This window comes from Erpetoichthys calabaricus, chromosome 17 (assembly GCF_900747795.2).
Source record: "Erpetoichthys calabaricus chromosome 17, fErpCal1.3, whole genome shotgun sequence".
NCBI classification, from domain to species: Eukaryota; Metazoa; Chordata; class Cladistia; order Polypteriformes; family Polypteridae; genus Erpetoichthys; species Erpetoichthys calabaricus.
This window is the reverse complement of record NC_041410.2, coordinates 16,397,925-16,972,924: the sequence shown is the minus strand read 5'-3', so window position 1 is coordinate 16,972,924 and position 575,000 is coordinate 16,397,925. Positions and strand designations below refer to the sequence as shown.

At 40.7% G+C, this 575,000-nt stretch overlaps 2 protein-coding genes across 3 annotated transcripts in view; one reads left to right on the top strand and one right to left on the bottom strand.

Moving 5' to 3' along the window:
• Window positions 1-50,587, bottom strand: part of LOC114645223 (protein unc-13 homolog C-like) — a 742,812-nt gene extending 692,225 nt beyond the window's left edge. For both annotated transcript variants that reach the window (XM_051920476.1, XM_051920477.1), the window contains exons 1-3: window positions 50,523-50,587; window positions 44,483-44,630; window positions 9,448-9,573 (exon numbers count right to left, since the gene is read on the bottom strand). In XM_051920476.1, coding sequence (XP_051776436.1) covers window positions 9,448-9,573; window positions 44,483-44,601 — 245 coding nt within the window. In that variant the 5' untranslated portion in view covers window positions 44,602-44,630; window positions 50,523-50,587. The remainder of the gene's footprint in view (window positions 1-9,447; window positions 9,574-44,482; window positions 44,631-50,522) is intronic.
• A 73,339-nt stretch (window positions 50,588-123,926) lies between these two features.
• Window positions 123,927-392,389, top strand: LOC114667823 (WD repeat-containing protein 72-like). The gene is made up of 21 exons (XM_028823316.2): window positions 123,927-124,023; window positions 152,342-152,513; window positions 156,272-156,378; window positions 161,069-161,147; window positions 162,150-162,324; window positions 167,408-167,484; window positions 167,750-167,869; window positions 177,035-177,180; window positions 177,635-177,728; window positions 179,270-179,411; window positions 181,801-182,034; window positions 184,820-185,040; window positions 186,780-186,975; window positions 243,554-243,720; window positions 278,781-279,595; window positions 285,362-285,453; window positions 287,712-287,785; window positions 296,430-296,619; window positions 297,120-297,263; window positions 368,128-368,232; window positions 392,243-392,389. The coding sequence occupies exons 2-21, from the start codon at window positions 152,361-152,363 to the stop codon at window positions 392,281-392,283; spliced, it is 3,372 nt and encodes a 1,123-aa protein (XP_028679149.2). The 5' UTR covers window positions 123,927-124,023; window positions 152,342-152,360; the 3' UTR covers window positions 392,284-392,389.
• The last annotated feature ends 182,611 nt before the right edge of the window (window positions 392,390-575,000 follow it).

Sequence of the window (575,000 nt, the reverse complement as noted above, 5' to 3'; positions counted from 1 at the left end):
CCCTGCTGGATTCAACTGCATGCTGAAACACGGAGTGTAAAAGCTTCATGTTTTCTGACATTCCAAGAAAAATGGTAAACTTGGTAAAATTGTCAGATGTATATCTCCTCAATTTTAGTTTCCGGAGATGACTAACTCTACCGTCATGCTAATAATTTTAACTGTTGTTAAAGGGTGAGGAATACTAACTAGAGCATCTGTTCATAATTTTTCTATTTCATGAACGTTAAAGATTCTCATGTAGCTTATTAGAATACAAAGTAACAAGCAGCAATCAAAATGAAATGCAAGAATGTTAAGAGAAATAACACATTTTATTTGAAACCACCTGGAAGTGCTGCCGGAAGGTGGACTACGGGACAGCCGAAGCACTTCCAAAAGGAGCTGCTTTACTCCAATTGGCAAGTCAGAGTTGGGAGAAATGGAGACAAAGCTTTCTGGGAGGAGGAGAAGTGAAAGGAGAGATTGAAGAAGAAAAGAAAGAAGAAAAGTGTGCTTTGTGCGCATTATTGGTGATTGCTGTACTGTGCTGAGCAGGTGGGAAACGAATGAAAGCGTTTCCCACAAAAAAAATGTGCTGAATTTGTGTCCTGCATCTGTCTGTGTCAGGTTTGGGGAGCTGTATATGACTATAATCCTTTTGGCAGATGTTCGCACCGAGCTGAGCAGTGCTGAAATGTTGTCAGTATGTCTCTGTATTAAGAGTTCATTGTAAAACACTAATTTTGGTGTAAATCAGTAAGTGCTGGACAGAATCATTTGAACAGTGTAAAAAGATGAACTTCACTGCTCCAATAAAAGCTGCATCACCGGCTTCTATAACACATTCAATTATTAAAAAAAGAAATATTGAATTGCTCCATTAAAGTATTCATGGTCATTAAGAGAGCCAGTTGCTGGTATATTTCAAATTTTCTTAATTATGTCACAGGGTGGAAGTCTATGCAACGTTCTCAATATGAAGTGAAACAAAGAATTAATTTAGCTAATAAACTTCTCTCTCTGGAGTGGAAAACTTTAATAACTCACAAATAACTTCAAATTAGCCTCCTCCAAGGTTAGGCAGGCGGCAAAGCAAAACCGTGGATTGAATTGCCATCTCAGACTGCATCACCCTGCTGGAGAGTTCTTCTATGTGGTGCAGACATGTTCTCCCCTGGCCTGCTGTTTGCTCCCAATAACTCTTTTAGGGCAGATGTCGGCTTTTGCCATCACAAGCGGTTGAAGGCAAATGTCGACTAAAGTCGACACTCAGGGAAGAGGGCGAAAAAAAAACTCACCATCACGTTATAGGTAGACCCTCTTTGCTAGAAGGACTGTTAGACTCGCTGACTTGCCGTCAAACCCTGCATGTGTGTGAGTAGCGTAGAGTAAATAGCATCTAGAATGGCATTGACATCGGGTGAGAGAGCAAAGCGAATGCACAAAGCAAATTACTCTATGCATATTATTTATTTGGTATTATTGCTGAATCAGACTCTGACTTATCGAACTCCGATTGTGATGCAAGAATCTGGAGATCAAAAACGAAAGTCAGCTGATTGGTCCCCGGCTGATCGTGTAGCTGACACACCAACGGTAATGTTCGCCGTTGGGAGGACTACACGGACAATTATCAAATTCTGATTTTGATGCAAACGACCCGGGAATCGAAAAACGAAAGACGGGTACCTGCATCAGCTGATTGGTCCCCAGCTGATCGTGTTGATGAACACGCTTGTGTAGCTGATTATCCCATGGCAACGTTCGCCCTGGGATGACTACATGAACACTTACTGAATTCTGATTTTGATACAAATGATCTGGGAATCGAAAAACAAAAGACAGGTACCTGCATCAGCTGATTGGTCCGCAGCTGATCGGTTCTCAGCTGATCGTAGTGCTGAACACGCTTGTGTAGCTGATGATCCCATCGCAACGTTCGCCCTGGAGGACTACACGGACACTTATCAAATTCCGATTTTGATGCAAACAACCTGGGAATTGGAAAACGAAAGAAGGGTACCTGCATCAGCTGATTGGTCCCCAGCTGATCGTGGTGCTGAACACACTTGTGTAGCTGGCAATGTTCTCCCTGGGAGGACTACACGGACACTGAAGCAGGCCTGAAAAGGTTAAGTGTGTCCTTAAATGATAATGCTGAACTGCCTCACTAGACGCTCCACCTCTGCATTGGCAAACCCCTTCCTGAAGCAGCAAAGGTTGGACCTCAGGTCAGATCTCAGTTGGACAATGAAACCTGAGAGCAATGAGGTTTTAAATGAATCTGGTGCAGCAGACACTCAAAGTCAAGGTACTGTTGTTACAGGCAGACATCAGTGACCCGTAAGTAAGTAAGCCAAACTAATGATCTGTAATGCTACTGGTATTGCTGTTCTCCTGTAAAGCTGCAAGGCTAGGGTGACCTACTGCTAACACATAAAAACCTCAAAAGATTCCATAAAAAGTGTCTCTGTTTCAACAGAGAGGATATCTGTGCCAATTTCAGCATCCTTACTAATCCAAAAATGATCAGCAAAGAAGCCATAATCCTATAACATCAACTTAATTAGCATGCCTGACTAATTTCTTCCCTGGCAAGTTCACTTTTCCCAGCTGAACCGAGATCAGAGGAATGGCTCCGGTTTCCTCCCACAGTCCAAAGACATGCAGGTTAGGTGGATTGGCGATTCTAAATTGGCCTTAGTGTGTGCTTGATGTGTGGGTGTGTTTGTGTGTATCCTGCGGTGGGTTGGCACCCTGCCCGGGATTGGTTCCTGCCTTGTGCCCTGTGCTGGCTGGGATTGGCTCCAGCAGACCCCCGTGACCCTGTGTTCGGATTCAGCGGGTTGGAAAATGGATGGATGGATGGTTCAAAGACAAGCTTAAAGCCTACCTTTCTAAAGGCCGGATCAACACCACAAGCATGGACACCCTAGCTACAGAATATTTCTTTACGGTTCTGCATGATTTATCAAGTGGAACTTCATTTTGAGAATGACTGCCTTTCACATGCAATAGACTCTAGCTGCAGACCTCTGGCATCAGACCCCTCCCAGTGACATCATTCAGGGGCCTGTGGCTGGAGGTGAAAGTGATGTGGGTTTGAAAGGCTTACCTTCTGCAGCCAGCGAGACCCTTCTCTTCACATGAGGAAAACCAGAGCAGAAGTCAAATGTGTGAGTTCAAGCTTCCAAAGGAACCCTCCAGGTCCAAACTGTCCCAAGGTCATTGTCTTGAGGATTTGACTCTTAAACCATATAAGGTGCACATGTAACCATGGAGGTCGGCTTGTCAAACTATAGGCTAGCTAGAGCATAAATAATGTTGTACAAAATGTACGTAAAAATATCTCTGTATTATGTAAAAAAATCCTGGGATGAGACGTGACATTCTCAGAGAGACACTTTCATGTCCCGCGAGACGAGACTTTGTGCCAGGAGATTTAACCACGCCCGGGGACGAAAATAAAAGACAAAGAGTAGATGACAAAGTAGAACGTCGTAAAGATTTCAAAAACGTTGTGCGATACACATGCAGAGCAGGTTAGAGATAATGGAAATACAAAAATTCAGAAGTCTCAGAAAAATCATAGTAAAGATCGCATTAGCGCAAAACAAACAGAAATTATAACTCGGTGAAATAACAGAACAGCAAAATAAGATTGAATATATTGTTCAGATTTAAACTTTAAGTCGGAGACTTGTCGATCGTCTAATTTGTGGAAAAGTAGTGTTCAGGAAAAAGCAGTGTTTATTCCCAATGAAGAGGCGTATCCACGAAAATTAAAGGATTTGTTGTTTGGTGAAAGTGAAATCCACATTCGTGAGCAGCAGGGACGCAAAGTGGCTGGCGCATAGCGCAGGACAAGAGTTTGGCAAATGAAACGAGCAGGGGGCAAAGCCCCCTAGTAAGTAATATGTTAATTATGAACCGTCACTAACTCTGCTCTATTCGGTTTTTCTCTTCTCGGTACCTTGCTGTTGCCACTGCCAAGCTGTTTTCGCGCCCATCGAAAGATATCTGAGATACTGCAAACCTTGGAATCAATGGATGGAAAGATTCTGTCTTAAGAATTGGCGGCCCACCATGGCCTGGAGGAGGTGGGCAGTCAGATATGTATGAGGGAGTGAGGATTCGGAATTAAAAGCAGTGTCGGGGTGACAGACTAGATCCCAGTTAGAGGAGGTCTACACCAGGGATCTTCTTGGGTTCTTGGGTCAGGGATCTTCTTCATTTGTGCATTGAGTGTCTAACAAAGACTATGGCCCCTCACAAAGGGGGATTTTTATATCCAGAGAGATATAAAGGACTCACAAGTAGTACCTAATTATGACTGCCAAATGACTGTCACCTTTGTGATACATTTGTGTAAATCTGCACCTTCTAAAGCACTACAGTTTATACACTTATGCAAAAACGAACTTTGGAACTGCTCTTCTTCCATTAAATGTCTACAGAGAATGGTTTATAGTAATCCCTCCTCCATCGCGGGGGTTGCGTTCAAGAGCCACCCGCGAAATAAGAAAATCCGCGAAGTAGAAACCATATGTTTATATGGTTATTTTTATATTTTCATGCTTGGGTCACAGATTTGCACAAAAACACAGGAGGTTGTAGAGAGACAGGAACGTTATTCAAACACTGCAAACAAACATTTGTCTCTTTTTCAAAAGTTTAAACTGTGCTCCATGACAAGACAGAGATGACAGTTCTGTCTCACAATTAAAAGAATGCAAACATATCTTCCTCTTCAAAGGAGTGCGCATCAGGAGCAGAGACAGAGAGAGAGAGAAAAGCAAACAAATCAATAGGGCTGTTTGCTTTTAAGTATGCAAAGCACCGCGGCACAAAGCTGTTGAAGGCGGCAGCTCACACCCCCTCCGTCAGGAGCAGAGAGAGAGAGAGAGACAGAGTTTGTTTTTCAATCAAAAATCAATACGTGCCCTTCGAGCTTTTAAGTATGCGAAGCACCGTGCAGCATGTCGTTTCAGGAAGCAGCTGCACACAAAAGATAGCAACGTGAAGATAATCTTTCAGCATTTTTAGACGAGCGTCCGTATCATCTAGGTGTGCGAACAGCCCCCCTGCTCAATCCCCCTACGTCAGGATCAGAGAAAGTCAGCGCAAGAGAGACAGAAAGGTAAGCCGGGTAGCTTCTCAGCCATCTGCCAATAGCGTCCCTTGTATGAAATCAACTGGGCAAACCAACTGAGGAAGCATGTACCAGAAATTAAAAGACCCATTGTCCTCAGAAATCCGCGAACCAGCAAAAAATCTGAGATATATATTTAAATATGCTTACATATAAAATCCGCGATGGAGTGAAGCCGCGAAAGGCGAAGCGCGATATAGCGAGGGATTACTGTATTTTGAATTTGGAAATGTATCATTAAGTTCACATTACTAGGGTGTTGTACCGTGTTAGCCATTATGAACGTAGTGAAAAGTCAAGCAAAATGACACCTTTCATTGGCTAACTAAAAAGATTACAATATGCAGGCTTTCGAGGCAACTCGGGCCCCTTCGTCAGGCAAGATGGAATCAAATTCCATCTTGCCTGACGAAGGGGCCCGAGTTGCCTTGAAAGCTTGCGTGTTGTAATCTTTTTAGTTAGCCAATAAAAGGTGTCATTTTGCTTGACTTCTCACAAAGTTCACATTAAAAATACTGAATAGATAAATATGTGTTCAAGCCGAAAATAATTATGACTTTCAAACCAATCAATTACTTTTGCACGGCACTGTATACTATACTGTATGAATATACACATCAATTATTTTATATTTCATTTATGACTTCTAATACTTTCAGTTCAGGTAAATGTAATGTATTAGCTGTCCCAAGCAACTCCGCCCGCATAGTAGTGAAACAGGGCAAACTTTAAAAGTCAATAAACAAATAGGTATCACTAGCTTAAGCAGAGGCAAGATACGCTCCAACACATGGCAACAGGTAGACCGACTCAAACGGAGGCTGGCACATGAGTGAGGAGGGCCCCACCCAGCTCCCCGCTCCCCTCGGCCCGCAGCCTCTTTCTCGGATTAGCGAGAATAAATCGCTGCCACATCCGAACTATGATACTTAGAGCGATGAGAGAAGTTGAAAAATCAACCGGAACGTTCAAGCAAATTATAGAAAAAAATTCGATCTAAATCCGTTAAGTAGTTCTCTCGTGAAAAGCGGACAGACAGACAGACAGACAGACAGACAGACAGACAGACAGACAGACAGACAGACAGATAGACAGATAGATGTTGGACTTACAATGATCCCTCGCTATATTACGCTTCGATTTTCGCGGCTTCACTCTATCACGATTTTTTCTCATACACGCTTACGTCACTACGCATGCGCTTTCTGAGAAACTAAGCCCCACGATGGCTCCTAAACGTGATGCTTTTTCTAAGCCTCCTGACAATGAAACTAAGCGCCAGAGGAAGATGCTTACCACCCAGGAGAAGGTGAAACTCTTGGATATGATCAAAGATGACAATACCTTACAAAAGCCTCCTCATGCATATGAAAAGACAGCACCAGCAACTGCCTATCAAGATGTTCTTCAGCCGCGCACCCAGACACGCACTGCCTACTCCTAGTACTGCTTCATCGGAAGAAGACAACGACGCACCTGCGGAAGATACTGCAACACCTGAAGACTCTCCTACTGAGGTTGTGCCTTCATAGGTTAGTGGTTGTGTGTAAAAACTGTGTGTGTGTGTAATTAAATATCATAATAATATGATATTTGTAACATCGAATATGTCTTATTTTGTATAATATATTGGGTAATAAATGTTATTTCATGTCTAGAGGGCTCTAATAATGTTAAAAAACGTATTTAGAAGGTCGTAAACAGGTTTTCTATACTCTAACTGCGAAAATATTCGATTTAAAAATAAAGAATCCTACTTCGCAAAAATTCATTTATCGCGGTAGAGTGTGGAACGGAATAACTGTGATAAATGAAGGTTCACTGTATGTGTATATATATATATATATGGTTGAAATAGTTTACTGTCAAATAATGCAAAGCGTTGGACCTGGTAGGTAACCACCCATACAATCAGATTGTGATTCAGACTACGAATGCCATGAATATATCTCTATATATAATCTTCATTTGGATTTTGATGTTTGTTTGTCCGCGAATGAATTAGAAGAAGAAGCACTAGATGGCAGTAGAGAGACAGCTAAAACATAGGCATTGCATTAAGAATCTCCTCCAGGCTTATACTACTGAAGACTGTAGTACTCCAGTCACACCTCAAAACACAGACATTCAAACTAAACAAATTGTTGTGCTTTAAATTAACTAATCTTTATATATAATCTTCATTTGGATCTTGATCTTTGTTTGTCCGCGAATTCTACGCATGCGTAGACCACCTTCCAGTTTAGAACACTGTTGTTACTCACGGATGTCAACAATGTGCCGGAATAACGAAAGGGGTGGTGGACAGTGTTACGCCGGTTAGCTCCTGAGGCCTGGTTAGAGAATGAGATTGCCGAAGATAAAAGGTACGTGCCTACATAACATATGAATGAAAGAAAGACAGTGGGTAAAATGAATGACAACGTAACAGCACGTTCCGGAAATTATTATTGTTACGTTGTAGCCGGCGAGTGCTGCGCGTCTCACAGTTGTACCCTGGCTTGCTCACATGTCAGTGAAGTGATCCCTATTTATGATTTAAAGAACCTGGATACCTATGTGTCCCCCTTTTATAGCCATTGCTCCGTGTATATTGCCTTACTCTTTGGATTGCCACAAAGCAATCTGCGAGATTGGAGAAAGGTTGAGAAGAGATCATGAGAGGAAACGACAGCGTCGTGAAAACGAGACAAACTGTGAACGGAGAGAAGCAGAAATGCTCCTCCACCACCACATAATTACTATTCGGACAGTGATTCCGAGTAGGCCGTTCCTATCGAATCAATGTCCAAGGGATTTCTTTTATAATTTTGTTTCCCTTATAAAAAAATCATAATGCTGTGCGACGAAGGGCCCAGTTCACGACTGGCAGCCGTGTTTAAACAGGGAGCCCTTCACAGACAACTTTAACACGCGCAACGTAGTTGGGCGCACATGGCTAGTCTTTATATATAATCTTCATTTGGATCTTGATGTTTGTTTGTCCGCGAATTCATGTTCCCGTGACAATGCCTTGGTTGTTACTTTTCTTTACAAACACTGTCGATACCACTCTTTGTGTTTAGATCTGGCGTCGACACCGTGCTTTGTGTTTAGATCTGGCGTCGACACCTGCTTCATTGTCGAGACTGTGGTTTTTTCTGTTTCTATCGACTGTCGTTGGCAGCACTTTGTCCAAATCGAATGTTCACCCCGCTTCTTGGAGTCGGCAGTCAGAGTATATAAGTCGGACACACTTCTGTGATTTTCCATCAGTCGGCGTTTGGAGTTCAAGAAAGAAGCATTGGTTCTTCCTTACTCTTTGGATTGCCACAAAGCAACCTGTGAGATTGGAGAAAGGTTGAGAAGAGATCGTGAGAGGAAACGACAGCGTTGTGAAAACGAGACGGACTGTGAACGGAGAGAAGCAGAAATGCTCCTCCACCACCACATAATTACTATTCGGACAGTGATTCCGAGTAGGCCGTTCCTATCGAATCAATGTCCAAGGGTATTGTTTTGTAATTTTGTTTCCCTTATAAAAAATCATAATGCTGTGCGACGAAGGGCCCAGTTCACGACTGGCAGCCGCGTTTAAACAGGGAGCCCTTCACAGACAACTTTAACACGCGCAATGTAGTTGGGCGCACATGGCTAGTATATATATATATATATATATATATATATATATATATATATATATATAGAGAGAGAGATAGATAGATAGATAGATAGATAGATAGATAGATAGATAGATAGATAGATAGATAGATAGATAGATAGATAGATAGATAGATAGATAGATAGATAGATAGATAGATAGATAGATAGATAGATAGATAGATAGATAGATAGATAGATAGATAGATAGATAGATAGATAGATAGATAGATAGATAAAGCTACAGAATAAATGTGGTCACTCTGAACTGATGCTTTACGAAATGATATGTGAGTGCGCTTCATTGTGGGATGTAACTGTTACTGTGTATTTGGCACATGTTTCTTCCTTGATAAGGACACAGGCAGGTTAAGTGACGTGTACCCAGGGTGACACACTGAGTGAGATGCAGGGACTCAGCTGGCACACTTAAAGTTCAGATGGCTAAAAATTTAAGCACGCAGAACCAAACCCCACCTCACACCCAATGCTGCCAGGAAAGGTTCCAGGCACTCACGCATCAGAACAGAAACCATAAAGAGGCAATCACACACATATTTGGATTTATCGTCCCATTGACAGAGATGCTGCCAAGATGGCACTGGCCCAAAATGCCATTTCATTGGTGCTCATGCAGCTGAAATTAGAAGGCATTTGTTACCATCTGATCTTACTTTTCAGCCAGCCATAGGATGGGTCTGCTTTCAAGAGAGAACTGCGAATTCGGGGTCAGGCTGCATGTGGAGCAGGATTCCAGGTCAGTTCTGCCATTTGGTGCCAGCTCTTCTTCATCTTGTTTGCTGAAAATGAAGGACATTTTGTTATCAAAAAGAGGCCCCGTGCAGCTTAGGAAATTAGTCAGAAGAGACATACTGTAGTGATGACTCTATTGAAACACATATGTCAGCACGAACCCGAAAGCAGAGGAAAACAGAGTGGGTGTAATTAACAGCTTTTAGAGTCTATGTCTGTGTTGTTGCGCACACACAACAGGAGGAGATGAATGTGGGGATAATTACAGACAGAAACAAAACAAACAAGCCGATCCTTCAACCACTGCACATCTTTCACATGGGCTCTGGGCCTATCCCAGCACAAGCAGGCCTGCATGTGGACGACTCACAAATGACTTATATCTCCTGCTCATCACCCTTTGCCATCCCTTCTCCATTATGGAAGTGCAAGTCCCAAGGTGCTGAGAAGAAATCAAATATTAACCCCCGAGGGGTTGTCTGATTAGAATTTCAGCATCCATTGTTCCAAAACACGTAGGGGTAGAAAAGTGAAGGCTCTTAATTAAAATCTTCTATGTGAGTTTATGAGTTTGTCTTTCCTGTACTTTCTGTACCATTTGTTTCCAGCACAACTACCATGAAGATGATGAGATTATATGACAGTTTAACTTCTTAACTGTAGAATTATATATGAGACATTTCTATTTAATGAGAAGATGTTTGCCAAAGGCTCCTAATCTGTCTAAACTAGTTTGTGACCATTACCTATACAAAGATATAGGGTGTGTTATGGATTATACTATTTATCTATATGTTGATTGGTGCAACCGAATATATTTCTCAAGTGTATTATGTTCTCCCATATTAAACAAGTCTAGCATATAAAACTGAGCTGTTCATATGCTACGCTCCCTCGGGCTTGTTGTAATAAAAGATATTCATCCTGGAAACATTAGAATGGTAATCTCAACTATTATTTAAAAGTGAATTTCCACAACAGCAAACTCTTTTAGTAAATTTTAGACTTTGTCAATAAAGTTACGTAATAAACACACAGCCACACAAAGTTATGTACCCAAGAGACTTCACATCTTCTCTCCTGCCTTTCAATACAGAGCCACAACTTACTATTGCAGTGATGAACTCACACAGGGGTGCAAGTAGCTGTACGCAAAATTTGTTTTTGAATCAACATTATGCATATATTTTGAAAAGCAAGTTATATCATCATCTTCTTCTCTCGGCTACTCCTGTCAGGGGTCGCCACAGTGGATCATCTTGTTCCATCTCTTCCTGTCCTCTGTATCTTGCTCTGTCACACCCATCACCTGCATGTCCTCTCTCACCACATCTATAAACCTTCTCTTAGGCCTTCCTCTTGTCCTCTTACCTGACAGCTCTATCCTTAGCACCTTCTCCCAATATACCCAGCATCTCTCCACTGCACATGTCCAAACCAACGCAATCTTGCCTCTCTGACTTTGCCTACCAACCGTCCAACTTGAGCTGACCCTCTAATGTCCTAATTTCTAATCCTATCCATCCTCGTCACCCCCAGTGCAAATCTTAGCATCTTTAACTCTGCCACCTCCACCTCTGTCTCCTGCTTTCTGGTCAGTGCCACCGTCTCCAACCCATATAACATAGCTGATCTCACTACCGTCCCATAGACCTTCCCTTTCACTCTTGCTGATACCCATCTGTCACAAATCACTCCTGACACTCTTCTCCACCCATTCCACCCTGCCTGCACTCTCTTTTTCATCTCTCTTCCACAATCCCCATTACTCTGTACTGTTGATCCCAAGTATTTAAACTCATCCACCTTCACCAGCTCTACTCCCTGCATCCTCACCATTCCACTGACCTCCTTCTCATTTACACACATGTATTCTGTCTTGTTCCTACTGACCTTCATTCTTCTCCTCTCCAGAGCATATCTCTACCTCTCCAGGGTGTCCTCAACCTGCTTCCTACTATCGCTACAGATCACAATGTCATCAGCAAACATGCAAAGAATTATTATTATTATTATTATTATTATCATAGTCTATGGGGACTCCTGTCTAATCTTGTCTGTCAACCTGTCCATCACCATTGCAAATAAGAAAGGGCTCAGAGCTGATCCCTGATGTAATCCCACCTCCGTCACTCCTACCGTAGACCTCACCACTGTCACACTTCCCTCATACATATCCTGTACAACTCTTACGTACTTCTCTGCCACTCCCAACTTCCTCATACAATACCACAGCTCCTCTCGAGGCACCCTGTCATATGCTTTCTCCAGGTCCACAAAGACGCAATGCATCTCCTTCTGGCCTTCTCTAAACTTTTCCATCAACATCCTCAGAGCAAACATTGCATCTGTGGTGCTTTTTCTTGGCATGAAACCATACTGCTGCTCGCTACAATTCAAAAACTGCTCGTCAAATATTAGCAAAATTATAGATTATAAAATAATCCAGCAATAACAGCAGCGATAATCAAACTGGTATAGCAAAGGAGACATAGCCATGGTGAAACAAAGTGATTAATATGGTAACAGGACAGCAACATTATTCTTTTAGTGCTTTGCTAAATGCTGATTTAATTTAAAGTATAAGCATCTCTCAAACGAGTTTACATTAAAACTCCACAAAATGCCAGTCTTCGTCATCAACTTGAAAGATTTCACTCTTCACATTCGCTCCCGGTACATTAGAAAAGTTCTCCATAGTAGGTCTCTTGCTGAAAAAAAAACTGTCAGTTGTGCACTGATTGGATGGTGATACTGCATTGTTTGCATACATTGATGAGGAAACAGTTGTCATGAAGTTTCCCGAGTTCAAAAAAGTATAGCTGCAAATACAATTCAAAGGTTGGCCACTACAGCGGGGAAACACCATGAAAATAACCCAATTACAAACTAAAGGGCCTAGGCGAATCTTGATAAAAGGGTTCTATTCTCAAAAATGGCTGTGCAAGCACAAAGCTCCAAAGAGCACAAGGAGATGCAGACACGGCAAACAAAGTCCCAATACAGAATCCAAATGCAGTCGCCAAAACAGAGCAGAGGTTCAAAAATATCAAATAACACAGTCCCAATATGAAATCCAGAAATCAAAGTTAAGATGGAGCAGAGGTTCCAAAAAAATCAGAAAACATGGCTCCGAAAAATAATCAGAGAGGCGAAGTCAAAAACAAAGCACAGGGGTGAAAATCCGGAAAACACAAAGCAATGCAATAACACAGTAACTCACCAGAACGCTCTCCACTGCTGCGCATTCACTGAACCACCAGGGACCGTGGGAGGCCCTCCCTTAAATAGGATGGAGGACCAATCCTGGTGGTGATTGGCAGGCGGCCCCGCCCCTTGGGGAGCAACCCACAAAACACAAGGGACACAACCAAGGACAAATGAACACAAAGAAAAATTTACATAACAAACAAAATAAACTCTAATACAAATAAATGGAATAAAATAACAGGAAACAAACAAGAAACATATCAGCCAGAGGGAATATGCAGGCGGAACCGTGACAGGTGTAGCCAAGAAAAATGGGTAAATATTCAAAGATAAACATTATATTTTGATCTCATCAAATCTTGAGATTATGTTAGGATAATCAGTTTATTTTGGAGAACTTTATCCAACGGATATCTTTATGGTTCATGGGGTTATGGATATGCTGTCACCATTGGCTACCATTCGATGCTTGTGGGTTCACTTGAAAGCTCATCCAATTCTGTTTCTACAGATGTTAAAAGGTTCTCATGTAACACAAATTTGATCTTTTTACAGAAGTGAAAAGTAAGAAAAATGCAGGCCAACTGCAGTGCATTTTCTGAAATGTCACATCTCAAGATTATGCTCTTCTGAGTGAATCTGGCTGACAAACATCATGACATATAAGAAAGGTCAGTTCAGATCAGGTTGTGGAGCAGGCACTGGTACAACATGCTGCCGCACTCACCATAAGATGAAACAGCTTGGGGTCCAGGTTGGCAACCCATCCCCACCATCCCCAAGCAGATACGCGGTCCAGTCCCACTCTCTGGAAATGACCCTCTATCTGCTGCAGCCAGGTGTTGCGTGGGCGTCCCCTTGGCCTGGTCCAGCCACTCGGGTCCTCAACAATGAGGATCCTGTCAGCTGAATCACCCTCTAGGAAACGTACCATATGGCGGGATAGCCGTAATTGATGCTCCCTCACAATGCAGGTAATGTGCCTGCAACAGCTCATTTGACACAAAGTGAAACCAGCGGTACCCAAGGATTCTCTGAAGAGACACAGAACCGAAGAAGCCCAGTCAGGTCACCGGATAGCGTCCATGTCTCACAACCATATAGCAAATCAGGAGGCACCAGGACTCTAAAGACTTGGACCTTTGTCCTTTTGTAGAGATATCAGCAGTGCCACACACCCCTTTCCAGCGACCTCATGGCCCCCCCATGCTCACCCAATCCGTCTACTGACTTCATAGGAAGGGTCACCAGAGACATGAATGTCACTGCCAAGGTAAGTAAACCTCTCGATGAGGTCGACACTCTCTCCGCACACAGACACACTGCTGATGGCTGTGCCCAAGAGGCCATTAAAGGTCTGGATCTTGGTTTTAATTTAGGACACTCACAAGCCCATGTAAGCAAATGTCCCCCTTAACATTCTGATAATTTCAAACTGCTTTCTACATCAAACCCCCTCCACATCTTATTCCCACCTGTCATGGCTCCTTCTCTTATGTCTTTAGGTTTCTATGAAAACATTTGACACTGAAGATTGAACTCGAAGCACCTCTGAGCACTGTCAATGAGTTAAAGTCAGCATGTCACTGGCATTCATGGTTGTCTATAAGGTCACTACCTATTGTTACACATTTGTGCCTTGGGGACATCTTATTGGCTCTGGTGGTGGTAATGTTGGCACTGTTTACTGACACCTCTTTCTCTTTCTACAGACAGGATGATCAGAAGTGACATCAGAGGAGGTACAGCTGCCAGTGTCCATCCCTCTGGACCCAGCCCTTCCAATCCAGCCTGGCCTGTACTTAACCAGACGTGTTACCATCTCGGAGCAGTCACTCTTGAGGGTTGCGTCTGCAAACACCTTTTAAACTTTGCGTTTTCTTTCATTTATATGGTGTTGCCACAAATCTTTATGCTTGTTTGTGCTTTTTCATTATATTCTTTATGTATTGATTTATTTAAGGAGCTTCTGTAAAAAGCCAAATTTCCCCCTGTGGACAAATGAAGTTCTATCTGTCTCTCTGCCTATTTATCTTCATATTGGTGGCAGCCCCTTCTCCTGTCCAACCTTGGCACATGTGGGTACTCTGACAACTCCAAACTCAGAATATTGTGATTACTGCGGTTCAGGTTTACTAAGCCAGATTTTTCCTCCTTTTCAGATCAGTCCTTAAGGCAAATGGTGTCCCACTATCCTCTCCACTTTCTTATTGGCTAATTCTTAATTTAAAGCTCTGGTAAGATGTCTTCTAGACCTTTGCTGATATGCTCTGTCTGGTCACATGACCTCATTTCCCACCACTCATCTCACCAAATGCTACCTTTAATGGCATCTCTCCATCCACTAACATATCAAACTACTGGAACATTCAGTTAAAACTGCGCGCCATTCCTACTTTATCCCTCGTATAGTTTCCATTGTGTGTCTGGTTACCGATCTCAGCTGTCATCTTTGTTCTTTAAACACTTGTTTGCCTTAAGATTATCCACCGGTTTTCACTTTCTGGTCAGCTGTCTCCGACTTTGTTTTCCATTCCATTAATATTTATTTCTTGCCACACATATTCCTTCGCCTGAATGTCTCTGTTCTTTCTCTCCCTTTAATCCAGTACAGACTCTTTTCTCTAAGTGCAATTGTCATTAAATCAGCACTGGCCCCATGCTGGAAATCCTCTGCCTTTCTCTCCTTAATTTAATGTAAAACCTCTTTCTTTAATCTAGTTTCGCTTGAACTTTCTGCTGCTCAGATCAACGGGTCATCCGACTGCAATGCTGAGAAGTGGCGGCGTACTGTGCGACTTGTTCTGACTTGGGGGGGCCGACGGCTGCCATAACGATCCCAATGTTAACCTCTGGTGTGTCATTTTTGTGTACCGTCTTCTTGTTCCGTTAGGATTTCCCCATCCATTACACCTCTCCGCTGGCTCTGCCAGGACTTCCAGTCTTCTCGATTCACAGGCCAGGGTGGAGGCCAGCCACGGAGAGGAATTTTTTTTTTTAATAATTTTCATAATTGTGTTTAATACTGTCCCTATTTTTGTTTCATTTTTGATTATAATAAACAAACTGAATCGATTGATAACTGATTCATAGTTTTTATACCTGACTAGCTTAAATGGAGAAGCAGAGAGGCAAATCGGACTAAATCAGTTGCTAAATGACAGTCATAAGAGGCGCCACATGTGACGTGAAGATGCAACATATCACGACGGCGATAAAGAGAGGAGTCTCACGTTATTTAATTTTGTGTCTTGAGATGGAAAGCAAAAAAATTTGCTGGAAAACCAAAAATAAAGGAATGGGAAAGTTATTCAGGACAACGGCAAGGATGTTAGACAGTAATCAGGGACAAAGCATTTAGGTCAGGTCAGGATAAGGAGCATGCACTGGTACAGCGTGTTGCCGCACCCACCAAATGACAAAACCGCTCAGAAACCTGGTTGGCACCCCCCCCAGACAGACACGTGATCAAGTCCCACCCTCCATAAATGACCATCCATCTGCCACAGCCAGGTGTTACGTGGGTGCTTCCTTGGCCTGGTCCAGCCAATGGGGATCCTGCAAGCTGAATCACCCTCAGGGAATCACGCCACATGGCCGTAGTGCAGTAACTGACGCTCACTCACAGTGCAGGTCATGTGCCTCATTCGGGACTCTATGAGCAACACAAAGTCAAACCAGCGGCACCCAAGGATTCTCTGAAGAGACACAGCACTGGAGGAGTCCAGTCTTCATCTCAGGTCACTGGATAGCGTCCATGTCATAACCATATAGCAAGACAGGGAACACTTTTTGCAGAGATATCGGGAGTGACACATACCCCTTTCCAAATGTATATATAGAGATGGCCAGAATAAATGGACGGACAGCCCACCAGAAACAGAAGAGGTCACGGGGGATTTGCTGTTCCCCCTCCAAACGACAGGCGGCAGCAGCTCTCCATGAAGAGAGGAACCAGACCCGGAAGAGATGGCCAGAATAAATGGACGGACAGCCCACCAGAAATAGAAGAGGTCACGGGGGATTTGCTGTTCCCCCTCCAAACGACAGGCGGCAGCAGCTCTCCATGAAGAGAGGAACCAGACCCGGAAGAAATGGCCAGAATAAATGGACGGACAGCCCACCGGAAATAGAAGAGGTCACGGGGGATTTGCTGTTCCCCCTCCAAACGACAGGTGGCAGCAGCTCTAGATGAAGAGAGGAACCAGTCCCGGAAGAGATGGCCAGAATAAATGGACGGACAGTCCACCGGAAATAGAAGAGGTCACGGGGGATTTGCTGTTCCCCCTCCAAACGACAGGTGGCAGCAGCCCTCCATGAAGGTGCCCATTCGTGAGCCAGAACAGAATGCAGGGAGATGTAGACTGGCAATACAGCCCTGCTGGGGACCATGGGTGCTGCAAGGGGGTGCTGTAGGGGGATGCGCTCCCCCATTTATTGGACTTTTGTGTGACCTGCAAGTACTTCCATCTGGCAATCACCCTGGCACCAGAAGTACTCCCAGGTCCATAATAAAAGGGGCCAAACTCCCTTTCCCAGGCGAGTTGGAGCTGGGAGAACATAGGGCAACACTCGACTGGAGGAGGGCAGTGCGGTGGTAAGAAGAAGAAAAGGTTTGTTTATTTGTGCTTTTGTTACTTTGAGGAGGAATTGTTTAATCAACCTGCCTTTATTTGCTTGGTGTGATCGTGTTTAGGGGTTCGCTGACACCCCTGGTTTCCATCACAATGGTCACTAAGTGGAGGTTTTAAACAGACTGCATTGTCTCAATTCCTGACTAATGTGTCACACAAACTAAAAATGACACCTATGCATCATTCTTTTCCAGACAAAACTGGCAAAGGTAATTTTATAAAACTCATGGTGTCGCCAAAGCAAAAATGGCTGCAAGCGCAAGCCACATGCTGAAAATGTGAAAGGTCTGTCAAAAGGAGATAAAGCACAGTGATGGCCGACAGAAACAAAGTAAAATGACAACGGGCCCATTAACACTCTACTATTGCCAAACAAATGAGGGAGCTCAAAATCGTTTACTCTGATAAGTTTACCCAAGGGAATCGGCGAGGCTGCTGCATATACGTGACTGCATTGTGCTCAGGCACATGATGAGGCCTGTTCGGATATAAAAAATGAATTTGGATCCCAGTTTCAGCTAAAATGAAGGCACGTCCTCAGTCAGATTGGCCTTTTTGGAAGTCGCTGTTATAGGGAACAATAAGCAATTCATTTTGTAGCTGCAGGAATGGCAGTAGAGACTTGTGTGGTATGTTGGCATCCTTTCAGTTTGATTTCCTGATATTTTTGATGCAGAACAGCCAAGTCTGCAGTAACACAATTAAACCTTTCAACTGCCTAATTTTATAAAAAATATAAATGTTTATTTGAGTGCCTATGATAAAGCGTAGATCTTATCGCATTACAACATTTGGGCATACTCTGTCCTAACAGAAAAAAAAAAAAAAGAAAATCAAGCTTGGGCATAACAAGCACCCTGTGGCACAGTGGATCCAGCGACCCGGGTTCAAATGCAGCCATACCACCTGCACTTCAGAAGAGGTCATCCGCCTCTAAGCCTGTTCAGGCCCGGCCAGTACTTGGATGGGAGACCATCTAGGAAGAGGTTGGGCTGCTGGAAGAGGTGTTGGTGAGGCCATCGGATGCCACTGAATGTGGATCTCAGTGCCCCCAATGCAGTGACTGTGCTGTAAAAATAGTGCCGTCCTTCAGATGAGACGTAAAACCGAGGTCCTGACTCTCCGTGTGATCATAAAAGATCCCTGGGCAACCTTCGCAAACAGTAGAGTGTACCCCAATATCCTGGCTAAAGTGCCTACCACATCTTGGTCATTCAGGCCCCCTAATCATCTCCTGTCTCTCCTTGGCTAACTATCTCACCACTTCACCACCTAACAGCTAATGTGAGCCATGGCAGCATTGTCGGTGGGCTGTGGCTGACCCCCAAACTAAAAACCATGAACCCCAACCTCACCACCTTTTACCGCTACGATATTTATGCTCGAATCACAGCGGTGGATTGCAGCCAAATTGGATAACCTCCTCAACTCCCCCTCTGATGATCATGCACAACTCACCAACGAGGAAAAGCATTGATGATCCCACTTGATTCGTCTGACTCTGGTGTTAGCACAGGTCCATGCTCTGACAATCACACTCGATTCACCGAGGGGGGACCACCCCCACTCCTCATACTCAGACGATCCTGCTAAATTCTTGAAGGTCCCCCCCCATCCACACGAGGATGTAAAAAATTGGGTCGTGACGCCACAAATATTGGGAAACCCGGGTCTATAGTGGTCAACATTGGGCAACAGCAAACAATATCAAAAAACCTCCATGGAAAAAAATCTCATTACCCGTGTCACATTAGCATATATGTTAATGATGCTCACAATGTCCGAAACACATATACTTTTACTCAATTGTTTTCTTTTTTTAATTAAATGCCTTCGTGAATGAGAATTGAATATACTCAGATGCCAATGAGCATCTCAACTGAAGACCCCCTGCCCCGGATGTCATTGTATTCAAATTTAACTGGAGTACCTCGTGATTACTTAGCAGCCAGTTGTGATTCTGTACAAGTGACCGGACCTTCTGCTAGATGAAGCATCTCGGATTCGCACAAGTAACAGGCGTATTCTCTCCCTGATGTCTTCACTTACTTTTCCTTAACTTTTAATATTTCATTTGACATCTCTCACGGAGCACGCTTTTTGTTGTGATCACGTGACGCGCAATGTTAGCCAATGAATAAGCAGTTACTGGGCTGGGCTCCTGATCAATAAAGGAGGCGGGTCTACAATTCAAAAGCTCATTTGCATAACAGCATGTTCTGTTTTAGCTCATGGGAGTGATTTCTAGAAGTGGTTTATTTAACAATATTTTATTAAAAATTTGGGACATTGTAAGTAAGCAACTAGATGACTTGAAATGTAATTAATGCAACTCGAGTAACTTGAGATTTTTTCTTTGATATTTTTGATACAGAATGCTGCGGTAGTCACCACAGATGCTTATTATATCAGTAACTTTGTTATCTATAATAAAAGGCAAAGCCCTCACTGACTGATTCACTCACTCACTGACTGACTGACTCACTCATCACTAATTGTCCAACTTCCCGTGTAGGTGGAAGGCTGAAATTTGGCAGGCTCATTCCTTACAGCTTACTTACAAAAGTTAGGCAGGTTTCATTTCGAAATTCAAAGCATAACGGTCATAACTGGAACCTCTTTTTTGGCCATATACAGTAATGGACTGCAACTCACTGGCCGTGGGAGGCGGGGTTGCGGGGGTTGCGTATCGCGTCATCACGCCTCCCACGTAATCACGTGAACTGACTGTGAAGGAGAAAGGACGGCCTTATATGGCGTTCGTTTATAAAACAGCGGACAGGCGACATCAGCGCAAGAGGCGAAGCCACCGTTTAAAAAAGTTTACTTTTCTTCTTAATAAAAATTTTAAAGCAGTACTTCGCCACTGCGAAGCGCGGGTATTTTGATATATATCAAAATATATCGCGTCATCACGCCTCCCACGTAAGCACGTGAACTGACCCGCTGCTGTTTGCAATGCCATATTCGCGAGATACAAGTTTAATGAGAAGACACGAGGTATAAACGACAGTTTGGATCACATTGTAACAGAGTTAATATTGCTGTAGCGTGAAACTTTTAACTGCCGGGTCTTAGCTAACATTAAATAAACCCGTGGACATCGCAACATCACACAAGAGACCGGCTCACGTGAAGTGACTGAACGCAGCAGGAGTGATCACTTCGATGAATCAAACCTGTTCAAAAAACACATTACACAATTGATAAGGTACGAAAACATAATGAAAAAAAGCATGGTATAAACCGTAACTTTAAATTACGTTTATAGAAACGCTCCTGCTACCGTTTGCAATACCATATTAGCCCCTGCGAAGCGGGGGGATTTTGCTATATATATTAAACTATTTCAACCATTCTATGATCTGCTTCTCGCAACTGAAAGAGGGCACCGTGGCAGAAGTTAGCCGGCTTGCTGACCAACCACAAGCGTTACCTGGTAGGTAACCATCCATATAATCAGATTGTGAATCAGACTACGAATGCCTGCAATGTAATTACCCCGATCTATATGCTGTCAAATGAACGAACCACACGCCGTGGCACAACGTTAGGGGCTTTGCCTCTACGTCCGAGGTTCAATTCCCGTAAGGAAGTGCAGTGAGTGTGTACGCCTGATGAGCCCACAATTACGGCGAAACACGTGTCGCGTACTATGCATCTTCAAAGCACGGTGTAAACCGTAAGTTTAAATTGAGTTTATAGAAACGCTTCAGCTGCCGTTTGCAATACCATATTCGCGAGATACAAGTTTAATGAGAAGTCACGAGGTATAAACGAGACTTTGTAACAGAGTTCAAATTGCTGGAGCGAGAAACTTTTAACTGCCAGGTCATGTCGCGTGTTCTCGGGTAGGTACACCAAAAAATGTATACATATATGCATGTAATGGGCAAACAAAAAATGTAATATACCCGAAAGCACTGCAGTAGTACTCAATGTATCTTTACTTCTTAAATGTTAATGTTTTACTGTTTAATAATTTATACGCTTCTTATATGTTGTTCAAATTCTTTTATCAAAATACCAGTAACAGCGCACTGCACGATAACGTGGAGTGAATACACTTCACATGACCATTCATGTTATTTATCCTCTTTCTCTGTACGTTTACCATTCGTTTGCTCAGAGGTTGATGCGCTTGCTGCTTAATGAGCAGCTCTTCACCCTAGCGTCCCGCTGCTTCTCTTCTTTCGTCGGCATCTTTTCCAGTTAAAACTGATTAAGTTAGTTTTTGTGTTGCGATAACTTAGTATGGTGCGCACAGCTGTGAGTTGATTCTACAATAAAATAAAATAAAGATAAAAAGAGTAATAAAATCATCACCCTGAAAGCGAATAGTACACGTGACATAGTATATGTGTACCAAATTTCAAGTCAATAGATGAAACGGTTTGTGAGCTACAGGTGATTTAAAATCCTGGACAGACAAACGAATAGCCACGGTAGCGTATTATAGAAGAAAATTTTACTGTTTAATTTATATTTATATGCAATGTGCTTCTTATATATTACTTCATATTCTCATATGATAATGATGTTAATGTTGTTTATATTGATTTCTTTGTTATTATAAGTACTCTTTATCTGTGGAAAAATAAATTTGGCAATTAACAAACTTATTTTATACATACATTTTATTTTTTTCTCTTGCACTCAGTGAGCGAAGCCACTGGGTAATCAGCTATATGTGTATATATATATATATATATATATATATATATATATATGTGTGTGTGTGTGTGTGTGTATATGTAGATAGATAGATAGATAGATAGATAGATAGATAGATAGATAGATAGATAGATAGATAGATAGATAGATAGATAGATAGATAGATAGATAGATAGATAGATAGATAGATAGATACTTTATTGATCCCAATGGGAAATTCACAAAGGCGAGTCTTGGCGTGTAAAACTCCATGCCCACGTTGTAAAAGTAAGTGTGTCCATGGAACGAATCCACATAAAATAAATTAATACGATAAAGTAATAAAGTAATAGGAGTGATCAATAAATAAAAATAGAAATACAAAAATAAAAGTAAAAAATAAAAGTAGAAAAGTACACATACAGTCATACACGGAGCTGCTGAAAAGGCTGCCACTCTCGGCAGCGCCGGATGTTAATTATGTAGATATGTGTATATATATATATATATATATATATATATATATATATATATCCATTTTCCAACCCGCTGAATCCGAACACAGGGTCACGGGGGTCTGCTGGAGCCAATCCCAGCCAACACAGGGCACAAGGCAGGAACCAATCCCGGCAGGGTGCCAGCCCACCGCAGGGCACACACACACACACACCAAGCACACACTAGGACCAATTTAGAATCGCCAATGCACCTAACCTGCATGTCTTTGGACTGTGGGAGGAAACCCACGCAGACACGGGGAGAACATACAAACTCCACACAGGGAGGACCCGGGAAGTGAACCGGTCTCCAAACTGCGAGGCAGCAGCGCTACCCACTGTGCCACCGTGCCGCCCCATGGGGTAAATAACACATAAAAAATATAATTTTGGGGTGTAGTATTCACTTAACTTGCAAGACAATACATGGATACAACCGTAATGTCACTTGACCTTGTAAGTAATGTTGGAAATACAATGTGATGAAATAAATAAGTAACCGTGACCCTGTAGTTAGGATATAGCAGGTTGGATAATGGATGGATGGATGGTATTCTTTGGCACGATAATTGATTTGTCAGGGCAAGCAATACTTAAAACATGACCAGTGTGGACTCCACTTTTATAGACGTAGATGAAATGCATCACTTTCACTCCTCTTATTAACACACAGACAGGAAACATTGATGAATGCCACACCATGGAGGACGACAGAAGCTATATTGATTTCTTTTCCCCCTAAATTAATTACTTTGAAGTCATGAGAGGTGAAATGACATGCAGTCAGCCAGTCATTTTCTAACCTGCTTAGTCCTGAACAGGGTCCAGGGGGTCTGCTGGAGCCTAACCCAGCTAGCATAGGGTGCAGAGCAGGAACAAAGCCTGGACAGGATGCCAGTTCATTGCAGGGTGAACACACACACACACACACACACACACGCTTGGGCAAATCACCAATTCACCTAACCCATATGTTCTTGGAGTGTGGGAGGAAATCCACACAGACACGGTGAGAACATACAAACTCCACGCAGGGAGGACCCAGGATGTGAACCCTGGTCTCCTTATTATGAGGCAGTAGTGCTACCACTGTGCCACCGAGCAGCCAAATGATGCACTCCTTCTTCCAAATGAAAACTTTCCAATGCTGCTATTCATATTTGAAAAATGAAACACCATTGGTTTCCATCTATCCATTCATCATCTAAAACCAAGATGCATTATGAAGTCAAGAAGAACCTGGCCAAGACTTGACCAGGGTTGGTTCATACGTCGTACAGCTTAGTACTCCCAGGAGAGAATTACTGAAAACCCTGAACTGCATAAACAGCAAAGAATATAAAAGGAAGGATGCATAGGTGCAAGTCTGAAAGCGAGACATCAACAAAACTATTTAAGCAAATTAGGACTTTTTGTAAGTTTCCTTGTCTTTGCAAATTCTGCAGCAAATTCTACACCAAATGTCCTATACCAAACATTAAAGGACAAACAAATAATACTACATATTTTTCATGATAAAACTGTAGTTTGCTTTTACGAAGCACACCAGAAACGTTCCGAGCGTCAAGTGGATGATAACATCCATATAAGACCGCCAGACTGTTACAGTCTGCTTTATATATACAGTGGTGTGAAAAACTATTTGCCCCCTTCCTGATTTCTTATTCTTTTGCATGTTTGTCACACAAAATGTTTCTGATCATCAAACACATTTAACCATTAGTCAAATATAACACAAGTAAACACAAAATGCAGTTTTTAAATGATGGTGTTTATTATTTAGGGAGAAAAAAAATCCAAACCTACATGGCCCTCTGTGAAAAAGTAATTGCCCCCTTGTTAAAAAATAACCTAACTGTGGTGTATCACACCTGAGTTCAATTTCCGTAGCCACCCCCAGGCCTGATTACTGCCACACCTGTTTCAATCAAGAAATCACTTAAATAGGAGCTGCCTGACACGGAGAAGTAGACCAAAAGCACCTCAAAAGCTAGACATCATGCCAAGATCCAAAGAAATTCAGGAACAAATGAGAACAGAAGTAATTGAGATCTATCAGTCTGGTAAAGGTTATAAAGCCATTTCTAAAGCTTTGGGACTCCAGTGAACCACAGTGAGAGCCATTATCCACAAATGGCAAAAACATGGAACAGTGGTGAACCTTCCCAGGAGTGGCCGGCCGACCAAAATTACCCCAAGAGCGCAGAGACGACTCATCCGAGAGGTCACAAAAGACCCCAGGACAACATCTAAAGAACTGCAGGCCTCACTTGCCTCAATTAAGGTCAGTGTTCACGACTCCACCATAAGAAAGAGACTGGGCAAAAAACGGCCTGCATGGCAGATTTCCAAGACGCAAACCACTGTTAAGCAAAAAGAACATTAGGGCTCGTCTCAATTTTGCTAAGAAACATCTCAATGATTGCCAAGACTTTTGGGAAAATACCTTGTGGACTGATGAGTCAAAAGTTGAACTTTTTGGAAGGCAAATGTCCCGTTACATCTGGCGTAAAAGGAACACAGCATTTCAGAAAAAGAACATCATACCAACAGTAAAATATGGTGGTGGTAGTGTGATGGTCTGGGGTTGTTTTGCTGCTTCAGGACCTGGAAGGCTTGCTGTGATAGATGGAACCATGAATTCTACTGTCTACCAAAAAATCCTGAAGGAGAATGTCTGGCCATCTGTTCGTCAACTCAAGCTGAAGCGATCTTGGGTGCTGCAACAGGACAATGACCCAAAACACACCAGCAAATCCACCTCTGAATGGCTGAAGAAAAACAAAATGAAGACTTTGGAGTGGCCTAGTCAAAGTCCTGACCTGAATCCAATTGAGATGCTATGGCATGACCTTAAAAAGGCGGTTCATGCTAGAAAACCCTCAAATAAAGCTGAATTACAACAATTTTGCAAAGATGAGTGGGCCAAAATTCCTCCAGAGCGCTGTAAAAGACTCATTGCAAGTTATCGCAAACGCTTGATTGCAGTTATTGCTGCTAAGGGTGGCCCAACCAGTTATTAGGTTCAGGGGGCAATTACTTTTTCACACAGGGCCATGTAGGTTTGGATTTTTTTTTCTCCCTAAATAATAAAAACCACCATTTACAAACTGCATTTTGTGTTTACTTGTGTTATATTTGACTAATGGTTAAATGTGTTTGATGATCAGAAACATTTTGTGTGACAAACATGCAAAAGAATAAGAAATCAGGAAAGGGGCAAATAGTTTTTCACACCACTGTAAGAGTGTGGCTAATTGTTGGAGAGGTGTTCATTGGAAGGGGTTTTGTGGAATAAAAACTCTTTATTGTATTTATATTCTTATATTGTGGACTGTATTGCTTGGTAACACCAAGTCTTTTTTTTTCCATTACTTAATAATGTTGCACAACCTCCAGACTCTTTACCATCTTACCTTTACTCGACTGCTTTTTGTAATTCTCTTATGTCCTTTTTCAATGAGAAAATCCAGAGGATACAACAGAACCTCGGTCCAGATTCTCTCTGTATTTCCTCTGAACTACACTCACCTATTCACTCAGAAATCTCAGATCTCATCTGCAAATCTAAGTCATCTACTTGTCAGCCGGACCCCCTTCCCACAGTTCTGGTTAAAGCCTGCCTCCCCTCTCTGGTCCCTCTTATTTCCGCTATAATCCACTCTTCTCTCACTACTGGTACTGTTCCTTCATCTTTTAAAACTGCTGCAATAACCCCAATACTGAAAAAACCTGGTGCTGATCCTACTAACTTCAATAATTTTCACCCTATTTCTAATTTGCCCTTCATCACCAAAATTCTTGAAAAAATAGTAGCTATCCAACTTCACTCCCACTTATCTCATAATAATCTATATGAAAAGTTCCAGTCTGGTTTTTCACCCCCTCCATAATACAGATATGGCACTTGTTAAAATTACTAACGACCTTCTTATGGCTGCTGACTCTGGTTTAATTACTATTCTCATCCTTCTTGATCCGAGTGCGGCCTTTGATACTATTTGTCATAACACTCTCCTTACTAGATTGGTTCAGATCCTACCTCTCAGGCCGTACTCCGTTCATTCAGCTTGAAACTTTCACATCCCAACCCACTGATGTTACTTCAGGTGTGCCCCAGGGCTCTGTCCTGGGGCCTCTTCTTTTTAATATCAACCTTCTTCCCCTTGGCAATATCTTTCGTAAATATAACATTAATTTTCACGGTTATGCTGATGACACCCAGCTCTACCTTACTAGTAAACCAACCTCTTCTTTTCCACCATCTTCGCTTATTAGATAGATAGATACTTTATTAATCCCAAGGGGAAATTCACAATAACCTTAGGGTTAGGTTAACCCTAACCCTAACCCTAATATTGACTGCAGTGCTGAAATTAAATCCTGGTTTTCTTCAAATTTTCTTTAAATTAAACAGTAACGACAAAACTGAGGTTCTCTTCATTGGTACAAGATCATCATTATCCAAAGCCGATAATCTTTCACTTGCTATTGATAACTCCTTTGTTTCCCCTTCACCTCAGGTCAAGAGTCTGGGTGTCATCCTTGACAGTACTCTATCTTTCCAATCTCACATTAATAACGTTACCCAGTCTGCTTACTTCCACCTATGTAATATTAATCACATCCGCTCCTCCCTCACTCCTCATACCACTGCCATTCTTGTTCATAGTCTTGTTACTTCTCGTCTGGACTATTGCAATTCGCTCCTCTTTGGTCTCTCTAATAAATCTCTCCATAAGCTTCAGCAAGTCCAGAATTCTGCTGCTCACATCATCACTCGAACCCCATCTATTCACCATATTACTCCGGTCTTGCAGCAGCTTCATTGGCTCCCGATTAAGTTTCAAATTGATTTTAAAATTCTGTTGTTAACATTTAAGGCCATTCATAACCTCGCCCCTCCATATCTGTACAACCTTCTTCATGTTGCCATTCCCTCCCATAACGTTAGATCCTCTTCCTCCATCCATCTGACCGTCCTTCTCGCCCATCTAACCACCATGGGGGGAGCCGAGCATTCAGCCGTTCTGCTCCCAAGCCTCTAGAACTCACTACCTACTGACCTTAGAAATATCGAGTCATTTTCAACCTTCAAATGTAAACTTAAAACCCATCTGTTTAAAACGGCTTTTTCTCAATGATTACAGTAGCTTTGTTTGGTTTTAATTTGTATATTTTCTGTATTTTCTGATGTTTTAAGTTATTTATAATGTGTTTTTTTTTATTTATTGTTTGTTCCGAGTCCTTGAGTGCTTAGAAAGGCATCTTGTATAAATAAAATGTATTATTATTATTATATTGTAAATAGCTTTCAGTACAAAATCTGAACAATATTTTGTAAACAGTTTATATGTAAGGTGTTAATTGAGTTTTTTAAAGAAGGAGCAGCACGTTGAATGCTGTTAGGGTCATAGGGGAGAAGCGGTATGTGTGACGCCCTGTTCTTTTTTTTTCCTTTTGTTTCTGGAAAGAAAAATAAGCTGTTTCACCCTACATCTCCTTATGACTTGACTGTCCTTGATACAACGCGGAGTCCAGTCAGCTATACACACACTCACATGCACAGCATAAGACCAGTTTAGCACCATCAGACCACTTAACGTGAATGATCTCGGACTCTGGGAGGAAACCAACATAGACACGGGGAAAGCATGTAAACTCCACACAGAGAGGACTGGGGATGTTAATGTCACTCTCTTTAGTGAGAGGCAGCAACGCTGCCAGTGTGCCACCCATACTCGTTCTTTCCTTGAACTTTTTTCCATTCTGATATCCTCTTATGAAGAAAATTCCACTGTAATCACATTGTTCGACTTGATCGTAGCATTTGACACCACTGACCCTTCTATTCTACTTCACACAGGCTGGAAAATGACATTGGGCTTACAGGCAATGTCTTTGCCTGGTTTAGTTCTTCTTTATCAAATCAATTCCAGTACATCCATCAGTACTCCACCATTATACACAGAAGTTAAATATGGTGTCCCGCAGAGTTCAGTACTGGGACCTTTACTGTTTACAATTTCTATGTTAGTGCTACATTATATTCAAGTTCAAAACTAAGCAAACTAAGGTAAATTTAACATTAACTTAAAGAATTTGGCTCGCACACCATCGTTAACTCCACGTCGAAACAGAGGTCTTTACATTTGGGATGCATGCCGCACAAAAAGAAAAGAGACAATCTGCATCCCCATCTAAATTGGTAGATCCGGGACTAATGCGGGCTGAAGGATCATTTTAAACAGCTATACAGCCAGACTTGAAGTTGTCTCTCCACCCCATGACTATCACTTGTACCCTTACAGAATTAACTTTCAATGCGTTTCTTCCTTTTGCCGCTATTGGTGTTTCTGTGTTTTAGTTATTTTGCATTATTGCAATAATAAGTTTATATTGTTTGGTTGGGTCAAGGTGCAAGTGTCAGAGCACCTACTGTAGGTGACTGCCATATTCCAGCAGTGATTAAGGGGTTAAAAGATACACCTTTAACACTAGAATTACCAAAGTCTACGAAAAAACATGTAAAGCCGGCCCATCTTAAATCCATTCACACCTCTCCGTCAGCGTCTTTTGTGTTGTAAATGTGACGATAAGTGCAATCAGCAAGCAGCCTGCTATCCCATCCAATGCAGAAAGGGCAGAAAGTTCTTTCAGCTCAAGTTCTGTTTATCTGGATGTGAGGTGCCTGGAGTTGTACAGGGTAAATAATAGATCGTTATTTGGAACGCATGCATTTCCTGTGTGTCCCGTGTCTACAAAGATCTATGTAAGTGTAGGATTGGAAATGCAAGAAATGTTGAACACATACCTGAAAGACAAACTTTTTTCAAGTTTTACTACTAACGACAAAATTTTGACATGAAGTGTATGATGTGTGAAGACTGAAGTCCAAATATCAAATAAAAACTTTCATAAAAGGTACAAATATAACAGAATAAGTGTGCTTTTATTCAAGAGTATAACCGAACAAAAAGAAATCGGGTTAGGGTACTTCATTGTCACAACTTCTTTGGTAGTACAGTGGTAAGAACTACTGACTCCTAATTGAGAGGTCACGGGTTCGAGCCTTGCCCCAGCACAAAATAAACATTTTGAGTAGTGAACTGTTCTGATTGTTACTATTATACAATAAAAAACATACATTTGATTTGAGTCTGTAAAAGCCGGTGCAAATGTATGGTACTTGTAAAGGTCAGCGTTTTTTTTTCTTTCTTTTAATTCAGCTTTATTCTCTCAGTCACGGCAAGGCTTGAACCTGAGACCGGTTGATTATGAGTCAGCAGTTCTTACCGCTGTACTACCAAAGAAGTCGTGACAACGAAGTACCCTAATTCGATTTCTTTTTCTTCAGCTATAGTCTTGGATAAAAGTGCACTTGTTTTGTTATATTTGTGCCTTTCGTGAAAGTTTTTATTTGATATTTGGACTTCAGTCTTCACATATTATACACTTCATGTCAAAATTTTGCCATTAGTACTAAAACATGAACACATACCTAAAAGACAAACTTTTTTCAACATTTTTGTCATCCTATACTTAATGCATTTCATGTGTGTTCCGTGTCTACAACAATCTATTTGTGTTCCAAATAACAATCTATTATTTACCCTCTACAGCTCCAGGTACCTCACTCCCAGATAAACAAGGCTTGAGCTGAGAGAGCTTTTTGCCCTTCCTGCGTCAGTGGGGGGGATGAGATAGCAGGCTGCTTGCTGCTTGTGCTTATCGACACATTTACAACACAAAAGACACTGACGGAGAGGTGCAAACTGATTTAAGGTGGGACGGGTTTGCAAGTTTTTTTGTAGGCTTTGGTAATTCTAGTGTTAATAGGGAGCGACATGGTGAGTGGGCACCAGCTTCGGCAAGTGGCACAGATGTTGAGTGACCCTCAGGTCTGAGGACAGCCATTGTCTCTTTGCTTTTGAAGCAGCTGTCAATGTGCAGGTAAGCCATATATGTTGGACACGTATAACAAAGTCTCATTTTGCTTGAAGCAGATGTCCACATGTAGGCACCTAGAATTTATACACACACCAAAGTCATCAATAACTATTGTTAGGCAAATGCGAATAGGATGCATCCTAAAGGCTGTGCACAGGTAAGCATTACCACCCAAGGCTGAGAGGGGGCACCTTTGTTAACACAACCGTTCTTTCCATCCGCACTTCAGTTCACAGTAAACATTGAGGGTACCTGGCCCTGGCCAATAAATCAGTGCTTCTATCAGCTAACAACCACATTATTATTAACAGTACTAATAACTAAAAGGATCTTTGTTAAACTTAATAACAATTAAGTTATTGATCTACATGTCAGGGCCAAGCATCAGCACTACATAGTAAATGGTGAAGACCTTTACTAATGAAACTGATTAGAATGCTGGGGGGCTAGAAACCTGAAGTCATGTGATTGGTCAAAAGGAAGGTCTCCCCTCGAAATAAAAACAGACCCCACATGTTGTTGACACCTTAGTTTAATTACCCTGCAAGTCTGATGAGACGAGCTCTTCATAGGTAGGCAGACAGAGATGAAAAAGATCGATGGGAAACACTTCATCTGGAAAGGCAGGCCTGCCAGTGTTCATGATTCACTACCCACATTGGCTGCAAAGCCCCAAATTGTCTTTCTTCAGTTCATACAAATATTCAAAGCTTAGGCATGCATGAGCAGTTAGCTTCAGCAAAGCAGCACGGCGATATTTGAAAAAGATGATGAGGAAGATGAGGCAGACTTAATCATTCCTTAATTAGAGCACTCAGCATATCTGTGATTTAATTACTCCCTATAAATTGGGTTCCAAGAAGCCGAGGCTATTGTTGCTGTTATTGTCATCCATAACTTTAAATGGCACAACACGTCATACACAGATAAATGCAAAGCTCCGATTCATATTTTTTGCTGAGCTTCTTTGTTTTTTTTGTAATTAAAAGAGGTGCCAGCACTAAGTGGTGGGCAGATTATCCTAGCCCATGATGTACCCCAATGTCTGACAGCTGCCAAAAAGTCTGATTTTCAGGTCAGAGTGCGTTCCAAGAGACGTTCCCTTTCATCTCTTGTTATTTTTTACCACCATATACTGCTTTGTAACCCAAGAAAAACTTAGTGAGGAAAACATCTTCAATTTTTGTACTGCGGACTGTTTACAATTTTAATTATTTTCCTCAAATAAAAAAGGAAGAAATGAATTTACAGGCATTGCAAGCATCTCTATGTATTACACTAGTAATTTATGCATCCGTTCCAATTGATTTCTTTTACAGATCCTTTATAACCTGGAAATGGGAAATAAACACAAATGGCCCAGAACCAGTTTTAATTCATTTATAACCTGGAAACAGATGGACACTGCCGGATTAGGAATTACAGAAGTGGTTTACAGCTTGGGAAAGGAAGATATGTGGAGATACTTAAAAAGATCAAACACCTTGATCAGAGTCGTTCATCATCAAGGCGAGATAGCCAATCAAATGTATGCAAAGTCATATGTCCCGAATCCCCACGTGAGCATGTAACATAAACATGGCTCATCTGAGTGACCAAAGATGATGACGACAGAAGGACAATGACATAGGGAGTGACGTCAGAGAGCGCGAGATACGAGACCACCTGATTTGGACGTCAGAACGATGAACAACACCGATCACTAAACCAAAAGCCGTCCAGGATATCATCCACTCCTTGACATTTCCGATTTTCAGTAAACTTTTCTAAGACTGTTTGTTTCCAGACTTTTCTATCTACAGGGTTGTCCAGATCTAATTATGCAATTTTCATTACGCTATAACTTATTAAGTTTATTACATAAAGAATTCACAGCACCTGCCCTGCACATAGAGATTTCATTTAAAATTCTTTTTGTTGCCAATAGATGGCAGCACCTGCCCTGCATTCCATAATGGCAGAGAGACGGTTATCAGTCACACAGTTGCATAATTAGATCTGGACCACCCTGTATTTTATTTTCTATTATGGTTTCTTCTTTTTGGTATTGTTATACATTAATAAATGCCACATTGCTTTAAAATCTTCTATATTTTGTCTGTTTTTCCAGAGTGATTGAAATAAATATAAAGGGTACTAAGTGTGACTTTGATGGCTGCTGTCCTATTCACAGGGTTTATTAAGGCTACTGAAGTCGCTCCTCAACAATTAGAACAACTGCAGTAAAAGTAACAGTGAAGTGTGGCGAGATTCATGGCTGGTGACTCCTTCAGAGTCAGATTTACAAATATATGAACCCAAAAGAGTCGCTTATTCACTATTCAGTTGGCAGCCAGCATGCACATTGACTACTGGTTATGTTTCATATCTCATCAGCGTTCTTTACACACACATCGGTAAGGCACATATTTGGATAAGAAAGAATGTTACATTTATAGAGGCGAGAGAGAGGAGAAAGAGCTAAATTTGCCGTTGAAATTCCATAATTCATACTCATTCAGTACAAATGAAAGTATAGAGAGGTGTACAATAAAACTGATTTCAGTTTTCACCTTGATTGAAATATTGTTTTGTTTTTTTGTTTTTTTAAAAAAAAGCTTTTAATTCTGATGCTTTGATCAATTTTAATACAGACTGTTCAACAAAATTTTATTTAAGGACAAAATTTAGTTTTTAAATATTGGATTATTCTTTCTTAGTCTTATCCCATTTTTTGTATAAATGGTCTTACCTTTATTTGTAAATATTGCACCTATCCTTCTCCATGAAAATTTCTGTCACTGTCTTGTAAAAGTCCCTCTTTATTTTCCTTTAGTTTTAAAAATCTATATCTTCTATTTTGGCAGTCAGTCGGAACAAAAAATAAAAATAAACAGACCACTGCAGTGCACTTGACTTTCTGATATCGCTAACTTATAGAGCATCTGCATAGAACAGGGGTGTCGAACTCCGGGCCTGGAGGGCCGCAGTGGCTACAGGTTTTCATTCTCACCCTTTTCCTAATCAGTGAGTAGTTTTCACTGCTAATTTCCCTTCATTTCAATAGCCCTGTTTTTAAGGAGTCAGTCCTCTGAATTGATTCCTTTCTTCATTAAATGGCAGCCAAACAGAAATGAGGCATGAAACGAGCTGACAGATGAGCATCTAAACTGGGATTTTAAACTCCAACCAATTTCATTCCAAACAGTCTCTTAATGAGTAGCTGATTCTTGCTGTTAATTAAGCCCATTATTTAATTCTATGGCTTGTTGCTGCTCTCATTCTGCCACAGCAGACATTTCCAAATCTGTTGATTTTTCTGTTTTTTCTAAGAACATTTTCAAAATGTTTTGGTGACCTGAGAGATCAACCTTACCAAGACCTTCACCTTTCTTTATTTTCAGATATTGTGTGATGGGCACAGGTGAGCTGGTCATATGGTGGCTTGTTTGATGTCTCATTATTGTTTGGCTACTAATTAAGGAAAGAGAGACAATTAAGGGGTCTGAGTCAAGTTAATTAAGACTAAAGCAAAAGAAGTTAATTAGCAGTAAAAACGGCTCACTGATGAAGAAGATAGTTAGAGTGAAAACATGCAGCCGCTGCGGCCCTCGAGGACCGGAGTTCGACACCTGTGGCATAGAAGAACAACAGCAACGAGCACCTGTTGAGCTCACATCTGCCCCCTTCAGTGCGGCTCGGGTACTGTCTGCCTCACCTTGTGCCTTCTCACTGCGGTTTTATGTCCAATCAGCAAGACTTAAATATGTCACACACATACATTAAAGATATTAGCCAGGCTGTTTAGTATAATAAACGTGTCTGCACACATTATATTAGCGACAAACAGAGAGACAACGACAGGCACGCGCCAATTGCAGGCATCAATCCAGTGTGTGAGGGACAATGCAGTCTGAGGTGAGGCTCATCGCTGCCGCACCTCACGTTTCTCCTCTTATATTTGAACAGAAAATGCGCCAATTCAGATGACTTTGACTAGAAAAATTATCACAATTATTGGAGTCATACAGAAAACAAATTTATAGCACAGACCACTGGAAAAATGTATGTTATCATTATTAGTTTTTTTTACTCTTCATGATGACCGGTGAGGCTCTGCCTCACCTGCCTCCCCTGACTGCACATCCCTGAAAAGTAAGATTTAGTGAGTGGCATAAAACCCAGAAGAATTGTGCTTACATGTGTGTCGCAACAGACGCCCGCATCTTTGTTAGAGCTGGTGAATGAGAATTCTCTACATGGGGACTCTATGCGGAAAATGGTGGAGTGGCTGGCAGTTGGCACCACCTGTCTAGGATCTCTATGTATATGAGTGTGTAGCTGTGACCTATGTAGAATACTGTGGCATGGCTGACAGTTGGCACCACTTGAGACTTTGCCTGATTAGGATCTCTGCATGTACAGTATGTTTAACTTTGTCCTATGTAGAATGCTGCGGCGTGGCTGCCAGTTGGCACTACCTGAGACTTTGTCTGGCTAGGATCTCTATGTATATGAGTGTGTAGCTGTGACCTATGTAGAATACTGTGGCATGGCTGACAGTTGGCACCACTTGAGACTTTGCCTGGTTAGGATCTCTGCATGTACAGTATGTTTAACTTTGTCCTATGTAGAATGCTGTGGCGTGGCTGGCAGTTGGCACCACCGGAGACTTTGTCTGGCTAGGATCTCTATGTATATGAGTGTGCAGCTGTGAGCTATGTAGAATATTGCGGAGTGACTGGCAATTGGCACCTCTTGAGGCTTTGGACAGGATCGTCGTGTGTATGGGTGTGTACCTGTGTGCGTGTGTTAATCTTCAAGGGCGAGAGAAGATACACCCAATGAACATCCCTGCAAAGTGTCAAAACTTCACGATAATACAAATCCTTTTATTGTAAACTTTCATCAATAACAAAATGTACTTAATTAATAAATCAAAATAAACACCCTGATTTTAACACTGACATCAGAACAAATTAACCTATTGTCATTGGAAGTCAACATGTTGATAAATTCAAAATTTTTGGGGATTTGAGATTCTCTTGCTTTATGTCTTCTGTTATTTTTTCTGCGACCTTCTGGTTATTTTAAACTTTTAATAGCCTGATCTCCATTTCTAGGCCTGCCTTTTGAGTAGGCGATAGACTGCCTAGGGTGAGGCCTAATCCAGGGACCCACGTCTGAATTAAGGGCATGCCTGGTCTATCTATGGGTTGCTGGAGGCCTGCTCACCCATTTTGTGATATGTGTGGCAGGATTACGTAACAACTAGAAAGTCGCACACAGGGACTCTTCTCCTAGTATCTGCTGGGTTCAGGAAACTGTGGTAGATACCTGCCAGCCCCCCATTACTTCTTCTTTCATTCTGATGTCTTATGAGTACTGAACTCCAAAAAAGGAAAATCTGTACCCTGCTGGTACATTACAGTTGCCCCCTTTCTCCATTGCAGTTTGGCCCCATCTCCAAGTTAACATTGCTTGTGTGGCCACCAGGGGGGCACATCAGCTCCCCAGACACCCAACACAACAGACACCAGTCCAGCACAACACACTTTTTTATTTAGATGTGGGAAACGCTTCCCTTTAGCTTCCCACCTGCACATCACAGTCTATAAAAGAGCACTATGTCACTTCTCTCTCAGGCTTCTCTATTCGCCTTCATTCCTCCTCAGGCAAGCGTCGTCCTCTCCCTCCCAACTCTAGCTGCTCCTTGTGAGGTAGGGGGCACCTTCTATTCTCTCTACCGAGGAAGTGCTTCCGATCTTCTGCACATGTGGTCCATCAGCACTTCTGGGTGAAGTGGAAACAATCCCCAATCCTTGCAGTAACCCCTGGTGGCACCCACAGCAACCCAACAGAGCTGAGGTGAAGAACTCCAGATCCCATGATGCCCTGTGGGAATCCAGGGCACTGCTGCCATCTAACATTCTGGGGGAGGCAGTGCCCTAAAGATGCCAAATCTCCCCCTCTTTCCATGTCTTGGGTGTCCTGGCTGGGTTGGGCCACCTGACATCCCTTACACTTGTCCTTAATGTTCTCAGTAGATTTCACAGATTAAATAAAACCAGGGTACTACTGATATTGATATATTAATATATTTTGGAAACAGCATCTATCGTTGCATAGTAAAAGGAAGACAAAGAACAGGCGGTGGCAAATTGAAGCTGGCAGTGCTGGTAAAGCTTGTCAATGCGGTTAATGTCAGCGGTGTGATTAAACACTTAGGAGTTACCTGACAAGTTGCTTCACCGCACACAAATCACAATATGCAGAGAAGACAAGGCAAGAGAAGACTTCTCATCCCTGAGGGCCAGCAGCATCTTCAGGACAGTTTAGCTCTCCATTAACTTAACTGATCTAATTATTTGTGCAATTGGACAGATGAGTCCCATTTATGCCTAGCAACTGTAAACATAATCAAATATACAAAGCATGTTGCACAATAAACATCCAAAAGACACGTCTACGGAGCATTCACAAAGAAGTCAGACTCCTTTCATTACGTTGAAGCCTCGTGCTAAAATGGCTTAAATTCAATTTTTCCCTCATCAAACACTCCGTACCCCAGAATGACAAAGCAAAAATTGTACTTCACAATCTTTTGCAAATGTATTAAAAATACAAAACAGAAATGTCCCATTGACATAAGTATTCAGACTTCTGGCTCTGGTGCATCCCATTGGTGAGATGTTTCTTCGCCTTTATGGAGTCCATTTGTGGGACGTTCAATTGATTGGACTGATTAACAAAGGCTCACGCCTGTCTGTAGAGGTTTGAGCAAAACCCAAACCATGTCATCAAAAGAGCTGCCAAGCACAGCTTCGAGATGGGATTGTGTTGAGGCACTAAATCTAGAGAAGTCTACGAAAAATGTGAGAAGCCCTGAGGACTTCCAAGAGCACAGCGGCCTCCATAATTCTTAAATGAAAGACGTTTGAAACGACTCTTTCTAGAGTTGGCCACCTTAGTGATTGCTTCAGAATTGATTGAAATGATTTTAGCACAAGGCTGCAACACAACAAAATGTGAAAAAGTGAAGGACTTTTAATATACTGCAGGCTGTTTCTGAGTTTGTGATTCAATAGTATTGTTACTTTTATGTTTAATGTAATGTTTGTAAGTACTGTAAATTACACTGGGCTAATAAGTGGAAGTGCACTTAATGAGGACAGATAGATATGAAAGGCACTATACTGTATACTGTATCACAGACAGACAGACAGATAGATGGATGAAAGGCACTATACTGTATACCTTAACATAGATAGATAGATAGATAGATAGATAGATAGATAGATAGATAGATAGATAGATAGATAGATAGATAGATAGATAGATGAAAGGCACTATATAACAGACAGACAGACAGACAGACAGACAGACAGACAGACAGACAGACAGACAGACAGATATGAAAGGCACTATTGGAGTTTTATGGAGTATCATAGATAGACAGATAGAATTCACACCATTACCCCTAACACACATGAAAAGCGGAATTAAACTTATAGAAAAATCTTACCAAAATAATGAACATCCTGGAATTACCAAGAGATGCCCATCAATACTCAAATTCACAGCATCCTAATTATTTGTAGCTGCACAGTTGAATGGTGAAGAATGTCCCCCACCAGCCTCAGTGAGATGTTCATATAGTGAGGGCGAATGGCTCTGAAGGACATCTTACTTCTACAACATGCACTGACTGATTTTCTTGTTAATTTCTATCCCATTTTCACACACAACTTCATCAGACATATGGAGGTGTCTGCATGTGCACTAGCAGAAGCACTTAAATACAGGAACACAGACGTCACCTGTCAGCCTTGCAGAGTTTGCCCGCACTCCACCTCTACAGACAGTGTTCAGAAGCCATTAAGAAGGCTAACAGAAAGTCAGGTTATATAGCGCCTTGTTGTGTGGAGTACAAGCCACAGGAGGTTCTGCTCAAGCTTTATAACACACTGGTGAAGCCTCATCTGGAGCACTGGGTTCAGTTTGGGTCTCCAGGCTACAAAAAGGACATAGCAGCACTGGAGAAGGTCCAGAGAAGAGCAACAAGGCTGATTCAGGGCTACAAGGGATGAGTTACGAGGAAAGATTAAAAGAGCTGAGCCTTTACAGGAGATTAAGAGGAGACCTGACTGAAGTGTTTAAAATTATGAAGGGAATCAGTCCAGTGGATCAAGACGGTGACTTTAAAATAAGTTCATCAAGAACACGGGGACACAGTTGGACACTTGTTAAGGGTAAATTTCACACAAACATTAGGAGGTTTTTCTTTACACTGAGAACCACAGACACTTGGAGTAAGTGACCAAGTAGTGTGGTAGATAGTAAGACTTTAGAGACCTTCAAAACTTGACTTGATGTTTTTTAGAAGAATTAAGTGGATAGGACTGGCAAACTTTGTTGGGCTGAATGATTTGTTGTCATCCAGACTGTTAAAATGTTCTTTACCTTAAAGGCAAATCAGACATGCACAGGGGAGCCCCAGGGACTGGTGCTGGGTCCTCTACTTTTCTCTCTGTACACCACCTTGCTGGGCTCCATCATCCAGTCCCATGGCTTCTCTTATCAGTGTTATGCCGATGATACATACCTGTACCTGTCATTACATCCAGAGGACAACATGGTATGAAGCTCAAGTCTGCGCTTGTCTTACTGATATCTCAACCCAGATGAAGGACCACCATCTACAGCAAACCTGGCAAAAACACAGCTTCTTGTGATCCTGGCCAGGTCTGTTCAACTCCTCATCTCTGTACAACTTGGCTCACTGCTATTAACACCAAGTCAGTATGCAATCTTGGTGTGGTGATTGAAGAGCAGCTGTCTCTTTCTGACCACATTTCTGCTGTCTCTCATTCATGCAGGTTCATGCTGTACAACATCCGCAAGATCAGCAAAACTTCTGGTCCAGGCTTTGGTCTTGTCATGTCGTGATTACTGCAAATCACTTCTGGCAGGAGTACCCACATGTGCTATCAAGCCTGTTCCAGAATGTAGAGGGCCATCTTGTATTTAATCAGCCAAGATGAGCACATGTCCGTCTCTCTTCAGGTTGCTACATTGGCTCCCTGTAGCAGCACACACTGAGTTCAAATCCCTGATGCTGACCTACAGGGTAGTCAATGGGTCAGCAGTTGAGTATATGGAGACACTGGTGATGTGCTATATGCCCACTCAGGTCTTCCAGGGAACAGCGTCTGGTGATGCCACCTCTGCGTGGCATCAAGTCTCAATCCAGACTCTTTACCTGTGTAGTTCCTAGTTGGTGGAATGAGCTGCCCACCTCCATCTGTACTGCGGACTCCCTCATTGTATTTAAGAAGTGACTGAAGACCCATCTGTTTGCAGCAGTGCTACAAGGTGGAAGGACTCCATTTCCCAGCAGCCACAATGGGGATTGCCCTCATTGGCTATCTAAAACGTGTGCTGGAGCTGCTGGGGACAAGAAGGGCCAGTGGGAAACTTGACAAGGGGGGCTGGCAAAGCAGCAAGAAGGAGATTTGTGTATCCCATGTGTCCCGTCCTACGTAACCACTGTAAAGTCATCCGTACTCAGGATTGTTTCTCACCACTGTCTCGTTCGTGTCTGCCTGTCGTGAGAGTAGTGGTGGATTAGTCGTCGTGCGTCTTCAGAGGGCGTGCTCCCCTCGCCGCTCAGGACTACCGGTAGGACTGTTTAATTCATGTATTACGGAAGCGGTTCCCGGGATCGCCTTCGTCATCTTTACTCCGCACCATTTCATCCGTTTCTGACGCATTGGAACTGTATAAGAACTTTGTCATGATTGATTGTTGTGTTAAAATTGTATCGATGAAAGGGAAGGAGAGGCTTGTCTGATTTTTGTTGTTTGTATTTGATTTTCCATTTAATATATTAGTTATTCATTTGTTTGTTTCGTGTCTCTGTCCGTGAGTGCGTGCGGGTCGGGCCAAGGTTGGGTGCGTTCCTGGAATCCTCACCAAGAAAAACAAATAAATCGCCGTCCCATTGACGGCACCGGACCACTACATGTTCTGTCTAATTGATTGAGAAAAGCTTTGCTCTGTAATCTTGAATTTGTTGTTTAAGTTTAATTGCTTTATCAATATAATTGTAAATTATTAGTTATGACATCTTTTCATTTATGGCAATCAACTTTTGTTACACTTAATGAACAATCAGGCCCAAGCCAAATGTTACTTGATTATGGTTACCTCCTTAGTAAGTCACTTTGGATAAAAGTGAATAAATGTACATGTAAACCATAAAACCAGAAACCAAACACTCAACCTCAAAAAATTACAAGTACAAAATGACACTAAAAAAATCAGAATAAAATCAATTCGTGACTTACAAGTTTGTGTTACACTTCACCTGAAGGGGTTCCATTTTAACGTATAAGAGAAAGCGAATTTTCTTCCGCAATTGAATTGTTCCACGAGTGTGAATTAAGACCCCACTGAGCCACATCCATTACCACAAATGGATATTTCTTTGTTGAAAATGATAGAGGAAAGTATTCCATAAATCAGTGACCAGTCCAGTCCAAAGAGGGCCAAGCAGCAGCACTTTTAATAACTTTTATCCTATGGCATCTAATTTGTTTCAATGTGTAGAAATAAAGTATAGCACTGCTTTTAAGTGCCAGCAAATATAAAACTATGAGAGGCAATTATTTAAATCTATATCCTGAGGTGAAGTGGTTTCATTTTCAATAATAATTCAGCCTGTCTAGCTGAATAGACGGAGAAATCTAAAGGCGGCTTTTAGCAGACCCCGCTCAGTGAGTAAGTGCGCATTAAACCTCAAAGCAGAATGTAGCGACACAAACGTGTAAGGTGAAGGCGACATTACAGGAGGCACTCAAATCAAAGTCGGCCTGCGGATTTGGGCCGCTCACGTCATATCTCACAACCAGGACAGCTTTGTATCATAATGGAACACTCAGGCTTTTTCTATTGAGGTTCTTATCATTTTAAAAAAAGACTATGAAATTAATGGATGTGACAGCAAGAGGAACGCAACATGATGTTGGGTCAAGTAGATCTCGAAACCAACAACTCCATATGACAATACTGAACGTGCTGTGGGGAAACGGAAGGAGAGCACGTCATACGTTAAACTGACGAGCACCTGAGGCCTACAAAACTTGGGTGGTGGTGGTGGGGTTTGGGGGAGAAATGCAAAAAATTTGGGAGACGTCCTTGAAGATACTGCCGACCACCGTCTCCTTCATCTTGAACTACACAGACAGCATTCCACACACAGAAAGGAGGCGAAACATGTGGGGAACAGTTGCTGACAAATTTTGGACAACACGTATCAAGGACTCAACCTTCAAATTGCATCAACAAAAAGATTGTGTTAAATACAGTGATACAAATAAATTATAAAGAGCTCTTTATTCTTGGCAGGCTCTGCATTTTCTTATTTGGATTTTTGAGCTTTTTGTTTCTTATTTATTTCTTTCTTTTGATGATGGCTTCTGTTGAGCTTATTGCTACTATATATATACATGATAACTAGCTGTGCAAAGACAGGTTGAAATCTAAGTAACAACGTGGACCTCAACACATTCAGCAGAAACCTTTGCAGTGCACCATGTATTGGAATGTATTTTGTATTGCATTAAGCAATAAAAATGCATTACAATTATCCTTCCAAAAGATGGTGCATCATCAACGTTAGCACTGCATTTATCCCATACTAAATTCTTGTAATGCATTTTTCATTCCAACAGAGGGCACACCACAAACATTAGCACTACTTTTATGAATCAGATACTAAATGCTTGCAAGGTGTTACATTTTTCATTCCAACAGATGGTGCCCCACAATCATTAGGACTGCTTTTATGAATCCATCCATCCATTACCCAACCCGCTATATCCTAACTACAGGGTCACGGAGGTCTACTCACTCATCTGTAATTACGTTAATGGTGGGTGTGAAGTGTGAACCAGAGACATGAAAATGACATAGTGTGTCGATGACTGCCCAGTCACATTAAAACAAAACTGTTGATGAATCTCGATGTTTTAGACCTCCCTGAGCCCAATTTACTTTCTCGTAGGGAAAAATATTGCAATCGTCTGAAAATTCCATTTAGAGATTTTGATTTTGAGTCAGAAAATACCATTTTGGAATTGTGTGTGTGTGTGTGTGTGTGTGTATAAACATGATAACCTGAGTACGCTTTCACTTTGGTTAATCAAATTGTACAAAAATGTCCATCCATCCATTATCCACCCCGCTATATCCTAACTACAGGGTCATGGGGGTCTGCTGGAGCCAATCCCAGTCAACACAGGGCGCAAGGCAGGATGCTTTTTTGAATCTCATACCAAATTCTTGTAATGCATGTAGTAATAAAATGCATTGCATTGTTCACTCCAACAGATGGCATGCCACAAACATTAGCACTGCTTTTCTGAATCCCATACCAAATTCTTGTAATACATGTAGTAATAAAATGCATTGCATTGTTCACTCCAACAGATGGCACGCCACAAACATTAGCATTGCTTTTCTGAATCCCATACCAAATTCTTGTAATGCATGTAGTAATAAAATGCATTGCATTTTTCTTTCAAACAGAGGGTGCACCACAAACATTAGCACTACTTTTATGAATCAGATACTAAATGCTTGTAAGGTGTTACATTTTTCATTCCAACAAATGGTGCCCCACAATCATTAGGACTGCTTTTATGAATCTCATACCAAATTCTGGCAATGCATGTAGTAATAAAATGCATTGTATTGTTCATTCCAACAGGCAGCATGTCACAAACATCAGCACTGCTTTTATGAATCCCATACCAAATTCTTGTAATGCATGTAGAAATAAAATGCATTGCATTTTCCATTCTAACAGATGGCGCCCCACAATCATTAGGACTGCTTTTATGAATCTCATTCCAAATTCTTGTAATGTATGTGGTAAAAAATGAATTGCCTTTTTCATTCCAACAGATGACACTCCATAATACTTTATTAATGCTTTTTATGAATCCCATACCAAATTCTTGTAATGCATATAGAAATAAAACACATTGCATTTTCCATTCCAACAGATGCTGCCCCCAAATCATTAGGACTGCTTTTTTGAATCTCATTCCAAATTCTTGTAATGTATGTGGTAAAAAATGAATTGCCTTTTTCATTGCAACAGATGACACTCCACAATACTTTAGCACTGTTTTTATGAATCCCATGCCAAATTCTTTTAATGCATATAGTAATAAAATGCATTGCATTCTTCATTCCAACAGATGGCACACCATTATCATTAACACTGCTTTTATGACACCCATAGGAAATTCTTGTAATGTATGTGATAAAAAAATGCATTTAACTTTTCATTCCAACAGATGACGCACCACGAACATTAGCACTGCTTTTGTGAATCTCATACCAAATGGCATATATACCATGGACATCCACCCAGAATGGACTCACAGATACCCACTTGTCCCTTTAGGTGGCTAGACAATTTTGTTTTAGTTTAATGTAATTATTTTAATGCACCTAGATTTCTTTTTTTTGATAGCTAACTTTCATTTTGATTAATTTTGAAAAAGTTACATTTTGAACTGTTTTGGTTGTGTTTGTTTACACAAGGCTGTTGACTCGTGTCATGTGACCTTGTGGTCACACTGTATTTGTGACCGTTAGGTTAGGTCTGCTCCTTTAATTCTTTACGTTTTTCTTTGTTGTTTTGAAAGATCTGATGCTTATTCTGGGGGTGTTTGGACAGCAGATTCTGAGTCTTTATTTTTGTTATTTACATTTTCACCATTATTGCTGCCATTTGGTTTAATTATGATTATCTAAATCACAGAGTTAGCCATTTTATGCAGTGATCATCACAAAAAATATTCACATTGCTGTACAACAGCAGCACTAACGTGATCATTTACTCCGTCCAGAGTAATGAAGTGAACTTCAAGATTTTGAGATTTTCATTAAAGCTTACAGTTCAAGCAGTTAATGGCAGCAAAGAAGACTGAAACACAATTTGTGTAATGTGTCATTACCGTGTTTCAATAGGAGGAAGATGGCTGCTGCGTCGGCCCCCTCCTTCATCACACTGGCCCACCAGGTACAAACTAGAGTAAGCATCTCGAGCCGGCATCAGGCTGCGGTCACCGTCCATGTCGTCCCGGGGTCTCTGTGACAGCACTGCTAACAAAACAAAACCAGACTTGTGTTACATTACGAGTACAGCACAGTGCTAGACCCCCCCCAGTGAACTCCACTAAATCTAAAAAATGGCAGTAATAAAAGGGAGAAACTCCACCAAGGTGTTGGCAATGGTGCTGAGCTCCCGTCTCTGATGCCCAGGACGCCCCTTTTGTGAGTTACTTAACCCACCCGAGCTCCAAAGTTAAAGACCCTCTGTTTTCACATCTCATATACTTTCTTGTCAGCCCAAAATTATAAAAAACGCAAAGCAAGTTGTGCTCTTTAGACACTGGCACCATTCGTGAGGAGACCACGTGAGTTTATGTCATCCAGCCAGACCTTGGCAAAGTCGACAGAAGGGCAGACCAGGTAGAATAAGCTAAATCATCACAGAGGGACGTGGGCAGCATATGGGCCGTGGCAGACGTGTGGCACATGAAATGTAATGTCAGTAAATGTAAAGGATTACATGATGGCAGGGCCATCTTAACAGCTTTATAGACCCCCGGGCAAAGCAGTGTACTGGGGCCCCTACCTACACAACCACACACAAGAATACAAATGTAAATGGTTGATGAAATAAAACATATATTTATTGTATTGGTACTTCCAACAAAATCGGTGTTTACACATTAAAAAAACATGCCGTACAGCAAAGATTAATCAACAAGTCACAACATACTGTACATAGATCAGCGTTGGGCCCCCGGGCAACTGCCCAGCATGCCCATACATTAAGTTGGCCCTACATGATGGAAGTAAAAATGTGGGGTTTGAACACACAATGTGAAGTCTGAAACTGAGAAGAACTCCTTTATGAGAAGGACTTAGCAGTCGTAGTGGACTCATCAGCATCTGTGTCTGTATAGTGGAGAGAAGAAAGGCTAACAGAATGTCAGGTTATATAGCGCCTTGATGTGCGGAGTACAAGTCACAGGAGGGTCTGCTCAAGCTTTATAACACACTGGTGAGGCCTCATCTGGAGTCCTGAGTGCAGTTTGGGTCTCCAGGCTACCAAAAGGACACAACAGCACTGGAGAAGGTCCAGAGAAGAGCAACTATAATGTAAAGGATTACAATATGGCAGGGCCATCTTAACAGCTTTATAATTATCTATAAACTGGTCAGATAAATATAAGAGAGCATTGAACAAAATAAACAGATATCAAAAGCATTAAAAAAAATAGAGAGCTAAAGATGCAAATAACTAAGTAGGAAGGGCATTCTATAAGAGATAGAAGGGACACACATATGTGAAAGGTACAATAAACTAGATAAACAGACATGAAAGGCACTATAAAAACACGGGCAGGAAAGGAAATATATAAAACAGAATGACGCAGAGAGAGAGAGAGAGAGAAAGGAAGCAAAAGCACTATTAGATAGATAGATAGATAGATAGATAGATAGATAGATAGATAGATAGATAGATAGATAGATAGATAGATAGATAGATAGATAGATAGATAGATAGATAGATAGATAGATAGATAGATAGGTCCATAAATATTTGGACAGAGACAACTTTTTTCTAAATTTGGTTCTGTACATTACCACAATGAATTTGAAATGAAACAACTCAGATGCAGTTGAAGTGCAGACTTTCAGCTTTAATTCAGTGGGGTGAACAAAACGATTGCATAAAAATGTGAGGCAACTAAAGTATTTTTTGAACACAATCCCTTCATTTCAGGGGCTCAAAGGTAATTGGACAATTGACTCTTTGGCTATTTCATGGGCAGGTGTGGACAAGTCCGTCGTTACGTCTTTATCAATTAAGCAGATAGAAGGCCTGGAGTTGATTTGAGGTGTGCTGCTTGCATGTGGAAGATTTTGCTGTGAACAGACAACATGCGGTCAAAGGAGCTCTCCATGCAGGTGAAAGAAGCCATCCTTAAACTGCGAAAACAGAAAAAACCCATCGGAGAAATTGCTACAATATTACGAGTGGCAAAATCTACAGTTTGGTACAACCTGAGAAAGAAAGCAAGCACTGGTGAACTCAGAAACGCAAAAGACCTGGATGTCCACGGAAGACAACAGTGGTGGATGATCGCAGAATCATTTCCATGGTGAAGAGAAACCCCTTCACAACAGCCAACCAAGTGAACAACACTCTCCAGGGGGTCGGCGTATCGATATCCAAGTCTACCATAAAGAGAAGACTGCATGAAAGTAAATACAGAGGGTGCACTGCAAGGTGCAAGCCACTCATAAGCCTCAAGAATAGAAAGGCTAGATTGGACTTTGCTAAAGAACATCTAAAAAAGCCAGCACAGTTCTGGAAAAACATTCTTTGGACAGATGAAACCAAGATCAACCTCTACCAGAATGATGGCAAGAAAAAAGTATGGAGAAGGCGTGGAACAGCTCAATATCCAAAGAATAGCACATCATCTGTAAAACACGGTGGAGGGAGGCAGTGTGATGGCTTGGACGTGCATGGCTGCCAGTGGCACTGGGACACTAGTGTTTATTGATGATGTGACACAGGACAGAAGCAGCCGAATGAATTCTGAGGTGTTCAGAGACATACTGTCTGCTCAAATCCAGCTAAATACAGCAGTCAAATTGATTCATGATACAGATGGACAATGACCCAAAACATACAGCCAAAGCAACCCAGGAGTTTATTAAAGCAAAGAAGTGGAAAATTCTTGAATGGCCAAGTCAGTCACCTGATCTTAACCCAACTGAGCAGGCATTTCACTTGTTGAAGACTAAACTTCAGACAGAAAGGCCCACAAACAAACAGCAACTGAAAGCCGCTGCAGTAAAGGCCTGGCAGAGCATTAAAAAGGAGGAAACCCGGCATCTGGTGATGTCCTGGAGTTCAAGACTTCAGGCTGTCATTACCAGCAAAGGGTTTTCAACCAAGTATTAGAAATGAACATTTTATTTCCAGTTATTTAATTTGTCCAATTACTTTTGAGACCCTGAAATGAAGGGATTGTGTTAAAAAATGCTTTAGTTGCCTCACATTTTTATGCAATTGTTTTGTTCACCCCACTGAATTAAAGCTGAAAGTCTGCACTTCAACTGCATCGGAGTTGTTTCATTTAAAATTCATTGTGGTGATGTACAGAAACAAAATTAGAAAAAAGTTGTCTCTGTCCAAATATTTATGGACCAAACTGTAGACAGACAGACAGATTGTGTCCCACATGCACATCAATGGGTCGCCTTCCTGGCTCCCCTGAGGCATTTAATACCACCCTAAAGTGAGTGGGGGTGCCGTCGCTAACCTTGTCACCTCTTTCAGCCTCCACAGCTCCAAGGAAACGCCCACTGAGGGCAATTGACCCCGCCCATTCTTAGGGAATTCCTATAAAGCCGAGCCGCTCTTCCCAGGAGGGGGCCGACTCACTTTAACATGATCTAACCACAGAGGCAAAACTCCAAAAGAGAGAAGGGCCCATTCAGACAAGCGACAATTACTTAAAGAGAAAGGCAAATACCTGTACTTTCTATTTACAGCACCATGGTGCGTTATTTGATTTTTGCTGTTTGAAAGAATTAAACAGGACAACCCAGTTGGTGTCCCAACATTTCTTCCTTCATCATTGGATTCACTAATACTGAACCACAACAGACAAACAGAAACAGGTGGGTAAGGGGTTATACAGCATAAAACAGAGAATGAGTGATTATAAATGCAGATAGGCAGGAAAGGCACTATACAATAAATACACAGAGTCACATAGATATGAAAGGTAGCATAAATGAGACATGAAAGGAAAGAAATGAAATACACAAAAACAAAATGTTCTGTGTAAAATAGATAGAGAATGAATAATGATGTGATAGAGAGGTAAAAAGGCACTATATGATTGATTAATGAATACACATGAAAGACACTATATAATAGATATATATGAAAAGCTTTAAATAAAAAAGAAAAAATAGTAATTAAAGATGCAGGAAAGTTACTATACAATAGACAGAGGAAGACAGATACACGTGGAAGATTCTACAAAATAGAAATGAAAGGCACTATATAAAAAATACAGATGTGAACGATGTTATATAAAACAGAGAACAACTGAAGATGCAAAGAGATAGGCAGAGAAGGCACTATATAATAAATAGAGAGACAAATAGACATGAAAGGCAACATAAATGGGATAGATAGATATGAAAGGCAGTGTAAAAAATACACATATAAAAAGGTATTATATAAAATAGATAATGTCTACAGATGCAGGTAGATAGATAGGGAAGGCACTATATAATTGATAGATTGACAGACAGACAGACAGTTGTGAAAGGCACTATAAAATAGATAGATAGATAGATATAAAGATAGATAGATAGATAGATAGATAGATAGATAGATAGATAGATAGATAGATAGATAGATAGATAGATAGATAGATAGATAGATAGATAGATAGATTTTAATTTTAGTATAGTCGGCAGGATAGATAGATAGATAGATAGATAGATAGATAGATAGATAGATAGATAGATAGATAGATAGATAGATAGATAGATAGATAGATAGATAGATAGATAGATAGATAGATTTTAATTTTAGTATAGTCGGCAGGATAGATAGATAGATAGATAGATAGATAGATAGATAGATAGATAGATAGATAGATAGATAGATAGATAGATAGATAGATAGATAGCAATGAAAGGCACTATAAAATAGATAGATAGATAGATAGATAGATAGATAGATAGATAGATAGATAGATAGATAGATAGATAGATAGATAGATAGATAGATAGATAGATAGATAGATTTTAATTTTAGTATAGTCGGCAGGATAGATAGATAGATAGATAGATAGATAGATAGATAGATAGATAGATAGATAGATAGATAGCAATGAAAGGCACTATAAAATAGATAGATAGATAGATAGATAGATAGATAGATAGATAGATAGATAGATAGATAGATAGATAGATAGATAGATAGATAAAAAAGAAAGATAAAAAGATAGATAGATAGATAGATAGATAGATAGATAGATAGATAGATAGATAGATAGATAGATAGATAGATAGATAGATAGATAGATAGATAGATAGATAGATAGATAGATAGATAGATAGATAGATAGATAGTACAATTAGCCCTCCATTGTGCCAGTGAAGACTAAAGACTGTAATGTTCGAGCGTTTCTTGAGGCGCCCAATCTCTCTGAAATGTGTCTGGTAAAATAAATGAGGCGAGAAGCTTTTTTCAGCCCCCAGTGTATGCTGCAGGCTCTCAGCTGGACTGGAGAAAAGGAAAACCAATTAATTGTACGAACACCACATCAACTACAGCCCCGCTCCTCCTTTCGAGTCCTCGTGGGAACAGGAAAAAGTTACATGCAGTCCAACTAGTTGAGGAGTCACGACCAAAAAGTTTGAGGATCCCTTTCTTTGAAAGACTGGCTCGAAAACAGAATGATAATCATCAATTACAAAACTGCAGAGTTGTGCTGAATTCTTACTAATTGGGTATTTTGTCAATCGTTTTGATTTATTATTCCGCCAACTACTCTGTGAGGAAGATTCAAAAGCCGCAAAACACCTGCCAGATTCTCATTAGACACGCAGGGCTCACCCAGCAGCCAACAGTGGCGTTAGGCTGCCCTCTGGTGGAGAGATCAGAAAAGGGCGAACTGCTCCGCAAAACGCAAAGAAATTTATTCGTATCCGTTCTGATTTTTCACAATGAATCATTTGTCCATGCTGATGGGTAATTTGAAAACGAAATCATTTGATGAATCACGGAAGGACTTCAAAACTATGACGATGTTAATATAAATCAAGGTCTTATACAGTTAATAGTTTTATTTTCTGTTTTATCTGACACGATTGCAAGGAACTTTTCAATTAAACACACACAGTTGTAAAAACGAGAATGCCAGCCTGATTTAATAAACTTACATGACTGCGAGTTGTCATCAGAGACCTGTGACTGGGTGCCAGCTGTAGGTGTGATCAATCCCAGAGTCTGAAAGAGAAATAGGAAATAAGAAAAAAGAAAGACGCTCCATGGGCGCAATTCTAAAAAAGTGATACAAAGAGACAGACCGTTTTTAAAGGTTCGAATAACATCACAAAACAAAACATTCTCAATCCAGAGGAGGATCATGAAGTGTCAGGGCAGCAGCCCTGGAAGGAAAGCAGAACGAGTGCATCACAGGGGCCACTCACTCCAACAAAGGACCCGTTTGAATTTAATCTAAATCTGCAGGTATTGGATGATGTGAGGGCAAAGACTTGGGGGGGGGCTGCTGAAAAAACCTGCAGACCCCAACACAGTCAAGGACCTGGCGCTGGAGTCAAATAAAAGGAGAAGGTAACCCACTACACCAACGATCGATTGGAACAACACAATTGAGGAAGTCACTTTGGATAAACTGAGACGATGAGAAACGAATGAGAGACTGTGGTGTTTTTGTTAAAATTATGATCCCGTTTAATTTGTACACAATTGCAGACATAATAGAAGAGCTGCCATGGTGTGAGGGAAGGTTGGCATCCTTACCCTGCAGGGACAACATCAGGATTTAAAGACAGTGGGAAACATCTTACGCAGGGCTTTATCTACACCACAACACTAGATGGCAGCAAACCCAGGCTCATATCCCTACATGGACGCCCACAAGGCATACTGGGTACAGCCTTGTTGGGTCCCATGGGATTTGGGGGTTCCTGCTCCATAGGGCTCCAATCTCACCCAGGAGAACTTCGGAGCTGTAGTGTCATTCCACCGGAAGCACTGCCACGGATTAGATAAAAGGAGGTGCCTGCCTCACATCAACGAGCTAAAGTCGGGAGGAAGGTGGACAACGCTTGTGAGGAGGAGTGAAGTAGGGAGTGACAGAGAGAAGGAAGAAAAGAGTTGTGCTGAATTGTACTTGTGGCTGTGGTGGGAAACGCTTGGGGAAGAGTTTCCCACAATAAAAGACTCTGCCTTTTAAACTTGTGCCTGAGCCTGCTTGTGTTGAGTGTTTGGGAAGCTGGAGCACCCCCTGGTGTCCACAACGGATAGACGCCTATCTGCACATTCACCTCTTAGGAAAGGGGCTGGATTGTCTTCATGACTGCTGCACACTAACAAGCACATGTCAAAGTTTAATGCTACTGATCAATTATCAATCTTCATCTTAATCACTTTTGAAAAGGCAGTATTTTATATATATATATATATATGTGTGTGTGTTTTTGTAGCTGTGTCTAATCTTCAGGAGCTCCAAAGGGGGGGCCCCCCTCTCTTCTTCCAGAAAATGAAGTGAAATCCTGCGGAGGACACCCCCTCTCTTCAATCTAAAATCTATGTAGGGTGACTAGTGGTATAATTGGGTGGGGCGCTAAGCTCATGATAGTTGCTTGGCTGGTCCACACGACGTTTGGTTCAAATCTCAACTGGAAGACCTTCTGGAACGATTTTACTTCCCATTTAATTTATTAAAATTCGTCATTAACCTGTTTAATACTTGAAATCCATGTATACTTAACACTGATCAGCCATGACAGTAAAACCACCGATCTAATTTTGTGTAGGCCCCCCTCGTGCTGGCCCATCGAGGAGAGGACTCCACCAGACCTCTGAAGGTGTCCTGTGATAATCTGGCACCAAGTCGTTAGCAGCAGACACTGAGGTGGGACCACTGTGGTTCAGTCTTGATTTTCCAGCACGCCCTACAGATACTCATTTGGATTGAGACCTGGAGAATTTGGAGGCCAAGTCAACATCTTGAAGTCTTTGTCATGTTCCTCAAACCTTTTCTAAACAATTTTATTGCAGGGCGGCAGGGTGCATTATCCTGCTGAAAGGGGGAACTGTTATCAGGGAATACTATTGCCATGAAGGGGTGGATGTGCTCTGCTACAATCTTTAGGGAGGTGGCACACGTCAAAGTAACATCCACAAGAACGGCCAAAAGTTTCCCAGCAAAACATGGCCCAGAGTGTCACTCTGCCGATTTGCCTTGATGCCATAGTGTATTCTGCTGCCATCTCTTCCTGAAGGTTAAAGTTGAACACACAACTGGCCGTCCACATGACCTAATAGAAATTGTGACTCATCATTGCTCCATGGTCCAGTTGTGATACTCACGTGCTTATTGTAGCCGTGGACAGGGGTCAGCATGGGCATTCTGATGGGTATGCGGCTATGCACTAAGCTGCAATGCACTGTGTGTTCTGACTCCTTTCTGTCACAGCCAGCAATACGTTTTTCAGCAATCTGTGCTACAGGAGCTCTTCTGTGGGATTGGATCAGGCAGGCCAGCCTTCACTCCACACACTCATCAATGATCCTTGGGCATCCTTGACCTTCTCACCGAGTTACCTGCTGTCCTTTCTTGGACCTCTTCTGGTAGATACTAACCACTGCATGCTGCAAAGACCCCACAAGACCTGTCATTTTGGAGATGCTCTGATCCGGTTGTCTGGCCATCACAATTTGTCCCTCATTAAAGCCACTCAGATCCTTACACTTGACCATTTTTGCTGCTTCCAACACATCACCTTCAAGAACTGACTTGCTGCCTAACATATCCCACCCCACAATAAGCACCATTGTAATGAGATCACTTCACCTGGCAGCGGTTTGAAGGTTGTGGCTGATTGGTGCATATGTTTATAGATAATATTTCATTACTAGCTGACCTGTAAAACGTAATTGTGGCCAAGCGGAAGGTCGGTATGCTTCAACGTCAAACGATGGCACTGTATCTGATCGTGTTCAGCTGTGACGGGAGAGCGTCCCCCATGGGGAGAGAAAAGCAGGTGGCCGTGATATCTCTGGCAATCAGTAGCTACCCTCTAAAACACACGGAGCTCTGATCTCTGTCTCTCAAAAATGTCAAACGTTACTCCTTAACAGTCTGTAGATGATAACGTCTGCTGAACAACTGATTTAGAAAGCTCAAATGTCAGCCGTGATCCAGAAATAATCAGAACATGACGACTCTTGTTAATATTAAGACGTGTACGAGGGTAAGCAGCTCCTACATGGGCCTGATTGTAAGAAAACACAAAAGCCCCCAGCTGCCCGTCAACATGCCAGTTCAGGTGCAGAGTAATAGGACACCAAAATTAGAAGCTCACGGAGCAAATTTTTGGACCACTATACTAATGCTGGGGAGGCTCTCCTTTTGCACTCAAAACAGCCTTGGCGTGGATTCCACAGGGTGTTAGAAACATTCCTTGAGATTCTGGACCATGCTGACATGATCGTATCTCATGGTGTCTGCAGATTTGTCAGCTGTGAATCTCCCGTTCCACCACTGTCCCAAAAGTATTCTACTGGCTTCAGATCCAGGTCACTGAAGAACGATGACCTCCTCGTCGTGTTAATGATACGAGAAGATGAAGAGTTGCTTTGTTGTGCTATACAGTTGTTATTGCAGAAAACTTGTGGCTGTTGTGGTGGGAAAAGCTTGTTTTAAAGAGTTTCCCACAAATAAAGACTCTTTGGGCTTTTATCTTGTGTCTGTGCCAGTTTGTGTTGGGTGTTTGGGGAGATGGAGTGCCCAATGGTGTCCTCAATTAATACAAAGTAAGGTGGTCTGTTATTCAGTCTTACAAGGGCACAGGTCACAAAAGGATGTATTAACCAATAGTAGTTACCTAGTTGAGATAGAACATGTTGTAATGGATGGTATACGGAGGGACTGGCATCTCGGTCTTGACTGAGCAGAGATCCTTACTCGGTCAGAAGGCCAGTATAACGAAAGGACTAGGGAAGACAATTTATTTGGGACATTTCATTCCCCAGAACTCTGGGTGGAAGCGTTTCTGAGTTGCCATACTTCTACAGATACCCACAGGGCATCATGGGAACTGTAGTCCCATAGAACAGCCCTGTTGGGGGCACTGTAGGATTTCATGGTCCCTGGTTTGTGTGACTTTAGCCGTACATAGAAGTGTTTCCAAGGGACAATTTCATGGCATGGGAAGTACTCCCGGGTTCTGTACAAGACGCTCCAGTACAGTAAGTCAGAGTCCGCAGGAAGCAGACAAAGCTCACCTGGAGGAGTGGGAGGACAGAAGGAAAATGGAAGAGCTGTGATGTGTGTGACATGCTTTTTGAAATCTTTATAGAAGGCACTTAATTTACTAAAACCTTTCATCTGAATTGGAACTGTGTCCAGGTACTTGTGTCTGGAGTATGGGGTGCTGCAATGCCCCCTGGTGCGGCATGACCCAATGAAAAATCATTCACACCCCAGTGCTTTTTGGTACATCACTGCATTATATTTTAAAATGTCCAAAAAATAATAAGGCTAATGGATAAAATGGGTCCCCACCTACAATGGTACGGTTCCTTAGTCAATAGGTGACCCTACTCTGTTGCTTACGGGCTTTCTTTGGGGGACTACCAACGGCACCTGGTGAAGTATCTGTCCACTTATTTTGTAACTCGCTTATCCAAGTCGGGGGGTCAGTGCCTACCCCGGCTGTATCCGTTTCTTTTCTTTCCACGTACTGATACAACATTCTGAGCCCGGACTGCTCTAAACGTAAAGCCAGACTGATGTAGTCAGGGCAGCTAGGGGACAAAAGTGCACACTCAGCTTGGCCATTTTTGGTCCCTGTCATCTTGTAGAGCATCTTTACCAATGAAAGGCAAGGTGGTAATGTCATCTGAGGAACACGTCACCCGAGGCCACCAAGATGCGACAGGCAGATGCTCCTCGTGACATACACGAAAAACTAAACGACTCTGATGCTGCCGTGCCCCCCCCTCCAGAGGTGACTCACATAAATCAGCATGCTTTGGGGAGCTGAGGGAGCAGGTAAGCATTCAAGTAGAACGAAATTCTAAGACGACTGAGAGCCACAGGCAAGTTATTTCAAAAGTCCTATCGAACAGAATGCAAAAAATGCTATTGGATGGAGCCCAAAACGTATTTATCCATTGTTTTCCCAGCACAATGCCATAGAGAGGCGCAAAATTAGGAATCAGCTTCGGATGGGACACCAGATCTGAGGAGTGTGACACCCACATCCCTATTGGATCAATTAAAGTTAATGCATTAAATTGTGGGATGCAGAAAGAAGTTAGAAGCCCAAATTGGTGCACAAACAGGGGTTTAGGAATTGAACCCTGGTCCGGGGGGGGGGGGGGTCTCATCCTAAAATTGTGAAAGTATAAAGCAACTAAACCGGGCCCAAGAGACTAACAATGAATGCTTTAGTGAATTCTGCGTGTAATTTTTGATGCCGGCAGGTCCGTTAATGAAGGGATGGAGTGTTGTAAGATCAACTGTTTTCACAACCCCAAATCAGAAAAAGTGGGGCCGGTATGGAAAATGCAAAACAAAGAAAGTGCTTCTTAACCCTTAAACTGCCACACACTTGGGGGGGGTTAATGCACCCCTGGACGCCAAATACTTTTTTGCTGCACTTTTTAAGGACGCGTCACAATTCACCGAGAAAAAGTAACATTTTAATGGAACCCATAGGTTTCTCATGCAAAGAGCATCACAATTACTGCAACACTGATGATTTAACACACTGCCAATGAACTGTAAAAACTATTAAAAACTACTGGAACAATCTGCTATTATATGTTCACGGTGCAACGGACGACAATGATGAAATTCAGGTAAATCACCGACTGAGCCAACTGCGCTTGAACAGGCTGCCCGCAGGGCACACAGAGGCCAACGCTGACAATCGCAGGCTCGTCTAGTGCAGCGGCTGAATCCCAGGGACAGTGATGCTGATTGGCTAGGGGGCGCCAGTGGTCATGAGCTGGCTGCTCCACGAATGTACGGCATGGACTGATCAGCTCCAACGTGCTGGCAAATTGCACTGGGAACCGACTATAGCCAGTTGCAGCGTTCAATGAATGTACGTCACCGAATATACTTGGCTCCAGCGTGCTGGCAAATTTCATTGGGAACCGATTATGGCCGGTTCCGGCAGTTTAAGGATTAAATGCACTTGGACTTTTATTTCATGGCAGACAGTATGAACCCAAGATATTTCATGGTTTGTCTGGTCAACTTCATTTTATTTGTCCATATACAACCATTCCCGCATTTCAGAACACTTTCCAAACAGAAGTCAGGACGGCTACGCATTCACCACTCTGTGATGTCGCCAATTCCTTCTCATGACACTTAAAACTCATTTTGGCACTCAGGCTACCAAGCGACTAAGCGTTTCAGGTGTCATTTTGTCCCTTTCTTCCTGTAAACATGTCTTAAGGTGTGCCACAGTATGGCATCATCATTGTCACGTTTTTCATTTCAAAATTCTCCACACATTCTCTACTGGGGACAGGTGAGGACAGGTCAGCACCTGGACCCTCTTCTTCTTCAGCCGTGCCTTTGTAATGTGTGCAGAATGTGGTTTTGCATTGTCTTGTTGAAAAATGCATGGAGGTCCCTGGAAAAGATGTCACCTTGTTGCTCTAAAATCTCAATGTACTTTTCTGCATTAATGCAGAAGGATAAATGACATTTGTCAAGGTGAATCCAGCAGGGGGCGCTAGCTCCCTTATTGGAATGAGTTCTTTTGTAATTGCGGCGTGTTATACAACCCGAAACTCTATAGATATAATGTAAAAAGGCGATACCCCTCCCTTAGTGATACGGCGGTAAGAAATCACATACGAGAAATAACTTAGCTTTCTTTACTGACGGTTTACGCTGCATAACAGATGAGGAAGCCATGACAAGACCTTCAGGTAGAACCTGCCATTTTCGTCGCTGCATTGGAAGGGTTTTCCGGATCGGATGACAGGATCTCCCATCCGTCCATCAGCTTCAAAGGTGTGCTGGGCAATGTTCCAAGGCTTTATACTCTTTCTCCATGTGCAGACCCCCACTTAGGTAAATCATGCCATTCCAAACAAGGCAAAGAGAAGATCCAATGTCATGCTGACTCTGCCACACAGAAATAGTACAATGCCCATTTTGCAGTTGTCCCTTTCTTGTGTTCTAATTCTTGCCTAGCAGTTCTAAATGATGAGCCCCTGTGTGCTCAATCTGGCTTTGTGAGTACAGGTGAGTGGATTTATAAAATATCTTTTGTACAGAGCACAGTGACATATTAAACGTATGCACTTATTACACCAGGGCACTGACACAAACCCTTACCATGACAGAACCCGGCTTATGAGCTTGTTGCTGATAACAGTCTGGATGGTCCTTCTTGTCTTTAGTCTGGAGCACACAACGTCGGTTTCTTCCAAAAAAAGATTTGGAATCCCGAGTCATCTGAGCACAATACATGCTACTATTGTGTGACGGTCCATCCCAGATGCCTCCAAGCCCAGAGAAGTTGACGTCGCTTCTGGACATGGCTAACAGAAGGCTTCATTTATGCACAGTGAAGTGGCTTTTGTGAATGTAACTCCGTATTGTAGTGCAGCTTGACAAAGCTTTGCCAAAGCCATCAGGCTGTGCCCATGTGGTTCTATCAGCTATCGAGGAGCGACGGTTCTTGATGCAGTGCCTGCCGTCTAAGGGGTCAGAGATCACAGGTGTCCAGCTTTCCTTTACGCACTGGAATTCCTTCAGATTCCTTGAAACGTTTAATGATATTAGGCACTGTAGTAGGGAGAAAGAGGCAAGTCCCTTCCAATTTTTATTTGAGGAGCATTGTTCTGAAACATTTCAAATCGTGTTGACCATCTGGAGTTCCTCTGCCCATCTCTGCTCCTCACAGACTTGGCCTTTTGTGGATACCAAATCATGATTCCAATCACCTGTTTGAAGTCACATCACTATTTAATTACGAGGGGGAGTGAAGCTAAAGTTAGAAAATGGAATAAACCTTAACAAACCTAATCATGTCATTTCTCAATGGAGTCACCACCTTTCTCAATACACTTGCACCACCTGCCTGGCAGTGCCCGGATTGCAGCAGAATAAAAGGTGTTGTCTCGTCCTCTCATCCACTCGTGCGCCGCTTTCTTCACGTCGTCACCTGTCTTGAACCGACGACCACCCAGATGTTTTTTTAGCGGTCCAAAAAGGTGGAAATCACACCACGGTGCCAAATCTGGAGAATAAGGAGGATGTGGCAATATCTCAAACTTCACTTTCTCCAGACGAGCCCTGGTGTTCTTAGCAGTGTGTCAGTGTCAATGTCTGGCAGCAAAAGGACTCCTTGACACAGCAGTCTCCACCACTGGGATCGAATAGCAGGCTTCACGTTGGTCTCCAGCTAATCACAGTAACTTGCACTGGTGACTGGAGTACCCTTTGGGCATGGGGTATTCGACAATAACTTGGGTGCACAACAAGACAAAACCCTTAATTCTGCTGGAATCCGGGCAGGTGGTGCAAGTGCATTGAGAAGGGTGGATACCACATGATCAGGTTTGTGAAGGTTCTGTCCATTGTCTAATAAATCCCGTTTTCTACCTTTAGCTCGTATTTCGCCACATTACTAACCCTAGTTTGTCTCCGTCCCAGCTTTTTTTGGAATGTGTTGCAGGCCTAGAAATGTGTGAATGGATGTATATTAACAAATGAAACAGAAAAAACATGAAATATCTTGGCTTCATACCGTCTGCAATGAAATAAAAGTCAAAGTCAATTTAAGAATGACTGTTTTTTTGTTTTTTTCTGATTTGGGGTTCTGCAAGTCTACAAAGGAGTTTTGAAAAAGACAGTTATTACCTCTCAGAGCCAGCAGGTGGCAGTGTTGTTAAATTGTTATCTGAAGCTCCTAATCTCCAGAGGTGAGCCTCTTCCATTGGCCGTGCTGACCCCTGCGAGTTCCTCCTCTGTATAATTATAATATTTCACAATGCATAAATAATTCAAATAATCACTTAAAACGTCACGCTGGCAACTTGTCAAGTTGGGTATATGAGTAGAATACCAAGTAGTGTGGTAGACAGGAGGACTTTAGGGATCTTTAAAACTCGACTTGATGTTATTTTAGAAGAGTTAAGTGGATAGGACTGGCGAGCTTTGTTGGGCTGAATGCCCTGTTCTCGTCAAAATTGTTCTGATGTCTAATAATGCAAACCATACCTGACCCATAATCTACCACTAGGGTGACTTGGGTTCAAACCCTGCGGACCTGCTCACGAAAGAAACTTTGCATATGGGAGACCAAAATCTCTTTAAACAGGAACAGTCTCAGATTTCACCGACACTCGGAGATGGACTGGCGTCCTGTCCTGGGATTGTTCCTTTCAGAGGCGGCCTTTGGGGGTGGCGACTAGGGCAATCGCCCCAGGCCCCCAGCCTGAGGGGGACCCCGCGATAGGAGATTCTTTTGTCACCGTCAGCTCATCATACAAATATGCGGGGCCTCTGCAAGACATTCAAATCCGTTATAGACTGAAATACGGGACGTGGTGGATTTCTTCTAATTCCTGTGACCGTTGTGAGCGCGGAAAGAAGCTTTTCAAAGTTGAAACTTATCAAAAATTACCTACGATCAACAATGTCGCAAAACAGACTGTGCAGTTTAGCTATTTTGTCAATCGAAAAGGAACTTGCCTCAGCATTGGACTACGAGGATCATATCAACGATTTTGCTCAGCGAAAAGCCAGAAACGTGGACTTCTGTCTGTGACTGTCAAAGCAGCTGTTTGGTAAGTGTTCGTTTTATTACAATTGTTCTGGTTCTCCGTAATTAAATAAATTTGCCGACTCCAGCGGGTTCGGCAGAAACGACTGTTATCTAATTTGTTAATTTTGCGTGTAAAATGTTTCTGAATCATTAATTACGTTGGTTATGGGCCACTAATCCAATATAAGAACAATTACAATACGTAATGTAATCGAACGGCCAATGGTACCTACATAAGGCACCATGTTTTTTAACAATAATAAGGCGTGAGTGTGGTGGTACGGTATATAGCCTACACTTATGGCTCTCGGCCCCGTATGTGACACTCGCCCAAGGCCCCGCGTACTCCTAAGGCCGCCTCTGGTTCCTTTCACTCTATCCTTGCAGCGATAGGCTCTAGCAGCCGCGCGACCCCACTCAAGATAAGGTGGGCTTATAAAATTATCCAGCGTACACACCCCTAGCCCACTTTGAGCCTAACGGTTATAAGCCTATCCTGTCACACCTGCTTAAAAAGCGAGCGAATGCGACGCCGTGTTGGTTAATATGGGCGGGGCACAATCAGAGGAGGTCTCCAATTGGTCACTTCGATGAGATCGGATATTTGGGGTGTTGCCACACTACAAAAAACAAAATAAGAAAAAAAACAAAACAACACGATAGACATTCAAAATGCGAAAAGACAAATAAAACAAGCGCATGGCATAGCACTCACGTGCGTCCGGCGACTTTGTGAACCAATATGAAAGATGGAACCTTTCACAATTTTTATTTACTTCATCCAAGAGCCAGTTATTACATATTTGTTTTACAAAATAGCTTTTTAACACTGAGTCATATTCAAAAGTAAAAGTGAAAATAGAATGCAATTCCATGTGTTAGTACACGACATTACAACGGAGGTCAAAACGGAGCCCAAAGAAGCTTGTGGCGGCTCGACGGCTTTCATACTCAGCAGATTACAGTTCGAGTGACGCGAGAATAGCGTTTGTGGTGGAGGGTTTGTGACTAATTATTGTTCAATTTTCCTAAACATAACATTTTTGAAAGTATACCCAATAGAGCAGTACCCAATAATTAGCCATTGGAAAGTAACTATTAATACAAAATGAGCAATACTAGCGTAAAATCAGAATGAGTATTACAGCATGAATAGAGAAAAGAAACTGAAATAAGTTCCCCATCTAGCTATAAATATTTGCTAAAACCCAGTAATACATCAAAATGATATTGTATAAATACGTAGGAACTGAGTAATGTGAATGGTACGCGATGGGCAACAAGATTGGGGGCTTGCAGCGATCATTTGTGTAAATCTGGGACTGTAAGCCGCTGCAGCCCCTCACCTACTGATGCCACTGTCCATTTTTAAACCCGTCCTCTGTTTAAATCACTTCGGGCAGCTGCACCTTCCTGTGTTATTAATAAGTTCAAACACCATTTACAATAATCAGCTGCAGATAGTTCAATTCATGATAATCCATTCAGTCTTATTTATGCTTTACATAACTGGTTTTCCCCTTGCATGTATTTCCAGAGAAGTGACTTTTTTTTGTACTCTAATGGTTAATTTACATAAAGCACCAGGAGAGGGCGCTGCTGTGTGAACCATTTGTGTGCTGTTCCGCTCCGCTCTGACTCACACGCATTGGGCATGAAGGGATTGTGTTAAAAATGCTTTAGTTGCCTCACATTTTTATGCAATCGTTTTGTTCACCCCACTGAATTAAAGCTGAAAGTCTGCACTTCAACTTCATCGGAGTTGTTTCATTTAAAATTTATTGTGGTAATGTACAGAACCAAAATTAGAAAAAAGTTGTCTCTGTCCAAATATTTATGGACCTAACTGTACTGCTTATTTTCATATATGCTTATGGTTCTCTCAATGTATGTAAATGATCAACTTTAAGAATAAACTCTTCTATACTAGTAATAAGGGCAAGCACTGAAACTTTATAAAATAAAAGTTTATTCTCACAAAATGCTCTTCAATAACAATGAAGCCTTGTGGGGCACAAAAAACAAAGGAATTTCCCAGAAACATTAAGAGAACCCAAAGTAAACAATGTCCAAATACACAGAGCATCAAGGTCGAAATTCCAAAAAACATATAAAAGGCATAAGGACAGCAGAACACAAATAACTCCAAAGCACATTCACAATGAACCACCAGGAACTCTGGAAGACCCTGTAGGGAGGAGGGCAATTCCTGGTGGTGCCTGACAGGTGGTCCTGCCTCTTGGGGGACCACCCACCAAACGCTTGGAGCCTAACAAAGGCAGCTCATATACATCGATAAAACCAAAATATAAAGAATGATGTACATGATCAGCATAAATAAAAGAGTTAAAAATGAACAAGAGACCACCAGCCAAGAAAGGGACCTCGGCTGAAACATGACATCTAAATGCCAAATTCACTTGAACTGTACAACAAATTAACCAAGTTATCTACTGTATAATAAAAACACTAAAGGTCTGGGTGTCCAGCCCTCCTGAGCAATCCGATTGGTCAGTTTGGCTTTGGTGTGATTGGTCAGTTTGGCTTTGATGATGCAACAAAAGAGGAAGTGCAAGTGTGAGACACACAAGGAGGAGTAAAGGCGTATGAGCCACACAGAGAGAGTCGCCTTCAAAAGACGGCAAGAGTAAAACTGGACAGGAGGTGAGAAAAGTGCCTCGAAAATACTTGAAAAGACCCTGTCATCACTCTCTATAGGAATGTGCTTGATGGAGGGAGCACCGGTAAAGAGATGTTCACACATGGGGATGCTGAGGAAAGGTGCTGAAGGTGCACGTAAGGTAAGAGATAGCAAACATTTTTAATGTTTACCTGTCTTTGTCAGGCACCATCATTAGTAATGTATTAAAGACAGAGCAGAACTTTAAAATACACGTAATCAGTGTAAACACACTGAGCTCATTTTAACGAATAACCTAGAAAGACAACTTTGTTAGCTAAAGATGTCATTCACGCACGTTTCTGTCACTGCAGTCAACCCCATACGTACACACACACAAAATTCTATTTAAAAGAGTCCACCCAGAAGAACAACATTTACACTGTAAAATGACACATAAAAAGGGAGTGCTTAGTCAAACAGGCTTACCTGACCGCCGACATCATCTGCAGCAAAGGATTTCAGCCTTTCTATTAAGAAGTGGGCCTCATCTTCAGGAATTTCTGTGAATAAAAACACATTTATTACACTAAACTACAGTTAGAAATGCTTACTGTATAGATAGACACTAAGTGGAAAAAAATAAACCTTAAAAGTATTCTGAATCAAAGGGGAGTGGGATTTTATTCCAGGAGCCTCAATCAGAAGTTAGTGACAAGCCCTGGACAGGACAGCAATAATGATATTAATAATAATAAATAATACTGCTACTTCTACTTCTACTAATAACAATAATAAATAAATAAAACTGGTACTACTACTACTAATAATAATAATAGTAAATAATACTGCTACTACTAATAATAATAATACTGCTACCACTACTACTACTACTAATAATAATAAATAAAACCGGTACTACTACTACTACTACTACTTCTACTAATAATAAATAAAACCGGTACTGCTACTACTACTACTACTAATAATAATAATTAATAATACTGCTACTACTATTTCTACTAATAATAATAATAAATAAAACCGGTACTACTACTACTACTATTAATAATAATACTACTGCTACTACTACTAGTAATAATAATAGTAAATAAAACCGGTACTGCTACTACTACTACTGCTAAATAATACTGCTACTACTACTAAATAATACTGCTACTACTACTACTACTACTACTAAATAATACTACTACTACTACTACTACTAAATAATACTACTACTACTACTACTAAATAATACTACTACTACTAAATAATACTACTACTACAACTACTACTACTACAACTACTACTACTACAACTACAACTACTACTACTACTAATAATAATAATAATAATAATAATAATAATAATAATAATAATAAATAAAACCGGTACTACTACTACTACTACTATTAATAATAATAATAAATAATACTGCTACTACTACTAATAATAATAATAATAAATAAAACCGGTACTACTACTATACTACTACTAATAATAATAAATAAAACCGGTACTACTACTACTTCTACTAATAATAATAATAATAAATAAAACTAGTACTGCTACTACTACTACTACTACTACTAATAATAATAAATACTACTGCTACTACTACTACTACTAATAATAATAAATAATACTGCTACTACTACTACTACTTCTACTAATAATAATAATAAATAAAACCGGTACTACTACTACTATTAATAATAATAATAAATAATACTGCTGCTACTACTACTACTAATACTAATAATAAATAATACTGCTACTAATAATAATAATAAATACTGCTACTACTACTATTACTATTACTAATAATAAATAATAAATAAAACCGGTACTGCTACTACTACTACTACTAATAATAATAATTAATAATACTACTGCTACTACTACTACTAATAAATAATACTGGTACTACTACTACTACTACTTAATAATAATAAATAATACTGGTACTACTACTACTACTTAATAATAATAATAATAATAAAAAATACTACTACTATTATTACTACTAATAAATAATAGTGCTACTACTGCTACTAATAATAATAAATAATACTGCTACTGCTACTGCTACTACTACTACTAATAATAATAATACGTTTTATTTATATTGTGCCTTTCTCATGCTCAAGGCACTTTACAGAAATTCAGAAAGTACAACAGGGCATGTACAACATTGGGTACAAACAATATCTGCATAGAACATTAAAAGCAGGTAAATACAGGATATACAAAGTACTAAACAGAATAAGAGACAATTAACCAGAATAAAATACTAAATGCAATACTAAAAGAAAACCCAGAATAAATAACGTAATGTGCGATATAACACACACACGCACACACACACACACACACACTGAAAGAAGGGTCAGAAAGTCCGGGTCAGTTAAACGCCTTCCTGAACAGATGACTTTTAAGTTGTTTTTTTAACAGAATAATGGAGTCAGCTGATCTCATTCATTTTTTTTGGGGGGGGGGGGACGACTGGGTGCTCTACAGCTAAAGACCCCATAGAGTGTAGGTTAGTGTGGGGCACAACGAGATTGACAGAATCAGAGAACCTCAGTGGGCGAACAGGAGCAGAGTGATGGAGATGGTCACTGATGTAGGGCAGTGCGAGGCCATTTAAAGCTTCATCGGTTATTAAAAGTAGTAGGGTATTGTACTATGGTAGCCATCATGGATGCAATGAGAAGTCACGCAAAATGACACCTTTTATTGGTGAACTGAACCGATTACAATATACAAGCTTATAAGGCTGCTCAGGCCTTGCCCTTCTTCGGGCAAAATGTAATGATAAGTTAATAGAATTTTATACTCAGTCCTGTAAGACACAGGAAGCCAGTGAAGGCAAAGCAGGATGGCTGTGATGTGTTCGCTGTTCATGGTCCATGTCAGGACTCTTGCAGCAGAGTTTTGAACCAACTTGAGCTGTGATAGTATCTTATATATAAACCTTTACGTGTGGAAGTCTGTCTGTCTGTCTGTCTGGCCTGGAAGTGAGAGGTGGGGTTGGGGTAAGGGTTCAGCCTCCAAGGAAACAGAAACTCGCTTAGCCGCTAATAACACAAGCGAGACGAGCACGTCAACAAAGCGAAACCTCTGAAGAGAGACAAAGTCACTTAGCCTCTAATGCACAAGTGATGCGAGCACATCAGCAAAACAAATCCTCCTCGAATAGAGACGCCCAGAGGAGTTCCTTTCAATTACCTGACATCTCTACATTTCAATTTTTGTCTGACGATTTCAACAGTTTCTAGGACCCCGGGCTTTTTACAGCACAGGCTTACACAGCTAGTGGAGTTACAATAGTCAATGTGATAAAAACATGGGGGAGCTTCTCAGCATTAGAAAAGAGGAGAGGAATGAGCGAACACAGGATATGTGACGAAGGTGGGAGTAAGAAAGGTCCTTAATATGGCTTATGTGGGCAGAATCGGAAAAGGAGGGATCAAAAAGGACAGCATGCATTCTTCCAGCAGATCTCTGCTCCACACTTCAGCTCAGTAGGTGGTAGTGATGCACGTTTTTACGCTGGTCTACCAACCGCCAGAAAAATCCAGAAGAAGAAGGTCCGATGAGAACATTATCAAGTGTGATTGAAAAGCAGTTCATTTTCTTAAGTTGTGCTCGAGTGCCAATTTGTAGGACCTTTGTTCAGTTTTGATGCAATTTAATTTTTAAATAGTTCTGCTCCATCCAGGTTTAAATTTCATTGAGGCAAGCTCTGATGAAGCTTCACCTTTAACGTTGAAACAGTGTGGAGTATCATCTGCATAAAAACGATAACTGAGTCCAAATCTATAAATGATATGGCTGAGGGGCAAGCATATAGATAAGAGAAGAGCAGAGGGCTGAGGACAGAGCCCTGAGGTACCCCTTGAGTGACTGGCACGGAGCTGGATCTGCTGTTGCCAAGACTAACAAACTCTCACCTGTCAGTCAGACTGGACTTAAACCACTGGAGGGCAGTGCCAGAGACACCCAGCATGTTCTCCATTCTGGACAGTAGAAGGTCATGTCTGATGGTGTCAAACATAGCACTGAGGGCTAACAGAATTCATATGCTGGTTTGTCCAGAGTCTGCTACTGTAAGCAAATCATTAGTTACCTGAAGCAGAGCAGTTTCAAATCTGTGCGGTGCCCTGAAATCAGACTGAAAGGGTGCCATCAAATTATTAGAAGTGAAGTAACTGGCGAGTTGGGAGGCTACAACACGCTCAAGAACTTTTGACAGAAAAGGTAAGTGAGAAATGGGCCAAAAATTGTTAAGATGATCAGGATCAAGACATTTCCAAAGTGGCCGATGTCAAGGGATGCATTTACAGTATTATTGTCGTAAGAGTCGAGATTATGGCATGAAGGCAGCATTTGAGAAGGACACCACACCTCCGCACACCAGACTGACTGACCTAAATGCATGTGGACTAACTGAGTGAAGACATGGTGATCATCCAGTGTCTATAAAGAGTTTTCATAATGTTCCGTTATCGAGTATACCGATGACACCATGCTGACAGGACGCATACTTGTGAAGGATGAAAGCCATTACTTAAATCATGGAGACTGTTGGATAAACTGGTCTAATAAGAGCCATCTTATGTCAGAAAGACCAAAGAAATGACCTTTGACTTGAAGAGACAGAAATCTACAAGTTCACCCATTAATGTTTTGGGGCAGGAGGTAGAAATGGTGACAGAAAATAAATACTTAGGAGCTACCCTACATAACAATCTTAACTCGAGTACAAATACAAAGAGGTCAGGGTCAGGTTGGGGAGCACCCACCACACAACAAAACAGCTTGGGATCCCGGCTGATAACCCCCCAGGCAGACATGCGGTCCAGTCCCACCGTGTGGAAATGACCATCGATCTGCTACATGGGCATCCCCATGGCCTGGTCCAGCCACTCGAGTCCTCAACAATGAGGGTCCTGTGAGCTGGATCACCATCTGGGAATCGAGCCACATGGCCGTAGTGCCGTAACTGACGCTCCCTCACAATGCAGGTCATGTGCCTCATTCGGGACTCCATGAGCAACACAAAGTCAAACCAGCGGTACCCAAGGATTCTCTAAAGAGTCAAAATACCAAAGGAGTCGAGTCTTCATCTCAGGTCACTGGACAGCGTCCATGTCTCACAACAAAACAGGGAGCACCTACTCAAAATGCAATCAATGCTGATTTGTCCTTCATAAACTCTGTTTAAAGTGGACAAGGACCTCACATCGTCCTTTGATCACATTGTGATCCCACTCCATCATCACTTTCAGCTTCACTGCCTGGTTTAGTGGTCTAATAAACCAAAATTTAAAAAAGCTCCAGCAGATTACCAAACGAGGAGCTGAAGTTATTGGGAATGGCATAGAAGATTTGGTAAGTGTGGGTCAGAGGCTCTAGAGCAGGGGTCTCCGACTCCAGTCCTGGAGAGCTACTATGGCTGCAAGTTTTCATTCTAACTCTTTTCTTAATTAGTGACCAGTTTTTGCTGCCAATTAAACTATTTCTCTTTATTTTAATGGACTTTTCTTGAGACTCTGACCGCTGAATTGATTCTTTTTTCCTTAAATGGCACCTAAACATAAATTTGATGTGAGGTGAGCCAACAGATGATCAACAAAGTTGGGGCCTCAAACTCCAACCTTCATTCAGTTTCTTAACTTGAAGCCAATTCTCGTTGCTACCCGTTATTTAATTCCATGGCGCTCATTCTGCCATGGCAGACATTTTTAAAGAGCGCTGTCAAAATGTTTTGTGGACCTGAGCAGATCAACATTACGGAGGCCTTCACCTTTCTTTATTTTCAGTTATTGTGTGATGGACGCAGGTTGTTGTTTATGTGCTGGTTCATTTTGTGTCTTAATATTGTTTGGCTGCTAATTAAAGAAAAAAAGAAATAATTAATGGGCCTGAGTCTTAAGTTGTGCATCAATTAAAATTAAGGCAAAGAGTTAATTAGCAGCAAAATCTGCTCACTGATTAAGAAAAGGGTCAGAATGAAAACCTGCAGCCACAGGAGCTCTCCAGGACTGGAGTTGGAGACCCCTGCTCTAAATCTCAGTATGCCTGGCACATAATAAGCTCCTTGAGAAAATACCTGGGTATTTCAAAAAATAAAAATAAAATCAAGTAACCAATTGAAGGAAAAGCTTAACATTTCTCATACTGAATTTAATGGACTTTAATGTGAATTGTGGAATGATCATAAAAATGTGAAGGCCATAAAATTGAGGTCCAGTGGAAGTCTGATTATCTGGGAAGGAAGTCTGACGGGTGGCCTCCTGCTCACTAACTCTGCTTCAAGGAAAAAGGATCTTTAGGGACAGGTGCCAAGGGCTTAAAGATCAGTGGAAAATATACATACAGGACGATCATAAACCTGACGAAAAATAACAAATGATTGGCTGGAGCTTGCAGTGTGGCAGATTTTTGAAATGCAACTTTTTATATATGTATATACAGTGGTGTGAAAAACTATTTGCCCCCTTCCTGATTTCTTATTCTTTTGCATGTTTGTCACACAAAATGTTTCTGATCATCAAACACATTTAACCATTAGTCAAATATAACACAAGTAAACACAAAATGCAGTTTTTAAATGATGGTTTTTATTATTTAGGGAGAAAAAAAATCCAAACCTACATGGCCCTGTGTGAAAAAGTAATTGCCCCCTTGTTAAAAAATAACCTAACTGTGGTGTATCACACCTGAGTTCAATTTCCGTAGCCACCCCCAGGCCTGATTACTGCCACACCTGTTTCAATCAAGAAATCACTTAAATAGGAGCTGCCTGACACAGAGAAGTAGACCAAAAGCACCTCAAAAGCTAGACATCATGCCAAGATCCAAAGAAATTCAGGAACAAATGAGAACAGAAGTAACTGAGATCTATCAGTCTGGTAAAGGTTATAAAGCCATTTCTAAAGCTTTGGGACTCCAGCGAACCACAGTGAGAGCCATTATCCACAAATGGCAAAAACATGGAACAGTGGTGAACCTTTCCAGGAGTGGCCGGCCGACCAAAATTACCTCAAGAGCGCAGAGACGACTCATCCGAGAGGTCACAAAAGACCCCAGGACAACGTCTAAAGAACTGCAGGCCTCACTTGCCTCAATTAAGGTCAGTGTTCACGACTCCACCATAAGAAAGAGACTGGGCAAAAACGGCCTGCATGGCAGATTTCCAAGACGCAAACCACTGTTAAGCAAAAAGAACATTAGGGCTCGTCTCAATTTTGCTAAGAAACATCTCAATGATTGCCAAGACTTTTGGGAAAATACCTTGTGGACTGATGAGTCAAAAGTTGAACTTTTTGGAAGGCAAATGTCCCGTTACATCTGGCGTAAAAGGAACACAGCATTTCAGAAAAAGAACATCATATCAACAGTAAAATATGGTGGTGGTAGTGTGATGGTCTGGGGTTGTTTTGCTGCTTCAGGACCTGGAAGGCTTGCTGTGATAGATGGAACCATGAATTCTACTGTCTACCAAAAAATCCTGAAGGAGAATGTCCGGCCATCTGTTCGTCAACTCAAGCTGAAGCGATCTTGGGTGCTGCAACAGGACAATGACCCAAAACACACCAGCAAATCCACCTCTGGATGGCTGAAGAAAAACAAAATGAAGACTTTGGAGTGGCCTAGTCAAAGTCCTGACCTGAATCCAATTGAGATGCTATGGCATGCCCTTAAAAAGGCGGTTCATGCTAGAAAACCCTCAAATAAAGCTGAATTACAACAATTTTGCAAAGATGAGTGGGCCAAAATTCCTCCAGAGCGCTGTAACAGACTCATTGCAAGTTATCGCAAACGCTTGATTGCAGTTATTGCTGCTAAGGGTGGCCCAACCAGTTATTAGGTTCAGGGGGCAATTACTTTTTCACACAGGGCCATGTAGGTTTGGATTTTTTTTTCTCCCTAAATAATAAAAACCACCATTTACAAACTGCATTTTGTGTTTACTTGTGTTATATTTGACTAATGGTTAAATGTGTTTGATGATCAGAAACATTTTGTGTGATAAACATGCAAAAGAATAAGAAATCAGGAAGGGGGCAAATAGTTTTTCACACCACTGTATATGCACACGAGGAAGTAACTAAGTGGGACATAAAAATTAAAACAGAGCAACAGTGTATTACTAAAATAACGACACTTGTAAATTCACATTAAGAGAGGTCCAGTGCGAAGACAACAAAATATGGAAAATGGGACACTGATGTGAAGAACTGGGACCAAGGACCAGTGACAAAGAACAGAGAGGCAGAAATGCAAGTATAAAAGAAAAATCCATTTATTGCCCAAAACAAAAAGGTCAAATAAATATTTACAATAATAAAAACAGCTCAAGTGCATTCCATCTAAAACATATCAATAAAAAAAATAAAAACAAATATAAGGGAAAAAAAAACTATTGAGTTTTCCTCTTTTTCATTTTTAATCGGGCTTTAAACAAAATATAAAGAGGCCCAGGTCTCTGACAGAGCCAACCCCTCTTTTCCATTGAACTCCTGAGTGGGTTCCGCCACCACAAATCTTTCATAGCAGCCTCCCCTCCTTGTCCCATGATCCATCCCAAAAAAAGAACCCCCTACTGACGGGCAGGGGTGGCATAAACACTCAATTCAGAATACCACCTGGCCTGTGCCCCCTTCTGACTAGCAGGGGTGGCATAAACACGCAATTCAGAATACCACCTGGCCTGTGCCCCCCTTCTGACTAGCAGGGGTGGCATAAACACGCAATTCAGAATACCACCTGGCCTGTGCCCCCCTTCTGACTAGCAGGGGTGGCATAAACACGCAATTCAGAATACCACCTGGCCTGTGCCCCCCTTCTGACTAGCAGGGGTGGCATAAACACTCAGTTCAGAATACCACCTGGCCTGTGCTTCACACATCCTTGTCTCAAGGAGCACTCACCTCATTTCAAAATGTCGAGTGGTCTAAACACGCATGCCCACCACAACCCTACATCACGGAGGGCCATTCTGCAACACTCGCTTTGTGTGTTTCATGCCGAATCCCTTATTTTGCAAAATGTTTGCCCCACTGTGGCCCACCCTGTGCCTCCTCCAGACTGCTGCTACCTGAAGGCTTCACAGTAGAAGTAAATCTGTACCTCAGAATATCTGGGTTGAGTGCTCTATGGATATTCCTGTGTGGTTCAGGATTTTGGGATGAATCTTGTGACGGAATTGGGAGAGTTCAGAGTAGGTGATGCCACAGGGCATGAGAGGAACTTAGCCATGTTTGTTGGCTTCCTTAATGAAGCGTGTGGTGTGTAACAGGTTGTCATCTTCTCGTAATTGGACTTGTGTTGGTCGTTTTAATTCCCTATCATGCAGGACCTAAGGTGCAATCAGTACCCCCCTAAAACAGTAAAGCAATGGCTAATTTATTTATTATTTTAAACTTAAGCTGACAATCCATTTAGGGCTATCCAGTGACCCAAGGGTTGAGGAACACTGAAATTGACTGCTTATCAGTTCAAGGGTGGCTAACCCACTTTCTCTTCCCTTAAAAGGTCCATCTTTCTCACCTCTGCTCTTGGTCTTTTCCTTCTTTTGGACTAATTCTATCATGGGCCAATTACAAATTTGCTGGTCTGATGGTGGCCAAATCTTATATTTAATAGTAAGTCACATGCATGGAAACAGCATTAACTTAACCTCCTTAGCGTTAGATTTTTTTTCTCAAAGAGACACGTAAAAAGCGTTGCCTGTTATGGCTTGAAAAATGACATCTTTTCTTTCCACTGTAAAACGTGCAAAACACTAAAAATACAAAGTCAAGTGTAGAAAGTATAATAATGATACAAATAATAGGAATAATGAATAATAATATGAGCAGTACAACGCACATGTGCGAGTGACACGGGCGGCACTTTCGTGTTCCTCCGAATCCCTTTCGGCTTCACTGACCGTTTCAATCGCCATAAGACAGATTCGCTTTGTCATCACTGGTGATGATTGGCACTTCTTATGATAGATAGATAGATAGATAGATAGATAGATAGATAGATAGATAGATAGATAGATAGATAGATAGATAGATAGATAGATAGATAGATAGATAGATAGATAGATAGATAGATAGAGAAAGGCACTATATAAAAGATAGTGAAAGGAGCTATATAATAGATAGTGAAAGGCGCTATATAATAGATAGATAGATAGATAGTGAAAGGCACTATATAATAGATAGATAGATAGTGAAAGGCACTATATAATAGATAGTGAAAGGCACTATATAATAGATAGTGAAAGGTGCTATATAATAGATAGATAGTGAAAGGCACTATATAATAGATAGATAGATAGTGAAAGGCACTATATAATAGATAGATAGATAGATAGATAGATAGATAGATAGATAGATAGATAGATAGATAGATAGATAGATAGAGGCACTATATAAAAGATAATGAAAGGAACTATATAATAGATAGATAGTGAAAGGCGCTATATAATAGATAGATAGATAGTGAAAGGCACTATATAATAGATAGATAGATAGAGAAAGGCACTATATAAAAGATAGTGAAAGGCGCTATATAATAGATAGATAGATAGTGAAAGGCACTATATAAAAGATAATGAAAGGCGCTATATAATAGATAGTGAAAGGCACTATATAATAGATAGATAGTGAAAGGCACTATATAATAGATAGATAGATAGTGAAAGGCACTATATAATAGATAGATAGATAGTGAAAGGCACTATATAATAGATAGATAGATAGATAGATAGATAGATAGATAGATAGATAGATAGATAGATAGATAGATAGATAGATAGATAGATAGATAATGTGAAAGGCACTATGACTGACCGACAGACAGACAGACACTTTATTAATCCCCAAGGGGAAATTCATTGAGGCTAGAAGACGACACATCTGCACCATTGCTCGAGTAACGCTTTGAACTAACGTTGCTGGCACTTTTACAGCCCGAGTGATCCTCCAGTCTTATGTGAGACGGGTCTATAAATGGCCCAAGTGACACTCCGGACTAACGCCTTTAGCACTGTTTTTATAGCCCAAGTGAAGATCAGGACTAATGCTAAGGAGGTTAAAGCCACAAAGTTTCTCCTGTTGGATACTGCTAAAATTGTACACTTCAGTCACTAGCCGAATTCCATTAGCCATGCTGCCCTATTCAAGCTGTATAAATTCCTTTCTGTAGGTGTCTGGCACGCGTTTATAAGGGGCGTACATGATGGTGCATTTAACATACCTGTAAAAGCACATAAAACCGAGAGATGCACACCTTTCTACTGGGGACTTCACAGAACAAAACGTGGGGCCAAATGGACATCCAACAACCACTACATGTCCAGTATATAGCGCATCTTTTCATCCAAAACACTCACAGTGCTTTACAAGAAGCAGAAGAAATAAAATTGCAAAGAAAATAGAAAATAAAAAATATGTTAAAAAAAAGAAAATACAAAAACAATTCCTTCCTGACAAGCCTACCCAGCATGCTCTTCCACAGTGTTTAACTAACCCACCCACACAGCGCTGTTAGAATTACTGTAGGAACCTAATAGGAAGTGGAAACATGAAGCTTATGAGAAAAAAAGGCCAGTGCAGGACAGCGGAGCGAATTTTCTTGAATACTTTTTAGTATTCCATTGTGCAAAGCCGGGTTTTCCCCATCAGGGTGTTAAGGGCTCGCTGAAGCCTGTCCAAGCAGCGTGGAATGCCAGACAAAATAAGAAGCTAACACAGACACAGAGTTAATGAATGTGGTGACGGTGCCGCACTGAGGTAGAGGAATGAGCGTGTGCGTGTGCGTGTGTGTGTGTGTGTGTGTGTGTCTGAGAGAAAGAGAGCGGTGTCAGCCGACATCACCAGGAAGTGTTCTGTTTGTAGTACTTAGAGGCAGTGCCTGCACGCACGAGTGTAAAAGGAGCTCCTAAGGGTCTTTGTAATCCAGACATTGTATATTTTTAAATAATGCTCTTGTTTATCCATTCCAGCAGTACTGTTACACTTTGTTTAATTGGTTTTAGGAATATATGTATTTTAAACCTGGATCAGAATGTCTCTGAAATGACACCATCTATCAATTATAGTTGCACAATTGTTACATTCCTATTCTTTGTTTTACTAGGGGGCTTTTCCTGCCAACCCCCTGTCCTGCGCTACATGCCAGCCACTTCACATCTCTGCCCCTCGCATATGTGGATTTCACTTTCACCAAACAACAAATCTTTTAATTCTCGTAGATACGCCTCTTCATTGGGAAGAAACACTACTTTTCCCTGATGGCAACACGAATTAGACGATCTACAAGTCTCCGACCTAATGTTTAAATCTGAACAATATATTTCATCTCTTTTCACTGTCCCGTTATTTCACCGAGTAATAATTTCCATTTGTTTGCGCTAATGTGGTCTTTACTATCATTTTTTTTCGTACTTCCATTATCTCTAACCTGCTCTGCATGTGTATCGCACCAACGTTTTTGAATTCTTTACAACGTTCTACTTTGTCTTGTACTCTTTGTCTTTTATTTCCAGCTCTGGGTGTTGTTAAATCTCTTGGCACAAAGTCTCGTCTTGCGGGATGTGAAAGTATCTCTCTGAAAAAGTCCAGGATTATAATAGAGAGATAAGTAGACGGGCTAAAGTCTTCCAGTCCACTCTGGGGTCAGGCTGCCAGCAGGTGAGGCCTATGTTGAAACACTGATGCATTAACCTTAATCCTTATATATAATTTGCTACCGTGGCTGTTCGTTTGTCTGTCCAGGATTTTAAATCACCTGTAGCTTGCAAACCGTTTGACCTATTGGAATACATATACTACGTAATGTCTACTATCCGCTTTCAGGTGATGATTGACATCCAGGGTTATTCCTTTTTATATTTTAATTTTATTATATTGTAGAATCAGCAGTGGCCAGCAGGGTGTCACATGCGTACGGGCGCCATTCTCATCGCTACCACCTTTGCTGTCTCTTCCTCTACCTCTTCATATCTTAAATCATTCTTGAGGCAGATTGAAGACTTAAGTGCCAGCTTAAGTGAAAAATTTAAGAAAATGTACTAAGTAATTGCGAAACAAACACTGACTTAATCAGTTTTAACGTGAAAAGATGCCAACGAAAGAAGAGGAGAAGCAGGCCGCTAGGGTGGAGAAAAGAAGATCTGCTCAGGAAGCAACAAGCGCATCAACCTCTGAGCAAACGAATGCTAAACGTACAGAGAAAGAGGATGAAAACTAGAAATACTCAAGTCAAGCATATTCACTGCATGTTATCGTGCAGTACGCCGTTACTGGTTTTAGTATACATCAGTATAAATCTTAAAACTGTTAACACATTATAAATTGCACTTAGCAATTCTGTTAAAGCAGTCACTGACCCTTAAACTGGCAGTTGCTACAGACAAGTAATATGAGAAACAGGAATTCCTGCAAGCCTGTAACAAACGTTGGTAAAGTAGAGCCACCTTGGCATCGTGTGATATGTCACACGTGCATTTCCTGAGACGCACATACTGAGGTCCGTCTGTAAGATAGTCCGCGATCCATGCCACCAGGTATGAATCTACTCCCATCTCTGTCAGCTTGTCCCTGAGGAGCAGAGGTAGGATGGTGATGAAGGCGCTAGAGAAGTCTAGAAACATAATTCTTACAGCACCACTGCCTCTGTCCAAGTGAGAGAGGGATCAGTGTAGCATATAGATGATGGCATCCTCCGCTCCCACCTTCTCCTGATATGTAAACTGCAGAGGGTCGAGGGCGTGGCGGACCTGTGGCCTTAGGTGGTGAAGCAGCAGCCGCTCCATGGTCTTCATCACATGTGATGTCAGAGCGACAGGCCGGAAGTCATTCAGCTCACTAGGACGTGATACCTTTGGGACTGGGGTGATGCAAGATGTTTTCCAAAGCCTCGGGATATCCATCTATCTATCTATCTATCTAGTAAAAGCAAATAAAAAGGGAAATACTCTTAGGAGAAGCTAGGCACTTGGCACTTCACCAAAATTTTTGTCCAGTGTCTCCTGCATGCAAAATTGTAAATAAACCATTGATTCTGCAAGTCAAATTATTAAGCCGGTTGTCTTTCTTCCACAGATTTCTCAGGGGGCTTGTCCGGGATTCTGAGGAGGAGACCCCTCCAAAGTCAAATTCTATCCAAGTAGCCACACTGAAGGTAAACCGTTTTTCATTGTACATGCATGGGTGGCATCTGACTCAAAATCATTGAGGAATGTGTTTTTAAGAAGGCTTTGCCAGTTTTGCTAACTGAATGAGGATTATACAAACCTTGGAGGTTTGTGGTCCGGAGCCTGCTTCACCAGCGAGAAAAATGTGCAGGAATTATGGCCTGAACATTAATGTCAGGTATAAGAAATTGAATGAGGTAACTCAGGCAGGAGAAAAACAGTAAGAAAAGAATTTCCGCTGGCCTCTCGAAGGCACCTCTGGTTTAGAGCGCATTAGGCATCTTGAGGAATGCTTGCAAGCTCACAAGTTTGTAAAAAAACGAAAGTATGGACAGTGTATTTCAAAATGGCGCTATGAAAGTCAGAGCAAAGACCGGTTAACTAAACTAAAGAAAGCAGCAGAACAAATTAAGTTGAAAGGCAAAGTAAAGATGAAGACAAAATGAATCAATTACTGGTAACAAAGATCAACTCTTTTATGGAGGATGTCGACTTTTGTCGACACAAGGGGTTGAGGACGGATGTTGACATCCAGGGGCAAAGGGGGGGAAAAAAAGCTTTAAACATTAATACAACTTACTGTTCTATTATAGGTGGACCCTCTTTACTAGGAGGACTGTTAGACTTGTTGACTTGACGTTGAATCTCTGCGTGTGTGCAAGTAGCGTAGAGTAAACAACGTCTAGAATGGCAGAGACGTCTGGCGAAGGAGCGAAATATTACACACAGAGTATTTATTTGTTTTTTTGCATATTATTGCTAAATTGGTCTCTGACTTATTGAATTCCAATTTTGAAGCAAGAGATCCGGAGATCAAAAAACAAAAGTCAGGTGCCTGCATCAGCTGATCGTGTAGCTGACACACCTACAGCGACGTTCACCTGGGAGGACTACACAGATAGTTATCGAATTCCGATTGTGATGCAAATGATCTGGAAGTCAAAAATGAAGGTCAGGTGCCTGCATCAGCTGATCGTCCTGCTGACACACCTATGGCAACATTCACCTGGGAGGAATACACAGACAGTTATTGAACTCCAATTGTGATGCAAACCACCTGGAAATATAAAACGAAAGTCAGGTGCCTGCATCAGCTGATCGTAGTGCTGAGCACACTTGTGTAGCTGATGCAAATGCAGCAACATTCGCCCTGGGAGAACTACGCAAACATACAGTAGATCCATGGGAGGCTAGTTGGCTACTGGACTTCATCAAACAACACGCTGTGTTAGTGGACACTGCAGATTACCAGCCACTCGACTATCTCAAGAGGTTTTTTATCCAGAAAGTGCCTTTCAGCTTATGAGTGATGAGACAAACAGGTACGTAATAAGTATGTAAATTTACATCCTGTAGAGACACATGGAACATAAAACAGAGGAACATTTGTCATAAATAAGCATTTTTTATATTTTATATGTGTGAAACTATTGCTTTGTGTGCTTTTTAGAAAATGGGAGTTTTTCGGAATGAATATTCAAACGTGGGACCTCGTGGCATCCTCATTGCCGAGAACCTGGACCAGGCCACGTAACACCTGGCTGTGGCAGATAGAGGGTGGGCCTGACCGCATGTCTGCCTGGGATGGGTTGGCCAACCGGGATCTTGAGGTGTTTCATCACGTGGTGGGAGTGGCAACGTGCCATACCAGCGCATGCTCCCCAACCTAACCTCACCTGGACAAAAGAATGGCAGTTCATTGGGCAGGCCAGTGACCATTATGGCCTGGTTTTGTGCATCTTTTGGACACCTCACACCAATTTTGGTTTTTTTGAGTGCTCTCGGTCCTGTCACTTTTTGTATTTGACTTTTAGTGTCCTCATGCTCTTTCAGGGCAGAGTGGTGGCTCTGAGGTAGGCATCTGCACTAGTAATTGGACGGTTGCCGGTACAAATACCGTAAACGCCAAAAGAGATTCTACTTCATGGGACCCTTCAGCAAGGACCTGCAATTGCTTCATCCTGCGTATGACGTTAATCTGCATTCAGCCCTGCATGTAGGCCCTCCAACCTGCAGGGAAAAACCTAGGGGTTGGTGGCAGAATTAGCATTCCAACCACCGTAAAAGAACTTCACACTGTTCCATTCCATCTGAACTACTGTTGTGTCACCCATCGCATGGCTGCACTCGGGTCCTAATCTGAGATCCTGGGGTGGTTTGTCACCTCAATGCCTGTTCCTAACCTCTCTCTCTCTCGTCCTTTCAATTTCGAGTTGCTTTGTTTTGTTTTGTAATCCCCTTATTCTGACTTTTATTTGCCTGGACCGTGACTTTTGACTGCTTAATCATCACCCAGTTTTCGAGGGCTCACAAGAATCCTTGAACGCATTGACCCTGTGACCCTAAACGGGATTTACTCAGGTTTGACAATAAAACAATACGAGGTGATGAATGATATAGTTTGTCCATTCCCTGATGCTGACCACGTTATACAATCAAGCAGGTAGATTTCTCAAAAACGTATGCATCTGCTTTCTGTGCCTTCTATCAAAAGACCTACCCGCTGGAAATTCATAATACACATCCAGGAGGACCTCATGAAGTGTTGGATTTTCTGTCCCGCAGATCTCTCCTCCATCCAAGAGGACGTCCGAGTCCAAGACCCACCAAGATCCTCGGCCTTCCTGTTTACAACAGAAATCGTAAAATGACAGTAAAGCTCGTCCAGCCATTCATGTAGCTAACTATTGGCGGTCGTCAAGTACTCACCTCCGTGGCATAAGCTATGCCTTTCAGTGGAATCCACACAGTGCCAATAAGTGTGTCCCAGATCAACCCTTTGTCCCACAACTCTACAATAAGTCCTTTTTCTAATTCGTTTATCTCACTACAAAAGAAAATGCAGAAAACATTTTAAGGGGATGCATGTAACTGTAGCGGACAACTGAATTCCTGGCAACTTTTTTTTGCACCCGTACCCAACACTGACCAACGATTCCAGATGATATGACAAAAGCACAAGAATAATCAAATATTTTCTCTCTTGTTTCTTGAAATGGAAATGCAGACTAGAAACGTCAGGACCTACAATAAAGCAATGGTTCCGATTTCTTTGATCTTCGATTTCACAAGGAGATTGAAGACTTCCATACTTACAACATGTAATCTTGTTCCCATAATGGCTCATTCCCACGGCGGGTGACGGTTGTGCTCTTCAAATTTTGAACTTTGAGGGCGATGTAGGTGTTGAATTTATCTGCGTCACAACAAAAGCGTTTGATTCAATTATCATCAGATACTCAGTGGAACACAGCAAATAATGGATATCAGTGTTGAAGAATAAACTGTAATGCATTAAACACAGAACCATAAAAAATGGCACCAGATACAAACAGGGTCTGAAGTTTGGTTTCTAAGGAGTTACCATGTGTCTCGCTTTTTAAGCATTTTGGACATTGTGAGACACATTAACCCACGACGTTAGCCATGCTACCTCATGACCGGCCTACAGACGTGAATGGATTTCTACCCAAGTCGACCCAAATGTACCACCCTAAGTCTTATTCCTGTTGTAGGGCGACTGCATGAAGTTCGTTCATTCACAAACTGGTCCTTCATGAAGCACTGAGCAGCAGCTCTAAAGTGGTCTGCGATGACAGAGTGAGAGTCGGTTTGTGCACTGGGCCGATTCCTGCAATACGCCCAATTCTGCTTGGATAGCCCTCAGCGTCCTGTGACCCAACAGCAGGATTAAGGTTCAGTACAAGGATACATTTGTTGATCTTGAATAAGTTTCAATTGGAACAACGCTTCATAAAACGGCCATGGATCACGGTGCTGCATGAGTTAGGTTAACTGGGCACTCTCAATTGCCCCGTGTGGGTGTTTAGGTGACTCCCTTGTGCCCGTTGCTGCAGAAACAGCTGCCAAGCAGGCCTTGGAAATTTACTATAGTGCGGCGCACCTCTTACCAGCACTTATTGTGGTAGACATTAGGACTTTAGTGACCTTCAAAATGTAACTTGATATTATTCTGGAGGAGCGTTGTTAGGCGGAATGGCCTGTTCGTGGTCAACTCAAATTTCACCTTACTAGCAGTTATCAGATATCCACCCATATGGTCAAAATGTGTGCGCTTTTTGCTAAAATATTATTAACAGTTACTTCATTAAACAGGAAAGATGTAATTCCCACAATGCTTTGCGTTTGACTGCCTCTCCACCTCAATAATTGGTCGAAAATTCTGACTTTAATTCAAATGAGCAGCATTGTGGGAATGACATTGTTCCAGGTTACTGCTCGTAAAATAATTTCAGTTTAATTATGGATGACAAACCGAATAATAGACAGACAGCAAATCATAAACCTGTGAGGCACAAGATCTGACTGTACCTGTTATTTGGCTGACGCCTTTATGCCATCATGATCAAGGCTGAATTTTGGGGTCTTGTAGCCTTTTCCTATTATGGAAGCCATTTTACATTCTGTTGTTAGGGTTACCGTTTCTAGGGGCGTGGTTTCCAGGGGTCATGACCTCAAATTGTGTTTTCTTGCTCTTTTATCCCATCTGCTGATCAAACACATAACTCCAGTTCTTAAATCGTTACACTGGCTCCCGGTTAAGTTTAGGGCTGATTTCAAAATCCTCCTTTTAACATATAGAGCCTTAAATGGCTGAGGTCTGGCTTACTTATCTGAACTTATCATGACTTACAAACCAGAGCGCACATTAAAATCTCAAGATGTCAGTCTGCTTATGATCCCAAGGATTAATAAAATAACAGTGGGAGGTCGAGCTTTTAGTTACAGCATCCCTAAACTGTGGAGTGGTCTGCCTGCTACTATAACAGATGCCCCTTCGGTCTCAGATTTCAAAACCCGGCTGAAGACTCACTACTTCAGTTTAGCACACCCTGACTAGAGCTGCTGATTAACTGTACAGATTGCATCTCTGTTGTTAGTCATTAGCACTAAAACATAAGGAACATGATCTGTGTTCTAATTTGTTACTAACCCTCACCTATTCTGTTTCTCTTCTCGGTACTCAAATGTGGCACTTGGTGTCATTGCCCATCTGCCAAGTTGTTAAACTTGGCAAGGAAAAAAAAAAGGAAAAAAGGAAAAACTGCCTAAGGAAAAGTCATCTCTGATGGAGGATCGGAGGAATTGTCACGTAGAGGGGTCCTCTCATCGGATTGGCTGGCCCAGCACTATCTCAACTGTAGAATGGCCAATTGGGGGAAGCATCTTGATGGCCGAGGTCTCCAGGACTCTGAACAAATCCAAATCCTATTATGTGATATCATCTACTGTTAAATTCTGCTCTGTACTTGTAATATTTCTGTTGCACTATTGTATTGTATTGAGGATGACTTGTGTTCTGTTCTGAGTATTGTATTGTATTGACCCCCTATTTTTTTTTTTTTTTGACACCCACTGCACACCCAACCTACCTGGTAAGGGGTCTCTCTTTGAACTGCCTTTCCTGAGGTTTCTTCCATTTTTACCCCTACAAGGGTTTATTTTTTTGGGAGTTTTTCCTTGTCTCCTTAGAAAGTCAAGGCTAGGGGGTTGTCAAGAGGCAGGGCCTGTTAAAGCCCATTGCAGCCACTTCTGGTGTGATTTTGGGCTAGACAAAAATAAATTGTATTGTATTGTATAAAAGGTCAGCAGTTGCCCCGAGTTGGACTGGGCTGGTTCCTGCAATATGTCCGATTCTGCCAGGATAGCTCCCAGCATCCTGTGACCCAACAGCAGGTTCAGTAAATGGATAAATTTGTTTATCTTGAATAATTCCAATTGGAACAACGCTTTCATAAACGAGCATGGATCACAGTGCTGCATGGGTCAGGTTAACTGGTGACTCTCAATTGCCCCCTGTGTGGGTGTTGAGATGACTCCCTTGTGCCCGTTGCTGCAGAAACAGACCATGGCCCACTGCCAAGCAGGCCTTGGAAAGTTACTGTAGTGCAGTGCACCTCCTGCCAAAAGTTAGTGTGGTAGACATTAGGACTTTAGTGACCTTCAAAACGTAACTTGATATTATCCTGAAGGAATTAAGTAGTTAGGACTGGCGAGCGTTGTTAGGCAGAATGGCCCGTTCGTGGTCAAAATGTCTTAATGTTCTAATTACAGTGAGTTTCATGATTAACGCACGCTTTGTTTTTCAACCTCACTTTTTCATCAGTTCCTGCTTCCACTTGGCACCTTACTTCTGCCAGCACAGACTGGTCAGTTCTGTATAACACCTTCATTCCAAGGCTAGCAAGAAGTATGGCAAACTGTGGTGTAGGCCTGAGGTGATGGTCAATGGTACTTGTTCATTGCCAGTTGGCTGACCACATCATCAATGCATGTGGCTCATTTGAGAAGTATGGTGTAAAAATTAAAAAAAAAAAAAATTAAAAAAAGCATTTTAAACACCATTTTTTAGAAAGAAAAAAAAAAACGCTTAAACAACGTGTCGCCTTCTGACTGAAATTTGGCCCGACCCAGTTTGAAGACTGACACTTGCTGGCTGTGACATCACCAAATGAATTGTGCTGCCATCTCATAGAAATTTACCAAACATATCAAATGACCCTCATAAATAAAAATGGACGATTGGCTCCAAGGGCAGCACGGTGGCGCAGTGGTAGCGCTGCTGCCTCACAGTTAGGAGATCTGGGTTCGCTTCCCGGGTCCACCCTGCGTGGAGTTTGCATGTTCTCCCCGTGTCTGCGTGGGTTTCCTCCGGGCGCTCCGGTTTCCTCCCACAGTCCAAAGACATGCAGGTTAGGTGGATTGGCGATTCTAAATTGGCCCTAGTGTGTGCTTGGTGTGAGGGTGTGTTTGTGTGTGTCCTGCGGTGGGTTGGCACCCTGCTCGGGATTGGTTCCTGCCTTGTGCCCTGTGTTGGCTAGGATTGGCTCCAGCAGACCCCCGTGACCCTGTGTTCAGATTCAGCGGGTTGGAAAATGGATGGATGGATTGGCTCCAAACATCTGCAGAAATTTCCTTGGAGCAACTTTTGTTTTTTTTGTTTGTTTCCCCTTCGTCTGCCTCACAAGAAAGCTGCCAGGAAGGAGGTGTGTGAGATTCCTGTGCTACTGTATGTGTCGTGGCCTCTTATTTTTAATGATATTCCACCTGTCCATTTTAACATGAATCTAGAGACTGACTAAGGTGTCAGGAGGAAAGTCTCTCTGGATGGGACATCGGCCCATCATAGGACGCGTGTCGTGTGCGAAAGTTCATTTTTACCGTTAAATGCAATTTTCACAAATTGATTTTATATTGAATGACTTCTGTCCTTGTTAATTGTTAGTGTTTGCCTTCAGAGCTCTTAGAAAGCATTTCAATTAAAGCTCCTTGACCTCTGACCCAGTCCCGCTGCTACTTTAAAGAAGGACAATTATTAATAAGAAAACCAGTACAGTCTAACAGAGCAAAATCCTGACTCCTAGGGTTTTTGTTTATCAGTAACTAGCAAGGACATGAGATGTGAGGCTAATCAACGTATTTAGGAAGTGTCACCAGCACCTGTAAGTCAGTTATTTCTTTCCATGTGCCAAGTGGCTCGATGTAAGTGTCAATTAAGGCATTCTTGTCACCCTGAACTGGCTTTGTGATTTAACTTTGACACAAGACAGAAGTCCAGAGAAGCCAACTGACTGGACCACTTTGGATTGTTGGAGGAACTTACAGCTGCTACAAACACCGGGAGGACATACTACACCACGATCACTACACATTGTTGTTCATTAGGTTTGGCTTTGTCTCCATATCTTGTTGGTTTGTTGCATTTTTTTCATTGTTACTCATTGACAATGTCATGGCAGCATTTTGTGTATTTGTTTTCTCATTGGTGTCTTAATTTTCTCTTCCTAGGATTTGTTTGTCTGGTTGATGTCATGTGACGGAGTGGATATGTATCACATCTACTTATTTATACTTTAACAACCTGTCACACACACACACACGTATCGGAGGACCTTCTTGTGGGCTCAGTCAAGGTTGTCATAACCCACCGAGATGAGGGGGTCGATGTCCCTAACACTGTCATCTCCTTCTTTCTCCACAGTGCCGAATGAATGTACACAGATACATACATACATACATACATACATACATATATATATATATATATATACACACACAGTATATATAGATATATATAATATCTATCCTGTGTGTGTGTGTATTTATTATATATATATATATATATATATATATATATATATATGAGTCACCCATGTGACTTGTCTCAGGCTTGTCTGATTGGAATTTCACCCTGAGTTGAGAACGAGGACCGTCTCAATGACGTCACTTTTGGGGTCACAACCCCTTGGCCCCTCCCCTTCCAGTCTGGCAGCTTCTTAAGGGGTGCTGCCCCCATCTCTGTCAGTCTTGATTGAACTACGGTCTGAATAATTTGTTGCATTTGCCTGATTATCGTTTGCCATTTTTCCATCAATTATACAGGGTTCACTTTCAAGGTGCCCCAAATCATTATCTTCTTTTTCTCTCCTATTTTACTATATATTTATTATTGTGAATTTCCCCTTGGAATTAATAAAGTATATATATTTTATGTTATATATATATTTATTTTTTCACGGCATTCGTAGTCTGAATCACAATCTGATTGTATGGGTGGTTACCTACCAGGTAACGCTTGTGGTTGGTCAGCAACCCCGATCTACATGCTGTCAAATGAACGAACCATATGCCGTGGCGCAACGTTAGGGGCTTCGCCTCTGGCGCTGACGTCTGAGGTTCGATTCCTGTAAGGGAGTGCAGTGAGTGTGTACGCCTGATGAGCCCAGAATGAGGGCGAAACACGTGTCACGTACTCTTTGCATTTATTTGACAGTAAACTATTTCAACCATTCTATGATCTGCTCCTCACAAACTGAGGGCACCGTGGCAGATGTTAGCAGATTGCTGGCCAACCACAAGCGTTACCTGGTAGGTAACCACCCATACAATATTTCAACCATATATATATATACATACATACATACACAGTACTGTGCAAAAGTTTTAGGCAGGTGTGAAAAAATGCTGTAAACAAAGAATGCTTTCAAAAATGGAAGTGTTACTCATTTATTTTCATCAATCAACAAAATGCAATGAATGAACAAAAGAGAAATCTAAATCAAATCAATATTCGGTGTGACCACCCTTTGCCTTCAAAACAGCATCAATTCTTCTAGGTACACTTGCACACAGTTTTTGAAGGAACTCGGCTCTTAGGTTGTTCCAAACATCTTGGAGAACTAACCACAGATCTTCTGTGGATGTCGGCTTCCTCACATCCTTCTGTCTCTTCATGTAATCCCAGACACACTTGATGATGTTGAGATCAGGGCTCTGTGGGGGCCATACCATCACTTCCAGGACTTCTTGTTCTTCTTTACACAGAAGATAGTTCTTAATGACTTTGGCTGTATGTTTGGGGTTGTTGTCCTGCTGCAGAATAAATTTGGGGCCAATCATACGCCTCCCTGATGGTATTGCATGATGGATAAGGATCTGCCTGTATTTCTCAGCATTGAGAACATTATTAATCCTGACCAAATCTCCAACTCCGTTTGCAGAAATGCAGCCCCAAACGTTCAAGGAACCTCCACCATGCTTCACTGTTGCCTGCAGACACTCATTATTGTACCGCTCTCTAGCCCTTCGACAAACTGCCTTCTGCTACAGCCAAATATTTCAAATTTTGACTCATCAGTCCAGAGCACCTGCTGCCATTTTTCTGCACCCCAGTTCCTATGTTTTCATGCATACTTGAGTCACTTGGCCTTGTTTCCACATCGGAGGTATGGCTTTTTGGCTGCAACTCTTCCATGAAGACTACTTCTGGCCAGACTTCTCCGGACAGTAGATGGGTGTACCAGGGTCCCACTGGTTTCTGCCAGTTCTGAGCTGATGGCACTGCTGGACATCTTCTGATTTTGAAAGGTAATAAGCTTGATGTGTCTTTCATCTGCTGCACTAAGTTTCCTTGGCCGACCACTGCGTCTACGATCCTCAACGTTGTCCATTTCTTTGTGCTTCTTCAACAGAGCTTGAACAGCACATCTTGAAACCCCAGTCTGCTTTGAAATCTTTGTCTGAGAGAGACCTTGCTGATGCAGTAGAACTACCTTGTGTCTTGTTGCTGTGCTCAGTCTTGCCATGCCATGAAACTGTCTTCCACAACCTCACCTTGGTAGCAGAGTTTGGCTGTTCCTCACCCAGTGTTAAGCCTCCTACACAGCTGTTTCTGTTTCAGTTAATGACTGTGTTTCAACCTACGTGTGACATTGATGATCATTAGCACCTGTTTGGTAGAATTGGTTGATCAAACACCTGACTAGAATCCTACAAAATCCCTGACTTTGTGAAAGTGGACCTGTAAGAATTGATGCTGGTTTGAAGGCAAAAGGTAGGAACACCAAATATTGATTTGATTTAGATTTCTCTTTTGTTTGCTCACTTTGCATTTTGTAAATTGATAACAATAAACAATCATTATTTATATTTCTGAAAGCATTTTTTGTTTACAGCATTTTTTCACACCTGCCTAAAATTTTTGCACAGTACTGTATATATTATATATCTCATCCAAATTTTTACTTTCAAAATTATTTTTCATGTCAATCCTTGAAATGATTTCTTTTTGCCAATACACACAGTGAAACCTTGCATTTTGTACACTAGATTTGGATTTTTGTGGCACCATTCACACTTTCTGTCCTGCATTTGCCCCATAGAAGATTAGCGTGTTTTTATTTACTTATTTATTTATTTATTTGTTGTTGCTTATTTTCTCATATTTCACAGCTGTAATAAACCAAATACCTACAAACATTTTCATACCAGCTTCTTCTTTCAGTTCTGGGTCATAAAGGGACACCTTGTGCATAAGTGGCAAAATGAAACAAAGAGGTGTACATTTAAAATTAAAATAAAAACATAGACAAACTTACCAGAAGGTCCATGAAGCCGTCCTCTTTTTACTGCAAATAAATAAACAGACTTTAAACAGACAGAAATACTTTCCATTAGCCCTTGCATCCAACTTGTGACTGTAACCTACCACCTACTTCAAAACAGAATACCTCACATCGCTACAGCAGTTTATTCCCACCACTTAAAATCAAATCTTTATTGCGTTATTTCACAAATGAATTGCCTGCTGCCATTGCTATCGTTGCACTTTGGTCGACTAGTGATGGATTGTGAGGTCAAGCACGTGAGCAGCGTGCAATCAAGTGACAAGAACTGAACACAAGTTATGGATATGCATTTAGTTTTAATCAGGATAAAGTTAAGCAAACGTAATACATTTGTTTAAAACATATAGGCAGAGGGGGAGCAAAGAATTAGCATTCCTGCCTTACAGTGCCGGGGTCTACGTAGACTTTGCATGTTCTCCCTGCACATCTGTGAATTGATTTGTATTAATGAATGGGGTTTTAACACAGAATAATGTAAATGTGTCAGTAACAGTTCTTAGCAAAAAAACATCCATATCCTTATTATCCCCAATGAACACTATCTGCTGTACCACCATATCACTCCGTTTCTGTAGCAAATAACTGAATTAAAACATTAATCTGGCACTTAGATGTTTCTATTCCAGGCGTCATTCTTAATAAAGTCAAAACCGTGATCACAATCCGACTCAAGCTTTGCATGTAATGATGTATAAAGATGAGCTCTCACCGACGCCATTTATTTCCTGCCTTTTACGCCCAGCTATGACATTTAATGTAACTGACCAATCATAGGCAACTACATCTCAATGGGCTGACACTCAGCTAACCAATGGTAAGGAGCCTTTCAACTGTATGCGGCTTGACGTGAGTGACATCTTTGATAAAAGCAGATTTGTTTTCAATCCTATTTTTTGTAAAAATTGATCTATATGTACTGAATGATTACAATAAAATTAATTTTTAAAAAAAGGCAGATCCCATTCAAGTGTGATGTGCGGATTGCTTTGGGGTATACATGGGCAAATCACATATTTTAATAATGAAAGAGCAGACAACATGGAAAGTTGTGATTTATGTGAAAGAAAGCACTCTTGGCTTGGTAAAAATACCATTATTGCTTTTGATTGACTTGTAAGTTTACTGCAAACTACACAAATTTGTGAATTTCCCCTTGGGATTAATAAAGTACCTATCTATCTATCTAAAAATCTTTAAAATACTGTATAGCAGTATCAAACTGGCGGGACATCTCATGCAAAAGTAAAGGTGACTTAACAGGAAAAACAACAAAAGAGTTAAGAACTTAAAACGATAGATAGATAGATAGATAGATAGATAGATAGATAGATAGATAGATAGATAGATAGATAGATAGATAGATAGATAGAGAGATAGATAGAGAGATAGATAGATAGATAGATAGATAGATAGATAGATAGATAGATAGATAGATAGATAGGATTACTTTATTAATAGCAAAAATACAAATTTTTGAAATCTCACAATGTTGGCCTTTTCTAAGTACAGAAGAAGAGATGAAAACCAGAAGCCCTGCGAACTAAACAGTGAGAGAGAAAACAGCTCTGCGATTCTAAAACTGGTTGGAACAAAACACTGTGGCCACAAAGGTTCCCCGGGACTGGGACTGGAAACTAATGGCTTGCAAATTAAATTCAGAAATGAATACTTGATTGCATTTTGGAATAAACTGCGTATTTTGTATTGTATCATAATTTTTTTCCGCCAATATGATCGTAACATAACGCCCAACTACTCGGTCATGTGTAAAGGTGAAATGTGGTTAAAACTGACACCCATGGAAGAGCTTTAACCCCAATACTGTAGTCATTAGGCACACGAGCAACGCTAAGGGAATGGCCACGAGCTCCAGCTGCCTCAGAGTCTGCCCTGCTCTCTGCCCGGGATGGTAACCAACCCTAGTGAGGCCGCAGGAACTGCCCTGGGGGGGGGGGGGGGGGGGGGGGTATACAGCCCAAGATGATCACTAAAAAGAGAAGTGGGTGGCCACCTCCAGTCAGCAGACTTCTGTCTTATCATATGAAATGGGCTCATCCCGACAGTCCAGCCGTTCAAGTCTGTCAGTGAGAGAAAGAGAACACCACCTGCAGCGAATATCAACACAGAAGTTGATCTGTGCACCAAAATCGCAGTTGCGTTGCAGTTTATGTGAGTTTGCTCTACTGTGGGTGAGCACCGCACTCAAGGTGGTCTTCCTGCTTTGTGTCCAGAACATCTGGAGGACACACCACCTGCCTCTGATCCTGAAAGGGGTAAGCAGGTTTAAAAATGGATGGGTGGACAAAAGGGAAGAAAGAAGTAAAATGACGCTTTTGCTAAAATTCTCAAAAGAAATATGATATGTGAATTTTGCTAGTTTTATAACTGTACCTCCCCTCTCCTCGGCCCACAGCCTCTGTCTCGGATTAGTGAGAATATATCGCTCCAGCAAGTGAACTACGATTCTTAGCGCTCTTACAGAATTTGCAAATTCAAACAGAATGTTCAAGCAAATTATAGCTAAAAACCTGATCTAAATCCATTAAGTAGTTCTCTAGTGAAAAGCGGACAGACAGACAGACAGACATTGGACTTTGTTTTTTATATAACAAACTCACACTTTATATATCCACCTTAATAAAACAATAAGTGTCTGTGCATCTGTGTAATTGTTATGTCTCTATCATTCCAACAGATGCTGCAACAAACATTTTTACTAATTAAATGCATTGCATTTACCATTCCAACAGATGCCACGTCACAAACATTAACACTGCTTTTGCAAATCCCAAACCAAACAGTATATAGCAGAGACATATGCATTGCATTTATCATCCAACAGATGCTGCATCACAAATATTTGTAGTAATTAATTTTATTACTACAAATGTCTGATGTGTCATCTCTTGGGATGGCAACTGCAATGCATGTTGTTACTACAGGATTTACAAAGTACACTCCAATAGATGGTGCAAACGTTAACGCTGAGGTCCATGTTGACTATTTAGATTTCAACTCATCTTAGGTGGGTAGCACAGCTAGTATATATAGACATGTAGTACATATACTAAAAAAAAATTATTCTGTATATGCATACATGCACACACATACATATATACACACCTATATGCCTATATACTGTACATGTATTATTTTAAACATTTGTTCAGTGTTGTTATTGCCTCAAGAAAAAAAAAAGCATGCAGATGTCAGGGGCAAATCCTGGCCTGTTATTTGACTCAGATCCATACACAGAGGACCAAGAAAAATGAGAGAATGAAAGCATACGGTGCACCCCCGCCCGTCAACCATCCCCATAATCAAAGCAAATGGCAGTCCTGAATAAAATCCCAAAGAAAATGCAAGTCCTGAACAAACGGTACATTCCAAGATTGTCCAAAGGTGGATCAGGCACAAAGATTTACTGATGTCGCTGTTCAATGTGTGACCTTTCTGACTTTAGCCTGCATTGCAGCAATTTATTAAATAAACATGCGTCTTGATTCTGCAGAAATTTGAATCAAGCATCCTTATCTAAGAACACACCCGCTTCCCATGTATTACCAATTCTCATATTTGACTTCGGAAATAAAATATTAAATGACAGATGAGCTTTTCCTTGCTTTCAGGGCTACACGGACTTGAGACGAACCAACATTCCACAGGATGGCGGCGGAGCAGTTAGCGTTAGTGTTCACGGTACATATGCCAGGTGGTCAATGCCCGTAAAGACGCAGTTTTCAGAGTAATCTGCTATCCTCCCAATACGTCCATATTTGTCCGGCGACTCTAAACTGTCCCGTGTGTGTCAGATGCCTACCATGGACCGGCAAACTGTTCACGGCAGGTTCTTCTCTTGCGTCTGACGCTATCGGCGTGTCCTCCTACCTCCGCTATATGCTGGAAAAAGCGGACATGGAGCATGAATGAGTGGTTTAATAAAGCAACCACGTACTAATTAAGGAATTGTGGTACATGAACTGCTGCCAGATACGCCTGTTCTGTGAAGAATGCAACAGACTACAATGAAACGTCCCACAAGAAGTTTAACTATGTTTGAAGTCAGTTCAGTGCCGGTACACGTTATTCTCCGTAAACCCATTCCTACAGAATAGTAAAGTTATATATTAGGTCGTTGCTAAAGATACTACAGAAACAAAACATTACCAAAATATGCTGTCCGAGATAGCTTTAAAATAAAATGGGCTCTGAGCTTACCCATACAATGCACTTTACACCTCAAGTACCAGAGAGAAAAGAGAAACACGTGAAAACTGTGTTGTAAATTGAAATACCTTTCACGCAGAGCAACGACATCTTGTTCAGAAAGCCCTGCACTTTTCCAGAAACAGCGAAACTTTAGACTTCCTCACTCCTCACCCTTCCTTTTTCCTGATCCCCGTTTCCAAAGCCACTGAAGGCGCCGAGAGCGAAACTCACTGCAGCTGATGGAGCTGCGCGCCGGGGACCCGCCTACTATGCAAATCGAGGCTTCGTTGGCCAATAAGCGGCGTAGAGAAGCAATCCCGTTCATTGATTTCTGTAGCGCTACCTTGATAGCAGACAGTACGCGAATGGAATGAGATGGAGCCACGAAAGGGGTGAGAAAAAGCAGCTATAAAACTATTAACGTAAGTTTCTAATCGGGTCATATAAAGTGTTTAATGAAACATGGCCAATTGAACTGCGTTTCTTGCGCATTTTACTTTCTTTTAATACTGAAATAATAGCGCAGTGCAATGGTGTAGCTTGTCTCTCCAGTGAGGTGGGGCGTTTTTCCAAAAGAAAGCATTTTATTTAAACTGACTTACCATTTTGTTTATTTTTAATATATGTTATCTATATCCTTGGTCTATCTATCTGTCTAATATAAAGTGCCTTTCACATCTTTCTGTTTGTCTATCATATAGTTCATTTCCTATCTCTCTACCTGCATCTGTAGACATTAACTGTTTTATATAATGCCTTTATATATCTTTATTTTTTTTCACTGCCTTTCATGTCCATCTCCCATTTATACACTTTGTTATGTAGACCTACCAAATCCAAACTGTAACCCTCATATGTTACACTACCTTTTATATCCACAAACAGGGGCAACAAAGTAGAGTGTCAGAACAGGAAGGGAGAAAAACATCATGCATTTTTTCATACATAGATTAAATTAAAATCTCCAACTGTGCCTAAATATGAGCAAAGTAAAAATGTGACTGTGACAATAATGATTTCAGCCAGTATTCCTCCCCTGGCTGGGGGTCCAATCTCATTTTTGTGTCTATTTTGTATATTTATACTGTTGATTATTCAGTTTCTTTATGTTTATGCATCTTTTATCATGTTCCTTGTGTTTTTTGTAGGTGGTCCCCCAAGAGGCCATCACCACAAGAAACTGCCCTCAGCCCAAAAAAAAGGCAAGAGCAACCCCTGGTCCCTTGAATGCACTCTTTTCTGGGACTTTTTTTTTTTATTTTATTTTTGTGCTGTTGTCAAATCTCTAGATTTTTTGACCTGTGTTCTATTTTGCTTGTTGGATTTGACTTTGGGACTTGTTTGCCTGGGATGGCTTGGCCTTTGCAAGAATTCCCTGCTGTGCCTCTTGTGTTCTTTGGAGCTTCACTGGGTAAGAGAGCCTTTTTTGAAAATAAATCTTTTATTTGTAATATTATAGGTTGTGGGGCAGCACGGTGGCGCAGTGGGTAGCGCTGCTGCCTCGCAGTTGGGAGATCTGGGGACCTGGGTTCGCTTCCCGGGTCCACCCTGCATGGAGTTTGCATGTTCTCCCCGTGTCTGTGTGGGTTTCCTCCGGGCGCTCCGGTTTCCTCCCACAGTCCAAAGACATGCAGGTTAGGTGGATTGGCGATTCTAAATTGACCCTAGTGTGTGCTTGGTGTGTGGGTGTGTTTGTGTGTGTCCTGCGGTGGGTTGGCACCCTGCCCGGGATTGGTTCCTGCCTTGTGCCCTGTGTTGGCTGGGATTGGCTCCAGCAGACCCCCGTGACCCTGTGTTCGGATTCAGCGGGTTGGAAAATGGATGGATGGATGGATTATAGGTTGTCCTCTGTAATACTAGCCGGGATTTTGGTATTGGATTTCCCCCTCTAGTGGGCAATTTTGGAACTGTTTGGGACTTGCATGCTTTGGAACTCTCAAACACAGAACAACAACACAATTCCAGGGTGGTTGCAGACATCCAATCAGGGCAATACCCTTGGGGCAGCTGGGAAATGGAGTCCATTAATCTGTAGCACTGCAACAACTCAGAGAGTGAGGGGCATGTGTTGATTACAGGGTGTTGCACACCCACCACACGGATTGAGATCTAAGTGCAGCTGTGCAATGGGTGACACCTCAGCACCCCACTGAATAGTGTGGGGTTTTTTACAGTGGCTGAAGTGCCAATCCGGACCCCAAACCTGCAATTTGGAGGACCTACTTGCAGGGCTGGATGCCGATTAATGTCATACGCAGGATGCAGCAGTTTCAGGTTTAGGGCCTTTGTGGAGTAGAGTTACTTCTGGTGTTTATTGGGTTTGAACCGGCAACCTTCTGATTGCTGGCACAGATCCCTAGCCCCAGAGCCACCACTCCACCCTATAACTCCTGCTGTTACAACCTCATGTAATATAACCAATCACTTTTGGACATGTATGCAGTCACATGATGCTTTACAACAGATATAAAAAAGCATTGCAATGGAAAATGGGAAAACACGTTCACTGGGCAAATTATTAGGCACAGCTGCTTATCCATGCAATCATCTAATCAGCCAATCAGGTGGCAGCAGCACAATGCATATAAGTCGTGCAGGTACACATCAGGAGCTTCAGTTACTGTTCATATCAAACACCAGAATGGGGGCACAAAATGTGATCTCGGTGACTTTGACCATGCCATGACTGTTGGTGCCATGCAGGCTGGATTGAGTATTTCTGTAACTGCTGATCTCCTGGGATTTTCACATGCAGCAATCTCTAGAGTTTACTCAAAATGGTGTGAAAAATCAAAAAAACATCTGCGGACAGAAACACCTTGTCAACGAGAGAGGTCAGAGACGAATGGCCAGACTGGTTCAAGCTGGCAGAAAGACTATGGCATCTCAGATAACCAACTGTGGGGAGCAAAATGCAGAAGAATCTCACAATGCACAGCATGTTAGACCTTGAGGCAGATGGGGCACAACAACAGAAGACCACGGCAGGTCCCACTCCTGTTAGACAAGAACAGAAAGTTGAAGCTGCAGTGGGCACAGATTTGACTAAACTAGGCAGTCGAAGATTGGAAAAGCGTAGCCTGCTCTGTTGAAATTTCAATTTCTGTTGAACCACATGAATGGCTGGTTCAGAATGAATGAATCCATACCTTGTGTCAGTGGTCCAGGTTGGTGGTGCTGGTAGTATAATGATGTGGGGAATGTTTGCTGGGCACACTTTGGACCTGTTAATACCAATCAAGCATCACTTGAATGCCACAGCCTACTTGAGTGTTGTCCCTGCTGACCATTTCATAGCCTAAATGAATCCTCTTCTAATGCATGATAATGTACCATGTCATAAAGTAGACTGGTGTCATGAACGTGTCAATGAGTCCGATGTTCTTCAGCAACCTTTACAATCATTGAGTTTGAAGCCAGCGGAACAACTTTGGGATGTGGCAGAAGGGCAGCATGAATGCGCACCTGGCAAACCTGCAGGAATTGCAAGATGCCACCCTGTCAACATGGTCCAACATCTCCCTATATATGTAAAATCTAACGTCTATCTGTCTGCTTTTCACGAGATAACTACTTAACAGATTTAGATCGGGTGTTTTTCTAGAATTTGCTTGAACATCCATCCATCCATTTTCCAACCCGCTGAATCTGAACACAGGGTCACGGGGGTCTGCTGGACCCAATCCCAGCCAACACAGGGCACAAGGCAGGAACCAATCCCAAGCAGGGTGCCAACCCACCGCAGGACACACACAAACACACCAAGCACACACTAGGGCCAATTTAGAATCGCCAATCCACCTAACCTGCATGTCTTTGGACTTTGGGAGGAAACCGGAGCGCACGGAGGAAACCCACGCAGACACGGGGAGAACATGCAAACTCCACGCAGGGAGGACCTGGGAGGCGAACCCAGGTCCCCAGGTCTGCCAACTGCAAGGCAGCAGCGCTACCCACTGCGTCACCGTGCCGCCCATTTGCTTGAACATTCCAGTTGATTTTGCAACTTCTCTCATCACGCTAAGAATCAGAGTTCGCTTGCAGGAGCGAATTATTCTGAGAAACAAGCAGCTGGCCGAGGGGAGGGGGAAGCGTGTCTTTTATTTTTGTTTTTGTCTTTTATTTTTCTTTTCTTCATTATGTATAGCACTTTGAGCTACTTTTTGTATGAAAATGTGCTATAGAGATAAATGTTGTTGTTGTTGTCAGGAGTGGGGAGCCGGGCAGAGCCCTCCTCACTGTCCTGTTTCACTACTACATGGGTGGAGTGGCAGGGGATGGCTAGTCTTGAATAATAATAATAATTCTTTACATTTATATAGTATGTCACACACGTGTGTGTGAATGGGAGGCAGCTTGATGGCTCAATTAAATGTAATTACACACCAAAGCAGAGGATGGCAGCGTTCTCTAACTGTTTCTCTTTTTCCTCTGCAGACCCACCGAAAGAAATCCCACCTGAGGCTAAGGCCACCACTTCTGGTTCTGGTCCTAATGACGTCACTTCTGGCTCTACTGATGCTGACGTCACTTTTGGCTCCACCCACTCCAACATCATTTCCTGCAGTCCGCCTACTGTATATAATCGCCATATTCGTTGTACTGTATTACTCAGTTCTGTTTTGGACTCCAGTCTGTAAAGATGTGTTTTTTACTTTCTCGTATATGAGGTATAGGGAAAGTACTGTAATCGTCCAAAAATTCAATGTCGAGATTTTGATGAATCTCGACATTTTAGACCTCCCTGAGTCCAGAAGTACCATTTTTGGAATTATGTCTGTGTGTGTGTGTGTGTGCTCACTTAGGAAAACCAAATTTTGCATACAAGTATTAGGTACAAAACATAGATTTCTATCAACTTTCGGTCTATTTCTATTAACCAGAAATGGTACTTTACCTTTTATTCATGCAGCTGCAGAGTCTGATTTATTCAGCTTTACTTTTCTAACAATTGTTCGATATATTATTAATTTGATTTGATATGTTGTTGATGGTTCTTTAATGTACATAATATAAAAATATAATCATTGTCTTGCGGTTAACTCCTTAAATATCCACCCCCATATCTGAGTATATGAGAAAGTTGAGATGGAGACCACTCCTGATTTTTTTCTTCAAGTGAACGATTTGTGAAGGGGTGTTTCATTAAATAAATGAATAATAAATTAATTATTTAATAATTTAATAACCAAATTTTCTTTGATTTCTGAAGTTCCACCTGAAGTTGCCTTCTCCCTAAAGTCGCACTCACTCATCTGTAGTTACGTTAACGGTGGGTGTGAAGTGTGAACCAGTGACGTGAAAATGACATAGTGTGGCGATGACTGCCCAGTCACATTACATTAAAACAAAACTGTTGATGAATCTCGATGTTTTAGACCTCCCTGAGCCCGATTTACTTTCTCGTAGGGACAAGTATTGCAATCGTTCAAAAATTCCATTTAGGGATTTTGATTTTGAGTCCGAAAATACCATTTTGGAATTTTCTGTGTGTGTGTGTGAACACGATAACCTGAGTACGCTTTCACTTTGGATTTTTTTTTTTTTGTTCTTTATTTCGTCTTATACGATTTCTCGTATTAGAAATTTGTTAGTTTTCGCATACCCCTTGGGGTTAGAGCGCAGGGTCAGCCATTGTACAGCGCCCCTGGAGCAATTACAGGTTAAGGGTCTTGCTCAAGGGCCCAGCAGAGTAGGATCTCTTTTGGCAGTGACGGAGATTCGAACCGGCAACCTTCGGGATACCAGCGCAGATCCTTAGCCTCAGAGCCACCACTCCGCCCTATTTTGGTTAATCAAATTATACAAAAATGTCCATCCATCCATTATCCGACCCGCTATATCCTAACTACAGGGTCACGGGGGGTCAGTTGGAGCCAATCCCAGCCAACACTGGGTGCAAGGCAGGAAACAAACCCCGGGCAGGGCGCCAGCCCCTCTGTAGGGCACACACACACACACACACACACACACCAAGCACAATTTAGATAGATAGATAGATAGATAGATAGATAGATAGATAGATAGATAGATAGATAGATAGATACTTATTAATCCCAAGGAGAAATTCACATACTCCAGAAGCAGCATACAGATACAAAAAAAAAGACAATATTAAATTAAAGAGTAATAAAAATGTAGGTAAAAACAGACAATAACTTTGAATAATGTTAGCGTTTACCAACCTGGGTGGAATTAAAGAGTCGCATAGTTTGGGGGAGGAATGATCTCCTCAGTCTGTCAGTGGAGCAGGATTTAGGATCGCCAGTCCACCTAACCTGCATGTCTTTGGACTGTGGGAGGAAACCCATGCAGACACGGGGAGAACATGCAAACTCCACACAGGGAGGACCCGGGAAGCTAACCAGGTCTCCTAACTGCGAGACAGCAGCGCTACCAACTTGGCCACCTTGCTGCCCCGTACATACAACTATTAGGTACAAAACGTAGATTTTGACCAACTCTTGGGCTGTTTCCGCTAACTGGAAGTGTTTTGTTTTTATTCATGAGGCTGCAGTGTCCGATTCGAAGGGAGACCACTCCTGATTTTTTTCTCCAAGTGAACGATTTGTGAAGGGGTGTTTCATTAAATAAATGAATAATAAATTAATTATTTAATAATTAAATAACCAAATTTTCTTTGATTTCTGAAGTTCCACCTGAAGTTGCCTTCTCTCTAAAGTCGCACTCACTCATCTGTAGTTACGTTAATGGTGGGTGTGAAGTGTGAACCAGTGACGTGAAAATGACATAGTGTGGCGATGACTGCCCAGTCACATTATATTAAAATGAAACTGTTGATGAATCTCGATGTTTTAGACCTCCCTGAGCCCGATTTACTTTCTCGTAGGGAAAAGTATTGCAATCGTCCAAAAATTCCATTTAGAGATTTTGATTTTGAGTCCGAAAATACCATTTTGGAATTGTGTGTGTTTGTGTGTGAACACGATAACCTGAGTACACTTTCACTTTGGTTAATCAAATTGTACAAAAATGTCCATCCATCCATTATCTGACCCTCTATATCCTAACTACAGGGTCACGGGGGGTCAGCTGGAGCCAATCCCAGCCAACACAGGGCACAAGGCAGGAAACAAACCCCGGGCAGGGCGCCAGCCCACTGCAGGGCACACACACACACACACCAAGCACAATTTAGATAGATAGATAGATAGATAGATAGATAGATAGATAGATAGATAGATAGATAGATAGATAGATAGATAGATAGATAGATACTTTATTAATCCCAAGGGGAAATTCACATACTCCAGCAGCAGCAGCATACTGATACAAATAAAAGACAATATTAAATTAAAGAGTAATAACAATGTAGGTAAAAATAGACAATAACTTTGCATAATGTTAACGTTTACCCCCCCGGGTGGAATTGAAGAGTCGCATAGTTTGGGGGAGGAACGATCTCCTCAGTCTGTCAGTGGAGCAGGATTTAGGATCGCCAGTCCACCTAACCTGCATGTCTTTGGACTGCGGGAAGAAACCCACGCAGACACGGGGAGAACATGCAAACTCCATGCAGGGAGCACCCGGGAAGCACCTGGGTCTCCTAACTGTGAGTCAGCAGCGCTACCAACTGGGCCACCGTGCTGCCCCGTACATACAACTATTAGGTATAAAACGTAGATTTTGACCAACTCTTGGGCTGTTTCCGCTAACTGGAAGTGTTTTGTTTTTATGCATGCGGCTGCAGTGTCCGATTCAAGGGGAGACCACTCCTTACTTTTTTTTTTTTTTTGCATTTACCTGTCCCACGTGTATGGGGTAGCTACCCCAAACCCTTTTCTGCCTTTTTGTGTTCTCTTTATCTCCACAAGTGCTCTCCTCTTACTACTCAAAGTGCTTTGCAAACTCCACCCAGCGATGTGAAGCCATGTTCTCCTTACTGCGAGGCGAGGCAGCAGTGCCACCTTTGTGGAGTCCATGCCAGGAATACTTGAGAGCAAAACAAGACTCTTAGGAGTGTTAGTAGTTAGTTCAGCAGTCCAAAGAATTGTTCGATGAGTGTACGCAGCACACGCTTATAAATGGATGTTTTCTTTGCCGATAATAATGACGGCACGATTCACACAACTGAGACGTCTCTCCACATCCGCATGTCAACAGTTAAAGACGCAATCCAAAGGGGAGAAAAGGGCTTTAAAGCCTGAAAGCAAACAGATGCCGCCTGCTGATTTATAGCTCCTGGCATGGGGTCTCTACCTGGACGTAATACAGAGATGCAGATGAGAACAAATTGAATTTTCCAGCCGTTGATTTCATTGCTTTTTTTTTTTTGTTGTTTGCCTGCTCTAGGCATTCACTTATAAAAATGAAAAGCGTTATTATTAATATTTTTTTTGCTTTTTATTTTTCGGGGTAAAACTAAACAAGTTGCCGTCTAACAGTAAAAGAGCATTTGAAAAAAAAAAGTCTTCATGAAATGACAATGTGTAATTTATGGAAGTACTTATATAAATGAAACTGTATACAGTAGCGTGATCCATCCATCCATTTTCCAACCCGCTGAATCTGAACACAGGGTCACGGGGGTCTGCTGGAGCCAATCCCAGCCAACACAGGGCACAAGGCAGGAACCAATCCCGGGCAGGGTGCCAACCCACCACAGGACACACACAAACACACCCACACACTAAGCACAATTTAGAATCACCAGTCCACCTAACGTGCATGCCTTTGGACTGTGGGAGGAAACCCACGTAGACACGGGGAGAACATGCAAACTCCACGCAGGGAGGACCTGGGAAGCGAACCCAGGGCTCCTAACTGCAAGGCAGCAGCGCTACCACTGCACCACCGTGCCGCCCGCATGATTCATTTAATAATTTTAAATTCATCCAAAATGTAGGCTAATTTCACTCTATGTGCCAACTTGGCTAAAGCAACCTAGACATACAGTGCATCCAGAAAGTATTCACAGCGCGTCACTTTTTCCACATTTTGTTATGTTACAGCCTTATTCCAAAATGGATTAAATTCATTTTTTTCCTCAGAATTCTACACACAACACCCCATAATGACAACGTGAAAAAAGTTTACTTGAGGTTTTTGCAAATTTATTAAAAATAAAAAAACTGAGAAATCCCATGTCCATAAGTATTCACAGCCTTTGCTCAATACTTTGTCGATGCACCTTTGGCAGCAATTCCAGCCTCAAGTCTTTTTGAATATGATGCCACAAGCTTGGCACACCTATCCTTGGCCAGTTTCGCCCATTCCTCTTTGCAGAACCTCTCAAGCTCCATCTTGTTGGATGGGAAGCGTCGGTGCACAGCCATTTTAAGATCTCTCCAGAGATGTTCAATCAGATTCAAGTCTGGGCTCTGGCTGGGCCACTCAAGGACATTCACAGAGTTGTCCTGAAGCCACTCCTTTGATATCTTGGCTGTGTGCTTAGGGTCGTTGTCCTGCTGAAAGATGAACCGTCGCCCCAGTCTGAGGTCAAGAGCGCTCTGGAGCAGGTTTTCATCCAGGATGTCTCTGTACATTGCTGCAGTCATCTTTCCCTTTATCCTGACTAGTCTCCCAGTTCCCTGCTGCTGAAAAACATCCCCACAGCATGATGCTGCCACCACCATGCTTCACTGTAGGGATGGTATTGGCCTGGTGATGAGTGGTGCCTGGTTTCTTCCAAACGTGATGCCTGGCATTCACACCAAAGAGTTCAATCTTTGTCTCATCAGACCAGAGAATTTTCTTTCTCATGGTCTGATAGTCCTTCAGGTGCCTTTTGGCAAACTCCAGGCGGGCTGCCATGTACCTTTTACTAAGGAGTGGCTTCCATTTGGCCACTCTACCATACAGGCCTGATTGGTGGATTGCTGCAGAGATGGTTGTCCTTCTGGAAGGTTCTCCTCTCTCCACAGAGGACCTCTGGAGCTCTGACAGAGTGACCATCGGGTTCTTGGTCACCTCCCTGACTAAGGCCCTTCTCCCCCGATCGCTCAGTTTAGATGGCCGGCCAGCTCTAGGAAGAGTCCTGGTGGTTTCAAACTTCTTCCACTTACGGATGATGGAGGCCACTGTGCTCATTGGGATCTTCAAAGCAGCAGAAATTTTTCTGTAACCTTCCCCAGATTTGTGCCTCGAGACAATCCTGTCTCGGAGGTCTACAGACAATTCCTTTGACTTCATGCTTGGTTTGTGCTCTGACATGAACTGTCAACTGTGGGACCTTCTATAGACAGGTGTGTGCCTTTCCAAATCATGTCCAGTCAACTGAACTTACCACAGGTGGACTCCAATGAAGCTGCAGAAACATCTCAAGGATGATCAGGGGAAACAGGATGCACCTGAGCTCAATTTGGAGCTTCATGGCAAAGGCTGTGAATACTTATGTACATGTGCTTTCTCAATTTTTTTATTTTTAATAAATTTGCAAAAATCTCAAGTAAACTTTTTTCACGTTGTCATTATGGGGTGTTATGTGTAAAACTCTGAGGAAAAAAATGAATTTAATCCATTTTGGAATAAGGCTGTAACATAACAAAATGTGGAAAAAGTGATGCGCTGTGAATACTTTCCAGATGCACTGTATGCAGGCATCATAAACAACTCTCTCTCTCTATAAAATCCTAAGTCTAAAAGTACAACAATTTTATGTGACATTTTTATGTGACGTTTTTTGTCACGCTTTATTTTAAAACCTACATATATACAGTATATTTGGTATCATTCTTTTCAGAATTTATCAAACTGCAGAGATGCAAAGTGGCTGGCATGTAGCGCTGGCCAGGGGGGTTAGCGAGCGAAGTGAGCAGGGGGTAAACCCCCAAGTAATAATAATAATAATAATAATAAAGTGAAAGGAACTTCATCAGATGCAGGGCCATCTTAATGTATGGGCACAATGGGCACCGGCTGGGTGTCCCAGGAGCACAGGGGCCCATGATGTTTCTGATGTCTATATGTTGTAAGAGGTAGCCCGGCCACAGACAGACACGACAATGCAGTGTCCACAACACACACGTTTATTTACAGTAATATTTACAAAACTATTTACAATTCACAGTCCTTGGTTCTCTCAGCCGCCTCCACTCCTGTCGCACAAGCTCCGTCCTTCTTCCACCCGACTCCGGCTCCTCGAATGGAGTGAGGCGGCCCCTTTTATCTTGCCCCGGATGTGCTCCCGGTGCCTGATGACGGACTTCCGGCAGCACTCCCCAGTGTGGCAGAAGTGCTGCCTTTGCACCCGGAAGCACTCCGGGCATAAACCATCCCTGGTCTGTCAGCACTTTCTGGTGTCCCGGAAGCGCTGTCCCCCAGGGATCAAGGACTGTCCGGGTGCCCAGGGAAAAGAAGTGCCGCTCTCTCGGTTCCTCCTTCCTCCAGGCGTCCTGGCAGGGCAGGGTTCCTGGCCATCTATCACAATGTGTTTCTGCTGTATTATCAAAACAGGGGCACCAGGCCACTACTTTGCCCGGGGGTCCTATGGTGCTGGTAAAACGGCCCCGGAATAGTATTATTGTTCTGTGCTTGAGAGTTCCAAATCATTTAAATCTCAAACAGTTCCAAAATTGCCCACTAGAGGGGGAAATCCAGCACCAAAATCCCTGCTAGTATTACAGAGGGCAACGTATAATATGACAAATAAAAGATTTATTTTCAAAAAAGGCTCTCTTACTCAATGAAGTTCCAAAGACCACAAGAGGCACAGCAGGGAATGCCTGAAAAGGCAAAACACAAAAAGGTGTTGGCGTCGTGGTTTCAATAAAGTGTGGGGTGTACAGAATTCCCAATCCACTCCATTCTGATTTTATTTGCATTTTCTCTGCATTGTCCCAACTTCTTTTTTCTTTGTGGGATTGGGATTGTCCAATCCCTGGCTACACCATAACCCACCCCTATAGCCCTGTTCCCAGTTTCTATAGATGGAGGCTAACCCTAAAGCTCATTACCAACAAGAGAAGGTGGGAGTGCCATACATCCGAGTAGCGGGGTCCCTACGATATGCCGCATTCCTCTCCCTTCCGGTTGGAACCACTTGCAGAGATGCTCTCCTAGGGGGCGCCACTTGGCAGGTGAGTGGGCAGACCTTTTCAAGGAAGGCTTCTCATGCCTTGGCTCGTATAAATCTGGCCCTCACATTTCCAACAATATTTATTGCAGTAAGTAGAAACCCTACGACATTTGGCCGCACTGCACTTTGTTTTATTAAAACAATCAGAGGTGAACTTAATGCAGCCGACACAGCAATATTTACTGTTTGCTTGGAGCCAATGCCTCCTCTCAATCTTTGTTTTTCAAACTGATGCATTCTAATATATCAGACAAAATTTTAATGATAAGATATATAGCGCACTTGATGTTTGGTCCTGAAACAAATGCATTAAAAATGCCAAGGGATAAATTCAATCAGTCAGTCATTATGTTACCCATTAAAAAAACCTCTTTCAATCCATAAGTCACTGGCAAACGGTGCAGGAAAACGGTGTCCAAAGAACCAACCCTGGGTGGGATGCCAGTCCATTTCAGAGCAAATTCACCTTCACTGACTTGTACTGGTTTAACACCATTGTCCCCCAGTTATTTCACATCGTTGTCCCCCGTATATTTAACACTGTTGTCCCCCAGTTATTTCACATCGTTGTCCCCTGTATATTTAACACTGTTGTCCTCCAGTTATTTAACACCATTGTCCCCCAGTTATGTAACACTGTTGTCCCCCGCATATTTAACACTGTTGTCCCCCAGTTATTTAAAACCATTGTCCCCCAGTTATTTAACACTGTTGTCCCCCACTTATTTAACACCATTGACCCCCAGTTATTTAACACTGTTGTCCCCCGTATATTTAACACTGTTGTCCCCCAGTTATTTAACACCATTGTCCCCCAGTTATGTAACACTGTTGTCCCCCGCATATTTAACACTGTTGTCCCCCAGTTATTTAACACTGTTGTCCCCCAGTTATTTAACACCATTGTCCCCCAGTTATGTAACACTGTTGTCCCCCGCATATTTAACACTGTTGTCCCCCAGTTATTTAACACCGTTGTCCCCCGCATATTTAACACCGTTGTCCCCCAGTTATTTAAAACCATTGTCCCCCAGTTATTTAACACTGTTGACCCCAGTTATTTAACACCATTGTCCCCCATATATTTAACACCATTGTCCCCCACTTATTTAACACCATTGACCCCCACTTATTTAACACCATTGTCCCCCATTTATTTAACACCATTGTCCCTCACTTAATTAACACCGTTGTCCCCCAGTTATTTAACACCATTGTCCCCCATATATTTAACACCATTGTCCCCCACTTATTTAACACCATTGACCCCCACTTATTTAACACCATTGTCCCCCATTTATTTAACACCATTGTCCCTCACTTAATTAACACCATTGTCCCCCATTTATTTAACACCATTGTCCCCTACTTATTTCACACCGTTGTCCCCCATTTATTTAACACCATTGTCCCCTACTTATTTCACACCGTTGTCCCCCAGTTATTTAACACTTCTTCTTTTTCTGCCTATTATGGTTTCTTCATCACTTAAGTGGCCTCTGCGATTTGCTTGACGTTCAGCAAATGTCCCTTCCCGTTTTTTCTTTCTGCTCAGTCACTTTGATGTGATAAACCCAAGAGCGTGGGTCACATTGCTCAGGTTGCTGCTACCTAAAATTATTTGAATTCCCAGGAAGTGTCAGTTTTCAATGAAGACCTAGATCAAGGTTTTAGCCCCAAATACTTTGCAAAGTAATTGCATGACAAACGGACAGGCCTTAGCATTTTATAAATATATATTGTGGCAGATGGCCGGGACGCCTTTGAAGTGGGAGGACCAGGGGAGAGAGAGAGCATGCAGGTCACGTGCAGGTCTCCCCAGGTCGCTAGATGGCAGCCTTCCTGGGTTGCAGCGGTGCTTCTGATTCCCACAATGCACTGTTGGACATGGAGTTCTGCAACTCAGCCCTGTTGGGCTCTGTGGGTGCCTCCAGGAGACGCTGCGGGGATTATGAAGCCCTACTTGTCTGTGTTTCTGCCTCACCCGGTGGTGCTTCTAGACCACGCTAATGGGCCCACAGAAGTACTCCCGGGTATAGCATAAAAGAAGCCTGCTGCCTTCATTCTGGGAGTCAGAGTCAGGAGGTGGAGGACAATGTTTGCTGGAGGAGGACTGAAGGCACAGACAAAGAAGAGAGGAAGAGAAAGAGTTTCTGTGTGCCGCTTTATTCTGCTTATTTGTGTGTGTACTGTATTGCTGGTGTTGGAAACTGCTGGGAAGAATTTCCCACGAAACAATGAAACCTGTGCATTGTGCCGGACTTGTGTCTATGTCTGCTTGTGTCAGGTTTTGGGAGCAGAAGCGCTCCTCCCAGGACACAATATAGACAGCTAGCTGTGCTCTCCATCTAAGACAGAGAGAAATCTAAATAACCAACGGAGACCTTAGCATCATTGTTTGCAGTGCATCATCTATTGAAATGTCCTGTTATTTTGTAATATATGTAGTGTATCATGTAGACCATGTTCAGAACAGAACTGCCTCAACAACAAGGCTGTTATGGCCTTAAACCCTTCAGCAGGAAGATGTGGGTCCAGGCAGACGGCCACAAGAAGTGACGTCAGTGGTGTTACAGCCATCAATCTTATGGTCCACGGAAGGAGAAAGAAAAAAGGCATTAGGGTACAGCGCCAACCCCTGGAACGGTGGGGAATTACAATCACCAGAGTGTCTCTGTGTCTGTCCAGTCACTAGGTCTCTGCCATTCCAACAGATGGTGCCTCACAAACACTGACACTGCTTTTTACAAACCTCTTACCAAATGGCACATAAAAGAGACATATGGATGGCATGGTGCCCTGCAAACGTTAATGCTGAGGTCTACGATGATTGCTTAGATTTTAAGCCTGTCTTAGACAGGTGGCACAGCTCGTATTAAATAAACACTGATGACTGATCTACTGTGTCAAGCTGCTCAATATTCTATTTATCTTTAGAAAGATAAAGCAAGATGTGGTGAAAGCAAGACAATTAACAACGATAGATATTTAAGGTAATTCAGTTTGACAATGCTGTCTCCTAAAATACTATCACAAACTTTGCCCACACAGATTACAGAGAAGAGATTTGTCTTCTGGCAAAGTGATGCTAGGACAACGACAAGTCCCTTAATGTCACCAAAACCAAAGAGCTGCTCCTAGACTTCAAGAAGCAGACCACACTGCCATCTACTGTACTTTGGGAGACATGCTGAAGAGAGTGTTAGTCAGCACAGCGCATCTCATCACTCGGACTCACCAACAGCTTTACCTGCTCAGATGTCTCCAGCAATGGGTGCACAGCAGAGGCCACCCACACTAGTTCTGTGACATCCTGGCATGGCACCTGTTCAGCTCAGGACCACAAAGCACTGAAGAGAGCGGTGAAGGGGTCTCACAACATTAATAACACACAGCCAGCTCCTTCTGTTCAGGACATACTGACTGTAACAGACAGAGACCAGTAGGTTAGGCTCATTCCCAGTGTGGTGTGTGTGGTGCCACAAACAGGGCTGGCACACCTGTCCTGCCAGGATAGTCCCTGGCCCTCTGTGACCTTGAATACGATTAAGAATATTTGGGAATGTGGCAATAGGATATTAAGATTTGCCAGCACCTGCATAAAGGTACAGTTCAGAAAAAATTACCAAAGACACCAGGAAGTGTGGGAGGACTGAGATGTGCACGGACTATTCTGGAGACCCCCGTAATCCTGAGGAAGATGAGTAAAAACTGAACACCGGGACAGTGAAAGAAGAATCATCCCCAATGATGAATGTCTTCAGTAAGGCAGAGATTTGGGGTGACTTGGTTGTGACTATGTCTGTAACAAATACTTGAGGGTCCACATCAATGACAGGCTGGAGTGGTCTCAGAACCCAAAGGAACTTTATAAGAAAGGGCAGAGCAGACTCTTTTTACTTAGGAGACGGCACTCCTTTAATATGGGAAGTGACACCCTTCACATCTTCTACAACTCTGTGATGGCCAGTGTGTGGTGTGCTGGGCTGGTAACATCACTTCAAGAGAAGCCCACCAAGTTAACAAGCTGATTAAAAGGGAAGGCTCAGTTATGGGACACACTCGAGACCCCCTGGAGGTAGTAGAGGAGGAGAGAATTAAAACAAAACTGAGTTTTCTATCTATCTATCTATCTATCTATCTATCTATCTATCTATCTATCTATCTATCTATCTATCTATCTATCTATCTATCTATATTATATAGTGCCTTTCATGTCTATCTATCATATAATGCCTTTCATATCTATCTATCTATCTATCTATCTATCTATCTATCTATCTATCATATAGTGCCTTTCATATCTATCTATCTATCTATCTATCTATCTATCTATCTATCTATCTATCTATCTATCTATCTATCTATCTATCTATTATATAGTGCCCTTCATATCTATCTATCTATCTATCTATCTATCTATCTATCTATCTATCTATCTATCTATCTATCTATCTATCTATCTATCATATAGTGCCTTTCATATCTATCTATCTATCTATCTATCTATCTATCTATCTATCTATCTATCTATCTATCTATCTATCTATCTATCTATCATATATCTATCTATCTATCTATCTATCTTTCTATCTATCTATCTATCTATCTATCTATCTATCTATCTATCTATCTATCTATCATATAGTGCCTTTCTCTTCTATCTATCTATCTATCTATCTATCTATCTATCTATCTATCTATCTATTATATAGTGCCCTTCATATCTATCTATCTATCTATCTATCTATCTATCTATCTATCTATCTATCTATCTATCTATCATATAGTGCCTTTTTCATCTATCTATCTATCTATCTATCTATCTATCTATCTATCTATCTATCTATCTATCTATCTATCATATAGTGCCTTTCATATCTATCTATCTATCTATATTATATAGTGCCTTTCATGTCTAGCTATCATATAATGCCTTTCATATCTATCTATCTATCTATCTATCTATCTATCTATCTATCTATCTATCTATCTATCTATCTATCTATCTATCATATAGTGCCTTTCATATCTATCTATCTATCTATCTATCTATCTATCTATCTATCTATCTATCTATCTATCTATTATATAGTGCCCTTCATATCTATCTATCTATCTATCTATCTATCTATCTATCTATCTATCTATCTATCTATCTATCTATCATATATCTATCTATCTATCTATCTATCTATCTATATATCTATCTTTCTATCTATCTATCTATCTATCTATCTATCTATCTATCTATCTATCTATCATATAGTGCCTTTCATATCTATCTATCTATCTATCTATCTATCTATCTATCTATCTATCTATCTATCTATCTATCTATATTATATAGTGCCTTTCATGTCTAGCTATCATATAATGCCTTTCATATCTATCTATCTATCTATCTATCTATCTATCTATCTATCTATCTATCTATCTATCTATCTATCATATAGTGCCTTTCATATCTATCTATCTATCTATCTATCTATCTATCTATCTATCTATCTATCTATCTATCTATCTATCTATTATATAGTGCCCTTCATATCTATCTATCTATCTATCTATCTATCTATCTATCTATCTATCTATCTATCTATCTATCATATCTATCTATCTATCTTTCTATCTATCTAGTGCCTTTCATATCTATCTATCTATCTATCTATCTATCTATCTATCTATCTATATATCTATCTTTCTATCTATCTATCTATCTATCTTTCTATCTATCTATCTATCTATCTATCTATCTATCTATCTATCTATCTATCATCTAGTGCCTTTCATATCTTTCTATCTATCTATCTATCTATCTATCTATCTATCTATCTATCTATCTATCTATCTATCTATTATATAGTGCCCTTCATATCTATCTATCTATCTATCTATCTATCTATCTATCTATCTATCTATCTATCTATCTATCTATCTATCTATCATATATCTATCTATCTATATATCTATCTTTCTATCTATCTATCTATCTATCTATCTATCTATCTATCTATCTATCTATCTATCTATCATATAGTGCCTTTCATATCTATCTATCTATCTATCTATATTATATAGTGCCTTTCATGTCTAGCTATCATATAATGCCTTTCATATCTATCTATCTATCTATCTATCTATCTATCTATCTATCTATCTATCTATCTATCTATCTATCTATCTATCTATATATCTTTCTATCTATCTATCTTTCTATCTATCTATCTATCTATCTATCTATCTATCTATCTATCTATCTATCTATCTATCTATCTATCTATTATATAGTGCCCTTCATATCTATCTATCTATCTATCTATCTATCTATCTATCTATCTATCTATCTATCTATCTATCTATCTATCTATCTATCTATCATATAGTGCCTTTCATATCTATCTATCTATCTATCTATCTATCTATCTATCTATCTATCTATCTATCTATCATCTAGTGCCTTTCATATCTATCTATCTTTCTATCTATCTATCTATCTATCTATCTATCTATCTATCTATCTATCTATCTATCTATCTATCTATCTATATTATATAGTGCCTTTCATGTCTAGCTATCATATAATGCCTTTCATATCTATCTATCTATCTATCTATCTATCTATCTATCTATCTATCTATCTATCTATCTATCTATCTATCTATCTATCTATCTATCATATAGTGCCTTTCATATCTATCTATCTATCTATCTATCTATCTATCTATCTATCTATCTATCTATCTATCTATCTATCTATCTATCTATCTATCTATTATATAGTGCCCTTCATATCTATCTATCTATCTATCTATCTATCTATCTATCTATCTATCTATCTATCTATCTATCTATCTATCTATCTATCTATCTATTTAAAGTTCTAGAGAGGTTTGGTTTTGGTGAGACCTTTCTAGGTTATATTAAATTAATGTACACAAATGTGTTTAGTGTTTTAATAATTAATGGAGGATTGGGAGCCCCATTTTCTGTTACAAGGGGCATTCGTCAGGGGTGTGCACTGTCTGGTATGTTATACTCACTGTCCATAGAGCCCCTGCTCCACAGACTTCGCCAATTACTTCATGGCCTGTCATTGCCTGTGTGTCCCACTACATCCTTTAAAGTGGTGGCATATGCTGACGATGTCACAGTTGTCATCACTGAACCCAATAATGTTGTCCTGCTGCAGGACTGTTTACAGGTGTTTAAAACGGTGTCATCTGCCAGGGTCAACTGGTCCAAATGTAACGCCTTTCTGATGGGCAAGTGGGACTGTCCTCCCCCAAGCCTCCCAAGTGGTTTAACATGGAATTCTAAGGTGTTTAAACATCTGGGAATTTACATTGGGAAGTCTGGAGCCACAGCTGATAACTGGGAGGGCTTAATTGATCAAATTCAGGGGAGACTGAAGAAATGGAAATGGGTGGTCACCAAGCTCTCTTTTAGGGGTAGAGTGCTGATTATTAATAATTTAATCGCTTCAATGCTTTGGCATAAATTTAGGTGTGCAGATCCTCCACTTTGGCTATTAAAAGAAATTCAGAGAATTTTGCTGGATTTTTTTTGGGACAAAATTCATTGGGTTAAACGCAGTGTGGTACATCTGCCTGTGGATGAAGGTGGTCAGGGCTTGGTGGACATTCTGTGCAGAATTGAAGCTTTTAGGCTGACAGATTTACAGCGTCTTTTGTACGCCCCTCAGCCTTTACTATGGAGGAGTTTGGCGTTCGCTTTTTTTCATAGGGTTGGTAATCTTCATTTTGATTTGCAACTCCTTTTCATTGACGTCAAACAATTGCCGCTGTCTGTGCTGCCCGTTTTTTACCGCAATATGTTATTAATTTGGCATACTAAAGCAAGCAGAGTGGGAATTAATCTGGACTCAGTCTTCTGGTTACTTGAAGAACCAGTAGTATGGAATCCAACCTTGGAGTTTGACTCGGTTAGTTTGAACTCCCTGCTTATGAGCAAAGGCTTTACAAAAGTAGCTGACTTTATTGATCCGGTCAGCAACCAGTGGAAGTCTGAGGCAGCTGTGACACATGAGCTCGGGATTAGGTCTGTCCGCTTTGGGGGGTCGATTATTAACAAACTACAAGTCCATCCATCCACCCATTTTCCAACCCGCTGAATCCGAACACAGGGTCACGGGGGTCTGCTGGAGCCAATCCCAGCCAACACAGGGCACAAGGCAGGAAACAATCCTGGGCAGGGTGCCAACCCACCGCAGAAACTACAAGTCTCTTTAGTGCAATTGGGTGCAGGTCCCCTGTGTGAGGAGTTTTTCTCTGGTGATCTCATAAAAGAGGCGGAACCTCCTGAATGTGATATTAGAATTAAACCAAATGTAAAAGATTTTATCAGGCCTAAAAACTCAATTTTAAAAATTAATCACATAAATGGAATTTTGTTCCAAGATTTGTCAAAAAAAGAATTGTATGACTGGTGTCTTAAAGTGTCCCATTTTAAACATTTGAAGGAAATGACTGATACCCTCTGGAGGAGCACTCTGTGGCTGCATGACACGACATCTCCAGCATGGAGGACTTTATATAAACCTCCCATTGAGAAAAGAGTTGGGGACCTGCAGCGGAGGATTCTACATGGAGCAGTGGGCACCAGTTCATTCTTAAAAACCATGGGCGCCAGCGCAACAGATCAGTGTCCATTTTGCCTTCAGAAAGAAACAATTTATCATTTATTCCTGTATTGTACCAGATTACAACCATTGCTGACTTTCCTTGCTTTATTGTTGTTGAATTTGGGAATTGTATTTAATGAACTCATTTATATTTTTGGAATGTCGGTGTCAAGAATTCATAAAAGAGAATGTTTACTTTGCAATTTTTTGTTAGGCCAGGCCAAGATGGCAACTTTAAAAACAAGAAGAAATAGAGATAAAGGTCTGAAAACCACTGACGCCCTATTAATGTTTAAGGTCCTCCTTCAAAGGAGATTGAAGATTGAATTTGCATATTTTAAACTAATTAATCAATTAGATGTATTTAGTGAAATCTGGGCTGTAAATGATGTTTTATGTTCCATGGAAAATGAATGTCTGGTACTAAAGTCTGAGTAGGAAAACTTTACTTTTAAATGTTTTTGAATGTTGGCTGTTAATTTGACTGCAGTTGTGTTATACTTGTTAATAAAGGTCATTTTAAAATTAAAAAAAAATTATCTATCTATCTATCTATCTATCTATCTATCTATCTATCTATCTATCTATCTATCTATCTATCTATCTATCTATCTATCTATCATATAGTGCCTTTCATATCTATCTATCTATCTATCTATCTATCTATCTATCTATCTATCTATCTATCTATCTATCTATCTATCTATCTATCTATCTATCATATAGTGCCTTTCATATCTATCTATCTATCTATCTATCTATCTATCTATCTATCTATCTATCTATCTATCTATCTATCTATCTATCATATAGTGCCTTTCATATCTATCTATCTATCTATCTATCTATCTATCTATCTATCTATCTATCTATCTATCTATCTATCTATCTATCTATTTCATTTCATATATTGCTGTCCTTTTTATAGTGCCTTTCATTTTATATTAATCTATGTATCATATAGTGTTTCTCAATTCATATCTGTTGTAACAGATGGCTTGCAGCTCAAAGTGGCTGGGACAGCCCTGAGATGGAAGGATAGGGGAAGGTAGCTTTTTTAGGACACTGCCTCCCCCAAGACACTAAATGGAAGCTTCCTTGGACTACAGTGGTGCCCCGGATTCCTGCAGGGCACTATGGGACATGTAGTTTAATACCACAGCCCTGCAAGGTACCATGGGTGCTGCCAGTGGACGCTGCAAGAGAACCTGGGGAGTCATGTCTCACCCATAGCCCAGAAGTACTACCAAGTCACGGGGACGAAAGCCCAGAAGTTTTTCCGGGCTGAAGAAAACTCAGGTTCTCCATCTGACCCGGAAGTGCTGGCAAAGTCATGTGGACGGAAGAGCAGAAGCACTTCCGGGTCAGACTATATATATATATATATATATATATATATATATATATATATATATATATATATATATATATATATATATATATAAAGGACTGCTGTGAACCCAGCAAGTGAGCCTGAGTCTGGAGGAGGTGAACAACGCTTGCTGGGAGGTGTGGAGGAAAAGAATAGAGAGAGCAATAATACTGTGCATTGTAGTACTTTTCTTATTTGCCTGATTATTGTGACTGTGGTGCTTAGGGCACTGTTTAGAGAAGAAGAAAGAATTTAAAATATTTCTCAGTGCTTTTACTGTCTGTCTGTTGGGTTTAAACACATAGGGACACATACTGTAGATAGTGTCCACACTATCTATCTATGTTACGGTGCCTTTTATTTCATATCTATCTATCTATCTATCTATCTATCTATCTATCTATCTATCTATCTATCTATCTATCTATCTATCTATCTATCTATCTATCTATCTGTCTATCTATCTATTTAAAAGCTGTCCGTGTGCCCCCAGAGGTTTCTTTTCTCCCGGTGTGCCGGTAGTTGAAGTTTCTTCTGGCCGTAATCCCACTTAGCATGTTACTGAACTCCCGGTGCCATACTGTTACGTCAGTTGCCGTCTTACTGTGTGTTCGCACATAAGCGAGTGATAATGCAGTTAGTGTGTCTTTAGCTGGACACTTGTGCGCGCTCTCTGAGCCTGTACTGAGTGAAGAGCGCTGCAGTGGGGGGCTTCACCCTTTTAAACACGGAAGTGCTCAGACCCCATTACCTGACGACTCACATCCCAACTGCTGAGTAAATCTGCCGGGAGTTGCTCCTCTCATGGCTCGTCTCCTGTGGCGTGAGGTCGGTCGTATCGCTCCTTTCCTTTTTGTCATTCAAGGAAGATGAATGTTTCTTTCTCTGCTCCCCATTAACAAACCACTGAATGCTTTTCATTCCCCTTGTGGGCACTTTGCCCAAACTGAGTGGACCTAAATAATAATGTGTCTTTGTTACAGCTGTGTAAAAACTGCCGTCTGGTCTGCTCTCTGCCTCGGGATGCTCCTAACTTAATTTTGGCTTAATTAGCTGACATATCAAACCCTCCCGGGGGGAAAAGGTCTTCTTGTTAGACTCCGGGGGGCAGTGACTCGGCCCTTGTTTTAGAGAGCGAGTGACAATTAGTGCAGGAGTGACACATTAGTGCATTGAGCAACCAATCCATCGGTTTAAAACTTTTTCTAGATACTGTATATGCAGTATGGGTCCTTGGGACAGCCATTTACAGAACCTGCCTTGCACCCTGGCATTGAAAGCCAACTCTGGACTGGATGCCAGTCTACTGCAGGGCACACTGACTACATACAGTCATATCAGATTACTTGGAAACTGCTACTTCTAGTAATATGAATGTTTTTGTATCTTTAAATAATTAACACATCCTTACAAGCAGATCCTGTTCCTTCATAGAGGCCATGGTCAGATGTTTGTTAAAGATATCTGATTCAGATTCAAAATCCAGCCTTCTGTTAGTCCACCTGATTTACCCAGAATAAGATCACTGGGCATTGGAGGCGAGTCAAGCAGAACCTGCCCAGTCCATCACTGGGAACACCCAACAGGCGTCCACACTCACAGACGGGGGGTCACTTGACCAATCAACCGAAGAAGTGATGAGTAGCACCAGTGCAATTATCTGATCAGCCAATCAGGAAGCAGCGGCCCAGTGCGTAAAACCCTGAGGATGACGGTCAGGAGCTTCAGTTAGTGTTCACATCAGACACCACAATGGGGAAAACTGTGGTCTGTGGTGTGGTGGTCTGTGGTGTGGTTGTCGGTGTGATTGTTGGCGCCGGACAGATTAGTTTGAGTGTTTCTATAACTGCTGGCCTTCTGCGATTTTCACACACAACAGTTTTTGGAGTTTACTCAGAATGGTGCAAAAAAAAAAAAAACAAGAGAGTTTAGAGGAGAACGGCCAGACTGGGTCGAGCTGACAGAAAGGCTACTGGAACTCAGCTAGCCATTGGGATCTGGCATGGATTTAGTGAAGAAGACAATGGAGGACCACTAAGGTGTTTGTTTCTTACACGACACACTCTGATGGCCTTATCCTCTCATACAGTTCCCCACAATGGCCGTTGTAAGGGGCCTTCCCTTTCTTATTCTATCCTGTTGAGATCCCAAGACTTTATTGGACACCATTGTAGGAAACCTTCATTTTCTTGGTCATCTGTCATCAGGCTGACATATTTCCTAAGAAAGCCGTTTCATTTCTTGGCCATTTTTGAAACCAGAACTGAACTTTTGGAATGCCAGGACCTTGTAATCCAGCGGGTTTCAGTGGTGCCAATGCATTTCTGTAGGTTTCCAATTGGTGCAAATCCTTAATTAGTTATGAGCAGTAGAAGATTAGGGAGTTGACCACTAGGACAATAAAGGAGTGGCTGCTGAATATGGAGCACTGCAGCCTTATGTCATGTCATGCCATCTTCTAACAACCTCCTCCACCTGGACCAGGGGCACGGGCAACTGCAGCTTATAACAACTGGCATGGGGGGCAAAGCAGGAACAGACCCTGGACAGGCTGCCAGTCCATCACAGGGTGAACACACATGCATGCACACACACCACATAAACACACACACACATTAACATACACACACATACACACGCACGCAAACGTACACACACACACATAAACACACACACCACATAAACACTCAAACGCACACACATACACATACACACACATAAACACATACACACACACGCACACACACACCACATAAACACACACACACACATTAACATACACACACATACACACACAAACACACACCACACACACACACACACCACACAAACACACACCACACACACACACACCACATAAACACACACACACATTAACATACACACACATACACACGCACTCAAACGTACACACACACACATAAACACACACACACGCACACCACATACACATACACACACACGCAAACACACGCACACACACACCCACACCCACACACACACACACACACACACACACACACACACACACACACACACACACATGCTAGGGCCAATTGAGTGACGCCACTTCATCTCACCCGCATGTCTTTGGGCACCTGAAGGAAGTCCACACAGGCGCGGGCAGATCACGCAGACTCCACGCAGGAGTACCCAGGACCCGAACCCGAGTCTGTAAGGCTACCACTGCGCCACCAGTTAAAAATCAGTCATTTCAAGCGGTAACAGCCATTAGCAACACTAGGAATGCCTTGACTGAGTTTGAAAATCAATTTAATGGCTTCTCGATGACGAAGGGTGTCAATTTCTACCAAAAACAAGAACATTTCTGGGTGACCCCTGACTTCTCAATGACTGTGTTGCTGTCTCTTTGATGAAAGTACATGAAAATTAAAAACGCTCCAACTTTCAAAACAGTGCAATCACCTGAAAGATACACCATTTGTTTATTTTGTGAAAAATAAAGTAAACTATTTATTTTGCCAAAATTGTAAGCAAGTAATAGTAAGCAAGCTTTAAAAAGCACATTTTTTGTCATTTAAATGTCATTAACGGCCCTAGTGTATACTTTTCCCTACACTTTGACGTTTTACATTTGTTCATGTGAAGTTTAGTTTATATTGTAACGTAATATTAGGAACGATTTATAATATCTGACTCCAGATATGAAGCTGTACGGTTGCGACGCTAATTTTATAGTTCGTCTGTCCGCAATGTCAAACTTTGCCAACGGTAAACTATCGTTTATATAAACACAAAAACGGCTGCGGCTTCATCATGTTACGCACCTGCGCTGCGCCACCCCGCTGCCCTAGGAAAATTACGGCTTTAAAATGTCCTCGTGTCCTAAATGTAGCAACAAATGCTAACTGCTTCGGTTTTATGCTTTGCGCCTTCCCCCACCATAATTTATCGTATATATGGAGGGGAGAAAAAGCTTTCGATTCGTCAAAAAATTCGATCTCCGGTTTTCGACGGATCTCGACGTTTCAGGGTCCACTGATATCTCGAAGATGAGTGTGTGTGTGTGTGTCACAGTTTCCTGAGAACGGTCTAGAGCTAAAATGGCTGGATGGAAAAATACCAAACTTGAAATGTAAGCCTGTTATAAGATGACGATGTGCTGATTAGTTTTTGAGCCAAATCGTGCAAGTGAAAGAGGCGCTCTAGATCAGGGTTAGGCAACGTCGGTCCTGGAGTGCCACAGTATGTGCAGGTTTTTGTTCCAACCCAGTTCCTTAACGAGAACTCAATTATTGCTGATGAAGCACATATTGCTTAAGTGACATTTTAATGCTTTATTTTAGTGGTCTCGCTTGTTAAGGTTCTCCAACCTTAATTGCTTATTTCAATCTTAAACTGCTGCATTCAGTGTTTTAATTGCTCCTTATTAGCAATAAGATGTAAAACAGGGGTAGGCAATGTCGGTCCTGGTGAGCCGCAGTGGCTACAGGTTTTCATTCAACCCAATTGCTTAATTAGAAATCAATCATTGCCAATCTCAGACCTTATTTAATTTTATTGCTTGTTAGTCTGTGCAATGTAAGGCTTTTATATCGTAGATTTTTTTCCTTTCCAAGGATATCATCCAAATGATTTGAAGCCTAAAACAGATCATTTTCAGTCTGTCACATTTTTCTATTAAGTGTTTTATTAAATCAAATCGTGCATGATGAACACACACAGATGTAATTGGAAAAAAGCTAGCTGGAGAACTGCTGGCTGCTTTGTCTTTAACATCTTATTGCTAATAAGGAGCAATTAAAACACTGAATGCAGCAGTTTAAGATTGAAATAAGCAATTAAGGTTGGAGAACCTTAACAAGCGAGACCACTAAAATGAAGCATTAAAATGTCACTTAAGCAATATGTGCTTCATCAGCAATAATTGAGTTCTCGTTAAGGAACTGGGTTGGAACAAAAACCTGCACATACTGTGGCACTCCAGGACCGACGTTGCCTACCCCTGCTCTAGAGGAACCTTCAGATACCTTAATTCTACAATTAATTAGGAATTCTTCTCATCAGTTGCTATCACAATGACTTATTTTATAATCAGAAAGATCAACGGTAAATAATTATAGAATAGTTCGGGTAAGTTGGTTCCTGGGGCACAAAGCCTAATGACGCTCACATCCGTTTTTTTTTTTTTTTTTTACCACCAAATTTAGAGACCATCAATATAAACTCTTGACGGAAAGCGAATCTGCAAACTGCTTATCGCTCAGCAACAAGAACTTGAATCCGCTACGGCGAGAAGTTGTATAGACATTTGGTGCCCTCTAGTGAACAATATATTAAACTGCACAGAAGAAGGCTGCCGTAAAGACCCACCGAGTGAGGCTTCACTTGTCTGCGCTCCAGTTGTAACCGGATGGAAACAATTCTAAAAAATGGGAGGAAAAGTAGACTCTTTAAATATGTAGAAGTTCAACTGTTTCACCCCCGCCCATCCCGATTATCCAGGTTTAATTCATAGCTTTTTTGTACTGTAGAGATGCGTATCCACGACCTTCCTAACCAGAAACCCTGGATGACCAGCAAGGTCAGGTCCCTCCTCATAGACCGTGACTGAGCCTTCAGATCGGGTGACAGGGCTCTGTATATAGTGCTGCTGGAGCCAAACTGAAGAGAGGAATACAATAATAAGGCAATCTATAAGAGGAGGATAGAAGTCCACCCTTCAGAAAAAGACCTTCTCCGTGTGGCAGGGAATACAGGACATCACCAACTACAGGGGGCTACAATACAACATCTGTGCACTTGGGGGCCTCACTGGCAGAGGAGCTGAACTGTTTCTTTGCACGTTTTGAGACAGTACATCAACACACAGTCTCATTTATTTCTTTTGGCAATGGGAGTGTTTTGTTGAAGTTTAAGGGGGGGGGGGGGGGGTAATACTGTGTACCGTTTCTGTTCTGTTTGTATCGGATGTAAATATTGTAAGAAAACTGTTAAGCCTCATTAAAAATGCTTGAATGTACAACACTACCAGTATTAAGAGGGTAAAGAAAAGGCGTTATCTTGATAAATCGAGTGTGTCTATTTTTTTACAATATGTAGAATATCACCATCATCAAAAGGCCCAGTTTAGCTGGCTAGCTAGAAATTAACTCATAATTTATTTATAACTTAAGTGTTTCTTAATTTTCTTTAAACGTCAAAAGCAATAACTAAAAACTATTAATACAGCCCGATTCCCACTTATTTTCTGAAACGGCACCCCTTAAGAGCGTCTTTTTCTGAGACGGTGTATAACTCCTCATTGTCACATCGTGAATTCGAGGTCCTAAATAGATAGATAGATAGATAGATAGATAGATAGATAGATAGATAGATAGATAGATAGATAGATAGATAGATAGATAGATAGATAGATAGATAGATAGATATGAAAGGCACTATATGATAGATAGATAGATAGATAGATAGATAGATAGATAGATAGATAGATAGATAGATAGATAGATAGATAGATAGATAGATAGATAGATAGATAGATAGATAGATAGATATGAAAGGCACTATGATGATAGATAGATAGATAGATAGATAGATAGATAGATAGATAGATAGATAGATAGATAGATAGATAGATAGATATGAAAGGCACTATATGATAGATAGATAGATAGATAGATAGATAGATAGATAGATAGATAGATAGATAGATAGATAGATATGAAAGGCACTATATGATAGATAGATAGATAGATAGATAGATAGATAGATAGATAGATAGATAGATAGATAGATAGATAGATAGATAGATAGATAGATATGAAAGGCACTATATGATAGATAGATAGATAGATAGATAGATAGATAGATAGATAGATAGATAGATAGATAGATAGATAGATAGATAGATATGAAAGGCACTATATGATAGATAGATAGATAGATAGATAGATAGATAGATAGATAGATAGATAGATAGATAGATAGATAGATATGAAAGGCACTATATGATAGATAGATAGATAGATAGATAGATAGATAGATAGATAGATAGATAGATAGATAGATAGATAGATAGATAGATATGAAAGGCACTATATGATAGATAGATAGATAGATAGATAGATAGATAGATAGATAGATAGATAGATAGATAGATAGATAGATAGATAGATATGATAGGCACTATATGATAGATAGATAGATAGATAGATAGATAGATAGATAGATAGATAGATAGATAGATAGATAGATAGATAGATAGATAGATAGATAGATAGATAGATAGATAGATAGATAGATAGATAGATAGATAGATAGATAGATACTTTATTAATCCCAAGGGGAAATTCACATACTCCAGCAGCAGCATACTGATACAAAAAACAATATTAAATTAAAGATTGATAATAATACAGGTAAAAACAGACAATATCTTTGTATAATGTTAATGTTTACCCCCCAGGGTGGAATTGAAGAGTCGCATAGTTTGGGGGAGGAACGATCTCCTCAGTCTATCAGTGGAGCAGGACGGTGACAGCAGTCTGTCGCTGAAGCTGCTCCTCTGTCTGGAGATGATCCTGTTCAGTGGATGCAGTGGATTCTCCATGATTGACAGGAGTCTGCTCAGCGCCCGTCGCTCTGCCACAGATGTTAAACTGTCCAGCTCCATGCCAACAAGAGAGCCTGCCTTCCTCACCAGTTTGTCCAGGCGTGAGGCGTCTTTCCTCTTAATGCTGCCTCCCCAGCACACCACCGCGTAGAAGAGGTCGCTCCCCACAACTGTCTGATAGAACATCTGCAGCATCTTATTGCAGATGTTGAAGGACGCCAGCCTTCTAAGGAAGTATAACCGGCTCTGTCCTTTCTTACACACAGCATCAGTATTGGAGAGAAATACTTCGCTGTCTCCGGGTCTCGATGTGCAGGACTGACAGTGATGATTCCTCTCACAGCAAAGGGGCTGGTGGGGCCATTTACAACTAGGGCGGCAAAAATCCGAGAACCATCTCTATTCACAGGTGACAGTTGTGCGCGCAGTGCTCGATTCTTTTCATATCAACGAACAAGGGCAACAGCTAATAAATGGCTTACAAATGACTGCACACTGCAAGACACCGATTGCACCACGATAAACTCACACATGCTTTGGCGAATCGCGACGCAGCCTTCCAACTTGTCGTACCCCTTGACATACCATCTCGCACCCCCAGGTTGGAAACCCCCTGTTTTAGATTTTCCAGCAGTAGTGATGCTGGCAGCAAATTCAATGGGAGCGATACGGTCTTTCCATTGAGGCATCACCGAAATTTAGGGACGACTTCAAGCAGGCGCAGGCGCTGTTAGGTTTTGCAAGTTTGCGTGTTTCTTTTCGCTATTCAAACCTGAAAGGGTTGTTAGTGGAAACATCGTCCACGTTTGCCTTCAACAAGACAAACCCAAAGTGACTCCAGTATTGTCTTCTGTTAACGTCGCAGTAACGCTTAAAGTCAATCTTATTTTCCAAATCTTGTTAAGCAGAGGTACGCTGTATAAATTTTTATCCAGATGTGTGCTTTCCAAATCTTTTCTAAAAGTTAAATTAAGTTTTTTTGTGATAAAATTAACAGTGGCGATTTTCTTTTGTAAGGCTTGTAATCAACTGATATTTGAATCAAGGGCGATGTGTATTAAAATGCATGAATGCAGAATAGGCTCATTTTTATTTGATGGAAAAAAAGAGCGTGGGCCAATGAGAAAAGTGGGCGGGCCTATGGCCGCACCTGATACAGCTAGTCTGAAAACTACCGCCCAAAAATCGAAAGTTTAAAGTGAAATCAGCAAGAAGATAACGACACAAGAAGGCAACTGGATGTTTGTGATGTTTCAATTATTGTACTTAAAAAATGACACTTGCAGAACTCTATTTTAATGAAGATTTGACTTAAATGGACTAGTTAAAAAAAATGAAGCACGTGATGTTATTTCGTTTGCAGTTATTGCACCCAAATTAGTTATCACGCGGTTTTACATTTCATGTTATGAGCTGATGCGATTTAAATAAAACAGATTTATAATAAAGAATTAATAATTATTGTCATTTAAATGATATTACATTATTCGTGTTTGGTCACATTGCACACCACATCAATACAGACAAAATTACACAACTCGTTGGCTTGGCATAGCTCACATTCTCATACCCACTCAGGGTCGTGGGGGTGCCAGTCCATCGTCGTGCCAACACACCCAGGACACAACTGGAAATGCGATGTACTGCGATGGCCCGGGGCCTTGCCCGTTCTATTCGGGATAGACGAGGCGTTCGTTTCCACTTTTAAGTGTTCTTTACAAGCCAGCACTTGTTTTATACGACACTGGATATTAACACGCGGCCTTCGGTTCTTACTGCTCAGGGCGCCTTAATTACACTTAACTACACTATACGCTTAAGTACCTTAGGAATCCAATCCGTTTTATATGATCTGGCGATTATCTGTCACTTTTAAACAGTATGCTGTCTTCACCGCCATTCACAACGTGAAGTTAAAACACCTTCAAGTCGGAACGAGTAGAAACTGTCACGTGCTTGACCGGACAGCCTGAGGGCTTTACTTGGACTGACTCGGGCGACCAACCCCAAACCCCAACCTCACTAACCCTTTGGCCTCGTCGGCAGCCCTTTAAGATGGGGCTGCGATTCCTTCTTTGGAAGATCAGATTGCAATCTTCAACAAGGACAGGCAGTTTCAGGCTGCTTCTCGTGTTTACAATACAAATGGGCACCCGAGCCGCCAATGCCTGCCGCCGCAACCACGAGCGGAGTGGAAAAAGCCGGATTGGGCAAGGTCACCGCGGGGCGAGCCGCAGAACTTGGGAACAACGCAGACTTACTTGGGTAAGGAACTCCGCGTATCCAGGACACCGCAGGTAAGCTCTTAGATTCTTCAATTTTATTAAAAAAAAAACAAAATTGCTTTGATCCCGGAAGGCGAGTTGAAGTCAAACACAAGCGGGCAGTGACGGTAACGGCATCAACGGGGAATACCTGAACCGGAAAGTTCGAAGGAACAGCTTTGGCTTTTGAGTACTTATTAGACAAATGCAGTAAGGAGTTGACTTTCACTAGTTCGGTGCAGTATGCAGTGTGAATGGAAGTAAGATACTCGCAAACCGCTTTGAAAACGCACATTTGACAGAGGGCAGAATCAGTCAGTCCATCTCTCTGTTCATCTGTCTCTGTTCTATTGTGCCTTTCGTATCTATCTATCTATCTATCTATCTATCTATCTATCTATCTATCTATCTATCTATCTATCTATCTATCTATCTATCTTACAGTGCCTTTCATTTCTGTTTCTATCGGTCTATCTCTGTTATTCAGTACTTTTCATATCTGTCTGCCTTGCTTTCTGTGTTTCTATCTCTATTATATAGTGCCTTTCATAACTATCTATCTATCGGTCTGTCTGTCTGTCTGCCTTGCTTTCCATCTCTTTCTTTTTATCTATCGCTGTGATATAGTGCCTTCATATCTATCCCATCTGGCTGCCTTTCTATGTATCTCGCTTATATAGTGCCTTTCATATCTATCTATCTATCTATCTATCTATCTATCTATCTATCTATCTATCTATCTATCTATCTATCTATCTATCTATCTATCTTACAGTGCCTTTCATTTCTGTTTCTATCGGTCTATCTCTGTTATTCAGTACTTTTCATATCTGTCTGCCTTGCTTTCTGTGTTTCTATCTCTATTATATAGTGCCTTTCATAACTATCTATCTATCGGTCTGTCTGTCTGTCTGCCTTGCTTTCCATCTCTTTCTTTTTATCTATCGCTGTGATATAGTGCCTTCATATCTATCCCATCTGGCTGCCTTTCTATGTATCTCGCTTATATAGTGCCTTTCATATCTATCTATCTATCTATCTATCTATCTATCTATCTATCTATCTATCTATCTATCTATCTATCTATCTATCTATCTATCATAATTGTATTTTATAGTGCCTTTCGCATTATCTATCTATCTATCTATCTATCTATCTATCTATCTATCTATCTATCTATCTGTCTGTCTGTCTGTCTGTCTGTCTGTCTGTCTGTCTGTCTGTCTGTCTGTCTGTCTTGCTTTCCATCTCTTTCTTTCTATCTATCGCTGTGATATAGTGCCTTCATATCTATCCCATCTGGCTGCCTTTTCTATGTATCTCGCTTATATAATGCCTTTCATATCTAGCTATCTATTATATAGTGCCTTGGGTAGGATTTTATTTTTTTCTCCTCTCTTAGGCGATGTGATAATATTTGGGTTGAAGGAGTTGTGTAGCATTGCAATAAGTTGTTATCTGAGATATTCCTTATGCTTATTTAAAACAATTGATGGCTTTTTGAATTGTTGAGTACTGGTGCTGGAGGTGTGCAGGTGTTCAATAAAATGGCTATAAATGATACCACGCCACTTGCTGTATTAGATGAAGGAGCCTTAGCGTGATAAGATCTCCAGAGACTGTCTGTTCCAAGCAAGTCTACAGAAGGCCGAGGTGTTCGCTAAACAGAGGAGCCGGCAGCATCAGGCTTCCATGGTAGAAAACAAACAAAGACAAAGGAGCGAGCAGGCGACTCCTTACAGGCGCCTCTGATGTGATCTTGTTAAGGGGCACACGGCAGACATCGGGTGGTCTTCACTCACATCGCAGTGTGTACAGAAATGGCCACCTCAGCTTTACTTCATCAGCAAGGGTGGAACTCTTACATTGTTTTCCTGCTTCAGTGTTGTACATAAAACATATTTCTCATTACTTCATAAACAGAGTTGGTCTTTTTTGTCTGTCACTTTGAAATACTTGACGGGTGAGGACAACAGTAAATTGTTTAATGCAATTTTTCAACAGAAGAGAATGAGGGAATTCTGAATTGCCATTAAGCAGTAATAAAAATCAATGTTTATAGGACAGATATATTTGTATTCAAGGAAATGCTGCTAAGACTGTTCTTAATTCTTGATAAGAGGTGGCATTAAATAATCAAATTATGAATCAATTCTGTTACACAGGGACAAAAATAAAAGGTCCTACGTGAAATAAAATGTCTGATTTTTTAACTGTCTGTAACGGGCTTTAAGTAGACGCGGGTACGACGTGACGCTGCACTTCTTTCTATCCTTGGCCTTTTTGGGATGTGCCTTCCGTTAGAAAGAGTCTCTGATGTTTTGAGTGTTTTGCATTTGAATATTATTATGGCGGGCGGCACGGTGGCGCAGTGGGTAGCGCTGCTGCCTCGCAGTTGGGTGACCTGGGGACCTGGGTTCAATTCCCGGGTCCTCCCTGCGTGGAGTTTGCATGTTCTCCCCGTATCTGCGTGGGTTTCCTCCGTGCGCTCCGGTTTCCTCCCACAGTCCAAAGACATGCAGGTTAGGTGGATTGGCGATTCTAAATTGGCCCTAGTGTGTGCTTGGTGTGTGGGTGTGTTTGTGTGTGTCCTGCGGTGGGTTGGCACCCTGCCCAGGATTGGTTCCTGCCTTGTGCCCTGTGTTGGCTGGGATTGGCTCCAGCGGACCCCCGTGACCCTGTGTTCGGATTCAGCGGGTTGGAAAATGGATGGATGGATGGATATTATTATGGCTCTCATTGTGGTGTTTCAGAGTCCCAGAACCCCTGCGGATGACTTTGGAATGCTTTCCAGGTATCTTCAGGAAATTTCTTTGGTGGTGGCATTAGGGTATCTCACAGCTGGCAAATTTGACTGTGATGGGAATCCATGAGCTTTACACTGACCATGGCTAGCTGTGTACAATCAGCTGTCTTTAATGATCCCTTTGAGTTGACTTACCTAGGGGGCAATTACTTTGTCACACCATGTCAATTAGTCTTGGATAACTACTGTTCATTCAATAAATGACATTAGTTATAAAAAACTGCAAAAATAGAGAAAATCATTGAAAGGTGCCTGAAGTGGATATACTGTACCTACAGTAAGTGGCAGTACCCTGTGTTTAAGGCCTGATGTAGTCACTGGAAGAGCAGGAAGTGCAAAGTGGGGGTGTCAAAGGCTACAGTACTATGATACTCAATTGAAGAGTTGGGGGGTTTGAAGTTTTGACCATCGCAAGAAATATACACTCGATCGTAGAGAGTGTGTGTCCCCTTTGGATTTATGAATGCCATAATAAATATACATTCACTCATAAACGGGACCTTGGAGTTTTGACCACTGCAATCATGGAGAGGGTGGGTGTCAAGGCTGCTGGGATAAATTGTAATGCAAGATGCTACGCTTGAAAACACTGCCAGTACGCTACAAACAGTGCTGGTGTGTAGTCACAAAAAATTGAGAAGTATTGATACTTAGCACCGGTGGGCACAGGCTCACATCAGGACTTGACTGTATATAGAATTAGGGGTGTGAGAGGAGAGCCAAGACAAGAACCTACAGAGTCAGTGACTGAGCCAGGAGTAGCGACGTAGGAGTGCCCACCACCATCACCCGGCTCTGCATTTACCTTTGAAGAATCAAGTTGTTTGTCTAAGGTTTAGTAGAGACAGCTGCAAAAATCTATCTGCTATATAGCGCCTTTCACATCCAACTATTGTACAGTGCCGTTCACATCCATTTATTAAATAGTGCCGTTCACATCTATCTATCTATCTATCTATCTATCTATCTATCTATCTATCTATCTATCTATCTGTTATATAGTCCCTTTCCTATCTAACAGAGAGATATATAGATATGAAAGGCACTATATAACCGGTAAAAATGTATGAAAGTCATTATATTAGATAGCTAAGTTAGATAGATATGTTACATAGCTGGTATAACTTCTGTTGTTCTTAAATGTGCTTTATAAATAAATTTGATTAATTGATTTCCAATCTATGTATTTATCTATCAATCTGTTATATAGTTCCTTTCACATCCATCTATCTATCTGTCATATAGTGCCCTTCATCTGTCTATCTATCTATCTTATTATATAGTGCCTTTCACCACTATCTATCTATCTATCTATCTATCTATCTATCTATCTATCTATCTATCTATCTATCTATCTATCTATCTATCTATCTATCTATCTATCTATCTATCTATTGTGGAACATGGCCCGGACACAGACAGATGGACACCGATGGTTCACCCAACACACATTTATTCACAAACTCCATATTTACAAAGTGCCACACAACCCCAAAACTCCCCCAAAGTCCAGACCCTCAACAATGCCTCTTCCTTCTTCTGACCGCCTTCACTCCTTTCTTCCAAGACTCTGTCCAACTACACTCCCGACGTGCTCCAGGTGCCTCCCAATTAGCTTCTGCCAGCACTCTCAAGTGTGGCAGAAGTACCGGCTGTGCACCCAGAAGCACTCCGGGTGTCTGTGGTCTTCTTCCCCCCAGCACTTCTGGGTGTGGCGGAAGTGCTGAGGGCCAGAGCTTCACGGGCATTGGGGCGCCCCCTGGTGGTGACCACGGACCCCTATATGGTTGAGCCTCAGAGCTCTGCTCCCGTGGTACTCAGCCACTCGCCACACTATCTATCTATCTATCTATCTATCTATCTATCTATCTATCTATCTATCTATCTATCTATCTATCTATCTATCTATCTATCTATCTATCTATCTATCTATCTATCTGTTATATAGTCCCTTTCCTATCTAACAGAGAGATATATAGATATGAAAGGCACTATATAACAGGTAGAAATGTATGAAAGTCATTATATTAGATAGCTAAGTTAGATAGATATGTTACATAGCTGGTATAACTTCTGTTGTTCTTAAATGTGCTTTATAAATAAATTTGATTAATTGATTTCCAATCTATGTATTTATCTATCAATCTGTTATATAGTTCCTTTCACATCCATCTATCTATCTGTCATATAGTGCCCTTCATCTGTCTATCTATCTATCTTATTATATAGTGCCTTTCACCACTATCTATCTATCTATCTATCTATCTATCTATCTATCTATCTATCTATCTATCTATCTATCTATCTATCTATCTATCTATCTATCTATCTATCTATCTATCTATCTGGATGGATGGGGCACCCTGGAAGTAAGGAGTGAAGCCGTATGGCCTGGATAAAAACATTTTTATTTCCCCCAAGACAAATCACTTTGAAGGTGCCTGTGATACCAGGCCCTCCTTATAGAATGAGAGGAAGGCAGGCAGAAGTTTAAGAGACCACCAAGTGCAGACCTGAGGGTTTGCAGCATATTTTCCGAGGTCGGATGAGCAGAGACAGAGTTACCCCCTTTAAGTGATGAGGCTGTGGTGGGCTGCCCAAGGGATGTTGCTGGTTTAAGGGAGTTGATGGGTCAGTGGGCTGAGAGGACACCAAGGGCCACAATTATCTTATAAATGTTATAATAATAGGGCTGCTCCTAACCACAGAAGGGGCTTGGCTGGGATTGACCTCCAGTAAGTGGTTTAAATCCACTTGGAGTTTGGGGGCAGGCGTTCAGCTGATGGCATATTGAGGGAAAGCGATGGAGAGAAATGGAGGGGGCAGATTGAGTAGAAAGATTGGGAGTGTTAGTGTCATTTCAAGGTGGGCAGGTGGTGGGCCACTTCATCTTGTAGACAGGTAAACGCTTGTGTGGGGAGATCTGCAGAGCTGGAGGTTTTGTTCTTTTGTACTGTTTATTTGAAACTTTTTGTTCTTCTTGTGTGTGTACTCCTTCCTGTGGTCCTGTTTATCTAATAAAGACACTATTTGTGTATGTATTGGACACCATAGCACCCCATTACTGCGACAAATATTTGTGTACAAGAAGTGCATACTGTTGAGAAATGGAGTTTCCTCCAAAACGAAAGTTAGCGTGAAGCCTCCTAAAACAAGCCATCTTAACTGGTTGGCTCAGCAGAAGCTCAGTTGAGTTCCACCAGGGCCCCTATGGCTGTCTGCTTTCTTCAACCTGAAGAGGCCCACAAATGGACAAGTGGTAAAACAACTGTAAATATCCCAAAAATATAACAAGAGGAAGGATAACCGTAAACCCTGTATTTGTGTAAAAGACCAGTTGTGCATTTACTAATCAGCAATGTCTGGATTTGTATTTTAACTGAGAATTGTTCACAGCGCTCTGTGTCTGCGCTCTGTGAAGGGCACTATATAAAACCCAGTGGTCTGCTATTGTATTGTATTGTCACTTTGGAGGTTGTGACCACATTACAGTGTAAAAATACCAAGTGATACCTCAGGCTGTCAGTCCATTACAGGACACAGGTATTCTTATTCTTTTAATTTTTATTGTCGTTAAGTAGTAGTGGTGTCTTGTATTATTATTATCGTAGTGTAATGGAGTCGTCTCCTGGCTCCAGTTCCCGAAATGCACACTTGTTTGATTTTTCGCTTTGAATGAATGTTATTTTAGTGGGTGTGCTGTGCTGATTTAATGAAATGAATATTTTGCGATGTTCGTAAGGAATTTCATTTCTGGTCTAGCTGATCAAGTTTGGTGTTGTGTTCTTATTCACATACAGTTAAAGTCACATAATTTGCATTTATGCTTATTCTCTTCAGTTTCAGGAAATCTGCTTGTCCTACACAAAGACATTTCTTCTTTGTGCTTTTCATATCTGCCCACTTCCCTGCCTAGAGTATGGGAAAGGCGCTATATAAATAAAATGTATTATTATTATTATTATTAAGTACCTTGTAGGATAATTAAGTACAGCACACTGTGTTCCAATATTCCATCTCTGTTGTCTTGCACTGCCTATTATCAAAGGCCTCACCCCAGTTTACAACTTCCAGACTCACTCTTTGCATCTCTTGGCTTCAGCGGGGTCTTCATTAAGGAAACGTGTGATAATTTATCACCCAGTAGGAAATGGATATCACACCAGCACTCTGGGAGCCCAGGAGCATTTTCTTATTTTGAAAGGGAAGGAACTCGGAAATGGATCCGCTGAGCACTTTGGATAAAATAATATGATGGCGTTCAAAAATGACATATTAAAAAGGCAGTTTAAAAGGATGTCTCATTTAGGGGCGCAGCGGGACTTGCGATTGTCAAGAGACGAGGAGGGGAAAGTGTGATATCCGGTTTCAGGCTTTCTTTCCATTTATAAAATGTGCCTTCTTAAAGTGCTCTAAAGGCTTGGCCCTTTTTAAAGGCTGTGTGACTCAAATGCTGAATTGGGTATTTAAATTATAATAATATTATTAGTACCATTTTCTGGCTTGCTGTCAGTGCCATCAGCACCACCTTTCACAAACTTTGAACTCTGGATATTCTCATTTGAACCTCTGCACCTTTCATTTTGTCAGACGCAGTTTTAAACTCGTATCAGCGCCAGTGCAGCAGGAGCTCAGTGACCTGTCCATGTACCTCGTGATGAGTCCACGGGTCAAGAAGAAGTGGAGGGGAAGTACTGGAAACCTTCCAAAATCAGCTCCACATTCCCCAGATAGTCACCCATGACCACTAGACACGAGTGAGGGTCACCTACTCCTATTAACGCTAACAGAGTTAGCAATACACACTTCATGTACTGTGCTGTCACAAAGTATTCAGACCCCTTCACTCTTTTCACACATAGATTGATAGATACAAAAGGCACTATATAATATATAGATATGAAAGGCACTATATAATAGATAGATAGATATGAAAGACACTATATGATAGATAGATAGATAGATAGATAGATGTGAAAGGCACTATATAATTGAAAGATAGATGTGAAAGGCACTATATAATGGATAGATAGACAGTTGTGAAAGGCACTATATAATAGATTGGCAGATAGATATGAAAGACACTATATAATAGATAGATAGATAGATAGATAGATAGATAGATAGGGCACTATATAATAGATAGAATAGAAAGATAGATATGAAAGACACTATATGATAGATAGATAGACAGATGTGAAAGGCACTATATAATAGATAGATTGGCAGATAGATATGAAAGACACTATATGATAGATAGATAGATAGATAGATAGATAGATAGATAGATAGATAGGGCACTATATAATAGACAGATAGATTTGAAAGGCACTATATAATAAATAGATAGAAATATACATACAAAAGGCACTATATAATAGATAGATAGACAGATATGAAAGGCACTATATAATAGACAGATAGATAGATTTGAAAGGCAGTATATAATAAATAGAAAGATAGACAGATACAAAAGGCACTATATAATAGGTCGATAGATAGATAAGGCACTATATAATATATAGACAGATAGATAAATGTGACTGGCACTATATAATAGATAGATAGATAGATATGAAAGGCACTTTATAACTGTTAGATAGATAGATAGATAGATAGATAGATAGATAGATAGATAGATAGATAGATAGATAGATAGATAGATAGATAGATAGATAGATAGACACTATATAATAAGTTGTCTGTCAGTCCCCTCCATTATTACAGTGTACACGTTAATTATTAAGCTTCTGTTACCTTGTGCTGCTGAACTCCGGCATGGATAGCAGGCACTGATTAATAGATAGATATGTAGATGTGAAAGGCACTATATAATAGATAGCCAGAGGATTATAGAAGAGGGCCTGCTCTGCCCTTTCTTCTCTAGTTCCTGTGTGTTATGAGTCCAGTCCAGTCTGTCATTAATGTGGACCCCCAAGTACTTGTAGGAGTGGACCACCTCTACATCCACTCCCTCAATGTTGACTGGTGCTATGAACATCAAACACCAGTTCTTTGGTTTTGCTGATATTTAGTTGCAGACAATTCTTTTTGCACCAAGAAACAAAATCCTCCCCCCCGACTCCTCTCCTCTGTGTCATCCCCCTCATCAATACACCCAATAAGTGCAAAATCTTCTGAGAATGTGTGCTGGTGGCCTGACCGGCTGTTATATTTATAATCGAAGGTGTACAGAGTGAAGAGTAAAGCAGACAGGCCTGCTCCTTGTGGTGCCCCAGTGCTGCTCACACAATCCTTGAGCCTCACAAACTGGGGTCTGCCCAACAGACAGTCCGTCATCCAGGACACCATAGACCTCCACACATCCACCTGCATCCCTGAGCTGACCCCTTAATAGTGATGACTGGATGGTATTGAAGGCACTGGAGAAATCCAAAAACATCTTCCTCACAGGGCCACCAGCTTTGTCCAGCCCTATGGAGCAGATGGATAATTGCATCCTCTGTTAAGTTGCTGCCTTGTGCTAAGATCATTGAAATTAATTTTTTTCCCTCATCAAATAACACTCAATACCTCAGAATGACAAAGCGAAGATAGGATTTTAGAAATTTTTGCCATTTTCTGAATCATTAATAACTGACATGTCACATTGCTAGATGTTTTCAGACCTTTGTGCTGTGACAGTTAAACTTTGGTGCAGGTACGTCATACCGAGATGTTTCTACACCTTGTTTGGAGTCCACCTGTGGTCTGTTCAGTTGATTGCGCAGATTAGGAAAGGCACACACCTGTCTATAGAAGGACCTCACATTTTGAGCAAAAACCAACATGTGTCATCAAAAGGAACTGCCTGCAGAGCTTCGAGATGGGATTGTGTCAAGGCACAGATGTGGGTAAGGAAGGCTTAAAAAATGTCTGCCGTACTAAAGATTCAAAAGAGCACAATGGACTCCATAAATCTTAAATAAACGATGACACTTCCTAGAACTGGCCACCCTGCCGGACTAAGCAAATGGGGGAGAAGCTCCATGGCGAGAGACTTGACCAAGAACACACTGGTCACTTTGGCTGAGCTCCACAGAAACGTTATGGATGTGAAAGAAACTTCCAGAAGGATAATCATCACTGCAATCCTCCACTGACCTTTACTTCAGGACAGAGTCTACAAATGGGAGTCTCTTAGTAAAAGACGCATGAAAGCCTGCTTAGAGTTGGGGGAAAAAAGGCACCAATAATGAAGCATGGTGGTGGTGGCATCATCAAGCTATGGAGTTGTTTCTCAACGACAAGGACTGGGAGACTATCTCGGGCAGTGGGAAAGCTGAATGGGGCAAAGTACAGTGGTGTCCTCAATAAATATCTGCTCCAGACCAGTCTGGACATCATTGTGGGCAGAAGAACAAGACAACGACTCTAAGCACAAAGCAAAGAAAACACAGGAGTGGCTCAGAGATAAATCTAGGGATGCCTTTGAATGGACTTAGGACAACTCAATGGAACATCTCCAGACAGTCCAGGGGCATTAAGTTTAATGACATGCGTAGAATTCACACTAAAACATGGCGTACGGAAAAAAAACAAAAATGTGCGTACGCAGAAAAGAATTCAGATGCATAAAAGTGTGCATAAACAAAGTTGCATGCACTTCCCCTTTATAAATCCCAATCAATGTGAAATTTAAGGCACATGCACACACCTATAACTCCATCTCCACTCCTCTCAGAATTACACCTATTCGAATATGCAAATCAACATAAATAGCCCCTTTGGTTCAGCGTTTTGTTAAAAGACATGTGGAAAAAAGAAGAATTTCAGTAAATGTGAAACGGATGTCCTGCTCAGTGAAGTGGAGGCAAAGAAAAACATTCTATTTGGTGGCTTAAGCAGTGGTATAAGCAACAAAAGGAAATTGATGGAGTGGCACAGCATGGCGGAGACACTCAAAAGTTCAAGTTCAGAAAGTAAAACAGTGCCCGAAATAATAAAAGAAGTGGTCAGATATCAAAGTCGACATGAAAAGGCAAGTCACAGTCCACCATCTCAGTGTCAAGCGGAAGAGTATTAGGGCCACATAGATAAAAAAAATAATAGGGACACAGTGAAGAAAAAAAAGGCCTATGTCGGGCTTAAAATTGAAATATCGATTTTAATCACAAAATGTTGATTTTAATCTTGTCATTTATTTTGTCGTTAAAGTAGACCGTTGTAAACTTCATCTTAATATCGATGTTTAATTTACTAGAGCTTCTCAAACCTTATCATAACTATAGTAGCACATTAAATGCTTCGGATTCTTTGTGTTCACCCAATCTCAGTGTCATTCGGAAGCATATTAGTGCCACAGAGACAAAAAAATAAATAAAGTAGGGACACAATGAAGAAAAAACAAGGTCTGTGTTGGGCTTGAAGTCAAAATGATGATTTTAATCTCGAAAGTTTTTTGTCTTGATTAAAGACAAAATTTTCAATTTTAATCTCAAAACTTTAGCCTCTTCATTTATTTTGTCATTAAAGCAGAATGTCGTAAACTTAATCTTAAAATCGATGTTTAATTTACTAGAGTTTCTCAAACCCTATCATAATTAAAGTAACATGTTAAATACCTCATATTCTAAGCGTTCCCCCCATCTCAGTGTCATTTGGAAGTGTATTAGGGAAACAGAGACAAAAAAAATAAGGACACAGTGAAGAAAAAAAGGTCTGTGTTGGTCTTAAAGTCGATATGTTGATTTTAATCTCAAAATTTTAACCCTAATCTTGGTTTTTATGTCATGATTAAAGACAAAATTTTGACTTTGATCTCAAAACTTCGACTTTAATCTCATTGTTTATTTTGCCATTAAAGTAGAACGTTGTAAACTTCATCTTAATATCCATGTTTAATTTACTAGAGTTTCTCAAACTCTATCGTATAAATGCGTCGTATTCTTTGTGTTCCCCCAATCTCAGTGTCAGTTGGAAGCATATTAGGTCCACAGAGGCAAAAAAAAATATATGGACACAAAGGTCAATGTTGGGTTTAAAGTCTAAATGTCGACTCTAATCTTGAAATTTTGTCTTTAATCTCTATGTTTATGTCATGATTAAAGATGAAATTTCAAATTTAGTCTAGTCGTTTATGTCTTGATTAAAGACGAAATTTCGACTTTAATCTCTGTTTATTTTGTCATTAAAGTAGAACATCAAAAATTTCATCTTAAAATCGATGTTTAATTTATTGGAGTTTCTCAAACCTTGTTGTAACTAAAGTATCTTGTTAAATATGTCATATTTTAAGTGTTCCCCAACCCAGTCATTAATCGCTATGTGCTTTTTAAACAGGCTTTCTCTTACACCAACAGGAGTGCGCAGGCCGTGATCGCCACACAGAATACAATACATTTAGGATATTACAGTTCTCTTAACATGTTAGAATACTAAGAAGTATACTTGATATCATTTTCACGATAAATATAATATACACACGTCAATGCATTTCATCATAAATATAGCCAGGTTTCCATCCAAGGAGTTTTTGCGAAAAAATATTTAGCGCTTCAAATTTTTTACCGATATAGCTGATGGAAATGCTAATTATCGATAAAATGTTGTACATGTCGACATAATATTTTTCCGTTTAACTTTAGCGCATAAATTCCATATCGATACTTCAGATGTCGCAAAAACTACATTGGAAACAGTTTTTGTCGGAAAAAAGGGCTTTAACGCAAATAAATGTGTCACATTTTCATCACGTGCAATCAAAACGAGAATGGCGGAGCGGTTCGCATGGTCTGATGAAGAGAGTTTTTTTTTTTGATTAAACGTCGTTATTTTGTATTAATTCAAATTTCAGTTTTAATTAAAAACCTTAAGGGAAGCAGGTTAATTCAGTTGTTATCGCACTGAGAAGGGATGTTGAAAGGTAGGCTCACCTGTACAGATCCGATGCTGCAAACACAGCTGCATCATGGGCACTTCCAGGAGTGCCAACGCAAATGTCTCGTATCATGCACCTGTCATCAACAAGGGCCTGGAGAACAATAGATGGCCACCCTTTGCGATTAATGTAATCGCGGTAGCCTTCCGTCGGGGGAAGAATAGGCACATGCGTGCCATCCAGCGCACCGTAAATCTGTGGCACAAGATGCACCAAGGAATTGCGGTATGCAATTTCATTGGCCTCCGCTACAGTCGGAAGTCTGATATAACGGCGCATTAATTTTTCTTTAATAGCGGTGCACACAGCATATACACATCGATGGACGGTAGTTTTACTAACCCTGAAAGTTTCCCCAACTACTCTATACTCGGCGCAGGTTGCCAGCTTGTAAAGGGCGATGGCAATCCGCTTTTGGGTTGGAACCGGTGGTCGGTGGCAACCTGTGATGGGCGCAACATCAGGACTGATGAATCCACACAACATCTCAAACATCGGCCGTGTCATTATAAAATGTTGCAGCCAGAGATTTTCTGTGAAGTGTCTCTCCACCACCTCCTCCCAGAAGGTCTTATTCCGTCGTCTCTCCCATACCCGTGGGTTTTGTCGCACTGGGGTACTTTCTTCGAGCTCTAGGGCTATCAGACAAGCAACTGCTTCATTCTGCTGTCGTCTTCGGATATTATGTACAATTCCAATTATTTGTGAAACTGAAATAACAGTAAGCTGGCAAATTTCAAAAAACTGTCTGAATAATCTCTCCATTTCTTTGTTTAGTGGAGGGGGCGTAACGTGGAAAACAAAAGGTAGATAATTTGCGACATACACAAAATTATGTATGGAAACGGCTCAAGGGCAGATTTTTTTCGCGATACAACAAAAGTTATGCGACAGTTCGTTTTGGGGGGGGGGGGGGGGATGACGTCATCACGCACACCATTTTATCGATAAAAAGCCAGTTTGATGGAAACAGGCTGGAGACAGCAAATTTCGCACATTTTTTTTACGTATATTCTGTTTGTCGACAACAAAACGTCGCAAAAAACTGGATGGAAACTTAGCTTATGTTATCAAGTTTATATCCCAGTATTCTAACAGCACAGTTCCAAGAGGGCAGCTGTTAGAAATCGACTTTGAAGCCAGTCGTCATCATCATCATCTCTAAATATGCACTCTCTTCTGATGTCTTCTAACAACACTAAAGCAGCCACGGTATTTGGAATAGTTTGTTCATTCCATGCACCATTATCTTGTTACAGAACGATTACAATCTAGTGAATTAAATTTGTAAATGATATGCGATTAATTTCGGTGTATTTGATAAAGCCTGCGGCATTGATGCGAATATATAAAAGAAAGGGAGACCACATGGAAACAGTAGCACTGCTTTGATGCAGGGTGCCACCCGTTTGCAAAACTGAGCAGAAAGCGCGTACGCATGGTGTGAGGCTGCCGTGAAAATGTGCGTAGCTCCTGCTCCAAGATTAGTTTTTATATGTCTCGACGTGAGCGTGGAAACAGGCGTACGCAACATTTTTGTGCATACATACCATTTATACATGATGCCCCTGGAAACAGCTGTCCACTAATGGTGTCTATCCAACCTGACAGGACTTGAGAGGATCTACAGAGAAGAATGGAAGAAAATCCTCAAATGTTGGTGTGTATAACTGGTCACGTCAGACCGAAGAAGACTCCAGGTAGAAAATGGCTGCCTAAATGGTTTCAACTAAGTCTTGAGTAAAGAGTCAATAGAATATTTGAATTTTTTTTTAAATAAATTAGCAAATTCTAAAATCTGTTTTTGCTTTGTCATTCTGGGGTGTGGAGCAGGGCCATCTTCCCCCAAAGGGAAAGTAGTGCACTGGGACCCCTGTTTTGATATCAAAACAGAAACATACTGTACATAGACATCAGAAACATCGTGGGCCCCTATGCTTCTGGGGCCTTCAGCAAGTGCCCATTGTGCCCATACGTTAAGACGGCCCTGGTGTTGAATTGTTGCTTGATGAGGGGAAAAAATGAATTTCCATGATTTTTGCAGAAGGCGGCAACACAACACAATATATAAAAATTGAAAGGGGTCTGAATAGTTTCTGAAGGCACTGCATCTCCATGACATGCGACAATGATGTGAAATTCCTCCTCACATGTCAGATCACATCCCAGGACTGTGACATTCCTCCTCACATTCCTGAAGTGACATGAAAGATTTATTGTGATGCCTCTTCACCCATAATCAGACACTTGAAGTCCGCTGGACAGATCATTAATTATGAATATTTGGACATATTTTATTAATGGCCATTTACAAAACATTTGACCAGCTGTCCGTGGGACACCCTGAAGCTCAACTGATGGTAAATCACAGGCCTCAAAAAGGTGTAGACCCCGACTTCCTAAGTGTTTTGTTCTAGTCTGGAATTCTGTCATGTCTCAGTCAGGCTGGGGTTCAGATTCCTGTTTTGTGTTGTTTTGTTTAATTCTTTTACGCATATTCATGTTAGTTTTGTTAATTATGTGCATTATTCTGATCTTGCTTATGTAGATGAGCTGCCTGTGTTATGTTCCATGTGTTTTGTGGGCGGTTCCCCATAGAGGCGGGGCCACCTGCTTATCACCGCCCCACAGATCCAGAGAATCTCCCACAGTTGCTGATGGTTCATTTCGAATGTGCTTTGGCTTGGGGAGTTTACTTGTGTTTTATTGTGCTTAATGTGATTACGTTTATTTATTTATTTTTTTTACTACTTCCTCTATTTTTGACTTTGAGTTGTGTTTTTGGGATATTGTTTGCCTTGCTGGCAACTCATTTGGAGCTTCACAGAGAGACAGAAGTTTTGGGATTAGAAGTCTTTTTATTTATAAAGACTCTGTGTTTGCTCTCATGACTAGCTGGGTGTTTGATGGTGATATTCCCCTCTAGTGGGCATTTCTACATGTGCTTTTGAGACAAAGCGCTTTGGTACTCCGGGTCCACGACAAATTCAAGAAAAGAATAAGCTAAACAAAATTGATCATCAGGAGTCTGACAGACATTTTGTGCTCTTGATTCTCCTTTAGCCACGTAGTTAATGTGAATAAACCAAAGCACTAAGGTCTGACAGGAAATTTTGGGCAATTTATGGAAGATTCTCTGATGTTACATGCATAGTTTATCAGACTCTTTTTGCTCCAACTGTAATGGATGGAAAATAATCCCCTGAATGACATGAAAGCCTAACACCTTCATCTTGTCAGGTTCTTCTTCTTTTTAAGATCATTTGACATTTAAACTCAGTGGCCACTTTATTAGGTACACCTTACCAGTGCCGGGTTGGACTCCCTTTTGCCTTCAGAACTGCTGTAATTCTTCATGGCGCAGATTCAATTTGGTGCTGGAAACATTCCTTAGAGATTTTGATCCATATTGACATGATAGCATCACGCAGTTGCTGCAGATTTGTCAGCTGTACAGCCATGATGTGAATCTCCCGTTCCACCACAACCCAAAGGTGCTCACTTGGATTGAGATCTGGTGACTGTGGAGGCCATTTGAGTCTAGTGAACTCATTGTCATGTTCAAGAAACCATTTTAAGATGATGTGAGCTTTGAGACATGGCGTGTTATCCTGCTGGAAGAAACCTGTGGTCATAAAGTGGTGGACATGGTCAGCAACAATACTCAGGCAGGCTGTGACATTTAAATGATGCTCAGTTGGTACTAAGGGCCCCAAAGTGTGTCAAGAAATTATCATCCCCACCATTACACCAACACCAGCGGCTTGAACCGTCGATACAAGGCATGATGGATCCATGCTTTCATGTTGTTGATGCCAAATTCTGAATCTACCATCCAAATGGATATTTCCCCTTGGGATTAATAAAGTATCTATCTATCTATCTATCTATCTATCTATCTATCTATCTATCTATCTATCTATCTATCTATCTATCTATCTATCTATCTATCTATCTATCTATCTATCTATCTATCTATCTATCTATCTATCTATCTATCTATTGTAAAAAAGACACAAAGAATCGATAAAGGTTTGGGGTTTTCCGGCCCCGTATACTGTGGGAAAAGTGCAAGTTGATAATATTCTGTTTACAATTATCATAACACCGTTCGCCATCATGGCGGACGGGGGGAACATTTATGAGGGAGGGACCGGAAATGGATGAAGCGCTGCTGGGAAGGAACCGAGATGGATGATGGGACTGCTGACGTCATTGGGCTGCGACAGAGGGAAGGCGGAAGTGGCGTGTTGAGAGTCCATGTTCAGACGTTCATGGCGGTGTTGTGTCTTTCTTTCTGTTTGGAAATAAATAGAGAAAGGTTAGTACTCCGCCATTCCCGTCTGGTATATGTCTTCGCGCAACAGTTTAGGTCGTTCCGCGGCTCCCTAATCGCGCGTGCGTGACATGACCCCCCCCTCAGCCCAGACCCATCGGGTCGGGCGGACCGAACCGAGAGGTCGTGAACCCGGGAGAGGGCATCAGCATTGGCCTGAAGGGGACCCCGGCGATAAGTAACGGTGAACTTGTATGGCTGCAGGTCCAAAAACCACCTGGTGACACGAGGGTTCGACTCCTTGTGCAGGGCCATCCACTGCAGGGCGGCATGGTCCGTTACCAGAGCGAACTCACGACCCAGCAGGTAGTACCGCAGATGAGTCACCGCCCACTTAATGGCCAAGGCCTCCCTCTCAACCGCCGCGTACCGGGTCTCTCGGTCCAACAGTTTCCGGCTCAGGTAAAACACGGGGTGTTCGGCACCGTCGACGCTCTGGCTCAACACTGCACCCAGGCCTGTGTCCGAAGCGTCGGTCTGGAGAAGAAAAGGTAAAGAGAAGTTAGGGGTGTGTAATATAGGTGCCGACGTCAGGGCCGTTTTCAAGTCACTGAATGCCCGTTCCGCTTTCTGGTTCCATACCACATAGACAGGAGACCCTTTCTTTGTCAGGTCAGTCAAGGGTGCTGCCTTTTCAGAGAAACGGGGAACAAACCGGCGGTAATACCCCGCTAACCCTAAGAAAGCCTGCACCTGTTTCTTGGTCATCGGACGGGGCCATTCTAAGATGTCTTTTATTTTGGAGCATTGGGGTTTCACCTGTCCCCGCCCAACTAGGTAGCCTAAATATTTGGCCTCCCTTAAGCCAAAGTAACACTTACGGGGGTTAATGCGGAGGCCGGCTTTCGCTAGTGTGGCAAGAACAGCATACACCTGCAGTATATGTTCCTCCCAGGTGCCAGAATAAATGACTACGTCATCCAAGTAGGCGGCACAATAGGATTGATGGGGTCGTAGCACTCTGTCCACCAGACGCTGGAACGTAGCAGGTGCCCCGTGCAACCCGAATGGGAGGACCTTATACTGCCAATGTCCACTAGGGGTACTGAATGCTGTTTTCTCTCTGGCGGATGCCGTTAGGGGAATTTGCCAGTACCCTTTTGTCATGTCTAAGGTAGTCAAGTATTGTGCCCTCCCTAGGCGCTCCAAGAGCTCGTCCACTCGGGGCATAGGGTAGGCATCGAACTTAGAGACTTGGTTCAGACGCCTGAAGTCATTGCAGAACCTCCAGGACCCGTCTGGCTTAGATACGAGGACGATAGGACTGGACCAGGGACTATAGCTTTCCTCAATAATATTCATGTCCAGCATCCTTTGGATTTCTAATTCCACTTCCGTCCTCTTTGCTTCCGGGAGGCGATAGGGTCTCTCCCTGACTATCACCCCCGGGTCTGTAACAATATCGTGCTCAATCAAGGAAGTACGGCCAGGTACCTCGCTAACCACTTCGGGGACGGCATGGATAGCATGTTCCAGCTCCAGCCGTTGTAATGGGGTTAAGTCTGGTCCGAGGTTAAGTGTGAGTTTACGTGCGCAAAGGGAGAGGGCAGTACCGGAGGGTGGAGCCTCGTCCCTATCTCTCCACGGCTTTAACACGTTCACGTGGTACACTCTCTCGGCCGGTCTACGATTCGGTTGTTTCACCAAATAATCCACCAGCCCTTTCCGCTCCTTAACCTCATAGGGGCCCTGCCAATGGGCCAGCAATTTGGAATGGGATGTGGGTACGAGCACCATTACGCGGTCTCCGGGGTGAAATTCCCGGAGAACAGCATTTTTATTATAGGACCGGGCTTGCGTTGCTTGAGCACGGGTCATGTGATCTTTTAGGATGGGTCGGATTTTGTTCATTCTATCGCGCATTTGCGCGATGTACTCCAAAACATTACAGCCAGGCAGAGCCTCCTCCTCCCAGCCTTCTTTTAATATATCTAAAAGCCCCCGGGGCTGACGTCCATATAAGAGTTCAAAGGGGGAGAAACCCGTGGAGGCCTGTGGGACTTCCCGGTAAGCAAAGAGCACGAAGGGCAAAAGCTCGTCCCAGTTCCGACCGTCCGCGCTGACTACCTTACGTAACATCTGCTTAAGTGTCTGGTTAAACCGCTCCACTAAGCCATCGGTTTGCGGGTGATAAACCGACGTCCTCAGATGTTTGATTTTCAGTAACTTAGCAACCTCCCTGAACGTATCCGAAGTAAAGGGAGTACCTTGGTCCGTGAGGACTTCTTTAGGTATTCCCACTCGGGCAAAGAGCCTGACTAATTCCCGTGCGATATTCTTGGAAGTAGCGGACCGTAAGGGTACCGCTTCCGGGTATCGAGTGGCGTAATCTACCATGACCAATATGTATTTTTGGCCACGGGTCGAAGGTTCCAGGGGACCTACAAGATCAATACCGATCCTCTCGAAGGGAACATCAATAAGGGGAATAGGAACTAAAGGAGCGCGGTCCCTCCTAGGAATCTGACGGATCTGACACTCCGGGCAGGATTGACAGAAACGTCGGACCTCCTCATTTATTCCTGGCCAATAAAACCGCTGTTTAATTCTTTCCAGCGTTTTTTCGGCTCCCAAATGGGCGCCCAGGAGGTGGGAGTGAGCCAGTTCGCAAACCTCCCGCCGGAAGGTTCGCGGCACTAACAATAACTTCCGCGCTCCACCTTCGTGACTCGCAACTCGATACAACAGATCATGTTCTAATACAAAGTAGGGCTCCGGTGGTAAGGAACCATCAGACAAATGGCCATTTATTGAAACGATTGCATTCCGGGCGTTTTTTAGGGAATCATCATTCCATTGCTCCCTTTTAAATGACGCGGGGGTAGACCGGAACTGATTGATCATAGAGTCTATTGGGTCCGCATATACGGGAGCTCTGCAGACTCTTTGACTCGTGCCCTCGCCCGGATCATCTTCCGGGTCGGGGTCCGACGCTAGAGACTCTTCCCCCCGGTCACTGTTATTTACGGCGGTTGCCCGTGTGCACGGCCTGGGAGCCGCGGGGGTAGTGCTTCGCGTACCCATAACAAGACCCAACTTAGCCCTAGGAGTGGTTAATTGTTTCCCGCTGTTGCTATTGGACCAGTCGTGTCCCAAAATGACAGGAAAAGGTGGCTCGGGTAACACTGCGACTGTTAATCGGGACAAGCCACCATTCCATGCCAGAAAACACTTTGCGGACTTATAAGACTTGGTCTCCCCATGTACACAAGTTACACTGACGTACTGGTATCGCCATTGTTGCGGTAAAACATAACGGCGAGCAACAATGGTAATGTTACTGCCGGAATCAAACAATGCAAGCACAGAATGACCATTTACTAAAACCACTCCCGTATTCGGAATAGCCAGAGGGTTCGACAGAGCACAGTACCTTTCGGTGGTGGCCCAAGTGCAGTCCATTGGCTCCTGGAGTGGCTGATATAACGGGCAGGCAGACAACAGGTGACCGAGGTCCCCGCACTTGAAACAGCGCGGTGGCCCGGGTCTGTCCTTGGTTTTCAGCGGTGCTTCCGCCACGCGACGTGTGGGCTCGGAGTGACTGGACCGTCCCTGTCGGGCGCCACGAGCCGGCTTTTCCGATCCCCCCGGCTCGGTGAACCGCAAGTTGACGCTCCAGGACCTCCAAGAGTCCTTTCATATCTTTATAAGGATGTCTACGGACCTGCTGGGCGAGATATCCTGGCATAGCATTTACTAAGCCCTCACAAGCCACCTGCTCTACGACTTTACGCGCTTGGGGACCTTCTGGTCTTAACCAACGCCCCATCTTGCTCCAGAACTCGAAAGCCTGGGCTCGGGCAGGGTGGTCGGGGTTGAACTGCCAGGTTCGCCACTCACTCGCCTGCTGGTCCGTAGTGATGCCGTAGCGACTAAGGATCTCTGGTTTTAGGAGGTCGTAATCTGCGGCCTCCTCCTCAGGGAGATCATAATAGGCCCGCTGCGCAGCACCCTTCAGGTACGGAGCCAAAATGGACGCCCACTCCGCCCGCGGCCACTGGTTGCGAGAGGCGGTCCTCTCAAATATGCCGAGGTATGATTCTATGTCGTCGGCATCTGACAACGGTACCATCGGAGGAGGCGGAGGTCTGGAGGGCTCCGGTCTTACCGCTTCTGCCGTTGTCAGCCTTGCCTTAGTTGCTTCCAGCTCCCTCGTTGTTTCTGCGTGTGCGATCCGAAGATTCTGAATTTGGGCAGCCATCCCGGTCAACACTTCGTTCAGGTCCTGTCCTTCTGTCATGTTCGGACAAGCTTTCTATCCTGTCGGCTACGCCACTGTAAAAAAGACACAAAGAATCGATAAAGGTTTGGGGTTTTCCGGCCCCGTATACTGTGGGAAAAGTGCAAGTTGATAATATTCTGTTTACAATTATCATAACACCGTTCGCCATCATGGCGGACGGGGGGAACATTTATGAGGGAGGGACCGGAAATGGATGAAGCGCTGCTGGGAAGGAACCGAGATGGATGATGGGACTGCTGACGTCATTGGGCTGCGACAGAGGGAAGGCGGAAGTGGCGTGTTGAGAGTCCATGTTCAGACGTTCATGGCGGTGTTGTGTCTTTCTTTCTGTTTGGAAATAAATAGAGAAAGGTTAGTACTCCGCCATTCCCGTCTGGTATATGTCTTCGCGCAACAGTTTAGGTCGTTCCGCGGCTCCCTAATCGCGCGTGCGTGACACTATCTATCTATCTATCTATCTATCTATCTATCTATCTATCTATCTATCTATCTATCTATCTATCTATCTATCTATCTATCTATCTATCTATCTATCTATCTATCTATCTATCTATCGCAGCAGAAGCCAAGACTCATCAGACCAGGCAACATTTTTCCAATCTTCTGCTGTCCAGTTTTGGTGAGCCTATGTGAATTGTATCCTCAGTTGCCCATTCTTAGCTGACAGGAGTGGCACCCGGTGTGGTCTCTTGCTGCTGTAGCCCACCTGCTTCAAGGTTGGACGTGCCGTGCATTCAGAGATGCTCTTCTGCATACCTCGGATGTCATGAGTACTTATTGAAGTTACTGTTGCTTTTCTATCAGCTCAAACCAACAAGGCATTTTCACCCGGAAAACTGCCACTCACTGGATGTTTTCCTTTTATTTGACCACTCTCTGTAAACCCTAGAGATGGTTTTGTGTGAAAATCCAGTTAGATGAGCAGTTTCCGAAATACTCTGAGCAGCCCGTCTGGCACCAACAACTAGGCCATGTTCAAAGTCACTTCAGCCACCTTTCTTCTGCCCCATTGTGATGCTCAGTTTGAACATCAGCAGGTCGGTTTGACGATGTCCACATGTCAGAATGCATTGAGATGCTGCCTTGTGATTGGCTGATTAGAAATTTGCATTAATGAGCGGTTGAATAGGTGTACCTAATAAAGTGGCCAGTGTATTTATTAATTAAAAATTAGTTTTGTTCATTATGAGTGTTGTTTTTTAGTTTTTGATGACCCAGAAAAAAATCATCTGTCTTAGGATCAAATCCTACCTATAAAGTAAGGCTCTAATTCGGTGTCCAATTATGTTATTGATTTTTATACTTTAGCTGTAACCGTTGATGGGCCAATCAAGCACTAATAAGCATCTTTTCTAAATGGCTTTCTTCGGAAATAAAAGGTGTTTCAGTCCAAGTCAATTAGCAAATCAGCAAAGTAGTTATATTTGAAAGACTCCCGAAAAAAAGAATGGAGCTCTGCACTTGGAGGGGAAAAATGTTTGTCATGGCTGTTCCATTCTACGTGGACAAATGCAGATTCTGTTTGCACTGCCGTCCCATTCTGTCATAGTTTTGAAATAAGACGTGTCACCGATCAATACCGGTCTCTGTTTAGGGTGCAAGAGCGTTAAGAAAGATTAATAAACAAGTCATTAGAACTTTCACTAAAATGCAAAGGTAAAGCAAAGTCAAAAGCAGACTTTTTATTAGAACGCTAGAACAATCCAGATGAGAGCAGGCCATTCAGCCCAACAGAGCTTGCCAGTCCTGTCCACTTCATTCTTCTAAAGTTCTGAAGGTACCTAAACTCCATCTTGTCTACCACACTACTTGGTCACTAATTCCATGTGTCTGTGAGTCTCTGCACAATGAAAAAAGTCCTAATGTTTGTGTGAAATTTCCCCTTATCAAGTTTCCAACTGTGTCCCCGTGTTCTCGATGAACTCATTTTAATAAATTTAAACACTTCAGTCAGGTCTCCTCTTAATCTTCTTTTGCTTAAACTGTAAACTCTTTTAATCTTTCCCCATAACTCATCCCCTGTAGCCCTGAATCAGCCCAGTCGCTCCTCTCTGGACTTTCTCTATTGCTTTTTGAAGGATGGCATGGATAGACTGGCATCCCTGCAGGGATGAACCTCATACCCTGTCCTGGAAGGGTGCGCCAACATTCCGTCTGGGTTGGATAGAAGACTCCAATATAATGGGAGAACTGTCAAGACCAATTCACTTGGTGGCAGTGCTCTTGGACTGGTGGCACCCATACACACGCCAGCCAATCGTACTCCCATTGGACAGCCCTGCTGGGTTCCATGGGGGCCACCAGAAGGAGCTGCAGGGAAGGACAATCCTCATTTTGGGAGGCTTCCACCTGGCCAGTAGACAATGTCCTAGCACCAGATGTACTCCCAGCTCCAGGATTTAAAGAGGTCACCTTGATTCTCCTCATTCGGGGTGTTGGAGTTGGGAGGCAATGGACAAGGCTTGCCTGTAGGAGAACTGATACTGGAATTGTGCTTGAGATTAATAATAAAAATAAGAATTCATTACATTTATGTAGCCCTTTTCAAGGTACTCAACACACTTTACACCTTCAGCCACCACTAATGTGCAACATCCACCTGAATGATGCAACGGCAGCCATTTTGTGCCAGTACGCTCAACACACATTAGCTATTAGGTGGAGAAGTGGTGAGAGAGACAGCCAATCAGAGACAGGGGATGATTAGGGGGGCAGAATGACCAGGTGGGCCATGGTGGGCAGTTTAGCCGGGACATCGGGAAACACCCAACTCTTTATGAAGGATGCCCAGGAGTCAGAAAGTCAAGACCTCAATTTTACATCTCATCTGAGGGACGGCGCCACTTTTATAGCACAATGTCCCCTGTCACTGTACTGAGGCATTGGGATCCCCCTTCAGGTCACAGGGTAGGCGCCCCCTGTTGGCCTTGCCAACATCTCTTCCAGCAGCATCCCAATCTTTTCCTGGTTGGTCTCCCATCCAAGTATTGGCCAGGCCTGAATGTGCTTAGCATCAGGTGGAGGACCTCTCCTCTGTTGTGCTTCAGAGAAAGAACCATTAAATGTATTTTGTGTAATGTAATAAATATAATCTTTATTTGAACCCTTAACTGTGCCTGTGCACTTGGGTCTGGGGACCTGGAGTGTCCCCTGTTATGTCTTTTTTTTGTAGTCTGCGGAACAAACAGTACACACAGTACTTCAGGTGAGTTCCAGAACTTAAGTGTGACTGCTCTTGACTCGTACCCCACACATCATGGATGCTATACAGTATAACCCAATATCCTGCTGGCCTTCTGGGAAGGCTTCTGTCCACGGTCTCAATGTTGATAACATACAGTCCACTACGACTCCCAGGTTCATCTCATAAGGGGTCTCAGTCCTCCCATTGTGTATTTAAATCTAACATTTCTACTTCTTCACATTTACCGACATTAAATTTCACCTGCCACACATCTGCTCAAGCCTGCAGGCTGTCCAGATCACTCACAATAATTCAACGCATTCATTACAAAGTATCAGATTAATAGAGAAAAACTTAAAACTGTGAACTGTAATTGAACAGGCTAACGTTTAAGGTAAGACAGAGGACAGGAACAATAAACTTTACGGAATTTTATAGAAGGAATTCATTAAATCACATGCCATGATGTGTTTCTACCTTCATGTCACACAACGTCACTAACCCTAAAATCCACAATAAAGTCCGCAATCTGGCCTCCCTTGAGCTGCAATGACACCTTGTAACCTCTGGGGGGCCCACAGGACCACAGCTGGGGAAGCCCACTGAAGAGGAATCTGTAAAATGTACGCTGGGCTTGTGTGAGCGTTTCGGAAAGGCGTCAATATGTGATGTGCTCGTTCGTTTAAGGGACTGCATTTCTCATTCTAGATTTGGAAAAGTGAACGTATGATTTGAAATTGTTGTCCAGAGCAGTGTGTAAAATTACAATTTGGATAATGGGCCGAGTACAAAGTTGGAACTGACACGTAGTCCAGGATTTGCTTCAGTGTAGGTGTGGTGTGATATTTTGTCTTCATATTAGAGTTACTTATGAAGGCTTTGACATCACCAGTACGAGAAACACCGCACGTGGCATACTGTTCGACTCAGCTTGACATCTTTTAGTTACACGAGACGTCGCACTTTTATTCAATCCCCCACTACTTTTGTCCTTCTAGACTCCAAAAACCACATTTATAGATGAGTTGCAGGCCATATTTTGCGCAGGAAATGGCACCCTTAATGTAAAGGATCATCCAATAGGTGTCTTCAGTAAATATGATCTGAAGGACTTGAGGTTGTGCATGCCACACCAACACAGGGGTTCACCCCCTAATGGGATACGAGGGGTCAAAGTGACTCTTTTTCACAAAACTTTGGAAAACAATGGGGATTGGCATATAGGGCTCCATTAATATAAGCATATAGAGTGGCATTGTCTGCAATTTCAAAGTTTCTAATCGTGATTATATTCTTTATCGGTGGTCCTAGCCCACTAAGATTCACTCCCAGAAGGGTAAAAATGACAAATTTTAAACATAAGCATGTGGGGTGTCGTTTTAGACTATTTCAAGGTCATTGATTGTGAATTTGATGTTATTTTTGATTTCTGACCTTTCACTAGGTGTCTAGCCCTCCCCCCATTAGTGCAAAATGCTAAATTTCTAGAAAAATCAAGAATAGTTAGATTTTAAATATTTAAATTGAAGCACATAGTTTACTATTTCAAATATTTGATGCAACTATTCTTGTTTGTTATGGGCTTCTGCCTCTTGAAATAAATCATTCCATTTCTTACGGACACCGCCGAATTAGGGGGGCTTATGCTAATTCAGACTTTTTTTTAAATTGTTCACCACACACGAGCTGTTAGGTTGTGAAGTGGTGAGAAAGAGAGAGCCAATTAGAGGCAGGGGATGATTAGGGTCTAGAATGACCAGGCTGTGGTGGGCAATTTAGCCAGGACATCAGGATACACCCTACTTTTTATGAAGGATGCACAGGGATCTTTAATGACCACAGAGAGTCAGGACCTCCATTTTATGTCTCATCCAAAGGACACTGCCATTTTTACAGCACAGTGTCCCCCATTACTTTACTGGGACATTGGGGTCCACATTCAGACCACCGTGTAAGCGATTTTTACAGCACAGTGTCCCCCCTCACTTTACTGGGGCATTGGGGTCCACATTCAGACCACCGTGTAAGTAATTTTTACAGCACAGTGTCCCCCATCACTTTACTGGGGCATTGGGGTCCACATTCAGACCACTGTGTAAGCGATTTTTACAGCACAGTGTCCCCCATCACTTTACTGGGGCATTGGGGTCCACATTCAGGCCACCGTGTAAGTAATTTTTACAGCACAGTGTCCCCCATCACTTTACTCGGGCATTGGGGTCCACATTCAGACCACTGTGTAAGCGATTTTTACAGCACAGTGTCCCCCATCACTTTACTGGGGCATTGGGGTCCACATTCAGGCCACCGTGTAAGCGCCTCACCTTACCCTTCAGTGTCTTTTAGAAGTCAGAATGGGGGACATCTCTGTGAATTTCTTCCACACACGTCTCATCTTTGCCACCACTACAGTGCCCACTCAGTGTGCCACCAAAGTATTAGGACTTGCCTACTTTCCCCAGAATGGCTCCATTGCTGCTATCTAAACAGTCTCGCTACATTGGCATTCTGCGCCCCTCGCACACACACTACCTGCGATGTGCACCTGCAGACGCCACTCTACTGCTCTTCATGGAGTGGAGTTTCTCCCACACCCTTCCCACCCATGTCTTGCACCCCACCTCTTCCACGCCTGCCATCCCCATGGTCTTTATTGCACTTACCTGGAGGTCTTTCTCTTCTAAACTAGCCTTCTCTTTCTCCTTCAAATCTGCCGCACTTTTTCCCATCATCAGATCTTGGCGATGCTCCACACGCTTCTCTGATTATCGTCACCATCACTGTCTCTAGAAGCAGTGGACTTGGACACTCACGCAATGCCAACATGGAGTCACCATTAAGTCTTTATATGAAGGAAACTGGAGAATCATGAGGGCATGGAGAGAATGTGCAGACTCCACACAGATTCAAACTCAAGGTCAGACTGCTGCATCACCATGCCTGTTATTTATTTATTTAAAGATGTTTTAGTCAAGACAGCTTATGAGAACAACCCAATAATGAATGAAGGACAATCCAGAGATTTCCAAAGCACAGGAGCTCAAAAACTGTTCAGTCCCCTGGTGTTGATTTGTTTAATTTTGTAATGGATGTCCCAGTCGAAAAGGACCACCTTCCCTTACCTAACCAGGAGGTCAACATAAGGGACGAGCGACAGCACTGGGATGGTTGGGAATCACATGCCCAGCTGGCATGCCAAATAACAAAATGGATGGAGCATCCTAACCGGAATAACTAATAGACACTTTCCAAGTCAGAAGACCATCTATATGGACGATGGGAGACTGCCTCTCACATGCAGGTCATTCCCCCATACACTGGGTGGCAGCATGCTGTTATGTTTTTCTGGTTGCAATACCTCCATTTTACGATAGTTTGTGTTTTTTTTGCCATCAGAGAGGGCATTTTGGTGGGACTGGGGATTCCGGAAATAAACGCCTATCTGGGACAAACTGCAGCTGTACACTCTCGTATTGGAGGCAACACATCCCTTATGGTCAACCTCAGTATGGATGCTTGCAGGGCACCATGGGAGTTGTGGTCCCATAAGCCTGCCCTGTTGGATTCCATGAGGGCCACTAGGGGGAGCTGTTGAGAAGTAAAGGTACTTTCCAGTGACAAGTATTTTGGGGCCAGAAGTTCTCCTGTGTTGGGTCTTAATAGGAAGCCCTCCGTTTTAGCCAGGGAGTCGGGAGAGGAGGCGGACAACAGAGAAAAAGAGAATGGCGCTGTGTGACAAGAAATGTGTTCAAGTTACCCTGTTCAATATAAACTCGTTTTGAACCCGGACTTGTGTGTGTGGAGTTGTGTTGGAGTTTTGGGGCTCAGTGACGCCCCCTACAGGCCACATGCGCCTGTTGACATGTCAGGTGGGTAACTTCTTTACCATTTTCTGTTTTTAGGAACTGAAGAGCAACGGCAATGAAGGCTTCAACGCAGTCACTAACACTGTGGGGCAAAAGGGCCCCCCGTCACACCATCACTGCCATAATGCTGACGGAGGACCAGCAGACCATTGTCACAGGCAGTCAGGAGGGGCCGATTTGTCTCTGGACCCTTTCCATGGATTTGCAGGTGGACTTTGGAATCTTTCACTTCTTTGGATTAACGTTGTACAGTTTAGGTCGTGCTGCTGAACGAACTGGAGGTCTGCGAGTCGCCCCCTTAAGCCGGCCCCTGTCCCTTTTGGGACTTTTGTCACCTTCCAGCAGTCGCTCTCTTCCTAGCTGATGCTAGCTGTAACATGGAAACCTGCTTTACCTCAAATTACTGCGGGATTAGCAGGAAAGAGACAAAAGTCCCCTGTACGTGGACAGTCCACATGCAGCTCCCTCTCCAGACCCCTGCACTTCTTGATACTTTTTATTGCATTGCAGCCTTGTGCTAAAATCATCTAAATTCATTTTTTCCTCTCGACAAACAACACTTAATATCCCAGGATGACAAAGCGAAAACAAGATTGTTAGGATTTTTTGCAAATGTAAGAACAACAAAAGACTGAAATACTCCATTGGCACAAGTACTGGGACTCCTTTACAATGACGCCTGGCTCAGGTGCATACCATTCTATTGGCCATCATTGAGATGTTTGGAGTCCACCCGTGGTCATTCCAATAGATTGGACAGCCACACGCCCGTCTGCAGAAGGCCCCACAGTTGACAAAACCACCGCCACGAGGTTGAAGGATTGTGTTGAGGTTCAGATCTGTGGATGGAGGGCTACAAAAAAATAAAATGTCTATAGCATTGAAGATTCCCAAGAGGAAGCACAGTGACTTCCATGATTCTTAAATGGAGGACGTTTGGGACAACCAGGACACTTCCAAGAGTTGACCACCGGTCCGAAATACGCAATCTTGGGATAGGCCTTGGTAAGAGAGGCGACCAACAACCCGACATTCACTCTGGCCGAGCTTCTGAGACCCTGTGTGGAGATGGGAGAAACTTCCAGAAGGATATCCACCATTGCAACACTCCATTAATCTGAGCTTTATGACACAATTGCTAGACAACACACCAAAGCCCACGTGGTATTTGCAAAAAGGCACCTGAAGGAACTCTCAGACTATGAAAAAAAAAAAAAAGATTTTCTGGTCCGATGAAATGAAGCGTAAAATAAGCCCAAAGTTTGGGGGTCCACCCCGTATACTTGAAAAAGGTTAGTGAGAATCTGAGGTCTTTACAGATGTGAGCTCCACACAGGACTGAGGTTGGTTACAAAATGGCTGCTATATATATAAAGAGAGAGAGAGACAGGAAATGATGTCAGAGATGGGCGTAGTCTCAGAACCAGAAGTGACATCACGAGGAGGTGGGATCTGGTGCCATGGAAGAGGAAGTGGTAGGCGGAAACTTCTGGGGACAGGACCAGAAGAGGGCTTAGCATGCTGGCTCTTCTGTAAGTCTGAATGGGACAAGGAGAAAGCATTAGGGGGCTGCGCCAACCCCCCAGTCTGATGTGGAAATACAAGTATTCAATGTCTCCCATGTACACGTGTGTGACAGAAGATTGACCTGCCTAAGCATCACGTGTGGAGGATACGAAGAACTGCTCTGCTCATCAGTGCCACAATGCAGTCCCAGCAGTGAAGCATGGTGGAGGCATCATCATCATCATCATCATCATCATCATCATCCTTTGGGGTTGTTTTTTAGAAGCAGGGACTGGAAGACCAGAATGGGCTTGAGGGAAAGCTGAATGGAGCAAAGTCCAGAGAAATCCTTAATGACAACCTGCTGCAGGGCACGCTGGACCTCACACTGGGATGAGGGTTCACATTTCCAATAGGACAATGACCCCACACACAAAGCCAAGGTAACACAGGAGTGGCTTAGGGACAACTCTGGGAATGTCCTTGAGATGCCCGACCACAGCCCTGGACTTGAACATCTCTGAAAATACCCGTCCATCAATGGTGTCCATCCAGCCTGACAGAGTTGCAGAGAAGAATAGCAGAGAAACCCCAAAGCAGGCTTTTTGTGTCCCACCCAAGGGGACCCCAGGCTGGAATGGCTGCTAAAGGGGCTTCAACAAAGTACTGAGTTAAGGGGTCTGAATACTTGAGTCAATGGGAGATTTCAGTTTATTTTTAATAACTTTGCAAAATTTTCTAAAATTCTGTTCTCGCTTTGTCTCACTCTGGGGTACTGAGTGTTGCTTGTTGAGGAAAAAATAAATAAATAAATTCAAAATAAATAAAAAATAAATGATTTTAGCAGAAGGCTGCAGGAAAACAAAAAGTGAAAAGGGGTCTGAAGACTTTGTGAAGACGCTGTAGTGGAGTCGGAGTCCTACAGGTAATCTTGAACCATTTATTATAAAGTCCCAGGTGGACAAAGATTTTTCAGAATGGACTGTGGAAGGTGCCAAGGTGAATGGACTGGCATCCCAACGCAGATGGGGAGCGACCCCCTTAACTGTCTCCATTCATTCATTCATTCATTTACCTGAATTTGTTCCTTCATTCATTCACCTGTTTTCATTCATTCATTAGTTCATTCATTCATTCATTCATTCATTCATTCACCTGTATGCATTCATTCATTCCTTATTGGTTCATTCATTTGTTCTCCTCTCTTCATCATTCAGTTTTTCATTCATCACCTGAATTTGTTTCTTCATTCATTCACCTGTGTTCATTTATTTATTTACCTGTGTTTGTTCATTCATTAGTTCATTCATTCATTCATTAATTCACCTGTATCTGTTCATTCATTCACTTTGTAAATCATTCACCTGAATTTGTTCATTCATTCATTCATTCATTCATTCATTCATCTGTGTTTATTCATTCACCTGTGCTTGTTCATTCACCTATATTAGTTCATTCTTTTGTTCATCCATTCATTCATTCACCTGTGATCATTCCTTATTAGTTCATTCATTTGTTCACCTGTGTTCATCATTCAGTTTTTCATTCATTCACCTGAATTTGTTTCTTCATTCATTCACCTGTAATATTTCATTCATTCACCTGTGTTCATTCATTCATTTATTTATGCATTCATCTGTGTTCATTCATTCACTTTTTAAATCATTCACCTGTATTTGTTCCTTCATTCATTCACCTGTGTTCATTTGTTCATTTATTTATTCATTCACCTGTGTTTGTTCACTCATTAGCTCCTTCATTCATTCACCTGTGTTCATTCATTTATTCATTCATTCATCTGTATTAGTGCATTCTTTTGTTCATTCATTCATTCCTTCATTCATTCACCTTAGATCATTCATTCATTCATTCATTTAATTTTAAGTTTTTACAGTGAAATTCTTATATCTGATACTGTACTGAAAGCTAGTTTAGCCCTGTAAAATGCTTTGTAAGGTTGCCTGCACTTAAACCATAGACATTCATTCATTCATTCACTCATTCATTCATTCTTCCAAACCCACATGTGAATAAAAACATATCCCATCTAAAATAACCTCAGGGCTTCTAATGACGTCTACAAAACTGTTACGCATCTGAGAAATACACGGACACTCAAACCCACTTGAAGCTGTTCAGGGCCACGGGGTCCCGAGCCTATCCCATCAGCACTGGGCCCGAGGCAGGAAGCAGCCCCGAACAGGGGGACACACAGACGCCATGCTTCAGCCACCAACAGACATATTTGTGGACTTTTTTTGTTTTTAGGAATTGTCACTGAGACATGGAGAGAACTTGCAGACTCCACACAGCCGGGTTTTGGATTCAAACCCAGGAGCCCACTAACCACAGTGCTACCAAGAGAGCAACGCTAAAGATAGAAGGGGCAGATATTTATATATATGTGTGTACTGTATGTGTGTATATATATATATATATAAATTATTTTTGTCTCCTTAGATATCCCCAAGAGCTCTCCTGATTGGCCACACAGCAGCTGTGACGTGCGTGGCGAAGGCGAGGGATTTCGAGAAGAAGCCTTATGTAGTCAGTGCCACCATCAACGGGTAAGGCGGCTTATTAAACCTCCACAATGCAGCACTACACTGCAGCTGAACAACTTAAACGTAGATGCAAATCTCAGATATTGTATCCATTTTATTCTTCTTGACCAGTTTAAATGGTCGGCCACCACACACCTCAGTGGTGAAGCCCTTGGAGACCCTCAGTAGCTGTCAAAGTGGACCTTCTCCCTCCTTTCCTCGTCATAATTCACTACGTGGCTCGTTTCTCTTTGCCTGCCATTAACTGCTTGGGAGTTTCAGCAGGCGTTTGGACGTCTCCACGTTCTGCACTTTATTGTTTTGTTGATTATCTTCTTGGCCTTTTATGCCCATCAATCTGCACTCAAGTTTCAGATAATGGCAAACTGAACACGAGCAGCTCATCTCAAGTTTTTACAGAGGTGTGTCAATTTATTAAAAATCAAAAGCTCTCCTTTCTTGCTGTGGCTCCCCAGTATCGGGTCAGGTCCATGCTGTTCTCTTTAATTCTCCTTGAGATGTTTCTAGAACCTGATCAGAGTCCACCTGTGACAAACTGCATTTACTGGACGTCGTGACGCGTAGCTACATATAGAAGGTCCCACAATTCACAATGCAAGTCAAGCCATGAAGTCCATGGGTCTCACTGTGGACCTCCAAAAATCACATTCTGGTTGTCATCAAATAATAATCCATCCATCCATCCATTATCAACCCTGCTATATCCTAACTACAGGGTCACGGGGGTTTGCTGGAGCCAATCACAGCCAACACAGGGCACAAGGCAGGAAACAAACCCCGGACAGGACGCCAGCCCACCACAGTCAAATAATAATACAATATACATATATGTAAATAAATCAGTAATATTTAAATGCTGTAATTGGACCCTCCGTTACAAAAGCATCATGCATGGCAAAGACCAGGCACTGCTCCTCACCCGCCTAATGCCATCGTATGCTGAAGCATGGTGGTGGTGGTAGTGACAGCATCTTACTATAGGGGGGCTTCTCAGCAGCAGGGACAGACAAACTGGTCGGAACTGAGGGAAGGATCAATGCAACTAAATCCATTTGACATTAATTTCCTTGGCTTACAAGAGAGGTCAACATTATGGAGCCTGGGGACTGTTTGGGAGCAAGTGTTACAGGACAAGGGTACAAAACTGAAAAAAAGAAATAAAAAGAAATACAATTGAGGTACAATTCAAAGAATTATAAAGCCAAACAGCTAATATCACTTAGACAGAAGGGTCTTCAAACAAGAGGGTCATTAGAACATTAGAACAATTTAGATGACGCCCAACAGAGCTCACCAGTCCTGTCCACTTACTTCTTCTAAAATAACATCAAGTCGAGTTTTGAAAGACCCTAAAGTCCTCCTGTCTACCACACTACTTGGTTGCTTATTCCAAGTGTCTATTGTCCTTTGTGCAAAGAACAACTTCCTAATGTTTGTGTGAAATTCACCCTTCACAAATTTCCAGCTGTGTCCCCGTGTTCTTGATGACCTTATTTTAAAGTCCCATTTTCGATCCACCGGACTGATTCCCTTCATCATTTTAAACACTTCAGTCAGGTCTCCTCTTAATCTCCTGTAAAGGCTCAGCTCTTTTAATCTTTCCTCCTAACTCATCCCCTGTAGCCCTGAATCAGCCCAGTTGCTCTTCTCTGGACCTTCTCCAGTGCTGTTATGTCCTTTTTGTAGCCTGGAGACCCAAAATGCACACAGGACTCCAGATGAGGCCTCACCAGTGTGTTATAAAGACTTGAGCAGAACCTCCTGTGACTTGTACTCCACACATCAAGGCGCTATATAACCTGACATTCTGTTAGCCCTCTTAATGGCTTCTGAACACTGTCTGGAAGTCGATAGCTTAGAGTCCACTATGACTCCTAAGTCCTTCACATAAGGTGGACTCTCGATTTTCCGAAATGCCCTTTGCGTATTCAACCTAACATTTTTACTTCTTATTTGTAATTCTTTACATTTACTGACATTAAATTTCATCTGCCACAGCCTGTATGCTATCCAAGTCCTTATGTGATGATATAACGGATTCCAAATTATCTGCTAATCCACCTATCTTGGTATCACCTGCACACTTATCCAGCTTGTTACTTCTATTCCTATCTAAATCATTTAAATATGTTAAAAATATCAGCAGCCCCAGCACTGACCCCTGCTGGCCACCACTTTTAACATCTCCCAATTCCGCTAAGGTTCTTCGCACCATCACCATCTTCTTCCTGTGTCTGAGCCAATTCTGCACCCATCTAAAAACATCACCCTGAACTGAACTGCCACTTCTTTTAGTTTGATGCCCACCCTCTCATGTGGCACCTTATCAGATGCTTTCTGAAAGTCCAGATAAATAATCTCATCTGCTCCACTCTGGTCGTATCCTTGTGTTGCCTCCTCATAGAATTCCAGCATGTTAGTAAAACACGACCTCCCTCTTCTGAGCCCATGCTGACTGTTCCTAATAACTCCTGTCCTTGCCAGGTGTTGCTCAATCTTATCCTTAATAATTCCTTCTATTAATGTTCCTGTTAAGCTTACTGGCCTATAGTTGCTTGGATCTGCCCAGTCACCCTTTTCATATAATGGGATGATATTTGCCATTTTCCAGTCCTTCGGAATTTTTCCAGTGCAAAGTGTCTTCCTAATTGTCATGAGACATTGAGGGAGGCAGAGTTTCAAATGGAGGTGGTCAGCTCGTTCCACCTGAGATGGTCTTGAAGGAAACCTGCTCCGGAGTGCACACAGCCCCTTGGACATGGGGGGGGGGGGGGGGTTATGACCTGAAGCATGCAGTCAAGACAACCTGGGGGGGGGGGGGGGGGGGCCTTTGGGACAAATCCGGGAGTCCTTGAGTAGCACAGCACATGTGAGGAGAGACCAGCAGAGGGCAGTCTAATGCAGCTGGAGAGGATCTGCCTGATGGCAGGTGTGCAAAGCTTGTCGAGACTTACCCAGGAAGACAAAGGAGCGTCTACAAAGTACGGAATTTGTGGTCTGATTAATTCCAGTAAATAGAGTTTTCCAATTTTGATTTTTAATAAATCTGAAAACACATTTTCAGTTTGTTATTATGGGATACCGAGTGTAGATCGAGGGGCAAAACTGGCCAATTTCTCCATGTAAAAAGAAATCTGCACCACAATAAAGTGTGCAGAAAGCCAAGAGGTATACTGTAAATACTTTCTGAATTGACTGTATTTTTCCAGTATAAATAATCCCAGTAATAAAACCAGCTAATGGTTGCATACTGATGGATGGATGGATTTTCAAATCGGCTCACTATTAAATAATATCGCTCTTGAGCAGGCAGATCAACCGTATGTTTAAAAGGGTACATGATCTTGTGGACCATCAGGCTGGCACCGCCGCCTGAACCCGACACAGACAAGTGTGGGACACAAGTTCAAGGCACACGCCATTTTTATTTTTTACCTCGTGGGAAACGCCTTCCCCCGTTTCCCACAGGGTCAACACAGTCTCAGCACAAGCACAACACAATACAATACTCTTCTCCTCCACTCCTCTGGTCAAGCTTGAACATTTCTTCCTCCTCCCGACTCTGTGTGCTGGCTCCTCTTATACTGCACCAGGTGCTTGATGACCTAGTTTCAGGGTGCGGTGGAAGAACTGTCCAAAAGGGCTCAGCAGATCCTGCTGCAGCACCCCCTGGCAGCGCCCCGTGGATCCCAACAGGGCTGCACCAAACTCCAACTCCCATGAAGCCTTGTGGGAGTCCAAAGCACCGCTGCAGCCCCAGGAGGCTGTCATCTAGCATCCCGGGGGAGGTAGCGCTCCGGCCATTCTTGCTCCAAAGGTCATTCCAGCATGGAGGCGTCCCGGCCTGGCAAGGGCCACGGCCACACACTACAACCTGTGCAAAAATACACCATTTTTTATGTTTAATTTTTATTAGTAAATTATTAGCTCTCGTTTTTATTTTATATTGGACTATTGGGTTTCTCCAGGATCACACTTAATCAGTTCTACACCATCAGACCCAAATAGAGTTCAAAGGTAGACAAAACTTCTTTTTAACTTACCGTTTTTATTTTTTATTAGAATAAATAGTTAATTAACATAATTATAATTTAAAAAAATATTAAAACACAATAATAGTCTGCCCATGTTCACCCACCTCAGTTAACATCAGCAAACCTGCAGCATCGGCTCAGTTGTTGCGGCGCCGTTACCAGTCCTGACCATTAGATGGCACTGTTTCTTTACCAGAATCCCTCAAACTCAGCCGCGCCGCCGAGATTGGCAGGTGGAGATGCAGCCTGAGATGCATTACCCTTTTAAAGCCGTGCAGTTTACTTTGGATGAAATGAACCATTTTCAATAGGATGTCACTCCAACAAATGATAGTCAGGGTGACACATTGACAAGCCATAATGGCAGTATCCCTACAATTTGTTGTAGGCAAAATGCTGGGTAGCGGCTCTGCCTTAAACTGAGGTTCGCTGCTAGGCAGCAGGGTGTAATTACCTACCACCGTAAGAAGGAGATATGTCATCCCTACAAGTAATGGCCACAGCATCTTCTTGCCCAATAACCTGTAACAATAAGCTATAGAAGTGGACAGGCTACACTTTTGTGGACAGTTGCAAAAAAAAAAAAAAATGTAAGCCTGAGATTATTTTAGCCGTGGCATTGAGAAATAATAACAATGACATTGGCTTGTCTCTGACAGGGAGATGAGCCTTTGGGATGTCAGGAGTGGCGAGTGTATCGAAGCTACGAAAAGGCCCTACACCCACAGGACCATCTGCGTGAGTATTCCCGGCGACACCAATCATGTTTTTATATGTTTGTCAATTGCTGTTCTAGCACATTAAAACAATCAATAAGAACTTCAGAAAAGCGCTAAATGAACAATGAAACGCTTTTCGTGGAGATTTTTCATCTCACGTTGCTGTTAGCCAGCAACCTCCCAACCCCCCCCCCCCCAACCATCTCCGGAGCCAAAACAATTGTTTCAAATGGGGGGCAATCATCTCAAATGCTCATTTGTACTCGGGTTTTATTAATCTATAAATTCTGTTTAGCATCCGTGCCGTGTGTCTCATTGTTGAATCCTACGAAACATGCAAGGACAGAATTCCAAACACATTCGCATCTGAATTTTAATGAACAATTCTTTTGTTCGGCTTATTAAAATGGAACGAGCTGCATGGCCTTATTTGTAATATATATATATATGTATATATATATGTATATATATATATATATATATATATATATATATATATATAGTGTAAGTGGGGCGGCACGGTGGCGCAGTGGGTAGCGCTGCTGCCTCGCAGTTGGGAGACCTGGGGACCCGGGTTAGCTTCCCGGGTCCTCCCTGTGTGGAGTTTGCATGTTCTCATCCGGTTTCCTCCCACAGTCCAAAGACATGCAGGTTAGGTGGATTGGCGATTCTAAATTGGCCCCTAGTGTGTGCTTGGTGTGTGGGTGTGTTTGTGTGTGTCCTGCGGTGGGTTGGCACCCTGCCCAGGAGGGGGGATTTGGTTTGAACCCTGCACTTAGGCGCTACTCCATGGGGGTGTGGAGTACTCAGGATTTCCTCCTTTAGCACAAATCCATGCCAGTTATGTGAAAGGGCATCCCTGAATTGGCACACACACACACCATTCAGTTTATCGCTGCCGGTCCACGTAACCTGCGAGGAGAACACGGGGAGGACCTGAGACGTGAACCCTGGTCTCCCGATTGCGCTGCCACTGCACCACCTTCAATGTAATATTTTGTTCTTCTTTTGTATCCCTCAGTACTACTACTCGTCTTCTCGAATGGTGGAAGAAGGCTGGTTGCTGTGTTGTGGAGAATATCCCGACGTCTTGGTGGTGGACGCGCAGACTCTCGACATTCTTTACAAGCTGATCTCCTCCGATGCCTCCAACTGGATCAGCTCCATGTGCATCGTCCGCTCCCCCAGAATTCACGGTGCTTACTTGCAGGAAGTCTAATTTAGTCTTCTTTTTCAAGTCCCCCTTTACACCAGGTAGCTCTTTTAGAGTGTTCAAGAGAAGAAAACTTAACAAGCGGTAACTAAATCCCCCCCTAATCTGTCAGCCATACCACCTGCACTTCAGAACAGGCCATTCACCTGAAGCTAAATGTGGTCAGGCCAGGCCAGTGCTTGGATGGTAGACCATCTAGGAAAAGCTAACAATGCTGCTGGAAGAGGTGTTGGAGGGCACTTAACTTGTGGTCTGAGAGGCACTGTGCCATTAGAAATGGTGCCACACTTCTGATAAGATGTAAAACTGAGGTCCTGGTTCTCTATGGTCATAAAAGAACCCTGGGCATCTTCTGAAAAGAGTAGGGTACATCCTGATGTCCTGGCTTAATTGCCCACCGCAGTCTTGTCCATTCTAGCCTCCCCATCATCCATTGTCTCCAGGCCCGGTCTTAGGTATTATGGGGCCCTAGGCGAAAGGGGGGTCCAGAGGCCCCCTGGAAGCTCTGCGAAATGCGTGAAAATTAGACCAAGGAGACTTTTTCTTGTAACGTTACGAGGTCATCACCCTGCATCCCTTTTTCGCCCGGAGTAGTTAGCTGCTACAATTTAGCCAGTTTGAACTGTTTCCACTGGGCACCACGTGGCGGTATGTAGCTAAGCCCAGCTTAGTTTTTTTTGTATTTTTTCTTTTTTTAGTTTTTTTGTCCTTTTTTATTTTTTGGGATATTTGAAACTTTTGGAATGCATTGCGAGGGGAGGGGCGGGCCAGGGGCCTGGCCGCCCCACGGTCGCCTACTTCGCCTATGCCTAAGGCCGGGCCTGTTGTCTCTCATTGGCTCCCTCTCACCCCTTCACCACCATAATAGAAACAGCTGATGCGTGGGGAGCAAACTGGCACCAGAATGGCTGCCATTGTGTCACCCAGGTGGATGCTGCACATTGGTGGTGGTTGAAGTGGCTCCACTTTCTCTATGTACTGTAAGTAGGTTAGAAAATCACGGTATATATTTAACAAGCAATTATTACTATTATATTATTAACTTGCATAAAAAGGTACAAACCATGAATAGAGAGCAGGGTGCATTTCACAGTAAAGCAGGTTAAGTTTGCTTTAAAGATTTAAAATGTTGTAAAATAGTGGGGATACATAGAAAAGGATGCATTGATAATTAAAAAAGGAGGACCACCTTGCACCCTGTTTTAGCTTCCTATGGCCAGTCTAAGGATGGCACTCAGAATAGAATGGAAATAAAATCAAAATAGTTTAATGTATGCATATTGTATTTAATAAGTGGCAGCACAGCCAATAAGAATGCTATTTCACAGTGGTGCCAATCCAGTCTCTTTACAAAACATTACAAGAAATTCTTTAAATAACACTAAAGAGGGTTTATTAGATATAAAAGAGCCAAACAAGGTGCATCACATGTGATGGGGAGTATGGGCCCAAGTGGAAAAAGAGCTTCTAATCTCAAGTCCCTGTCAACGTCTTGTTACCGCGTAGCCATTCTCAAGCCACTTCACAGCCATTAGCACTTCAACAATCCTTGTTTAAGATATTATGGGAGAGCTAAAACGTTTTTAACGACACTGGGAATAGCACCCTGCTCTGTCAGACATCTCGAAACGTGCGATATGAGCTCATTTAATGTGTCGCGTCAGGCTCGATGTCAGTCAGTCTACATACAGTACATGGGCTGATAGGTAGATATAAAGGCACTATATAATAGATAGATAGATAGACAGTAAATAATAGATATATAGATATGAAAAGCACTATATAATAGATAGATAGACAGATAGACAGGAATGGCACTATATAATAGATAGATAGACAGATGGACAGGAATGGCACTATATAATAGATAGATAGATAGGAATGACAGTATATAATAGATATATAGATATGAAAAGCACTATATAATAGATAGATAGACAGATAGATAGGAATGGCACTATATAATAGATAGATAGACAGATAGACAGGAATGGCACTACATAATAGATAGATAGATAGGAATGACAGTATATAATAGATATATAGATATGAAAAGCACTATATAATAGATAGATAGACAGATAGATAGGAATGGCACTATATAATAGTTAGATAGATAGGAATGACAGTATATAATAGATATATAGATATGAAAAGCACTATATAATAGATAGATAGACAGATAGATAGGAATGGCACTATATAATAGATAGATAGGAATGACAGTATATAATAGATATATAGATATGAAAAGCACTATATAATAGATAGATAGACAGATAGATAGATAGATAGATAGATAGATAGATAGATAGATAGATAGATAGATAGATAGATAGATAGATAGATAGGAATGGCACTATATAATAGATAGATACTGTAGATAGATGGATGAAAGGCCCTATACAACTGATAGATAGATAGATAGATAGATAGATAGATAGATAGATAGATAGATAGATAGATAGATAGATACTATATAATAGATAGATAGATAGATAGATAGATAGATAGATAGATAGATAGATAGATAGATAGATAGATAGATAGATAGATAGATAGGAATGACAGTATATAATAGATATATAGATATGAAAAACACTATATAATAGATAGATAGACAGACAGATAGGAATGGCACTATATAATAGATAGATACTGTAGATAGATGGATGAAAGGCCCTATACAACTGATAGATAGATAGATAGATAGATAGGAATGGCACTATATAATAGATAGATAGATAGATAGATAGATAGATAGATAGATAGATAGATAGATAGATAGATAGATAGATAGATAGATAGATAGATAGGAATGACAGTATATAATAGATATATAGATATGAAAAGCACTATATAATAGATAGATAGACAGATAGATAGGAATGGCACTATATAATAGATAGATACTGTAGATAGATGGATGAAAGGCCCTATACAACTGATAGATAGATAGATAGATAGATAGATAGATAGATAGATAGATAGATAGATAGATAGATAGATAGATAGATAGATAGATAGATAGATAGATAGATAGATAGATAGATAGATAGATAGATAGATAGATAAAGTCACAGGAGGCTGGGGGACAGACCCAGCCGGGATGCCTGGAAGGACCGGGAGGTGGCGTATTCGGTCCTTCAGGCCACGAGGGGGCAACCGCCCTGGATCGGGAGAGGACCACGGGACAGGAGCGAGGAGGCTCAAGCCCGTTGGGGCCCGTGGCCACCACCAGGGGGCGCCCCAAGCCTCATGGAACCCGGGAAACGTGCTCTTCTGCCACACCTGGGAAGATGGAGGAAAATCCTTCCAGGGACACCCAGAGTGCTTCCGGGTGCAAGAGCAGCACTTCCGCCACACCAGGAAGTGCTGCCAGAAGGATGTCATCAGGCACCTGGAGCACATCCGGGTGGAAATATAAGGGGCCACCTTCACTAAAATCAGAGAGCTAGAGTCGGGAGTGGGAGCAGGACGAGGCTCCCGTGGAAAGAGGAAAGGCAGCCCACGGATAGTGAGAGAGAGGCCCGTGCTAATGGTGATTAATACTGGGAGCACAGTGTGCTGTGCGGGACTGTGTGTATTGTTGATGCTGGAGAAAAATAATCGTGTGCATTTTTATAAAGATGTGGTGTCAGTCTGATGGTGTCCGGGCATGTCTCACAATAGACAGATAGATGTGAAAGGCACTATAGAGTAGGTAGATGGAGATGTAATTCTCCACAGGTTTCTTGTCAGACTTCCATCCCAGACTCCTCTCCTTTCTCTGTGTCTTTACCACAGTTTGCATTCACCCCTGTGTGGTTTGTGCACAATGCATACCTTCTGGAGAGCCATCTGGCTTTGACACAGGCACATCAGGGATATGCCACAGGGTGAGAGAAATTAACTATATAATTGATTGTGCATTGGGGAACATGAGGTGGCAGGGCCAAGCCAAATGCTTGGAGTGTCAACTGGGCAAAACTCATTTAATGAAAATATGCTCCTCAATGTGTCTTGTGGAAAATCCAATCTTCTCTCAGGTATGACTAGGTTACAGGCTCTGACTTGGGTCTGCACAGAAGCAAGGTCAGCATCGAAATGAGACACCGCCTTCTGGGAGCGTTCTGTTTTACTATTGGGCAGACCAGAAGAGGCGGGGTATCCTTTGCTTCAGTGCCCTTAAGGGGCGGTGTCTGAAGGCTGTGAGCAATAAAGAAGTGAAGACTATTAGTGACAGTGCCACCTATTGTCCCGGGGCGGCACTACTTACTTTAGGTGAACCTGGAAGTTGCCCCTCTGGTACGCATGCATGACAGTGATAGATAGATAAATGCGAAAGGTGCTATATAATAGAAAGATAGATAGATACAAGTCAGTTCACAATAGGCAATATGAGCCTCAATCATACAGCATGCTACACATATGTGATTTTAAAAATAAATAGATAGGGTGTTCTGTTCTCCCCGTGTTCTCATGTGTTTTGTCCCATATTCCAAATCCGTGCAGTTCAGGTGGATTAGTGAGGCTACATTGCCCTCTGATGCATGTGTGTGTTTGCCCTGCGATGGACTGACACCTGGTCTATTGCTTATTCCTGCCTTTCAGCCAATACTTGCTGGGATAGGCTCAAGCTTCCCTGTGACACTGCTCTACATAAGTGGGCTTGGACAATGGATGGATGGACAAATGAATGGGTATTTTCATCTGTCAGTGGACATTTTTAACTGGTTCAAGAAAAACTAATCAGAACAGCCATTGACTCGAATTATAACTCAATGCTCCTGCTGTTGTCATCCTGCTAGTTTACCGCTGACTTAGTCATCGATTTACTTAGTTACTGTGAATGGTATGTGTGCCATCGAGAGTTGGCTACTGTTTTGAATTAAAAGCTCTGCCCACCTTCTACCCGCCCTGAGATTCAGTTTAATGAATTAAGCAGGATTGAGATGATATGCTATTTTTAGTAATTATTTTTAATACTCAGTTAATAGTTATGAATTAGTTGTCTTCATTAGATGTTCATATATCTGTTTTGTATATATAGTATATAAATATATATATATATATTTTTATGGCAGAGGATTCTTTGATTGGAATTTCCACCAGTGGTGTTTTGAAAGTCTGGGAGCTGTCTTCCTCCATCTACAATGTCTATGTGAGTATTTTCCCAATCAAATGTCCCCAATGTAATGATATCTTTTTAGCTGATTAGGCCATATCAGTTTCCGCCATATTGCCAATACTACTGTATGTACTGCCTGTGAAGCTGGGTGCCCCCACACACCCTCAGTAATCAGGCATCTCCCTGCAGTATTTTCTCTGACACTTGGCACATATCGTCATTTTCACCAACCCTGTTTTGGTTAATCTGCAGAGTACATGCTGGTCAATTTTCTTTCTTTTTTTTTTTTTCTTTTTAGGAAAAGGGCACTGCCCATGAAACAGAATCTCGGGATCTTCAGTGCCTGCAATGCCAATCTATTCGCTTTTGCACTTACACAGAGCGGCTACTGTTGATTGTGTGTTCAGACTTTTGGAAGGTATGTTACCCTGTGAAAAACAAACAAAATCTATGAGTAAAGATGGGAAGAAAGACACAGGTTAATGCTTGGTAACTTGAACCAAACTTGGCACTTACTTATGCCAGAAGAGTCATTAAGATGTCCAAACTTCAACACAACACTAATAAGCCTTATGCTGTATAGCAGTTTCAATGATAAACACTTGCCAAAGTTTTTCAGTTTGTCTTTCCTGAGATAAAAAGTTTAAAGAAATACACAACTTGTGAATTTCCCATTGCGATTAATAAAGTATCTATCTATCTATCTATCTATCTATCTATCTATCTATCTATCTATCTATCTATCTATCTATCTATCTATCTATCTATCTATCTATCTATCTATCTATCTATCTATCTAACTTAAAAATGAGATTTTGTGATATGTCATTTGCCCCAAGATAAATCACAAACACCCTTTAAATTTGTGTGCTTGAGTGCGCCTTGAACACCAACCTGAAACATCCATATTATGCAAATCAACCTCATAAATATGCAATCATGTTGCTGCAGAACTTCATTGGCTAGTAGGGCAGCCTCTTCCTCCTGACGCGTTGAGGCCCCGCCTCCTGCCATTCAAGAGTATTAGGCTGAACTGCACAGCTGAGAGTTCAAGATCATGTGCAGCATTATAGCGCCTCTCCCCTGCCCTCTGGGGGGGGGGGGTCCAAGAAAGGTGTAAGGCACCATTGTTTGCTATTACCTGGGATATGAAATGACGTGATTGTTGTTACAATGAATAGTTCAGGTCATATGAACAAGCCGTCAAGTCTGTCAAAGCTATTTTGCCTCAAAAAAAATGAATCACTGGCTGACCCAGGTGACTGACACATGATGTTTGCCAGCCACATCTTGTGCATTAAGGGAATGTAACTACTTACAGTTAACAAAAGAAGCTTCATTCTCACTTCTTGCAAAACGAGCGCAGTAAATTGTTCCAATTACTTTAGAAGAACTGGACATTACAACCAATTGCCTTTTTATGTTGGGGAAAAAAAAAAAGTTTTTTTGTTTGTGTTTAAGGTTTCCTCCGGGTACTCCGGTTTCCTCTCACAGTCCAAACACATGCAGGTTAGGTGCATTGCCGATCCTAAATTGTCCCTAGTGTGTGCTTGGTGTGACCCTGTGTTAGAAGGTTGGAGAATGACTGACTGATTGACTGTTTATGTTTACATATGTGCATCCTGTCACGCAACTCAGCCACGCCCCTCACTCAAGTAGGCCACGCCCCTTCCGAGCAGGAATAGATCAGTATAAATTTGAGGGCTCCTAGAGGAGGGTGTCTCAGTTAATGGAATTTCACCCCTCATGCACAAGCAGACCCGCTCGAGAGAGCTGATTATTTAGAAAAGTCATTAAGGCTAAAGAGGTACTTATTACTTCTGTTTTCAGTTGTACCACCACACGTTCATTTGCAGTAAATGGGGTGGCACAGTTGGCACCCCAAATTTTCTTCAGTTCTTTTGGTTCACTTTTATCATCTCCATCCTTCACAACCCACACCATAGGAAAACTGGATGGTGCACCTAGCCAGTCAGTTAATGGCTTCCAGCACAGTTTAGCATGATGGAGTGAAGCTTCTCTGAGCTATTCATGACCTGTCAACCAATTCAGGCAGCCAATATAAAACAACAAATACCCAAAAATGTTCCTCAGGGAAAATATGCTACAACTAAAATACAGTCTGTGCATAATCTGAATCGTTTTTCAGATGTAATATACATGCCACATCAACACACGTTATAATAACGGCTGAGTGATATGAATTATTATGCATGTGAGTCGTAGTTTAGCTGGTTCTGCTGCATTTCCACTACTTCATCAAGGGTGTCGCCATTTCCCAGTTTCTCCGAAATGTTGGGCCAGAGCTGAAAATATGCTCAAGCTTTCGAGTCAAGTTTTATCCCCATGTTTACGCTGGTAATTACGTACGCATGGGCCAGAGTTGCCATAAATATACGCAAGCTTTTGCGTCAAGGTTTCTTTTATAAATCCCGACATTTGTTTGAGAAGTTGCATTCACATGGGTCAGGGTTGCCATAAATATATGCAAGCTTTCATGTCCAGCTTTCTTTTATAAATCCTGAAGTTCACGTTGGAAGTTGCTTACATCTGGGTCAGAGATGCTGTAAATATACGCAAGCTTTTGCGTAAAGTTTTCTTCTGTAAATCTTAATGTTTGCATGGGAAGTTGCGTACAGGTGGGTCAGAGGTGCCGTAAATATATGCATATTTTCGACTTAAGATTTCTTTTATAAATGCCAATGTTCGCAGTGGAAGCTGCATATGCATGGGTCAGAGTTGGCATAAAAATACACAAGCTTTCATGTCAAGTTTTCTTTTATAAATCTTGATGTTTGCATGGGAAGTTGTGCACGTGTGGGTCAGTGTTGCCGTATATATATGTAAGTATTTGTGTCGATGTTTCTTTTATAAATTCCGACGTTTGTGTGTGAAGTTCTGTACGGTATGGTCAGAGATGCCGTGTACTGTATATACGCAAGCTGTCACGTCAAGTTTTTCTTTTATGAGTCTCGACACTTGCTTGGGAAGTTGTGTACAGATGGGTCAGAGTTGCCATAAATATATGCAAGCTTCCTCGTCAAGTTTCTTTTATAAATCCCGATGTCTAGGTGGGAAATTGCATACGAGTGGGTCAAAGTTCCTGTAAATATACGTAAGCGTTTGAGTCAAGTTTTCTTTTTAGAAATCCCAACGCTTATGTGTGAAGTTGTGTACGGGAGGATCAGAGATGCTGTATATATATGCAAGCTTTCGCATTAAGTTTTCTTTTATAAATCCCAATGTTTCCGTGGAAGTTGCGTATGCGTGGTTCAGAGATGCCGTAAAAATATGCAAGCTTTTGCGTCACGTTTTCTTTTGTAAATCCTGACATTTGTTTGGGAAGTTGAGTTCACATGCGTCAGAGTGGATGTAAATATACGTAAGCTTTTGCGTCATGCTTTCTTTTATAAATCCTGATGTTCGCATGGGAGTTGCATATGCCTGGGTCAGAGTTGCCATAAATATAGGCATGCTTTCGCATAAAGTTTTCTTCTATAAATCTTAATGTTTGCATGGGAAGCTGTGTTCGGGTGGGTCAGAGGTGCCGTAAATATATGCAACTTTTCGCATCAAGATTTCTTTTATAAATCCCAATGTTTGCGCGGGAATCTGCATACACATGGGTCAGAGTTGGCGTAAAAATACACCAACTTTTGTGTCAAGTTTTCTTTTATAAATCCCGATGTTTGCGCAGGAAATTGCGCATGTGTGGGTCAGAGTTGCCGTAAAAATATACAAGCTTTCGTATCAAGTTTTCTTTTATAAATCCCAATGTTTCCATGGGAAGTTATGTATGCATGGGTCAGAGTTACCGTAAAAATACGTAAGCTTTCGTATCAAGTTTTCTTTTATAAATCCCAAAGCTTCCATGGGAAGTTGCGTATGCAAGGATCAGATTTACCCTAAAAATACACAAGCTTTCATCTCAAGTTTTCTTTTATAAATCCCGATGCTTGCGCAGGAAATTGCACACAAGTGGGTCAGAGTTGCTGTAAAAATACGCAAGCTTTCGTATCAAGTTTTCTTTTATAAATCCTGAAGCTTCCATGGGAAGTTGCGTATGCAAGGATCAGATTTACCCTAAAAATACGCAACCATTCGTGTCAAGTTATCTTTTATAAATCCCAATGTTTCCGTGGGAAGTTACGTATGCATGGGTCAGAGTTACCGTAAAAATACGCAAGCTTTCGTATCAAGTTTTCTTCTAAAAATCCCAATGTTTGCACAGCTAATTGCGCACGTGTGGGTCAGAGTTACTGTATATATACATAAGAGTTCGTGTCTTTAATAAATCCTAATGTTTGTGTGAAGTTGTGTACGGGTGGGTCAGAGGTGGCGTTTATATATGTAAGGTTTTGCGTCAAGTTTTCTATTATAAATCCCAATGTCTCTGTGGGAAGTTGCGTATACATGGGTCAGAGATACTGTAAAAATACGGAAGCTTGCGTGTCAAGTGTTCTTTTATAAATCCCAACGTTTATGTGGGAAGTGGCGTGCATAAGCGTCAGAGTTGCCATAAATATATGCAAGCTTCCGTGTCAAGTTTTCTTTTAGAAATCCCAATGTCTATGTGGGAAGTTGCATACGCATGGGTTAGAGTTGCTGTAAATTTACGCAAGTTTCCATGTCAAGTTTTCTTTTGTGTGGGAAGTTGCGACACACATTTTGGGCCACTTTTTATGCTTTATAAATAAGGGCCCCAATGTTAATTTCATGTATTAAAAGCTGAACCCATCAGTGTTAAACAATCGGATTGCCTTCAGCGTGAACGTTAATACCTAAATTCTAATATGGAAGTAAAATATAAAGCTGACCTATCAAGCGTTCTGAAATCTACCGACTACAATCTGATCTTAAGCATAAATCAGGCCTAATGTCCTGCAGAAATTAGAAGGTGGAAAGCAATTAACTTCTTCTTTTTTTTCAAGTTGCATAAAGTCTCACAGACCTGGAATATAAGTTTGAGCGCTGGCGCCAAATATCTTGGCAGCTTTTCCACTCCTGATGAAAATTTTTAAAAAATCAATCGCGCGCAGCTCATTTGGTGCCCAGTAATGAGTAACAGGTTTGAACAATGGCTTTCAATTTGCATGTCTGCTTGAACTGTGCATGGGAAATGGTTTCCTTGAAAGCAAACAGAGACGGAATAAACTTACGGGACCGTCTTTTATTGTCTAAATGTACCACGCGTTGCAGGAATAATCTGACACTTTTTAAAAAGAATTATAGGTGGCAGCTATTAAACATGAATAATTTAAGGAATATAATGTAGTGGAATCTCTGCAGGAAACAATTACAGAAAAAAGCACTAATTGTGTCTCGTATAAAATGTGAGATGATGCATTACTTGAAGATATTATCTGTGATAAAACGGTCTACATCAGCAGCATATATCCTGAGCCGTTCATATTTCTGATTAGACAATTGCAAACGCTAATAACCAACATCCATTTCATATGTGAGAGAATTAGAAGTGGTGTTGGCAAAATTAAAGCCATATATTAACTTCTAAAGTAAGCAAGAACACTTTGTCGAAATGTAATGCAAAAACACTAAATACAAATCTTTAAATCATGTCCAATGCATCTTTTCTGTTAAGCTGTGCATTAAAATATGAGTCTTGGATAAAAAAATAAAAAGTGCCATTTACTTAATCAATAGCCATCCACGTGAGATTACTCCTTTTTCCTTTTTTGCTCAGCATTTGCTTATTTATTAAAAGTAATGAGCAGCTTTTAAATTCTACCTCAATCCTTTTTAAAATCTGGCTGAAAAATCTCTGTGCCCCGAGGCCGGATGCAGGAATGATAGGTCGAATTAAAGGGGTAAAGGTGGCACACCAACCGGGTCGTCCTGTTTTGGTGAAGTTTGGTAAAGTAAATAACCCACCTGGCCACAATAATAAAGCAATACGCTCATGGATGTCCAAAATAAAGGGGTCTTTCCTTGGAGCTCCATCTGGCAGGTCCCTCTTAATGGGAAAGGACGCCTCCTTCTTTATAGTGCACAAACTAGAAGGGGCGGGGCTAAGTGCCCTCACTGGGCGGGGTCTCAGGGAGAGAGAGAGAGAAGAGAATGTCAGCCACAGCGCCCCCTCTGGCCCCGGCGGGTTATCACATACCTCAATCGATCCCATGAGGGGAACCTCTGACCTGCATATGTGACAGCCCCTTGATGACGCCCTATAAGAAGATTAGGCCACTAATTTATTTCAAAATGTTAACACTATTCACAAGAGACATCAGCGCTTATTACTTTTTTAGAATGTTAGAACAATTTGACGAGAACGGGCCATCCAGCTTAATGCGCTCATCCATCCTGTTCACCTAAAATCTCCAAAATAACATAACTGGTAGGCAGTGTGGCATACTGGTTTGGACTGTGGATCCTAAATCCTGAGGCTGTGGGTTCAAATCCCACTGACACTGTGGGACCACAAGTAAGCACAATACAATGGGGCTGAGTGGTGGCTCTGAGGCTAAAGGTCTGCGCTGGTATGCAGAAGGTTGCCAGTTCGAATCCCTGTTACTGCCAAAAGAGATCCTACTGTGCTGGGCTCTTGAGCAAGGCGCTGTAAAATGGATGACCCTGTGCTCAGACCCCAAGCAGTATGCAAAAACTAACAAATTCCTAATACAAGAAATTGCTTAAGCTGAAATAAAAAATAAAATACAATGCAATTTATTTGTGTCTGGTCCAAAATCACACAAGGAGTGCCGCAATGGGCTTTAACAGGCCTTGACTTTTGACGGCCCCCCAGCCTTGACTCTCTAAGAAGACAAGAAAAAAAAAGCCCTAGTAGGGAAAAAAAATGGAAGAAACCTTAGGAAAGGCAATTGAAAGACAGACCCCTTTCTAGGTAGGTTGGGTGGGCAGTGGGTGTCAATAAAAGGGGGTCAATACAATACAATACACCGAACAGAACAGAAGTAATCCTCAGTACAAGTCACTTCACCAGCCTGGGCTCCACTTGGATAAACAAAAGAAATGAAACCAAAGGGCATCTCAAGGTGTCATAAGTCACTTTGGATAAAAGTGTCAGCCAAAGAACTAAATAATCACATCAAGTCGAGATCTGAGGGTCCCTAAAATACCGGCCTTTGTTTAAGGTGTTTTTAGTCAAGAGTGTTAAGAAAAATTAATAAGTCAAATTAATAAGGGCAAAAGCAGAGTTTTTATTAGAACATTTGACCACTCTGGACGAGAACAGGCCATTCAGCCTAACAGAGCTCGCCAGTCCTGTCCACTTACTTCTTCTAAAATAACATCAAGTCGAGTTTTGAAAGTCCCTAAAGTCCTACCATCTACCACACTACTTGGTCACTTATTCCACATGTCTGTGGTTCTCTGTGTAAAGAACAACTTCCTAATGTTTGTGTGAAATTTGCCCTTCACAAGTTTCCAACTGTGTCCCTGTGTTCTTGATGAACTCATTTTAAAGTTGCAGTCTTGATCCACTGCACTGATTCCCTTCATAATTTTAAACACTTCAATCAGGTCACCTCTTAGAAATTTTTGTTGGTACTCCTCTCTTTATTTACAGTCACTTTTACACACATCAGTCAGCGCGTGAAAAAGCAACCTGCAAAACATGGAGAACTCGCAGACGTGATCTTCTGTTGGATTAATCACCCGGTCAACTGATAGGATCCACAAAGGCAGAGGCAGCTTTCTGGGTCACGGGGGTCTCAGTGCACTGCTCACTCAGCCCGTGGCACCCCACTCTTTCACAAGTCATCCTATTTCTGTCTGTGTTTTTCTTCAGGCACTTTGGGTTTATCCTCACATCCTCAAAGATGCACTTTGTTTGGTAAACTGCTATTTTCATATTGGGCCTGGGTGAGCGTGAGTGAGTGGGCCTGCAATGGACTGGTACCCTGTCCACAAACGTTCCCGGTCTTTAAATAAATACGAGTCCAACTGTGCCCCCAGTGCAGCTTCCAGGCTGTTAAATGCAACATTTTCACCAATATTTCCCAATAACAGGGCTTCGTCCTAAAACACCTGACCCCAATTCCTCCAGTCCTGCGCACTAAATTAAACTGTCGGGGATCAGGGAGAGAACGAAAGGTACTGAGCGAAAGACGACGTTAAAAAAGGAAACAAAGAGCTAAAACTACTGTCATCCATACTGGCGTTCAGTAGCACAAGGCAACTGAAGATTAATAATTAACTTGTAGGTTGTAATGATGGTAGGGAGTGACAGACAACTTATTATATAGTGCCTTTCATGTCTGTCTATCTATCTATCTATCTATCTATCTATCTATCTATCTATCTATCTATCTATCTATCTATCTATCTATCTATCTATCTATCTATCTATCTTATAGTGTCTTCCATATCTATCTATGTATCTATCTATCTATCTATCTATCTATCTATCTATCTATCTATCTATCTATCTATCTATCTATCTATCTATCTATCTGTTATATAGTGGCCTTTCCTATCTAACAGAGAAATATATAGATATGAAAGGCACTATATAACCGGTAGAAATGTATGAAAGTCATTATATTAGATAGCTAAGTTAGATAGATATGTTACATAGCTGGTATAACTTCTGTTGTTCTTAAATGTGCTTTATAAATAAATTTGATTAATTGATTTCCAATCTATGTATTTATCTATCAATCTGTTATATAGTTCCTTTCACATCCATCTATCTATTTGTTATATAGTGCCTTTAATATCCTTCTATCTATCTGTAATGATGGTAGGGAGTGACAGATAACTTATTATATAGTGTCTTTCATATCTATCTATCTATCTATCTATCTATCTATCTATCTATCTATCTATCTATCTATCTATCTATCTATCTATCTATCTATTATATAGTGCCTTATACTTCTACTGTATCAATCAATTAATTATATATTGCTTTTCCTTTTTCTATCTATCTATCTATCTATCTATCTATCTATCTATCTATCTATCTATCTATCTATCTATCTATCTATCTATCTATCTTTCTATCTATCTATCTATATATCTTTCTATCTATCTATCTATCTATCTATCTATCTATCTATCTATCTATCTATCTATATATCTATCTATCTATCTATCTATCTATCTATCTATTATATATTGCCTTTCCTTTTTCTATCTATCTTTCTTTCTATCTATCTATCTATCTATCTATCTATCTATCTATCTATCTATCTATCTATCTATCTATCTATCTGTTATATAGTGCCTTTCACATCTATCTATCTATCTATCTATCTATCTATCTATCTATCTATCTATCTATCTATCTATCTATCTATCTATCTATCTATCTATCTATCTATTATATAGTTCCTTTCACTTCTACTTTATCTATCTACTGTATGTTTTATATGTGTAATATGTATATATTATGATTTTAACTTTCCTCAATAATCTCAGACTCCAGTACAGGTTGTCTCATATAGAAGTCACAGTTAATGCACAAATATCAGCTCTTTTATATGAATTTAACACATGTGCCCAAACAGAATCCACCCTCGAGGTGTCCCCTCGACACACTGCAGACGTGTTCTTCGTGATGGCCGCCCTCATTCTACAGCCCGGCCTTTCTTTCTTTTAGGTGTTTGATTATTGCGATTTCTCCTTGGTCTGTGATGTGCCGAGTGAACCTGGCCGCTGCTTTGCCGGTGGGGAGCCGCTTCCTGCTAACAGACTCATCGTGTGGACGGAGGATGGACACAGCTACATCTACCAGCTGTCTGACAGGTGGGCTCAGATGGGGCAAAGCCTTCTGAAACGCAGGTACAAGATGAACTTTGCGAGGTTTATTAAAGGAAATCACACCATGTCACATACGATCAAAAGGGCGAACAAAACCACTTTGGTGCTGAAAGATTTGCCTTGAGCTCGGGAACAGCGAGCTTTTGTGTCGAACAGCAGGAGATGAAGAAATAAGATCACCCATGCAGAACTTGGCAGCTGGGACTGTTACTTTTAAATAAGCTGCCATTTGAAACTGCATCCTACCCAATCCATGTCATTAGCATGCAGATCCAAAGCTCCCTCAAAGCCGCTCTCCTCGGACAAAATCCTTTTACATGCCAGCCAGGGTTTTGCATCAATGCTGAAATGTTTAGAGGCGTTCATTCAAAGGCACAACTTTATTAGAGTCAGTTTAAAGTCCCCTGTATTAGAAACAGTCTCTGTTCTGTCTCCTCAGGGGTCTTCACAGAGGTGTTTCCAGCTCTCTACAAAGAACTTCTGCTAACGAGATGTTTTCACCTGAAATGCTGTGCTTTACATCCAACAATAAGGTAAAATGCTCCCCCCCACATGACTATACTTTCTATATTTACACAATCGGCACACTTCTTTCTTGTTTTCTTTACTTTGTGGATTCAGACCATAATCAAGGAGTAGCGCAGAATACCAGGATGTTCGTTCATCCCCGGGTGCATTTCTGGACGCACTTGCACTCACTGACACCTGCCAGCTTAGAGTCACCAGTCACCCCAATATTCGGATTTGAGAATAAAATGGAGTCCTGGAGAAAAAAAACCAGGAGAACCTGCACAAAGAAGACCCAGCGACCATTCAACCCCTCTGACACCCAATCACTGCATGAGTGACACTCCACGTAATGCAGCCCAGGCTCAGGGGGGCTGAAGCCGACCCCAGCAACATCAGGCTCAGGGCAGTAAGCAGCACTCCACACCTGCACATCTCCTGGAAGTCCGTTTTATAAAGAAAGTCTCAGCATCGTACACCTTAGGAACAATGGAGGCAAAGCTGGCGTCTGTAAAGAGAAGGTGCGCAACTCCATTACAAGGCAGTTACAGCGTAAAACGAGAAGAAAATGATAACAAGCCTTCAGAATTGTCTCAACTCCTTTTAGGTCTGTTTAGGCCCATAGGGGACCAGGGCCTGCAATGAGGCAGGTGGGTAGGCACCCACCAGGGCAGAGTGCCAATCCACTCACAGACACACACCAGCAAATCTGACCAACATCTCACTAGGATGATGGAGGACAGCAGGAGTATCTAACTAGCCAGCTATTATATGGCATATGTATTATATAGTGCCTTTCATATCTATTTATTACCTGGTGCTTGTAATTTCTATTATATAGTGATTTCAAAAGTATCTGTTTGTTAAATAGTCTTTTATATAATGCCTTTTGTATCTATCTATTCATTACATGTTGTTTTTTATTTCCATTATATAGTGCCTTTAATGCCTAGCTATCCATTACATATTTCTTATATAGTGCGCTTCATATCAGTCTATTACATAGCACTTTTTGTATCTATTATATGGTGGCTTTCATATATACCTATTACATAGAATTTTTCATATCTGTTATATAGCACCTTTCATATTTATCTATCCATTACATGGCACTTTTCATATCTATTTTATAATGACTTTAATCTATCAAGCTATCCATCTCGACATCCCAGACGTATCTGCTAGATTTATTCATTTATTTATGTTCTGTATCTATATTCATATTTCTGTCAATATCTCGCTCCATATATTTATATACTGTAAATATTTAGCAAGTTACCATCAGTAATTTAAGTTTTAAAAATGTAATAAAAAATTAAAATTCTGCCTTAAACTACAAAAGCAGATAACTAACTCCGTTATCTTAATGTTAGGTGTAATCAGTTGTTGGTTTGAATGGTTTCTATATAATTTAATGAACAGTAACAACTGGAATTTGTCTCCGCTCCTTCTTGGCTGCAAACAAATAATATAAGAGTAATTTCTATAAAATCCTGCTGCTTGCCACATTGTCTCAATACACCATTGTGTCCTTCATTTTGTGAATAACTTTATTCATTCATTTTAGGTCCATCAAGGTGTAATGGGCTTTCTAAGTGAAAGAAAGGAACCGTTCTATAAGATTTTATTCTTTGGTGATGAATCAGGAACAATCACCCTGTGGCATATCCCTGATGTGCCTGTGTCAAAGCCGGACGGCTCTCCAGAAGGTATGCATTGTGTACGAACCACACAGGGCTGAAGGCAAACTGTGCTAAAGACACAGAGAAAAGGAGAGGAGTCTGGGATGGAAGTCTGACAAGAAACCTGTGGAGAATTACATCTCCATCTACCTACTCTATAGTGCCTTTCACATCTATCTATCTATCTATCTATCTATCTATCTATCTATCTATCTATCTATCTATCTATCTATCTATCTATCTATCTATCTATCTATCTATCTATCTACTGTTATATAGTGCCTTTCACATCTATCTATCTATCTATCTATCTATCTATCTATCTATCTATCTATCTATCTATCTATCTATCTATCTATCTATATATCTTTCTATCTATATATCTATCTATCTATCTATCTATCTATCTATCTATCTATCTATCTATCTATCTATCTATCTATCTATCTATCTATCTATCTATCTATCTGTTATATAGTGCCTTTCCTTTCATCTATCTATCTATCTATCTATCTATCTATCTATCTATCTATCTATCTATCTATCTATCTATCTATCTATCTATCTTCTATCTGTTATATAGTGCCTTTCATATATCTATCTATCTATCTATCTATCTATCTATCTATCTATCTATCTATCTATCTATCTATCTATCTATCTATCTATCTATCTATCTATCTGTTATATAGTGCCTTTCACATCTATCTATCTATCTATCTATCTATCTATCTATCTATCTATCTATCTATCTATCTATCTATCTATCTATCTATCTATCTGTTATATAGTGCCTTTCATATCTATCTATCTATCTATCTATCTATCTATCTATCTATCTATCTATCTATCTATCTATCTATCTATCTATCTATCTATCTATCTATCTATCTATCTATCTATCTATCTATCTATCCCTGGTTTATACACAAAGGGGCACAAGCTCCGGACACTGAGGGGCTGTTGAAGTCTAATAATACCAACTACCTACTATGGACAACAAGAGACAAGTTCTGTCCACCCCACCTTGGACTCAACTGGTTCAGCATATCTATAGCAAGTATCTGGATTCAAACTAAACTGCCACTTAATTTTTTAGGTATTTCTGTTACCCAATTGCACACAGCACACTCTTTTCTACTCGACTGTGTGATGGAGCCCAGCTCCATATCGGTACTTGTGCTTTTTGCCTTACACCCAGTGCCGATTTGATAATAATAATGCCTGTAATTTTACTTAAATAAAATAAGTATGGCATTAGGTTACTTGTTACTTTTAGTAATCAGACTATGTAAAGCACGTAACCCCAGCACTTCTCCTGAGATTGCGCTGTTGGGTTTAGCATCTGTACATCCAGCTCAGCAACATAAATTTAGTGATTTCTGAAGTTAGTTAATCTGTGCGCATGTCTTGTTTAAATCGTTCCCAGGAGAAGGGTTAGCTAGCACATGTAGAGGCGAACAGAATACAAACAACATGCACAGACTACAAAATCCTAAACCGTAACCTGGTTAAGGGTCTACATGGCCAAATAACTGGGTTGCTCACGGAGAAATCTACATCAGTTAATTTGGTTTCCCTAACGAGAATGCGGGTTCACATGGCATTTTGGATGCCAGCTTTCTGTGAATAATGTAAACACACTCCATGAGAAAGCTCCCTGTTAATTCAGATTTGAGCCCCTCCATGTGATATGTGACAACGCACATGAGAATATCTGAAGGTGGGACTGCAATCGGACTCATTAACATCTAGACAGTGTGGACCTGGGCTCAGTTAAATAAACTTCAACCTTAACTAAGAACATAAGAACTTCAGACATTTGAACAAACGCGATCAGGCTCGCTTCTTTAGCACATAGCTAAGTTGTCCTAGTATCTCATCCTGAGACTTCTAAAAGGCTTGTCAAGGTTTCTGCTTCAACTCCATGTCTCGGTAGTTCATTCCGGAATCCCACAACTCTTTAAATAAACGCAGTTCCCGTTAACTTCTACAGATGTCCTAGAATACGCGATTCACCATTTACTCTGTCGATGTCCAGATTTTGAAGACCTGGGTTAGTTCTCCTCTGCTCGAGACTAAGCACATTCAAGTACACATTAGTCCAGAATTCCAAGCAAAATTCACAGCTAGAGCTGAATGTTTATAAGTAGACGATGATCTGCTTTGAAGTTACATTTGTGTCATGTTCAATGGCTTACCATCGTTCGAATGGGGAGCACCACCCAGGCATCCCGACAGGGCCGCCCATCGGGACTACAACTCCCATAATGCCCTGTGGGTGCACAAGTGGGAACTCTGCCCATTGTAAAGGAGGAACACTTGTCTCCGGGAGGCCTTCTCCCACTGTCCTTCCATTATGATGGCTTCCTGAACGAAGGAGCATCACTAATTTTTCATGTTTTGCACTTTACAGAGACGAGCATTGCTTCATCTTGTAATCTCGATGTTTCATTTAAAAAGTTTCAAGTTGCAAGCATCTGTGGTCAAGACGGTATCCCAGCAGAAGGAAAGAAGACACCCGCCATCACCGCCAGCCTTTATCTTCCCAATCACAATCTGCTGGTGTGCGGATTCGAAGATGGAAAAATAGTGAGAACACAAGCGTTACAAGCTGCTAGGGTCACCCTGCTTGAAGACCAGCAGAAAGGTAGCTCACGTGGGGTCTGTCTGCTGTATTTAAGCAATGAGTTTAGTTTTACACAAGCCAAACAGAAACGGGTCGCAGAACTGAAGGACAAAAGTCAGAACCATCATGTAGCATTAATGATGCAGCAACCTCATTAGCCAGTAGAGGGGGATCAAGGGTCTCAATTGGTAACCTGGAAAGAACCAGGAAGAGTGGTCTCCCCTCGACTTTCTCGTATGCTCAGATATGGGGATGGATATTTGAGAAGTGTACTGCAAGACAAAGATTATATTTTTATATTATGTACATTAAAGAACCATCAACAACAAATCAAATCCGATCTCCATCCATTATCCATACAAAATCCACTATCTGTCTGTCTGTCTGTCTGTCACGAGAGAACTATTTAACAGATTTAGATCAGGTTTTTTTTCTATAATTTGCTTGAACATTCTGGTTGATTTTGCTACTTCTCTTATTGCGCTAAGTATCATAATTTGGCTGTGATACCAATTTATTTGCGTGAATCCAAGAGAGATGCAGCGGACCAAGGGGAGGGGGAGGCGGAACCTCAGGAGCAGGGAGGTGGGCGTGGCCTCAAGAGCAGGGAGGTGGGTGGGGCCCTCCTCACTCACATGCCAGCCTCTGTTCCAGTCACTCCACCTCTCGCCACATGCTGGAGCCTCCGCTTAGCTAGCGATACCTGTCTGTTCAGCAGACATTATCATCTACAGATTGTTAAGGAGTAACGTTTGACGTTTTTGAGGAAGAGATCAGAGCTACGTGTGTTTTAGAGGGTACCTCCTCACTGGTAGATATATCATAGCCATGTGCTCTTCTCCCCATGCGGGGGACACTCACCCGTCAGAGCTGAACACGTTCAGATACAGTGACGAAGTTTGACGTTGGATTGTACCTTCCTTCCGCTCAGCCAGAGATACCTTGCCAACTTTTTACATTTTTGGCAAAGAGATCACAGCTACATTCTTGCCCCAGATAGCAAAACCAAAAATATTGTATATCAGGAGACCCTCGGATACGAAAGCTATCAATATAAATTCTTCTCAATACAAATTATTACATTTTTTTTTAAATTGATTTTTAAAGTTTGTCCTGTTTCATTTATATGAGCCGTGGCGGACAGGTAGTTAATAATATATTGAACAATTATTATAAAAGTAAAGTCGAAATCGGACTCTGCAACTGCATGAACTGGGCGGAGTGGTGGCTCTGAGGCTAGGGATCTGCACTGGCAATCGGAAGGTTGCCGGTTCGAATCCCGTAAATGCCAAAAGGGACTCTGCTCTGTTGGGCCCTTAAGCAAGGCCCTTAACCTGCAATTGCTAAGCGCTTTGAGTAGTGAGAAAAGCGCTATATAAATGCAAAAAATTATTATTAATTATTATTATGAATATCAAAGTACCACTTCCGGTTAGTAGAAATAACCCAAAAGTTGACAGAAATCTACATTTTGTACCTAATACTTGTATGAAAAATTTGGTTGACCTAAGTGAAAGTGTCCTCAAGTTATCTTGTTAACACACACGCACAGACAGACAGAATTCCAAAAATGGTACTTTCAGACTCAGGGAGGTCTAAAATATCGAGATTTGTCAAAATCTCAAAATGGAATTTTTGGATGATTACAATACATTCCCTATGCTTCATATACGAGAAAGTAAAAAGAGCAGCAAATGAGTTCAGAGGTTCAATCTTCTAACTCCTTGTGATTTGAGAAATCAGAAAGAACATCAGACAGCAGGCAAGCCTTCAGAATGTCCTCTCATTAGTATCCAGGACAGCCACCACAAGTCCTGTCATTGCATTCACTGCTTTTTTGTATCTCTTAGACCAGGGGTCTCCAACTCCAGTCTTGGAGGGCTGCAGTGGCCACAGGTTTTCATTCTAACCCTTTTCTTAATTAGTGACCTGTTTTTGCTGTTAGCTATTAGGTGGTGAAGTGCTGAGTGAGGTAGACAGTCAGTAAGGGCCAGGGGATGATTAGTGGGCTAGAATGATCAAGCTATGGTGAGCAGTTTAATCAGGACACCGGGAAACACCCTTCTCTTCTTAAAAGATGCCCAGGGATCTTTAATGACCGCACAGAGTCAGAACCTCGATTTTACATCTCATCTGAATAACAGTGCCATGTTTTACAGCACAGTGTCTCACCCCAAGGCTTTCGGATCCGCACAAAGACCACAGGGTAAGCACCCCCTGCTGGCCTCACCCACACCTCTTCCAGCAGCAACCCAAGCTTTTGCAAGATGGTCCCCCATCCAAGTACTCATTTGGCCCAAACATATTTGGCTTCAGGTGTGCTGAAGTTCAGGTGGTATGGCTGCACCTGCGTATCCCAATTGGACCGCCCATCGGGATTACAGATTCCCATATTGCCCTTTGGGCGCACAAGTGGTAGCTCCACCACTGAGATGCTGCCACCCATTGTAAAGGGGAACACATGTCTCTGGGAGGCCATGCCCCACTGTCCTTCTGTTATGATGGACTCCTGGTAACCAGGAGAGTGACCAGGATGTCATCCTGACTTGACTTCTATTACAATAGATGGATGGATGGATGGATTGGTGGATGGATGGATATGAAGGATACTATATAATAGATACATATATGCAAAAGAAGTTAGTTAATTACCTTGTTCTTTATACTTTATCATTTTTAAAAACCAAATGAAGCAATCTAATAGTGTTTTTTGTATGTTAAGATGGTACCTGGAAAAATAATTGCTAATACTGTTTGTTACAAGTATCAGTAATCACTGAATCACATTTCCTCTTTGATCCTTCAGACAGACTCCCCCAAAAGACATTTCAGGGCCATGCTGGAAGTGTCACTTGTCTTCTGTACCCGCATAGTTACTCTGACAGTTTTGAATCAAGCTGGCTGATCTCTGGAGGACAGGATTCATGTGTAATCCAGTGGGATGTGCTCACCAGTACAGTCCTGCACCGATTCACCCTGCAGGCTGGGCCTGTGCTGACCCTGAGTGTGCCTCCTGCAGAATGCAGTGTAAGTGAGCAAAGAGAAGAGCTGTGGGACATATTGATAGTGGGTTCAACTTAATGGGAGGATTTAATCCAAATAGTAAATGATCTATCTATCTATCTATCTATCTATCTATCTATCTATCTATCTATCTATCTATCTATCTATCTATCTATCTATCTATCTATCTATTATATAGTGCCATTCCTATCTATCTCTCTGTCTGTCTATCTATCGATTATATAGCACCTTTCACATCTATCTGTTATATACCGCCTTTCACATCTATCTATCTGTCTGATATATACCACCTTTCACATCTATCTATCTATCTGTTATATAGCACCTTTCATATCTATCTATCTGTTATATACCACCTTTCACATCTATCTATCTATGTTATATAGCACCTTTCATATCTATCTATCTATCTATCTATCTATCTATCTATCTATCTATCTATCTATCTATCTATCTATCTATCTATCTATCTATCTATTATATAGTGCCATTCCTATCTATCTCTCTGTCTGTCTATCTATCCATTATATAGCGCCTTTCATATCTATCTGTTATATACCGCCTTTCACATCTATCTATCTATCTGTTATATAGCGCCTTTCATATCTATCTGTCTGTTATATACCACCTTTCACATCTATCTATGTGTTATATAGCACCTTTCATATCTATCTATCTATCTATCTATCTATCTATCTATCTATCTATCTATCTATCTATCTATCTATCTATCTATCTGTTATATAGTGCCTTTCATATCTATCTATCTATCTATCTATCTATCTATCTATCTATCTATCTATCTATCTATCTATCTATCTATCTATCTATCTATCTATCTCTATTATGTAATGCCTTCTGTATCTATCTATCTATCTATCTATCTATCTATCTATCTATCTATCTATCTATCTATCTATCTATCTATCTATCTATCTATCTATCTATGTTATATAGTGCCTTTCATTTCTATCTATCTATCTATCTATCTATCTATCTATCTATCTATCTATCTATCTATCTATCTATCTATCTATCTATCTATCTATCTATCTAAATTGTAATATATAGTGCCTTTCATATCTATCTATCTAAATTGTATTATATACTGTAGTGCCTTTCATATCTATCTATCTATCTATCTATCTATCTATCTATCTATCTATCTATCTATCTATCTATCTATCTATCTATCTATCTATCTATCTTGCTTCATCTGATCCTACTTGACTGGACCCATGGGGTATCATGGACCAGAATGGCCACTTGTGAACAGGCACATTTCAGTTCTGCAGACCAGCTTCATACCAGCTACTGTATGTAGGTATGCCCTATGTGTACATATAATGTAGTGTATATTTATTGTAAGTGCATGCATGTCTTTTGGCAGACAGGATGATGTGATTTTAAAATGAAAGCAAAAAAAAAAACCAATTACAAAATAGTTCTAGGTCAGAGTTCTTTATTTCCCCAACCATGAAAGAATTACTTGAAATGTGGCTTTCATTTCCACAGTTGCCGGCTGGTCTCACTGTCCATAGAGTTTTACTTTGGACATATAAGATCATTTACTGAAAAAGGGAAGCCTCCTGTTTGAATGTTTTCCAGTTCTGATTCTCACTTATAGTGCCCCGCACTTTCCACATTAGAGCCGCACGTCTACTTGTTAAAGAAGCAGTGTTATCAGGTACAGGTCGAGAAGAAGAAGAAATGTGACTATTTTTTTTTTTTTTTTTTTGTAGCCCAAAGTACATAAGAGCATTTGCTGCTTAGCCAGTGATCAGTCGATAGCCCTGTTAAATCTCCCAGAACAGACGTGCATCATGCATGCCAGGAAGCATCTCTTTCCTGTGAAGACAATTAAATGGCGCCCTGTTGAAGACTTCCTTGTGGTTGAATGTGAAGATGGCTCAGTATATGTCTGGGAAGCTGAGACGGGTAAGTGCATTCTTCAATTTGCTAAGACGTGCGAGTCGATCTTTTGGAATTTTTTTTTTCCTCTTCCTTTTCCTTCTTTGTCCTGTGATTTAGTGTGGAGTACAGGATGCTGATAACTGACAGCGGCTGACACTGGGGAATTAAGTGCTTTGCCATCAGGGTAGGTGTGGGTGAACTCTTTATTGAGCTGCTAAAATGATATGCAAATCCATCCCCATAATCCTTTTTACACAAAGAGTAAAGCGTCGCTTGGCCTTGTAATGTGCAGGTCCACTAAAGACTTAAGTCCGCGCCATCGAGCCTCAGACACACTCCAAGGCCTTCTCTCCAAACACAATGCACTGCAGAGCCTCTGATCGTGCCCTAGACGCCAGCCGCAAAAGTCGTAGCCCTCCTCCGGTTTATTTTCTAAATCAACGTAGTCCACTGCAGGGTGGCGAGGAGATGGAGTCAATCTCAGCAGAATCAGGTGCGAGGCAGGAAACGCTAACGGGGTGGAATGCCAGGGCATCAGAAGGCACATCACACTTCCACACTCATTTATTCAGAGCCAATGTCCCCACAATTCATTCAGTCATTTTTCAAACCTGCTGATTCCATCAAGACATGAAAGGACCGAGGCTATCCCAGCAGCACTTGGTGCAAGACAGGAAACAAACTAGTATATCATCTATATATATATAAAATCCAACATCTGTCTGTCTGTATGTCTGTCTGCGTTTTACGAGAGAACTACTTAACGGGTTTAGATCGGGTTTTTTTCTATAATTTGCTTGAACATTCCGGTTGATTTTGCAACTTCACTCACTGCACTGTGTATCATAGTTCGCTTGCGATACTGATTTATTAGCACGAAACCGAGAGACGCGCAGCTTGCCGAGGTGAGGGAGGTGGGGCCCTCCTCACTCGTGCACCAGCCTTGGGGCATTCACTTACTGGAACGATACATTTACACTAATCCGAGACAGAGGCTGCAGGCTGAGGGGAGGGGGAAGCATGACGTCAGGAGTGGGCAGCTGGGTGGGGCCCTCCTCACTGTCCTGTTTCAGTACTGCGTGGGCGAAGCATCAGGGGACGGCTATTCATCTATATGTCTAAAATGCTAAGGGTGGTGTCCGTCTATCCCGAGATTACTCGCCAAAGACTGGGGCTAGAACCTTGATCTTGGTCTAAAGTGAAAACGCACAAGTGAAGCAACCTCTGCAAAGTTATCGGGGTGACAGAAAGGAATCGAACTGCTGCAGCATCTGCTGAGCATAAAGCACATTTGCTCCTATTCCAGAATTCTGGCAGTACCTTTTGGTGCAATATGTAGGACGGTTCTCTAGATGATTAATCCTGTTGAATTGATGGTTTCTTGATCAAATTAAAAAAAACAAACAAACAATTAATTTCAGTCCAAATGTTAATACAGTAGAAAACTGATTACTGGAAGTTCTGTGGACTGAAGCTGTCTTGGATAAATGAAAACTCAGTGTGAAGCACCAGGGGGTGGTCCAGCTCCCCAAACACCCGACACAAGCAGGCTCGGACACAAGTATAAAAGGCAAGGAGCCTTATTGTGGGAAAGTCTTCCTCAAGCGTTTCCCACCATAGCTACAAGTACAAGTATGCACAAGCACGATACAGCACGACTCTTTTCTTCCTTCTCTCTCTGTTACTGGTCACTGCCTCCTCCACTCCTCCATGCAAGCATCGTCCACCTTCCACCCGACTCTGGCTCATTGATATGAGGTGGGCAGCTCCTTTCATCCAATCCCCAGGAGTGCTTCCGGTGATATGACGTTGCAGCTCTGAAGCACTGCTGGGAGAGGTTGGAAACCTATGGAGTAGGGACTCCCTAATCACAGAGTTTCCCCTGGCAGCCCTCCATGAGATCCCCCATTAATACAACACCTTGCGGGCACTCATTCATGGATCTAAACCTGGGCTTGCTAATATCTAGAGTACAGTGGAAGACAAAGCCCTATGTAAGCTGTCTTTCCATCCCGAGTGTGTCCTGGCTGGGTAAGGATGCTGGCCATCTCTCACATCAGATAAAATGGAAGGGCACAGCCATTTTGAATTAAAAATGACAGATATAAAAGATTTTGCCAATATGGTACACTTTTAACCCTGTTTCCATACCTGGGAGAATTTAATGTTCCTTAACTTGTCTGTGGCAATGTTCTCCTCAGCATGATAATGTCGGCAGGTGTAGGGTCTTCTGCATTAATATATAAAAGTGCTGTTGCGATGGCATTTAAACTGTCAGTATGAGACATCTCATGTGGGTTCTTCATCTTCATATAAACACAAAAACCCTTCCATCTGATCCTATATGACTGGACCCCTGGGGTGTCATGGAACAGAAGGCCAATTGTGAACAGGCACATTTCAGTTCTGCAGACCAGCTTCATACCAGCTGCTGTATGCAGGTATGCCCTATGGGGAATTCCTCATCAGTGAAACTCTGGGGATAGTAAACTGTTTTTGTTCCAGCTTTCTGACTCTTTAACATTACAAATAATAATATACAAAATATTTATCAACATATACCCTGCATATCACTCATTTTACACTTCACTACAGCATCAAAAAGCTGATTCACTTAAATGAGTAGTTTGGAAAGAACTGAATCAGAAAAGTGAATCAAAATGCCCACCGCCACCCACAACTACAATAATTACAACCACACACAGAGTTCAATCATTTCTCATTTGTGTGATTGCTACTGTCAGACACAGTTCATGTAGAGAGAAAGAAACGATATTCACTCACGGGCAGTTATACGTTGTGTTGTCACGGTGTAATTCCAAACACGGAATCAAAAATCAATGCGATATCGACGAAAAATAATAATACATTTTATTTATATAGCGCCTTTCCCATGCTCAAGGCACAAGGTAAAAGCGAAAAGAGATCGAATATATGGACATAGGTGATATGACCGAAGTATGTAGATATTGTTTGGCTTTAAACTTTAAGTCGGAGACTTGTAGATCGTCTAACTTGTGTTGCCATCAGGGAAAAGTAGTGTTTCTTCCTAATGAAGAGGCCTATCCCAGAGAATGAAAAGTTTTGTGAACTCCACATACGCGAGTGGCAGAGACGCGAAGTTGCTGGGGTGTATCACAGGCAGGGGGGGTTGGCGAGCAAAGTGAGCAGGGGGTGAAACCCCTAGTATCTTGCTATATAATACGCTACCGTGGCTGTTCGTTTGTCTGTCCAGGATTTTAAATCGCCTGTAGCTCACTTTCGGGGTGATGATTTTTATTATTCTTTTTATTTCTATTTTATTTTATTGTAGAATCAACTCTCGGCAGCGTGTAGCAAGGTGGCCGTGTGGCCCATGCATACGCGTATCGGTCTCATTCCCTAGCACCTTCGTGGTCACTTCCCCTACCTCTTCATATCTTAAATCATTCCTGAGGCAGATTGAACACTTAAGTGCCAGCTTAAGTGAAAAATTAAGAAAAAGTATTAAGTAATTGCAACATAAAAACTAACTTAATTAGTGTTAACGCGAAAAGATGCAGACGAAAGAAGAGAAGCAGTGGGCCGCTAGGGTGGAGAAAAGAAGAGCTGCTCAGGAAGCAGCAAGCGAATCAACCTCTGAGCAAATGAATGATAAACGTACAGAGAAAGAGGATGAAAACTAGGAATGCTCAAGTCAAGTGTATTCACTACATGTTATCGTGCAGTGCGCCGTTACTGGTACTATATAATTAAACATTAAGGTCTATGTATACAGACCCTCTAAGAAATCTGATTGGTCAGTTTGGCTTTAGTAATACAACCAAAAGAGGCATATCGAGAACATCTCTTTCAAAGACGACAAGTAAAAAACCAGACAGGAGGACAGGAGGTGAGAAAGGCACATCGAAAATGATGATAGAGTCTGAGAACACGCTTGAAAGACGGAGCGCCGATGAAGAGAGTTCCTTAACTTGTTTGTGGCCATGTTCCACAGTCACCTCAGCATCAAAATGTCAGCACGTATAGGGCCCTCTGCATTTATACAGTATATAAATGTGCTGTTTCGGTGGCATTTACAGTGCATCCGGAAAGTATTCACAGCGCATCACTTTTTCCACATTTTGTTATGTTACAGCCTTATTCCAAAATGGATTAAATTCATTTTTTTCCTCAGAATTCTACACACAACACCCCATAATGACAACGTGAAAAAAGTTTACTTGAGGTTTTTGCAAATTTATTAAAAATAAAAAAATTGAGAAAGCACATGTCCATAAGTATTCACAGCCTTTGCCATGAAGCTCAAAATTGAGCTCAGGTGCATCCTATTTCTCCTGATCATCCTTGAGATGTTTCTGCAGCTTCATTAGAGTCCACCTGTGGTAAATTCAGTTGACTGGACATGATTTGGAAAGGCACACACCTGTCTATATAAGGTCCTACAGTTGACAGTTCATGTCAGAGCACAAACCAAGCATGAAGTCAAAGGAATTGTCTGTAGACCTCTGAGACAGGATTGTCTCGAGGCACAAATCTGGGGAAGGTTACAGAAAAATTTCTGCTACTTTGAAGGTCCCAATGAGCACAGTGGCCTCCATCATCCGTAAGTGGAAGAAGTTCGAAACCACCAGGACTCTTCCTAAAGCTGGGCAGCCATCTAAACTGAGCGATCGGGGAAGAAGGGCCTTAGTCAGGGAGGTGACCAAGAATCCGATGGTCACTCTGTCAGAGCTCCAGAGGTCCTCTGTGGAGAGAGGAGAACCTTCCAGAAGGACAACCATCTCTGCAGCAATCCACCAATCAGGCCTGTATGGTAGAATGGCCAGACGGAAGCCACTCCTTAGTAAAAGGCACATGGCAGCCTGCTTGGAGTTTGCCAAAAGGCACCTGAAGGACTTTCAGACCATGAGAAAGAAAATTCTCTGGTCTGATGAGACAAAGATTGAACTCTTTGGTGTGAATGCCAGGCATCACGTTTGGAGGAAACCAGGCACCGCTCATCACCAGGCCAGTACCATCCCTACAGTGAAGCATGGTGGTGGCAGCATCATGCTATGGGGATGTTTATCAGCGGCAGGAACTGGGAGACTAGTCAGAATAAAGGGAAAGATGACTGCAGCAATGTACAGAGACATCCTGGATGAAAACCTGCTCCAGAGCGCTCTTGACCTCAGACTGGGGCAACGGTTCATCTTTCAGCAGGACAACAACCCTAAGCACACAGCCAGGATATCAAAGGAGTGGCTTCAGGACAACTCTGTGAATGTCCTTGAGTGGCCCAGCCAGAGCCCAGACTTGAATCCAATTGAACATCTCTGGAGAGATCTTAAAATGGCTGTGCACCGACGCTTCCCATCCAACCTGATGGAGCTTGAGAGGTGCTGCAAAGAGGAATGGGCAAAACTGGCCAAGGATAGGTGTGCCAAGCTTGTGGCATCATATTCAAAAAGACTTGAGGCTGGAATTGCTGCCAAAGGTGCATCGACAAAGTATTGAGCAAAGGCTGTGAATACTTATGGACATGGGATTTCTCAGTTTTTTAATAAATTTTCAAAAACCTCAAGTAAACTTTTTTCACGTCATTATGGGGTGTTGTGTGTAGAATTCTGAGGAAAAAAATGAATTTAATCCATTTTGGAATAAGACTAACATAACAAAATGTGGAAAAAGTGATGTGCTGTGAATACTTTCCGGATGCACTGTATACTATCAGTATGAAAAATCATATGTGGGTTCTCAGTCTGTCTTCATCGTCATATAAACACAAAAACCCCTTCATGTGATCCTATATAACTGGACCCCTGGGCTGTCATGGAACAGAAGAGCCACTTGTGAAGAGGCACATTTCAGTTCTGCAGACCAGCTTCAGACCAGCTACTGAATGTAGGTATTTCCGATGGGGTATTCCTCATCAGTGAAACTCTGGGGGTAGTAAACTGTTAATTTGCAGCTTTCTGAACTGCACAATGAACAAAAATTATGGGATAACCCTTATCTCGTACGTATCCCGTATGTAATACATTCATGATATTTTCACATACATATGGGATATGTACGAAATAAGGGTTATCCCATAAGTTTTATTCATTGTGCGGTTCAGAGCTTCTGCAAACAACACTGCTGCATAGGTAAGGAAGTTATTAACGTCAGAGACTATTTTGGTGTTCTGTCTCAATAAGAGTCCGCCAAGTCAAGTGCTGCCATTGCTTTCTCTCCATGGTTACACTTTTGCAAAGGGCAGGAGGTCTGCATTTCTAAGCATGTGCTGTTTTACATTTATCTCAACTGTCCCTCTTAATCCCTCCTAAAACGGGTTTATTTTCCGCGTTATATTATTCTTAGTACTAATCAACATTAAAATGGACAAAAGAAACCGACCGACGGACGAAGTTAGTGCTGTTTGCTTGGGCTTGGAGTGCACAAAGTACCTTCCATTAATTTCAAACTTATCTATTAAAACTCAGCAACAACAACAAAAAAAAAACATGAATTGACGTCAAATCAAATGCAATGCGTTCCATGATTTTTTTTTTCGTTCAATTCAAAATGACTATTAAAAATATTTTCAGGCACCATTTTAAGCCTAATTATCAGAGCGCCTATCATTTTCTCTACTGTAAGTCACTGACTTTTCTTTTACTTTTATAATACAAAGCACCACACGTGATTGGGCCGTATTTCTTTAAATAAATGAATATGTAAAGAATTGTTTCTCTTTTGTTTAGCGGGGTGACACGCCAGCAGAGTCAAGTTAGGCATTTTCAGAATTTTTCAAAAGCCCGAGCCCAAAAGATTCGCCATCCCTGTACCCCACTAAACATGCAATCACTTTACGCTCAACAAATGCAACAATATGAATGCCAAGGAAGAGACATCCTTAAACATCACGATACAGAAGCCTTTCAAGCAGGGGAGAAAAACTGCCAGGTATGGCTGGAGAACAGCCTGAAAAATGCAGTAATGTAGATAGATAGATAGATAGATAGATAGATAGATAGATAGATAGATAGATAGATAGATAGATAGATAGATAGATACTTTATTAATCCCAATGGGAAATTCACATGTACGCCGTATATGTGCAAAGTGAGGGGAATGGCGGCTGTTGTCATAAAAGAAAATTTAGGAATTATTCCCCTAGCTTTGGAGGCAAGCATTCAAGTCTCAAGGCGTGCAGATGCGCCGCTGACATTGCATTAAACAGAACATTCCTTTTCAGTGCTATAAATAAAAACATTAGTTTCTTATATTTAATAATTAACAAGTGCAAAATTTACGGCTTATCCATCTTCAAATTATACCATAAATTTTTTCCTCCTCGAGCGTGCTATCTGTTTCTTTATAATTGATGATTGCTAATATTGGGAGTAAATTCATTTGCCGAGCACTTATTTGATTAGTGCTCTACATGGTTAGCTACATAGGATTTCTTTTTTTTTTTTTTTTGACTTTGAAGAAAAATTATGGTGGATTTTGTGTAACTGCGCTTAATTTTGAGGGAGTATGGAATGGTCGTGGACAATGTGGGCCATAAAACAGCGAATGAAGTCATCTGGTTAGGGAGTGAAGACGAATTGCTGTAGTCACCTAAATCTGAGTTTATCTTTATTGTTTTTATAATTGTTATTTGCTTCATGCTCTCTTCCATAAATACACCCCATTAAACACATTCAGGTCAGGTCAGGTTGGGGAGCAGGCACCCACCACATGACGAAACAGCTTGGGATCCTGGTTGGAAACCCCCCAGGCAGACAAGCGGTCCAGTCCCACCATCCAGAAATGACCCCTCTATCTGCTGCAGCCAGGAGGGTGTCCCTTTGGCCTGGTCCAGACGCTCGGGTCCTATGAGCCGGATCACCCTCGGGTAATCGCGCCACATGGCCGTAGTGCCATAACTGACACTCCCTCACAGTGCAGGTCACGTGCCTCATTCGGGACTCCATGAGCAACACAAAGTCAAACCAGCGGTACCCAAAGATTCTCCAAAGAGACACAGCACTGAAGGAGTCCAGTCTTCATCTCAGGTCACTGGATAGCATCCATGTCACACAAACAGTGGGCACCAGGACTCTAAAGACTTGGATCTTCATCCTTTTCGCAGAGATATTGGGAGTGCCACACACGCCTTTCCAGCGACCTCATGATATACACATTGTGTTTGTAATTTTTAAAATGAAAAATGAAAGTTTAAACAGTTGCATCATCAGAAAAAACATAACCACCACTTATACACCTGTACCCAATCTGAGCAAAGCCACACAGATGTATTGATCATACGTGAGGTTTAGAAGTAGTGGCAGAATATATTTATTGTATACCACTTTTAGTTTAGTAGACATGTAAACAGTCAAGCGTCCGTTCCTTTTAGAGTAGGAGCTCAGTGATGAGCAACCTGGCAGAGCTGTCAGTCTTCTCGATACTTTGGACCCCCTATATAATCCTGTAAGTGTTATTTAACCAGCCTGTGCTCCAACTATAAAACCCACCGGTGAACAATTGTACAATTGCTTTTATTATTTGTCTACTTATAAGGTTATAACATTGTAAGGTTTTCAGTCAAATCCTCCCTCTGCATTTTTGTCAAATGCCTTGCTGTTCTGCCCAGTATGTCAATTGCACAACATTGGAGCTGTGTGACTGCAAAGCTCCTTGGCATGCTGTTCAATTTAGAAAGATGAACTGCACACATTTTGAAAATTGCTGCACCAGTCCTGCCCTCAGGGGAGCCATGCAATGTTGTGCCGCACTCCGATTTAAAAGATACATAAACATCTGCGCAAGATCTCTGTGTTTGTAAACTGCCTCGACATGGGACTCACAACGGAAATTACCGTATATACTCGTGTTTAAGTTCTCCCGTGTATAAGTTGGGACTTGATTTTATTGTATAATTTTTGGTATTTTATAATGTTGGTCGTATAAGTCGAATGCGGAAAACTCACGCTATTAGTCCAAGAGATTATGATATGCTAACGCCCACCTGAGAGAGTAACCACGGAGCACATGGCCTTTTATTTCTATGTATTGTGCCTACGTGACCACACGGTGATACCCAAACCATTCCGAAGCGACGTTTGCATGTTTTGTGTTTTTGTATCTCACAGCCTCATACACCTTTATCGTAAGAGCATCCCTTATCTACGATGGGGCGTTCGATCAGAAGAAAATATGAAGGTGGTTTTAAATTAAAAGTCATTGAAGTGGCGAAAGAAATTGGTAACTGTGCTGCTGCAATAAAATTCGATGTGTCTGAGAAACTGAAGCGAGATTGGAGGAAGCAAGAAGATGTAAAAAAAAAGAATGAAGTGTGGTATTTTGGAACGGGCGTATAAGTCGGGGTCTGATTTTATGATTGATTTTTCAGGTTTCAAGACCTGACTTATATGGGAGTATATACGGTAATCTCACAAAGTACAGGGAGATTCACTCGAAAGAGGCCCCAAATATTCTGTTGTAACTCCCGTTAGGATGAAGCATTCTGAACCAAGAAAATACACTCTATACCTTGACATATGTGTAATCAATTGCATGACATGCGATGCTGGAAGTGGTTTCCATTTTCTGCCAGACACATTTTGACGCAATGCTCCATGTTCCTGAACATATCAGCAAGTGTCTGTCTTGGATAGCATCAATTTCACATTGGATGTTTTCCTTCAAATGGCCAAAGCCCCTTTGATATTACCCTGTTGCTGAAGAAGGACTCAGTTTTTTCCAAGCTCCTTGTCAATGTTAGACACGTTGCTCCATCTTGCTGGAAGTAACCTTCCGTTAACTCATGATCGTCAAGTTGATTCTGACATCGCTTAAATGAACTGGTGACCCAACAGGTTCGCAACATGAAGATGCGCTGCTCAATACCGTACACCACCATCCTGATGAGAAGTCGAGTGACTGAGTGAACGGGTATGGGTGGTATGCACCCAGAAGTTGCAAATGGAGGTTAAATGTCACAACGGCTGCCTGGCACCTACCTCATCGCTCCAACGCAGGAGCATCCCAGCTTGTTCGAAGCTCAATATACTGAGGAGAACATTGCACATTATTTGCATTCAGATTGCTTCATCCTAGAGAGAGTTATTATAGAATACTAGCCAACCCGTGGCATAGCATATGCCACATAATTATGTATTGATGGGTGAACATTCCCTGAAAGACACAGTTGTCCAAATGGGGTTGGTTTTGAGGATACGACTGTAGGTGAATGAAAAGATGTAACTCTGGAGAGGGCAACATACAATACAGCGTGTTACACGCTGCTTACAGCGATTCACATCGAAGCATAGACACTGCTAAGAAGATAGGATACCCCTCGCAAACTATTCTACACGCTGCATACAGCGATTCACATCCGTGACAAATATGATTCTTCTTAGATGGTGCTGTCGCGTCCACCCTTGCTCTCGAAGCATACTCACGCCTGGTCATGTGCCCGCTCGCAAGAGCAACTAACAGAGACCCGCCCACCAACTGTAAGACCATGGGATACCCCTCGCAAACTGTTCTACACAGCACATACAGCGATTCACATCCCCGACAAACATGCTTCTTCTTATAGGGTGGGTTTGAGGATACGACTGTAAGGGAACTCTGGAGAGAGAAACATACAATTGTCGGTGACTGAAAACTGGAGGATCGCCGACATGCCCCCACCTCCCAGAGCGAGGGACGGGGCTGGACAGCGGGCGCGCGCGGAGGGCGGAACACATCCGCTGTCGCGTCCACCCTAGCTCTCGAAGCATACACACTGCCTGGTCATGTGCCCGCTCGCAAGAGCAACTAACAGAGACCTGCCCACCAACTGTAAGACCATGGGATACCCCTCGCAAACTGTTCTACATCCGTGACAAACAAACTGTTTTACACGCTGCATACAGCGATTCACATCGGCGACAAACATGTTTCTTCAGAGGTGCATGTGGAGTGTAGCAGAGACGAACGCGAATGACGCCCTGCTCTGTGAGTTGCTGCGTCCGAGTTGGTGTGCGTGGCTCTGCGAGTTGTCGTCGTATCCAATGACGCCGTGTTTTGTGAGTTGCTGCGTCCGAGTTGGTGGGTGTGACTCTGCGAGTTGTCATCGTATCCAATGGTCTTAGAGTTGGTGGGCATGGCTCCGTCCTGCGTGCTTCCATGGGTGTCTTGCTTGCGCTGGCGGTGGCTTAGTGAATTATATATATAGATTCGGGGCCTCTTTTGAGTGAATCTCACACAGTATAATCCACTAGGGCAGGGGCTCCCAAACTCAGTCCTGGGGACTCACTGTGGCTGCAGGTTTTTGTTCCAACCAGATTCACAATTGGTGATAATAACCGATAACAGCCGATCTCATTTAATTAGCTTATCTTTTTTACTCTTCTCTTCTTCTGCATTCAGAAAAACACAACAGTATGGTTTTTTACATTTATAGGACATTTAGAAATACTGTATTTCTATTCTTTTCTAAAGCTATAAATGCTTAACTCTCTTTTGTTGTTTTCCTTTTATTTTCCCGTTTTCCTGTGTAGTTTGCTTCCTTCATTTGACCCTAATAGTGACACTTAACAACCAGTATAGCAGACACCCAGGATGATGAAAGCTGCAACGACTTCAGTGTCAGACCCGCTAATTAGTAAATAATCAATGAAATAACCAGAACACCTGGAAAAGCAGAATGAAAATTAGATTGAAAATACTGTCAATGACTTAAAAAAACTACCTATTCCCCATAAAACTGCTTATTACATGTTAATAAAAATCTACCAAACTTAGTTTGTAATTCCTCCATTGACTCCAAAACACAGAAACTGGGAAATAATGACTCACTTAATTAGCCCAGGAGTCCAATGAGAAATGGAATTTGATTGGAACAAAAACCTTCAGCCACAATGGTTCCCAGGATCAAGTTTGGGAACCAGTACACTAGGGAGTTAACCAACCTGCCTGTACTACAATTTTCAATTGAAAGGCAGAGGGAGATGGAATTGAAAACCAATATGGAACCTAAAAACTAACCCTAATTCAGAAAGAAGCGAACAACGCTAATGTCCTGTTTTTTTTAGTTTTTTTTATTTGTGCAGCTAAAGGATAACATAGGCTGGAAGTGCCACCATATTTATACCTCACTGCTGGTGACGTCACAGATGCGACAGATGTAGTCATGTGATGCAATTTCGCTCATGTAAACAAAAGACAAATTAAAAAATAATTCAAAATGATTTGAAGCCCCAAAAGATATATTCCTTATGATAAAATATCATAATCTCACTAAAAAACAATGTTTAATATCACAAACAAGCCCAAAACATTAACTATAACTCAAAGCTGAAATAATACACTTAGTCTGTTGCCCAGAATAAATCTTTCAAATTCTTCTTCCTATTGTTTTTTTATATCAATTGTTTATTTCATTTAACAAATTTTAAAATAAGTCAATCTTTCAAAATGTGAAACAGTCAACATGTGAAATCAGCCCACACAGCGCCAGTCATCGACCCATGCCATACCACCTGAAACCACGGCCACCACACCAACTGACCACACACGATCCAGGAAGCAGTCGGTTCCCAGTTATGAATGGACTTGCTGGATGCTCCATTAATTTTTGAACTCTGAGGATCAGGTTGTAAAAGGAAGACATCCAGTTCTTCAGTGAGATTAGATGAAGGGACTTCCACCAAGAGGCAGGTAGACGTTTAGTAGCTACAGACACAATCATTTGCGTGGGTGCATTGACAGAGCAAGGCCTGAAAAATCCATGAGAACAAAAATTTGTGGTAATACAATGAGGAATACGAACTGATAGCATCAAGGAGAGTGAACAAGAGATTTGACACCAGAAAGTCAGCACAGGAGGACATAACCAATACATACAGTGTGTGTGAATGTCCCAAGAGCATCACAGAGGCAGTAAGTGACAGAGGGGGATATGGGCTAAGCCCAGTAAATGCCGCTTACGAGGTACAAAACAGAACCTATGTACAAAAATTCTCCTAAATTTGCAAATGTTTAGAATCCGGAATCTTGGACAACAGATGTGATGTAACAGCAACAGAGTTATTGCTATTAAAAGGTAATGAAAATGGAGGCGATCACAAGAAACAAAATGGCGTCACAATAACATAATTACCTTAACCACAAGATAAGCCTTAAATATAAACTTCATATTCCAAAATCCCACAAAAAGACAGAAATTGCATGAAATAAATAAATACCATTTTTAAGAAAAACAACCATAACACAAACAATTCCGTCTTTCAGCTCAGGTAGTTTGGCCCACTGGACCACCTACCGATGTACTGACTCGCAAAAGAGAATAAAGGAAAAAATTAAAATTGTAGTCAGTGAATGGATAAAAGGTCAAAACAATCGAGCATCAAAATCAAAATGAGAACCAAAAATCAAAAGTATAGGTTCAGTACATGAGAAGAGTAAAAAGTCATAATCTTTTTCACAGAAAAACAAGGGTCTATCTGCCAGACTTGTGCATCCCAGAAGTGCTGAGCACGATTTCAAAGGAGTGCCTTGCAGTAAATTCTAACAAACCTTGACAAGGAAATGGCAAAAACAAGATGCTCTAAAATAGCTGTGCCCACAAGGAAAACAAAATGGTGTTATAGCAAAACATTATATGTTTCCCAGAAATTTGATTCTGTTCATCTGGACAAAGTTTTTAAGTGGGAGAAATATTTCGAGACTTAGCCAAGTCTCTTCCTCAGTCTCAATTGACTGCAGGTTTCCCCAACCTTATAAACAGTACCTTTGCTTAATCACAGAGACTAGCACCATTGACAAAGGGCCAGTTGATGAGTGATATGCAAATTGTCCACTGATTAGTAGACGTGTGAACCATTCATAGAGGGTTGAGGAATGGCTGCAATCATAGCATTGTAAGATGGCGACAGATGTACCCTTAGGCCCCCTCCTCTGTTCAGAGATGGTCGTTCCTTTTTCACGTAAATGGCCTCCTTGATTCCTCTCTCAAACCAGCGCTCCTCCCTGTCCAGGATGTGCACCTCTTCATCTTTAAAGGAGTGACCACTATCCTGTAGATGTAAATAGACTGCGGAGTCCTGGCCTGACGAGGAAGCTCTTCTGTGTTGTGACATGCGCTTAGCCAGTGGCTGCTTAGTTTCCCCGATGTACAATTCACGGCACTCCTCCTGGCACTTAACTGCATAAACTATGTTACTCTGTTTGTGCCATGGGACCCGATCCTTGGGATGGACCAATCTTTGGCGTAGCGTGTTTTGGGGTTTGAAAGCCACTGAGACCTGGTGTTTCGAGAAAATGCGCCTCAGCTGTTCCGATACTCCTGACACATACGGGATCACTAAGGGTTTTCGCTTAGGCAGTGGATGTCCTTCCTCTCTCATGAATCGCTTGGAGCGTTCTTTAGGTGTCCTCCCTGCTTTGACAAAGGACCAGCTGGAATATCCACATTTACTCAGGGCCTTTTTGACGTGGTGTTCTTCTGCTTCCCTGGCCTCTGAGTCTGTGGGAATGGTGTTAGCTCTGTGTTGTAGAGTCCTAATGACACCTAGTTTGTGCTCTAGTGGATGGTGAGAGTCAAACCTTAGATACTGGTCCGTATGTGTGGGTTTACGGTACACATCCACTTTCAAATGTCCCCCGTTGACGATGGAAATTTCACAGTCTAAGAAGGCTAGCTTGTTATTTTTCATATCCTCTCTGGTGAACTTGATGTGTTTGTCCACCCCGTTGATGTGGTCTGTGAACTGTGGTACCTCCTGAGATCTGATTTTCACCCAGGTGTCATCCACATATCTGAACCAATGGCTCGGTGGTGTTCCAGGATAGGATGATAGAGCCCTCTTTTCCACTTCCTCCATATATAGATTGGCTACTATAGGTGAAACAGGGGAACCCATGGCACACCCGTGCTTCTGCCTGTAGTACTGGCTTTTGTATATGAAATATGTTGATTGAAGACACAGTTCCAAAAGCAGGCACACTTGGTCTGCGTTGAGAGAGGTTCTTTTACTGAGAGTGGGGTCATTCTGTAATCTCTTACGTACTACCTCCACTGCTTCAGTCACTGGGACACAAGTGAATAGAGATGTAACATCAAATGAGACCAAGGTTTCTTCTGCCTCCATAATGACCTCTCTCACTTTCTCCACGAAATCCAAAGTGTTCTGAATGTGGTGTTTTGAGCTGCCTACCACCGGGTTAAGAACAGCGGCCAGGAACTTTGAGATGTTATACGCGACTGAATTGATCATGCAGACAATGGGTCTTAAAGGAGCACCCTGTTTGTGTATTTTTGGTAGACCATACAGACTTGGTGTAGATTCCCCTGGGTATAATCTGTGGTAGGTGGTCCGGTCAATAGCATTGTCCTGAACTAACTGCTTAAGACAATCTATCACCTTTTTCTTGTAACCACTACCTGGATCTCGCATTAAGGGCTCATAAGTATTTTTGTCACTGAGCAGAGATAAAATTTTCTCATGGTAGTCTGTCTGGTTAAGCACAACTGTGCATCTCCCCTTGTCCGCTGGAAGGATGATGATGTTGTTGTCCTTGCTGAGTGCCGTGAGGGCCTTCCTCTCCTCAATGCTGATATTGGATGCAGGGGGTTTTGCATTGCTGAGACATGCCGAAACTTTTATCCGCAGTTGTTCTGCTTCCAAATCAGCAATGTTGTTGTTTCTGATAGCAGATTCTGTGGCTGTAATCAGTTCCACTAGCGGGATTTGTTTCGGTGTGACCGCAAAATTTAACCCTTTAGAAAGGACGTTTTCCTCTGCTTGGGTGAGTTGTTTGTCAGACAAGTTCTTCACCCATTTGTGCACATCTTTAGTTTCTGTCTGGCATCCTTCTCTCTGCTGGTTGTGGAGGACACTCCCCATAGTGTGCTGGTGTTTGTGGCGCACAGCAAGTAGATCAAACTTCCTCTTTTGCCTGGTTTTACACTTTTCATGCTGTGCTAGACGAGCCTTCTCGGTGAACTCAAGCACCTGCTGAAGTGTTTTCTCATCTAGAAGTGAAGAAAGTCTTTGGTGGATCTGCTCCTCTTTGGATTTTAAAACATCAATCGTGAAGTTAGTTTGTCTCACCCGTTCATTTAGCAGCTGACTCTGTGCCTTCTGGAGGATTTTGTTAGCTCGCAGGCCTTTTACTGACGATTTCATCTGTAGACTTTTAGGAGTGATCCCGCTCTGTCTACATCTGAGGCTGAATCTCAGATGGTTCCTGTAGTCTGCCATCTTGCGTGCTGTTTGCTCATACTCACGTACAAGCTTTAGGCCGTCCTTGCCAAAGTGGCTCTCGATGTCTCGATGCATGCTCAATTCAGCTTTAATTCAGTGGGGTGAACAAAACGATTGCATAAAAATGTGAGGCAACTAAAGTATTTTTTTAACACAATCCCTTCATTTCAGGGGCTCAAAGGTAATTGGACAATTGACTCAAAGGCTATTTCATGAGCAGGTGTGGACAAGTCCGTCGTTATGTCCTTATCAATTAAGCAGATAAAAGGCCTGGAGTTGATTTGAGGTGTGGTGCTTGCATGTGGAAGATTTTGCTGTGAACAGACAACATGCGGTCAAAGGAGCTCTCCAGGCAGGTGAAAGAAGCCATCCTTAAGCTGCGAAAACAGAAAAAACCCATCCGAGAAATTGCTACAATATTACGAGTGGCAAAATCTACAGTTTGGTACGTCCTGAGAAAGAAAGCAAGCACTGGTGAACTCAGCAACGCAAAAAGACCTGGACGTCCACGGAAGACAACAGTGGTGGATGATCGCAGAATCATTTCCATGGTGAAGAGAAACCCCTTCACAACAGCCAACCAAGTGAACAACACTCTCCAGGGGGTCGGCGTATCGATATCCAAGTCTACCATAAGAGAAGACTGCATGAAAGTAAATACAGAGGGTACACTGCAAGGTGCAAGCCACTCATAAGCCTCAAGAATAGAAAGGCTAGATTGGACTTTGCTAAAGAACATCTAAAAAAGCCAGCACAGTTCTGGAAAAACATTCTTTGGACAGATGAAACCAAGATCAACCTCTACCAGAATGATGGCAAGAAAAAAGTATGGAGAAGGTGTGGAACAGCTCATTATCCAAAGCATAGCACATAGCACATCATCTGTAAAACACGGTGGAGGCAGTGTGATGGCTTGGGCGTGCATGGCTGCCAGTGGCACTGGGACACTAGTGTTTATTGATGATGTGACACAGGACAGAAGCAGCCGAATGAATTCTGAGGTGTTCAGAGACATACTGTCTGCTCAAATCCAGCTAAATGCAGTCAAATTGATTCATGATACAGATGGACAATGACCCAAAACATACAGCCAAAGCAACCCAGGAGTTTATTAAAGCAAAGAAGTGGAAAATTCTTGAATGGCCAAGTCAGTCACCTGATCTTAACCCAATTGAGCAGGCATTTCACTTGTTGAAGACTAAACTTCAGACAGAAAGGCCCACAAACAAACAGCAACTGAAAGCCGCTGCAGTAAAGGCCTGGCAGAGCATTAAAAAGGAGGAAACCCAACATCTGGTGATGTCCTGGAGTTCAAGACTTCGGGCTGTCATTGCCAGCAAAGGGTTTTCAACCAAGTATTAGAAATGAACATTTTATTTCCAGTTATTTAATTTGTCCAATTACTTTTGAGCCCCTGAAATGAAGGGATTGTGTTAATAAAATGCTTTAGTTGCCTCACATTTTTATGCAATCGTTTTGTTCACCTTACTGAATTAAAGCTGAAAGTCTGCATTTCAACTGCATCGGAGTTGTTTCATTTAAAATTCATTGTGGTAATGTACAGAACCAAAATTAGAAAAAAGTTGTCTCTGTCTAAATATTTATGGACCTAACTGTAAGTTCCAAGAAGCACAAGATTCTAAAGGAGTTGCCTAAACCAACACAGTAATCAATGTCCCAATACGTTAATCCAAGGAATAGCAGGAAAAACGGAGCACAGAGATCAAAAGTCCAATTAATCACAAAAGCACAGAAAAATCACAATAGAAACTCACCGGCATCCGTGCATTCAATGAACCGCAAGGGACTCTGAGATTTCTTCAGCCTTTGTAGGGCTGAGGACAGTCCCATCACTTGGTGGACCACCCACAAAACACTTTGCACATAGTTGCTACATATTTATGTATCTTTTTCTATGTGTTAAAATAAAAATAAACAAAACAGACATCAGTGAGAGGTATTTGAAACCCTGGCTGGAATGTAACAGTGAGGGCCACAAACAGAACATTACTCTTTGTCTCAGCTCCCTCCAGGTGAGCTCTTGCCCCTTCTCGTCTGCCAAGTCTAAACAGCTATATACCCCAGAACTTAAACCTGCCCGACGACTTCCGGGTCCACTCATGTGCCCTCAAAGCTCTTGGCCAGTTCCTCTATCTCCCAGTTTTTAGGTGTTCCTACAGTCTTTAGCTTGACCCCTCCTTCACCCTAAGGGTGTCCCACAGCATCCTGTGCCCATTTCTTTGCCCTTGATTAATCACATCTGGTGCACCTTTTTATAAGTTCATGCCCCTACAGCCCTGTACCCTTCTGGCAGAACTCTGTATCATGTTTCTAAAACGGCCTCACCTCCGACAGTGCGCGACACTACATGGCACCCCTTTCCACTCTACACTTGAAGAACGCCATGGATGGACTTTGTCTCCATTAAAGCTTGTGGTTATTGTTGATCTAACGGCGAGCCAAACTCTCCAGCTCTGTGACCGCATAGCCCTTCAAAGTGACGCGTTGCAAAGGACACCAGAAGACCGACAGCCTTCAGCACCGTGGCATTGAACATGGCAGGTGGTGGGGTGTCCCCTTTAATGGTTCCTAGACTAATGCTACTCTCTAAAGCAGAATTTATGACAATAAAAATGATGTGGCTTATGACTGCCATAAGGGTTTTTAAACTTGCTGTACAACCATAAAAGATCATTAACATTTACCTTTGCTAATTTATTTTTTTTTAATGATTGAAACAAAGTCGGGCCACGGTGGCTTTATTCTTCTAATACTAATAAGTGGAATGGTAACAGATCTCAGTTTTGAATGTCTACGTCGTGAGAGCATTACGGACGGCCCGTTTTACAGAATTAATGGCAGAAATACACAAAAGAATGCATTTCAATGGCTGATATTGGAGGCTCTATTGTTGTTTGTCAATATCTGTGAAGAAAATCACATTAGTGCCCTCCTTGGCTGCGGACCATTGTGGACCAGCGTATATATTGCTCACGACTACAGTGACATGAGGACTGTGGAGCGCTGTCTACTTGCTGATATGATTAATGTCTATCCAAATAGGTATTCTAAGCACCGAGCCAAGATTTGTATGCGGCTATATATTTTTCTCGTGTTAGAAACTTGAACCTCAAAAGAGTAATTTGATATAGTAATAAAATGAAATGCAAGTGGATCTGTGTGACATATTCATATGATTTTTTTTTTTTTTGTAAAAAAAAAAAAATTAAATAATAATAATAAAGAAACCTTGTACAGGACAATACACTTCAAATACTGCATTAGCTGGTGGGTCTAATCAATAAAAATGTCAGCCCTAAATGTTACACAAGGTCGCTGCTAGCCTAAGTGAGGTGTATGAAAAAATAAATTTGCCTTCTCTTCTGATCATCAGTTTTACTGTTTGACAGAAATCCGAGGTCAGTATGTTGCAGCATTTCGTTAAAATTTATTCTTGGTGTCAATATGGTTTGGCTTCCTTTTTTGCTTTCATTAAATATTTTTTTTCCCCTGTTTTAATCTTGGCCATGTGTTAGGCACGTTCAGAAGTGATGGCCTTCTTGTCTCTGACGTTATGTTTATCATCTTCATCAGCAGGATGACTGGCGCTCTTTAAAAGGTTTAATTCTCAGTTTTGGTGCTTTAATTGTTTTCTTAATAGTGTTTGTTTGCTAAGATTGTGCTGGTTTTTGCGGTTTCATATCCATCTCACAGACTTGGCCTTCTGTGGTTTAAATCCTGCCGCTGCTCATTGTCTTTGTGGGGTTTGCATGTTCTCCCTGTGTTTCCTCAGGGTCAGAGCCGTGGACTCTGGTCTGGCCATGGGCCGGCCGTTTCATGAAATAAATTTTATGTAGTGGTTACTGTTTGACATTAAAATTAATTTTCTAACCTACTAAACATTATGTGTCCAGTACTGCGATTTATATCGTCCTATATACCGTCAGTACACAACATAGCAGCGAAAAATTTGGTCAAACTGCCTTTTGCCGATTTCTGTTTCAATACCGCTACATTTCAGTTAGCATATACATTATTGCATTATACATTTATTTTATCTCATATCTAGTATTTAAATTCTTCAGTACTTATAATTAGTTTAGATTATGTATTATGTATTGTATTGTTCTCTAGTCGTCGGCGTGAGTGACAATTAGTGGTTTTCAGCTGCGATTATTAGTTTGATGAAATAAAGTTATAAAGCACAGGATAGGAATTATTCATATTAGGATAGAACATTTATAGTTTATCGTTAAGTTAATGGAACATTTCGATCATGTGAGGTTTTCATTATAACCTCAGTCCTCACAGGTGGCGCAGTGGTAGTGCTGCTGCTTTGCAGTAAGGAGACTGTGGAAGGTTCGCTACGACTCGCCTTTTCACGGCGACTTTGATATGTGGGTTCGCTTCCCGGTTCCTCCCTGTGTGGATAGCGCTTTGAGTACTGAGAAAAGCGCTATATAAATGTAATGAATTATTATTATTATTATAACCTCGGTTATAATTTATTCCATTGTAAATGAGCAGCTACTAGCCTACTAGGGTACTGGCACTTGGACGTGACATTGACATTTGACATGTACACTAATAACGGGCAAGCCGTGTTACTACATTTTTATTTTTCATTAAATTTTATTTCTAATTTTAAGTTGTGTCTAAACAACAGTGTACAGATTAAGTTTGGCAACAGTTTAGATAGAGTTCATGTCATAGGCTCATAGCAAGTAGCAAGTATTGATCACAAATTTTAAGAAAATTACAATGAATAATGGGCCGAGTGGGTCGACCTTGTCACCTCACTCGTTGAAGGATGCCCGGGCCGGTTTTGAGACCCAGTCCACTCCTGGGGCCTCATGTATAAAGCCGTGCGTAGAACTCACACTATAACATGGCGTAAGCACAAAAGCGGGAATGTGCGTACGCACAGAAAAATCCAGATGCAGGAATCTGTACGTACGCAAACTTTCACGTTCTTCCACTACATAAATCCCGATCAGCGTGAAAAGTAATGTACGTGCGCGCGCCTTCTGTCCCGCCCCAACTCCTCCCAGAATTACACCTCTTTGAATATGCAAATCAATATAAATAGCCTTCTGTGAAAAGACAATGGGGAAAGCACGGGGAGAAATATAAGAATTTCAGCGAATACCAAGTGGAGGCAAAGGAAAAACGTACTATTTGTTGGTTTAAACAGTGGTATAATCAACAAAAGGAAGCTGATCGAGTGACAGAGTGTCGGAGAAACTTGAAGGCTCAAGTTCACAAAGTCGCACAGTGCCCGAAATAAAAAAGAAATCACATATCAAAGTCGCCGTGAAAAGGCGAGTCGTAGCCCATTGTGTGAGTGTCATATAAAAGCGTATTAGGGTACAGACAAAAAAAATAGGCACACAGTGGGAAAAAAGCACAAAATGTCAACTTTAATCTCGAAATTTCCACTTTAATCATGTAGTTTATTTTGCCATTAAAGTAGAACATCATAAACTTCATCTTAAAATCATTTAATTTACTAGTTTCTCAAATCCCATTGTAACTAAAGTGGCACATTAAATGCTTTGTTGTGTATTTGATCTTCTTTGTGCTTTGTGTGTGAATCACTACTTGCTTCTTAAACGGGCTTTCTCTTTCTCCGACAGGACACATAATCCGTTACATTTGTGATATTACAGCTCTCTGAATAATTAAAATACTGAGATGTATACGTGATATCTTTGTCATGATGATAGGAATGAAAGCATGTTATTAAACATGGGAACACGGTGGCGCAGTGCTTGTTCATGTCTCACGCAAGAGGCTTGCTGCGCCATGCGCGACCTTCGATGAAATAATTTATCACAGCAGTACTGTCTCTTTCAAACGTACTAACCTCCAATTCCTGTCCTTACTTTTCTTTCTCCAAAAACCCAATCGCCACACAATCAGCTATATAGACGTGAAGCCATCTGTAAGCTTAGAACGCCGATTCTTCAAAACTTTTAAGGAACATTGAAATATCTTCATAGTACATGTTTAATTATTCTATCCATCTATCCTTCCAGTATCGCGTCAGCACCAGCAAGAATACAACGCAATGCAGGAACAATCCCTGAACTAGCTAGCGCTGCGGCACCGTGTCCTCACATGTTTAATTATTAACAATAAAGATTATTTAAATGAAGTTAAAGTTTTATCTGTATAATATAATCAACATATTTTGCTGCATTTCATCTTAAAAATGATATCGTCATCATATGTAAATACGCTCTTCATAAAGTGCCGCAGGTTGTGCAATATTGTAACTGTAGTGCAAGTTTACAGTGAGGTGATTGTGAAGTTCAAACAGTTCTACAAGGAGCACTTGATGGACTGATTGAGTGCATTTGGAGTTCTTGGGATGAAACTTTTTCTAAACCGTGAAGTCCGTACAGGGAAGTCTCTGAAGCGTTTTGCATATACTGTATATATATATATATTGTGAGAGGTCGCCCGAACACCATCAGACTAACACCAGCAGGGTTATAAAACACACATTTATTCTCACCCATAGTCCCAACACAGTCCCGCACAGCACACAGTGTTCCCGCACCAAACACCCCTAAATACAGGCCTCTCCAATGTCTGTGGGCCGCCTTTCTTCATCCTGTCGCTGGAGCTTCGTCCACCTCCAGCTCCCGACTCTCGCTCTCTGACTGTAGGAAGGCAGCCACTTTATAGTCACCCGGACATGCTCCAGGTGCTCGCTGATGTTCTTCTGGTGTCACTTCCTGTTGTGACAGAAGTGCCGCATGAGCACCCAGAAGCACTCCGGGCATCGCAGGAAGGTCTTTCCTCCACCTTCTCAGGTGTGGCGGAAGTGTAGATCTCCCGGGCTTTATGAGGCTTGGGGTGCCCCCTGGCGGTAGCTACAGGCCCCCACGGGTTTGAGCCTCCCTGCTACTTCCCCGTGGTCCCCTTGCTGTCCAGGGTGGTTGCCCCCTCGTGGCCTGGGGGACGTATAGATCTCCTTCCTGTCCTTCCAGGTGTCCTGGCTGGGTCTGGCCCCCAGCCTCCTGCCACAATATATATAAAATCCAACGTCTGACTGTCTGTCTGTTCGCTTTTCACGAGAGAACTACTTCATGGATTTAGACCGGTTTTTTCTGTAATTTGCTTGAACATTCCGGTTGATTTTGTGACTTCTCTAATTGCGCTAAGCATCATAGTTCGCTTGTGGTACTGATTTATTTGCTCAAATCCAAGAGAGAAGCAGCAGGCTGAGGGAAGGGGGGCACGGACCTCCTCACTCATGCGACAGCCTCGCCCCGTGTACCTGACCTCCGTTTAGCTAGCAAACGAGAGAACTACTTAACGGATTTAGATCGGGTTTTTTTCTATAATTTGCTTGAACATTCCGGTTGATTTTGCGACTTCTCTCATCACACTAAGAATCATAATTCGCTTGCAGGAGCGATATATTCGTTCCTCACTCTTGTGCCAGCCTGTGTTTGAGTCGCTCTTCTACATGTTGGAGTGTGCCTTGTCTCCACTTAGCTAGTGATACCTGTTTGTTAAGGAGTAGCGTTTGACATTTTTGAGAGACAGAGATCAGAGTTACGTGTGTTTTAGAGGATACCTGCTGATTGCCAGAGATATCATGGCCATGTGGTCTTCTCCTCTCCAGCTCTCCTGTCAGATATGAACATGATCACATACAGTGCCATTGTTTGACGCTGGAGCATACCTACCTTCCGCTTGGCCAGAATTTCAATTATTTAAAAAAATTTTTTATTGATTTTTAAAGTTTGTCCTGTTTCACTACTATGTGGGCAGAGCCACAGGGGACAGCTAGTTTAATATATTTAATTGTTGGAATTTTGTTTATTTGAATTAATCATTAACAAATGTATGTAAATGACTGTTTGAGTTCAGGAGGCTTCTTTCTCAGTTTCACCTTCCCATAGCAGACTTGTGTGTTGCTTGAATCACTAAAACTCAACACAGTCACTGACAGTTCGTTTTGACTCTCCTTTGAAATATCTCTTTAAAGACGAGGACACTTGTCCGCTCCTCACTTCGTTCTCAAGTCCACTTGTTCAGAATTAATCTTAAACTTGACATAACAGCCGTTACGTTTAACTAACAGACAAGTGTGATGTACTTGCAAACAATGTAATCCACAAGGCTTAGCCTTTCGAATCCAAACTTTCCCTCTTTTACTCTTTGATCTGTCCCTCTTGCCCTGACTCATCTACCACCCCCAAGTTCAATAGGAACAGCAAATAACATTACCCACCAAATCCTGTGAAAATGTTATTATTCAGAAGATTTCTTCTTCCACATCATCATTTCCCACTTCTATAGAGGGTTGATGTGGTCTTGCACCTCCTCTTCTCTCAAGACCTTTTCCTTCACATCTTCTTTTACTTTATTCATCCACCTCCATCTCTCTTTTGCCCACATATTCATTGTCTCTTCTTCAGCCCAACAAATCTTGCCAGACCAATCAACTTTAATTCTTCTAAAATAGCACCAAGTCAAGTTTTAAAGGTCCATAAATTCCTACTGTATACCACACTACTTGGTTCTCCATGTGGAAAAAAAAAAAAAAACTTCCCAACGTCTGTACAAAATTTCCCCTTTAACAATTTTCCAACTGTGTTCCCATGTTCTTGATGAACTCATTTTAAAGTCACCGTCTCAATCCACTGGACTAATTCCCTTCATAAATTTAAACATTTCAGTCAAGTCTCCTCTTAATCTTCTTTTGCTTAAACTGTAAAGGCTCAGCTCTTTAATCTGTCCTCATAACTCATCCCCTGTAGCCCCCTTGTTGCTCTTCTCTGGACCTTTTCTAGCACTGCGATGTCCTTTTTGTAGCCTGGAGACCAAAACTGCACACAGGACTCCAGATGAGGCCTTAAAAGTGGGTTATAAAGCTTGAGCAGACCCTCCTTTAGATAGATAACAAAGGCACTATATAACTAATTAAATAGATAGATAGATAGATAGATAGATAGATAGATAGATAGATAGATAGATAGATAGATAGATAGATAGATAGATAGATAGATAGATAGATAGATAGATAGATAGATAGATAGATAGATAGATAGATAGATAGATATGAAAGGCAGTGTGGTCCCTTTTATTGAAGACATAGGAGTACTTCCAGTGCCAGGGCTTCGCCCATTGGAAGCACTTCAAATGGAAGTCTCAAAGAGTAAGGAATGTATCTCCTTGCAGTGCCCTCTTGCGGTATACCTGGACCCCAGCAAGGCTGTGTTACCAGACTACAATTCCTGGCATTCCCTGCTGGTGTCCAAACGGGTACCGATATCCAGGTCTGCTGCCATCTAGTGTCCTGGGGGATAAAACAGCCCTCAGAGACATTCCTTCCCTGTCCTTCCCTTCTATCGCTGCCAGGAAAGGTACCATAGGTATAACCAGTTAGTACACCCGTCCATCCACATGGGGGCCCCCATTCAGGTAAGGAACCTTTCTCTCTCTCAGCTGGGAAACCTGTCCATCCGTTTGGGGCTTCCCGTCCAAGTAAAGATTCTTCACCTCTCTTAGCCAAGATGGAGTTACGATAGATAGATAGATAGATAGATAGATAGATAGATAGATAGATAGATAGATAGATAGATAGATAGATAGATAGATAGATATGAAAGGCACTATATAATAGTTATGATAGATAGATAGATAGATAGATAGATAGATAGATAGATAGATAGATAGATAGATATGAAAGGCACTATATAGCAGATAGATAGACAGATAGATATGAATGGCACTATAATACAGTGAACCCTCGTTTATCACGGTTAATCCGTTCCAGACTCTACCGTGATAAATGAATTTTCGCGAAGTAGGATTCTTTATTTATAAATCGAATATTTTCGCAGTTAGAGTATAGAAAATCTGTTTACGACCTTCTAAATACATTTTTTAACATTATTAGAGCTCTCTAGACATGAAATAACACCCTTTAGTCACCATTACACTCGTATTACCCAATATATTAGACAAATTAAGAGAAAATAAGACATATTAGATGTTACAAATATCATATTATTATTATTGTACTGTACATTTAATTACACATACACACAGTTCTTACACACAACCACTAACCTATGAAGGCACGACCTCAGTAGGAGAGTCTTCAGGTGTTGCAGTATCTTCAGCAGTACTAGGAGTAGGCAGTGGGTGTCTGGGTGTGCGGCTGATGAACATCTTGATAGGCAGTTGCTGGCGCTGTCTTTTCATATGCGTGAGGAGGCTTTTGTAGGGTATTGCCATCTTTGATCATATCCAAGAGTTTCACCTTCTCCTGGGTGGTAAGCATCTTCCTCCGGCGCTTAGTTTCATTGTCAGAAGGCTTAGAAAAAGCATCACGTTTAGGAGCCATCGTGGTGCTTAGATAAAAGTTCTCAGAAAGCGCATGCGTAGTGACGTAAGAGTGTATGAGAAAAAATCGCGATAGAGTGAAGCCGCGAAAGTCGAAGCGTGATATAGCGAGGGATCACTGTAGATAGATAGATAGATAGATAGATAGATAGATAGATAGATAGATAGATAGATAGATAGATAGACAGAAATTTACTGACTTTGAAGAGGATGCTGTTATGTCATACAGTACACTAATAACAAATTCATTTACTAAAATTCTTGTCATTCTTCTCACTACTTCAGTGCCTCACTATCTGATTAAATGGCAGAATTAACAGTAAAACTGTAAACTTGTAATCAGCACCACATATTGTGTGGGGCAGCATAGCTTTTAAATTCTTAATTACCTTTACTAGAAAATAATATTTGCCTTATTTAGTCTTGAAACGTTTTCCCATCAAATGAAGAAGAAACCTTTTCTTATTGGTTATCTAAGTTTATTTCATGTATGTTTTGCTTTAGTGTGAAGAAACGTTAGATTCATTGGCATATGTTGAAATCATAATGCAAATTCTGCAAAATATTGTTAATAGTAATGCAGCATATTTGGAACTGCAAATACATTAGGTCGACGGATTTATTGAGAGCATCACTCATTGAAAACATGGCATTTACAACATTCTACAATAAAGCTGAGTATGTTAATCAATAAGAATGCTTGATTTATCGTGCACTTTTATGTCAGTGAGGAGAAAATCATTTTAGTGTGAATTTTTGCCTGCACTGCTTAGTTTCTTTGCTCTTAATGAAGAAATGGTTACCTCAGATCACCGATTTACTAGCCATCCTTCCATTTTATGAACAACATGTATTTCAGTATTGGCTGGCAACTAGCTGGAACCTATTTTGGCAGCACTGGGAGGAAACCTGAAACAAACCATGGACAAGATGCCAGTCTGTATCTAGCAGCACAGTCACACTCATACAGGGACAATTTGAGTCACCTTTCAATGTAATCTTTGGGATGTGAACCCTGAAAGTCATGGGGAGAAGAGACAGGCTCCACACAGATAGTCGGTGATTATGGACATTGGAGCAGCAGAACAAAACTATCTTTGATTCCAATGGTGGCATTGCTATAAACGTCACTTGTGTCAACTTAATGACGGAATAAAAAACGACTGATAGGGAGAATGCTAATCCCACTTATGCCCACTGACTGTTATATGGATGAAGGGTAACCAATAAAATGGTTGCCATTAAGCAGAGGTGTCAAATTTAGGTCCTGAGAGGACAGTGTGACTTCTTTATGGCTGTTTATTGAATTTGTTTTTTATTTAGAGGATTTGTTGCCGCTCTGACTTTACTGCTTTAATGATATCACTCAAGTGGGACTGGTGGTCCTTCAGTAAGTCTTTTATATTTCCTATATGGTCTCTCGTTTTTTGTTGTCTTTTATTAAGTTTTTAAATATGTTACCTGTTGAAGACAGATAATAAACTAAATGTAAAAATATTTCATATCTGTTATCTTACATGAACCTTCAGTGTTCCTGCTACACCTTCCTGCAGTATCCTCATGTGTCAGAGCCTTTCTTGTACAGCACTTCCTCACTCCATTACGTTTCCGTAAGACTCTTGTCATTTCGAGGAGTGTTGCTTGTCTCCTGTCCACTTTTTCAGTACCACCAAAGGTAGATGGGCCCCCCATTACCCATTTTGAAAGCATCATTTGTACTCTTGGCAATACTTCCTGTGTCTGAAGGCGACTCTCAGTGTTCCTCCTATGCCTTTTATTGGCATCTTTATGGGTGTCAACCTCTCTTGCCCGGAACTTCCTCTTTTGATCATGTCTGACTGAGCAATAAAAGCAAAACTGACCAATCAGACCAAAGCCATCTTGAGCAATCAGATTGCTTGGAGGGACCGAACACACACACACACACATACACACAGACACACACACACACAGACAATAGCATTTTTTTATATAGCAGATAGCGTCGGTTGCTTACCTGTTGACTGAATTGTACAGCTGTTGGCGTAGGAGTCTCTGCAGCCACGCTAATGTTTATGATGTGCAATCTGTTGGAATGAAAAATGCAACACATTTTATTAGTACATACATCACACAAAAGGTGGCGGAGTGGTGGCTCTGAAGATAGGCATCTGTGCTGACAATCTGAAGGTTGCCGGTTCAAGTCTCGGAAAATCCCGGAAGTGACTCTACTCCATTAGGCCCTTGAGCAAGGCCCTTAACCTGCAATTGCTCCGTCCTGGGTAGGACGTTAATCTGCATCCAGTCCTGCATGTAGGCCCTCCTAACCTGCAGGGAATAATCAGGGGGGGCGGTGTTGGTGGCCAAACTGGCACTCCGGCCACCATAAAAAACCTCCCACTGTTCCATTCCATCTGAACTGCTGAGGTGTCACCTGTTTGCAAAACTGAACACTGAATGTACCCAAATCTTGCCTGATCTCGCCAATTACAACAAACTCACCGATATCTTCATTTCTAACTTTTACTCTGCCTCAATGTTGTTCATCTTTCTTTTTTAACTCAGTATTGGGATTGGGAATTGGGCGATTACAATACTTTCCCTATACTTTGTATATGAGAATGTTAAAATGATGGCAAGTTAGGATGCAAGATCAATGAACCAAGACAGATAAGTACGTCATATGTAAGAATAGATAGATAGATAGATAGATAGATAGATAGATAGATAGATAGATAGATAGATAGATAGATAGATAGATAGATAGATAGATAGATAGATAGATAGATAGATAGATAGATAGATAGATAGATAGATAGATAGATACTTTATTAATCCCCAAGGGGAAATTCACATGAATGAGAAGCTTCCATGAAAGTTAAAGCTTTAGGCTCAGCCTTGCCCTATTTATGAAGTACCAGGATGAGCTATTAGGACAGTTTAGCTGTTAGCTAACCCATGGTCTCCTCTGGTTTGTCAAACTTCTTATGCTCTTACATCCACCGCTTGAGAAAAGCAGGCCGTTTATATGGTATGACTGATCAGGGCTGCATTAAAGTCTGCAATAATAAAGTAATGCATTTAAAGTCAAAGCTCAGGAGTGTATGGAACATTTAACAAGCAAGTTATGGCTTTTTATGCATGCTTGCATACTGATACTGGCTTGTGGCAATCATACTAACTTTTTATTTTATGGCAGCATTAATATGTTTGTAATGCTCTGCAATAAAATCTGTTATGCCGAAGTGATTTAAATCATCAGAAAACGGTACCAATGTACCATCTAGCCAGATTTCAGCACTTTATTCAGACTGCTGTTTTTTAGTCCTGCGATGGGCTGGCGCTTGTTTCCTGCCTTGCGCCCTGTGTTGGCTGGGATTGGCTCCAGCAGACCCCCGTGACCCTGTAGTTAGAATATAGCGGGTTGGATAATGGATGGATGGATGTTTTTTAGTCGAAGCAGCTTATGTAACCAAATTCGAATGCTGAATCTACACTTAGTCTGTAGACTTATAAACGTTTAACCCCATTTATAAGTAATGAAGAGGTCTGATTTCATTATTTAACATGACCTTGGCCTACATGGCAAAGTTAGCACATCTACACTACTTTCAAAAGACACGTCCCTCTGCTCTGTTCTCAGTAAGTTGTAGGTGTTGTGGATGGTGGCTTCTGGCTTTAAACTGACGTTCACTGGCAGATTAATGTCTGATTTGGTTGATAAATGGCAGAATTCTTCACTCATTAGTTTCTCGTATACAAAGTATAGGGAAAGTATTGTAATCCCCCAAACATTCCATTTTCGAGATTTTGATGAATCTCGATGTTTTAGACCTCCCTGAGTCCAAAAAAACCATTTTTGGAATTATGTGTGTGTGTGTGTGTGTAAACACGATAACTTGAGTACGCCTTCACTTAGGTCAACCAAATTTTGTATACAAGTATTACAACAACAACAACATTTATTTCTATAGCACATTTTCATACAAATAATGAAGCTCAAAGTGCTTTACATGATGAAGAAAGAGAAAAAAGACAAAGTAAGAAATTAAAATAAGAGAACACTAATTAACATAGATTAAAAGTAAGGTCCGATGGCCAGGGAGGACAGAAAAAACAAAAAAAACTCCAGACGGCTGGAGAAAAAAATAAAATCTGCAGGGGTTCCGAGGCCACGAGACCACCCAGCCCCCTGTAGGCATTCTACCTAACATAAATGACCTCAATCAGTCCTCATGGTATTCAGGGTTCTCATGGAAGAACTTGATGATGACGGTCATGTGGACTTCTGGCCTTTAATCCATCAATTTAGGGACATCATGGTGCTTTGATTAGGTGGTGGTGGCGCAGGTCGCCACCACAGAAAAACCGGAAAAAGAACAGAAGAGAGAGTAGGGGTTAGTACGGATTTTGGAGCCACCATGAATAGTAATGATAATTAATTGAATATGCAGAGCATCAGGATTAAATTAAAATGAAGTTAAGTATTAGGTACAAAACGTAGATTTCTATCCACTTTTTTGGGCTATTTCCTCTAACCGGTACACTTCTAACAAGTGTTCTCTCAAAAGCTACATGTCAAGATTTTGAAATGGTGAAGGTCTCACTTGTCAAGTTGGCTTATACAACTAAGCTAGGTCCACTGAGAATTGGAGAGTTTAACTTTATATTGTTCTATAGTGCACTAGAAGCCAGTGCAATGCAGCCATACCAGGGGTAATGGATTCATTCCAGTTGGGTAGGAGTCAGAAATGTCACACAGAACTCTGAATCTGTTACAAGGTACTGATGTTTTATGCAAGGAAGACATGTGAAGAAGAACTGCAGCAACTGGCCAATATGTAAAGATGACCAGACACAGTAATTGTGTCCTTGCTTGACTGATTTTACACATGGTGGTAGAACATCGTGTTACTAAGACACAGATGAGCTTGTTGAGATTTTGGTAAAACTGCAGTGAGGTGGATGTTAAGATACATGAAAGTATAGAAGGAGTTTTGTGAGCAATCAGCGCGACCAGGAAATGAAAAGCATTGTCAGGACAGGAGGAGGTCTAAACTGGGAGAACAAAAATAAATGGCAACCAGGGACAGAGGGATGAAACAAGAATCCAGAACCAAAAAATGAAGAAAAGGCGTAAGCAAACCTAGAGCTAGGGCCTACTTGGATATGAAGCTAAGTATAAAAGAGATTTCAAGGGCATTGTTTATCCACTGAGGGATAGCGCATACTGAAACTGCCGCCATATTTATACCGCTACTTCCCTGGCATTGTAGTCATGTGTGTAAACAATGCGAAATAAAACAGGATAAAAAATAAAATTTTATCACAACAGAATCCTGACAATAAAATCCACCGTAAAATACAGGTCAGGTCAGGTCAGGTCAGGCCTGATTTGGGAGCATGCACTGGTACGGCATGTTGTCACACCCACCACATGAAGAAGCAACTCGGGATCGCGGTTGGCAAACCCCCCCAGGCAGACACTCGATCCAGTCCCACCCTCTGGAAATAACCCTGTATCTTCTGCAGCCTGGTGCTATGTTGGCGTCCCTTTGGCCTGGTCCAGCCACTTGGGTCCTCAACAATGAAATGGCTGTGAAATACACATATAAAATATGTTCTAATCTCACAGTGGGCTTCTCTCTCTCTTTCTGGGCCCGGTAACTGGCATCAGCAACACTTCATTGATGGAGAAGTAAGTTTCCTTCCTCCGTTGCACGGTGTGTCAAATTGCAATTCAAGCTTGACGCGTGACTTAGCCCGGTCCAGGAATCCCTGCCACGTGCAGCCTGAATGGTGTATTTTGTAAACGACTATCGTATTCTTTAGCACTTTCTTCACAGGTAAGCTAATGATACTCTGTTTTTGCTAATGAGCTGTCAAAGTGCATTGTGTAATAAAATGAATGGATTAAACAAATACGTTAGAGCAGTTGGAGGGCAGGTGTCATAGCTTTAGCTGTTTTTAGCCGTATAAATAATAATGTTCAAAGAGAATTTTACAAAAAAAAAGCAGTACCTACATTGAACGGTTTCTTTCCTGGAGACATTTTCCTTTTTTTAAATTGCTAAAAAGTCATTTTAGGAAGAGCCATGTTTAGCAAGACAAACACCTAAAGACTGTGCTGAAGTCAAGCTGCTTGTTTCACACTTCCAAATGCTAACAGTGTAATTGTGGGATGCATGTTATGGAGAAAGGACCACCAAATCATAATTCCGTTTGACCCTTTTGTCCTTGTAAATTTTACTGATTTACAGTCCCTATCAGTTTCTCCTTCCCTGCTTTTCTGCAGGTCATTGGTCAGAATTATATTTGAGTGGGCGACTGTGGCCCTGCTGATAAATCCTGTGGTTGCCTTTTATGTGCTGAACCTGGGGTCAAGGTCAGAGTGGTCACTGCTCTCTTTAAATGCATTCTCCATTGCCTGGAGGTTTAGAGCCCTTTGTTACTCGCCGAATGTACAAGCACTGCGTACGCTCACACGTGCATATTAGAAATCTCAGGACACACTTTAAATACACATTTATGAAAGACTGGGCAGTGAATTATGTTTGTGTAAAACAATGAAATTTATTCTCAGTGTATCTATGTTGTATATATACCACAACAACAATTTATTTGTTGTATAGCCCAAATCATAAAAGGAATGCCTCAGTGGGCTTTAACAGGCCCTGTTTTTGGACAGCCCACCCCACCCAGCCTTGACTACCTAAGAAGACAAGAAAAAACATGCATATATATATATATATATATATATATATATATATATATATATATATATATATATATATATAGATATATATATATAGATATATATAGATATACAGTACACATATATACACTGTATGTAGACATGTATAGTCTATATCTATTTATACTGTATATATACATGTATACAGTACAACTATCTATACTCTAAATTTACATGTGTACTGTAGATCTGTCTATACTGTATGAATACATGTATAAAACTGCATGTGCCTGATCAACTGTCTGACTGACTGACAAGAAATTCTCACTAATAAATCAATCCTATGGCCCATGTGCGCAAAAAATTCAGCCTCACCAAAAAGTTAATTTAATTGTGGAAATATTTAGAGAAAACAATGATAATGCTTCACATTTAATATTTTAAAGAGATGATCTTAGTACTATGACAATAACAAAACTGCATACAGCTGGCAGCATGTCCAGCTACAAGTCAGCAGAATTGTTGCCATTATCCTTTTACTTTTTAAACTTATTTACATTTTGTATGCAAATATATACAGGGTAAGTAGAAAATAATTGACAACACAGTGTAAGTGATAAGATTAAATCAATAATAAGTTTCTGTAAAGTTATCCCATCATTAAAAAAATAAAGATATTCATAGCATTCAGTCTATTCTTCTATCCATTTCTTAAGTTGTGCTTTTATTTCATATTGTACAGGCTAGGAGCATTGTAACATCTTTTGATTTCCATTGTATTTTCCATTGTTGTCTTCTGTAATTTAAATGGTGACATTTCCAATGTGCCTTAAGAAATAAGAAATGTTGGAGTGTCTCTCTATCATGCATTGCTTTTTATCAGTTCATACAACAGATCTGCTCTGCTCCTGCATGATTAATTATCAGGATTACTTCGATTAATGATCAATATGTATGTCATTAATATTCTATCTATCTATCTATCTATCTATCTATCTATCTATCTATCTATCTATCTATCTATCTATCTATCTATCTATCTATCTATCTATGTGTGTGTATTTTTCTGTGTCTCAACAATGAGATCAAAATGCATACAAATACAGTAAAATACAGTGACCCTTTCAGCCGAGATTGTGGATTGTAAAACTGAATGCTGCATGTTCAGTCCCCACGCTGTGTGAGTGGGTCCCTGATGAAGTCATTTAGCCTGCTTATATTCCAATTAAAACACATTTACATAATGATAATATACACATTTTCTTATAAAAGCATTCAATAAAATAAAGGTTGTTGTCAAAGGTTTCACACGGGCTGTATGTTGCGACAGCAGTTAGCTTCACGTCCCACCCTGTTCACTATCTATGTGGGGTTAACCCGCTCTCCCCGTGCCTTTGTTATTTTTTTTTTCTTCTTCTTGGTACTCCCACTCCCCCCCATCCCCCAAAGTGTCTGTGTCTGTTAGGTGACTTGACCACCCTAGCAGTGACCTTAGCCTGATGACCTGTTGCTTTCTGCCTTCTGCCCCGATGTCAGTGGGTGGAGGTCTTCTTCATCTTCATGTTATTTCGTACAGATGTCTTATTTTGCTAGTTAACTAAGTTTGGTACCTTGGGAGTTACAGGCCTTAATCCTTTTCCACTGGAGTAAGATGCACTAAGTGTGAAATCGCTCTGCTTGAAGGAGCACTTTAGGTCAGTGTTTCTCCCTCCCCTCCCCTCCCCTGCACTCTCCCCCTACACAGACAATGAACTTCATCTGTGGCTGATGATAAATTTTAGCGACTCAATCAAGCTTCATGTCCAGTCACTATGACTAACTGATTGACTGAAGCTTAATTTAAACTGTTCTTCGGCAATTCTTGAAGGCTTATTTGTGGTATTAGATTCAGCAATGCAGTTAAACTGAGAAATACTGAAAAAAATGATCTGCAGTGGTGAAGAAAAATGAATGGTCTAAAGTACGTGATGGCTGGAAGGTGGGTGGGGTTGGCAAGGGACAATGATAGGGACAAGTGAGACCCCCAGGAAAAAGAGTAGGACAAATCCTGGCAATGATGACTTGTATTATTCAATCATTATTCGGGGCTCAGTAGTATTTTCTGCTGTTGTATTAAATGCCCAGGGAAGCCATTAGGAAGGACCACCAGATTTTAAAAAAGGGGAAAGATACAATCTGAGCTGGAGCAGGCCAGCTTTACCCAAGGTGACTGGGGGGCAATCATCTCAGCAGCTCCTGTGTTTGTGTGAGGCTTTGTTAGCTGAATAGGTGGCAGTAGGGAAGAAGTGGCAACAAATCCTGCCAACAGAGGGCGCTCAGGAAGAAAAGCACAGGGCTCCCTCTTATAAGAACAGACATCACTGGAGCTCCCTCGGTGATGTGGCTGTTGGAGTCTTTCAGGGCCGATGTCAACTTTTGTCAAAAGGAGTGGTTGTTGGTGGTAATCAACTGTAAACGGTGACAAAACTCGCTGTTATGTTTTAGTTGGATTCCTTTCGCTAAAAGGAAAATTAGCTTCATTGGTTTGGCCGAGATTCCCTGAGTTCACATGAGTAGCAAGAAGCAAACAACGGCAAGAATGAGATTGACATCTGGCAAGAGATCGAAGTGAATGCATAAAGCAAAATGCTTCACCGATGACATTTTGCATACTATCGCTGATTTGGACTCTGACTTGTTAATTTCCGATTTTGTATACAAGAAATCGAAAACGAATATGAGGTACCACCATTAGCTGATCAGCTGATGACGTTTTGCATGCTATCGCTGATTTCTGACTTGTCAGTTCATGATTTTGATACAAGAAATCGAAAACGAATATGAGGTTCCAGCATCAGCTGATGACGTTTTACATGCTATCATTGATTTGGACTCTGACTTGTCAGTTTCCGATTTTGATACAAGAGATCGAAAACGAATATGAGGTACCAGCATCAGCTGATCGGTCCCCAGCTGATTGTGGTGCTGAACAGGTTCGTGTAGCTGACGAGCCTATGGTAATGTTCACCTGGGACAACCGCCACTTATAATGACATGAGGTACAAACCAGATTGCTATGCGCTCCCAACACGCAAAGACAGACTGGCAGCCAGCCTGCCGCACATTCCTGGTTTACTGGAGGCCACAGCATTCAGCAACAGATGTTTTATGTTGATTTCTGTATGAAACCATTTCTTTGTGTGCTTTTCAGAAAACTGTGTTTATCTGAAAAAATATTCAGCCCCTAAAGAGTTAAGGAAAATGGGAGGATAAGGGCTAGAGGGACACTGGGGACACTAGAAGGAACTCTTAGAGTTCCTATTGTAAAATTAGGGTTGCTTCTGATCACGGAAGTAAATCTGCAGCTTGGTGGCACACGGCAAGGCGTTCAAAGTCACCTTGAGCCCATAACCTCACTGAACTTGGAATTTTGAGGTGAGTGGGTACAAGGGTCTAAGGGGAAAGTAAAGTGAGGCCACGAAAAATACAGACAGACAGAAAGAGAATGAGAGACGCAGAGAGGTGGAAATTGAGAGAAAATGAGTCCTTATTCATGTACAGTACAGAGAGGTAGCTAAGTGTAGCAGATATTTAAGGATATTTAGGAATATTTAACTTGGGTTTGCTGTAATGTCACAAGGGCAAATGAAAGGACCGGGAGAAAATGAGGAGTCAAAACAAAGCAAAACAGCAGCCAAAGTCGTAGTCAAAAACGAAAGAAAGAAAGAAAGAAAGAAAGAAAGAAAGAAAGAAAGAAAGAAAGAAAGAAAGAAAGAAAGAAATCGTGATAGAACTTTGAAGTTAATTTTTATTTGAGAAATCCGTAAACTCGGACAATTAAGTGACCTCAGGAAGAGAATTTTATACACCTAAGACACCTGACGTCACTTCATTCTTGACCTCTGATGTAGCTGCTAGTAACCACATGGCAACAAGTTAACAAACTATGCAAAGAGTGATTCCCATGCAAAAACAAAATGGAATTGCAGGAAAAACATAAATAAATAACAAATACCTTAAAATCACTCTAAACCAACTAACTAACTAACGTCAGACAACTACGACACTGTCAGGATACACTTTATTTACATTAAATCATGATGAAAAAGAAGCCAGTCATGACACCTCCTTGACATTCATTCTACATTTGGGGGCTGACTGTGCCCTGTGTGTCTCAATGTCCTGCATTCTACATGTTTACAGTCTCTATTTTGCTTTTTATTTGTTATTTTTATCCCAAGTTTGCAGATTTTATTATATGCAGAATTCATTTCTGTCCTTTTTATTTTTATTTGAATAACAGTTAAGTATGTCGGATTCTGTATTATGTCTTGAGACTCAATTGCCTGTTTGTGATATCGGGTTGCCTGCATACTTTTTCCCAAAGTCGCACATTACAGCATTAGCACAAAATCTTTAAATGCCAGCATTGTGCAGCCATTCCTTTCCAAATCTGTGGATAAAATCTCTGTGAGTTAGTATGTGTTTTTTTGTTGTTGTTTTTTTGTTAGGACTCTCTCTTTATAGTTCTTTGCTTTGTATTTTTGGTTTGTCGATTTTTGTTTTTTTCTGTTTTGGGAGGGTGAGATCGACAGACAGGTAGGGGCAGCAAGTGCAGTTATGGAGTTACTATACCGATCTGCAGTGGCGAAGAACGAGCTGAGCCAGAAGGTAAATCTCTCGATCTACATCCATACCCTTGTCATTAATTTTGGGTAATGACTGAAAGAATGAGATTGAGGGTACAGCCCCCCCCCCCCCTCTCTCTCTCTCTCTATATATATATATATATATATATATCCATCCATCCATCCATTTTCCAACCCGCTGAATCCGAACACAGGGTCACGGGGGTCTGCTGGAGCCAATCCCAGCCAACACAGGGCACAAGGCAGGAAACAATCCTGGGCAGGGTGCCAACCCACCGCGGGACACACACAAACACACCCACACACCAAGCACACACTAGGGCCAATTTAGAATCGCCAATCCACCTAACCTGCATGTCTTTGGACTGTGGAAGGAAACCGGAGCGCCCGGAGGAAACCCACGCAGACACGGGGAGAACATGCAAACTCCACGCAGGGAGGACCCGGGAATCGAACCCAGGTCCCCAGATCTCCCAACTGCGAGGCAGCAGCGCTACCCACTGCGCCACCGTGCCGCCTATATATATATATATATATATATATATATATATATATATATATATATATATATATATATATATATATATATATATATATATATATATATATATATATATATATATATATAGGTATATACAGTATAATATATGGAAGAGAGGGTCTGTGATACGGTTTGCATATTTGCAGCTGGAGATCCACAAAGGGAGAAAATGAATCACGTATCATAAAGTAGTTTTTATTCCTGAGCTTTGAGCCCCTACCGGGTCCTTCATCAGAGGATAATGCTTAGACTTACAAGAATCAAAGGCAATAGCTGCAAATATAAATATATATATATATATATATATATATATATATATATATATATATATATATATATAATATGGTTGAAATAGTTTACTGTCAAATAAATGCAAAGAGTACACGACACGTGTTTCGCCCTCATTCTGGGCTCATCAGGTGTACACACTCCACTGCACTCCCTCTCGGAATCGAACCTCGGACGTCAGCATCAGAGGCGATGCCCCTAATGTTGCGCCACGGCGTGTGGTTCGTTTATTTGACAGCATGTAGATCGGGGTAATTACATTCACGGCATTCGTAGTCTGTGTCACAATCTGATTGTATGGGTGGTTACCTACCAGGTAACGCTTGTGGTTGGCCAGCAATCTGCTAACATCCGCCACGGTGCCCTCAGTTTGTGAGGAGCAGATCATAGAATGGTTGACCCCGATCTACATGCTGTCAAATAAATGAACCACACGCCGTGGCGCAACGTTAGGGGCATCGCCTCTGACGCTGACGTCCGAGGTTCGATTCCCGTGAGGGAGTGCAGTGAGTGTGTACACCTGATGAGCCCAGAATGAGGGCGAAACACGTATCGTGTACTCTTTGCATTTATTTGACAGTAAACTATTTCAACCAATTCTATGATCTGCTCCTCACAAACTGAGGGCACCGTGGCGGATGTTAGCAGATTGCTGGCCAACCACAAGCGTTACCTGGTAGGTAACCACCCATACAATCAGATTGTGACACAGACTATGAATGCCGTGAATATATATATATATATATATATATATATATATATAGTATGTATGTATGTATGTATGTATATATATATATATATATATATATATATATATAGTATATATGTATATACAGTATATATAATATAGTGATATAGGACGCTGTATAGCACCTGACTCCACACAGGCTCACACTGAGGCACGTCTAAAACACAAGAAAGATTTTATTTTTCTTCACCTGTTGGGCACGTCTTCCCCATGAACTCCACAGGCCTAACACAGTCCTTCTGATACCACCACTCCTCCTGTCTAGTTTCGTCCTCCACCTCCCGACTCTGGCTCCTGCGTGGTGATTGCTGGCCCTTTTTATAGGCCACCCAGTGCTTGATCACCTGTTTCTGATTGCACTTCCGGGCGGGGCTATAGAGTTGTCCAGGCCGGCTCAGGGACCCATGAAGCACCCCGTGGCGGCCACCCCAGATCCTAACAGGGCTGTGGAGAATTCCATCTCCCATGGAGCCCTGCGGGAAACTGAAGCTTCATCTTCAGGCTGGGAGGCTGCCACCAAGTGTCCCCGGGGGAGGTACTGAGAAGCCCATGGTTGCTCCCCTGGAACATATGTAGAAGGACCCGGCTGCCCGCCACAATGTGTATATATATATATATATATATATATATATATATACACACACATACAAGGGACATTCAAAATGTTTCTGCACTTTTATATTTTTGTTGGAAACGGTGAAGACGGGAGGAGTAGTAATTGGTTGAGTCTGAGGGTATCATGTGACTAGCTCTGTCTGGCAAGCTGGCTGCCCTTGCACTTTAGCATAAGAGTTGTCACCCTGTGGTGAAGATGTCTGCAAAACTTAAATTAAATGGCACCAAACAGGAACAATGTTCTGTCATACAATTTTTGTGGGCAGACGGTGTGCTGGGAGCACAAATTCATCTCCGCATGTGTGCCCAGTATGGGGATAAAGTCCTCTCTTGTAGAGTTGATTGTGAGTGGATTGAAATGTTCGAAAATGGCCGTACTAGTGTGACAGATGCAGAGCGCTCCAGCTACAGCCACAACCACGAGGAATGAAATCAGCGGTGCATCAGTGGCTACGCGCTTAACCAAAAACAATTTTTGCTGATAGCATTAAAAAGTTGGTATGATGCTGGGAAAATTACATCACAGAGGAAGGTGACTGTGTAGAAAAGTGATGTCATCTGTTTTTGAAATTGTTAATAAATAGAGTTAAAAAAAGTGCAGATACTTTTTGAATGTCCGTCGTATATATATGTATGTGTGTGTGTGTATGTGTGTGTTTGTCAGTTTTGTGTCTCAGCAGGTAGTTAACATGTAGGTAGGATGCCCACCGCTGTTTCAGCGAGGGTTTCTTCCCTGGCCCATGTGTTTTTACTGTTTTGTTGAATTTTATGTGTGGAACTCCCAGGAGGTGAGGGCCACCCTGACATCACTACTGCTGAGTCCTCCCCCTGCCTTTATATTGAGGTCAGAGAGAGGGTCCCAGTGGTAGATCATCGAGTTTGTGGAATTTATTGTGAGTTTTGCTTTTTTACATTTTCTGGTTTATTCGATTATTACCTTCGCTTTTGGATTCTTGATTTTGGATTGTGAATTGGGGCTTGTCTGCCTCGGATTGCCGTTTAGAAAAATCCTGTTTTGCCCTTTTTGTTTGATTTTTGTTAGTTTCAAATTTTTGTCAATAAAGTCTTGATTTTTAAAGATTCTTTGATTGTCTCACAATCCAGACATTTAAAGTTACCGCCCCCATTACATTTTGAACTTTACAATTACAATACAATACAATTTATTTTTGTATAGCCCAAAATCACACAAAGAGTGCCGCAATGGGCTTTAATTGTCAAAGCCAGCGACCTAATTTTGGCCTTGCTTAGGCCGAAGCCTAGCATTAGTAGTTGTGGGCTGGCTGCCTGTGATGTGGCTTTATCTGGACAGGTTAATGAAGATCCTGGCCTGCTTTGTGGCTCTTACTGAAGACTTCAAACTCCTCTCGCCATGTTTGTGTCTCCTTATCACAACGCTAGGACTTGACTACCTAGAGGCACAATGCTAAAGTCCTTTGTCCAACATCCATACATCCATTTTCCAACCCGTTGAATCCGAACATAGGGTCACGGGAATCTGCTGAAGCCAATCCCAGCCAACACAGGGCACAAGGCAGGAACCAATCCCAGGCAGGGCGCCAACCCACCGCAGGACACAAACACACACACACACCAAGCACACACTAGGGCCAATTTAGAATCGCCAATCCACCTAACCTGCATGTCTTTGGACTGTGGGAGGAAACCCACGCAGACACGGGGAGAACATGCAAACTCCACGCAGGGAGCACCCGGGAAGCACCTGGGTCTCCTAACTGTGAGTCAGCAGCGCTACCACTGCGCCACCGTGCCGCCCTTGTCCAACATTATGGATTGATTTTTAAAAGTTATGGTTATGATTCATAGATTTGCTATGATAATTTAATTCGTTAGTTGTAATGTTTTGACCCTGGTTAGACTCTCAAACCTTTTGGTAAAGACCTTTGGAAATTTCTGTTTGACTACACTTACTGTTGTTTTTTTGCGACTGACTTATTCTTAGTAAACAATTTTAGTCGCAGCATTTTCTCCTGGTCCTTGTTTAAAGACTACTTAGCTGGTGAACACTTTGCCAGTATGCAAGACAAAAAGGAGCCATTCAGAAGTCCTAAGTTGGACAGTCAAGCTGGGCCGCGGTCCAGCCAATCTGTTTTTGAGCGCCTGTTACTGGCACAACACCTTGCTTGGCCTTTCTCAGAATAAAAATCAACAGCATTGTCTTTATATGCATTTTTAAACAATTCTAAATGTTTCTTACTGATTTCTTTTCCACCACAATGAGTTCAGCACATTGTTATTGGGGTCATTGTAAAGGCCAGCTGTGCAAATGCTAGGAAATGCACTTGCACAGAAACAGTGCAGGAACAAGATGGACATTTCAAGTTAACCACAGAATATTTTGTCAACATTTCCTGTTAATTCTGTCTGAAGTATGGAAAGCGTTGGAAAACTTTGGGCAACCATTACTATTGCCGGGCACTGCATCTTATCATAGTGCACACCGAGAATGGTGCTTAATATTAATATCGATTGATTGACTTAAAACTTAATATAAAAATCGAATATTAAACATTGGCTTTTCTATTTTATTATGCATCACCCAGCAGTGATAACCACGTAAAACGTCTCAGAAACCAGTCTTCTCCTCAAACTGCCTAATCCGACTGGCCGCGCCTTTCCGGATGAGCACATCTGCCGGCACACCAGAGAGCCTGACACCACAGAGGCCGTCGGTGTCTTCAGGCACAGTCACTTCATAAGCTCTCGTCTGAATGTGACAATCACACTGTAGGGCTTCATTCCCAACTTAAAACACGACAAGTTAGGATCTTCTTTTTTTTAAATTCTTCTATAAAACACAAAGGCAAGTTGCGGAGAGCGAGTTCCACTGTTTGCTTGTTCTATATTTTTTTTTTCTCCCTGCCGCTTTCACATTCTGCCATACAGATACTTTTGGACCTCTGAGGTGGTACCTGCTGAATAATTAATAAGGTTGTCTGGCTGTGTAAATTTGAGTTTGACATTGTTCAATAACTATTTAGTGATATAGAGGAATAAAGAGGTAGTAAAGCTTGTGCTAATTCCCGCGAGTCACAAAAGTCAAAGACATGGTCACCTTTTATCCAGGTTGAAAGGAACTTGCTCCGAGAAATGTGCCGGTCTCCATGACAGCATATTACCAGATGCTCTAATGTTCTCTGCTTCTCTGTGGTTTATCCAATTGGATAATGCAATTCAATGTGAAATTTAAAAAAATGAGCATTGTGGGGCAAAACTTCATACTTTTAAAATTATTAAGCTTGGGATCTAAAAATAGCTTAGGGTATAGTTTCAAACCTTCTATATGTCAAACTTTTCTCTTTTAAATATGTAATAAAGTTGATGACGGATTTCTGGTTTGAACAGAGATGGCAGGAGAAAGCACGTCTCTAATAAAGCATTCTTTAGAAATTAGAAATGCAGACTAATGGCTAATTAGCAATACGCCTCATTCAGATACTATGTCTCTGTCATTCCAAAAGATGGCATATCACAAACATTTTTAGTAATACAATGCATTACATGTCATTCCAGTAGATGGCACATCACAAGCAATTATTTTACAAATCCCTTACCAAATGGCATATAACAGAGACATTCCAACAGATGGCGTATCATAAGCAATAATACTGCTTTTTACGAATCCCATACCAAACAGCATAGAAATGCATTCCAACAGAGCATGTAACAAGAATTACCAATGCTCTTACAAATCCCATACCAAATAGCATAAAACAGAGACATATGCATTACATTTGTCATTCCATCAGATGGCACATCTCAAACATTAACACTGCTTTTACAAATCCCATAACAAACAGCATATAAAAGGGACATATGCATTGCATTTGTCATTCCAACAGAGCATGCAACTCAAGCATGACCACTGCTCTTATGAATCCCATATCAAAAGGGCATATTAGAGAGACATATACATTACATTTGTCATTCCAACAGATGGTGCATCACAGGCATTAACATTCCTTTTACAAATCCCATACCAAATAGCATAAAACAGAGACATATGCATTACGTTTGTCATTCTAACAGATGGCACATTACAAACATTAACACTGCTTTTATGAATCCCATACCAAAAGGCATATAACAGAGACATATGCATTGCATTTGTCATTCCAACAGATGGCACATCACAAGCATTATTTTACGATTCACTTACCAAATGGTATATAACAGAGACATACTGTATGCATTGCAATTGTTATTCCAACAGATGCAGCATTACAATCATTAACACTGCTCTGCAGAAATACCATAGCAAATGGCATATAACAGGGACATCTGCATTATATTTGTCATTCCAACAGATGGCGCATCCCAAGCATTAACACTGCTTTTGCAAATCCCATACCAAATGGCAAATAACAGAGAGATATGCATTGCTTTTGTCATTCCAACAGATGGTACATCACAAGCATCGTATTTTATTCCTACATATATTACAAAATACAGTTTACTCTGTAAACTTTAATGCTGAGGTCTATGTTGATCACTTAGATTTCAGCCCATTTTAAACAGGGTAGCACAGCTAGTGTAATACAAATCATCACACCAATATGTCATCTATACTAATAAAAGGCAAAGCCCTCACTCACTGACTCACTCATCACTAATTCTCTAACTTCCTGTGTAGGTGGAAGGCTGAAATTTGGCAGGCTCATTCCTTACAGCTTACTTACAAAAGTTAAGCAGGTTTCATTTCGAAATTCTATGCATAACGGTCATAACTGAATCCTACTTACATACATATATACGTCCATAGCCTGCAGCTCGGTCGCCGTGTGAGGCGGGGTTGTGTCCTGCGTCCCCCGGCCTCCCATGTAGTTGGCTGCCTGCCTATTTTACACGTTTGGAGAACCGCCAATGCCTCTTAAACATCTTAGATTCACAGGTGACGATTTGGGTAGTGGACACTTTGATGTTTATGAATGTTTCAACTCTCAAAAGCTGGATGCGAAGTTATCGATGAAACCGATTGTATGCTTACAATGCTTGACAGATGCCCAATGACACTTCAACACAACAAGTCCTGCAAATACTAACGTAATTGAAACAAACCATGAAACTCAAAACGATTATGACGGCAGCAATCCAAGCTGTGAGAAAACAGTACAAAGGAGGTGTGTCAGACGTCGTAGTACATTTTATAATGCAGCTAGACGGAAACAACTTCTTGACGCTGCCTCCAAATACTCGCAGAAAAATCCACAAGTTAATAGACACAATGTCGCTAAATATTCGCACGCAAATCCACAAGTTAATAGAGCTTCTGTTTCTAGGTACGATCCCAATAATAAAAAGCAGCTCATATGAAAACAGCAGGTTTGGCTCAAAAAAGCCAATTGTGGATTTGCGTACAGCCACCAAAACTTTGTAACGGCACGAGACTTCAGGTCACGTGTCTGCAAAAGAACTTAATTGAGACAACTATTTTTACTGGCAGTGGCTCAGGGGAGAGAGTTTTTATTCCTCGCATCCCCGTTATACCCTCTGATCTCCCATTTCAATTCAAATGCCTCCAATTTCCAGTAAGGCTCTGCTTCGTAATGACAATTAATAAGTCTCAGGGACAAACCCTACAAAAGGTTGGCATTGATTTGAGGCAAGATTGCTTTTCACATGGCCAACTGTACGTTGCATTGTCAAAAGTAAGCTCAGCGCACAGCTTGGTCATATTACAACCGGAGGGCCGAACTGACAACGTGGTATACAAAGAGATCCTTAACAAATAATTATTGGTATATTTTCCCTCAGTTTAAAAAGGTTTACTTTTTTTTTAATAACAATTTTAAGGCAGTACTTCGCCGCTGCGAAGCGCGGGTATTTTGCTAGTTTATATATATAATAGGATATACATATTCACAAGCCAGCTTAATCCAATTCATAGTCACAGTAGGGCTAAAACCAACCTTGGGCAGGGTGCTAGTCAATTACAGACTCAGCTCACCCACGTGGAGTAGTTATATTTCAAAGTCGACAGTTAACTAACCAAACACACTTCTATAAAATGTTTTGTCTTACTTGCAGAACAACTCTCCTGTAGCTGATGTGACTATTAATCTCTGACAAAACACGACCCACAGTGGTAGCCCTTCAGTTGACGGTCACTTGACACCAGGTCTGGAGAAAATAGTTACTGTGGCATCTTTTCTAATCCACAGTTTTGCTGAGCAGCCATTTCTACTCATGCAATGGGAGGATTGGAACTGTCCTTAAGCAGAAGGAGAATGGTGTACAGCTTTCCTTGTCACCTTTTCTTGATTGATTTTCTACAAATCAATGTAATATTGATTGGTTTAGTGGTCTTTTTAGGGATATAATCAAAAGGAACTGTACCTTTAAGCTCATAAAAAATTGTCAATATGATTGTCGACTTTGAATTTCTTTTTTGATGGAAAATCATGCTGCTTCCATTGGTTGGAGTGTTGCTTGGAGTTTGCATTATAGTGACAACAAGAAACAGAGATACTTACGGAAAACTTCAACAGATGTATGATTCCCGATTCCTGGGCCTGCTCAGCCAATTTGAATAGCCTGAGGTAGGGCTCAGGAGTGGTGACATCATGATGGCCCCGCCTCCTGGGGCTCCACCCATAAAGAACAAGGAACATATCTGTGTTTCAAGTGACATTACACTGTACAAAATCACATCTGAAATCAAAAATAAAATAAATACATGAAAATAATCATTTATAATGCACAAAAACAACAATAAAGCATGAAATTGTGCTGTGGCTGGGTGTAGGAATGACAGTTGGGTCACCAACTGGGTGCTCCCATTTAATTTAACAAAAAAGTTCAACCGAAATAAATGTCCCTTGGCGTTTGGGCATCTTGCCCGCAGGCTTTAAGTTTTAGGGTCTGTTTGTTCAGGAGCTCCATCCGGCGGGACGCTCTTGTGAAAAAGATGCCAAAAGGTTCTAATAGAAGGGGTGAGGATAAGTGCTTACACTGGGGTGTCCCTCGGTGCTGCAGTGAGAGAAAGAGAAGACCATGTTAACTTCAGCGCCCCCTGTTATCCCGGCGAGTTATTACATACCTTGATCAAACCCACCAGGAAATCCTCCAACACACGTGTGACAATGCAGAACATCACAAAGACACAGTTATCATGATAGCTGATTAGTGAGCCAGGAACTTCAGAACTTTCCAAAGGTCTTTCCCTCTACTTGTTTATCTATATATATAAAATCTCTATGTGCGTCCGTGCGCATGCGCAGGGCACAGTGCGATGCGCGATATTACTGTCAGAGAAAGTTAGAGGCGTTTTACGGAAATACAAACCAGTATTACTGCGAGAGGAAATTAAAGGTACACAATACAGTGACGCATATTACAGCCACATACAAGCCAGTATTACTGTCAGAGGAGATTAAAAGCATATTACTGACGCGCACGCCTGTATTACCGCCAGACAAAATTAAAGGTATATTACGGACGTACAAGCCAGCGGACGTACAAGACGGTATCCTTCAATAAGGGCGCGCACAAAAAGGCAAGCCTCAAAAGGGCGACCTCAATTGGGCGCAGCGAATAAAGGCGCGCGTAAATACAGATCTGCACCTTTGTTGCTCTTCACATATTCCAGAGCCATTTGAACTAAATTATCTACGAACGCCTTTATTCACCGCACTCAATTGAGGTCGCCCTTTTGAAGCTCGCCTTTTTGTGGGCGCCCTTATTGAATAGAGCCGTACAAGACAGTATTACTGTCACAGAAAATTAAAGACACACAATATATGGCGGCAGCCCACGAAGAACGGTCAGCAAGTAAACATCAACAAAAGAAAGGCTGAAAGAAAGAAAAATACGACCAATAAAAAGAATGAGGTCAAAGTCCCTTGCCATTTAATATAGACTGTTCCTACTAATGTTTATGCACTACTGTTCTAGAGCCCGTTATTGTAACGGGCTAAATGACTAGTTTGTTAATAATGCTGCTCAGAAGCTGTTGTGTTATTTATTTTATATTTATATTCATCGTGTGTAGAGTAATGACTGACAATACTGTAAACAGCAGGCCCGGCGCTCAGACCTGCACCTTCTATTTCACAATCATTTACGCATTTTATGCTTAGCTGCAACAAATAATAAGACGTTAAGAATTTGGGAGGACATGCTGAAGGAGGTTCACACCAGGATTTCTCAACTAAACTGCTTGGAGAGAAAACAAGTAATAAATGATTCAGAAAAGCCCGGCAAGCAGTTTAAACAAAGCCAGCAAGTATCTGATGTCCTTTATGTGAGTATGTGAAGGAGAAATGCTACATGAAGTTTAGCAAGTGGCACAGACACTGGTGTGTCATCTTAATAGTTTTATGGTATGAATCACCCACAATTCTCAACAGCTACAGCACTATTGGACTGCTTCTAATAAAATCTAAGAAGAACAGATAATAAATCATAATGTTATGAGGAAAGAAATCAAATAGTGAGGTGAAGTGGAAGAGATTAAAAAGACTGAGGAGAGTCACTTGTATGTACAGGTTATAAAATCAAACCGCAGGATTTATTTCGGAAAACGTAAAATGATGCTGTAGGGGGTCGGTTATACTGTGCTTTAGTTTATGCTCCTCAAATGTTTTTAAATATATCCTTTTACAAAACACATATAAAAATATAATTATTATTGGTATAAGTGAGTGCGTGGGTGTGATGAGTAGGTGTCCCCTTTGGACTGGGTGCTTGCTCCAGTGGGCTGCTTGGGCCGCCAATGATTTGCTAATAATGTTCATATCATTTTTTTATTATTATTTTATTATTATACATTTTATTATATTCATTATTTCTATTAACCGTGATGGCCCAGATTCTGACTGCTATTGTCACTGAAATTGACAGGCATGCAACAAAAGTCAGTCAGTCAGTCATTTTCCAACCCACTATATCCCAACTACAGGGTCACGGGGGGACTGCTGGAGCCAATCCCAGCCAACACAGGAACAAATCCCGGGCAGGGCGCCAGCCTACCATAGGGCACACGCACCCTGCACACATTAGGATCACCAATGCACCTAACCTGCATGTCTTTGGACTGTGGGAGGAAACCCACACAGACACGGGGAGAACATGCAAACTCCACGCAGGGAGGACCCCGGAAGCGAACTCAGGTCTCCTTACTGCGAGGCAGCAGCCCTGCCACTGCGCCACCATCTGCAACAAAAGTAGAGAGACTAATTGTTCAAAAAATAAACTAACAAATAACGTGTGGGCTTTTCTTCATGTACTTAAATTTTCTTCCCACAATCTATATTTGTTGCTTTACGCCCTGTGGGAGGAGCAAAAGCTTTAGATTCGTCAAATATTTTTGATGGATCTCGATGTTTTAGGGTCCCCTGATATCTTGATGATGGGTGAGTGTCTGTTTGTCTGTGTGTCACAGTTTCTTGAGGACGGTCTCGAGCTAAATTGGCTGGACGGAAAAATCCCAAACTCGAAACTTGAGCCTGTTATGAGAGGGCGATGTGCGGAGGCAAATCGTGCAAGAGAAAGAGGTGCTCTAGAGGAACCCTCAAATACCGTAATTTTGCAGTTAATTAGGAATTCTTGTCATCAATTGCTATTGTAATGACCTTTTTTATGATCAGAAAGATCAGCGGTAACGTTACAGAATACGTTACAGAATAGTTTGGGTAACTTGGTTCTTAGGGTGCAAAGCCTACTTATGCTCACGTATGAATTTTTTAAGTTTGGTTAACTGACATCTGTAAATTTTCCTGCTTTGGGTTACTGTAGAGATGTTACATGAGTGTATCCTAAGACAGACTGACACACCACCCAGGGTTGATTCCCCTCTTTGATCCCGATGTTACTAGAATATACTCTGCCTTTTTGCAACCCTGAAGTGGGTATCAGAGTTAGAAAATCAATGAATCGATCGATAATACAGGTTACGACGGGTTACGACGTCTCGACATACGACGTTTCGAGTTTACAACGCTCACTCCCATAAAAACTTTTAAAAATTGAGACATGAGAAGGAATAAAGGTAAGGATTTGTTTTTACACTCATTTTTTCTGTTACTACAGTACAGTGTACAGTTCAGTATATTTATGTCCTTTTCCTTCTTCTGTGACTTAGTTGTGTTTTTATGTTCTAGATTATGATTTTGCAAATGTGTTAGGATAGGTAAGTGACTTAGGCTAGGGTGTGTTTCGACTTACACCAAAATTTGGGTTACATCACTGCTGCAGGAACAGAACTGTGTCATAACCCGAGGACCCCCTGTAATATTATTTATTTTTCAGATGGTCATTTTATCCACCTGAAAGATCCAAGTAAGTCGTGAGTGTTTGCTCCCAACTCTCTAAGAGCTTCTCCTTCATCTCAGGGAAGATGAAGGACATAAAGTCGATGATAGCAAGTAGTGGAGACAGCTGCTACTGTAGGTGCTATGGCTCAAAAGGTGTTTGAGGCCTGTCATGGTGGCAACCAAGCTGTCAAGTTAAAGAAAAGAGTCCTGGCATGCAATGTTAGTAGAAGGGTCTCCTAAATTGAATGGTTGAAAAGACAAGAACTACAGCAGGCGCCAAAATGAAACCTCAAGTGCAGGTGAGGACAAGGAGAATGACTTTCAAAAAGCCAGTCCGTGATTCAGTCCTCTAAACCGTTCCCAAAAATGGTGACAAAATGTTCACCCACACTGGAGATATTGTCGAGAGTTTAAAAGAACACTTTGAAGAACTGCCCTCCTTGGAGGAGGAAGTACTAGAAGTGTTGGGTGGTGGTGGGATTACGTATTACAGTGGTTCTCAAACTGTGAGGCAAGCCCCACTAGAGGGGTGCGAAGTAACAAAAAGGGGGGGCACAAAGATGTGAAAAAAAGAAAACAAGAATCGAAAATATGAAAAATACGATTGAAACCAAAACAAATTAACTTAAACTACATTCTGATACTAGAAAAATAAATATAGAGTTAAATAAATGTCGATAAAAATGAAATAGTTATAATAAAATATGCATCTATGATATATCATTAATTAAAAAAGAACAAATTGGTATTAGTGGGCTCCTTTCAAAAAAACATTAGGGGGGGGCGCGATTAAAACTGTTATGAAAACTCTGACGTATTTAATTGTTTGTTCAATTCATGTATGCATTTTCCATACAAACTTCATCCCGTACAAGGACATCAGGAGGTACAGCCAATCCTGACTGAATCCGGAAAGGTCAAGGAACGTCTGGATGAGATGACGGTGCTGGTTGCTGTTCTTCTGATCATCATCATCATCATCATGACTAATCCACACTTACAGAGGTGTCACATTTCACCAGGCCTGCTTTGTGCCTTCTAACCATTGCTTATCGTTTGAGAAGTTAATGATTATTGTGACCCTGAACTTTATAGACATGACAAAAAATGAATAGATGCCTATTTAATAATCAGAATAACAATAATCATACTAATAAAAACGAGGAACTGCAGAAAATACATTCCTAAGGATGCTAACATTGCAGACACTACACGAATATACAGCCACAAGAAACAAAAAAACAATCCAACACACCACATCAGGCTGTAAACTGCTGGCACAGACAGACGACTTGCACAAACACAATCGGATGGAAGACATGAAACATCAAGAAGTGTCACTGCAACACAAACCACATTATAGTACTGGAAATTGCCACTCATACTGTAAACTATGTGTTGGCTGGGATTGGCTCCAGCAGACCCCCGTGACCCTGTGTTAGGATACAGCGGGTTGGACAAAGACTGACTGACTGTAAACTATACTGGCTCCCAGCTATACTGACAGAGAGCACTATCCACCATTACAGACCATAACACTGGCAGGCAAACACAATAAAACTACAAATGTTATTCATATTGTCACACCAAACACCCACAACGTATGAAATAAACACACAAATAAAATGCAGAAGTACACAGAACTGACAGAAGAAAGGTGCCGCCTGTGTCCACTGTTGGGTTCACTTCCCGAGTCCTCCCTTCGTGCAGTTTGCATGTTCTCCCCGTGTCTGCCTGGGTTTCCTCCGGGTGCTCCGGTTTCCTCCCACAGTCCAAAGACATGCAGGTTAGTTGCATTGGCGATCCTAAAATTGTCACTAGTGTGTGCTTGGTGTGTAGGCCCTGCCCTGGGATTTGTTCCTGCCTTGCGCCCTGTGCTGGCTGGGATTGGCTCCAGCAGACCCCCTTGACCCTGTGCTAGGATATAGCGGGTTGGGTAATGGCTGACTGACTGACTGTTGTATCCACCCCTGGTGTCATCCCAGATACACTACACAAAAGCCTGCCGGCATTACATATAAACGTGAGAACATCTGGAAAATGATTGATGAGAACAGGCCATTCAGCCCATCAAAGCTACCCAATCCTGCCACTGAATTCCTCCAAAATAACACCACGTTGAGTTTTGAAGATCCCTAAAGACCACTGGCCATCACGCTACTTGCTAGCTTATTCCATGTTTGTATAGATCTCCGTGCGAATGAAAACTTCCTAATGTTTGTGTGTAATTCACCCTTAACAAGTTTCCAACTGTGTCCCTGTCATTTTAAAGCAGGGGAGGGCAACATCGGTCCTGGTGGGCCGCAGTGGGTGCAGGTTTTCATTCCAACCCAATTGCTTAATTAGAAACCAATCCTGGCCAATCTCAGACCTTATTTAATTTTATGGCTTGTTATTAGTCGGCAATGTTAGGTTCTTAAATTGTAATTTTTTTTCTTTCCAAAGATATCATCCAAATGATTTGAAGGATAAAACAGATCATTTTCAGTCTGTCACACTTTTCTATTAAGTATTTTATTAAACCAAACAGTGTGTGATGAATCCACACAGGTGGAAATGGAAACCAGTTAGATGGAGAACTGCTGGTTTCTTTGTCATTTGCATCTTATTGCTAATATGGAGACATTAAAAACAGCAAATGTTGCTGTTTAGGACTGAAATAAGAAATTAAGGGTGGGGAACCTTAACAAGTGAGGCCACTAAAACGTCACTTGAGCAATAAGTGCTGCATCAGCAATAATTGACTTCTCATCAAGAAACTGGTTTGGAACAAAAACCTGCAGCCACTGTGGCCCTCTAGGACCGACACTGCCCACACTTGTTTAAAAGTAACAGATTGCATCAACCGTACTTCAATCATACTTAAATTGTAAAGGTTTAACTTCTTCAATCTTTTCTCATAACTCATCCCCTGTAGTCCTGAATCAGCCTAGTCGCTCTTCTCTGGACCTTCTTCTAGTGCTGCTATGTCCTTTCTGTAGCCTGGAGACCCAAACTGCACCCAGTACTCCAGATGAGGCCTCACCAGTGTGTTATAAAGCTTGAGCAGAACCTTCTGGGACTTGTACTCCACACATCAAGGCACTATATAACCTGACATTCTGTTACCCATCCTTCTGCACACTGTCTGGCAGCTAATAACATAGAGTCCATAACTCCTAAATTCTTCTCATAAGGTGTACTTTCAATTTTCAGACCTCCCATTGTGAATTCAAACTTACATTTTTACTTCCGACATGTAATACTTTACATTTACTTACATAAAATTTCATCTACCACAAATTTGTCCAAGTGCTGCTGTAACAATTTGGCTCAATCGAGATTGTCTGGCAATCTGCCTAACTTGGTATCATCTGCTAACTTAACCATCTTGTTATTTATACTCCTATCTAGATCATTTAAAATATGAGGGACGTTCAAAAAGTTTCCACACATTTATATTTGTGTTGGAAACGGTGAAGGCGGGAGGAGTAGTAATCAGGGCATTAAATAGTTGGTACAACGCTGGGAAAATTGCATCGCAAAGGAAGGTGACTATGTAGAAAAGTGATGTCATTTGTTTTTTAAAATTCTTAATAAATTGAGTTAAAAAATGCGGAAACTTTTTGAACGTCCCTTGTATATTAAAAAGAGCAAAGCACCCTGGCACTGACACCTGTGGGACACCACTCTTAACATCTCCCAGTTGTGGTAAAGGTTCTTCGCACCATCACCCTCTTCTTCATGTGTTATACCCAATTCTACACCCATCTACACACTATATCCCGATTTCCCACTTCTTTTAGTTTCAAGCCCTGCCTCTCATGTCGGACCTGATAAATAATATCATATCTCATCACTCTCATCATATGTTTTTGTTGTGTCCTCATAGAATTCCAGCATGTTAGGAAAGCAACACACATCCATAAAACAAAAGAAAGGAGCCATTTTAAATACATGTCACATAGTGAGGAAAATCTTTAACCCTTTGCAGTCGTATTTAATTTTCAACGTCACGCTACATTATCCGTAATTAATTATTGAAAAAACGCCAATAATTACAGCAGCTATTTTTTCAAGCACGTAGGAATAACACAGGCCACTTTTCTCGACCAGGCGACTGTGCAAATCGGTCAGAAACTTGCAGGGCCACCAGCGGTGGCCTGACGACCTATAGCGCACTTTTTACTAAGGCCAGTTTTCTGGCCTAACGACCGCAAAGGGTTAAAACATCTAGACACAGAAGACTGCCCTATGTCATGGCCTAGGCCCGATATAGGTGATAGCAATGGGACTATCCCAGAAACTACTCTGAACAATAATAATAATCATAATTTTATTTTTTACATAAAATATTATTGGTGTCAACCCAATAATATAATTCTCTTGTAACACTGATTATGGGCAGAGTGGTGGCTCTGAGGCTAGGAATCTGCGCTGCCAGTTCAAATCGCATAAATGCCAGAAATAACAAAGCCCTTAACTTGCAATTGCTCCATCCTGGGTGTGATGTTAATTTGTATCCAGCCCTGTAAGCAGGTCCTTCAACTTACAGGGAAAACTTGGGGGTTGGTGGCTGGGTTGGCACTCCACTCACCATCAAAAACCTCACCCTGTTCCAGTGTGGTGCTGAGGTGCCACCCGCTGCACTCGGGCCCCAATCCAGGTGGCTTGGCGTGTGGTGGGTGAGGCAACACGCTATCAGCGCCTGCCCCCAAACCTCTCCTCCTCTAACATTGATAATCATCTGACAAAAAGAGAGGAGAGAAGGTGCGGTTTGTAACGACTTTGTTCAAACGGAGAGATGAGAATCTTGAAGTAACCCTGCCCTAATCATAGTAGTATCACAAAGTTTCAAAGCAAATTAATGACAGAAAATATGGCACTGAAGGGAGTTTCTTGGAAGATGGATAAGGCGGCTTCCCAGGGTGTTCCATTATCTTAAATGTACAGTACGTCCACCCGAAAAGGTGCTTAGTGGGCTGATGTTGGTGAAGATCTTATAGTCGGCTGTACTGCAGAATGTAATCCTCATTTTTAACAAAGGTGTAAGAATAGACTAAACATCAGACGGGTAGACAAGCTGACATAAAATGACAATGGCAGATCCTTCAAAGGAGACTGTTTAAAATAATTTGGTGAAAATTCCACTAATAAGTCTCCAGAAGTTTAAATTCTGCCCGCGGGAGCCCATGCTGATACACGCTCAAGTTGCACACTCAGTTTATGGATTTTTTAATTTATTTTGTTTTATTTTTTCTGTCTGTCTCTCACCGAGAACTCACGTCTGGGCCGTTAGGATTGTTTTTTTTTTCTTCTTCTTCATCTTGCCAAATTACTTCATTAGTACCCAGACTTTTGTGGCCGGTCAGAAAAGGATTTCATAGCACAATAATCACAGTGTGAAAACATTCCCACAATGCACTTAGTTTGGAGTTTAGAGCAGCTGGCTCATTGTTTCGGCCCCCTTTTTTTTTTTTTTTTTTTAACCAGTTCGAGACCCCCTTCCTTATAGTCCTGCAGTCTGTCCCTCTGCCAGCTGTGATAAATCCCATGCCAAATCTGCTCCTTCTTGCATTACAATTGCTGTGCTTTTAGGATTGTCCATTTGCTTTCAAGGATTTGTTTTTTTACAGATTCCAAAATACGACTTATTTTTTTTTTTTTACTGTAAATTGTGCTCTTTTCATATGCTCTGCTTGCTAAAAACACTATTTTACATTTTTTAAATGAATATTAGTCCATTTTTTTTTTTGCTACATGCAGCACCATGAGCTGTTAGTGAGATGTTACCATGCAATAATATTCCTTTAAAACTTTAAATAAAAAGCTCCTTGAAAAATTAATTTCACACAAGCATACATATTTTTAGCACTTTCATGGATACTCAATGTTCATTGTATAAATGAGTTTTCTTTGCCAGCATTTTTAAGTTTAAAAGTAGATTTATACATCCTAACCAAACATATCCTACAATTGATTAATTTCTCATTCAGCTTGCGTGAAATGAAAGATCAGAGATTCGTTTCCCAAGCTCGATGCCTTATAATAAAAGTGTATTTATACACCATAATCATAATATATTCGATAATTAATTAATTTCTCATTCACTTTGGGTGAAATTATTTCCCAACAGTTTAAAAAAAGGTGCTACTTTATAATAAAGAGCGGCGTGCTGGAGCAGCGGGTTTGAGTACCAATTCCGCCCATCAGCGGCCCTTACTGATCCAAAAGCAGCTGCCTTACTAGAATGTTCTAAAGTTTTCTTAACACGACTTTCTAATACCTGCAGGTGCTCTTGATCGTCACGAGACTGGCGTGGTGGCCAAAGCCATTCTGCGGGCCTGCGACGACTCCCGGGCGGCGACAAAGCCGAGCACACCTGCAGGAGTGAACCACCCGAATGGGTCGAAGAGGGTGAGCTTCAGCCCCACGGAGACCGCGGAAATGCACAGTCACGTAAGTACACGGCCATGGGCGAACCCTGGGAGGGGAAGGAAGGGGAGGGAGCTGAAAGGTTTAGGGCCGGTGGCTGGAACACCGGCGTTAGGGGATCGCGTTTAGGAAGAACAAACCTGAGGAGCATCGGCGGGGGTTCGGGGCAAATATAAAACGCAGGCGGGGGTCCGATGGTCCCCGGATTATGAGTGACAAATCCAGAAGTCGGGGACGGATAGCACCGCCTTATCTACAAATTATTGTACGCACCGAGTACAGATGCGTTAACTTTAACAAATGGAAAAGTCAAACATAGAAAATCGTGTAAAATAGAACTCATTTGTTTACATGAAATGATGGCACTTGATGTAGTAATTAGCATTCATCCGCTCATCAAAAATAAACGGAAACCATTTCATGTTTTCAGTTTTGTAATGAACATTTAAAATCAAAACAGTATTTGTATTTATGTATATTCCTAAAAACGTATGATTTATACTACAAGAGATTATCTATCTATCTATCTATCTATCTATCTATCTATCTATCTATCTATCTGTTTTAACACAAAATAAAAAATAAATCACCATGAACTTTTTACAGTTACAGTATTCCTTTGTTGCTGTGTTTGTTTAAGAACCTGTCGTTATATAATTTCATTTGTATTATACCGTAGACAATGCTTAAAACAACACAATGTTATTTTTTATTCTTAATAGAATAACAGAAGTGTTCATTCTGTCGATAATGCATGAAAACGTACTCGGAAAATAATCCTGGTAAAATTAAAATTTTGCTAGCGATATTAATTATAGGCAACTTCTAGTCCACTTTGATTTGTAGTGCAAAGAGTAAAATATATATTTAAGATTTACAAGATCAATTTTAACAAAGAAAAAGCACGGAATACTGTACACCTTAAAATAATTATAACATGATCGTGACGTGACGTTTCAGCGTATTCGATACACTATTGGAATCGAGCATCAATCTGTGGGGAAAATTCGGAAAATGTAACGGTTTGTTATCATTTTTATTAGAATATATTAACAACAGCTTATTTCAAAAATTCGTTACTAACTACTAATGAATTTATAACAAACACAAACCAAGCAGTAAGAAAAATATTTACAATTTTAATATTAATAAAAACTTTAATCAAAAATTAAATAAATGACCAGTGGGATTAATATTTTAAAGTGGTGCTAGTCAATAAACAATAAACATTAATTTGTATTAATAATTTTCCATTTTACATAAGTATTAACTTGATGTACATTAATATTTTATTTTTATAAAAATGCATAGTGTAATCTGATACATAGATAGATAGATAGATAGATAGATATGAAAGGCACTGTATAATAGATAGATTAATAGATGGTAATGGCACTATATACATAAACAGATATTTTATAATATATAGATAGAGAGATAGATATGAAAGGCACTATATAATAGTGCCATCCCTCTCTATCTATTAATTTATCTATTTAAATAATCATAGATATTTTATAATATATAGACAGATAGATAGGGATGGCACTATATAAATATGCATAGATATTTTATAATATATAGATATAGATACATAGATAGATATACAGAATGTATTTACATGAAATAAAAATTCCACCCAATTTTAATATGACCAATAATGAGGTTAATGATAATAACATGCTGGCGTACTGCTGAGTGGTATTTGTCAGCAGGGAGACTTTTTTTAATCATAGTGCAGAGGAAGAGAGGAGAGGAAGGAATAAAGAATATTATAGTGTTTAAAATGTGTGTCTCTCAATAACACAGTAGATATGTTTTTGTAAAAGTAAATTGAAAATAAAGTTATTCAGTTTTCTGTCTCACTGACTTTTGCAATAAAGTTTGTAATTTATTTAAAATGTGTTTGTTTGTTTAACTCATCTCATACTTGTTATCTATTTTCAGTATATATATCTAATATAGTTAGTACACATTACTATTATTACCATTATTTTTATTATCATATTACTGTTTAATATTTTTATATATCTTTATACACTTCATTAAAGAAAAATATTTAATATATTTTTATATACTGTACAAGACCATGTTCAGTTACATACCGTTGTTTTATCTTAAAAATCAACTGGACCTAGAGCCAATTCATTTTTGAAACAGAGCAACTTATTATATTAATTCTTCATTAGTGAAATAGTCTGCTAAAATGAACTTAGTTTAAAACAAAACATCCAACACGCTTCAAGAGCAGAATAAACATCACCTCTTTTTTATTGTACTAAGATAAACACTTTCATCATTTTTAGAACATCAGTAGGTGAAATGTATTATTCATCAATTGATTTGTGAAAGATCTCATATATTCCAAAAGTTTACTATAAGTGACATTTTCTAAAAGTTAATACACCAGCATTATCTCACAAAGCATCCTGGAACCAGATGGTGCAGTGCTAGGGCACTGAGGCAGAATTTGATCCCTCTATTACATTATCAGCAAAGCTTATTTTTCCCTGGATAGTTAACAAAATTGATTGTAGTCTGTAAGCATATACAGTATGGCTTGTGTCATGACATTATTGCGGCAAAATATGCAGACAAACCATTTTGAGTTTAGTTCAAAATTATATTTATTAAAACACCCTGCAGTAAATTTGCATCAGTCTTATTTGGTGTTCTATGTATATACATTTTTAATGAGTGTGAAATAAGAACAGGAAACCTATTACAAACAAAATATATTATTTATATTTATATTTATATATGATCTGTGTCATAATGATTAACTGCTAATAAACAATGTAGACACCTATGAATTGTAGTGAATCAATATGTATATTTATTGTTGATATATGAGTAATTAAGACTTATCAAACCAAGTATTTATTATAGAGTGCCATATCTATCTATCTATCTATCTATCTATCTATCTATCTATCTATCTATCTATCTATCTATCTATCATAACTGTATTATATAGTGCCTTTCATATCTATCTATCTATCTATCTATCTATCTATCTATCTATCTATCTATCTATCTATCTATCTATCTATCTATCTATCTATCTATATTAGCATTCATTGTTTACTTTAACAAAAATATAAAATAAATCACCAAGAACTTTGTTACAAAATTCTTTATTTGTCTTAATAGCCTTTTTCTAACTTTATGCAATTATATGCCATCTCTGAGCTCCTTATGGGCGATTGGAGGTACTCGTGACAGAAATCATGCTTAATTTTACAATAATGACTTCCTGCGAAATTACAAATAATTTTTTAAATGGATTTTTTTTCTTATACTGAGAAGGCAAAAAAGTCTTTTTGAACACTATTAAAGTGTTAAGTTCATTTTTTTTAAAAGTGGGCATTTTAAATACTAGACCGAATATGTCAGGAGATGTACTATCCACAGGTGCATTATTAATGTTTTAAAGTTGTGCTTTCCCACTGTTTGAAAGTGGTATTTCTAATTACTAAAATAACATAAAGTATAATTTCAGTTTGCATAAGTAACACTTTCTAATTGTAGGCAAAACCTTTCCTGTTATAAACAGCTTTCCTAAAACCTGATTTTTGTAATAATGTTATGTACTATATTAAATACAAATAGCCCTCTCTCATTTCCATTAATCGTGTTTACAGTTATTATATTGATTTACTGTATTTATCCTTCTTAGTGGATTACATTTATTTAAGGCGATGCCAGTCTGTACTTTTTCTTTCCATCATATTATCACTATTCCAAATTACCACTTAAGACTTTTTTGCTGTCACATTTTCTGTTCAGTTTTTCCTGAAGTTTTACCAAATGTAACTTCTTTGGCTGAAATTGTCAGCATAACCTGATCATTACATTATATTTTGCTATAATTAATTCTAAGTACCCAAGAGGTAAAGATAAAAATGTTACACATGACATATATTTTAGCAAATATAAATTACTGAGCAAATATTATCTTATAACATTTGTGGTGGTAGCTCACATATTATTAGGGAGCCTTGAATATGAGTTTTATTATAAAGGTAAAGAACAAAGGATAGCCTGATTTGTTTCAGACCTAGTTTTGTTAAACTTGACTTGCTTGTATGGTATGTTTTTTGACATTAATAAAATGTTAAAAAAAATGTTAGCCTTTCATTTAGGGCAGATTTTTCATAAAATTATTTCAGTCATTAATAATCTCTTGAGTAAGTGTTGCAGCGTGTTAAAAAGAGTTCTTTCTGTACTTCTATATGAAGTTTGCTATGTGGCCAAAAACTATCCAAATTAGCTCTTTTAGTTTAAACTAATATTAATTGGAATAGGCATGTAATATAGACATTTACTCACAGACACAAATACACAGAGACAAAATCAAAGTTAGAGTGTTTACTTTCAAAACTCTTTTTGTGTTTGAAATGGCCGCAACTGAAAAAATATTTTGGCCTCAGTCGCCAAGCCACTTTATAACTTCAAAGACTTTTCAATATGGAATCATTTACCATTAAATAAACCAGCAGTACAATAGAAGAATGCAGTGATTTCATGCTGTTCTGACGGTTTGGCTTGCTTTGTTGTGCAGCACGTGCCGGGGAGAACACCCGTGACAGAGGGGCAGCTTCTGGTCTTCTGTGACAAATGTGGTTGACACAGCGTGCATGTTAATTATGTAGAGTTTGCAAAGATTAAAAGCTCTTTGTAACTTTAAAGGCAAAGAGATTATTCTGCTGACCGTGCAGGCGCAAGCGTGCGCGGAACACCTTTTGGAAATGAAAACTTTGCATAAGCCTTTGTTGTAGACACAGGATATTCATCAAACTGGTGATTTGTATGGCAAGATGCCATTTGAATAGTGTATTGTTAGAATACTTATGGTCCACTTGTCAAGGGCTCTTGCTGTAAATAGTGCAATTTGACTCCAGCTGGTACAGAGTGGCTTTGACAGCAGCCAAATAGCACTGCACCGCAGAAAAAATCAATATTAGGTTTTTGTCCATAGTAACCTGCTTTTTATGTTCTGGTAATACAAGAAAACCTCCGGTTTGTAGTAAAAAAGGCCTATATCTCTGTTACGGAAAATTTTAGTCAAATACTTCTTTTCAACACCGCTAAACATTTTTCAATAAGCTGGGAGAATGGCTTTGGTGTCTAGTAACTCTTTCCTCTCTTTTTCTCATGGGCCCAACATTCTGTTTTATTGGCTTTTGGAATAGATTTCAAAATGTTATATGCCCATCTGTTTATACCAAGTGCGAAACTGTAAACTCATGGGCTTTCATGCATACAAAACGAGCCTGGGATAACTTGTTGCTACACAGAAATTCACATTCAGTAGAAGAAGCTGCGTGTGCTAGAAAGACAACTCTGTAAAACAAACAAACAGGAAAAGAAAAGGCATATCTGTTTAATAAGAATCTCATTTTTATTATCTTGGGACAAACCAAACTTGAACCTGTTCAAAATAATACAGAATAACCACATTGATGTTTTATTCATTTTTAATGTCAATAGGGACTCTGCTCTGTTGGGCCCTTGAGCAAGGCCCTTAACCTGCAATTGCTGAGCGCTTTGAGTAGTGAGAAAAGCGCTATATAAATGCAAAGAATTATTATTAATTAATGTTTCTATCCATAACCCAATTTGTAAATACTAAAAAAAAAATCATTTGATTTAAATGTTTCAGGAAGTTTATCATTCGATGGAGCCTGTTTTTTGGTAATGTAATTGAAAGCACCAGTTATCTAGCTGCTTATCTACAGTATAAGGGAGACTGGATATTCATTTGTCAGAAATTATTTTAATTTTAATAGCAATTTGTGCAGAAAAAAAATAAAGAAAATATATTAATTTAGGACTTTTTTTGTTTGGGCAAGGCAAATTAGACATTTTAAACTTTTTATTAATGCTTAAAGTTCCTATTCATTTAAAGTGTAAATTGCATGTTATCTATCTATGCACTTACACTACATATATAAATATTAAAGTTAATACTTGAGAGTTATCAAGTTGAAAATAATAATTTTAATGTTTTATTTTTATTTATTGATTTGTCAATTTCAGTTAAATAGCTTTAAATAACTTTGAAAACACTCTATATTATTAGTTTGCTTTATTAGGTACTAATGCTCAAATTGTGAACATTATTATTTTTATTGCTTAGTTGGGTGTTTGCTATGAATTCAATAATAGTTATCAATCAACCTTAGAAGTAAACGATTTTTACTAAATGTTCATAAAAAGGTGGCAGCAAACACTTAGATCTCCGTTTGTTGCACATTAATACTTCATTGTGGATATTAGAAATGAATACCACTTAAGAATCTTGCAACAAGATGTTCTCCAAGTCAAAGGTTTTGTAACTCTTCACCATCATTAATAGTTAATATTGGTTCACCGAAATTAATAAGTGTTAATAGTCTTTTAACACCATGTTAACACACTCACGTAGTTCTCTAACTGTCATTTATAATAGGTCATCAAAGAAAAGCACAACCGACACTTGATTAATGCGTTTTACATTTTGAAAAGGCAACAGACAGTGACGTGTAAGTAACATAACACAACATTACATTTTCAAAGCAGCTTAATTCGATCAGAGCCTATCCCAGCATTACTGGGCACAAGGTAGGAAAATTAGGGTTTTTTGTGAGGTAAACTCTGTTCCCAAAATCACTCCGGAATGCACAGGAGAGGGCAGAGAGCAGTGTACATCCAAACTTGGAGCCGTCACCCCTTATCCCAGCAGGTGTTTTTGGTATTATTGTATGGGCCATATCTGGGTGCAGATGGTGGATAGGGTCCTGAAAATTAGGGTTAGGGTCCCACCCATGTACTCGCCCCCACTGAGGACAGATTAGGACTGAGGTCAGCCAATTAGGAAATCATGCATGTCTGTGACATTGGGTGTGTGCTAACTACTGTGCTGCCATGATGCCCAAGATGTGTGTGTTTAAAATAGAATAGCTGTAATATGTGTGTGTATGTGTGTGTGTGTGCGCGCACACTTCAGTGGACTATTTTATTAATGATGGGGTAGTGATGGTGTACGATACCCTGTGATCTTGACGGTGACATGTATATTTGAAAATATACAAAATGTAATGTATAAAGTATATAAAGCAAAAGAAAGAGGCTTTCCAAATTATTCATTGTCTTTGATGCAGGGTACAAATATTAGTATGAGTAGTAATTAGCATTCAATAAAGAAGTGACAAATGTTAGAGGCACGATGGCAGTCATTTATAATTACACATATTTTGTTTAGTTTTAATCATGCCTTGTGAAGTATCATTCTATGACTTGCTATGTATATATTGTTTGTGTGGGTGTGTGTGTTGTTCGGGTGTCAGAAATGCAGATCCAGCATCCAGAAAGTTCACCAGTGATACGAATGCAAGAAAATGCAGTAATGTCAAAGTAGCAGGTTGTTGGTCAATGGATAATGGGAGGAAGATGGACCAGAACATTGATTTTATATTCTCCCCAAGGCTTTTTAAAGTCAATCTAGCCACATAACACACACACACAAATGGGCTTGTCTTAATAGGAGGCCTGCAAGGAACCATTCACGTTCTTAAAAATAGATTTAAAAAATTGTGTTGTCAAAATTGCATGTGTTTATGTGCCTTAAAGTGCAGCCTAGTTTTCCTGTTTTAGTTATTTAGCAATGGTCGGCTCTGTAATATAAAGTTAAATAGAACAGACGCATGCTTCTTGGTAAAATGGTTACTTGTGTTATGTGGTAAATTTCACTTAATGCAAAATAAACAGTATATCCTTTAATTAAATGAGCACATTTCAGTTTTTGCCTCTCAGATTTAAGTGATAATAATGGACATTTTGTTAATGGTGACATAAAAGAATATGCCAAATTAAACTTACAGTACATTTAAATGCATGTTCCTTTGGAAAACACAATACAATTAAACAGAATAAAAATATGCTTAGCAATTGCCGAGCATGTTCATATAAATTGATTTGTGAAATTAAAAAACCTTTGAATAATTAATTACTCATACACTTACTAGACATATACACATGCAGCACATTTAGTTGTGAGCGTGTGTGTGTGTGGATGTCTGTGTAGTATAAGTGCGTATTATATTTATTTGTGTGTTTACTCTATCTGTGTGTCACTATTCCAGAATTGATGTTTCTGTCAAGCAGTTGGTGGTGATGGGATGGGATTCCTGGAACCCTGAATAGAAAGAAACTTGTTTTAGAATATTATATTGTGTTATGGCATTTTACATTATGAAAGCATCTATCTACAAAGCAAAATATTCTTGGAAACCTATCATGTGTAAGTGTGAATCTGTACAGTAGATATGCATGAATAATGAAATATCTATCTATCTATCTATCTATCTATCTATCTATCTATCTATCTATCTATCTATCTATGTTTGGTTATATAGTTTATATGTATTTGTATGTTAGTGTTTGTATGGATATATTGAGAGTGTGTGTATGCGCAGTACAGTGTAATTACAATTCATATACGTGCATGTGGATTTCTTGAGCTAACATCCTACTATATTTATGTCTTTACATGCAGACTACCCTTAAACACATGTACATTATGTGTGTATTTTTACACACATGCTAATGCAGAAAGATCAATGTAACACATTTCCAACAGTACATTTTCTTAATTCTAATAAAAAATATTACATCACCATAAAATATCTTAGAAAAGAATCTGTTTCATTGTAATTGTTATTGCCAGTAACACTTGCAGTTTTCTATGCTCCTACCCCAGTTTCCCCTGAAAAATACCTCAAGTGCTGAAACATGGCTTACAGGCAGTCTATACTGAGAACACCTTTTGTGAAACATGATGTGAAAAGAAATAGGCAAGGATGTGCTACCGAACTCTCATAGCTTGAAGAGGCAGCAGATCAATTGATTTGAGCGTATCGGTTTTCCCAATCAATTGCATTTAACACAGAATGCAAGGTCTGTACATGAAATGAAAGCGTACACAGTTGGCTTAACAATGTTTTGATAAGACAGTTTATTGGGAAATTCTGTAATACGAAAGTGCTCAGACCAGGAGTTGCTCTCTTCTTAGTGGATGCTTGGCATGAAATGTTAATTCTGGGATGTGCCTGGCTTGCCAGAAAGCAAAGTGCACAGTCATTGTAAACAAAATAAAAATCAATTAAATCAAAATAAAACCTAATATGACCCAGAAATACCTAAAGCAATTTTGTTATGGATGAAGATAGTGGCCTTCTATACTAAAAATACTCACAAAGCTGCAAGAAATAATAACATGCCATTCTCAGTCCCTCTCATTGCAATTTAGGGTCTCAGGGGGCCAGGTCCTATCCTGACAGCACTGGGCACAGTCCATCATGTGGCACACATACCCACACAAGGACCACCAGTTAATCTAACACACACATCTTTGAGGATGTAGGGCTGATACCAGAACACTGGGGGGAAAAAAAAACCTATGCAGGCGTGAGCCGAGTGTATAGACTCCATGTTGACAACATCTAAGTGCGGGTGTCAAATCCAGAGGGTAAGCTCTATGAGATGACAGCAGTACTCACCCATAACCCATGAAATAATAAAGAAAGAAAACATCATTCCTAAAGGTATTAATTTGATCACTTTGTAGTAGGACTTTATGAATTGCCAACATTCTCTTGTTTTAATACTTGTTAGATTTAATTCACAAACAATACTTCACTTGTAAATACATTTTTAAATAAAGTAATCCGTTTTCTGTGCCCACTTGTTTTGGTCACACTCAAATTGGAAACTAAGCCTAATGACTGTTATAAGGCCAGGCAATATATCCACAAATATATAGACTTAGTGGAAAAAAAAAATAAAAGCTCTTAATAAAAATGGAGACTGAAACAAAAAAAAATAGTTATTTATTTAAATCTGCATTGCAGCATTACTACAGCACAGGACACTAAGCAGGGACCACCCCAGGGTAGCACACCACTCCATCACAGAGCACACTCACCTTCATGCCCAGCCTCCCTCATCAGTCTCAAGTCTCCACTCAGCCTAACTCGCACATTTTATAGGTAGAATATGTTATGAAGCCATTGTGTCCAGGTAAAGCACAGCAGAACACAAGGAACACATGCAGACTTCAGGCACACAGCATACTGAATCCAGGGTTATTGGGGAAAAATGTAATCTGAAAATCAGAACATAATCCTATTCAGAGCCATAGGAAGACAGAACTGATGTTGACAGCATCACTGGTGCCAAATAGAAGCCAAATCTGGATGGGACATATGAGTCCATTGTATTGTCTGCAAAACAGAGGGAGTATAATAAGAGGAAAATGTTCAAAACGAGGATATAACATGGCTGGCTGTTGAATTGGGTATTAACCTTACATGAAGGACTGCAATGAATATGTAATTCTAGTGTAACTGTTAGTGGTTATAGAGTTCTTACTACATACAGCAAGTGATAGCATCCCTAAACAGGATAATATCGACAAAACGAGTACTTGTGTTTTTTGATTCTCATAGAGCAAATATCAATGTGTGGTTACTGTGTTGATGCACAGTATGTGAACACCTTGTAAATAAGGTAAAATGTTTCAGCAGTAATGTACAAAATTTAAAAATGGATGTCAATGCCTCCAGTAAACTTTTTTTCATAAAAAAACAACATAATACAGTATTAGTAATTACTAATAATCTAAGTAATTACTTGGATGCTGTAGTCATTGCTTAACCATCAGGGAGTCTCATTTTCCTTGATCCCCATTTATAGCCTAATCTGGATTACTCCCATCCATCCATCCATGCACCCACTTTATTAACCCATAGATCAAAATGCAGATGTTGGTATTATAAAACCAAAGAGAATTCCACCCTGGAGGTGGCGCCAGTCACACACTGTGACAATTCAGAAACCCCCACCATGGGTAGGGGTTTAGTCCTCACCACAGACTCCCTTTGTTACCCTACAAAAGTACGACACAATTATTTTAAACACTACGGGGGGGTCCTTTATAACAACAGAAATGCACCTACACAATGCCTCATTGTGACTAATTTATTTTTAATTTGCTTCCTTTTTTTGTAATTCTGGAGTGTGCTCAGTCCATAGTGTGTGTGTATATATGTATTATCTATTTATACATTTATTAATTTATTTAAAGAGCTTCTGTAAAAAGCCAAATTTCTAGTTAGTCATTTTCCAACCCGCAATATCCTAACACAGGGTCATGGGGGTCTGCTGGAGCCAATCCCAGCCAACACAGGGCGCAAGGCAGGAACAAACCCCGGGCAGGGCGCCAGCCCACCGTCAAATTTCCATCAGGGGAGAAATAAACTTTGTTCTATCTATCTATCTATCTATCTATCTATCTATCTATCTATCTATCTATCTATCTATCTATCTATCTATCTATCTATCTATCTGTCTGTCTGTCTGTCTGTCTGTCTGTCTGTCTGTCTGTCTGTCTGTCTGTCTGTCTGTCTGTCTGTCTGTCTGTCTGTCTGTCTGTCTGTCTGTCTGTCTGTCTGTCTGTCTATCTATCTATGATGGTGCTCATCAAGAATGGCACTATACAAAGTTATCAAAAGATACATTTCTCGACTTTTTGTGAAGTAACCAATTCATTTTAACTAATTTGAATGAATCCTTTAACGTTTGCTGAGCACGTGGAAGATGGTGTCGTGTTCATTTTGTTTCACTTTGCAATATTAGTATTAACTTCATTTTAAGCGTTAGCTGGCCTGTCCCTCTCCTAGTGTCTCCAGTCTAATAATAAACTTGGCAACATTGCTTTCCTGTTTTCATCTTAAATTATTGCTACTTTAATTTAGCTTCAAAGGGTCATGAATCTAAATCTTTGATATGGGAGGGGAAAGAAACAAAGCTAAAGAGTATTGTTAATGCAGGAAGGTGAAGAACCTATCAGTTCATTAAGCTGTCAAGCATGAGCATCTGAGGCACACATTCTGGAAGCACTGATATGCCGTGCCTGAACTAATCATATCACACCTGGATTGTACACAGGAAAAAAATGGGGTGGATATTTGCAATCAACATTATATGGTATACTAATACTATAATTAACTTGTTTTTCTGCTATATTTCTCAAACATTAGCTCTAAAGAAAGAAAATAAAATGTGATTGCATCTTTTAAATGACTCTGACCAAATGTTCCTCTCAGACTGCACAGTGCAGAGAGCAGAGGATCAAAATATGGCAATCATTTCAGTCTTTAAATCGGAATCCTCCTTGGCATTTTACATATTGATTTTCACACATATACGCTAAGCAGACTCCTATACCCTTCGATACTGATTTTTCATAACCTTTATGCACAGAGTGCGCTGTTTTAATTGTGTAAATGCCAGCTGCATTTTAAGATGATTTTATTTTGAATAACACAGCCATTAGATTGTACAGAAATTGTGTGGCCAAACAGCTAGAGAAATAACAGTTGTATCAGTACATTCCTGTTATTAAATATTAGATTAAATTGAACCTAGAGTGTAGTATGTAGAGGAAAAGCAGGCATTGAAAGAAAGTAAGGGAAAATCCGTGTCTGTGTATTTTAGAATTGTGAACAATATTTAAATTCTTTTTATTGGTCTTTCAGGGAAAATGACACCTTTTATTGGCTAACTAAAAAGATTACAATATGCAAGTTTTTGAGGAAACTCGTTACATCTTGCCTGAAGAAGTGGCCTGAGTTGCCTTGAAAGCTTGCATATTGTAATCTTTTTAATTAGCCAATAAAAGGTGTCATTTTACTTGACGTCTCATTACATCCATAACACGGTATAACACCCTAGTACTTCTTTCAGGGAAATAAAAAAATTTGTTACTTTTCAGTCATTTAAAGTATTTTAATAAATATATTGGATTTGATACATAAGTCTTTTACAAATAAAAGTATATGTCTTCAGCTTAGCTGAATGATGGCCTGCAAAGAAAATAGTGTTTGCTCTTTGGGTCTTTTGGGTGGTGTGTTATTAAAAGAAAACAGACAATGCCAGCTTGGACTTTTAGCTGAAGTGGCCTGGCATTCTAAGCCAGGAAAGTGGATGTATTAGGCAGCAGTGCTAACTACTGCACCACCTTATAAAATACTGACCCTCAATTTATTTTAGAAATACTATACTATACTATAACAACAACAACAACATTTATTTCTATAGCACATTTTCATACAAATGATGTAGCTCAAAGTGCTTTACATGATGAAGAAAGAGAAAAAAGAAAAAAGATAAAATAAACAAGAAAATAGAATTAGGGAACACTAATTAGTATAGAATAAAAGTAAGGTCCAATGGCCTTGGAGGACAGAAAAAACAAAAACAAACTCCAGACGGCTGGTGAAAAAAATAAAATCTACTATAATATACTATCCATCCATCCATTAGATAGATAGATAGATAGATACTTTATTAATCCCCAAGGGGAAATTCACATACTCCAGCAGCAGCATACTGATAAAAAACAATATTAAATTAAAGAGTGATAAAAATGCAGGTATAACAGACAATAACTTTGTAAAATGTTAACGTTTAGCCCCCCCCCCCCCCCCCCGGGTGGAATTGAAGAGTCGTATAGTGTGGGGTAGGAACAATCTCTTCAGTCTGAAGCTGCTCCTCTGTCTGGAGATGATACTGGTCAGTGGATGCAGTGGATTCTCCATGATTGTCAGGAGATTGCTCAGCGCCCGTCACTCTGCCACAGATGTCAAACTGTCCAGAGCCTGCCCTCCTCACCAGTTTGTCCAGGCGTGAGGCGTCCCTCTTCTTTCTGCTGCCTCCCCAGCACACCACCGCATAGAAGAAGGCGCTCGCTACAACCGTCTGATAGAACTTCTGCAGCATCTTATTGCAGATGTTGAAAGACACCAACCTTCTAAGGAAGTATCCAACCCGCTGTATGCTAACGAGGGTCTGCTGGAGTCAATCCCAGCCAACACAGGGCGCAAGGAACAAATCCCGGGCAGGGCACCAGCCCACTGCAGGGCACACACACACCAAGCACACATGCTAGGGACCATTTAGGATCGCCAATGCACCTAATAATAATTCTTTGCATTTATATAGTGCTTTTCTCACTACTTAAAGCACTCACCAATTGTAGGTTAAGGGCCTTGCTCAAGGGCCCAAAAGAGCAGAGTCCCTATTGGCATTTACAGGATTCGAACCGGCAACCTTCCGATTGTCAGTGCAGATCCCTAGCCTCAGAGCCACCACTCCGCCGTGACCTGCATGTCTTTAGACTGTGGGAGGAAACCCACGCAGACATGGGGAGAGCATGCAAACTCCACGCAGGGAGGACCCGGGAAATTAACCCAGGTCTCCTTACTGCAAGGCAGCAGTGCCACCACTGCGCCACCGTGCCGCCTATAATATACTAATATAAAAATATAGTATAGTATGGTATAGTATAGTATGCTATACTATACTATAGGTATACCAGGTAGGAAGCATGCTATAGTATTTGCAACCCTGGAATTGAACCTACAAGGTTCCTCCTTCAGCTCCCACCACTGATTCATTGCATAACCCTAAACAAATTATAGCTGGTGTTCCAATTCTAATGTATGCCCTGAACCTGCTTTTGTTTTTTTTTGCAAGGGATGAGAAAATGCTCATACGCATACACAAAATAGTGAGAAAAACATAAGCTATCCTTGAGGTCAGTTAGAAAAAATGTACATTATGTAAAATAAATATTAAGTGTGTCGTAATAATTACCAAAACCTCTTGTATGGTCCCCTAGGTGTGGCATTCTAACCCCTCTAAAAGTGTATCGCCACCAAAAGGAAATTGCATCTTTCACTTTCAGTACGGTTTTGTCACAGTTATTACAGAAATAAAACTGTTAGATTTAACACATACTGTATGCTTTTTAAAGCAATATTAGAACAGGAACAGCCAATTCATTGCAATGATTTCAGTAGCTTCATATCTGTAGCTTGTGGTGGAGGGTAGCAACTGATACTTAGGAAGGAAAGAGAATTCTATTAAAGCATATTTTGCTCCCATAAACTAGTTTCAAAGTCAAAGCCCAGTTTCATTTATCTTTATTTTCTAAGCCTTATGGAGGGAGACAGAGAAGTGTCCATCTGTTCATCCAAGATTGCACTGAATAGCAAGTGGTCAGATGGTCTTAACTGACAGAGGTCGAAAAGGGCCTCTTGACCCCGTGGGCTCTGCAAAAGCAATCAGAATGCTGCGGCTGATATACAGCTGGATAAAGCTGGCTGTACTTTAATTGGCAATGATAGCCAGAATAAGCAGCAGTCATTGCTGAAGGAAAACAAAAAGTATTCAATATAGTAATTTATTACCAGGCACACACTAGGTTGTTTTACCCCTGCCGTGGTAAGAGAAAGCAAAAAGGTACTCTAACACTTAACTGAAAATGGAAGCCCTGCTGCTATCAGAGATGCATGGTGGTCAGATGATTGCCTCTGCCATTAGCTTGGTAATGTTTTCTCCATTGAAAACCCAGCTCCCCATGTTCTTCCTGTGCATCAGCTGCAGATTGAAGCCTTTCTCGTTTGTCTTCTATTTGTGCTGCCAATCATCAAGCTGCTGTCCACCGGGCACATTTGAAGGAGGCAATTTTTTACCTATTGTCAAGCATCCCCATTGCACAGAGCATGGAGGTTTTAACACAGATTACTAGTGCTTTCAATCATAATTGACATGACGTATATTTTTAATATTATTGGAAAATATATTTTCATTTTTTAAATTAGATATGTATTTGTACAGTATATGTACACATGTTTTATAAGGACTGCAAAGAAAGAAAGAAAGAAAGAAAGAAAGAAAGAAAGAAAGAAAGAAAGAAAGAAAGAAAGCATTTATAATTTTCTTTCTTTCTTTCTTTCTTTCTAACTTTATGATGAAAAATAAACGGAACAATAGCAAGAAAATATTTTGTCTCTTGAGGGAGGCTCAAGATATTTCAGCTTTTGTGAGACCTGAGCATCCAAAATATGACCTAACATTCTCAGACTATCCCAAACAATTAGGATCGCTGAGACCTGAGCCTATCCTGGCAGCACTGAGGCCAAGGCAGGATACGGTCCTGACCAGGATTGCTGACCATGTTGCGTTTGCATTGATATTCCGCTGCACATGCAGGTTTTAACTTTTCATCTCAATAAAGATGGGCAGGTCGGATTAACTGGCGAGTCCAAACTGGTGTCCTGTGCCAGTGGGAGTGTAGGTGGCACCAGTGATGGACTGATGCTTTGTTAAGGGCTGTTTTCTACTTTGCTCCAAGTTCTAAAGAGATAGGTTATATGCCACCCATGCAAACCCCAAATATTATATATACATGTATATGGAATCAGTTTAGATTAAATGTATATTTAAATATGATGTATCCAATTTTAACTAAAACAATTTAATTTTGTCTACATACTGAATGCCATGCAGTGGGGTTTTTCAGATACACACATATAGTAGAACTATCTGTCCCTCCATTTATTTTAGAAAACTTCCTTTTCATTACTGAGCGCCTGTAAAGGCAGCGTCCTTCACAAAGCCATACTAAATGTATATTTTTTATGTTTGAAGCACACACAAGTGACTTGCACACCTTGAGACAGAACCCCCAATAGTCCAGGGCTTTAACCACTAGGCCATCTGCCTGTTTTAATAAACAAAACACTTACATAGAGTCAGTCAGTCAGCCAGTCATTTTCTAACCCGCTTAGTCCTAAACATGGTCGCTGGGGGTGCTGGAGCCTATCCCAGTTAGCACAGGGTGCAAGGCAGGAGCAAACCCTGGACAGGGTGCCAGTCCATCGCAGGGAGAACACACACACACACACACACCAGGGCCTATCTGGTACTGCCAGTCCACCTAACCTGCATGTGATTGGACTGTGGGAGGAATCTGTGGCACCAGGAGGAAACCCACACAGACACGGGGAGAACATGCAAACTTCACGCAGGTTGAACCCAGGACCTGAACCCTGAACTCTTTCCAGCAAGACAGCAGCACTACCGCTGTGCCTCCGTGCCGCCACAAGCATAGCATATGTACGGTATAGATGCATCAAAATAACTTGGCAGTTTTGTCTTTTGTTTGTTTTATCTTTTGTTGAGTGCTGTTAAAGTGATGGCAGGAAATCCAGTAAGTATCGATGTAAAGTCCTCCCAGGTACAGCAGTCCAAATTTTTCATGTGTTTAACTCTTTGATGAATACTTTCTACCATAATTTTTGACTCCAAATACTGGGTATCATTTTTCTGTGAGTCACGATAATTGAAGGATTTTCTGTTTTCACCAATAATTTATTATTTATTATCAGCCTCTGTTTACACATTCAAAGAACATGGGTAAATATCTTTTACCAAAAAGTAGCGCATCTGTAGTTTTATATGAAATGATTTTCCAATATTATTTATTTTTAAACATGTTTTATTAAATTCACATCTTGTAAGTATTTGTTTTTGCTATTGTAATTATATGGAATCTTATTCATTTGGTTCTTTAGGTATCATTTTTTTATTATTATTTCGTAGCAGCGTGTTTGACTGGCACTGCAGCAGCGTCACTGAAGATTTATGAATGCCAAGTGATAATCCAAATTAAAGAGAGCTTCGCTGAATACCATCAGCCCCACTTAGTGACGCATAATAATGCAAGAAAGTTGACACAAGACCTGTGCACAATAGACAATTGTAAATGAGAAGGTAAAATCATTCATTAATAGCCTCGAGGTTGGTGTTTATCACCATTGTTCACGGCACAAATGAATTAATCGTTTCCTCCTAGTAGTTAAGACTCAACCTCTGCTGAAGTTCACAACCCACTATACCCTTCGTAGTGTGAGGCGATGCTCTTCTGCCATTGAGCTCCAAAATAAATACTCGTTAAATGTCTTCTGTTAGGCTCAGCTCGGTGTGCTGCAGTTTCTTCCTATCTCAGATAGAGGAGTTATGATAATGCAGGTTGACTTTTAATTTCAGAATGTCAGCACTTTCACATATAAAACAAAGATTTTTATTATTTCACCAGCTCACAAAGGTGCCATAGCGTTAATTCACATACATTATGTTGTTTTATAATCAAAGCATCAGGGTTCATCGTTGCCAAAGACAAAAATCTTCTATTGCTTACAGAGTGAGGCAGTATTAGGCTAGGCTTGCAAAAACCTAATAAACCAAAATTACTAGCAACTACATTCAGGGATAATGTAATGGAGCAGACAGTAGCATTTCCAAACTGTATCGGTGCCTTTAGCTCATCTCACACGCTTTTTTCCACTCATGGGCTGAGCGTCCCGGACAGCTTTATGAGTCTTAATTGAATTGTTCTGTGCAGTTAATTATTACTGTACTTTGAGAGATGTGACCTTTTAGTGCTATTTCATACAAGGACTGTTTCCATTATTTTATTAGAAAACATTGCCTTTAGGAAGACTGCAGCTTATAAACAAAATAGTAGAAATTTGTGAAAATTTCCTGTGCCGGTGTGTTTCCAATTAATTAGCAGGTTCATTATGCTGGTGTGTGTGCATCAGCGGGCGAACAGATCTGTGATCCAAAATTCAGCACTTGTCAAATCCCAACATGTGAACTTTTATAATGCCATTTATAAAATAACGTCTTCTATCGTCATAGTTGAATGCAGTAAACAAAAATATATTATACATTTTTCAGAACAATTTGCAAACAGAACAATAATTTTTTTCAAATGTGGTTCTGTTTTAGTCGTATGTATCAAACAAAGGCTAATTTAATTGAATATTAAAGATGGATATGATCAATGTAAGACGTCCTATCGCATCTTATGAAGCTGATATGTACGGCTTTCTGGCTTTTATTGCTACTTACTTTAAGATATTATTGTAATGAAGACCTTTAAGAATGCTGGTCAAACCGTTGGATAAAATGAAACACTTTTCAGTCAGCTTGTTTTAGTGTTATATATCAAATAAAGGCAAACTATCAAACATGATCATTTTAAAAAAGCAGCATATGGCACTTGATTAATTTCTGAAATTTGGGTTTTATTGTTTCTTTTAGTTGTTGTCTCCTTCATTGAATAATATGAGACTTTACCACAATGGATCTCTTGACGAATCCTGGTTGAATAGTCAAACTACATGCAATTCAACTGTTTTTTATCAGTGTGTGTGTTTTTAAGTGCTACCTATCAAATAATGGCTGAATTATTTTATTAATATAGTGAAACACCATAAATAAAAGAAAGTGACTTGCAGCTTATGAACATTATGCTAAAATTTGTGGAAAACTTTGCTGGGTATTTCTTTACTGATGAACTGAGCAATTTTTATATAATAAACAGCTTCCTAATTCTAGATTCTGGCTGAATCGAGCTACTTTTTTCAGACTGCGTCCTGTTTTAGTGCTATGTTATAGTGAAACGTAGTAAATGTAAGAAATAGCTTATGGCATTTTATTAATATTATAACAGAATTGATTCTGGATTTGAGGTTTTGTATTTAATTTGTTGTTGCTTTCACATCCTAATTAAAATCTTATTATAACAAAGAGTACTCAGGAATTCTAATCTGTCCTGCAAAATTGTAGTGAGGCCTATTTTTGTGCCATGTATAAAAGAAAAGGCAGTTTGGTGTACTATTAATGTCAAACAAAATACATTTGAAAAGACACCTTCCTTATCAGTTCTAGCTGAATTGTTCTGCAGAATGAAACCATTTTGTGTAGTGTCCCATTTCATGCCGGACTGGCCAAAGCAAACACTGGATGGATGTTTTGGTGCTTTGTAAATGCAGCCAACCGTCCTGTCCTGGTGGCACAGGGTCCAAGGCAGGGATAATTGGAGGGCACATTTCTGCACACAATAATAATAATAATTTATTTATATAGCACCTTTCCCATGCACGTCTGTACTCATGTTTCAATTTTGAGTTCTTAATCAACTTTCCACGTACATCTTTGGGTTGTGTGAGAACGAGGAGAACGTGCAAGCCAAGTACAGACAGTGACTAGGCTGGATTCAGATTGGGGTTCACAGACAGAAAGGAAAAGCTAATCACTGCACCACTCTGCTGCACAGTGATATGTAAAATAAAGCACCTTTTTTTATTAGTTACAGTCTCTTCAATTACTATAAAATTTCTGAAAAGTATTGCTAGATGACATTTTCACTTGAAATTTTTTTTCAGTTCCTCAAGACTTTATTTCGATGAAAAACTTTAAATGTAATAATTCAGTTGTTCCTTAACATTAAACTTTTATCAGTTTGGCTTGTTATAGTACACCTGTCAAATAAAAGCTAATTTCTCCTGCTATTATTCTCAAACACAATAAACGTTAGAAGCTTCCTTACTGCACTTCTTGAACATTTTGCCAGAATGTCTCTCTGGTGTGTTTTACTGTTTTTCTTTTTTTTTCCTTGCAGTTTTTAATTAAATGCTTCATTATGATAAAAAGATTTAAGATTAATTGAATTGTTCCATAGAATTAAATATGTTTTTAGAGAGAGCCAGTGTTAGTGCCACCTACTGAATAAAGGCTGACTTTTATGGCTACAGTTAAATACAAAAAAAAAATAATAATAATAAAAAGCTAATTACATCTTCTGAATATCATAGTCGAATTTATGAAATGTATTGCTAGGTTGCACTTTAACTGATCATTTTTTTTATTATTTCTAATTGAAGTCTTTATTATGTTAATGAAATGTAGGTGCTCTCTTTGAACTGTTCCTTAAAACTAAATCACTATTTGAAAGCGCGGCCTGTTTTAGTGTCGTCTATTAATTATTTTATTATTGTAGTCAAACATGACAATTACAGCAGAATTTTTTAAAATGTTGTTTGCTTGGGTTTATGCTTAATTGGGGGTATTTTTTTATTTTTAATTTCTAGATGAACTCTTGTTCAAAATGAAACCGTTTTTAAAGTGTGGCCTGCTGAAGATAGGCATTTTTATTTTTTTATGATTAAACATGGCAAATTTAAGGAAATGGCATATTGTATCTGATAAACATTACACAAGTATCTCCAGAAATTTTGCATACATTTGCTTACATTTTCTGCTAGTCTTTCTTGTATTTTCTTGTAATTCCTAATTGGATATTTTATTATTATTAACAGTTATTTTAAAATGCAAATTTATTTTGGACCTTAATTCAGAGTTTAATTTTTTTTTAGTCAAAGATGAAAGGTCAACTTACTGCAGCCTGGCGTTGTGTTTTTGCTTAATTTTATCAGTTTCTTCCTTAAATTCCTAATTATTTGTTTTATTATCATGAACAACTTCACAAATTTTAGATGAATTCTTCCTTAAAATTAAATTATTTTTTAAATTGTGAACATTGCAGTGCTGTTTATTGAATAAATGCTATTATTTTTATTGTCAGATGTGGTAAAAATAAAAATAGAGCTTCCTGCATTTTAAACATAACAGTAGAATTTCTGAAAAAATTTTATCTTTGCAGTTAATTATAGTGGATTATTTTCTTCAACTTCTAAATTGAGACTTTTTTAAAATGAAGATCTCACTGAATTATAATTAAACTGATCTTTAAAATGAAATCATATCATACAATGAGCCTTTTTAATGATATTTTTCAGGTAAAGGCTAATTTATTTTACTATTACTGTCAAAAAAGTGTAATTATCATGACAGCTTAGTGCATTTAATAAACTTCATAACAGAATTTGAGGAAAATATTACTGGCTTTGGCTCTCACTGTTGATTTTGTGTTTTTTCCTAATTGAAGGTTTTATTATGATAAGGAATCTTAACGGAGGAGGCTGCAAATTCCTTTTTTTTAGTGCGGCCTCTCTTTTTGTGGTGCAGATGTCTTTTATTTAGGGGGAACGGCATTAGTGCAGTTCATCGGCAGAACCTGAATACCTGAATAAAGCCCTCCATTCCTCTGCAACTTTCCTTTTATTGAAACACAGTATTTTCCCAAGTAATTCCTAAGATATTTTCATAAAACAGCAATTTTATTAAAAAATAAACACACGAAAGGAGCGCAGGCACGTACCAAACATCAGCCTTTCTCCTATGTACATAGCGCCACAAGACCCAGAGGTAGCAGGCTGCTGCATCTGCTAATCAATATTTTTCATTTTAATGCCGAAACAATGGAAAGGAGTGAATATTGCATCTTACCTGCATCTTTTCTTTCGGTTCAGCGCTGCATTCCCTTTTTTGTTGTTGTTGTGGCTTCTTGTTTGTCGGTGTCTGCCCAAATACTCCTCACATTTTGCATGGTTTGCATTTCTAATAAAAGGGAAATAAATTCTCCTGATTTCCCCTGGTCCTCAATTTAAGCCTTGGTCATACGATAGCATCCTGGCTGTGATGCTTTTTCCTTTCAAATAATCAATCTCATTTACATGATCAGGCAATAATATCTGTTGCTGCGCAGTACATTACCGCCTTGCTAGTTCGCACACTTTAGAGATAATTGTGTCTCATTGTTGGCCACATTAATAGGCAGGGATTTGTGCTCAACGTATTATGCATTTAAGGTCAATTAGGTGATTATCAGGCCTGCACTTCAGCTCTCTTCACTCAGATTTTGTTTTTATTTCTTAGTTAGTTATTTAAAAAAGAAATATGAATGCTGTGTGATGGGCACCATTCCATACAATGATAAAACATTTACCCAATGCTGTATTTTCAGTGTGATGCAGAAAGAGAAAAGAAAATCACACTTTTTTAAAAAAATGTATTTTAATTAAAACCTGCTGAATATACCCATCCGTTTTGGAGCCCGATATTCCTAATACAGGAAAAGCAGCGAGCATAAGGTGGGCACCAGTTGTTTTACAGGGTACAAGTCCATTAGAGAGCACACTCATTCTAGCTAGACCAGTTTAGAGTCACCAGTCAACTAAACATGCACAGCCATAGAATGTGTGAATCCAGAATATTCCATACAGCGTGACTTCTGCATGATTCTTGCTGTGAAGTTTAATGCGACTAACTCAGTGATTGTTATCTGTGTTTCTGTGTAAACTCCATCCATTTTCAAACCTGCTTTATTCAATTCAGGGTCTTGTGGAGGAGGAACCTACCACACAATAGCATTGGGCATGAATTAGGAATCAACCAGCACAGAGCTCACACAACATACATACACTCCTTCACTCAGATGGGGCCAATTTGGTTAGCCTAACCTGCACAATTTATTAAGATTTGGGGGTAATACCAGAACACATGGAGGAGAACCCATGCCAAAATGAGGAGAACCTACAGTTTGCAAAGACAATGACCAGGTGATCAGGTAAGGACTATGGAGCTAATCGGGGTCTTATGCACCAAATTGTAATATTCAAGGAGAAAGTTATGTCTGACTTTTACCACTGAGCAAAATGGTGATAAAGATAGGAGCACCAAATATGATATTACCAGTAATGGTGCACTACACGATAACGTGCAGGGAATACACTTGACTTGAGTATTCCTAGTTTTCATCCTCTCTGTACGCTTATCATTCGTTTGCTCAGAGATGGATGCACTTGCTGCTTCCTGAGCAGCTCTTCTTTTCTCCACCCTAGCGGCCCACTTCTTCTCTTCTTTCGTCGGCATCTTTTCGCATTAAAACTATTTAAGGTAGTGTTTGTGTTGCAATTACTTAGTACGTTTTCCTTAATTTTTCACTTAAGCTGGCACTTAAGTCTTCAACCTGCCTCAAGAATGATTTAAGGTATGAAAAGGTAGGGGAAGTGACGGCAAAGGTGGTAGGGATGAGAACCGCAGCCGTACAAATGCGCCGCCCTGCTGGTCGCTGCCGAGAGTTGATTCTACAATAAAATAAAATTAAAATATAAAGAAGAATAACCTTGGAGGTCAATCATCACCCCAAAAGTGGACAGTAGACATCACGTAGTATATGTGTACCAAATTTCAAGTCAATAGTTCAAATGGTTTGCTAGCAATAGGTGATTTAAAGTTCCGGACAGCCATGGTAGCAAATTATATATAAAGATAGAACCACGCAAGAGTACGCAGCCCTTCTGCTGATTATCCAACAGAATCATGTGGGTGGGAGTTATCCTTGAACTCAATTTAGAACCAAAGAGAACATAAAAGGATAATTTTATTGCAAAGATTTGAGAATAAACGGATGAGAGGAATAATCAGTACAAAACTGGAAAATTAAAGATTCCTAAAAGCTCCACTTCACCTTCCTAGACTAACCATCATGGAGTACCTGCTGAACTTACCCATATAGTCCATAATACACCCCTTCCAAATAAAAACAGCCAAAATGTGTGTTGTATTTGCAGGGTCCCTGCGGCGTCGTTGCTGAGTTGTGTCCCCTGCTCTCACTTACTAGGTCGGGCCTTCTTGTGTTAGTTTAGCCAGTCGGGTGGGCGCATTCTCATAACATGAGATGGGTGGAGGGAGGCTTTTCACTTTGCCTCATTTCCACGGATGACTTCACCCTAAAGCCTAGCTTCAATGCACTCAAGTTTGGGGTTAAATCACAGTGTTTCCAAGGTCAAGTCACAAGAAGCCAACAGATTTTTATTAATTCTGTGATCAAAAGAAAAATGTGCACAACCTTCACTTGCCAGGAATCGACAAGTTTGTCTGTTCTTAAATAATTGTTTTAACACCTAACATAAAACAAAACAATACACATTCAATGACTGCACAGAAAAGGGCAGGCTAGAGGCTAGATAGCTAAATATGGCTTCTGATTTGTCCAGAATCGTCTCCCACTTTTGTTCCTTCATACTTAGCACTATATAAATGATTTGATTTGGTTCTCCATGCAGTTTCCTGCCTCCAGATGGTGTCTCCATTACTTGAACTTACATCTTGGTAAGCAGATACCCCTATGCCATAATGCTCAGGTATAGTGGATCTCCATTTTTACTACTGTATACCAATCGGAAAAAAGCTATTGACATATAAACTGTCCAGTCAGGGTTCAAGTGGCGCCTAATAACATTTTGAATGTCATGTACCACATCACATGTCATGAGAATAGGCAAATAACACTAGCATCATTTAGGTGAGATGAATTTTATTAAGTTAATTGAAAGCAATCAGTGAACTTCTGAGGGAAATGGGGATACTCAGAAAAGCTTAACTTTATAACCATTATGAAACCCACTTAATCCGGTACAGGGTCATGAAAGCCAAGACCTATCACAGCAGTATAAGAAATTAACTTTCTGAATGAAATGCAAAGCGGGTTCAATGTAATTCAAGTTCACATAGACAGTGCCCAGGTAGGAATTTGAATATAGGCCTCTGGAACTGTGGCAGCACTGCACCACCAAGCCTACCCGTATCACTGCTGCATGCAGGGGATACACACAGCATAAGGCCACTCACATTTACTCCACACCTTAGCCAGGGTCTTTTTTTGCTTCACTAGCATAGGTGACCCCCCCCCATTAGGCACCCCAAACAGATTATTTGTGTGTATTTAATTTTACATATCAGCTTTTGAAGTCTATACTTATGCTATACCAATGTATATTGAAAGAAACAAGACATGAATTTCATAAATTATTGGGGCACCCAAAGGTAAACCCCATGTAATTCATTGAAAAAACATTTTACAATGAGCATTAAATATGTCTTTTCAAATGGAAGTCTAGTTATGACTGACCAAAAATGGCAGATGTTTCTCCTTTCTGATGTTTTCAGCTGGAAGAGGCAAGTCAAGTTGGATGGACACCGGTAATGATGTCAGTGATGGGAAAGCTGTCAATATTCTGGTCTGCAGAGGGAGGAAAAGAAAAGGTGTTAATACACAGTGCCACCAGAGCCTTTAAGTTGTCACCGTTGCACATACGTGTAACTATGTATGTATAAAAATATATATACTGTGATATATATATATATATATATTGTGAGGAACGGTCAGGTCCCATGCTGGCCGGGATGCCCATGCTGCTTATGTTCCAGGGGAGCAACCATGGGCAGCCCAATACCTCCCCCGGGACACTTGGTGGCAGCCTCCCTGGTGATTCCCCAACCTCCCGCACGGCTCCATGGGAAATGGAGTCCTCCACAGCCTGGTTGGGGCCCGGGGTGGCTGCTAGGGGGGTGCTGTCTGGTTTCAACAGCCTGACTGGACAAATCTTCAGCCCCACCCGGAAGTGCAATTAGGACCAGTTGGTCAAGCACCTGGAACGCTTCCGGGTGGGCTATGAAAAGGGCCAGCCACCACCACTCACGGGCCAGAGTCGGGAGGAGGAGGACTAAGCTTCAGGAGGAGTGGTGGTAGAGGCGAAAGGATTGTTGGTGTGTTATAGAAGTGCTTTATGGACTGTGTATTGCCTGTGGATCATGGGGAAGACGTGCGCCCACGGGTGAGGAACAATAAAAGTCTTGTTGCTACATCCGTGCCTCTGTGTCCATCTGTGTCGGGTCAGGCGCCTATACAGCGCTTCTGTTACTATATATATATATATATATATAATATATATACACACACACACATGTCTCTATATATTGTAGATCAGGTTTTTTTTCTAGAATTTGGTTGAATATTGTGGTTGATTTTGTGACTTCTCTCATCGTGCTAAGAATCATAGTTCGCTTGCAGGTACAATATATTCGTGCTAATCCGAGACAGAGGCTGCGGGCCGAGGGGAGAGGGAAGCGTGACGTCAGGAGTGGGGAGCCAGGCAGGACCCTCCTCACTATCCTGTTTGACTACTACGCAGTCAGATGCTAATATATATATATATATATATATATATATATATATATATAATAAAGGCAGATGAAGTGCTGGGGCCCAGAGTGAGAAAAAATTATTCTAACAGAACTGTAACAATTGCCTATAATGTTCTGCACACACAACAATTGGCTGTAGTGCTCAGGTTAGTGTCAAGTATTAGTGAGATCTTTGTCCGTCAGAAGCTGGTCCATCAATGAACGTTGACTTTCAGTGGCTGGATTGTTAAAATAATGGCTGGACCTGAAAAGGTAGTACAGTGGTACCTTGAGATACGAGCCGTCACTAGGTCGATTTTTTGCCTTGAGTTACGAGCCAAAATTCGAAATATGAGCCATCAAAGAGCTTGTCACCGCAAATTCCGAGGAACTGACGACAGAGGAGTTGATGGAACTACAGACGCGGCAACATACGGAGGTTCTGCAGCAGATCGGTATCGTGGAGGAGGCAGAGGCGTAGGAGGTTAGCTCATAAAGTGAGATAAAGGAAGCGTTTGCAATGTGGGAAAAAGTTTCGAACTTAAAGAAAAGAAACATCCTGAAAAAGTTACAACTGATCGTGTAGCAGCGCTATTTAATGACACTTGCCTAACGCTTGACTTTATTGAAAATAAATACCCTTAAAAAATTGCAACTGATCGTGCAACGGCGCTATTTAATGACACTTGCCTTACACTTGACTTTATTGAAAAGAAATACCCTGAAAAAATTGCAACTGATCGTGCAACGGCGCTATTTAATGACACTTGCCTAATGCTTGACTTTATTGAAAAGAAATACCCTGAAAAAATTGCAACTGATCGTGCAACGGCGCTATTTAATGACACTTGCCTAATGCTTGACTTTATTGAAAAGAAATACCCTGAAAAAATTGCAACTGAACGTGCAGAGGCGCTGTTTAATGACACTTGCCTAATGCTTGACTTTATTGAAAAGAAACCCTGAAAAAAATTGCAACTGATCGTGCAGCGGCGCTATTTAATGACACTTGCCCAGCTCATTTCAGAAACATTCTAAAGGGGAGGACTAAACAAAGCACCTTGGATAGGTTTCTATTGAAACGCCTTGAGAATGAAAGTGAGGAAAGCATGGCAAAAAAGAACTAAAACTAGTGAAGAAGAAAATTAAGTTAAGCAAAATTGAAAGAAAAAAACATTACAATATGCTAATCGGCTTCGCCAACATCTGTTTATTTCTTGAGATTCTCATTTATGTATTAGGTTTTATTTTGTTTGTATACAATATTTGTTCATTATAAATACATTTTTCTTATGTTGAAAACATTTAACAAAAAATTGGGGTGGTTTTTTGGGGTCTGGCATGAATTAATCTCATTTCAATTAATTTCAGTGGGGAAAATTGGTTTGAGATACGAGTATTTTGACTTACGAGCTCGGTCACGGAACGAATTAAACTTGTATGTCAAGGTAGTAGTTGGAAGTGACATCAGCATTAGTCACAGTGGGGTCCTCGTCCAGCCTATAGACAAAGCAGGCAATGACATTATTGATTGTGTCATAGTATCACTCTTCCCTTCATGTATTTTCTTGGTTAGAGCCCATTATATGCTCCCTAGCCCTGCATGTTTGACATTATAATTGTATAGTGCATGTGTATATTTACTGTATAATTTAAAGTGATAGTCCACACTGTTTTATAGATGAATAAAAAAGGTCAAATGAGATAAGAAAAGTGGTACAGTATATGACTGATAGCTACATAAGTACAAATCTCCAATCCCTTATTTTCTGTGTCATCTTTCCTTAGTAAACACCATTCCAAGTTGCCTTTACAAGTCCAAAGATTCTGTATTGTTATTTTGATGTTGTTTTTTTCCAAGCAGTTGAAGTAACTCAGTGATTCGTTGTTTCAAGGAGCACAGCTTGAGTAGAATTTTCATTGTGGTATTTGCACAGTTTTTTCCTGGTTACTCTACTTTTCCTCCCACATCGCTGAGATGTGCAGGTTAGGTTAACTGGGGACCCTTAAGTGGTCCTGTGTGAGTTTGAGTGCTTCTGGGACAAGCTCTGGCCAGCATGAGTGTGAAATGGATTAAGCATATTTGAGAAGGTACAGTGTACCGTGTTTTAAAACGGTTGTCTCCCAGACGAGTAAGGTGACTGTCACACAGGTGGGGACTCAGTAACAGCCATACAGTTTATAGCGCCCTTGACCACACTGCTTGCATTCAGAGCAGTGTTAAACTTCAGACTCCCTATCTTAAATTGAGCAGCAATTTTTAGGTGCAATTACTTCCATGACAATACTCCTTTGGAAGTTCATGTTGACACACTCTGTTAAAGTGCAAGATGCTAGAAGTCAGGTTCTCATTAGCACTCTTGGCAGCCATTCCAGTGCTGGAGTTGAGGGTGTTGGAAGGAAGGAAGCCATCGACTGTTGCTTTAGCAGAGCTCTGAGGAATGCATGCACATATGCCAGGGAGTTCTCAGCAGAGACTTCCGCTCCGTCTGTCAGTTCAGAAAGTGGTACCACTGAGACGGCAGATTGGCATTCGCAACTGACAAAGAAAATTCATGCGTGTTTAAGCTGTCAGAAAAGATGCTTGCTGGAAATAAGTGGCCAGTGGAGTCAATCTGGGGATTTGTCATGTTTGTTTTTTTTGGATTTTTTTGAGAGAAAAACAGCAGACCAGCTTTAATAATATCATGTTTGCAAGAATCTAATTAAATTAACCTAATTATAAAGCAAGAGTTGCTACTTTAGGTCCTGGTCAGACAGAGCAGCTGTGCAATAGCATTAAAGCTAAACTGTTAAATAGGGTTTTCAGTAGGAACCATTAAATCCTAACAAGAGGAGCTTGGACTATATATTCTCGAGTGAGAATCGTGTAAGAAGCTGTGTGTTCCTTTAAAATAAAATGGCAATTGTTCAATCAGTTCATTCACCATTCAATCAATTTTGTAATCTTTACATTTATAATCATTTTCATGGCAAGCAATATCATAAAACAGTTTACAAAAATGTTGCAAAAAAGTCAAGACGTTCCTAAAACTACAATAAAATACATGACAAAACAAACAGAAAATATATCAAAGCAAGCATGACATTGAAGAAGTCCAGGAGAACACGAAGCATCACTGAAACATCTTGTATATAAACGTCTATGCGTGGAAGTATGTGTGTCTGTCTGTCCGGCCCGGAAGTGCGAGGCTGCAGCAATGAAGCTCAAAGAGTCGGCAAGGCGGCTCCAAGTTAACGAGTCGGCGACAAACTCGCTTAGCCACTGATAGACAAGGGGGGCGAGCACATCCAAAAATGAAATCGCCGACTCTGCATTTCAATTTTTTTTCTGATTTCAATAATTTCTAGAAGCCTGGGCTTTTTACAGCATGGGCTTACACAGCTAGTTAGGTTATAAAAGTGTAACATGGCATATCATTCCTGTACCTTTTTAAACCATTTGATGAATCGTGGCAATTAGACTCTTCAAATATGTAATTTACGGTGAATGGTGACCCTCTATTGACCTAGTGGGTGTAGGTGTGCTCATTAGTGTGCTCTGTAATGGACGGGCACCCAGTCGGAGACTTGACTTGTACACAGTGCTGCCAGAATAGGCTTCCCATGAGCCTAAACTGGATGGAAGGATGAGTTGGGAAATGTGTGTACGGATATTCCCTGCAGTGTATTAGTGCCCCATCAGAGGTTGGTTTATATCTTGCACTCAGTGCTGCAGGAATGAATTTTGGATATCGTGACATTAAATTTGACTGAGTGGGTGAAGGAAATGAGATGTAGCATGTATACATTGTAATAACCACAACTGAGGGAGATGAGGAAGGGTTGTGGACCAGCAGGGTATCCCACTTCGTACAAACAAAGTTAAGGCCGAGAAAATATTCAAACAGAAATCGTGGATTTCTCACACCCTCTGTAGTCTATGTGACTTTCTCTCTAGTCAGTTTTAGTTTTCCTCTGTGGTGCTCTGTTTGTCCCGATTTGAATGTTGACTTCTGGTGCCCCTTGGCAAAAGATCTCTGGGTGAAACTAGAAGTGACGTTGCAGTTCGCCTTGGGAATCGTCCTCTAGTCTGCAGGTGAAGGAGAAGCAGGCATTAGTGACTGTCTCCCCTCAAGCGCTTGGAGAAGCAGGATTACCTTACTGTAGCCTGTAGACACACTTCATGTGAACATGTGATACAACGTATTTATATGGAGAGAGAAAGAGAAAGTGGTTAAAGTGTATGAACTCCTTGGTAGCCATGAACTATATACTGTAGCTCTACTGTTATGCATTTCATTAATTATAATTCAGGCATATGCAGTGAAGTTACTGACATGTGACAAGTTATCATAACTGTTCACATATTTCAATATTGTGAACAGCTGTTATTATCGCTAAATTATCTGTTTTCTAATCCGCTTTTTAAGGGTGCCCAGAAACCGAAGCCTATCCCACAGTTATTGTGTACAAACTAGGAACCAAGTCGTTCATCTCATGGTCTACACATACAAACAACAACCACATTCACATTGGGACAGAGAACTAAAATTTGGGAAGGAAAAACTCACAAAAACACAGAAAGAATGTGCAAATGCCACGCAGATAATGACCAGGCCAGACCTTGAACCCTGGGGCTGTGAACCACTGCACTTACTATCATTATCTGTAAATGTTCACCCTTAGGATGTTGCACAAACATCTTCAGTTCCTTGCCTTAGCTCTCTGATCTATCTTTTAGGTAAGGTTACAATTAAAAGTTATGTGTATATTGTTATAGCCTTGAGTATCATTACATTTTAAAAAATAAATGATACACTTAGAATATCTGTATTAAATAAAGCAGCTGACTGCATCATCTAGTGTATTAAAGTACACAGGATAAAGTAAGGCAGCCTAAAGGGTCTTCTGTCCAACTCCACCAATATGGCAGTCCATGCATGCTGGCATACTATGCCAGCCTTCTGTCTGAGACAGAAAATGAGGTTCAATCCAGCTGGCAAGGATGTCCATCCCTGCACATATATAAATATTATATAATTTTAATATAAATATTGTTGCAGAGTGGGCTCTGCATTGCACCAACAAAATTAATAAACACTTCTTTTCCAAGACATTTTATACTTGAACTTGTAGAAACAGTTTTAGGGTTCTTTAGCCATTAAGTAAAAACAAAAGAAATCTTAATTAATCTTCAACAAAACTCATCTCGGTTTCTGTCTTCTCAGATTTAATAAAAATTCAAAGATGTCTTGTTCAGAGCTGATCTCCTCAAGAGACACAACCTCCAGACAGATCTGAAAGGCAGAATTACCCCAGCTAGAGAAAGACTTTTTGCATTAGAAAAATAAGCAGTTATAACGACTTTTATTATCTTGAGGGATGAGACATGTCTATTAACACAGATGACATGCAGCTGTTGTAGCGACTTTCTGACTTGTACTTGTAAGTAGGTGCAGCATCTCCTGAAAGCGAAACCACAGCTTCCTCTGCTGCATGCGTCACTATATATATATATATATATATATATATATATATTGTGGCACCCGGCTGGGGTTCATGCCCGGCCGGGATGCCCAGGAGGACCGGAGGAGGGCTTGTGCCTCCTCCGAACACGAGGGGGCAACCGCCCTGGTTGCTTTGGGGGCCACGGGTACAGAGCATGGAAGCTCTACCCTGTAGGGGCCCGTGGCCACCGCTAGGGGGCGCCCCAATGCCTTGGGAGCCCTGGACCTCAGCACTTCCGCCACACCCGGAGGTGCTGGAGGGAAGAGGAGCGGGGACACCCGGAGTCCTTCCAGTTGCACAGCCGGCACTTCCGCCACCCAGGAGAGTGTCGGCGGAAGAGTGTCGGGAAGCACCTGGAGCCCATCCAGGGTGTATAAAAGGGGCCACCTCCCTCTAGTCAAGGGCAAGAGTTGGATGGAAGTAGGACGGAGCTCAGAGGAGAGGAGTGGAGGCGAACCAGAGACTGAAGGCATTGTGTTGTGTGGCCAAGGACTTAAGGGGTGATTGGTACTGCGGCACTGGGTTTGTGCACTTGAACCTTGTACATAATGTATAATAAACGTGTGTGGTTCCCCACAATATATAGATGGACATTGGATGTGACGTCAGCGATATCCTAGCTGTCAATCAGCCTGTCTGCAGAGAGAGGAAGAGAGAAAGGCATTAAAACACAGCAGCACAATCCCCTGGTGTGGTGGTATAATTAAAGTCACTAGAGCTCTTCAGCTGTCCCTTATGCAGAGGCACTTAACTATATATATATATATATATATATATATATATATATAATATACATACATTTACATCTCTTTTACTATATGTACATAGAAGGCAGAGGCGTGAAAAGGTTTTGGGTTCCACCCCATATACTTTTTCACACACGTGTGACTAGGAGGCAGCTAAAGGGTGTGAGTAATGGTAATAAAACACCAGGGGGTGGCGGAGTGCGGTGACTGTCTTTCTCAGTTCCCTGCAGACCTTTCCCGGGAAATCCTGCAAGGTTCCGGCGTCTCAGAAGACATAACTTCCAGAGCCGGGCCCTTTGCTGACATCACTTCCGAAGCTGGCCCCTTTGCTGACATCACTTCCGAAGCCGGCCCCTTTACTGATGTCACTTCTGGTTCCGGCCCTTTTGATGACATCATTTCCTCTACGGGCCTTTAAAGCCTCCATCTTTGTCTACTGTAGTCAGTTCTGTTGTGGACTCTGTTCTGTTCACATCGTGCTCAAAAACATAAACTTTTGCAGCTGGGAAAACAATATACGGATGGCTGCCCCAAATCTTTATGATGTCTATGTTGTATTATTGTCACAATTTGAAATTATGCTTTGCAGAAAAAATAATTAGTGACAAAGAATAGTCTTTCAGGTCGGTGTCCAATACAGGACTATTGGGGAGGCAGATCTGCTGGGCTTTTATTTGGTGGAGGGAGGAAGAGGCGTGTCTTTGAAGGTTTATGGATGTGATGTCAGAGAAGGAATTGGAGTCTGTGGAGGAACCAGACGAGGGTTAGAGCAGTTTCCTTTCTGGGGATCTGTAGGGGAAGGACAAAGAATATTAGAGCATCCCATCAACCCTTGTCTCGGCCTGCAACATTCAGTTAAGCCATTTGACTGCCTTCCATGTGCATGTGTGTATATATATTACTGGGCAATGCAGAGCCCAGTATGCATCAATATAGTATATAAAGTATATGTTCGCTTCCCGGGTCCTCCCTTTGTGGAGTTTGCATGTTCTTCCTGTGTGCGTGAGTTTCCTCCCACAGTCCAAAGACATGCAGGTTAGGTGCATTGGCAATCCTAAATTGTCCCTAGTGTGTGCTTGGTGTATGGGTGTGTTTGTGTGTGTGTCCTGCAGTGGGCTGGCTCCCTGTCCAGGGTTTGTTTCCTGCCTTGCACCCTGTGTTGGCTGGGATTGGCTCCAGCAGACCCCCGTGACCCTGTAGTCAGGATGTAGCGGGTTGGATGATGGATGGATGGTTGGATGTTCGGTTGTATGGTTGTATTTATCTGTGTATGTTTTTGTGTGTGTTGCATTAATGTCACTATCCTGAGGAGACGTGTATAGTAGTACATTCATATGACAATAAACCTCAGTTTGAATTTATTAAGTGTGTAAAGAACTTGGTCATATTATAATTATAAAATACTTATTTACAAAGTTAATTAATTACTTTGATTAATTACTATTTATAATGTATAGTTTTGCATACTGTATATTTATGTGTGTATTGTGAGCCTCAAGTGACAATGACATTAAAGATCGATCTATCTATCTATCTATCTATCTATCTATCTATCTATCTATCTATCTATCTATCTATCTATCTATCTATCTATCTATCTATCTAAGGTGGAGTGATGGTTAGTATTCTTTCCTCATAGATCCTGCTCCCTGGGATCAGAATTAAATCCCATTCTTAGTTCGTTGTGTTTGTTGAGTTTTCCCATTCTCCCCTTGTCTGCTGGGTTTTCCTCTGGGTAATCCGGGATTTTATTCAACATCCCCAAAGACTTGCGGGTTTGTTTAATTGAAAGCTCAAGCTAGTATGTGTGCTCTGTGATATATTTCATCCTATTCTCCTGAACTAGGTTGATTGTGTTTGAGAAAACATGGATGTATGGCTGTATATGTTGTATGTACACATCTATATTAATAATAATTATTTCCATTTTTATTGCACTTTTCTCACTACTCAAAGCGCTTTACATAATGAGTGGGGAGCCACTTAAGCCACCATCAACGTACAGCATCCACCAGGAAGATGCAACGACAGCCTTTTTTGCACCAGTACGCTCACCACACATTAGCTGTTAGGTGGTGATGGATTGATAGAAAGAGAGCCAGTTAGAGACAGGGGATGATTAGCGGTCCAGAAAGACTAGGCCATGGATGTTCAATTTAGCCAGGATTTTGGGATACACCATATGCTTTATGAAGGATGCCATAATGTGTTAACAACCTTTGTATTTTTTCTCTCCAGCTTGCAATTCAAGAACCTGTCTTGCATCCATTCTCAGTACAGTCCCTGGAAACACCCTGTAAGGATATTCATATTCTACAATTTGATGTAGAGGAAATTTTGGAACTGATATGTGCTCAGCCAGAGCAGGAGCAAGACCTTATCAGTTCTCTTAATGCCCCTGCAAGCATCAAAAGAGTTAAAAGCACTCAAAGAAAGCGACCAGTCTTGAAAAAGATTAAAACCTCCTCAACCCTTCTGCCAGTAAATGGGCCGCTGAAAGACTTTGTTCGAGATCATCTCTTCCAAAATGAAAATAATAGTTGCTTGGAGGAAGGAACTGCTATAAGGAAGAAATTGAAATCAAAGCGTTCCAAGAGAAGCCGAAAGCAGAGTAAAAAGAGATGCGATGAGAATGTGGCACAAGATCTAGCCCATTTACTCCTCTCCTGCCTCTTTCCATGGGAGATACTTCAAGAATGTGATGAATTTTGTTTGGACACATTGGGCATTTCTAAGCCTCAGTTTTTGCCTTCTTTTGCGTTAGCCTCCAAAGCTGGCTACATGTCATTGATCCTACCAGGTTCGTACCCAGAGACAGAAAACAACGTAAAAGATAATGGATACCATAATCTCATTTCCCATAAAGTTGCAGATTTGGCAAAGCATTATGCAAATAGCAATACTGAAGAAATTTCCTTTATTGAAAGCCCAGGTGACCTGAAAATGGCTAGCCTTCGAAAGAAAATCATCACATACTTGCTTTCCATTGTGATGCTAGTCAGCAGTCTTATGAAACCGCATTTTCAGAGGGAGGACACAAACAAGCAAGACCGGTAAGCATTTAGTTAGGAAAAACTGACGTCATGGCTAGAACCCTAAAAGAACAGTCAAGGAAGAGGTGAAGTACATCAGGAATAGTAAAGAGGAATTAAAAATACAGAGAGTGAAAAACCAGAAGCTCTAAAGTCACATTTTTCTGATGTCTTCACATGTGAGGAAGTAGATAAACAGGACTACTAAGGAGGTACTGAGTGATTTGGAAATTGTAGAGGGAGAAGTACTGCTTAGATTAAATAGGCTGAAATCAAACAAATAACCAGGACCAGATTATATTTACTCTTGAGTTCTTAAGTAGGTGTATAATACTCTACTTTCCCCTTTTGTATTATTAATATGGTAGCCTTTGTCAGAATGCCTCAAATCTCACAGACTTACCACTGTTTATAAGGTATTGTAGTATATAACTTCTCCCCACCTTCCTTTGTACATCTATAACCTCAGACAATTAGGTGTAGTAAAAGACAAGCAGGAGTTAAGTTACAATTTAAATAATGTATTATTGATAATATTCATAAATAATAACAATATGCTACATACATTTGAATATTGGCAACCACGCAACCTGATAAATGGTGATGTGTAGTTTCAGGCAGCATACAAACTTGTTAGTTATTTAAAATGTCTCTAGTTAAGGCATCATTTGTGGTCAGCTTTCTTCAGAACAGGCTGCATGCCTGTCTCAATATGGCTGCCTAGCTGTGCTCTCCATTGTGTTGTCCTTTTCAGTTCATGGTGTGTGATGGTCATTCATCAGTTTGGTGAGAGAGAGAGAGGGTGAGGTAAAGCAAGCAAATGTATAGTTTTTCTGTCCAACCCCTACAGCCAATAGGGCGTCGTGGTACTTAAAGGCTTCTGATACAAAACAGTTCCAAACAGCCATACTTCAGACCAGTGGGGGGACAGAAAACCTTCACACCTGCCCTCCAAACCACGTGTTAAGGTAAAGCTTGGCATTTAGGCAGCCTGGCCTTACTGTGGAGGTTGACTGAGAGACTTTAGCAGAGGTCAAATTTGTTTGAGGCAATATCCCCAACCCTGTCGTAAAATTACAAATAGACTCATTCCTAAAAGGGGGGTAAACATGAATGCTTCTCACTAATGTAACACTAATATTGCATTGGTTTGCCTAAGTTACAAATAAAGACATGCAAAATATTTATCAACTTGTTTGCAAAATTTCACATCACAACAATAGGTTAGCGAGTACGTATGTAAAACCTTGATGCATATCATTAGGAAGTCACTGCGCACTGGGAAAATTTCCAAAGTACTGGAAAATAATACCTCAACTGAATGTCTTTAATATATGAGAGGAAACCAGAGCTTCTGGAAAAAGAACAAACACTGGTACAAACGGAGAAAGGGCAAAATACACACGGGCAGTGACCAGGCCAAGATCTAATGCCCTCGGTTTAATTACTTTAAACTAAATTGCCTGGATAATTCTCTGCTTTATTCTTCAGAATGCAAAATCCTTGTCACAACACATGCATACATTCATTTAACAATATGAATAAGAATAGAATTATTCATTGTGAACGTCGTCAGATTCTTTATAACAAAATATTATTTCTGATAATATGCAGTTTTCATAGCACTGTGACCATGAAATAGCCCATAACATGCAGTAAACAATATACAATTATTAACATGCAAAAATGTTTTGTCACTAGTCATTCCCTACAATTCTGTGACCTTTCGTGTGAACATCTTAATTAAGATGCTGTCAGAAGATGCCAAGACTGGCGAGGTCTCAACATCACCTCCAACACTCTGTCCTTCACGAAAGGTGGATGGCGTTAGAGACTGTGAAGGACACACTGGCTTGAAATAATCTGTCAGTGAGATCTGCCACTTGAGATCTTTAAGGGTCTTGGTATATGGGTGCATAGTGGAGACGAGTTTATGTTTAACCTTGAGGCAGCGATCAATGATGGGATTTGAAACTTTTATGTTTCTAGCCAGTCTCTACATTCCTCCTTTTTCCAGTTATAAGTGCCAATTTGTTAACACAAAATTCGGGGCTGCCGACATTCCAGCACAAAGTTTATCTAACACTTTTAGCTTATTACTCACTTTGCACATTTGGGGATACAAGCCCAAAGGACTTGCACTACACTTTGGAGGTGTAATTGCAACAAAAAAAATGCAAATTTGTTTTTGTAAGCGAATCACTAAAATATGCAAAGCATGCAAGGGAGGCATCTTTACTCTACAATGGTAGGATGAAGAAGACTTGTGAAGTTCCTAGTTGGATAGTCCCTCACCAAAACTTGCACACATCATGCCTCATATTTTTTCCTCCACTGCTCATAGTCATGAAGCCCGCGAAAGTGTACAGCTGCCAGTGCAAAAGTAAAAATGAGATTACTAATAAAATCACGCAAATGCTGAGTCGCGAAAGTTAAATACACGAATGTTGAGGATTGTCAGTATATTTTACAGGTGCAAAAGAAGGAAACATTATGAATATGAACGGCCAGGGTGCCAGCTGGTAGCCCATTTTAATTGTGGTGTTTGAAAAACAGAAAAATATATAGCACTTGTGGGTGCAAATGGCATCAAGCCAATCCAGTAAGCTATAACAGTTGAAGAAACTTTGTGTCCTGTCCAGTAGGTAATCCTAGAATGAACCCTGACTTCCAGTGGCTTCTGGGCTTATGTATCGCCATCCCAGGAGTGGCACAAGTGGAACTGGGTCATACATCATCCAGCTGGTGAGCCTTGATACTCTGGGTGAAGAACATAGGTGTGATTAGTGACAACTTCTCGACTCTGTTCATGGTGGTATTGTTTACCTTCTGTGAGCCCTGAAAAAGTCCGCTATGTGCCCATACTTGACAGTATATATACCTAAGGAATATCAGGAAAAGTAAAAAAAACAATCCTGATAATTGTTCTCAGTTGATTGATAATATTTTTTTTTCAGTATTCTACTGTTATCAATTTTTCCCCCCACCTCTGATGCCTTTCCATTTCTTAAAATGTTCCTCCTGGCCAATTAGCGTCTCTAAACTGCCTCAGAATAAGTGAGTGTGTCCTGCGATAGGCTGGTTCCTTCTCAAAGTACACTCTTACAAATAAAGGCGCCAGAATGGTTCTTCAGAACAATGCCATTTTTAGTTCCTGAAAGACCCATCCACATGAAGGTTCCAGAAAGAATCTTTATTTATTTAGCTCTGTAACAGACTCCATACAGTAAAGAACCATGACTTGATGGTAACAGATCTGTGAAATGCTAATGGGTTCCTGATTTTAAAAGAACTTTTGCTTCATACAATAACACAGGTCAAGTCCAGACTATTCTTAATCTGTTAGTGTCCTGATAGGTAGCCTATCATACATTAATAATTTAATTTTTTTTTCTAAATATTAGGAAATTTTTTAAAACACAAAGAACCAACTTCATATGCAAAAAAACGGAATGAAATGGTGAAAAGATTCAAGAAGGAACCACACAATTCTGTAAAGAACCTGTGCCATTAATGAGCCGGTATTTTAAAGAGTGTATGCTCCTTGCACACAGTGCACCCTGAATAGTCCCACAGCCTTCTAACCCCTGTAACCATCCAAAAAAGAGCCATGTGAACAACAATTGCAGGCAATGAGCCTAAAGCATTTTATACAGACCTCTGTGCATGCTGGAAGCCCACTTGTGTGGAAGCACCTGTATTTAGTACACTCTTCTCCATCAGTTAATGGCTGAATTCAGTTGACTTGGTCTCCTTCCCCATTTGCCTGTAAAGTTTCTGTATGAAGCAGTTTAAAGTCACAAATTGACATTTCATATCTAAACCAAAACTATAAATTAGCCATTAATTCCTCATGAAACAGACTAAATTAAGAGCACACTGATCATTAGTGGATTAAACTTCAAATCTTCATCATTTAAAGCAGTTACATGGAGTCATTTAGAAATACTTGACTTTATTCTATTAATGAGCACCCTAATGATGGAACTCTCCAGATAGTAACACCTCTATATAAGGCTTACGCCCTTCAGCACGCTCACTGTAAAGCACAGGAGGCACTTAATGTAATGGGCACTGTATCATTAGTCTTCTCAAGTCAACAGGGATCCTTATTAAAAGTCAGAAATGGAGATAATTACAGTGAGATGATGTTTAGTGTCTTTGTATAGACATCCATCCATCCACCTTTGAAAGGTTGTGTATATCCTGTCAATGCAGGATGAAGCTCAGGAATCATCCCTGGATGGGATACTAGTGCACTTCATGACACACTCAAACAAAGCCAATTTACATTGACTGATTTGGCCAACACTTATGTCTAAAGCTTTTTGAGATACAATTGGTTACATTTCTTTCTGGTTTTTTTTTGGAGCATAGGCAGGTGAAGTGACTTGCTCTGGGTCACACAGTGTCAGTGGTGGGAATTAAACCCACAACCTCAGGGTTTGAAGTCCAAAGCCTTAACCAGCACTCCACACTGTCTGCCAGTTTAGAGTCACCAGTTAAACTTACGTTCATGTCTCACATGTGGGAAAAGAAAATGGAATACTAGAGAAAACTGCACATGGACACAAAGAACGAGCAAACTGCAAAATAAACTGACTAGGTTGACCTTTAAATTAGTGCTCTTTAACCACTGGTGCCAGTTTTCCACAATGAATGAAACCAGGAAACAGAAATAGAAGTGTTGCTAAGATCCATCCATTTAATCTAGTTCAGACTATGATAGCAGAAACAGGAACAGACCCTGGATAAGATGTCATACTGGGATATTTTATAGTCAATAGTTAACCTTACCTCTGCGATGAAGCAATAAAGTCCACAATAAAGAAAAATCTATGCAAACACAGAGAGAACATGCAAACTCCACATGCATAGTGAGTGGGCCAGGATTTAAGCACAAGAGCCTGGAGTGATATGGTGGCACCACACTGCAGTGTGTTACTAACATGGCTATACAATATATTAAAAATGAAGCCATTCCATATCGGTGTACCTTAGTCCAAAGAGACAAGGTCTCCAAGGTGTAGTCTGTGTTGGAGTATTTTGGCTATGTCTTCCAATTGGTGACATTCAAGCCATTGGTATCCTTAAGGTGCCTTTGAGCGTAGTAGCCTCCTGTTTGTAAATGAGAGTATTCTGACCCTTATATAGTGCCTCCCCCCTTGTGTTATTTCCCATAGCCTAAAGCAGTGTGGTCTTGATTTAGAATCCGTCTAGGCTTAGAACAATGCAGGTACCCAAGGAATAGCCATTAAAATGGTGTCTAGCATTCCACAAGGGCTATAAGAAGGCTGGAGCACTTTTTGCCCAAGTTTGAATGTGAACTGTGTCACCAGAGTTAGTAAACTGTGGAGTGGGTGGGATGGGCAGGGGGACGTGTTGTTCAGTATAGTGGTAAATGACAGAAGAGTCGGTGGGGGAAGGTCACAGTGTGGTGCTGAGAGGGCATCAGAAAAACTGTCCTCAAGAATGGAAGTGGTATCGATGAACATTTATCAATGGCAGACCTGACTGGACACCATAGGAGACGAGATATTTGAATTGTCTGGTTGATTTTCGCCTCCCTGTAATTCATGGTCATCCAAATTAAAACTCTAATTATATTATATTTCTGGAAGGTACCTATGATTGTATTTGTTTAGCTGGTTTATCTGAATGCTGAAAGATACAAACTATGACTCTACAAATGTCTAGAAAATAAGATCATTTTTAAAAAGTCAATGTGTTTTTTTATTTTATTTACTACATCTGATTACTTAATAAGTAAAAATGTGTACCTTCCAGACAAGAGAAGATTGGTTTAGAACCATTCAAAAGGAGGAGCAAGGAAGTTTCCTATCCATCGAATGCTGAAATTCATCCTTACGCACTTCCAGGTGAGTGCCTTCTGTTCTTTTCACTTTTGTTATGATCTTGTTTCTGTTTGTATCAACTTAGGGTTTATTCTGGACTTTTTTACCTCTTCGCAGGTTAACTGTTGACTGTAAAATGTCCCAGCATGAGATCTAAGCCAAGGTGTGTTCCCATTTTTCCACCCAAAATGGCTAAGATAGGTGTCTACTCCCACTCAAAACACAAGCCACAGGATGGAGCTAACAGTGCCAGGCCTCGTTATTCTCAGTTTAACTTGCTGTAAATCAACAATAACAGTGATTAGGGCTCTGTCCAATCTACTCCGGTTTTGTTTAAAAATGCAGACATTAGTCTCCATTGTTGCCTTTCATCCCCCCTACCCTGGCACATTTAACCTTTTGGAAGCGCTCTCCAGGGCCACATATTTCTGAAAACACAGTTGCCGTGTTGCAAAGTGAATGGGTGCAAATGCAGATTTTTGAAAATGGAGACTAATTGTGTCCCTGATTGGTTTGTGCTTATTATGTAGCCCTTCCCTGATTGAATCCAGCTCATTACAACGTCATATTCAGTCACCCGTCATGTTAGAAACTCACGTTCCAACACAGTGGGCATGGAAGAGTTGCTTTCCATGGTGTTGGTTGTGTTGCTTACCTGTATGCACAAAAATTGCATTGTGTACTCTTTGAATGCTGCATACGAGGCAAATAATTTACCAGTTGCTACAGTTTTGCTATAAATAACATGCTTAGCCGATGGAATTACCACCTTTTCAAAGGTTTTTCGTCCAATGCACACATGTCCAGTGTAAGCGAATGTCTATGTTTTATGCATTTTTGGTTGTTTTCGTGTGGATGAAAATACTTTTATAATGAATGTGAAAATGCTAGTATGGACAAGGATCGTTTTTTTTGTTTTAAAGCACCATTTTGTAATGAAAATGTAGTAGTGTGGACGTAGCTTAGGACTATTACACTTCTGTCTCCGTCATTGACTGAACCTTGTATGTTTTTCTCCTTGAGTTGAGGCATGTCTTAAATGAGTGAATGGCACTCCAAGATCACCTACTGGGAGTACCCATGTAGAGCATGATGTTAACTTATGGATGATGGGTAGTGTTCACAGTGAAAGGCAGGATATAAGCTAACAGATTCAGTCACTACCTTAGACTTGTGTTTAGGGAGTGAGTTACTTCACTTGCCATTTCTCACAATCTGTAAATATGTAAACGATTATTCTGTATTTGTAAAGTGCCTATGAATTGTGTTCACTGTGAAAGGCAAAACACGATAAAAAGATTACAAGTTCAACCTCTGTCTTTGATGCCCTATATCTCCTTTAGTGAGGAACGTCACTTGCCAATCCTCAAACATACTGAAATTGAAACTGTTTCTGTACAGAAGGTGATGTTCCTTATGAAAGACACTATATAAAATCACAAGCTAAGAGAGTTCATTCACCACCACTTTGCTTCCTTCAGTGAGTTACTTCTCATATTGAACAACTATGTTAACAATTTATTGTATATATAAAGTTCTTAAACATTGTATTCACAGAGGTAGATACTATAGGAAAACAAGATTTCAAGTTCAATCTCCACCATTGACTTATTACTGAAGTTGTCTTTCACCAAGTCACTTGCCAGTGCTCACATTGTTCAAATATGGAAATATTCGTAGCATGCTTGTGAAGACCCTAGAAATGATGTTCACTTTGAAAGTGACAGAGCTCTGTTTGGCTAGAGCCAGAGTTAATTTGTTCAAGTATGAATAGTTTAGGTTCAGCAAAGCAATAACATTTCTGCTAATGTTTAAAAAAAAAATAATTTCAAATTATAGCTTATTATGGATATAAACTAGGTCATGTGTCAGAAATTTAATTTTAATACATAAAGTAGTATGGCTACGTTTTAATTAATTGGCATTCTCTCCTGGGTTGGTTCATGCCTTGTTCCAGGTTCTGCATGGATAGGCTACATCTCTGTTTTGCCCTGAAATGAATGAGTGGGTTGACTAAATAAATGAATATCTTCAAGGGGTTCTATTCATTGTAGTGTAATGATTTTCATATGCTAGTAGGTACACCTCATGTAAGGGAACTAGAGCAAAAGTAAGTCACTTAAATGAATGACACGTGAAAGAACAGCAAGGGCAGAGTAACAGTATGATAAGGATACAGAAATTCCCCTCTGAGAAAGGTTTAGCTTAAACCTAGCAGAAGCTTCACAAATAAGACTATTATTTACTGTATTTTTTTTTTTTTTATATTCCAACGAATGAAGCAGTCCAGTTGCCGGTAAAGGAAAGTGAATCCTTGAAGAGATTAACTCAGAGCTGGCAACAACAGTCAGTCCAGGTAAGACATGGCATTGACCTCTAATGTTGGTGGAGCTTTTGTATTTTTTTCCAATTAAAGATGAACTCTTAAAAGACTTAAAGTGTTTAATGCTGCGAGGTGGCCTAATGTCAGGATCCTCACTTCGGATAATTCCAAGAATCTATTAGGTTGTGATTATTTAACAGGATTAACAGACTGCTTGGTGCTCTGTTGGGGTAGCAGTGGTGAAGGATTTACAATGGGAGGTGTTGCAGATGACCAGCTGGTACGGCACTTTTCCTTCTCCCCTTTTTGCCACCATTGTTAAGACTGTGGATTTAAACTCAGTGAGTACTTTAAAATCACCACTCTTGGGTATTTGTAGTTTTCTACTAGTGGTGTGATTGCTTTGCTAATCACTTTTTACCAAAGTGAAGTCTGTTACTTTGAGCTACTTTTTGTATGAAAATGTGCTATATAAATAAATGTTGTTGTTGTTGTTGTTACTGCTTTTCCATAATCTCATAGACACGGGCTGTAAATGCCAGGTAATATAACTGGATGTGATCGTTCACACTCACACCAACTCCTTAGTAAATATTTGGCCCAATAATCTCACACGAGGCAATCCCAGGCATGAGGATGGAGACTCTGAAATTTGTTTAAAGGGTCCATATTCACTAACATCTCAGTTGACTTTGTTCTTGTCTTGAAGAGTGTTTGCTAGTGAACTGCAGTTGCCACATGCAGCATGTGTTAAGCAGATTGTATTTTTCAGACAGATTTTTTGAGTAGTGTGCTCAACTCACAAATAGTGCTCAAGATTTAAACAAAACTAAAAAATAGCAGAGCCAATTACAACATAGCAACGATACAAAGATGTACATTAAACCCTGAATGTGCTCTACGAGTGCCACATGGTATTTGCTTTGCTGGTGCTTTTGGTCCTCTCCATTGCAGTGTAACCAACGTGCATGACTGACCAAGACTGAAATACGGAATTTTCATTTCTTTAGAGTCCAAGGGTTACAGTGAAAATACTATTCTGAATCCATAACCATTAAACGAGCAAGGGGTGATTTATCAGGAGAACCTTCCTAAAGGGGCAAATTTCTTTGCAGTTGTGAGGAAGCAAATGTCGTGAACTTATAAATCTTTAGATGCTATTATTTGAGTCTTTCCTGTGATGTAATTCAAAATACAGATAGGGGAGCATTAACAATCCCTCTACTGAAGTCTGTGAGAAATTCCTCGACTTTTTCCGTCACAAAATTAAAGATTTAAATAATTCAACTAACATAAATACATCATCTGTCTATATGTTTCCCTGCTTTCCCACTCCATCCAGCTCCTTCTCTAAGTTCTCACCAGTCACATGTGCATTTGTTAATAACCTGCTTTGTAAGATGAGGCCGACTACTTGTGTACTGGACCCCATCCCCAGCACACTACTTAAATCCTGCTTTCATATCATAATCCCAACTGTTACAACAATAATAAGCTCATCCCTTGACACTGGCTCTGTGCCGCTCACTTTTAAAACCGCTTCTGTAACCCCAATGTTAAAAAAAAAGTATGGTCTTGATGCTGACAATCTTATCAATTTTCGGCCTATCTCCCACTTACTTTTTATGTCAAAAGTTCTTGAGCGTGTTGTAGCTTCCCAACTCATCAATTACTTAACTCTAATAATCTGATGGAACCCTTTCAGTCTGGTTTCAGGGCCCAGCACAGCTGTGAAACTGCTCTTCTTCGGGTAACCAACGATTTGCTTATGGCAGCAGACTGTGGACAAACCAGCATATTAATTCTATTAGACCTCAGTGCAGCATTTGTCAGACATGACATTCTACTGTCCAGAATGGAGAACATGCTGGGTATCTCTGGCACTGCCCTTCAGTGGTTCAAGTCCTATCTGACTGATGGGCAAGAGTTTGTTAGTCTTGGGAACAGCAGATCCAGCTCAGCGCCAGTCACACAAGGAGTTCCTCAGGGCTCTGTCCTCGGCCCTCTTCCTTTCTGTATTTATATGCTTCCCCTTGGCCATATTATTTGTAGCTTTGGTCTGGGTTATCATTTTTATGCAGACGATACTCAACTCTACTTCAATAAAAGTGGAACTTCATCAGAGCTTTCTAAGCTCACAACCTGCCTCAGTGAAATTAATAACTGGATGGAACAGAACTCTTTAAAATTAAATTGCAACAAATCTGAACTCCTGCAAATTGGGACTAAAGTGCAGCTTAATATAATGAGCTCTTTCCCAGTCCATCTTGGCGGTGATCTCATCAGACCTGCCTCTACTGCAAAGAATCTTGGTGTCATTTTTGATTCCTCCCTTTCTTATTCCGCCCACATAAATCACATTAAGAAACTCTTACTTTCACCTCTGTCACATATCCTATGTTCGCTCCATCCTCTCCTATTCTAATGCTGAGAAACTCAACAACAACATTTATTTATATAGCACATTTTCATAAAAAAAGTAGCTCAAAGTGCTTTACATAATGAAGAAAAGAAAAATAAAAGACAAAATAAGAAATTAAAATAAGACAACATTAGTTAACATAGAAAAAGAGTAAGGTCCGATGGCCAGGGTGGACAGAAAAAACAAAAAAAAACCTCCATAAAGCTGCAGAAAAAAATAAAATCTATAGGGGTTCCAGGCCACGAGACCGCCCAGTCCCCTCTGGGCATTCTACCTAACATTAATAAAATAGTCCTCTTTGTAGTTAGGGTTCTCACGGAGTCACTTGATGCTGATGGTCATACAGACTTCTGGCTTTTAATCCATCCATCATTGTTGGAACATCATGGTGCTTTGGGTAGATGGTGGTGGCGCAAGCCACCAGCAAAAGGACATCGGAAAAGGAAACAGAAGAGAGAGTAGGGGTTAGTACAGATTTTTGAGCCACCATGAATAGTTATTATAATGAACTGGATATACAGAGTATCAGGATTTAAATTACAGTGAAGTTATGAGAAGGCCATGTTAAAGTAATGTGTTTTCAGCAGTTTTTTAAAGTGCTCCACTGTATTAGCCTGGCGAATTCCTACTGGCAGGCTATTCCAGATTTTAGGTGCATAACAGCAGAAGGCCGCCTCACCACTTCTTTTAAATTTTGCTCTTGGAATTCTAAGGATAGAATTCGTCCACGCTTTTATCACATCCCACATCGATTATTGTAATTCCCTACTGGCAGGTGCCCCTTCTAATCTTATATCACACCTCCAGCTTATTCAAAATGCGGCTGCAAGAGTCCTTACTCGAACCAGCAGCAGTGAGCACATCACACCCATCCTGCTCCGCCTTCGCTGGCTCCCTGTGTCCTACAGAATTGAATATAAAATCCTACTAATAACCTTCAAAGTCTTAAATAACCTCGTGCCAAACTATATCAGTGACCTTCTCCATCACTATGTGCCTGCCCGCCCACTAAGGTCCTCTGATTCTGGCAATCTTGTTGTGCCCCTCACTAATCTACACTCCATGGGTGACAGGGCCTTCAGCTGTATAGCGCCCAGACTCTGGAATGACCTACCAAAATTAATCAGGTTAGCTGACTCCATGAATTCTTTTAAAAAACAACTCAAAACTCATCTGTTCAGGAAGGCTGTTAGCTCTACTTGACTTTTTATTACCCTATTCTTAGTTCACCTGTATGTCAGGATACTCATGTAACCTGTATATGTGTGTGCTATGCCATCAATTATGTTGTCTGTTAGGCTTTTTCTCTGAATTTACTGTCGTAATCTTCTTTATTTATGTATCTGGTTTAGTACAATGCTATATACTGTATACCCTGCCGTTGGGAAAGGTGCTATATAAATAAAATGTAGTATTATTATTATATTATTATTATTATTATTAAATAATATGGTGACTGTAAGTCCTCAAGAAGTGTGTCTAGATCTAGAAGGGGCATTGTTAGCACTAGGGTCCATCGAAAATGTGGTACATGATGAGTGCATCATCGGTATAAAAGATACTGGCCTGTTCAAGTACTCTGCTTGTTTTAGGTTAGCAAAGCAAGTAGCTGTGGAACCCTCAATAAGTCAACTAGATTAAGTCAGGTCACCTAGATTGGGCCTAATACAAAGGACTGTCCCGTGGACTATGGAACATTATTGCACTTGCTCAGTATAGTAGTGTCTTTTGCTGTTATGTGTATAAACATTCACATTTCCTCTCACCAGAACCAGTCAATTCATTAGACAACATAGGCAGCCGCCCAGGGCACTGTCATCTGAGTGGCGCCATTTATGGGTGGAGTGGTGGCTCTGAGGCTAAGTATCTGGGCTGGTATCTAGATGGTTACCGGTTCGGATCCCTGTTACAGCCAAAGAGGATCCAACTCTGCTAGGCCCTTTGAGTGAGGTCCTTAACCTGCAATTGCTCCAGGTGTGCTGTATAATGGCTGACCCTGTGCTCTGACCACAAGGGGTATGCGAAAACTAACAAATTCCTAATACAAGAAAGTGTATAAGGCAAAATAAAGAACAAACCTTTATGAAAGATGAGGGGTATGCACTCCAGACATGGAAAAGGACTCCAGGTCGTCGAACTCAGCTCTGATACTGAGTGTACGCCGTTACCTGCTGAAAGTAAAAGTGTTCAGGCTTCGTACACTAATGGGCACATGCTCCTTAAAGTTCATGGTATATACATAAAGGTGCGCCTTTTGTGCTACTGAAGGGGTTCACACTCTTGACACCGACTGGAACTCCATCTCCCACAGGTCGCTGAAGTGTTATAATACTGACTACCTACTGTGGACAACAAGGGACGGGTCTGTCCATGCCACCTATGGCTCCAAATGGGCTTTGACCAGCACTGACTCTCACACTTGTTTCTGTAACAACACCCTATGAAGTTTGTAAGAACCTAACTTTAGTTAGACTGCATTTTCCAGGGAACCTTTCTGAAATTGTGGAATATTACAAATGGGCTTCATCTTTATGCATACTGAAATGAATTGGGTTTATAAAAATGAATGGACTATTATCATACAGTACGTTATTGAGTCTGTAAAGCTGAATATGTTTAAGGCTGGATTTGGGGCCTTCTTACATGATGAGCTGGCTATAAAATGCCCCAACAAACAGGACACTTGCTACAGTGTGTCAGAGCTATCAGTTGGGATACACGATAGGTCACTAATTCCCAGAGTCTCTGTTCCAGAGATGAGCCCATGGTAGGACAGAGGAGGAATGTTAAGTGATCGAATATTAGTCTCCCATGCTGAAAGATGGAAACAGGTGGGCATTTTAGTTTGTTCAGTACCCCCACTACATATTGTGCTCTTGTTGCCTCTTCTGGACCCTTACATCCACTACTTAGTTAAACTTGTAGTTGGTTTTGTAGTAGAAGACAAGGGATCAAGCGGAAGAAGGAAATGAGGCCAGAGTGATTTGACTAAAACGTGTGAAATTTTGTTAGCTTCTGTATGGATAAATGGACCAGCCACCCTGTAGGTTGGGGTGTACATAACTAGGCCCAAAGTGTCTCTGACAGTTTCCTATTTTTGTTATCATTTTGTATTATAATAATTAATGTGAATAAACTACTCCAGTGTATTTATTTTGTGAACTATACTTTTTATTTGCGTCCGTGGCTTCTTTGAGTTTCCTGTGTATTCTGGATTCAGGGGCAGCTCTTGAAAGACTCTGCATCCCACAAGACACAGAAATATTTTATTTATGTTTTTTGCCAGATCTCTAAGTGAAGCAGTAATATACGCAGCCCATAGACTTCCCCGTTTATTGCAGCCATTGTATTGAAATTTGAAAAATTTACAAAAGGTATTGACCACAGATGTGCACACAAAATGTTCTTCAACTTTTAAAAATGATTTCAACATGTCTTTGATTGAAGGTGTATTGGTTTCCTTTGTGACTTTTCCCCCCAATTTACCAAAGAAACGTATGATTTTGCCAAAGAGATCAAATTTGCTTCCTTTCTAAAAATGTTCTTTCCTTCCATGTGTTGAGGGTGCAATTTCTCTCCTCTTTTTTGCCATTTCAGTCTTTTTTCTTTTTACCACTTATTAATAATAGCTTTTGATAGCAGGGCCTCCATTAACTCTTAGTACTTTTTTGGAGTGACAGCCATATAATGCTGAGCCTCTCCAGAAAACATAATGCGTAGCATTCTGCCTTGTTTCTTCCCATTTCCCACCCACATGTATTATTTGAGCTTTAGGCAAAAGTTACAATTCAGATGCTCCCTTCTCCCTAAACAAAATGTTTTCTTATACGTTGCTTATATTACAAAATGTAAAATATTGTTAATTTTATACAATTAACTCTCAACATCATGATAATTGCTTTTTATTATATTCCCATATTAATTTTCTTAAAAATACTTGAGCGTGATTTTAATGGTGGTTAGTACTGCTGCATTATAGATCCAGTTTCCTGGGTTTAAATCCCAAGCTGGTCATTGTGTGTGTGGTGTTTGCACATTCTACGAGTGTTTGTTTGGGTTTTTATTCCACTTCCCCAAAAATATGCAGGTTAGGTTAATTGGCAGTTCTATATTGGCCCCTGTGTGTGTGTGTGTGTGTGTGTGTATATGTGTTTATGCCCTCTGTGATGTATTTATGTTCCATCAAGTGTTGTTTAATGCCTTATGTTCTAACTTGGAGTAAGCAGGTTTGATAATATAACGTAATAATGTCTGTGTGATTTGCATTTAATGTGGAGAAAGTGCAATGGCACAGCAGCTAACATTACCATCTCTCAATATCTGGAACTTGTCCCTCTATGCCCCTCTTATAAGCAGCCTGAGTGAGATTGTGGTTGTGTTGCCACGTCAATCTTGTGCCTCTTCTGCTGGGATTGATGGGCATTTCCCATAGACTTCAAATTTTATAAAGTGAATCAAGGACTGGCATCCTGGCAGGGGTTGATTCCTGATTTGGGCCAAATGCTGTTGGGAGAAACTCCTGACCCTGCAACTCTGGATAGATGACTGAGCAGGAGAGTGGATGAAGGACTAGAGTTAATAAACTGAATGAATAGTTTAAACAGATTATTTATTTTAACTTTGTACTACACTAAATGGTACAAGGTGGTGAAATGCAGAAAATGGTGTATAGATCATAAAATATCACTTAACATTATCAAACTCGACAAACTCAGTTTAGGGACAGGGACAGCCAATCCCAGCAGCCCTGGCACAAAGCAACAATCCTGGACAGGGTGCCAGTCCATCTAAGGGCCCACACAGACACACAGGGTGAACTGGGAACCACTAATAACAAAGTAATATAAAATAAATTATTTTTACCAGTCCATTTATATTGGAAATAGGTGGGTTGTACAACTTGGGTTTCTTACTGAAGATACGTTACCCCATATGGTTTGTAGTGATGGCCAAAAAAATTTTTTAATATCATGTTTTCATGAAGAACAGAGTTAGAAATATTTCTGATAAAATAGGCATCTATGGAGACCAACACAGAATCATAACATAAAATATAAAAACATCCGTGAAAGAAATCTATTGTTACTCGTGCCACATAATCCACCGTTCAGGTCTATCCTGTTATAAGTTTGCAACAGGCAAAATGCGTGCATTTTTTGCTAAAATATTGTTAAAAATATACTTCCCAGAAAACCAGAGCAGTGCGCATAAAGGAAACGCATTCACATAGAAACGAATGTTTGAATTGAAGACAAGACTCATGACCAGTAAATGAGGGAGAGAGGCAGATCTTCAATTCAAAAGTTCAATCCCATGTGAACGCATATCCTCCATGCACACTGCTCTGATATTCTGAAAGTATTCATTTAACAATATTTTAGTAAAAATAATGTAATTTTTCTCTACTGTATGCATATGACTGGATGACTTGGCATGTGGATTACTTTACATGAGTAGCATGAGGCGTTTTTATATTGTTTGCTGTGGTCCAACGTTGATCTCCATAGAAGCCCATTCTGTCAGAAAGTTTGTTATCTTCATTCTCCATGAAAACATGAGATTAAAATTTCTTCTTGGTTGTAACTACAAACTACATGAGTAAGTTATATGTAAAGAAGATTTTTTTTCTGGATGAAGTATTCCTTCAATCTAAGTGTATTGACACTGTATGAGCCAGTATGTATGCGTGTTTTAGTTGGCCCACAATATTCCTGTGTTAGATTAAGCAGTTTTGGAAATGTTATGATCTATCTATCTATCTATCTATCTATCTATCTATCTATCTATCTATCTATCTATCTATCTATCTATCTATCTATCTATCTGTCTTTTACGTTGGTGTTTGCCCTTCATATTACTTAGGGTGATCAAAAACTGTAACTCCACAACACTTGATATGGCTTTAATAAAAACCATCTTTGTAAATTTCACCACCTTTGATCTCATCTGGCAAAAGAGTAGTGAACTTCTGAAACGGCCTAATATTATTGTTACTGGGAATTTCATTTTCTTTTCTTAGTTACTGTAGTAATTATAGTTACAGCAGCTAACGTACAGTTTTACATACAGTATATTATGGGGCACAAATCACAGGTACTATCCAAAGATGCATTCAGCCATTCTGTTTGGTTTGCTCATCATTGCAAAACTATAATTTTAAATGGTCTGGCACTCTTCAGGTCTGCTCACAAAAGTGACTTCTAGACGTGCACCACATCTCTTTTATGAACTCCATGCTTCCTGTTGTTTTCATAGATTCTAGAAGTGCTACAAGCTGTGCTCTTGGTAGAAGTGCAGAGAGTTATGAAAACTGTGAGAAGGCGACAATCTTGTGGCCAGGTGGAAACTGTGGACAAAAATGGAAATTTTGATGCATGCTCAGTGTCACCCACAATAGTCATGGAGCTGCCAGAAATGAAGGAAATTCAAAAAACAGACCTTCACAGTAAGTGCAAAATTTTTTGGATTATTCTTTCATGTTTAATCATTGTTTGGGGAATATGAAGTATTTGCTATAAGATTTTCTCCTGCATGCACAGTTGCAGCAAAGCACAGTAGAGCAGTGGTTAGTGTTATATCCTAATGGACACAGCATCTATCAGTGTAAATATGTGCAAGGTAGGTTACCTGGTGATTTCTGAATTGGCCCAGTTTGAATAAATGCCCCCTGCAATGAACTGGTACTCTGTCTTGATACCGTACTTGCACTGCACCCTTGCTGACCTTCTATGACACACAGTAAGTGGGTTCAGAAAATGAACAAATGACTTAACGAGCGTTGGTATGCTGGAGGAAAGTAAATCAAAAATATGTGGGGAAGTCAAGTTGGAAGAGAAGGATATACAGAACAGATAGACAGCCATATTTTATACAAAGGTTGACTTTACTTCATTTAGTTAACACTTTTGACTAAACGGTCTCACATTTTTATACCTCCTACTGTAGCAGCATTTCCTGAAGAGATCCACACTCTGTCCACCACTGAAGATAATTGTAATGGGAAACACCATATTGATATTGAGCTCCAACCAATTGTGCCTACAGCTAAAGTGCCTGAATTGCATTGTTCACCAAGCCCAACTGTGGCAGGTAAGGTGATCTGTGATCGACACATAGAAGGTGATAAGTGTGAGGAGAGTGTTCAGATCAAGCAGCTTCTTTCTGTCTCATATGTTTTTTACTACTAAGATAAACTATCAAAAGTAGAGAGTCAACACAGTTGCATTATTGCACCCTCACAGCTGCACAGTCCCAAGTCCAAATCCTGGTCTGGTGGTAGATTTGTGTAGATTTTGCATGTTCTTCCCATATGTGTTGAGTTTTTCCTCCAAGTATTAAAGGGGTTTGTGTGTGTTGCCTTAAATGGTGATTCCACGTTAACGTTGAAAATGTGTGCTTGAGTGAACCCTGTGATGGGCTGGTGACCAGAGTTGGTTCTTTAACTCCCACCAGGATAGGCTTCACCAGACATCTGTGAACTAGATTGAGTAGGTTTGATTGTGTTTGGATTTGAAATACTTAGGTGAATTATTGGTTATCTAGCCTTAAAACCCATCACCTATTACAGATGCAAAGAATCAATCCACTGATTTTTGAACCTGCTTAATGCAATTGAGAGTTTCATGGAGACATAGCCTGTCAGAGCAGAAATGGATGTGAGACGGAAACGAATCCTAAGCAGGGTGACATCCCATCACAAGGCACATTGATTCAGATTAAAATTAAAAAAAACAGCAGTAGTTATTCATTCAACTAAATGTATTTTTTATAATTTCTTTAATGTATAATTTAAGAAGACTGAGCTAAAGAGCAGGGGGCAACTTAGCATGCATTTTTAAGAAATCACTATACGCAGAAGAAGTTCGTAAACATTGGAAGCTACCAAATGTTTTCCCTTTATATAAAAAGATGATTGGACCAATAATATTCATAGTAACTATAAGGTAGTGAGTCTAACATTTATCATAGCTACATTAGTGGAAGGAATTATTAAAGAAAAGACTGAGTAAACACCTCAAGTGCGATCTCAGTTGACATGGTTTTGGAGAGGCAAGATCATGTTTCAGTAATAAGCTAGAATTCTGTGAGAAGGAGAAGAAACTCATTTGGTCCAATGGGCACATACAGTATATTTTATCTCTGTGTCTAAAAAGGTTTTTGATAAGGTACCACATGAGAGGCCAGTGGTCAGACTAAAAAGGTGGGAGGTCAAGGCGCACTCCTTAGATGGGATATAAATTGGCTGAAACACAGAAGCTAAAGAGTTGCTGTGAGAGGAACTTTTCCTAAACTGAGTAATGTTAGAAGTGGTGGGAGCTGGGGCTGCTACTCTTTATAATTTATATTAATAAATTATTTAATGTAAATAACTGATATGTTATCTGTCAAAGGCAGGTAACAGAATAAATGTAAAAATATTTGATATCTCTTGAGGCGGCACGGTGGCACAGTGGGTAGTGCTGCCGCCTCACAGTTAGGAGACTCCGGTTTCGCTTCCCGGGTCCTCCTTGCGTGGAGTTTGCATGTTCTCCCCGTGTCTGCGTGGGTTTCCTCCCACAGTCCAAAGACATGCAGGTTAGGTGCATTGGCAATTCTAAATTGTCCCTAGAGTGCGCGCGTGTGTGTGTGTGTGCACGCCCTGCGGTGGGCTGGGGTTTGTTTCCTGCCTTGCGCCCTGTGTTGACTGTGATTGGCTCCAGCAGACCCCTGTAACCCTGTAGTTAGGATATAGCGGGTTGGATAATGGATGGATGGATGATATCTCTTGCTTTACATGTACCTTCAGTGTTTATCCTACACTTTTCGTTGGTATCCTTGTGTGTCTCACCCTCTCTTGCCTGGCACTTCCTCTCTTGATCTTGTTCCCATGAATCCTGCTTCTCAGACTTTGTCATTTCGAGGTGCTTTGCTCTCCTCGTGTCTGCTTTTTGACTACCAGCAGTGGTGGATAATAGTGGCCCCATTACTCGCTATGAAATCATCACTCATATTCATGGAAATACTTCCCATCTTTGAAGGTAACTCTCAGCGTTCCTCCAATGCTTTTCCTCAGGATCTCAATGTGTGTCAGTCTCCCTTGCCCAGTGCTTCATGTCTCGATTATGTGTGACTGAGCAGCCAAAGCCAAACTGACCAATCAAACCAAAGCCAAACTAACCCATCAGATTCCTTGGAGTGACCGGACTCACACTTAGACATTAGTGTTTGATTACATAGAAGTGGCTTAATTGTGTAGGTGACATTAAACTAGTTGGAATGGCAGATGCCTTAATATTACAGATACTTGGACAGATATGCAGCATTTAATGTGGACAAATGTAAAGTATTGCATGTATGAACTGAAAATGTTACATGTGAATATATGGGTACAATAGGGGTCAGAAACTTGAAAGTACACTTTATGAGGAGGACTCATGATTGATGGTGGATCTGTCATTGTTTACATCTAAATAAACAACAACACCATTACAAGCTCAAAAAGTATAATAACCTGCTTATGAAAAGTACAATTACAAAGCGAGGTAAGCAGAGCTAAATGAATACATGATTAAATTAACGCTTTACATAGTTTATAATATGGAATAACACATTATGATAAGTAAAACATAAGTAAGACATAGAATACATATCAAAACCCCAATTGTCATGTGATATACTGTATAAATATATAAATACTTAAAGTATTCCCATGACCTAATCTACTACCCACTATTGACTATCTAACGTGTCTTACAAGATACCCTTGTATCCTGCATTTTGATTGGGCAGTTTCATCAGGTACACAGATGAATGGACTCTTCTATATTGTTTTTATATTGTTAACCTGTTCACAGTGCTAAGCAGACCATCAATTTGTTCATGTGGCTTTCATACGTCACCAACCAGGTAAGTGTCCAGTGCAGCAGTGGTAAGTGGCGCATAAATCCAATATATAAAATCTTGTTTTCCCTCCTGTTGCACACTCATGCTTATTTGAAGTCATAACGTCCAACATATGAGTTAAAGATGTGAACAAAATTACAGTTTTAGCTACAAGTGTAGCAGCTGTAATTCATACAATATACCATCATCCTGTTCACTCCATTTTAGACACTACTTTTCTAAGTTATGGGGAACCAGGGATGCACCCAGCACCAGCGGACCCAACACAGGGTAAAATGCACATCTACATCAAGCAGTATGGCATAATGGGCTCCAAACTACAAGAGTACTGATTCGATCCTCAGCTCTGAGTTACTGCATCACTTTATATGTCTGTGCTCTTTGGATCTCTGCTTGTGAAGTGGTTTGGGTTGGTGTTTGTTGTAGAAGGGCACTATATAATAACAAATGTTGTTTGTTTGCCAGTATATGTGGCATACGCACACAAGTTGAATTCTCACAGGCATTTTCCAGCTAAGAGGCAAATATAGACATTAGTGTCATGCACTAATTAGTAAGCCTCAAAGACACTAGACATTGAAGAATAAAGTACAAAATAAAGAGTAAGGACAAGGCTGTCATCTACTACTTACTACAGTAAATCTCCCATTCACTTCAGATGGTCCCATTTGGTGACTGGTTTTACATCAGCTACTCACTTAAGCTGTTAACTTATCTTCTTATATAATACACTACCATGGCTGTCCGTTTGTCTATCCAGGATTTTACGTCACCTGTAGCTCGCAAACCGTTTCACCTATTGACCTGAAATGTGGTACACATATACTACATGACGTCTACTGTCCGCTTTTGGGGTGATGATTGACCTCCAAGGTTATTCCTCTTTTTATTTTATTGTAGAATCGACTCTCCGCAGCGGCCAGCATGGTGGCCGTACGGCGCATGCATATGGGCGCCGCTCTGATTCCCTTACGACCTTCGCTGCCACTTTCCCTACCTCTTCACATCATAAATCATTCTTGAGGCAGATTGGCGTTTAATGCCAGCTTAAGTGAAAATTAAAGAAAATGTACTTGCAAAGTAATTGCAATACAAACACTGACTTAATCAGTTTTAATGCGAAAAGATGCCGACGAAAGAAGAGAAGAAGTGGGCCGCTAGGGTGGAGAAAAGAAGAGCTGCTAAGGAAGCAGCAAGCGCATCAACCTCTGAGAAAACGAATGATAAGCGTACAGAGAAAGAGGATGAAAACTAGGAATGCTCAAGTCAAGTGTACGCCATTACTGGTATCTACATAATTAAGCTTGCTAATATTTTAGTTTTTTCCTTTGTCTCAATAAAGAAATTATTTTTATTTATTATATTTTAATAGGAATATTAGGCAAAGTATCCAGCTCTGGCCAGGTATAAATAAATGACTAAAAAAATCTATCCTTTGGAAATTCAACATGACTAAACACAACCCACAGTGAGACCAAAAAATGTACTCTGAGACAAAAGCTGAAGTTGTGTGAGACAATGAAATTGTTATCCAAATTAGTTGAGAAAAAAATTCTATGTCTGTAGTCTAAGACGTAGTAGCCTCTTAGACCCCGAGAAGATTTAGGTATTAACATAATGTAACATTTTCAAACCATCCTAATTCATGGTTGTTTGTGTGTGTGTGTGTGCGGAGACTATCTTAGCAGCATTGACATGAAGCAGGAGGTCCAACGGAAAGGTTGACAGTCAGTTTCACAGCCCTGATTTAAAGTTGTCCTCTGTTTATAGTCTTAAGAAGCATTGACCAAAAATAACATAACTTTTTCAAGCCTGCTCGGACTAACATAGTGTCACAAGCAGTATGGGAAACAAGGCAGAAACCAACCCTAGATGGGGTACCAGTCCAAAGCAGAGTCCTCTCACTCAGGACCAAATTATCGCCAGTTAACTCACTGTACATGTCTTCCTGAAGTGTTAGATAGATAGATAGATAGATAGATAGATAGATAGATAGATAGATAGATAGATAGATAGATAGATAGATAGATAGATAGATAGATAGATAGATAGATAGATAGATAGATACTTTATTAATCCCCAAGGGGAAATTTACATACTCCAGCAGCAGCATTCTGATAAAAAAAAAAAAAAAAAAAAACAATGTTAAAGAGTGATAAAAATGCAGGTATAACAGACAGTAGCTTTGTATAATGTTAACGTTAAACCCCCCTGGGTGGAATTGAAGAGTCGCATAGTGTGGGGGAGGAGCGATCTCCTCAGTCTGTCAGTGGAGCAGGACGGTGACAGCAGTCTGTCGCTGAAGCTGCTCCTCTGTCTGGAGATGATCCTGTTCATTGGATGCAGTGGATTCTCCATGATTGACAGGAGCCTGCTCAGCGCCCGTTGTTCCGCCACAGACGTCAAACTGTCCAGCTCCGTGCCTACAGTAGAGCCTGCCTTCCTCACCAGTTTGTCCAAGCGTGAGGCGTCCCTCTTCTTTATGCTGCCTCCCCAACACACCACTGCGTAGAAGTGGGCGCTCGCCACAACCGTCTCATAGAACATCTGCAGCATCTTATTGAAGATGTTGAAGGACGCCAGCCTTCTAAGAATGTATAGTCGGCTCTGTCCTCTCTTGTACAGAGCATCAGTATTGGCAGTCCAGTCCAATTTATCATCCAGCTACACTCCCAGATATTTATAGGTCTGTACCCTCTGCACACAGTCACCTCTGATGATCACGGGATCCATGGGGGTCAAAGTACCTGGAGAAAGCCCAGGAGAGAAACAGTGAGAACATGCAGACTCAATATTGACAGGATTTTGAACCAGACATGAAGTGCCCGCACTACCCATTGTTTCATCTTGAGTGAAATATATCAAAGGATAATGCAAAACAAGTTTAATAACATCTAGAATGAAGTTGCCGTACTTTGACTGTCTGACTCTCATATTTTGATTTTAAATATATTAGTCATTTGTTGTATTGTTTAGCAGGTTCAAATTTGTGTTGCTTCCAGTAAAAAAAAAAAAAAAAAACTTACAAATCAATTTGTCCCCTCTGCCATGGTGTAAAATTGGCTTTTAGATGTAATTGCTCAATTAAACTTTGATGCAGCAATCTTTAATAAAGGAGATGAAGTACTAAAGGAAACGTGAGTGCTAAGTATTTCTGAAATGAATGCTTATTTCATTCCTTCTTCCAGCTATTTTACCAGAGAATCCCTTAATGCAACAGCAATTTGATTTGGTGTGTATTTTTAAACTAAATTAAATTGTGCCGGCGCCACCTCTGTCTTCCTTAGACTCTTAGGAAGGTATACAATTCCACCAGGACATGGCTCAAGAAAGCTGAAGGAATGCTAAAACGCTTGTTAAATATGAGAAGTCTATAGTAAAGTACATGGATCATCGAAACATAACTGCAGCGCACATGTGTTCGGCCTCACGCTTAATGGCATGACTCTTAATATCATTTAGTGCTCCTTGTGATACACATGACGATCATTTTGGTTTACAGAAAGGTTCCGCAGAAAAGAGTGACTACTCCTATTAAATTACAAATGATGAAGTGCTGTGCAGTCATTCTTCCAAGTTTCAAGGGATATTGAGATCATTTAATCACAGATTATTTTACTGAGGCATACAAAGTACTGTGTAAATCATGGAGTTCTTTTAATTTGCCTTTCTGTTTTGTATAGCACCTTTTGCGCACAGCACTGCAGGGCTTCTTCTTAGTTTCTGAGACTTGGGTTGAGGTCCCTGCACGAGTACTGCCCACGTGGAGTGTTCTCCCGACTCCCACAGACACAGATGCTTGGTAAAATGGAGACTCCAAATTGGTCCTGTATGAGTGAGAATCCATGGATCCTTGTGACAGGCTTGTGCTCTCTCAAGGAATTGTATTTTTAATTAATTAATATTAATAAATTTTAATTATTTATTTTGTCTTTCTTCATCATGTAAAGCACTTTGAGCTACATTGTTTGTATGAAAATGTGCTATAAAAATAAATGTTGTTGTTGTTGTTCCTGCCTTGCACCTGTTGCCTGCCAGGATAGGCACCAGCTTCCCCACAACCCTGTTTGGATAAGTAAGTTTGGAAAATGGATGGATAGATGGATGGATGAGTGAGCACTTAGAACTGGTGCCCTGTTCATGGTTGCATCTCTTGCTCCCTGGGCTACCAGCAGTGCTTATAATTTCCAAACCATGAGGTTCCAGAGCTCATAGTGACTGCCTGGGGGTAGAATGTGAGTATGCAGACTACAGCAATTTGGGCACCAGAGCGCACATTGTTAACACTGAATTACATCATATAATAATAATAATAATAAATAAATGCATTAAATTGGTATTGCTTACACATATATTCACATGCATAAATTAGTTGAATATCTCAGAGCCTTAAATTGTTCAGCTGTCTACACGCCGCGCAGCACACTCACATTGGAGCTTTTTCTCTTCCCAGCCTCAGCTGATGCTTTTTTGTCCCCATTGCCTTGCTCCTGATCCTTTTATCTTTCAACCTCCATATAAGCATCCACACCTGCTGCACCGAACCCACATATTTTTTTTTTTTTTAACTACACTGACCTGAAGATTTTTGTTGATTTGTACAGAATCCAGCATTTTTACTGCACTGTTTTCTTTTCACATTAGCCACTTAAAAAAACAGATTAAGTGTAACATTATCTAGGATATTTTTATAAAGTTTAAAGTAAGTCTGTGAAATGAACATATTATAAAAAATTAAAAATACAGTAATCCCTCCTCCATCGCGGGGGTTGCGTTCCAGAGCCACCCGCGAAATAAGAAAATCCGCGAAGTAGAAACTATATGTTTATATGGTTATTTTTATATTGTCATGCTTGGGTCACAGATTTGCGCAGAAACACAGGAGGTTGTAGAGAGACAGGAACGTTATTCAAACACTGCAAACAAACATTTGTCTCTTTTTCAAAAGTTTAAACTGTGCTCCATGACAAGACAGAGATGACAGTTCTGTCTCACAATTAAAAGAATGCAAACATATCTTCCTCTTCAAAGGAGTGCGCGTCAGGAGAGAGAGAGAGAGAGAGAGAGAACAAAGCAAGCAGTCAAAAATCAATAGGGCTGTTTGGCTTTTAAGTATGTGAAGCACCGCTGGTACAAAGCTGTTGAAGGCGGCAGCTCACACCCCCTCCGTCAGGAGCAGGGAGAGAGAGAGAGACAGAGAAAAACAAAGTCAAAAATCAATACGTGCCCTTTGAGCTTTTAAGTATGCGAAGCACCGGCAGCATGTCGCTTCAGGAAGTAGCTGCACACAGAAGGTAGCAACGTGAAGATAATCTTTCAGCATTTTTAGACGAGCGTCCCTATCGTCTAGGTGTGCGAACAGCCCCCCTGCTCACACCCCCCTACGTCAGCGCAAGAGAGAGAGAGAGAAAGTAAGTTGGGTAGCTTCTCAGCCATCTGCCAATAGCGTCCCTTGTATGAAATCAACTGGGCAAACCAACTGAGGAAGCATGTACCAGAAATTAAAAGACCCATTGTCCTCAGAAATCCGCGAAGCAGCAAAAAATCCGCGATATATATTTAAATATGCTTACATATAAAATCCGCGATAGAGTGAAGCTGCGAAAGGCGAAGCGCGATATAGCGAGGGATCACTGTATATATTTTTTTGCAGACTTTGGAGTCATGGAATGTTTATGGAGGTTCCAAGGACAGAGGGCTCAAAATTAGAGGTACAAGAGCTGAAATCCAGTCAGCTATGGCACAGATTCAGTGCTTTGTACCAGTATAGGCTACGGCTCTTATTGTGGTTAAGTGGGTTGGATGGAAAGATTTCTTTCGCACAATAAGATATATTACAAGGATACCAAAAATAAAATACAAACTAGTACAAGACAACAATTTAGATTGTATGCTAAATATAATGTAAACAATAGCAAGATGGGTGGCACGGTAGCACAGTGGCAACACTGCTGTGTCTCAGTATTCATGCATGGATTCTCCCTGTGTCTGCGTGAGTTTCCTCCTGGTGCTATGGTTTCCTCCCACTGTCCAAAGAAATGCAGGTTAGGTGAATTGGCAACGCTAAATCAGCACTGACGTGTGTTTGGTGTATGGGTATGAGATGGACTTGCAGCCCTGTCCAAGGTTTGTTCCTGGCTTGCACCCTTTGCTAGCTGGGATAGGCTCCAGCAGACCCCTGCGACCCTGTTCAGGACTAAGCTGGTTAGAAAATGACTGACTGACTAAATCATCCAACTATAGACTTTATCTATATGAATTAGATTCACCTTTTTACTTTTCTTTTTTTTTTTGTTCTCTTCTGGTGGTTCTCCATACATTTTAATAAGGCTCAGTACAAGGGTAAGTTCATCTGGAAATGATGTCTTTCATGTCAGTGGATTTTGATTTGGCCTGCCCCAATGGGCAAGTCCAACGGAAGAGGTATGTTCACCTTGTCAAGCAGCCTTTGAACATTAAAGAGTTCTCCCTTATTATTTATACATTCCAGTCAAAATGTGTTGGGCACCATAAAAGTGAAATGAGTGACACAGTTTAGGAAGAGAGATCAGGGCAAATAATATTGGATGAAAGACCATTTGGCTTTTTTATCTTGTACCGCCATGTGAAATGTGAGGTAAATAACGCCAAGGTAACTTTGTCAATGAAACATTCAATCTGAAAGTCTTAAATGTTCAGTTAGATAGATAAATTTTAGTATACCAGTAAATTAACACATAGGATTAATTAGCAACTCTAATTTGGCCAGTTTAAATGAACAGAGTGGTGGAGTGGCATCCTGTTCAGTGTTAGCTCCTGTTTTGTGCCCAGTGCTGCTCAGATAGATGCTGTGACCCTAAACTTTGTTAACTGATTCTGAAGACAAATGGAATGTTTTTGGGAACTTTTCCTTGTTTGGTTTGTTGAAATTTCCATATACACCAAGGAGGAGCAGCGTGCTATTTTCCATTTTTGGTCAGGATCCATCATCACCTTTCAGGGCAGTATTAAAACAAATAAAAATTAAAATACCATGAAGCAGCTGTAGCGTAGTCTTCTGACTTGAGTGTAATGAATGTAGTGATGTGAGTGTTAATGCTGCTGTACATTTACCAGAGTGAAGTAAAGAGAAAAGGGAATTTGCAAAGTGGCTGAGGTCTTAGTAATAGTTTCCACTGGTGATATTCTCAGGCAACCTCACCACTGTCGGCAGTAAACTGGGGTCCACAACTGAACAGGTGTCTTACAAGGACATAATGCACCCAATGAGAACCAACTAAACTATACATTTATAGAAATCAGTATCATGTATAGAGACATCCAGGCTCCCTGCAAATGTCCATAGAAGTAAAGGAATTGGTAAACCTTGTGAACAATGGCTCAGGTGTGTTTATGCTAACATGAGGTCATCAGTGATTGTGACTCCAAGAATTGTAAAGGTGCTGACTACGTCCAGAGCATCTCCTCCAGTGGTAATGGAAGCATGGGTTACCTTCTCCTTTCTGAGGTGCGTAACCAACTCCTTGGCTTTGCTGACATTAGGGTGTAGATTGTTGTCCTGGCATCAAGGCAGACCTCTTTTCTGTAAACCTTCTCATCATTGTTGGCTGAGGTCTGCCCTTCAGAAAGGCCAAAATCTGATTGTAGGTTTAGAAACTTGATTTTCAGCTCTGATGATACAGCAGCATTAAATTTTGAGCTGTAATCTGACAAAAACAGGTAATATCATTGTTCATCCTGTGCCTTTCTTCGGTATCCTTGTGTGTCTCAGCCTATCTTGGCAGGTGCTTCCTCTCCCAGTTGCATTCCCTACTTCTCAGACCATTTCACTTTGCAGTGCATTGCTCGCCTCCTGCCTGCTTTTTTGCTACCACCAATGGAAGATGGGCCTCCATTACTCACTGTGAAAATATCATTCGTATTCTTGCAAATACTTCCCATGTTTGAAGGCAACTGTCAGCGTTCCTCCTTCACCTTTCCTTCGTATCTTCATGTGTGTCCACCTGTCTTACCCTGCTGTTCATGTCTCGACTGTGTTTGACTGAGCAATTAAAGTGAAACTGACAAATCAAGAGGGACTGGACACACACACACATAGACAGTAATGTTTTAGTGTACAGTAGACAGATATTATTTAATTGCAATTTTATTATCCACGAATCCTAAGATGGTAAGAAATCCAAGAGATAGGGCATTTTATGTGGACTGGATATAATGATATGCCAAGTGGAGATGCTCCAAACTATCTGCACTACACCAGTTGATGTTTTGCAGAGCCAGCCTCATCATAAAGGTGTGAAGAGGTAAGTGCCGACAATCAGTAAACATTGAGATGAGGCACTGTTTAGTTTGGTTCCAGGATAAATGTAGATATATAAAGCCGGCAGGAGCCATACTTTCTGCTAGTGAGGCAGTAAAAATGTAATTTTATTGTAATAGTTAATTAAAATGACTATTGTGAATGTTATTTAATAATTCTTAAATTAATCATAGAACTGGAGCCTCAGCAAGATACATTTATTATAGGTAATCCCAGAGATGGCCTGTTAGAGACAGCTGCAGAACTCTATCTATCTATCTATCTATCTATCTATCTATCTATCTATCTATCTATCTATCTATCTATCTATCTATCTATCTATCTATCTATCTATAATATATTGTATGTCTGCAGACAGTAAAATAAAGCAATCTTTTTTTTTTAATTTGCCAGTTCTTTATTATTTTAAATAATGTTTCTTTTTTCATGGCTGTCCAATTATCTGTTTCATCGCCTCAGTTTATTTGACCTTTCGGATTTCTTTGGCCGTTATATTTTGTCCCTCTTGTGGAATTAGGTTTAGGCTATTAGGAAATAGCTCCTTTGCTCCTCTAAAAGGGGGTATCGACAGGTCAAGCATTTAGTAATAAGCTTCTGCTGTCCTCGTGAAATGTTACCGAGGTCTCTCTTTCTATTTCTGTCTATAGTTTTAAGTCCATAAAATAATGACACACTTGTACAGTACACACAAAACAGGGCATGTATCTCCTCCACAAAAGCATTTTAACCATTTTTATACCAAAATTTAACCAGCACCTGCTGTTAATTTCTTAGTATATTCGTCTACTTTACAGATTCATTTGTTTTAACGTGGAAAATATCAGGATCCTTCTGAGCACAGTGAAATGTCTAATTTTAATTTCTAAATAGTTTCTACATCATAGTGCCATGTCAACGATTCGGGAAGTCAGTTATATTTTGAGAACATAAGAATTATTATAGAAGGTCTTGGTGCACACTGTGCTTAATACAAATACTCAAAAAAGTGTGTCCCTTTCCAGTAATTCTAGAAAGGTTGTGGTGCAGACTGCACAGCCATTCCCAACAGGCACACCTTATAAATATATAGCACCTCTGGTGTTCTGTGAATACACCAAAGTGTAAAAGACCACGTCTGTGTGAATTGGGATAGCCACAGATTCACTTTTTCCTTTTAATGTGATTGTTTTGATGGAACTATAGCGAGAACTGACAGGGAGGCAGAATTGTTTCTGTGGATTCTGTAGTGCTGGATAATTCTGCCCTTTTGTGTGACCCTCTTAGGGTAGGTTAAAGGTCAGCCTCTCAGAGGCTCTTCCAAGTTTGTAGCTGTGGGGTGAAATTGTAAGATTGGAACTGGAGAAGGTGGAGGTGCCAAACCTGTGGGAGAGCTGAGAAAATAGGGTTATCATGTTACTATGTATATTTTTAAATGGTAGTTCCTGACCATAAATAAGATGATTCTGTTGTTAAGATGTCATAAACATGAATGGTTAAATGTTTAAGGTTATTTTCGATGTTACTTGAAAAGGTAATTAAATATCACTATGAATACTATTAAGAATAGACTAAATGATTCTGCTTTTAGGAGAAGAATTCTAAAAGTTATTGTTTGATTTTTTTTTATTATTATTACCACATACAGAGAAAATACATTTTCATATTATCTAACAATAGCATTATGTAAATTGGATGGTGGTATCATTGCATTATGTGGTAGTTTCTGCTTTTTTGTAGGTCTTAAATATGAAAATGAAGAAGTCTGTGATTTTATAGTGTACCTGGTCTGGCTTTTTCTGTGGTGGTGGTGGGGTTACATATTTAACAACATCTATATATTTAATTACTTTGTTAATTCTATTGTAATTAAATCAGAAGAGTCTGCATCATATGGTAAAGCAGCTAACAAATAGACTAAACAAAGGCTTTCATTTTCTGACATTGAGTTTGAAGCTAGCAGACCGAGCCAAATGTATTTTTTTTATTAAACACTCACTGTATTTTTCTTTGTGATGGGTGTACATTTGAAGGGTATGAATTAATCTTTAAGGCATCTTCGAGGAGTCTCACACCCAAGCACCTCTCTTATACATCAAGTTGACTATGTTAGCAATCTAATCTCAAACCTGTAATTCAGAGGACAACAATTTCTTATTGTGAATAGCATAGCAGCTTTTACTATCATTTAGGTCAGCCTCAGATTGCTGATGCACCATATGTTTGAGGGCAGGAATGATGGATGATATTCACTGGTGCCCATCCCTAAGTGATTGGAAAGATTGAAGACACACAATTCACTTAGGCTTGCTTACTACTGCATCAAGTAATCAGTGCAATGGACAAACCCATGCACTTTGTGTCGTGCTGCTCTATTTTCTACATGGGCATAAAGTCAAACAGACAATTTTGTATCACTTGAGGATGACACATAGGGCTCTAAAGTACAGTGCTCATTTAATCTCAGGTTTATTCAAGTAGAACAGGAAAGCATCTATCTATCTATCTATCTATCTATCTATCTATCTATCTATCTATCTATCTGTCTGTCTGTCTGTCTGTCTGTCTGTCTGTCTGTCTGTCTGTCTGTCTGTCTGTCTGGTTTTAAGAGATAGCAGTTGATACTGTATGTATTTGTGTTTTAGTGGCTTCATAGAAAACTATAAACATCTGTGTTTTAAAGTTGTATTATCTATCTAATGTAATGCTTATCTGTTTATCTGTCTATCAAGGGAATCAGACTATACAGTAAACAGCATGCAAGTCTATGTGTCATAATTATACCGTGAAGGTCCAGATCTAGTAGTAGTTGGAGGGCTAAGGTGGAGGAAGGTTGGTGGATGTCAGATGGGTGGTTAGTATCTGAGTTCCCCAAGCCTGATGGGTGACAGCAGGGAGGTCCTTTATGTGATACTTTTTCACCCCATATAATAGTTGTAGATTACCTGGCCCTTATGTATTGGTGTTGTGACTTGGGATTCCAGATACAGTGGGGGCAGCTATGGAGAACTCTAACCAGATTGCTTTTGGAATTCCAGAGGACAATCCTGATCCCATAATTGACTGGGGACTTTACCCCAGAGATAGTTTGTGGTCAGAGCTTGAAAGCTCCTATTCGTCAGCTTGGTGACAAGAGGATGATGGTTGGCATGAGAAAAGGCAAAGAGTCCAGAATGACAGAGAAAAGGTTTAGATGTTTTCTTTTATAGTAGGGTAGTTGTGTTCACCATACAGGTAGACAGGGGTACAAATCCTTTGTTAAACTGAACTAGTGGGGCAGAGTTTTCTTTTGTCTGTTGTAAGAAGGACGCTATATAGCGCCCGACCCGACACAGACTCGCACGGGAGGCATGGGTAAAATAAAATAACTGTTTATTTTTCTTCAGCTGGAGTGCATGTCTTCTCCATAATCCCTCCAGCCACAACACAGTCCCAAGTACAGTATACAAATACACCAAGCACTTTTTTCTTATTGGCACCACCACTCCCTTTTATTGGGTACCCGGAAGTGCTCCAGGTACTTGATTGGCAACATCTGGCTGCACTTCTGGGTAAGGCGAAACCAGTGCCCAAAAGGGTCCAACAGCTCCTGCTGCAGCATCCCCTGGCAGCACCTGCGGAACCCCACAGAGCTGCACAGAACTCCAACCCCCAAGAAGCCCTGGGGGAGTCTGAGGCACCGCTGCAACCCAGGGAGGCTGCCATCTAGCATCCAGGGGGAGACCTGCACGTGACCTGCATGCTCTCTCTCTCCCCTGGTCCTCCCACTTCAAAGGTGTCCCAGCCATCTGCCACAATATATATTTATAAAATGCTAAGGCCTGTCCATTTGGCTTCCCCCCCATGTCCCCCTGGTAGATGTGGTGAAGGGGCGTCCCGGCCAGGCATGGACCCCGACCATCAGTCACACTGTCTTTCAACCTAACCTGCATGTCTTTGGGGATGTGGGCAGAAAACCCCTGAAGGCATTGTGGACACAGAATTCTGGATTTGCAAAGCAGCAGGGCTATCCACTGTGCTATTGGACCACTCTAACATTTTGATAATATGTTTGTTTTTTTTTTAGAATAAAATAAAAAATAAAAGTGGCCATTGTAAAAGTAGCTATATAAAACAAGAATTGACTGATCAGTAGTATGAATATTTATTATTAATTCCCAATATTAAAGCAAATGTTTTGCAAACAAAATAATAGCATAATTCGTGGCCTACTTCAATGTATTCTCCCTGGGAGTATTTAAACACTTGTCAGCATCTCTGCTATGGTTCAGTGCAGCCTTGCAAGTTGCTTGAAAGGTCAGCCACAGTAGCTAATTGGCCTCAGTTTTTGGCGGCCTTATACTGAGGCAAAAGAAGTTCTTCTCTTTGGAGCTTTCAGAAGGGATGAGAAAAGCAGGAGAGAGCCACTTTGGGAGAGTAATGGAAGGTTGTCCCAACACAGAGATTCCCTTGAGGAGCCCATTTGTGTAACATACCAGATTGCTTTGCAGCACCATTTATATACACACTACTTACAGTTTAAGCAAAGGACGAACGTAGGATTGCAAATATGGTTTGAACTTGCAAAGCTGACAACTTAGGTATGGCTGCTTCTCTTATTACATTGTCCTTTGTGGTCGTTTGTCAGTGCATGTGGTCCATTTTATCCAAAAATATAGCATAACCCTGCAGGTATGTAGGAAGCTCCTTTGTTTATTGAAATTATCTTTTAAATACAGATACAAAGTAATAGGGTATTCATTCCTGCCTTACATCCATGTTGTTAGGATCAGTTCTGGCCACCACAGCTATGAATTGGATTAAGCAGGTTTGAGAATGTTATGTTACGTTATAGCACAAAGTAAAGGGGCAAAGATCTAACCAGATCTGCATCCATGTTGAGTTTGAAAGTGTTCCCTGTGTTCAGGTGAGTTTTCTCTCACATCCTAAAGATGTGTGTGCTAGATTAATTGGTACCTCTATATTGGACTTTGTGTGAATGTGTGCAATTCTATGAAGGTCTAGCCTTCCATCAGGATCTCTTTCTGCCAGCACATAAAATAAGCCGGTAGATAGATGGACATGACACAAACTGTTGTTGTCATCTGTGCAGTATGAAATACACAGCAGCGTAAGTAGACACTTGCAATGTCTTTAAGAGTCTGTTGCCTTTACCCAAGTTACCTATTTATATTACCAACACAGCAAAAAGTAAAGTGCGCTACTCAATCTGGAACATTGACAAATCTTGTGGTGTTTTCTGTTGGGGTTCAGGTTGGGTAAGCTGAAGTTATAATTGAGAAATTTCTCCTTTGCCTGCAAAAGAGAATGTTTTGAAAAGTGTAACTTTACAGTACTTGCACAATTATATAGAGGTAAATCCAGAGAAGCCAGTGTCCATTGTCAACTCATCAGTAAATTTAACATTGACAAACCATATCCAAAACCTTTTTGTTATAAAGGTTTCTTAGACCACATATGACATTTCTTTGCATACTTGTTTCTTCTCCTGTATAACTTCAGTGGTGCCATGATGATATTGTGGACAGCCAGCGTCGGAAGGCAGATGTTAGGACTGTAATTATAAGTTTTTTTAGTTATATTTTTAAAAGCCACTGTAGTATTTGGAACTTGTTTAAACATTTAGCTTTACTGAGACAACTAAAGTTACATAGGAAAGAGATTCTGGAGTTTTACAGTTTTGGATGACAATAATAGGGCTTTCAAGATAGTTCTATACCTGACTGGAAGCCAGTGCAATTCAGCAAGCCAAGGTGTTACTACTGTGTCTGGGTTTGTTCCGAGACAGGACTTAACTTGTAGGCTGTTAATATCATTGAAAAAAGAATTATAGTCTTCTTCTTCTTTCGGCTGCTCCCATTAGGGTGATCTTCACAATAGGTGCTAAAGATAGAACACAGGACAAAGAGAGGTAGAGATGAACTACATTTTATTATACTTGCCTTGAATAAAGGCAAACTTTAAGAAATGGAGGTGACTAGGAGAACAAATACCAGAGAGCAAACTAAATAAATCATTAACAGAGGGTCTGTCCAATCTTTTGTCACTCCTTAATGCTAAAACACAATTTAAAGTTAAATGCCAGGCATACAGTAAGGGTCTGAACACTAAACATAAATCCTAAACACTGAACACCAACCACAAAGAGATTTTTTAATTTATCCGAAAACTCTGATGATCAGGAAGCGCACGGTGCCTGCCCTTTATCCTGAATCTGCACCCCACACCTCCAAGAGAAGTTGCAACACTGTGGCAACCGCTGCTCAAAATGGAAGCACACAGGAAAACCAAGACAGCATTGGAAAAGGATCCAAAAATCTGTAACAAGTAAAAAAAATTACCTCTAAATCAAAACTTATTGTCACAAATGGATTCTGTAGCCTGACAATATATATATGTTATTGGTAAATCCCAAAAATTGGATAAACCTAGCATTACCCAGGTAAATTTCACATTATCCAGCAGACGTGGATAAAGCTGGAATAGCATATGAGTTTCTAACTGTACCCGGGTAATCTCTTTGTATAATGCAAGTTTTACCTGAGTAATGTTACATTTATCCAATTTCTGGCTTTACTTGTAATATACAGTATATATAAAGATATGTATTTTTGAGGACAGAGCTCAGGACAACCTGTAAAAATTAGTAACAAATACAATTCATAATACTGTGATATTACTTGAGCCAAGAAGTAGACTTTGGCATTAATTTCCCATGATGAGGTTCTCTTATTTCTTGCTAGGGGATTAACTTAAACCCTCACGATTCTAATTGGACTAAAAACAAGGCAGAAGCAAATTTCTAGGGTGCGTTAAAAAATATAGACTTATCTGCAGGATACAGCATGGAATGTTGAACGTTTTTACTAAATTACAGCAATAAAAGGATTTATTTGTTATCTGTCAAGATTACATTTACTGACCATTTCGAATATTCAGTTTGATTCAGTTTTTTTGTTACAGTGCTCTATTCTCAGTACAGGTTAAGAGCATTTGCATGTATTTACAATTGTAATGCAATACGGTAAATTACTAAACCATACAACTTTTACATTTATACATAATATATTCTAAATTCTGCTTAATCTAGTGCAGCATTAGATACAAACAGGAACCACTCTCATGTACTCTACATAGGGTCAGTTTTGAGTTGCCAGCTAACCCAAAATGAATGTCTTTGGGGTGGAAATCGGAGTTCCTTTAGAAAAACCCACCCAGACAAGGTAAGAAATCACACACTTCACTCAGACGACAGGTGGATATGGGATTCGAACCCAGCACATGAGATCCATGAGGCATCCATGCTAATAACTGAGCCATCATGCCTCCCCATTCACATTTCTAAAGACACAAGTTAAGTCACACAAGCAAACACATCATTGGACCATGACCTGTATGCATGTGACGTCAGTGTGACATGGTCAGTGGCATTCATCTTTTAGAAAGCATCTGAAATTTGTTTTCAAATAAAGGAAAGACTGTAGTGCATGAAAGTTAGTTTCTTGTGCAATTATTTTTCAAGGACCTTTTTATCTGGTAGATTCAACTTTGTTTTGTCATAAGTTTCAGTATTGCTTAGCCTTTTTTGATTTGATTTCAGAACTTTAAATAACAATCCTTCTCTGACTCTTAACGACTTTTGTCCATGCTCTTTTTAAGTGCACCCTGTCTGATTTACTCTTAAACACAACCAATTATGATTTTGCTTTTCTACAATGATGGAACCAGTGATGACAGATTGACACTCACTCTTGAAGAGCGCCAGTCTCACGTTCTCAGGCTTTGTTTTTGTCTTTATTCTCTTTATTGTGTATCCAGTCAAGCCTGTTTGACTAAGTCTTGCTTTGGCTCACTGTCCATTTCTCTAAAAAGAATCATTTAAGAAAATGTCCTTCAGTCATGTACACTTTACTGTACCCTGTTTTGATTTCAAGAGTAACTATATGACCAGAGAGTTTTGGTGTAAGAAAACATCTGTGGACTAGCAAGTTGAAAGAACTGATTCTTTGGTTCCAAGGCGATACCATCATTCCATAAACATTTTTTACAGTATCTGCACTCAATACAGAGATTATTTTAAAAGGTGTAATAATACGTGAGAAAAATGCAGGTAAAAACTACATAGGAAAATAGCTCTCAGTGGTGATGCTGCAGTATAATGTATTAACACATGTTGAAAAGTAAAACAGCAGAAGTAACGTGTGGAAATGCTTTCAGTTCCAGTCAGGGGAATTTCAGCACATCACTGCAGGAATGCTATTGTTTTAAAAAAAAAAAAAGGGCGAAATACATACACAGGCTTTCATTATTGCCACGTTTATTCCATTTTGGATTAGTTCAGAAGTTGATTTGTGCATGCTTTAAAAGCACTGTGATGTGACCGATAACATGTAATGTAGTCGTCTAACTTGTAGTGTTAATTTCTAACAGGGGATAAAGTGATGGCATGATTAATACAATGTCATGCACAGTCCCAAAAAAGGAATAGAGGCTTCGCATTAAATCTCATATTGTGATGTGCACGTCTACAGGTGTTCATACTCCAGTTACAAAACAGATTGATGCTTAGATGAAGTTCAGGATCACAGGAAAAACCTCACATGCATTTAGAATCATTCATGTAGGACTATGGGTTGTGTTAGAAAACCACACACTGGCAGTTAAAGCAAGTGAACATCACAAGTTTAAAACCAAGTCTCTGTTTAGTTTACACTGATGATGAAATGAGCCGTTCCATTTATTAATACCAAAGTAAAATGTATTTATTTTTTTAATACTTTGACCCACAAGGCATAACTCACTATTAAGATGATATCTATAGCATTAATAGAAGTGCCTAATCGCAGAGACAAACATGCAGTTAGAAGGACTGCCTAAGCATAATACTTAATGACTGAATATGACTCTGTAAATGATAAATTTGCTTCATTCTTTTTTTTCTGAAGTCAAACTAACGTTCATTAATCTAATTCCTAAAAGGTGACAAACTTAGTGAAAAAGCACATATGTCATACATTTGAATGGTAAAGTTGGCAAATTGGGATTCAGTCCCTCAGTTAGGTTTAATTAAATACAAACAACATTGGTTTGTCTTGATTTTCTAATTCTGGATTTGTACACAGACATAAGCAATTACAAAATATAACTCATATAAGACACCTAGAAAACAGCAGATCAAAGGCTTTTTTATGGGACATCTGAAATAATGAATGAATATAAAAAACTGACAAGTTTAATTTCACAAGAAGATGGAAGAGCTGTAAAAAAGCAGAGAGAGATTTGGTTAATTAAAGCACCAGGAGTTTGTGACATTTTGAAAATGCAGTTAATTGACTTGAATTGATTTGTTAAATATTACTCTTTTTAACCAGCTAATGTTGCAAATATCAATCTTGCAACAGAATTTTTTTCAAACTTAACAGGGTGATTATGTGACAGACCACATTTTAAAATCAACGGTGTTGTAAAATAAAATTCAAGAGTTTGTTTAAATTAAAATATACTGAAATATCTTGGAATCCACTAACTCAACCATACTTATTGTTACACTGGGAGAATTCCTCATGTCTATCATGAACTATGATAAATGTAAGCCCTGCATTGTATTTTGATGTTTTATGAATGCCAATACTAGTTTACTTAAATGTTAGATTGGAAACTAATTGAAGGATATAGCTCAGTTATAAAGCTGCTGTTATTTTTAGTGTTTATAAATTTTATGTTGTATTACAGAGGAAAGCACAATATTTTTCACTTGAATGAAGGAGGTAGTTTTATCAGATGAATGGGATTTCTGTTTTTGCCATGGTACGGGTAGTTATCGAGTATAATGAAATTTCACTGGTATCGGTATTGAATGCAGAAATCCTTGTATTGTGAAACCCTTACTGTGGACATTGATGTAGTTGTTTGCTCCACTTTCACTTCACAAATATAAACTTTAACGATTTCTTTACAGTCTCAGCCTTCCAGATTCTTTGAATACTCTTTGGTATTTGTAACCTGAACATGTACATTAGGATTGGAAGTATGTCACTAACTCTTCTCTCAGTTCTTTGAGAGAACGAAAGGGGAGAATCTGCTATGCTGAGAATAGGCAGATATCAAAGCTTTAACTAATGTAATTATGTTCTTTATCTGTCAAATCTATTCAGTTTTGCTTAGACATAAAAAATTGCAGATGATTAATAGTATAAGAAAGAATGAAGCCACCTAAAAATGATGTATTGAATAAAATGAATTTGCTTACATTATTGATGCCCATGCTGTGAAGTGAATGTCAGTGAGTGCAATTTTTCAAACCTCTGTATAAATGTAAGTGGGGATCCAAATTAATAGAGAGTGCACAGTGCCGCTAAAAGTCTTCACAAGGTAGAATTATGAAATTGAAGGTGACTGGTCTTTGAAAAAGCTTGAGAGTCAGAAGAGAAGAAAAAAGGACTTTGGGCCAAAGGCAATCAGGCTGCTTGAATTCCTTCATTGACATACCACAGTCCTTAAGTCATTCATCGGCATTGACAAAATCTCTAAAAATATGAAGGACACAAGGGAAAAAGGTGGAATGCCACTGCCTGTATCACTACACCAAGAGTTTTATGCAACAATAAATAAAGATTCTATTTTTCAGCTTTTATTGTGGGTTCCTGCTTTGCACACTTTTTAATCTTAGTGGATGAAGAATTTTCATGTTTATAAGTACTGAAATAGAGAAATTCCTGTCTGACTGGGGCTTTCCACTACTCTCATACTTTCATTTCAAAGTGAATTTACTTTTTCTAAGAAGTTAACATTGGCGTTAACAGCAATGAGGTTTGGCTCAGTTGTGGGATTGGCGTGAAATGTTAGCGTCTTTGAGTTGCAACCCATCACTCTGGTAAATCACTTTCTCTGGGTGTATCTCCCAAAAATGCGGACATTGCCCAATTAGACCGGGGTAGCCAGAGAGAAACATGTCCACCAGAGAGAGAAAGAGAGAGAGAGGTGGGAAAATGTGAACCGACAGTGCCTTCCAGGTAATGATGCATTAGACCAGGAATGGTCAGACTGTGGTCTACAGGCCACATCTGACCAGTGACACAGGTGTGAGCAGCCCCTGAGTTATTCCTGATATTCTGGCCCTTATGAGGTATTCTTAACACTAGACTTACCAGAGTCTACGAAAAAACTTGTAGATCCGACCCACCTTAAAACTGTTCTCACCTCTCTTTTCTCTTCTAAATGTGCCGATTAAGACGAGCAGCAAAAAGCCGGCTATTCCATCCCCCACCATCGCAAAACGTTCACTAAGGTTTCCCAGCTCATGCCTTGATTGATTATCTGGGAGTGACTGAACTGGAGTTTTAGAGTGGAAATAATAGATCGTTATTTGGAACACACGCATTTCACGTGTGTTCCGTTTCTACAGTAATATGTATAAACACATTGTTAAAACAGAAACTTTTTCATATTTTAGTAATAAATGTTACAAAATGTAGGCATAAACTATAGAATGTGTGAAGCCTGATGGCCAAACATAAAAGAAACACTTTCACAAAAGGTTCAAGGATGTCACAACACCTTCCATGGCGTAACGCTGAGATTTGCTGACTCAGAGCACGGCAGCCCTGCTGCTCCGTAGAGACCCAAGTTCGATTCCCCGGGGGGGAGGAAGTGTTTCTTTTTTCTTTGTAGCCTCAAACTGATATAAAATTTATAAATTGGTATGCACTGTAAATCGTTAAGTTTAAAATGTCGATCGCGGTTATTTCTGTTGATTAATTCATGCTTTTTTACTTAGAGTCAGAACAGGAGCTTATTCGGCTTATTCAGCTTCTGATCTGACTCTAAGTAACAGTGCCAGTATAAATCACACCCAATCTGACGCTGTTCATTTTCAAATAATATTGCATTACTTCGACGATGTTTTCTGATTGGTGCTATTTGCGTCATAAAATGATTTCTTCAAAACGTCACATATATTTGTTTGAGATAATGAACAGAGCTGCCAATTACAGGTGCTTGTTCAGTGTAATAGGAACCATAGCACAGAGGGGTGTGTACACTGCAACAAGTACACATGTCATAAATGTAGCAAGGGCGCTCCTTGGGTGAGCTATAGCGCGTCTTTATGTGAAAACAGCAATGTCAGATGGGGAGTGTCTGATGATTGCATATAGCGCTGAAGTTACTGCTCTTTACTATGCTTTCCTCTGCATGTCCTGGAGTACAAAAGAAAAAGCATACAGCAACATGTGGGGACTGGCAAGATTGGGGGAAAAAAACACGCAGTTGTATGTATCGTGATACACTGCAGAACTATAGCGCATCTTTATGTGAAAACAGCAGTGTCAGATGCGGTAGGGAAGGATCCTGAACACGACTGGGAGAATGAAAAGTGAATTAAAAAAAAAAACAATAACAAAGCTAACCTTTACAAATATCATAAATTACACTGGCTGTTACAGACTGAAATCAAATGTATGTTATTATTCTAAAATAGTAAAAATAAGAGCAGTTCACTTCTCAAAAGGGAGTTGTGCAGGATCGAACTCGTGACCTTTTGATTCCCAGTCAGCAACTGATACTGTTGCGCCACGGGGCAGTCATAGTAAATGAGTGTCAATGTCGCACTCTTTTTTCTGCAGTTATATTTTTGAATAAAAGCGCACTTGTTCTGTTATATTTGTACCTTTCGTGAAAGTGTTTCTTTGATATTTGGACTTCAGGCTTCATACATTATATAGTTTATGCCTACATTTTGTCATTTACTACTAGAATATGAAAAATGTTTCTGTTTTAAAAATGTGTTTACACAGATTACTGTAGAAATGGAACACACATGAAATGCGTGTGTTCCAAATAACAATCTATTATTTCCACTCTAAAACTCCACTTCACTCCCAGATAACCAATCAAGGCATGAGCTGGGAGAAGTTCGTGCACGTTCTAAGTCGGTGGGGGGATGGAATAGTCGGCTGTTTGCAGCTTATCTTTATCTGCACATTTAGAAGACAAAAGACAATGGCGGAGAGGTGCAAACGGATTTAAGAAGCGATTTAAGGTGGGACGGATCTACAAGTTTTTTCGTAGGCTCTGGTAATTCTAGTGTTAACAAGATAATTCCAGAGTTGTCATGCTGTGTGTCATCCAAAAAATAAGCCAAGCAGTTACCATTCAAATAGGGACAGTCTGTAACAGGACCATGTAGATGAATGGTTGCCTGCCTTTGTCTTGCGTGTGCGTTTTTAAAGATAAGAGTTTGCGTGTGACTTTTTTTTGTCAGCAGTGGATTTTGTTGGCTGAAGGCGGAACTTCAGGTAGGGCTCCGGATCTATGCAAAAAGTGTAAAGAGCTCAGTTTACAAATGTAAGAGGGGTAAGTTAGAAGAAAAAACGTTTTCCAAAAATGGACTGACCGTAGCAGAATATCCCTGTACTTCAACCTATGTGTTTGTTGAGAGAAGGAATAAAAAGCCTTTACCGGCAGCAGCATCCTGAACATGCCTTTGGGCACTTAATGTGGTTTTCAAAAGCTTCATCACAGAGTCAAAAGAACAGGTTTGTTAGGCTTTCAGGTGAGCTCATATCAGTTGTGGTATAACCCTGTTATATTTTTTCTCCATTTTTCAAACTTTGCAGTAATCCCAGTCAGTTACAACTGGCAAATCCTGTTCCTTTTCTCAATTTTAAATGAACAGTGATCAGAAAGAAAGTGCTGACTTTGCCAGAGATGCCTCTCAGCTTGACATCCACAGTCGTGAATTTGAATCTCTCAGCAGAATTAGCAGATTTTTAAGTGCCACATAACTATTTTATCTTCTCTTTTTGCTTGTATTGTTGACAATGCTCCAAATGTTTTACAGCTTAAAGCAATAGTGAACTTAAAAAAACATTAGCCAGAGTTAATTGTATATGGCTCAGCTTTACAAGCTTATTGTGTGAACAGAGCATACAATTGTGAGCAGGTCTTTTCACTTACGAAAATTAGTAAAAGCTGGGATAGAAGCAAACTAACAGATACATATCTTTGAAATGAATTATTTTTTTGTCATAGTATCACAGTTGATATTAATGGTTTGTTTATAAGCATGCAGCATCATGTTCATGACTAGAATAAAGTTACAGTGAAATCACTGTATTTTAAAATGACTGTCTCATAGATGTTTGGGCATTGCTCTTGATAATCTATATATATAAAATCCCTATGTGCGTCCAGGTGTCCGTGTGTGGGTGTCTTCTGGTGAAGTGCGCGTGCACGGGGCACGGTGTGATGCGCGATATTACTGTCAGAGAAAGTTAGAGGCGTTTTATGGAAATACAAGCCAGTATTACTGTCGGGAGATTAAAGGCATATTACCGACGCGCACGCCTGTATTATCCCCAGAGAAAATTAAAGGTATATTACGGACGTACAATCCAGCGGATGTACAAGACGGTATCCTTCAATAAGGGCGCGCACAGGCATCCTTCAATAAGGGTGCGCACAAAAAGGCGAGCCTCAAAAGGGCGACCTCAGTTGGGCGCAGCGTATAAAGGCGCGCGTAAATAAAGATCTGCACCTTTGTTGCTCTTCACATATTCCAGAGCCATTTGAACTAAATTAACTATGAACGCCTTTGTTCGCCGCGCTCAATTGAGGTCGCCCTTTTGAAGCTTGCCTTTTTGTGCGCGCCCTTATTGAATAGAGCCGTACAAGACAGTATTACTGTCACAGAAAATTAAAGACACACAATACACTGCGGCAGTCCACCAAGAACGGTCAGCTCAGCAAGTAAACATCAACAAAAGAAAGGCTGAAAGAAAGAAAAATACGACTAACAAAAAGAATGAGGTCAAAGTCCCTTGCCATTTAATATAGACTGTTCCTACTAATGTTTATGCACTACTGTTCTAGCGCCCGTTATTGTAACGGGCTAAATGACTAGTTTTTAATAAAATGTTTGTAATTAAGCTGTTTTTAGAGCACATATTATTAAAGTTAATGTTTGCCACTAACATATGTGGTAGATAGCCTGGACCCATGTAGTTGACAGTATGGCCTGCTGCCAAAAAGGTTATCCCACCATTGACCAACAACCCGAAGTAAGCCATTATTCATACAGTAATGTACAATTACAACACCTGACAATGACCATTACATCATGGCTAATTTTGCAGGATTAGCCTGGACCACTATGCATGAAGAGGCCTACTTTACCCTAGACTGATGACTACCAGATTTCTACATTATGTAAATGGTATTGAAATGTAGGCAAAATTCTAAATATTCTATACTACCCTTAGTGTCATAGTGTGGAGCATCATTTTTTACCAAAGCTGGTCATCTTCTGTCGCTTGCTAGACTCATTATGGCCTCATGGTTATACATGGAGTAAATTAAGTCACTCAGTGTTCATCTGCCTGTCGACATTTCTATCTAACTGGCAATAATAAAAAAACAGAGAAGATGCATGTAAAAAATGACTAGGATACAAGGTCCTTGATTGATAGTCATTAAGGTGGGTCAGAGAGAAACAAGTAGAACAGACAAGTTGGGCTACAATGGTGTGCCTTTCTCAGTGGATGGTCTTTAACTGATGGTGGTCTTCTGGTGGCATTGGATTTTTCAATGATTCAACTGGAAGAGGTGCTATAGAGCTAGAAAGAGGTTCCTAAGAGAATGTGTCACACCTAATTTCTTCCCCCATGCATCCTTTAAATTGCTCTCCATAAAAGGCACACTAGCCTCACACTTTTCACACTATCTTAAAGGCATACTAGAGACAGCTGTAGAAATATGACTTGTTTTTTAACACTAGAATTACCAAAGCCTACGAAAAAACTCATAAACCCGGCCCACCTTAAATCCGTTTGCACCTATCCGCCAGAGTCTTTTATTTTGTAAATGTGTCGATAAGCGCAATCAGAAAGCAGCCTGCTATCCCATCTTCCCACTGCCGCAGAAAGGGCAGAATCGCTCCCTGCTCAAGCTTTGTTTATCTGGGAGTCAGGTACCGGGAGTTGTATAGTGTAAATAATATATCGTAATTTGGAACACATGCATTTCATGTGTGTTCCATGTCTACAAAGATCTATGAAAGTGTAGCATGACAGAAATGTTGAACACATATCTAAAAGACAAACTTTTTTCATGTTTTATTACTGACAAAATTTTGACATGAAGTGTATAATGTGTGAAGACTGAAGTCCAAATATCAAATACACACTTTCACAAAAGGTACAAATATAACAGAACAAGTCCGCTTTTATTTGAGACTATAACCAAAGAAAAAGAAATCAGGTTAGTGTACTTCGTTGTTATGACTGCTTTGATAGTACAGCGGTAAGAACTGCTGTCTCATAATAAACAGGTCACGGGTTCGAGCCTTGCCATGTCACAAAATAAATGTTTTGAGTAGTGAGCTGCTCTTATTGTTACTATTATACAATAAAAAACATACATTTGATTTAAGTCTGTAACAGCTGGTGCAAATGTATGGTACTTGTAAAGGTCAGCGTTTTGTTTTATTCAGTTTTATTCTCTCAGTCGTGTTCATGCTCGTCCTGATCTGACACTGCCGTTTTCAAATAAAAATGTGCTATAACAGAGGTGAACTCAGATGAGGACGAGGGTTCTACATCGGAGAAAGAGAACAGAAACCCTCCCCACAAGAAACGTCCAGTCACATATAAGAACAATGTAGTTTGTCACCATGTCCGTGTCGACACATTTACAAAACAAAAGACGCTGATGGAGAAGTGCGAACGGATTTAAAGTGGGCTGGGTTTACAAGTTTTTTCATAAGCTTTGGTAATTCTAGTGTTAAAGATCTGTGTGGCAAGGGTGTACTGCCTGGCAGGGCAGACAGCCAAGAAGTTGTGAAAAGGACCAGAAGACAGAAAAACATTGAAACAAAGTTTAGAGACCAGCTGGGTTCAAAAATTGATAGTGTACCCAAATCAATTTGTTAACCAAAATCAAAATAATACACTCAAACTCAATCAGTTTGGATGAGAAGATTGGTTGCCGTATAATCAAAGAAAACTCTCAAAACCTCTCACAAAGCTGCTAGAAATGTGGGTGACACCAACAATGTTTGCCCTTGTGGGGTGGTTCATTAGAATAAAAATCTTAAAGGTTATGCCAAGGGAATCAGACTACAACCAGTAGGCCTCATAAATAAGTATGATGTTCCAGATGTAGTAGTAGATGGTGTGTTATGTCAGAGAACAAACATTGGAGAGGAGGCAGATTGGTGCCTGAGTTGCCTTAGTCCGGTAGATTGCAGTACGTACGTTTTTTATGAAAGCCGTGGTTCCCTCCTACCTATTATAATAGACAGATGTCTGTTATAATACGTAATATTTCCTAATACCTAATAACCTAATACCAGGAACTTCATCCCTGAAATAGTTCCTGGTTGGAGTATTAAAGCTTCTTTTGGTCAACAATTCATTTGTCTTGGCAATAAGAGGTGGCCAGAAAACAGAAGCTTTACTGGGGCGAGACAAAGAGGCCATAGTGTCATCTATCTATCTATCTATCTATCTATCTATCTATCTATCTATCTATCTATCTATCTATCTATCTATCTATCTATCTATCTATCTATCTATCTATCTATCTATCTATCTATCTATCTATCTATCTATCTATCTATCTATCTATCTATCTATCTATCTATCTATCTATCTATCTATCTATCTATCTATCTATCTATCTGCTCCACAGTCTTGCTTCCTTGTAGTAACACCAGTGCCTGCACCATGTTTGGATGGAGACCCTTGGTGACCTGTATGACACCATGGCAATTACAGAGTCCATTAATAGCCTTCCCCTGGACCAATACAAATTATTTGTTACGTGTCACTTTCTCGACAGTTATTTTTGGCTGTAATTATAATCAGCATATAATGAAATGACCCTCATCATTACAGTTAGGGGTGATTTGAAGGCCAAAATTCTTGTTTCTTGTCCTAGAGAATTCAATCATTATACCTTCTTTTAGTAATTGCGTGGATTTGTGCATCCCTCCTTTAGTCTCATCACACCCACTCTAGTTGTGTGATTAACCCACAAAATGGGAATTTAAACAGCCCTGTGCTACTTCACAGCATTGCCTGTGTTTTTGTCATACTTTATTTGTAATTATTGTGTAGCACACTGTGAAGTGTGCTTAATAAGAATACATTGAATGTAACTGAATACTGTACATCCAGCCTAAAGACCTTTGCTATGAAGGTGCCTGCTCCCCCGATATTGTACCTCTGAATATTAATCATACTTCAAATCAATGAGAGTGGTCCATATCTGTCGAAATTGTATAATTTTTCCATCCATCCATTATAAATTTTCCACTGATAATGGTCTAAGGTAAAGATTCATTTCTGCATAGAAGTTCACAGGATGTTGACAATAGAGGAAAGCACAGATTATTCCTATTCAGGCAAGTGACAGTCATTTTTCACAGCTTTAGCAGCTAAATACATTGCATTTTCTAATTAGGTCTCAAGGACAGTAACTGTGTCTCAGACAGAAGTGGCATCAAGCACTCATGGCAAGTGTGCTTGTAATCCTTTCGGTACAATTTATGGTTCATTGTCATACTTTAGCTTCACCAATCGGATGTATAGTATAATATACAAGATTAAAAATAGGACTTTCATCTTAAAAAATATTGCAGGGTTTTGGTCGGCAGCAGCATCTGCAAAGGTAAGTGCTATGATTTGCTGACTGATGCTAAAAGTCCACTCAGAGTGGTGGTTTCCATGAAGCCTCTGGCTCTTTTCTAATAAAGCAGCTGTTCTTCTGTAGCGAAGAGATCATGGCAGAAATCCTTCAGCACCTCCGCTGAATTTCTGGGGGAACGCAGTCAGATCGTTTGCATCATCCAGTCCCATCAATCAGGGTCCTCGTGCTGTGCTCGCCAGCTGAAAGCTTCCATTTTTGGTTGTGTTTTCTCCCGACAGCTCAATAACTTGTCTGTGGGGGTATGATATATAGAGTGTATGCTCCTGGTCTGTCTCTTTATCATGGGGTTGGATTCGCAATTTCTTCCCATGTTGCACGTCTGCATTTTTATAAGGATGTCAAGGGTTTATTCTCTATTCATTAAGGCCTAATAAATTCTGTTTTTTATAATAAACCATTTTATAAATTTTAATTACCAAAGGTGAGTTATACGTTTAGCCGTTTTATTTATGGTCAGTAGAACATACTGTACAATGTGGATTAGGGGCATAAACTGGCTCAGTGTGTGTTCAGTATATTTCTGCCAGTTTCCAATTATTTTTTAAATATGAATAACTGATTTCAATTTTAGTAATGGAAAACAAAATTAAGGTCAACCCTTTCTGGTATCTATTAGGAAAGGCTGCTGTATTTTTCTTTAGATAAAATAAAGTTAATTATGCCACAATTAAGAACCCTGTATCACTTTAGTATATAATATGCTAAATTCGAGAATGCAGTTCATTCTTTTTAAAAAAGCCTTGACTTTAATAAACCGTCCTCCTTAGCATGATATTACTTAACATATTTGAATTAGCAATACCCTAACTTGTTTTAGGTGAGCAAGTCAGACTCTACCACTTGTAACTCCCAAGCATGCCAGGTGTTTTCTCAACTTTAGCATTCTTCATGTTGAAACATAAGAACATAAGTAGTCTGACAAGTGAAAGGACGCCATTCAGTCCATCAAGCTCATTTGGTTAGTTATAACAAATTCCAAAAGTATTCAGTCCTCTTCATCTTTTGCACACTTTCTTGTGTTGTGTCTTTAATTTTAAATGGATAAATTCACCATTTTTGTCCATCATTCTACATTCTATGACCCGTAATGAAAACATAAAACATATTTTCAGAAAAGTCTACAAATGTATTCAAATTTAAAACTGAAATCACTCATTCATATAAGAATTCCAACTATTAATTCAGTACTTTGAAGAGGTCCCTTTGGCAGTAATTACAGATTCAAGTGTTCTTGGGTAAAGTATCTATAAGCTTTGCACCCCAGGATTTAGGCAGTTTAAGTTTATCTCATTCTTTGTAGCAGATCCACTCAGACTCAGTCAGATTGGATGAGAAGCATCTGTAAGCTGCCATCTTCAGGTCTCTCAACAGATGTTCTATGGGGTTTAAGTCTGGGCCACTCAAGGACAGTCAGAGACTTGTCCCTGAGCCACTCCACCATTTTCTTTGCTGTATGCTTTGGGTTATTGCAATGCTGAAAGGTGAACCATTGTCCCATTCAGAGGTTCTGTGAACTCTGGACCAGGTTTTCTTCATGGACCCCTCTTTCTTTGGCTGCATTCATTGTGACCAGTCTCCCCATCTCTGCCACTGAGAAACACCCCTGTAGCATGATGCTGCCACCGCCACATGCATCACTGTATGGATGGTATTAGGTATTACACAAGTGATGTGCAGTACCTGATCTTTGATAGACATAGTGTTTGGAGTTCTTCCCAAAGAGTTTTAAATTTTTATGTCATCAGACCAGAGAATCTTTTTTCTCATGCTGTTAGAGTCCATTAAATGCCATTTGGCAAACTCTAAGCAGGAGTGACCCACTCTACCATAAATGATTGATTGATGGAGTGCTGTTCAGGTGGTCGTCCTTCCGATAGGTTGTCTTCTCTCAGCAGAGGATTTCTGAAGTTCTCTTAGAGTGACCATTTGGTTCTTGGTCACCTGCCTGACCAAGGCATTTCTTTCTCTATTCAGTTAGTAAGACAACTCTAGGATGAGTCTTGGTCATTTCAATCACCTTCCATTACACAGTTATTGAGGCAACTGTGGTCCTGTGAATGCTCAAAGCTTTAGAAATAGTTTTATACTCTTGCCCTGATCTGTGCCTTACTACAGTGTGATTGTGGAGGTCTACACAGAGTTCCTTGGGCTTTGTGGCTTGGTGTTTGTCCTCCATGCAGTGTGAATTGTTGTACCATATACATGTGTGCGCCTTTTCTAAACAATTTCCAATCAATTCACTTTGCCACAGGTGGTCCCCAGTCAAGGAGAATTAAAGAAAACAGGAGGCACCTGACCATAATTAGTTGTGCCACAGCAAAGGTCCTGAATTCTTATATTCATGAGAGATTTCAGTTTTTGATTTTCAATAAATTTGCAAAACTTTAAAAAAAAAATAAGCAAACAATTGAACAAATGTAGAAGGACAATTGGTCCACAAAAGCATTAGCCATCTTTGCCTTTCTTAAAGGGGAGACCATCCTTAATGGAAGCAAGGTCCAGAATAAACACCCACTTCTGGTTGCTCTTGCTATATAGGGACCGGCTGGAAGGGGCGGAACTTTAGTGGGTGGAGCAGAAGTGACATCAAAGTGTTGCCGGCATTGTAGGGGACAGTAGGCTGCAGCACTTACCGACTGTGTTCCCAACACTTGTATGTGTGACACTATTTAACTGAAAAAATTCTGTTAGATCGATTATAGCAATAACTTTGAGAACTTTGAAGGCCTACATTAAGTCCCCATGCAGCTTTCTGTGTTTAGGACTGACAAGATTTAATTACCCCAACCTGTCATAGTGGGGCATTCCCTACAGTCCAGAGATGCACTGTATAAAAGACTAATATTTGCTATAACTTATTTCTCAATTAGAAGCATTTCAAATGGGTTTTATGTTGCAATACTGGATAATGAAAGCAGTAAACTTAAAGAGATGTAGAACGTGGATCACTCACATCTGTGTGAATCTTTTCTGTTTAATTTTTACCACCAGAACCATCTTTGCAAATACCTGATTATATTATTATCAATATTTAGGTTACATTCAAATAATATATTCTTCTGTATTGTTAACCCTTAAACTGCAGCAACCGGCTATAGTCCGTTCCCAATGTAATTTGCCAGCACGCCAGAGCTGAATATATTCTGCGATGTACATTCGTTGAATGCCGCAACCAGCTATAGTCGATTCCCAGTACAGTTTGCCAGCACAGAGGAGCTGATCAGTCCGTGCCATACATTCATGGAGCAACCAGCTCATGACTACTGCCACCCTTTAGCGAATCAGCGTCACTCCCAGGGATTCACCCACTGCACTAGACTGTCCTACAAGCATCAGCCTTGGCCTCTGTGTGCTTGCGTTCAGCCAGTTCAAGCGCAGTTGGCTCCATGATTTACTGAATTTCACCAATGGCATCAGCTGCACCTTGTACATAATAAATAATAATAGATTGTTGCAGTAGTTTTTTTTATAGTTTTTACAGTTCATTAGCAGTGTGTAAAATTATCAGTGTTGCAGTAATTGTGATGCTCTTTACATGATAAAAATATGGGTTCCATTAAAATTTCACTTTTCCTTGGTAAATTGTGACGTTTCCTTAAAAAGTGCAGCAAAAAAGTATTTGGCATCCAGGGGTGCATTAACCCCCCAAAGTATGTGGCGGTTTAAGGGTTAAGTTACAGCAATAGAATGCACAACATCATATTTAGAATTAGAATTGAATACTTTATAGTCATCAATGATTAAATACTCTGTAATCATACATGCTGACAGCAACTTTGTGGAAAGGCTACACAACTGGTGTTTTGTGCAGCATTTTTGTACTTTATTCGACATGCGTTGTATTACTGTTTATAATGTTTATTGTTCTAACAGGTGCCATTTTCTATAGCAACCCCTGCCATTCTGAGGCCTGCTTTCATCGGTTTTAGTTTGGTGGTTTGGCTCTGATGATTGGGTTTGTTTTCTTGACTTTATTGGCCTGTGCCTCAGACATCATTACCATGTGTGCAAGCACTGGCAAGAGCAGTGCCATTTTGTTAAAAAAAAAAAAAAAAACAGTTGATAGACGGACAAAGTCATTCTTAACCATTCAAAAATGGTCAAAAATATTTTCTGACGTACCCATCAAAACAGGAACAAAACCATGTCCAAAGATAGAAATGTAATAATGCATTCTGCAGCCCACTTAATCCATTTCAGAGTCACAGGAGGCCGGAGCCTGTTCAGTCCTATTAGGTGCCAGCCTATTGGAGGGCCATTCAAAGCGACACCCACTTGGCCAGTTTAGCATCACCATTGACATAATCATTTTAGGGATGAAAACAAAAGTACCTGGTGAAAAACGTGCAAACTCCAGCAATGGGACAACAGCGACCCCATACTGTTGTACACCCTAGGACATGTTTGCAGGAAGATTGTGATAAAATAACACCTGAAACGCATCATCACTTGGTATCCACTGCGCCAAAACATGTTTTAAATGTCGTGAGAAAGAATGGTGGTGAATGCTGCACGTGTCCCAACTTTTTTTTGGAATGTGTTACAGAACTGAAATGCAGAAATGGATGTATATTAATAAATGAAATGCAGTTGACCAGACAAAACATGAAATATCTTGGGTTAATAGTCCAGGGCTGTGGAGTCGAGGAGACAGAGTCAGAGACAATTTTGGGTACCTGGAGTCGGGGTTGTAGTCAGCAAAAATGTACCGAGTCCGACTGTCCCATTAAACAAACAATAATCATAATTACTGCGGTGGGTTGGCACCCTGCATTCCTGGTTGGTTCCTGCCTTGTGCCCTGTGTTGGCTGGGATTGGCTCCAGCAGACCCCCGTGACCCTGTGTTCGGATTCAGTGGGTTGGAAAATGGATGGATGGATGGATAATCATAATTAAGTACTTCCCTGATGTAAGAATAAAGCGCAGTGCATAGTTGTGTTACTACTAGTATGAAGTTCAGCTGAGCTATTATACAACCTGACATTCACATATCGTAATCTGGATTATGGTACATTACAAAAAGCGTTTTCATTTTATTTTAGATATAATGTGTTTAACAAGTTCATTTGAGTGTAAACAAGTGTAATGATGGGGCGGCACGGTGGCACTGCTGCCTCACAGTTAGGAGACCTGGGTTCGCTTCCCGGGTCCTCCCTACATGGAGTCTGCATGTTCTCCCCGTGTCTGCGTGGGTTTCCTCCGGGAGCTCTGGTTTTCCTCTCACATTCCAAAGACATACAGGTTAGGTGCATTGGTGATCCTAAATTGTCCCTAGTGTGTGCTGGGTGTGTGTGTGTGCCCTGCCCGGGTTTTGTTCCTGCCTTGCAGCCCTGATGTGTGTTCAGAGGTTCTTGTCTTTTGTTTAAAATGGCCAATACAGTAGAGAGTCAGCTTCCTAGCCAGTAGTTCTGTGGTTAAATGACGTGTATGTTGCCTTCCTTCAATCAACATGGAAAATACATTAGCATATTAAATACAGATGAGTCGGAGTCGAAGGATTTATCAACCGACTCCACAGTCCTTAACTTAATACTGTTTGCCATGGAATTAAAGTCAAAGTAAATTTAAGAATCATTTAGGTTTTTTTTTTTGCATTTTCCATACCATCCCAAGTTTTTCTGATTTGAGGTTGCAAGTTTAATACTGGCACTTAGAATTTTCAAAGCAACGCTTACAATAAGTGCATTCGATGGTAATGCATTTGTCCTGTGTGGTACTGCATGTGTCAGACCAGTCAAAATGCATTTTCTGTCTTTTCTCTGTTACCGGTACATGTAGCACCATAAAGCAGTTGTATGGGTCATTTTGAGAAAGTACCAGTGACCTCACTTGAAGTATGTTCCTGATAAAAAGAAATTGATTTAAAAGCTTGTTGAGATAGTTCAAAGACTCAAGAAACAGGCAGAAAGTACACTCTCACTCCCTAATGACGCTTTTTCTTTAAAACAGACACGCCAACATCTTTTGTATCGTGGACCATTAGGTCCACTACTATAAAATCAGATAGCCAGATGGGATCCCTTGGCACTGGGTGATGCATTCTCTTTTAAATCCTTTAAGGGATATGATGCCTTTTAAAAGATAAATGTGCTGATCTGAAGGTTATTGTTGTTCATTAATTTAATAACATTTTATACTAAAGAAATAATAGAGAGAACCAAATGTCAGTAGAGTAGTAGTAGCAGAGCTTGTAGTATTGTCATGTGAATATGTTTGTAATAGGCTGAATAGCTTTAATGTTTACATTACAAACTGAATGCTAAGTTCAATGACTGAAGTCTTGTAGTTTATACTTTCAGAAATTAAACAACTTTAACTTTATATTTTGGCTTTCAGTGGTAAAAGTGTGTTTATCCAAATCAATGACCTATTAGTGTAAAGTCCACCAATAATGGCAGTTCATGGCTTTCATTTTTGCTGTTATTAAATATGCCACACTTTCAAACAATAAAGGCTAAGTTTGGAATCAAGTTAGGATTAGTCCATAAATATATTGTCTTATATATAAACGTCTGCGCATGGAAGTGTGTGTGTCACTCTGTCCGGCCTGAAAGTTCGAGACTACTGCATGAAGCTCAAAGAGCTGGCAAGGCGTCCCCAAGTTAACGAGTCGGAAGAAGAAAGAAGTACGAGGCTACAGCATGAAGCTGAAAGAAAGCGACTCGGCGCCGAAGGACAAACGAGAGAGAAACTCGCTTAGCCGCTGATAGACAAGGGGGGGCGAGCACATCCACAAAATGAAACCGCCGACTCTGCATTTCAATTTATTTCTGACATTTCAACAGTTTCTAGGAGGCCGGGCTTTTTACATCGTGGGCTTACACAGCTAGTATTTTATAAATGTCCATAAATGCATAATGCCTTTGTAAAAGGGTGTCTGGTCAGGACTAATATTGAAGGTCAGATCGCAAAGGGAATGCCACAAGACAGGCCATGATCTCATGAGGTCCTGACATTTAAAAAAGTGTAATTCCCTGGCAGTAGTGATTCTCATTGGCATACCAGAGCAATCCATGAAATGCCACTGCGGTGTGGTATTGTTAATAAATGAAATGATGCAAGTACATAGGCATTGGCAGACATAGGGGAGGTCCCCCAATAGGTAAAGGCTTCCGGGGGCTTACTTGCCACTTTAGGTATAACATTGCGGCACATTATTATTATGAGAAATTAGTTTAACCAGGAGATGGTTAATGAAGACAGAGATGTAGTTTGGCAATAAAAAGGACAAAACCAGGAGATCAAAACTGAAATTGAGCAAACCGAACCTTCAACACATTGTGTATTCACTGAAGGGTAACACTGTCTGGAGTTCCAGACATGGTGAAAAGAGCATAAGGTCTCCAAAATAATCCCCCAAAGCCAGGCTAATAATAATAATAAATAATAATTTTTTGCATTTATATAGCGCTTTTCTCACTACTCAAAGCGCTCAGCAATTGCAGGTTAAGGACCTTGCTGAAGGGCCCAACAGAGCAGAGTCCCTATTGGCATTTACGGGATTCAAACCGGCAACCTTCCGATTGCCAGTGCAGATCCCTAGCCTCAGAGCCACCACTTTCCTAACCTATTCTGACCTCACCCCAGGCATCCCTACCTTAAAGTCTACTTACTGTCCTACTTCTGCCTAAACAGTCTGAAAAAGGGTTTCGGATTCAGAATGCTTTAAATGTTCCATAAATATATCTAAAGTACCTCTCAAGGGAAAGGGCAGCCATAAAAAAAACCTTTGACTTGAGAAACAGTCCACAGAAGGAATTTTCATGAATGAGAATAATTACTGAATAATAGAAACTATAAGAAAAACCTCAAGAAAATGGCAGAAAGAAGTTACCTAAAATGCTGTCCTAGGTGGACCCGTCCAAAAATGCAATCCAAAGATGAAATCCAATAAGCAGAACAAAAGAAGATCAAAAACCAGTAAGTGCAGTAAAAAAACAACAAAATGACTCCTCCAATGTCAATGTGTCATGTTTCTGCCAGGGTGCTTCCAATGGCTGGGGTTCAAAGTCTTTTTTCATTTCGTTTCTATTCATTGTTGTGCCATTTATTTATGTTGATGTTGCTTTTGTTGATTATGTGCCTTATTCATTTTTTTTAAATCTTGTAAAAACCTCACACTGTTCCAGTGTGGTGCTGTAGTGTAACCCACTGCGCTCAAGTCCCAATCCAGGTGGTTCGGCATGTGGTGGGTGTAGCAATGTGCTATCAGCCCATGCTCCCAACCTCTCTTGTCTATAAACTGCCTGTGTTATTTTCCGTATGTTTTGCGGGTGGTCCACAAAGGGGCAGGGCCACCTGCCAATCATCACCAGGAACTGCCGTCCACCCTATAACTCCAGAAGGTCTTCCATAGTTGCTAATTTAATAGTTGTGAATTTCCCCTTGAGATTAATAAAGTATCTATCTATCTATCTATCTATCTATCTATCTATCTATCTATCTATCTATCTATCTATCTATCTATCTATCTATCTATCTATCTAGGGGTTCTTGTGGAATGCCCTTGGGAGTTTTGGTGAGCCGTATTTTTTGACAGTTCTGTATTTCTTACCTTCTGCCCAGTGTTTTGACCTCACTTTGGATTTGTGATTTTTGAGACTGTACTGTATTTGCTTGGAACTACCTTATTGTCTAGGCAGATCTTTTATGCCTTTTGTATTCTATGGAGCTTCACTGTTTGCCAGAATATTTTGTGAAAATAAACTATGTATATAATGAAGACTTGGTGATTGCCCTTATATGTAACATTTTTGGAAGTGTTTTTGGGACATGCATGCTGCGGTACTCATAAGACGCAAAACAGTGAACCACTCTGTGAGATCCTCGTTTTCTGTGTCAAGGTCAAGGTTACCTTATTGTCATCAGCAAACGTGTACGCATACATAGTAAGATGAGACAACGTATCTCCATGAGCCCCAGTGCAACATATAGCAACATACAACATGGTGCAAGGTGCGACAGAAACAAATCATAAATAGACAATACCACCATGTAACAGCCTAGCGTGAAAGGGATTTAAATCTTCCAGAATAAAGTAATATTACAGTATAAGTAAGGTATTGTACAGCAATTTACAGTATTGAACCACATTGAGTTAGTGATAAGTACAGTATAATGTTATCAAAACACATAACAGGACATAAGTGTGCCTGTTGTATCAATAAACTAAACAAAATAAAAGATAAAGTGTTGAAAAAGTAACCAGCCAGAGGGAGGACTCGGCTGTGGTGATGTCACGGTGACCCCGCCTCCTGCAGTACCACACACAAAGCACAAGGGACATAAGAGATACTAAATAAAATACAAGTATAACAATATAAAAATAAATAAATAAACATATGACAAATACTTCAAAATAAACAAAAAAGACAAAGAAACAAACATAAACCTATGCCAGGGAACAAAACCTGGCTAAACCACGACAAACACATGTTGCGACCATCACATACGAATGCGACCATGTCACTATTCAAATCTGCGTTGTTTAAACAAAGAAAACCAAGACAAGAACAAAAATAAACTTTGTAAAGCTAAAACCAAATGAAAAATAAACCCTAGAAGCAGAATCCTCACATTAAAAAAACAAAATACACAAAAACACACAGAAACATGTTAGTTGAACAGATGTGAGACGGGGCTCAAGAATACAGTGATTCCTGGGGTCTTACAGTTAGGTATCCACCTCTTCATCCTTTTTCTAAGCCCACTGTTTATTGGAGTCCTAGTAGTTGGGGCCCATATTGTCATGCCAGTTCATCTTGGGGCACGGCGGCACACACAGATTCACTCACTTTAGTAAGGGTGACCCAAAAGTAATGCTGAAACTCTTTGAACCAACCTCAAGTCTTACAAAAACCTTAAATACCTGAATTGAAAATCTCCAATCCTGAAATAATTAATTGAACAATTCATATATTTACACAACAGTTCATAACAAGAGAATAAAAAGAAGGGAGGAAAATTATCAAAGAAAACAAAGGACAGGAGAGCAAGAAAAACAGTGAAAAACCATAAATTAATTTATTTACAATAAAAACACAAAAATTTAACAGAAACAAACATATCATTCGGAAAAGAGCTCCAAATTCTTTTTTTTTTCATAATTCTAATCAGATAATCAAGCTGTAGAAACTTAAATGTTGGGAATTTGTACCTTTTTCTGATTGCTTATACTTAATCCTTGTCAAATTTTGTAGTTTTAAACTCATTTTTGTTTTTTGTATCACTGGAAGTTGATTCTGGTGTGCAAATTTTTCTATTCCTTTCCATTTTGATTCTGAAGTATTTTTGCACTGTTTCATCTGCCATTTAAGATTTAGAGGAGAAGAATAAGAAGATTAAGAGGAGACAGGATTAAAGTGTTTAAAATTATGAAGTGAATTAGTCCAGTGGATTGAGACTGGGACCTTAAAATGAGTTAATCAAGAACACAGGGACACCGCTGGAAACTTGTTAAGGGGAAAGTTCGCACAAACATTGGGAAGTTTTTCTTCACACTGAGAACCACAGGCACTTGGAATAAGTGACCAAGTTGTGTGGCAGACAGTAGGACTTTAGAGACCTTTAAAACTTGACTTGATGTTTTTTTTTTAGAAGAATTAAGTGAATAAGACTGGCGAGCTCTGTTAGGCTGAATGGCCTGTCCTTGTCCAGATTGTCCTAATGTTCATTTTATGTTTTCACTGCCGCTGCGATTTTTGGTACCCCATTTTTAGGACTATTGCTTCAGTTGTTAGGGAGCATGTCCTCTGAGGTGGGTACTTTTAATCATCGCAAAATGGGATAAAAGGTCATCTGTGTAAAGACATCCTTACCTGAGCTGGGCCTTCAATATCCCATTCTCAGAATCGTAATTCTGATGCTCTTAACTTTCTATCTCTGGTTAAGTTAACTTTTGCTGTCGTTCTCCACCTCGATTTTTGTCTTGTGTTTTGGCTTAGATGCATGTTACTTGTGAAGTCCCAGTTTTGACCAATGTTTACTCTCAGATCTTGCGTGGTCTGTTGGAAAAAAATGATGCAGAATCAAATCTGAGAACCGAAAGCCAAAGAAAACGTTCCAGAAGAAACTAGGAAAAAAGCTCAGAACAAACTCTATAATCCAAAACAGTAAATATAAATACCAAAACTAAAAAGAAAAGGAACAAAATAACAGAAGGATCTTAAAACCTGAAAGGGACACAAGGCAATACCTTACCAAAAGACCAAGACTAGTGTCGAATGTTTTATTTGCCTTCAGGTAAGTGCAAATTCACTAACAGCAGAATTAGAGACCCCAAACCAATGGGCTAAAATTTTATTTAGAGCTAAAGGAAACTTTTTCTTCTTTCGGCTGCTCCCGTTAGGGTTGCCACAGTGGATCATCTTCTTCCATCTCTTCCTGTCCTCTGTATCTTGTTCTGTTACACCCACCACCTGCATGTCCTCTCTCACCACATCCATAAACCTTCTCTTAGGCCTTCCTCTGTTTCTCTTGCCTGGTAGCTCAATCCTTAGCATCCTTCTCCCAATATACCCAGCATCTCTCCTCTGCACATGTCCAAACCAACGCAATCTCGCCTCTCTGACTTTGTCTCCCAACCGTCCAACTTGAGCTGACCCTCTAATGCAGGGGTCCCCAACCACCGGTCCGCGACCCACTATCGGGCCGCAGCCGTCTGACAGCCGGGCCGCGAGAGAACTGCCGGCAATGGAGACTCACTCAGACTTTTCAGAATGCTTGGCGGGCGGGGCTTTGCAGCGGCACAGAGAGAGGAGAGAGACCGAGGTGAGACAGTATTACAACAAAGTATTTTTATGGTCCCGACAGTTTCCCCATATGACACGTATCTATAGAAATTGCGTTACTACGAAGTACATTCAGCAGATGCTTTCATTACAATGAAGTGACCTTGAAATGCTTGAATGAATCATCCACAGAGCAGTTAGATCTGTGGTCGCAGCTCAGTTGTACACATTTACACAACGATCCCCAAACAGAAACATTGTAAAAAAAAATGTCTTTGACCTTTCCTCGTACTGTTTTTTTTTTTGATGTTTTTGTTTTCTGTGGTTTTCAGTGATATATTTTGCTTATTACTTGTCAACATTTGAAAAACATCCATTGGAATTTAACTCATTGTCACCCTCCTATAGAAACGGCAGACACGAAAAAAACGATAACAGTGTTAATGTTTGTGATGTGCAGTCTGTTGGAATGGCAAATGCAAAGCATATGTCTTTGTTATATGCAAAAAAAGAAGAAAAATCTCGGGTTGCAAACGTATGCGAACTGCTTAATAACTTAATAATAATAGAAATGTTATGTAAATTGTGTATAAAACTGCCCCCCCCCAACCGGTCCGTGGAAAAATTGCATCTAATAAAGTGGTCCTTGCTGTCAAAAAGGTTGGGGACCACTGCTCTAATGTACTCATTTCTAATCTTGTCCATCCTCGCCACACCCAATGCAAATCTTAGCATCTTTAACTCCACCACCTCCAGCTTTGTCTCCTGCTTTCTGGTCAGTGCCACCGTCTCCAACCCATATAACATAGCTGGTCTTACTACCGTCCTGTAGACCTTCTCTTTCACTCTTGCTGATACCCGTCTGTCACAAATCACTCCTGACACTCTTCTCCACTCACTCCACCCTGCCTGCACTCTCTTTTTCATCTCTCTTCCACAATCCCCATTACTCTGTACTGTTGATCCCAGGTATTTAAACTCGTCCACCATTGCACTGACCTCATTCTCATTTACACACATGTATTCTGTCTTGTTCCTACTGACCTTCATTCCTCTCCTTTCTAGAGCAGATCTCCACCTCTCCAGGGTCTCCTCAACCTGCTCCCTACTATCACTACAGATCACAATGTCATCAGCAAACGTCATAGTCCACGAGGACTCCTGTTTATTGTTGTCTGTCAACCTGTCCATCATCATTGCAAATAAGAAAGGGCTCAGAGCCGATTCCTGATGTAATCCTACCTCTGTCACTCCTACCTCAGACCTCACCACAGTCACACTTCCCTCGTACATATCCTGTACAACTCTTACGTACTTCTCTGCCACTTCCGACTTCCTCATACAATACCACAGCTCCACTCGAGGCACCCTGTCATATGCTTTCTCCAGGTCCACAAAGACGCAATGCAACTCCTTCTGGCTTTATCTATACTTCTCCATCAACACCCTCAGAGCAAACAACGCACATGATTACAAAATAAAAAGAGGGAAAAGTCAGAGTAAGGAGCAGAGCACAATTCTATGTTGTTTTCATCATGGCCTGTGGGGATATAAACTGGAGTACTAAGAGAAAATTCATATGGGAATGAGCAGAACAAAGTCACTGACTGGGTCACAATTCAAACCCCGGAATCCAGAGCTGTCATGTGGTAGTGCTAAACACTGCACCACCATAAGGTGAACTTTACTGACCAGTATAATCTGTTATAGGCAGTATGGCGCTGCCTCACAGTGCCCCTTCAAATCCTGGCTCAAGCAGTGCCCGAGTGAAGTCTGCACCTTCTCTCCATGTCAGTGTTTCTTTCTTTCCAGTTTACCTCCCACATCCCAAGGCTGTGCATATTAGGATAATTGGTCATTTTAAAATGGCCCCCTGTGGGTTAGCAATGTGAGCAGGCCCTGTGTTGTCCTTGTTCCTACTACCCGGCAGCCACCATGACCTTGAAATAGATAAGGCAAGCTCACAAATTTGATGCCGAATAATCTACAACCTTTGGGGATGGTTCTCATTTTTATTTTGTTTGGTTTTAATGTAATCCTGCTGAAATTCAAATTCATAGCAGTCTCAAATGGTGAGATTCATAGCTTTGTTAGTTTAGCCTGAAAAGAGTTGGCAGCTTTTCTCTTGATACCACAAAGCTTTAAGCCCCAAACTGAGTTTGCCACTTTCTGGAGCTCTTGTGTGATTTGTTCAAGACTGAGAATGCAAGCAAATTTTAAGAAACGGCTTTGAAGTCCATTTTGAAAGTTGACACTTGATTTCCACACCCTACTGCTTATCCTGGAGTGTTATTGGTGTTGTGCATTGCTTCTGCTAGCACATTTTACACATGTATTCAAATAATGATTTGAATAAGAACTTTCAATTTACATTGTGAATAGTACGGAGCGTAAGGATGTGTTTTTTTTTTTTTTTTTTTTTTTTTTTTTTGCGTGGTAGTTAAAACTAATATTAGTAAGCGTATTAGCCTGCTGCTGCCTCCATATCTGCCTTTAGCATCTGGTGCAAAGGGGCTGCTGCTGACCCTGCCAGATTTGGGTCACAAGGTTAGCAGGTCTCATTTATTATTCAGAATTGGTATCTGACCTTTCTTCAACTGGGTCACTGGTAGCCCTGATCTCCAGAATGAATTTTATAGTCACTGCAGTTGATGTGCGCTCGTGTGTTTATGTGTGTGGGTTTCTTTGTCTTTTTATAGCCCCTTTTTGAGTTCTTGTTAAATATGTTTATGGGGTAAATATAATATACTTTAATAAAATACAATTCCAACAGGATGTTCATGTTTCTTTAACTTCGCTAATTAAAGCTAAAATTGAATGTACAAAAATAAAATCTTAAAAAAATTTGGCAGTGTCACTCATCTAGAAAGGGAACTGATCATTGTTTTTCTCATTTTTCTTTTTTTACCTTTAAAGCTTTCTTTAATTCTGTCTTCTCTTGCAGCGTTTCTCAGACTTGTATTCTCAGCGAATTAAGGAAGAAATGAAAGAAAGAAAATAGTAAAAAAAAAAGTCAAAATATGCATTTTTGTCAATGCACATGACAAAAAGAAATCAGTTGACACTGCTGTGGCAGTGCTATTATAGAATAATAAAAATTAAAAATTCTTATAAACATCTACTGAAGATACAGTAGGTACAGCATGTAAGATACATTATGTTATATAAACACATTTTTGGTATGTACAATTAAGAAATTATTTCCATAGGAATTTTGCTCAGATTTGTATATTTACAAATTTAAATTAAAAAAAAAACTACCCCTAATTTAATATATCTTTGTTTTTTGAAAACCTACATAATGAACATTAGCTGATTTGTGCATCTATTTATTGTTCTATACAATTATCCATTCTCTATGGCCATTTATTCCATTAGAAAGTAGCAAGAGGCCAATATTTGCTCCAGCAGAATTTGATACACATAACCCTGGGCAGGACATTATTTCATCACATACATGTACACTCGCTCGTTCATCCATCCATTAACAAATTAGGTTTAACCCAAATTAGTAAGCATATGTTTCTGCATGGGCTTCAGTCTCTTTCCACTGCTCCAAGGTGACTGTGAGTTGGTCTAGTGTGTGTGTGGACGTGTCTTTTATTGGACTGATGTTCCATCCAAAGATTGTTTCCAACTCTATGTCTAGTGTTGTCAGGGCAGCCTTACATCACGTTATTGTAAAAACGGATTCATGGAATGCACTGTTTGACAAATAAGAGCTGGTGTTAAAGGCAGTAAAATGGACATTTTCAAGTAATCTCATCATCTGATCCTCAGGTTCAAGATGCTGCTTATTTTTAATGCAATATGCAATGTTCTCCCTTTAATCACCCCTCCAGTGCATTTTTTTTTGCTATAATAAACAAAACAAGTTGCAGAGGACAGAAAGATATGGAAAAAGATGATCTGCTGTGGCAATTCCTAACAGGAGCAGCCAAAAGAAGAAGAAGAAGCACCATTTGTGTTTACTTCATCTGAATTAGGGTCACAGGCAGAGGTGCTGCTTATTAGATAGATAGATAGATAGATAGATAGATAGATAGATAGATAGATAGATAGATAGATAGATAGATAGATAGATAGATAGATAGATAGATAGATAGATAGATAGATAGATAGATAGAAAAGGCACTATATAATAGATAGACAGAGTGGATTCAGAAAGTATTCAAACTCCTTCACTTTTTTCATACTTTGTTTTGTTGCCGCCTTGTGCTAAAATCATTTAAATTAATTTCTTCCCTATTCAAGGAACACACAGTACCCCAGAATGACAACACGAAAACAGGAGTTTAGAACTTTCTTGAAATGTATTAATTGTATAAAACTGAAATGTCCCATTGACACAAGTACAGTATTCAGACCCTTTACTCAGTAAAAGCCCCTTTGGCAACCATTTCATCCTTGAGACTTCTTGGATCTGACGCAACAAGCTTCACACACTTGGATCTGGGGATTTTTCGGCCACTCTTCTGCTGCAGATTCCCTCAAGCTCTATCAGGTTGGATGGCAACCATCTATGGACAGCTATTTTCAGGTCCCTGCAGAGTTGTTTGACTGGGTTTATGTCTAGACTCTGGCTGGGAAACTCAGGAATATTCTTAGGGTTGTCCCTAAGTCACTCTGTGTTGCCTTTGCTTTGAGCTCGCGCAGCGTGACCATCAGTTTCTTGGTCTTCTCTCTTATCAAGGATCTTCTCCCATGATTGCTCCATCTGTCTCAGTTCCAGCTCTTAGAAGAGTTGCGATTGTTCCAGACTTCTTCCATTTAAGAATTATAAAAGCCCCTGTGCTGTGGTTTCCCCAGGTCTGTGCCTCAGCATAGTTCTGTCTCTAAGGTTTGCAGGCTATTCCTCCAGCCTTGTGGGTTTGTTTCTGTTCAGATGTGGCCCTTTTATAGACTGGTGTGTGCCTTTCCTAACCCTGTCCAATCAATTGGACTGACAATAGGTGGAATCAAAATAAGGAGTAGAAATATCTTAATGAAGATGAATAGAATGGAATGTACCTGAACCAAATTTCAAATGTCATAGTAAGTTGTCTGAATCCTTACATCAGTGTGATATTTCAGTTTTTTAATTGTATTAAATTTGTAAACTTTTCCAAACTCCTGTTTTCACTTTTTCATTCTGGGGCATTGAGTGTTGCCTGATGTAATGAAAAATGAATTGAAGTGTATTTAGAACAATGCTTCGGCAATGAGTAAAAAGTGAAGAGGCCTGAATACTTGCTAAATCCACTGTAGTTTGATCACGTCACTTAAATGGTAAATGAATTCTACATGAATGTATGTGTGAAACAAGTGAAGTAGGTCAAGGCATCAAAGAAAAAGATAAGAAGATCATGCAGGCTTGACTCCTGTCTACTTGCCTGACCTCCAAAGTAGCCCCTTCTGTTTGACCTACCCGTTAACCCTTGGTGCAGACTTACAGGGTTATTGTTTTCATGTGAAGCAGAGTACAGTGAAATTCTTACTTATATGTTCTATTCAACAAGCGCAAGTGCTTATCCTTTCTGGCACTACAATTAGTGAATATAAGAACCTTGCATATTCATCCTAAGATTTTATGCTGTTTGTTCAGTAATAGAATTAAAAGTAGATCAGAGGCTTGGGCTCCAAAGTGATTCTTAATAATGTGTACAGTTGTTTAAAACAAACATTCATTTCTTTGGCTAGTGAACCTTCACCCTAAACATCCAGCTTCAAATCATCTATGAGGGTCACTTCTAGAGTAAGATACAACCTTTATTTGCCTGCAGGGATAATAGTCTTGAAGGCTCCCTAGCAGCTCCAGATGTTCTTATACCTCTGAGGCCACAGTAAGTAGACCTTAAAGGGCACAGTCTCCGCTTGCCAGCTTCTCATTCTCTTCAAGAGAAAACCCTGTGCTGCCTTCATGAGGTCGGGGCAAGAGAGTATCAGACTTCTTGCCAGTTCTTCCTGACCTTGACCTTAAATGGGCAACCTGATCTTAACCACCCCACTTACAGACACTATGCTGTTGTCTATTGATCATTAGATCTTGTTGCCATATGCCCTCCCTGGCCTCACTCTTTCTTTAGGGGTTGAGGGTCTTTGGGGTCGCCTTACATCTAGAATCCAAGGTATCATTCCTCCCCGGGAGCCTCTGACTCTCTCTGTCACTTGGGGCTTCGTCTGTTAAGAGTTCCCAGTCTAACGCCCCCTAGTAACTGCTGCCTTTCCATGCTAGCTTGATAACTTGTCCTTTCCTGCCAGTGTTGATCTCCCTCTCTTTGCTTTCAGAAGTGCCATATTGGTTCTGTGTAATTCCATCCAGCTGGACTCTTTGCCTCTGATGACTTTGTGCCAGCTAGGCCCTTCCTCTTATTCCCTCATAACATGCAAAAGAAAATGTGTTTTGTGTATTTTTTTAATAAAATATTTTTTTCACAAATGCTTTTTGACACAAGGAGATGAAAAATTTCTTCTGCATTATGATTTAATAAGCGCCTTTTAATGAAAGCAGTGTGGACCGCAGTGGAAGTGAATAAACTTGTTGGAACACAGTTGAGTTTTGAGTACTTGAAATAAACTCACTATCTAATGCACTTCATAAAATAATAATAATAATACTTCTTTACCTTTATATAGCACATTTCTCACTACGGTGGTGCAGTGGTAGCGCTGCTGCCTCACAGTAAGGAGACCTGGGTTCGCTTCCCGGGTCCTCCCTACGTTGAGTTTGCATGTTCTCCCCATGTCTGTGTGGGTTTCCTCCCACAGTCCAAAAACATGCAGGTTAGGTGCATTGGCAATCCTAAATTGTCTCTAGTGTGTGCTTGGTGTGTGTGTGTGTGTGCCCTGCAGTGGGCTGGCACCCTGCCCGGGATTTGTTCCTGCCTTTTGCCCAGTGCTGCCTGGGATTGGCTCCAGCAGACCCCCATGACCCTGTGTTAGGATATAGTAGGTTGGATAATGGATGGATGGATGGATTTCTTACTACTCAAAGTACTTTATGTACTTAGTGAGTTGGGAGCCACTTCAACCACCACTAATGTGTAGTATCCACTTGGGTGATGTAACGGCAGCCATTTTGTGCCAGTACGCACACCACACATTAGCTGTTAGGTAGTGAAGTGGTGAGAGAGAGACAATTAGAGACAGGGGGTGATTAGGGGGCAGAATGGATGAGGCCTTGATGGGCAGTTTAGCCAGGTCATCAGGATACACCCTGCTCTTTATACAAAGGGATTTTTTATGACCACAGAGAGTTGGGACCTCGGTTTTATGTCTCCTCTGAAGGACGGCGCCATTTTCACAGCAAAGTGTCCCCTTTACTGCAATGGGGGGCATTGGGATCTACACCCAGACCACAGGGTAAGCGCCACCCGCTGGCCTTGCCAACACCATCGGCATCCCAAGCTTTTCTTAGATTATTAAAACAAGAGTGCCTTAGTTATACTGGTTAAAAAACACCATTTATGTACATTTAAGCTAATTTATAATGTATCCATTTTCATATCCCCTTTCCTTCAAATCAGGAAATATATTTTCAGTTATTTTTTATTACTTGCTGCCAACAACTATACAGCCATTTATGTTTTCCTTCTGACACTTAGAAAATCAACCTTCAGGTATAACAAGTCATAAATTAAAGCTAAATGCATAAGAGAGGGCCTCGTTTTTTTACATTAAAATCCATCCATCCATTTTCCAACCCGCTGAATCCGAACACAGGGTCATGGGGGTCTGCTGGAGCCAATCCCAGGGCACAAGGCAGGAACCAATCCCGCGCAGGGTGCCAACCCACCACAGGACACACACAAACACACCCACTAGGGCCAATTTAGAATCGCCAGTCCACCTAACCTGCATGTCTTTGGACTGTGGGAGGAAACCCATGCAGACAACATGCAAACTCCACGCAGGGAGGACCCGGGAAGTGAACCCGGGTCCCCAGGTCACCCAACTCCGAGGCAGCAGCGCTACCCACTGCGCCACCATGCCGACCACATTAAAATCCCTTTAACTAAAGGTACTGTACAGATATAATAATCCTGTATTTCACTGATAACTGAAAAGGTACTACATTTCCTTTTTTGTTTTATTATAGAGATGTATAACTTTACCTAAATTAGACATGTTTCTAACCACCTTAACAAAATGTACCCTTCTCTGACGTAATTGCAATATACCATCTGATAATCCATTGCTTAATTAATTTCAAGGTTCTGACTGTGAATTTCCCCTTGGGATTAATAAAGTATCTATCTATCTATCTATCTAATATGTTTTTGCAAAGTGCTCCAAAATTTATGCACAAAAAGACAGGACATTTTTTAGTACAACAAAGTTTATTTTATATATTTATTACAACTGTTCATTTCCTCCAATAATTACATTTAACACAGATAAAAAATGTGGACATTTAGATTACAAAACATTTCAGACACTGTTAGACCCTGTGCTGTTTCAAGTTCAGGGTTTTGGGCCGCCAATACCTGTCTTGTCCATCAAACACACCCATAGAAATAAGTTTCCTAGTGTGGTAGACAGTAGAACTTTAGAGACCTTCAAAAATTGATGATGTTATTTTAGAAGAATTACAGGGCTAGGACTGGTGAGCTTTGTTGGGCTGAATGGCCTGTTCTCATCCAAAATCTCCTGGCAGCTTTAAGACAGCAGCATGAGTCCATCACAAGGCACGCTTACTTGTACTGGGACAGTCAAGAGTTGTCATTCAACCTAACCTGAACATCTTGAGATACAGGAGTAAAACCAGAGTATCCACAGAACTAGAGATAACATGCAAAATTAGGGGGATCGTGACATAGCAAGGGTACAGATCAGTGAGAGGCAGCAGCAGTAACCACTACGCCAATGTGCCTTCCATTCCCTTTATCATTTGGAGAAGTTGTTACTTCTGTATGAAGAAAACAACTAATTAGGCTTACCATGTGAGGTTATTAAAAAGACTCATCTAATTTGGCTTCCCCAAGCTCGCCCTCACTTTTTTCTCCCTCTTGTTGGACTAATTGAGACATTGAGATCCGTGCGGCAGCTTTATAGGTCAGTCAGCCGACCAAAACTCTTTTCTCTCAGCTTAATGACATTCCAGAGCTCCTTCGCAAGTGCAGGCGAGCTTCAATAGAATTTCCCTAACAGAAGCAAGAGCTGAAGGGCCTGTTGTGTAGTCGGTTATTTAAGGACTGACAAACACAATATATCTGAGCCAAGTGTAATAATTTGCTGCTGTCACAATGGAATACCATTCTCAAGTTGTTGCAAGGGCAGTTTAGGAAAGGAACACTGTAATTGCAAATTCCACATTCTTTTGAGGCAGCACCATTTAAGTTCAGAAAACTGCAAAATGAAAAGGCTGTCGGCTTTAGAGACAATTGTGGAGACTTCAAGATGTTGGCATTCCTCGATGCAGTATGGACTGTATAGTGCTTACCAAAAATTTGTCACAAGGCCAAGAACTAACCATGAATCAAATATGAATCTATCGCAAGCTACCTTGCAGATATTAATTAACTGACTTTAAAGATTACAACTGTATGTCTATGAATTGGAATAAAAAGATTTAGAGAAAGGGTAGTTGGAAGGATATTACAGATACTTGTAGATATGTGAACAGTGTAAATTAGAATCAATGACACTTCCTTTTCTTTCACTTACTTCACAAAAACACTGTTACATGATAATAATGGAGATTACTGAATAATACTAGGACAAGTTGCATTGTGGGGAATGGGAATTGCTTGGAAATTGCTTGGTGCCAATCATAACGTCAAACTCAAAGATGTGATCAACTGACAGTACATACATAAAGACCATAATTCATGATTGAAGGACAGCATTCAGGCACTGGAGTTTGTTCAGTTGTGGATGGTTAGAAGGAACACAGGGTGGTTCCCAACAAGTGCTGGGGTCACGTGTTTTAATTGTAAAGGAGTTTCTTTAAAAAAAAAACTAGGTACACAAGGGAACAAAAGTGAAACAGCATAAACAACCTTCTTGGCTTTTCTAAAAGTGTTGGCTATTATGGGTTGGGCAATCAAGAAGAGCTTCATGCCTTGGTAAATCCGGGTCCATGTGAGATGCTGACATTAATTTCCCTCAAGGGGCGTATTCTCACCCCTGTAGGAGAGGAAGTAAGACAACACTGTCAGCAACAGCGCCCCCTCTTGCCCTGGCGGGGTATTGCATACTTTAGATGAGGCTGGAAGGTGTTCTTCTGACTTTCATGCATGACACAGTAAAGTAAGTGATTGTAAGGAGTACAACAGAGTTAGCTTTCATACACCCAGACGGACGTTGCTCATGATAAGCGAATTAGGCATTATTAGTGTTTACTTACTACATATATCCCTCTTTAGACAAATAAAGTTATGTCTGTCTGTCGTGTAATGATATCTTGCCTGAAGAATAAGTAATCTTGCCTGAAGAAGGGGCCAGCAAGCTCGAAAGCTTGCATATTGTAATCTTTCTAGTTAGCGAATAAAAGGTGTCATTTTGCTTACCTTCTCACCACATCCATAATGGCTAAAATGGTCCAACACCCTAGTACTACATCTTGGGAGCATAAATGGAACAGAGGTTAGTAAATGTGACACCCCCTTTGTATCCCCATACACAGAATCGTGAATTCATGTGTATGACAACAGTTTTCTTATTCTAATTTCTTACTTGTTTGTGTAGTTACTTACACTGTTACTCATTTTTTCCTGTAAGTAATGGTGATATTGTGGAAAACCATTGTAGCTGAGTAATTACAGCATAATTACTGTGGCCACAATGGAGCGCACAAGCTCCCCAAACCCGTCACAGTCAGACACCACGCACAAGTCCATTTTCATTTTGATGTGGGAAACGCTTTCCGTTCTATTTCCCACCAGTACACGGTACAATAAACCACCAAGCACAATAATGGAAGCACACAGCACTTCGCCTTCTTTTCTTTCTCTTCCTCTGTCTTTCTCCTTCCGCCTCCACTCCTCCTCCAGCAAGCTTTGTCCTCCTCCTCCTCCTCACAACTCTGGCTCCTTGATTGAAGGCAGGCGGCTCCTTTTATGCTGCACCTGGGAGTACTCCAGGTGGCTTGTTAGTGAGGTCTGGAAGCTCTTCCAGGTGTGGTGGAAGCCCAACAAAGTAGGGCTCTGCAGCTCCCTCTGGTGGCCCCCAGGGAACTCAACAGGGCTGTGCCAAACTCCAACTCCCATGGAGCAATGAGGGATCCCGCGTTACCGCTTCAACCCAGGGTGGCTGCCATTTAGTGTTCCAGGGGAGGCAGTGTTTAGAGTTTGTTACCTTCAATGCTAAAGGCATGTCTGCCAACAAAGCGCAACTCCTTAAATCACTCAATGCTGATGTTATATGCCTGCAAGAGACCCATAAGACCTCTACACCTCCCATAATACCAGGAATGGACCTTGTCATCTTCCATCCAAGCTCAGTTCATGGAAGTGCAATACAGTATATGTCCAGGACAAATCCACCATCCTGACGAGCAGAGATTTTACAAACAAGGGGATTGAGATCCTGTCTGTGGAAATGGAACACCTGAACATCATTTTGGTGTACAAGCCATCTCCAACCCCATTTAATTGGTCCCAGGAAGTCCAGCTTGAACCAAAAGCTCACCTCATAGTAGGTGACTTTAATAGTCACAATACCATCTGGGGATACAGTCAAACCAATTAAGATGGTGAAGCTGTGGAAGAATGGGCACTAGCTAATAACCTCACCATCCCCTATAATGCTAAAGACAAGTCTGTTCTGTTCAATATCTGTACCAACGACCAGCCTGTGTTTACCAACGTTAGGAGGTTCATTTATGCAGATGATCTCTGCTTAGCCTCCCTGTCTGTTTCCTTCCAAGATATCCAAAAGAGACTTACCAATGCCCTCAGCAACCTCTCAGATCATTACACTAAATGGTTCCTTAATGTCAACCCAGGGAAGACACAGGTCTGTACCTTCCATCTTAACAATAGACAAGCAAACACGACTCTAGAGATCAGATGGAATAATGAAGTACTGAAGGAACACCAAACATCCTGTTTACTGTTTCACTCTGGACAGGACACTGTCTTTTAAAGAAGATATTTTTAAACTCAAAAAGAAGATATCCAGCAGGAATAATCTCCTTACCAAATTAGCAAACACATCCTGGGGTGCAGACCCTAAGACCCCGCGATCAATGGCCATGGCACTCTGTTATTCAACAGCAGAGTATTGCGCACACCAGTGTGGGCTAGGTCAACCCATGCCAAGAAGGTTGACCCTCAGCTAAATAGTGCATGCCGAATCATCACCGGCACATTGCAAACAACGTGCCTTCCTGCTTTATACAGGCTGGCCGGGATCGCACCTCCCCATATACAATGAGAAAGTAGTTCAAGAGTATAAAGATTCAAGCAACAGGTGGACTCCAGACACCCACTTCACCATCCCCAGGAGGTAAATCGCAGACTACTTCCTCGTCGGAGTTTCGCCACAGTGGAACCCCTTAATCCAAAGCAGTCCACAAAACATACGCTCGAGATGTGGCGAGAGACTGGCTGTAGCCCTACGAATGAAGCTCTTCCTACACCTCAAGTTCATCTACCCAATGGAACATCCCTCTGTAGGAAAGACTGGGTCGCACTTAATCGAGCTAGGTCAAAGATGGGCAAAACAAGGGACAACCTATTTAGATGTGGCCTCAGAACAAACGCTGAATGTCCCTGTGGTGAGCCTACCCAAACAATGGACCACATTCTCCATGAGTGTTCCCAATGCCCTACGTGTACCGACAAAGATCTTAAGGATGCTAATGACGTCGCTCTTACCTGGATACGACAGTGGCATGATAACATATGATGATGATGATCTGCTCCCTCAGTCCTTCCTTTAAGAAGGAATCCCAGCCAGGAGAGGGCCCTTGCTGTCCATCACACTACACAATGTAAATTGGTACCAAAAATAAAATACAGTAACAGAAGGTCTGTATTTCAGTATGACAAGGGCCTAGCCCTACAAACTTGACTTCAAAGTTATGACCGATAGATATATTTAGGCAGGCCTGTGAAGAGTATTCCAGAAAGTAAGAGTCATGTAGACAAATAAGTCTTCAAAAGAGGTGTGTATTGTTTAATCTGAACATCACATTAGCACATTAAATTAAACAATGTGTGATGTTTCCTACATCTCTATAATGTAAACAGCAGCAAAAGAGACTTAAGAAGCTGGCATTTACAGCTTTATAAGTTGTATGGTTGTTCTGAATTTGATTTGAAGTTGGTCAGGAAACCAAAATGAAATTGATTGTCTAACTGGGTAAGAAACAAGGTGTCTGCCAACTTTAACCTTGTCAGAATCTTCAGCATGGTAAATACTGTAAGCTATATCATAAAAGCTTTTGAATGTAAATCATTGGACATGCTTGGACTATATAACACACTAGTAAGAACATATTTGGAGTACTGTGTGCAGTTCTGGTTAACACACAATTATAAGAGACATACAGTAGAAGCACTTGAAGCTGTGCAAAGAAGAGCAGTCAAGTACATCCCAGGACTAAAGGACATGTCCTGCTGTGACAGACTCGGAGAATTAAATCTGTTTTGTCTCAAGCAGAGGAAACTGCATGGGGACCTAATCCTGGTCTTCAAAATCCTCAAAGGCATTGATAAAACAGATCCAAGGGAATTCTTTCAACTTAAAGGTGAATCACATAGGCGAGGACACCACTGGAAATTAAAAGGGAAGTGCATTTAAACCGAAGGCAGGAAACACTTCTTTACACAAAGAGTTGTGGGAACCTGGATCAAACTTTGAAGTTGTATAAGTGAAGAAGAAACCTTAACAATGTTTAAGAACTATCTGGATGAGATAAAGATTTAGCTAAAGATAAACAAATGAGCTTGATGGACTGAATGGTCTCCTCTCATTTGTTAAAGTTCTTATGTTTTTATTTTATGTCGTTTCTTGGAATCTTGTTCAATTTTTTATTTTTTAAATTAATTTTATTTGTCAACTGCACACCAAAGTCTCTACAGGATTGGAGACAAGGAGCCTTAATAAATACTGTAGCATGACTTTACTGTATGACATACTAGCCGTTCCCTGCGGCTCTGCCTGCGTAGTAGTGAAAGAGGACAAACTTTAAAAATCAATAAACAAACAAGTATCGCTAGCTAAGCGGCGGAGGCAAAGTCCGCTCCAAAACTTGGTTCAGAGGTAGAACGACTCCCCACTCCTGACGTCACGCTTCCCCCTCCCCTCGGCCTGCAGCCTCTGTCTCAGATTAGCGTGAATATATCAATCTTGCAAGCGAACTATGATTTTTAGCGTGATGAGAGAAGTCGCAAAATCGACCGGAATGTTCAAGCAAATTCTAGAAAAAAAATGTTAAGTAGTTCTCTCGTGAAAAGCACACAGACAGACAGATAAACATTGGATTTTATGTATAGAGAGATGTTTATGAGGTCCAAACCAAAAATGAAACTAACCCTGTAGCTCAGAAACCAAGAATGGGTTCTAGAACCTGTTCTAAATTGTCAAAGTGACAAAAGGCGCATCTCGATCGCTTCACTCAGTACAAGAGGACATGTGCTCAGATATCAACATGTTCTTACCCTTGTTCGAAAAATGTTAAGAGTGCAAGAGTGAACAGCGAGTGAACATCAGGTTTCTTGTGAAACTCAAGAAATCCCATGATGGAAAGTTTTCAGTTATTGACTGAGGCTCGTACCAATCAAAAACACGTGCACAAGTCGTTGACCACAAAGGAATCCTCTGTGGTCAGTAGAAGATGTGAAAGCAAAAACGACAGAGATCCTCGATAGCCTTTCAGAAAACGATCTGCGGAATTGCTTTGAATGTTGGCAGCATCATATGCAGCTGTGTGTCAACTCAAAAGGGAACTACTTTGAAGGTAATCATAGTTAATTTTCTTAGTTTATTAAATAAAAAGAGTTACAGGCAAAGTCTCGTTTTTTTGTAAAGGACCTTGTACCAACCTGCCCCTAGGAAGAGTGCAAGGTCCCACCAAAACATTGAGAATAAACCCAAAAATATATTCTTGAATAGTAGTTATGGCTCCCAAAGACATAACTTTGATATACTGTAAATGACATAAATGACGGGCACTGAGCAGGCTCCTGTCAATGGAGAATCCACTGCATCCACTAAACAGTATCTTCTCCAGACAAAGGAGCAGCTTCAGCGACAGACTGCTGTCACTTTCCTGCTCCACTGACAGACTGAGGAGATCGTTCCTCCCCCACACTATGCGACTCTTCAGTTCCACCTGGAGGGGTAAACGTTAACATTATTCAAAGTTATTGTCTCTCTGTATACCTGCATTGTTATCACTCTTTAATTTAATATTTTCTTTATCAGTATGCTGCTGCTGGAGTATGTGAATTTCCCCTTGGGATTAATAAAGTATCTATCTATCTATCTATCTATCTATCTATCTATCTATCTATCTATCTATCTATCTATCTATCTATCTATCTATCTATCTATCTATCTATCTATCTATCTATCTATCTATCAATCAAAGTACTGAGGTGTCACCCTTTGTATGGCTGCGCTCGGGTCCTAATTTGGGATGCTGGGGTGGTTCACCATGTGGTGGGTGCATCAATGTGCTGTGCAACAGTGCATGCTCCCAACATCCTCCTCCTCCCAAAGTTCAGCACCCTCTGGTATCTCTCAAAATCCCCTTATAATACTCCTCTACTGACTTGAAAATATATTTTACCTTTACCCAACTCTGACCATTTATCTGGTGTGAGTCAGTGCTGAATGAGGGTGCCCCCACTTTTCACCTGTGGATCTGGGTTACGCATTGGGAATCTGGGTAAGTTCACATAAATCGATTAGCTTTTGAGATCAGAAATGCTTCATTCATTCTCCTATGGTGAAACATAATGTGTAGAAAGGTTAGACTTCCCAATTATTCTTAAGAAACATTAGAAAGGTAAGCAAAAATAAATTAAGCATGTTAAATGCCAGCATCGTTGTTCTTCAAAAGAGGAAAATCTGCACATTTGCCTATCTCTGCAGAAGGTACTGTATGTGGTAAAGAAAAAAATATAAATATCAGTTTTGCAGGGGGGGGGTTTTGCTTTATAATGTTATGTTCTTCCCAAGCCGCTGCTCCTGTTTACTCCTGCGACATGCAGCTGCCAGTAGAAAAGACAGTGCTGTTAATGCCTAGCCGCTTGAGCTAGCCAAGCAAGGTAGCAAGTCCCAGCTGTGCAGCTTGATGCTTTCTGATTACAACTAGTCCGTCCTCAATCTGGGAACTGTTTGCTAGCCTCAGATTCATCAACCCTGGTCTCCTTAAAAAAAAAAAAAAAAAACACCTCATGCGGACAGGCATCCTAGGATATGCCATTATAAGCTGCTGCCAGGGGACCTTCGAAGAGATAAATGGAATCTGTGTGAAGTAAATTAGTGTGAACCAGTCAATCTATGTGTCACTGTTGAGCCACATCCATGGCTAACTCGTTTGCTGACTGAAAAGTCCACTGCCTTTAGCCATCTGTAAACCTAAGCTATATGTGAAGGCTCTCCCATAACTGAGCTAGAAGTGAAAAAAAATCAAAACATGCTGGGGGTGAGGTGTTTCATATTACTCGATTTTATGGTGTGTGTCTTGACAAAAAAAAACGGATTCTACTCTATGTAAAATAATGCATGCCAATATAAAGCCCTGCGTTCAGAACTGATTCTATTATAAAGCTTCAATGTAGAAAAACATATATGACAGAGTACCGAGTATCTCCAGCACTAACCCAAAAAATACAGAAGAGCACTTTACAGAATAGTATAAACTCCTAATTATTCCGACACCCTCCATTTTGTTATCACTTAAAAAAGAGAAATACGACAAGAGTAACGTTTCCACCTGGGAATACCCTATTTAATTTCCAAAGGCAATGGAATAGAAAAAATAATGTTGTAAAAGGTAGTCAAAGGTGGGGAAATCTCTCATCCCTCCCGCCTTCTCTTGGCTTAAAGAATGAGGCATCAGCCTCTGCAGATGCTGGTTTAACCTGAAGGCCAATTCAGGTGGTTGCTGGGGGAGCTTTCTTTTATAGAGCACGACTGGAAGAGGCAGTGCACTGGGCTGAATTGGCGTCACAGCTCCTCCGAGATGTCCACCTTCTGTAATCAGAATATAAGTTTAATATTTCACTGTGCTCTGTGCAAATATTTTAAATCTGCTTTTCTTTTCTTCTCACATGTATAGCTAACTCAAAGCCAGATTTAGTACAGGGGCACAGCATTTTGAATTGCTAGGCAAGCATCTTAAGATGAGAGCAGTTAAGAACAACTGCACATGGGCAACATGCACTATTTCTGTGTGTTAGAGTCAGCATGAAATTGTATCCTCTCTTTACCTTGTTTGGAATGGCATGATTTACCTAAGTGAGGGCCTGCACATGGAGAAAGAGTATAAAGCCTTGGAACATTGCCCGGCACACCTTTGAAGCCGACAGATGGGAGATAACGTCATCCGATCCTGAAAATCCTGAAAAGCGTCGAAGATGGCAGGCTGTAAACATCGAGATCCCACTTCGGTGATAGTCTTGTCATAGGCTTCCTCATCTGTTATGCCATGCAAATTGTCATTAAAGAAAGCTAAGTTATTTCTTCTATGTGATTTCTTACCGCCGTATCACTAAGGGAGGGGTATTGACTTTTAATATTATATCTATATAGTTTTGGGTGGGGCGGCACGGTGGCGCAGTGGGTAGCGCTGCTGCCTCGCAGTTGGGAGACCTGGGGACCTGGGTTCGCTTCCCGGGTCCTCCCTGCGTGGAGTTTGCATGTTCTCCCCGTGTCTGCGTGGGTTTCCTCCGGGCGCTCCGGTTTCCTCCCACAGTCCAAAGACATGCAGGTTAGGTGGATTGGCGATTCTAAATTGGCCATGGTGTGTGGGTGTGTTTGTGTGTGTCCTGCGGTGGGTTGGCACCCTGCCCGGGATTGGTTCCTGCCTTGTGCCCTGTGTTGGCTGGGATTGGCTCCAGCAGACCCCCGTGACCCTGTGTTCGGATTCAGCAGGTTGGAAAATGGATGGATAGTTTTGGGTTACTTAAGATGCCGCAATTACAAAACAAACTTATTTCCAGGGAGCTAGCGACTCCTAGTGGAAAACACCTTTATTCTGAGCGTGGAAGTAGAAGTCAGTTTAGGGACCGTGCATCATTGTAGTGTGTCCAAGTTAAGTATTTGCCTCACCCTCTCAACCTAAAGAATGTCAGCCTTCTGACACTCCAAAACCTGTAACCCCCAGCTGTAAATTACCAACCCACCTCACAGTTGAATATCATCCTGTATCATTTGTCTAATCTATAAGTGTCATTTTGTCAGTTTCATTGTTTTGTCACATGTGAAATCTGTTTCTGCAGTTATTTTCATGATGGTTCTTGAAATTTAAAAGTTAATTTTGTTACAATCCTGTTTTTCTTTGTTTACGTGATGCCTTGTAGTTGTCAGGGACTCCTATTTTGAATATTGTTTACTTCTATTAAGGAATTTTATACCCTGAGGTATCAATTGGATTCATTTGTTTTCAAAATATAGTTATAGTTTTAATTTTGAAATGTTATTTGAGCTGTTATATCACCGCCATTCTGATTCCAATTGCTAGGACTGTCCCAGAATAGGCGTGTCCTCAAAGGTCATGGCCTGTCAATCACGACACAACGGGATAAAATGTCACCCAGGACTATGCTTCCCCATCTGACTACATGGATTCCAAAATCCTTCAAACCTTTTGGAAAAAATTTCTTTGTTTTGTTGCTCTGGTTTTTGAACTCTCTGCACTACTTCCGATTTCAATTCTGTCTTACGATTCTTAGTTTAAGATACTGATAGCTGTTCTCCTGTTTCTGACCCTCGCTATGGATTTTCAAATACATCATTGTGAATTTCCCCTTGGGATTAATAAAGTATCTATCTATCTATCTATCTATCTATCTATCTATCTATCTATCTATCTATCTATCTATCTATCTATCTATCTATCTATCTATCTATCTATCTTGTCTTTTAGTCACCCTCATAATCTCTTGCTTGCTGGGCATAACAGTAGTTGGTCATGTGGCTGCGACCATCACAGTGGCAGGAAGTGACAGTATACATATTGCTCCAATTACACACTGCCTTTACCCCTTGCTCAATACAAAACCCTTCAGTATTCTCAGCAGTAGTCAGTTTAGAAACAAGTAGGCTCTAGCGGTAGGGTTTGTGTTCTGGTACGACTCTGTTGTACAGTTGACTTTCGACTTCATCTTGCCCTTTTGGTTTCAGACTACTCAATTTTTGTTTGACTTTTTAGGTATTCTAACACTTGTTTTTTCCTGACCACAATGTTTTGCTACTTAATCATCTCCTGGTTTTGGAGTGTTCACTTAGTATAAAGGATACCACATCTCATTTCCCCATCTATTAAACTTCCATTTCCATAATAATTAACTCGGCTTCGCTTGATATCTGGCAGTGTGGTGTGAAAATAAGGCACTAGGTTTTAAACTGAAAGGTTGCCAGTTCGGTCCCTGTCTATCACAAACAAGTCCTTTAATGTTTATGTGCACAAAACAAGACAGAATGTGATAAATGCACATTTTGTAAACCCACTTGGATAAAGTGATTTTGCAACAATAACATCAAACATCACCCACACTCCATTCAAATATAAGCCAGCTTTACCAACTGATACTTGTTCTTGTATATAAGCCCCTTCAACACCATTTCCTGTCCTACACATATAACCCCTTACCTCCTGATATTTTACTCCTTCCCCTGAATATCAACTATCTCTTCCTAAATACCCTAACTGTAAACGTCCTTACCTCCTCCTACTTTACCCCTTCCTTTCAATATCATCTCCCTCCCTCTGATTATAACCCATCCATTACCCTCTAATTCCCACTGCCCATGAAAATTAGGAGAGACAAATGCTATACATATACATGGGTAGGAGATGAAGAGCTTTAAGTATATGGTTTATACAGGTTTATATTCCCGCCTGCAACTCTGCAATGAATCAACTGCACAACTGTCTTTTTGAACTAAGTTCCTGGATGGCTAATAATTTTCTTGATCTGAATCAAAATAAAACGGAGGTGCTTATAGTGGGTCCATCAGCTAAAGCCCAAATTGGTCTTGGACTTCTCGGCTCTTTCTCTGTCTTTTGCAAGCCTCAAGTCCGCAGTTTTGGTGTTATCTTTGACAGTAACCTCTCTTTTGAGAAACAGATTAATTCTGTAGTCAAGAGTTGCTTTTTCCAGCTTTGTCTTTTAGGTAAGATCAAGCCTTTTTTATCTTCTAGGGATCTTGAGAAAGCTACTACTGCTTTTATCTTTTCTCGCCTTGATTACTGCAACTCTCTGTATTCTGGGATATGCAGGTTACAGTTGGTCCAGAATGCTGCCGCTCGCTTTCTGGTTGGGGCAAGAAAGTCTGACTCTGTTTCTCCAATATTAGCTTCTTTACACTGGCTGCCTGTCAGTTTTCGAATTGATTTTAAAATCTTGCTGCTAGTTTTTAAATCTTTACATGGGCATGCTCCTGCCTATTTATCTGAATTGTGTGCCAGCCATCTAGAGTGTTTAGATCTTCTGGTCAGTTGTCTCTTGTTGTCCCTCATGCCAAGTGTAAAACTAAGGGGGACAGACAGGGCTTGTGCAGCTGCTGCTCCTCGCCTGTGGGACTCTTTACCTCGTCACATAAAGGAGTGGTCTACAATTGAACTGTTCAAAACAAGATTAAAGACTCATTTCTATTCACTTGCTTTCTGTGACCTTCAGTAATGCTGATGGTCTCCTCATTGTGATTATGTAATCATACTTCTATTTATTATTTATTTTTTTTGTTCATTTATTTTATTTCTATTAATGTTATTTATGTTAATTTTATGTTTTTTCTTCTTTTATTGTAAAGCCATTTGGCCACAGCATTCCTAAATTGTTTTAAATGTGCTATATAAATAAATTGACATTGACATATGAGATTAAGTTAAACATATTGCAATTCCTTGAAAAAAGTCAGGTGTAACTACTGCCTTTTCCCTGAACTAATTGGTCAATAGAGTTATTTACTTACCTTGGAAGTGACATCCATCTCTCTGGTGACTCTTCCTGTGAAGTCAGTAGATGGATTGGGATAGCATGGGGGGTCATGAGGTCGCTGGAAAGGGGTGTGTGGCGCTCCCAATATCTCTGCAAAAGGACTAAGGTCCAAGTCTTTAGAGTCCTGGTGCTTCCTGTCTTGCTATATGGTTGTGAAACATGGATGCTATCCAGTGACCTGAGACGAAGACTGGACTCCTTCAGTGCTGTGTCTCTCCGGAGAATCCTTGGGTACCGCTGGTTTGACTTTGTGTTGTTCATGGAGTCCCAAATGAGGCACATTACCTGCATTGTGAGGGAGCCTCAGTTACAGCACTACGGCCATGTAACACGATTCCCCGAGGGTGATCAGCTCGCAGGACCCTCATTGTTGAGGACTCGAGTGGCTGGACCAGGTCAAGGGGACGCTCACGTAACACCACGCTGTGACAGATAGAGGGTCATTTCCAGATGGTGGGACTGGACCTCGTGTCTGCCTGGGGGGTTGCCAACTGGAATCCCGAGCTGTTTCGTCGTGTAGTGGGTGCGGCAATATGCTATACCAGTGCATACTCCCTGACCTATATATATAGGTTGGTCCAGATCTAACTATGCAACTTGTAATGCAATGCAGGAAAACAATGCAAGACAAAAGAATTGTTTGAAATATCTTGAAATAAATGAATGCAGGGCAGGTGCTGCCATCTATCGGCAACAAAAATAATTTTTTGTGAATTCTCTATGTAATAACTTAATAAGTTATAGCGTAATGAAAATTGCATAATTAGATCTGGACCACCCATATACAGGTGTGTATATATATATATATATATATATATATATATATATATATATATATATATATATATATATATATATATATATATAAAATATGATATTTCTGGCATGCCAGTGCTTGCATAGCCATTGTAATCTCTTCAAAGAGTCATTTGTCTAGAGGCCATTCCCACTGAAATTCATGTTTAAAGAGTATAACCAGGTTAAAAATTGGATGGATGTTCTGTTGCATCTTGTAACTGTATACAGTGCCTACAGAAAAAATTCTGACTCCTTTGCTTTTTACACATTATGCTATTTTGTAGCCTTATGGTTAAAATAATTTAAATTCATTTTTCCCCTCATTAAGCAACACTTAATACCCTGGAATGACAAAGCAAAAACAGGACTTTGTATGTGCAAATATATACTCATATTTCCATTCTACCTATCTCTTTTTAATTTAATGCTGACACCAGTTGTCTTTGAAATTATGCCCAGGACCCTGAAAATAATGCAATAAGTACAAAATAAGGGCTAACAAACCAATAAAGAGGTCAAGTCACACTATCCAATAAAGTTAATGGGATTTGCTCATTCATGCAGGGTCAGTATTACCCATATGTGACGGTCTCAGGTAAACTGTGGGGACTGGCAAAACACCGATGTCAAAGCTGTTTATTTTTTTGTTTGTTTGTTTCAAGGAAGGTGGGCAGCAGCAGTCAAGGGAGACTGAGATTGATTTGTTTTTACTTCCAAATTCAAGGTCTTATTCTACAATGTTCAAAACATTGAGAAAAAGTTTTAACACAGTGTCTGTGGAAAATCAAAATTGATTTTACACCTTAAAATGACAATTTTCGTCAAGAGATTAAGAGTTTTTATGCTTGGTGTAGAGCTCCTGGACGACTACATCCCAGCCAAAGATGGACAATTTTAGAACAATGAGCTTCAAAGATCTGCCCTGAGTGGCGAGACCAAAGTACAATGGTAACTTCATAACAAATCCACCTATTCTCTTCAAACAAGTTGTATCATGTTTGCATCATTAGAGGCTCCAGACCTATTGTTTTCTGTTCAGTTTTGTTAGCTCCTCATAACCTTCAGAAATGTTTTGACCTACGGTACTGTATGTCCAATGGTAAGTTCCGTAGAAATTGTTTCATTTAACCGGGATGTTTGTAGTCTGCTTCATTTAGTCATAGGACCAGGCCTATTGCTTTGCAAATTTTTTGCATGAGGACTATTTGAAATACATCATTTATTTAAATGTTTGCACACATGGGGGCACACACACACCATCCAAGAAAATTATGAGTGGAGATACAGTAACTGATAACAAACCTGAAAATATGCTTGATGTCAAAGAGAAAGAAATGAACACACACACACCTAGAGCCGTAAAGGTCAACATGCACAGATGCATTAAGCCAACCCTGTACCAATTTGTCTGTCCATGCAACATATTTACTTCAATTGACCCAATGGATTATAATAATATTATTTAGTTATTTTTTCTTATTTATTAAATTTAGTTTTCCATTTAATTTGGTTTTCTGTTTATTTTATTTCTGTATGCAGTAAGTATTATGCTTCCTCCTCCTCTTCATCTTTTCCCACTTCTGTGTGGGGTCAATGTGGTTAATCAAACCTTCTCCAAAACAGCTCAGTCCTGCACCTTCTCCCCAGTCAGACCCTTTTCGTTCAGATCTTCTTTTACTTTATCCATCCAATTCTGCTTTTTGGCCTCCTTCACTTTCTCTTCCCCTGTACTTCTTTCCATTCCCATCACTTTTTTGCCCACATCTTCATTGTCTGTCCTCCTCACAGGTCCATACACTTCAGCTTACCTTCCAGTACTTTCTCAGCTATCTCTGCTACTTTTGTTGTACCTCTGATGGTCTCACTTCTTATTCTGTCCTTTTTTGTAACTCCACGCATCCATTTTAACATTCTCATTTCTGCCACATCCAACTTCTACTCCTGTGCTGCCTTTACTACCTATGTCTCAGCTCCATACATCATTGCTGGTTTTAAAAACCTGACCTTTAATCTTCACCTTAATTCTTTGATCACACAATATTCCTAATACCTTCTCTCAATTGTTCCATCGATACTGCAGTCTATTGGTTATCTCTGCATCCAGGTCTCCATCTTGGGCTACCACTGATCCTAGATATTTAAACTTCTCCACTCTTTTGAAAAGCTCTCCCTGCAGACTGACTTCTGAATCCTGATCATCATTAAACCTCAGATCTTCTGTCTTTCTCCTGTTTATCTTCAGTTTTCTATCTTGCAAAACCCTTCTCCACTCTTCCAGCCTCCACTCCACTTCCTTTATTCTGCTGCCACACAACATAATGTCAGCAAAAGCATGCACCACGGGGATTATTATTATTATTTAAGTTAATATACTGAAATTATTGTACAGTACAATCTCTTGCGTTGTACTGAAAAATCTTCCATTGAGTGATTTCTTGTGCTATCACTAAAGTGTAATTTACAAGGAAGTACTGCATGGACCATTTTTTAACAGTTGGTTTGCTTTGATGTGTGCATTTGCGTATGTTAATGTTGTAAAGTTTTGTACTTTACTGTTACAGCTTTATATGTGTGTAAGCGATGTGAATCTGTACACAAGAATAAATTTGAATTCAGCTCCTGTATGCGTTCAATTACTGTTAACAGGGGAACATCCCACAGAACATCCTGAATGTGTGACATATGGAACAAGAACCCCCTGTTCTTTTACTGTCATTAGTGGGAAAAAAATATCTGCACAACTTACTCGGTTCACAAAGATGTATTTAGGACATAGTCAAGACTAGAGATGGGAAGCTGATATAAAACAGGATGTGACGATACACACTTCTGCATTTTACTATTCATTTTACTATTACTATAACTATGAATGTGGTACAAAATTCAAGTGCTAAGCACTGTCTCCACTATGCTGCAACTTCTTTCTCTTCAGTAAAGTAGTGGAAAATGCTTCTTATTTATTAAGAGTAAATTAACTGAAGTGTGTAGTGTATCGTCAAGTCCAGTGGTAACCAGGATTCTTAATTCTAGCTCTTCACAGTTTGTAATACTAAACCTTGCAAAAGTGAAAAAAGATGTAGAACAGGTTGTGAACAAAATCGATGTGGTCGTAAACTTATTATATACGTTATGCCATTGCTTAAATGGCATGAATATGCGTGAGAACATAAAAAGTTGGACAATCAAACTGAGATCATTTAGTCCACCAAGCTCATTTGCTTAGCTAATAGTTAAGTTGTTCCATCCAGACACAAATTAAAGGTAAATGTGCACTAGAGTTCCTGCCCCCCTTGTGTTAAAAGAATATTCCATCCCAAAATTATTTTTTTAATATTTTATTGCCCCATGCAGCTTAATAATATCAAAAATGTTAATGAAAAACTCTCACTGTGCTCATGTCACATAATCCATATATCGTGTGCTTGCAACGTCCCAAACACATGCATTTTTTTACTAAAATAATGTTAAATAAACCACTTCCACTAATAATTGAAAACACGCCTGAGCTTTTGAATCCCACTGTTACGTTTATATTAACACTAGTGAGCCTCAACTGGAGCACCTTGGGATTGTTTAACGGCAGTCTGTGAAACTGCACAGGTGAATTGACGTTCTGCTTGTTGAAGCATTTCAGAGCACAAGTCTGAGGCGTTTCCTTTTCCTAATAATGTTTTAAATGACTTTTTTTGAACTTTTAATTTTTAGTTTGCATCATCAAGGTTTTGATATTGTTTGCTGTTGTCCAGTGTTGGTCACAATAGACATCTGATATATCAGAAAGTTTGTTGTCTTTCTTTTGCATGAAAACATGACATTAAAATTCCTTGGCCAAAACTGCAAACTTCAATGGGTAAGTACCATAAAAAGAAATAATTTTTAGAAAGAGTATTTCCTTTAAGAAATGCTTGCTGGCTTCAACCTTACATGCTGTAAAGCAATGCAAAGACAACTGTAAAGGTTTTGGTTTTTTAGGCCCTGTATACTGTAAAATAAAGGGGTTTCTATCAGTAAATTCCAGTACAGACAAGCAACAACAAAAAATGGCTGGTGGACAATTTATAGTGACGGACAGGAAGTGATGAAAATGATGGAGTAGTCGTGATGGTAGATGGGTAATTGACGTCATCAGGAAAGGACCAGAGGTAAGAAAGGAACCCGGAAGTGGGTGGGATCAATGGTCTTCCGGGTACGGTCATGGCGGCGGTACTTCATTCTTTCTGGAAAGATAGCAAGAGAGGTTAGTACCCCGCCATTGTCCCTTAGCACGACTCGTCGCGGCACCCATCGGGTCCTTAAGCCACTCCCTATGCGCTCGTGCGTGACAATGCACTACCCTTTAGGTTCCAGTAGCTGTCCTCAAGAATTCTAACAAGTCAGTTTTAACAAAGCCTTTGAGAATTCTGAAGACTTGGATCTGATCCACACCCTGCCTTCTCTGCTAACCATTCAGGTGGTCTTTAACACTCTTAACCAGCCACATTATGACTGGCCCATTAGTACCGAGATGCCCTTCTCCGCTCTCCTCTGCAACAACAACAACAACAACATTTATTTATATAGCACATTTTCATACAAAAAGTAGCTCAAAGTGCTTTACATAATGAAGAGAAGAAAAATAAAAGACAAAATAAGAAATTAAAATAAGACAACATTAGTTAACATAGAAAGGAGTAAGGTCCGATGGCCAGGGTGGACAGAAAAAACAAAAAAAACTCCAGAAGGCTGGAGAAAAAAAATAAAATCTGTAGGGGTTCCAGGCCACGAGACCACCCAGTCCCCTCTGGGCATTCTACCTAATATAAATGAAATAGTCCTCTTTGTAGTTCGGGTTTTTCACGGAGTCACTTGATGCCGATGGTCATACAGACTTCTGGCTTTTAATCCATCCATCATTGTTGGAACATCATGGTGCTTTGGGTAGATGGTGGTGGCGCACGCCACCACCAACAGGACACCGGAAAAGGAAACAGAAGAGAGAGTAGGGGTTAGTACAGATTTTGAATGAATAGTTATTATAATGAATTGAATATACAGAGTATCAGGAATAAATTACAGTGAAGTAATGAGAAGGCCATGTTAAAATAATGTGTTTTTAGTAGTTTTTTAAAGTGCTCCACTGTATTAGCCTGGCAAATTCCTACTGGCAGGCTATTCCAGATTTTAGGTGCATAACAGCAGAAGGCCGCCTCACCACTTCTTTTAAGTTTTGCTCTTGGAATTCTAAGGAGACACTCAGTTGAGGATCTGAGGTTACGATTTGGAATATAAGGTGTCAGACATTCCGATATATAAGCTGGGGCGAGATTATTTAAAGCTTTATAAACCATAAGCAGAATTTTAAAGTCAATTCTGAATGACACAGGTAACCAGTGTAGTGACATCAAAACTGGAGAAATGTGTTTGGATTTTCTTTTCCTGGTAAGGATTCTAGCAGCTGCATTCTGCACTAGTTGCAAACGATTGATGTCTTTTTTGGGTAGACCTGAGAGGAGTGCGTTACAGTAATCTAGCCGACTGAAAACAAACGCTAATTTCTCTGCATCTATCGGTGATATAAGAGGTCTAACTTTTGCTATGTTTCTTAGGTGAAAAAATGCTGTCCTAGTGATCTGATTAATATGCGATTTAAAATTCAGATTACAATCAATCCCTAAGCTTTTTACCTCCGATTTGACTTTTAATCCTAATGCATCCAGTTAATCAAGCTTCTTGAGCTGTTATATCTTTTTTGTAATTTGATGACTAGAACTGCAGACAGTACTTCAGATGCACTCTCAGCAGAGCTACCGAAAATCCCCTAAAATAATGCATTAAATGCAAAAAGCATCCAAGCATGACATGCTTTGATTTATAACATACTGGATCATGCAATTTTCAAACTAGATGAAACTAATTCAGAGCCACAGGAGGCCAGAGCCTATGGTGACAGCATCAGGTATGTGGCAGACCAATATCTGGCTGTGTCCACTTACACTCATACTCACACAGTTTGAAAGCATTGATTAATTTAATGTACATGTCTTTGTGGTTGTGGGATTAAAACTAGAGTACCTGGGAAATATGTCTGGATTTATTGTAGCCAAGGGAAATGGATCTATAAGGCAGATGTGACAGCTACTGCACTTCACACACACATACATATATATATATATATATATATATTGCATCAGAGCATCACCTCACAGGCTCAAACGAGGTATGTGATAACCCACCAGGACGAGAGGGGGCACTGTTGCTAACATTCCCTTCTCCTTCTCTCCCCACAGCATCGAGTCACTGCCCAGTGAGGGCACTTAGCACCGCCCCTTTTCGTTCATGTGATATAAGAAGCTGGAAGGAGGCATCATTTGCATTAAGAGTACCCGTTGGAACGGAGCTCCAGTGATCAACCCCTTATTCTACGACAAAGAGCCAAATACTTTGTTATTTTACCCATAAATGTTTCTCGCAAGGCTGTCAGAATTTAACCTAGTACATTTATGGCCTTGAAAGCACTAGGAAAAATTTCTCAAACTGTTAACATGATAGTAAAATCCTGGGTTAGCCTGCATGTGGTAGGGATTGAGCTAACCCTTCAATGCCAAAGTCCCTAGGGGGTGGCACTTTTAAAGAATATTGACTTTGACAGAGAATTATCAGGAAAAGAAGTGTGAAACATAGCCCTGAGAATAAATTTAGAACCAAAAAAAAAGCATGTGACATATTTCTGTTAGCAACGCAGTAATTACCAAGATGACCTAAGTTAGGTTAGCAACATATCAATTACTAAAACCTTTTTTTCACCTGTGAAGAATTGCTCATTAATATGGGGTACGTGGAGAGTAGGCCCTACCAAACTAATCAATTTCTTTACACTATTTAGACTTCATATTTGTGTTTATATAAAGTGCAGTGGTCGTGGGGGTCTTTTTGAAAGTTCCCATGGCTCTAGGCTTACTATATTGTACAAAACCTCTTCAGCAGCCCCTTCCCCAGCTTACCTGGACCTTCTGTAAAACTTATGCACTACCCCAGATGGAGTGTGTTGTAAAGGTAAAAACTGTCACCTTATTTCTTCCTTACTTCAGAAACTGTAAAAATCCCTTTTTTATTTCACTTTGTTCACATCCACTATTAGACCTCAGTCTGTATGCAGATACGTCTCTTCCTGACTTTACAGAGAGGCTCGCACTTTGCTTTCCTGGCAGCACCTTGAGCTTGTTTCGCGGTAGATAAAGCTGCCAGTATAGATTTTTTTAATTAATTGTGCATCTGCCAATAAACACTTAAAGGATCTTTTTGTTTCAATTTGTCATGAGGCATTACAGGAAATTTCCTTCGGACTAAGGTAACATGTTTGCAAGGCGAGAGTGTGGGGACAGCAAGAAGAATAAAAGCAGTGCTATTTTACAGCAGCAATAATTGCCATCCCAATTTGAGTTTTTTTGTTTGTTTGTTTGTTTTTTTTTTTGTTCCAGCTCCAGTCGACTTGGTCAAGCCAGACAGCCGTTCTGACTCTGAAAATCTGCAGGCTGCAGGGGAAGTATGTGATGGGCGTATTGTGGAATATTACGAAAATGCAGGTGAGAGTTTTTAAGAACAACCTAAGCAGAATTGGCGCAAATGTAAATAAAGACTGAGTGTCACAGTTAACAATGTGGTGGCAATACTGAACAGGTGACAAGGGGTAGAAATGAGCCAGTGGCAGTCTAGTCAACAACTAGCTTACTTTTATGAAAACAGTTCATAGAGCAGCTTGTATTGTATGCCTTTTTGTGACAATACTTGTGCTCAGCATTTCGTAAAATAAAGACAGCCATGTTTGGTTAAAGGGTGGAGTGGTGGCACACTGCATATAATTGCTGTCTCATGGATAGATAGATAGATAGATAGATAGATAGATAGATAGATAGATAGATAGATAGATAGATAGATAGATAGATAGATAGATAGATAGATAGATAGATAGATAGATAGATAGATAGATAGATAGATAGATAGATAGATAGATAGATAGATAGATAGATAGTTTGGGGGAGGAACGATCTCCTCAGTCTGTCAGTGGAGCAGGACGGTGATAGCAGTCTGTCTCTGAAGCTGCTCCTCTGTCTGGAGATGGTCCTGTTCAGTGGATTCTCCATGATTGACAGGAGTTTGCTCAGCACCCGTCGCTCTACCACAGATGTCCAAACTGTCCAGCTCCGTGCCTACAATAGAGCCTGCCTTCCTCACCAGTTTGTCCAGGCGTGAGGCGTCTTTCCTCTTAATGCTGCCTCCCCAGCACACCACCACGTAGAAGAGGGCGCTCGCCACAACTGTCTGATAGAACATCTGCAGCATCTTATTGCAGACGTTGAAAGACGCCAGCCTTCTAAGGAAGTATAGTCGGCTTTGTCCTCTCTTGCACAGAGCATCAGTATTGGCAGTCCAGTCCAATTACCTTGAGTTCAAGTCCACAACTGTAAAAGAGCAGAATAATGTTATATTCAGACCTCTACCAGCAATACCAACATCACTAAAATGATAAAGGACAGAACCCAAAATGTGAATGTAATCATAAGTACACATTGCCACGAATGAAAAGACCAATAGAAAAATTTCATGACAATGTTTGTTTGATGTACAGTATAAAAATAAATGAGGAATTTGGCACCAAAGTGTGTTAATTTGTTCAGATTGTATACTTATTGAACCCTGTGATGGACTGCTGCTCTGTTTAGATTGTTCTTGCCTTGTACCCCATGCTTGCTGGGATAGGCTCCAGCTTCCCCACAACCCTACTCAGGATAAAGTGGGTTTAGAACATGGATGTATGTACATTGGTGCCTGCTAAAATGAGCATAATTGGTTCTACAACCTTGTCTGTTATAGCATCTGTTTGATCAGCATACATTGAAATATGGGGACATCCATTCTGGGCCCACAGCCTAGAGCAAACTTGCCATCCAACATAACCATTTAAACAGGAAAAATATAATAGAGAAAGAAAAATCTAAGTATAAAAATAATATAAAATGAATTTATTTAACATTTATGACCTGTACATGTAATTTTGAAAACCATAAAACAATGTTTCCTTAACGAAACTTATGAACAAACGTTCCCTAATTAAAAGCATTAAAATGCACATGAAAAACATAAGCAATCTTCCCCTAATGAAAACTTTACATATAAAACTATTTTATTTGTTGTTTTTTTTTTTAACTCTGAATTGGGTTAAGCAGATTTCAAAATGTTATGTTGTGTTTATTTTCTCTACATAAATTCTATACCCCTTAGAGTACTCAAAATGACCTTAGTGAGTCCATTCATACGGAGCCTTAGAGTCATTCACTTTCCATTTCTACCCGTTTCATTCATTACAGGATTATAGGCAAACTGACACAATCAAGTATTTATTCATTTCCAAAACTCCGTAGTCCAATACATGTTCAATGGGACCTGAACACAGTTATTTTGCAAAACTGTTGACTCCATAATACGCCTATATTGACTGTAACACATTCAATCATTCATTTTCCAGTCTTGCCTTATCCTATACAAGGTCATAGGAACCATAACACGTTCATTTGTTCAAGCATCCACTTTCCCAGTCATCTTTGCCCCATACTGTATACTGGGTCTTCAGTAATTTCTGTTCTGTACTTTCTTTGTTATTTTTTTTCAGTCCTTCATGTAAGACAGGATGATTTATTTATTTCTTTAAACTGCTTCTTCATATTGAGTACCATAGGGACCTTAACACCTACATTCATTTGGCCTTTTTTTCCAAAATTGCTTGTTACATTACAGTTTCATAAATATCTTAACACAGTAATTCATTCATTCATTTTCCAATTCTCCATCAATAGTTAAAAAGGAATTTAACACATTCACCATTTCCTGCCTTCATTTTTGCACAATTCCTTTTTAGAATGTAGGGTTATAGAGTACAATCCTGCTTCCTCTACAGCTGATGTGTCATCTAGTTGTGAGGTATGTCACACTTGCTAACTAGAGTCGCTGATCTTGCCTCCAGGCCATGTCAATTAAGTGACTAAAAATCTCTGGGCATGTGACATTTACTGAGTGAATGGCAAACCTCTAGCACAGTTGTGCTCACCCTGTTTCTGTGACACCCAATAACGTGTGCTTTGACAAAGCTAGCATGGTACGAAGTGCTAACAGGTATGGCAAGTTCAGCCGCAGTCTTGGATCTTTTTCTTTTGTGATACCTAAAGCACAAGACATCAGACAGATAGATAGCTTCTTTTCTGTTTCTAGGGTCCAAAACACAAAAGGAAATGAGCATGTTATTCGTCATCGCTACATTATATGAATTGTACTTCTAGAAAAGCACTCATTGGTTGTCAGTTGTGATACACACAGAGCCAAAGACAAAATCAAACCTGTTTGGTTTTCTCAGAGCGAGTTGTGAACTAGTTGGAGTGAGTCACATTAAGTGACTGATCTTTACTGGGTCACGCCACCAACGACTGCCCCCTGCTTTCTATAATTATGTAAAAAAGGCTATGACTGAGAATTGCTGGAAAAGTCTTCTAATGTGACTTGGGCACATAAGGCACTTAGAACATTCAGTCAGTAATTCATTCATTTTTGTAATTCTTCTTCAAATAGAATATGATAGAGAATGTAACACATTAATCTTTTTGTCCATTTTGTACATTTGAGAAAACACTTGCACAAACAAGAGTGTATAAAAATAGTATATGGAGTAAAACAAGTATAAAAAAGGGAAGTTTCAGCGGGCCTTGAGGACTACTTTATTCCAGGTCAGCATATGGAAGGATTTGGTCATACTTTTAAAAGGCAATAGATATAAGCACTTTGCTCTGTATGTAAAAATTAAAACGAGTAATTTAATAATGCTTGCTTGACGTTCCTCAAAAGGACATGGTAATGGATTGTGTAAATATAATAGCTGGAGCTGCGTATTTAAGTAATTGCATTTCCAATATATTTTCATTATAGTTCAATTATATAATCAATGTGCTGGTAATATGTAACAGTATCAATAAACAGTATTTCAGTGCTAAGCTTTTTTAAGTAATTTAAATGATTAACCCTTGTATATTGATAATAAGGCCCCTGTACAGTACATTCCAAATAAACTATAGTATAAATACCAAGAAGCAGGCTGTGGTCACATATTTATGGCACAAATAATAATGATAATACTAACTATAATTTTATATATATATATATATATATATATATATATATATATATAATGAGTAATTGCAGAATTATAATTTTAAGATGTTCCCACTGTCATCCCCTCTTTATATGGATAAAATATGGATTATTTTTAAGATTGTTGCAGTACTTATTTAAGATCTCAAAAAGAAAGAAATGGCTGGTATAACCACAAGGGGGAACCAGTGAGCCCCAAATCTCAGACACAATAACTTTAAAACAACAGATTTTTATTTTCACCAACCTCCTTTACCAGAGCACACAGCCACAACTACCACAATATCACTGTATAAATTTCTTCCTCTCCTTTCACTCCTCCTGGTGAGATTTGTAAGTTAGACCCAGGTATGCTTCTGGTGTCACTACTCTGCACTTCCGGGTCACATGGTAAACCAGTGTTGTCCTCCCCTGGCAGCGCCCTCTGGCAGCACCCAAGGACTCCAACAGGGCTGCACTTCTGCACTCCAATTGCCATGTAACCTTGCAGGTGTCCTGATTGTGAGCGGCTTAAAAGAACACTGCCACCATCTGTGTGAGGGTATGAACTGCTCCCGGTATCCACATTCACCCAGTCCATTCATTATTCCTCAATCCCAATCGGGATGAAGATTACCAAGCGTTCTGGCTGGATTGTGTTTCTACTCCTGCAGTGCTTCTATTATGGCCTCCCGGGCCAGGCAAGAAATAACTCTCCATCCCTGTCAGGATTCCTGTCCATCCTCCATGACACTTACACTAGCTAAATTGTATTATAAAAACACAAAAATTAATGTAAAAAAAAAAATTATAAATGGCCTGAAATAATGGAAATAGAGATATCTAAACCAGGAGGTGAAAGTCCAATACTTGCCCCATACTGTGGTCCTTAGGGAAAAACTTTCCAGCTAAGGAATATCCCAATCCAAAATAATATTTTTTATGTTACTTAACACCATATAGTTTGTAGGGATGTTTGAGGTAAAAATTTTAAGGTCATGTTTTTATGCAGAACTGAGATAACAAAGGCTCTGATTAAAGAAGTGTCTATGGAGACCAGCACTCCATAGCAGCAAACAATATCTAAATGTTCATGAAAAAGATACAGTTTACTTGTGTGTTACATAATCCACATGTCAAGTCATCCCTAGGTATGCTCATAATTTCACAAACAAGTATCCTGTATTTTTACTAAAATACTGTTAATAAACCATTTCTGAAAAAATGTTCTTGTGAATATTAATAAACAGACTCAAACGAAACCAAGCATTTGAATGAAAGACCTATCACAGCACAGATTGATGGCAGATTGACTGACATAAGTTAAGTAGTCTTTTACCAAAATGAAAATGTTACTTACAGTTCTTAGTCTGAAGTTAACCACACTCATAACTAAATCACTTCTTCTTTTTATTTTAGACCCTTTTGACAAAATTAAACATTGCTCATTCAAAAATCAAAGTAGAGGTCGTTACCAAACTAAACATGTTGCTTTTTTAGATTTGCTTTAGTGCTAAAGTTGTTGCTTGTTGATCCAAATTTGTGACTTGAGTCTATGTGTCACCATCTTTGTGGTGTCTAGGAAAATAACCTACAAAACATTAAAAGAACATAAGAAAATGGCTCTTTGGTGGCACCATAAAAAGAATGTTAATAATGTGTAACAAAAATTTCAGGAGAGCCATTTAAAAAGAAGAGCAACTGGGCTGATTCCAGGGCTACCGGGGATGAATTATGAGGAAGGATTAAAAGAGCTGAGCCTTTACAGTTTAAGCAAAAGGAGATTAAGAGGAGACCTGACTGAAGTATTTAAAATTATAAAGGGAACTAGTCCAGTGGATAGTGATGATGACTTTAAAATGAGTTCATCAAGAACACGGGGACACAGTTGGACACTTGTTAAAGGTAAATTTCACACAAACATAAGGAGGTTTTTCTTCAACCAGAGAACCACAGACATTTGGAATAAGTGACCAAGTAGTGTGGTAGATGGTAGGTAGGACTTTAGGGACCATCAAAGCTTGTGGGTAGAACTATAATGAGAAGTCATCTTGAATCTTGCCTGAAGAAGGAGTCTGAGTTGCTTTGAAAGCTTGCATATTGTAATCTTTTTAGTTAGCCAATAAAAGGTGTAATTTTGCTTGACTTCTCATTATATCGATAATGGCTAACATGGTACAACATCTTAGTACTGTGGATAGGACTGGCGAGCTTTGCTGGGCTGAATGACCTGTTCTCATCTAGACTGTTCTAATGTTCTATTGCTGCAAAAATAATTCAGAACAAAGCCTGACAAACTCAAATAATGATTCTGACAGAGAACAATAGCGATAACCTCAATAATAACTGAATAAAACAAATAGGGACATTCTGTAATGAGATCTTGTCAGCAGCAGGCTAAAATACTCACACTTTGGGTATAATGTTGTATTATCTAGGCCGAGTCTTTGTATACATACATAGGCATAGTAAAAAATTACAAATAGGGTCTCCATTTGCATTTAAAGTACAAAGCATAGTGACATACTAATTATTGATTACATTTGCTGCACACTACACTTTTTATGTTTAATGTTCAATTTAAATAACACTTTTAACAGGTGCTATAATTACTATCGTGGAGGGAAGCAATAAGGGCTGCCTATACTTTTACAATTCATAGGTCTGTATGCACTTCTTTAATTGTTTTTTAAAGATGTACTTATATCCAGTTCTCATCATTTTTAATATAAGCCACTAAGATGTTATGTAGCTGAAGGGCCTAACAAATAAACTATACTCGGCACAAGATAATTACGTTGCAATATATGGCAAGTGTCAGTTGTTATTATTACATAGTACATTATTTCTGAATATTTGTCACTAAAATCAAATGCAAATTAATATTTCATTGAAAATAATTCATGCATTTATAAGATTCCCTGCAATGGGCTGGCACCACATGTTTGCCACAGCAACCCTGAACTGAAATAAGCAAGTTCAAAAAATTGGATAAATGGAATAATGGTGTAAGGTGCAAATGAGGGAGAGGAGAACCAAAGAAAAGCTGGGGTACCATCTGGGCCACCCCATTTGCTGCCAGAATCCATAAAACTGAAGAAAAACTGGGTGTGTGGTTGATCAACGGAAATAAGGTGTAACAATTGTCTTCCTAGCCTCAGGGCCTTTTCAAATAAATTATCTCTCTTGAGCACATCTGTGTCAGAGAGCTCCATCATGTGGGATTTTGTTCCTCAGATTGCGACACAATCTTCTGGGAACCCTCGAATTTATATCATCCCATCTAGAAGAGGCGTGGTTTTGATTTTGATGGGCGTGGCTTAGTTGCCCTCACTGGGTGGCTTCTCAGAGTAATGACAGGAAAATCAGACTATTTTGTTAACATTGGCGCCTCCTCTTGCCCTGGTGGGGTATTGCATAAATTGTATGAGCCTGGAAGGTGATTCTCAAGCGCCAATGCATGACACTGGATTATAATTATCTGGATTTGGTTTTGACACATCCCCCTCAATAACAATTTATTAATAATAATAATAATAATGCCACATATGTATCTTCCAGTGGTTTGGAGAGGGGTAGACTTTAGAGGCTTAAGCCCCTGATGTGTTGCTCCAAGCCCCTAATCTTTTAATCAGATTTTTATTTATTTCCATTTTCAATAAATCGTTAGCAAACTCAACCCCACCCCCCCCCCCCCCCCCCCACCCCCCCTTTGATATTCTATACATTCATAAACCATACCTAGACACCCATAAAGTGGGCTAAGGACCCTTATATCATCGTAGCTTTTTCATTTAATGAACAATGGAATCATTCAGAATAACAGAGAGCCAGAATATAATATGAAATTACTTTAAATTTGATTAAAGTAGAATCGAATTAGTTAGATTTCATAACCTGTATGGTCTTGGATTCATCAGTGCTGCTCAGCGACCCTATGTCTATAATATAATATAATATAATCCAACCATCCATCCATTATCCAACCTGCTATATCCTAACTACATGGTCACGGGGGTCTGCGGGAGCCAATCCCAGCCAATACAGGGCGCAAGGCAGGAAACAAACCCCGGGCAGGGCGCCAGCCCACCGCAGGGCAATATAATATAATATACTATAATATTTATGACAATGAATTAGGTGAATTTTTGAAATGTTAATTTATGTTATGTTACCGCCCATTAATCCCAGTCTATTTAAAGGTACATTCTTGGTCACACCACACTCATTCATAGAGTTCGTCCATCTGGTTATTTTAGTGTGGCATAACAGGATGCCAACACAAATGCTGTAATGTTAGACACACATTGATAGGCACAATCACCCCCACAGGATCATTTTAGGATCACCAAGAAAACTACATTAGAAATTATCAGAAATGTTTAGCACTTCAGTACTCTCTTATGAACATTAATTGTGATGGCAAGGAGCTTGTACCTCATCTTTAAAACGCATCCATTATTGCCAACCCATAGTCAGTAAGAAGCACAGTGGTAGATGTTAATCTTGGCTTATTTTTTGCTCCTTTCCTGTCTGCCATTTTTCAACCTTTCATCTTGTGATTCTGAATACCCTCTTGCTGCTCAGTGTGCTGATCCGTGTATCATATTTTTGATTCATCCTATCTGCAGGCTGTCAGGTTAGTTAAGAGATTTTCAAACCATGTAGCCTCCTCTGACAGGGGGCAGCTGTAAAATAAATAAATAAATAAAAATAAAAAAGCCCCGCTGATCCTTCTCTGAAAGTGACCAAGATTTAATTTTCAGTAAAAGGTTGCCATTTCAAATCCACGTCAGGCTTCTAAGGTCACCTTTCAACTCAGGTCACACCCACAGCTGTAGATTTATTGCGTATTCAGTCATTTCGGAGTTTCTTCCTGCATTGTATCCCTGTCTTGCGGCTCATTTTGATTTTTATACTGCCATAAATACAGTCAGTATTTCATAGTCTATACATTATTTTCACACATATTAGGGTTAGTCAAAATAAACTGAATTTTTGCATTTTGTGCACCAAAACATCATCATCTTTTCCACCATCCATAACAAAAATATCATTTGCTTGTAGTTTTGAGTTTTTCTGCTATCTGCTTGCAGATCCTTTTCTTCCATATCAGTTTGTGCCTCTTATTCATGACAGAAACTCTAAACAATTCTGGCCATGAGCATCTTGAGACTCTCTATGCCTTACCACAGTTGCCGTTGTCGCTCTTTATGTAAAGTTCAGTTTATTTTTAGACACAGAAGTGCAATTTTTATTCAGTATTTTATAATAACATAATATAGGATGACGTGGATAGTACAGGGGTTAGTGGTGCTTTCTCACAGATCCTGCTTCCAGTCTCTGCCAGTGTCTAAACTGGCCCATGTGAACAAGTGGTCCTGCATTAGCCTGGTGGTCTGTCCAGAACTGGTCGCTGTGTTGTATGCAATGCCCGTGTGAAGGGGTCTGGACTTGCGTTATATTAGTTTACGGCCAAACTTAATCCTCTTTGCTTTTCTTGTGTAAATAACATATAAACAGATTTAGTGGCACTTTTAGTACTTTCGAAATGATGTATTTTATTCATGCCAGTTCAATTTAATTATCTTTTTGTTTTGTTTTTTTTGACATTCGCTGCTAATTTTTTTCTTATTCTTTTGGTTCCCATTATTTCAAAGATAGCTTGGCATTGAAAGGTCACTACAGAATGTGAGTGTCATGATTTGGGAAGTTTCTCCAAGCAAAAACACAAAAATGAGACCCCCAAAAAAGCAGGCCCTCAAAATGGCCAAATGGTCCCTGGAATTGATGGAAAAAAAAACACTAGAGGAAGGGTCAGCGTCAACCTTTGGTTTGTGTAACAGAAAGGGCAAACAAAGAATCTTTATAAAATGAAAGATGTCATCAGTCATTCAGTCATTGTCCAACCCTCTATATCCCAACACAGGGTCACGAGGGTCTTCTAGAGCCAATCCCAGCCAGCACAGGGAACAAGGCAGGAACAAACCCCATGCAGGGTGCCAGCCCACCGCAGGGCATACACACATAGCCACACACCAAGCACAATTTAGAATCGCCAATGCACCTAACCTGCATGTCTTTGGACTGTGGGAAGAAACCCACGCAGACACGGGGAGAACATGCAAACTCCATGCAGGGAGGACCCAGGAAGCGAACCCAGGTCTCCTTACTGCGAGGCGCCACCGTGTCTCCCAAATATGAAAGATGCATTTCACAAAAATGCTCTGTAGCACAAAAGACACAGAAGGAGTTGCCTTAAGAAATAAACAGTATAGTGACAAACAAGTCCCAAACACACCAGAGTGTGAGGTCAAAGACAGAGAAAGGGTATCAAACTCCAGAAATTCAACTATAAGCATTGCAATTATCAAAGAGGACTCCTCAACACCAAGCACATCCAATTAACCTGTGTGTCCTGTCAGCCTTTATAGGGCTGAGGGCAGTCCTTAGACGGTGATGGGCAGGTGGGCCCACCTCTTGTACAGGGTGATTCTAATGAGCGGTGCCCCAAGTTACAATGCATTACTGTCTTAATAATGAAGCAATCCAAATGAAATAAAGATCACAGTATTCCTGGACAAATGTATGAACGAGTGAGGCATGGCGCTCGTCTGTTGAGACTGTCGGAGGGCGGCAGAATGTCGGTGTCTGTCTGCCAGACAGGAAATTGTTGCCATCACCCCTACAATTCCAGCAGATACCATTGCCAGTATGGAGCGCCATGTCGAAGGCAACCATTTCCAACACTGATTGTAATCGGATCATTTGCACATCTGTCAAGGTATGCACTGTATTTATTTTGTTTCTGTCGCTTCATCATAACTCAGGACCCGGACGATTAGAATCTCCCTATAGAACCACCCACATAATACAAGGCACAGGGTAAAACAGGCACAGATACATAGAAACTAAATAATACACAAAACTAATAAAACACATGTAATAATACAAATAAACATAAAGAGCAGTAGTAACATAAAACAAAGGAATCAAATGTGAACAAATTAAAAGGGAATTTGAACACCGCCCTGGATGAAATATAACACTGAGAGGCTTGAGGAGGTGGCAGATTTATCAGCTGTTCTGATCTGAGTTGCAATTCTCTGCCTATTGAACTTTCTTCTTTTCTCCAGATTTTGAATTGTGTTTAACATTTTATTTTTGTTTTCTTCAGTGTTTTTTTTGTTATAATTTACTTGGCTCTCCAAGCTCAAGACAGGCTTCACTTCAAAGGTAGGCCTCGAGAGTTTGGTGAGGCTTATCTCCAAATTGAGTATGCCGTAAACTTGAGAAGCAGGCTTTGAGCCCGCACAGCCCCAACAAAGTGAAAGGGCTAAAGACTCCTGTATTCAAGAAAACACAGAAACTCGATTAGGAGAGGGAAACTGTAAAAAAAAACCCTAGCCCAATTGGCAAAAAAAGAAGGTTTTTAATTTTTAAAGATTATTTAATCACAAAATGATAACCAAAAACAGAGGAAATAAATGGATTAAGAAAGGTATGCCTAAAAGTCAAATCTAAAGCAAATAGAGCCAGTCCATGATCCAGTAATCCTAATCCATAAACAATGTGTAAAAAAAAACAGGCAAAGAGCACGAAAAAGGTTTGAGGATGGCCACCCCATATACTGAAAATAACAAAGGCAAATGAAACACGTCTTTACAAATCGGAGTCCAAAACAGAACTGATTAGCAGAGATTGACTGGATTCTTAAATATGGCTGAAACAGGAAGGTGATGGATCGGGGCGGCCAGAACAAGTAATGAGGTCTTCAGTAGGTGGGTCCTGGAACAGATAGGACGTCATTAGTGGGTGGGGCTGGTAGCGACCAGGAGATACGTTCTTCGATGGGACTGCGGAGGAACAAAAGGAGAAAGGATCAGATGACAGTGCCAACTCCTGGTCCGACTGAGTTATAACACTATTTGAGCCCATCAACTGTCGGTGGTCCAGTGTGCATAAAAAAGGATCAATTACATAACCTATACTCATAAGACAATAATATAATAGTCATAAGCAGAACAAAAAATAATATAAAAATATTCATTAAGAAAACATAAATTAAGGCAAAAATATGATAAAATATCTATAATACAACAAAATGGTCAAATAAAAGAAAAACTCCTTAAAGTCAGGGATGAGCATGTGTGTTTTGTGCTCCTGTTTTTATGCTTTTTTCTTTATGATGATTTTGCCTTTTCCTTAAATTATTTGAACTCGTTGGTGGTATAGTTTTACTTAACAGCTTGGGAGCTAGTTAACTTAGGCTGGCACTTGCATCTCATTTTCTCTACAATAAGCTTTCCATTTAAACAGTCCTTAGTGTTACGGTTTGCCACCGATTTTTACACAAGACATCAAGCTATTGCTTATTCTCTGCTTTGCCTACTAAAATGTTTGAAATTCTGTTTCATGTTTTATGTATTTTACACTGATTTGGCACCTGACGCCCAGCACAATAGCTTCCTGCTATTGCAAAAGAGTGCTTTGTGTGTGTGTTGGTGTCTGTGCACGCCTATATTTCCTTTTGCAGTGGAACAATTCCAAATTAGTGGCAGTACCAGTCTATGTTAATAACTGTTGAGTAACTAAAATAGTATACGAGGTGTGTCTATTAAATAATGAGACTGTGATTCCACCTAGTAAACAAAGCAGTCAGACCCGGTTATAACTGCATGCGTGATGACCTTGAACATGTCTGAACCTGCATGATAAGCAGCAACACTCTATGACGTTCAGTTGATTGTGAGTCGACATTTAGTTTTGGTTGTATTTTCTGTAGTGTGCCGAAAAAATGCTAAGTTTAAAAGTTGTGCAAAGATGGTCCCAAGGGTTCTCACACCAGAGCAAAAAGAACGTAGCAAGGAATGTTGTGTTGACATTCTGCAGCAACATGACGCAGATCCAAACCTGCTTCATAAAGTAATCACTTGTGACGAAACCTGGATCTTCCAGTATGATCCTGAAACCAAAAGACAGTCAATGCACCAAGAATGAAAAATACTTGTTAAAGCAAGTCAAAATTTAACACCATGCTCATTGTGTTTTTCAATATCAAGGGAGTAATTTTGGAAGAATGGGTTTCAGAAGGCACAACAGTTAATCAGCATTATTATAAGGAAGTTTTGATAAAGCTGAGAGAAAAAGTCAGAAATAAACAGCCGTAACTGTGGGAAAATGGTTTAATTCTTCACCAGGACAATGCGCCTGCTCACACAGTACTTTCTGTAAAGCAGTTTTTGACCGACAAGCACATTACTACACTTGAACATCCTCCATATTCACCCGATTTAGCACTATGTGACTTTTATCTTTTTCCAAAAGTTAAATCAGTGCTTAAAGGGACACGTTTTGAGTCAGTTGATGCTGTAAAGAAGAAAACGGCAGATAAATGGAGCATATGATATTATTTATCTGGGCTTTCAGAAAACATTTAGATAAGGTGCCACATGAGAGGTTGGGCATCAAATTAAAAGAAGTGGGAGTTCAGGATTATGTTTTTAGATGGGTGCAGAATTGGCTCAGACACAGAGGGTGATGGTGCGAGGAACCTCATCAGAACTGGCCGATGTTAAGAGTGGTGTTCCACAAGGGTCAGTGCTAGGGCCGCTGCTATTTTTAATATATATAAATGATTTAGATAGGAATATAAGTAACAAGCTGGTTAAGTTTGCAGATGATACCAAGATAGGTGGATTAGCAGATAATTTGGAATCCGTTTTATCATTACAGAAGGACTTGGACAGCACACAGGCCTGGGCAGATTTGTGCCAGATGAAATTTAATGTCAGAAAATGTAATGTATTACACATAGGAAGTAAAAATGTTAGGTTTGAATACACAATGGGTGGTCGAGAGTTCACCTTATGAGAAGGATTTAGGAGTCATAGTGAAATCTAAGCTATCAACTTCCCGACAGTGTTCAGAAGCCATTAAGAAGGCTAACAGAATGTCAGGTTATATAGCGCCTTGATGTGTGGAGTACAAGTCACAGGAAGTTCTGCTCAAGCTTTATAACACACTGGTGAGGCCTCATCTGGAGTCCTGTGTGCAGGTTTGGTCTCCAAGCTACAAAAAGGACACAGCAGCACTGGAGAAGATCCAGAGAAGAGCAACTAGGCTGATTCCAGAGGTACAAGGGTTGAATTATGAGGAAAGATTAAAGGAGCTGAGCCTTTACAGTTTAAGAAAAACAAGATTAAGAGGTGACCTGACTGAAGTTTTTAAAATTATAAATGGAATTAGTCCAGTGGATTGAGACAGTTATTTTAAAATGAGTTCATCAAGAACACGGGGACACAGCTGGAAACTTGTTAAGGGTAAATTTCGCACAAACATTACAAGGTTTTACTTTACACAAAGAACAATAGACACTTGGAATAAGCTACCAAGTAATGTGGTAGACATTAAGACATGTGTTGAAAAAGCTGACAGAAATTGATTTGCTCCATGCCTTCGACCAGTGGAAAACAAGACTGCAGCAATGTATTAGTGTAAATGGAGAGTATATTGAAGGGGACAAGCATTAAATCTGTAATACATATAAATAAAGGTGAGTTATTTAATAGACACACCTCGTATATAGTTTAGATCATAAATCATCTTTTCAATGATTTCTGATTGTGGTGCCTTATAATGCTCAGGAACTTTATTCAAATATTTGTCATTCAAAGAAGCCTCGCACTGCCATGGATTCATAAGTGTTCCTTCCCAGTAGTCTGTTAAAATGGAAGTTATCTATTTAATTGCTTTCCTGTACAAGAAAAGCATGCAATTGAAATTTATATATGTCCCACAAGTAACAAACGGACAGTAAAATAATAGCAGTGGAAGGACATTAAGTGACAAGACATTTATCTGTTGGCACAAAAGCAGCATAATATCATTAGTTGTTATAGCGCTACATGCCACTTTCTACAGGCTGTCCTTAACAAGGTCACCAGGTCATATTCATTCAGTGAGTAGCAGTAAAAATGTGACATCGTCAAAAATGGTACGATGGAGTTGTTATTCATGTGACTTACATGAAGAGTTCCACCAAATTTATATATATAATACACTATATATTTATATATATATATATATATATAGATATGGAGTATGTTCTGTGGCAGCATCTCAGAATATCAAGCATTGCAAGTCTGCCTAAGCCTCTGGAGGTTACACTGCTGGTCTCTCCACCATCCACCGAGAATTTGTGGCTTGGTTGTCATGGTGACATCGTATTTCTCCAGGAATTGCTCATATTGATCCACGGACAGGCGTGAATGGCCAAGCAAGTGTGCGGAATTAAAGGGAGGCTGGGGTGCAGGGATGCAGGATCTGGGGAGGAGTGGTAAGGTGGGCAGGAGCTGGAAATGACCCGAGGTTACTTGCAAGGAATTAGCTCACAGCCTGCTTTTAGCAGTAAAGAGAGATTTCCTTTTTGTATCATTTTACTTCTTTTTATTTTTGTCTTCCTGCGGCACTGGGCCTGCCTCAGCAGTTAACTTCCAATACCAGAGACTGAAAAAAAACTTGTTAGTCACTTGTCATCTCAGATCTCTGGCGCTTGTCCTGACACAGCTGTCAGCCTTCCCGCTTCGTGCAGTTCAGGGATGTGCAACAAAGAGTCAGGGGCATGAATTATTTATCATCACTGTGCCGATGAAATTCTGGGATGGGAAATTAAGACACTTACAATTTTGCCATCATGTGCGACAGAATGAGTGTAAATTGTAAGGTGAAAAGTTTTCACTGTATTGATGAGAGTGGAACATTAGAGTTTGAAATGCCAGCAAAAGCACTGTGGAAAAGTGAGACGCCATTTTAAAAAGTTACTAATGTAATTATTTTGGCTGTTATTAGTAATTGCCATATAAAGAGATTCAGAGGCAAACTACAAACAGACAATTTTATATAGTGACTTCCTACAGTGAGCACCAATAACCTAGAGCAGAGGTGGGCAATGTCGGTCCTGGAGAGCTACAGTGGCTGCAGGTTTTTGCTCCAACTGAGTTTCTTAATGAGAAGTAAATTATTACTGATGAATCACTTATTGCTTAAGTGACATTTTGATACTTCATTTTATCGGTCTCACTTGTTAAGGTTCCCCACCCTTAATTTCTTATTTCAATCTTAAACATCTGCATTTACTGTTTTAACTTATTAGCAGTAAGATATAAATGACAAAGCAGCCAGCAGTTCCCTATCTAACCTGTTTCCATTTACATCTGTGTGTGTTCATCGTGCACTGTTTGATTTAATAAACCACTTAAAGAAAATGTAACAGACTGAAAATTATCCTTTTTAGGCTTCAAATCATTTGGATGATATCCTTGGAAAGAAATAAAATCTGTGATCTAAGTACCTTACATTGCAGACTGACAGGCCATAAAACTAAATCAGGTCTGTGATTGGCAAGGATTTGTTTCTAATTAAGCAATTGGGCTGGAATGAAAACCTGCAGCCACTGCGGCTCTCCGGGGCCGACACTACTAACCCCGATTTAGAGTATAACTGTTTATAGAATGATGCTCCATTTTACTATGAACACAGTGATGTCGTGTTTGAGGGTAGTGAGCCATTTTGAATTTAAAATGATCAGAAAAGATGTGGGGGTCAAAACGGAAACTATTCAATATTCAAACATATCACTTCATAAATAAATATTACATATGCAGATATAACACATAACAGGCAGGAGTCTGGTGGAAAATTTACTGAATATCCATCCATTCCAAGATGCTGTAGTACATGTTACACACTGTATGTCTTACACTGGAGTTGGGAATTAAACTGGCAGCCATACTTACAACTGCACCTTTCAGACACTTTTAAGCAGATTAGTGCATTAGTGAGTGAGTGAGTGTGAGTCTCCATCATCACATCTTGAGTTAGTTCATGACTTGTACCCACTGGGGCCAGGAAGGCCCAGCATTCATGATTCAATAACAGGTGATTGGATAAATAAATACAATGTGAATTCAGGGGGCGGCATGTTCGTGCAGTGGTAGCGCTGCTGCCTCGCAGTTAGGAGATCCGGGTTCGCTTCCTGGGTCCTCCCTGCGTGGAGTTTGCATGTTCTCCCCGTGTCTGTGTGGGTTTCCTCCGGGTGCTCCGGTTTCCTCCACACAGTCCAAAACATGCAGGTTAGGTGGATTGGCGATTCTTAATTGGCCCTGGTGTGTGCTTGGTGTGTGTGTGTGTTTGTGTGTGTCCTGCGGTGGGTTGGCGCCCTGCCCGGAATTTGTTCCTGCCTTGCGCCCTTTGTTGGTTGGGATTGGCTCCAGCAGACTCCCGTGACCCTGTGTTCAGATTCAGCGGGGTGGAAAATGGATGGATGGATGTTAAATTAGGCAGCATTGTAATATCAGGATCATTTATGGTGTTCCCAAGAGCCTGCTTGGATGAATTAGTAGCAATGCATGTGTGGAAAACAATGGAGACACCTAGATGGGTATGATGGGAAAGAATGACCTGCCTGATCTGAGTGTTAAATTAAAATTGTACTTGGTGATTGTCCACTGCAAACCCCAGGTTCTAACACAAAGTTGTTCTTAAGTGGACTTAATTAACAGAGCACTTTTGTGTCAGTGGTCAGTGATTAACTTTGGAGTCATGTTATCTAATCTAATGTTAATGTTGTAGAAATATGGATAATGAGCAGAGCGCAGTGATGTCATATAAACTGGAGCTTCAAGAATCCAAGCAAAGGTTATCTTTGGGGTTTAATGCCTCAGAATCTAAGGGTTTGTGAGGAGCTGAACAATTTGGTTGAGCCTCCCGATTAGAACTGCTGTTGTTCTAAATTATGAAGAGCCAGGAAAAGTGATTTAGGGACCTAGTGAACATGTCCATTGAAAATGTATCGGGCATGATCTGCTTAGAGTGCAGCTTCAAGACACCTTGGAAGAAGAATGTTTAATTTGGCCATGAGTCACTGGATACTGTTATTGAAAAGGGCACAATCATGTCTGCCCTGCTCAGCCTGCAACCACCACCCAGTGAGCCTGGACTGAGAACTGAATGTGAAACTTGGGATTCCCAGAGGTATCAGACTATGGGCGTCTTTCTGTAAAGTGAAAGAAGAAAAATTGAAAGTGTGAAAATCATTCACATTATTCATTTTTTTAAAAAATAATATTACATATCAAGATTTCTAACACTTGAGAACGGTCAGTTAAAGAAACTGACCATTGGGTTGACTTTAGAGTTTAAATCTTTAGGCAAACTGCCTGCATATTAAATAATCTGTGAGTACCAATATGTCTCATCAGAGATCTAAACATCAAGTTTGATAGATAGATAGATAGATAGATAGATAGATAGATAGATAGATAGATAGATAGATAGATAGATAGATAGATAGATAGATAGAAGAAAAAATAAGAATAACATAGATCTTGACATATATTTATATAATAATTTGTATAGAATTGTAATATTTTAATTATAAATTACCTTCTTCCCCTCTAAATCTATTAGTAAATGAGATAGCCTTCCTGAAAAGTGAGCTTTCTAAATCATTGTGTCCATAATCACACATTCTTCATTGTTCTCCATTACAGTCTTGTTTCCACTCTCATTCCATCGTTACAGTATATCAATAATTATAAAAGAATGTCAGGCAATCAGCAGGCTCACAGGGATTTTGTTGATGAAAATGCAAACAAGTGACAGACTAATCAAATAAAAAGGAACCTGACTGAATAAATGCTCTGTATGATTATATGTATGAAGTATCCAATTGAGAAAAGTACACAAAGTGGCTTTCTTATTTCCTGATAAAAATCGACAATAGTTTCAGGGTGAGAGAGACATACAGCTGCATGATAAATATCTTCTATCACCCTTTTTCCATTAAAAGCAATATAATTTTGTATTTAATTCTCATCAACTAGAAATAGCTGTTAATATTTTTAATAACTTTCATAATTTTTATTAAAATATCTTTGCAAATCTTTACAATGGATGCACAGTTTCAACTTTAGATGAAGTACTGCAAAGGCAAAGAGATCTACTGCTATTGAATTTTAGCATTCTCAGTTAGCTGATATGATTATTTATAAATGCCTGCTTGATTCTGAAGGACTTTCAGAGTTCCTTTTAAAACTGCATTTGTTTTTTTTTTTTTTGTTTTTTTTAAAGGTAAAGACCAACATCCATCTCTCATTGTGTTATGGAAACTAGATTACTGTTCTTATAACTGAACAGAAAAGAAAAGCATGACATGCTAAATAGTATAATATATTCAGCAGATATTAAAGAAAGAACTTTATTTGTACCCAGGGTGAAATTTGACTTTTTATAGAAGATCTATAGATAGATAGATAGATAGATAGATAGATAGATAGATAGATAGATAGATAGATAGATAGATAGATAGATAGATAGATAGATAGATAGATAGATAGATAGATAGATAGATAGATAGATAGATAGATAGATAGATAGATAGATAGATAGATAAGAAAGGCACTATATAACAGATAGATATACACACAGATTGTAGTCTGAAAACACACCAGAAAGAGTAAAAAGGAAAATAATTAAAAATAAGGAAAAACTTAATGATTTGGCATTCAGAGCCACAAAGGCGTTGTTAGGAAAGTCAGCCATGTTTCATTTTACAAAGTATATAGCTTGTATACAGTAAAGGTGAAGGTTTGTTAGAAGCTATAGCTATTAATGCAGAAGTGTTCAAAAATGTAAGCATATGAGGTGAGACACAAAAATAACCGGACTGGGCTTGGGGCTTTCCTGGAAAACCATGTGGAGGTCGGCCGGACATGAATCATAGAACTATATCCCCTCCTACACGTGCGCCCTCTCAAACCCCGACCAGCTCAGTATATCCAGTGAATAGCCCAGTCAGTATTTGCACAACAATCGCTACGTGAGTTGCCACTATAATGTCGGGTGAAAAAAAATCGAACAGCAAATCAACATCAAATTTCTTGTGAATTTTCTCTTTTTAAGTAAAGCAGTTTTTGACTGACAAAACATTCAACAACAACAACAACATTTATTTATATAGCACATTTTCATACAAAAAGTAGCTCAAAGTGCTTTACATAATGAAGAAAAGAAAAATAAAAGACAAAATAAGAAATTAAAATAAGACAACATTAGTTAACATAAAAAAAGAGTAAGGTCCGATGGCCAGGGTGGACAGAAAAAACAAAAAAAAAACTCCAGACAGCTGGAGAAAAAAATAAAATCTGCAGGGGTTCCAGGCCACGAGACCACCCAGTCTCCCCTGGGCATTCTACCTAACATAAATGAAATAGTCCTCTTTGTATTTAGGGTTCTCATGGAAGGACTTGATGATGATGGTCATGCAGACTTCTGACTTTTAATACATCCATCATTGTTGGAACATCATGGTGCTTTGAGTAGATGGTGGTGGCGAGTACACCGGAAAAGGAAACAGAAGAGAGAGTAGGGGTTAGTACAGATTTTAGAGCCACCATGAATAGTTATTATAATGAATTGGATATACAGTATCGGGATTTAAATTACAGTGAAGTTATGAGAAGGCCATGTTAAAGTATTGTGTTTTTAGCAGTTTTTTAACGTGCTCCACTGTATTAGCCTGGTGAATTCATACTGGCAGGCTATTCCAGATTTTAGGTGCATAACAGCAGAAGGCCGCCTCACCACTTCTTTTAAGTTTTGCTCTTGGAATTCTAAGGAGACACCCATTTGAGGATCTGAGGTTACGATTTGTAATATAAGGTGTTAGACATTCTGATATATAAGATGGAGCGACATTATTTAAGGCTTTATAAACCATAAGCAGAATTTTAAAGTCAATGCTGAATGACACAGATAACCAGTGTAGTGACATCAAAACTGGAGAAATGTGCTTGGATTTTCTTGGTTTTTTCCTGGTTAGGATTCTAGTAGCTGCATTCTGCACTAGTTGCAAACGATTTATGTCTTTTTTGGGTATTCCTGAGAGGATTGTGTTACAGTAATCTGGCTGACTGAAAACAAACGCGTGAACTAATTTTTCAGCATCTTTCAATGATATAAGAGGTCTAACTTTTGCTATGTTTCTTAAGTGAAAAAATGCTCTCCTAGTGATCTGATTAATATGCGATTTAAAATTCAGATTACAGTCAACAGTTACCCCTAAGTTTTTTACCTCTGTCTTGACTTTTAATCCTAATGCATCCAGTTTATTTCTAATAGCCTCATTGTATCCATTATTGCCAATCACTAAGATTTCAGTTTTCTCTTTTATTTAGCTTGAGAAAGTTACTATTCATCCATTCTGAAATACAAGTCAGACATTGCGTTAGTGAATCAAGAGAATCAGGGTCATCAGGTGCTATTGATAAATACAGCTGTGTGTCATCAGCATTGCTGTGGTAGCTCACGTTGTGCCCTGAGATTCCTGCCCTCGATCATCCTCCCTATTCGCCCGATTTAGCTCCCTGAAAATCAGTGGATGAAGTGAAGACAAAAACAGAAAGCCTGTTGAAGAGCCTCAAGCATGAAGACTTCCAGCACTGTTTCAATTAATGGAAGACACGTATGGAGCGGTGTAGAGATCTGGAGTGGCAGTATAGAGAAGGTGACAATGTTTAAAATGCTGTAATTCATCAATAAATATATATTTTTTTATTTTTGTGTCTCATCTTGTATTATCAGCATACAAATCTGTCAAGTCAAGTCAAGTGGCTTGATTGTCATACCATCCATACACCACATTGCAGCATGCAGTAGTATGTAATAACATTCCCCAGGACTGCATTACAGAATATATATAATCACAGGACAAGTGCATGACAGGTAAAGAACTATACTAAACTATAATAGATAAAAAAATAATTAATAGGTAAGTGAATAGATACTAATAATTTTAAATAGATAGTAATACATAAATGAATAAAGGTCCTAATACCGAGCATATCCCACATATTAAGTGTATCATCTTCTGCATTGTCACATAGAATAAGTCTTTGTCAGACCACCGGATTTCTCTGCATTGAGTGGTCATTAAGTGTAACTTCATCCATCCATCCTCTTCCGCTTATCCGAGGTCGGGTTGCGGGGGCAGCAGCTTGAGCAGAGATGCCCAGACTTCCCTCTCCCCAGCCACTTCTTCTAGCTCTTCCGGGAGAATCCCAAGGCGTTCCCAGACTAGCCGGGAGACATAGTCCCTCCAGCGTGTCCTGGGTCTTCCCCGGGGCCTCCTCCCGGTTGGACGTGCCCGGAACACCTCACCAGGGAGGCGTCCAGGAGGCATCCTGATCAGATGCCCGAGCCACCTCATCTGACTCCTCTCGATGCGAAGGAGCAGCGGCTCTACTCTGAGCCCCTCCCGTAACTTTTCAAAGTAAATAAACCAATGCTAATCATGTCCTCCATACTTTGGTTCCCTCCAGCTAAGGTCCCATGATAACATAATGGGCACAGATGTTTGCGTGGGGTGCCATTCTTTAGCATGCAGCATAGCACAGTTTCATCGTAGGTTTGGAGGTTTGAATGAGTGCATTTTCAGAGATGTGTCTTTCTCATGTGCTTTTTCACAACTTTTAACAGATTTGTTTATTTTTATTTAACTGAGAATAAAACTGTGGATAATTAAGCGGAGAGTTGTTATTGTCCTTTGCCTGGATTCAATTAGAGCTGCTCCTTTTCGATATTTTTACATGAAAGACTGCTGTGAATTTTTTGGAGAATATTTTTACTGCATGAAGCTAATCGTTATTTCATCAGTGAGTTGAGGATGATCCTTTCATCATTTTGGAGAAAATGTAATGTGGAATTTTGAGAAATTGCTGTATTTTACTTTTATGTGGTTAATCATGACTATGATCGACTCTGTTTATTTTAATTATTTTAACAAGAAAGTGGATGTGGATTATGCAGATGGTATTTGTATTTCTTTTTTGTGCAGTTCATCACAATTACAAATGGGGCCTTTCCATTTCATCATTTCAAAATAAGAGTAGGCCATGATTTTTGATGGGAGTGTTGAGGATGGTCCATTTAGCATTTTTGGGAGGGACATTATAGAACTTTGAGGGACGTGCGTGCACTTTTATGCTACCTGTCACGACTCAGTTTGAAACTGTTCTTTTCCAGTGTTTTAGTGAATTATTAAAGAGTAACGCCTTCATTTCACTTAAATCTGAGATTTTTGATGGTAGTGGATGTATGGATTTTTGAGAACCGTGCCTCAAATTCCTTTGCAATTGCTGATCATGACACTGATCAGATCAGTTTATTTTGAAGACTGTAGTGAAAAATTGTATGTGAATTATTTAGGAGTGTGTCTTTGATTCACTCTTACGAAATAATTATCGCCCTAGTTGTGCGTGTTCCCAATGTCTATATTTTCGTAAGGAACTCGATGTGGAACTTAGGGGATATGCTATTGTTTCACTTTCATTCCGTACGTTGCCAGTTGAAAAGTTGGATCCAATTACATTCCTCTAAAAAAATGACACCCATTTAATTTATGATGTAAAATAAAGCAGTGCTCCACGGAAAGGGACGAGGCAGTCATCGCAGGTGACAGCTTGGTTTGATTTCCACTTCTTATCCTTATTTTCATACAAGAGTTTTTCTAACATTGTGAAATAGTAAAACAAAGTGAGAGTTAAGTATGAACGATTGCATAAACAAGTGCTTAATTTACGGTATGTACTGCCTTTAAAAAGTAATAATAAATACTTTCATTTGAGAAATTCCCAATATCTCAGAACTGCGGTGTGCATTGCAAGCATGAAAATGGCACGTGCAGTACCCGATATCGGTGTTCCTTTCCCTGATATTTTAAAATGTCGTATTGTGTATGTGTTAATTGTCATTTTGTAAAGTTATGTTAATTTCTGGAATGTTATTAAGGTGTCAGTCACAGGTACAGTCTTCTAAATGCCTCTTAAGTTCCCTCCGCATATGCTTAGTTAAAGAGGACAGATGTGTTTTTGCATTCAATCTGACAATCGCAAAATTCAATAAAAAAACATATTTGAGTCAAACGGAAGAATGTATACCTTTGTATTGTTTTTAATGAACGTTTTTTATTGATTTTAAGCTAATCTTTCATTTTATTCACACTTTTTCAAAAACTGTTTTTATTAATTTTCCCATTGTTCAGAGGATGCACTATATTGTGGGAATATTGTATTACGAATGCTGTTCTTCAGTGTATATTGTATGTGGATTGAGTGTATCGACTCACGCCTGCTAATTATATATATGGCTAGGGAACAAATGTGCCTTGCCTCAGGTTGCATTATTTAACACGCCGGCCTTTGATTTACATTATTTTTAGAAAAACGCCTACAGTATTTTTAAGCTTTCCTGTTATTTCTTGGAAGTTAATAAGTAGACTGTACTGTAATCTATGATGCATGTCTGTATGATGATGAATCATTTTTAGGTAAAATATTTTTGTTTAATTTCTTTTTATTCCAGGCATCAAAAAGGGACAATTCATCTGCTGCAAAATGTGCTGAATGAGACCAGAAGAATGAGGGACACTCGGAAAGGAATGAATTGATTCGCTTAAAAAAATAAGTCAGTGTAAAATTTGAATGCATGAATGTAATTAAATATTGTACTTAACATGCTCATTCAAATTATTTTCATATAATATCCCAGTTTATGAGTTTTACAAATGGGGTCAAAGGAGATTTACAGTTCCTAACCATTTAAGCCTCACCTATATAAACCCAGAGAATCCCATTTCACAATTCCATCCTCTTGTACATGGAGACCACTTTATTATGAGTGTCTGAAAACGCTGCCTTCTGTTCAGGTTAGCATCTGTGGCCAAGAAGCATTTCCTTTGCCTGGATTATTACATTCTTAATATGTTTTTCATCATTGGTGATTGTCTTGTTGCCTTCATTCGCTTGTCAATGACTTCTTCTTATATCAAAGCCAGTAACTGTAATTATGAAGATTTAGGCACACTTCTTTATCTTTAGGTTCTGCTTTTAATAATAATAAAAATATCGGTTTTCAGATTCAGGGTTGAATTTAGGGCCTGGTGTACTTTGTACCCCAGTTGAAGTTAAACTGCAGAGAAGTCAGGCCAGAACTCCCCCGAAGCGGCGGATATCCCTGGGCCAAGTCTTTCAGGCTGCTCTGTCTCTGCACTCTTTACTTTGAAAGGACAGCATGGACCCAGTGCTTTACCTGGGGACGTAAAGGGGTGAAGGGCTAAGACTGGCCTCCCGCTGTCATGATTTTTCATTTTTATCATCCATCCATCCATTATCCAACCCGCTATATCCTAACTACAGGGTCATGGGGGAGCCAATCCCAGGGCGCAAGGCAGGAAACAAACCCCGGGCTGGGTGCCAGCCTACCGCAGGGGTCACACACCAAGCACACACTAGGGACAATTTAGAATCACCAATGCACCTAACCTGAATGTCTTTGGACTGTGGGAGGAAACCAGAGCACCCAGAGGAAACCCACGCAGACATGGGGAGAACATGCAAACTCCACACAGGGAGAACACGGGAAGCGAACCCAGGTCTCCTAACTGTGAGGCAGCAGCGCTACCCACTGCGCCACCGTGCCGCCCCATTTTCATCATGTATTATTAATTTACTTCTGTTGTCATTTTTCGTGTTATGTGATTGCTGCCTTTATGGTTAATTGTTGGGATGTGTTACTACTATGCCAGCTGCCGGGCACGTAACCTCTGTCTGCAAGATATCGTGACACTGCCTCTATAAAACATGGCAGCATGGTACTGTTGCAAGCCAAATATTGAGATTAATTCCTGAAAAACATTTCCTTTCAATTTTTTAGCCTTGCACTATTTTTGTGTTTGCTTTTCTAGTTCTGACCTTTTTCAAAGTTATCCCAACAATGATTTTTGACTCCTGTTTTTGTTGTGATGCTTTGGTTAACCTCCTCTTAACAACCTTAGCCTGCTTCATCGACAGTTCTTTTATCTTTTTGCCCTCAGGTCATCTACAGGTCCATTCGGGGCTCTTTGCCAATTCTTTTCATCCACATCTTAGCAGACATCTGCTGAAAAGGACAACCAACTCCTACTTCTCTTGACCTGGCATCAGGTGCTGACCAGGAGATATTCCAGCATTCTGCCACCTCTCCGTGGCCTTTCTCTCACTATGACAGGAGGGTGTTTGCCCTTCTGGCATCTATGGAAAGCATTAAAAGATAAGTTTGGTGTTTTTCAAGTTGAAGTTATTTTCTCACAAACATGGTATATAGGCATTTTCCACACAAAATTAGGTTCTAAAGGTAAGGGCTTTCTGTAAATTAAATAAAAATCCCTTTACAATGGATGGTATGGGCCACCTTCTGTGTTTCCAACACATGTTTATAACAACAAGAGAGATCTGGAAATAATTATTTTATCACATATTCCTCGTAGTGTTTTCCTTGTGGTAACTGTTTACTATGATTTGCTCCTATGAGAGGAAACCAAGCACTGGGTTGGGGAGGGTGACATATAACTGCTGAGTTACTGCACACGGCTGGTCGTCTTTTAAGATGGGTGAATCTCATAATATTGGTGGGGTTTTTTTGTTCAAAAATGACATGTCTAAATTATTTTGCAATGTGTGTGCAATCGCAACATGCAGATCAATACCCGACAACTGTCTTGGCTTGAAAAATTGACATATTTAGGAAGTTTTCAATCTTTTCCTCCATACCCCATAGCCAACAATGTAAAGTGCAAGTGCGGGTAAAATATTTTTTTTAATTTACAGAAAACGCATAACTTTAACCCCTTGTAGACGATTGTCATGAAATCGCTTCAACTCGCGTCTGGCCTGAATGCAGCCAAAGTGGCATATGTATCCCGCCAATGCTGGTACATGCATATTCGATACGTACCAAGGATCGTATTGGAAGCACTGGTCATGACATCTAGCAGTCGTGGTGGAAACTACATCCGCCTGATGGAAGCGAAGTGTTGCCGTGGCCGTGCACGTGGATTTTGGCTGCTAATTTCAAGAAATTGTCGAAATTTTGAGGAAAGTTGTGCTAAGATAAAACTATGTACCAGCTTATTGTTTGCTTGTGTGCTATATTCAAATTAACAAAACGCAAATAATTTCTTTTTTATATAATTGTTAATATATTTAGGCAACAAGGGGTTAAAACACAAATTTTTGTGTGGTAAATGCATTTATAGCATGTTTCTGAATAAATAACTCTGACTAGAAAACAACCAAACTTATCCTTTAAAAGTTTCCCCAGAGGCTGTAACTCCTTCTCCTACTCTGGTGCCCCAGCACGTTGCCCTTCCTGGGCACTGAGTACCCGTGCAAGACTTAACACTCCCCAGTGACCCCTGCCTACCCACACTGGCATGTCTAGTACAGCTTCTTTTGTCCCCTGGGGTCCTCCCCTTCCCTTCTATCCTTTCCTATGCCATCTTGGTGATACCCTTGCCTCTGACAAAGTGATGCCACCTAAGAAGCATTTCGCAGTCTGTACAGTTAATGTCAATTAAATACTGAATTGTCACAAGAGTAACAGATGGAATTTTACATCCACAGGATGAATGTCCAGTCTTCCTCTTTGCTGTTTACCTGAAAGTTTATTTTCAACAGTCAAGTCTTCAGATTTACAGCCCTTGTTTCGTTCTGGAGATTGTAATCAATTATTTAGTTCATTTGGAATTATAGCATTGCAAATTATATTTTATTCAGCCTTGTAATGATTACCAAAATAGTAGGACTGATTGATCTGTTCAGTAGCTCGATGTAGAAGACGGTGTTTGTGTAGGCAGACTATCACATTCTGTTCATTCATAACACTCATATTTTTCTATTTTTTCAAAGTTTTCTTTGATACAAAAATAATTTTATGGTATTCATTTGCAGTTTTTTTGTTAAAATGTTTTGCTTAATGTTTTTCTCTCAGGTTGTCACATTAGTTAGGCTGGTATCACATTACAGGACTCCACATGATTTCTTGTGTCAAATGTATTGCAGTTTCTGAATCCCGCTGTCTTTGGAGGTGGCAGATTATATAAGAATCATAGAGATTGACCAATTACTCCATTATACCATCACGACTGTTTTCAAATCTCGTATCGTGCCAAGCGAGTACCGTGAAGTTGGGTATTTTGTCCATTAATGTTTACTTCCAATTGAGCGGCTATTGACTGTTAACTCTACCCTGATGGCTACGACTTGAGACCGTCTACAAGGCAATAAACCCAGTTTGGTGTTATTGTAACATGTTGCATGGAGGTGTAGAAGCTGTTAAGACGGACATGACCGAGTCTCTGCGAGTGTCACTCTGTCTGCACAGCTGATGGCACCAGGTACACAATGTAGATGTGCTTCAAAAACTCTAAATACTACCCAAGAATTAACAAATATGGGGAGGAACATTAAAGACGTAATACTTGAACCGCAGTGATCGTGATTTATCATGCTTATAACCACATTTTAACAACATTCCATAATAATGTCACCTCACTCTCTATTAAGGTTACACAATTACCTTATTCCACATAAAGTTCTTTTCCCCCACCGTGAGCACTCACTCTAACCGAGACCTGCCTCTCTGTTTCCACAGGCAGCTCCTCATGGCGTTGCAAAGTGAAATAAATACATAAACACTCTGAATTAATGTAGTGTAGTGCCAGCCTAATTCATAAGAAATGTACTGAGTTACTTCATGAGGTAGACATAAATAATGAACAACAACAGTTGTGTCAGATAATTGAAATATTAAAGTGCATGTTTCAGTTTCAATGTTAAATTATAAATATTTTCGATTGTAATCTAAATTAGTCCTTTTTTAATCACTCATAGCAGTCCATAGAGGGCTACATCCCTAGTAAAGGATGACAAATCTAGAATGGCATCATATGTGTAATTACTGACCATAAAATAGTCTAAAATGATATCTCACATATTTATGTTTGAAATGTGTCATTTTTAACCTTAACTCTTAGAGGGCTGGGACCACCGGTAAAGAATCAAATATTGAAAATATCAGCTTTCTGAGCAGCAAACTCAAAATAGCATAAAACAACACTCCTCGTGCCTATATTATCGATTCCTATTTTTTCTAAATTTTGTGAAAAGGGTAACTTTGACGTCAATTAGGGGGTCTGCTGCTGTGGCTCACACAATGTAACTTATAGCACAACATATGACCTAAAATGAGAGTTTGTGTCTCTGGAGGGAGTAAAAAGCCTGACATCTTGCATAACTAGACATCAAGACGAGTTGAATAGTATATCGTATTTGGGGTTTTCTCGTACCGTTGAGTTAGGGGGTCAAGTCAAGTCAAGTTGGGGAGCATGCACTGGTACAGTGAGTTTCTGCACCCACTACACAATGAAACAACTCAGGATCCCGGTTGGCAACCCCCCAGGCAGACACACAGTCCTGTCCCACCCTCCGGAAATGACCCTCTATCTGCCACAGCCAGGTGTTACGTGGGTGACCCCTTGGCCTGGTCCAGCCACAAGGGTCCCCAACAATGAGGATCTTACGAGCTGGGAAATGCGCCACGTGGCCGTAGTGCTGTAACTGACGCTCCCTCACAATGCAGGCCATGTGCCTCATTCAGGACTCCATGAGCAACACAAAGTCACACCAACGGTACCCAAGGATTTTCCAGAGAGACACAGTACCAAACGAGTCCAGTCTTCATCTCAGATTACTGGATAGCGTCCAGTGTCTCGCAACCATATAGCAAGACAGGAAGCACTAGGACTCTAAAGACTTGGACCTTCGTCCTTTTGCAGAGATACCAGGAGCGCCACACACCCCTTTCCAGTGACCTCATGACCCCCCCATGCTCTCCCAATCCATCTACTGACTTCATAGGAAGAGTCACCAGAGTCATGAATGTCACTGCCGAGGTAAGTAAACCTCTCGATGAGGTTGACACTCTCTCTGCAGACAGGCGCACTGCTGATGGCCGTGCCTAAAAAAAAAAACTAAGTAATTGTCATGGACACAATTAACACAATACAATAAAATACACATGAAAATTAAACCAAACAAAATATTCATCAACAAAAATACATCAAAAACAATAAACAAAAAATTAATAAATTAAAAAAGACAAAAAACTTGAGCCAGGGATACAACCCTGACTGCACCCTAACAGGTTTTGCTTTGGGATTTTGGCTTTGGATTTGGTTATTTTTTGAGTCGCCTTCTGTATTTTGAATATTTCCTACTCTTTCTTTGAATAAACTTAATGGTCTCTTAATCTTAATGTGTACTTTTGTTCTTTTCTAGAGGGGTTTTATGTTATGCTAAAAATATTAGCAAGAGAATTATTAAGTAAACAAGAGAAGAAACACCGTCCAAAAGATCAAAAAAAGATCCAAAACTTCGAAGGAATCGCACAGTATTGTCTTCTGCGTTAATTTATTTTATGTATGTTTAAAATTCAATCTACTATACAGTGCTTTAGTACAGCTAATGTTGTTTTATAAATGTGCTATATAAATAAAAATAACTAAACAAAACCAAAACGGATCACGCAAGCCAAAGCATGAGATTCTAAGCAAAAAAAGATATTCGTTAGCAAAAATTGAAAGTGGCAAAAAGGTTTTCTGAATCCACAAACTCGAATAAAGATGTGACTTTTAACCCCATTGGGTCAGTAGTCAGAGGTCACAATCTCCGAAGGTACGCCCCTAACAACACAGGAGCTGTCCTAGCAACCGATGAACAAGATAGCACCAAATGTCATAAAATAAAATGGTGGCGATAACAGTAAAGGAAAAAAAGCCAAAAAAACAAAAGTTTCAAATGAAGAAACTAAAAACTGATTCATAATCTACAAAAACAACAAAAATACCAATAAAGTGCCAGATCACAAAAGCTGAGTAAGATGAAAGTGGAAGACATTTAGATAACTAGTCCAATATATCATTTCCACAGTCCTCCATAAAGGTTTGGCCCTTTGTGTGTGTAGGACACAAGCCTGCATTTCAATTTCAGGGCCAGGCCTTCTCAACTTTGAGTTTTGTAAGGCAGAATTCAAAACAGGTTGGGAGAAGCCGGTCAAGTCAGGAGGAGAGTGCTGAGGAGCCCCAAAGCACATGAATCCCAATGAAAATTCCAAAAAGGGGGGGGGGGGGTATTACCATCATACCCTGGCGAATAATGAGGGTCAGCACCAAATCTTTAGAAAAGGAGAAGTGTATTCTCAAAAGGCTCATCGATTAACAAAGAGCACAAGAAGCAATGGATTTGCTCAGGAACATGAAAGCAATGGAGTGCAGACACAGCCCAACACAAATAAACATAGAAACGTAGAAATCAAGTCATTCAATGAAACACAAGTAATCTCACCAACTTCATAGCATGTTTAAGGTGAACCAACAGGAACTCTGGGAAACCCTCTGAATTTATAGGGTGGTGGGGGATGCAGTTCCTAGCAAAGACTGGCAGGTGGCCATGTCTCATGTGGGACCAGCCACAAAACACATGGAACAAACGTAACACAGGCAGCTTAGAGACAGGATCAGAAACGAAGAACAGTGCACGTAATCAACAAAAGAAATATGAACACAAATAAATGACACAAAACAATAGACATGAAAGAAGACTTTGGACCCCAGGTAGGCTGCAACCTGACGGAGAGCAGCGGGCACTGGCATCAAAAATGTTCTGATAGGGAGCAGCCATACTATAGAGAGCAGGGGGGACTGGCATTAAAAAGGAGAGCAGCCATACTACCCTACTGTTAGGGAGCAACAACAGCAACATCACTTCTGTCTGTGGCTTCACACTCTGTGACTGGATGGTTTGTAAGGATAGATAGATAGATAGATAGATAGATAGATAGATAGATAGATAGATAGATAGATAGATAGATAGATAGATAGATAGATAGATAGATAGATAGATAGATAGATAGATAGATGATGCCAAATACTTTAAACCTCATTCAGTTCTGCTATTCGAGGGTCCCCATCACATCTGCCACATGTCACCATCCACCATGACTGTTTATGCTGTAGATATTCACTAATTTTTAGTTTATTTACTACTAATCCTCTAAAGAGAAAGCAATGTATCGAGAGAGAAAAACGCATCAGGGGACATGACTTTTAAAAGGCATTTTGCAGGCAGTGTGGCTGTATACAAAGAAACAGAAGACCACAAGAAAGGTGCAGGGTGGCACTGAAGACAAGGTCACCATGGGAGGCGTCCCTGGCACTCTGATTTTATGAGCTGTAGTTACTGGATGTGTCTGAAGGATTGGAGTCAAAAAGATGCTCAAGTGTGGATGTAGCAGGGTGACATTTGCCAGTAACACTACGGCCCACTGCTGCTGTGTGACATGACTGCAGCTCATCTATAAACTCAGGTTTGAAATTCTGGGGCTGTGTCCAGAGTCGGTGTCTGTGTTGCACACATGGCTGCTGAGATAGGACCTGTAAGGGGGTGAGGTGGGTTTGATGATGGATGGATGGAAGGCTAACTTGCAATCTCACAGGATATGACAAAATAACCTTAAGTACTCCATACGACATTGAGGCAGTGATTGTATGCCAAAAAATGTTTGTTTTAAAAAAAGCCGTATTTTCCTAATTGATAGAACATAATCAACCAGCTGATGTCTGACTGAAAGCCAACTACTGTCATTACTGCTGTTGGAAACTAAGAATTTGTACATTAGCACGTCATAATAGGACGGCAATTACCCCGTAAAAGCAGGCGGTGGAATTATGTCTGTACAAGAATAAAGAAATGGATAAGCTTTCTGGAATGAGAAGAGGGCAGATCAGTGTCAAAAAATAAGCAGTGCGGGAATCCCACTCTCCTGAGGCTTCTGGAAAGGTCAAGGAGGAGGGGCACGAGAAACACAATCCAGAGATGAAATGAAACAGCACAGCAAATGCATGGCACAAGTCGAGCTGTCTGAGCGTCACACTTATGGTAATGGCAGTCAGGCTGGTCAGTGTGTCCTGCTGCAACCCTGATGGCGGAGATGAATGTCAGCACAGTGGAGCAGGACGGCAGGCCGGAGCAGTTCGGGAGATGAAGAAGAAGAAAGGAAAGGAGACATCCTGTCAGGTGAAATGCACGATAGTTTTACAAGGCCAAACAAATGGTGTGCATGTTTACTGTTACATACAGTGTGAAATAAAATGTCTATCTATCTATCTATCTATCTATCTATCTGTCTATCTATCTATCTATGTATTATATAGTGTCTTTCATATCTATCTATTATATAGTGCCTTTCATATCTATATATCTATCTATTATATAGTGCCTTTCATATCTATCTGTCTATCTATCTATCTATCTATGATATAGTGCCTTTCATATCATCTATCTATCTATTATATAGTGCCTTTCATATCTATCTGTCTATCTATCTATCTATCTATGATATAGTGCCTTTCATATCTATCTATCTATTATATAGTGTCTACTAGGTAATGCTTGTGGTTGGCCAGCAAGTCTGCTAACAGCCGCCACGGTGCCCTCAGTTGTGAGAAGCAGATCATAGAATGGTTGAAATAGTTTACTGTCAAATAGTTCAAAGGGAGTGCAGTGAGTGTGTACGCCTGATGAGCCCAGAATTAGGGCGAAACACGTGTCGCACTCCCTTTGCATTATTTGACAGTAAACTATTTCAACCATTCTATGATCTGCTTCTCACAACTGAGGGCACCGTGGCAGATGTTAGCAGACTTGCTGGCCAACCACAAGCGTTACCTGGTAGGTAACCACCCATACAATCAGATTGTGACACAGACTATGAATGCCGTGAAAATTATATACAATATACAGTGGTGTGAAAAACTATTTGCCCCCTTCCTGATTTCTTATTCTTTTGCATGTTTGTCACACAAAATGTTTCTGATCATCAAACACATTTAACCATTAGTCAAATATAACACAAGTAAACACAAAATGCAGTTTGTAAATGGTGGTTTTTATTATTTAGGGAGAAAAAAAAATCCAAACCTACATGGCCCTGTGTGAAAAAGTAATTGCCCCCTGAACCTAATAACTGTTTGGGCCACCCTTAGCAGCAATAACTGCAATCAAGCGTTTGCGATAACTTGCAATGAGTCTTTTACAGCGCTCTGGAGGAGTTTTGGCCCACTCATCTTTGCAAAATTGTTGTAATTCAACTTTATTTGAGGGTTTTCTAGCATGAACCGCCTTTTTAAGGTCATGCCATAGCATCTCAATTGGATTCAGGTCAGGACTTTGACTAGGCCACTCCAAAGTCTTCAGTTTGTTTTTCTTCAGCCATTCAGAGGTGGATTTGCTGGTGTGTTTTGGGTCATTGTCCTGTTGCAGCACCCAAGATCGCTTCAGCTTGAGTTGACGAACAGATGGCCGGACATTCTCCTTCAGGATTTTTTGGTAGACAGTAGAATTCATGGTTCCATCTATCACAGCAAGCCTTCCAGGTCCTGAAGCAGCAAAACAACCCCAGACCATCACACTACCACCACCATATTTTACTGTTGGTATGATGTTCTTTTTCTGAAATGCTGTGTTCCTTTTACGCCAGATGTAACGGGACATTTGCCTTCCAAAATGTTCAACTTTTGACTCATCAGTCCATAAGGTATTTTCCCAAAAGTCTTGGCAATCATTGAGATGTTTCTTAGCAAAATTGAGACGAGCCCTAATGTTCTTTTTGCTTAACAGTGGTTTGCGTCTTGGAAATCTGCCATGCAGGCCGTTTTTGCCCAGTCTCTTTCTTATGGTGGAGTCGTGAACAATGACCTTAATTGAGGCAAGTGAGGCCTGCAGTTCTTTAGACGTTGTCCTGGGGTCTTTTGTGACCTCTCAGATGAGTCGTCTCTGCGCTCTTGGGGTAATTTTGGTCGGCCGGCCACTCCTGGGAAGGTTCACCACTGTTCCATGTTTTTGCCATTTGTGGATAATGGCTCTCACTGTGGTTCGCTGGAGTCCCAAAGCTTTAGAAATGGCTTTATAACCTTTACCAGACTGATAGATCTCAATTACTTCTGTTCTCATTTGTTCCTGAATTTCTTTGGATCTTGGCATGATGTCTAGCTTTTGAGGTGCTTTTGGTCTACTTCTCTGTGTCAGGCAGCTCCTATTTAAGTGATTTCTTGATTGAAACAGGAGTGGCAGTAATCAGGCCTGGGGGTGGCTACGGAAATTGAACTCAGGTGTGATACACCACAGTTAGGTTATTTTTTAACAAGGGGGCAATTACTTTTTCACACAGGGCCATGTAGGTTTGGATTTTTTTTCTCCCTAAATAATAAAAACCATCATTTAAAAACTGCATTTTGTGTTTACTTGTGTTATATTTGACTAATGGTTAAATGTGTTTGATGATCAGAAACATTTTGTGTGACAAACATGCAAAAGAATAAGAAATCAGGAAGGGGGCAAATAGTTTTTCACACCACTGTATATAGTATTGTGCAAAAGTTTTAGGCAGGTGTGAAAAAATGCTGTAAACAAAGAAAAAAATGGAAGTGTTAATCATTTATTTTCATCAATCAACAAAATGCATTGAATGAACAAAAGAGAAATCGAAATCAAATCAATATTTGGTGTGACCACCCTTTGGTACACTTGCACACAGTTTTTGAAGGAACTCGGCTCTTAGGTTGTTCCACACATCTTGGAGAACTAACCACAGATCTTCTGTGGATGTAGGCTTCCTCACATCCTTCTGTCTCTTCATGTAATCCCAGACACACTCGATGATGTTAAGATCAGGGCTCTGTGGGGGCCATACCATCACTTCCAGGACTTCTTGTTCTTCTTTACGCTGAAGATAGTTCTTAATGACTTTGGCTGTATGTTTGGGGTCGTTGTCCTGCTGCAGAATAAATTTGGGGCCAATCATACGCCTCCCTGATGGTATTGCATGATGGATAAGTATCTGCCTGTATTTCTCAGCATTGAGAACACCATTAATCCTGACCAAATCTCCAACTCCATTTGCAGAAACGCAGCCCCAAATGTTCAAGGAACCTCCACCATGCTTCACTGTTGCCTGCAGACTCTCATTATTGTACCGCTCTCCAGCCCTTCGACAAACTGCCTTCTGCTACGGCCAAATATTTCAAATTTTGACTCATCAGTCCGAGCACCTGCTGCCATTTTTCTGCACCCCAGTTCCTATGTTTTCGTGCATACTTGAGTCGCTTGGCCTTGTTTCCACGTCGGAGGTATGGCTTTTTGACTGCAACTCTTCCATGAAGACCACTTCTGGCCAGACTTCTCTGGACAGTAGATGGGTGTACCTGGGTCCCACTGGTTTCTGCCAGTTCTGAGCTGATGGCACTGTTGGACATCTTCCGATTTCGAAGGGTAATAAGCTTGATGTGTCTTTCATCTGCTGCACTAAGTTTCCTTGGCTGACCACTGCGTCTACGATCCTCAATGTTGCCCGTTTCTTTGTGCTTCTTCCAAAGAGCTTGAACAGCACATCTTGAAATCCCAGTCTGCTTTGAAATCTTTGTCTGAGAGAGACCTTGCTGATGCAGTAGAACTACCTTGTGTCTTGTTGCTGTGCTCAATCTTGCCATGACATGAAACTGTCTTCCACAACCTCACCTTGGTAGCAGAGTTTGGCTGTTCCTCACCCAGTGTTAAGCCTCCTACACAGCTGTTTCTGTTTCAGTTAATGACTGGGTTTCACCCTACGTGTGACATTGATGATCATTAGCACCTGTTTGGTACAATTGGTTGATCAGACACCTGACTAGAATCCTACAAAATCCCTGACTTTGTGCAAGTGGACCTGTAAGAATTGATGCTGGTTTGAAGGCAAAAGGTGGGAACACCATATATTGATTTGATTTAGATTTCTCTTTTGTTTGCTCACTTTGCATTTTGTAAATTGATAACAATAAACTCATTATTTATATTTCTGAAAGCATTCTTTGTTTACAGCATTTTTCACACCTGCCTAAAACTTTTGCACAGTACTGTATATATTTAGGGCAGCAATCCGTATAATTGATCCTGGCTGCGAAATGATTACATTTTGTCTACAAGTATGTTCAGGTCGGAGTCCAAAACAGAACTAACTGGTGAGGCTGAGATGGTGGTTTTTTTTAAGTGTGGCAGAGGAAGTGAGGTCATTAGAACCGGAACAGGAAGTGACATCATCAGGCTCTTAACTGGAAGGGGCATTGTCTGGACCAGAAGTGACATCATTAGGCCCGTGACCGGAAGGGGCGTCATCCAGGCTCCTGGCCATAATGGGGTGTCATCTGGACCGGAAGTGATGTCATGGGGTTCCTGACCAGAATTGATGTCATGGAGACCAGGAGGAATTTCCCATAATGGGTCTGCAGTGGATAAAGAGAAAAGGTCAGTGCACCTCGCCACCCCCTGGTCTACTGTGGGGTTACCTTCCTTCAAGGCCTTTAGCTGCCTCCCATGCACACGTGTGTGACAGTATATTTATATTTATTTATACATATATATATATATATTTTTTTTTTTTACCAACTTTGGGTGCTCCAGAGCCCCTGCCTCCAAGGTCACAAGTAAAGGGTACAAGTAAAGTATATTTATTTTACTAAATTCCATCCACAGGTTCCTCTTCCATTTCAGAAATTCCTCCACTCTCCTCCACGCAAGCCTTGTCCTCCAGCATCCTGAGCGAGGTGAGTTTCTCCGTTTCTCTTGGACCCAGGAGTCCTGCTGGTGCCACAATATTGCATGATGGAAGCACTTCCAGGTCACACAGACGTTGCCCATAACAGGAAGGTCCTCTCCCACAATGCCCTCTGGTGGCACCCAAGGAACAACTCAAGTTGTTCTTCCACGCTTACAAATCCCAGGCTACCCTGCAGGTGTCCAAACTGGCAGAGCGCTGCCACCTTTCGTTCGGTGGGATGAACTGTCCATTGATTAATTGTTCTTCCTGAACAGGATAAAAATGTGAGATCTTCCTGGCCGGGCTGCACCTCCATTCTTGCATGCCTTCCTTTACCTGACATTTCGTTGAACCCAACTGGGATGCCCATTCTGCACTCACACTATCCAGATGTACGTATAGAGAGCTGAGGTTTATTCTTTCTTTATTGTTGGCCTTCGCACCCAGTAGCCCTTCAGCATTCTCAGTCAATCTATTTCTCTGACCTCGAGGTTGCGGACCCCGTATTGAACACGCCGTGTTTCAAGTCAGTCCAGTAGCCTTAAAAAGCAGCGCACTCTGCTTGAATGAGCTGGTAACCTTGACACAAAATCAATACGAGCCAAAGTCTTTGAAGAATCACAAATGTAATAAGTGCTGCTGCTCTCAGCCCCGTTGCAGGCCCTCTCTGCCACACAGAAGAGGAATCTCTGGAATAAACGAAGGCTTGGGAAGGCAGGAGCTGAGATGGCGACAAGCCGGAGGCACTCCAGCAAAGTAAAAGGGAAACCTTCCTCACGCGCGCCTTCTCCTTCTGAAGGATTCTGTTGTCAAGGTGGGTAGGTGAGTACCAATAATCAGGGACAATCCAAAAGACCACTTCAGGGTCAGTCTTGGTTTATAGGGGCTCGGCCCACTGAGGCCTTGGATTTGCATGATCTGCTGCCGTGACCTCCAACCGTGGACGTGCTGAGCCATTCTGAACTTGTCCATACGAGACCCAAATTGACCGCTTGTGACGATTACTAATGACAGCAAATGAACAGGACAAATGTGCAGGAATGTCATAGCCACGGAATATTAACTTTGGATGGACTAGAAAAGATCAGACGGAAACAAAAATAAATAAATTACTCCGAGTACAAACTTTCAGACAAATGTGATATGAGACCAATCAGGTTAGGCAGATGGAAAAGTTTTGTCCTAGAATTCAATTTGTCTTGACTTTCTAAAGGTAGAGTCATAAATTACTTCGCTGGATGATAGCTGCTGGCCCACCACATGATTGATGCTGGCGATGGCAGGTCCTCAGAGACCGCCTCGTGCCATGCTTGACCTCAGGTGTCTTTTAATCAAGGCGAGTTTCAAAACGCTCATCTCTGCAGCTGCCACCGTCACGAGGAGAGGGGACTTTGGGCAGCTTTGAGGGACACACCTCACCTGGGTCAATGTCGTGGTGGTTAAGTCACTGGCCCGGTGTGTGTGTGTGCCGAGTCCCAACGTCCCTGGCCATTGTGTGTGCGTGTGTGTGCTGCACGAGTGAGTGTGAACATGAGTGTGCGTGAGTGTGTGTGAGTGTGCGTGCATGTGTATGTGTGTGTGCTTGTGCGCGTGTGTGTGTGCACGAGTGTGTGTGTGATTGTGAGTGTGCGTGTGTGGGGGGGGGTTCTCCTCCCTGAAACTGTCTCTTTTTTCTCCAGTTTTCCTCCCACAACTCCACATGTATCTAAGTATGATATAGTGCCTTTCATATCTATCTATCTATCTATCTATCTATCTATCTATCTATCTATCTATCTATCTATCTATCTATCTTATCCTGCCTACTATACTAACATTAATATCTATCTATCTATCTATCTATCTATCTATCTATCTATCTATCTATCTATCTATCTATCTATCTATCTATCTATCTATCTATCTTATCCTGCCTACTATACTAACATTAATATCTATCTATCTATCTATCTATCTATCTATCTATCTATCTATCTATCTATCTATCTATCTATCTATCTATCTATCTATCTATCTATCTATCTTATCCTGCCTACTATACTAACATTAATATCTATCTATCTATCTATCTATCTATCTATCTATCTATCTATCTATCTATCTATCTAGATAGATAGATAGATAGATAGATACTTTATCTATCTATCTATCTATCTATCTATCTATCTATCTATCTATCTATCTATCTATCTATCTATCTATCTATCTATCTATCTATCTATCTTATCCTGCCTACTATACTAACATTAATATCTATCTATCTATCTATCTATCTATCTATCTATCTATCTATCTATCTATCTATCTATCTATCTATCTATCTATCTATCTATTATATAGTGCCTTTCATATCTATCTATCTATCTATCTATCTTATCCTACCTACTATACTAACATTAATATCTATCTATCTATCTATCTTATCCTGCCTACTATACTAACATTAATATCTATCTATCTATCTATCTATCTATCTATCTATCTATCTATCTATCTATCTATCTATCTATCTATCTATCTATCTATCTATCTATCTATCTTATCCTGCCTACTATACTAACATTAATATCTATCTATCTATCTATCTATCTATCTATCTATCTATCTATCTATCTATCTATCTATCTATCTATCTATCTATCTATCTATCTATCTGTTCACTTGTGTCCTCAGTCACCCCGGTCCATCTCAGCTGTGACTATCGACCAAGATGGACCAGGGTGATTGACCAGGGTGAATGTCCCGGTAAACTGCAGGCACCATGAGGCTCCTCTGACCTCTCTGACCCGCAATGTCGCACACTCGTCACACTGTAGATTACGTTACACCAACAGCTTCAGATCATCAGCGCCTCACCAGGAAGAATCAAAGCAACTCAACTCAAGCGTGAATTACCTTATTAGAATGTTACACAGCTGGCACATTTTGACCTGTGCCATATCGTGTGGAACTTTAGCCCTCATTATTATTATTATTATTATTATATGATTTTATTCAAATTGCCCTCTGTTTGTCAGGGTCAAATTTTGCAATTCAATTTGTACCCACTTTTACCAAACTGATTACCTTTCAGTTTTGCAATGCAATATTTCACCAGTTTTGACCCAGATCTGTATGTTAATTATGTCAAATTTAAATTTCGCATTTCCTTATATTATACTTTGAGTGATTATACACACACACACACACACACTCACATATAAATATATTAGCCTTGCCGTTCCCTGCGGCTCCGCCTGTGTAGTAGTAAAACAGGACAAACTTTAAAAATCAATAAACAAACAGGTATCGCTAACTAAGCGGAGGCACAGTACGCTCCAACACATGGTGACAGGTAACGGAGGCTAGCTTTTGAGCGAGGAGGGTCCTGCCCGGCACCTGACTCCTGACGTCACATGTCCCCCTCCCCTCAGCCCCATTACCTAAAATGAATCTCTCCTGCAAGTGAACTCTTGATTCTTAGCGTGATAAGAGAAGTCACAAAATCAACTGGAATGTTCAAGCAAATTCTAGAAAAAATAAAAAGATCTAAATGCGTTAAGGAGTTCTCTCGTTTGCTAGCTAAGCGGATGTAAATAACGCCCCAAGGCTCCGCCCCCCTCCCCTCAGCCCGCTGTGTGTCTCTCAGATTCGCACTAATAAGTCAGTAGCACAAGTGAACTCTGATTCTTAGCGTGATGAGAGAAGTCGCAAAATCAACTGGAATGTTCAAGCAAATTATAGAAAAAAACTCGATGTAAATCCGTGAAGTAGTTCCCTCGTGAAACGCATCAGACAGGTGGATGTTGGATTTTAGATCTATAGATATATATATATATTTATTTAGTTCTTTAAGCCAACACACATATGTATGAAAAATTAGTGTTGTTAGTCAAGTGGTCAGCGTGTTTTGACTTTCAATCAGACTGTCGGTGGTTCAAGGCCATTGCAGACAAATTAAAAGAATGAATTAAAATGTGTAGATTCCTTAAATTTTTCCAAAAAAATAACTCTTAAAAATTGAAAAGTTCTCCAGTTATAAGCATTATTATTACTTTGATCAAGTTTTATATGATGTGTCATTTTCTTCTCATAGTTAAGCTGATTAGAAATTTCACTTTAATGCACCTCTGCACTTTCATTGAATTAAATTCATTCATTTATGGGTGCCACGTGATTTTATTTTTAGTGACCAACAAACTCTTAGTACCAGAAATCCTTTTATTTTTTTACCTTTTATGCATTTTTAATTAAATCATCTTACTTAAGAATCTTTTTCATATAAATATCTTTTTTTCCTTAGGTTGTTGTACATTTGCTCCTGGAGATGACAATCTGAGGATGAGTGCCCGTGCTGGCTGACTCTCAAACTTGTTCTCAAGTGTTTGAGGAAATTAAATCAATAAACTAATCAATCAATCAATCAGTCTGCCAATTGGACCACATATCACACAGCCCCTCGCTGAGCGAGCGCCAGTGCAGTCTGCCTGTTTGAGCGCCAGGCTTTGAATCTTTGGCATGCCATTCACTCTGTTTCATTATCATCACAACGTCATCAGAAGTTAATCGATTAAGGAGCTGCTTCATATCAGCTTAATACTCCTCAGCCGATTTGAAGGAATGGCCTCAGTCTGACTGTGCCGTCGCCTCGTGACCCCAACGTGGCACAGCCGTCTCTAAAACGCCTCTATGAAACGCTGCCTGCTCGGCAAAAAAAAACGAGCCTGGCATCTCGAGCTGCTCTGCTTCCTGCACTGTGCCCACGTTACAGAGCCAGGTGCCAGCTCTCCACAACAACGACTGGCAACCAGCAAAGCAGACAAAGGACCAATGGGTGCCTAACAAGGCCATCACTGAGCTCCCTTTTCAGCCAGTCCTTTGTAATTCTCTTTATATTTAAGGACCGTCATGTAAATAAATATAACAGAAAATGTCTGCCAGAGAAGAAAGAAATAGAAAAAGTACAGTGTGTGAGCATTCATGGGAAAGGAGATTTAATTTCAGGCTGACACTTCTGCTCGTTGTATTTGTATCTGTGCTGAATTCTAAACTGGGGTGGAAGTGGAGGAGAAAAATCAGAGAAGGAGTTGGTGAAGAAAGACACGCAGTCTGGGGGGCCGTCAGTTAGAGCTCTGAGGGGTCTGAGAATATTCACTGTTTGTTTGTTGAGGACTTTTATTATCTATCTATCTATCTATCTATCTATCTATCTATCTATCTATCTATCATATAGTGCCTTTCACATCTATCTATCTCTATCTATCTATCTATCTATCTATCTATCTATCTATCTATCTATCATATAGTGCCTTTCACATCTATCTATCTATCTATCTATCTATCTATCTATCTATCTATCTATCTATCTATTATATAGTGCCTTTCCTATCTATCTATCTATCTATCTATCTATCTATCTATCTATCTATCTATCTATCTATCTATCTATCTATCTATCTATCTATCATATAGTGCCTTTCACATCTATCTATCTATCTATCTATCTATCTATCTATCTATCTATCTATCTATCTATCTATCTATCTATCTATCTATCTATCTATCATATAGTGCCTTTCACATCTATCTATCTATCTATCTATCTATCTATCTATCTATCTATCTATCTATCTATCTATCTATCTATCTATCTATCATATAGTGCCTTTCACATCTATCTATCTATCTATCTATCTATCTATCTATCTATCTATCTATCTATCTATCTATCTATCTATCTATCTATCTATCATATAGTGCCTTTCACATCTATCTATCTATCTATCTATCTATCTATCTATCTATCTATCTATCTATCTACCTATCTATCTATCATATAGTGCCTTTCACATCTATCTATCTATCTATCTATCTATCTATCTATCTATCTATCTATCTATCTATCTATCTATCTATCTATCTATCTATCTATCTATCTATCATATAGTGCCTTTCACATCTATCTATCTATCTATCTATCTATCTATCTATCTATCTATCTATCTATCTATCTATCTATCTATCTATCTATCTATCTATCATATAGTGCCTTTCACATCTATCTATCTATCTATCTATCTATCTATCTATCTATCTATCTATCTATCTATCTATCTATCTATCTATCTATCTCTATCTATCTATCATATAGTGCCTTTCACATCTATCTATCTATCTATCTATCTATCTATCTATCTATCTATCTATCTATCTATCTATCTATCTATCTATCTATCTATCTATCTATCTATCTATCTATCTATCATATAGTGCCTTTCACATCTATCTATCTATCTATCTATCTATCTATCTATCTATCTATCTATCTATCTATCTATCTATCTATCATATAGTGCCTTTCACATCTATCTATCTATCTATCTATCTATCTATCTATCTATCTATCTATCTATCTATCTATCTATCTATCTATCTATCATATAGTGCCTTTCACATCTATCTATCTATCTATCTATCTATCTATCTATCTATCTATCTATCTATCTATCTATCTATCTATCTATCTATCTATCTATCTATCTATCTATCATATAGTGCCTTTCACATCTATCTATCTATCTATCTATCTATCTATCTATCTATCTATCTATCTATCTATCTATCTATCTATCTATCTATCTATCTATCTATCTATCTATCTATCATACAGTGCCTTTCACATCTGAGACAACTATTTCCACTCATAAGTGATGCTGAGATTAAGGACGGCATTTTTTGTTGCTTTTTGAAATTTCACCAGTATGTACATTGCACTGTACTCCATGTCAATGATGGACCCCTAACCCTAATTGTTACGGTGGCTCCCTTGGCCACCAAGAATGACGTCGTGGTATCCACCGTTATCTTCTTCAGTGGTGTTGTTCCTCGACAGATCACCACAAACTTTTTAGTAATGTAACGGCCATATCTCAGATTTTGATTCACACTTTGTTGTTAATATTATTATATATTTTTTGTAAACCCCCTTCTCAAACAGTAAACAATGTTGAACTAAAGTCACTCGTAACCCCCAGGATTAGGGGTCTTGAGACTGAAGTCTCATTAGTTCCACAGCAGGCTTGAGACACCTCGATGAACACGCTGCTGCTCCAGCAAATCTCCATTAAGGTGAAGAAGTCGACCTGTTGGGAGTCCACTTGTTTCATGTGGACAGACAGACAGACAGACAGACAGACAGACAGACAGACAGACAGACAGACAGACAGACAGACGAATTGATGTACGGACAGACGTGGCTCCATTACTGACACGTGAATGCTCCTGACGTGAGTATGAAAATGCAATACAAGTCTCATACAGTCGTAACCGCGGTGATGAATGTTATTAAGTTGCACGTTTTATCGATGTGACAGTAATGTTAGTATTCAGAGTGTAATGCGACTCGTATTTTATCAAGTAGACTTCAACAGATTGGATTCTTTGAAACATCAAGCCCCCTTTTGACACGTGCGATATTATCGTTATCAGCAGAAGAAAACATCTTCATGACCTGAAAAATATATATATATATTATCTTTACATTTTCTTTCTTTCTTTCTTTCTTTTTTTTCTCCCTTTCCAAGCCCTCAATGGCAGTAAATCACGATGTGAAGAAAGCCGTTTTCATCGGGTATTTTATGCTGGCAGTAAGAAAAGCAGCTCTTACAAAAATTGACATAAACTAAAATGTAGAGGTAGGTGAAGCCTCCAGAGCAGACCTGCGGCTCCGATGATGAGTGGCTCCTCTATGAGTCATTTGGGCTCACAGACGAGGCGTCAGAGCCGCGCGATTGCAAACCAATCGATAGAAGCCTTTAATATTAGGGAGTGAGCGGCGGCCATGCAACTGCAGACTGAGAGCTGTTAATGTGTAAAAATACATGCCGTCCAGATATTGATTTTCTTTCTTTTTTTTTTTTGTTTCTTTTTTTAAACCTTAATTAAAAATGTTGCCTATTGCTTAGGATCAAAATTTATTATTATAAGGCTGCCTTTGGAATTGAGGCCGAGGTGACCAAGGAAACTTCCGCTAGTTAAAAATCATTATCAGAAAGTCTAAGAGCCGCGGCTTCGGTGAGGACCTGATGTGGACGGAGGAACCTTCTAGAAATCCTACGGTGGACTGGAGTGCCTTTCAGATTTTAGATACGCTTTGCTAGCACAAGCGTATCTAACGGTCTTTTCTTTTGATATCTTAAAATTGTCAGGAAACTCAATAGAAGGGACAGTCAGGGGCTTCCTGGAGGTCTTGAACCGGACTTGAGATGTTTTGAAAAGATCCTGAGACAAAGTTACTTGGAGATGCCGCCATATTGTCCGGGAAGCTGGAGCCCCTCCAACTTTGGATGGAACAGCGGTCTATCACAGGACTAAGCCCCCCAAACACACACTCGTACCCGACCAGAGTGGGACTGCCAGTCCATCTCCCCTCCCTCAGGCCTCCTCAATTCTGCGTTTAAATCCTCGTCCATTCATTCGTGGTCTTTGCCCCCTCAGCCTCGAGTATTTCTGGGTGCTCCACGTTGCTCTCATATGGTGGACTCAGAACGGACCCCTTCACATCCTGCACGCTGTATTGTGGATTTTACTTTAAATGGATACACTCGCCATTTTTGCCCATCAGCCTGCTCTCAATAACCCATAATGACAAACAGATCACTGCAGGTCACCACCTTACCTTCATGTTTCAGTTCCTCCTCCCATCTTGTCTGTTTTGTTTCATTTTGTATCGTTTGTTTGTCTTAATTAATGTTTTTTCTTTTGTACATTTTAGTGTGTGGGTGTTGGGAAAGAAGCAAAACCCTTTGCTGTTTTGTGGGTTGCTCCCCAGGGGGGCGGGGCCACCTGACAATCATCGCCAGGTGCGGCCCTTCACCCTATTTAAGGGAGGGCTTCCCATAATTCCTTGCATTTCACTGAATGCGCTAGGAGTGGCAAATTACTGTGATTTTGGCCCGCTTTCTTATTGCGTTTCAATTTTCTGGTATTTTGAGGCCCTGTTCATTTTTTTGGATTCCATATTTGGGACTACAGTATGGTCATTGGTATCATTTGATTTACCTCTGCCTTGGTTTCTATCTTGATTACTGGGATTCTGTACTGGGGCTTTGGTTACCGTGTCTTGCTTTGTCTTTTCAGGCTTCTCTTTGTGCTCTACGCAGCTTTGGGGTTGGCATGGCCTTCGTGAAAATCAACCTTTTCATTTTCTCAAGACTCGCCTCGGCCTTTTCTGGTTCTAGTCGGGGGGTTTTAATGGTGTTTGCCTCCTCTAGTGGGCAACTTTGGAAGTGTATTTGGCAGCTGTGCTTTCGGACCTCGAGCAGATTCACAACAAATGTAACTGACTTGTCCGAGGTTACGAACTGTGCTGTCACCATGCAACGTGGTCTAGGATATCTACTGGAGGACATTTTCAGAGCCAAGATAATATATTTTTAAAATATACTTGAAAATACAAAAATGACAAATATATATTAAAATGCATTGAAAAATCATATCTATACTGTATATATTGTGACGTGTGAGTCCCTGCCTTTCACCCCAAAACACAAGTAGCTGAGTCTCAGTACTTTAGCAAAACCAACTTTTATTCTGCTTGAAACAGGAACAGTGCGGTTATTTATTATAGTGAGCTCTCCAACTCTCCTGTACACAGACACAGCAGTCAGGCATACTGTGCCCTGCATTTCTAATGTTCCTTGTATCACCCATCGACCACAGGCACTTATAGCGTGACTGCAATCGGCTGGGAGTTGTGACCGCGGCGCTGTGAACCTACAGTTGCTTCGGGAATGGACAAGCAGTCCTCCACAGATGCGGCAATCATGCTTCGGCATGTCGTCCCGGTGGGGGCGTCCCAAAAGAGTTCAGAAACCATCCATCCATTATCCACCGCTTATCCAAGGTCAGGTCAGGTCGCAGGGGCAGTAGCCTAAGTAGGGAAGCCCAGACCTCCCTCTCCCTGGCCACCTCCTCCAGCTCCTCTGGGAGGACCCCGAGGCGTTCCAGAGCCAGCCAGGAGCTATAATCCCTCCAGCGTGTCCTGGGTCTGCCCCGTGGCCTTCTCCCAGTGGGGCATGCCCGGAACACCCCCCCCAGAGAGGCATCCAGGGGGGCATCCTAACCAGATGCCCGAACCACCTCAACTGACTCCTCTCAATGCGGAGGAGCAGCGACTCTACTTCGAGTCTCTTGCGGAAAACTGAACTCCTCACCCTATCTCTAAGGGAAAGTCCAGCCACCCTGCGGAGAAAACTCATTTCGGCCGCTTGTATCTGCGATCTTGCTCTTTCAGTCACTACCCAAAGCTCGTGGCCATAGGTGTGGGTAGGAACGTAGATCAACTGGTAAATCGACAGCCTCGCCTTTTGGCTCAGTTCTCTCTTCACCACGATGGACCGTTGCAGAGCCCGCATTACTGCGGATGCTGCACCGATCCGTCTGTCAGCCTCCCACTCCATTCTTCCCTCACTCGTGAACAAGACCCTGAGATACTTGAACTCTTCCACTTGAGGCAGTACTGTGCTCCCAATCCGGAGAGAGCATTCCACCCTTTTCCGGCTGAAACCTCACTATATATATATATATATATATATATATATATATATATATATATATATATATATGTGTGTGTAATGTTTTATGATCTGCTTCTCGCAACTGAGAGGGCGTGGTGGAAGTTTGCCGATTTGCAGACCAACCACATGCGTTACCTGCTAGGTAACCACCCATACAATCAGATTGTGTTTCAGACTACGAATGCTATGAATATATATATATATATATATATATATATATATATATATATATACTAGGAGGCTTTGCCCCCTGCTCACTTCACTCGCCAACCATAACCCCCCTCCCCGGCCTGCGCTAAGTGCCAACCACTTTGAGTCTCTGCCGCTCGCGTTGTGAAGAGGGGAACTGAACTCACCCCAAGGAGACACGGTCGCTCCTCCGAAACCCCCTCTTAAACGGTGATACAATGGGAAACAAATACAGTTTTAATTTTTACCTCCTTTTTGCTCGATCAGCTGCTGCTGCCGTGCTGTGTCACGTGATCTGCATCTCGCGTGGCACTTCGAACATTTAAACGCCGGTACAGCAGCTGTCCTTTTGTCTCCCTGCCTTGTCTCTCTTCTCCCCCAGACATCCTCTGCTCCTGTTGAAGAGGAAGATTTTCTATTCTTTTAATTGAGAGACGGAACTGTCCCCTCCGACTACACACAGAGCTCGATTCACTCCTGACAGAGACTTATGTTTGTTTGAAGTGTCTGAATGACGTTTCTGTCTCTAAAATCAATCTCCTGTGTATCTGTGCAACTCTGTGACCCAAGCGTGACAGCGTATGTGGATTTCAATTTCATCAAACAACAAATCTTGTAATTCTCGCGGATACGCCTCTTAATTGGGAAGAAACACTACTTTTTCCTGATGGCAACACGAATTAGATGATCTACAAGTCTCCGACTTAAAGTTTAAAGCCAAACAATATATTGGATCTCTTTTCGCGGTTCCGTTATTTCACAGAGTAATAATTTCCATTTTGTTTGCACTAATGTGATCTTTACTATCATTTTTTTGAGACTTTTGAATTTTTGTACTTGCATAATCTCTAACCCACTCTGCATGTGTATCACGCGCCAACATTTTTGAACCTCTTTACGACGTTCTACTTTGTCTTCTACTCTTTGTCTTTTATTTCCGACCCGCTTGTAGCTGAGAGTGCAGGAATGGTGTGTGACAGTAGCATTCACACAAATGAGAAGTGAGTGGACTGTGGGCACGCCAGCCTCTTCACGTCTCTGCCGCTCGCGTATGTGGATTTCACTTTCACCAAACAACAAATCTTGTATTTCTTGCGGATACTCCTCTTCATTGGGAAGAAACACTACATTTCCCTGATGGCAACACTTATTAGACGATCTACAAGTCTCTGACTTAAACATTTAAATCTGATCAATATTTTCGATCTCTTTTCGTGGTTCCGTTATTTCACCGAGTAATAATTTCTGTTTGTTTGTGCTAATGTGATCTTTACTATCCTCTTTTGGAGACTTTCAAATTTTCGTACTTCCATTATCTCTAACTTGCTCTGTATGTGCCTCGCACCAATATTTTTGAATTCTGTACGATGTTCTACTCTTTGTCTCGCGGGACATGAAAGTGTCTCTCTGAAAAAGATCCCAAGATTTTTTATATCATAGATATGTACACTGCCTGGCCAAAAAAAAAGTCGCCACCAAAAAAAAAGGTCACTCACTCTAATATTTCTTTGGACCGCCTTTAGCTTTGATTACGGCACGCATTCGCTGTGGCATTGTTTCGATAAGCTTCTGCAATGTCACAAGATTTAGTTCCATCCAGTGCTGCATTCATTTTTCACCAAGATCTTGCATTGATGATGGTAGAGTGTGACCGCTGCGCAAAGCCTTCTCCAGCCCATCCCAAAGATTCTCAATGGGGTTAAGGTCTGGACTCTGTGGTGGCCAATCCATGTGTGAAAATGATGTCTCATGCTCCCTGAACCACTCTTTCACAATTTGAGCCCGATGAATCCTGGCATTGTCATCTTGGAATATGCCCATGCCATCAGGGAAGAAAAAATCCATTGATGGAATAACCTGGTCATTCAGTATATTCAGGTAGACAGCTGACCTCATTCTTGGAGCACATACTGTTGCTGAACATAGACCTGAGTTCTACTGTTGTTTTTCTTCGATTTGGTTTCACCAAACGTTTAAGTGATCGCCGATCACGATCATTCAGGATTTTTTTCCGGCCACATTTCTTCCTCGAAGACGATGGGTCCCCACTGTCCTTCCAGTTTTTAATAATGCGTTGGACAGTTCTTAACCCAATTTTAGTAGTTTCTGCAATCTCCTTAGATGTTTTCTCTGCTTGATGCATGCCAATGATTTGACCCTTCTCTAACAGACTAACATCTTTTCCACGACCACGAGATGTGTCTTTCGACATGGTTGTTTAAGAAATGAGAAGCAACTCATTGCACCAGTTGGGGTTAAATAACTTGTTGCCAGCTGAACGATAATCGCCCACGCAGTAATTATACAATAGGAGGCTCGTACCTATTTGCTTAGTTAAATCCAGGTGGCGAGTTTTTTTTTTTGACCAGGCAGTGTCTATATATATGTGTGTATGTGTATAGTGGATGGATGCAGTAAGGCAGGACATACAACAAAAGAAAATTTGGGACACCAACGGGGTCGTCCCATTTATTAACACTGGTAAATACAAACAAAAATCTGAAATTCAAGAAAAGTAAATCGCCACCCTGGCTCAATCGATAGCCTGTCCTCTGGTAGCTTGTTATAAATACAATACAATACAATGCAGTTTATTTTTGTAAAGCCCAAAATCACACAAGAAGTGACGCAATGAGCTTTAACAGGCCCTGCCTCTTGACAGCCCCCCAGCCTTGACTCTCTAAGAAGACAAGCAAAAACTCCCAAAAAAACCTTGTAGGGAAAAATGGAAGAAACCTTGGGAAAGGCAGTTCAATAAGAGACCCCTTTCCAGGTAGGTTGGGCGTGCAGTGGGTGTCAAAAGAAGGGGGTCAATACAATACAATGCAGTTCACAGAACAGAACAATTCCTCAATATACTAAAAAATAAAAAATATAAATTTTAGAAGTACAGAGCAGAATTTAACAGTAGATGATATATCCCATAATAAGATTTGGATTTATGTAGAGTCCTGGAGACTTTATCCTTCAAGCTGCCTCCCCCATTTGGCCATTCAACGGCTGAAACAGTGCTGGGCCAGCCAATCCAATGAAAGGACCCCTCTTTCCCACGATTCCTGCGATCCTCCATCAGGGATGACTTTTCCTTAGGCAGGCAAAACAACTTGGCAGGTGGGCCGTGGCACCAAGTGCCACATTTGAGTACCAAAAAGAAAAACAGAATAAGTGAGGGTTAGTATACAATTATAACTGTCATGTTACTTATGTTTTAGTGCTAATGACTAACAACAGAGATGCAGTCTGTACAGTTAATCAGCAGCTCTAGTCAGGGTGTGCTAAACTGAAGTTGTGTCTTCAGCCGGGATTTGAAAGCTGAGACCGAAGGGGCATCTCTTATAGTAGCAGGCAGACCAGTCCACAGTTTAGGGGCCCTGTAACTAAAAGCTCGACCTCCCACTGTCATTTTATTAATCCTTGGAATCATAAGCAGACCGGCATCTTGAGATCTTAATGTGCGCTCAGGTTTGTAAGTCATGATAAGTTCAGGCAAGTAAGCCGGACCTCAGCCATTTAATGCTTTATATGTTAAAAGAAGGATTTTGAAATCTGCCCTAAACTTAACCGGGAGCCAGTGTAAGGATTTAAGAACTGGAGTTATGTGTTCGTATTTTCTTGTTCTTGTAATAATTCTCGCAGCCGCATTTTGGATTAACTGGAGGCTGTATAAAGAACAGTTTGAACATCCAGTGAACACCGCATTGCAGTAGTCAATCCTACTAGAGATAAATGCATGAATTAGTTTCTCAGAATCCTATTTATTTAAAAAGCGCCTTAACTATCTATCTATCTATCTATCTATCTATCTCTAATTTCCTAACATTTTTAAGATGGAAGAAACATGTTTTGGACAACTTTGTAATATGCGCTTTAAATGACATGCTAGAGTCAAAGATAACTCCTAGATTGCGGGCTGATTCAGTAAAATGGGTCTGTTGTTCCAGAGTTCCATCTGGCAATTCCTCTCTCAGATCAAATTCCAGCTCCTTTCCGGGCAGCCGGGCATCTGATGTCAGCAGGTCCTGGAAGGGGCGGGTATAAATGCCCTCATTAGGCACTTTCTGAGAGCAGCGGAAAGAGAAGGAGAAGAGAACATCAGCAACAGCACCTCCTCTCACCTTGCTGGGTTATCACATACGTTATCCAAGCCTGTGAGGAGGTCCGCCGATGCACATGCATGAGACGATGTATGAGGTGAGACACAAAACTGACCAGACTGGGCTTGGGGCTGGAGGTCGGCCGGACGTGAATCATAGAACAAAATCTCCTCCTGCACGCCGACTCAAACTCGGTATATCCAGTGAAGAGCCCAGTCAGTATTTGCACAACAATCGCTACACGAGTTGCAGCGATAATGTCGGGTGGAAAAAATCAAAATAGCGAATCAACATCAAATTTCTCGCGAAATTGAACAAAACGGCCACAAACTTATGAAATGATAATAACAGTTTATGGTGATAACAGTTTGTCTCGCATCACAAGTTTTTGAGTGGCACAAACGTTTCAAGGGAGGACAAGAAAATGTGGAAGACGTTCAACGCCCAGGTCACCCACGCTCGTCTCAGACAGACGAAAACATCAAAACGGCGAATCAGATTGTTCGAAATGACCGTACTTGTTTTTCTGTAAAGCAGTTTTTGACTGACAAAAACATTCCTGTCCTCAATCATCCTCGATATTCGCCCGATTTAGCTCCCTGAAAATCAAAAGTGACCTGAAGGGAACCCATTTTACTTCAATGGATGAAGTGAAGACAGAAACAGGAAGCCTGTTGCAGAGCCTCAAGAAAGAAGACTTCCAGCTCTGTTCCAATCAATGGAAGACACGTATGGAGCGGTGTGGAGATCATGTGGGGGCGTATATAGAAGGTGACAATGTTTAGAAAGCTGTAATTCATCAATACATATATTTTTTTAACCAATCCGGTTATTTTTGTGTCTCACTTCGTATGTATGGACAACATGAGCCCTTTTTAAACTTCAAAACTGCACTTTGTAGCATACACGTTATTGATGACCACTAGGGGGCATTGCAGCACCCCAAACCCTGGAAACACCTCCAGAGACACAAGTCCCGGGTTCACTTAGAAGGTTTATTTTATCAAACACCATACAAAAGTTTGATGCGTCCTCCACACCCGAGTCCAGCTCACCTGGATGAGGCTGGGTGGCTTCTTTAATTTTAGACCCAGAAGTAGTCGCGGCCCTAAAGCACATCTCATTGGAAGTCAAGTGGAAGCCCCACAAAGTAGAGATCACCCTGGCGTCATCCAAGTAATAAACAAGGCTGTCCGATGGGACTACAGCTCCCAGTATGCCTTGCAGGTGTCCATACAGATAGCAAAACCCTAGGGTTACTGCCACCTAGAGTGTCGGGGGAGTATATAACCTTGACAGGTTGTCTGACCCCCCCAAACCCCCCCCTTTTGTCCTTCCCTTCCATCCTGCTGGGATGCCAGTTTACCCACTTCCACACTGGCATCTACTGCCAACCTTCTCGCCAGGTGAGAAGGGAGTCCATCCTGGCCAGGGTTGCCATTCCTTCCACTTTATATTGTTAAATAAAATGTATATTTCAGTGTCCTGTCAGTGGGACACCCATTAGGGGGTGAGCAGAGCCCCCGCTCCCCTGTTGCCTCCCTGAAGCTGCGCGGCAGCAATGCTAACCACTGTGCCACCCTGTAGCCCACACATCAGTCCATCCCACCTTAAGTATCCGTCACCACTGCTATTGATTTCATGGCAGAAGATGATGGAAAAAAAAAAAAAACATTTCAAGGCAGGCCAGCAGAACACAATAAAGTGAAAAATGTTCTATTAGCCAAGTCACATGAGAAACAAATTACATGCCAGTGCCAAAACCTGCTGTGGGCTCCTCGGCTTGGTCAAGATATTGGAAATTAATTTGGGCTTTCTATGCAAGAACCTTTCTAGAATACATTTGAATCAAACAAAAACGCCGTTGTAATAGACTCAAATGTTCAGAGGATGACCAGGACTTCCTTGAAATGTGACGCGAGGCCAGCCAGATGATGGGCCAATGTCCCTTTGGAATTGTCATTCTTTGTGCCTCTGCCTGCAGCACGGTGACACCGAGTCACTCCTTGAATGAAGCAAAGGGAACCGTTGTGAAATATGAGTCCTTACAAATAAAGTGAGTTATGGATTCAAAATTAGTTAAGTGATGGAAGGCATGCCAGCCTAATTAATTGCGGTCAAGCATCTAATTATAGGCGAGTAATAAGTGTGTTACCTCGGAGGTCCTTCTCAGTGTAAATAACCCACTGTAGCTCAGTGACGGGAGCAGCGAAGGAAATCGATGGATGATTCGGCGACAAGGCCCATGTTGTATTACAGCCAGGCTTCCTCCCCTGGCTGGGGTTCAGATTTTTTCGTTTTATTTTGTAGGAGGCACACAGGATGGACGAGCACCCCGGGCCAGAAATCCCAGAAGATCCCTTACCCAGACAGGAGGCCCCATGGGAACATAAAGGCATCCCTGGCAAGAAAGGGAAAGGTGGGCATCGCATCTGGACTTGGCAGCCTTAATGGGTGGGTGGGCATCCTGGCCAAGAAAGGAAAAGGGGGGGGAGTCGCACCTGGACAAGGCAGCCTTAATGGGTGGGTGGGCATCCTGGCCAAGAAATTAAAATGGGGTCGCACCTGGATTAGGTAGCCTTAATAGGTCGGCAGGCATCCCGGCCAAGAAAGGAAAAGGGGGGGAGTCGCATCTGGACTTGGCAGCTTTAATGGGTTGGCGGACATTCCAGCTAAGAAATTAAAGGGGGGTCGCACCTGGACTAGGCAACCTTAATGGGTGGGTGGGCATCCTGGCCAAGAAATTAAAAGGGGGTCGCACCTGGATTAGGTAGCCTTAATAGGTCGGCAGGCATCCCGGCCAAGAAAGGAAAAGGGGGGGAGTCGCATCTGGACTTGGCAGCTTTAATGGGTTGGCGGACATCCCAGCTAAGAAATTAAAGGGGGGTCACACCTGGAGTAGGCAGCCTTAATGGGTGGGCGGACATCCCGGCCTGAATAAATGGTCGGGAAGCTCCAAATAAATGGACAGGTGTCCCGACCACACATGGACTTCATAACTTCCCTGGCCACGACAGAAGATGAAGAGAGGGAAGGATTGCCTCTGGGGGTTATTCTCCTACAGGCGCTAGATGGCAGCAGCCCTCCTTATTGGCGCCCATTAGGGAACCAGCGGGGGATGTCGGAACACACGGTGGGCTGTCTTTGTGAGACGCAATGTGGTTTGTACCTCCTGTCGTCGTAAGTGTCTGTCCTCCCAGGCGAACGCTGCCATCGGTGCATCAGCTACACGAACGTGTTCAGCACCACGATCAGTTGATGCCAGTACCTCGCTTTCGTTTTCGATCTCCATCTCCAAAATCGGAGTCCAACAAATCAGAGTCCGATTCAGAGATAATACGAAAAAAGTCACCCACAGATTATTTGGCTTTGAGCCTTCACTTTGGTATCTCTCCACACGCCATCTCAGAAGCTCTTTGCATGCGCAGGGAATCGAGGTCCAGTCAACAAAGCTAACTTTCCATCTAGAAAAAGCGTATCGAAAAGCAGCGTAATAGGAAGATCACTGATCTCCATCGATCGCTAGCGGGGTTGAAGCTTTCAAAATAATAATAATAATAACAAAAACTGCATTAACGTGTGATTAAATAATTGTTGGCGTTAATTAATTAATGCGTTAACTTGCCCAGCCCTAAGAGAAACACAAGAAAACCCGCTACTGCCAACGCGCATTCAGTGGACCACCAGGAACTATGGGAGGCCCGCCCTTAAATAGGGCGGTGATTGGCAGGTGGACCCACCCCCTGGGGAATCACCCACAAAACACAAGGGACATTACCCAGGCCACGCCCCTTTCCCAATATACACACACACACACACAGAGAATAAGGTACATTATAAAGAAAAGAAACATTAATACAAATAAATATTACAAAATTAAATAATACAGAAACAAAATACAACTGTGAACAGCAGCCAGGGGGGAGATGCAGGCTGAGACACGACATGATGTTCCTACTGAGCTTTTTCGATTCTCGGGGTTTTTGGACTTCTTTTTTGGCTTATTCTATTAAGACTTTGGTTGCATTGGACGTCCCAATTGATTTGGGCAAATCCTGTTGCCTTTGTGCTCCACCGAGCTTCATTGTGATTGAAGAGCACTTTTGTGATGTTAAACTTGTGCATTGACTCTATGAAGCTCCTTTTGTTTTATTTTATTGTCTTTTGGCTTATCTTTGATCATCAATTGAGGGAAGTTTATTTGGAAGAAGTACGGCTTGTCGGGTCTAACGTTCCTCAGCTTGCCAGGCCACGGGTCTTGGTGGTGTAGGGAGAGCGAGTCAGCCATTACAGATTGTCCTCATCTTGTCACTCTCATAATCTAACCAAATGAAAATGCAGAAGACGTCAGTCCACCCCTGCAATTACCACCATCTCAGATCCTTCCAATCAGAATCAGGTGCTCCAGATGATTAGAACCTGCTTAGGGGGTCTGCAGGTGGACCCTGTCTTAGCTAAACCACTGATGTGTGTGGTGCCATCATGCCCAAACCTAAAAGAGGCCTCTAAGACCCTCAGAAAGAAGCCAAGGGGTCTGGTAAGGGATTCCAAAAGATCTCCATGTTATTTGAAATCTAACATTCCAGACGTGTAGATTTAATTTGTCCGGGCCTCGACAGTCCAGGCCGAGATCTGACCATTTGATACTAAAAGAAGTCAGTAAGACCCCCTAAAACTTTCATTATGGGATATGCAGGTAACTGTTGAGATAGTTGGTGTCAAAGTGCAGCCTCTGCAATCAGCAATGGCACAAACATGTTAGGCGGGCAGAAGGAAGAAGCCGCTAATGTCCAAAAAGAACATCTGAGCAGACCGGTGGACATCTACGCAAAGTCCAGGCCTTCAGGACAGAGATATGTGGCCGCAGAAGACAACGGTAGACATGTTAGGTGCCAACCCAACACAGAACCGCACAGCAGCTGGTTAGGGTTTGGGGTTGCTTTGCTGAAAGTCAATTCTGAATTCTCAATGATTTCTGGAGAATTCTGGAGACCCCTGAATGGTACCTAAGGCCCCAACTCCATCAAAGCTGGCAGGCTGATGTCCTGCTTGGTGGGGCCAATGGCTAACACCCTAGGAAGTCAACTCCTTATTCATGTTAGCAGCAAATGAGCGTCTTCATCCTAAAGTCTGTCACAAGAGCCCCTTGGTCTGCCACCATATTGTCCCCCTGACAGAGTCGCGTCTCGGCACTCATGTAATCTCTTCAGTCTTTTTAGTAGCTCTTTAAATTAGAAGCTGCAGTCGATAGTTTATTCCAAGTGCTTTCAATGATACAAAACGCAGTTTAATTGTATTTGAAAGCTGCTGAATATCAATGGGGATCAATGGTGGCCTATTGATCTGTTTATGCAGTTCAACATGCAGAATATCAGATTTGAGCGGTAACATATTTAAATACGCCGCTATTGATCAGACGCCACTATGATCCAACTCGGATGATGATTACAGGAAGCTGTCTGCTTTGCTTTGTTCAACCGATACCTTTGGTATTTTCACCAGGCTGACGACTGAAGGCACAAGCAGATCCATAGGCCAAAGTCAAAGAGACGGCAAATGAAGCCATCACTGTAAACAGACGCGCATCTGATACTCTGTTATGGCGGGGGGACCATGAAGGTGGGAGAGTCAGAAGGGGCAGGGGGCAATAAAGACAGCCAGGCAGAGGTGAGCATGTGAAGAAGAAGAAGAAGGTGTGGAGAAATCATGAGGGTCCTCCTCAAGGGTCACTGGATTAATAGTGCAGATGTGAATAGACAGACAAATTAATAAAAGGTACTGGGAAACACAGACAGATAGATAGATAGATAGATAGTGTGACAGATTAAGGCTCTGTCGACCCCTTGAACCCTCAGACCAGACGTCAGACACCAGATAAAAGTCCAAATATTGAATTTATTATAATAATAATGTGCACAAAGCACCCTTCTCTCCACAACACTCATATAAATCAATAATCCACTATAATCACAATCCTCCACTCCCAGACGCTTAGCCACCCTGCCTCCCAACTCAGCTCGGCGTCTGGGCTTTTCCACAGTCCTTTTATATTCCCCGACCCGGAAGTGGTTCCAATCCTACAGTCCATGATTCCTTCTCACTTCCGGGTCAGATTAAAAGTCCTTTTCTTCAACCCAGAAGCACGTTGTTCCTTCCGGTCATGTGATCATGACGTACTTCTGGGTTATAGGGCACGTAGCACTCTGCAAGCCTCCCTACAGCGGCTCCTGGTGGCCCCCATGGTATCCAGCAGGGTTGTTTATAAAAACTACAATGTCCATAATGCCCTGCTGGAATTTGGGGACCTTCCATGCTGCCGGGAGGACTCCATCTAGCGGCCTGAGGGTGTGGACCGGAATATTTGGCTGGCCATCCCTCACAATAGATAGATAGATAGGAAAGGCACTATATGATAGATAGATAGATAGATAGATAGAAGTGAAAGGCAGTATAAAATAGATAGATAGATAGATAGATAGATAGATAGATAGATAGATAGATAGATAGATAGATAGATAGATAGATAGATAGATAGAAGTGAAAGGCAGTATAAGATAGATAGATCCTTCGGTGCCTTCTGTGATTCTGGGGAATGTAAACTCAATCTCAAATAAGATCGACGAACTGGCTGCACTGGTGAAAAATGTCAGGACCTACAGAGAATGCAGTTTGTTGTGTTTCTGCGAAACGTGGCTAAATAACACCATCCCAGATGCCAACGTGGAGCTACCCGGGTTTAGCACAGTTAGAGCGGACAGAGATGCAAGTACCTGTGGTAAGCACAAAGGAGGAGGACTCGCTCTCTATGTTAATACACGGTGGTGTCACTCTGGACATGTTAACGTCAAAGTCTCCACTTGCTGCAGGGATATCGAACTGTTGGCCGTAAGTTTACGTCCCTACTACTTGCCCAGAGAGTTTGGACATGTCATTGTTGTCATCGTGTATATCCCTCCTCGGGCGGACGAGGAGTCAGCGAGTGACATCATCCATTCTGCTGTTGCTAAGTTACAAACGCAGCACCCTGAGGCGCTTGTGCTAATCGCTGGAGACTTTAACCATGTGACGCTGGACAAAACATTACCTGCATTGTCCCAGTATGTGGACTGTAACACCCGGGGAAATAAGACTATTGATTTACTGTATGCAAACGTTAAAGACACATACAGCACCACCCCGCTGCCTGCGCTTGGGAAAGCAGATCATAACCTGGTTCTGCTTCAGCCTCACTATAAACCAAAAGTGAGAGTCCTACCTGTAACCACACGATCATTCAGGAAGTGGACCCCGGAGGCTGAGAATACTCTGAGAGAACTTTTTGGAACTACAGACTGGGATATCCTGCAGGGATCTCATAATGAGAACATTGAGGAAGTTGTTGACTGCACTACTGACTACATCAACTTCTGTATGGACATTGTAGTTCCAGTAAGAACAGTACGCTGCTATGCTAACAACAAGCCATGGATTACAAGTGACATCAAGGGCCTTTTGAACCAGAAGAAAAGGGCTTTTAAAAACGGTGATCAGCATGAGCTCAAGCGTGTGCAGAAGGAACTCCGAGTCCAGCTCAGGGCGGCGAAGGAGCAGTACAGGAGAAAGCTGGAGCAGAAGTTGCAGAATAACAGCATGAAGGAAGTGTGGGATGGGATGAAGATCATCACTGGCTGCAGCTCGAAGCGGGGTACCACCATTGAGAGAGACGTGAAGAGAGCAAACCAAATGAACAACTTCTTTAACAGGTTTGACCACCCTGACCCACTCTCACTCTCACCTCGGAGTATTGCACCCTCCACACATCCTTCTGCTGATACCAGCATAGGAAAGACATCCCCACCATAATTACAGCAGCGCAAGTGAGCAGAGAGCTGAGGAGACTTCGTGCCAGCAAAGCAGCGGGTCCAGATGGAGTATCGCCACGACTGCTGAAGGTCTGTGCATCGGAGCTGGGGGGCCCTCTACAGCGCATCTTCAACCTGAGCCTGGAACAGGGGAAAGTCCCGAGGCTTTGGAAAACATTTTGTATCACCCCAATCCCAAAGGTATCACGTCCTAGTGAGCTGAATGACTTTCGGCCTGTTGCTCTGACATCACATGTGATGAAGACCATGGAGAGGCTGCTGCTTCACTACCTTAGGCCACAGGTTCAACACGCCCTTGACCCTCTGCAGTTTGCATATCAGGAGAAGGTGGGAGCAGAGGATGCCATCATCTATATGCTACACCGATCCCTCTCTCACTTGGACAGAGGCAGTGGTGCTGTAAGAATTATGTTTCTAGACTTCTCTAGCGCCTTCATCACCATCCAACCTCTGCTCCTTAGGGACAAGCTGACAGAGATGGGATTAGATTCATACCTAGTGGCATGGATCGTGGACTATCTTAAAGACAGATCTCAGTATGTGCATCTTGGGAACTGCACGTCTGACATTGTGGTCAGCAACACAGGAGCGCCACAGGGGACTGTACTTTCTCCGGTCCTGTTCAGCCTATATACATCGGACTTCCAATACAACTCGGAGTCCTGCCATGTGCAAAAGTTCGCTGATGACACTGCTATCGTGGGCTGCATCAGGAATGAGCTGGAGGAGGAGTATAGGGACCTAATCAATGACTTTGTTAAATGGTGCGACTCAAACCACCTACACCTGAACACCAGCAAAACCAAAGAGCTGGTGGTGGATTTTAGGAGGCCCAGACCCCTCACAGACCCAGTGATCATTAAAGGTGACTGTGTGCAGATGGTGCAGACCTATAAATATCTGGGAGTGCAGCTGGATGATAAATTAGACTGGACTGCCAATACTGATGTGCTGTGCAAGAAAGGACAGAGCCGGTTATACTACCTTAGAAGGCTGGTGTCCTTCAACATCTGCAATAAGATGCTGCAGATGTTCTATCAGACAGTTGTGGCGAGCACCCTTTTCTACGCGGTGGTGTGCTGGGGAGGCAGCATTAAGAGGAAAGACGCCTCACGCCTGGACAAACTGGTGAGGAAGGCAGGCTCTATTGTTGGCATGGAGCTGGACAGTTTAACATCTGTGGCAGAGCGAAGGGCGCTCAGCAGGCTCCTATCAATTATGGAGAATCCACTGCATCCACTTAATAGTATCATCTCCAGACAGAAGAGCAGCTTCAGCGACAGACTGCTGTCACTGTCCTGCTCCACTGACAGATTGAGGAGATCGTTTCTCCCTCAAACTATGCGACTCTTTAATTCCACCCAGAGGGGTAAACGTTAACATTCAACATTATACAAAGTTATTGTCTGTTTTTCACCTGCATTATTATCATTCTTTAATTTAATATTATTTATTGTATCAGTATGCTGCTGCTGAAGAATGTGAATTTCCCATTGGGATTAATAAAGTATCTATCTATCTATCTATCTATCTATCTATCTATCTATCTATCTATCTATCTATCTATCTAGATAGATAGATAGATAGAAGTGAAAGGCAGTATAAGATAGATAGATAGATAGATAGATAGATAGATAGATAGATAGATAGATAGATAGATAGATAGATAGATAGATAGATAGATAGATAGATAGATAGACAGAAGTGAAAGGCAGTATAAGATAGATAGACAGAAGTGAAAGGCAGTATAAGATAGATAGATAGATAGATAGAGGTGAAAGGCGCTATATAACATCCTATAATAAGATGTGCTTTTTAACCTGAGACTCTCCCTGTTTTATTTATTTCCGTCTCTTCTGCTCTCTCCATAATCGTTGAAGGTATAACAGAGCCGGTGGTCCCCGCTGTGTGAACTGCAGCCCCCACGTCCACACGAGGGTCTTGCCAGCCTCACATTTCCAATCCCCACACAGGCATTGCTTTCTGTAAGAGCGGTGGTCCGCACCTCGGGGCCCGGCCGTGTTCATTTCATGGGGTTGTCTTCCTTTCTCTGTGTAACTGCATTCTCTATTATTACCTTTTCAGGATTCTTATGCTTTTCTGCCTGCAAGTATTGATTTTCACTTATAGGTTTTCATTTTTTTTTTTGCAGTCCAATTTCACTTATTTCACTTGTCTGTACCCGAGACCTGAATCACTTTCACCTCCTCTCTCAATGCTCTGCTGTCTGCATGCGTTGCCTTTTTTTTCTGTTTGTTTTAATTGTACGTTTCCCATTCCACACAATGTGACACCGCAGCCTTCACGCGTGTGTCCTTTATTCTGTCATTTCACTCCAAGGTGTACTTCGGCAGCAGTATTAATTCATGAAGCTCAAGAAGAGGAGCAGCATTAATGTCTTTCTTTACATGAAGGACACTACGTGCCATCAGTGTGTCACAGGAGGATTTGCATCTCCTTTGAAAGTCCCACCATGATGTAAATGACATATTAAAACTATTGAGAAGTCCAGCAAAATGACACCTTTTATTGGCTAACTAAAAAGATTACAATATGCACTTACTTCTGTAGAAGTGCTGCTCCTTTGAAAATAAGGAGACTTGGAGTCAGTGGCATCAGCACTGGGTGGCAGGATAACACCTGGTGACACCATCATTGGTGACACCCAAATGATTGTCTATTCAATTTTTGTACAGTGTTTTGGAGTGAAATCAATAAATCCTCCCGACTCAATGCAACAATCAGGTGTCTGCAGGCTAAAGTCAGCGTGGGAACATCACATGATAAAATGATCAAGTGGGCTGAAATTAAAATGGGGGACACCCCCTGCTTATTGAAGTGTCGAGTGTCCACGGGCTGAAATCACCCAAGAGACATCACTCAATGAAACGATCGAGTGTCGGTGGGTTGAAATAAAAATGGTGGACCCACTGATGCTCAATGACACAATGGAGTATCCACTGAAACAGATAAAAAAGGGGACCCCCCCCCCCTTTGCTTGATGAAATGATCAAGAGAACATCAATTGATGAAATGATCGAGTATCCACAAGCCGAAATCAGCTAGGGGGCATCACTTGATGAAACAATGGATGAAATGTGTCTGTGTGATGAAATAAAAAAGGGGGGCCACCCGTGCACAATGGAATAGCTGAGTGTGGATGCCGATGCCTCAGTGATGTGACTAGGACACTGTGCTGTAAAAATGTCACCGGCCTTCAGATCCTTTGTGAAGAGTAGGGTGTACCCTGATGTCCTGGCTAAACTGCCCACCACGGCCTGGTCATTCTGGCCCCCTAATCATCCCCTTGTCTCCGATTGTCTCTCTCTCTCACTACTTCACCACCTAACAGCCAATGTGTGGTGAGCAGACTGGCACAAAATGTCTGCCGTCACATCATCCAGGTGGGTGCTGCACATTACTGGTGGATGAAGTGGCTCCACATTCACAATGTAAAGCGCTTTGAGCAATTAGAATAGTACTATATAAATGTAAAGAATGATTATTATTATGACTATTATTATTATTATTATTAATAACAATAATAATAATAATAATGAGATGAGTGCCCCCCAGCCACTATGAAAAGTGCTTGGAGTAGTGAGTACAGTCCTATATAAATGTAAAGAATGATTATTATTATAATAATAATTTACATTTATATACCACTATTCTAATTGCTCAATGCACTTTACATAGTGGCTGGGGGGAACTCATCTCATTATTATTATTATTATATAAATAATATATAATCAGCTATATAAATGATGAGAGCCCCCCAATAATTATTATTATTATTAATAATAAGTGGGATGAGTGCCCCCCAGTCACTATGTAAAGTGCTTTGAGTAGTAAGAGTAGTGCTATATAAATGTAAAGAATTGTTATTATTATTATTATTACTATTATTATTAATAATAATAATAATGAGATGAGTGCCCCCCCAGTCACTATGTAAAGTGCTTTGAGTAGTGAGTACAGTGCTATATAAATGTAAAGAATTATTATTATTATTATTATTATTCATAAGTGGGATGAGTGCCCCCCCAGTCACTATGTAAAGTGCTTTGGGTAGTGAGTACAGTGCTATATAAATGTATAGAATTATTATTATTATTATTATTACTATTATTATTAATAATAATAATAATGAGATGAGTGCCCCCCCAGTCACTATGTAAAGTGCTTTGGGTAGTGAGTACAGTGCTATATAAATGTATAGAATTATTATTATTATTATTATTCTTATTCATAAGTGGGATGAGTGCCCCCCCAGTCACTATGTAAAGTGCTTTGAGTAGTGAGTACAGTGCTATATAAATGTAAAGAATTATTATTATTATTATTATTATTCATAAGTGGGATGAGTGCCCCCCCAGTCACTATGTAAAGTGCTTTGGGTAGTGAGTACAGTGCTATATAAATGTAAAGAATTATTATTATTATTATTATTCATAAGTGGGATGAGTGCCCCCCCAGTCACTATGTAAAGTGCTTTGAGTAGTGAGTACAGTGCTATATAAATGTAAAGAATTATTATTATTATTATTATTCATAAGTGGGATGAGTGCCCCCCCCCCCCCCCCCGTCACTATGTAAAGTGCTTTGAGTAGTGAGTACAGTGCTATATAAATGTATAGAATTATTATTATTATTATTATTCTTATTCATAAGTGGGATGAGTGCCCCCCCAGTCACTATGTAAAGTGCTTTGAGTAGTGAGTACAGTGCTATATAAATGTAAAGAATTATTATTATTATTATTATTATTCATAAGTGGGATGAGTGCCCCCCCAGTCACTATGTAAAGTGCTTTGGGTAGTGAGTACAGTGCTATATAAATGTAAAGAATTATTATTATTATTATTATTCATAAGTGGGATGAGTGCCCCCCCAGTCACTATGTAAAGTGCTTTGAGTAGTGAGTACAGTGCTATATAAATGTAAAGAATTATTATTATTATTATTATTCATAAGTGGGATGAGTGCCCCCCCAGTCACTATGTAAAGTGCTTTGGGTAGTGAGTACAGTGCTATATAAATGTATAGAATTATTATTATTATTATTATTCATAAGTGGGATGAGTGCCCCCCCAGTCACTATGTAAAGTGCTTTGGGTAGTGAGTACAGTGCTATATAAATGTATAGAATTATTATTATTATTATTCATAAGCTGCGGTGGGTTGGCACCCTGCCCAGGATTGGTTCCTGCCTTGTGCCCTGTGTTGGCTGGGATTGGCTCCAGCAGACCCCCGTGACCCTGTGTTCGGATTCAGCGGGTTGGAAAATGGATGGATTATTCATAAGTGGGATGAGTGCCCCCCCAGTCACTATGTAAAGTGCTTTGAGTAGTGAGTACAGTGCTATATAAATGTATAGAATGATGATGATGATGATTATTATTATCAATGTGAAGTCTAAATAAAGAAATAGAAAGCGAGCGCAGACAGGCGCCCTTGCTATCCCATACCTGAGCAAACCGCTGATCACAGTGGGGCTCCACAGTGAAGTGATGATGTAACGCAGTCCCACCTTCTGGAAATTGTTCCCCTCCGCGCTGACTAACGTACAATGTGGTCACTTCGCTATCTCGGACGCAGTGTTTGCTTTTCTGGTAGCCAGACATCTCCATCTAAGATCAGAGCAAGGTGAACATGTGAAGAAGATAACATTCTGCTGGCCTAAAGAAACAATGGCTCTGATGAAACCGTCGGCCATTCTTTAGAGGAACGCAGCTCAATAGCAATGGTTATTAATTCACCAGGAGAGGAATAGAGAAGAAAGGTGCTGAGAAGGAGGAAAAAAGGGAGGAGGGTGCTGGACGACAAAGAATGAAATAAAAAAAAATTTCAAGATTATCACACAGTCTTTCTCTGGGTTTATCGCTCCTCTGCCAAAGGCCACTGATAACCCGGGAGTCTTAACGCTTCGCTCCACGGGGGCAAGCCCAAATATTTATTAAGAGCTGAATGCACAAGAGCCCAATGATTATGGCCAGATAATGGAGCCTTTGATTAGATTGCGGCACAGCTCAACTGTTTACTGTCTGCCAGGAGGGGTGTGTGGGACAGACGGAGTCTTTCCAAATCTCCAAATTACTCTCGGGCAGCGCGTAAAGCACAAAGTCTGCCAGTGCGCAGGTGCGGCTTCACGGCGATGCTGGCCCAGAACACTCGACAATGCATTATGTGTACCAAGGCCGGCCTTTCAAGTGCAGCGCGGGCTGAGAGCTGTTGAGAACATACAACTCTATTCCTGATAAAAGGGCAGAAAGCAAAAGGAACGGCCCTGAAGAAGGGGCGCGAAACGCAGATAAGTGCGGGCTTTCAGGGGTCGGAAGGCTTTTTAATTTACAAACGTTATAAGGTGGCACACCATTTAGCATTTCTTATTATTATTCTCATTGCATTGCAGGGTGTCATGGGGTGGGTCCTGCACTGCCCCCAGGCTTTTCTAGAATACTCGTATTAGTAATGATAAATTATTATAATATTCTCAACCCAACTGAATGCAAATATGGGTTAAGCTAAAGCTGGTCCTGGCAGCCCTGGGCACAAGGCAAGAACCAGTCCTGCCCACTGACAGTTACACCGGACCACTTTAGAACTGCCAATAAACCTAACACACATACACACACATGGTCACACAGAGGACCTGTAGACTCCACACAATGTCCAGGGGCAAACCAGTCAAACCCAAGATGGAGGATCTGTGAGGCAGGAAGGCTAAGCACTGTGCCACCCACTCTTATTACCACATCACAGCACAGACTCCAGTGCCCGTCCAGTCGAAACAGAAACAGACCCCCCCAGCCCCTGGGGCTGCTTAGGCTTATTCCTACTCACCTTTTTCTCAGCCACCCATTAAGTGTCTAATTGAAAATGATCCACGGGGGCTTAAAATGCAAGAAACAACCAAGCATGCCCCTTACTGGAAATTGTCTATGCGTAATAGTATGGAGTCCACGAATGGAATCTCAGGCTGGTGGCTCTCAGTGCACACTTTGCATATTCTCCTCTGGTTTGTGATAAAAATAAATGATAATTCTTTACATTTACATAGTGAGTGGGGAGCCACTTCAACCACCACTAATGTGCAGCACCAACCCGGATGATGAGGCGGCAGCCATTTTTGCGCCAGTACACTCACCACATGTTAGCCGTTAGGTGGTGATGGGCTGAGAGAAAGCCAATCAGAGACAGGGGGTGATTAGGGGGCCAGAATGACCAGTATGAGGTGGGCACTTTAGCCAGGACATCTGGATACCCCCAACTCTTTAAGAAGGATGCCCAGGGATCTTAAATGAGTCAGGACATCTGTTTTTACATCTCATCTGAAGGATCTTCCTCCCATGTCAGATGTGGAGTTGAACTTGGTCCTGTATGAGCTGACATCAGTGTCTGCAAGTGTGCGCTCGGCAGTGGACTGGCATCCCGTTCAGGATTGGGTGGCCACATCCTTGGAATTCAATCAAGCAGGTTCACTACATGGTGGGATGGATGGCTGGTTGATGTAATATAATATGATTATCCTGGCTTTGTGCCCTGTGCTTTCTGGGCTACGCTCCAGCCCCCCATGACCCTCCTCTAGATTAAGTGGGCTTGGATGTCCTGGCTAAATTACCAGTCACAGCCTGGTCATTCTGGCCCCCTAGTCATCCCCTGTCTCTGATTGGCTCTCCCACTCTCACCACTTCATTACCTAACAGTTAATGTGTGGTGAACATACTGGCACAGAAATGGCTGCCGTCCCATTAGCCAGGTGGGGGACTACATATTAATGGGGGTTAAACTGGTACCCCTCTGTCTATGTAAAGTGCTTTGAGTAGAGATAAAAGTACTGTATTACTGTAACTAAGTATTATTATTATTATAATAGTATGGTATGATACAATATAATATGCTAGTCTGTGTGTTCATCAGTCTAGGGCCTCCACACAGACACGCAGAAAGGCTGGGGCCAGTTTAGTATTGGCAATTCATATAATATAATATAATATAATATAATATAATATAATATAATATAATATAATATAATATAATATAATATACTGCGGTGGGTTGGCACCCTGCCCGGGATTGGTTCCTGCCTTGTGCCCTGTGTTGGCTGGGATCGGCTCAAGCAGATCCCCGTGACCCTGTGTTCGGATTCAGCGGGTTGGAAAATGGATGGATATATAATATAATATAATATAATATAATATAATATAATATAATATAATATAATATAAAGAAAGTGCCTCTGTGTCTGTATATCTGTGTGTGTGTCTGACACTGCTATGTCTCTTTTATTTCAACAGATGATGCATCACAAATATTTACAGTAATAAAATGCATCACATTTGTCATTCCAACAGATGGCACATCATAAACATTTGTAGGAATGTATTTTATTATAAATCCAATGCATTTTATTGCTACAGGAATTACAAAATACATTCCAGTAGATGGTGAACTGTCTACGTCTTGCAAACATTAGTAGTAATGCCTTTAATTGCAGAAAACGGTGATGATGCACCATCTGTTGGAATGATAAATGCAATGCATTTTATTACTAGATGCATTACAAAATACATTCCAGTAGATGGTGAACTGCAAATGCTAATACTGAGGTCTACATTAATTACTTCGTTTTCAACCCGTCTTACAATCATTAATAGCAATGCCTTTTATTACAGCACATGGTGGTGATGCACCACCTGTTGGAATGACAAAGTCAATGCATTTTGCTTCTTCATGCTTTACAAAATACATTCCAGTAGATGGTGAACTGCAAATGCTAATACTGAGGTCTACATTAATTACTTCGTTTTCAACCCGTCTTACAATCATTAATAGCAATGCCTTTAATTACAGCACATGGTGGTGATGCACCATCTGTTGGAATGATGAAGTCAATGCATTTTGCTTCTTCATGCTTTACAAAATACATTCCAGTACATGGTGAACTGCAAATGCTAATACTGAGGTCTACATTAATTACACCGTTTTCAACCCGTCTTACAATCATTAATAGCAATGCCTTTTATTACAGCAAATGGTGGTGATGCACCATCTGTTGAAATGACAAAGCCAATGTATTTTGCTTCTTCATGCTTTACAAAATACATTCAAATATGCACTGAAAAGTACTGAGATTTACGTTGACTCTTTAGATTTCAGCCTGTCTTTGACGGGTAGTACAGCTTGTCTAATATAATATAATATAAGGTGAATTGCGTTATGCAGGTTCATAAATGGATATTCCTTACTTGTGAGGTTTCTACTCCTCAGATTTTATGCACAGTTTTCTGTCATCATCCGCACTGATAAAAGTGAAAGCAGCTTCTTCATTTCGAAGTCGTGCGTGGCTAACGCCAGCTGAGTGACCGAGTGGCCGCCTCCATTCGTCAGAGCAGAGACCCGCGAGACTCTCATGAAGTTGCCGCCCTGCACGTGCTAAACGCGGGGGGCCGCAAGTGCGTTTTGAAGGCCTCCGTGTGTATTTATAACTTGCGCTCGGGAGTCTTCAGTCAGCTTTCTTGTCTACGCAGGTGACTGCTGGGAAGCCGTCTATATTGGGTTGCAAAGTGGTGAAGAATTCTGGTCAGAAAAAACCATTAACACCAAGAAACAAGGTCAAACCTGATGCTTCCTTTCGTTTGCAGCAGCCAAATTAAGATGCGGCTACTTCTCCCATCCCTTTTCCGCTCGGTCTAAACAGACCCCTGGGTCTTCTTAGGCTATTCATACTCCCCTTTTTCTCAGCCACCCATTAAGCGTCTAATTGAAAATGATCCAGAGGGGTTTAAACACAAGAAAACACCGAGCCCCTTACTGGAAATTTTGTCAACAGTCATTAGCATATGTGCCTGTCAGACGCTCGACTTGATCCGTTCTCCCAAGGCGTCACAAAAACACCTTTTTAAAATTTCATTCCAGTTATTATAAGTGTTTCTTTCTTTTTTTTTTTCTTAAAGAGGTGTTATCTTAGGCCCTCTTCCTTCAGGAGCCAATATTACCAGCCATTTTAGTGGTACTTTACTATTATTATCTGTGTGATGGCTGTGACATGTTGATCATATATGGCAGCAAGAAAATTGATTTCCCTCAACAGAACCGCATCCAATTTTCCCAGGGCCATAATTTTATGTCCAAAACAAAATAAAGGGGTCATTTTGCTTAGAATGGAGAGGAGAATTGAAATCTTTGATAAAAACTGAGAAAACGATGTCGTTTTGATTGCGACCTCGCTGAAAAAAAGAAAAGGAAAGGGGGTCTGTTTGGGTGGGCAGAACAGCTGAACATGGCAGAGCCGTGACAAAGACGGCGGAATCAAAAAGGGGCACTTTAGATAGATAGATAGATAGATAGATAGATAGATAGATAGATAGATAGATAGATAGATAGATAGATAGATAGATAGATAGATAGATAGATAGATAGATAGATAGATAGATAGATAGATAGATAGATAGATAGATAGATAGTCAGGGGAAGGTCTAAATGGAGTGCCGCCCGAGGAGCCACCGTGTCACCGTTTCTGTGATATTTGCATTTAACACGCTGCCTGTTTAAAGCATCGTCAGAATATTCCCGGAGTGCGGATTCATTCCAACCGTTCTGCCGACCCACCACAGCAAAAGGAGGACAACACAGTGGCACTCGATTACAAGACACAGCACAAACATGGTGTGGCGGATGACAGGCTCATACAACAGCAAATCTTGGGGTGCCAACCTGGTTGTCCCCGTTTATTTCTGAGGAAAACAACACTGGGGTCCCTACTGGACGGACCACGAGAGGGACAATACCTCCCCTGGACCACAAGAGGGCAGCCGCCCTGGTTTGCAGGGGGGGTGGGCCATGGAAACAGCTGGGAGGCACATCCCTGTTGGGGCCCGTGCCCACCACCAACGAGTCCTGGAATGCAGGACTTCCGCCACAACTGGAACTAACTAAGTCCAGGAACACCTGGAGGGCTCATGCAGCACTTCTGCCACATCAGGAAGTGTCGTCAGCAAACTATAAGGAAGCACCTGGCACACATCTGGTGGGGGGGGTATAAAAGGGGACGCCTCACTCCTGCTGACGAGACGGAGCTTGAGAGGAGGGGAGTAGAGGCGAGAGAAGAGAAACTGTTGGTGATTGTACATTGTGAGAGAAGAAAAGAAATAAAACGTGTGTGTTTTAGGACATGTGGTGTCTGTCTGCCTGTGCCCGGGGGGCTGTCTTTCCACAGCGTTCAAAAGGGAATAACAAAAATGGCTGACCTGTAACACTTGGTCTCCTTTAATTATGTGAGCAGGCTGTGGCTCTCTTCACCTTAGGCCGCTTGAACCAGAAGTGACGCCCAGAGACTGGAAGGGGGCGGAGTCAGTTGCCCACACAGGGAAAAGAAGACAAGGAAGTTAGCGTGGGGTGGTAGAGCAGACCTATGGAGAACTCGGAGGGTGACCCTCTGACGCGCATGCGTGGCAATGGAAATACACTCCTCTCCCCTACAGAGAAAAGCGATGAGCATATGAATTTATCAAATCTAACATACTGGACCAGAACATTCTACTGTCAGTTTAATCCAGCTCAGGGTCACTTGGGGGCTGCAGCCAATCTTGACAACATTGAACACAAAGCATGAAACATCCCAGGACGAGACGTCACTCAGTCACTCACACACGAACCCAGAATTACACTCACGTAGGGCGTCACACAAACCTGCACGTGTCTGGACACTGGACTTGGGTCCTGCAAAATGTACACCAATGGTGGCCAGGCACAGGACTGGAATTGAAAACACTGGATCTGTGAGTCTGTGCATGTTGACGTTCTAACCAAACTAGCCAAAGCACCCGCCATCGCCCCAGTAAATTTATATGAGTACATATAAAGAAGAAAGCAAATATTTCTGTGCTTTTTAAGTGTTGACCATTTAGGAAATGGCTGGCTGTCCAACTCGTCACCTACACAACCTCACTGTCAATCTAGCAGTAGTGTGGAGCTAGCCATCGACATAACCGACACAGCGTGCGGGCGCTCTCTGATTTGTTTGTGTAGATATCGGAATTAGGTGAACTCACATTTTCCCATAATCCTTCACTGCAGTAATAGGTTCCATTATTTCAAAAAAATTTCCTCACAAATAATGCAAGGTGTGTTTATATCTTGAATATACGGGGAGTAAATTGGACAAAAATAAAGTATTTGAATTAGAAGCTGGTGAATGAAACAAAATAATTATCTAAAAAGGAGAGTGATGATGGCCTGCCTGACATCCACACCAAGACACTGCTTCAAAAGTAGGAACTCGACATCGTCAACCGCATATCTGGAGAGACAGAGTGCATCCAGAAAGTATTTACAGCGCGTCACTTTTTCCACATTTTGTTATGTTACAGCCTTATTCCAAAATGGATTAAATTCATTTTTTTCCTCAGAATTCTACACACAACACCCCATAATGACGTGAAAAAAGTTTACTTGAGGTTTTTGCAAATTTATTAAAAATAAAAAAACTGAGAAATCCCATGTCCATAAGTATTCACAGCCTTTGCTCAATACTTTGTCGATGCACCTTTGGCAGCGATTCCAGTCTCAAGTCTTGTTGAATATGATGCCACAAGCTTGGCACACCTATCCTTGGCCAGTTTCGCCCATTCCTCTTTGCAGCACCTCTCAAGCTCCATCAGGCTGGATGGGAAGCGTCGCTGCACAGCCATTTTAAGATCTCTCCAGAGATGTTCAATCGGATTCAAGTCTGGGCTCTGGCTGGGCCACTCAAGGACATTCACAGAGTTGTCCTGAAGCCACTCCTTTGATATCTTGGCTGTGTGCTTAGGGTCGTTGTCCTGCTGAAAGATGAACCGTCGCCCCAGTCTGAGGTCAAGAGCGCTCTGGAGCAGGTTTTCATCCAGGATGTCTCTGTACATTGCTACAGTCATCTTTCCCTTTATCCTGACTAGTCTCCCAGTCCCTGCCGCTGAAAAACATCCCCACAGCATGATGCTGCCACCACCATGCTTCACTGTAGGGATGGTATTGGCCTGGTGATGAGCGGTGCCTGGTTTCCTACAAACGTGACGCCTGGCATTCACACCAAAGAGTTCAATCTTTGTCTCATCAGACCAGAGAATTTTCTTTCTCATGGTCTGAGAGTCCTTCAGGTGCCTTTTGGCAAACTCCAGGCGGGCTGCCATGTGCCTTTTACTAAGGAGTGGCTTCCGTCTGGCCACTCTACCATACAGGCCTGATTGGTGGATTGCTGCAGAGATGGTTGTCCTTCTGGAAGGTTCGCCTCTCTCCACAGAGGACCTCTGGAGCTCTGACAGAGTGACCATCGGGTTCTTGGTCACCTCCCTGACTAAGGCCCTTCTCCCCCGATCGGTCGGTTTAGATGGCCGGCCAGCTCTAAGAAGAGTCCTGGTGGTTTCGAACTTCTTCCACTTATGGATGATGGAGGCCACTGTGCTCATTGGGACCTTCAAAGCAGCAGAAATTTTTCTGTAACCTTCCCCAGATTTGTGCCTCGAGACAATCCTGTCTCGGAGGTCTACAGACAATTCCTTTGACTTCATGCTTGGTTTGTGCTCAGACATGAACTGTCAACTGTGGGACCTTCTATAGACAGGTGTGTGCCTTTCCAAATCATGTCCAGTCAACTGAATTTACCACAGGTGGACTCCAATGAAGCTGCAGAAACATCTCAAGGATGATCAGGGGAAACAGGATGGACCTGAGCTCAATTTGGAGCTTCATGGCAAAGGCTGTGAATACTTATGGACATGTGCTTTCTCAGTTTTTTTATTTTTAATAAATTTGCAAAAAATCTCAAGTAAACTTTTTTCACGTTGTCATTATGGGGTGTTGTGTGTAGAATTCTGAGGAAAAAAATGAATTTAATCCATTTTGGAATAAGGCTGTAACATAACAAAATGTGGAAAAAGTGATGCGCTGTGAATACTTTCCAGATGCACTGTAGATAGATAGATAGATAGATAGATAGATAGATAGATAGATAGATAGATAGATAGATAGATAGATAGATAGATAGATACTGTAGATTGCACTTTTCTAAAGGTTGAAAATGAATGCTCATCACACAGACTGGAGTTTCTTTTCAGTCTGGACACGTACAGTACATGTTATGTCTTGGGGGGATTATCCATAGATGGGCTTAGTGGGGACTATGCGTTTATTATAATAAACCCTTCTGGCAACCAGTAATGTAGCCACTAATTTCAGACAACCTTCATTTTTTTGAATTTCCAGCACCTCTCTGTCACGTAGCGCATTTCATTTGTTTGTATTTAATGTTTTATTCTTGTTTTTATTGTTGTTTCTCATATCTTTATTTTATTTCTTGTAGTTTTAAATGTAATGTTATAATTATATCCTGACTCTTTAAATGTACTGATGTTCCTTGTTTCTTTGTGGGTGGAGCCCTGAGAGGCGGGGCCACACTGACATCACCATTCCTGGGCCCGCCCTCAGGATATTTAAACTAAGTGTGTGTGTCTGGCAGTGGGAATCATTCATTGTTAAGGAATCTCATTTAACTGTTACTGTGGTGTTTTTTTTGATTATTTCTTAACTTTCTCTGTTTTCTTTTTGCCTTTTTTTAATATGTTTTTGCAGAATTTTGATTTCTGGGTTGTGATTTGGAGCTCTATTTGCTTAGAACTGACTATTTGTCAACTCCTGGGTGCTTTTGTTTTGCTCTTTTGAGTTGTTCTTTGTATATTAGCTATTTTTGTGAAACAAATCATTTATTTTTAAAGATTCTTCATTGGCCCTCTTTACTGATTTCGAGATTTTTTTAGTTGTTTTGCCTGCTCCTTATTCTTCTGGCTGCTCCAACTGAAGCCAGCAGGTTGCCTTGAGGCCTGAAGGCTGAAGTTGAGGTTGCTTCTGCTAGGCAGACTGGGGGGCTCATGTATAAACGGTGCGTATGCACAAAAATGTTGCGTACGAACGTTTCCACGCTCAAATCGCGATGTATAAAACCTAAACTTGGCGTAAAGCCCCGCACATTTCCACGGTACCTCATACCCTGGCATATGCAAGTTTTCCGCTCGGTTTTGCAGACTGATGGCACCCATCTACTGCTACTGTTCCTGTGTGGTCACCCTTTCTTTCTTAGATCCACATTCCTGACGCGGCTTTATAAATACACTGAAACTAACTGCATATTGTTTATTAGTGTAATGTATCTGATTGTAATTAACCTGCAGCAATATAATGGTCCAGGAAATAGCCATAGTATTCCAAATACCATAACTGTTTTAGCGTTGTTACGCTCGCTGCACATTCTTTGGCTTCTTTCAGCTGCTCCCATTAGGTGTTGCCACAGCGGATCATCTTTTTCCATATTACTCTCACTGCACCACTCTGAGTATTTATATCACTGTATCTGAGTGGGGAATCACAGCAGCAGCTGATCGGAAAGAGAATTATCGTTATACAGCATCAAGCACACGCTGCCTCAGCCGCGGCAAAACGCTTCAGAGCCTTTCCTGTACGGACCTCGCGTTTCAGAATCAGTTTCATCCCAAGAACTCTAAATGCACTCAATCAGTCCATCAAGTGCTCCTTGTAGAACTGTTTGGACTTATAAGTACAATCACCTCACTGTAAACTTGCACTACAGTTATAATATTGCACAACCTGCACCACTTTATAAAGCGCGTATTTACATATGATGACGATATCATTTTAAAGATGAAATGCAGCAAAATATATTGATTATATTATACAGATAAAACTTTAACTTCATTTAAATAATCTGTATTGTTAATAATTAAACATGTGAGGACACGGTGCCGCAGCGCTAGCGTTTACGGATTGTTCCTGCCTTGCACTGTATTCTTGCTGGGCTGGCACGACACTGGAAGGATAGACTGATAGAATAATTTAACATGTACTACGAAGATATCTCAATGTTCCTTAAATGTTTTGAAGAATCGGCGTTCTAAGCTTACAGATGGCTTAACGTCTATTACAGAGCTGATTGTGTGGCAATTGGGTATTTGGAGAAAGAAAAGTAAGGACATTGGGGGTTAATACGTTTGAAAGAGACAGTACTGCTGCAATAAATTATTTCATCGAAGGTCACGCACGGCGCAAGACATGAACAATCACTGCGCCACCGTGTTCCCATGTTTAATAACATGCTTTAACTCCTATCATCATGAAAATGATATCACGTATACATCTCAGTATTTTAATTATTCAGAGAGCTGTAATATCACGAATGTAATGGATTATGTGTCCTGACGGAGGAAGAGAAGACCCGGAAGCACGTAGTGATTCACACACACAGAAGATCAAATACAAAACAAAGCATTTAATGTGCTACTTTAGTTACGATGGGATTTGAGAAATTAGTAAATTAAACGATTTTAAGATGAAGTTTATGATGTTCTACTTTAATGACAAAATAAACTACGTGATTAAAGTGGAAATTCCGAGATTAAAGTTGACATTTCGTGCTTTTTTCCCACTGTGTCCCTATTTTTTTTCTCTGTACCCTAATAAACTTTCATATGACACTCAGACAGTGGGCTACGACTCACCTTTTCACGGCGACTTTGATATCTGACAACTTCTTTTTTATTTCGGACACTGTGCGACTTTATGAACTTGAGCTTTCGAGTTTCTCTGACACTCTGTCACTCGACCAACTTCCTTTTGTTGTTTATATCACTGTTAAAACCAACGAATAGTACGTTTTTCCTCGCCTCCACTTGGTATTCGCTGAAATTCTTTTATTTTCCCCCGTGCTTTTCCCATTGTCTTTTCACAGAACACTGAGTTTAAGGGCTGTTTATATTGATTTGCATATTCAAAGAGGTGTAATTCTGGGTGGAGTTTGGGTGGGGCAACAGGCGCGTGCACATGCGTTACTTTTCACGCTGATCGGGATTTATGTAGCGGAAGAAAGTGGAAGTTGGCGAATGCACAAATTTATGCATCTGGATTTTTCTGTGCGTACGCAAATTCCCGCTCTTGTGCTTACGTCATGTTATAGTGTGAGTTCTACGCACAGCGTTATACATGAGGCCCAAGGTTCGTTTCTGGCCTGCTTCCTAGCTTTTGTTGGAGACCTCACCCCAGTTTTGTTCTGGCGGAAGCTCATTAGGCCATAGTCAGGATATTGTTAAGAAATGGAGTTTCTGCCAGAGTAAAATTGGAACGAGGCCTTTTCATTGTCTATGTGCCTCTGCACCTTGTCTTCTTACTCTTCCTCATTCTTTGTCACTTAATTGCCTTCTGCAATGTGCTTGGCACTTAGCACGTGTCACTGTACTTCTTTTTGTTTTTGCAATTGTCGTGGTTATCACATGGTTTCTTGATCACTTTGTCGTGACACATTACCAAAGGTTACTTTGCTGTCCTTTGAGGTCACCCGGTTTCTTCTACCTAAACTTTTATATTCAGGATCTCTTCTTGCTTATCAGTGTGCGTCAGCATCTTGCCTTCTTAATTTTTGTTGTTTTTCATCACCTAATCACCTTTCCGATGTGCTTGACACTCAGCAGATGTTTTTGCTATTCCTCTTCTTTCTGCCAATATAGTCAGTTGGTTTCTCAATCACATTGCCATAAAAACACAACCACAGGTCATGGCCACCAGGGTACCCTAAAATTGTTTGAATTTCCAGAACAGATCTGGTCATAAGCTTTCAATTAAGACCAAGATCAAGGTTCTAGCCTCATTAGTTTGTCAGAAATTGTGTGACAGACAAACAGACAATAGCTTTTCACATATAGAGAGTATCTGTGTTACTTATCTAAGATGGGGGCCGGAATCTAAGTAATCAATGCAGACTTATAGTGCTCCATTTATTGGGATGTATTTTGTAATGCACATAGTAATAAAATGCAATGAATTTATCATTCCAACAGATGGCGCAAAACAAACATGTGCAGCAATAAAATGCATTAATACAAATGTTTGGCTGATAAGTTAAAAACTAAGTAATCAATGTAGACGTCAGTGTTAACACTTGTAGTGCACCATTTATTAGCATGTATTTTGTAATGCATTGCATTTGTCATTCCAACAGATGGGACACCACAAACATTTGCAGTAATAAAATGCAGTAACACAGATGTTTGTGCTGCACCATCTGTTGGAATGACAGATGAAACACATATGTCTCTGTTACATGCCATTTGGTATGAGATCTGTAAAAGCAACGTGTTAATGTTTGTGCTATGCAGCACCATCTGTTGGAATGACAAATTCAATGTATTTTATAACTACTAATGTTTGTGATGCACTATCTGTTGGAATGTCAAATGCAATGTATATGTCTCTGTTATATGCCATTTGGTGTGGAATCTGTAAAAGCAGTGTTAATGTGTGTGCTATGCTGCACCATCTGTTGGAATGCAAATACAATGCATTTTATAACTACAAATGTTTATGATGCACCATCTGTTGGAATGACAAATGCAATGCATTTTGTAACTACACATGTTTGTGATGCACCATCTGTTGGAATGACAAATACAATGCATTTTGTAACTACAAATGTTTGTGATGCACCATCTGTTGGAATGACAAATACAATGCATTTTATAAGTACCAATGTTTATGATGCACCATTTGTTGTAATGACAAATGCAATGCATTTTGTAACTACAAATGTTTCTGATGCACCATCTGTTGGAATGCCAAATGCAATGTATATGTCTCTGTTACAAGCCATTTTGTTAATGTTTGTGCTATGCTGCACCATCTGTTGGAATGACAAATGCAATGCATTTTATAACTACAAATTTCTGTGCTGCGCCATCTGTTGGAATTATACACAGACACACAAACAATTATCCTTTATTAGGGCAGATAAATCCAAAAAACTATTCAGTCAAGCTACAACCTACATAAGTTCAAAATGAGTCATGCTCTACAAAATACTTCACTGACAGAGGTCCTTAGTTACACAAAAGATAACGTTGAACTACTACAAAGTGAGATTTAAGTTATGTACCCATCCTTTATTGAATTATAGTTTACATCTGCATCAAAGTATAAAAAAATAAATTCACAATGGTTCAGGAAAATTTCTCAATGATATGCCATCTCCCTAATTTGAGTCTTCTCTGCGGGCAGCCAAACATTTGTTGCTCGGTGCCTTTTATTCATTTTCTGTAAATTAAAGTCCAGTATCATTTAGAACTTGGGAGCAAATTATTTGTGTCCTGTCGCCACTGTAGATAAAAGCTAAATGCCTCTATTAGTGTCGGCCTTGCCGATCACGTCTTCCTCGACGGCCAATTAGATTTTCCAGAATAAGTCACTTTACAGCTAATCAAATGCACGGGGCATCATTTCTATTATGCCAGCTGAATTAAAGCCACTGGGCCGGAGGGGAAAGCTGACGTGGAAACACCCCGCTTTTTATTTTTTTATTATTATTGTTGATTCTCTGTTTTCCGACGCACGTACAGCCTCCTCGGCGAAACACATCCGTCTTCACATTAGAGGCAGCCTGATGCTTTGAAAACTAGAAAAGAAAGGGAAAAAAATAAAAAATCTCTGGACACAAAATCAGAGAACAAAATCAGATTCAGAGGTCATGACCTTGACTATTGATCTGGCCTCTATAATTTCCATGGCTTACTGGGACCCCCCCCCCCTCCAAGAACCCCCCCTTCCTCCCCACCCTCCACCTCTCCCAAGCCTGCTGAAGTACATTAGGGTAGAAATCCATAACACAGCCATGTTCATCCAAGCACAGGAAGAAACTAAATTAAATGTTAAAAAACAATCTGTGGCTGGAGTTGAAGACAATTCATCATGATTCGCAAGTGTCAGGCAGGTGGGATAACCAAAGAGCCTTCAGCCAATCGCGTGTGGAGGAGAATATGGATGGATCAAGTTCGTCTCATTTGTCAGGTAGCGGGCAGTTGAGACACAAAATTCAGCCAAGGTCAGCTAGTTCAAAATTACTTTGGAGCCGCTTACAAAAAAAAGAAAAACGGAGAGAGAAATTATTTAACTTCACCAATTTATACCTCGTTATATACGGAGAATTGTTCTTTCTAGGGGGGGCGCTGACCCAATTAAAACATGCTGGCCATTGGGAGCAGATCAGCTGCTCTTGGGCCTTTCCTCTCACTCTTCTCCACCTCCTGCCTCCTGCCATTGGCTACAAACAGCGGCAGGACATTCTGATTTATTTATTTATTTGTATTGTAAGAGGCGGCCTTCCCTCTTAACCTTTGAAGGCTTCATTATGGTAATGGCGAGGCGAGGTGAAGATGAGCCGTATTCAAAGGAGCGCTTAACAGAACGTCAGGGCACTGCGTAGGCCGGGGAGTGGGAATCATTCATTGTTAAGGAATCTCCTTTAACTTTTACTGCGGCTTTCTGTCTGGTTTTGTGATTATTTCTTAACTCTTTCAGGTTTTCTTTTGGCAGGATTTTGATTTCTGGATTGTGATTTGGAGCTCTGTTTGCTTAGGACTGACTATTTGTCAACTCCTCTGTGCTTTTGTTTTGCTCTTTTGTATATTAGCTATTTTGTGAAACAATTTCCAGCACCTCTCTGTCATGTAGTGCATTTCATTTATATGTATTTTGATGTTTAATTCTTATTTAGTTGTTGTTTCTCATATCTTTATTTTATATGTAATGTTATAATTATATCTTCTCTCTTCAAATGTAAAAGCTGTCCCTTGTTCTTTGTGGGTGGAGCCACGAGAGGCGGGGCCACACTGACATCACCATCCTTGGGCCCGCCCTCAAGTGTGTAGGCCTAGGAGTGGGAATCATTCATCATTAAGGAATCTCACTTAAGTATTACTGCGGCTTTCTGTCTGGTTTTGTGATTATTTCTTAACTCTTTCAGGTTTTCTTTTGGCAGGATTTTGATTTCTAGATTGTGATTTGGAGCTCTGTTTGCTTAGGATTGACTATTTGTCTACCCCTCTGTGCTTTTGTTTTGCTCTTTTGGGGTGTTCTTTGTTTATTAGCTGTTTGTATGAAACAAATCATTTATTTATAAAGATTTTTCATTGGCCCTCTTTACACATGTCAGAGGTTGATGGTCACTCTTCTTTTGAGTCTGGACACATACAGTACGTGTTATGTCTTGGGGGGAATTATCACTAGATGGGCTTAGTGGGGACTATGTGTTTATTATAATAAACCCTTCTGGCAACCAGTAATGTAGCCACCAATTTCTGATGACCTTGCATTTTTTGAATTTCCAGCACCTCTCTGTCATGTAGTGTATTTCATTTGTATGTATTTTGATGTTTAATTCTTATTTAGCTGTTGTTTCTCATATCTTTATTTTATATGTAATGTTATATCTTCTCTCTTTAAATGTACTGCTGTCCCTTGTTCTTTGTGGGTGGAGCCCTGAGAGGCGGGGCCACACTGACATCACCATTCCTGGGCCCGCCCTCAGAATCATTCATTGTTAAGGAATCTCCTTTAACTTTTACTGCGGCTTTCTGTCTGGTTTTGTGATTATTTCTTAACTCTTTCAGGTTTTCTTTTTGCAGTATTTTGATTTCTGGATTGTGATTTGGAGCTCTGTTTGCTATTTGTCATCTCCTCTGTGCTTTTGTTTTGCACTTTTGAGTTGTTCTTTGTATATTAGCTATTTTGTGAAACAACTTCCAGCACCTCTCTGTCATGTAGTGCATTTCATTTGTATGTATTTTGATGTTTTATTCTTGTTTTATTGTTGTTCCTCATATCTTTATTTTATTTTTTGTAGTTTTATATGTAATGTTATTATTATATCCTGTCTCTTTAAATGTACTGCTGTTCCTTGTTCTTTGTAGGTGGAGCCCTGAGAGGCGGGGCTACAATGACATCACCATTCCTGGGCCCGCCCTCAGGATATTTGTCAACTCCTCTGTGCTTTTGTTTTGCTCTTTTGTATATTAGCTATTTTGTGAAACAATTTCCAGCACCTCTCTGTCATGTAGTGCATTTCATTTATATGTATTTTGATGTTTAATTCATATTTAATTGTTGTTTCTCATATCTTTATTTTATATGTAATGTTATAATTATATCTTCTCTCTTTAAATGTAAAGCTGTCCCTTGTTCTTTGTGGGTGGAGCCTCGAGAGGCGGGGCCACACTGACATCACCATCCTTGGGCCCGCCCTCAGGATATTTAAACTAAGTGTGTATGCCTGGGAGTGGGAATCATTCATTGTTAAGGAATCTCACTTAACTGTTAATGCAGCTTTCTGTCTGGTTTTGTGATTATTTCTTAACTCTTTCAGGTTTTCTTTTGCAGGATTTTGATTTCTGGATTGTGATTTGGAGCTCTGTTTGCTTAGGATTGACTATTTGTCAACTCCTCTGTGCTTTTGTTTTGCTCTTTTGAGTTGTTCTTTGTATATTAGCTATTTTGTGAAACAATTTCCGGCACCTCTCTGTCATGTAGTGCATTTCATTTGTATGTATTTTGATGTTTTATTCTTGTTTTATTGTTGTTCCTCATATCTTTATTTTATTTTTTGTAGTTTTATATGTAATGTTATAATTATACCTTCTCTCTTTAAATGTACTGCTGTTCCTTGTTCTTTGTGGGTGGAGCCCTGAGAGGCGGGGCCACACTGACATCACCATCCTTGGGCCCGCCCTCAGGATATTTAAACTAAGTGTGTATGCCTGGGAGTGGGAATCATTCATTGTTAAGGAATCTCATTTAACTTTTACTGCGACTTTCTGCCTGGTTTTTCAATTATTTCTTAACTTTTTCAGGTTTTCTTTTGGCAGGATTTTGATTTCTGGATTGTGATTTGGAGCTCTGTTTGCTTAGGATTGACTATTTGTCATCTTCTCTGTGCTTTTGTTTTGCTCTTTTGAGTTGCTCTTTGTATATTAGCTATTTGTGTGATCAAATCATTTATTAATAAAGATTCTTCATTGGCTCTCTTTACACATCAGAGGTTGATGGCCACCCTTCTTCTTGCAGGGCTTTTCTTACTGATTTTGAGATTTTTTTTAGTTGTTTTGCCCGCTCCTTACCCTTCTGTCTGCTCCAACTGAAGCCAGCAGGTTGCCTTGAGGCCTGAAGGCTGAAGTTGAGGTTTCCTCTTCTAGGCAGACCAGGTTCGTTTCCAGCCTGCTTCTTAGCTTTTTTTGGAGACCTCGACCCAATTTTGCTCTTGCAGAAGCTCAGTTTCATATCAGCATTAGGCCATAGTCAGGATATTGTTAAGAAATGGAGTTTCTGCCAGAGCAAAATTGGAGCGAGGCCTTTTCATTGTCTATGTGCCACTGCACCTTGTCTTCTTACTTTTTCTCTTTCTTTGTCACTTAATTTCTTTCTGCAATGTGCTTGGCCCTCAGCAGGCGTCGCTGCACTTCTTTTTATTTTTGTTATCAGTTGGTTTCTTGATCACTTTGTCGTGACACATTACCAAAGGTTACTTTTCTGTCCTTTGAAGTCACCTGGTTTCTTCAACCGAAACTTTCATATTCAGGATCTCTTCTTGCTTATCAGTGTGTGTTTTGTTGTTTGTCATCTCAAGCACATTGCCCTAAAAACACAACCACAGGTCATGGCCACCAGGTTACCCTAAAATTGCTTGTATTTCCAGAACAGATCCGGTCTGCAGACCCTCTCGGAAATGACGGAGACCTGCACGCCTGGGACTGACAAGCTCCATTTTTAGGAACGAAAAGAAAATTGAGCAAAACAAAGGGAGACGCTTCAGGGCAGAAGTAGCTGCATCTACAGTATTCCCGTTATAAATACCCTAAAAACTTTGATTTTTTTTTTTTCCCAGCCATTCAGGCACTCAGGAGTCTGACGAGCTCCAAGTTGAAATTGGCTGTTTCAGAATGCAGAAGCATTGCTGATTTTGAAGTCTCCGAACTGTTGTTAGGAATAAAAAAAAATCTATGAACGGCTTACCGAGAGATCGTTGGAGTACCCGCTGATTAGAGCGGCTGATTAGCCGTCCTCATTGCATTTCTGTTTGTCAGTCATTTGTGCAAAAACACGCGTTGTGCAATCGTGGCGGCCTGCGATTTACTGTTTGCTATTCTGTGCCACTGGTAGATCACCAAAGCTGGTACTGTTAACATACCAGTGAGGAAGGCAGGCTCTATTGTTGGCATGGAGCTGGACAGTTTGACATCTGTGGCAGAGCGACGGGCGCTCAGCAGGGTCCTATCAGTTATGGAAAATACACTGCATCCACTTAATAGTATCATCTGCAGACAGAAGAGCAGCTTCAGCGACAGACTGCTGTCACCGTCCTGCTCCACTGACAGACTGAGGAGATCGTTCCTCCCCCAAACTATGCGACTCTTCAATTCCACCCGGGGGGGTAAACGTTAACATTATATAAAGATATTGTCTGTTTTTACCTGCATTATTATCAATCTTTAATTTAATATTGTTTTTTGTATCAGTAAGGTGCTGCTGGAGTATGTGAATTTCCCCTTGGGATTAATAAAGTATCTATCTATCTATCTATCTATCTATCTATCTATCTATCTATCTATCTATCTATCTATCTATCTATCTATCTATCTATCTATCTATCTATCTATCTATCTATCTATCTATCTATCTATCTATCTATCTATCTATCTATCTATCTATCTATTATATAGTGCCTTTCCTATCTATCTATCTATCTATCTATCTATCTATCTATCTATCTATCTATCTATCTATCTATCTATCTATCTATCTATCTATCTATTATATAATGCCTTTCCTATCTATCTATCTATCTATCTATCTATCTATCTATCTATCTATCTATCTATCTATCTATCTATCTATCTATCTATCTATCTATCTATCTATCTATCTATCTATCTATCTATCTATCTATTATATAGTGCCTTTCCTATCTATCTATCTATCTATCTATCTATCTATCTATCTATCTATCTATCTATCTATCTATCTATCTATCTATCTATCTATCTATCTATCTATCTATTATATAGTGCCTTTCCTATCTATCTATCTATCTATCTATCTATCTATCTATCTATCTATCTATCTATCTATCTATCTATCTATCTATGTGTTATATAGTGCCTTTCACATAATATATTGCGCCTTTTATATCTATCTATCTCTCATATAGTGGCATTCATATCTATCTATCTATCTATCTATCTATCTATCTATCTATCTATCTATCTATCTATCTATCTATCTATCTATCTATCTATCTATCTATCTATCTATCTATGTGTTATATAGTGCCTTTCACATAATATATTGCACCTTTTATATCTATCTATCTCTCATATAGTGGCATTCATGTCTGTCTATCTATCTATCTATCTATCTATCTATCTATCTATCTATCTATCTATCTATCTATCTATCTATCTATCTATCTATCTATCTATCTATCTATTATATAGTGCCTTTCCTATCTATCTATCTATCTATCTATCTATCTATCTATCTATCTATCTATCTATCTATCTATCTATCTATCTATCTATCTATGTGTTATATAGTGCCTTTCACATAATATATTGCACCTTTTATATCTATCTATCTCTCATATAGTGGCATTCATGTCTGTCTATCTATCTATCTATCTATCTATCTATCTATCTGTCTGTCTGTCTGTCTGTCTGTCTATCTATCTATCTATCTATCTATCTATCTATCTATCTATCTATTATATAGTGCCTTTCCTATCTATCTATCTATCTATCTATCTATCTATCTATCTATCTATCTATCTATCTATCTATCTATCTATCTATCTATCTATCTATCTATCTATCTATCTATCTATCTATCTATCTATCTATCTATCTATCTATCTATCTATCTATCTGTCTATCTATCTATCTATCTATTATATAGTGCCTTTCCTATCTATCTATCTATCTATCTATCTATCTATCTATCTATCTATCTATCTATCTATCTATCTATCTATCTATCTATCTATCTATCTATCTATCTATCTATCTATCTATCTATCTATCTATCTATACCAGGAGCCTTAAAATCCAAGGGTGGAAGGATTCCGCCTTCTTGTTAGAGTGCCAGGTTACAAACGTATCAAATGCTGTGGAATGTCAAGGACGGGGCCGGACCACCAGTGGGCCGAGGTCTTCAGGACTTTGTCTGTTCGACTTGACTGTTCTTATGAGTTTTTAGGTTCTTCTTCTCCACGGTAAGCCGGCCTTATCCCAATGTACATGGTTAGGGTTCATTTATGCTAATCACTTTGTGTTTACTGGGTAACAGAGACCACTGATTGGGTGGGGGTGGGGGAGGCATGAAAACACCCCACAAACCCCAAAAACACAACCTCATAGGCACAGGCCCGGGCTCAGATGTGTATTTTGAATTTTACAAATGACCTTTAACAGTTTTCTGACAGACACGTGGTCCAGTCCCCACCTCGCACCAAGGTGTTACATGGGCATCCCCTTGGCCTGGTCCAGCCTCTCAGGTCATCAGCAATGAGGATCTTGCAAGCCGGATCACCCTCGGGTAATCGCGCCACACTGTCGCTCCATCACAAAGCAGGTAATGAGCCTCAATCAGGACTCCATGAGCAACTGCTCATTCGACACAAAGTCAAAAATCATCATCAACGTGTAAATCATAACAGCTCTGGAGTCTACTCAGGGAAGATCAGTGAAGTCATGATGTGGCTGTCTGTTTGGGGACACTAAACACAATACGTTTCCTGCACTTGTCATCGTGATGAGCTTACCAAGTGTCAAATGCCAATTCCTATTCCAGATCTACGGCGCTTTGGTACAGTAGGTGTGTACACTGCCTCAGACTGAGTGGACACATGTTTGGCTTCTTTTTAGCCCAAAATCCGGACTCAGTCCAAGATGGCAATGAAGGGGCTGTAATAGCCATCTGAAAGAAATTAAACATATTCTTGTAGGCCCTTCCATCGCATTTCTCAACGTATTTAGTCAGATTCAGGGTAGCTTTGATTAAAATGTGGACTTTAATTGTGAATTTGTCATAGCTCTCTGATGTCAAACGTTGTGACAAAGGAAATTTTGGAGAGAACCAGGCAGTAAATGGCCAAAACTGTAACACAAACCCAGAAGTACCTCAGGACGGGTGGCGGTATGCGTAATATGGGATGTAGTTGCGCTTTCAAAGATTTATTTCAGGGCAAAGGTCAAAAGAGAAATCCCTCAGCGTAGAGGGTGTAGTGACACCGACTGTTCCAACTCTGCATTAAGACACACAGGGGTTTTAAGTAATCAACAGAATTCGGGGTGACTGTGCAAATTGTTTGCTTCAAATTGCATGGCTTCACTCACCTGAACTGCTGTAGAACATCTGTAGGTTGTCACCTATTAGTTGTTCTGTACAGAAGGCCCATTCTGAGATTACCTTCATTTTCGGTTTTTGCTAACCTAAACTTGAAATTTAAACCTCTGGCAGTTTATTGCTGACCTTTACACCATTTTAGATCATAGATTACATTTGAAGAAAAACTTCAAAAGCTGAGGTGTTCGAAAACGTTTGACGAGTAGTATAGATACATGACAATGACAATAAAGGACAATGCAGTCCAGTCATCGAGGAGGCACTTCATTATATTATTGTCTACCCATTTAACATTCAACAAATAAAAGACACACAGAGCAAACCTCTTAAGACATACAAAACCAGCGGCTTCATGCATAACGCCGTGCGTAGAATTCACGCTAAAACATTGCGTACGGACAAAAGTGGAAATGTGTGTACGCACAAAAAAATTCAGATACACGAAACAGTGCGTAAGCAACTTCCAGGCACTTCCACTACATCAATCCCGGTCAAAGTAACGCTTGTGCATGCGCCTGCCACCCCACCCCGACTCCTCCAACATAAACAGCCCTTTCCGTACAGTGTTCGGTTAAAAGACGATGGAAAAAGCAAGTGAAAAAAAGAATTTCAATTAATGTGAAGTTGAGGCAAGGAAAAATGTACTATTTGTTGGCTTAAGCAGTGGTATAAACAACAAAGGAAGTTGATCGAGTGATACAGAGTGCGGAGAAACTCGAACGTTCAAGTTCAGAAAGTCGCATGGTGCCCAAAATAAAAAAGAAGTGGTCAGATATCAAAGTCATTATTGCTGATGAAGCCCTTATTGCTCAAGTGACATTTTGATGCTTCATTTTAGTGGCCTCACTTGCTAAGGTTCCCCACCCTTAATTGCTTATTTCAGTCCAAAACAACTGCATTCACTGTTTTTAATGGCACCTTATTAGGATTAAGACGCACATGACAAAGGAGCCAGCAGTTCTCCATCTAACTGGTTTCCATTTCCACCTGTGTGGATTCATCACGCACTGTTTGGTTTAATAAAACACTTAAGAGAAAAATGTGACAGACTGGAAATGATCATTTGGATGACATCCTTGGAAAGGAACAAAATTTGCGATATAAGAACCTAACATGGTCGACTAATAACCAACCTATAATATTAAATAAGGTCTGAGATTAGCCAGGATTGGTTTCTAACTAAGCAGTTGGGTTGGAAATAAAAGATCACCACCAAAGAAAAAAAAAGAAGAAGAACAGCACCAGGGGTTAGTATGGATTGGGTAGCCATGATGGAAATGATAATTCAATGCAAATACAGAATATCAGGGTTACACTAAAATGAAGCTATGAGAAAGCCATGTTAAAGTAAGGAGTTTTCAGCAGTTATTTAAAGTGCTCCACCATATTAGCCTGGCGAATTTCTATCGGTAAACTATTCCAGATTTTAGGTGCATAACAGCAGAAGGCCGTCTCACCACTTCGTTTAAGTTTAGTTCTTGTAACTATAAGCAGACCATCATTTGAAGATCTAAGGTTATGACTTGGAGTGTAAAGTGAAAGACATTATGAAATATAAGATGAAGGCTTTGTCCACCATTAGCAGTATTTTAAAGTCAATTCTAAATGGCACAGGTAACCAGTGTAGTGACATCAGGACTGGGGTGATGTGTTCGCATGTTGTCTTCCTAGTTAAGATTCTGGCAGCTGCATTCTGCACAAGTTGCAGCCGACTGATGTCTTTCTTTGGTCATCTTGCATATTGTAACCTGTTCAGTTAGCCGATAAAAGGTGACCTTTTGCTTGATTTGACTAGTGCAGAAACTGAGCTGACCTTCTTCTTCTTCTCTTGGCTGCTCCCATTAAGGGTTGCCACAGCGGATCATCTTTTTCCATATTTTTCCACCACCTGCATGTCCTCTCTCACCACATCCATAAACCTTCTTTTAAGCCTTCCTGTTGTCCCCTTCCCTGGCAGCTCTATCCTTAGCACCCTTCTCCCAATATACCCAGCATGTCTCCTCTGCATATGTGCAAACCAATGCAATCTCACCTCTCTGACTTTGTCCCCAAACCGTCCAACTTGAGCTGACCCTGTAATGTCCTCATTTCTAATCCAAACCTTAGCATCTTTAACTCTGCCACCTCCAACTCTGTCTCCTGCTTTCTGGTCAGTGCCACCGTCTCCAACCCATATAACACAGCTGGTCTCACTACCGTCCTGTAGACCTTCCCTTTCACTCTTGCTGATACCCATCAGTCACAAATCACTCCTGACACTCTTCTCCACCCACTCCACCCTGCCTCCACTTTCTTCTTCACCTCTCTTCCACAATCCCCATTACTCTGTACTGTTGATCCCAAGTATTTAAACTCACCCACCTTCGCCAACTCTACTCCCTGCATCCTCACCATTCCTCTGACCTCCCATGAATTCTATTAATACGTTTTCCATCACTGGGCCATGTCATAAAAAAAAATGAAAGTATAACACAATGGAAAAAAAAACAAACACAAACAAGTCAAAGCCCAGCCCCTCTCCAGTTGCCAACATTGGGGTCTTTATAAGAGTAGCTCCCTGGGCAGGGACGCGCTGTTGAGATGTCTTCATCGCCAATGCAGATTTCCCCCTTTGATAGCTGCCTAAAGTGAAGTGACTTCTGTACCTTCACTACAGTCACCCCAGGCCACTTAACCAGCGTGGGGTTTACGGCTCTTTGGAATGACTTCACTGGGCTAGATGTTTTCCTGAGGGCTTCTGTCTCCATTGCAGGGTGACCTCCTTGAGCTTCTGGTCCTTTAAAGAAATGCGAGTAGAACAAGCACGGGGCCTTGTGGAGCTGCTCATCTGATGAGGGGATCTGTCAGTATGTATGCCCCTTATGTATACATGACTCTGAATTGAATTGAGGGTTTTAGAATGAGACAATACAAACGTAATCTACAGTACACATTTCATCTTTAATAAAACAGAAAGGCTTCATCCAAAGAGCTCAGGCCATTTGTTTCGTGGCAAACTCTTACGCAGTGCGAGTTCGACTCTGCCATTTTCGTCGTCCCCAAGCAGCCGTTTCAAGTTTAAAGTCGTCGGGGCGCATCCTGTGCCTTAACACTCTCCGACCACTCAGCGCCAACAAATTGGTCTCATTTTCCACACTTCCTGTTTAGTTGGCTACTGAGTGATTCAAGTTGGGGGGCAGACACTCTTGGAAGGGAAATGATTTCCAAACGTGCAAAAAAAAAAAAAAAAAAGGACACTGGAAATCATCTCGAGCAATTTTGATAATGGATTTGAAACAGCTGCTCATATTGTTCTGTAATGATGACAAATGATGTCTTGAAAAAAACATTATCATCGGCGAGAGGGAGGAGAAGAAAGCTTGCATAAATGGCTGCGGGAGTGTTTGTAGGGTAATTGTAGCGCATTGTATTTTATTGACATAGGCTTATTACCTTGACTTATTGCTTGCCATTATGTCACTTTCTACAGAGAGGTGTTGAACTCCTGAATTGCTCCTCATGAGAACAAAATACTTTAAAAACAAAAAAAAAAAAAAACGCCAGGACCACGGAGAGGGCCGACGCTGCTCCTAATCACCCGTATTTAATATTTGATCTTTTTTCGCTGTATACTTTAAACAATTTGTCTTTTTTTAACAGGTGACAGCACACCCTCATTTCAAAAATTGATATTTTGATCAATGTGGTGTGTAGTCGCCACACGAGATGAAGTTACTTTCAGTCCCTCTTGTCTTATCCCCCCTTACTTCAAGTGGCTGGCAGACCACAAGAACCAGAATCATTGAAGTGGATGAGCTCAAGCGCCCGCTGATCCAGTTTTTGAACCCGCGACTTTGGGGTCGGCGGCATTGGGAGCCAGTTACCCGGGTGGGACGCCAGTTTCATCACAGGACAACGTCCTACATTCTCATCTATCCATCCATCCAAATGTGAATCCCTTTAACCCTTTCAGGGCGGATGTCGACTTTTGTCAAAATTCAGGGGTAGAGGACGGTAACGAGCTGTAAACAGCGACAGAACTCGCCATTATGTTTGCTAAAAGAAAAGTTCGTTGATTTCTGACATTGATTCCCTGCATGTGCATGAGTAGTGAAGAGGCAGACAACCTCTAAAATGGCACTGATATCTGGGGAGAGACCAAAGCGAATGCGCAAAGCCAAAATACTCCATGACATTTTGCGTATTATCGCCGTATCACACTCTGACTTGTTGGAGTCTCATTTTGATGTAAGTGATGTGAAGATGACGATTAAAAACAACCGTGAGGTACCAGTTATCAGATGTTCGGTCCCCCAGCCGATTGTGGTGCAGAACGCGCTTGTGTCCTGATGCAATTACGGCAACGTTCACCTCGGAGGACCACCTCTTACAATGACAAGGGGTACAAACCAGCTGCGACTGCCTACTGTCACATGAAGAGAGCCAGGCAGCCAGGGATGGCAAACAGGCACAGACAGCAACCACAGTATGCAGCAATGGACGTATTATATTGATCTATGTGTGAAGCCATTGCTTTGTATGCTCTTCAGAAAACTGAGCTTTTTGGAAAACAAATTCAGCCCTCAAAGAGTGAATCCAACTGTAGGGCTGCAATACAATACAATACAATACAATACAATTTATTTTTGTAAAGCCCAAAATCACACAAGTGCCACAATGGGCTTTAACAGGCCCTGCCTCTTGACAGCCCCCCAGCCTCGACTCTCTAAGAAGACAAAGAAAAAACTCCCAAAAAAGACCATTGTAGGGAAAAAATGGAAGAAACCTCAGGAAAGGCAGTTCAAAGAGAGACCCCTTACCAGGTAGGTTGGGCGGGCAGTGGGTGTCAACAAAAGGGGGTCAATACAATACAATACAATACACAGAACAGAACACAAGTAATCCTCAATACAGTATAAAAATAAAAATATTACAAGTACGGAGCAGAATTTAATAGAAGATGATATCACATAGGGTGGCGCGGTGGCGTAGTGGTAGCGCTGCTGCCTCACTTCCCATGTTCTCCCCGTGTCTGCGTGGGTTTCCTCCCACATTCCAAAGACATGCAGGTTAGGTGCATTGGTGATCTTCTGAAAAGATGCCGTTTGGTGATCAGTTCATCTTCTGCTCCCTGTTCACGGTAAGAGACATTTTAAGCGACGGTCGCCCAAACTTTTGCATGCACTTGTTGATCATATTAAATGGTAGAGATGAAAAAAATGCATGTGGCTGTATACATGTAAGGTAGAGCACATAAACCAGCAGGTGGGTAAAGCACAGGGCAGGCAAGATCAGGTTACAGGGGTTTCACTGACCACATGGCCTGCTGAGCTGTCCCTGAAGCAGGTGGAGTGAGTAGTGAGGCTTTTAATAAAAGGAAGAAGTGACAACAAGGGATGAGCCGATGGTTGGCATCGAAGATGATGGATTCAGCCCTCCTCTGACATCTGGTGGAGTAGATGGTATGATGGTCAGCCCCATTGATTTTAGAAGGTGGACAGACAGTCCTTTGGATGAGTTTGAGGTCCTGTCAACATTGATCTACATCTGTCTGTGAATTTCCCATTGGGATTAAAAAAGTATCTATCTATCTATCTATCTATCTATCTATCTATCTATCTATCTATCTATCTATCTATCTATCTATCTATCTATCTATCTATCTATCTATCTATCTATCTATCTATCTATCTATCTATCTATCTAGTTGGCGCCATCATCCAAGGCGATACAATTGGTGACATTTCAATTGGTTTGCCCAATTGAAGCACTGGCAGGTCAGGTGACTTGCTGATTAGGTCACACAGTGGTGTCAGTAGTGGGATTTGGAGTCCAAAGCCTTAACCACTACACCACTTTAGGTTACCAAACCACACCGTGATGTGTCCGGCCTAAGGAGAGGAAGTCCACAAACCTCTGGCTAGATGAGACAAGTCCCAACAAGAATCTTTATAAATTAACACATTTAATTAAATGAGTGAAAATAAATACAAAAATGGCAATTAAGGATAAAAGGGCAAGAATAAGGCAAAGAGAGTTTGACCCAGAGATGCAAACTGCAGCGAACAAACCACATTCCAAGAAGGAGTATCCACATAAAGAGAAATAACATAACACCAAAGAAGAATTAAGAACCGCAGTAACACCCCAGAAGCCACTGCTGGGACCCCAATGGAAAAGCAGAGGGAGGTCCCAGCATCTGTAACATCAGAGTGGCCCTGCCTCCTGGGGTTCCAATCAGAAAGTACAAGAAATATTTAATGATACACTACATAGTGAGAAGTCAGGGGATGTTTGGAGAAAGCAGGGGAAAAACTCCAGGAAAAGAACACGTCTCCAACCATTAAGCATGGCAGTGGGCTTGGGTTGCAGGCCAGTGGCACAGGGAACGTGTCACCGGTAGAGTGAAGAATGGGTTCAAATAAACACCTGCAAATTCTGGAAGCAAAAATAATGCCATCTGTAAAAAAGATGAAGTTAAAAAGAGGACGGGTCCAACAACAAGAAAATGAACTGAAACACACCTCAGAATGGACATATGGAATACCTCAAGAGGCACAAGCCGGCGGTTTGGCCATGACACTCACAATATATATATATTATTTTTTAAATTCAAACCTTATCATCTGTCAGGCAGGTCTAATTCTGAATCACTTTCAAGCACAGCTAACACTTGTGCGGCAGTTCACTGATGACACGGTGCGACTCGCTGCAAGTGGCGTGGAGGCCATTGATTCCTCCTGTGGCCACCGTGTCATTGTAGCCTTAATTGATTAGTTAAACAAAGCCCATTAGACATTTTGCTATGGATGCTTGATCTCCGTTGGCATTTAAATCTGAGTAAGTGGATCATAAGCCACTAGGTTTCTAAAGCCAAGCTCTGGAGTGCACTTAAGCCACAGGCTGACACTTGAGAGAGAGAGAGATTGTCGTTTTTTTCTTCTTCTTCTACTTCTTTTCCTGACCAGAATATTTCAGTTTTGTCTTTCTGGTCCCCTCTCCACTTTGAAGTGCAGCGGCCACCAGATTCCTTGGCAGATTTGGGGCTTGATGGCTGTTAGATTCTATTCACGAGTGCTGTGTGAGTGTCTTTTCAATGGCTTCATGCTTGCAAAGTGCTAATTGTTTTTTGACTTTGTATTTTAACCATCGTTCTACGTGTGGAAGACTTCTGGCACAGTCCGTTCTTGTTATTACGCTGGTCCATGGGCTTCATTCTTAATGATCGAGGTATTTGGTGAAGCAGCACTGGGGCTTCTCAACATGAAGTCAGCGTCCGTGTGCATTTGCTGGCCAGTGGAATGGACCTTTTACAGTCAAAGCGAACTTTATTGTCATCTCAGCCATATACAGTGCGTCCGGAAAGTATTCACAGCGCATCACTTTTTCCACATTTTGTTATGTCACAGCCTTATTCCAAAATGGATTAAATTCATTTTTTTCCTCAGAATTCTACACACAACACCCCATAATGACAACGTGCAAAAAGTTTACTTGAGGTTTTTGCAAATTTATTAAAAATAAAAAAATTGAGAAAGCACATGTACATAAGTATTCACAGCCTTTGCCATGAAGCTCGAAATTGAGCTCAGGTCCATCCTGTTTCCCCTGATCATCCTTGAGATGTTTCTGCAGCTTCATTGGAGTCCACCTGTGGTAAATTCAGTTGACTGGACATGATTTAGAAAGGCACACACCTGTCTATAGAAGGTCCCACAGTTGACAGTTCATGTCTGAGCACAAACCAAGCATGAAGTCAAAGGAATTGTCTGTAGACCTCCGAGATAGGATTGTCTCAAGGCACAAATCTGGGGAAGGTTACAGAAAAATTTCTGCTGCTTTGAAGGTCCCAATGAGCACAGTGGCCTCCATCATTCATAAGGGGAAGAAGTTCGAAACCACCAGGACTCTTCCTACAGCTGGCCGGCCATCTAAACTGAGCGATTGGGGGAGAAGGGCTTTAGTCAGGGAGGTGACCAAGAACCCGATGGTCACTCTGTCAGAGCTCCAGAGGTCCTCTGTGGAGAGAGGAGAACCTTCCAGAAGGACAGCCATCTCTGCAGCAATCCACCAATCAGGCCTGTATGGTAGAGTGGCCAGACGGAAGCCACTCCTTAGTAAGAGGCACATGGCAGCCTGCCTGGAGTTTGCCAAAAGGCACCTGAAGGACTATCAGACCATGAGAAAGAAAATTCTCTGGTCTGATGAGACAAAGATTGAACTCTTTGGTGTGAATGCCAGGCATCACGTTTGGAAGAAACCAGGCACCACTCATCACCAGCCCAATGCCATCCCTACAGTGAAGCATGGTGGTGGCAGCATCATGCTGTGGGGATGTTTATCAGCGGCAGGAACTGGGAGACTAGTCAGGATAAAGGGAAAGATGACTGCAGCAATGTACAGAGACATCCTGGATGAAAACCTGCTCCATAGCGCTCTTGACCTCAGACTGGGGCGACAGTTCATCTTTCAGCAGGACAACGACCCTAAGCACACAGCCAAGATATCAAAGGAGTGGCTTCAGGACAACTCTGTGAATGTCCTTGAGTGGCCCAGCCAGAGCCCAGACTTGAATCCGATTGAACATCTCTGGAGAGATCTTAAAATGGCTGTGCACCGACGCTTCCCATCCAACCTGATGGAGCTTGAGAGGTGCTGCACAGAGGAATGGGCGAAACTGGCCAAGAATAGGTGTGCCAAGCTTGTGGCATCATATTCAACAAGACTTGAGGCTGGAATTGCTACCAAAGGTGCATCGACAAAGTATTGAGCAAAGGCTGTGAATACTTATGTACATGGGATTTCTCAGTTTTTTTATTTTTAATAAATTTGCAAAAAACCTCAAGTAAACTTTTTTCACGTTGTCATTATGGGGTGTTGTGTGTAGAATTCTGAGGAAAAAAATGAATTTAATCCATTTTGGAATAAGGCTGTAACATAACAAAATGTGGAAAAAGTGACGCGCTGTAAATACTTTCCGGACGCACTGTACAAGAATACAAATGGATGAAATTGTGAAGCTCAGGGTCCACAGTGTAACAACATGAAGTGCAAATAAGAATTAAAATTTAAATTTAAACACAAGCAAGAGAAGACATTGTGCCAAGACAAGACAAAGAAGTAGCAGCAATATGATGTGTAGTAAGCAATATGAATATTGATGAATATCGATGCAATGTAGGGTAGATACATAAATATCCATCCATCCATCCATTTTCCAACCCGCAATATCCTAACTACAGGGTCACGAGGGTCTGCTGGAGCCAATCCCAGCCAACACAGGGCGTAAGGCAGGAAACAAACCCTGGGCAGGGCGCCAGCCCAATGCAAGGCGCGCACACACACACACACACACCAAGCACACAGTAGGGACAGGTTAGGATCGCCAATGCAGGTAACCTGCATGTCTTTGGACTGTGGGAGGAAACCCACGCAGACATGCGGATAACATACAAAATCCACGCAGGGAGAACCCCAGGAAGCGAACCCGGGTCTCCTAACTGCAAGGCAGCAGTGCTTATATCCAAAAAATATGTAATATAATAAATAAATAATAGATAGTACAGCACAGTGTGAGGTAGTGCAGAAATGGCTGCCTCACTTAGTGTATGATAATAGTAGTTTAAGACACTGTGACAGTGCGACACAGACAGACACGGGAAGCGCACCAACAAAAACAAATATTATTTATTTTCCTCCTCTGTGGACTACGTCTTTCCCGTCCCAATAGACACAACACAGTCCCAAAAGCACAAACAGAAACACTAAAACAAAACACTCTTCTTTCCTCCACTCCTCTCGGCAGCTTTGTCCCCTCCTCCCGGCTCTGGCTCCTTGAGTGGTGGGTGTTGGCTTCTCTTATAGCCCACCCAGAAGCGGTCCAGGTGATAATTGACCTGAATTAGGCTGCATTTCAGGGTGTGGCTGCATCACAGCCCAGACAGGCTCAGGAAGCCATGCAGCTCCCCCTGGTGGTGGCACTGGAGTGAGCTCTGGTGTAACCCAATTGTGGCCCCGATGCAACCCAGGGGGGCTGCCACCAAGTGTTCTGGGGGACGTAGAATGCAGCCCATGGCTGTTCCCCTCCGGATCCAGTGCCAAAGGGGGTGTCCCAGCCAGGCATGGGACCCAGCTGACTGCCACAACTTGTAAACAATGACAGGTCAGAATGCTTCATAGCAGAAAGATGTCAAAGTGCAAAATACTTTAAGGTCAGTAGGAGATTTTCAGTTCTTCTCTACATGCACACTCGTCTTTGCAGGACAGTGGCTCGCATGTATAAAAGTTCTGTTTTTAGAGGTGGTTGAGAGTGTGGAAGACCCCAGGGGGCAGCATGGTGTTACGGAATCTGACAGCTTGGGCGTAAAAACTCTCCTGCAGCCTGGCAGATCTGGCTTTGATGCTGCAGTATCTTCTCTTGGATGGCAGAAGTGTGAAAAGTCCATGTGAGGGGTGTAAGGGGTCCTGCCCAATGCTTGCAGGCCCTCCGGACACTGCATTTGTAAAATGTATCCTGTAGTGAAGGGAGAGGCGCCCCAAGAATGTCTTCACTATCCTTTGCAGGCACTTGCGGTCGGATATGTTGCGGCTGCCATACCAGACAGTGATGTAGCTGGTCAGAACACTCTCAGTGGTGCCTCTGTAGAACATGGTGAGGATGGAAGGTGGAAGACTTGCTCACTTCAGCCAACCTTAGGAAGTGTTGTCTCTGCTGGGCTTTCTTGATTAATGATGAGGTGTTATGTGTCCACGTAAGTTCCTCAGTTATATGCACACAGAGGAACTTGGTACTCCTAACAGTCTCCACATCTAAACCATTGATGCTGAGTGGGATGTGGGCAGGATGTGATTTTCTGAAGTCCACAATGATCTCTTTTGTCTTGTCGACATTGAGAGATACGCCCGGAGTTCCTCAAGGCTCTGGATGTTGTAGGGCTGTCTTGGTCAACACGTCTCTGCAACATCGCATGGCCATCAGGGACAGTGCCTCTGGATTGGCAGACCGGGGTGGTGGTCCCCCTCTTTAAGAAAGGGGACCGGAGGGTGTGTTCCATCTACAGAGGGATCACACTCCTCAACCTCCCTGGAAAAGTCTATTCAGGGGTCCTGGAGAGGAGGGTCCATCGGATAGTCGAACCTCGGATTCAGGAGGAACAGTGTGGTTTTCGTCCTGGTCACGGAACAGTGGACCAGCTCTACACCCTTGGCAGGGTCCTAGAGGATTCATGGGGGTTTGCCCAACCAGTCTACATATGTTTTGTGGACTTGGAAAAGGCGTTCGACCGTGTCCCTCGGAGAATCCTGTGGGGGGTGCTCTGAGAGTATGGGGTACCGGTCCCCCTGATAAGGGCTGTTCAGTCCCTGTGCAACCGGTGTCAGAGCTTGGTCCGCAAGTCGAACCTGTTTCCAGTGAGAGTTGGACTCCTCCAGGTCTACCCTTTGTCACCGATTCTGTTCATAACTTTTATGGATAGAATTTCTAGGCGCAGCCAGGGCGTGGAGGGGGTCCGATATGGTGGGCTTGGGATTGGGTCACTGCTTTTTGCAGATGATGTTGTCCTGTTTGCTTCATCAGGCCGTGATCTCCAGCTCTCTCTGGATCGGTTTACAGCCGAGTGTGAAGCGGCTGGGATGAGAATCAGCACCTCCAAATCTGAGACCATGGTCCTCAGCCGGAAAAGGGTGAAGTGCTCTCTCAGGATTGGGAGCGAGATCCTGCCTCAAGTGGAGGAGTTCAAGTATCTCGGGGTCTTGTTCACGAGTGAGGGAAGAATGGAGCGGGAGACTGACAGACGGATCGGTGCGATGTCCGCAGTGATACAGGCTCTGCATCGGTCTGTCGTGGTGAAAAAGGAGCTGAGTCATAAGGCAAAGCTCTCAACTTACCGGTCGATCTATGTTCCTACCCTCACCTATGGTCATGAGCTATGGGTAGTGACCAAAAGAACGAGATCGCGAATACAAGCGGCTGAAATGAGTTTCCTCCGCAGGGTGTCTGGGCTCTCCCTTAAAGATAGGGTGAGAAGCTCAGTCATCCGGGAGGGGCTCAGAGTAGAGCCGCTGCTCCTCCGCATCGAGAGGAGTCAGATGAGGTGGCTCGGGCATCTGATCAGGATGCCTCCCGGACGCCTCCCTGGTGAGGTGTTCTGGGCACGTCTAACCTGGAGGAGGCCGTGGGGAAGACCCAGGACATGCTGGAGGGACTATGTCTCTCGGCTGGCCTGGGAACACCTCGGGATTCTCCCGGAAGAGTTAGAAGAAGTGGCAGGGAGAGGGAAGTCTGGGCATCTCTGCTCAAGCTGCTGCCCCCGCGACCCAACCTCGGGTAAGCGGAACAGGATTGATGGACATTATAAATGCAAGGGCACAGTATTACTTGGCCACTGCCTGACTGCTGTGACTGTGTATAGGAGAGTGGAAGATCCCACTACAATAAGTAACCGTGCTGTTCCTGTTTCAAGTGGAATAAAATCTGGCTTTGCTAAAGTACTGAGACTCAGCCTCGTGTTTTGGGGTGCAAGACAGGGACTCACACGTTACAGCACACATATGTGGTCACCATGCTATAGTAAACAGTATCTGCTCGTATGGATATTGCCTATATTAGTGAGGCACGCCGACTGAGACCGAGCTCATTCATCAAGTTAAAATTTATTAAAATTTTTAGCTCGTCTTGCAAAACTCTCGCAGACCAAGTTACTCGCAATCCAAGGTCACACTGTATTTTATTTTCAGTCTGGCCAGTATGACTCATTTTTTAGAAATAATGCATTAAATAATGAATGTTATTTGGCCACGTATTCAGAATTTTCAGAATTTCGCAGTCTGACCATTGCACACGTCTTTACAATACAATACAATAAAATTTATTTTTGTATAGCCCCAAAATCACACAAGGAGTGCCGCAATGGGCTTTAACAGGCCCCCAGCCTTGACTCTCTAAGAAGACAAGGAAAAACTCCCAAAAAAACCCTTGTAGGGAAAAAATGGAAGAAACCTTGGGAAAGGCAGTTCAAGAGAGACCCCTTACCAGGTAGGTTGGGCGGACAGTGGGTGTCAAAAAGAAGGAGGTCAATACAATACAATACTCAGAACAGAACAAATCCTCAATATACAGTAGTATAAAAATAAAACATTTACAAGTACGCGGAATTTAACAGTAGATGATATCACATAATAGGATTTGGATTTGTTTCAGAGTCCTGGAGACCTCAGCCACCAATAGCTGCCTCCCGCATTGGCCATTCTACAGCTACGTTAGCTCTGTTCCAGCCAATCTGATGAAAGGACCCCTCTACCCCACGATTCCTGTGATCCTCCATCAAAGGTGACTTTACCTTAGGCAGGCAGAACAACTTGGCAGGTGGGCCGTGGCACCAAGTGCCACATTTGAGTACCGAGAAGAGAAACAGAATAAGTGAGGGTTAGTAACAAATTAGAACATAGATCACATTCTTTATGTTTTAGTGCTAATGACTAACAACAGAGATTCAGTCTGTACAGTTAATCAGCAGCTCTAGGCAGGGTGTGCTAAACTGAAGTAGTGAGTCTTCTAAAGCTGAGACTGAAGGGGCATCTCTTATAGTAGCAGGCAGGGCAGTCTACAGTTTAGGGGCCCTGTAACTAAAAGCTCGACCTCCCACTGTTATTTTATTAATCCTTGGAATCATAAGCAGACCAGCATCTTGAGATCTTAATGTGCACTCAGGTTTGTAAGTCATGATAAGTTCAGACAAGTAAGCCGGACCTCGACCATTTAAGGCTTTCTATGTTAAAAGGAGGATTTTGAAATCTGCCCTAAACTTAACCGGGAGCCAGTGTAAGGATTTAAGAACTGGAGTTATGAGTTCGTACTTTCTTGTTCTTGTAAGAATTCTTGCAGCAGCATTTTTGATTAACTTGGAGGCTGAATAAAGAACAGTTTGAACATCCAGTGAACACCGCATTGCAGTAGTCAATCCTACTAGAAATAAATGCATGAATTAATTTCTCAGAATCCCGTTCATTTAGAAAGCAAGTTAATTTCCCAGCATTTTTAATATAGAAGAAACACGATTTGGACAACTGTGTAATGTGTGCTTTAAATGACATGCTAGAGTTAAAGACAACTCCTGGATTGCGGGCTGATTCAGCAAAATTAATGGTGGTTAAATGATGACAAAATATTGTTATAGCATCCACGGGGAAAAAATCAGAGGAAGTGTCCATTTTCTCCTGAGAGAAAAATTCTTAGAATGTCACCGTCTCCTGGTTGCAGTAATCTGTGTCGATAGTTCAGAAATCGCTAAATTTACGATGAAGAGCTGAGCACCGCAGCACACCCTCGGGAGGCCTAGAACCTCCATGCTTGTTTTTTGGATTCCTGACGGCCATCGATGAGGTTTCACCTTTTCACGCATTTTGGTGACATTTTGCCGAAGCAAACCTCCATGAGTGGATACGGTTCCCAGTGTGGAGTTTTCCGTGTGGATGCATTCGCCGACTTCTCTTTTTCTATCTCGCATTTCTTCAAACTTAACAGTACAGCTTGACGTGACCACGGAAAATGAATCCTGTTAACAGGCTATGAGATAACCCTTTGTCTGTTAATTGGTAAGCGTCCTTGGCGTTTTTTGCTCCACTGGTGACTTGCAGGTTTTAAGTATTCTCATTATTTATTCCTTAATAAGTTTCAAATAAAATATCCGCTGGGGCAAGCAGAGATGAATGAAACCTGATGCGGCGGTGGAGCCGTAACACGGAGTGGGGAGGTGGGGGAGATTATCACAAAGTTGCCCTTAAGGTTGGCATGGCATGTTTTATGCAGCTCCGACCTCAGGAGATCTTCTACATGCTGATATATTGACCTCCTTCCCAACAGCTTAAAGAGGCGAGCCATCTGTGGAACAGCGCAGCCTAACAAGTGAGTGAGGCCAACTTGAACTTCAGTTCAAGGAAGGATTAAAACAAAGAGAAACTCCTTCAGGATTAGGATTTCTTTTCTTTTCTTAGCCCGGGCTGAGGATTAGTTCGCTTTATTCATGAGTGGCCTGCACACGTCCAGCTGAGACCTTGGTCTCTCTGCTGCCTCCTTCACCCTCACACCCATTATTTTTCTCCATTAATGTGTGATACACCAGCTGGCAACAGGAAGGTCAGGCAGGCATCCGTGCTGCCACCATCCCCTCATTACGGAGTAGGGCTGCAGGGCAACGCTATAATTAGACGGGGTTTTGTTTGGCCATAGTCACGTCCCGACCCTATCATCGGCCCATTCAAGCCAGGTCAGGCGTCAGTGTTTGTTTCGCACTCCCCGGTGCAGGGGTCTCTTTTGAAAAAGACCAGAAGCTGTTTTAAGTGTGGCAAATTGGCAAGCAAAGTCTATAATCAGAGGGGATTAAAGGACAGAAAGACAAACCGGCACAAGCCCACCGTAGTCAGCCGACTCGCCTCAATGGACGCTCTTCTGTTTGGAAGATCAATAGCTTACTGATCAATGATATTATTGATTGGAAATAAGCAGGAAATAACTGCTCAGAGTAATTTAGTGGAAAACGAAAGGGCAAACGCGGAACAACAGGCCTGACTTTGCTATTCAGATTTTGATTTATCACTGGAGGGCTCATACAACAGCCCCTCTGTGCTAAAATGTGGATGGCTGGGTGAAAGAAGACCTCCAATAAGGGGAAATATTTAATAGCAACCACTGGCAAGGAGCAATGATAACCCACTTTATCCACCCACCTGTAGGACAGAGTTTAAAATGAAAGGCACTATATAAAAAAAAAAAATGAGCATTTAAAAAAATATATCAGCTGAACCATCAAGATAGACACAGAAAACTTGAAGTGCACAGAATATGAGAGAACTGCAACAGATAGAAGGTGACGCGATACAACACGTGTGCAATGGCTTACGGGTAACGAGAACACACATAGCACAGTTAGTCAGTTTGAGGCCAGGGTCACATGAACAAGATAGATAGATAGATAGATAGATAGATAGATAGATAGATAGATAGATAGATAGATAGATAGATAGATAGATAGATAGATAGATAGATAGATAGATAGATAGATAGATAGATAGTGAAAGGCTCTATATGATAGATAGATAGATAGATAGATAGATAGATAGATAGATAGATAGATAGATAGATAGATAGATAGATAGATAGATAGATAGATAGATAGATAGATAGATAGATAGATAGATAGATAGATAGTGAAAGGCTCTATATGATAGATAGATAGATAGATAGATAGATAGATAGATAGATAGATAGATAGATAGATAGATAGATAGATAGATAGATAGATAGTGAAAGGCAATAGATAGATAGATAGATAGATAGATAGATAGATAGATAGATAGATAGATAGATAGATAGATAGATAGATAGATAGATAGATAGTGAAAGGCAATAGATAGATAGATAGATAGATAGATAGATAGATAGATAGATAGATAGATAGATAGATAGATAGATAGATAGATAGATAGATAGATAGATTTGAAAGGCACTATATAATAGATAGATAGATAGATAGATAGATAGATAGATAGATAGATAGATAGATAGATAGATAGATAGATAGATAGATAGATAGTGAAAGGCTCTATATGATAGATAGATAGATAGATAGATAGATAGATAGATAGATAGATAGATAGATAGATAGATAGATAGATAGATAGATAGATAGATAGATAGATAGATAGATAGATAGATAAGGCACTCTATAATAGATAGATAGATAGATAGATAGATAGATAGATAGATAGATAGATAGATAGATCGATAGATAGATAGATAGATAGATAGATGTTGTATAAATTCAATTTGGATACAGTTTTATAAACTATTACATACAATCTCTAGACGGATATGAAAGTCCAACACAAAGCTCTGAGGTAGGCAGAGAGAATCTCAGAACTCCCCAAATATGAAATCCCCGTTATATTCCATATTAAACTTTAGTAATATCTCAGAAACATATTAACTTACAAAATCAATACTCTTCCAACCACACAAAGCCATTTCTTTGAAATGGGCGGCTGGTATGGAAACCTTTGTGTCTTTTTTTTATATGTGATATAATTTTAAACTCTTTTCCAATAATTTAGACGCAGGTTTTGGTATTGCCGTATCTTGACCAGATTTCAAGCTCTCCATTAAAACGTGTGAGGTGATGCCCTGTCGCAGTTTGGCCTGCCACACAGTGATGCCAAGGACACGGCCCTTCTCTGTTTTTTATCCTCGCTTATCGGCCATGTTTTGTAGCCGAGGTGTTGCCATTGGCTTAGCTGGTGGGTATGTCGGAGGTGTTCACGTAGTCTGCAGCGAGCCGGCGGCCCGTCTATTGTTGGTTCCCACCGTGTACCTGACGCTCCCAAGGTGGGCACCATCTCCCGTTACGTGTTGATAATTCTAACATATCTTTGCACCTGATTCAGATGGCATTGTCAGCCAATTCAGTGCCACCGGGGCAGAGCCTACCCTGGTAGAATCAGGTGGGAGGCGGTGGAAGTGGTCTTTTTTTCTTGATATTATGTGCACAAATAGGAAAATGAAAGAAATAATAACCCTCAGTATCTATTGTCCACCAGGCCACTAAGTAAGAAATGATGAAATGTGTAATGAAAGAGCGCACATCCATCTATCCATTTACTAAAACCTCTTAACTCGATGACAGAACGGCAGCTGAGCTTAAACGAATAAAATCCAAAATTGAAGAAACATGAAATAAATAAGAGTGGTTTGTCAGTGGTGGCCCATTGGGTCACTAAGGAAGGAGTCACTGAACGCATCATAGAGGAGCTTCCTTCATCCCGAGGCCCCTAAATGTAATAATTCAATGAAAGAATAACAACTATTCAAATTTAGAAGCATTATAAATGGGCGAGCTGTTCTCAATTGTGTAATTTAAATATAAAATCTGCATAGGCATGTTGCACATTCACGTTGGTCTCACCCCACTCACTAGTGGACCCCTGGGAAGGGGGGCCGGCCGTCCACCCCCTTTTCGTTTTACCGCAGTCCTCTGCTAGCAGACACCTGTTTTAAAGATCATGTCCCCAAAAGCCTCCGTGTCTTCATCCCACCCCAACGTCAGGGGATTGGCAGCGGGCTGAGGCGCAAACGCATTGGAAACGTCGTGTGACAATCGTCATTCCAAGATAAATGAATATTGAGCCAAACGGCCAATTATTTGCCGATGCGGCGTTAAAGGGTGGCCATTAAATGTAAAAGAGGGGAAATGCAAACGTCCAATTAGCTCTGCTCATTTGGTTTTCTAATGTGAGCCCCGTGGCATTCGGCCTCCGTGTGTACAGACCTTTGTAGTGTTAATCCCAGCAAAATACCGCCGAGACGCTTAAAGGATGGGGGCCTTTCATACCAGGGCTATTTAACAATTCATTCATTTATAATGGGATTACTCTACTGTATGCGGGGGACTCGCCTTCCCCTTGCAGCTCGTTTTGAATACCCTTGTTAAAAGTGTTGATGCCCCCTTCTCCGAGCATATGCTGCTGTATTTATGCATTTGTTGCTTTACACCTGATTAACTCCGAAAAGGAGGGCCTGACACTTCTCATTTTAATTACGCCACTTTGCCTTTCGGAAAAAAAAATGACAGCTTTTGACCCCCCCCTCTCCTCCCCAAGTCCGTCCCCTGAGTGTGACAGATAAAATTATTAATAAATGCCTGTTTATTATGTAGTTATGCTGTCCGTGCCCACAGGGCGCACACGTGCGGGCAGACCTTCTGGATGTGTGCCGTGAGTGTGTGTGTGTGTGTGTGTGTGTGTGTGTGTGCAAACCGATTAAGCCAACAAAAAAAAACAAAAAAAAAAATGACACACCACAAGCCCCCCCACCCGTCCTACCACCGACCCCGGGCCGTTTTTACATTCCCAACACATATTGCTGCTCAGCTGGCCTCTCATTTGTAAATATGACATATAATTTGCTTTGATCTGTAAAGATATGGGGGTAGCATATTAAGGGTGGGCTGTCCAGCTGTGATTCACCTTTCATTTCTATGCATTGAGCGTGTCTTTAAAAAAAAAAGGAAGGTTAAAAGGGGGCTTTTCAATTAAAATCTATCTTCATTTTTCCCGTCCACCTGTCAAGCTCACGGGCGCCGTTCTCCGTACTCCACAGATGGCATTTGTGTTTCGCCTTCCCCTTTTGTTCTCCTTAGCTGTTAAGCCCCCAGAATTAGTATTGTTAATGATAATAATCGTAAAAGAGCAAATTGTACACTTCCCCCTTTGATCTCGTTCTACATGCCCGTGAATTTAATGGGAATGTAGGTTTCATTTCCTACTTATTCAAGGAGAAGCCATGACACCTATGAATGGCTTGCTCATCACAAAGGTATTGTTGGAGAGCGCCGTGCATTTCCCATATCAACATTTCAGCCCTGCTGTGTTTTCAAGCCGTTTCCTAATTTCATATTCCTTTGATCGCCAACACACACACACTTAAAGGCATTCATTTAATGTTAATTATCATGGCCAGTTTTAGGTGGGGAGTGATCGTCTCAATATTTTGCCAGTCGGGTGCACTGTCTTCTGCCGCTGTCGGCTCCGCTGCCCTGTCATAACAGATAATTTCGTTGCCAATTAATTTTGATGGAAAGGTTTATTGGCTTTAGTACATTTTTATTCCACCGGGATATTTAAAGTGGGGCTCAGGACCTGCAGATTAAGCAGCACATTCCTTCAATCGCTGTTGTGTGAGCACCGTCACAAAGTGACGTTCTAAGCGAAATGGGAGAGTTGGTGAGATTATTATAACGACGATACGTTTAGATGATAAAATCAAGGGGGCACTCCATCAGAGTGTGTTGGGGGCATTAACACTAGTCCAATTCAGGGTGTTCAGCGGGCATTGGGAGCAAGGTAAAATACAAGACCTGGACAGGTGGCGGGACGTCACCACTCTGAAGCCCTCCAACTGGCTATTTAAGCTAAAGTAGAGAAGGCTCAGGAGTAGGAGATCATTCAATTTGTCATATCTTTTGTGAGTAGTACTATATCTTTGGATTTTTCGTGTTTTCTTGATTTGTTTTGCTTGAGCAAGGCAAGAAACAAGACCTGGACAGGTGGCAGGACATCACCACTCCTAAGTCCTCTCACTGGCTATTCAAGCCAAAGTAGAGAAGGCTCAGGAGTAGGAGATCATTCAGTTTGTCATATCTTTTGTATTACTATATCTTTGGATTTTTCGTGTTTTCTTGATTTATTTTTGCTTGAGCAAGGCAAGATACAAGACCTGGACAGGTGGCAGGACATCACCACTCTGAAGCCCTCCAACTGGCTATTTAAGCTAAAGTAGAGAAGGCTCAGGAGTAGGAGATCATTCAGTTTGTCATATCTTTTGGATTACTTTATCTTTGGATTTTTGTGTTTTCTTGATTTACTTTGCTTGAGCAAGGCAAGAAACAAGACCTGGACAGGTGGCAGGACATCGCCACTCTGAAGCCCTCCAAATGGCTATTTAAGCTAAAGTAGAGAAGGCTCAGGAGTAGGAGATCATTCAGTTTGTCATATGTTTTGTATTACTATATCTTTGGATTTTTCATGTTTTCTTGATTTATTTTGCTTGAGCAAGGCAAGATACAAGACCTGGACAGGTGGCAGGACATCACCACTCTGAAGCCCTCCAACTGGCTATTTAAGCTAAAGTAGAGAAGGCTCAGGAGTAGGAGATCATTCAGTTTGCCATATCTTTTGTGAGTAGTACTATATCTTTGGATTTTTTTGTGTTTTCTTGATTTACTTTGCTTGAGCAAGGCAAGAAACAAGACCTGGACAGGTGGCAGGACATCGCCACTGTGAAGCCCTCCAAATGGCTATTTAAGCTAAAGTAGAAAAGGCTCAGGAGTAGGAGATCATTCAGTTTGTCATATGTTTTGTATTACTATATCTTTGGATTTTTCATGTTTTCTTGATTTATTTTGCTTGAGCAAGGCAAGATACAAGACCTGGACAGGTGGCAGGACATCACCACTCTGAAGCCCTCCAACTGGCTATTTAAGCTAAAGTAGAGAAGGCTCAGGAGTAGGAGATCATTCAGTTTGCCATATCTTTTGTGAGTAGTACTATATCTTTGGATTTTTTTGTGTTTTCTTGATTTACTTTGCTTGAGCAAGGCAAGAAACAAGACCTGGACAGGTGGCAGGACATCACCACTCTGAAGCCCTCCAAATGGCTATTTAAGCTAAAGTAGAAAAGGCTCAGGAGTAGGAGATCATTCAGTTTGTCATATCTTTTGTATTACTATATCTTTGGATTTTTCGTGTTTTTTTGATTTGTTTTGCTTGAGCAAGGCAAGAAACAAGACCTGGACAGGTGACAGGACATCATCACTCCTACGTCCTCTCACTGGCTATTCAAGCCAAAGCAGAGAAGGCTCAGGAGTAGGAGATCATTCAGTTTCTCAAATATTTGTATTAGTATATCTTTGGATTTTCAGGTTTCTTGACTTATTTTGCTTGAGCAAGTCAAGATACAAGACCTGGACAGGCAGCAGGACATCACAACTCTGAAGCCCTCCAACTGGCTATTTAAACCTAAGTAGAGAAGGCTCAGGAGTAGGAGATCATTCAGTTTGTCATATCTTTTGTACATATTACTATATATTTCGATTTTCTGGTTTTCTTGATTTGTTTTGCTTGAGCAAGGCAAGAACAAGCCCTGGACAGTATGAAAATCCATCACAGGGGCCACTTACTCACACATCCACACTCTCACACTCACTCAGCATTAGATTTCTTCCAGGAACCCGGCTGGGGTTTAAATGTGTGTTTTATGTCCATGTTATGCATGTGAGTTAGAAGGTCACCCTACGGGTTCCTCCCAGATATGTAATCCCACCGCATGCCAAGACAGTGTGCTGCCACTAACTGTGTCATCTTCATTTCCCTTTATGGTAGCGAGAAACCGCCCAGTGAGGGCAAATGACTCCATCATGACCTGACCTTGACAGGCAGCATTTCATGCCTTTGTGAGTTTGGGGAACCGAGAATAGAGCTTACTGTCAAGTGATTGCTAAAAGGAAACCCCCCCCCCACCCCTACTTGTGTGCATCCTTTTCATTTGTGTTCTTTATTTTTGGTCAGAGTTTTGCCCGGTTGGCATTTGCCCTGCCTCTTCATTCGCCCCATTTATATCTAGCTTTGTGTTTCAGGTGAGCTTGTCCCAGCAGCAATGAGCACAATGCAAGGAGCAAAGCAGCAAGGAGTGACACTCCATTACAAACCCAACCCATAAAGGCCTCATAATATGAAATCCAATTATTTGCAGAATTCTTTTGTATTCATTTATGAGGCTTTATGGTGACCCTAAGCAAAGTTTGCAGCACTCTGGCATTTCTGTTTTATTTTGAAAAAAATATTTAAAAAACGTTCCACCTGATCTGAGGAAATCGTGTACAAGCTAATCTGAACAAAAAAACCCCCACAATATATAGATATTTTTTCCTCCTTCTGCTAAAGCTCAATTCTAAAATGAAAGCCACCAGTTGTTCCTGAACTAGCGCTGACCGCATCGATCTCAGGAGCTCACTTGGCTCATGAACTCCTGGGGGAAGGTTGTATTTAAGGACAAACAAAGCAGATGGACCATAACAGTCTGCTCTGTGGCCAGTGGCCAGCCAAAGTGGTCATTTGCAAAACATGAAAACTCGAAACGCTGCACCTCCGAGACCCCCGGCAGCAGAGCAGAGGAGTGCAAGGAAGCATGGCTGATGGGGATTAGTTAGAAACTCTGATTTTTCTTTTTTTTTCTTTTTAAATGAACACGTGGAGTGTAGTACGATAATCTGTTTAAAAATGTCATGGGGTGGAGAGGCAAATAGAAAAATAAAGAAATAAAAAAACAAAGGGCATCTGCAATGGCAGATTAATGAAGTGGTTAATGTTGTATATGGCTGATTGATCTGTAACGCATGCACACACCCGCACGCATACACACACGCACACACGCATGCACACACACGCACACATACGCACATGCACACACGCACGCACACACACACGCACACACACACACATACACATACACACACGCACACACACACACATGCATGCACACACACATATGCGCACACACACACACACATATACGCACACACATGCACACATACACACATGCACACACACATGCACACACACACGCACACACACACACATATACGCACACACGCGAACACACACACACAACATGCACACACACACATATGCACACATGCACACACACACGCACATGCATGCATACACACACCCACGCACACACACCCACGCACACACACATACGCGCACACACACACATATACGCACACGCACATGCACACACACACACACACACACACACATTCATTGGGGTTTCATTTTTTATTTTGTTTTGCTGCTGTTGTTTAACTCACATATTCAACTTTTTATGCTTTTTTATCTGCTGTAAATGTTACAATGTACTCTTGTAGTAGTCTGTTATGTTCATATTTTTCAGCAGTTTTGTTTCATTGTTTTCATTTTTGTTATCTTCCAGGTGGGCTGAGTGTGGCTGAGACCCAATAAAAAAAATGGGGGCCACATCTATAACTCGGGAGAGCCCCCAGTGGTTGTCTCTTGCCATGAGCTATCATTCCCTTGGATGACCACAGTCTGCTTTGTTTTATATTTTAACTAGCTGTCCCCTGAGGCTAGTTTAATTTTAATATTTAATTTTAATATTTAATTTTTAATATTTTATCTAGCTGTCCTCGTAGTAGTGAAACAGGACAAACTTTAAAAATCAATAAAAAAAAATGTAAAAAAAGAAATGTAATTCTGGCCAAGCGGAGGTCGGTACACTCCCATGTCAAATGTTGGCACTGTATCTGATCGTGTTCAGCTTTGATGGTAGAGTGTCCCCCGCGTGAGGAGAAAAACATGTGGCCGTGATATCTCTGCCAATAAAACATACAGAGCTCTGATCTCTGTCTCACAAAAACGTCAAACGTTACTCCTTAACGGTCTGTAGATGATAATGTCTGCTGAACAAACAGGTCGCTATCGCTAGCTGAGCGGAGGCTCAGAGGTAGAGCGACTCAAACGGAGGCTGACGTGTGAGTGAGGAGGGCCCCGCCCACCTCCCTACTCTTGAGGTCCCGCCCACTTCCCCCTCCCCTCGGCCCGCAGCCTCTCTCTCGGATTCGCGCACATAAATCAGTACTACAATTGAACTATGATTCTTAGCGCAATGAGAGAAGTCGCAAAAGCAACTGGAATGTTCAAGCAAATTATAGAAGAAAACCCGATCTAAATCCATTAAGTAGTTCTCTTGTGAAAAGCAGACAGACAGACAGACAGACAGACAGACAGACCTTAGATTTTATATATATATAACTAGACATCCCCCTCGGCTCCACCCACGTAGTAGTGAAACAGGACAGTGAGGAAGGCCCCGCCCAGCTCCCTACACCTGAGGCCCCTCCCCCTCCCCTAGGCCCACCCCCTCTCTCTCAGCTTCGCACCCATAAATCAGTACCGCAAGGGAACTATGATACTTAGTGCGATGAGAGAAGTCGCAAAAGCAACCGGAATGTTCAAGCAAACTATAGAAAAAAACCCGATCTAAATCCGTGAAGTACTTCTCTACTACGTTTTCTACTACTACTACTACTACTCTCTCGTTATCTACTTTATTTCAATGAGAAGGTTGTTCTTGTTTGCCTTGAATAAGAATATGAGACTATAGAGTGGTCTTCAACAAGGTGTCATGCATATCATCTTTGTCATCCAATCCATTTCAACTTTTTCTTTTGACAGAAGCAAGTGCTGAAAACTCTGATTCACAAAGGTATGCAGCAGCAAAGAAAATTCACGTGAGAAAAATCAACAGTACCAAACTGTAATGACTAGTAGTGAATATAAATGTTAATTTCTATCTCACAGACCACCTGAAACCCATCCATGGACCCCCTAGGGGTCCACGGACCTCAGGTTCAGAACCCCTGGCTTACAGGGTGCATTTCCTCATCCAAGTTTTAAATAGAAAACTCTTTTTTAGCTCAATCTGATTTCGTTTTGCTACTCTGATTCTGACCTTTTTTTCTCTCAGATTTGGTTTGTCGATTATACTGATTGATCCCCCAGTTCTGACCGTGTTTCCATACCAACCTGCTCTCAAACATTCCTCAGTTGGCTGACACGACCACACATTGCCCACCAGACAACTGAAAGCTATAAGAGACTTCATATGGTGTCCTGTGTGCAGTTCTGGTCATCGCACTACAAGAAAGACATAGCAGCACTTGAAGTTGTGTAGAGGAGAGTGACCAGGTGCATCATGGGACTCCTCTGAGAGACTCAGAAAATGAAACCTGTTTAGTCTAGAGCAGAGGTGACTGTGTGAGGGGTCCTGATCCAGGACTTCAAAATCCACAAAGGCACTGATGAAGCTGAACTCGAGGAGTTGAGGGGAAGAGAAATTGAGGACTGCAGCACTTCTTTACTCAAAGACTTGTGGGAATCTGAAACAAACTACCAAGACGTGGAATTAACAACATTCTAGAAGGATCTGGAGGAGATGCTGGGACAGCTTAGCTATTAGCTAAGTAAGCAAGCTTGATGGACTGAGTGGTCTCCACTCTTTATCTTTTTAATACCTTGGGTTGTTTTAAATGTAATTTATTATATTTTTGGGGTTGCCTGGAGAGTACTCTGTTTATCATCTAAAAACACACAACTTCTGTATGCTGTTGAATTTGAATACAGTTAATCTCGCAAGTCAGATATGCTTGAAATTTAACAGAAGTAAAAAAATAAAGTAGAATAAAATATGTATATGCAAATGATTATATGTATGAAAATATGTATATGAAATTAAACATGTATATGTAAATATAATATGAATATGCAAATGATTATATGCATGAAAATATTAAATGAAACGTGCATATGTAAATGAAATATGAATATGCAAATGATTTATATGCATGAAAATATGTATGTGAAATTAAACATGTATACATAAATGAAATATGAATATGCAAATGATTATATGCATGAAAATATGAAATGAAACATGCATACGTAAATGAAATATGAATATGCAAATGATTATATGCATGAAAATATGTATATGAAATGAAACATGCATACATAAATGAAATATGATATGCAAATGATTATATGCATGAAAATATGTATATGAAATGAAACATGCATACGTAAATGAAATATGACTATGCAAATGATTATATGCATGAAAATATGTATATGAAATTAAACATGCATACGTAAATGAAATATGAATCATATTTTTGGGGTTGCCTGCAGAGTACTCTATCATCTGTATGCTGTAGAATTTGAATACAGTTAATCTCAGAAATCTGATATACTTGAAATGTAACAGAAGTCCATCCATCCATTTTCCAACCCGCTGAATCCGAACACAGGGTCACGGGGGTCTGCTGGAGCCAATCCCAGCCAACACAGGGCACAAGGCAGGAAACAATCCTGGGCAGGGTGCCAACCCACCGCAGATGTAACAGAAGTAAAAAAATAAAAAATAAAGTAGAATGAAATATGTATATGTAAATCATTATGTTTGAAAATATGTATATGTAAATGAAATATGAATATGCAAATGATTATATGCATGAAAATATCTTTACAAAATTAAATATGCATATGTAAATGAATTATAAATATGCAAATGATTAAAGCAGCAATTCAAAAAAGCAAGAAATAAATAATTAAGTGCAATTTATCGTATTTTAGGGGTTACGAGGAGAGTACTTTGTTTATCATCTAAAAACACACAATGTCTGTATGCTGTAGAATTTTAATACAGTTAATCTCACAAATCAAACATGCTTGAAATTTAACAAAATAGTAGAATGAAATATGTATATGAAATTAAATATATATGCAAATGATTACATGTAAATGAAATATGAATATGCAAATGTTACCTGTAAATGCATAAGCATATGCAAATGAGTGTATGTAAATGAAATGTGGATATACAAATGATTAAAGCAGCAAATGAAAAAAGCCAAATAAATAAATAAATCAACCAGACGCGTGCTTGCTCGTAAGTGACAGCCCAGGATTCTCGGAGAGCGGCTGGACGAACTTGCTGATTTCAGCACCTGGACAGCTCCCGTAACCACAAGAGCTTCGGCTTTCACGCCTGGCAGCAGGCAGAGAGTAAAGCGATACCTCCGGGTCCGCGATTCTTTGCTTTGTATTTTCTAATAACACTTCCATGCCAAGTTTTATTTGTTCAGTGTTTGTACAGTAATACCTTAGTGCCATAGATTCTTTTCTCAGCTTTTTCAAACAATACCTCTGCCCCCCTGATTCCGTACCCCGAATTGTAGCCCGTGTGTAAATATGATACTAATGTGAATTTCCCCTTGGGATTAATAAAGTATCTATCTATCTATCTATCTATCTATCTATCTATCTATCTATCTATCTATCTATCTATCTATCTATCTATCTATCTATCTATCTAGTCCAGGGGTTCTCAATCACAGTCCTGGAGGACCGCAGTGGCAGCAGGTTTTTATTCCAACTCGTTTCCTAATTAGAAAGTAGTCCATGCTGACAATGAAACTTGGTATTGGACTGTTTGGCTTGTTAGTGCTGGCATTCATCTAAGAGACATTTGAATTGCACTGTAGAGTTTTCTTCTGTGAGAACATTATCCATGTGTTTTCTGGACCAGAACAGAATAAAACTTAATGGTCCTTCCAATTCCCCATTTTTTCCCCCAATTCCCCAGATACCTTATGGTAAGCACATTAGCTGGAGAGCTGCTGGTTTATTGGTTAGCTGCATCTCATTATTAACTAATGTCTGATTAAGAAAACAGGCAACAATTAAAACTTAAATGCAGCTGCTAAAATCTAAACTAGGCAATGAAGGGTTCTAAATGGTAACAGGCAAGAGAACTAAAATTAAGCCCAAAAAACATATTGCTTTAGTAGTAAATAAAAGGGTTCTAATTACGAAATTGGTTAAAGTGAAAACTTGCAGCCATAGTAGACCTCCAGGACTAATGGAGGGCCTCTGATTTACAAAGTGACTAAAATTTGTCTTTGATGAATAAAGGCACTCACAAGGCACGGAGTTAAACACCAATTTCCATTATCAGCAAGGACAGAGTTCTAATTAGGACACTGGCTGAAATGAAAACCCGTAGTCACTGCGGCCCTTCAGGACTGTGATTGAGGACCCCTGCTCTAGTCAAAGCATTTTCAGCTGTAAGAATTTTCAACACTTCCTGATGTGGTTAGTCTCCCCTGCTGGTCAACCAAACACCCTTAGTCCACATCCCCACCTCCATCTCCTTCGTTGTGACTAACTCAAAGTCATTGTATTCCATGGTAATCCTCAAATGCACTTGCCAACCATTCCTAACAAAATCTGTTTTAACCATAAAAATAAATCTTGCCTAAAAGGGGTCCAGCTGGTTGTGTCCTTTAAGATTGCTGTTAGATGATTTGGTTAAGCAAAGCTCTGGCATTTCTAGTCCAAGTTAATTATCAGGTGTTGTAAAATAGGAAGAATGGGGAGATTGTAAAGGGTTTGGGGGTCCATCCAGGCTCTCCTAGTTATAGTTAAGTGAAGGTGAAATTACAGAAAAAAAGGAACGCAAAGTCCGACAAAAAATCCTGAGCATCCATTGTCTGACCTGTATTAGACAGCTCTTTCTGAAGCTCAATTTCCTCAACCTGAGATGGAACCTTGGCTCATCAGGGAGGGCCAACTTCTGGTGTGGTGATGCTTTAATTTGTTCCCCGAGCAGAAGAGTTGGTACCACTGGGAAAAACCTTAAAGCGACATCAGAATCTTTGGATGAACAAGAAGGAGGCGTTAGTGGCTACAACACCAGCAACAGGTGTTTGAGCTGGAGGTGTCACCTCACCAAACCTTTTCGGTTTAAAGCAATGGACATTAAGAGGTGACATGATTCAGGTGTTCAGAATCATGAAGAAAATGACTACGGTGGATTCTAGCTGTAAATGTATTTCTTTAGTAGAACATGGGGACACAGACAGAAAATTTTTAATGGTACATTTTGAAAGTTATTCTTCACACAGAGAACCACAGATGTGTGAGATGGATTATCAAGTAGTGTAGTAGGCAGAAGTGATCAGGGTCCTTCAAAGGTTTTTTTTGTAGAAGTTAGGTGATTAAGAATTGATGAGCTCAAGTGAAGCGGCCTGTTCTTATTGTATGTGCTTGAATATCCTCATACGAGAAGGTGGTGGAGATCTGGGGTAAGATCCTAGTCATGGTGGACACTTCCCAGCAACCACCACAAACACACAAGAGTGTGATGCAGTCAAAATGAAATGTTAAAACAATATTGGACCAGACAAGCCTGAGCCATGAAATCTATCTATTAGTTATATAGTGCCTTTCATATCTATCTATCTATCTATCTATCTATCTATCTATCTATCTATCTATCTATCTATCTATCTATCTATCTATCTATCTATTATTGTATAGTGCCTTTCATTTTTATCTATCTATCTATCTATCTATCTATCTATCTATCTATCTATCTATCTATCTATCTATCTATCTATCTATCTATCTATCTATCTATCTATCTATTATTGTATAGTGCCTTTCATTTTTATCTATCTATCTATCTATCTATCTATCTATCTATCTATCTATCTATCTATCTATCTATCTATCTATCTATCTATCTATCTATTATTATATAGTGCCTTTCATATCTATCTATCTATCTATCTATCTATCTATCTATCTATCTATCTATCTATCTATCTATCTATCTATCTATTATTGTATAGTGCCTTTCATTTTTATCTATCTATCTATCTATCTATCTATCTATCTATCTATCTATCTATCTATCTATCTATCTATCTATCTATCTATCTATTATTGTATAGTGCCTTTCATTTTTATCTATCTATCTATCTATCTATCTATCTATCTATCTATCTATCTATCTATCTATCTATCTATCTATCTATCTATCTATCTATTATTGTATAGTGCCTTTCATTTTTATCTATCTATCTATCTATCTATCTATCTATCTATCTATCTATCTATCTATCTATCTATCTATCTATTATTGTATAGTGCCTTTCATTTTTATCTATCTATCTATCTATCTATCTATCTATCTATCTATCTATCTATCTATCTATCTATCTATCTATCTATCTATCTATCTATCATTATATAGTGCCTTTCATATCTATCTATCTATCTATCTATCTATCTATCTATCTATCTATCTATCTATCTATCTATCTATCTATCTATCTATCTATCTATCTATTATTGTATAGTGCCTTTCATTTTTATCTATCTATCTATCTATCTATCTATCTATCTATCTATCTATCTATCTATCTATCTATCTATCTATCTATTATTGTATAGTGCCTTTCATTTTTATCTATCTATCTATCTATCTATCTATCTATCTATCTATCTATCTATCTATCTATCTATCTATCTATCTATCTATCTATCTATCTATCTATCTATTATTGTATAGTGCCTTTCATTTTTATCTATCTATCTATCTATCTATCTATCTATCTATCTATCTATCTATCTATCTATCTATCTATCTATCTATCTATCTATCTATCTATCTATCATTATATAGTGCCTTTCATATCTATCTATCTATCTATCTATCTATCTATCTATCTATCTATCTATCTATCTATCTATTATTGTATAGTGCCTTTCATTTTTATCTATCTATCTATCTATCTATCTATCTATCTATCTATCTATCTATCTATCTATCTATCTATCTATCTATTATTGTATAGTGCCTTTCATTTTTATCTATCTATCTATCTATCTATCTATCTATCTATCTATCTATCTATCTATCTATCTATCTATCTATTATTGTATAGTGCCTTTCATTTTTATCTATCTATCTATCTATCTATCTATCTATCTATCTATCTATCTATCTATCTATCTATCTATCTATCTATCTATCTATTATTATATAGTGCCTTTCATATCTATCTATCTATCTATCTATCTATCTATCTATCTATCTATCTATCTATCTATCTATCTATCTATCTATTATTGTATAGTGCCTTTCATTTTTATCTATCTATCTATCTATCTATCTATCTATCTATCTATCTATCTATCTATCTATCTATTATTGTATAGTGCCTTTCATTTTTATCTATCTATCTATCTATCTATCTATCTATCTATCTATCTATCTATCTATCTATTATTGTATAGTGCCTTTCATTTTTATCTATCTATCTATCTATCTATCTATCTATCTATCTATCTATCTATCTATCTATCTATCTATCTATCTATCTATCTATCTATCTATTATTGTATAGTGCCTTTCATTTTTATCTATCTATCTATCTATCTATCTATCTATCTATCTATCTATCTATCTATCTATCATTATATAGTGCCTTTCATATCTATCTATCTATCTATCTATCTATCTATCTATCTATCTATCTATCTATCTATCTATCTATTATTGTATAGTGCCTTTCATTTTTATCTATCTATCTATCTATCTATCTATCTATCTATCTATCTATCTATCTATCTATCTATCTATCTATCTATCTATCTATCTATTATTGTATAGTGCCTTTCATTTTTATCTATCTATCTATCTATCTATCTATCTATCTATCTATCTATCTATCTATCTATCTATCTATCTATCTATCTATCTATTATTGTATAGTGCCTTTCATTTTTATCTATCTATCTATCTATCTATCTATCTATCTATCTATCTATCTATCTATCTATCTATCTATCTATCTATTATTATATAGTGCCTTTCATATCTATCTATCTATCTATCATTATATAGTGCCTTTCATATCTATCTATCTATCTATCTATCTATCTATCTATCTATCTATCTATCTATCTATCTATCTATCTATCTATCTATCTATCTATCTATCTATTATTATATAGTGCCTTTCATATCTATCTATCTATCTATCTATCTATCTATCTATCTATCTATCTATCTATCTATCTATCTATTATTGTATAGTGCCTTTCATTTTTATCTATCTATCTATCTATCTATCTATCTATCTATCTATCTATCTATCTATCTATCTATCTATCTATCTATCTATCTATCTATCTATTATTGTATAGTGCCTTTCATTTTTATCTATCTATCTATCTATCTATCTATCTATCTATCTATCTATCTATCTATCTATCTATCTATCTATCTATCTATCTATCTATTATTATATAGTGCCTTTCATATCTATCTATCTATCTATCTATCTATCTATCTATCTATCTATCTATCTATCTATCTATCTATCTATCTATCTATCTATTATTGTATAGTGCCTTTCATTTTTATCTATCTGTCTATCTATCTATCTATCTATCTATCTATCTATCTATCTATCTATCTATCTATCTATCTATCTATTATTATATAGTGCCTTTCATATCTATCTATCTATCTATCTATCTATCTATCTATCTATCTATCTATCTATCTATCATTATATAGTGCCTTTCATATCTATCTATCTATCTATCTATCTATCTATCTATCTATCTATCTATCTATCTATCTATCTATCTATCTATCTATCTATCTATCTATTATTATATAGTGCCTTTCATATCTATCTATCTATCTATCTATCTATCTATCTATCTATCTATCTATCTATCTATCTATCTATCTATCTATCTATTATTGTATAGTGCCTTTCATTTTTATCTATCTATCTATCTATCTATCTATCTATCTATCTATCTATTATTGTATAGTGCCTTTCATTTTTATCTATCTATCTATCTATCTATCTATCTATCTATCTATCTATCTATCTATCTATCTATCTATCTATCTATTATTGTATAGTGCCTTTCATTTTTATCTATCTATCTATCTATCTATCTATCTATCTATCTATCTATCTATCTATCTATCTATCTATCTATCTATCTATCTATCTATCTATTATTGTATAGTGCCTTTCATTTTTATCTATCTATCTATCTATCTATCTATCTATCTATCTATCTATCTATCTATCTATCTATCTATCTATCTATCTATCTATCATTATATAGTGCCTTTCATATCTATCTATCTATCTATCTATCTATCTATCTATCTATCTATCTATCTATCTATCTATCTATTATTGTATAGTGCCTTTCATTTTTATCTATCTATCTATCTATCTATCTATCTATCTATCTATCTATCTATCTATCTATCTATCTATCTATCTATCTATCTATCTATCTATCTATCTATCTATCTATTATTGTATAGTGCCTTTCATTTTTATCTATCTATCTATCTATCTATCTATCTATCTATCTATCTATCTATCTATCTATCTATCTATCTATCTATCTATCTATCTATCTATCTATTATTGTATAGTGCCTTTCATTTTTATCTATCTATCTATCTATCTATCTATCTATCTATCTATCTATCTATCTATCTATCTATCTATCTATCTATCTATCATTATATAGTGCCTTTCATATCTATCTATCTATCTATCTATCTATCTATCTATCTATCTATCTATCTATCTATCTATCTATCTATCTATTATTGTATAGTGCCTTTCATTTTTATCTATCTATCTATCTATCTATCTATCTATCTATCTATCTATCTATCTATCTATCTATCTATCTATCTATCTATCTATTATTGTATAGTTCTTTTCATTTTTATCTATCTATCTATCTATCTATCTATCTATCTATCTATCTATCTATCTATCTATCTATCTATCTATCTATCTATCTATTATTGTATAGTGCCTTTCATTTTTATCTATCTATCTATCTATCTATCTATCTATCTATCTATCTATCTATCTATCTATCTATCTATCTATCTATCTATCTATCTATTATTATATAGTGCCTTTCATATCTATCTATCTATCTATCATTATATAGTGCCTTTCATATCTATCTATCTATCTATCTATCTATCTATCTATCTATCTATCTATCTATCTATCTATCTATCTATCTATCTATTATTATATAGTGCCTTTCATATCTATCTATCTATCTATCTATCTATCTATCTATCTATCTATCTATCTATCTATCTATCTATCTATCTATCTATCTATCTATCTATCTATCTATCTATTATTGTATAGTGCCTTTCATTTTTATCTATCTATCTATCTATCTATCTATCTATCTATCTATCTATCTATCTATCTATCTATCTATCTATCTATCTATCTATCTATTATTGTATAGTGCCTTTCATTTTTATCTATCTATCTATCTATCTATCTATCTATCTATCTATCTATCTATCTATCTATCTATCTATCTATCTATCTATCTATCTATTATTATATAGTGCCTTTCATATCTATCTATCTATCTATCTATCTATCTATCTATCTATCTATCTATCTATCTATCTATCTATCTATCTATCTATCTATCTATCTATCTATCTATCTATCTATTATTGTATAGTGCCTTTCATTTTTATCTATCTGTCTATCTATCTATCTATCTATCTATCTATCTATCTATCTATCTATCTATCTATCTATCTATCTATCTATCTATCTATCTATCTATTATTATATAGTGCCTTTCATATCTATCTATCTATCTATCTATCTATCTATCTATCTATCTATCTATCTATCTATCTATCTATCTATCTATCTATCATTATATAGTGCCTTTCATATCTATCTATCTATCTATCTATCTATCTATCTATCTATCTATCTATCTATCTATCTATCTATCTATCTATCTATCTATCTATCTATCTATCTATCTATCTATCTATCACCGGAGACACACACAAAAGCCAGTTCAGTAACTTCAATCATCATTGTTCGGTGTTTCCGGCTGTCAGAAGCCTGCTAATGTCGAAGCCTTCACTTGTCATGGCTGTTACTACAGAGCCCTTCAGCTGGTCCTGTGCAGTGCAGGAAGATCCCGTGTCTTATTAGCTTGAAGCGATGGCCTTTCTCTCAGAGTGATAAAGTTAAATTCTTTTCCATCTGCCTACTTCATGAGGACTCCGAGCCTTTGCAGGATCTGTATCAGCTTACAAAAGTTAACAACGTCTCCAGTTGCACCTGCCTCAGCTCTGGGAATTCCTCAAAGAGCACACCAGGCCTGCTTCTTCTTGACCACAAAAGACATGCAGACGCTTTGGCCAATTGATTTCTCTCAGTTTAGCCTTGCATGAAGTAATGTGCAAGATTGGATTAACACGTCGCTGCCATGGGAAAGGTAAGTGTGTTCACATGTCCCAGCATTACATTTGGGTTAAAGGACTTGTGTTTTGTTAGACATTTCTTTAAGAACATGCTTTTTGTACTTTTCCCCTTCATTTTATTGTACACAATTGCTGAACATCTCGTGAGAGTACTATGTCTCACATTGTATGTAAATAACAAATACAAAAAAAAAAATGGTGGCTAATGGTCCACCTGCTATACTGGGTGTATTTATAAAAATAAGAATTACTGCAAGCCCCCCTAATTGGGGACATTCATAAGAAATGTATGGATTTACTTCATGAGGCAGAAGTACATGAAAAACAAGAATTCTTGCATCAGACATTTTAAATATTACAATGGGTGTATCAATTTAAACATTTAAAGTCTAAATATTCCCAATTGTAATGGAAATTTGCCATTTGTCACAATCTGGAAGGGGACCAGACCCCTAGTTAAGGGTCAAATATCAAAAATCACATCCTATTTGCAATCACTGGCCTTGAAAGTAGTCCAAAACGATACCCTGCATTGCTTGTGTTTGAAATTTGTCATTTGTGTGATACTATCTATCTATCTATTGTCACGCACACACGCATGGGGAGCAGTTTAAGGACCCGACACGCAACACGACAAATTGTTCCAGGGGAGAACGGCAGTGTACGAACCTCTCTCTCCTTATTCCTTCAGAAAGAACGAGGCTCTGCCGCCGTAATAGTGCCCGGACAAATACTTAAACAAGAAGTTCACAATGCAATACCAGTAATCACCAACAAGAATGGAGAAGAAATCATCGACCATAATAAAATAATGCACACATTTAGAGATTACTATAAGTCTTTATATTCCACTGAGCCAAAAGAAGACAACACACAATCTAATGCATTTCTGGATAATTCACAAATACCACAAATAGATGCTTTAAGTGCTGAGGAACTGGATAAACCTCTAACGCTAACAGAATTACTAGACGCTATAAAGTCACTACAAAGCGGGAAATCATCAGGCCCTGATGGTTACCCCTTAGAGTTTTATAAGAAATTCTCCACTCAGCTAGCTCAACTCTTATTGGCAACATTTACAGAAGCTAGAGACAACCAAATACTACCTCAAACATTTCGACAAGCATTAATCACCGTCTTTCCTAAACAAAATAAGGACTTGTTACAATGTGCATCATATAGACCAATTTCACTCCTGAATAATGATGTTAGTTTCCTCCCACAGTCCAAAGACATGCAGGTTAGGTGGATTGGCGATTCTAAATTGGCCCTAGTGTGTGCTTGGTGTGTGGGTGTGTTTGTGTGTGTCCTGTGATGGGTTGGCACCCTGCCCGGGATTGGTTCCTGCCTTGTGCCCTGTGTTGGCTGGGATTGGCTCCAGCAGACCCCCGTGACCCTGTGTTCGGATTCAGCGGGTTGGAAAATGGATGGATGGATAATGATGTTAAGATACTCTCAAAAATCCTAGCTAGAAGGATGGAGAAAGTGCTGCCCTCGGTAATATCACAAGATCAAACTGGATTTATTAAAGGCCGACACCTATCTTCAAATCTCCGACGCTTGTTTAATGTTATATATTCACCAGCAAAATCAAACACCCCAGAGATATTACTATCATTAGACGCAGAAAAGGCATTTGACATGATTGAATGGAATTACCTTTTCACTGCATTGGAGAAATTTGGGTTTGGCCCGAATATTTGTGCTTGGATCAAACTACTGTATACCAATCCAGAAGCTTCAGTTTGTATTAATAACATTTGCTCAGACTACTTTAAACTAGAACGTGGTACCAGACAAGGATGTCCCTTGTCGCCACTGTTGTTTGCAATCGCTATTGAACCACTGGCGGTTCACTGCCGCAAATTCTTATCAGATAAAGAGGATTGTCAGAGAAGGACTGGAACAGAAAATTTCTCTATATGCAGATGATATGGTCTTATATATATCGGACCCAGAAAACACTGTCCCTGCTGTTTTAACAGCACTAACAGAATTTCAAAAGATATCTGGTCTTAGAATTAATCTGAATAAAAGTATACTCTTTCCAGTGAACTCACAAGCATATAATATTAGATTAGACACCCTACCTTTTACCATAGCAGATCAGTTTAAATACTTAGGGGTAAATATCACAAGTAAACATAAAGCTCTTTATCAACAAAATTTTGGCGTCTGTATGGAAAAAATTAAGCAAGACTTGCATAGATGGTCAACCCTTCATCTCACTCTAGCCGGAAGAATTAACATTGTTAAGATGAATATCCTTCCTAAACTTCTCTTTTTATTTCAAAACATTTCAATATATATCAATAAATCGTTTTTTAAACAGTTAGATTCAATAATAACCTCATTCATTTGGAACTCAAAACACCCACGTATCTGAAGAGCGACCCTACAAAGACCTCAGGCAGAAGGTGGCATGGCTTTACCTAATTTTCAGTTTTATTACTGGGCAGCAAACATACAAGCCATAAAAACCTGGACACAAATAAATGAGAATACACAGGCTTGGTCTGCAATAGAAGTAAAATCCTGTAGTACTTCTTTATATTCCCTGCTCTGCTCTCCAATAAATGAAAGTTATCGCAAATATACTAATAACCCAATTGTGCTTTACTCACTCAGAATATGGAACCAAATTAGGAAGCATTTTAAGATGGAAAATCTTTTATCAGTGGCACCTCTGCAAGAGAACCACCTCTTTCAACCTTCGCAAGTATATCCAGTTTTTAATACCTGGAAAAGTTTTGGGATTAAAATGCTCAGAGATCTTTATATAGACAACATATTTACATCTTTTGAACAATTACGTTCAAAATTTAACCTCCCAGCTACACATTTCTTTTACTATCTTCAAATTAGAAATTTTGTTAAACAGAAATTGCCCGATTTCCCCCACCTTGCACCCTCCACAATGCTGGAAAAAATACTGCTCAATTCCGAGGAAACAAACACTATTTCCGCAATATATAAAATCTTATTAGAGTCCCTACCTTTCAAAGACCCAAGAGGACATTGGGAAGAAGATCTCTTAATCAATATATCAGAAAAGGAGCGGAAGGTAGCAAAGCAGAGAATTCACTCGAGTTCTATATGCGCAAAGCATAGAATTATTCAACTAAAAATTATATATCGAGCTCATCTGTCTCGCTTAAAACTGTCCAAAATGTTTCCAGGCCAGGATCCAACCTGCGAGCGCTGCAACCAAGCTCCTGCCTCACTGGGTCACATGTTCTGGGCCTGCACCAAACTAACATCATTTTGGACAAAAATTTTTAAGTGCCTCTCAGACAGCCTTAGTATCACAATCCCTCCTAACCCACTAACAGCTGTGTTTGGTGTCCTTCCAGATGGACTTGAATTGGAGAAGGACAAGCAAACGGTGATTGCATTCACTACACTCTTGGCACACAGACTTATTTTGTTAAATTGGAAGAATCCTAACTCTCCTCTTATAAGTCAGTGGGAAACCGATGTTTTATATTATTTGAAATTGGAAAAAATCTAATTTTCAGTTAGAGGATCTGTACAACATTTTTTCAAAACATGGCAGGATTTAATCAATATTATTTTAGAATAAGAGAAATAACTATTATTGCATTTAACTCCCTTCTCCATCTCTTATTTACATATATATTTACTTCTGCCTTTCTTCTGTTTAATGTTGCCTTATTAAAAAGCCTAAAGCAATTTTCCTTTAGCTAAGCTCTCCTTCTCAGGGGTGGGGTTTGAGTAGTCTTCAAATTTGTTGGGTTATAAATTGATCTGTTTGTATGGAATGATTACAATGAAAATTAATAAAATAAAAATATTTTAAAAAAAAAATAGTGCCCGGACTATTCAAAACGCCGCAGCACTTCCGGGTTCCTTTCATCCCTCTGGTCCCCCTATGATGACATCACCTATCTATCCAGCACCACAGTTTTCCCAGCATCCCACAGTTTAATTTCCAGTCCGTCCTTATAAAGTGTCCGTCTACCCCTCCTTCTATGTCGTTTGAGTTGTTGAAAACCTTTTGTGTTACAGTATACAGGACAGAGTCCCAAACCTGTGTACTTGTGTTATTTCTTCACACTATCTATCTATCTATCTATCTATCTATCTATCTATCTATCTATCTATCTATCTATCTATCTATCTATCTATCTATCTATCTATCTATCTATCTATCTATCTATCTATCTATCTGTTATATAGTGCCTTACACATCTATCTGTCTATTGTCAGACACGTGCGAGCAGGAGGCAAGTAAAGGACTCAAGTAATTGTAATACCACATCAAACCAGGGGGCAGCGGGGTACACTGACTGTTTTTCTCAGTCCCTTGCAGACCATTCCTGAGAAATCCCGCCAAGTTCTGGCACCTTCGATGATGTCAGGGGGCACATTTGATGACTTCACGTCCAGTTCAGGTGCATTGGATGATGTCACTTCCTGTTCCAACGACATTACTTCTGGTTCCAATCCCTGTGACATTGTCACTTCCAGTCCTCAGGATGATGTCACTTCCTATACGGGCCTTTAAAGTCGCCATCTTGCCTTTGTTTAATCAGTTCTGTTTTGGACTCAACAACTGTCTTTGAGAATTCAAACTTTTTGCAGCCAGGACATATTATAAGGGTGGCTGCCCCAAACCTGTATTATGTCTGGTGTCTTATTGTGTCACACTATCTATCTATCTATCTATCTATCTATCTATCTATCTATCTATCTATCTATCTATCTATCTATCTATCTATCTATCTATCTATCTATCTATCTATCTATCTATCTATCATATAGTGCCTTTCCTATCTATCTATCTATCTATCTATCTATCTATCTATCTATCTATCTATCTATCTATCTATCTATCTATCTATCTATCTATCTATCTATCTATCTATCTATCTATCTATCTATCTATATGTCTGTTATATAGTGCCTTTCTTTCAATCTATCATATAGTGTTTTTGTCTTTTGAGTGTCCAATTTCTGTTATGACTTGTTAATTTAATAATTTAAAATAAGTCCAAACATATTAGAGGATTATTTACAATATTCACCGCCTGCGTGTACAGGGATGCATGTGCCCCATGATGGACTGGCATCCCAGCTAAGTTTGGTTGTTGCTTTGTGGTTTCTACTCATAACCTCATAATAAAAATGTGGGTGTGCTAAATGGATGTAAGGCTGATTATGGAGTGATTTTTGAAGTATTTAGTAGGTGAGTATGCCCTGTGATGGACTGCCACTCCATCCAGGGCTGGTCTGTGCTTTGTGGTCTGTGCCCTGCATGACTTCATTAAAGAATAATTGGGTTTGGAAAATGGACAGATTTCTAAGGACTTGTTTTTATAGTTACAATAGTAGGTGTGTCTACACATGTACATGAGATTGGCCTGTGACAGACTGGCGTCCCATCCGTAGTTGGTTCCTGCCTGGTGTAGACCACACCACCCTCGAAAGGAATAAGTGGGTTTGTAAAGCACATGGGTGAGTCAGGAATTTTTAAAAAATATTTGACAGGTGAGCAAAGGTGTGTGTGTGATTCATGTATTGGCATCCCACCCAGAGCTGCTTTCTACCTGATGCTGAAGTGGGGGAAATTAATGGATGGATGGATAGAACTTACCAGAAAAAAAACCAAAAATCTCACAGCTTTGAAAAGTTAAAGAATCAGCTAGAAACGGGGCAGAACTTGGACAGACATCACCACAGGTAGCATTTGCAGCTTCTGTTTTTTGACATTCAGAGTGCACATTCTATTAATCACCATCACTTACCACACCATCTAATTCACAAGACGACCCTCAGGTTCATCTTCCTTTGCTGGTGAATTCCTCAGTGGCTGCTTCTCCCGCTGCCTTGCCGATGATCTGAGGGGCTTCCAAGCAGGTGCATTCTGAGCTGCTTCGGATGAGAAGCCAGGGCCGGACTGCAGGATGGCGGTGGCGGCGGCGAGTCATTCGTCTGCGTTTGTCAGCCTCAAGCTGAGGACTGGATTACAGCCTTCTCACCTCTCTGCTGCGCTCGTTTGTATTGGCTAAGCAGGGAGTCAGCTGACTTAGTTGCTCCCCGGAGATTTTGCCCAGCCTAGTAGATGGAAAAGTAATAACATTTAGGATTTGTCAGCAATGCTGTTACGCCTCTCCTGCTTAAGTGTTATCATTAATAACACCTACTAGAGTTTATTCAGCTGATTTTTAATAGGATTAGAGGTCCATGTCTAAAATTTTATTAAAGTAAAAACCAACTCCACTTAAATAACACCCAGCAGCTCAGTTAATCAATAGGCAAATGTTATTTATTTGTTCCTGCCACAAAACATGTTGCACACCAACATCAAAGGGAAAAGCATTTCAATATAAATATATATATATATATATATATATATATAATAACAATATACTGTATATATAAATATATACATATATACTATATATATAAATAAAATAACAATATACTGTATATATAAATATATATAAATATATACCTATATACTATATCCATCCATCCATCCATTTCCCAACCCGCTGAATCCGAACACAGGGTCACGGGGGTCTGCTGGAGCCAATCCCAGCCAACACAGGGCACAAGGCAGGAACCAATCCCGGGCAGGGTGCCAACCCACCGCAGCTATATACTATATATATATATAAAATAACAATATACTGTATATATAAATATATAAATATATACATATATATATATAATAACAATATACTGTATATATAAATATATACTATATATATATATATATATATATAATAACAATATAAAAAATATATAATACAACTAGGGGGTTTGCCCCCTGCTTGCTTTGCTTGCCAAAAGCCTGTGTTATGTGCCAGCCACTTCACGTCTCTGCCACTCGTGTTGTGAAGAGGGGGGCTCAACACACCCTAAGGTGATGCGTTTGCTCCTCTGACACCCCCTCTTAAATGGTGACATAATAGGAAACAAATACAGTTTTTCTTTATATCTCCTCTTTGCTCGATCAGCTGCTGGCTGGCTGCTGCTGCTGTGTCATGTGATCTGCATCTCGCGAGGCGCTTCGAACGTTTAAAAGCCTGTACAGCAGCCGTTCTACTCTTCGTCTTTTATTTCCGGCCTCGGGTGTGGTTAAATCTTTTGGCACAAAGTCTCATCTAGCGGGACGTGAGTTCTTGATGTTTTTTAGTTTATAGTTTAAAAATGGAATAAGAATCTGAAAATCTAACAGCATCACATTAAAGTTCAATAAATTTTGAAAAGAATGACACCAAACGTACATATGTAGGTTTTAAAATAAGCCCAATGTAAAGTGTGACAAAAAAAATGACATAAAAACGTCACATAAAATCATTACACAAAATCATTGCACTTTTAGGCTTAGGAGTTTATATATAGAAAGTAGATACATATGATATATATGTTGTGGTGCTCAAGGTGGAAAAAGTGTCATTAAACCAAAAAAAAACTGTGGTGTCCACACAGCCTCCAGTTTGGTAACTGTTTTTTTAAACAAAAATAACACACAACGGTGTGAAAATAACAGCAAAGCAACTGCCAACAAATTGGCCTCAATCCTAAGACTTCTGCCGGTTCTCGTAAGGAGATTCTCACTCTAATTCTTCTCTTTGGTCAAAGATGCCACCATTTGGGCAGTCATCTTTTTAAACCCCTGGGATTATAAGGGAGGGGCCAATTGCCCTCACTGGGGGTCTTCTCTGGTCTGTGCTGGAAGAACATGACAAGGCTGTTAGCAACAGTGCCCCCTATCAGCCTTGAATGGTACTACATATCTGGAAAGCCTGGATGGTGATCCTGAGATGTATGTGTATGACTATACAGTACATATTGTGAAAGGTGCTATATGGACACCCAAACCCGATACACAGAGACACATGTAAAAATAAAAGAAATGTATTTTTCTTCAGCTGGGGGGCACGTCTCCCTCTTGTCCCTCAGCCACAGCACAGTCCCACAAGCACAGATTAAATACAACAAAACCAACCACACTGGTCTTCACCACCACCCCTCCTAGCAAGCATTGTCCTCCTCCTCCTCCTGGCTCTGGCTCCTTTTTCCAGCCCACCCAGAAGTGTTTCAGGTGATTGATGACCTAGATCCAACTGCACTTCCGGGTGTAGCTGCATCCCCGCCCACACGGGCTCAGGAAGCCATGCTGTTCCCCCTGGCAGTGGCCATGGAGCCCAACGGGGTTGAGCTCCGGAGTCCCATATATGTGGCCCCAATGCAACCCAGGGGGGCTTCCACCAAATGTTCAGGGGGAAGTAGTATGCCGCCCACAGCTGTTCCCCCAGATCAAATGTCGAAGGGGCATCCCGGCTGGGCATGGAATTGTCCACCACTATATATATATATATATATATTTTTATATATATATATACAGTATATATATATATATATATATATATATACACACACACACTGTATGTATATGTGTGCATAACATTCTCTTTCATCTTATGTTATTTCATTTCTTCATAACATAACAAAATATAACATAATATAATATAACATAATAAAATATAATATAACATAAGAAATCAACATAATATAATATAACATAACAATATAATATAACATAACAATATAATATAACATAACATAATATAACATAACATAATATAACATAACAACATAATTTAACATAATATAATATAACATAACATAAGAAAACATAACATAATATGATATAACAAAACATAATATAATATAACATAAGAAAACATAACATAATATAACATAACAACATAATAAAACATAATAAAATATAATATAATATAACATAACATAATGTAATATAACATAACATAACGTAATATAATATAACATAAGAAAACATAACATAATATAACATAACAACATAATAAAACATAATAAAATATAATATAATATAACATAACATAATGTAATATAACATAACATAACATAGCAACATAATATAACATAACATAATATAACACCTGTGGTGGGCTGGCACCCTGCCCGGGGTTTGTTACCTGCCTTGTGCCCTGTGTTGGCTGGGATTGACTCCAGCAGACCCCCGTGATCCTGTAGTTAGGATATAGCGGGTTGGATAATGGATGGATGGATGGATAATATAACATTATACATAATATAATATAACATAACATAAGAAAACAAAACATAACATAATATTATATAACAACATAATATAACATAACAATATAATAGAACATAGCAACATAATATAACATAATATAATTTAACATAACATAATGTAATATAACATAACATAAGAAAACATAACATAACAATATAATATAATATAATATAATATAATATAATATAATATAATATAATATAATATAATATAATATAATATAATATAATATAATATTGGGCGGCACGGTGGCGCAGTGGTAGCGCTGCTGCCTTGTAGTAAGGAGACCCAGGTTCGTTTCCCGGGTCCTCCCTGCGTGGAGTTTGCATGTTCTCCCCGTGTGCGTGGGTTTCCTCCGGGCGCTCCGGTTTCCTCCCACAGTCCAAAGACATGCCAGTTAGGTGAATTGGCGATTCTAAATTGGCCCTACTGTGTGCTTGGTGTGTGGGTGTGTTTGTGTGTGTCCTGTGGTGGGTTGGCACCCTGCCCAGGATTGTTTCCTGCCTTGTGCCCTGTGTTGGCTGGGATTGGCTCCAGCAGACCCCTGTGACCCTGTGTTCGGATTCAGCAGGTTGGAAAATGGATGGATGGATAATATAATATAATATAATATAACATAACATAAGAAATAATAACATAACATAATATAACATAATAAAATATAACATAACATAAGAAAACATAACATAATATAATATAACATAACATCATATAAGAAAACATAACATAATATAACAATATAACTAAACATAATATAACATAGCAACATAATATAACATAACACTATAAGAAAACATAACATAACAACATAACATAATATAACATTATATAATATAACATAACATAACATAACATAACATAACACAAGATGACCTTCTCTTACCTGTTTATTCTGATTTAAGGTTGTTGAGGACCATGGGCTGTCCCCACAGCTTTGGACACAATGTAGGAGACCTCTGTGAAAGTACGAGGGACGCTCAAAAGGTTTCCGCACTTTTTTTTAACTTGATTTATTAATGACATCACTTTTCCGCATAGTCACCTTCATTTATGATGTGATTTTCCCAGCGTCGTACCAACTTTTTAATGTCCAATTGCTACTCCTCCAGCCTTCACCGTTTTCAACGAAAATATAAAAGTGCGGAAACTTTTTGAACGTCCCTCGTATTAAGATGGTCACTGAGATCTATAGAGAGATCCTTGGACTTCACGCCTGATGTGCAGTGTGAATTGTCGGACCTTCTATGCACAGGTGCACAATGTCTGATCAATTCAGTTTGCCACCGGTGGACTCGAATCAAGTTCTCGACACGTCTCAAGGAGAATTAAAGCAAACAGGAGGCACCTGACCACAATGTGGAGTGGTATGACTTTAGATTAGGTGATCCTAATATGCTGTACTTGATATGTAATTATCTGCATAATTACAGAGTAACTATCTGTTATTATCTTGTACTTACTGTGTAATACAGTGTCACGTGATAACTAAGTACTCAGTTGTAATTGGTATTCCACTATTTGTATTAGGAACAGTCAAAATGTTTCCGCACTTTTTTTTAAACTCTGTTTATTAAGAATTTCAAAAACATATGAAATCACTTTCTACACAGTTACCTTTGTTTGTGATGCGACTTTCCTAGCGTCGTACCAACTTTTTAATGCCCAATTACTACTCCTCCTGCCTTCACCGCTTCCAATGAAAATATAAAAGTGTGGAAACGTTTCGATAGTCCCTCATAATAAGAGGACAAGGTTAGAGTTTTAGGGCTTCTTGCGGTCAACCTCATTTTATTCTGAGCAATAAATGTAAAATTAAGTCATCCTGACTCCCATCTTCAGTAGACTGATTAGGATGGCGGTTCCTTCACATTTGAGACACTCTAGCAGGAAGAGGCGGGTCCAGGTGGCCGAACCCCAAAGGTGACGTCAGATGGAAAAATGTCAATCATCCCTTCTGCAGAGGAGGAAGCAGAGGGGTCATTAGTACACAGCGCCACCTCCTGTCTTGGTGGAGAATTACCATCACCCAGGTCTTCCAGCTGTTCTCCCATGACACCTCAGGAGCCTTGAAAAGAGTGTCATACTCACACATATGCCCAAATTTTGCTCACCCGGATTGGAATCAGAAATAAACCTAACCTGTGCCGCTTGCCACTGTGCCAGCCAGTCACCGTTTTTATTTCATGTTCTACATGTATCACCCAATGGTGAGATAATAATCCAAGTGTAACAGTTTGGCAACACAAAACATCACATCATTTAATCCAATTCCACAGAAATGCCTGTTGGCATCCCTGGAAAGATAGTAGACTGGCAATGCCTCCTTTCTGGAATGTAGTGTACCACCAGAGACGAGTAACGCCACCTGCTCCTGCGTTTGTGGCTGAAACCGTTGGTCTGTTGCTTTTGCGTTCCCTGACCTTGCTTTGTGAGTGCATCTTTGGAAAATCCATTATTATCATTACGTACACTTCGGAGAAGTGGCCGTTTTGCGGATTGATGGTGTGAGGTTGCCACTTTAGATAAAAGAGTCCATGAATTATTGACTTAATGAGGTAATGCGGGTTGATTTCACAACAAGCTCTTTAGGTTTGTGGCCACTTCTTACAAGACGTAAAAATGACAGCTCCGGCAAAAGAGAGCAAAAAAGAAAAAACAAAGGATTTTGTTCAAAATGAACTTCTCAAACTAGTCAGCACAATTTGAACTGTATGATTTGATAGCCTTATTAGGCCAGCCTTGCATGTAATAACTGCCTTTATTCCGATAATTAATCTTACTAATACAGGGTTTTGAGGACTGGAGTCTGCCCCAGTCACATTGGGTATGAGGCCAGAATGAAATCTAGACACCACTGGGCACACTTATGCACTACCCACGTTCCCTCACACTAAGCTAACATGCTGATGCCAGTCATCTGTACTGCACATCTTTGAGATGCGACAGCAAACCAGAGAGAGGCATAAAAATAAATCTCAGACATTGAGAAAGGCTGCCAGCTTCACACAGACAATGTTAGGTCAGGTTAGGTCAGGTTGGGGAGCAGGCACTGGTACAGCTCATTAGCACACCCACCACATGACAAAACAGCTTTGGATCCTGGTTGGCAATCCCCCAGGCAGACACGCAGCCCAGTCCTACCCTCCAGGTGTTACGTGGGTGTCCCCTTGGCCTAGTACATCCACTCAGATCCTCAACAATGAGGGTCCTGTGATCTGGATCACCTTCAGGGAATCGCGCCACATGGCTGTAGTGCTGTATCTGACGCTCCCTCACAATGCAGGTAATGTGGCTCATTCGGGACTCCATGAGCAACCACTCATTCGATACAAGAGACACAGTACTGGAGGAGTCCAATCTTCATCTCAGGTCACTGGATAGCGTCCATGTCTCACAACCATATAGCAAGACAGGAAGCACCAGGACTCTAAAGACTTGGACCTTCATCCTTTTGCAGAGATATTGAAAGCACCACACACCCCTCTCCAGCGACCTCATGACCCTCCATGCTCTCCCAATCCATTTACTGACTTCATAGGAAGAGTCATCAGAGACATGAAGGATTCAGGTAATTGTACTAATCTACTAATACTAATACTATACTAATGTGAATTTCCCCTTAGGATTAATAAAGTGTCTATCTATCTATCTATCTATCTATCTATCTATCTATCTATCTATCTATCTATCTATCTATCTATCTATCTATCTATCTATCTATCTATCTATCTATCTATCTAATCCTCCAGAAAGCCTGAGGGCGCTGTTGACTAATGGCTTTTCTCTTCCTCTCTCTGCAGACACCGCCGACGTCATTTCTGGTTTCTGGCAGCCTGGACCCGCCTCTTCCCACCCAGGACTCTTCCAGACGCAACGCCATCTTGAAACAGTCTAATGGAGACTCGCATGATTTTGATGTTTTCTCATAGCGGCGTAACATTTTGAATATACAGGGTGGGCCCTTGTGCTGCCCCAAAGATCTCTAATCTTTTTGTCTCTTTATTACACCGGGCAGGACTCAAACCCAGGGACTGTGATGCTTTGACCCAAAAAGTGCTAACCACTGAGTTACTGTTACTCTCAATTCCTGTCATCCATCTTTGAACCTGCTTAACTCCATTTATGATGACCCGGGCCAGAGACCATCCAAGTAACCAGTTCATTGCACTCCCAGTCCTTCCAACAGTGGTGGCGGTGTGGAGCTGCTGGTAAATAAGGCAGGATCAAGCAAGGAGGGTCAAACGCGTACCAAAAGAAATCTCTCAGTCCAAAAAAGGTAAGTTTTTTAAAAACGTTTCGTGAAAATTCAAAACGAACAGTCCGCACGAGAATAGAGAAGAGTGGTTACAGCTGTAAAATAAAAGGCAAAAAAAGAAAAATGTCTCTTCTTGTTAAACTTTAGTTGTTTTCTACACTTAAGGATGAGTTATTTCTCTATGCGTTTCTTCACATTCAGTATGTTGTAAACGTACGGCACTGCACGTTCAATAAAGCACATTAAGGCAAGGTGTGAAGCCATGTGCCCTCCATGACTTACAGCATTGCAGGTCTGTCACTGGGACTAATCTATATTCAGAGGGACAGGAAATAGTTAGAATATTCCAGTTCAATTCAGCTTGAGGGGGTTATAATAGGACCTCCGATAGAGTATACACTAATATATAGGCAAACGTTTAACATAACTACGAAAATCAACTTAACATGACCTAAATAAGTGGCAAATGGCTCTTACACAGTGCCTGGTCTTTGCTAGTGTGGATGCTGAAGTTGAAAACAACGAGAGACAAAAACACCAATTTAAAATAAAAAGCAATTTCTCTATTCTTTATTCTTGGTGAGTTTAAGAGACTGAGAGACGGCCACAAATCTCCTCATATTTTTAAGCAAGAATTCAGAAAATGATCTCTATCTATCTATCTACTGTGATGGATGGCCGGCTACATATTCCGGCCCTCACCCCCAGGCCGCCAGGAGGAGCTCTCCCGACAGCATGGACGGGCCCCGAATTCCAGCAGGGCCTCATGGACTTTGTAGTTTTCATGCACAGTCCTGCTGGATACCTTGGGGACCACCGGGAGTTGCTGTAGGGAGGCTCATTGACTCGTATGTGCCCTATAACCTGGAAGTACGTTCTGGTCACGTGAACAGGAGAGGTGACGTACTTCCAGGTTGAAGAAAAGGACTTTTACCCTGACCCGGAAGTAATAAGGACTTGTGGACTGTTGGGCAGGAACACCTCCGGGTCAGGGAGTATAAATGGACTCTGGGAAAGCCCAGACACTGAGCTGAGCTGGGAGGTAGGGTGGCTGGGGCCAAAGGAGAGAGTATTGTGATTGGTTTGTGATTATATGAATAGTGTGGAGTGGAGGGTGCTTTGTGCACGTCATTATTGTACAATAAATAATAATTATACTTTTACCTGGTGTTTGGAGTGGTACCTGAGGGTTCAAGAGGTTGATAAATACCTCTACTGCTACACTACATTTATTTATAATATCACAGGGCGTTCTGTTAGTATCAAGAGGTCAGCATTTTCTCATAAAAGAATGTAAGTGAATCACATAATTCTGTGCACAAGCTTAATTCTTTTTCTACCTAAATGAAGAACAAATTCATACAGAAGTAATAAATCATATAGCTCTCTGCAGCATGATTAATACAAAATGCAGTCCTTGGTATTTGTGAGTTAAATACTTATAATCATTACAGTTAATAATGTTTTTTTTTTCTTCCTCACTAGCCATAGTGCTGCATGGAGTTCTGCCCAAACGGTTCCACCTTTGTCACATCAGACCAAAGACTCTTCTTCCTTTGTGCTCTCAGAGTCTTTCAAATGTTGGTTGGCAAACTCAGAGTGGGCTGTCATATGCATGTGATTGATGGAGCGCTGCTAAGATGGTTGTACTTCCTACATGTTTTGCCGTCTCAATCTTTGTGAGAGAGACCACTGGGTTGTTGGTCTCCTCCTGACCAAGGGCCCTTCTTGTTCGGTTATAATTCTTTTTTTTATTAATTAATTCTTTTTAATTCTTTTGTATTTATATAGCGCTTTTCTCTCTACTCAAAGCGCTCAGCAATTGCAGGTTAAGGGCCTTGCTCAAGGGCCCAACAGAGCAGAGTCTCTATTGACATTTACGGGATTTGAACCGGCAACCTTCCGATTGCCAGTGCAGATCCCTAGCCTCAGAGCCATTACTCAGTTTGACTGAATGGTCAACTTTATGAATAGTCCTGGCGGTTCCAAACTTCTTGCATTTCACAATCATGGAGGCTACCGTGCACCTGGGAACACTCAGAGCTTTAGAAATGGTTTGATCCCCTTGTCCTAATCTCTAGTCTCACCACAATTTGATCAGTGAGATCTACAGAGAGTTCCTTGGACTTCACGTCTGACGTGCAGTGTGAATTGTCGGACCTTCAACGCACAGGTGCACAATGCCTGATCAATTCAGTTTGCCACCAGTGGACTCCAATCAAGTTCTCGACACGTCTCAAGGAGAATTAAAGCCAACAGGTGGCGCATGACCACAATATGGAGTGGTATGACTTTAGATTTGGTGTCCCTAAAACACTCAACTTAATATATAATTATCTGCATAATTACAAAGTAACTATCTGTTATTATCTTGTACTTACTGTGTAATACAGTGTCACACGATAACTAAGTACTCAATTGTAATTGGTATTCCACTATGTGTACGAGGAACATTCAAAAAGTTTCCACACTTTTTTTAACTCTATTTATTAAGAATTTCAAAAACAAATGACATCACTTTTCCACATAGTCACCGTTCCTTTGTGATGCAATTTTCCCAGCGCTGTACCAACTTTATAATTCCCAATTACTACTCCTTCCGCCTTCACCATTTCCAACAAAAAGTGCGGAAACCTCCTCAGCGTCTGACGTTACTCCAACTTTAGTGTCACCTGCAAATTTCACAAGTTAACTAACTATAATGGAGTCAATGTCATTCACATAATGGACCAAGGACCAACCCCTGAGGGGACTCCACTGTCGAGCCCATCCCACATGGGGCAGTCTCCTCTCATCTGTCCTGTTGGTTAACCAACTTGGGATCCACTTTTGTCGGTTACCAGCCAGCCCTGACCTGACCTGACCTGACCTGCTAATTCACCATTTTTCAACCCATGTAGTTCAGTTGAGGGTTCTGGGAGGGCTGAAGCCAATCCTAGGTCTTGCTGGGAGCAAGATAAGAGCCAGTATTAGATGGGGGTGTCAGCTGATTGTGGGTCATGCTCATTAACACACCAACGCTCACTCACACTGTTACCAAACATTTATGTCTTTCCCATAGGAACGTTTTCCTGCTCGAGGGTTGATCTTTGATAACAACAATAGCAACATTTATTTCTATGGCACATTTTTATACAATTGATGGAGCTCAAAGTGCTTAATAAGATGAAATAAAAATAAACTTAATACATAAAACAGAAACAAACAAGATTAGGCAATAATATGATACAATATGAAACGATGAAAAAGGTAAGGTCTGATGGCCTGGATGACAGAAAAAACAAATAAAAAAACAAAATCTGCAGGGGCTCCAAGGCAAAAAGACCACCCAGCCTCCAGTGAGCATTCTACCTAACATAGATGGTCTAACTCAGCCCTCATGGTTTCCAGGCTTCACGTGGAAGAAATTAATGATCTGATGATGGTCAGATGGACATCTGGAACACCCGCCATAAACACAGGGGGCAGCTTGGTATGTCGATCAGTTGGTGGTGGCGCTGATTGCCACCACAGAAGAACCGGGAAACACAGCGGAGAATATTAGGGATGAGTAGGGAATTGCAGAACCAGGAGGAGAAAGCCATTTTAAGATAACGGGCTTTAACAGCTTTTTAAATTGTTCTACAGTATTAACTTGGTGAATTTCTATTAGTAAAGTAATTTTAGGTGCATAACAGCAAATGGCCGCATCACCACTTCTTTTCAGGTTACCTCTTTTAAGCAGACACTCATTTGAACCATGGGTGGGGGTTGGTTTGAATTTAGTTTTGTTAAGTTTGACTTGATTGTATGGAATGTTATATGCTGTTAATAAATTTAATAAAAGATCCGACCAAAAAAAAAAAAATTCAAAGAACTGAGGTTACGACTTGGAGTGTAAGGGGAACAGACATTCCAAATTGTAGGACAGGCCAAGATTATTGAAGGCCTTGTAAACCATTAGCAGTATTTTAAAGTTGATTCTAAATGACACGGGTAACCAGTGCAGTGACGCTAAAACTGGTGTGATATGCTCAGTAGGCCCTTGATTCTCATTTATGTTTCATTTAGGAATCAACTTTTCCACATCCTTAGGAGAAATAGCTTCTGGCAAAATGGAGACATGAGATACAACAAAAGGAGTCAACATGGGGAACTTGATTTGAATAATATTTCTAGTCTTTTTCAAGACTTAATATTTTGTCCTTATTAATAGACTGACTCTTACTGGAAAGAGAGTGATTTCCAGTGAGAGTTGGACTCCGCCAGGGCTGCCCTTTGTCACCGATTCTGTTCATAGCTTTTATGGACAGAATTTCTAGGCACAGCCAGGGCGTTGAGGGGGTCCGGTTTGGTGGGCTCAGGATTGGGTCACTGCTCTTTGCAGATGATGTTGTCCTGTTTGCTTCATCAGGCCGTGATCTTCAGCTCTCTCTGGATCGGTTCGCAGCCGAGTGTGAAGCGGCTGGGATGAGAATCAGCACCTCCAAATCCGAGACCATGGTCCTCAGCCGGAAAAGGGTGGAGTGCCCTCTCAGGGTTGGTGGCGAGATCCTGCCCCAAGTGGAGGAGTTCAAGTATCTCGGGGTCTTGTTCACGAGTGAGGGAAGAATGGAGCGTGAGATCGACAGGCGGATAGGTGCGGCATCCGCAGTGATGCGGGCTCTGCATCGGTCTGTCATGGTGAAAAAGGAGCTGAGCCGCAAGGCGAAGCTCTCAATTTACCAGTCGATCTATGTTCCTACCCTCACCTATGGTCATGAGCTATGGGTAGTGACCGAAAGAACGAGATCGCGAATACAAGCGGCTGAAATGAGTTTCCTCCGCAGGGTGTCTGGGCTCTCCCTTAAAGATAGGGTGAGAAGCTCAGTCATCCGGAAGGGGCTCAGAGTAGAGCCGCTGCTCCTCCGCATCGAGAGGAGTCAAATGAGGTGGCTCGGGCATCTGATCAGGATGCCTTCAGGACGCCTCCCTGGTGAGGTGTTCCGGGCACGTCTAACCGGGAGGAGGCCCCGGGGAAGACCCAGGACACGTTGGAGGGACTATGTCTCTCGACTGGCCTGGGAACGCCTTGGGATTCTCCCAGAAGAGCTAGAAGAAGTGGCCGGGGAGAGGGACGTCTGGGCATCTCTGCTCAAGCTGCTGACCCCGCGACCCGACTTCGGATAAGCGGGAGACAATGGATGGATGGATGGATAATAGACTGACACCTTTATCCAAGGTGACTTACAGCATCTGAGTTACAGTTAACAGGCAGATGAAGTGACTTGCTTGTGGCCACATGGTGTCAGCAGTTGGATTTGAACCCCCAATCTCAGGATTTCAAGTCCAAAATCTTAACTGCTTGGCCTCCTCTTCTAGGGGGATTATGTTCTAATTGGAGCGCAGAAATATAAATTCGAGTGACTCATAGCATTCAGAAGCAAAGACTACAATTTTGTAATCGTGGTAACGTGTTATATTGTCAGAAATTTCCATCCATAAATGGGAGCACAGTGACATAAATTAGAGCAAATAATAGAAGCAAGGAGTACAGTTTGGTAATCAGAGCACAGTGTACTATCCATACATTTCAGCAATTATTACTGGATACATAATGCAGGTGCTCTCAGATTGACAAAACACTACTTGGAAAATCAGAGGCCATTGTGTGACTTTGCTGAAACTCAAGAGGAGAATCTTGTCTCTGGAGAAAGATCCAAGGAGGAGGAGACAAAAGAAGATGTCTCCATTTAGCTTCTTTCTGATCTCATCATTGTTGTGGAGAATTAAGCATTTATTAAGCACATCTCTTTTTGGAGATGTAGAGAAGAAATCGAAGGCCACAAACACATTGAAGGTGATCAGAGTGGGTGGGATTTGAACCCACTCTGCCATGCCACCCTTTACTCCTCTAATCTATATCTATATTTGCACGGTGAGTCAAAATTATGTTAACCCTAATGGATTAGTTTTATCACAACCACACCTCTCCGGGTTGATGGATAGGTCATGGTGGACCATTGCCATGGCCTCCACACTCCCCTGATTTGACATCCTGTAATTTCTGGTTATGGGGTATGGTGAAGGAGTTCATGTATAGCAGGAAAGTTTGTGATATCAATGACCTGAAGGACTGCGGTATCATCTGTTCCCTGAGAAATGTGTGTCTGGGCTTAAAATGGTACTGTTGCTCATTGGTTTCTTGTGTGTTGAACATGATGGCGAACAGGTTGAGACATTCCTGTAAATCATCTTGCACATATGAAGTATGTTTTGTGAATAAATTGTTTCCGCTATACAAATGTTAACATAATTTTGACTCACCCTGTATATATAAAATCCAACGTCTGTCTGTCTTCTTTTCACGAGAGAACTACTTAACGTATTTAGATTGGGTTTTTTTCTAGAATTTGCTTGAACATTCCGGTTGTTTTTGTGACTTCTCTCATCGCGCTAAGTATCATAGTTCACTTGCGGCAGCGATTTATTTGCACTAATCCGAGAGAGAGGGGGCGGGTCCGAGGGGAGGGGGAGGCGGGATCTCAGGAGTACGGAGCTGGGCGGGGCCCTCCTCACTCACTCGCCAGCCTCTGTTCGAGTCGCTCCACCTGTCGCCACATGTTGGAGTGTACCTTACCTCCACTTAGCTAGAGATATCTGTTTGTTCAGCAGACATTATCATCTAGAGATTGTTAAAGAGTAACGGTTGACGTTTTTGAGAGATGGAAATCAGAGCTCTGTGTGTTTTAGAGGGTAGCTGCTGATTGGCAGAGATATCACGGCCACATGCTCTTCTCCCCACGCGGGGGACGCTCTCCCGTCAGAGCTGAACACGATCAGATACAGTGCCATCGTTTGACGTTGGAGCGTACCGACCTCCGCTTGGCCAGAATTACATTTTTTAATTTTTTTTATTGACTTTTAAAGTTTGCCATGTTGAACTACTTTGTGGGCAGAGCCGTGGGGGATGGTTAGTGAGTAATAATTTTAAAAAAAGGTGTGCTTTTTCATGAAAATATTTTCTATATTTTATTTTTACTTGTAATAGAATTTTTAAACAATACCATGTCAGGATATTATATTAATAGTATTCTGTCAAGGCATGGGAAGGACCTATCATCTGCTGTCGGATCCATTTTTAAAGAGACTGGAATCATAATTATACATCCTTTTCTTTACTTGGACATTATATGTTTATGTCTTAATTACAGTTATAGACGTGAGTGTGGAAGTAATTAAAGAAGGGTTTGGTTTTTTTTTTTTTTTTTTGTTCTTTTACTACCTTTAAGTAGACTGTTTAACATCATACTCTTGGTTTATTGCTATTTCTACTATTACATTACTATTACTATTACATTACTATTACATTATTATTACTATTACATTATTATTACATTACTATTACATTAGGATTTACTATGTTTATCCTAGACTACTTTTTAAAATCTTTCCCAGGGTTGATTCTTTTATTATCTTAATATCTTAAAATTGCTGAAGATTATTTTAAGCTTAAAGACTGTTAATGATTATATTTTCGGCAGATAGTATTTAGAATTCAGCTGCAATAGATATCTGTTTTAATTCTCAAACGCCACTCCGGGGTGGGGTTTGTTTTGTTTTGGACGTGCTCTGTCTCTTTGTATGTCAGAGGACCGGGACATTGCGAAGTGGGATCAAGCCTCATGTGAGGAGGCAAAATGCGGGGATGGGGGGATAAAGAGGGGAGAGAAGGAGAGCTGGCTATATCTAATCTATTCTTCTAATCCTTATAACTATAAATGTCAATGCAACAATAGGCTAAAATGCAATAAATCATGGGGAATTTTGAAATTAAGATTAAAACTGCCTCACTACCAGTTAAGACTATAAAATGACATTAAAAAATAGTTTATATGAAGCAAAATGAATTTTGACGTTTTTCTTTTAGTGATGCACGGTAATTTTCCTAACTACAAAATCTACCTGCAGTGTATGGGTCGCAATTCAAAAAAACAAATCTTTTCAATTATAAAACTGTAATTCAGAACCAAGATGCTTGGAGAAGGCTGATCAAGCACGTCAGTCCTACACAGAAGTGGGAAATGATGAAGAGGAGGAAGAAGAAGAAGACTGCATATATGATGTTTCTAACCAAGAGAGGCTGAATGGACGGCTTAAGTATAACGTAACCAGAAACAATGTCTGATGTGATGAAATGCTAGAAATTAAAGTGTAAATCTTTGGGCTGAGTCCGAAGTGCTACAGTTGGCACAAACCAAACAGAGCAGGCTTATTGCCCATATAGCAGCATCCCTACAATAATCCATGTGGGTAAAGGCACCAGGATGCTATGGGAAATGTTCACAAGGGTGAATGTACTGTTATTTATATTTTAATACATCATGTCAAAAAGTTATAATTGAGGCAGAAACAAGCTTTCTGATTGGCCGCAGTTCCTGGCCCAATTTACTTTAACGCAACTGCAATAAAACGGAGACACTTGTGGATGAGGAAATCGTGTCTTTCTGTAGCGTGAGGCTGTGCAGGACAGGCAACACAGTGGTTAAAAATAACCGATTCACTGCTCCGAGGACTAAAAGCCAGAAAGTGCACATGTGAGATTTAGTGGAAAAACTAATTGTGTACACCTGACCGGCATTGATCGGAGAAACACACGGTTAGCTGGAAGCAGTCCTTGAATTAAGAAGTAAGCTGGGGGCTCCAACTCTCGACAGAACAAGCTCTACACTTTTATGTCAGGCAGAGATTCTCCCTGCTCTGGGAGAGGGAGAGAGACGGAGGCGGCCATTATTTCCTCCTCAGCTGTTTTCTTACGTTGAAATGATGGGAAGCTAAATGCGCTTGAGAAGGGTCGGCTTTTCTTCGCTGCTTTTTCAACTAAAATGATCAAAATATGGCTATACACTCACAGGAATATTTTACCGCTCAAAGGTTGATCTCTGGTGGCTCAGGAGATTTAAAAGAGGTTCTCATTTGTCAGAGATGGTTCTCCTAAAGATTCCTTTAGACAAAAAGGGAGGGGCGTGAGATACAACTGAGGTAAGAGGAGTCAAAATGGAGAACTGGGTTTGAAAAGTGTGTTATGTTTTTAAGGTTCAAGGGTCAAGGGTTCTTTATTTAGTCAAGAAAACATGAAATTTATCTTCTCAGGTAGAATTTCATAGGGTCGCTTCCAGTGAAAGTGGCCTCAATCAGTGACTGTAAGCATGTCCGCTGTTACACACGTGCGCATGGGAGACAGCTAGAGGACTTAAATAAGAGTAATACCATGTCAGACCAGGGGGTGGCGAGCTGCACTGATTCTCACTCCCTGTCCTCTGCAGACCATCCTCGGGAAATCCCACTAGGTGCTGGCACCATTGATGACATCACTTCCGGTACCGGCACCCTGGAAGACGTCACTTCCAGTAACGGTGTTCCACCCAGTGATGTCACTTCTAGTCCCGATGACCTCACTTCCTGTCCCAGCCTTTAATGACGCCATCTTTGCACTATTAAATCATTTCTGTTTTGGACTCCAACCTGTAAACATCTCAACCAAATAACCAATTTGCAGCCAAGGCCTAATATACAGGTGGCTGCCCCAAACCTTTTTGATGTCTGTGGACTGTTATTGAGACACCGCATATCCCAGTACAGTCAACCCTCATTTATCACGGTTAATCCGTTCCAGACTCCACCGCAATAAATGAATTTTCGTGAAGTAGGATTCTTTATTTATAAATCCAATATTTTCACAGTTAGAGTATAGAAAACCTGTTTACGACCTTCTAAATACGTTTTTTAACATTATTAAAGCCCTCTAGACATGAAATAACACCCTTTAGTCATCATTACACTCATATTACCCAATATATTAGACAAAATAAGACATATTAGATGTTACAAATATCACATTATTATGATATTTAATTACACACACACACAGTTCTTACACACAACCACTAACCTATGAAGGCACGACCTCAGTAGAAGAGTCTTCAGGTGGTGCAGTATCTTCCGCAGGTGCGTCGTTGTCTTCTTCCGCTGAAGCAGTACTAGGAGTAGGCAGTGCGTGTCTGGGTGCGTGGCTGAAGAACATCTTGATAGGCAGTTGCTGGCGTTGTCTTTTCATATGCGTGAGGAGGCTTTTGTAGGGTATTGCCATCTTTGATCATATCCAAGAGTTTCACCTTCTCCTGGGTGGTAAGCATCTTCCTCTGGCGCTTAGTTTCATTGTCAGAAGGCTTAGAAAAAGCAGCACGTGTAGGAGCCATTGTGGGGCTTAGTTTCTCAGAAAGCACATGCGTAGTGACGTAAGCGTGTATGAGAAAAAATCGTGATAGAGTGAAGCCGCGAAAATAGCGAGGGATCACTGTATTCCTGCAGGTCCTCTCCACGCTGTCCTTGCCCCAGTTTTGTGTTTGTTGTATGGTACTTGTTTCAGTTTCTGTTTGCACTTCGGTAGCAGGTGAGTAACAACGTGGTCAGACACACCCAGGATATGCGATATTTAGGCGCCAGGGACGTTTCCATAACACTCGTCTAGTGCTTTGTCTCCTCTAGCAGTAATATTCACAGACTGATGGTTAAGGGTAATACTGGGTCCAGACTGCATACGTTAAAATCGCAACCTCTACCGCAAAACTTCAAAACATAAATTTAAATAATCCACTTACTTACTAGGAAAATGATCAAAAGATAAAGTAAGCAGAACCCGAAAAGAGTATCTATGTATTTTAAATGTATACAAAGACTAGCCCCCTGCTCACTTTGCTCGCCAACCCCCCTGCCTGCGCTACACGCTTGCCTCTTTGCGTTTCTGCAGCTCGCGTATGAGGATGTGGATGTACAATTTAAAGAGATTTTTATTTTCATTTGAAGTGTTACATTTGCATCAACGCGACGTATAACTGCCCGTGACTGAATTTCGTTTCTTTCTCTCTATTAAATAAAATGACTTTTTCAAATGTTTGTCCCTGTGATTTGTGAATTGTCTTTGCAAAAGCTATTCTAACCGGAAACTGTAAACGTTTTAATATGAATGGCATATGAAGATCTCCTTTGATGTCTAATGTTATCCCCTGAAGATGTCCTACATTACTTTTCTTGGATACATCCTTCTTTCAACAGTAATTTGTGCGGAGGAAGACCGGACGGTGTTAATGGTTCTACTTATTCTAAAATATTGTAAGTTGATGTTTTCATCTTCCGCACGATCACCACCAACTGTTTCAGCAGAGTCTATTGATACGCATTTAACCATTTTGCTGTTTAACCTATCGTCATTTTTGGCATTAATTCATTTGACTTCCTCGTTTCTCGGTGCTAGGATTGCCCGTATACTCATTTTTTTTGTTGATAACCCTTCGTGATGAAATTCTTCAATAAGATTTGGACATAATGCATCTTCTTTAATTGGGAACTTAAAGTGAGGAAAACGTTAAAATTTATAAGAGCTGAGAGCTCAGGAAGTGTGTCTGACAAAAGCATTTACACTTATGAGAGGTGAGAGGACCGTGGTCTTGTTTGAAAATGGTTGATAGGAGGGCGTGACTTGAAAGAATCTCAAGGCAATATTCTCATCTCGTGGGACTTGAAAAAATCTTTCCCAAAAAGTATTTTCCCCTAAAAAGTCTTGTCGCGTCAAAAGATTTTTTATATAACAAAGAGAAAAAACTTTGTCACCGTACCTAATTCCACTCAATTTGTTGGGCTCTTTTCTTGCACCACTTTTTGTTAGCGTAATGGCAGACCCCACACCGCCCATCTGCTTGCCAGAAGCAGGGTTTCTGTCTTGCCGTACTCATCAAATCCAACCACTTCAACGGCGGTATCTGAGTCAGGATTCTTCAACCAGGTTTCAGTAAAGCACATCAGACACCTGTCTCGGTACTCGTGGAGGTGTCGTGCAGATGTTCTCCTGCTCATCCAAGGACTCTGCCACTCTAAACCAGTGCATAACTGCCTACAAGGTGCGCACTCACCACCTAAGCAAGAGCAAAGGGTATCCTCCTCTTCGGGTCTGTGAGGACATTGGGGTGCAAGATAGGTAGGTTGGGAGCATGCCCTGATCAGAGCGCATTACAGCACCCACCACATGACAAACCACCCTGATTGGGATCCGAGTGCAGGCGTGCAGTGGGTGACACCTCAGTACCACCTGATATTCTATAGAGCAATTTCCTTTTAGGTTTTACACGCTCTCTCACTTAGCTGGAGTTCAAAAGCATCACCAGGGAGGCCACCTTCCACACATGCATCCTTTTAAGTGTATGTGATAGAAACTTCTGACAAAAAGTGTCCAAAAAAGTCACCGTTGCATAATTTCGGGGTTGACTCCCATTGCTAGTATCTGACCCCAGGATGGAGTGTGAACGAACATCCCCAACCAGGAGGCATCATATAGAGCAAACTCAGGGAGCAGGACTCGGCAGTAGTGGGGGTGTGTAATGATTTCTCCGTTACCTTAGCTGCCCCCCCCAAGGATGTTCACTAACCTCAAGACTGAGAGCTTAAGGTCACACGGAGAGCATTTGACATTCAAAACCCAGGATCTCCTCGACACTCTGCTCTCTCTCTGGCAAACCATCGGGTCGTGTTAGTGTCTTCTCCCTAAACCTCGGGGGTGTAGCCCCCCGCCCCCAGATACCGTTGAGCAGACTTCGTGGCTTTTCTCTGCTTACTGTCTCTCCCAAGGCCAACGAGTGCTGCATGCTGCGAGATTTACACTGGGAGCCGAGTTTAGACCCCTCCTGAACCCATTTCACTGGTAACCTTTCAAGCTGCCAAATCGGAATGATTTTCAATCAACTCTGACAGAGGCTGAAATTCCCCGGCCCTCTCCACGTTTTCCTATAAGAATGTTCTTATTTGCGCAGGGCGCTTCGATAATATCTGCGAGAAAAAGGAAGCGCTCGCTCATATCTTCACTACTCAGAGGCCTCTCAATATTTGTACATCCACGACGAATCCTCCGATGGCCGAGTCTCCTCAGCTGTTAATCGGGCTCCTTGCCTAGGCATATTTGCATCGGCCGTGCCAGTGTTTACCCAGATAAGCCCGCGCCGTGTATATCCCAGGGTCTCATTTTGGCTAATCTACTTGTGTCCTTGCCAGTCCATCACAGGAGTCCACCTCAGCAGCATCCACCGCCGCCGTATCAATTTGTCTTTGCAGCTATTTCAACACAGAATGGAGTCGCTGCACTCAGCTTCGGCTTCTCTCAAGCCCATCTGTCATTTTATTGACCTGCTGGGAGCTGCCTCCTATGGTTCTTTGCTCACAGATTGGGTTCCTTTGTGAGCACATTAATGAATCTGGAAAACGGTATGGATTTTTTATGATTTCGTTCCGCAGATCTAAAATACAGACTTGGGAGAAATTAATTGAGGGTCTCGAAAATGAATTCTGCTTTGCCAAAGTGTTAAAATATTTCTTACGGACGGTAATGTGCTCATTACTGAAACAAAGTGATGCAGCGTGGGCTCTAAGTAAGACACCCTGACCACCGTTATAGGTATGAAAGATTCTTTTATGTACAATGCCAATATAAAACGTATTCACTCCTTGGACGTTTTCACATTTTATTGTTATACAACGTTGAATCACAGTGGATTTAATTGGGCTTTTTTGAACAGTGATCAGCAGAAAAGGACCCTTTAATGTCAGAACTCCGCACAGTGGTGGAAATGAATTGGAAATGCAAAGCACAACATGGTTGATCACATAAGTATTCATCCCCTTCAAACTGGTATTTAGCAGATGTACCCTTAGCAGCCATGACAGCCTCAGGTATGAGTGCACTGGCCTCTCTCCTCAGCTGGACTTTTTTATTATTATTTTTTGAATTGAATTTATTAAAAGCATGTAATGCTTCATACAATCAAGTCAAACTTAACAAAACTAAATTCAATTCACCCCCCCATCCATGAGAAAAAGAGGAAGGCCAACAGCCTGAGTAAAACTGGTGATAGTAGTAAAGAGAGAAAGGAGTCTTTTCCCCCAGTACAAATGCTTATTCTAAAATGTTCTTGATTACGTCCTGCCAGGTTTTAAAGATGTTTTGAGCAGATCCTCTCTGTCCAGCCGGGGGCGCTAGCTCCATGGTTGGAATGAGTTCTTTTGTAATTACGGCATGTTGCATAACCGGAAACTCTATAGATATAATATAAAAAGGCAATACCCCTCTCTTAGTGATACGGCGGTAAGAAATGACATAGGAGAAATAACTTAGCTTTCTTTACTGACGGTTTACGTGGCATTATAGATGAGGAATCCATGACAAGACTTTGTGTAGAGTCTACCATTTTCGTCACTGCATTGGAAGGATTTTCCAGGATCGGATGACAGTATCTCCCATCCATCCATCGGCTTCAAAGGTGTTGTTCCAAGGCTTTATACTCTTTCTCCATGTGCAGACCCCCACTTAGGTAAATCATGCCATTCCAAACAAGGCAAAGAGAAGAACCAATGTCATGCTGACTCGAACACATAGAAATAGTACAATGCCCATTTCGCAGTTGTCCCTGTCTTGTCTTAAAAAGCTTACCTAGCAGTTGTTATATGGTGAACTCCTATGTGCTAAATCTGGCCTTGTGTTAGCTGTACATGTGAGTGGATTTATAAAATATATTTTTGTACAGAGCACAGTGACATAATAAACTTATATACTTATTACATCCTCTAATAGAGAATTTGATCTTTCCAATTTCAAATACAGTCAACTCCGTTTAAATGCACGGCTTCCGGATGAGATCGCCATGTCCGCTTAAGCGGAGTGCAACATGTCAGTCCTGAACATTAGAACATTAGAACACTCTGGACGAGAACAGGCCATTCAGCCCAACAAAGCTCGCCAGTCCTATCCACTTATTTCTTCCAAAAAAACATCAAGTCGAGTTTTGAAAGTCCCCAGCGTCTTACTGTCTACCCCAGTACTTGGTCGCTTATTCCAAGTGTCTATCGTTCTTTGTGTAAAAAAAAACTTCCTAATGTTTGTGCGAAATTTACCCTTAACAAGTTTCCAACTGTGTCCTTGTGTTCTTGATGAACTCATTTTAAAATAACAGTCTCGATCCACTGAACTAATTCCCTTCATAATTTTAAACACTTCAGTCAGGTCACCTCTTAATATTATTTTGCTTAAACTGTAAAGGCTCAGCTCTTTTAATCTTTCCTCATAATTCAACCCCTGTAGCCCTAAATCAGCCTCGTCGCTCTTCTCTGGACCTTCTTCTAGTGCTGCTATGTCCTTTCTATAGCCTGGAGACCAAAACTGGACACAGGACTCCAGATGAGGCCTCACCAGTGTGTTATAAAGGTTGAGCAGAACCTCCTGTGACTTGTACTCCACACATCAAGGCGCTATATAACCTGACACTCTGTTAGCCTTCTTAGTGACATCTGTCTGGAAGTTGATAGCATAGTCGACTACAACTCCTAAATCCTCCTTATAAGACGTACTTTCGATTTTCAGACCTCCCATTGTGTATTCAGACCTCACATTTTTACTTCCCTCAAAGGTAATATTTTTACCTTTACCTAAATAACTAATTTACTGACATAAAGTTTCATCTGCCACAAATCGGCCCAAGCCTGTTGTCCAAGTCCCTGTGTGATGATTCAACGAATTCAAGATTATCCGCCGATTCACCTTGCTTGGTATCATCTGCAAGCTTGACCAGTGTCACAAGAACGAACCAAAGACATCAAGAAAGGTTTGGGGCAGCCACATAATATTCCCTGGCTGCAAATGGGTAATTCGTAGGGGTTGTTTAAAACAGAACTGAGGCAGGTTGTCAAAGATGGCGGCTTTAGTTGCAGAGACAGGAAGTTACATCATTAAAGGGGCCAGAACCGGAAGTGATGTTGTCAGAGGTGCCGGAAATGACTTCATCAAAGGTGCTAGCACCAGATGTAAAGTCATCAGAGGGCCCAACCCTAACCCCACAACCCCGTACCCGCCCAAAGGGACCAGAAGTGATGGCATCAAAGGTGACCAGAAATGGAAGTGACTTCATCAGTGGTGCTGGAACCGGAAGTGATATCGTCAGAGGGCCCAACCCCAAATCTTTCCCATTGTGTATTCAAGCCTAACATTTTTACTTCCTATTCTTTACATTTACTGACATTAAATTTCATCTGCCACAAATCTGCCCAAGCCTGTATGCTATTCAAGTCCTTCTGTGATGATATAACAGATTCCAGATTATCTGCTAATCCACCTATCTTGGTATCATCTGCAAATTTATCCAGCTTGTTACTTATTTTCCTATCTAAATCATTTATACAATAATCCCTCGCTATATCGCGCTTCGCCTTTCGTGGCTTCACTCCATCGCGGATTTTATATGTAAGCATATTTAAATATATATCGCGGATTTTCTGCTGGTTCGCAGATTTCTGCGGACAATGGGTCTTTTAATTTCTGGTACATGCTTCCTCAGTTGGTTTACCCAGTTGATTTCATACAAGGGATGCTATTGGCAGATGGCTGAGAAGCTACCCAGCTTATTTTTCTCTCTCTCTTGCGCTGACTTTCTCTGATCCTGACGTAGGGGGATTGAGCAGGGGGGCTGTTCGCACACCTAGACGATACGGACGCTCGTCTAAAAATGCTGAAAGATTATCTTCACGTTGCTATCTTTTGTGCAGCTGCTTCCTGAAACGACATGCTGCACGGTGCTTCGCATACTTAAAAGCTCGAAGGGCACGTATTGATTTTTGATTGAAAAACAAACTCTGTCTTTCTCTCTCTCTCTCTCTCTCTTTCTCTGGGTGTGAGCTGCCGCCTTCAACAGCTTTGTGCCGCGGTGCTTCGCATACTTAAAAGCCAAACAGCCCTATTGATTTGTTTGCTTTTCTCTATCTCTGTGACATGCTCTGCTCCTGACGCGCACTCCTTTGAAGAGGAAGATATGTTTGCATTCTTTTAATTGTGAGACGGAACTGTCATCTCTGTCTTGTCATGGAGCACAGTTTAAACTTTTGAAAAAGAGACAAATGTTTGTTTGCAGTGTTTGAATAACGTTCCTGTCTCTCTACAACCTCCTGTGTTTCTGCACAAATCTGTGACCCAAGCATGACAATATAAAAATAACCATATAAACATATGATTTCTACTTCGCAGATTTTCTTATTTCGCGGGTGGCTCTGGAACGCAACCCCCGCGATGGAGGAGGGATTACTGTATATATTAAAAATATCAGCGGCCCTAACACTGACCCCTGCTGGCCACCACTCCTAACATTGGCCAGTTGTGATGAGGTTCCTCACACCATCACCCTCTGCTCCTGTATCTGAGCCAATTCTGCACCCATCTAAAAACATCACCCTGAACTCCCACTTCTTTTAGTTTGATGCCCACTCTCTCATGTGGCACCTCATCAAATGCTTTCTGAAAGTCCAGGTAAATAATCTCATCTGCTCCACTCTGATCTTATCCTTTTGTTGCCTCCTCATAGAATTCCAGCATGTTAGTAAAACACGACCTCCCTCTTCTGACCCCATGCTGACTGTTCCTAATAACTCCTGTCCTTGCCAGGTGTTGCTCAATCTTATCCTTAATAATTCCTTCCATTAATTTTCCTGTGATGCATGCTAAGCTTACTGGCCTATAGTTGCTTGGATCTGCCCTGTCACCCTTTTTATAAAGTGGGATGACATTTGCCATTTTCCAGTCCTTCAGAATCTCTCCAGTGTGCAGTGACTTCCTAAAAATATGTGTCAAGGGTTTCTATCTGTACTCGCTGGCCTCCTTAAGAACTCGAGGGTACATATTATCTGGTCCTGGTGATTTGTTTGATTTAATTCAGTTTATTTAATCTGAGCAGCACTTCTCCCTCTACAATTTCCAAATCCCTTCATTCAGTCACCCCACCTGCTAGCCTAGTCAAACGGAATAAAACATTCATTAAATTAGACTACGGTGAAGAATATAGTGGAAATATGTATAATACATACATACACATTAACTGTTCAGGTATACATTGTAAAAGAATGAGTCTCAACACACTCGAAAGGGTTCGGGCAGCCACCCATATATTATCTCTGGCTGCAAAAGGGGTTGTAAGAAAGGCACTGATGTGCATAGGTTGATTTCCAGACTGAACTGACGTGAAATGGAAAAGATGACGCCATTATAAGCCGGAACCGGAAGTGGTGTCTTTCTGGGCGCCGGAACTGGAAGTGACGTTGAAGTTGAAACAGGCAGGTCTTCCCGTATTTGGCCTGCAGAGATAACAGAGGTAGGTTTAGTGCACCCCGCCACCCCCTGGCCTGATGAGTAATTACCTTAACTTGGTCCACTCAGCTCCCTCCAAATCACACGTGTGTGACATGTACTGTATCTGTACGTCTTCAGCCTTCCCTATTCTTTTTTGTTTTCTGTCCGGATTGCCGTTGTTCTGCCAGTCTTCAAATATCGATTCCTTATTCTTGTAAATCTGAGAAATCTGGCTAGAATGAACACCATAATGTTTTGCAACAGAGACCTGACTGTCCTTTTTGTCAAGTCTGTTTAAGACATTGACACGTTCAGCCAGAGACAATGATTTTTGCGCACGGGAAGACGACGAAGTTGACGCCATAGTCAAAAGTCACGACAGCTAACTTATCACAGTTGAGTTGTCAGGCTAATCCATAATGTCATTCGTCGCTAACAGACTTTTGTTTAACACATTGGCAGTTCTGAGACAACATTTAAATGTACATAAGAACACGCTGCTAAAACTGACTACAGTGTAGACCTAGTAACTGCACTGTAAACTATTAGGCCTCAGTACAGTAGTGGGATTGGACATCAGCACCTGAACGATCTGCCTTCAGCCAGGCACAGGAGCCAACCACTTACATCGTTGCATGCCGATTACGTCATTTGAGCATGTCAATCAATATCGTTGTTTGACTAGTGGATGTGAAGAGACCATGCAGTTAACCGGAGTGAATTTAACTGGAGAGAACAGCAATGGGATCAATAATGTACATGCGCTTAAGCGGACCACACATGCGTTTAACCAATGTGCACTTAAGTGGAGTCGACTGTACTATATAACACCAGTAATGGCGCACTGGACGATAACGTGCTGTGAAAACACTTTACTTATAGTTCTCATCCTCTTTCTCTGTACGTTTATCATTCATTTGCTCAGAGGTTGATGTGCTCGCTGCTTCCTGAGCAGCTCTTCTTTTCTCCACCCTAGCGGCCCGCTTCTTCTCTTCTTTCGTCGGGAATCTTTTTCACATTCAAACTGATCAAGTCCGTGTTTCTGTTGCAATTACTTAGTATGCTTTTCTTAATTTTTTACTTAAGTGTCTTCAATCTGCCTCAAAAATGATTTAAGATATGAAGAAGTAGGGGTGAAGGTGGCAGGGATGAGAATGGCGCCCATACGCGTGTGCCACACGGCCACCCTGCTGGCCGCTGCCGAGAGTTGATTCTACAATAAAATAAAATAAAAATAAAAAGAGGAATAACCTTGGAGGTCAATCATCACCCCAAAAGTGGACAGTAGAGGTCACATAGTATATGTGTACCAAATTTCAAGTCAATATTCAAACGGTTTGCGGCCTACAGGTGATTTAAAATTCTGGACAGACAAACGGACAGCCACGGTAGCGTACTATATAAGAAGATCAGTTACCCACTGACTTAAAAGAGGTGGGCTAGGATTCTTTCAACTGAGCCAGATAAGTCTACGTGCCAATAGTGAAGTAAATGCCATTACAGTTTGTTAGTCCTTCTCTACTTTAAGCCCCTCTGTGAGCCCACCAAACACGGCTGTTAGTGGATTAGGAGGGAGTGTGACACCAAGGCTGTCTGAAAGGCATTTAAGAATTTTCATCCAGAATGTCGTTAATTTGGTGCACACCCAGTGAAGCTGGGGCTCAATTGCAACATTCACAGTTTGGGTCTTGCCCTGGAAACAATTTTAAACGAGATAGATGTGCTCGATAAAAGATTTTAGGTTGAATCTTTTATTGACTCTGACATTTTTTCTCATTCTTCTTTGCAAAACTGCTCAGGCCCTGGCAGGTGAATACTGATTTGGATTGAGATCCGGAGTCTGACTCTTCAGCCACTCCAGGACATCCCCACTGTTGTTTTGAAGACATATCGGTGCGGTTTTTGGCTTTCTGCTTGGCCTCCTTATCTTGATGATAAACAAATCTTCTCCCAATGTGGAGGTTTCTCAAAGTCTGCATCACATTTACCTCCAGGATTTCCAGGTGTTTTGTTGCATTCATTTTCCCGTTAGATGCATTACCAGGGCCTGCTGCAGACAAGCATCTCCGGAGCCTGATGCTGCCATCATCAAGCTTCAGGGTAGTGGTGGTGTACTTTTCATAAAGTGCCACGTGACATTGAAATCCTTCCAGTTTAGCATGCTGGAACAGCTCCAGTGTCAAGAGTTGCCCCTTTTTCTAGGTTCCTTTTTAATAGATTTAGTTCTGAAAACTTTATTAGTTCAAGACTTTTAAACCAATTAAGGATTCCAAATTTCCTTTCAAAAACAAAGTTATTTATCTCTGCAGTTGATGGGGGACTTATTGGTAATGGCTTAGAGGATGAGTTGGTGTTTTCAAGTCAAAGTTATTTCTTCACAAACATGGTATATATGCATTTGAAATTGTATGGTAAAATTAGGGCAACGTGGTGGTGCAGTGGGTAGAGCTGCTGCCTCGCCGTTAGGAGACCCAGGTTTGCTTCCCGGGTCCTCCCTGCTTGGAGTTGTATGTTCTCCCCGTGTCTGCGTGGGTTTCCTCCCACAGTCCAAAGACATGCAGGTTAGGTGCATTGACGATTCTAAATTGTCCCTAGTGTGTGTGTGTGCATGCCCTGCGGTGGGCTGGCGCCCTGCCCAGGGTTTGTTTCCTGCCTTGCGCCCTGTGTTGGCTGGGATTGGCTCCAGCAGACCCCTGTGACCCTGTACTTAGGATATAGTGGGCTGGATAATGGATGGATGGTAAAGTTAAGTGTTTTCTGTAAATTTAAAAAAAATTAATGGAGGCTAAGGGACACAGGGGGGAAAATGCTTAAAAAGCTTACCAAATACGTTCATTTTTCAAGCCAGGACAGTTCTTGAGTACTGGTCCGCATCTTGCAATTATACACACACATTGTAATGTAGCTTAAATGTGCAATTTTTGAACTAAAAAATTCCAACATTCTGAGATGTAGGTATTTTAAAAGAAGAGCATTTGTGCACGATAACTCAGCACTTAGCCTTCCCGCGTAATAGCATTTCACTCCCCCGGGATGTGGTTTCTTCTCCATAGACCAAATCACAGTAAACCTTTCATACCACATTGCTACATTGTGGTTTTTTTTTTCTTAACATATTGTCACACACATGAGCATAGGAGGTGTGGACGCTGACGTCGGAAAAACAATGGGAGGCAAAAACACCAATTTAAAATAAAAAGTAATTTCTTTATTCTTGGTGAAAAGAGGCAGGCTGCAGACCCTGTCACGTTCCAGTGCTACAAACCGTCAGCCTGCTAGTAGGAAGCCGAGACTTCCTTTAATACTCAGGTTCGTTAAGAAGAAAAAAGAAAAAACGCAGCAGTTCATTTTGTGGTCATACATAGATCGTTATAGCTTGCAGTCACACCCTGGATTGCAACATGCAGAAGCACACAGTGCTTTTTACAGATAAAAAGTGGCCAGTATTTTCACAATTTTGAGAAATACACTTCTGCTAACTTACACGTACATAAGACCAGTTATAGCAAGTTCTATCCTAACGGTTATAGGGTGTATGCAACTCAGCGGTTTTAGACAATGCTCACTTCCTTATACTCTTGCACGCACATTGCTCATAAAATATCAAGGATTACATAAAGGTTAGTTCAGTACATTACATCAGTTATAAAGAAATTATATTCTTATAGCTTTAGTACCTGCATTACATTACATTTGTTCAGTTAGCTTTAGCACATTCTTATTTAATACATAAGTGTCACTCTTCTTATTATTCTATTAGCATCATACTTTTATTATTTGGAAAGACTGACGCGCCTTAATTCTAAATATTCTTTCTCAGAGGCAACTAATGAGCTCAAATGAAGGAAATTCCACCCCAAACCAGAGGGTGGTGGAGTGTGCTAAACCTTTCTCTCTTTTCACTGCAGACCAAGTTACGGGAAATTCTGGTTCCGGCCCCGACGACGATGGCTTAATTCATATTTTCATAAATTCCTCCAGTAAAGTCCACCGGTAGTGCACTGAATAAATGTAAATCTCTTACAAATGTGATCAGTTGCATGTTTTATCACCAAACTGTCCATATGGCTGCAACGCAAGTCCGGATGTGTACCACTTTATCCTTTATACCTTCGACCTGCTGACGTCACGTAACGCACACTTGATCAGACGACCTCACCAAGCGGCGGCATGGCAACCATCCACAAACACAGGTCCCAAAATGGCAGCGCCCATAAAATAAACAACATGCTATACAACAAGAGAACACATCGTTAAAAATGTGTCGAGACAATACATGCAATTAACCTTAGGACTCCTTGGGCTGTAAGAACACCCCAAAATGTTAATTCAGATATTTTTAGAGATGAATGATTAACTGCAAACAATTATGGGGGAATCCAACAAAGCAGAATCAAGCTTGGGAAGTGGCAAGTCTCTCTATTATAATAAACAGATCTTGGGATAAAATGAGATTAATCCCGTGACGAGATGTGACTTTTTGAAGAGACTTTTTGGAAGGAAGTCCCACGAGATGGAGACTATTGCCATGAGATTCTTTCAAGTCACGCCCTACTTACAACTATGTTCAAACAAGACCACGGTCATCAGGTGCATTTTGGCACTGAACCTGAACATACACCAATCCTTTAAAGGGCTTACTTAAGAACCACACACACACACTTATGAAGATCCAGCTTAGAATCACCCATTCATCTAAATATGGCAGCGAGAAACGACGAAGTCAAACAAATTAACACGAAAAATGTCGATCAGTTACACAGCAAATTGGTTAAATGCGTATCAATAGACTCAGGTGAAACAGATGATGGTGATGGTGCGGAAGATGAAAACATCCACTTACAATATCCCGAAGAATATCTACAACCGTTAACACCGTCAGATCTTCCACCACCCGAATTACTGTAGAAAGAAGGCTGTATGGTAATGTTATTGCGTAATTTATGTCTGAGTGATGGGCTATGCCATAGGACAAGATTAGTTGTATTAAAAATTGGTCGAACAATTCTGACTTGATATGCCATTCGTATTGAGATGTTCACAGTTTCCCGTTAGAATAGCTTTTGCTATGACAATTAACAAATCACAGGGACAAACATTCGAAAAAGTCATTTTATTTATTAGAGAGAAAGAAACTAAATTCACTCATAGGCAGTTATACGTTTCTGTTGTCACGATGTAAATCCAAACACGGAATCAAAATTGAATGCGATCTTGAAGTTCATTCCAAATATTGTTTTAGCTGAAGTTTTAAAGTAAAAGTGAAAATAATGCATATGGAACAATTCCCATGAAAATAACAATCTCTTTAAATTGTGCATCCGGTTAACCAAACCTGGGGTGTGTCGAGCAAAGCGAGCAGGGGGTGGAGCCCCCTAGTTATGTACAAAATAATTTATGTATTTCTGAGAGAGAAGATTAAGAGTTTTCAGTAAATAATTTGGAATATTCATGCAGTTAACAACTGCTTATCTCCTGTGGGTTGTGAGTGAGGATGATGGGTTAAACTCATTTAAAGACACAATCAATGAGAACAAATCCAAACGCAAAGTCCGTTTGAATAACTGCACTGGGCATCATCATGGAAATAAAACTAACAACGTTTGGTAGCACCTAGGAAGCAATGGACAGCAAATGAGACTTACTGGTTACTTAATGGTTGCTGGCAGAGCTATGAAGGGTCTTCTAGTTTTATTTCATTTGGGACATATTAAGACATGGTTAGGTTATTAGAATCCTGTTACGCTGATACAAGTTGGTCATAAAACTCCACTGTACAGCTGCACTTACCTTTCTGTCAAAGGACATACTGGGAGAAGTATTTCTTAAACTCATTATTGCTGGGTGACACCTGAAAGGCACACTCAGTAGCTGACCAGCCTGCAACAAACAGAGACGAGCGGCCAGTGTGCAGCAGCATGAAGAACATGATACATTTTGAGAACACCATTTGTTTTAGCCAAACAACAAAGATGTTATCAGGATGACACCTCAGCTGTACCCCGATCCTGTTTTCACATCAGTCCCAGCTAGCCCCACCCACTTCATCTGTTGCTTAGCAACACTTACTGGACTGCAGTGATGTGACGTGGAGAAGGCACAGAGAAATAAAAGAGAAAAGTCATCTCAAGTGTTAGGAATTACACGGCTCTCGAAAGTCAGTACAGGCTTTACCTCCAGCAGTGGGCCTCAAAGCTTCACTTGGGATGATTATTCAAATGGCCCTCGTTAGGCTGTTACATCTGTTCTGACTTTTTATATGTTTCTCCACTTGGGATGCACAAGGGGACTGATGATTTTTACAAGCTACACATTTCAGCATTTGGCGGCACTGCCCCGTGAGTTTACGTGGTTTACCACTTCATGGTTGAGCTGTTGGTGTTCCTTGAGGCTTCCACGTCACGACAATAGCACTTGAAGTTGAGCAGAGCAGATCTAAAGGACTGGAGCGAGATTACATGGCAAAATACTGATTGTATGTTACTGCCTGTCATACAGCGCCTTTCACATCTATCTATCTATCTATCTATCTATCTATCTATCTATCTATCTATCTATCTATCTATCTATCTATCTATCTATCTATCTATCTATCTATCTATCTATCTATCTTATCCTGCCGACTATACTGAAATTAATATCTATCTATCTATCTATCTATCTATCTATCTATCTATCTATCTATCTATCTATCTATCTATCTATCTATCTATCTATCTATCTATCTATCTAAGTGTGACATATGGGGAGTTAGACAAGTGCTGTACTCTATTTAGGGGGACAAGTTGGTGATGAATTGGTGAATTGGTGTTAAAATGTCACTATTCTCTATTTATATTAAAATTGTTTTTTGTTAATTATTAAATTATGGTTTTTATGAATATTTCACGTAATCATTCGAATTTTGATTCAAATTGGAGAGTCAAGTGAGTGTGTATGTGATATACAAATATGATAATTATATATGTGGGTGGGCAAGAGGTAAGAGGAGCATGGGAGCTTATTGGGAAAGAACGAAAACACCTTGGGGATGATTTGTTTTATGCATGTTAAAATTTGCATGGATAATTGAATAAAGACTATTTAAAAATAAAAAGAATAAGTAAAGCTCTATCTATTACATAGAGCCTTACATATCTATCTATCTATCTATCTATCTATCTATCTATCTATCTATCTATCTATCTATCTATCTATCTATCTATTTATTTAATTGTTTTTTGTTAATTATTAAATTATGGTTTTTATGAATATTTCACGTAATCATTCGAATTTTGATTCAAATTGGAGAGTCAAGTGAGTGTGTATGTGATATACAAATATGATAATTATATATGTGGGTGGGCAAGAGGTAAGAGGAGCATGGGAGCATATTGGGAAAGAACGAAAACACCTTGGGGATGATTTGTTTTATGCATGTTAAAATTTGCATGGATAATTGAATAAAGACTATTTAAAAATAAAAAGAATAAGTAAAGCTCTATCTATTACATAGAGCCTTACATATCTATCTATCTATCTATCTATCTATCTATCTATCTATCTATCTATCTATCTATCTATCTATCTATCTATCTATCTATCTATCTATCTATCTATCTATCTATCTATCTATCTATCTATTATATTGTGCCTTTCATATCTATCTATCTATCTATCTATCTATCTATCTATCTATCTATCTATCTATCTATCTATCTATCTATCTATCTATCTATCTATCTATCTTTATACAGATATAAGTATTTTATACAGTATACGCTAAATAAGCTAAAGTAGCAGCTGGAACAATTAAAAGTAAAGTAACAGAAAGTTCTTCATTTACTGATGCGTTAGTTTATGTACATTGTGATTTGATTACAATAAAGTTGCGGTAATAAAGGCTCTCTGATAGAATAGGCCGCTAATCAAGGTCAAGGATGAGGCGTCTGTATCCTTTCAGTTCTTTTCAAGGCTGCCATCCACAGGGTTTTCTTGCTGCAATGCCAACGTTTCAATTGAAATGCCTCAAATGGATGAAACAATTCACGTCGGCCCTGCCTCTTGTTTTTGAAATGAATTTTTCTTCACCTAGTTCTGGATGTTGAATACAAGGGCATTCATTTTGGCCAGACTGTCGACCAGAGAGAAATAGCTGCTCTTCACTCTGAGTGAGAATCCTTTGAAAAGCTGTCCCCGTAAGGTTGAAGGTCAGCATCATTGTTGGGCTGCAAGAAAGAATAAAGGTCAATAGAAAAAAAAAGCCTTGAAAAAGGAATAATAAGCCCGGCCTGGCAGGACACGCTGCTGTCAAACACAAACTGGCACAGGAAGAATTAAAAAATATGCTGTTTTTTTATAGCTTTTTTTTCCATTTGTCAAGGTGGATTGTGTTTTATGGCCTTGTTATTTTATTCGCTATACAGAATATTTTATATTAAAACAAATCATTAGCACAATCCATCCTTTTATTTTGTGCTCTTACAAGAAGTGAGAGACACAAACTGGGAGGAACTTTAAAGTGTGGTGAAAGTCAGAGAAGTGCTGCAGGTTTAAAAGCATTTTGCTTATTAATGCAAGACAAGTTCATCCTAAAATATAGAATTGATAAGAAATTATTTTACAATGGATTAACAAGGAGCTAAAGCAAGAAACTGTTATAGAAAGTTAGGAAGAAAACGTGCACATGACTTGAGCATCTTCAAAAGGTGCAGCCACAATAGAATGTAATAGTAGTGAGCATAATATCTGTTTTTAATACCACTTCACAATATCAGGCTGATGAAATTAGGGGTGGCGCAGCGTTTGCATCCCAGTTCCTCCCTGCATGGATTTTGCATTTGTGGCTTTCCTCAGGGTGCTCCAGTGTGTGTGTGAGCTTGGTGTGTGTGTGTCTGTGTGTATGTGTGTGCGCATGTGTGTGTGTGTATGAATGTGTGTGTGTCTGTGTGTGTGTGTGAGCTTGGTGTGTGTGTGTCTGTGTGTGTGAGTCTGTGTGTCTGTGTGTGTGCGTGAGCTTGGTGTGTGTGTGTCTGTGTGTGTGAGTACGTGTGTCTGTGTGTGTGCGTGAGCTTGGTGTGTGTGTGTCTGTGTGCGTGCGTGTGCACATGTGTGTGTGTGTATGTATGTGTGTGTTCGCCCTGGCGCCCTGTCCGGGGTTTGTTCCTGCCTTGCTCCCTATGCTAGTTTGGATAGGCTCCACCCCATCAAGCTGCCTCCCCCTATTGGCCATTCCACAGCTTAGACAGCGCTGGGCCAGCCAATCCGATGAAAGGAGCCCTCTACCTGACGATTCCTTGCATTCATCCGTCAGAGATGACTTTACCTTAGGCAGGCAGAACAATGTGGCAGCTGGGCAGTGGCACCAAATGCCACAAGAAAAGAAACAGAATAGGTGAGGGTTAGTAACAAATTAGAACACAGATCATATTCCTTATGGTTTAGTGCTAATGACTAACAACAGAGATTCAGTCTGTACAGTTAATCAGCAGCTCTAGGAAGGGTGTGCTAAACTGAAGTAGCGAGTCTTCAGCCGGGATTTGAAAGCTCTTATAGTAGCAGGCAGACCAGTCCACAGTTTAGGTGCCCCCTGTAACTAAAAACTTGACCTCCCACAGTTATTTTATTAATCATAAGCAGACCGACATCTTGAGATATTAATGTGCGCTCTGGTTTGTAAGTCATGATAAGTTCAAATAAGTAAGCTGGACCTTGGCCATTTAAGGCTTTATATGATGTCACAAATTCGACAAAGAGCCATAGCAAGGTTTAGGGCAGCCACCCGTATATTATTTCCTGGCTGCAAAACTGAAATAAGTAATAGCACTGATGTGCACAAATCGCAGTCCAAAACAGAACTGAGGGGATAGGGGAAAGGTGGAGGCTTTTAAAAGCCAGTATAGGAAGTAACGTCAAAGGGGCCGGGACTGGAAGGGTCTTCATCCATAGGTTCAGTCCTGGAAGTGACGTCAACAGGGCCGGGCGTATTTTCCCATGAGCGGTCTGCAAAAGAGCGATGTGTGTGACAATGTTAAAAGGAGGATTCTGAAATCTGCCCTAAACTTAACTGGGAGCCAGTGTAAGGACTTGAGAACTGGGGTTATGTGTTCGTATTTTCCCATTCTTGTAAAGATTTTTGCAGCAGCATTTTGGATTAACTTGAGGCTGTATAAAGAACAATTTGAACATCCAGTGAACACCGGACTGCAGTAGTCAACCCTACTAGAAATAAATGCATGAATTAATTTCTCAGAATTCCGCTTATTTAGAAAACGTCTTAATTTCCCAACGTTTTTAAGATGGAACAAAACATGATTTACAGTAGACGACTTTGAAATGCGCGCCTTGAGAATCAAAGATAACTCCTAGATTGTGGACTGATTCAGTGAAATTAATGGCGATTCCAACTGAGTTAAAGGCTGACAAAATATTATTGCGATATGTGTGTGCTCATACTTGGAGCGCATTGAAATTCCTGGTTTCCCAACTTTTTTTTCTAAAAATAAGACCATGATTTATAGACAGGCTGCCGTTTAATTTTGACGCCTAAGAGGACTGACTCTCTGTTACAAATCTCCATCTTCCACAGTGACCATCCAGAAGCTCATCAAATACATGACCCTCACACAATAACAAAGCGTTGCTTTTACATCCTTACACTGACGTTTCTTTGAAGAGCACTGCTGAGCCGAGTTACCTCAGTGATGTGATCAGTGTGAAGCCCTAAATGTTGAAGACAGAAGAATGTGTTGCCAAAATAGACACGTTCTTCACGCAGATGAGCTGATAAAATACGTTATAAATATACAAATGAGCAAAGGTTTGAGAGTTAGGAAAGGACCGAGTGGAGGCAATGTGGTTGAGGGTCTGCGCTGGGCTCTGGGAGGACTTCAACTCCTCTGGGCCCTCGAGCAGGGCCTGTAACCTGAAAGTCACTCCGGGGGTCCAGTACAATGGCTGACCCTGCACTTTGACCTCTAAAGGTCATATGAAAAGACAGTTTCCCCTTCAGGGATTAATAAAGTATATAAAATAAAAGAAAATGTTATATTAGCATTGGTGCCATAAGCACAATAACCAGGAATTTCAAACCAGAGTTTGCTTGGATTGTTTTCCCCCACAAGCCAAAGACAGCACCTACTGTGATGTTCCAGCAATGCTCCAAGAATAAAACAAAATATAGAACTCTTCTGGAAAAATGCAAATCCTAAAACAGGAGAATAAATCCAAGTTTTCTTGACACAAGTCTTCCTTAGAACCCGCACTCTGTCATCAGAGAGTGGGAGTTGTTTCATTTTTAGCAGGTACCCTACGAGCAAGTGGAGTCAGTGGGAAGACAGCGAGGCAAATCCTCTTCTTTTTTACTCTTAAGGGGATTGAAGTGCAGTTTACACAAACAACTTGTTTGAATTCAGAATAAAAGCGCAGAGGCCTGCTGTTCAAGTCGGCGCTCACTGTAGGCTGCATAAAGGCGCCGTGCATACTGATGTACTGCTAGCATCGCTCCAGGCATGATCTGCTTCTTTATTTGACTTTCTGTTTTTTTGCTTTAAAGACTGCAGAAATACACATCCCATTTTCTGCCACTTGGGGTGCTGGAGAACATTAAATCCCTAAGTGTGACAGTCCAAGAACATTTAGACTTGCAAAGGTGAGAACTCAAGAACCACTTCAGTGGGGTACTTCACTGACAAAACGACGAACAAAGACGTTCAAACTGTAGAGAGCAACATACACTAAACGTGATTGTCACAGCTAAATCCACCCATCCACCCATTGTCTGACGCTCATCCGGGTCACGGGGGCTGCAGTCTAAGCAAAGATGAACATTAAAGAGCCCCCTGTCTACTGTCAAAAAAAGACAAATGAAATCCACTGGGATTCAATGATATTTAATACTTTGTATAGGATCTATCTATCTATCTATCTATCTATCTATCTATCTATCTATCTATCTATCTATCTATCTATCTATCTATCTATCTATCTATCTATCTATCTATCTATCTATCTATTATATAGTGCCTTTCACATCTATCTATCTATTATATAGTGCCTTTCACATCTATCTATCTATCTATCTATCTATTATATAGTACCTTTCACATCTATCTATCTATCTATCTATCTATCTATCTATCTATCTATCTATCTATCTATCTATCTATCTATCTATCTATCTATCTATCTATCTATCTATAAGGGGACTGGGTGGTCTCGTGGCCTGGAACCCCTACAGATTTTATTTTTTTCTCCAGCCTTCTGGAGTTTTTTTTTTGTTTTTTCTGTCCACCCTGGCCATCGGACCTTACTCCTTTCTATGTTAATTAATGTTGTCTTATTTTAATTTCTTATTTTGTCTTTTATTTTTCTTCTCTTCATTATGTAAAGCACTTTGAGCTACTTTTTGTATGAAAATGTGCTATATAAATAAATGTTGTTGTTGTTGTTGCTATCTATCTATCTATCTATCTATCTATCTATCTATCTATCTATCTATCTATCTATCTATCTATCTATCTATCTATCTATCTATCTATCTATCTATCTATCTATCTATCTATCTATCTATTATATAGTGCCTTTCACTTCTATCTATCTATCTATCTATCTATCTATCTATCTATCTATCTATCTATCTATCTATCTATCTATCTATCTATCTATCTATCTATTATATAGTGCCTTTCATATCTATCTATCTATCTATCTATCTATCTATCTATCTATCTATCTATCTATCTATCTATCTATCTATCTATCTATCTATCTATCTATTATATAGTGCCTTTCACATCTATCTATCTATCTTTCTATCTATCTATGTATCTATCTATCTATCTATTATATAGTACCTTTCACATTTATCTATCTATTTTTCTATATATTATATAGTACCTTTCACATCTATCTATCTATCTATCTATCTATCTATCTATCTATCTATCTATCTATCTATCTATCTATCTATCTATCTATCTATCTATCTATCTATCTATCTATATGTTATATAGTGCCTTTCACATCTATCTATCTATCTATCTATCTATCTATCTTTCTATCTATCTATCTATCTATCTATCTATCTATATATCTATCTATCTATCTATCTATCTATCTTATAGTACCTTTCACATCTATCTATCTATCTATCTATCTATCTATCTATCTATCTATCTATCTATCTATCTATCTATCTATCTATCTATCTATCTATCTATCTATCTATCTCAAGAAGCGTATGATGATATATGTGTGTTTATTATTTATATCTGTATCTCTTCCTGTTGTCATGCATGCCCCTCACAGGATCGCCTTCCAGGCTTTTCTGAGGTACGTAATACCCCGCCGGGATGAGAGGGGGCGTTGTTGCTGACAATCTTGTCTCCATTTCCTTTCCTCACAGTGCCAAGAAGACGTCCAATGAGGGCAATTGAGACAGAGAAGCCCCGCCCCTTCTGGCCCAGACAGAATGAAAGCAGACGTCCCTGATAGGTGGGGTCACTTGTTGGTCCAGACCTGTACTGAACTCTCCCCAGGCCTGACCAAATGTTTGAAGGGCCGTTTCCAGGCTAATTCTGAGACGACTGCCTTTATTTCCATTTTGTGTCCACAAGCGCCCATTTCTTTTGTTCTGTGCTGTGAATTAAATGGGGCAGCCCCAACTTTTCTTTGAGACTCAGTTAAATCTGTCTGCCAGGCCACACTGTATATGTGTATTGTTTAAACAATTCTTATGTACACTACATGCAGTATTTATATATGTGCAGGATATTATATACAGTACATACTGAATATATATTTAGATGTCCTCTCCTAGCCCTCCCTTAATGCAAACCATAGATTTTATTATAAGTGGAATGTTCTGTAGTAATTTAGATGGTTCCACTGTCATTTATTTAAGGATTTCCCAAAGCCATCTCATTTAAACTCTTATGCAATGAACAAAAAGATTTACGGCATTATTCTTCCTCGCTGCTCAATTAACCCCGTAGAAGAAATGGCTTCAAGTTTCCTATTTAATGGCACTGGCCAGCTGGCTCTTCATTTGTTAATCTGCTCTCCTTTTCTCCTTGCCTCCTCTCCTATTTAATGCCACAAGTGCATCCTGATAAAAAGAAGATGTTTCACAAACATTTAGACATTTTAGTAGATGAATGCACTTCATGGCTAATGTCTTGAAAAATGATTACATCTTATATGGAAATTTTCATCTTAAACAGCAGAAAACTCCAACTGACTGTCCTGCCCATTCATATTCAGATTTGTGAGATCTTCACATAGAAAGGAGTCATTGCTCAGGGGCTACATGAGTCCAAAAGTGTAACATGACTAAACTCTGCCCCCCTCTGGAAGGGTGGCCTTGTGCCCTAAACATTGGGCACTGCAGTAAGCTTCTACAGGAAATCACCATGAAGAACAAAATGCTAACCATGATGTCAATGACCGGTGGAGCAGCAGGCATACAGTGGCTATCCAGAGGGCAGCGTGGTGGTGAACTGGCTACTGAGCAGACTGGGATGGCGTCCCACCTCCTATCTGTGTGGAATGTGCAGGCTCTCCCAAGTGACTGTGTGGGTTTTCTTGTGCTTCTTTGGTTTTTAACCCACATGGGCATGAAGAGGTGGAAGAAGAAAAATGAAGAGAAGACATTAGCATACCACACCCGCCACAGAAATCCTGCACCGCTTGGACAAGTGGCATCATAAGAATCAAATCTAAAATGGGGGCACTTGATAAAGCCATCGACAAGCAGTGGATTCAGAACATATTCAGACCCCTTCACTTTTTTTCACATTTCATTATTTTACAATGCAATACAATTTATTTTTTGTCTATCCCAAAATCACACAAGAAGTGCCACAATGGGCTTTAACGGGCCCTGCCGTTTGACAGCCCCCTAGCCTCGACTCTCTAAGAAGGCAAGAAAAAAACTCCCAAAAAACCCTTGTAGGGGAAAAATGGAAGAAGCCTTGGGAAAGGCAGTTCAAGGAGAGACCCCTATCCAGGTAGGCTGGGCGTGCCGTGGGTGTTAAAGAGGAGGGGGTCCATACAATACAATACACAGAACAGAGCACAAGTAATCCTCAATACAGTATAATAGAAATATTTCAAGTACAGAGCAGAATTCAACAGTAGATGATATCACATAATACAATTTGGATTTGTTCAGAGTCCTGAAGACCTCGGCCATCAAGCTGCCTCCCCCTATTGGCCATTCCACAACTGAGACAGCGCTGGGCCAGCCAATCCGATGAAAGGAGCCCTCTACCCAACGATTCCTTGTGATCATCAGAGATGACTTTACCTTAGGCAGGCAGAACAACGTGGCAGGTGGGCAGTTAAAGAGAAGGGGGTCCATACAATACAATACACAGAACACAAGTAATCCTCAATACAATATAATGGGACAATAGAAATATTACAAGTACAGAGCAGAATTCAACAGTAGATGATATCATATAATACGAGTTATTATTTTGCCACCTTGGGTTAAAATAAATTCCATCCATCCATCCATCCATCCATCCATCCATTATCCAACCCGCTATATCCTAACTACAGGGTCACGGGGGTCTGCTGGAGCCAATCCCAGCCAGCACAGGGCGTAAGGCAGGAAACAAACCCCGGGCAGGGTGTCAGCCCACCGCAGTAAAATAAATTCATCATTTAAAATCATTTTAAATTCATTTATTTTGACAAAAGTGAAAACAAGATTTTGGGCGGCACGGTGGTGCAGTGGTATCGCTGCTGCCTCGCAGTTAGGAGACCTGGGTTCGCTTCCCGGGTCCACCCTGCGTGGAGTTTGCATGTTCTCCCCGTGTCTGCGTGGGTTTCCTCCCACAGTCCAAAGACATGCAGGTTAGGTGGACTGGTGATTCTAAATTGGCCCTAGTGTGTGCTTGGTGTGTTTGTGTGTGTCCTGCGGTGGGTTGGCACCCTGCCCGGGATTGGTTCCTGCCTTGTGTCCTGTGTTGGCTGGGATTGGCTCCAGCAGACCCCCGTGACCCTGTGTTCGGATTCAGCAGGTTGGAAAATGGATGGATGGAAAACAAGATTTTTCAAATTTTCGCAAATTTGTTAATAATAAAAAATTTGAACTGTCACTCGGACGCATATGCGTTTGGGAGACACCATAAGATCTCAGGATATGGATATGATTGACAGTAAAGGGGGCCGCATCCTGAACAGGGGGTGGTTTTTTTTTTTTTTTTTTGGAAGATTGACTCTTCAGTGTGTCTGTCTGCGGAGAGAGTGTCGACCTTCTCGAGAGGTTTACTTACCTCGGCAGTGACATTCATGTATCTGGTGACTCTTCCTATGAAGTCAGTAGACGGATTGGGAGAGCATGGGGGGTCATGGGGTCGCCGGAAAGGGGTGTGTGGCGCTCCCGATATCTCTGCAAAAGGACGAAGGTCCAAGTCTTTAGAGTCCTGGTGCTTACTGTCTTGCTATATGGTTGTGAGACATGGAGACCATCCAGTGACCTGAGATGAAGACTGGACTCCTTCAGTGCTGTGTCTCTCCGGAGAATCCTTGGGTCCCGCTGGTTTGACTTTGTGTTTTGCTCATGGAGTCCCGATTGAGGCACATGACCTGCATTGTGAGGGAGCGTCAGTTACGGCACTACGGCCATGTGGCACGTTTCCAGCTCGTAAGATCCTCATTGTTGGGGATCCGAGTGGCTGGACCAGGCCAAGAGGTCGCCCACATAACACCTGGCTGTGACAGATAAAGGGTCATTTCTGGAGGGTGGGACTGCACCGTGTGTCTGCCTGGGGGGCTGCCAACCGGGATCCTGAGTTGTTTGATCGTGTAGTGGGTATGGCAACGCACTTTACCAATGCAGGCTCCCCAACTTGACTTGACTTGACTGGAAGACTGACGTCACTTCCTGTCTCCAGCCTCCTGGACCTGCCCTTTCCTGCCAGACGTGCATAAGACCAGACGTTCGGCCATTTTAGGCAGTTCAGCTATGAACTCGTGTCTGGAATGATGTTACTTTGTTGTTCTTTTTTTTCAATTTTTAATTGTAATTTTTTATTATTTTTTTTTGTTTTCAACAACATACAGGCTCAACCCTTTTTACTTGTCCTTGTACTTTCTTCCACCCCAGCTTCTGAAATTTGTCTCAGATGCATCCCAATTTTATTAATCACCGTTAAGCTGTTTCTTCAACCTTGTTCGGGGTCCACGTGTTTCGAGGTGATTAGCCAAGATACCCACTTGTCTGTAGAAGGTCCCACCGTTGAGCAAAAACCGAGCAGTGCGCAAAAAGGAGTTGCCTGCAGAGCTTCGAGATGGGATTGTATTGATTTTTCTCCATTCTTCTTCTTCTTCTTCTTTGTCAGATGACTGAAACTCTGTCAGGTCTGGTGGTGATCATAAGGGATAACAGGTACGCAGAGTTTTAGAGCTTTTCACCCCTTTAGATGAGATTTCAAAAACTTTATTAATCCCAAAGGGAAATTCAGATGCATACAGCAGAAGAAACATAAAAAAATAAGGATACAGACTCACAAGACGAATAATACAGTCAACCGGTCAATCAATCGATAAATAAATAAAAGTTAAAAATAATCAACTTAATGAGTACGTCGTGTGAAAGCATTAAAATGCCTAAGAGCAGGGGGCAGAAAAGACCCCCAGAGGCTCTTCTTAGCACACCGTGGTGGAATAATAAATCTTTACATTTATATAGAATTTTCTCACTATTCACAGTGCGCCAAGAGAGTGCCTCCTGAAGGAAATGGAGGGGATTTTTCATAATGGCATCCAGTTTTGCCACCAGAACAGCTTCCAGTGGGTCCAGGGTTCACTGTGTGATGGGGCAAACTTTCCTGATAAGTTTGTTCAGGCCTTCTGCTTCTTTTGAGCACAGGTTGCTGCAGCGTAGAACACCACACTGGCTACTAAGGACTGGTAGAACATTTCCAGCAGCTTGCCGGAGTCTCCTTCACAAGTCCAGTCTGCTCTGGTCCTTCTTGTGTTGACAGACCAATCCAGTCTGCTGTTTATGTGGACCCCCCAGGTCCTTGTAGCTCGGCACCACTTCCCCATCCTCCCTCTGAATGGTGACTGCTCTCACAGGCTTCTTGACATGCCAGAAATCCACCACAGGCTCTTTTGTTGAGTTGCAGGTTGTTGTTGTCCCTGCACCGCAAGACGAAGTCCTCCACAACCCTCCTGAACTCTGAGACACCAGACCGTCGAGCTTCTCATTGTTCCTTATTCCTCGTTGCTACATTTTATGCATTGCGCTTTGAGATGAGCGTTCATTGGTTGTCCGCTCTCGTGCACACACGGCCCACCCCTGCGACTAAAGACAACAATCAAACCGGTCGAGTCACAGATTAGTTGGAGTGAGTCGCCGGGTATGTCACATTACGTGACTAACATCATCGGTGGCTGCCTCTGACTCACTAAGATTAGGTAAATGAAGGCTGAAAATCGCTGGAAAAAGTCGGATAATGTGACATAGCATCAGTTGCACAAAGTTTTAATAGATAATAACAGAAACACATTTGTTTTAATTATTTTCATCACTAACCCTAATCCTAACCCTAACCCTAATTTTCCAACTCATCCACCAAATATTAGCAGCTGAAAGCCCACTGCAGCAGAGGAGTGGCCAAGATGGGCATCCCAGGCCACAAGCTGCTCTCCATCGTTGCCTTAAGAGGAGGAGGAGGCATCAAGGCACACAGCAGCTGTTAATTCTATCTATTGATATTTCCTGCCCTTTCTCAGGGGAGCGCGCCTAAACCCTGGACATTCAGACAAAGAAAATTGCTCTGGCCTTGGCTGTACTAATAGAAGTCAAAACTTCAATCAGCCACTTATTAGTTACTCTGCACACAGGCTATGAGGTATCTGTATGTGCGGCAAAGCGGGGCAACTGCGCTGCCGAATCGACAATGAAATTTTCTTCATATTTGCTGGCTCAATATAAGGTTAGACTTGGGTCATGTAGCAAGATTGTTACCAAATTAATTTTGTCATGGGACGCAGGGCAAGAGAGAGGGGGGAAAAAAAGATTATATTTTTTTCCCTGTTCCTTTTTCGTGTTATTATTGTTCCTTCTCTAGGTAAATATCATGTATGATGGGGGGGGGGGGGAGAGAAAGGAGAAATAGGCAGATGATTTGTGTTGAACTACAACACTGAGAAGTGATCAGGGCTGTAATGCATGTAAAAAAATAGAAAATACGATAAGAGTCAAAAGACTTCATGGTAATAAGTAAATACTGACACACTAACGTGGGAAATTAGTATGGCTGAGTGGTTAGAATAGATGTGCTGCCTCACAGGGACTTGGATTCAAGTTGCCGTCTGCTGGGGTTTTACACTTTTCTCCCCATCTCTGTTTCCAAAAACATGCAACAAAGGTTTCGTTTTGCTGATGTGTTTGCCTCGCTTGTGTATCAGCGGCTAAGCGAAGTTCTCTATTCTTGGGGGTTTTGTTTTGTCGATGTGCTCACCTCCGTTGTCTATCGGTGGCTAAGCGAGTTTCTCAATCTTTGAAGGTTTCGTTTTGCCAATGTGTTTGCCTCACTTGTGTATCATCAGCTAAGTGAGGTTCTCTTATCTTGGAGGTTTCGTTTTGTCGATGTGCTCACCTCCATTGTCTATCAGTGGCTAAGCGAGTTTCTCTCTTCTTGCAGGTTTCGTTTTGCCAATGTGTTTGCCTCACTTGTGTATCATCAGCTAAGTGAGGTTCTCTTATCTTGGTGGTTTCGTTTTGTCGATGTGCTCACCTCCATTGTCTTGCAGTGGCTAAGCGAGTTTCTCACTCTTTGAAGGTTTCGTTTTGCCAATGTGTTTGCCTCACTTGTGTATCATCAGCTAAGTGAGGTTCTCTTATCTTGGTGGTTTCGTTTTGTCGATGTGCTCACCTCCATTGTCTATCAGTGGCTAAGCGAGTTTCTCTCTTCTTGCAGGTTTCGTTTTGCCAATGTGTTTGCCTCACTTGTGTATCATCAGCTAAGTGAGGTTCTCTTATCTTGGTGGTTTCGTTTTGTCGATGTGCTCACCTCCATTGTCTTGCAGTGGCTAAGCGAGTTTCTCACTCTTTGAAGGTTTCGTTTTGCCAATGTGTTTGCCTCACTTGTGTATCATCAGCTAAGTGAGGTTCTCTTATCTTGGAGGTTTCGTTTTGTCGATGTGCTCACCTCCATTGTCTATCAGTGGCTAAGCGAGTTTCTCTCTTCTTGCAGGTTTCGTTTTGCCAATGTGTTTGCCTCACTTGTGTATCATCAGCTAAGTGAGGTTCTCTTATCTTGGTGGTTTCGTTTTGTCGATGTGCTCACCTCCATTGTCTATCGGTGGCTAAGCGAGTTTCTCACTCTTTGAAGGTTTCGTTTTGCCAATGTGCTTGCCTTGCTTGTGTATTAGCGGGTAAGCGAGTTTCTCTTTTCTTGGCTGTTTCACTTTGGTGACTCGAGAGTCGATTTCTTTGAGCTTCATACTGTAGCCTCGCATTTCCAGGCCAGACAGAGAGAGAACACACACACATTTGCACGAGTAGACGTTTATATGTAAGATACCAGTTAGGTTAACTGGCACTCAATAGAATCTGAGTGTACTCCTTGTCCCCGTTCTTCCTCCTTCTCTGTGGCACTTTGATGGGTAAAATGGGCGGAAAATGGATGGATGGATGTTTGAAAACGGCTCAGACAGGTGTATAAAACTCTAATATTTGTAATAATTAGTATTTATATGGATACAATTCTTGAAATGAATAAATTATTTTCTAAATACCCAGCAGACAGACTATAATACGCCTGGAATACTAACAACAGCCTTCTCCACATGTCAGACTCCTTTAATTTGTGGCTGTTAAAGCAAATGTGTCCACCGAACTAACATGCTTAAGCTTTAAAAAATAGTATTGGCTGATGTTTAACCCATGACTTTGTAAATTGATTAAATCATTTGACCTTTTCCTTTGTCAGGTGGCTACATCTTCTTAAACGAAAGGTTAAATTCTGCTGGATACGTAAAGCATCTGCCAGATAACCTTTTTACTGAGTTCCCAGACAGGCATTTGGGGGTTTCATCATCACGTCTTTCACAGGAAGATGGAGTCGCCCGCCACGCCCTGGCATTGCAACTTAATAAGAATGTCAGAAAGCCCTCCGGCCTTTAGGTTCGGCAGATCATTGAAAACCCCTAGTAGGATGGCATTGTCAGAAGAATGGAAAGTCACGGTCTTAAAAAGGAATTGAGACGGGGGCAGCGTCACTGCTCGGTGGCTGGTGTTGAGTAGCGTCAGGCCATTGAGGATGGAGAAGTGGGCAGCACTGCTGCTTCACAGATCCAGTGTTCTGGGTTCAAATTCTGGATTGTGCTCCTGATACTCAGATTTTTTCTTCTATTACGATAAAGATGTCTGCATTGGGTGTAACTTCCAATTACAAACTGGGGTTGAGTGTGCCCTGTGATGGACTGGTGACCCATAGACTCAGAGGGTCTGAGAATATTATGACGGTCCATTTCCCCCAATATGTTCATCCATGCAGTACTCGCTCTAACCCAGTGGTCCCCAACTCTGGAGGGCCCCAGTGGCTGCAGGTTTTCATTCTAACCCTTATCTTAATGAGTGACCTGTTTGCCCTGCTAATTAACTCCTTTTCCTTTCATTTTAATTGACTTGTTTTTGAAGATTTGTTCCCCTAAATTTCTTCACCGTTCATCTGAATTGCTTCATTTCTTTCCTTAAATGGCACCCAAACAGAAATGACATGTGAAGTGAGTGAGCCAACAGAAGACCAACCAAGTCAGGGCCTCAAACTCCAACGAATTTCACTTCAACCAACTGCTTTATGAGATGCTGAGTCTTGTCGTTAATTAAACCCGTTCTTTAATTCCATGGTTTGTTGCTGCTCTCATTGTGCAATAGCAGACATTTCTGAAATTGTCAATTTTCTCTTTTCTAAGAGCACTGGGAAAATGTTCTGTGGACCTGAGCAGATCAACATTCCTGAGATCTTCATCTTTCTTTATGTTCAGATATTGTATGATGGACACCAGTTGTTTTGGCTCATTTTGTATCTCATGATTGTTTGACTGCGGTGGGTTGGCACCCTGCCCGGGATTGGTTCCTGCCTTGTGCCCTGTGTTGGCTGGGATTGGCTCCAGCAGACCCCCGTGACCCTGTGTTCGGATTCAGCGGGTTGGAAAATGGATGGATGGATGGATGATTGTTTGACTGCTAATTAAGGAAAAAGGAAACAATTAAGGAGTCTTCAAGATCAAGTCAATTAAAATGAATTAAAAAGAAGTAAATTAGCAGCAAAAACAGGTCACTCATTAAGAAAAGGGTTAGAATGAAAACCTGCAGCCACTGCAGCCATCCAGGACCAGAGTTGGGGACCCCTGCTCTAACCAGACTAAGCTAAAGTCATCACCGGGCTGAATTGACATATTTTCAGGGTGTGTAAGGAAATCTGAGTATCCACAGCAAGCTCACATGGCCATAAGGAGAACATGCACACTTCACTCACACACGGAGAGTCATGAATCAAAGTGAGATAACAGCGCTGACCCTATGCTATCCTCTTATTATTAATGACTGGCCGTCCAATGCAGCTCCGCCTGCGTAGTAGTGAAACAGGACAAACTTTAAAAATCGATAAACATACAGGTATCGCTAGGTATGTGGAGGCGAGGTACGCTACAAAACGTGGCAACAGGTGGAGTGACTCGAACGGGGGGCTGGCGTGTGAGTAAGGAGGGTCCTGCCTGGCTCCCTACTCCTGACATCACACTTTTTCCTCCCCTCGGCCCACAGTCTCTACCTCGGATTAACGCGAATAAAGAGAAAAGTCGCAAAATCAACCGGAATGTTCCAGCAAGTTATAGAAAAAAATCCCAATCTAAATCCGTTAAATAGTTCTCGCGTTCACTAGCTAAGTAAGATACGTCCCAAGGCTGATGCACGAGTGAGGAGGGCCCGGTCCCCCCCTCCCCTCGGCCCGCAGCCTCTCTCTCGGATTCTTGCAAATAAATTGGTACCACAAGCAAACTTTGATACTTAGCTTGATGAGAGAAGTCGCAAAATCAACCGGAATGTTCAAGTAAATGCTACAAAAAAAACTGATCTAAATCCGTTAAGTAGTTCTCTCATGAAAAGCGGACAGACAGACCTTGAATTTTATATATATATATACAGTGCATCCGGAAAGTATTCACAGCGCATCACTGTTTCCACATTTTGTTATGTTACAGCCTTATTCCAAAATGGATTAAATTAATTTTTTTCCTCAGAATTCTAAACACAACACCCCATAATGACAACGTGAAAAAAGTTTACTTGAGGTTTTTGCAAATTTATTAAAAATAAAAAAATTGAGAAAGCACATGTACATAAGTAATCACAGCCTTTGTCATGAAGTTCAAAATTGAGCTCTGGTGCATCCCGTTTCCGCTGATCATCCTTGAGATGTTTCTGCAGCTTCATTGGAGTCCACCTGTGGTAAATTCAGTTGACTGGACATGATTTGGAAAGGCACACACCTGTCTATATAAGGTCCCACAGTTGACAGTTCATGTCAGAGCACAAACCAAGCATGAAGTCAAAGGAATTGTCTGTAGACCTCCGAGACAGGATTGTCTCGAGGCGCAAATCTGGGGAAGGTTACAGAAAAATTTCTGCTGCTTTGAAGGTCCCAATGAGCACAGTGGCCTCCATCATCGGTAAGTGGAAGAAGTTCAAAACCACCAGGACTCTTCCTAGAGCTGGCCGGCCATCTAAACTGAGCGATCGGGGGAGAAGGGCCTTAGTCAGGGAGGTGACCAAAAACCCGATGGTCACTCTGTCAGAGCTCCAGAGGTCCTCTGTGGAGAGAGAAGAACCTTCCAGAAGGACAACTATCTCTGCAGTAATCCACCAATCAGACCTGTATGGTAGAGTGGCCAGATGGAAGCCACTCCTTAGTAAAAGGCACATGGCAGCCCACCCGGAGTTTGCCAAAAGTCACCTGAAGGACTCTTAGACCATGAGAAAGAAAATTCTCTGGTCTGATGAGACAAAGATTGAACTCTCTGGTGTGAATGCCAGGCGTCACGTTTGGAGGAAACCAGGCACCGCTCATCACCAGGCCAATACCATCCCTACAGTGAAGCATGGTGGTGGCAGCATCATGCTGTGGGGATGTTTTTCAGCGGCAGGAACTGGGAGACTAGTCAGGATAAAGGGAAAGATGACTGCAGCAATGTACAGAGACATCCTGGATGAAAACCTGCTCCAGAGCGCTCTTGACCTCAGACTGGGGTGACGGTTCATCTTTCAGCAGGACAACGACCCTAAGCACACAGCCAAGATATCAAAGGAGTGGCTTCAGGACAACTCTGTGAATGTCCTTGAGTGGCCCAGCCAGAGCCCAGACTTGAATCTGATTGAACATCTCTGGAGAGATCTTAAAATGGCTGTGCACCGACGCTTCCCATCCAACCTGATGGAGCTTGAGAGGTGCCGCAAAGAGGAATGGGCGAAACTGGCCAGGGATAGGTGTGCCAAGCTTGTGGCATCATATTCAACAAGACTTGAGGCTGGAATTGCTGCCAAAGGTGCATCGACAAAGTATTGAGCAAAGGCTGTGAATACTTATGTACATGGGATTTCTCAGTTTTTTTATTTTTAATAAATTTGCAAAAACCTCAAGTAAACTTTTTTCATGTTGTCATTATGGGGTGTTGTGTGTAGAATTCTGAGGAAAAAAATGAATTGAATCCATTTTGGAATAAGGCTGTAACATAACAAAATGTGAAAAAAGTGATGCGCTGTGAATACTTTCCGGATGCACTGTAACTAGCTGTCCCCCTTGGCTCCACCCACGTAGTAGTGAAACAGGACAGTGAGGAGGCCCCGCCCAGCTCCCTACTCCTGAGGCCCCGCCCCCCCTCTCCTCAGCCCACAGCCTGTCTCTTGGATTTGTGCAAATAAATCAGTACGGCAAGTGAACTGTGATACATAACACGATAAGAGAAGTTGCAAAATCAAACTGGAATGTTCAAGCAAATTATAGAAAAACACCCCATCTAAATCCGTTAAGTAGCTCTCTCGTGAACAGCAGACAGACAGACAGAAACAGACGGACATTGTATATCATCTATAGATAGATATACGGGCCCTTCTTTTATTCCGTCGTTTTAATATTTTTAAGTTTGGATATCAAAGACTGCATTCTGGATCACACATTCCAGTCATATCTGAGGCAGACGATGACATGCGAGGTCATCACCAGGGAGCTCAGCACATGACAGTCACCTGTAAAACATCTGATGCTAATATGACAGGCATTAGCAGCAGGCCGCCTGTGCTGGGTCACAGTACACCCCACTGAGAGACACTAGACAGTGTGTAAAGCATGCTTTACGGTGGTGGCATGCCATGTCATGGTCAATAAAATCTCAGTTTGTCACCTTTTTTTTTTTTTTTTGCATGCTTAATGAGCATTGCAAGGAAGGAAGGATCAGAAGCCTTTATTTTCCAGTGTCACTCACCTACTGTAAGTGCAGCAAAACAGACATGGACAAGAGGAGCTCTCGCGTTTGCAGCAGGTTTTTGGGTTACATTTATAACCTTCTGGCTAAATTCCTTGTTTCTGAATAATCATTTGATTAATCTTTAATTTGCAATGCTGTGAATAATTGGAAAAGTTTGTACAACATATAATATTCTTTCGGGCGGCATGGTGGCACAGTGGGTACTGCTGCTGCCTCGCAGTTGGGAGACCTGGGGACCTAGGTTCACTTCCCGGGTCCTCCCTGCGTGGAGTTTGCATGTTCTCCCCGTGTCTGCGTGGGTTTCCTCCCACAGTCCAAAGACATGCAGGTTAGGTGCATTGGCGATCCTAAATTGTCCCTAGTTTGTGCTTGTGTGTGTGTGTGTGTGTGCCCTGAGGTGGGCTGGCACCCTGCCTGGGGTTTGTTTCCTGCCTTGCGCCCTGTGTTGGCTGGGATTGGCTCCAGCAGACCCCCATGACCCTGTACTAGGATACAGCGAGTTGGATAATGACTGACTGACTCATTATATTGTTCTCAACTAAGAGAACACACATGTCCAGCAAAGAAAGGGTCACCCTTTTTAATAACTAATGAGTCCGGCAAAATAATCAAGCACTGCATGGCGCAAATAATAGAAACACAAGGCAGATTTCCCTGGTAGGATCAAGCTGGTAACAAATGTCAGGATGGAACTTCGTCCGGCGCGCTGCTCGCTTTGGAGTGAGACAATCCTTGTCGAGAGCGTCTCAGGGTTATAGTCACCGGAATGGAAGGGGCAGAGTCAGTTACCCTCACTGGGCGGTTTCTCTGAGCTCTGGGTGCAAAAAGAGACAATACCATCAGCATCAGCACCCCCTTGTGTACCGGAGTGGTAGTCCTTACCTCTGATAACGTGTGCGTCAACAGCATATAGGGCTGGGAATCGATCAATTAGAAAAAATATATGTAATTAATCATGATTCATTTTTTTTGTTCTTTATTTCTTTATTTCGCCTTATACAATTTCTATTATTAGGAATTTGTTAGTTTTCGCATACCCCTTGGGGTCAGAGCACAGGGTCAGCCATTGTACAGCACCCCTGGAGCAATTGAAGGTTAAGGGCCTTGGTCAAGGGCCCAGCAGAGTAGGATCTCCTTTGGCAGTGATAGGGATTTGAACCGGCAACCTTCAGGATACCAGCGCAGATCCTCAGCCTCAGAGCCACCATTAAAACATTAAAACATATAATTGTAAAATGAATACATAAATCATGAAGTATGTACACACTGAATCACAAAGTTAACATATTATTATTATTATAATTGCTAATGTAGAATCCCCTGCACCTGTGTTAGTATGTGTAAATCAAGAAAATGAAAACCAGGGCTACGTTGTGAATCATGTAATACAAAATGTTAAACCTTTAAATGAAAATTATATTTCATTATATTTGAAACGCTATAAATGTGGTACTGAATGTGTATGTATTTTTTTAGGTACACATTTAACTTGTTTGTATTATTGTTTCATAATGTAAAAAAAATGACATGAAAATGCTGTCCTGACTAAAGCACTGCCTGAGGCATTTGCCTCTTTGCCGGCCCTGGATGCGACACCGGCTACATTAATCGCAAAAATTAATCCGTCAACAAGCCTAACAGAGTAAAAGAAGGAGAAGAAGATTTCAACAATAAAGATTTGGGGTGCCATCCTGTTCAGCATGTATGATTAATCTGCAGAAACAGACTAAAAGACACACGTTAATAGTGGAGATGTCTTCACAGAATGAGTTCACACCAGCACTGCTAAAGATGGCGGCACTTCCAGTTTTAGGCTCTTCTGACAGTAAGACAGACACCGGTAGTGACGTCAGAGGTGTTCTAGATAGATAGATAGATAGATAGATAGATAGATAGATAGATAGATAGATAGATAGATAGATAGATAGATAGATAGATAGATAGATAGATAGATAGATAGATAGATAGGAAAGGTGCAATATGATAGATAGATAGATAGATAGATAGATAGATAGATAGATAGATAGATAGATAGATAGATAGATAGATAGATAGATAGATAGATAGATAGATAGATAGATAGATAGATACTTTATTAATCCCAAGGGGAAATTCACAATTCTAGCTGCCAATCATCCAATCTGCAGAGGTAGAAAGCGAGAAAGACATTAGGACACAGCGCCAACCGTTGGAGTGGCAGTGGAATTACAGTCACTAGAGTCCTGTAGCTGTCCCCTATGACAATACATTTATATTTAAAGCAGGGGGTCCCCAACTCTGTTCCTGGAGGGACGCAGTGGCTGCAGGTTTTCATTCTAACCCTGAATTGTTTTTGCTGCTAATTAACTTTTTTTGAATTCATTTTAATTGACTGTGGCGATTCTAAATTGTCCCTAGTGTGTGCTTGGTGTGTGTGTGTGTGTGCCCTGCGGTGGGCTGGCACCCTGCCCAGGGTTTGTTTCCTACCTTGCACCCTGTGTTGGCTGGGATTGGCTCCAGCAGACCCCCGTGACCCAGTAGTTAGGATATAGCGGGTTGGATAATGGATGGATGGATGGATGGATGGATGGATGGATGGATGGAACAATTGTTGGTACCCCCAGAAAAGATCCTAAATGATTTTTCAACGGTGATGTTTTCTAGAATTTGTGTCACGCACGTCTCCAGTTGTGCATTCAGCCCATTCAAATGGAGAAAAGTGTTTGGCGTCATTGTGTGTCCCACACTGAACACAGACCAGAGAAAGTAATGGAGAGAATTGTCGGAGGAGATCAAAAGGGAAATGATAGACACGCTTGTATGCATGTACGCTTGTATGTACAGTTTTTATGGGTAATCTGACACAATATTAAAAAAAAATGTGATTGCGATTTGAAGAGCACCTCCCAAGTTCTGCACCTACACACACACACACACACACAACACACACACACACACGCACACAATTGTTTTGTAGGTCATCGTTTAATCTGCTAATACATTTTCCAGCACAGAGGAGTTTTCAGTCCAACACAATAAATTCTTTTACTTCCTCCGAGTGAGAAAACACAGCAAAAGCTGAAAGCGCTGCAGGACATCCTTTTGACCTTCATTATGGCCATTTCTTTATTGTCCTCTTCTCCTTGTTAAGCCTTCACCCTTGCTGTCAGCTTGCATTTTAATTCTGATTGCAGTCCTAGCAATAATTCAGCCGACTTCTCCCTTGACATTACCCCTTTGATCTGCTGGTGGGGAGGGTCTTCATTCCAGCTACTGTTTGTTTGTCAACTAATTAAGCAGTTGTGTTAAATGAAAGAGCCTGGGGTGGGGGGGGGGGTGTGTGTTGGGGGGGGGGGGGTGAGTCGGAGACATTGTAGCTAGAATGCACAGCCTTGTGGGAATGCTGTGTCATCACATTAGGCCTCGTACTTTGAGAGGACACTTTATGAAGTTTGTGTATAGATGTGGACACATTTGGTGGTCCCCTTACTGTATGCGTTCTGAAAAGTGACAAAATGAAAAGCAATTGTCCCCTGTGTCCCTGCGTGCCTTTGATATGTCATTGAGTAAAGAAAAGCAAGTGCGACAAGAGATCGAGTGTTGCTTATTCTACTAAGACCTTCTGAAATGGCCTGGACACATGTTGGTACCAGAGAAAAGATCCTACATGATTTTTCAAAGGTGATGATTTCTTGAATTCATATCACGCACGTCTCCAGCCCATTGAAACGGAAAAAAGGGTTTGGCATCATCAGGGCCATTCTTAGCAGTCTGGGGGCCCTACACGGTTCAGAAATGTGCAGGCCCCGGATGGGGGTGGGGGGGGAAAGGTATTCTAATAAAATGTCCGGAAAAGGCCTTAGATGACCAGTAGGCCTACATGTACGCTTGTGCGTATGCAGAGTGGTAAAATATTAATTTTGTTTTGTAGCTGGTAAAGGACGGTAATACAGGGATATTTCATGATTTTATGAGGCTCTCTCTGAAAGAATCCGAAACGAATCTCTAAAATGAACGTTTGCTAAAGTGCATTTGGCAAAGTTACGACGGCGTGACAATATTATTAGGTATTTAGGTGAAGATTGCAATTTGGATAATAAATTACTATTGTTAATAAGACTAAGAGATGCACTGAACTGAATTTCTTGGGACTGGCACAGATGGCTGCAGTGCCAGGGGCCAAAAAAAAAAATTATAAGTCGGGGCCGGGCCAGGGGCCCCCCTCACGATCAGGGCCCTACGCGGATGCGTAGTTCACGTATGCCTAACAACGTCCCTGGGTGTCATCGTATGTCCCACACTGAACACGATCCAGAGAAAGCAAAGGAGAGAGTTGTCTGAGAGAAATGATAGACAAGCTTTTTAAAGGCAAAGGCTAGAAGATCATCATCTCGAAGACGCTTGATGTTCTTGTGACAACACTTGCAAATATTATTAAGAAATTTAAAGGTCCACAGGACTGTAGCTAACCTCCCTGGATGCGGCCACAAGAGGAACATCAATCCCAGAATGGGCAGAAGGATAGTGAGAATGGCAGACAAAAAACATCCAAATAGATACAAGCCGAACTCCAAGGTCCATCAGTGTCTGAACACACCATGCGTCACTTTTTGAGTGAAGAAGAAGACACAGGAGGACTCTGCATAAAAGGTCAGACTAGAATTTCCTAAAATGCATGTTGACAAGCCACAATGCCTCTGTCAGAATGTCCTTTGGGCAGATGAGACTAAGATAGAGTGTTTTGGTAAGTCACATCAGCTTAAGGTCTACAGATGAGAAAATGAAGCCTTCAAAGAAAAGAACATCATGCCTACTATTAAACATGGAGGAGGCTCAGTTATGCTTTGGGGAAGCTTTGAAGCATCTGACACAGGGTGCCTTGAGTCTGTGCAAGGAAGAATGAAATCTCAAGTCTATCAAGACCCTGTGTCAGAAAGCTCTGTCTCAGTCACAGGTCATGAATCCTCTAACAGGATAAGGAGCCAAAACATACAACTAAAAGAACCCAAGAATGGCTGTGGACAGGCTGGCCCAATCATCCAGACCAGAAACTACACCACCAAGACCCATGGCCTGGCAACCTGAGGGGCGTTAGACTCAGACAAGCTGTACTTCTTCTAATTACTTCCCCAATCAACGATCAAATAGGCAAAAAAGGCAAACAGCAGGTAAGTTACTGAAGTGAATCTTCTTCTACAATACGCTATCGTGGCTGTTCGTTTGTCTGTCCAGGATTTTAAATCACCTGTAGCTCGCAAACCGTTTGACCAATTGACCTGAAATTTGGTACACATATACTATGTGACCACTACTATCCGCTTTCGGGGTGATGATTGACCTCCTAGGTTATTCCTCTTTTTATTTTTATTTTATTTTATTTTAGAATCAACTCTTGGCAGAGGCCAGCAGGTATACGGGCGTCGTTCTCATCCCTACCACCTTCGCCGTCACTTCCCCTACCTCTGCATATCTTATATCATTCTTGAAGCACATTGAAGACTTCAGTGCTAGCTCAAGTGAAAAATTAAGCAAAACGTACTAAGTAACTGCAAAACAAACACGGACTCGATCAGTTACTGGTCACCCCAACTGTGTTACACCTCAGTTGATCACACCACGCAAATGCATAACCGACCTGGTGAGCTGCATGTGTATGCAAGTCAGTGGCATTAAACCTAACAGTCTGATGACCACTGCCAACAATTTGCAAATTATTACCAATCTCCTCTGACACTTCATGATAGACAAATGAGAACTGAACAGCCACCATCCACTGAGGACATTTCATCTCGAAAACGAACCTCCTGTGGACGAGAAAGCACAGGTAGATAACAGAAACAGACGATTGCTTCACTGGGAGCGCAGGGAAGGAAAGAGAATGAGAAGAGGATTAAAAATTAACTTATGGCCTTACTCACTTAGAGCTCTCCCATAGCATTTTTCTTTAGGGATCATCTCCAAAGTCCAGAGAACAAATATGAAGAACCTTTAGAGGAAAATGTCACTGAGCCTCTGAAATTGATTTCTTGGTGAAATGAGACTCGATCTAATTCCACACCAAGAACCTTTACCTGTTTGCTGTCAAAGAGCTCTGGGTCCCTGAAGAGACAGAATGGCAAACGAGAAAATGATAGATAGATAGATAGATAGATAGATAGATAGATAGATAGATAGATAGATAGATAGATAGACAGACAGACAGACAGACAGACAGACAGACAGACAGACAGATAGATAGATAGATAGATAGATAGATAGATAGATAGATAGATAGATAGATAGATAGATAGATAGATAGATAGATAGATAGATAGTAAAAAATAAAGTCAATATATAAAGATAGAAGATGTAAAAATGTCTTTGGATGGATATAGATGATAATCATTACATTTAAATGTTTAGCTATGAAGGGCAGTATAGATAAATAGGTACTGATGAAAGGCACTATATGAAGATTAAATGAAAGGCACTATTTAAAGGTAGATGATAAAGATAGAAGGTAGTACATAAACATAGATAGTGTAAATGAAGAGAGCCAACACAGAGAAAGGTTTGGAGCATGTCTGTGAAACCATGTAACATGAAATAAAAAGAATTGGATGTTCTTTATACAAAAATGATATGGATGTCTTTTCAGACGCAAGTCCAACAAAGAACTGACTCAAATATGGCCAAATTTCTGGTCAAATGGGTTGCAGGCAGGAAGGGGACTGGTTTGGAGGGTAATTACTTTCACCAGACCCCTAACCTCCTAATCACACACGTGTGATGATAGATAGATAGATAGATAGATAGATAGATAGATAGATAGATAGATAGATAGATAGATAGATAGATAGATAGATAGATAGATAGATAGATAGATAGATAGATAGATAGATAGATAGATAGATAGATAGATAGATAGATAGATAGATAGTGTGGAAGCCGGCCCGGACACAGACAGGCGGACACGTTCAAGTCACACACAACACATTTATTATACATATTTACAATTGCAAGTGCACCACAAACTCCTAAAGTCCCCAAAGTCCAGACCTACAGTCCAATGCCTTACTCTTCAGGCCACCTCTTTGCCTCTCCTCCTGAGCTCCGTCCTTCCTTCTCTCCCGACTCAAGCCAACGAACGGAGGGAGGCGGTCCCTTTTATAATCACCCGGAAGTGCTCCAGGTGCCTCCCGGCAATCTTCCACTGGCACTCCCCAGTGTAGCAGAAGTGCCGGCTGCGCACCCGGAAGCACTCTGGGTGTCCCCGCTTCTCTTCCCCCCCAGCACTTCCATGTATGGCAGAAGTGCTGAGGTCCAGGGCTCCAAAAGGCATTGGGACATCCCCTGGTGGTGACCACGGGCCCCTACAGGATTGAGCTTTAAAGCTCTGTACCTGTACCCATAGGTACCAGGGCGGTTGCCCCCATGTGGTCTGGGGAAGGCATAAGCCCTCTTCTTCTAAGCACTATATAATAGATAGATAGATAGATAGATAGATAGATAGATAGATAGATAGATAGATAGATAGATAGATAGATAGATAGATAGATAGATAGATAGATAGATAGATAGATAGATAGATAGATAGATAGATAGATAGATAGATAGATAGATAGATAGATAGATAGATAGATAGAAAAGGAAAGGCACTATATAATAGATGGATGCCACCTTTGCCACAGGTCAGTAGCTGAACTTTCCAGTCCTCCAGATCTGCTCTGATCAACTCGAAGTGCTATTGTCGTGAAGCGGAAGCCTCAAGGAACACCAACAGTTCAGCTCTGAAGTGGTAAACCACGTAAACTCACCAGGCAGTGCGGCCAGTGCTGAAATGCATAGGTTGTACAAATCATCAGTCCTCTGGGGCGTCACTCACTAAAGAGCTCCAAACTGGCTCTGGAAGCAACAGAAGCACAAAAATGTCCCATCATTAGTTGAGTGCAGGACACCTGACTGGGGTTTTGGTTTATCCTGTATGTGAACGGTCCTGCTTGGGGTGAGTCAGTATGGTGGCCTAACCTACCCAATGAAGACAGAGGAACAGTCTCAGAAACTCCATGCAACATAAGCGTCAGGTGATGAAGACAAGAAAAAATCTAAGTGACTGAGGACCCCTTAGAGTTTTTGTAAATCAAGATTTCAAATTTTACTCTGCAAGGCACTGGTATTGTGAGGAGGCCCTGGTGAGCTCATGGTGGCAGTCTGATTTAGAAGAGTACAGAAGCAGCATGGGACAGGAGGGGGAGATTTTTAAGAAGACTGAGTGCAGAATGAAATGAGGGATCTTCTCGTCCTGAGTGTAGTGGTGATGAACTCCACAGTGTGTTTACATTGCCATGTTTGTAGTGATACACAGTTCACCGAATTCAAATAAAATGTGTGACAAACTATGGGGAGCGTGGCACAGATTTTCTACTGCCATGATTTGACTCTTCTTTCTAATTTCATTAATCAGTTCCTGGGGCTTTAACATTATTTATATGTTGTGTAGAGGGTCTCTGAGGCCCAGGAATCCAGTGGTCGTGCTTACTTGTTGTTTCGGCACATCTTCACTTTATGTTAGTCATTTTTCATGTTCTCCTTTGGCACCATCTTTTTCTTTCCATGGTTATTTTGGCAACTTTAGTGTTGCCAGTTTTAGTGTTGCCAGTTAAGGGTGACATCGGGGGTACAGACAGCGTGACATCACAGCTCAAGGGTTATAAAGGTCAGCCCCTTGGTCTTCCCAGCTTGCCCAAGTTTGTGGATATTTCAAACAATTGAATTCATCGGTTACATAGCATTTTTTTCTTTTTTTTCAGTAGATGGATTGGGAGAACATGGGGGTGGTGTCATATGGTCGCTGGAAAGGGGTGTGTGACGCTATGCAAAATGATGAAGGTCAAAGTTTTTAGAGTCCTGGTACCACCTGTTTGTGAGACATGGACGCTATCCAGTGACCTGAGATGATGACTCGACCCTTTCATGTGTGTCTCTTCAGAGAGTCCTTGGTTTGACTTTGTGTTGCTCATGAAGTCCTGAATGAGCCACATGACCTGCATGTGAGGGAGTGTCATTTATGGCACTACAGCCATGTGGCGCAATTCCCCGAGGGTGTTCTAGCTAACAGGACCCTCATTGTTGAGGACCTGAGTGGCTGGACCTTGCCAAGGGGACATCCTACGTAACACTTGACTGCAGCAGATAGAGGGTCATTTCCGGAGGGTGGGACTGGGCCACATGTCTGCCTGGAGGGCTTCCAACTAGGATCCCAAGCTGTTTTGTCTTGTGGCTGCACCAGTGCATGTTCCCCAACCTGACCTGACCAGACCTGTTAGATAGCAGTCCCTAGCATTAGTTGTCCTTGACACTGAACTCCACTCCGTCTCTTGGTTTAGTCTTCACTCCTTTGGTTTTGTGTGATTCTTTCTATTAATTTCTGGCCTTTTACTTGGTCTTCATCACATACCTCACCTTACTCTTCATCTTCTGGTTACCCTTACTAATTAACTGCTGCTGGCCTGCTGCAGTCGGTACATTCACAACATGCTTCACGGAGGTTCTGACTGGGATTTGATTGCAAGCGTTGGAAAGAGAACTGCTATAGAGAGCTCTGGAAAAAGTCTGAGAACTTTCAGGCAATGTCCTTTGATTGAGGTTTGGGATGGGTGAAGCAAGGTATGCCAAGTCCTTCAAATTCGAGTAGGCAGCCACAGTGCAGCAAATGAGGCCAATGAGTTTTATTTGAAAGGTCATGGAAACGTCAGGGTCATGTACCCCTAGGAGGACGATACGTCTGTGAGATGGAGGAAAGTAAACCCCACCAACTATCTCACAATAACAAGCTCGGTCTCCTTGAGTCTTATTTGTTTATTGATTGGTGCAGCGGTCTGACATATCGTCAGGAATAAAAAAAGTAAGCAGATAGCCCACCAACAACTCTTATAAGCTCATAAATTGCTCAATCCAGATGACAGAAAACAAACCAAAGGCTCGACGGCGACCATCCTCCACAGCCTATTCAAGTATATTAGAGATAGCGATGGCTTTGCACAGCTCCATTTTGTACTAATAGAGCTCCATTCCTTTAAGTCACAATCCAATTAAAGCACTCGACTCCTATGGAGGCAGGGAAAGTCCTCAGAGTTTGTTAAGTGTATGGATTGACCTGCAAGGGGAGGGACTACAGAAACCCATTGGGAATTTTCCTTCCCTAAATAAATAGAGTGAAACGTTGTCAATAAACACTTTCACATCGAGCGGTATTGTTTAGCTTCGATACATGGTCATAATACTAATATCTTATGAATATTGATGTGATGAGCAACTTTGGATTAAAGTCGCCCCGTCATCAGAGCCGCACCAACTTCTGAAGAAGAGGATCTGATGTACAGTCGTGGCCAAGAGTTTTGAGAATGACACAAGTGTTGGTTTTCACAAAGTCTGCAGCTTCAGTGTTTTAGATCTTTTTGTTCGTTGTTTCTATGGTATACTAAAGTAGAATTACAAGCAATTCATACGTTCAAAGGCTTTTATGGATAATTTTTTAAGTTTATGCAAATTAAATTAAGTTTAATAAATTAAGCTTATGCAAAGAGTCCATATGCAAAGAGTCCATATTTGCAGTGTTGGCCCTTCTTTCATTTTCAAGACCTCTGCAATTCACCCTGGCATGCTGTCTGTCCATCAACTTCTGAGCCAAATCCTGACTGATGGCAGCCAATTCTTGTATAATCAGTGCTTGGAGTTTATCAGAATTGGTGGGTTTTTGTTTGAGGATTGACCACAAGTTCTCAATGGGATTAAAGTCTGGGGAGTTGTCTGGCCATGGACCCAAAATTTCGATGTTTTGTTCCCCAAGCCACTTAGTTAGTTGCTCCGTCCTGCGTATGACATTAATCTGCATCCAGCCCTGCAAGTCGGCCCTCCAACCTGCAGGGAAAATGTAACAAAACAACACTGAAACAAAACAAATCCAAGCCAGGTAATAAACTCTCACTGTAACTAGATAGATAGATAGATAGATAGATAGATAGATAGATAGATAGATAGATAGATAGATAGATAGATAGATAGATAGATAGATAGATAGATAGATAGATAGATAGATAGATAGATAGATAGATAGATAGATAGATAGTAAAAAATAAAGTCAATATATAAAGATAGAAGATGTAAAAATGTCTTTGGATGGATATAGATGATAATCATTACATTTAGATGTTTAGCTATGAAGGGCACTATAGATAACTAGATACTGATGAAAGGCATTATATGAAGATTAAATGAAAGGCACTATTTAAAGGTAGATGATAAAGATAGAAGGTAGTACATAAACATAGATAGTGTAAATGAAGAGAGCCAACACAGAGAAAGGTTTGGAGCATGTCTGTGAAACCATGTAACATGAAATAAAAAGAATTGGATGTTCTTTATACAAAAATGATATGGATGTCTTTTCAGACGCAAGTCCAACAAAGAACTGACTCAAATATGGCTAAATTTCTGGTCAAATGGGTTGCAGGCAGGAAGGGGACTGGTTTGGAGGGTAATTACTTTCACCAGACCCCTAACATCCTAATCACACACGTGTGATGATAGATAGATAGATAGATAGATAGATAGATAGATAGATAGATAGATAGATAGATAGATAGATAGATAGATAGATAGATAGATAGATAGATAGATAGATAGATAGATAGATAGATAGATAGATAGATAATGTGTAATGAAATGCATTGACACAGGAAAAAGGTTGGGGTAGACACCCATATAATTGGCTGCAAAGAAATGAAAACTGGTAGTACAGTTAGTTTTGCAAAGATTGAATCCAAAACAGAACTGAGTTCACAAGCGGAAGTTGACTGGTATTTAAGGCAGATTGGCAGAAGTGATGTCATCGTTGGCGGAAGTTATGTCAGAGGGCCCAGAACAGGAAGTGATGTCATTGTGGCCAGAACCGGAAGTGATATAATCGAGGCTGGAGCAGGAAGTGACATCTTCTGGGCCGGAACCAGAACCAACATCATCAGGTCCAGGCAGAATTTCCCATGTTTGGTCTGCAGGAATAAAAGAGAGAGGTTTACTGCACCCTGCCACCCCCTGGTTTGGTGTAGAATTACCCTCTTTTGGTCCTTTCAGCTGCCTCCCATGTGCACATGCATGACAATAGATAAACAGATAGATAGACATGGGAAAGGTGCTATATAGAAAAGCGCTATATAAATGTAATGAATTATTATTATTATTATTATTATTATATAATAGATAGATAGCTTGCGGTGGGTTGGCACCCTGCCCGGGATTGGTTCCCTGCCTTGTGCCCTGTGTTGGCTGGGATTGGCTCCAGCAGACCCCCGTGACCCTGTGTTCAGATTCAGCGGGTTGGAAAATGGATGGATGGATAGATAGCTTGGCACTGACCAGAAAGCAGGAGACAGAGCTGGAGATTTCAGAGTTAAAGATGTTAAGATTTGCACTGGGTGTGACGAGGATAGATAGGATTAGAAATGAGGACATTAGAGGGTCAACTCAAGTTGGACGGTTGGGAGACAAAGTCAGAGAGGTGAGATTGCATTGGTTTGGACATGTGCAGAGGAGAGATGCTGGGTATACTGGGAGAAGGATGCTAAGGATAGAGCTGTCAGGCAAGAGGAGAAGGGGAAGGCCTAAGAGAAGGTTTATGGATGTGGTGAGAGAGGAGATGCAGGTGATGGGGGTGACAGAACAAGATGTAGAGGACAGAAAGAGATGGAAGAAGATGATCCACTGTGGCGAACCCTAATGGGAGCAGCCAAAAGAAGAAGAAGAAGATATATAGATAGATATGGGAAACGTACTATATAATAGATAGATATGAAAGGCACGATAGATAGATAGATAGATAGATAGATAGATAGATAGATAGATAGATAGATAGATAGATAGATAGATAGATAGATAGATAGATAGATAGATAGATAGATAGATAGATAGATAGATAGATATGAAAGGCACTATATTATAGATAGATAGATAGATAGATAGATAGATAGATAGATAGATAGATAGATAGATAGATAGATAGATAGATAGATAGATAGATCCTCACAGCTGGCCCAGTGGTACTGCTACTGCCTTGCAGTATTGATCTCATTGGTTCAGGTCCCTTTGACTAGTGAGAGAAGTGCTATATAAATGTGATGTAATTGTAATTATTATTATTGTCGATGGATATGTGAAAGGCACTATATAATAGATAGATAGATAGACAGAACAGTTTGAATAAAACCAACACAAAATAGTACTTTGTGGTAAATATGTTCATTAATAATAGACAGATCCTGTGAAATAGCAGAATCAATAAAGCAGCACAGAAGCTCACACAGTCTTTCAAAACCCTGCAAATCAGCCTGCAATTACAATCCACAACAGCTTTACAAAGAAAGTTACAAAGACCTGTCTCGATTCTACGCAGCTGCTGTGTAATGGGAAGCCCCTTTTTGTTACTGCTGTTTCAGAAGGCGAAAGGTTAAAGACATGAAGCAATAAAAGCATCCAATAAAGGGGTTTGGGGGCATTTCATTGACTTCAGGTAATTTGTGCAGGGATAGTGCTCGTAAGTGGTTCTGGCATCAAGGGTACAATAAGCTTTTTTCTTCAGGACACGCAGATAGTATTTTACTTTAATCAGAGCTCTCCTTTTTGTCCTTCTTCATATTTTAGAGCCGGTTTTGTCATAAACAATGCATTGTGTTGTAGGCTGTTAGGAGGATGAAAAGGTGTTAAAGCATTTGGAACAAAATGTTAGCGTACACTTCGAAGTGAGGACTTTGGAGACAATCCCTGAAATGGGAGCATTTTATTAGATTTATGTTGCCGGTTGACGCCTTATTTTGCCGGGAGAACCCCCCCCAACATTATAATGATTCATGTAGGTTTACCTTTGAGTGAACTGATAACTGATATAAATTGTCACAACTGAAGCAGGAGGAATCAAGATATTGTTTTCTCCTGTTATGTTCCTGCTCTTGCCTAAATATTATATTTTTCTAATGAAATGTCATCTACCTGAGGAATAGCTGAGTATGGTTTTAAACAAACATATGTTTGTAAAAACAGGTGAGCCATAATGGGGTATATACTACTTTTTGCTGTTTTCGTTATTGTGCATCAGAATAGTTATAGTTTTAGAAATGTCTTCAGAAATTTGTGTTACGCTCTTTTGTTTCCAAATTGTAAACTCACCCGGATATTTTCATTCATTTACCGTATATACTCGCATTTAAGTTCACCCGTGGATAAGTCAGGACTTGATTTTATCATATAATTTTTGGTATTTTATACTGTTGGCCGTATAAATCGAATGCAGAAAACTCACACTATTGGTCCAAGAGATTATGATATGCTAACACCCACCTGAGAGAGCAACCACGGAGCACACGGCCTTTTACTCCTATGGTATTGTGCCTACGTGACCACACGGTGATATCCGAACTATTCTGAAGTGACGTTTGCACTGTGTTTTGTGTTTTTTTATATTTCACACCCTCATACGCTTTTATCGTAAGAGCATCCCTTCAATCAGAAGAAAATATGAAGCTGGTTTTAAATTAAAAGTCGTTGAAGTGCCGAAAGAAATTGGTAACTGTGCTGCTGCAACAAAATTTGATGCGTCTGAGAAACTGATGCAAGATCGGAGGTGGCACAAAGATGTAAATAAAAAATATATACCGTATATACTCACGTATAATCAGGTCTTGAAACCCAAAAAAGTGATCATAAAATCAGACACCAACTTATACGCCCGGTCAAAAATTTGACATTAAAATTTTTTTTTTTACATCTTTTTGCCTCCTCCAATCTCGCACCAGTTTCTCAGGCACATCGAATTTTGTTGCAGCAGTGCAGTTACCAATTTCTTTTACTACTTCAATGGCTTTTAATTTAAAACCAGCTTTATATATTGTTCTAATCGAACGATCCATCGTAGACAAGGGATGCTCTTACAATAAAGGTGTATAAGGGCGTGAGATACAAAAAACACAAAACAGTGCAAACGTCACTTCGGAATAGTTTGGGTATTACCGTGTGGTCACGTAGGCACAATACATAGAAATAAAAGGCCGTGTGCTCCGTGGTTACTCTCTCAGGTGGGCGTTAACATATCGTAATCTCTTGGACCAATAGCGTGAGTTTTCTGCATTCGATTTATACGGCCAACATTATAAAATACCAGAAATTATATGATAAAATCAAGTCCCGACTTATCCGCGGGAGAACTTATCCACGAGTATATATGATAAGTGTTGTATTATCGAACGGGCATATAAGTCGGGGTCTGATTTTATGATCAATTTTTTGGGTTTCAAGACCTGACTTTTACGCGAGTATATGCGGTAAATGCTGAGATCCTTCTATGAGTTGTCAAGAATCCAACATTATTAAGTATAGTAGCGGTCAGCGTGGTCCCCATGCGGTTAGGGACTCATCAAGGTCCTCACAAAAGACAACAGCATCCTGTAGGAGCTCAAGTAAATAGGAAATTGCTGCTTTGGGGCAGCTGTCCATTTCCGTAACTACAGACAGCCTACATGTCTCATGTGTCATTTGTCTCATTGTCCTTATATGCAATTATGTTATTACTTTTCTATATTTTAATGATGTTTTGTATGGCATGTGATCACCCATTCTCTTCCAAGATCTAAAATTGCCATAACATCTTGACCTCATGGTAGACAGTGTAATGAGACAGTGTCACCAGGGATTATTGTGAGAAGAAAGGAAAAATGACCAGGAAAACAAAGGAGAACTTTAATCAGGGGGCAAACCAAGTCAGAACTGAGAAAAGCCAACCAAGACACGAGGGACAAGATACGAATCAAAGTAACAGGCAAAAAGGTGGCCCTGGCACTAGGCCCGCTTAAATTAAAAGCTAACTGTTCTACCAATGCTTCTTTTCTTTTTTTGAATACACCTGAGGGGTAGCGCAGGCTGGGACCGCCGCTTTATTTATACCTTGGTACCACTGACGTTACAGACACCATGAATGGGTTTCGGAAGATGCACATGTCATACTCATCAACTGGAAGTCCCGAGCACTAATGAGCTCCAAAGTCATAGTTCCAAATAACACCCACTAGAGGGGGATATCACCACTAAACCCCAGGTAGTTATTACGGCTGACACCGAATCCTAATAAAATAAAACATCCATTCGTCACAAAAAGGATTCCAATCACAAAGAAGAGCCGTGGAGCACAATGGCAAAATGGAATTTCCTGTAACAAATCGAACAAAGCCCTAATACAGAATCCCAAAGCAAAGAATAGAGCAGAAAGTTAGAAAAATCAGAGAACTCACAATAAACACAATGAACCGCCAGGAACTGTGAAAGAGCCTCCAGATTTCTAGACCGGAGGGTAGTTCCTGGGAGTGATTGGCAGGTGAGCCTCTCCTCCTCAAAACACATGGAACATCTCAAAAGCAAACGTCTTGCTTGTCCTTCCACTTGATTAGAATCGTTTTGCCTTTTTGCCATTCGTGTACTTGCACGGCGCTGAAGCTTCACGTGACCAAATGCACCAGGCACGTCCCACCAGTTCTGTTTGCATCAGTTTCATTACGTCTGATGACCAATTCAGGTTGTGGTTCAGCATCAGTTTCTGCTCTAAAACTGGCTTTACAGATTTTTGTATACATGCCATTGTGTGTATTGATTAAAGGCTCCACCCCACACATGAATATTGATGAGATACCACAGAGTGCTGGAATGCATAGAAAAATGAATAATTTTTTTTGCAGTCACAAGATGGCATCACGGTCCCCAATGTTACTCAGGCCTAACGCCTGAGTGTCTCATCAAAACAGGTTACAAGCAGATTACACTACTCGGGGTTAACCATTTTTACATAGAATTCTGAGCCCAGGGAACACTTGGGGTTAATGGGAAGGAGGTTAAATATGCCAGTTTTTAAGGCAGAAGAGGTTGTAAAGTAATTGTAGTTGCCAAGCAATGGCAAGCAAGACGAATAATTAAAGGTGCGACAGATGCAACCCATTAATATGAGTCGGTAGATGTCATTTTTTTGGAGAACATTTTGCTGAATTTTGCCATAACCACCAGTAGGATTAGTCCCCTGAAAACCCTTAAAGTCTTGGAGATGTCTTCCTCATTAAGTAATCAGTCGTTAATGATGATGGTAAACTAAAAGGAAAAAACAAAATGTTGTCAAGAAATCACCACTTTATGTTCACTCATTATGAGAAATCCTTAGGCAATTAGAGCTTTAAATGAGGGGTTAACCATTGCCTTTTAATGGAGCCCTCTTGTAACATCATTAAATTACATTCTTGTATGATGCAGGACTTCCAGGGCTCAGGCAGTTGTTATCATAATACTTCACTAATTATTGATTTTTGATTATGGCTTGCAGCCCTTTCCAACTGCTGGAGCATTTATTGGCTTTAATTTGACATTTTCCTCGAGTCTTATGCTGCATATTGATGAGCCCTCTCTAATTTCCAACTTGCTGTCCATTGGCTGACGAACACACACAGGGGGTCGTGACCCTTCCTGTTATCTGCTTATTTCTGAGCTTCATGAATATCGCTGGCCACGGGGTAAGTGTTAACAATGAGCTGCAGAAAGGCGTGGGATTTGCTGCCTGATATTATGCTGCACTCCCAGGTTTCCACCACGGCTCTTCATTCAGGCAGGACTACAGATGAAGTGTTCATTTTAGAAGTGCGCCCGTCGCTGGAGTTGTAATAGCAGTAGCTAACCTTTTTCCCCGTCTGCACTTCAGTTTCCTCCGTATCACAAATTAGAGGTGAATAAGCTGATACTGGAAAAAAAATATATTGAGGAGATTGACAGCCACAATCCACGATTAAAATGGAAATGCATTCAGGAGCGATGAGCAGATCAGACAGGACTCTCCGAATCCTAATTTTAAATAGTTTCAGGCCAATCAGTTGTAAAGACATTAATCACGTTGATTTATTTGGCTGACACCTTTATCCAAAGCAGCTTACAGCATTTGAGATACAGTTGGTTCCATTCCTTTTCTTTTTCCAATGGGAGCACAGGCAGGTGAAGTGACCTGCTTAGGGTCAGAATCTGAACCTACAACCTTAGTGTTTTGAGGTCCAAAACCTTATGCACTGTTCTAAACTGCCTGCCCTTGCTTTGGTGATCTACATGGAATACTTAAGTTCAATTTTTAAGATTAACTGTTGTAATAACAAGAAAAGACAGAGAGAAAGATTTGGGGATCCACCCCATATATTGTAAGGTAAGCAAGCAAAGCCAGCGAGTAGTCACAAAAAGACTGAGTCCAAATTGAAGTGAATGGGCAGGAAAGGGGTGGGGCCTTTATAGGCGGCGTGCAGGAAGAGGCGGGTCCGTGGGGGAAAGTGCCGGAAATGAGTGTCAGTAGGAGGGCATGGTCTGGACAGGAAGTTGATGCCGGTTTAGCTGGGTTTCCCTTTCTGATGATCTGTAGAAAAAGGAAAAAGAGGTCAGTGCAGTACATCTTAGCCTCAGTCAAGCCCTCTGACTGCCTCCTATGCGCACGTGTGTGACACTGTCCAATGGAAATCGTTTGAATGTACAGAGTAAGAGCCAATCTTAGAAAGCTAATGTTAATTTCAATAGCAGAGCACTAGTTTCTCATTGCTAGTCAGATTATGGTATAGTTCGTTACCCCCTGTAAGTTAACATGAAATTGAACTTTCTTAGCTATATCTGTAAAACTGAGTGTGAATTAAGCCAGTTAGGAAACAGTCTCACTGCTAGCTAGCTTTGCAAAAAGGAGATTGCCGTTCAGTTCTCTGACTGTGCTTTCCACCTGATATCAACATTTGAAAGTACAACTTGTGATGGTTAGCCGTGTCCCATGCTTGGCCAGGACGCCCCTGCTGCATGTGTTCCGGGGGAGCAACCATGGGCAGCTCAATACCTCCCCCGGGACACTTGGTGGCAGCCTCCCTGGCCAACGGTGATTCCCCAACCTCCATGGGAGATGGAGTCCTCCACAGCCTGGTTGGGAGCTGGGGTGGCTGCTAAGGGGGTGCTGCCTGGAATCAACAGCCCAGCTGGACGAGTCTTCAGCCCCACCTGGAAGTGCAATTGGGACCAGGTGGTCAAACACCTGGAACACTTCCAGGTGGGCTATAAAAGGGGCCAGTCACCACCACTCGACATCCAGAATCAGGAGGAAGAGGATGAGGTTGCCTGGGAGGAGTGGTGGTGCCAGAAGAAGGGTTTTGTTGATTACTGTGAGTGCTTTTGGGACTGTGTATTGCCTGTGGGTCATGGGGAAGACGTGTGCCCACGGGGGAAGAAAAATAAAAAGCCTGTGTGTTTTAACACGTGACTCTGCGTCAGTCTGTGCAGGGTCGGGTGCTATATAGCGCCTTATTACAGACTGTATGACTGTTTTGGTGTGAAATTTTGTATATGAGTTGATAAATATTTTGTATTTTGTCTTTATTTGTAACTTAGACATTAGTGTTATATCATCGATAAGAACAGCAATGGTTTGATGCCCCCCAGAACTTTAGGACTGAGTCTCTTTGTAATTTTATGACAGAGTCGGTGCAAGTGCCTAAAACCAGTTTGGCCAGTCATTCTCTGCAGGACTCTTTCAATCAACCCCCACAGGAAAGCCAAATTACTGAGCTGGCAAGCTTCACCTTACCAAGTGGGTATTGGGGGCAGCTGTGAAACCCATTGTGTCACACCAGAATTCTAATAGTCTAAAGTTGCCTGTTTGGTTTTAAATCAGAAGCCATTAATTACCACGACACCCAATTGCCTGTAGGATTTGGACAGAGAGTCTATAGATGTGCATGCTTTACCCCTCTCTATCTTTCTCTTACACCATCGCCAAGAAGAAGCATCTCTCTGTCACACCATTGCCATGAGGAGAACAACTCGGCAGCCATATTGAGTTCTGAAGAAAGCGAACTAAAAATGACGCCTTGAGTGACAAACAAGTCTGTGTGCCGCCTGAAGCTGCACATCAGCATTTATCAGGTTGTATGGTTCCCAATATTCACTTGTACTTTGCTTATTGTTATTATTTTATGAATATTATCAATAATACATTATTTAAGTTGTAACTTAACTTCTGCTTGTCGTTTACTCCATGTAATTGCCTGAGGTTATAGATGTAGAAGGGAAGGTGGGGAGAAGTTATAAAGTACAATACCTTATAAACAGGGGTAAGTCTATAGGATTAAAGGCTACACAATAAAGAATACAAAAGTGCAAAGTAGAATAATATTGAACTCTACCAAACGTAAAGAGAAATGTGAAACAAGAACAGTAAACCTTACACAGAACTTTCTTTAAGCAAGAACTGTTCTTTTCCTTGTAATATCAATTTCTTCTCTACTTTTGTGTGAACTATTTTATTTTAAATTTTCTTATAACTTTAAAAGTAAAGATATTTGGTCTGTGGAATTATCTGAACAGGTGTCACACTATTGCCAGAATTGTCCTATGAAGAAAACTAAAGGCTTCTTTATTATTATTATTCAATACTGATGCTCTGTGTAAGAAAGGACAGAGCCGGTTATACTTCCTTAGAAGGCTGGCGTCCTTCAATATCTGCAATAAGATGCTGCAGATGTTCTATCAGATGGTTGTGGCGAGCGCCCTCTTCTACGCGGTGGTGTGCTGGGGAGGCAGCAAAAAGAAGAGGGACGCCTCACACCTGGACAAACTGGTGAGGAAGGCAGGCTCTGTTGTAGGCACGGAGCTGGACAGTTTGACATCTGTGGCAGAGCGACGGGCGCTGAGCAGACTCCTGTCACTCATGGAGAATCCACTGCATCCACTAAACAGGATCATCTCCAGACAGAGGAGCAGCTTCAGCGACAGACTGCTGTCACCGTCCTGCTCCACTGACACACTGAGGAGATCGTTCCTCCCCCACACTATGCGACTCTTAAATTCCACCCGGGGGGGTAAACGTTAACATTATACAACGTTATTGTCTGTTTTTACCTGTATTATTATCAATCTTTAATTTAATATTGTTCTTTATCAGTATGCTGCTGCTGGAATATGTGAATTTCCCCATGGGATTAATAAAGTATCTATCTATCTATCTATCTATCTATCTATCTATCTATCTATCTATCTATCTATCTATCTATCTATCTATCTATCTATCTATCTATCTATCTATCTATCTATCTATCTATCTATCTATCTATCATATAGTGCTATCTCTCTATCTATCTATCTATCCTATCTATCTATCTATCTATCTATCTATCTATCTATCTATCTATCTATCTATCTATCTATCTATCTATCTATCTATCTATCTATCTATCTATCTATCTATCTATCTATCTATCTATCTATCTATCTATCTATCCTAATACAATTTCTTGTATTAGGAATTTGTTAGTTTTTATATACCCCTGGGGGTCAGAGCGCAGGGTCAGCCATTGTACAGCACCCCTGGAGCAATTGCAGGTTATGGGCCTTGCTCAAGGGCCCAGCAGGGTAGGACCTCTTTTGGCAGTGACGGAGATTCAAATCAGCAACCTTCCAGAAAACAACGCAAATCCTTAGCCTCAGAGCCACCACTCCTACTTACTTATGTCAGAAAAATTAGAGAAAACTCTGAACTGGATACTACAATATTTTCATATTAGACCTCAAACCAGCTATTAAAGGTTTGAATGTGACAGTATTGGGGGTCTATTATAATTCAACAGTCAGTCAGTCATTATGCAACCTAATTCAACAGCTAACCATAAAATATCCTTACACATTGAAACTATGAATTGTTCTTGACGGAGTGGTGGCTGTGAGGCTAAGGATCAGCGCTGATATCCAGATGGTTGCCGGCTCGGATCCCAGTTACTGCCAAAGGGGATCCTACTCTGCTGGGTCCTTGATCAAGGCTTTTAACCTACAATTGCTCCAGGGGTGCTGTACAATGGCTGACCCTGCGCTCGGACCCCAAGGGTTATGTGACAACTAACAAATTCCTAATACATGAAATTGTATAACTGCTTGAATATTACTGCTTAAATATAAAGGTGCAGGCAAATGTCTGATTAAAGCATTTTTTAACCATCAATTGTATTAAAAGTTTTTTACTGTGAAAGTGTAAGACTCATAAATTGCTGATTTTTTTCTTTTTTTTTAACAGTGCATTCACTCCAGTCATCTTCCATTTAAAGAGAAGCATTTAAAGCACATCAGTGGCTCTCTTTTTCAAAAACCAGGCATAATGTGCTCTCCCATGAAAACGATCAAAGGAGTGTACAGTATGGCCATGAAAAAACCCGAGATTATCCTATTAAGCCTAACATATCCCTGGGGGCTTACGTTTAAATACACCGAGTAGGAGCAGCGCAGAGTGCAACTTAAAAGCGTTGCTAGTTTTTACTGGCACTGGCCATCTGCACATCTCCCGGGTTGTTCCAAGTAAACTTGTGCTCCATGTGCGTGTTTTCCAGGACCACTCAGACGTGGCACAATAAACACATGAGGTACACTCTTTGGGGACAGCCACATAGCATTTACAAAGACATGTAACACGGCCCGCAAAAAAAAAAAAATCTGTCACTCCTGTCAAATCTGATACATTTTGGCAACAGAACAGAAACGCTCAACCCCATCCAGTTTTTGGGAGATGAAGGTTTAAATTGAGAAACATGATTTATAAACTGTTTAAATGCATTATATAAACTTGAATGAAGTTCTAAATTGCACATACAGTATATTTCTTTTAAATATAGTTATCTGTTTACTGGGGGTTCACCCCCTGCTCACTTCACTCACCAATCCCCCTGGCCTGCGGTACGTCCCTGCCACTTCGCATCTCTGCCACTGCTTGCTGCTGCTGCTGCGGTGGCGCATGATCTGCATCTCGCGTGGCGCTTCAACCAATTTAAAAGCCTGTACAGCAGCTGTCCTTTTGTCTCACTGCCTTGTCTCTATGACATTCTACTTTGTCATCTACTCTTTGTCTTTTATTTCCAGCCCCGGGCGTGGTTAAATATCTTGGCACAAAGTCTCGTCTCGAGGGACGTGAGTTCTTGATATTTTATAGTTTATAATTTAAAAACGGAATAAGAATCTGAAAATCTAGCAACATCACATTAAAGTTCGATAAATTTTGAAAAGAATGATACCAAATATATATGTAGGTTTTAAAATAAGCTCGATTTAAAGCGTGACATAAAAACGTCACATAAAATCGTTGCACTTTTAGGCTTAGGATTTTATATATAGAGAGTAGATATATACAGTATATAAAATCCAATGTCTTTCTGTCTGTATGTCTGACACGTTTCACGAGAGAACTACTTAACCGATTTAGATTGGGTTTTTTTATATAATTTGCTTGAACATTCCGGTTGATTTCGCAACTTCTCTCATCATGCTAAATATCATAGTTCACTTGCGGGAGTGATTTATTTGCTCAAATCGAATCGAAGTGTGATGTCAGGAGTAGAGAGCCGGGCAGGGCCCTCCTCACTCACGCACCAGCCTCCATTCCAGTCACTCTACCTCTCGCCACTTACCTTGCCTCCGCTCAGCTAGCGATAGCGACCTGTTTGTTCAGCAGACATGATCATCTACAGATTGTTAAGGAGTAACGTTTGACATTTTTGACAGACAGAGATCAGAGCTACGTGTGTTTTAGAGGGTAGCTACTGATTGGCAGAGATATCACGGCCACCTGCTTTTCTCTCCCCGTGGGGGATGCTCTCCCGTCAGAGCTGAACAAGATCAGATATAGTGCCATCGTTTGAGGTTGGAGCGTACCTACCTTCCACTTGGCCAGAATTACATTTTAAAATTTTTTTTATTGATTTTTTATTGATTTTTAAAGTTTGTCCTGTTTCACTACTACATGGGCAGAGCCACAAGGGGGACAGCTAGTTCCTTATAAAAAGTCCACTGGTTGTCTCTTTCCCCTCTTAATGCTCTCTGAAGATGTTTGTATGCTAGCATAGACTCACTCCACTTGCCATTCTTGCTGGAACTACTTCCCATGATCCTCAGAGACCGCCGCCATTTATCTGAGAAAATAATCCAGATGAGAGCGTTGGAAATGGACTTTTAAAGACATTAGAACAGTCTGGACGAGAACAGGCCATTCAGCTCAACAGAGCTCGCCAGTCCTGTTCACTTACTTCTTCTAAAATAACATCAAGTTGAGTTTTGAAAGTCCCTAAAGTCTTACTGTCTACCGCACGACTTGGTAGCTTATTTCATGTGTCTGAGGTTCTCAGTGCAAAGATAAACTTCCAAATGATTATGCGGAATTAACCCTTAACAAGTTTCCAACTGTGTCCCCATGTTCTTGATGAACTCATTTTAAAGTCACAGTCTCGATCCACTGCACTAATTCCCTTCATAATTTTAAACACTTCAGTTAGGTCTCCTCTTAATCTTCTTTTGCTTAAACTGTATAGGCTCAGCTTTTTTAATCTTTCCTCATAATTCAACCCCTGTAGCCCTGGAATCAGCCTTGTTGCTCTTCTCTGGACCTTCTCCAGTGCTGCTGTGTCCTTTTTGTAGCCTGGAGACCAAAACTGCACACAGGACTCCAGATGAGGCCTCACCAGTGTGTTATAAAGCTTGAGCAGAACCTCCTGTGACTTGTACTTCACGTGAGGGCGCTATATAACCTGACATTCTGTTAGCCTTCTCGATGGCCTCTGAACTCTGGCTGGCAGCTGATAGAGTCAAGTCCACTATGACTTCTTAGACCTTCTCATGAGGTGTACTTTTGATTTTCAGACCCCACATTGTGTATTCAAACCTAACAAGACCCAAACCTTATGCAAGTGTTAGGCTCAGCACTTTTAATTTTACCTCATAATTGATCCCATATAGCAATGGAATCAGCCCAGTCGCTCTTCTCTGGACCTTCTCCAGTGCTGCTATGTCCTTTTTGTATCCTGGAGACCCAAACTGCACCCAGGACTCCAGATGAGGCCTCACCAGTGGGTTATAAAGCTGGAGTATCACCTCCTGTGACTTGCACTCCACACATCAAGGCGCCATATAACCTGACATTCTGTTAACCTTCATAATGGTTTCTGCACGCTGTCTGGCAGTTGATAGGATTGAGTGCACATGTTGTAACCAAGGTCCATGTAGGAAGAGAGAAGCTGCTCAGCTAGCTCCTTGTAGTTTTCTGCCTTTGTATTCCCAAGACAATTGTGGCGCTAACTTTCGAATGCCTCTCAAACTATTCTTTCAACTTTTTATCTGTTACTTGGTCAAGACGATGGATGGATCAATACAACCATTGCATATTTTTGTAGAAAAAGAACATTTAAACAACATCTTTTTCTCTTCTCTGGCAATCTTTCTAACCTGCTAAATACTGTAGGACTTCCTAAATAGGACTGATTGACTGATTTATTTTTTGAGTTATTTCAGAATGAAATGTCCAGAAGAAAATAGAATTTAAATCATTAAGCACATTCACTAAACAAACATAACTTATTTTTAAAAAATCAACCATCACTGTCACACAATCAATACCAACACCATCACATAAACAAAGGAAACCAAGACGGCCAGAAACATAAACGTCTAAAAGATGAAGGCAAAACGTTAAGCAAAAACATAATTAGATTCTATATGTGCAAAAAACTCAAACATATACACAAATATTCACATAAAAGTGCATAATTACTACAACAGGCCAAAGTAGGAAGCATGCATCCCTGGCAAAGACGCTAGTCTCGTGGCGTGTGATGCCTAGAATCTCGTTTGGAGAAGATGGTCTTATTAGTAATCCAGTGGGCCGTGGATCACATAATAAACTTAAAGTCCATCCCAGAAGGACTTGAAGCTTAAAGTGTGTTTAAGATAAGCCACTTTATAAATTGTCATGCCTTCTGGCTCATCTGTGGTATAAGCACTACCACTCTGGGACACTAGAGGGCACTATTGCTGACTGTATGACCTCTTCTGTTTCCCACAGTCCATGAGAAACGGCCCCATGAGTGCAACTGACTCTGCCCTTTCCAGTCCGGCCACTATACAGTAAAGCCGAGGCTCTCCCTGCAGGGATCGTCTCATTCTGGAGAAAGCAGACCAAAAGATGGACCTTCCATCTGAAACATGACTTGAATTATCCTCAGGCCAGTGTGGCTAATATGCCTTTGTTTATTTCTGTTTATTCGAGCACCTGTTCTTTTCGGAACTTTTACAAAAATTAACATTAGAAAGGCTGACGCCTATGAAAAAAGTTGTAATCCCAGGCCACCTTAAATTCCTTCGCACCTCCTCAGCAGCATCTTTTGTTTTGCAAATGTGTCGATTAACACAAGCAGCAGGCAGCCTGCTCACTCATCCCCCACCGATGTAACTCAAGTTGGACAAAAAGTTCTTACAGATCAAGTTCTGTTTACTTGAGTGTGAGGTACCTGGAGTTGTTTAGGGTAAATAATATATCGCTATTTGGAATATATGCATTTCATGTGTGTTCAGTGTCTGGGTAAATGTAGGATGACAGGAAATGAGAGGCAAGAAATGTTGAACACATAACTAAAACAGAAACTTTTTTCATGTTATAGTACTAATGACAAACTTTTGACATGAAGTGTGCAACGTGTGAAGACTGAAGTCCAAATATCAAATAAACACTTTCACAAAAGGTACACATATAACAAAACAAGTGCGCTTTTATTCAAGAATTTAAGCGAAGAAAAAGAAATCGGGTTAGGGTACGACACTGACACGACCGCTTGGGTGGCGCAGCGGTAAGAACTGCTGACTCATAATCAAGAGGTTATGGGTTCGATTTTGGGTCCTTCCTGCATTTACCGTTTTGAATATTGAGCTGCTCTTATTATTACTATTATTGAATAAAAGCATACATTTGATTTATTTGAGTCTGTAACAGTCGGTATAAATTTATGGTACTTGTTAAGGTTAGCGTTTTTTTAACCCTTAAACCACTACCATATTAGTTCCCAATGCAATTTGGCAGCATGCCAGAGCCTAGTATCTTCGGTGATGTACATTCATTGAACGCTGCAACCGGCTATAGTGGGTTCCCAGTGCAATTTGCCAGCACGCCGGAGCTGATCAGTCCGTGCCGTACATTCGTTGAGCAGCCAGCTCATGACCACTGTCGCCCCATAGCCAATCAGCGGCACTGTCCCTGGGATTTTAGACTAGTCTGCCAGCATCAGCTTTGGCCTCTGTGTGCTTGCGTGCAGTCAGTTCAAGCGCAGTTGATTTATTGAATTTTATCAATGGCGTCAGTTGCACCTTGTACATATAAAAGCAGATTGTTCTAGTAGTTTTTTATAGTTTTTACAGTTCATTGGCAGTGTGTAAAATGATCAGTGTTGCAGTATTTGTGATGCTCTTTGCATGAAAAAAATATGTGTTCCATTAAAATGTCAGTTTT

Coding starts and splice junctions, on each gene's coding strand:
- LOC114667823 (XM_028823316.2), top strand. CDS start 152,361: ATGAAGGCTTCAACGCAGTCACTAACACTGTGGGGCAAAAGGGCCCCC. Junction 156,379..161,068: donor GTCAGTGCCACCATCAACGG/GTAAGGCGGCTT, acceptor TGTCTCTGACAG/GGAGATGAGCCTTTGGGATG. Junction 177,729..179,269: donor GCTTTACATCCAACAATAAG/GTAAAATGCTCC, acceptor CATTCATTTTAG/GTCCATCAAGGTGTAATGGG.